This window comes from Rhamphochromis longiceps, linkage group LG8 (assembly GCF_057381845.1).
Source record: "Rhamphochromis longiceps isolate RC_006_pf linkage group LG8, R_longiceps_female_GT1.1, whole genome shotgun sequence".
In the NCBI taxonomy this organism is placed as follows: domain Eukaryota; kingdom Metazoa; phylum Chordata; class Actinopteri; order Cichliformes; family Cichlidae; genus Rhamphochromis; species Rhamphochromis longiceps.
Window position 1 is genome coordinate 22,175,461 of NC_140564.1, and position 576,716 is coordinate 22,752,176.

At 41.0% G+C, this 576,716-nt stretch overlaps 20 protein-coding genes, 4 long non-coding RNA genes and 21 other non-coding genes across 62 annotated transcripts in view; 28 read left to right on the forward strand and 17 right to left on the reverse strand.

Annotated features, from left to right (window-relative positions):
• Positions 1 to 2,577: 2,577 nt before the first annotated feature.
• LOC146663635 (uncharacterized) lies at positions 2,578 to 27,557 on the forward strand. Of its 5 annotated transcripts, none has more exons than XM_085416488.1 (21): positions 2,578 to 2,750; positions 3,723 to 3,811; positions 3,942 to 3,995; positions 4,078 to 4,158; positions 4,240 to 4,328; positions 4,418 to 4,454; positions 4,546 to 4,670; positions 4,932 to 7,484; positions 7,661 to 7,737; positions 9,049 to 9,184; positions 9,586 to 9,643; positions 12,318 to 12,406; positions 12,662 to 12,864; positions 12,955 to 13,042; positions 15,271 to 15,348; positions 15,521 to 15,561; positions 16,110 to 16,193; positions 20,059 to 20,116; positions 22,940 to 23,013; positions 23,789 to 23,849; positions 27,309 to 27,557. In XM_085416488.1, the coding sequence occupies exons 2-21, from the start codon at positions 3,738 to 3,740 to the stop codon at positions 27,401 to 27,403; spliced, it is 4,155 nt and encodes a 1,384-aa protein (XP_085272614.1). In that variant the 5' UTR covers positions 2,578 to 2,750; positions 3,723 to 3,737; the 3' UTR covers positions 27,404 to 27,557. The 5 variants fall into 5 exon arrangements, with proteins under 5 accessions (XP_085272614.1, XP_085272612.1, XP_085272613.1 ...); XM_085416486.1 differs by having other exon boundaries at positions 2,579 to 2,750; positions 12,318 to 12,421; XM_085416487.1 differs by having other exon boundaries at positions 2,579 to 2,750; positions 12,659 to 12,864.
• A 13,108-nt stretch (positions 27,558 to 40,665) lies between these two features.
• Positions 40,666 to 76,560, reverse strand: LOC146663636 (rho-related GTP-binding protein RhoN-like). Its single transcript, XM_085416490.1, has 5 exons — positions 76,444 to 76,560; positions 75,035 to 75,122; positions 50,920 to 51,029; positions 46,658 to 46,792; positions 40,666 to 41,732 (listed from the first exon to the last, which is right to left on the reverse strand). The coding sequence occupies exons 1-5, from the start codon at positions 76,546 to 76,548 to the stop codon at positions 41,478 to 41,480; spliced, it is 693 nt and encodes a 230-aa protein (XP_085272616.1). The 5' UTR covers positions 76,549 to 76,560; the 3' UTR covers positions 40,666 to 41,477.
• Positions 76,561 to 79,836: 3,276 nt separating this feature from the next.
• On the forward strand, positions 79,837 to 95,235 carry LOC146663637 (NADPH-dependent quinone oxidoreductase VAT1-like). Its single transcript, XM_085416489.1, has 6 exons — positions 79,837 to 80,534; positions 85,589 to 85,796; positions 89,876 to 90,046; positions 90,184 to 90,273; positions 92,611 to 92,849; positions 94,084 to 95,235. The coding sequence occupies exons 1-6, from the start codon at positions 80,034 to 80,036 to the stop codon at positions 94,264 to 94,266; spliced, it is 1,392 nt and encodes a 463-aa protein (XP_085272615.1). The 5' UTR covers positions 79,837 to 80,033; the 3' UTR covers positions 94,267 to 95,235.
• Positions 95,236 to 115,964: 20,729 nt separating this feature from the next.
• Positions 115,965 to 128,134, forward strand: LOC146663638 (gap junction gamma-1 protein-like). Its single transcript, XM_085416491.1, has 4 exons — positions 115,965 to 116,050; positions 116,150 to 116,212; positions 116,974 to 117,054; positions 125,067 to 128,134. The coding sequence occupies exon 4, from the start codon at positions 125,119 to 125,121 to the stop codon at positions 126,487 to 126,489; it is 1,371 nt and encodes a 456-aa protein (XP_085272617.1). The 5' UTR covers positions 115,965 to 116,050; positions 116,150 to 116,212; positions 116,974 to 117,054; positions 125,067 to 125,118; the 3' UTR covers positions 126,490 to 128,134.
• A 291-nt stretch (positions 128,135 to 128,425) lies between these two features.
• dbf4b (DBF4B-CDC7 kinase regulatory subunit) lies at positions 128,426 to 134,913 on the forward strand. The gene is made up of 12 exons (XM_085416493.1): positions 128,426 to 128,578; positions 128,911 to 129,105; positions 129,557 to 129,730; positions 129,944 to 129,994; positions 130,093 to 130,162; positions 130,562 to 130,626; positions 130,817 to 130,856; positions 130,949 to 130,994; positions 131,842 to 131,973; positions 132,278 to 132,419; positions 132,533 to 132,660; positions 132,751 to 134,913. Exons 2-12 carry the CDS (start codon positions 128,950 to 128,952, stop codon positions 134,174 to 134,176), a joined length of 2,430 nt encoding a protein of 809 aa, XP_085272619.1. The 5' UTR covers positions 128,426 to 128,578; positions 128,911 to 128,949; the 3' UTR covers positions 134,177 to 134,913.
• Positions 134,914 to 135,514: 601 nt separating this feature from the next.
• On the forward strand, positions 135,515 to 162,908 carry adam11 (ADAM metallopeptidase domain 11). Of its 3 annotated transcripts, XM_085416495.1 has the most exons (27): positions 135,515 to 135,854; positions 136,007 to 136,158; positions 139,776 to 139,852; positions 140,279 to 140,345; positions 147,303 to 147,385; positions 148,783 to 148,840; positions 150,870 to 150,933; positions 151,563 to 151,702; positions 152,751 to 152,825; positions 152,935 to 153,006; positions 155,373 to 155,539; positions 155,617 to 155,701; positions 155,794 to 155,884; positions 156,193 to 156,244; positions 156,375 to 156,474; positions 156,634 to 156,705; positions 156,837 to 156,929; positions 157,317 to 157,397; positions 157,484 to 157,534; positions 157,628 to 157,691; positions 157,865 to 157,970; positions 158,087 to 158,206; positions 158,360 to 158,528; positions 158,645 to 158,759; positions 159,618 to 159,708; positions 160,788 to 160,805; positions 161,531 to 161,685. In XM_085416495.1, exons 1-27 carry the CDS (start codon positions 135,797 to 135,799, stop codon positions 161,544 to 161,546), a joined length of 2,337 nt encoding a protein of 778 aa, XP_085272621.1. In that variant the 5' UTR covers positions 135,515 to 135,796; the 3' UTR covers positions 161,547 to 161,685. The 3 variants fall into 3 exon arrangements, with proteins under 3 accessions (XP_085272621.1, XP_085272622.1, XP_085272620.1); XM_085416496.1 differs by lacking the exon at positions 159,618 to 159,708 and having other exon boundaries at positions 161,531 to 162,908; XM_085416494.1 differs by lacking the exon at positions 161,531 to 161,685 and having other exon boundaries at positions 160,788 to 161,433.
• Positions 162,720 to 169,099, reverse strand: LOC146663641 (cartilage-associated protein-like). 2 transcript variants are annotated; one of them, XM_085416498.1, is made up of 8 exons: positions 169,047 to 169,099; positions 166,744 to 167,433; positions 166,198 to 166,347; positions 165,431 to 165,602; positions 165,097 to 165,225; positions 164,855 to 165,000; positions 164,685 to 164,768; positions 162,720 to 164,478 (listed from the first exon to the last, which is right to left on the reverse strand). In XM_085416498.1, the coding sequence occupies exons 2-8, from the start codon at positions 167,203 to 167,205 to the stop codon at positions 164,332 to 164,334; spliced, it is 1,290 nt and encodes a 429-aa protein (XP_085272624.1). In that variant the 5' UTR covers positions 167,206 to 167,433; positions 169,047 to 169,099; the 3' UTR covers positions 162,720 to 164,331. The 2 variants fall into 2 exon arrangements, with proteins under 2 accessions (XP_085272624.1, XP_085272625.1); XM_085416499.1 differs by lacking the exon at positions 169,047 to 169,099 and having other exon boundaries at positions 166,744 to 168,931.
• Positions 169,100 to 169,676: 577 nt separating this feature from the next.
• Positions 169,677 to 175,455, forward strand: fkbp10b (FKBP prolyl isomerase 10b). The gene is made up of 10 exons (XM_085416497.1): positions 169,677 to 170,064; positions 170,318 to 170,463; positions 171,657 to 171,846; positions 172,082 to 172,227; positions 172,576 to 172,765; positions 172,903 to 173,048; positions 173,347 to 173,536; positions 173,644 to 173,786; positions 173,890 to 174,053; positions 174,986 to 175,455. Exons 1-10 carry the CDS (start codon positions 169,868 to 169,870, stop codon positions 175,178 to 175,180), a joined length of 1,707 nt encoding a protein of 568 aa, XP_085272623.1. The 5' UTR covers positions 169,677 to 169,867; the 3' UTR covers positions 175,181 to 175,455.
• A 109-nt stretch (positions 175,456 to 175,564) lies between these two features.
• On the reverse strand, positions 175,565 to 184,645 carry LOC146663643 (7-methylguanosine phosphate-specific 5'-nucleotidase-like). Its single transcript, XM_085416501.1, has 10 exons — positions 184,458 to 184,645; positions 182,994 to 183,068; positions 182,660 to 182,758; positions 181,146 to 181,215; positions 180,983 to 181,029; positions 180,791 to 180,876; positions 180,552 to 180,641; positions 180,003 to 180,165; positions 177,250 to 177,450; positions 175,565 to 177,164 (listed from the first exon to the last, which is right to left on the reverse strand). The coding sequence occupies exons 1-10, from the start codon at positions 184,458 to 184,460 to the stop codon at positions 177,045 to 177,047; spliced, it is 954 nt and encodes a 317-aa protein (XP_085272627.1). The 5' UTR covers positions 184,461 to 184,645; the 3' UTR covers positions 175,565 to 177,044.
• Positions 184,646 to 185,858: 1,213 nt separating this feature from the next.
• On the reverse strand, positions 185,859 to 191,399 carry klhl11 (kelch-like family member 11). Its single transcript, XM_085416502.1, has 2 exons — positions 190,626 to 191,399; positions 185,859 to 188,536 (listed from the first exon to the last, which is right to left on the reverse strand). Exons 1-2 carry the CDS (start codon positions 191,183 to 191,185, stop codon positions 186,952 to 186,954), a joined length of 2,145 nt encoding a protein of 714 aa, XP_085272628.1. The 5' UTR covers positions 191,186 to 191,399; the 3' UTR covers positions 185,859 to 186,951.
• trnal-cag (transfer RNA leucine (anticodon CAG)) lies at positions 189,385 to 189,467 on the forward strand. The gene has a single exon. It is a non-coding gene; the product is annotated as a tRNA-Leu (tRNA).
• Positions 191,400 to 193,529: 2,130 nt separating the features above from the next.
• aclyb (ATP citrate lyase b) lies at positions 193,530 to 210,801 on the reverse strand. Of its 3 annotated transcripts, XM_085416503.1 has the most exons (30): positions 210,645 to 210,801; positions 208,911 to 209,092; positions 208,238 to 208,360; positions 207,362 to 207,424; positions 205,895 to 206,085; positions 205,218 to 205,297; positions 204,909 to 205,039; positions 204,592 to 204,710; positions 204,265 to 204,401; positions 203,912 to 203,973; positions 203,338 to 203,455; positions 203,058 to 203,212; positions 202,519 to 202,612; positions 202,226 to 202,282; positions 201,580 to 201,609; positions 200,512 to 200,653; positions 199,509 to 199,677; positions 199,322 to 199,426; positions 198,492 to 198,688; positions 198,272 to 198,353; positions 198,071 to 198,181; positions 197,849 to 197,976; positions 197,666 to 197,759; positions 197,418 to 197,572; positions 197,177 to 197,327; positions 196,849 to 196,992; positions 196,579 to 196,692; positions 195,740 to 195,822; positions 194,862 to 194,938; positions 193,530 to 194,780 (listed from the first exon to the last, which is right to left on the reverse strand). In XM_085416503.1, the coding sequence occupies exons 2-30, from the start codon at positions 209,067 to 209,069 to the stop codon at positions 194,686 to 194,688; spliced, it is 3,366 nt and encodes a 1,121-aa protein (XP_085272629.1). In that variant the 5' UTR covers positions 209,070 to 209,092; positions 210,645 to 210,801; the 3' UTR covers positions 193,530 to 194,685. The 3 variants fall into 3 exon arrangements, with proteins under 3 accessions (XP_085272629.1, XP_085272630.1, XP_085272631.1); XM_085416504.1 differs by lacking the exon at positions 202,226 to 202,282; XM_085416505.1 differs by lacking the exons at positions 201,580 to 201,609; positions 202,226 to 202,282.
• Positions 210,802 to 211,476: 675 nt separating this feature from the next.
• Positions 211,477 to 222,294, reverse strand: LOC146663647 (dnaJ homolog subfamily C member 7-like). The gene is made up of 14 exons (XM_085416506.1): positions 222,194 to 222,294; positions 219,134 to 219,222; positions 218,600 to 218,724; positions 218,377 to 218,490; positions 218,176 to 218,250; positions 217,008 to 217,126; positions 216,772 to 216,925; positions 215,899 to 216,063; positions 215,670 to 215,761; positions 215,502 to 215,575; positions 215,268 to 215,414; positions 214,832 to 214,987; positions 212,836 to 212,910; positions 211,477 to 212,749 (listed from the first exon to the last, which is right to left on the reverse strand). Exons 1-14 carry the CDS (start codon positions 222,262 to 222,264, stop codon positions 212,712 to 212,714), a joined length of 1,494 nt encoding a protein of 497 aa, XP_085272632.1. The 5' UTR covers positions 222,265 to 222,294; the 3' UTR covers positions 211,477 to 212,711.
• Positions 222,295 to 223,421: 1,127 nt separating this feature from the next.
• On the reverse strand, positions 223,422 to 312,864 carry LOC146663648 (zinc finger protein 385B-like). 5 transcript variants are annotated; one of them, XM_085416510.1, is made up of 10 exons: positions 312,722 to 312,832; positions 287,478 to 287,562; positions 273,307 to 273,582; positions 239,043 to 239,197; positions 236,838 to 236,945; positions 229,383 to 229,566; positions 226,309 to 226,680; positions 225,992 to 226,200; positions 225,709 to 225,807; positions 223,423 to 225,430 (listed from the first exon to the last, which is right to left on the reverse strand). In XM_085416510.1, exons 3-10 carry the CDS (start codon positions 273,578 to 273,580, stop codon positions 225,200 to 225,202), a joined length of 1,632 nt encoding a protein of 543 aa, XP_085272636.1. In that variant the 5' UTR covers positions 273,581 to 273,582; positions 287,478 to 287,562; positions 312,722 to 312,832; the 3' UTR covers positions 223,423 to 225,199. The 5 variants fall into 5 exon arrangements, with proteins under 5 accessions (XP_085272633.1, XP_085272636.1, XP_085272634.1 ...); XM_085416507.1 differs by lacking the exon at positions 312,722 to 312,832 and having other exon boundaries at positions 223,422 to 225,430; positions 287,478 to 288,152; XM_085416508.1 differs by lacking the exon at positions 287,478 to 287,562 and having other exon boundaries at positions 312,722 to 312,864.
• A 368-nt stretch (positions 312,865 to 313,232) lies between these two features.
• On the reverse strand, positions 313,233 to 318,152 carry LOC146663649 (uncharacterized). Its single transcript, XM_085417383.1, has 4 exons — positions 318,113 to 318,152; positions 317,413 to 317,917; positions 316,346 to 316,438; positions 313,233 to 314,905 (listed from the first exon to the last, which is right to left on the reverse strand). Exons 1-4 carry the CDS (start codon positions 318,150 to 318,152, stop codon positions 314,833 to 314,835), a joined length of 711 nt encoding a protein of 236 aa, XP_085273509.1. The 3' UTR covers positions 313,233 to 314,832.
• Positions 318,153 to 323,099: 4,947 nt separating this feature from the next.
• LOC146663650 (ras-related protein Rab-5C-like) lies at positions 323,100 to 331,758 on the reverse strand. Of its 3 annotated transcripts, none has more exons than XM_085416513.1 (6): positions 331,605 to 331,758; positions 330,492 to 330,792; positions 329,527 to 329,678; positions 324,816 to 324,938; positions 324,618 to 324,711; positions 323,100 to 324,445 (listed from the first exon to the last, which is right to left on the reverse strand). In XM_085416513.1, the coding sequence occupies exons 2-6, from the start codon at positions 330,661 to 330,663 to the stop codon at positions 324,318 to 324,320; spliced, it is 669 nt and encodes a 222-aa protein (XP_085272639.1). In that variant the 5' UTR covers positions 330,664 to 330,792; positions 331,605 to 331,758; the 3' UTR covers positions 323,100 to 324,317. The 3 variants fall into 3 exon arrangements, with proteins under 3 accessions (XP_085272639.1, XP_085272641.1, XP_085272640.1); XM_085416515.1 differs by having other exon boundaries at positions 330,492 to 330,687; positions 331,605 to 331,752; XM_085416514.1 differs by having other exon boundaries at positions 331,634 to 331,751.
• A 939-nt stretch (positions 331,759 to 332,697) lies between these two features.
• Positions 332,698 to 333,534, reverse strand: LOC146663651 (uncharacterized). The gene is made up of 4 exons (XR_014912916.1): positions 333,479 to 333,534; positions 333,309 to 333,391; positions 333,038 to 333,148; positions 332,698 to 332,929 (listed from the first exon to the last, which is right to left on the reverse strand). It is a non-coding gene; the product is annotated as an uncharacterized LOC146663651 (long non-coding RNA).
• Positions 333,535 to 334,332: 798 nt separating this feature from the next.
• trnaq-uug (transfer RNA glutamine (anticodon UUG)) lies at positions 334,333 to 334,404 on the reverse strand. The gene has a single exon. It is a non-coding gene; the product is annotated as a tRNA-Gln (tRNA).
• A 1,994-nt stretch (positions 334,405 to 336,398) lies between these two features.
• Positions 336,399 to 337,167, reverse strand: LOC146663653 (uncharacterized). The gene is made up of 4 exons (XR_014912917.1): positions 337,115 to 337,167; positions 336,945 to 337,027; positions 336,674 to 336,784; positions 336,399 to 336,564 (listed from the first exon to the last, which is right to left on the reverse strand). It is a non-coding gene; the product is annotated as an uncharacterized LOC146663653 (long non-coding RNA).
• A 2,358-nt stretch (positions 337,168 to 339,525) lies between these two features.
• On the reverse strand, positions 339,526 to 384,316 carry LOC146663654 (voltage-gated delayed rectifier potassium channel KCNH4-like). Its single transcript, XM_085416516.1, has 16 exons — positions 383,110 to 384,316; positions 369,472 to 369,705; positions 367,058 to 367,189; positions 366,445 to 366,578; positions 357,158 to 357,398; positions 355,462 to 355,619; positions 355,002 to 355,203; positions 354,149 to 354,343; positions 353,094 to 353,293; positions 352,555 to 352,804; positions 352,232 to 352,446; positions 345,784 to 345,822; positions 344,075 to 344,457; positions 343,339 to 343,433; positions 341,663 to 341,739; positions 339,526 to 340,781 (listed from the first exon to the last, which is right to left on the reverse strand). The coding sequence occupies exons 1-16, from the start codon at positions 383,183 to 383,185 to the stop codon at positions 339,744 to 339,746; spliced, it is 3,669 nt and encodes a 1,222-aa protein (XP_085272642.1). The 5' UTR covers positions 383,186 to 384,316; the 3' UTR covers positions 339,526 to 339,743.
• Positions 384,317 to 387,398: 3,082 nt separating this feature from the next.
• Positions 387,399 to 393,686, reverse strand: ghdc (GH3 domain containing). Its single transcript, XM_085416517.1, has 11 exons — positions 393,473 to 393,686; positions 393,017 to 393,292; positions 391,538 to 391,734; positions 391,250 to 391,444; positions 391,056 to 391,175; positions 390,369 to 390,666; positions 390,059 to 390,248; positions 388,495 to 388,566; positions 388,224 to 388,357; positions 388,024 to 388,112; positions 387,399 to 387,915 (listed from the first exon to the last, which is right to left on the reverse strand). The coding sequence occupies exons 1-11, from the start codon at positions 393,564 to 393,566 to the stop codon at positions 387,694 to 387,696; spliced, it is 1,887 nt and encodes a 628-aa protein (XP_085272643.1). The 5' UTR covers positions 393,567 to 393,686; the 3' UTR covers positions 387,399 to 387,693.
• Positions 393,687 to 400,583: 6,897 nt separating this feature from the next.
• Positions 400,584 to 400,666, forward strand: trnal-cag (transfer RNA leucine (anticodon CAG)). The gene has a single exon. It is a non-coding gene; the product is annotated as a tRNA-Leu (tRNA).
• Positions 400,667 to 401,723: 1,057 nt separating this feature from the next.
• On the forward strand, positions 401,724 to 401,806 carry trnal-cag (transfer RNA leucine (anticodon CAG)). The gene has a single exon. It is a non-coding gene; the product is annotated as a tRNA-Leu (tRNA).
• A 1,063-nt stretch (positions 401,807 to 402,869) lies between these two features.
• Positions 402,870 to 402,952, forward strand: trnal-cag (transfer RNA leucine (anticodon CAG)). Its single transcript has one exon. It is a non-coding gene; the product is annotated as a tRNA-Leu (tRNA).
• Positions 402,953 to 404,009: 1,057 nt separating this feature from the next.
• Positions 404,010 to 404,092, forward strand: trnal-cag (transfer RNA leucine (anticodon CAG)). Its single transcript has one exon. It is a non-coding gene; the product is annotated as a tRNA-Leu (tRNA).
• A 1,057-nt stretch (positions 404,093 to 405,149) lies between these two features.
• On the forward strand, positions 405,150 to 405,232 carry trnal-cag (transfer RNA leucine (anticodon CAG)). Its single transcript has one exon. It is a non-coding gene; the product is annotated as a tRNA-Leu (tRNA).
• Positions 405,233 to 406,289: 1,057 nt separating this feature from the next.
• Positions 406,290 to 406,372, forward strand: trnal-cag (transfer RNA leucine (anticodon CAG)). Its single transcript has one exon. It is a non-coding gene; the product is annotated as a tRNA-Leu (tRNA).
• A 1,063-nt stretch (positions 406,373 to 407,435) lies between these two features.
• trnal-cag (transfer RNA leucine (anticodon CAG)) lies at positions 407,436 to 407,518 on the forward strand. Its single transcript has one exon. It is a non-coding gene; the product is annotated as a tRNA-Leu (tRNA).
• Positions 407,519 to 408,581: 1,063 nt separating this feature from the next.
• Positions 408,582 to 408,664, forward strand: trnal-cag (transfer RNA leucine (anticodon CAG)). Its single transcript has one exon. It is a non-coding gene; the product is annotated as a tRNA-Leu (tRNA).
• A 1,053-nt stretch (positions 408,665 to 409,717) lies between these two features.
• On the forward strand, positions 409,718 to 409,800 carry trnal-cag (transfer RNA leucine (anticodon CAG)). Its single transcript has one exon. It is a non-coding gene; the product is annotated as a tRNA-Leu (tRNA).
• A 1,057-nt stretch (positions 409,801 to 410,857) lies between these two features.
• Positions 410,858 to 410,940, forward strand: trnal-cag (transfer RNA leucine (anticodon CAG)). The gene has a single exon. It is a non-coding gene; the product is annotated as a tRNA-Leu (tRNA).
• Positions 410,941 to 411,998: 1,058 nt separating this feature from the next.
• On the forward strand, positions 411,999 to 412,081 carry trnal-cag (transfer RNA leucine (anticodon CAG)). Its single transcript has one exon. It is a non-coding gene; the product is annotated as a tRNA-Leu (tRNA).
• A 1,058-nt stretch (positions 412,082 to 413,139) lies between these two features.
• trnal-cag (transfer RNA leucine (anticodon CAG)) lies at positions 413,140 to 413,222 on the forward strand. Its single transcript has one exon. It is a non-coding gene; the product is annotated as a tRNA-Leu (tRNA).
• Positions 413,223 to 414,280: 1,058 nt separating this feature from the next.
• Positions 414,281 to 414,363, forward strand: trnal-cag (transfer RNA leucine (anticodon CAG)). The gene has a single exon. It is a non-coding gene; the product is annotated as a tRNA-Leu (tRNA).
• A 1,057-nt stretch (positions 414,364 to 415,420) lies between these two features.
• trnal-cag (transfer RNA leucine (anticodon CAG)) lies at positions 415,421 to 415,503 on the forward strand. Its single transcript has one exon. It is a non-coding gene; the product is annotated as a tRNA-Leu (tRNA).
• Positions 415,504 to 416,566: 1,063 nt separating this feature from the next.
• On the forward strand, positions 416,567 to 416,649 carry trnal-cag (transfer RNA leucine (anticodon CAG)). Its single transcript has one exon. It is a non-coding gene; the product is annotated as a tRNA-Leu (tRNA).
• Positions 416,650 to 417,706: 1,057 nt separating this feature from the next.
• On the forward strand, positions 417,707 to 417,789 carry trnal-cag (transfer RNA leucine (anticodon CAG)). Its single transcript has one exon. It is a non-coding gene; the product is annotated as a tRNA-Leu (tRNA).
• A 1,058-nt stretch (positions 417,790 to 418,847) lies between these two features.
• Positions 418,848 to 418,930, forward strand: trnal-cag (transfer RNA leucine (anticodon CAG)). Its single transcript has one exon. It is a non-coding gene; the product is annotated as a tRNA-Leu (tRNA).
• A 1,058-nt stretch (positions 418,931 to 419,988) lies between these two features.
• Positions 419,989 to 420,071, forward strand: trnal-cag (transfer RNA leucine (anticodon CAG)). The gene has a single exon. It is a non-coding gene; the product is annotated as a tRNA-Leu (tRNA).
• Positions 420,072 to 421,133: 1,062 nt separating this feature from the next.
• trnal-cag (transfer RNA leucine (anticodon CAG)) lies at positions 421,134 to 421,216 on the forward strand. Its single transcript has one exon. It is a non-coding gene; the product is annotated as a tRNA-Leu (tRNA).
• A 13,696-nt stretch (positions 421,217 to 434,912) lies between these two features.
• LOC146663675 (uncharacterized) lies at positions 434,913 to 439,293 on the reverse strand. 3 transcript variants are annotated; one of them, XM_085415297.1, is made up of 5 exons: positions 439,173 to 439,293; positions 438,131 to 438,170; positions 436,304 to 436,396; positions 435,434 to 435,598; positions 434,913 to 435,356 (listed from the first exon to the last, which is right to left on the reverse strand). In XM_085415297.1, the coding sequence occupies exons 2-5, from the start codon at positions 438,158 to 438,160 to the stop codon at positions 435,189 to 435,191; spliced, it is 456 nt and encodes a 151-aa protein (XP_085271423.1). In that variant the 5' UTR covers positions 438,161 to 438,170; positions 439,173 to 439,293; the 3' UTR covers positions 434,913 to 435,188. The 3 variants fall into 3 exon arrangements, 2 of the variants coding, with proteins under 2 accessions (XP_085271423.1, XP_085271424.1); XR_014912918.1 differs by lacking the exons at positions 436,304 to 436,396; positions 438,131 to 438,170 and having other exon boundaries at positions 439,173 to 439,287; XM_085415298.1 differs by lacking the exons at positions 438,131 to 438,170; positions 439,173 to 439,293 and having other exon boundaries at positions 436,304 to 437,363.
• Positions 439,294 to 463,214: 23,921 nt separating this feature from the next.
• Positions 463,215 to 466,098, reverse strand: LOC146663676 (uncharacterized). Its single transcript, XM_085416519.1, has 2 exons — positions 465,840 to 466,098; positions 463,215 to 465,154 (listed from the first exon to the last, which is right to left on the reverse strand). The coding sequence occupies exons 1-2, from the start codon at positions 465,993 to 465,995 to the stop codon at positions 463,229 to 463,231; spliced, it is 2,082 nt and encodes a 693-aa protein (XP_085272645.1). The 5' UTR covers positions 465,996 to 466,098; the 3' UTR covers positions 463,215 to 463,228.
• Positions 466,099 to 508,324: 42,226 nt separating this feature from the next.
• Positions 508,325 to 514,014, reverse strand: LOC146663677 (uncharacterized). The gene is made up of 2 exons (XR_014913052.1): positions 513,511 to 514,014; positions 508,325 to 513,454 (listed from the first exon to the last, which is right to left on the reverse strand). It is a non-coding gene; the product is annotated as an uncharacterized LOC146663677 (long non-coding RNA).
• A 28,575-nt stretch (positions 514,015 to 542,589) lies between these two features.
• Positions 542,590 to 545,866, forward strand: LOC146663678 (uncharacterized). Its single transcript, XM_085416520.1, has 2 exons — positions 542,590 to 542,848; positions 543,536 to 545,866. Exons 1-2 carry the CDS (start codon positions 542,693 to 542,695, stop codon positions 545,459 to 545,461), a joined length of 2,082 nt encoding a protein of 693 aa, XP_085272646.1. The 5' UTR covers positions 542,590 to 542,692; the 3' UTR covers positions 545,462 to 545,866.
• A 29,569-nt stretch (positions 545,867 to 575,435) lies between these two features.
• LOC146663679 (uncharacterized) overlaps positions 575,436 to 576,716 on the forward strand; it is an 8,750-nt gene continuing 7,469 nt past the window's right edge. Inside the window, exon 1 of the long non-coding RNA XR_014913053.1 lies at positions 575,436 to 576,716. This exon is cut by the window's right edge and continues 742 nt beyond it. This is a non-coding gene — a long non-coding RNA (uncharacterized LOC146663679).

Sequence of the window (576,716 nt, forward strand, 5' to 3'; positions counted from 1 at the left end):
CAGCACATAATCTGACTCCTGATTCCTCATCCTGTCCCTAGCATTCTCTAATTTTCATCCAACATCTGTCCAGAGCATACCTTGTCCTCTCTAGACTCTCTTTCACCTGCTCCCTGCTCTCAATACAGATCACAATGTCATGTGATCCCCCATCTTGAATCCATCTGTCACTCTTCATCACTGTCTCACTGTCCTCATACATGTCCTGCATCACACTTCTCAGCTACTCCCGGCTTCCTCATGCAGTATCATTTTTTATATTCGGCAAACTATCATATGCCTTCTTTAGGTACACAAATCCTTCTGACCTTTAGGTACTTGTCCATCAATACTCTCAAAATAAACATTGCATCTGTAGTGCTCTTTCTCAACATGAAGCCATGCTGCTGCTCACTGATCGTCAGCTGTCCTCTTAACTTAGCTTCAACAATTCTTTCCCAGAGATTCAGCGTATGGATCATCAGCTACAACTCTGCACAACATTCTTGTTCTTGAAACTCGGGATTAGTACATAACTCCAGGCACTTCCCGTTCTCTTAGATAGCTCCATACTTCTACAGCTATGACATCAGGACAAATGCCTTTCTACTCATCATAAGATAAGATGAGATAAGATAACCTTTATTAGTCCCACACGTGGGAAATTTGTTTTGTCACAGCAGGAAGTGGACAGTGCAAAAGTTATGAGGCAAAAATTAGAATACAATAAGAATAAATACAGTACACAACTGTACAGAATAGAATAAAATAAAATACTATATACAGTAGAATAAAATAAATATACAATAAGATAAAAATAGAATACAAATACAAATACTATATACAACTGAGTAAAAATACAACGATGACGATCATGCAGCCCTTACTTCTACTTACTAATCCTCTTCGCTTCATGATTCATTAACTGTCCTTGACCTATCCTCCTTTTTCTTTTTCTTTCTCTTCTCTTTTCATCTCCTCAAAGTACACCTTCCATCTTCTCAGCACGCTCTCTTCACTGGTTAGCACATGTCCATCTCTATCTTCAATCACTTAACCTGCTGCACATCCTTTCCAGCTCTTTGTCTAGCCAACCGTTATAAGGCCTTTTTCCTTCCTTAGTGACCACATTCATTTGCCTTGAATACTGTCCAGGGCTGGACTGGGACAAAAAATCGGCCCGGGCATTTTGACTAGAGACCGGCCCACCAGGATAAAGATTGAAAATGTGACGTCATTCAGGGGTAAAACCGCAAAGGATTCTGGGAACTTGTGGCAAGAGGTACTAGCGATAAAAAGAAACCCAAAAAATGCCAAGAAGCTGTTGTATTATTAACTGCAATAGCTGGTCGCATGACAGCCACGGGAAGCCGACGGGTAAAGAGATCGTTTTTTTATCGGATTACGTCGTTGAAGAGAAATTTTTTAAGCCATGTTTCCGAAGTAAGAGCCGACGGATGGTCTGGATATACCAAATATAACGTCTCAGAACACTCCAGCTCACAGGTTAGTCTGCTCCAAGCATTCCCACAAAGGTCAGAGTTTTGTTGTAGTTAATGCGTCATTTTTCTTAACATAATTGATGATATAGGTTACAAGCAAGTCTGGCGCTGAACAGAAATTGTCGCGCTATGCTCCTTTGTTTATTGTGCATAAATAGTGAATTGTCCTGACACAATATTGCGTTTCGCTTCTGTTATTATGGTACACTGACAAAAACATATACTTTTATTCACAGGGTAAAACAGTTGTTTTGTATCACTAATTGTCCAGTGCGATTACAGCATACAATATTGTTGTCACTGCTACATTTCTGTGATGCTACCAGAAATTATTTCCACTACTAATTAATTACCGTTGAGCTCAAAGGTTATATTAATAAACGGTTAACGAATGTGTATTTATGAGGACGATTTGTGAGACTGGTAAACTTATGATATGTACGATGGTCTTTCGTTCTACACGGTGCATTTCAAGGTCCTGCACCCATCTGTCGGTAAACTGTACCTGGGCTTGTTGCAGTGATCTGAAGTTACTAAACTTCACGAGTGTATGCACTCACTCCAAGAACCTTATAATTATAAATCTGAGCGTGGTGAAAGTTGAGCAGCACGCTGACGTCTTTTGTCCACTCTGGGTGCTCCTAAGGGTCTGACCCTTTCACTCCTTTGATTTTTTCCTCGTATTTTTCTTTGTCTCTTCGTCGAGTCTGTCTTTGTATGGACCGGCATTGTTCTCCTTTTGTTTTGTACATTCCTTTTTTGTGCGGCAAAGAAAAAACAAGAAGGTATTGGAACCGGAGAATGAACGTTTTGCGGTGCTGCAAACGCTTGCATTTGATGCGGTACTTGGATTGTTTTGCCACGAGTTCCCGGCATGCAATGCGCGAAAATCACGTGATTGCTAAACAAGGGGGAGGGTGCATCCAGCCTCCTCGGCTGTAATTGGTCCAGCCCAGAGTCGATCATGACCAATTGGCCAATCCAACACCTTTCATTATATATACCCTTCCTAAAAAAAAAAAAAATCCATCGGCCCATAAAAACAAAAAATCGCCAGTCCAGCTATGATACTGTCCCAACAGTCCAGGAGTCTGGAAAACTGTGAAACACAGCTGTGTGCGTTTGTGTGGTTTACTCTCCAGTCAAATAGGGGGCGCTGTTACATTAAATACAAAACATCTTTTCAATCAAAGCAGAAGAAGACGGTAGTTGCGGGAAAACTGAAGCGGATGATTCTCATGTTGGAGGCTCCAAACTGCAAGAAAACAGGTAGTTTTAGGAATATTTATGAATATGTACAGTTATTTACTTGCGCGATCTGTTTCTTCTTATGAGATGTTAGTCTGTCGGGGTGTTTTTGTCGATTGTCCGAGTCTCAGAAGTTTCAGAACAGAGCTAGTTATGTAAGTTACACCCCCAAAACAGAGACAGCTAGCCAGCCTGATGTCGAGATTTAACTACTTTAAGCGACCGTGTACGAACATTAAACGGTGTTTTATAAAGTTGCCAATATATGTAATCAGTGGCTTTTGACTGACTTCACAATGCCGCTTCATTGCGTGGTCGCTGTTTTCAACGTAATGATGCTTTAATATCAGCAGGCAGACTACTTTTTGTGTATAATTGAAGCACTTGTGCCATTTATATAATAACTTATTCAATTGATGAGAAAATAGTTGTGCGGTTTCCACTGAGCCCAGTACAAATAAAACATCGCGTCTCAGACAACATGATTTTCTGCAACATAACCGAATCTATCCTCCTATTGTCCAGATATCTGCCAAGCTAACAGTGCATGCTGTGTGTACAGTGAGCAAAGTACACGCAATGAATAGTTAAACATTCAGTCAACAATAGGTTGTAAAGGTAGGCTCCATGCATTCATGCCAAGCAGGTTGGATTTTATTTGCAGGACCATCCGAGTCATCGGTAGAACTCTTTGGACTTCATCTCATTCAGAATGACTCAGACAAATTCCTTGCACATGCATAGAAGCTTGAACGTGCTACCCCAGTACTGAAGCTACTTCATTACCTCCCAGTACATCTCTGACTTGCTCATTGTGCCATCCATCCATTCGTGGCGGGGGCTGGGGCCCATCCCAGCTGCCACAGGGCGAGCAGCAGGGTATACCCTGCACGAGAATGCCTCTCTGACACAGGGATAGATACAACTGACCTTGATATTAATGTGTTATAGATGCTGATCACAGTAATGTGTACACAGATTTTTATCTCTTAGTCTTTTAGAATCACCATGAAAACCCCAAAAGTCTCAGATGTCAAGAAAGGGATTTCGGCGCTTTGGGAGACTCTGCAGTGTCCCATTTGGTGAGCATTATTTAGAATAAGAGCCTGTGTTAATAATATATAAAATCATTCTTCTGCTTTTGTAGTATTTATTTATTTTTTTTACAAGATTTAGATTGTTTTTTTCACGTAGGTGTTCTTTTGTCTATAGCTTGGATTTAATGACTGCTCCGGTATCTACTAAGTGTGACCATCAATTCTGCAAGTAAGTGTCTTCTTAACTGAAAAGCTTCTGTTAAATATGCACAGGCTTCATGCTTATGACTTTAGCTCTCTTTTTCTACCAGATTTTGCATGATGAAACTTTTGGACAAATCCAAACAAAACAAAGCCAACTGCCCCGTGTGTAAAAGCACAGTCACCAAAAGGTTGGACAGAATATATATGCAGATGGTTTAACATGTATTATAATACGTGAAAGCTCATTGTAATTGTTTTTCTGCTTACAGGAGCTTACAGGAGAGCCCTGGGTTTCAGAAACTTGTCGCTGGTTTGCAGGACATGATCCAAGCATATGAGCATGACACTGGCACAAACTGTAAGGTTATATCACAGACTTTCTAAAATGATGTCATGGAATTGGCTTGCATTATGTCACCTGTTAACATTACATCTATACATTTTCAGACTTCACTGGAACATCCCAGCAAGGGCGATGTGCAGGGTTGGAACAATTAAGATTTATTTTTCACAGTAACGGTCATTTATTGACTCAGTCTGCTCAGATACAGCGTTGCGTATTTTCTTCTATCCAGTGTCACAGGTGCAGAAACTACTAAAGGAGCTCTGACATCTGGAGATGAATGTGGCACTGACATTGACAATGAACAAAATGCACTCTTTGGTGATCTTCCAGAATCCCACTCCTCAACTATTGCAGGTGAAATCTTCCTCAAATCAATTGTCATATTACTCACATTACTGCCAGTGCTTTGGTGTAACATACACTACTAAGGTGTATATTTGCTGCCCACAGTGTGATATCAGCATTTCTACCACCTTTTTCTTTGGGTTGGGAAAAAAAATATGTGTAAAGTCCTTACAGAGGACAGAGTAAAGAGATGGATGTGAAGTGAATATGACTTAATCAAAGCTTGCGAATGAACCTGATTTTCTTATACTGTTTTTTTTTCTGTAACAGCCCGGAATGGATTTGCAAGACTCATGGGGCTTGAAGATTCCGCTCCTTTGACGACAGAAAATGAAGCTCTGGATAGCGGGCTTGGTGATGCTCCACTAACGTCTGACAAGAAAATGTCCAGCCCCACAGACAACGGGGAACCAGTGAAAGCTGAAATGTCAGACGTTGTGGCGAATACTTCAAAAACGCGTAGGAATAGAGGCAAAAGGAGCCGGGAGAATGCCTCCCTTTATTCATCATTCATTCCAGATGAAAACGAAGACCAATCCCAAAGAAAGTCCTCTAGGAAGAAGCAGAAAAAAGATGTGGTGCCCGACAAGATCCTTGACCATAAGCGTAAGAAAAGTTTAGAGAAGGTTGCAGAGTGGCTCATGAAAGTTCCAGCTGAAGGAAGTCTTGAGTTAGAAAAACCAGATGAAAACTCTGATGACTCTGACAGCTGTTCCTCCGCTTCGACAATAGATATCAGGCAATGCAACAGTGAACTGAATCCGAAGAAAGAAGAGCGGGCCAAAGCCCTCGAAGAGCAGGTGTTTGGGGCTGTCTACAGACGAAGAGTGAACAGGAACGTCTCTCCTCCGCTTAAAGTTTTTACAGAGCCATCGATAGCTGAAGAAATATTGAAGAGTGAAGATGCTTCCAGTGTTAGAGAGGAAAACGGTTTTGCTTCTTTTGCAAAAATAAACAAAAGTAACGTGGAGGGTGAGCAGCAAATGACAGAAGAAATAAATGATGGCAGTGGCATTTGTAAATCAGCAGAACAGATGGAGATCGGGACAGAAATTGATACAGGCATGCATGTGGACGAGTTCAACAACTTTCCAGAAAGTCACCAAAACAGAGGCAGAGATGACGTTTCCAGTGTTGTGCCTGATAATGTAGAACAACAACTGGGGAGGAAGACGAGGAAAAGGACGTGCAATGTTTTGCAACAGGTAGACAGCGACTTACAAGAGCAAGCTCGGGCAAAATCAGAGGGTGGTGAGCAAAAGAAAACTGACAAAAGGAAAGGTAGAAACACAAGATCCGAAAAAGGCAAGCCCTCCAGAGTGCCGAAACCCCTTGTCCTCGTTGGAGTTCAGAATGGGGAAACCACCCCTGTTATTAGAATGAGAGCAGAAGAAGTTCAGGTTCAAATTGAGAATTACCCTAGCAGCGAGGACCAAGTAACTCCTGTCGTTAAGAGCAGTAGGAGAAGCAGAAGACTTCAGCTGTTTGCTGAGGAAGTCCAGGAGGGTCACAAGCAGGTGAGCGAGAAAGCTAAGGCAACTGAAGGAAACAGCAGTGTGGCAAAGCAGCCGGAACATGCTAATGGCGAAGCGCTTGATGATGTAAATAAGGTGGTAAAGTCAGCTAAAAAAAATGGATGTGTTTATAATGAAGACATAGGAGAGATTGAAAACATAGAGTGTGCTGAGAGAACATCGAATCTGAGGCCAACAGAAGCTGTTAAAGAGTTAAATGCTGCCTCAGGCTCTGCTCAGCTAGATGATGCAGCCGTGGTAGGGCCAACGCTTGAAAGTGACAATCAAAACAGTATTCAGTCACAGGCCTCGGTTTGTAAAACTAAATGTACCGAAACAGAAAACGAGGAGGACAGGAACGACAGTGAGCTCGACACGGAGCAACTTCTCAAGAGCTTCAAAGCAACTAAAAGGAAATCTTTCTATCTTGGAAGTCCAGACGTGAAAAGCAGCCGCGGTTCAGACAAAGACGCCATCAAAGAACCAGAGAAGAAACATGAAGATTGTTCTGGTGTTGAATCTGCAGAAAAGGCTTTAGGAGACTCCAGCAAGTCCTCTTATGATTTCATCTCTCCTTCCAACTCACCGGTCCAGCCGAGAATAACTGTTTCTGAGAAACGGGATCCGGCAGCAGTGGAAGCCTTGATCTCTGAACAAAACTGTTCAGGTCGCTTCAGGAGTAGTCCTAGCAGTGGACTGAGTCCTAACAAGGAGGCAAAACGTGGTGCAGAAAGTCCTCCTCTTTCTGTGGTCCCTCAGGTCGTAGATTCTGGTCTCCGCTTCACAGCCGTTGAATGTGACGAGCTAAAGGAAGCCTCTCAAAACACAGAGAGTCGGGCTGACTGTGAGGATGTGAAGGGGATAAAAGATGACGCACCTGCCACTTTAAAGTGTTCCTCAGTCAACACAGCTGAACATAGGGGAGTTCCAGAGTCTTCTTTGACCCCTGATGACCTTATCGCGTCACCGGTCCAAACTATCCACAAAGCAGAGATTAACAGCAACGGTAGTGGAGAGGTCAGCATCAACTCCTCCATCAATAGGAAACCGAGGAGGAAGAGAAAGGCTCAGAGACTGGAGCCTTCATCCGAGTCCGATAGCAGTGGATCCAAAGAAGAATTACCCACTCTGACACAAATCTTTGGAACATCAGCTCGTCCTTCCGCTCAGAATCGGAGCGACTCCGGTGAAGACGACAGATGCGAGGGAACAGCTGATGCAGCAGATCGGTTACCACCTGCATGCCCCAGCCCCGACTGCGTTGATTCCAGTCAAGCATCTGTGGACTTGTTCGGCACGCCAGAAGAATGTAAGACGATTCTCTTTAACTGAAATGGTTTTTTGAAGTTTTATTTTTTTCATGCTTGCATCAAAGTAGCCTATAAGCCAATGCACGTGTGTGAGTGCTTGCTGTGTGGTTTCCTGCTTCAAGAAGTTAAACATCTTTCCATTATAAGATGTGAAAAAGCTCCTATTCTCTCCCAGCAGGTGACGTTCCAGTAAATGACACCAGTGTTACCATAGAATCGTCACAGTTTTCAAGCGAAGTCCTTGTTACACAGGTAAACGAGCAGGGCCAGAATATCTTAAAATTCTCTCCACAGGATGCATGAAGGAGATCTGGATCTCGATTATGTTCTTATAGTTTCTTCTTGTTTAAGACATCAAAAACACTTTGTGAAGATCTGGTTAAAAAAGCAGTTTTGCTGTGTGTCACAATGGAAATTAAAAGAAAGTCCTCCCAAAAAGTGGAGCTGTAGATCTGGATCCACATCAGCTCTACACGTTGACTTCTAAGTTGAGCCACGCTCCACCTCTGGTAGAAATTTCTTGCCGGTCAGTTCATTTTTTTGACTAACAACTAAACGAACACGAAAACCAAACCGATCATGTAAACTGTTTGGTACATATACAATATTTACATTGCATTCCTTTCACTGGTTTCATATATATCTGCATGAATGTGCCAGATGTTAAAAAGAAAAGTATGTGAAACTTGTGATTCTCATCAAAATGAGATTTGACATTATTTTAAACACTCTAATCTCTTCCGCTTGCTCAGCATTTACCTGGCTTCGTTGTGCTTTCAGCGATGCACCTTCACGTTACGTCCCATAGAGGGCAGCCACCACATTTTCCCCGCACCGAACTGTCAGCCGCCTGGATGACAGACTACCTCGCTCAGTGAAAAATGTCCCCCTCAGCAGCTTTCTAAATTGCATTTCATTTACGTTAGAGGAAATGCCGCCTAGAAGATGATTCTTGTTTTCTACCCCATCCATCTTCCAGCACTCTCACTTTTATCTGTCGACTGGATTTGACTGGGGAGTTCAAGTTTGACGCCCTGGGGTTTAGAAGGGGGGGGGGGGGCTCAGGATTACGCAAATCAGAGGATACAGAGCTTTTCTGTTGTTTAGCAGTGCGTCTTTTTTACATAATCAATGTACTTGCTGTGTAAACTCACAGGAGGAAATTAAAATAACAAAAGCACAGCGTAGTGATGCTGTTGGAAACGGGGCCTGGTGGTAAAAGCTTCCATCACCTGCTTTCTCTTTTGCTATTTGAGCTCCTTCATGAAAACATTTGACAGTCAATAGATGCTCACTGGCTCAAAAGCCACCAATGCCCTTTAATTGATGTGAATGACTGCGCGTGGGTCCCTCGTTACTGACTGACAGTTGTCACTTCTTTTCATGCATCAGTGCAATACGTCAAATATGCCGCCAGCATGTGTTCCTTTATTTCATGCAGTAAAATGCTGCATTGCAGATTTCTGTTGTCTTCTTATTACCACTCTGTGCGTCACTTAATTGTAATTATGAGCTGATATGCTTTATCTCTCTCCCCCCCCCTTTTTTTTTTTTCTTTTTTAGCAAAAGATAGAAATGCAGAAGGAGCTGGTGAGGCTGGAGAAGCTGATGGCCCTGGTCTCAGAGGTGCTTCAGGAGAAAGAGAGCAGTCCTTCCAAAGAAATCCCCCCACAAACCCATCAGAGCACCAGAGACATGGGTAAGAAGATAATAAGCAGATGCTTATTTTCAGAGATGAAAAGATTAGTTCACAAAAAAGATGAGTAGATAATTATGTGTTTACAGCATCTGAAGGAAAAATATCCAAAACTGATTAATTCCAGACTCTCAAAAGGCAAATACATATGAAGACTGAGTCAGTTTCCCCTGGTAGTAAACTAAATATATTTGAGGTTTGGTAAGATGAAGATGGGCATTTTTCACAATTTTTCTGACGTTTATTGGCCAAAACATGCTGGACAATTTGTAAAGGAAATATTCTGTAGATAAATTGAAACTGAATGAACACAAAAATTTGAAGTATGCCCGAAACAAAGTCTTTTTTTCTGTCTTTTGAAGTATTGAAAGTCATAAAATGTAATATAAATATTGTGTTTGCAGGCCCAGACGCTCACAGACAGCTTCCTCGTGACCAGGACGCAGGGCACGCCGCAGACAGGCAAGTAAAGGATTGTAAAAATAGACTTGCTCAGTGCTGCTGCATAGAAATATCTATACCCACAATCAGTTTTACTCCCTCCTCACAAGATCTCCTCGATCTAAACAAACAGATCGGCAAAAAGTCGTAAGATAAGTCCCAATAGCATTGAAAAAGTCAGTGTTTCTGATTTATTTTGCTCAGTTTCTTTTACCTATGGAAAAAAAACCCTTAAACTTATTCCTTGAAACAATAGACATGATGCAAAAACCACAAATAAACACTATTTTAACCCCTGTCCACCATGACCTCATGAAAGCTGAAAGACATTAAGTCCGTCTTTACAGGAAATACAGGAAATGATTAGAGGAACAGATAATATCACAGCTAAATGACTCTTAGAAAGCTAGAAACCAGTTCCACATGTTAACTGTTTGTTTTCCTGAGTTCCTGGTGTCTTAATCCGTTGTATTCACCTGGTGATTAAAAACAGCCGAGGCTTTAGACGGTCTGATTTTATACCAGTCATTTGTGTGAGTGTAAGTACCTTTGTGTTATAAGTTAACGTTAAAGCAACATTTTGACGTCTCTTTGTGTCTGAGCAGCTCCTGTAACTTTTTGCTGGCAAGTGAAAAAGGATAACTAGATAGATAGATAAATAAAACACTGTCTGTGAAAGACACAGGAGGAATTATGAGTCATAACATCAGAAGGTTTTCTTTGCTTGCTCAGCAGCCTAATTAACCAATCACCTCGCCTAATGTTGGCCTCCAGTCATGTGACAATCTTCGAACTCAAACCTGACTTCAGTAATTAAATACGTCCGCCTCACCGCGCTGCAGTCTTTCCTTAGAGGGTTCTACATATTGTTTATAGATTTTAAAAGGAGCCATATTTCAATACATCTATATTAGCCAGTACAATAACTGGAGTAAGTAGCATGTAATTGGCCTCTTTCAGTCTGTAACTGAAGGAGAAATTTGGCGAGTGTGTGTGTGCGGGCACGTGTACGTGTGTGTTGGTGGTTCTCAGAGGGTGATGCATCTCAAGAGGACAGGCAGATAATCTCACTAATGAACCCAGAATCTGCTTATGCTGTGGAGAATAAAAAAGTCATTACTGACTGCATCTTATATGTCATTTAGAGCACTTAGCGGGAAACTTGCATCGCCACAGTAATTTATCTCTTGCGACTGATTGCGCACACAGACACACACATACAACCTCTCGCCTCCCAGAGTTCTACGTGCTGTCCTTTGGGCGAGAGAGTGGGAGAAATGGCGGATGAGAACACAGAGGGGTTTGGTTATACAAGTTCTAAATGAAAAAGCACATATTCCAGAACTGCAGTAGTGAAATTGGAAAGATTAGTTGGCACTGCAGTCTAAGTTTTCAGTGAGCTGGTGCAGGTAATTTAAACGCAGGCACTCTGCCAGAGACTTTGAGTGAAGAAATAAACCCAAAAGAAAACAAAGAAAGGAAACTTTACCAACTTTATTCATTTTGGAGAATAAAAGCATACCTCTGCCGAAAATTATATAAGAATGTGTCACTGATATCAACTTTCTTTCTTTGTCAAGTCCTGGATCAACATTTACGCTGTAGCGTGCAGTTGAGTTGGGAATCCTGATGATAACTGATGATATTCTAATGCATCATGCATGATATAGTGCTCTGCTCAATACATTGCAAGGCAGTCATCTATGAAATATCACAATATCTGTTTAACTGAAGGAGAAGAGTTCAGTTTTAATGATATGTCAGTTCTGTTACTTAGCTCTGCCCCGCTTCTCACCATTTCCCTCCCATTAGCTCTTTTATTTATTTATTTTTGTCCTGATTCATTTGGTAAGATTCACCATCAGCAGACATGAATAGTGACTCTGGTCATTTAAATGGGCTTGGGTATCCATTTAGAGCGCCTGCATGCTTTAATAAAAATACTGATGTTTGCTGCCATCATAGTCTCATCACATGAGGAAAATATTGATATTTTGTCCCAGCCCCGCTCTGCAAACTTAAAGTGTTGCTAGGAATTAGAACTGGAGTGTTATTCAAAGGGGAACAGGCACTCGAGACCTGTGGTACTAATTCAGTTTTGTGCAAAAGTTTTATAATTTCTTTATATGTGTATATGTAGTATGTGTATTATATTATAGGAGATGGGGAAAAAGTGCAGTGATTTATTGAAACATACAAAAACTCACATGGAAATACAGTTTTATGGGGAAGAACTGTACAAATTCAGAAGGTGATTGTGCAACAATTTGTTACACAATCACCTTCTGTTACATTTGAATTTGTAACAATTTCAAATGTAACAATTTGTTACACCTTCTGTGACGCACCGATTGTGAAATCAAAACTTTCACAATCGGTGCATCCCAAATATGCAGGGATCCACAGATCCAACATTGTGTAACAATTATCTTCTGGATACGCAACTGGATACAAAAACCAAATGCAAAATGAATGGAAAAAATAGCAACCAGGGTCCAAAGAAAAATGTTCATAGACCTTTAGAAAGTCTGGAAAAGTACTGCTGAAGACCACTTAAAATATTAGAATGGAATCTGGCTCTTTGGAAGTGAAATACAAAGAACCTTTGCACAGTCTGTACATGCAGGTCAAAAATCCAGGAAATGTAAAGTTAAAACCAATGCATGCCAAGCTTACAGACACATCTGTTTTGCAGGAAAGCTGTTCCAGAAGCGGGACCGAACCTAAACCCAGAACCATCTGATTGCAAAGGTGTTCCCGAACCCAACCCGTCAGAGCCTGAAGGTGACACACAGATGGGTATGAAGTGAACTGTAGAAACATGTTTTTTCAGATAGCTTCATTATTCTATTTGCACATTTAATACCACATGAACATAAAGGAGCAATTTGACATTACTGCAGTTTTTTTTTGAGTCGGTTTGATTTAGCCTGACTGTGGTTGATAAGGTTAATCTCTGATGAAGGATCACCAAAAGTGGTGAAAGAGGAATGGGTCAGGTCAGGTGACTGTGTGTCCTATGTTTTTTCTCTCCAGCAGCGCAGACGTCTGCGCATAAAGGGGTCGGTGTCAAAGGCACTGGAGTCTCCAAAACACCTTCTTCAACTTCAGCAGCTAAGACTCAGAAGGACAGCAGTTCTCTGTCCGATGGGCAAGAAGACAAAGAAAATAACAGCCCTCCAAAAGACGCATGCAAAGCTAAGCTGGTGCTTGTGTCATCAGGATTGGGCCCAAATGAGCAGGTGACCTTTTAGACAATCAGTCAGTTTGTTTGCTTTTTAAACTTAGTCAGTTTTAGAATAAATAAACTGATATGACGCTGTTGCCAACAGATTATGGTGAAAAAGTTTGCCAAGAGAGTTGGTGCCCGTGTGGTTTCCCAGGTAACACCAGAAGTGACTCATGTCATCATGCGTACAGGTAAGTACAGTCACATGCTCTCCTTTTAGAGTCAAAGGGAGCCACTGGACAAATTGGCTTGATAGGCAACAGAGCAATTAAATCCTCATTACTTTAGTTGTTTCTAGCTCTTGTGTTTTTTTTCTAAAAGAACATTTGCAATTAGAAAAGGACATTTTCTTTCTACGTGTAGTTACAGCTTGTTTCGTGCGTCTTTTAAAGCGCTCCTCGGAGATAAGCTCTCTGTTTCTCTCCACCCCACACACTCTCTCCTCCATTTATCCGCTAGTTGCTAATTACCCTCTCTGATAGATTATTTTTTATTTCAAAGCTCGCTGTCTCCAAAGCACCATATTAACTGTCACATTTTAAGAAGTCCTCCTTTTTTTTCTCCTTTCTTTTAATTGCAGCGGTTTCCTGGGCAACTAAAAATAGGAATCGTAGGCCTCTTGATCTTTATGGTTAAATTTTGGGAAAGGAGCAGGAGGTCTCATATTACTGCCATTAGTAAGCCTTTAAAATGCATTTCTCAGAAGAACTGGCAGTAATGGGCATTTTTGACTCTTACCTGGATTAAAAAGTTTCTGTCTGCCTCTTTCACGGATTTGAAAAGAGAAGAAAAGATGAAGATTGATTTCCTTTAAATCATCAGAATGAGCCAGAGTTGGACATTTTTTCCTGTGCATGCACTGACACGATTGTATTGACTCACCTGTTAGACCATCTGACTTCTGATCTGTCTTGGCTTCCTCTTGTTGTTAGGTCTCCCGATTTATGCCATTTAATAGCAATTATATAATATTATTCTCGACTGGGGAAAGAAACGTGTTTAAGTCATTTTGCACATGTTAGGTTGTACTGTGTGTGCAGTCTACTGTGAATCTACCTCTGAGTACACTGACTTTACCTCGTTCCCAGTTCAGACTGGGAGCATCTCGTCTCGCCACTTAACCAGACTCCGCTGAACTAAAACCTAACTGTTGATGTTTTGGAGCTGTTGTGAAGATGCTCTTAGCTTGAAAGTGCTACTTCAAACTTGAAGTGAGCTCTTTGTGAGCCTGAAAGACTTATTGACTTATTATCACCCAGACGCAATTTGAATTTCACTGTGGTGTTGTTCTTGTCCTTTTCACTCGTAAATCTGAAATATTAGAATAAATGGCTCCTTGCAAATCTCGTGAGCAGAGCCACATGGTAACTGACACTAGTTGGAGAGCAGCTGGATTGCATCAGGCTTTATCCTTTTTGCGGCAACAGAAAGAACAGAGGAAAGGAGAAAAATGTTAGAATTAACTGATTGCTTATTAAAAAGTAGCTAAATAACTCATAACTTGGAACGCAAAGTGTTGTAAGTCTATTGAGTTGCACTGCAACACTGCTACTGATTACATTTGCTTTGAGATAATAAGTCTTGTGTGACTGCAACTATAGGCCATCAGTTAATCTTATTTTTAATGAAAAAGAATGACTATACTTTGTTTACAACACTTTACCAGGATTTCCATATTAAATTTAAATGTAATAATGATAATACTGCAAATGATAACATATTAAAAAAGTAATTTCTGGCAAGAGTGAGCAGAAGTTATAACCATATATTGTCCTTTGTTTTGCAACAGAAACCTTTTAGCGTTGCGTCCAAGAGCTCAGACGGTTAATAACCTTAATAACATATAATAACCTTTATACTCACTGGTCAATTTATTAGGTACAACTCGCTGGTTCTTCATTCAACCTCCTTCTGTCTTCTTAACTGCCTGAACTCTTCATGGGTTAGATTGGTTGGCAGCACATGTATGATGTGAATCTCCCATTTCATCACATGCCATATTGCTTTATTTGATTACAATCTAGTTAGTGTGGGGGGGGCTTTTGATCACAGTGAACTGCCATGTTCAAGGAACCACTGTGAGATTATTTAAGCTTTGATACATGGCACATTATACAGCTAGAAACAGCCATCAGAAGATGGATAGACTGCGGTCATAAAGATATGGACATGTCAGCAAGGCTCAGGTAGGCCATGGTATTCAAAGGATGCTCAGTTGGTAGTAAGGAGCCAGCTGAGCATCTCTAGCCCCTCGTATAGCTCCATGGACTCACACTTAGCAAGTTTGTGACTTGTAGGCCTTAAAAGATACTTGGTCAATTTTACAGTGTATAAGGTGTATTTGTACAATCACCTCATGAAAGAGCTCTCGTATTTTGCATTTCCTTTCATGCGTCTGCTCTTTTTCTCTCTCTGCCAGATGAACAGCTGGTATGTGAGCGCACACTGAAATACTTCCTGGGAATTGCAGGCAGGAAGTGGGTGTTGAGTTTCCAGTGTAAGTATAACTTAACTTAACTAATAAGTAAAGAGTAATTAGTCTAAATTTAAATGTAAAAAACAGCATGGCATGAAAAGGTAGGCTGGAATAAAAGGGTGTTTTACACAGTAAAGTTTTTGTGTGTCAGATAATAAGCTCGCAATCTTTTGCTCTTTTTTTCTCTCTGTAGGGATTTCTGAGTGCTTCAAACAAAAGAAAGTCTTAGATGAGGTACGCTCGCCCGCGTGCTCGTTGAATCAGCGCAGCAGTGGCTTACAGTCACATCTGTGTTTGTCCCGATGTTGAATTAAGGCCACATGATGAATCTCTGGCTGTGGCTTGCTGTGATATACCACCATAAATGATTAGCCATCCATTTGTTTTAGCAAGTCTGCTTCTGTGATAGGCCAGTGTAATCCAGCCAGGCTACATTTAGTATCGGTATTTCAAGTTATTTTATCCATCACTGGGGCAGTTTTAAGAAGAAGAAAAAAAAAAGCATTATATCATGAACACAGAAATGCACTCTTTACGATTAAAAGTTGATTGCTGTCACATTGAAGAATGCTCAGTGTACTCATAAGAGCATACCTGACTCTGGGAAGAAATTAATTACTCTTAACAGACTCTGTGTTTAAATTCAGTCCTGAGATTGAATAATCACTTAGGCTGTTTTTAAAACGAAAATGAAAATAGAAAATAACCGAGCCGAAAATTTTTACGCTAACTGTGAGCTTCATGTTTGCCTATTTGAGTCTTTTTGCTTTCTTCTTAACCAGAGTCCGTTTGAGGTGAGAGGGGATGTGGTGAATGGGCCCAACCACCAGGGCCCCTCAAGAGCTCGGACCACTGAAGACAGTAATGTGAGTGCTTTATTAACTGAAGGGGACTGATAAATATACTCGTATAATAAAAATAGAAATTGATCATAAAGCTTCATAGATCAAGTGTGGTATGGATTGTCAACAAACAATAATAACTCATCTCCAGTTATTTACAATTCAATACAAAAGACAACAATATGAATATTCATACATTTGTTATACTGTTTGGTGCGTTTTCAGGGGCTTGAGTCAGTGAGTTGTGCTCCTTTGCAGTGCAGGCACCCTCGTCCAGCAGTTCTTGCATATTATTTGTCATTTGCTGTGTTTGGAGTGTTTCCACACAATGATCTGCTTTGAGGGACAAGCTCTTCGTTTCAGCTGTGCCAGACATCCGTATTTAGTTTTAATGGACTATTATGTGTTGTAAAGCAGTCTTTTAATATAGTGCTACTTTCTATCCAGAAAACCTTAGTCTCCAGGGGAACAGCTGTGACTGGCATATGCAGCCACATCATCAGGCAGTGATCTGGCGGTGCTTTGCATTCGATTGATGGAGCAATATCAGTCGATCGTCTTGATTTAATTGTGGAAAGCTAAAATCTTGATTAAGATTAAAATTCAGTTAATTGTGCAGTCCTATGCCACATAAAATTAATATTATAGCTTTAAAACGGATGTTTTAGCTTGAGGCTTAAAAGAAAATCTAAAAGTACTCTGAAACTTTGATAAGAGCGGTACAGCTACAAAAGGTACAGTTAAAGAGGTGCATAACAAAGATTTCAGGTAGGGTCAAGTATGTGGCTTTGCATTATTGTTACTTTTGAGGAGAAATGGTATTGATGAATGGCACAATAGCTTTTTACTATGTGTGCTTGATTGTTAACAACATAGCCTTATAGCTCCACAGGATTTTTTTTAGTTGTAGATTATTTTTGGATGATCATTATATCATATTACCTGTATAATTATTGGATATTATAATTTGCATGCTCACTGAAACTGCAATGCATTCAATTCAGTTTGATTTGTATAGCACAAAATCACCTCAAGTCGCTTTATATTCTGAGGTAAAGAACCTACAAGAATAGAGCAATAAACCCAACAATCGGATGATTCCCTGTGAATCCCACTTGGAAACAGTGGGAAGAAAAAACTCCCTTTTAACAGGAAAAATTATCCAGCAGAGCCAGGCTCTGGGAGGAGCAGCCACCTGCTGTGATCCAGTTACGGTGAGGGGAGGGAGACACACTATGGAAGAGAACCAGAGATTGAATTGGTATTTCTCTGAGTGAATAAGAAAAAGAAGAAGAAACAGTACGTGATAAGAAGTCCCACAGCAGCTTAGACTTAGTGCAGTTTAACTAAGGGTCACCTGATTCAGCACTAACTGTAATCTTTATTAAAAATCCAAGTTTTAAGGCTAATCTTAAAAGTAGAGATGCCGTCTGTCTCCCAAACAAACTGGGAGCTGGTTCCACAGAAGAGGGGCCTGAAGCCTTAAAGCTCTGCCTCCCATTCTACTTTTTAATATCCTAGGACCCACACGTAAACCAGCAGTCTGAGAGCGAAGTGCTCTCTTGGGGTAATGCAGTACTATGAGGTCTGCAAGATAAGATGGGTGCTGTCTTTCTAGTCCCTGTTAGTCTCTAGCTGATGCATTTTGGAACAACTAAAGAGTCTTTGGGGAGCTTTTAGGACAGCCCGATTATAATGAGTTACAGTAGTTCAGCCTAGAAGTAATAAATGCATGAATTAAGTCTTTCAGCATCAAACTGGGACAGTATTATTTTTTTTTGTATACTTTATTAATCGCCTGTAGGGAAATTTCTCTCTGCATTTAACAGATTCACTCAGTGAAGCAGTGGGCAGCCACCAATCCAGCGCCCGGGGAGCAGTGTGTAGGGACAGTACCTTGCTCAGGGGTACCTCAGGGGAGCTATTCGGTGGAGTTGAACCCCCGACCTTCCGATCATGGGGCAAACACTCTACCTACTGAGTTCTCTCCTCCCCTATTTCTATTTTCTAATGTTTGCACAAATGCAAGTAACCAGTTCTGCATATTTGTTTAAGGTGCACACTGAAGGACATATCATTGTTAAAAAAGACTCTGAGTTTCCTCACAGTGTTACTGGAGGTCAATAATGTTGTCTAGAAAAGGTAAAGATACCAGATTACTACGATTTTTAGGGACGATGTACAATAACCTCCGTTTTATCTGAATTTGAAAGCACAAACTTAGAGGTCATCAGGCTTTTATGTCTTTAAGACACACTGCATTCTGGCTTCATGGATAAATAAAGCTGGGTATCATCTACATAGCATTGAAAATCTAAGCTATACCTTCATCCTGCACCACAGGATTCGTGGCTCTGCCACATTTATATTGCTCCTCCCTAAATCTGCCTTTAAAATACTCAAAGCTTCATTAGTTATATATCCACGAAGATGCACATCTTCTTCATCTGTTCAGTTCATTAGCCCACCAATGCCTTTCCATTCTGTCAGTCTGTTTTACTGTAGCTTATAGAGATTTTGCAGCATGTCAACATGTTGACTGGATGAAGCAAATTTGTTTTAGAACACAACAATTATTTAGGAAAACAAAGCAAAAACAGCAAATCGGCGCATTAATTCCTGCTGTTATCGACAGTTACCACTGCTCGTATTTTTTAAAAGCACAGTGTTAGTCCACAAAGAATAGTCTGTGATTCAGAGAGGAAAATAAAATAAAATGGCCCAATTACAAGCAGCACTTGAACTTGTTTCCTCGTGTTGCACCAGCCTCTTAGCTCAGACCCTGTTGTTAGGAGCTAATTGTAATTTTCCCCTTGGTGTAAGGCCAGCAGGACCACTACTGTTGCCACTGAGGGGGGAAATTAGAAATGGCTAGATGTCATGTTGGCCGTATCACTGCCTTTGAAGAACCTCTGCTAATTGAATTAGCTAGTAATTTCAGGCTTATTTAAGTGGCATGTGCACCGTGCCGGCAATTTGATGGAGCCAGACAGATTGTCCCGTTCATATTCACTTTCTGTCACCTGCACTAGTGTGACAAACGGACTAACAGATGAAATGGAGAGTCGGGGAGTCTGTCACCAGAACGCTCTGGAAATCAGTCAAAGAAACTGCGTGAGTGTGTGTGCCTGTGTGTGCTTGTTATCACACTCTAATACCTCCTGAAGGACATTAGCTGTTGTCTAAATTAAAAATCTGTAACAGAAACACTTTTTCATCTCACCGAGCACCTCTGGCTAATGATGATTATGGACGTACAGGGAAGCGTGAGAAATGAGTATTTCTCTCCCCTGTCGCTCGGACATTTATCTTTCAAACACTTCCATCCTGCCACACGCTGTAGATGAGGCCGTGTCATGAGTTTCCTTTCAGTGGTTATCATAGTTCAAAGAAACAAGTTTACATTCCCATTTCAAGCAAGCCTATTGACCCTGAGTGTGATAAAACAGCGTCCCTGGTGTCGAGCCTCTCGTTTTTCTTTGCCTCCTTTAAGTGTGATATTACCTCGGTGACGGTAGCTTTATTTGCACGGTTCTCTTTTACTCATCACTTCATTTACTGTATTACAGTGAGGGCAAAAAATCAACGAGGTCTCAAGGCTTTATTTTACCCAGTAAGTGAGGAATAGACGTTGTAAATTGCAGGATATGCTTGGAGAGGTGTTTCAGCTCTACCACTGTAACCCTTTACACAGGTGAAGAGTTCAGAAACACACTCAGCTGTAATGGTAATAGCAGTGTTGGCTGCTCTCATCCAGTGTTGTTGAGCATTGTTTGAAGGTTAAATCCACTGAGTAAATGTCCTCTTTACTTGCTTTACTCTACATATTTTTGAAAACATTTTAAAGCAGCTTTTTTATCCTTCTTTTAAGTCTTCCTTTTGTTTTCAGCTGCTCATGAAGGGCTTCAGCATCTGCTTCCAGGGGCCTTTTACAGACATGACTGCAGGTAAGAAACATGATGTGACATGAGATCTCCAGAAAGAAAGCTTATTGTGTACTGCAGTAAATTTAGGGTTAAAATTGAACATGCAAACCAGGCAGTGTTATGATATATATCTCTAACACTGTTAGAGATGCTCCAGAGTGGCCAAAAAGCACAGTACTGTGCAGAAGTGTCAAACCACTCCTCATTAGTTGCTGCCAAAGAGCACGGTGGAGGCTTTGTGATGGTTTGGGGCCGTATTTTCCACACTTCCACTTCTGCAATCCTTTAATTTTCTCCAAAATCGACAGTGCGCCTTATGTATGAATTCTGCTTACTGACCTTGAACCAATTTTATGTCGCACAGGGCGCTCAAAAATCTGTCAAAAATGTTTTAGTACGACTTCGCTAAGCTACGAAGCCGCACCGCTTGATGGATTGTCGGAGCATTACGTTTACCGTAGTCAGGAGCCTTGCGGACTCAAAGTAATCTGGGTCCAAAACTCCGTCCTCTTCAGGTCCCAAAGTCAAACAAACACTGCGGCATCACAGAGAGTTAAAAACTGTCTAAATTCTTTCATCTTTAATAAAATGATCTTTACCAGGTGTAACAATTAAGTTTAACATCCAGGCACCCATGATAACAGAATGTATTCAATTTAATGGAGTTAGAAATTAGCAGGAAGTTAGCTCTCTAGTTTCCACCTAAACATGATATAGCATGTTCTGACTGAGAGATTTCTGAAAAAAATTCAAACGTACAGCTCTGCTGTCACTTCCAACATAAATAAAGACAAAAAAATAAACAGCTGTGACGTTTGTAGGGTTACTGAAGTTGGGCTAGCTGGTATATAATGATGTGTTACGTGATCGCAAGCAACGCAGCTGTGTTAGCATAACATAAACACAGTGAAGCTGGAGGATGAACGCTAACTTTTTTCCCCTCGATAAAAGTTAACGTGAAGGTTCCTGATGGTTAGGGACAAATGCAATCGCATGGCAGGATGCTGTAAACGGACCAAACTTCAGTCAGGAGAACAACTGAGATAATTCATCCACAATACGAAGTTGGTCATTAATATACTGCAACAACATAGGAATAGAGCAGCTGTGATAGAATTCAACATTAACGAGTCAATGGTACAGAAGTGGAGGAAGCAAGAAGAATGAGTTGAGTAAAGTTCTGTTTTGTTTCGCTTATAATCCAGTGCACCTTATGTATGAAAACAGACCCGTTCATCGACAGTGCTCCTTATAACCCGGTGCTCCTTATGTTCCGAAAAATACGGTACTTCATTTTTAAGTATGACAGTGATCCTAAACACACTGCCAATGCAGTAAAAACATACCTGGATAGAAAAAACAAACACTTTGACTCTGCTTTGAATTTTCATTGTGCAATGAACCTGCATCTTTTTTTTTTTTTCTTTTGCACATTCAAATTTATGCAAACTTTAACTGTCATCTCCACTTTTCTATTTCTATTTTCTGTTTCCGGTTGATTCAGGAACAAAGCTCTAAAACACCACAGGGCAAGCAACACCCACATGGTGCCTCAAATTACTGGCTGCAAAAACAAAGATTTTAAAACTTTCTTTTTTTATAGTTGTCTGAAAACCTCAGGTGGTGTTTTATTGCATTGTTTCCATCTTGCTGTTTGCAATGTTGCTTTCTCAATCAAGAAATACTGTTCTCGACCGCCCTTATTCCATCTTATTGATGCCTCCGTCCTGCAAGACTCTGATAGACACACGGGAGAAAGAAGACAATAAGGAGAGGGACAGTTAAAGTAGCTCACACAGCTTTTGACTGACACTGAGAATAGCTTGAAACCTGTGCTGTTTTTAACCTCTGTCATTTCAGCACTGGAGAACAATGACAAGTGATTCCAGCGTGTGGGTGGGTTGAATACGTACTTAGGAGTCGTGTGAGATGTTTTTGGTGTGGTTTTGTCACATTGCACAGCAGTTGCTATGGAGTCTGGAAATTATTTCTGAACAGAAAGTGGAAATGAGCTTCCAACCATGGACAAAGTCGTCTGCAAGACTCCTTTTCCAGAATGCTCTTGCAGTTTCTGTAAGAGGTTTATAACTTTGGTGCCAAGGATTTAAACTGTTTATGACCTCCCAACACAAGCTTATAAGCAGTTCGGTTGCCCTTCATACAGCATAATTCTTGGCTCTTCCCTTTCAACATGGTTGAATGGAGAGAGAGAGAGATCATGGTTGAAGGTCTCAGGGGGGTCCTCGTTGCTTAAAACCCCTGAAGGCAGCATTCTTCATTTTCCTTCTTCCTGGGGCTCTAAAAGTGCTCCTGCCGCATCCTCCCCGCTGCTTGCTGGATCGATGAAGCTTTGCTAATGGGTTGACATCTGCTAGCTAGCGTGAGTCGTTTAAAAGACTTTCTTTTCTTTTTTTTAACATGGCACAAACACGGAGCTGTTTTCTTCTGGGATTTCATGCATTATTTAACCACTCGGGTTGATACATATTGATGTTATCTAGAGCTCGCAGAAGACGCTCATCAGTGTTTTCCTGACATGAATGAACGTACCCAGGAAGATGAGTTGTTGATTTATCTTTTTGATGGCACTTGTGGTATTTCCTGTGAGCTGCTGGAATATAAACACAGTTTTCTGAATGAAGTTAAATGTGTGTTGACCGAGTGAACTGCACAAATGAATCTGGAGCAGCGAGTGAATCTCTGACCTGTGTTTGTCCATCTGATCAAAGTAAAGCTTAGCTTGAAATGGGTCTGCTGTGTGTCCCCTTGGGGTTAGAGGCAGTAAAAGCAGATCTGATCATCTTTTATTTTCCTGAAATAGACATTTTCATGTGTTTCCGACAGATAAAATGGAGTGGATGGTGGAGCTCTGTGGAGCTGCTGTAGTGAAAAATCCACTTCTACTCGATGGTAAACAGGTAAGAGTGTCCAGCCGCTCAACTTATAAACTCCACAAAGAGCCACTGTTGTTCTAAATTCATGCTTTCCTCTCTTACTTCAAAATGTATCTTAAGATTGGTTTAAAACTAGATCTAGGATGACTTACACTTTATACTGTAAGGTAAGATGCTACAATAATAGAGAAAAAACCCTGTCTGCAAGCACTTGGCAAAAGTGGGAAGGAAAAACTCCCTTTTAACAGGAAGAAACCTCCAACAGAACCAGGCTCAGGAAAGGGGCAGCCATCTGCCACGACTGGTTCGGGGTGAGGGGAGGGAGAAGGCAAAAAATTCCTGTATATGAAATTTCAGCGTTAATGTCTCTGTTTCACTTACGATCCCCGCGATGCGCTCCATTACGGGTACAAGTCAGGCAGCATTCGGTAAAGCAGATGCCTCCCAGAGCAACTCTTTGTCTCACAAAGCTGCATTAGTGCCTCTTATTTGTCTCCTGGGTTTAATTTCATTTTTGAAAATGACACATTAATGCTGAATTGTTCAGCAGACGTGACACTAATTATGGTTAAAAAGGCAACATTTATTATTACTGACAGTCAGAGATGCAGTAATCACAGTCGCTGCTTAATCAGCCGTGAGTCATTTAGAAAGTTCCAGACAAGATCGATCGACAGGCAAGGATAAAAATACTGCGCTTTAACATTTTGACTGATTGTAAGTACTAAACTGTTTGTTCTATTTGTGCTTCGTTTTATGATGAGAAATTGTTGTTTTTTCTACTCCTTTTGTTCCGCAGAAGTCCCGGCAGCTCGTCATTGTACAGCCTAAACCAGAGTCATCATCTTCAACTTACAACAGTGAGTCTTGGCTAGAAATAAAAATAAATTTTCACCTTTTAATTAATTAATTTTTTTAATATCTGATCATAACTCACTTTATTTTAACCTAATTGGCTTATTTCTGTCTCTCTCACAAGCAAATAGTCTATTACATGCTTCCACACGCAGAGGTCGTGAAGACAGAGATTAGACTGACCCCGTAACAGGGGTTACATATTCATACACAGCCTCACCGAGGGGTTCGGGCTACTACAGAGACAGACAAGAATTGTGTGTGACACACAGTGTACTAATATAGTTTTGTGTTATTATATAAGATGAGATTTCATAAGCCTTGATATGGTGCAACAAAGAAGTGACACCAAGTGATGACACATTTTGTAGGCAAATAATGGATGGAAAAGATTTTCACATTACAAAATGAGTTTGTGCCAAGGAGTCAGTTGTTTTTGTTTTTTAATATTATGCTCAAATGCTAAAAAGAAAAGGAGACAGACATTTTTCTTTTTCTTAATGTTCTTAATTATTACAAAGTTTTATTTATAGATTTATTGAAAGTTGGCTTTTCTCTGTAACTAGTATTTAGCATTCCAGTTAATTTAGCTGATGATTTAGTCTCTGCAGTGTATTACAACAGTGTGCAAAGAGCTTGTTGGGTTTGAAATGGGTGTGAAACGGCTATATTCACAATAGCTGCTTACATTCACAGTCCACCTGCGTTACTTCGTTTTGATCAGAAATTAGTGATGTAGTTGCAGCCGGACCGATGGAAACCAGTGGAACTGAGTCCCATTCCAGACATATCACAGATGAGTTTGGTTCATCAGGGCAAATTGACTCTGATGGATTACAACATGATGGCAATCTAGCTGCATTTAAAAGAAAAAAAAGAAAAGAAAAGAAAAATGAAATAGCAGTTGTTTGCAAAGCTTCATCAATCAATCTGAAGTTGTAGGAAACATATTTCCTTGCACTAAACGACCTATATAATTGGCTTGTGATTGAAAACGGGCAACCAGTTGGTTGCCGCTACTCGAAATTGACTGCCGATGTGAAAAAGTGTAAGGCAATCATTTGGGAACCGGCTGTTTGTTGATTACTTATAATCTATTGTGACCGAGTTACAGTAGATTTTACCAGTGAGCTTTTGTTTGTTTCAAAATAAAAGTATTTTATTCAGTTAACCGAATATTAACTAAAGATTTAATCTGATTGTAGAGACACAAAGGGTGATGATGTCTAGTTAGCCAGTGCTAGCCAGTACACATTACTAAGGTCTATTTATTATCTTGTTACATTACTGATGATCGCCAAAAGGGTTAGGCTTTAAAAATAACCCATGAAAGCACCACAGAGACAGAGTAAATGACACCCACTACAGGAGGAAATAGTTGGTGTCGTCACAAGCAAAAACACATTAGCTTTCTGAATGATGCACGTTACACTGTAAAAGAAGTTTCATACTTTCAAAAAGCTTTAGTTTAATTTACGTGGATATAGTATCCTAATACGGACCCATTGCTTGTTGCACTGTTAGTCTCTCACACAGTTCTGGTCTTAAGCATCCTCATGCCCTGCTGAAAAGCTCAGTTTGGGGGAATTTTGCAGCTTTTAAAAACTTTTTTTGTGTACCCGCATGGTGGTGGATCTTACTGCAGGTTTGCCACCCCCAAAATATCTTCATTTTAACAGCGATGCTATCCTATTCAGTCTCCCAAATAAATTTTGAATTTAAATCAATTTATTACATTGATGACTGGGTATGAGATTATCTAAGGGTGAGGTTTTGTATCTAAACTGACTGTAATGAACGAATATTCCCCACAAGCACAGACATCCGGGGCTGCTGTGCATGTCAGTGCACCTGTCTGTCCATCAGTGCGCGGTTTCGAATGCATTTTTTCCGTAAGGACCAATTGGAGAGCGACAGAACGGTGAAAATGGCAGATGCTGCCAACCAAAATGAGACAGGTCCCCAACAAGAGCGAGGAGAGTGACTTTTCAGGGAAGCATGTGTGAAGGGAGTTGAGCAGCAGAGAAATGGCCAAGAGTAAATTTCAGATTGCAGCGTGGGGAATGTCAAAACAAATTGGCCACAGAACAGAGGGGCTGATGTTGCATGAGGAGAGCTGACAGTTTGAAAGAGAAGGGGAGCAAGTAACACCTCGTTTCCCTCCTCATAGCATCCTAATTTGCACTGCTACATATTTAATGTAGCTTTTTCTCTTCCATGTCCTCTGGCACCTATAGAGCAGGTAAACGAGCAGTTCCTCCACTCGTTCACTGCTATGTATCGTCTGCTATCCTCTGCTTGGGCTCCACTGATTGAAATCACTGCCTTTCTCAGTCACCCATCCTTTATAATTCATGGGTGTAAAGGCAGCATTTATAGATATGTGTTATAAAAGACCTTATCTGGAGATGTAAGTACAGAACACTGACTTAAGGACTGTTATTTTGTTTTGTCGGATTTCTGAGAATCAGAATTGAGGGTTGGGGAGCGGGGGTTATTTTAAGGGATTTTGAATGCGGCAGAGTTGTTAGTCCCAGATCTACTGGAAGTTTCCCACACGCCATTTCTGGGAATTACAGAGAATGGTTAAAAAAACAGAAAATGTCCAGTCTTTGGAGAAAAATCCCCTGTTGATATCAGATCATAGGAGAATGGCCAAACTGGTTGTAATCAAAGTGTGCAGAAGAGCATCTTTGATCGTGTAAAACTTTGAACCAGATAGTCTACAGAAGCAGAAGACCGCACCAAGTGCAATTCCTGTCAGCCGAGAGCAAAAAACTGAAGGTAACTCAGTACTAGCAAGATGTATCTAATAGGGTGGTCGCTAAGTGTATGCTTTCACTAAAGGACTACAGCTGTTAGGGTTTGTGTGCTGGAACCTAACCCCTTACATATCGTGGATACAATTAAAAACTTGAGCTACACACAAATAAGTGCATCATCATCCCCTCATAAAAGCTTAACAATTATTCCCCAGCTGAAAATAGTCCCAGATAAATGCAGTGTTATTTTTTCCTAATAGTGAATGTGGCATCTTTCAACAAATGAAATTATATATTCATGTTTGTTTGTTTTTCTAGATCCATATTTTCAGCAGTAGCAGCTGGTTTGGGACTTAGCCGCTGAAAGGCTAGGGTAGTCAGAAAGGCCTGAGAGCTGGACTATTACACTGCAGGAAGATCTTTTCATGGCATTTGCTGAAAATGGAGACAATGTAGAGTAATACAAGCCTCATGCATTAAAATATGAATACTGGTTCTCCTTCAACTGTTAGCTCTTACTGTTATTAGAGCATTAATCATACAGATGTAAAAGTTGGAGACATTATAAGCCCTCAAAGGCTTTTTGTTGGAATTTCACCTGCTCTAACCCTACACCTACACCGCACTCATGTCCTGTTTCATGCGTGTTCACACTTTCAATACTTTATCTTTAGAAGGCATTAACATCTGTCCTCTCTGCAGGTCTTTCCAAACAAGCTACTGTTGTAACCCGTGGTTGGTTGTTGGATACAGTTGCGACCTACACCCTTCAAAATTACAGCAGCTACAGAACATAACCCAAGGAACCCAGAGATCTTCCCACGGCTTCACTATGACCTCTTATGGGGAATTTAACTGTTCCATTTTTTGTTTTTCCAAAATATCCACCTGTTATACATATTTCTGTGTCTCTCATTGTATGATGTATATAAAGTACTCGACTAAAGAGGCCTGAATTGAGTTTTTCTTCCGGTTTTAAAGCACAAATGTCAGTGCTGTCTATGAGGACTATACAATGCCTGTTCAGTTTCCTGAACATGGTTTGCAAACTGCAACATGTTCTGCATTATTGAACAGCCGCTGTGGGAATAAAATGGCACAAAAGATTTACTGTGCTGGATCAGATAAGGGCAGGAAATATTTTGTTTCCTTTTCAAATCTTATCAACAGTCTAAAATATTTAGTTTGCTGCTCCAAAATGGTACTAACATAAAAAAGACTAAAGTGCTAATATTTGCCACGATACAGTAATCTGACGAAGCATTTAAAGGAAATAGATGCCGGCTTTGCGCTTCACTCCTGTGGTGTCAGCGTTTTGTGAAGGAATATAGACGCACCAACTTGACTTGTTAACTTTTAATTAAATTTTATTGCTTAGGAAAAAAAGTATAAACCAAACATTTCACAGATGACTTCATGAGCCTGCTTTCTTCTCCATTTCTTACAAAAATTTGGTGTTTTTATACATGGTACCCTGTTTTTCGAGGATTTTTAATTGGACTGAAGAGCAGTTTATGACCTGGTGAGGCCTGCTCCCTCGTTAGTTCATGAAAAAATGAAGCATACGGAATACCTGAAGTTGTTGGACTTTGAACGATGTAGTTCTTAAAAACTTTTCACTGTAATTTTATGCGGAAAGCCCAGAGAAATGCCACTACAAGTGATGGAGGGCATCACTGGGCTAAAAGAAACAAGACATAACTCCACCACAGAGAGGCAAAAACTTCAGGAGTGCCAAACCAATAATCTGGTACATTCTTAAAAGAATTAATACACTGACCAACTCAGCAACAACAAGAAGCCTGAAAAGCCACAGAAGACAACTCAAGTGCATTATTGTGGAGTTCTTTCTTTGGCAATTTCTAACCAAGTCAAGAACACTTTGAACATGTAGGCGTGTTGTTGTAAAAGTCTTCAATCAAGAGAGACATTTGTGAATGTTAATAGAAAGGCTTTACAACAAGGAGCAAACCACTCTTTACACTCAAGAACAGGAAGGAGAGATCTGACAGAAAACATCTTAAAACAACAAACACCCTTCAGATTAATGACAAAAGTGAACTTGTACCAGAATGAAAAAAGTATGCAGGGAAAAGAGGAAGATGATGATTCGAAGCGTACCAGATCATCTGTCAAACATGATGGAGCCAAGGTATTTCTGCCAGTAGAACTGGGTCACTGGTGTTTATTGATCATGTGAGTGCTATTGGGAGTAGCAGGATGAATTATAAAGTGCACAGGACTCTACTCTCGGCTCAGATTCAGCCAAACGCTGCAAAGCTGATCAGCCTGCACTTCACAGAGCAAATGTCTAACGATCCAAAGCATGCTGCAAAAGAAACCCAAGAGGTTGTGAAGGGAAAGAAATGGAAACTTCTTAATTGGTCACGTCAGCCACCTGAACTCAACCCAAAAGAGAGCTTTTCAAAATGCAAAACTGAAGACAGTGAGGCCCACAAACAAGCAACAACTGAAGGTGGCTGCTGTAAAGGCCTGACGGAGCTCAGAAAATATTCATCCCGTTATTAAAAACAGTTCTTTTTCATGTAACTAGTTTGTTCATTAGTTCTGAGCCTCTGAAAACAGGGACTCTAATGTAACAGTGAATGCTACACTTTTGTTAAAGCCCTTGAATTAAAGTTGAAGGTCCCGACTTTAATCACTTCTTAATTGCTGGATTTAAAATCCCCTCTGGTGGTGTGCAGAGGCAAACATCTTATGGACCAGTACGTCTATGCTTTAACAAGGATGTGTGAGGAAAGCAATAAGTGACAGGGGACACAAGTTACATATGCTTGCGCTGTTAAAATATTAGTAAAAAAAATCTCAGGCTGCCTGGGATGTGGGAGAAATACCAAGAGAAGTAGTAAACATAATAGAAGGTGAATGAAATTAAATACAGGCACATTGATGTAGTTTACATAATTTCAGCTCTGTAGGCCACCAAATTAGACTTAAACATTCAGGATGAAAATCAAAAGCAAACTTTCAGCTTTAATTCAAGGAGTTGAATAGCTGCATAAACTGTTGATTTACAGGCTAATTAATTCCCATTATATATAGATATATGCAGTCCGTGTGAAAAGCATAGCACCCTAATATTGCACTTGTACCACTAGCTCACAGTTAATCAGGATGCGTTGGTGGTCTTAACTGTGGCAACTGTAATCGATGTAACAACAAACCAGAGCTCATGCCCGATGAAAAATGTAATCAACGTGAAAATAGGCATGCGAGTTTAAAGGTCAGAGATATAACAAAAAACCTATTCAGCTCCTGCAGCCACACTCAACTTTCTGAGCTGGAAACAATTATGCCTCAAGGACATGAGTCTGCTTGAACGGCTACACAATATAACAAGCCCGTATAGATGTTTGCTTAAAGGTCAAAGTGGTGGTGATTGTACCTTCCTATGTTTTCTTAATAATAGGTGTTTTTGGGCTCAAAAGTCTGTAATAGCATGAACTTCAACGGACTGAAATGCATATCCACATCCACAGCCCGCATCATTTTCAGCACCGCGTTCTTTAACTTGAATTGAATTTATATTCCATTAATAACAAATCATCCGAGAAAAGAATATTTATGCCAACGTCGGCATTGTGTTGCGAATTTGTGACTTTCGGTTGGTTGCAGAATGAATAAAAATACTGAATTCCTTGACATTCATCGCTATGACAACAACAGATATCAAAAACCAGGTGGCTGAAAATAGAAAAGGAGCCTGCGTGAAACAATAATGTCAGCTTGTTTGCTCTGAGGCCTTTTAAATGCCAGATGTGTGGTGCCAGACGCCAGCGTGCCAGGACGCTGCTTTCCTCCAGTCAGCTGATTTTTCAGTGCAGAGCTGCAGCCGAGCGTACATTCAGCTCAGTTTCCCTGTGTGGGACCTGGGGTTACAGCACGGCACACGGCAGACGCTCACACAATGCGACACTGTTTACCGCCATTGTGTGTACAGCTGGCTGAATAACTGCAGCCTTAGTGTCTTGTCAGTTTAATAGACAGACAAAGGGGCAGTGGCACTTAGAAAAGCTAATCCTCTTTATCGAATGCCAGGTGACAAAAAGTAGATTTTCCAGTATCATGTCAGCAGTAAACTGAACCCACTAACTGACTAACTGAAAATGTAAAGTTTAGTTTAGTAATTTAATTCAAGCCTCTAGCATTTTTAAAAACAATATTAAGAATGTACAGTCATGCTTACTTCTCTGTGAGATACCTTCTCACAACTTAATAGTACATTTTCTGATAAAATTATAAAGTGCTTCACATTTTACTTAAAAACCAGCACACATCTGTACAAGTACATGTGTCCATGGAACAAGGCAGGAAGAACGGGGGATGCAAGTCCTTAATTAATACAATTTGGATTGTGTTAGTAAAACTAATTCTGAAGTTAATTAAAAGGTAATAAAAGAAATAATCACCCTTTGCTGTGCAAGACTGGATAATACATTTAAAAAGGAGGTAACGAGAGTAGAAATATTAGATTTTTGCACATTTTTGTAGGTTAGTGGCTGATTTTATACAGTAATGGTAAAAAATGATGTCAGGGTTCCTTGTCCCCTCTGTTCAGTCTAGTCTGTGCCTGTTGTGTGCTTCCTGTTTTATTTTGATAGTCGCTGTCCTGTGTGCAGTGTGTCTGGTTTTGCTTCCCCTTGTCTTTTTAGTTCTGATTTCTCCCAGCTGTGTTTCCCTCCTGTCTCCCATTCCCTGATTGCTCCAGTGTGTATTTAAGCCCTGTGTTTTCCTTGCTCTGTGTTGTGTTGTACCCTCACCATGCTGTGTCTTCACCTCTGTGTCACGATAGGGTTCCAGTTCTCTGTTCATAGTTTAGTTTTCTAGATTTCCCTTGTTTCCTCAGTGATTTGAGTTTCTTGTTTTGTTTCCTTGTGTTAATGAAGAGTTTTTCCAGCAATAAAAGCTGTGATTTAAGTTTAACTTTTCATTTCTGAGTCCTGCATTTGGGTCTTTCATCCTGCCTGCTGCACAGCACCCGACATGACAAAGGATATAATAATAATTAGGTCTTAAAATGATTAAAATGCAAGCTTGGGTGAATTACACAACAGGACATGTTATTCTGTGACATTATTTATTTAAGAAAACTAAACTAAGATGTGGAAGCAGTGTGTGAGTACACCTTTACTGCTTCCATAGGAATTAAGAAGTAAGTGGCAGTTAATTGCTGCTAATCGAATGCAATTTGTTGAAAGAAAGAAAGAAACTAAATGAGCTTGTGAGATTCAAAATGCAAATACTGGTTAAAAACATTACCAAAATCTTAGTGGTGGACTTTGTCCTTCTGGCGAGTGGGCCACCATCCAATCATAAAGGCCACGGTTTCCCCAGCGTTGAGATGGATAAAATTTTGAGGCATCATTACTGACAGAAACATTCAGGGTGTTTGGCAAAGAGTGATTGCACTCCGACTGCAGTCACCATGTCAGGCCAGAGATTTAAATCAAGGCCCCAATAGTGGCCCAACAGACAAGAAGGCATCGAAGTGCAAGACTTAAAAAAAAAAAAAAGCAAAACCTTTAGTTGAACATTAGCATAATTTGAATTCTCAGTTTTTGAATAAGAACTGGAAGAGCAGGTGCTGAGGTTACTATAGTACAGGAATAAAATAGTAAACATGCAGTTCTGTGCTCAAGCCTCTTTAACAGTGAATTATGGATGCATGGGTGAATAGGTGTTTGTGTAAAAAGTAGGTTGCTTTACGAATGCATCCAGTTGTTGAGTCTTAATGCATCACTGTAGTTCAGGGTATCCCGCTGTGAAAGATATTCCTATTTCACAGGGGAAATTAGCACGAAACAATCTGCCTGACCATCTGGAATATTTCTGTGTGCTTATTTGTTTGTGAAACTGCACATCTGTGTGCATGTGTGCAAACATGTACAAGCTGACTTCCATTTGCTTCCAACACCTGAGGGCAATAACTTACCCCCCAGCCAAATTTGGCATAAGCGCAGAGATCGTTCCTGCTTTTTGTATTGTTATTTTTTATTTATTTATTTATTTTTAAAGTGGCAAGAGATCGTGTGGTCGCGTGAGATTCTTCTGTTCACGTACACTGTCGTGAAAGAAACAACAGCAGAACCACCACAACAACTTAGATTAACGTTCTCCGATATTACACTCACCCACCAACAGCATGTTAGCTGATTTTAAAAAGAAAAATCAAATTAAAAAGATTCACTCAAGCTTTTATTCAAATGAGCTAATGCACTAAAATGAACCTCTGACACAGACAGGGATCTCTAATATGAATGTAACGCACCCTGTCAGGATCGACTTTAATTCACCTGCTTTAGTAATTCGGATGTTCATGTGCACATTACATGCGCTCCCATGTCAGTCAAGCTGCTGTGAATAACGAGCGCACTTGTCCGTGATGGTCCTGTCTGCTTTTGCACTTTGCCGCTGTGATCCTCATTAACCTCTTGGCTCCGAGAGCATTTAAACTGTATTTTGGTCCGACTCCCTTGGCTGCAGCACAAACACTGTCTCCTTAAAGCTGTGTCACAAATGGGAAGTCAACAGAGCTTCATAGTAACCATCAATGAAATGTTTTATTACTATAAATTTAAGGAATATTTATAGCATATTTATTTAAACAGTAGTAAATAATTATTTTATAGTTAACTGTGAAAATGACAGTGATTAGCACTACTCACTGGAAATAAAGTTGGACCCTCTTTTGCCTGCAGCACTGTCTTAATTCTTCATGCCATGGATTCAATAAGATGCTGTAAACATTCCTCAGAGATTTTGTTCCAATCTTCTGATGACTACTTCCAATCTGTGGTCATGATGGTATAGAGATGGTCAACATACTACTCGGGTAGGATGGGGTTTTCAGATGATGCTCAGTTGGAATTAAGGAGCCCAAAGTGTACCAAGCAAATATCCCTCATATCATTATATCACCACAACTGCCTCAAACCATTGATGCAAGACAGGATGGATCCATGCTTTAATGTGCTTTACATTAAATTCTTGTTTTTCTCTTCTGTTGTCGAAAGAGCCAAGAGCCTTCCTTTCCACTTCCTCCATGTAAAGGTTGGCTACAATAGGTGACACGGGGGAACCCATTTCAAGGGAAGAGTACCCAGCCATTGGTACAGATATGTAGACGACACCTGGGTCAAAATCAAGACACAAGAAGTGGAATCCTTCACTGCGCACATTAACGCTGTGGATAAAAACATCAAGTTCACCAGGGAAGACACAAAGGACAACTGTTTGCCTTTCCTGGACTGCGCCGTGCACATTGAAGAGAACGGCAACCTCAACATCGAAGTTTACCGGAAGCCCACACACACGGACCAGTACCTCCTCTTTGACTCCAATCACCCTTTGGAACACAAACTTGGAGTAATTAGGACCCTACACCACCGGGCAGAACATGTTCCCTCTAAGCCTGAAGGAAAAAAGAAGGAACACACACATGTAAAGGAAGCACTCAAAATGTGCGGCTATCCTAAATGGGCGTTCTTAAAGTCAGCAAAGAGGCACAAAAACGAAGACCAGACACCAGCGAGGGAGGATAAGAAGGACAGACGCAACAACATTGTCATCCCCTATGTAGCCGGTGTATCAGAAAAACTCAGGAGAGTTTTCTCCAAGCATGACATCCCGGTGCATTTCAGACCCAGCAACACGCTCAGACAAAAATTGGTTCACCCGAAAGACAAAACACCAAAACACAGACTTAACAATGTGGTGTATGCGGTACAGTGCAGCGAGGAATGCTCAGACCTCTACATTGGAGAGACCAAACAGCCACTTCACAAGCGCATGGCACAACACAGAAGAGCCACCTCCACAGGACAAGACTCAGCAGTCCATCTGCATCTTAAGGATAAAGGACACTCTTTCGAGGATGCCAATGTTCACATTTTGGACAGAGAGGACAGATGGTTTTAAAGAGGAGTGAAAGAAGCCATCTATGTCCACTGTGAGCGACCGTCTTTGAACAGAGGCGGGGGTTTACGACACCAACTCTCTGCCATCTATAATCCAGTTTTGAGATTAACGCCCACTCACATCCTGGGCCATCTGATCTCAGGAATTCGCATGATAAGGTGGGGCCAGGTTTCACAATGAACTCACCCGAAACTCTGGCTGATCGGGACCCACACCCAGTTTCACACCTTGGCTCAGGCGATTAGAGGATCATCAGGGGGTCCTTTTGTCCCTCTGTGGGGGGTTATCTCCCACTAGGTTTATATCTGGGACTCTCCACCATTTGACCTTAGAACTGAAGAAGCTTCTTGGATGAGAGGTGAAACGTCTTCAAGCAGCTTAAAGATGTCCAGACGCTTTTCTTTGCAAGCTCCTTTGACTACGATGACCTGGATGACTGAGAACCTTCACAGACTGTACCCTCAGTTCTTATCTGACAGGAGTGCCATCGAGTGCGTCTTCTGCTGCTGTTACGTATGTGGTTCAATGTGTTGCGTGTTCAGAGGTGCTCTTCTGCATATCTTGGTTGTAACAAGTCATTTGAATGCCTGTTGCAAGTCAAAGGAGTCTGGCCATCCTCTGACTTCTGACAAGATGACATTGTCATACAGAAAAGTGACACTTTTTCTTTTGCAAACCATTCTCTGTAAATCCTAGAAATGTTTGTTTGGGAAATCACAGTAGATCTGAAACACTCAAACTGTCTGACAGTCTGTCACCAACACCACTTTTCAACCACTTTTATTGCTCATCCAGTTTAATTTTCACAATCTATGTCTACAAGACTTTTGTATTAATTGGCAGCCATGTGATTGGCTCATTTGATATTTGCATATTTTCATAATGAACAGCTGAACAGGTATACCTAATGCAGTGGTCAGTGAGTTTAGTAATATCCATGATAGCATAGCTGATAAGAGCAAAGAACATTTCCATGCTGGTGACACTGGCGCACAACTTGCTATACATTAATGATTAAGAAAGGTTATTGTTGTTTTGCAATAAAGCCTTTTATTATTTACCAGTGAGACGATCCTCCTTCCTGCACAAGCTGTCCTTTGGCAACGGTCCCTGGCAGGTCTCCCTCATTACTTGTCCAAACAGAAATCTCGTTGCTTTGGGTTAAAAGGATATTTTTGGTATCTAAATCCAACCAGACAGCTTGTAAAAGTTATGAAAAACAAGCAGCAAAAACAAAAGTAAATATCTTAACAGGCTCTGTGAACATTATTTGGATTCTCTTTACAAACCAAGTGTGTATAATTTCATTGACTTACCTAAAATTTAATTAACTACCAATTGACCATTTATTAATGATGCCTTTACGAGTCTGTACACAGTCTTTACTGTAAACCTGCTCCCTGCATGTATTGCATTGCATATCTGTGTGCTTTTACAAAGTCGTTGCCTTCATTGTTACTCAGAGCCGGAGATGCAAAGATGCAGCCTTTCGGCTCGTGGACACGGGGCACATATATTTTTAATCTGCTCAATTTTACATACTGTTTAAATGACTCCTGCATTTTTAATGAATCCCGCTGACACGACAGCCATTACCCCAGTGTTGTTATTGCGTTGCCTTATATTAGGTAGCCGATGCTTGTTGCCAGCCTTGTGGTCTCAAAAGCAGAGATTTGAGTAAAACTGAACTTATAACAGAGCAGCCCTGTCGGCCACATCCCACCCTCGGAGCATTAGGGTGCAGTTTTATGGCTACTGACACTGTGCAGGCAGGAAGGACATTAAAGATGCAAAAGGGTTGAGCCTCGGTGGTCAGTGATCAGCGCTACTTTATAGCAGAATTAAAATGAAAAATGGACCCCCTGCAGAGTGTGTTCGTATCAAGATAATGGTGCATATAATAATAAAGCAGGAGAAGCAATTCACCCGACCAGTTTCCTGTCTTGCTCAAAAGTGTACGAAAAAACTTTCCCATGAAACCATAATGGATTTTACATGTCACAGTTTTCATAACTGTATAAAAACATTTTTATTTTATATGTGGCTAATTTACTCCACAAGGGACTTGTGTAATGCAAGCCGTCTCGAAACCTAGAGGCTGTTGGTAGAGTTCATTTTTACCTCAGTGTAACACTTTCAGTTGATAAATGCCTTTTGATTAGGCGGTTAGATTGGAAACAGCAGGCCTCTGAATACGGAGGACTGAGAACCACTTGTCTAATTGTAATCATCCTCCTACCTGAGAGCTGTAATTCAATCACGCTGACGCCAGAACCCCTAAACATAATTGAGAAAGTTACTTTTTATCTTGCGTGCAACAGGGCGGGTGCCTACCAGCTCAGCCGTCACTAGAACAACAGGCTAAAAGAGAATTTTCTCCTTCGGGAAGAAGACATAAATGAATAATTTCTGTCATTCTGAAGATGATTCTGCACATTTCATGCGTGAGCTACAGGTTTGTAAAGCATGAGCTTCTCATATACAGACTTTAACCACTGGGACTCTGTTTTATTGAATGTGCTCTTTCATCAAAAACAGTGCATGCAGTGGTGGGATACACATTTAGGTCTCATAAGCAGGCCACTCTTGTTCTGTTATCACACAGCTTCCATTTGCATCGCCTTAGATTAGAAGAAAATGCTGCTTTTTGTCCTTTTCCATTCAGGTTGGTGTGCAGAACAGATGCTTGCTTAGCTGATATTTTCACCCGAGTCAGGAATCTTTAGCCAGGTTAGCAGCGTGGTTTCCCAGAGGATAAAGCATGCTGACTTTAGTGATCTCATGACTTTTTCTGTTTTGTCTAGTGCAAAAAGAGCTATTTTTTTATTTCTATTTTTTAGTAAAATATCAAAGAGTGTTTAGCAGCAACTTGGATGTAAGCCAAAGCATTACACAAATTAAAATCTTCAGCTGATAATGGTCTTACATAAAACCACTGACAGAGGAGATAGAGGAGTTCTGACATCCGGAGGGATCTTGAAGTAGAGCCATTCCTCTTTTTTTGGAAAAAAAGGAGCAGCATGAGGTGATTCGGACATCTTGTTCAGATGCTTCCTGTGCTCCTCCCTTTGGAGCCTTTCTGGGCAGCATCAAAGGGGAGGAGACCCCAAGGCACACCCAAAACCCTCTGGAGAGATTTTGTATTTTGTCTGGCCTGTAAATGCCTCGAGATTCCCCAGGAGGAACTGGAAAGTATGTCCAGGAAGTAGTGTTACACCGAAAGGATTTAAAGGAACAAGGTGTTTAAAAATAATGAGTAGAAAATATTTATTCTTAAATCTAGGAAGTAAAAAAAAAATCTGAAAAATAAATAGCCAAGTAAAGTACAGATGGTTGAAAATTCGCTTAAGCATAGTAACAAAGTATTTGCATTTTGTTATTTCCCACCTCTGGGAATGTTACAGAGCCAGGTGAGGCTGCAAGGACAGGAGAGATGACTGTTTGCTAAATATGTTTACTCACTTCAGCCGAGAGGTAGGAGAGCCTATTACGTGACGTCGTTCACATTGAGTGCAGCATCAAAGAAACAGCAGCAAAGGCTGACACAGTGCCTGGGGCTGCAGGCGGCTCTAACCTGCCGGTTTGGTCTCTTAACTTGATTTTACTGATCCTTGAGGGGTGCTTTCGCTGGTGTAGTCGAAATTATAATCTAATTAGTTCCTGTTTACTCATGGTCCTTCTATTATAAAAGAAACTACTCGCTTTTTATGCTATTATTCTAACAAGCCTTCTATCCGAGTCTCGGTCACAGCGGCAGCACTAACCAGACGCCGCTAGCTCTTCTGCAAGGACACTGAAGCATTCCCAAGCCAGTCAAGAGACATAATCTTCCCAGCATGTCCTGAGATTGCCTCAGGGTCTTCTCCTGGTATGCTCATACACATCACCTGTGAGATGTCCAGGAGGAAATCGAATCAGATTACTAGAATCACCGTAATTGGGCCCTTTTTAATTTGGAGGAGCAGCATATTCAGCTCTCTTCACCACACAAAAGCTGGTAAAGCATCAATATCATTGCAGGTACTGCTCCAACCTCCCCTCACTCATGAATAGGACTTCAAGATGTTTGAACTCCAACATGTGATGGTGAGCTCCTCACTAACCTGGAGAAAGAGCTCCACCCTTTTCAGGCTGAAACCCATGGCCTCATTTTTGGAAGTGCTAATTCTGCTGTCAGCCACTTTGCACTCCCAGCATGAGCTGATCAGCATTTGCTGAAGCCAGCAAGCTTTCATCCTCCACACAAAGCAAAGAAGTAATACAGAGGCCACCAAACTGGGAACTCAATGCTGCCTTTGCTATCCCTAGAAAATCTGTCCATATAAGTTATGTAAAGAGTCAGTGATAAAGGGCAGCCCCGGCAGAGTCCAGCCGCCACAGGACAATGCTGCATGAAACTACTACACCTATACCAGTATTGTAACTATATTTACATATGTACTCTATTTAGAATTACATCGTATTAGTGAGAATCATTATACAAGAGTTTACTGAGCAGATTTTCTTCTCTCCGTTCGTTGGTGTGGACATCATCTCCCCCCGACAGGGTGTTTGCACCGGCCTGGCCTCTAGCGTGGAGTGACCTAACGCTCCCTGCGTGGCAACATGGCAGTGATGCCACAAAATGTCACTTTGCTGTACTCGCACAGGCAGAGAGTTGCTGTGGGGCCTTATCCATGGTGGCAGGAAACAAAATGGAACAAAAGTAACAGTTAAAGGTCAGACTACAAGGCTCATAAAAGCAGCAAAACCAACTGCATTATTTTTTTTCTTTACGTTCAGGAAATACAGTGTATTCATGTTACATATATATTTCAACTTTTTGTATAAGTGTGTGCAAAATAGCCACTGAATTTCAGACTAATGTAGGTTTCTAATAGCTGCTGCCATTAAGGAGTCAGCAATTAGACTACTGATATTTTATTTAGTGTACAAACACCAAGGTTTTCATTATTAATGCCTCTTTTAGTCAAGACCTTTTTAAAACCACTCCAGTAACTGTTTCAAATCAAACTTGTTTGAGAAAACATTCGGGTTACACTTTAAATTCATGTTATACTGTGTGGTTATTCACTGATCTGCACTCACAAGTCACAAACATGGACAAACATTGATGAGACCATGTTTTTTCTTTATACCTTGGAGTGAGAAGGTGACTTTTATCTAAATGTGGAGGTCAGAGCCATTGTTTTACCATGACTTAACAATATGCAATTGGAAATGTGAGTAGTCCGTTTCTGTTCTGTTTGCTCTGCAAACTGCATGATTGGTCCACTAGTTTGATCCAGACTGCAATATCTCACAAGTACCTTTCGGTAGCATGCTGGGACCCGGAGAGGAGGTAGTAGAAAGTAACAGAGCACGCAGCAGACTGGTTAGGAGACACCGCAGTGAAAAAGGATCACAAGGAGCGTTTGAGTTGCACGTGTGTGATGAAAGTGTGCGAAGCGCTGGGACAACCCACGACCGAGTTGCCCACACCATTTGAACGGTTACCCAAGAAACTTCCTGCTGACATCAAATTGTCATAGGTGGTCTTTCTGTAGATGAGCAGCACTACTGTACAGCTGTGGCTCAGGTGGCAGAGGTTCATCTACCATTTGGAAAGTCCACATGCCGAAGTATCCTTGAACCCAGAGTTGCCCCCGATAGAGTGTGAGTGCATGTAAGCATAAATAAAAGAATGAATCTATTTGTGATTGTGTGGGAATGAGACCTGCAGTAGAAAGAGCTTTGAATTCTTAACAGAGTCGAAAGGCGCCAGTCCATTTACATGACAGGTCACCGACATACAGGTGAGTCAGCATGTTCACATTTAACTGAAAGCATTGCTGTGCTGAAGTACTACTTCACAGAGCTGCTGCCACGATCACAGACCCATGATTACAGAAATGTAGGATTTGCAGGTTTTGTGGGTCTGCGCTGCTCCGAAGCATTGTGTGTACTTTTTGTCTCATTTATTATTTTTCACCTTTTTCAAATTTAAAGCCACATCTTTGCAGGCAGAATGATTTTTTATTTTTCAGAGAGATATTTTCTTGTCTGGGCAAGAAAATGTCTTGAAACTGAGGTGCAGTTTCTTAGCTTTGACAAGCATCCAGCAGATGAATATGTCACATTAAAGATCTTCCAACACTTAGCAGAGACGATTTTTTTTTATTTCATTATCACATGTACAACATAATATTCATCTCAACGCCCTCTGTGACGTTCCTTTCCAGTGTTGATTATTTGAACAACAGTAATTACACAGCACAACAATATTATGTGGTGAGTGATTATTTCGTTTTTCAATATTAAAAGCACTTGTGGTTTAAGAAAATTAGTGTCATCTCAGCCCACGAGTCCAGATTTTCATTTTTAATTTGTTATGCACAGCGGGGAGAGCAGAGTTCATTCCCTGACATTTACAGACTTCTCAGAGCGCTTTGCGTGCATCGTATTGTGCTTCATTTGCTTAAACACTTGAAGACAGAGGAGCATTTCAAAACAGGAAACAACAATAATAGAGGTCAACACCAGCACGGTTACCGCTGCTTCCTGCAAGACGATCTTTCAAATATATATTTTTTTCCTTTTCATCTCCCTATGCACTATTTTGTGTCTTGTTTTTAATTTATCTGTTTTTTTGTCCACTTGTTCAGGTACAAGCGTTAAAGAAATTTGCTTTTGCCGCTACGATGTCCTCCCCTGATGAGCGCACAGCCACAAAGAAAAGTAAAAAGCAGAGTTTTGCTAAAAATGGACAAACAACCCTTCAAAGACCTCCTCAGGATAGCATCCGTTCTCGCTTTTATCACATCGTCCTTTATGCAGTGCAAAGAATCTGACAACAATTCACCAATAAGTTAAGTTCATGTGTGGCATGCTCCGTCAGCACACACACACACACACACCCACACACACAGATCAGGCAGCAGGTAGGTTCTGGTCCTACATGAGCACACAGCTTTTGGCTCGGTCCTTTCTAATGGCAGGCGGACGCTCGTGAATCTCAGTCCGAGGTGGCTGCTGGGAAACCCGCTTGAGGCCGTGGCGTGATCCGGCGTGTTTGAGCTGAGGCCGATGAATGTTGGACACAGATGCCAGGGTGGTGACGTGAAATACATCGCGGACGCTGTTCTCCGAATACTTTGAGGTGCACTCTGCATAGGCCACGGCGCCAATCTGCCTCGCCAAAGTGGTTCCCTAAAAGCACAGAATGTGAGTTAGTCAGGATTAAAAATGAAAAGCCAAGACTTAAAATTGATGTTTTGACCACTTGAACACTGCAAAACAAGATGTAAACACACAACTGATATATTATTACTTCTTAATGAGCTGTAATGTTACCACATTTTAGGTTCCATCTAATATTCAGCCTCCTTCTCGTTTGATTTTCGTCTCTAGAGGGAAATCCGTGGCTATTGCAGCTTTATGTTACAGCGCCTTCAATAGTTAGTTCCTAGCTCTCTATCTGCCTTTAAAAAAATTTAGTTTTTTTTTTTTCACTGAAAACATTTTCTGCCTCCTGCTGCTTTTCCAAAAAAGGTTCATAAGAGTGCTAAAAGCTAAACGAAGCTGTGGGTCAGAAAACCAGAACAATGAGTTAATAGTATAACACTTCACCCTGCAGAGGCGAGCTGTAGCCGGCTAATCATTCTTACTGGGTTCGTGTCTGAGTGGCTCCAATCTGAGTGCAGTCACACATGCAACTAGTATTTACTACATATGGCTGACACTATTACACCATCACAAGGAATAACACAGCAATTGCTTCATATCACTTTTTCTAGTAAATAAAACTAAGATGAGGTTTTAGTTTTAATCTAGAATCCTTTTGAGTCTTTTAAGTCTGCATCTCTGTTAATACGTCTCTGTTAGCTTTATTCTGGTAGGCTTTTGCAGGTTGTGTCTTGTATTTAGTTTTACTTCCTTTATTACTTTCAGCTGTCTTTTTACCCAGTGTGTCCACTCAACCCAGTTACCTTCTGTATCTATTTAAAGCCTCATTTTGACCAAGTACCTTGTTGTGCCATACTGTGTTCTAGCTTTGTTTGTGCCTTGTGTGTTTCCTTGCAGTGTTATCTTGTGTTTATTTTATAAAGGCTTGCTTTTTGTGTTTACGGCCTCCTGCCTACGAGCATGTCGTTTGGCCCCATCTGCATGCATTTCATCATAACATTTCAATGTGAGACACACAGTTTGGAAATAGTATAAAATAAACCTATGGATATATGCAAAGCAGGTTGGCAAGTACCGTTTTATGATTTGTCATTTTGGCTGTTTTCACTCATTCTGCATTTACTTAATGTCAGTCAGTCACAGCAGAGGGAAAATAGCACGGTGGTTTCCGGATGATTGTACTGATTTTTTTTTTCCACCTCACACTTTGAGACCGAGTGCTGATTTTTCAGAATCCCACAGCCTCAAACTGCGGGAGACCACAGTCACCAAACAACTGCAGTTCCACTTGGACTGACTGCAGTCATTCTCTGACAGATTGGCAAATATTTGCAAATAACTGCCATCTAATTTATAATATATGTGTCTCTTTGATAATTGGGGCTCGATTAAACTGGCTGCCAACTGGTTGTATTGTGGTTATATTCCTTTATAACAGCAATGTCGCTGAGCACTTATGGCACTTTACAGTTAAATCACCATCCTGCATGAACTACATCAGGATTGAATTTTTTAAAGCAGATTGAATTGTGTCAAGTTGCAGACTGATAGCAGACTGAATCAGTCTTGTTGGAGTTTTTCTGTCACCTTAATGCACTAAAGACTGCAAGTGTTTGTTGATGTTATTCCCATCTTCTTAAGAAACCATCTTAAAGGCAACAGCTGCAGTAATTTTGTTCGTGCTGCCATTTCCAACCACTCTTTGTCCCAGTGTGACTCTAACACTAAGCATTTTTATTTACGCCCTTCAAACCTGAACATGCACAGATGCTACCAGGCAGACATATATGCCAGACATATTAAACAGACCCACCAATAAACAGGCTTTACCCTTTAAGCTCCCCAAGAGCAACATTTTTTAAATTGTCCTGAGAATTCACAACGAGCGAGTGTGCATCATGTGACTACCGCGCGCAATCTCAACTCAATCACCATCCCTCACCTAAACCGAATTGAGTTTTTTGAGTACTGCATAAAGATCTGACCTTAACAGTGGCCTGCTGTGTTCACATGCATCTCAACTTCATTCTCGAAATATCATACAGAGTTCCCGTGGGACAATGGCTTGAGAGAAGAATAGTTTGAAAGCATGTTCTAAGATTTGGTGCACACGCTTCAAGGCAAAAAACAGCCTTCACAATACATCCAGTCACTTCTTTCTGTTACTATAAAAATGCCGTGTAGTGTAGCTTTGAAATACAGCTTAGTTTATGTTTGTTTGTCATCCAAAAGCAACTGACTCACCTAAAGAGCTGCTGAGAGCTAGTACTTAGAGCTAAAAACATACAAAACCTTGTGTGTGGATGAGAGATGGGTCATGTAGTGGAAACTATGCTTTATTTTATTTATTTATTCTTAGATGTCCTTAAACCACATTGAACCACTAGAATTCTGTGGAAAGCCTTGTGTAACCCAATGAAATAAAATAAAGCACAACATTTTTAAAAGCCACTCATTACTCTGAGTGCAGACACAGTGGACATTTTTAAAAGTATTCTCTAAATATTTGTTATTGTAAGCAATTGTCACATGCTGCTAGACGATCCCTTCCCTGCTTCTGTGGATGGCAGAACACTGCACTTGGTCGTGTGCACTAACACCTCCCTCTTAATAAAAGCCTGCAACCTCTGAGGTCTGATAGCTGATTGCTAGCCAGGGCATACGGAGAATATCCCCCACACTATGAAATATTCAAAGCCTTTCTTTGCAGTTGCAAAAACTTTATTCCCTCGAAGGTTTAGCCCCATTTCACATCTGGACAGCTTCGGCTTCATATGTAGTACTATTTTGCTCACCTGTTTTCCAGCAGTGCTTTCTAGTGATTTAGGTAGCAAAACAAAACATTTTCATTCTGTCATCCTGAGTTTGAGTCACATTATTTCTTTATTTTTTGATCATGCAATTTCCTTGGAAAATGTACAACAAATGAAAGCGTAGGTGTTCAGCCTTCGGTGCTACTGATGCACCATATTGAAGCAGCATCTAGCTGCCATATGGGGCGACATTACTTCTGCTCGTGTGAAAAATATTAAAGGCTCGAGCTGTATTATTTTTGTAATACTGGAAACGCTCCAGCACTTCAAGTGTTTATTTTGACGCCCTTAAGCCAATTACAGCAACAGTGACACAGTTGGTTTGCGGTTTGTTCTGCTGACTGCGCTCTCCCCTGGGGTTCGCATCAGTTGGTCAAGTGGGTGAAACGTAAAGTTCCCGGCTTGTTTCAGTCTGTTTACAGTGCAGCTCTTTAAATAGGGTCCACTAAGAAACCGCACTTTCAAGAATTACTTAGGCAATCAAAAACCTGTCCCCTACCACATTTTTATCCGTTGTTTCACTCTAGAAGTCTTCAGCACAGATATAAAATCAGCAACATTAAGGACCATCATAAGACCTTTAATTATAGGGCCATATCAAATGTAATGTTTATTACAACCAATAAATATGGATTAACAATACTTGATCCATCCCTTCATCCTTTTTATACTGCTTATCCAGGTCTGGGCCCTGGCTTCAGACTAATCTCGGCTCACTGTACCATCATCCTCTAGGTCTGCACTAGAGTCCCCTCCCAAGTCAGACCCAGAGACCCAGGGACATGCATGAAACACTTCATCTGTGTGGGATTGTGGAAGAAAGCTTAAATGAGAGCACCAATCCTGACAGTGAACCTGGACACCCTGCAGATGAAGCTCTTTCTGCCCCTTGCGTTTTATTCCTTCAGCCGCTAGAAACGGCTCAGGGCCATAGCAATAAGGGCAGGAACATAAAATAAATGGTAAATGAATAGCTTCAATCACAAAAATCACTAATTTGTAGCAGTGGATGGGGCTTGCATGCCCAACTCAGCCCATGAGCAATATTGTCTGGGGCAACGTGCCTCTAACAGGTTCTCCTGAGGCAAATGGCATCTGGTTGAGGGGCTGTTGTCCAAACAAAACCCCTCAAAACCCAAAACATCAGAACGTCCTATAGTGAGTGTCTAAAGGCAAGCAACAGATGGCTGGGCTACATTGGATTGCCCTCTTGAGTGCCCACCACTTGAGTCCAGTGTTTTGTGCAGCAGGCATCACTTGGAGGCCTTTGAAAACCAATCCTCAGTTGGCGTACAAGCACATTACTCAGCCTTTGTTTTTTCACTGTTATCTGGTTGCTATGCTATTAACACTAAAAAATGATTACGTATGGATGTAAATAATTCAATATATATGTATTAAAAGACATGTTAAATGACCTGCATAGCTGCAGTAACGTCTTAAAAAAAATATGTTGATGTTTCGGTCCAATAAGAAGCCTCTATGAATTTTGAGCCAAAGCAAAATATATATAACAAGAAACGAATCTGAGGTTGTGATGAACCAATTTTGATGTCATTATAGGACAATACAGGTCGTTACCTTTGCTTTGTCAGAGATGTGGGAAAATATTAATTTGTTGACAAAAGGCTGCCAAGGAGAGCAAATTCACATTTACATGAAAATAAGCTATTAAAATTCATGCGTGCCGCTGCTCATTGCTCCAAGACACAAACAAAACAATCGTATTATCGCACATCCTGCTGTTTGTCTTCTTCTTCCTTCAGTTCCAGCTCCTTTATAGTCGTTGTGCTTTCACATTTGTGGAAGTTATGATCTGACGCAAGTCTCATTCTTCAAATGCACTTTCAAAAATATTTGCCTGTGTGCACAAGGGAGGAAAGTAATAGGTGCCTTTGTCTGTGCTGATACCATATAATTTCTACTACAGGCGAATAAATGTCACTGCAGCTGAAAACCGCAATGAACTGTGCATTTGAAACTATACGTCATGCATATTCTTAAAGTTATAATTTTCTTAAAAACCAACTGCTCACGGGCAGCATTTCTGCAGCACTGTCGGGGTACAGAAAAAGGCAAGCAGCTAATTTCCATTCAAATTTTAGAGGCGAGCGGTGCTTTCTGTGAACTCCTCACCTGCTCATGTGTGACAGGAATGAGTCTGTGTTTGGAAAGCTCTCTCATGACGTTGAGGTCCGTCCTCATGTCCAACTTGCAGCCGACAAGCACCACTTTGGCATTGGGGCAGAACTCCTGTGTTTCACCTTGCCACTGTGCATCAGAGAGACAAACATATATCAGTGTACATGACCTCTAATATGCTACAGTACGAGAGTATTCTGAGTACTTGAGCACTATGTTCATAGTTGCATCTCATTTGAAAACCTTGGACATTAACGTCTTACTAATATGCTCTTCTGGGAAGCCTTTCATAAGATTTTAGGACCTGGTTGAAGCGAACGCACTGTTGATGTCGGTAAATACGGTTTGGAAATAAGGCTGGGTGGATTTTAGGTAAGATTTGTTTGCAGGCTTGTCAAGTCCTTTCTCTCTGAACTGGAGAAAAGGAGGAAAAAAAATCTTCCTCAAACTATTTCCAAAGCACATTTTTCTCTAAATTACCATTTTTAAATTGTAGCTTTAAGAGCTCCATAATTGGAATGAAGGCGCCTAGTTCACAGCTTAAAAAATGCCCGTGTATGCAGACATGTGGGAACAGTCTACAATTATTAAAATGCTCATAAATGAGGTGCTGAATTGAGATTTATTTGACTTGGGAGCAGTTCCTTTCCATCAGGTCATAAATTCTTATCTCCTGCCTTGAGAGGGCCTTAATCCCATCTGCAAATCTGCTGTCCAGCAGTTTAACTTCTCACCGTGCTGCAGTGATATTCAGTTAGTTTATCTGTGTAGTCTCTTTGCAGATTAACAGACTGCAGATTAATGGCATTCAAAATGTGGAACTGACAGGCTGGTCATATAAAAACTGTAAAAGAAACACTAAAATCTAAAATAATAATAATAAAATGAATTTCTAAAAAATAACTTAATAATATTCACAAACTATCTCAATTAGTTTGCTCATCATTTTAATTGAATTTTAATGGGGTTTTTTTAATATGTGTGTTCTTCTTGCCTGTGTTTAATTGCGTGATTTTTGTAACTATGAGATACTTGCTGCTGCCTATCTTGGCCAGGTCTCCCTTGAAAAAGAGGTTTTTAATCTCAGTGGGATCTTCCTGGTTAAAGAAATGTTAAATAAAAATAAAATAAAATAAAGATGTTACCGATATCATTCCTCTGTGTTCTAATGTACCAAATAAAAGAAATCAAAAAGAGCAAATATGATACCTGTTATACTCATGTACAGCCAATCACTGCAATGATTTTACAACACAAAACGAATAACATAGAAAACAACTTATTCTATTCCGGGTTATTTACCTCATACCTTTCTTCATATTTGATGGAAAGTACAAATATTTGTCAGTTTTAAGATTCTGGTTCTGACTTTTAGAGCTCTTCATGGAAAAGCACCAGCTCGTACCATTTATTTGGAATTCTAGGATTTTTGGTATGACCAAATAATATTTTGAGGATTATATGTATTCTCTCTTCTTCTTGAAGGACATTCAAAGCTCTTCAAAGCCAACACAGGGGCCATAGACACTTGATATTTACCTCCTCTGTACATATTGACAACCAAATATTTCAAAGTTGGATTCATCATGGCATAAGGCCTGATGCCACTGACTTTCAGTCAAGTGTAATGTGGCATACCTCTAACTTTCTAAGTTTCCCTTCCTTAATAATAGCTTCTTGACAGCCACACTTCCTCTGAGACCATTTCTGATGGGGCTTCAGTGACCAGTAGATGTAGAAGCATCTCTCATGTCATACTGCAACATGCCACGTTTTTGGCTAATAGCTCTTTGGGAAACAACTTGTTGGTGCAAATATGTTATTTTATGCCTGTTTTGTTTATTCAATGAAGGAAACGGGAACAAATTATGTGTTTTTGTGACAGGCCACTAGTAAAGTGCCTAAAGATATAATTTAAAATTGGTTCTTTGCTTTTCTGCGGTATGTAGATATAACACTGTGGTTCATCCTTTGAGTTTTTATAGCTTTAAAAAAAATCCTCTGAAAAAGTTTTGTTACACAGCCTGAACTGAAAATGAATTAAAAAGCAGGCAAAGTAAAAAAAAACAAACTTTGCAAGTCCAGAGAACTACAACTCACGATCACTTAAAAAATTCCAAGAAAGTTTGGCTCACTGGAAGTAAAATATTAAGACTTTATAACACTACATCATCAAAAATGTGTAAATCTTGAAGTTGAAGGCTGGAGCAACATCCACACAATCACCAGTATTTTCTGGCTTACTGTACCATTAAAATGAAACACTGGCACTGTTGTTCACTGCTCTGAAACTGGAATTTATATCACTCCATGTCTTAAATTTTCCATCGTGTATTTGAAAACTGCAATCAACAAATCAAAGGATAGAAGAGGGGGGAAAAAAGGGAAATGCTCATGGACATAAATGCTGTATAAAGACCGAGACAGACAATTCTCATTGCAGGCCAAAATATGACTCAAGCTATTAAACTCTCTCTATCGCTCTCGTTCTCTCCGAGACTCCTTTCATTATCTCCTCACACCATGGCAGAGGCGACTGCTTTGAGCACTGTTGCTCCATTTGTTCTCCCTTACAAAGAGATCTTTTCTCCTGGATGCCTGCGTCGCTGCTGTTACGGGCTCTAGCGCGCCGTTGTGCAGAGTGAGCTGTTGCCTTTCAATAGGACCCTGTGCCAAACCGCATGCAACTGGTGAACAGCAGCAATTTAGATGAGTCACAAAGGGCCCATGGGAAGAGCGGCTTATTGTCTGTGTTAATGTTAAGAATTGGTAAGCAGCACAAAGAGGCAGAATGCGAGCTGTTGGAGCCGAGGCGCTGGTTTATCAAAAAAGAAAAACGGAGGTTGTTGTTTTTACTTTCCTCACTTTCTCACTGTGTGCAAACCAAGAACGTGCACATACCACAGCAGTCAGGTAGAGGTGAACCCATTATGCTCATTTTTGCCTGTTTGATCCACGGTTCAAATTAATTATCTCTTCATCATGTCTTATAGTGGACCTAGGTGCATCTGAGTTCATGCGTTTTCTAACACAAGCCGTTTTAGCTACGTTCTCTTAAGCCAACTTTTTTTTTTGTTGGAGCTTCTGTGCTCACAGATGGAACTGTGTGCCTCAGATAGAAGAAGTATTAAAAAAAACAATTTCTTCACCATCAATAAAGCAGGAAAAATGAATCCCCTGAAAGCCGGAATCCTCTTAAAACATGAGAAAAAGGGTTTAATTGATTCTGTTTGGAAGACACATTCCTCTCGTCCGTGCCATTATTTATAATGACTTCATCAATACCAGACGAAAACGCATATCTGCCAATGCCGAGCGAATTCTCACGTCTACAGGGGGTCCACTTGAGAACCAAATTCAACTTTGACCTTATCAAATGACCTTAGTAATCGCGGTGAATGTGCCGGTCTTACAATGCATGCACGGGATGCCAAAGTGACATGTCGAGCGGTCACTCTATCCAAAGTTTAGAAACAAAGCTTATCCTTTGCTACGATCTCATGCACCTAATTCAATTTTTTATGGCAATCTGCCGCCATGTCTTGTTTCTCTGCAGTTTGCTTTGCTTTAAATGTATTTTCCATTTGCAAGCTTTAAGTCTCAAATAAGTGCACAGCACTTTTTGTTCTGACATCTCTGAGAACCTTCCGCCTAAGCAATTTTTGCAACCTCTAATTTTCCTTTTACAACGACTATTCTCTCAAAGTAATGCTCTGCTACATGAACACTACTTGAGTCTTTATCGCTTCCCCCTTTTCCCTTCTGTACCATTTGTTCATGCTATCTATCTTTTTTTCTTCCAGAATCTCACTTCATTCCCAATATCCTCATTAATCTCTGTATCTCATGTGTTGGCTTGTCCGCGTATGCCTCTCACAAAGCATTATCCAACCTTAAATGTTATCCCAGTCTCCACCTCTACAGCTGGCAATGTTTTCTCATCGTTTCCTTTTTATTCCCCTATCGTAGATTGACGGATCAGGTTATCAGTGAACGAACACATGGTGGCCTTAACTTGAACACAGACGTGATGGTGAAAGCTGGAAGCTGTATATCTCTGATGACGTAGATCTAGTCACTCTATAGAGGAATCGATTTCCAGTATAAAGAGAAGAGATGACTTCTTCAACCTGCATATTTAATGTGAGTATTGTAATGAGATGGCTGCTTTACCTACACTGCCCTAATTAGAGACAAAATGCACTTAAAATTAAAAAAAGAGGACACATTCACACATCTAACAACGTGACACTGACCTTTTTCAGTACGCTGTCCAGTGTCTCCGGTCGACTGATGTCAAAACAGATGAGCACAGCATCTGAGTCAGGATAAGCTAACGGCCGCACATTGTCATAGTAAGCTGAACCTGCAGGGAGAAAATATACACAGACATGAACAGCACTTCCAGATGGATTATATGTAATTTAGTTACTTTCCAAAGAGTTTACTTTTTTTTTATCATCACAAGGAGAGTCATTATGGAGCACATTTAGTGGTAATCACTGTGATTAAATGTAATTACCATGAGCTTACCCACTCTGCAGATGACTACAAGTGGGTGTGATTCATTGCTTTCGCAACACAGGGTCCTCGGGTCTGCCTCTGACCATCTTGAATAAGTCAAAGGGACCGACGTGTGACAGCGATATAATGAACGACTCGAACAAAGCGTCACCTGGTATGTTTTTATGGAGTGGCGTGCGTTTTTTTGTCGGGGGCCCAGACTGAACTGAGCGTTGTGACCTGGGCAAGGGGACACATTCCTATCCAGACAGAAAGGCACGGTCTCCCTCGCCGTCATTGTCTTCAGCACTCGGTGCCTTTGTCACCGTGCACAGAGCTTTGGCAACGTAACAAAAAAATGCATTGACAGAAAATTCCCACAGAACCCGACCGAATCCTCTGCAACACAACTGCCAAAGCACAGAAATCAATTTGGCTCGTTTGAAGTTATTTTTAAAAAAAGCCCAACTTTTAAATTGAAAAGTAATGAAGTTTGTGGGATTTAATTCATGTTACAAGTTTACAACTTTTACCCTGAATAATTAAACGTGTGTTATGACTCATTCTGTACTCAAATGACTGAAAAATATTGGCCTGTTAGCCAACTATACGCAGTCCTGGGAAAGAAATGTATTTCACTTATGAAGGTCAGTAGAACAAGACTAACCTACTATCAACCAATCAAATCAAACATTTATCAAGATTTTTTTTAAAATCTCAATCCAAAGTGCTAACCGATGCACCAATGTGCATGATCATGACTTCACTATTGAGCTACTGATCTTTAAGCACTAGACATGGTAAAAACTGTTGATTTCATTTAACAACCTGCCTCACATTGTTCTGTATTCTTACCTATATCACAGGCAACAACATCACACTGCAGTGGATTAGTGAAAGATTTAATATTACCCACCCAACACACACATATTACAAAAGGAATTAAAAAATAAGTCAGATATATGGAGGGCTGGAGCAGGCAGCTCGCAAGACAACTAAAGGATAATAACCAGACGACAGAAGACATCACAGGTAAAAGAATCCCTTTAAAAAAATATTTTTTAAAATAAACACCTGATGCCATTCCTGACATTACCCCCAACTGGATTTGTGTGTCCTTTAGTGGTCAAACTTTGGTGATCTTTTGCTTATCAGGCAAAAGTGTAAACCACCATGCTAGAAATGAAGATCCAAAGGTCTCTTCATGATCTAAGGCTGTGAGCATGCTCTTATTAGAAAAATGGTTCTTCTATGTACCTTGTGGCCAGATCCAGACGAGCTTTGAAAGCGATCATTAAAATCTGAAAATCAATTGTAGAAATGCACAGGAAGCCAGTGGAGCTAAGCCAGCGTAGGTAAGAAGTCTGTCTGCAGAAACCAGTAAGAAGCAGAGCTGCTGAATTCGGAACCAGCTGGAAACTGGAAAGTTGCTTCTCATTAATGCCAGAGAGTCAACGATCCAGTCTTGAGAAAATAAATGCTGGCAGTGAGTGCTGTTTGATTTAGTGCTATTAGAATACCTTAAACTCAAAGTGAGAAGAATTTTAAAAGTTTGGGGACCCTGTTTGAACTATTTGTAGCCTACCGTTGCTCATTATAAGTTTAGGTGAGCAGATGTGCTCTGTTTGTGGGTTGTTTATTGACAATTTTACAATGGATCTAACCTTTTACTTGTTAGAAATAAATCCTTGGGGCGGGGGCAGCCTCATGTTAGCTCACGGATTTTAGTAATTCAATTATAGGATTAAAATCTTATCATAATAGTTGATAAAACATAAAACTAAGACATTTCAAATTCTGATTACACAGCATCTTCACACCTGGAGGCACAGGACTGCAAAAAAAGGAAAAAAGTAGACACATTTACCCTCATTAGTGTTGCGCCGTCAGAATTTGGCCCCAAAGCAAAAATGTGTTCGCGCACGTGTGTTGCTGTGGTCAAAAATGTCAAACTAAAGGGCACAACCATTTTCTCCCCTGTCTCTTTGACTAATTCCTGCCCCCAGCTTTCACACATACCACACACACCCACTTTCCCCTTTTGTGCTTTAGCATTTTGCAGGTGCAGGATACGTCTTTAACGTCCACAGAAAATGAGGATGATTAATGGAAGCAGGGCTTAAGAAAGAGAGGGAGCATGGAAGTGCATCTGACAGTTGCCATAAACCATCGAACAACCTCCTCAGACTCCCTTCGCACGCGTACTAGCTGAGATGGCTGTTCTTTAGCTGCATCAGATGGCAGTCATAAAGTGCAAAAGTTTGAGTCTTTGTCTCTGCAGTTGGTCCTTTGCATTTTTACATATTTCTTATTTGATTATGACACCGTTTTCTCCTTTAGGTTTGTGTCAGTGGCAGAAATATAGGTCACAGAGAAAACTGTGAAGAGAAGCAAGAAAAACACAGGCATGCAAGTTCAAACTTTCTATATGAAATATTGCTCGCTCATTCTGGGCAGTAGGATGAGATGTTGTAAAAGAAGTCATTTGCAGAGATGCTCAGTAAGCAGTTCCTCTTACACCAGGTCTATATAGGCTACAACTATGCAGAGTAATGTGTTTTGTTCAGGTACCATCACTGAGACTCATGCCGACTTGCAAAATGCCAAAGGACGTACAATTCTGACTCCAAAGTAGTCGGGATGTTAATGAAAATAAAACAAAATGCAGTGATCCTCCTGCGAATCAGGGGTTCTCAAAGTTTGGACAAGCAAGTGCCAGTTTAGAGGGGGGGGGGGGGGGGGGGAAGTGTGTACTTAGAAATGTGTTCAAATGGTGGTGGTTTATGTTTTACACTTTTAACTGTTTTATTTACTTAAATCATAATCTAGGCATTTGTTTTTTAACACTGTAATATCAGTATTTCTTTATGTATATCATGTGCCTCTGAGGTTTCCTGTTAAAGTTTCTGTTTCTGTCTAGTTTTCTCATCAGAACTTAGCTTAATGTAGTTTTAATTTGCTTTTATTGGTCACTTTGCTGCTGCATTGCAAATTGTGAGCATCACATTAGAGCTAATATAGTTTTTTATTTTTATTTTATTTTGGCTTTTGACTTTTTGTTTTTGATTCAGTTTTTTTTCCAGGTGGTTCCCAGAGTGGATTTTCTTGTTTTAGTTTATTTTTTATTAGTTTACGTGTTTTTTATTATTATTATTATTATTATTATACGATTAAAATACATAACATTTTAAAAACAGTTAAATCACAGCCATGTAGATACCCAGAGCCTCAATAAACATGTCCTTCATCAGACAAAACCAAATAATTTCTTTTCACATCTAGTTTTAGTTTGTAGTTAGTTTAAATTAACTGCAATAACCTTGCATCGCATACTTGTTATAGCAGTCAGTCCTTTGTGATTCTTGATTAGGACTGTCATTTCTGCATTAAAACTTCTAAAAACATCTTGTCCAGTTCTACAGATTTCATTAGCTTGTGCATTCGCATCATGCCAAATATTTCCAACAAATGTTCAAACTCACAGAAATCATTTTTGTCGGTGTAATGATCTGTTTCATTTCAGTCGCCTGGAGTCACATCCTGTCAGTTCAACTCTGTACAACAAAACTGAACACAGCTACACAAGTATTACATGCCGCCGGGCTTATCAAATCCTTATATTATTTTCTGGCTCTGATTTTTTTTAACAGCTGCAAAACCATTACAACAAATTCATAGACGCTAACCTTTTGCAAACCTGAAACGCATCCAACTTGCTTCTCTACTCCGTTTTCTACACCACGCTCTGACTCAGAGATAATAAAACTGTTGTGTTGCTGAAAATCTGTGAACGTTTTAATCTCCCATAGAAAGAAAATTGAATTGGAATTATTAAGCAAATCGAGAAAGATTGCTACTGGCATCATTAAAATCCTTTCAATCCATAGCAGTAGGATAAATTAATGGTAAGGCAGCAAAAAGCATGATATTTGTGGCTATTTCTTGTATATGAAATAACATAATGTGACGACATTTATTATGGCTGAACATTATATGCAGTTTAAATTTGGAAGCCTCAAATCATTCCTGAACCTTTTTTGCTTTGTGACCATGAAGAGACGTCCAATGTCTGCAATAATGTTTAGGTAGGCGGTACACATGGATGGCAGGACTTAAGGTTTCCAAACAGAACATTGTGCATAGCATCAGACTGCCTCCGCTGGCTTGCCTTCTTCCCATGTTTCTCAGGTAAGCGACTGACATGCACCCGGCCATCCATGTGTAAAAGAAAACAAGACTCATCACACCAGGCCACCATTTCCCGACCTTTTTCCATTGCTCCGTTGTGCAGTTCCGATGCTCACGTGTCCACTGTTGGCACTTTCTGCAGTGGACAGGGATCAGCATGGGCACCTATGTCTGGTCTGCAGCTATGCAGCCCCATGTGCAACAAACTGCAATAGACTCTGTATTCTGACACCTTTTTATCAGAACGAGCATGAACTTTTTGGATCGGAACGCCCTGATGCTAGTTCCCTTACTGTTCTTTCCTTTGTTGGAGATGGTCTGACCCACTTGTCTAACCATCACAATCTGGTCTTTCTCAGACCTGCACAAATCCTTCCACTTGCACATTTTACAGGCTTCCAACACATCAACTCCAACAACATAATGTTGACTTGCTCCCTAATATATCCCACTCACTAACAGGCGCCATGATGAAGAGATAATCAGTGTTATTCATATCACCTGTCAGTGTTACACCAGATTGAGGGAAATTTTTTTGCAGTTGCAACTTTTGCAGTTCGTCTGAAAAGATGGACTTGCGCTTTGGGATCTTTTAAACATCACTGGGCGGATTGCTGATCGCGCTGTCTGTCCCGTCCATGCTGACACACACACACACACACAGACACACATGCAGACACTGGAAGCTTCAAGGTTCCATGAAGTCAGCTAATCCATGTTCAGCACTCGAGCAGAGGCTAATGTGTATTGATCTGAGCTTTTCTGACGCTCTCTGGGACTTGTAGTATGATGCCCCTCATGGGGAGTTTCCTGCTGTTGTAGCAAGATCAGTCCATCTGTCTCTGAGTAAAACCCTCTGATCAAACTCATAAAAGACACATGCGACGCCTCAGGGGTACTGCATGAATTTAGCAATCTCAAAGAAACGACGTTAGTGTCATTTAGAGCATTCAGAGTACACGGGCTTCAGCCATCATGCAGAACAAGATTTGGATGTTTAATTGCATTTACAGCTAAGTAGAGTTTGCAGATGTAGCTTGGACCCGAAATGTACTACCAGATGCACTTTCCACAAATGGAAAACTCTGGGATGTAAACAATCTACAGAAAATAAATGTCAGTATGTTTCAGATGTGTGGCTGATGTATAATGTTTGGTACAGTGATGCAAAGCAGTCTGGGAAACAGCAGCACCATGCTGTGACTCCACATGAGGTTTTCATGCTTTGATGTTTGGTGCTTACAAAAATCTGCATTTCCTTTTTTCCTCTTTGTTTGTAACTCATACGCATTTACTCTCCAAGCACTCGTGTAATTTTATGTAATCCACTTGTGTTCCACCTTTGGCTGTTCTCTCTGTTTCGAGATGTTTGTCCTTCTAAAAAATCTTCTGATGCTGCTTGAATTTTACATTTTAGGAAGGATTCTCAGTCAAACTCTACAAAACGCTTTGAAAAATCTGAGTGCACACAAGCTGCCATAGGGTCAAGTGGTCACTACACAGAGCTGTGAGACTATTTAAAACACGATTCTTTATTTGCATCACATCTGGATGTTTAATAAATATCAAAACGTTGGCTATTAATTGATAATGAGAACTCCAACGAGATGCAGATGACACTGTCAGGAAATATCCTCAAGGTACAGGAGGCAGACCTGGGAAGGTGATGTAGGGCTACAGCTGCATATATGTTTTTCCAATTTTGAAGAACTGAAAGTGACATATTAAAATAACTAATCACTAATGTCTTCTGATCCAGTTCAACCCCATACAGGACACACTCACCAGCCAACTGATTAGTTACACCTGCAAATAATTAGCCAGCTAATCATATACATGATCAAGAGAACCTGCTGAAGTTCAAACCCAGCATCAGAAGCCCACGCGGTCTGGTCTGATTGTTTCAGAAACTGCTGATCTGCTACAGTTTTCTCACACTAAGGGTTTACAAAGAATACAGATTGATGCCAGAGGTTGGAGAAGACTGCCGAGGCTGCTTTGAGCTGATAGGAAAGCAACTAGAACTACAATAACCACTTGTTACAACCAAAAAGTTTGCAGAAGAGCATCTCTGAACGCGTAACAAATAAACCTTGAAACAGATGGGACACAGCATCATACAGTTCACATGGGCTCACCAAAATTGGACTACAGAAGATTCAAAAAACATTGCCTGGTCTCATTTGAATGGTAGGATTAGAATTTGATGTAAAGCACATGAAAGCATGGATCCATCCTGCCTTGCACCACTGCCTCATGCTAGTGGTGGTGGTGTAGATGGGGGATGTATAGGGGGATGCTCCATGTCAAAACCTCTCAAACAAGAGCTGAATTCAGAGGTGCAGCCACCAAATCTGCAGCAGCTGAGCGATGCTGTCGAGTGAAAACAGGCCAAAATCTCAGAGGAATGTTTCCACGTTGTCGATTGAAGAATTAAGTCAGTTCTAAAGGCAAAAGCAGAGTCCAGCCCAGTACTAGTAAAGTGTACCTAATAAAGTGGCTGTTGAGTGTAAATCAATAAAGAAAAAAAAAAAAACAGCTCACACTACAAAAGCTGCAAGGAGAAGAGTTTTGGTGGAAAAAGCTTTTCCATCATTTCAACACTTCTTCCTGACTAATTGTTTCACATCGCTGTAAACTGATGAGGGAAGCGCGTAGTAAACAAGAACGTTTGTCATACGCATGGTGCCAGTGTGCTGCTCTTAAGAAAAATGGTAGAAAAGAAAATCTTTACCTCACCGAAAATGTTTCTCGCCAACAGTTCCAGTGCAGCGCCCCATCCTCTGAATGGCCTTATCGGTAAAATCCTCCCTGATATTTGATCAGTCCAGTTTAAGAATCTGTAGCCTCGTAATCTTTTTTAATTATTGTGTTTGTTTGTTTTTTGTTTAATTCATCAGCCACCTGCACGTTTTAGAGAAGTTCACTTTTTATGAAGCAGAATTCCTTGAGGAGCAGCCTTAAACGATCCCCGATGGGCAGGTTTCTTAATTTAGAAAATAAGGAAGGAATATTATCTATTTTATGTTTAATATGCCAAATCTTGTTAGTGATTTTTTATATATGTGCTCCAGAGATATCTCTTTTTTATATTTTGTCTGAACTTGTAAAAACTCATTATTAAACCTCCTGTGCTGTATTTTGGGTAATGTCTCGGGTTAGTCAAGCTCAAAGCTGTAAAGCTGCTGATAAGAGACAATCAGACTTGTCGTAGCCTTTTGTATGCATAGCTGCATGATTCTGAAGAAACAGACTCACATACACACACACCTTTTGAGATGTTAGCACAGAAAATCATTATTAATCCCCTCTTATGGCGCTTTTTCCTGCCAACTTTCATCACAGCGCAGAAATGTTCATTAATATTAAAATCCTGTTTGTCCTAGTCATGCCCTTCTGAAGAAATAGTTTGGGTTTTCATTCCTGAAATACATCCACAACAGCACAAGAAATGAATGCTATTGATTAATGCATTCATCTGCTACGCCTCGAACATATAAATAATGCCCCCTGCAGTGGCTGAGCATTAGTGCTACGTACTCATGCTGTGTGAAATATGCAGACAATATGGAATCAGCCTGTAAGTTCGGTTGAGCACCAGGCAGCGATAGAGTCCACTCTGTATGCATGCTCCACGAGGCTGATCACTCGGCGTACATTCGTAAACACTCTGAGACACCGTGCAGAGCAGACAGTCTGCTGCTTTGTCTGCTGCTCTGTAAAAAGCTAAAGCATCATCATTTTAACATAAAAGTTTTATTCATTTTCCTCTGTTATCTCTTTGTCTGCCACTTAAACAAAGCGAGTTGCAAAGCTATTGAGCTACAAAGTTTTCTAGACACATTAGAGCGTTTTAATGTTTCTAATCTAAGGGCAGTGGAGCAAACAAAGCCAAAATCAAAACAAATGCTTGATGTCTAACATCATCTCCGAGCAACCTAATGATGTCATCAGGGTTATCTAGACTTGGAGATAACAATATTCTTGTGCTAAAGTCACACTAAGGAAAACAGCGGTTGGAGACTGCAGCACTAACAAAATTATTGCGACTGCGGCAAATGGAACCGTGATCTCGTTGCCTTTGAACTGGTTGCTTTGAAGACGGGAACCACGGGGCATCAAGACGACGATAAAACAGCAATAAGACGGATTTCACTGTATCAGTTTGCATTTCAACAGGGTCAAGGTGAAAATTACTTGCAATCTGTTTGTGATAATATGGCGATTCACTGCTAAATGGTGAAAACTCCAAATCTGTTGCCGTTTGCATGCACAGAAATTCACATTCACAATTTAACTACTTACATTTAAAGTCCTGAGAGAGCTGAAACAGAAAGTCAGAAACTGCTCTAAAAATACTGACGTAGTTACTGCAGGATTGCAATTTTACTGCAAAACTGCAAAGGCTCTCAGCAATCTTGCTTTTGCGTAGGAATAAAACCAGAATATAACAGGTGGCAACCAGTTGACTCCCCTTTGCAGATGTGTTGCCTGTGCGCTCATCAGCGCAGACTGACAGACTTGTATGCATTTATCAATGAGATGGTGATTATTTGCAAACCTTTACATTCGTCAATCACTTCAGTCAGTCTGAGTTAAACTGCAACTGTTTGGGGACAGGTTGCTACCCAATCAGGAGACCTGTGTAACTATCTTGCAATCAAAAGTGACTGAAAGAGCTATTCTCCAGCAGATTGTGTCTCTTTTTATTCCTAATGTAACTGAGCCATTAAAGCTTGTGTTATAAATTCATCATATAAGGGATTGAGGGAAAGGCCTATGCTCCATCAATCAAATATTATGAACTTGTTAAGTGATGATATATCATATCAGTCTTCTAACCCCTTGGACTCTGTGCTTGTCTGTGTTTGGGAAGTGAAGCACCTGAAAAAGTCTAATTACATCATACTCGGTCGCACATCCCCTGACCCATTGGGTCAAAGTCAAGTACCGTTTATAAACAGATGGAATTTTCTCAGTTGCCATGGAGACAGCACAGAGGTCATCATACGACCTTTGTATGGAACTTTGCTCACGCCATAACAGATGGTCATATATGGTCAGGATGATGGTAGCTGAACCATGACAAGTGTAAATCCATCCACTGACGGCTGCCATTAGATAATAAAAAAATTCATGTTACAGAAGTTTTCTATTTATTCTTAATAGCTGATATAAATCAATTAATGCCATGACCTCGTCACGCACCACATTTATGATAACTGGAACTCTTATTTTGATAGGAAAAAACGAGGAGAAGGCTAGGACTGCTCCTCAGGTAAGCCGTTCTCTTCTGTACTGAGAATAATCCATTTTAGGTGTACATGAATCAGAGATTCATGTAACCAGAGCACACCGTGCTTGTTGTTATGCATACCTCTCTGCTTGAATACTGAACAATAATAGCCTGAAAAGCAGCGTGGAGGACTGAGTGAAGCTGGTCCTGGCAGTCGCAGGCACAGACAGACACATTTTGCACAATGTGGTTGTCAGCAATGTGACAACAGATTTGGATTTTCTTTACCACACTCATGCTGGAGTATGTGATCTGTCTGTTATTTTGCTGAACGCTGAAGTGGGACCAGCTCTTTATTGGAAACTCTTCAAATTATGAGCCATCAGGAACAAGATTACACTGTCTCTGTTTATACCCAAGCCTAGCTAAAGTTTTTCATTTAGAGTGTTGCCAAGTAGCAGCTGTAACCTGGCTGGATTTCGCTGAAAAACTGTATATGATGTTATTTTTCTAACTCAACAGGCATAGAGGGAGAGCGCTGCCACTGAGCATACTTTGCCTGAAATCAGCAGTAATCCAGCAGGAGTCTTTTAAATTAATGACAGAGGGAACAGACTGGCATCTGGGCCTCAACCAGCCCAACTGTATGTGACTCCATGCACCGCATTCTACATTTAAACTTAAAGTATAAAAACATTCGTTGTTCACCACTTGTCTGGACCTGACCTTTTGAATGTAGTTTAAATATCACAAATTTGCATGATCTAGTAAGCTCTTAAGCTCTTAAAGTGTTTTGCCTAAATTTGAGTTAATTAAGAAACAGAATCACAGTTTTCTTCTGTGCAGAGCTGAAATGTCATCGAGTGGTAACTAAACGCAGCGTTTACACGACTACACATTTTGTGCTTGTCGGTAATTATTTTTAATGCGCCATGACATTTAAGAAGTTGGAGGTACGACAACCAAACATTTAATCAACCGACAGAAAATGATTTTGATCATTTCTGAATGATTATTTGGGTCAAACAAAGTAAATCTTTTCAAATGTAAATCTTATGTTATAACTAATAACAATTAAAGGTAAATTTGGTACATGAATTGGTACATTCATAGTCTTCTGATGTCTTCTGATGTGATCTACTGAGAATGAACCGAGTGTGTGTGCCTAATTGTTGGTTGCAGCTCGGCACAATTTCCACTATAAAGATTGTCATGAACTTAATTGTCCAATCAGGAGCACCAATTTGCAATAGTTGGGCCAAGAGTGTATTTGTTAGAAGCAATGAAAAGTAGCTGAAACAGCAAGCCCCTTCTAATCTGAGGGACACAGTGTGAATGCAAACCTGAGCTCAGTAAGAGAAAGCTGAACCATCAACATTTTCAGGATCACTATTCCTACCCTGACACCGTCCCTCTGTGTAGATTATGTGTGTTTTAAATTAACAGTTCATTTCATTTTTCTGTGGCGCATCTCCATCAACTGGTCCATCGTTCTCATTATTGGTTCATCCCTGTCTTTTGTGTGCACGCATTCACTTAATTACTTTGTATTTCAGGGATTTTACTTTACTTTAACGTGAATACAGAAAACAGAAAACCAGGTTCACTCATGCTTGTACTTTAATTATGGTGAATCACATGCAGTAGAAACAAGGTCAAAACCATCCACCACCTCCTGCTGTAGGAGTAATGGCAGGTGTTGGGGGGTTGAAGTGAGTGGTCAAAGCTGCATCGTGCATTATAGATAAGGGATGGAGAGGGTCTTAAGTGGATATACCCCTTGAGTGGCCTGTGTGTCTAAACAAAGTGTGTAATAAAATCTTTTCAGTGAGTACAGAAGGATCCAAGATGCAGACACAGAGGCAGGTGGAGGTTTAAGTAAAGGCGAGCCCTTTATTGAGCTGATATATTTAACTACATGATTCAAACGCAGAACTTAAGGGAAAACTGTAAACTATAAACTCGTAAAGAAACTGAGATTCTAGGAGCCAAAGATCAGGAACCAGACCAACACCGAGAAATTGAACAGTACACTCTGACAAAGGACAAGAGGAAACTGAGACATTACACACACACACACACACACACACACACACACACACACACACACACACACACACACACACACACACACACACACACACACACGGGTGGTTAGGGGAAGTGGAGACACATGGGAAACAAAGTAGGAGCAAATCATTAATAATAAGGGAACACTAGACAACACGCTATCACAATAAAACAGGAAACATAACCAATACTAAGCCTGTGACTAGATACGAGACAGAAGCTACACAAAGACCAGACAGATACTGGGGTCTGACTGGGGGAACAAAGGGATCACAAAAGATAATAACTAAACATTACGAAATCAAGAAAAGGAACCAGAATATAACAGAGAATACGAAAGATTAAATAAATGCTAAAGGAAGTTAGCAGTAGAGCTACAGTCACAGGTAATTTTCTTCTCATGGTTTAACTTTTTGCTATGTTGGAGCACATTTAACCAGTTCCAAGGACTTTTATTGTACTCTGACCTTTTATTATCATTCTACTTATCTGGATTAACCAGTAAATTCTGCCTTTCTTTTTCCTGTGCTGCTGGAATGTGTTATATCAGGTTAAAAGTAAATATTTTAAACACACTGTCAGACAACGTGCTACATGAGTGATATACCCAGTTGCCATGACATTGCCATGATGTTGCCATGGTAATTACATTAGCTAAAACTTATGCAACTCATGTATTGAAGTGACCAGCAGTACTTCACTACATTTATATCAACGACACAGGCTAACACCTGTTAGCTTCCAGACCCGTGATAAGCAAAAATAATGAACTGTAAACAAAAATGAAAATGCATCATGAAAAACAAAAAGAAACAAACAGTCCCTTCATAGATTATTCATAAAAATGAAATACTGAGAGAATATATAACTAAGCAGCTTCTGCTCTACAAAAAAATGTAATTGTCTTCCACCAACGCCTTGTGCAATTTTATCAAAGGTGAACCAAAGACGGAAAAAAAATGAAAGGCTTCTTCCTTTTCTCAGCTCTCCAACAAATATCATGATATAAAGATTGGTAGTTTTTGCACAGTTTCACTAACACAGACAAACAAACCTCTGCCTCAGTTCCTGTTTTGGCAGAGGAGTCATGGAGAAGGTTTAAAAAGAAATAAGAAAAAAGAGATGACAACCAATTATTAGAAAGTACATCTGCACTGCTTAATTTCCCATTTTAAGCACAAATTGCTGGCAGAGGAATAAAGGCATATAATTAAAAATGAGAAGAGCTGCTGTAACAGGCATGCAGTATACTCTATATGCCACCTGCCATATGCGTTAGTGCGTGAAAAATGTCTCCGTAAGTCTGCGCATTGTGCTGGGTGGTAAATGTCATGTTGTTTTACCTGATGTTTTAAATGAATGATGATGTTCGCTGTGCTCAAGTTCATTCAAAAGTCTTAGACAGACTGCTGAGTTACACACTACAGGTACTAGCTGAGAAACAGACTCCGTGTCCCGGGGGAATGGAGTAGAGACGCATCTAGGCCACTCATTTTAAATGCACCCTTGGTCTTCTAATGGACTGCATGAGCAGAGGAGAATGAGACCCGGCTGGCTGGAGCACAAGCTCGCACCATGAAACCCTACTGACACTCAGCATATACCGTCTCCCATCCACGACTCCAAGCACTTAGCACTCCACCAGGACTCTACATTCCTCCATCCCTTCACTGTCCCTATTTATATATTTTCCCACTTGTGTAATCTCTTTCAGCACTTACTCATACCCTTACTCACACACACCCCTGCACATGTTCAGTAGGAAAGAAAAAAACAACAGAACTTGGACTACAAACCCAGTTCCCTGCTATCCACACTTCTATCCAAAAAGCCTCTGAAACGCTTCGACACACCAGACCATTTTCTCCGCTCCGTCCTGTCATGGAGCCAGTGCCACTCGTTTGCCCAGACGCTCGCTTAAAGCACATCTGGGTGCTGCTTTCAAGGAGCCAACATGTAATTGGGGTCATAAAAAAGAGCTCATAAATGAATGATGGATTGTTGAGGAAATCTCTGCCACAGACTCTGCTGACCTGGGATAGATTGGAAGGTTGGATTCAACGGGGCAAACAGTATTTTCACTGCTTGTGTGTTTAAGTATCTGTGTGTGTTTTAACATGTCGCGGCATGTCCCTGTCGGCTCGAGGAAGTTAGGAAAGTTCCAGTGAGCAGGAAGCTAACTTGAAGTAGAATTCAGAACAGTGCATTCCTTCACTGTTCACTTGCTATAGATGTGATAATGCAGGTTGAGCCGGTTGTTTTATTAACTCATACCTCACATGTTCACACAGTCACCTGTAAAACCCAGGTGATCTGAACACCTTTGTTGTTGTGGCAGGTGCATCATGCAGAGTTGAGTCATTTCAGTGTCATCTAGCCCCAGTGGGGGAATAAGGTCAGAATTCAGCTACTATATAGTTAATATATATTATATAATATATATATATTATATATATTATATAATATATATATATTATATAATATATATATATTATATATATATAAGCATTTGAAAGTCCTGGAGTGGCCTAGCCAGTCTCCAGACCTCAACCCCATAGAAAATCTGTGGCGGGAGTTGAAAGTCCGTGTTGCTCGGCGACAGCCCCAAAACATCACTGCTCTCGAGAAGATCTGCATGGAGGAATGGGCCAAAATACCAGCTACTGTGTGTGCAAACCTGGTAAAGACCTATAGTAAACGTTTGACCTCTGTTATTGCCAACAAAGGTTATGTTACAAAGTATTGAGTTGTATTTTTGTTATTGACCAAATACTTATTTTCCACCCTGATTTACGAATAAATTCTTTACAAATCCTACCATGTCCCGCCTTCACTGTTGTGATTGGTGAGGGGGTAGGGACAGGCTTAGGGCGTCGGGGGGTTCCCCGGAGGCATCTTCCTTGGGGGGCTCAACCCGGGGTAGCGGTCACGTCCGGTTGAGGGCTCTGTTGGCTCTCAGGTGACTGTTTCCTCGCGGCTGCGTGCAGCGGGGCTAGGGGAGGGTCTGTGCTGACGGACGTGGGTTACTGACCTGGCAACCTGGCTGCCCCTGGGTGGGTCCGGGATGGGCGTGAGGTTCTGGGGGTGCTCCGTCTCTGGGCGGGGGCCCGGGCCGGGCCTCGGGGGCTCGGGTCCTGGTTGGTGTGTTGCCGGGGTTGTGGGCGGGTGGGTGCATGGGGGCCCGGCCCTGGAGCAGGGTGCCGCCGGTGCATCGAGCCGCCTGGGGGGCTCTTCAACTGGTGGGGGGGATGGTCACATCTGGCAGGAGCTTTCTTCTCTCAGGAACTCTCTGCAGGAGGGGGAGATACAGGAGAGGTGGAGGAAGATCTCAGCCTGGGCGTTTACCGTCTTATGTAGTCTGGAAGATGTGTGGTTGGTGGGGTGGGTGCAGTTTTCTCTGTGGTGGGGTTGGGTGGACTGTCCAGGGCTCTGTGGAGCCGGGGGGCGCTACTGCACTGGGCCCCGGTCTGATGGGCCTGGGCCCCCCTTCCCTGGCGGGTCGCGGAGGGTGGGAGTGCCTACTGGGGTCAGCGGGGGAGCTGGCCCCAGGGAGGGGTTACCTGCCCCTCCCTTCCTTCCCTCCCCATCTCCAGCTGCCTCCCTCTTCCCGCTCCTCCACAACCACCCACACATGCAGGGCCTTGGAGTGGGGGTATGTCACCAGGGTGCAGAGGAGGCTACCCCCCCCCCCCGTCCCCTTCTGGCTGCCTCTGCCTCAATTTTATCCCACATCTTAGACATTCACATTATTCACACTCTCATTACACATACATATAGGATCTTGGGGGTGGGCACAATCACGGAGTCCAAATCACCATCAGGGTGTATACCTCACCCCTGACGTCGTTGCCCACCTCTCAATTTTAAATACACTTAGTCATTGAGGGTTAGCAGGAGGGACTATGCGCTTACCTGCTGCTCCTTGGCAGGTAGCTCCATGCCCTCCTGGGTTTTAATTGCACCTTAGAACACATATGCATCAACACTACAATGAGCGGGTGGAGGGAGGTTTGGAGTCTTCTCCCACCCCCATTCTCTGCGGCCTGCTGGAGCGGGAGGGCTAGTAGGAGGAGTTGGCCGTCCGACTGCGGTCTGGGGTGTGGGGCCTCCCTGCTGCTGCGGAGTCGGGGTGGTCTGCCTCTCCCCACCGCAGGGAAAAGGGTAACACCACCTGGGTCTGGGTGCAATTCCCCCCTCCAGGGGCAAGGGTACCTAGACCCGGATTGTAGAGTACGCTTGGGGAGTGTGATTGTGTGTACAGCGTCTCTTTATGTCTGTCTCCACGTTGGTTGAGTGTGGAGTGAGTGCATATGAGAGCATGAGGGTGGGAATGGATGTTTGTGTCTGTGTGTGCCTGTATGTCTGTGTCTATATGTCAGGTTGGGTATCAGACGCCACCTCTCTGGGGACACCTCAGGCCCTCCAAGGTTTGGAGGCCTATCTCCACCCACCACCACTTCCCCTGCCGGTGGCGGACTCCCTCAGGTGTCGGTGTGTTGGTGGTTCTTTGTGTCTGGGGGTGGGCGTCCGGGTACACACCGGCTCACTCCTTGGCGGCCGCTTGTCGGGGCCTGGGGCCTGGGGCTCGCTCGGGCCCCCTTTGGAGGTGGGGTGCCCCCGGCCTCTCGGCCTAGGGCTCGGTCACTCAGGCGCAGCTGGGGGCCGGCGGAGCTCACGGGCGCGTCACTGCAACCCCCCCTGGCTTCTGCTCCGCGGCTGCTGAGTGAGCCCTCATCTGGGACTCTCATCAGCTCTTACTGGAACAGTGGCGCGGCTGCCCCTCTGTTGGTCTTCCATGGTCTTTTGTGTTCTGGGGGCCTCTGGATGTCTGGAGTTTTGATCTCCTCCATACCCGCTTCACACCCTGGAGGACGGGGCTGAGGCCCCCCCACACTCCCTAGCAGATCATTACATGGAGAAACCTTTGGAATGCAAGCATGCTGATCCACACAGGTATGCACACATGGGTATTCACAGACGCGGACTAAAGCTTTCTTGGCTGCTGCCTCAAAGCACACTGTGCGCTGTCTATCTTGCGTGCTGCACAATATTGTTTATTACTTAGTAAATACTGATATCTATGACTAGCTAGTTTATTGTGATGGTGCTTTGTTTTCTCTATTATTATGTTGCTCTTTGTTGTTTGCTGTCTCCTCTGTTTGTTTGTTCGTTTGTTTGTTTGTTTTTTCTCCATACAGGTGACCCAGGAGTTTTTTTTTTTTTTTGTCTCTCTTCCCCCCCCTTCTCACCGTCTCTTCTCCCCTTTGGTTTTCTTTCTTTCTCTCCCCCTCTCTCTCTCATTCATTCCCCCTGTCCTATTTATTAAAAAAAAAAAAAAAAAAAAAAAAAAAAATGACAAAGGATGAACTGAAGCTCTGCCATCACGTAATGTCGCATACTGCTGTTTCTGATGTCATTTAGAAAAAAAAAAAAAAAAACAAAAAACAAATCCTACCATGTGAATTCATGGATTTTTCTTTCACATTCTGTCTCTCACAGTTGAAGTGTACCTCTGGTGCAAATTACTGACCTCTGTCATCATTTTAGGTGGGGGAACTTGCACAATCGGTGGCTGACTAAATACTTTTTTGCCCCACTGTGTGTATATATATATATATATATATATATATATATATATATATATATATATATATATATATATATATACACATATAATATGTAATATAATATATTATATTACATATTATATATATATGTAGTTATGTTAGCTTTTTGTAATATACTTTCCCAAATACAATAGTTAAGAAATAATAATGTTAGAAGGTGAACCAGGACAAAGTTCTATTTAATGTGAAGTTTAATATAATAAAACCATGATTTATTTGTACCTAAGTATCCAGGGAAAAGTCATTTTAGGGCATATTCATAATTAATACCATACAATTAGCTAAGAATGTAAATGCCATCCCTGGAGTCTATGTATTAATCTGATTTATGACCTTTTTAAGCCTCGCACTCAAAGATCGGTTGATAACTGAGTAAAACAGATGCTCGTGAAATCTGAATTCCTTTCGGCTCAAGTTAGAAAAATGTTTGACTTGAACAAAGCCACACAGGACAATCAGTGCAGCAAAATAAAATCACACTGGGAGCCAGTGGAAAACATTTAATTAGCTCCCACATACGGTTAGGTCCACAATTATTTTAGGCAATGATGCACTTTTTGTCATTTTGCCTCTGCGCACCATTACAGTGGGTTTCAAAGCAATCAGTCACGACTGAAGTACAGACTTTTAGCTTCAGTTCAAGCTGTTTAAAAAAAATATTGTGATATCTGTTTAGGGATTACAGCCATTTTTATGTTCAGAGGCTCAAAGGTAATGAACTGACAAGCAGTTTCATGGTCAGGTGAGACCTGCTCCCTTGTTATTCCATGGCATATTAAGCAAATAAAATATCTATGGTTATTTTTGCTTTTGTACGCTGTTCACTGGAATTTTCAATACAAGGTCCAATGCAAATCGAGGAGACCATCATCACTGATTTTCCATGATTTCAGTCACTTATGGGATACTTCTGTGTGGACATTGTGTTCAACAGCAGTGCAAAATCTGATTGATCTGTTGGACGTCTACACACAGCAGACTTTCAAACATCTTCCACGCCGCTTGTGATGCTAGTTTGATTTTGTTTAAGCAGTTCACATCTTCCAATGCATCCAATATAATTAAGCTGTTGTTCATAACAGACTTCGTTAATAGGAGGGGTCGTTATCTCACTCAGTCGAGCACTATTTATTTCGCAGCTCCAATTTGCCTCTGCTTCACCTTTGCCCATTTTTCCATGACAATCTTCTTCCACCATCTCGCAAAAAATCCATACCATGTCACTTCAGCCTTCTTTGTTTCAGTTGCAGACAGCTGCCAAGTCTGCACATTTGCAGTAAGTGCAAATGTGCATATGCTGTGAGAGGTTTGACTCTTATTGTAAATGAATACAATGTTCCATAAGCACATTTGAGATCATTCCCTGTCTGAAAGGCAGAACCAAGCCTAGCACCAGTGCAGTGCAAGTTGTTGCCGGAATTCACAACAGTATCCAACATCCAAACTGAAGACATTCCTGAGCTCATTGTTGGCAAGCCATCCTTGGCTCTACAGGATTTTTTGGTTTTTTGTTTTCTTGCTCTTTTACTTCCTCATCCCTGTAAAAACCTTTGTCTGGGTTTTACAGTAGGACATTTGTATTCCAAAGCAGCTACAAGTTTCATGGTTTCAGGCTAAAAAATACTGTATATATGTACACAGTATAAAACCTGTCAGAGAAACAGCAAAAATATCAGGAGTGGTCAAATCAACAATCTGCTACTTTTCTTTAAAAAACAAACAAAGCTCAGCCTGAAGGAACTCAGAAAAACACTAAAGTGGAGGATTGCAGAATGTATGCAGATGTAGGTTGCATGTATGGGGCCCATGTAGCTACTGCTTATTGATGATGTGACTGCTGATAGTAGTAGCAGGTTGAATTCTGTAGTGTACAGGGCTATTGAGCAAAATGAAGGGTTTGAGACTTCACACAGTCACTGACTGCAAAGGATTTTCATCCAGGTATAAAAAACAATCCTTATATTTAGAATTGTCTTAGTCTGTAATTATGAGCCTTGACAATGACCCTAAATAAAAAAAAATCATCAAGAAACCCACTGTTTGGGTTTATTGTGACAAAAATTATGCCATCGTCCAAATATCTAAGGACCTAACTGTGCATTCTGACTGATTTGTTGCTGCTTCCAGGATGCTTTGCTTCAGTTTTTTTTTTTTTTGTCGCTGCGTATAAAGACAGATTACAGTGAGCCATATGCCGGAATCTGGGAGAAAGAAGTATGGGAAATGAGAAAAGGAGTGAGTGAAAAGTGAGGAAGAGATAAAGATGGATAGAGAGACAGACAAAGAAAACGCAAGGTAAGCTAATCAAGAGCAAGAGTGCTGAGAGGGCACTGCCCCAATACAGTGGGACTCCTGACCTTGACTTGTTGGAGACAGAGACAGAGAAGGAGCCGGGTGGGAGGTTGGCAGCCTGAGGGGATATTAGGAAGAATTGATGAAATTAAAGAGAGGAGGAGAATACTGCAGAGAAGGGCAAATCTAGACATATAAACTGTTATGACAAAATTAGGTCAGCTGGGATCAGATTTTTAAGCACTTTTATTTGTTTTTTATTTGAAGAGTAACAAGTTCTTGCTACACAACTGCTGTGTCATCATAATCAATAATGCTTGCAATTTTAGACTACTTTTATTTTCTAGTTGTTTTTTTTAATTTTTTTTTATTGTGATCTGATGACTCCATGGGATTCATTGTCCATTAAACATTGCAGAGGCTTTTTATGAAGATGAATTAGAATAAAAGCCCATACCATTCACCCAAAGCATTAAAAATGCCTACCTCATATTGGGTAGCCACGCCTGCTGCTAACAAAAACATCTCCGATCCATCTTTGGGGGTACACTTATACCTTTAGGTAATATCTGTAATGTGTGGGGGCCTCTGTGAATTAAGTTTTTTATGTAGAGGATCAATATGCCGAGTTTGGAGGCCCAGTCTTGAATTGCATTGTGACAAACATAGTCAGTGTTATTTATTTAACCTCAAGGCTGATCTCTGTATATGCAAATACTGATTAAACCATTGAAAGTTAGAGATTTTGGGGGGGGGGAAAATATCTTCATTCAAGACCTCTGAATGAATCAACCACATCAGTGATTCGAAATCAGATCCAGTCTATCATCATCTTGTACTAAAACCAGTGATTAACTTTGCATTCATCCCATGTTGCATAAACCAGACAGCATTGCTCTGGGAGTCACTGTTGATTGGTTAGGTAAATACTAAAGTATCCAAACCAGTTCAAAACAGGTTTATTTATAAATCACATTCACAAAAACAGTCAATCCAAGCCATTAATGTAAGGTAAAGATCCTACAGTATTAGGCATAAAGCACAAACAATAAATTGATCACCCATATGAGCAATCACTTTGGAATGGTGGGAAGGAAAAACTCCCTCTTAACAGGAAGAGTCCTCCGGCAGAATGAGAGTCAGGGAGAGGCAGCCATCAGCCTCAACTGGTTTTAGGAGGTGGTGGGGGGTGAGGAGTTTGAAAGAACAAAGGGAGACAGGATAAAACACAGACTAAGGAAGAAATAAGACAAGAATTTAATGAGATATATGGGGAGTACCAAGAGGTGAGTGGAGAGGAAGTGCTGAGTGTATTGCATGAAGTCCCGCAGCAGTCTGAGCCTAAAGCAGCATAACTAATAGATGGATCCTGGTCACCTGATCAAGCCCCAGCTATAAGCCTTATCAAAGAGTATGTTTTATTCTGATCCTAAACGTAGATAGGGTGTCTGTCTCTTGAGGTGGTTCCACAGGAGCTGAAATCTGCTTTTAGAAATTCTAGAAACCACAAGTAAGTCTGCAGTCGGCGAGCAAAGTGCTCTGTTGGGATAATATAATACTATGCCATCATTAAGATATGATGGGGCTCAATCTGCGGAGTTTGGAGGCCCAGACGAAAATAGTCAGTGTTATTTATTTAATGCGTGGCCAATGGAAGTCTCATTGCACCGTTTTGGATTAACTGGAGATTCTTTTTCAACATCTTTATGATAATGAGTTGCAAAAATCCAGCCAACAGGACTACAGGACAGTGAATGAGTCTCTGTGTCATGATGAGGAGATATAGAAGGTATAGTGTATTTTAACTACAATACACTCAATGCACTTCTTTTTCATTGATTTAGTTTTGTGATGGCATACCATCTCCAGCCTTGTTTTGATAGAAATGGTGCAGAACCATTTAGAAAGGGTCTCTTTTTTTTACAGGAATGCCATTGCCATTTATCTGAGCTTGATCTCAACTTGGTCTCACCTGCAGCGCCACATGACTGAAGACAGAAACAGAGCAACATGACAATGACTGAAAGACTGAGGAAGTGTAAGGAGCCAGTGGGCAATAAATTCAGGGTAAAGTTTAAATTGGCAGGGAAAAAAAAAAGAGTTTAACCTACAAGGAAGGGAGTTTAAACTACAAGCATGTTTGGATGTAGCAGAGGGAAGCAGGAGGTGGGTTGTGTGGCAAGATGAAGAATGAAAGAGACAGGGGGCAAGTGTTCGGTCACACAGCAAGTGCCTGATTAATTAAATCCACTGTTTGTTTCTGCACAATAAGCGGGCAGCTCAGAGACCGCTTCTGGCACCTTGCCTAATACACTCTCCTATCTGTGAGCCTCTACAACAACTCAACATGATCCTTTTCTTCTTATCTCCTCCCCTGTCATCCACACTGGAGTTCAAGCTTCATAGCTTAAAATGTGTGATGAGTTTTTGCTCTTATATATTTGAAACCTCTGGTGCTCTGAAGCTTGGGATTGGGTTTTTTTTATATTTAGAACTTCAATTTCATTGAGTCAGTTCACCTGCGGTTAAACAAACTGCACACACTGCCATGCCACATGTCACAAACACACATATCAGATAAAGCATGTTCTTTATCAAATCACATAAATCTGTGATTGCATAAAGTAAGCAGGAGCAAGTTTAAAAGTCAAGGGTATTGCAGCAGTGTATATACAGAAAGTTCCATGTAAGCACACCAGGTGACTGTAACCCCCCGTTCAGCTATTAGTAAAACACAGCAGGTACCAGAGGGAATTGTGGTGTTACTGATGTAGTTGCCGATGCACCTGTCTCCTGACACAAACCCAGAATAGCTGGCAGGGATGCTGCAAGGCAACACACATGTCTCCTCCTCACTTAAAGAGAGCTGGAAGAAGCCACCTAAGGTCAGAGTTGGATCAGCTCCCGTTAACCACTGCTGCTCAATATGGGGCCATGTCTTTGTATAATAAATGTTCTCTCGTCTGATTCTTATCAAGGCATCTAATGAGCACACAAAACTAATATTGTAACCACTGGTGCTTGCAGAATTGGCTTCTTTTTATAGCTTCTAGTACCATTTATTAGTTATAATATAGTTTTGTATAAAAAATTCTAATACAATCAGATAGTATTGCTTTTTAAATCCCTTTCAGTTAGACATGCAACATTTTGGGGTGCCCGTATATAAAGAAAAATCCCTCTGACTTGAGTAAATCCTTCTGTAAACCCTCCTAAAGTGATGCACATTACAATCTAATTCCTCTTTTTCTTTCACAGTAGCACAAGTAAGCAGATTTTATTGTCTTATACATGTTTATGGAGTTTTTTGACAGAAGCTGGCCCTTCTTTTACCTCACACCTCATAAACTCATTCACAACTGGGAGCGTCATGTCCGCTCAGATTCCAATAATGTGACACAACAATTCTGAACGGCACCTGCTTCGCACAAAAAGGTGAATTGCATTTCTTTCCGAGGCGGAGTAAATTACTGTTTAAGTGTTTTAGTGAGGGAAAGGTATGTGCGTGAGCCAGCCGGTAATTTCGCAGGGTGTTGTTTAAACACCGCAAAGCGGCCTCACCCACCGCAAAGCAGCCTCGGCAGCTGCAGCAGCTCTTAATCTCCAGCTTGCCTAGCTGGTCTCCCTGTCTGCACGGGTGGAGGTTAATGGAGCACTTTGCAGTAAAGCTGCTCTCACGCTGTGTGAGAACAAGTTTTGGGGAGTTTTGTAAGTAGAAATGAAACATGAAGGGGTCTAAAGGCTAAAATGGGAGAGAGTTAATGCACATCTGGAGACCCATAGAGGCCCTCCGTCTGATCATCTCTCCAAAGTGAAGTCTTGAAAAGATATAATGACTTTGTAAATCAAAAAATGTTCAGTGAACACATTTAAGAGTTTGTGCAACAGCTTCGCAAGCTCTCAGCGCTACAAGTGGACAGAGAACACTTGTTATCTGAAATAAACTGGTGCCATGTTGCATGAATTCAGTCAAGATGCCAAAATCCTCATCAAAATCATGTATGCAGGCAATTAATTTGCATTTTCATGTGTTGATTAGCTGTGGTTGTTACTCGGAGTAGGTATGTGTTGAATAACAAGCTGTTCAGAGGCCTCACATAACACTTCAGCTGCTGCTGAAAGTGTCAGATTAGCTCTGAAGTAGGACTGAAGTTATATAAATACACACAAGTTATGTTTCTGCGTCCCAGACTAGATTAATTCATTTTGAAATTTAAAAAAAAAAAAACAACAGTCAGTACTCTCAACAGATTATCCTGACACATTGTGGTTGTTCATGTTTTTGGCCCACAGCCTGGAAGTTGCGGAACACTCCAAGGAGTCAGCTGTCTGCCGATCTGGAGCTCCTCGCTCAGTAACCTCATCACGGCTTGATAATGCGGCACACCTTTCATCACTCTGGTGTGATAATCTTGAGTTGAAAGGAGAACATAAAGAGATGATTGGGAATCTCACCTGATGTGTCCCACATGTTGAGCTCGATCCTCTGCTTCTCAATCTCGAAGCTAGCCGTGTAATTCTCAAACACCGTGGGAACGTAATTCTGAAACGAGAGGCGTGTGGTGGCTAAAATTAGATCAAAGCTTGGAGGAGATGATATGCCCACTGTAAAAAAGAAAGACGGTGTGATTTTCATGACAAAACAGTCAGATTCCTAATTAATTCAAATAGCTGCTGTGGGGATGGTAAGTGCAGTTGTGAATGTCAAGAGGCGAGAGATGGTGTGTGTGTGTGTGTGTGTGTGTGTGTGTGTGTGTGTGTGTGTGTGTGTGTGTGTGTGTGTGTGTGTGTGTGTGTGTGTGTGTGTGTGGAAAGTAGATGAGTCCAATGCTTTGCTTTGACCTATTTGCAAGTTCTGAACTTTAGTTCAAAAAGCTTTGGTTTGATTAATCCCAACAGTTCAAGAGTCTGACAGAATGCATTTCCTGCATCACATAAAAATTCTCCTCCTTTGGAACACAAGTTCTTCCTTCTTCACTAAACACATTTCCTGTTGTTAGTGAGTTTAGTCTGCATTCCTCTCTAGTTTTGCTGAAAAAGTATGCTTTGGGGTTTATCCATTCACAATCTGTAAGTTTTTTGTCATAAACTAGTTCTTAAAAAGATATATATATATATATATATATATATATATATATATATATATATATATATTTACTTACTTCAGATGTCTTATTGGTGTAATTAAAATTATGTAATCAAGTAAAGAAGACAGAGTACTACTTCTGAGAGACAAAGTATTACTTGTGCGAACTTTTTGCCTCTATTCGGTTTTCGGTCACCACTATAAAACATTACACACTCCCGGGTTTAATATCTCGCGTCTCACAGCACACAATCTAGCTCCCAGGCGGTTATTCTGTTGTTCTGGTCAAACCTGCAAAGTCCCACATCAACAGACGGACACGGTGCGCAAAAGCGCACGTAGGCAAAAAAAATTCAGTGATAACTGGCCACTGAATTCTAATTATGTTATTAATTTACATGATGCTGTTGCATCACTTTAGATGAGGCTTAACACAAACCCCGGTAAAATCCTGACGTGATGAAATAATACACAATGAGAACACCATAATGTTTCTTTAAAAAGAAAAGAAAAAAAGAGAACATCCATTTACAGTTTCGAGTTTTAACTTCCATGATATTTTTGGCGGCACAAATACATTATAATAAATGTTTACAGGCCACACATTTAACTAGGTATCAATCAGTTCCCACAATGATCCACAATGTCAAGCCTTCTTGTAGCGATCTCACTCTACGTGAAAACACTGCCGCGTGGTTTCGGGGACTTTACGCACCTGTGCCGTCGCACCATTCAGGGCTGCTGTGCGTATTTCTATTTCTAATAAATGCTGCCTTACCTCTGGGTACGAGTCTTTGGCAAAAACGTGAAGGAGAGCCGTCTTGCCACACTTGCTGTCCCCGACAACCACAATCTTACAGCGAAGTAATCCCTTGCTCTCCATGATTTCCCCTGTTTAAATCACTGAGTGCTTCTGTGTCGCTACCTCCTTGTCATTTAGCTCCAAGCAAATAATAATGTCGAAGAGCAGCTTTAAATGTTTATTTTTTTCCCACAGATGGAATAAAACACTCCGGGTAAAGAAAAAAACAAAAGAAAACAAAAGAAAACTTCAACTCCACAGTCTGGTGTAGTTTCGGCTACATGCTCTGCGCGCTGCTGCGCTCCACTGCTTCTTCCAGTCAAGTGAGGCGCACAGCTGACGCTTTCGGTCAAAGTCACGTCCTTAAAATGCAGATTCCTGTTTGGCTTTTCACATTTAAAGCCTACGTGGTGCTGGCCATGTAAACAACATTAACGCTCAGTGTATTCCATCCGCGTCATGCTAGAAAAGCAGCTTAACCCTGCGAGCAGCTGCTGTTATTGCGCTAATACAGCCGGGCTAACAGTCTATTATTTTGAATGAAAACTTGCAACTGTTCACGTCTTTCTATAACAGACTCTGCCCAGCTTGACACCGCGCCACCCCCCGCGTCGTATATCCACCCAGGTGGGTTTATATATCTCTGTTCAAAACAACTGAATATCTGCTGAATGAAAAAAGCCAGATTAATCACGTCTACTTTGTATAGATTTATGAACTGTCACTTTGAGTTACTGATATAAAGTCACAGAGCAGAATCAGGACAAATATACAGAATATACTCCATGGTAGCAAAATCATTATCTTTATGATTACAGATTTACTTTGCAAGTCTTCACAGTTTAGTGACAGTCAGGTTTTTAACACTGCTGCTGATAGAAGGATTCTGGTGTGACACCCCCACATCACTAATCTGCTCTTTTGTATATAAACACAAGATGCCAGCTTCATTCTGAACTTTGTTACCAGGGATAAGATCTGTGTGATCTGCCTCAGCGCATTAGAACTTCTAAAGAACATTTGCAGCCTGTTAGCTCCATCTTCTGGTCAAAAAAGAGAGAAGAGAAAGAGAAAAAATAGCTTGTTTTCCAGTATTTTACTAAATCCCACAGCCATTGTGCGCTTGTCTGCTTTTGCTAAAACATCAGAAAGAAAGTAAACTGTCAAATTGTCCTTGGAAAACTAAAAATGTTGCCTCGTCAAGAGTTTAATGTGACATGTAAAAGGAAACCATATGTTCTGAATTTATTAACAGTATGTTTGATAGTCTCAGCAGATACAAGTTTATTTTGTGCAAAGACAATGTGAAGAGAGTAAAAAGACACTTAAAGCGGGCGTCCTCTGCCAAGGAAACATCCTAATATTTGATTTTGAGGAAAAAGATATGCATCAGCTCTTCTTTTAACTTGTCTGTCTTCACAAAAATGATCAAATGGACATGTAAACATGATCAATAGGTGAACGACAGGGGAAAGCAAGAAAACATTAACTTACCTGGATGATTGAGCATGCATCAAGATGAAAACATTAAGTTGTTATGGGGATCTGACTTGTTTTATGCAGGTACTCATGATGGGTTTTGGATTCACTACAGAACAGTGAACTGTTAACTGAGATGGTTTGGACATGTGCAGAGGAGACATGGTGGATATACTTTACAAAGCATGTTGACCATGGAGATCCCAGGCAGGAGGAAAAGAGAAAGACCTCAGAGAAGATTCATGGATCTAGTGAAAGAGGTCATGCAGAGGATTGGTGTGACAGAGGAGGATGCTCCAGATAGGATGAGATGGATGCAAATAATCTGCTGTGACAAGGGAGCAGCTGGAAGATGGAGAAGAGACTGATTACTTTAGCTTCAGCAAAGCTGAAAAGGCAGTTAAACTATAGTAGTCAATAGCTTTTAAGCAGTGAGGGGGTGTAAAACCGAAGTCTAAGCACAGAACATCTGAGAGTGCTTACTTCCCCTCACATCAAAGTTAGCAACCACAGTTCTTTGTGTTTTCAGTTAACATCGTATTTGCACCAGTCGTGTGGTGTGAGGCTATGTACAAGGCCAGAGTTCTCAGCTAGAAAAGACCCAGTGTGAAAGCTGCAGTGAAGTCATTAAGTACTTTGCTTTTTCACAAAATACACTATAACACACAGCCTGCTGATGCCAGTATTAACCTTGTGCACAGGAGTGTAAATAGTGAGGCGTTGAGATAAAATACTTTCACTGTTTTGTTAAAGAAACTGTACATGTGAGGGTTTTATGCCTAATCTGTAAACTGTAATCCCAGCATCCCCAGTGAGATTAAGGGTTGTAATTTTAATCACTTTCTTCAAGATATCTCATCTGTTTTCATCTATTGCCTTAAGAAGTTGCTCAAAAATACTTTAACAAAAACATGTCCCTGATCTTGATGCCTTTTATTTGTCTGACCCACTGGAGATCAAACTGGGATGTATGTGGCCCATTGAGTGAAATGAATCTGACTCAGAACATAATTTATTCACATTTATTAACTCCTGACTATTATGTGATCTTAATAATCCCACTTCTCTTTCCAGGGCTCCAGTGTCCGGGCTTTGACGCTCTCCACGGCTCTTTGGCTCTTGTCTCTGAGCTTTTTGCCAACGACACATATCGGTCACGTTTTGAGCTCTGTCAAGTAAGCCACCTGGAAGCAGAAGTGAACCGGAAGTTACTTTGATGATGGACTATAAAAATAAACTCCAGAGAGAAGAAAAGAAAAAAACACCCCATGATCATGTCCACAGCGAATATTTAGCACATTTGAAATTTGACACATTGCAGAAACATGATTATAAAGATCGCTTTTATACTTATCTCTGCCAATTTTTGGGTTAGAAATATAAAAATGGTTAAATGTGGAGCTCAGTGGATGCAAAGAGCAGCAGTTTTGTCTATTAACGCCTCTGAGTACCCGAAAAAGTGTTGTGTAGATCCAATGTTGTTATGCTTGTGTGTTTAAAGTCCTCATGCAGGAAAACGCGGATATTATTAGAAATGAATTGTTTATTTTTATGTTACTTAGTCGGAAAATCTTCGTGTTCAGCATTTTCATCCCCTGAAAAATATTGGACATGAATGCATTGCCTGAGGAAGTTGGTTTTTTTTAGACTTTTTAAAATCAGTTCTCGACAGGTCTTCATGGGTGCCATAATTTTTCTTCTTTTTTTAACCTGCACAACCTGAAACAAACTCATCTAAATCTTGCGGGATTGGTGAATTCAATTTTAGCTGCCACATCAAAAATGAGAAAGAACAGAAAAGAAACGTTTTGGTAAATTGGCATCCGTATTTTATTGTGAAAATCACTCTGGGAACTTGTATAAAATACGCCGCTCTTGACTCTGGGCACTTGTTGATCTAGGCGCATACACAGGAAACCGCGCACATCTTACTGAGGACTCGACTCTGCAGGAAACACCCTCTTATTTCACATTTTTATACTAGAAAATTTGCACTAAACGTTCTTGGAGTGTTTGGAAAGAAACGCTCAAACAGGCGCAACTGTCAAACTGAAAAGCTTTAAAAGCGCACTTAGAACGTGGTTATCATGTCTAGCGAAGAGGGTCCAACTCAGCAGCAACAGCCTGAGCAGGAGAAAAAGCCTGATGAGCCTCCCTCAGCTGCTTCGGATGCACCTCAGCAGGAGTCAGGCAGCAGCAGCCCTGCAGCAGAACCACCAGCAGCTGCAGCTGCAGCAGAACCAGCAGCTGCAGCAGAACCAGCAGCTGTAGCAGAACCACCACCAGCAGCTGTAGCAGAACCACCAGCTGCAGCACCAGCCGCTGAGGAGAAGCCGCTCTCCTTCCGCGCTCTGGTACTCACGGGACATGGGGGCTACGACAAAGTCAAGCTGCAGGTGAAGACGATGGCCAAGCCGAAGCTGAAGGCAGGAGAGGTCCTGGTGCGCGTCAAGGCATGCGGGCTGAACTTCGCCGAGCTGCTGGCCAGGCAGGGTCTGTACGAGCTGCTGCCTTCCCCGCCCGTCACGATGGGAATGGAGGGCTCCGGGGTCATTGAAGCGGTCGGGGAGGATGTGAATGACAGGAAAGTGAGTAAAGGCCTGCTAAATGCTTTCCCCACACCCACAAAATTCTACTGTGGTCATGAAAGAGCGTCAGATCAGCGGCTCCGTAGCTGCCAAGCAAAGTATCCGAGCCTTTAATTTTTCTGCATTTCTTGCCAGTGCGTGACGCGTGTAATCTTTTCCAAACGCCAGCCCAGAGCGCTGCTGTCATCACTTTCCACGTTTCTTTAGTGAAAACCGTGAACTGAAATCTCTTTTAATAGCTGTTAATTTTAGTTCCTCTCAAATCTCAGAAGGCACAATCAGATTTCTAGCTGACGTGAGTTTGGACTGGCTGTTTCCTTTCTGTGTACCACAGACTCGTCTTTGGCACTCAAGCAGCGACATTTCAATAAACAACCTTAATCGTAGTGTGTTCGTTTGAGCAGCTGCTAGAAAGTGTGACACTTAAGAAAACTGACGGTGTTTGAGTGACAGTCTGGCCTTGACGCGTTTTTAACATTTTCTCCCCTGCACAAAAGAAGCTACGTGTATTTTCTTCTCTGATGAAAAGGCGCATTTCTAAACCAAGTGAGTGTGTGCCTCCTTTTAAATTCTTGAAACTAATGGAAACTCGTAGGCTGTAACACCTGATGTTGGCAATTATACTCCATTATATTTAGAGAGCTGCTGATTTTAGCCTCTTTGAACCTTGCATGCGCCTCACAGCTACATTATGGCACAGTTTAAACACATACTCAAGTAACAAAGCTCTTTCAGTGGCCGAAGGTCATTGCTTTTATGCACTGCGTTTGGTTTTACAGTGGTATGTGTAAGATAACGTCTAAGTGACTCATCGCAAGTAACCTTCATGGATTTATATGCTAATGCCTTTTGCAGAAGTTCTGTAACTTTTCACTTGTTGGTTCAGATTTGTTTGCACAGAAATTAAGAGGAAGGTTTTTTTTTTTGGGTTTTTTTCCCCATCTAACAAGAGTTTCTTATGTTCTGTGTGCACTAATGGAAGGTGGAAAACACTCACACATGACCAACGGCACTATTTAGCCAGCCTACTGGGTTCAGTAGGTGCATTATTTGGTTTGTATGCAAGTCTTGGCAATGGATGACTTCCAGGCAGCAGTTGTGGATGAATGTTGATCTTAACCTTTAAAAAAAAATTTTAATGTTGACATCAGAAACAAAGAAACTGCTTGTTTTAAGATCTGCATGAGTTGAAGGAAAATGAGACCTTTCTGGGAGTTTTGCACAGTAAATCAGTGCCCCAGTTTATGCTTGTTATGTACTGACATAAAGCTTGTGTCATACAGGGAGGTCTCATAGCTCAGATTCTTGTCTAACAAGAATGATCACTGCATTTGCAGGCTCTTTGAACACAAAGTAAGATGGTAGATTAGGTTTCTATGGATTCCAGCACCACTATCGAGTCTGTTTAAAGGTCAGATGCCTTATTGATTCTATCATTAGGGTCCCGATACCTGCTGTGTGACAGAAAAGGCAGCTCTGCACACGTTTTTAATCTTCAGTCTTGCATGTATCTGGCTCAGGTGCAGATTTACTGCTGTGTGTTTGACTTGATTGTTTAGCAGTGCACAAAAAACACGACACTGCCAATGAAAGGTAATCATAAACTTGGATGAAATCTATTCTAGTGGTTTAAACAATTTGGAACTCATCCCTGTAAATTAGCAGCGCAATATTGCAAAGGGACCTTGATTATGTAAAATCAACTTTCATTATTGTTTCTGTATCTGGGGCGCATCTGTATTCTGTATCATCCTCATTTGAATAAGATGTTAAGATAGGAGTGTGTGTGAACTAGAGAAGGCCTAACAGTGAGGTTACTTCTGTTTGTTTGCAAAGGACTTGAATATTCTTCCACCAGATCCAGCTTTTCTTTCTTTATCCATGCAGTTAATTGCATGATGGCTTCATTATGTGTATTTTCTAAGAATCACTGAAAGTCCTCCCAATCCTGAAGTGTCAGCATGGAATTTCCCTCCTCCTCCTCTTTCTCCCCCTTCTTCTTCACCACTTACTGCTCTCCTCCTCTCTTTCCATTCCCTCCATTTTTGTGGATCATATTCATTCCAACACTTCCTTTTTGGAAGGAAGCATCAAAACACAAGACACCACAAAGCACCAGCCGCAGCAGTGCAGGAAGCAGTGAGAAATCCCAACAGGAATTTAAAGGTTAACATGCGAGATAGTTGGTTAAGGTTAGTGTAAGGATGTGGGTGGGACTGCAGTGCAGACAATAACATTTAGGGATGCCAGAGTGTTTTCAGAGACTGATACTGAGAGGCTGGAGCGAGGCTCCAGATGAGAGCGCTTCAGGGTGTGGCTGTTTCATAAGAAGACTGTTTAGATTTGTTATGCAGCTTCTCTTGTCTTTCCAGTTTCCATTTGTTAGTGATGCTAAAATAAAAGCACAATATATACGATTGTAGCCCACACCTTTACTGCTATTTCAGGAAGATGGGAGCAGCAGTTTTTGTTCCAGCGTTCCAGCTGACTGCCTGAGAAAGGATGCAAGATGCCACCTGTTTGACAAATATGGTCTTTAATTGACTTGATGTGCGAAGCGATGATGTGTTTAGGTCAGCACAGCGCATGCTTTCTGGTCTGGTGCATGTGGTGCAAATGTTAAGCTATCGATGCACTTAACTGCATTTTCTTTCCAAGGCATTTAATCTGTCCTAGGAGTATTTACATGCTATACTATAAACATTTAATTACGTAAATACTGGAGGGAGTTGGGAACCATTTCGCTAAACTTTCTTAGTGTAAGGCACACATTTTCCATTTTCAAGTAGATTTTGCAGATTTTTGGTTTAGAGCATGTGTTAGTCTTGAATGTAAAAACAAAACAATCTGTATGATTGGCTGCTGTAAAATGCACAAACGGTCAGAATGGTATGCAGTCGTTTGAAAAACTAGCTACACCTTTACTGCTTCCATAGAATTACAGGCTCAGCAGCAGCCAGGTGCTGCTAATCACATTCACTTCATTAACTGAGCTCTGCATGTTTAAAAGTATACAAAAACGGTCTTTGGCAATTTGCTGGTCTGAGCATTCAGGTGCATGTTAGCACAATGCCACAATTCTTCTCAAAAGTGGAGGTCCCAGCAAACTCACCAAGGTCACGCTTTACCGTTGCTTGGAGAAACGGAGTGGGCTGCATCTCAGACTCTACCAGCCTCAGTTAGCATGGTAATTGTTAAACTTGATGACAGTATAATTATGAAAAAGACTGAGCAAGTGTGGCTTGTTCAGCACAGCTGAGATTTGCAAAGACTTCTGGGATAATGCCTTTTGTACAGACAAGACCAAGGTTGGGTGTAATATACAGCGACACATTTGGTGACCAACAATCACAGCATATCACCATAAACGCCTCATACAACTGTCAAGCATGGTGGTAGAGGTGATAATTTGGGCTTGTTGCTTGCAGTCATTTAGGTGACCACAAATTTTTCTGTATACCAAAATATTCTAGTCGAATGTGAAGCTACCTGTCTGAGAGTAAAAGCTTGGCCCAAATCGAGTCATGCAACATGACGATCTCAAGAATGGCAGCAAATCTGCAACAAACTGTCTGAAAGAGGAAAAGAGTCGAGGTTTTACAATGACAAAGTCAAAGTTCAGACTGCAACCTGACTGAAATGCTGTGATGACTGAAAGTCATACAGCAAATGACTGTCAAGCTACAGCTGCTAGCTTTGGTTCCAGTGGGGTTGGGTTTGCTTCTCCCCTGTTATGAAAAGTTTAGAATTAAGAGGATGTGCTTTTGTTTTCACACGACTCTGAATTATGGATGAAGATCTGCTCTTTCTCTCGGCTACTGAGATGCTTTAGTGGCAAAGACAGATTTCGATGCACTAAAATGAGCTGCAGAAAACCAGGCGTGGCGCTAGTTTTTGTCACGACTGACTCAAATGAGCAGCAGGTTTTCACTGTCCTATTTGCACTCTGTAGTCTCTGCAGTGACTTCACTTTATGTCAACCTTCCAAGAAATGAACTCAGCCCTTCTTTAAGAAAGGGGGAAAAACAGGCTATTATGAATTTTTGAGTTGATCCTGCAAGTTTTTAATGTTTCACAAGTGCAGGGGTTGAGAAATCGAGCGTGTCATCTGAGGTGGAAGTTGAGGCTTTTACAATAACTCGCCAAAAATTGGGGCACACACGCATACCAAATGTGGGTGTGTGTGTGTGTGTGTTTACTGTGTTTGCGAGTGTAAATATTTGTGTGTGTCATCTGTCTATTGTCATGGGCTGTGTGCAGCAGGAAGTGGGTGTGACTCAGCTCTTGAAGCTGTTTTAGCAGGAAACTGCAGCATTCATGATCAGATCAGGCTGCTTTCCTGCACCCCTCACATTTTTGGAACTTTTCGCAACATTGGTCATATGACTCTTTGAATTTGGGAAGGCTGTTAAACATGAACAGCATTTCCCATAAGCCCCCATATCTGATGTCCCCATTACCAGAGAATGAATGTTAAAATGTCGTCTTGTTTAATGGTTTTAGTTTGTTTGAGAGGGTGCTGTGAGTTTCACTGAGGCACAGAAGTTTGTGGACTCAAAGACAATGTAGTGAGAATGTATTTTGGAAAGAATGCATGAAATATAAATCTCTAATAATCACAAGGCTGACTTGGGGGTTTTTTCCCGTTAGAACTGGAGGGGAAAAAACCCAATGTCCAAAGAAAAACATGGAAAGACCTCCAGAAACCCTGGAGAACTATTGCTCGAGACCACAAGGTTTCAAAATGTGGGGCACTGAGCTGCTGAAAGTGGGGCATAGATGACCACAGGAGGAAAACTAATCAGAGTGAAACTAAGCTGAATGACAGGAAAGTTTAAAAAGCACTAATTTAACTTCCCCACTTTTGTTTTTTACTTTCAGATTAGCATCAGGTGTAATTTGTGTTTACTGATTTATAATTTTGTTAAATCAAACTTTTAAGCTTCCCGTATTAAGTTGATATGAAGAAATGCATCATTCCACAGCTGTGAACGTCTGTGTTTTAGTTTGACTTCACAACACCTTCTCCCTGTCCCCCTCTTTCCTTCCCTCAGGTTGGCGATCGTGTCATCGCATTGGCCCGCAGCGGCATGTGGCAGGAAGTAGCTGTCGTGAGCGCTGACCGCACCTTCCTTATGCCCGAGGAGATGAGTTTTGAGGAAGGTGCTGCTTTAACTATTAACTACATGACCGCCTACATGATGCTGTTTGAGATGGCCAATCTTAGGCCGGGCAAAAGCGTTCTTATACACATGGCAGCAGGTAAGACTCGTGGAGACGCCTGAAAATAATTTCCAAATAAAATTAGTGAGGAGTTCTTGTTTTTATTCTTCTTCGTTTCTCACATGTGAGATTGCACAGCAACAGAGGCTCTATAAATGAGTATAAATGCTGAGAATAGTGACGTCCACTCGTGCAGGCGACACCATAGAGTCCACACAGTGCAGAAGTATAAATTGCACATTACGTGGCGAGGAGCTGAAACAGCGGTTGCACCCTGGTGTAAGATGATAAACACTGTTTTGATGTGTATCCTAAAATTATCAAATGACCCAGTTTTTGTTTGTTACATCAAATCATTACTCAGTTAATTGATTATTTTTATAATCGTACGCATAGCCTTAGTGTGAAAATTAGTTTGAGGAATAGATAATGAAGGATCTCCTCAGACTAGCTCAGTGGCATCCCCAATGTTGTGTGACAAGACTACTCTCGTTATCAGTTAATTAGAAGGTGTAACAAACCTTCTGTCAGTCTCCTGGGTAACGTGTAAAGAGTCGCACAGCACGCTCCCTCCTGCTAATCAGCTCTTTGAATGCAGCTGCATTTCTATGCTCAAGGATTATCAGCTAAAAGACTTAAAATCAGCAGTGAAGAGGTGTGTTATGTCAAAACATCTTCATACAAAACTGGATTATTATCACAAATGGTTGCTTGGGCAACACTTCTCAAATGCAAATTTCTTACACAAAACCATCTGTAATGAGTGTGCATGTCCAGGAGTTATAAACCAAGGCCTTTGTTAGCTGTATGTCACAGTTATAGGGTCAGCTAGTGTGACATTTCACTTCTGCCTTTGATCAAATGGAGATCACCACACTCTTATTAGGAAAACTAAAAGTTTGCAGTGCATGTGCAGTTGACACCTTCAGCTATGAGTCTGTGATGACATTTTTCACATTGTTACTGAAAATATCTTGAACTTGTGAAACAGCTGCACAGCATATAATATAGCTGTGATAGTTATGAGCATGTGGTATAATCCAGTTAGAGCTGAGAGAATTGAGGAAGTGTGTGTTTAGCTTTGCACTTTATTCAGTTTGAATTCAAAGATTTTACGTTGTGTTGTCACAGCAGCACAAATATCTGCGTGTTTGATCCCCCTATACTGAGTCGAAGAATAGAGGACAGTTACTGTGATGCTCAGTTGCTCTTCTGCTCCTCTGCATCCTCCCTCTCAAAGGCTTGCTCATCACTGTTGAGTGGGTGAATGGGTGTCAGCTGACCTGTGTGAATCATGAGGGCAGAAAGGATTACTGGTGAACCTGCAGGCCCAGGCGGTCATCATCTTCAAAAGCCTTTCACTGTTAAGTGGAAATGGGCCACAGAGATCAGAAAGCACTGCTTTCTATGTCGCCTTTTGTTCACCTGTCTTCTGAGGTTTCCACCCTCTAAGGCTACGTACACGGGTATTTTTGAAAACGGAGATTTTCCGTTTTCGTTTTAAAAAATAATCCCATCCACACGTAAAGGCAGAAATGAAGGAAAACGCTGCTATGAACATGCCAAAGCAGCAGGTGGCGCTAGATTCCTAACCGTGCAGAAATGTTGGCCAATCAGAAGTCTAGAAGCCTCGGTGGGAAAAAGTAAACAAAGCTGGGGCATAGAAGCAGAACCATGTGTGGAGGGACAGTAACTGTGTGTATATGTAAGCATTTAAACACTGCAGAGAGTAGAAGTAACAGTATTGTAGAAATTCATTTCACCGAAACAATAACGTGGCGCACAGTGTGACGTCAAAAAATGCGCACACCTTTGACGCTGCGTTTTCTCCGTTTTTTCTAGTCCACACCTAAATGCAAAAACGGAGTTTTCAAAAATATCCACCCTGGACGGAGTTTTTAAAAATCTTCGTTTTCAGTGACCAAACACGCCGTTTACGTGTGGACTAAAGGTGCAAACGCATAGAAAAATCTGCGTTTTCAAAAATACCCGGGTACGTGTGGACGTAGCCTAAGTCGCATCTCTAAATTACGCTCTCCGTGGAATTGGGTGTGATGTGGAGAGCGAGAGGACATTAGGGGGAAAAGGTGAGGCGATGACGCAGTAATAATCTGACCAGCTCCGATTTAATACCGGCCCATGCTGGTGTATTTCCTACAAAATCATAAATAATGTTGCTCCAAAACAATCGCTGGCTAATCAGTGTTGTGATGACTCCACATGATGACTCCACCTTAAAGCATTAATTTATTGCCAATTTAAATATAATGAGGATCATAATTTAATTAAGAAGTAAATGTGACTTCAGTGGTAATATTTTGATAAGAAACTAACTCGACTAACATTTTTACTTGGATAATTTTCCCATAGACCTTTTATTCATTTCTCATCACCTTTTTGCTCAAGAGTTGTCCTCAGTATGATGTGATTCAATCACCAGTTACTAGGGGAAAAATGCATTTCCCAACTGGTTGAAAACCAGTCTGAGGGGTCACTGACCAGTCTGTAGGCCTGTGCAACTGGGGTTTAAATAATAATTTTCCCATTAACTTCATCAACGTCTAGCAACCACTTGGGAAATGCTTTTTAACTAAAGCAGTGATTTTACTTTAGAAACGTGACCCAGTAGAAATGCACGCTGCAGCCTGACTGCTTGGTGAAGTTCAGGGTCTGGCTGCTGGGCTGGGGTCAGCATCCAGTCAACCCAACTTCACTCTGGGTTCTTGGCTAGCTTAGCGTTACCATGCTCTCATTGTGCTGAAGTTGTTGTCATAATAGCATAATACAGTCGTTTCACTGTGCAGTAAAAAATTAAAGTTATATCCACGCTGCAGACTGCGTCACTATTTTCCTCCTCTACGAACTGAAATCAACTGATTTTTAGCACAAGTGGAAGCAGAACCGATGAGCGTAATTGACAGGCAATAGAGTAGAATACAACGGAATAATTAAAAGGAATTGAGCTATCGGGTCTTGATTCCCATTCCTACTCATGACCTATTGTTGTGGCTTGGTCTGTAGGCCTTTATTCCTTGATCCTACAATGTCACTATGATTTTTAGGCCCAAAATGGTGCACAAGTTAACATTAAGGTCACATCTCTGGCTGCAAGGAGTGAGACTGTACTGAGATTTTCGAGTACCGCTCCCTCCTGACCATTTAAAAGAATGACTATTTAAAGCACTTGTGCTTTGACTTCAGACTCTGAAGCTCCATTCAACATTTGTTCAAAGCTCTTCTGGTAGAGAGAAGTCTTATGAAGAGGATCAAGGCCTGGAAAAGGTTGTGATGAATGAGAGGGCCTAATGCAAAACAGACACCCAGGAGACTCTGGTGTCCTGTGTGAGACGGTCTGTAATTTTTGAAGTGTAACTTTTTTTCTTTCTGTGTGTGTGTGTGTGTGTGTGTGTGTGTGTGTGGGGGGGGGGGGGTGGTTAGTTTTAAGGACAACATAATAATTCGAGTCAAAATGGACAAAACATTAAACAGGTGTTAGAAAGACAAATGTCTCCCATTCGTGACCTTTACCCTTAGATTGCAAAGCCATGACATCATTTATCAGCTGCAGTCATGGTCCTGGAGCAGCATTACTTATGCTGCTGTAGAAACAACACCTACATATTGATGTACGGTCTGGCTCTTAACCACTTAGCATTTTATTTACAGCGCATACAGGACGTTTAAGCCAAAACGTGTAAAAGGTCAAAACGAGTTATACAACAGATGCAGAACTTTCCACATGTGAAGAATGGAATCTACCGGTCTTCTCATGCTTTATCTTTTTATCAAATGCAAATATTAACTGATTACACAAATTCAGATGGGCAAAGTTGATATCTTGTAAAGTGTTTTGTCTCAATCATTAGTCATTAGATTTGTAAAAGCTCACTACAGTTGCTTGGTAACAACAGTATCGTCATTTAAATTTCCCCTTAAAATGTATTTACTAGGAGCCCGGTTGAGTACTAACTCAACATTCAAAGCAAGCATAGTTTGAATGTTTGAGAAAATTGCTGAGTGGTTCAGAGAGAGATCGCACATAACCTCTTTTGCTGAAAGTGAAACACCTGCTCCTCCTCTTCTCATGCCGGTCTTTGCTGCTGTCTGCACATCTGTAGGTGGTGTGGGTATTGCTGCTACCCAGCTGTGTCAAACTGTGCAGGATGTGACTGTTTTTGGCACGGCGTCGGCTTCCAAACATGAGACTATTACCCAAGGCGGGGTAACTCACCCCATCGACTACCGCACCAAAGACTACGTGGAGGAAATCCGCAAAATCAGCCCGAAGGGTAAAAAAAAAAAAATACTCTTGTTTTACTACTGCACAAATGGAAATCCTTGCCTCATGTTTTCGTTGTGTTGAACATTGTCATGTTCTGTTATCTAGAAATTTACAAAGCTTTGCCCTTTATTTCTGTCTCTGCAGGTGTGGACATCGTTCTCGACCCCCTTGGTGGCTCTGACACCCAAAAAGGCTATAGTTTGTTGAAGCCCCTGGGCATGATTATAGTCTTTGGTAAGACGCACAAACAAAAAATGCATTGTGTAGACATCCTTTGGGGGGGGGATCTTTGGTGTTTCTACTAAAGCTTTATTTCACTTGGTTTATTTAACCTGTCATGGTGTTTTAAATTATTTATTTATTTTTAAAATGAGACCTGATTAGATTGGCGAAGTAGCATTTTATTTTAAATGAGTGTATAATTTGTTTTCCTCCTACACACGCTGTCATTGTAATGTCGGCCTCATTTTTTTTTTTTCTTTCCCTTTTATGCAATGAATACCGAGCTGTTCAAGGCTAAAGCTGTATCCAAGTTCCATAACATGCAGCAGCTTCAAAAGCAGGAAGATGGAAACTGTTGCTCTTCGATACAGTGCTAAAAGGCAATGGATCGTCTCTCTAAAAGAACTTTAAGATGCAGTATGATGGGGCATGATCATACAGGACTCTAAATAAATTTCAGATTTAATAGGGAGCCAGTGAAGCTAATATCTTAAAGGCAGTCTTGCATGTTGTTCCTGAGCCAGGTTATGCTGGAGGTCTTTTCTTGTTTAAAAAAAAAAAAAAAAAAAAAAGAATTCTTCCTCCTCACTGTTGCCAAGTGCCTCCTGATTGGAGATCATCTGATTGTTGGGGTTTTCTCTCTAATATTGCACTTTCCTTAAATTATAAACGGTGCCTCTTGTGAATTAGTGCAGTATAAATAAAATTGAGGTGAACAGCCTTGTTGGTAGTAGTCTAAAATGCAGCCACACCTGTGGCTTCTCTGACATGGATCAACAGGTTTGGAGCCAGCTCTGAGTTGATGCTCGGCAGATGTAAACATTAATTAAGGTAGCAGACACCGTAGGCGTGGGGTGAGTCCAGTTGTGAAAACATGAGGATGTTTTGCACGTGTAATCTGCTCCTCTAACTGCCGGAATAAATGGCTCAATCTTGAAAGGTCGATGTGCCGCTTTTCTCCTTATGAATGGAACATCAGAGGTTCAGGATTTGGGATTACAGTCCTAGGTTAAAATGCTCTCATCTGACCATGTTTTCAAAGCAAGTCTGTGCTGATTCACCACTGTTGTTAAGCAAGTCGGTAGCTTTGCACAGCAGAATTCCCTGTACTTAGCATGCTTCAGTGTTAGTTGACCCATCTGAAAGCATAGAAAATTATAACCTGATAACAGTTTTAAATAATGACTTTAAGATTTGTTTTAATTAAACTGAACTGAAAACCTTGGCTTTGACATATTTTTGAGATATGACCAAACTGGGGACAAAATGAAGCTGGGTTCAAACTCACAAAGACATGGGGCATTAAACTGTTTACCTTCTCTTGTGGGGTAGTTTGGCCCTGATGCATCTTCTCCACTGACATCATGCACGTGATTAATGGCGAGTCTGTCTCATGCAATTTACAAGAAGAATTCAAGAATTCCATTTCTCCTGTACTGGCTTCCCTTCATTGGCTCCCTGTTAAATCCAGAATTAAATTCAAAATCCTGCTCCTCACATACAAGGTCTTAAATAATCAGGCCCCATCTTATCTTAATGACCTGGTACCAGATCACCCAATTAGCGCGCTTCACTCTCGCACTGCAGGCTTGCTTGTTGTTCCTAGAGTATTTAAAAGTAGAATGGGAGGCAGAGCCTTCAGTTTTCAGGCCGCTCATCTGTGGAACCAGCTTCCAGTTTCGATTCGAGAGACAGACACTATCTCTACTTTTAAGATTAGGCTTAAAACTTTCCTTTTTGCTAAAGCATATAGTTAGGGCTGGACCAGGTGACCCTGAATCCTCACTTAGTTATGCTGCAATAGATGTAGGCTGGTGGGGGATTCCCATGATGCATTGAATAGTTCTTCTTCAGTCACCTTTCTCACTCACTATGTGTTAATAGACCTCTCTGCATTGAGTCATACGTGCTATTAATCGCTGTCTCTCTTCCAAAGCATTTTTTTTTTTTGTCCTGTCTTCCTTCTCTCACCTCAACCAGTTGCAGCAGATGGCCCCGCCCCTCCCTGAGCCCGGTTCTGCCGGAGGTTTCTTCCTGTTAAAAGGGAGATTTTCCTTCCCACTGTCGCCAAAGTGCTTGCTCACAGGGGGTCATATGATTGTTGGGTTTTTCTCTGTATGTATTATTGTAGGGTCTACCTTACAATATAAAGCACCTTGAGGTGACTGATGTTGTGATTTGGCCTTGCATAAATAAAACTGAATTGAAATCAGAGTTGATGCTCAAACATTTATTTGCAACGCAGTAAAGTTAAAGGAGGTTGTGATAAGGTAGTGAGACGATTATTGTGAAGTTTGGGGGTTTTCTTCCTTTTTTCAATGTTCCCTTAATCACTGTTTGACATTGCAGGTGCAGCCAATTGTGTGACGGGCCAGAGGAAGAACCTGCTGGCCATGGCAAAGACCTGGTATAACCAGCTCTCTCTGAACACCATGAAACTGATGCAGTCCAACAAAGCTGTCAGCGGCTTCCACCTGGGATACATCACTGATGAGCAGCTCTTCGGCAGGACTATGTCTACGCTGCTTGAGCTCTACAAGCAGGGAAAGATCAAGCCCCGCATTGACTCCAGCTATCACTTTGAGGAGGTAAGTCTGATCGGGTTTGCAGTGTAAAAAAATAAATAAAACAATTCCTTGTTTTTGAAGATGCTTGTTGGAACTGCTTCTGTATTTACTTTACTGCATATTGAAGTATACATTGACATTTATCTTGCTCTCGAATGGGTAAGAGCCTTCCTCTGGATAATTATCGTAGTCATTGATGCATTTCAGCTGGTAGGAAGTTATTTATTCATCAGTGATGCCATACGCAGCTTCTCATTTCTTAAAGAATCAGGCCAGGTTTTCCCATCAGTCCCATCTTTTTCTCCCTTGATGATACAGACGTGTTCCGAGATGACAATGAGAGAGCAGTTTGGGGAACATTACATGTCAATTTCACCACAGTCCAGAATTTCACCCCACTGGGAATCTTTGGGATGTGTTGGCAAAGACTCTGCTCATCAAATCAAGATCTTGGCAAAAAATGAATGCCACCCTGGATAGAAATAAATGTGACTTTGATTAGCCTCATCAAATGATGCTGTCTAAGCATGCGCCATCATCAAGCCTAAAGGCAGGTGAATTAAATATTAGCCTGTGACTTATTTGGCTGGGCAGTGGCTAATTCAGCATGGGGCAGACTTTGTTCACCTTTCAATTAAAGCTGCTCAAATCAAGTGGGGGACTTAGATCTTCCACAGTGATCAGTCTTTTGCTGCTATGTACAGTCAGGTTTTTTTTTTGCTTTTTATTGCCTTTTCACTCATCAGCTGCACTTCCTTCCTGCAGTTCTCTAATATATAGGTTAGGTTTCCAGTACCAAATTTAGCAAGCAGGAAATGAATGTAGGGAAACGGATGGTTGTAAAAGCCGATGGTTTCCTTCTAGAAATAGTGGACACAAAACAGGGCCGAAGCAAAGCACCCTATACATGTTGTGGTGTGTATGTGTGTGGGGCTCCATGTCTGCTTGATGTGTAAATATGCATCCATTAGCTGAAAATAATAAGACTTTTGTAAGGTAACTGCAAGTCATTGTTGTGCCATATGTGGCCAAGTTGGTATGTGTCTCTCTCTCGCTCTCGCTCTCTCCTCCCCCCCCCCCATCCCTTAAACATTCAAACAAGAACTTTGTTATTGCCCAGAGAGGAACTTTACAGCAGATTGTGTTTATCGGGGTTTTAGTGACTCGCAAATAGTTTTTGGCTGCATTTAAATGGCTGATGCGCTCAGTTACTGCCCAATGTGAACATCTGCTCTGCTCCCCTGTCTCTTCTCAGGTGACTGAAGCCATGAAGCGCATGCACGAACGCCAAAATATTGGAAAAGTCATCCTTCTTCCTGAACCCAAGAAGGAGGAAGAGAAGCCAAAGTCCAATGCTGAGGCTGGGGAAAATGTGGAAAAAAATGATGCTGCCATCAGCGAGAAGAAAGAAGAGGAAGTTGAAGCAGAAAAGGATTGAGTAAGAGTGTTTATTTCGAGGGTTTCCTTTTTTGCTCTGCTGTTTAAGGAAAAAAAAAAAAAGGCGGGGTGAAGGAAAAAAGCAAGATGTCATGAATTCTTTGTCAGTATTTTTTTGGAAATGTTGATGGATTTTTGTTGTGCAATATGGTTATACTGTGGTGTCTTTGTCTGGAACACTTGTTTGTAACTTTTAAATAAAATGTCACTGCATTCTGATAAATCACCTGAAGAAAATGCATTCTGATTACGGACTGTTGTTAAAATTCACAATTGGTAAAAGAAGACGGCATTTGTTTGTTTTTTTTGGTTTCCTATGACAACAGCTTGATCGCAGCTCTAACATAACACTGGTGATAACAACATACCAGGGCTGGTGCTTATAAAACTGAACACTGACTAATCACTTTGAAAAGTAGGACTGATGAGCTTTGCTTAAAAACAGAAAATTGCACTTTTACCAGTGTTTAAATGGGACTGTGCTGCCTTCAGACTACAATCGTGTCTACCACAGCATCTAATCTGCCAACAGCGCCTCTTCAAAATTGGCACACCAATGAACCAACATCACAACGTGCATTATAAAGATTGTCCAGCTGCATATACAGTTAAGATCATTTGGGCAGGATGTTAATAAAAAAATTGTTTTTGTTTTTTGTTTTTTTTCCCTGCACATCACCATGGTGGACTCTAAATCAAACAATCAACACTCGACTGAAGTGCAAACTTGCAGCATAAATTTAAGGGGTTTAACAAAAATTTACATTAACATTTTTGGACCTTTGGGGTTTTGTTTTTTTTTTTTTTTTAAATAGACACTAGTGGGACAAAGTTGTCTCATGTTTGACATGTCTAATTTCTAAACAATTCATCCAAAATATTTGTCAAATCCCTTTAATCAACGCGGAAAGTTTGCACCGCAGTTGTTTGGTTTTTACAATCTCCTGTCTTTACACAGGCAAAAATTACATATCTAACTCCACACAGGCTGGATTATGCATGAAAATGATCTTCAATCATACAGTGTCAGCGTATGTCATTTTGGGTATTATTTAGGGTAAAAACTCAACTTAAATAAGGATAGTGTTTCAATTTAAAGTAAGTGGGGTGCTTGCATGTTCTGAGAATTTTGAGATCACCCTAAAAGAAGAATTTCCATTAAAAGATTGGCAAGTTTATTTAAAATAATTTGTATTTGTAATTAATGATTTTGATCATTCACTTTTACACTTTCCTCCAAATTTCCAACATTTGTTATTAATTTTGGAAAAAAAAGACCATAATTATGTTATCTGGATGCATTTGAGGGTTCAAACAGCTCATGTGTTCTGCAGAAAGACCTTCCACCTAAATATAGTTTTTTTTTAAGTATATTAATCCTGATAATTATGTGAATTCATAACAATAATCAATTTCCCGTTTAATACGAATAACACTTGTGATTATTGCCCTACTAATGTGTGTAATGATGAGATGCCTTTTTTTCTTCTCCCACTTACTCTGCAGTGACAAATGTTGTTACACAGATCTTTGTTTAAGGAAAGCCTGTGTCGGTGTGTTATTGTGTCGCTTTTGCAGTTTCCTCACTTATTTGTGCCAAATCTGAAACCAGCTTTCACCACTGCTGTCAAGCCAACTGTGAATAACAATTAGAGGGACTTCCGTGCCTTGGCAGTCACTCTTGTGTTTTCTTCCAAAGAATGTCCCACTGAAACGGTTTGGCGAACCGTTTCAAGGCAGGTTTCTTTCCTCAGTTTTCTTCTGTGCTTTAGATGCGTTCTTAAATCCTTCACTGCCATCGTTACAATCAAAGTTTACAGGATTACAGCGCGTGTTACTTAGCAATTCCTTGTCTCCGCATTGATGCATTTTATACTTTTTTTCTGTTGTTGCTGATGTTGTCTTTTGGTCATTGCTTGCATATCTGCTCCTTTGAATGGATGACCTATATAAGTGGCGTTGGGGCTCAGTAGTGCAGATGTTTTGTCCAGATGTGGGTGTAATTCAATGCTCGAAGCGGAGGATCCAGAGCACAAGAGGAAGAGTTTTCCCTCCGTCCACACCATCCCAGCGCCTCACATTCCTCTCTCCACCCTCTCAGTGCTGCTTTGTGTCTTTCTGTCTCTAGAGCTTAACTCTCAAACTGCACCTCCCTTTCCAGCAGAGCCGGTTTCTGTAGAGCACTTGTAACAAAGTTTCACAGACAGTGTTTTATGTTATTTACATTTGTGACATTTCTTTAGGCGACTTGGACTAGTATTGTTAAGTTTGGCCAGCATTCCTTCTCCTAGTTTGAAATAAGATGTGATGTGGATTTTTGAGTGGGATCTGGAGTCTTTGTCATTCTGTGATGTTTCCAGCGGAGGTTCACGTAGAAGTCTTTCAGGCTTTGTTCACTTGTATCATTTTTGAACCCACAAGCCCAGTCCCTACATGACGGATGAATGTTAACCACCTAGCGATATAGCAACATTGAATAAACAAATTAGTCAAGTTTAGTGATTTCTTTTAGCCCTCTAATTCCTCTCTGCAAGCAGCTTTGCTAAAATGAATGTGATTGGAGACACAAACGGGTTTGAGCCAGTGTTTAGGCTTTGCTCAATAGTAACTGTCCGCTCATGTTCTCCGTGATTGTTGGTTATGCATAAACTGATGCAGAATTAAAAATGGTAAATGGCCTGTATTTGTATAGCGCCTTACTAGTACCTAAGGACCCCAAAGCGCTTTACACATCCAGTCATCCACCCATTCACACACACTGGTGCGTGCAGTGAACGACACCTATAGTGCTCACTGAGAGTTGCAGCTCTCCACTATGTTGCCTATTCAGAAGCTGTACTGTAGCGTTTGTTATCAAATGTTTCATATTAAGAAATAAACAGGAATTCATCCACAAAAATGCTAATTTGCACAGACGGCTCTAATTAAAGTGTATTTGCGTTAGTTTGACAGATGCTTCATACATCAACATCCAAAGAGGTCCTGTCTGTTTAAAATAAATAAATAAATAAATAAAAGCTCTTTGTAAATTCTGGCTTCATTAAAAATCTCAGTTCAACAATTGAAAGTCATTATTATCATTATTATCCTAAACCATGTTTCATATCTATCAGCATCTAATTTGCAGTGTAATTACTTCCATTGCTTGTGTGACAGTGTTGTTCCAAAACTATTTAATGTGTTACTGTTTCTTTTTTCTTTGTATACACAGTTCAAACAAACGTCTTCTATGTTCATATGGCACTAACATGTCTGTATTATTAAAGCATTATCACATCTTGTGACTGAGTTGACTCCATAATGACCTCTACCTGTAGACTGCTGTTGAATCACTAGGTTTGACGATGAAACCGCCCTGCACGACAGTTGATCACAGCTTCCGTACTGTGCTGCTGTTTTTATTTTATTTCCATCAATTGACCGCAAAGATGAATTTTGATTTTTAAGTATATATGGCAACCAGCAGGGGTCGCTGTATGTACATGTTTAAGAGCAGCGTTTCAGAGGTTGATCGCTGTTTCCAGCTCGCTAATGGTAAGAGATCATAGTGTTGTTTTTACAGATCATTGCTCATTTATGACACATCATACATTAATACAGAGCAGAAAGAAATTTATTTGCAGTAATGTTTTGATCCCTGGTAGGTTTAACATGAAACTGATGGACAGTATATGAAGAAACATATTTGCTTCTCTTCGTCCTGCATACTGTTGTAACCTTTGATTTAGCTTCATTTACTCACCACGAAGCCAGTGGATATGCCTATGACCATCCACCATGGATGACACTGACAGATTATTTATTGGCAACTTTATTTTTGTGTTGCTGAAAAAATATATTCAAAGAGCTCCCTTCTTTGGGCATTAGCCTACATGACACTTACAGGAAACTCACGTATTCTTATGGAAATGTGCATAAATTAAAACATTTTTTTTTTTTTTAAAAACTGAAGTAAGCAGTAATATACAGTCTAATTTGATAAACCTATGAAAATTAATCAAATTATTTCACAGAAAAATTTCTCAGATAAATGGTACTTATATAAACCTCAAATACTAAAATTGCATTAATGATATTCTACAGTAGGACAGAAAATAACATCAACAGGATTGAGAAAGTAAGTAGCAGTCAGCGCTGCTATTAACCGATCACCACCTTGTCTGTAAAAGCAGACGTTTTGACAGTTTGTTGTTCTGCAGCATTCAGCTGTGTTAACGCCACAAAAATGTCACAACCTTCCCAGGAGTGGGGGTTCCAGCAAATTTGTCTCTACAAAACCATATTTGGTAAAAACCACACCTCCAACACCTCATACCAAATGTCAAGCACAGGGAACACCTAATCTATAGTAGGCAAGGCAAGTTTATTTATATAGCACAATTCAAGGTGTTCAGCAAGGTGATTCAAAGTGCTTTACAGAGACATTTAAAAAATAAAAACAAATAAAAAGCATGATTTAAAATGGGAAAAAAGAAAGGAACAGTAGATAAAATCAGTAGTTAAAATGTAAGTTTTGAAATCTAAGCTTAAAAGTAAAACAGTGTGGATTTGGTGCTTTATTCAAATGCAGCTGAGAATAGGTGAGTCTTCAACCTGGATTTAAATAAACTGAGTGTTTCAGCTGATCTGAGGCTTTCTGGGAGTTTGTTCCAGATATATGGAGCATAAAAGCTGAATGCAGCTTCTCCGTGTCTGGTTCTGACTCTGGGAACTGATAAAAAACCGGATCCAGGAGGTCACTGATGTATTTTGGTCCTAAACCATTCAGAGCTTTATAGACCAGCATCAGAACTTTAAAGTCTATCCTCTGACGGACAGGCAGCCAGTGTAAAGACCTCAGAGCTGGACTGATGTGGTCCACTTTTTTGGTCTTAGTAAGGACTCGAGCAGCAGAGTTCTGAATGAGCTGTAGTTGTCTGACTGGTTTTTTAGGTAGACCTGTAAAGATGCTGTTACAGTAATCAAGCCTACTAAAGATGAATGCATAGACTAGTTTTTACAGGTCCTGTTGAGACATCAGATCTTTTATCCTTGAAATATTATTGAGGTGATAGTAAGCTGACTTTGTTATTGTCTTGATGTGTTTTTATAAGTTTAGGCCTGCATCCATCACTACACCCACATTTCTCGCCTGGTTGGTGGTTTTTAGGTGTGTAGATTGAAGTTCTCTGGTGACCTGTAATCATTTTTCTTTGGCTCCAAAGACTATTACTTCTGTTTTGTTTTTGTTTAGCTGGAGAAAATTGCGACACAACCAGTCATTAATTTCCTCTATGCATTTACCAAGAGCCTGTACAGGGCCTCGGTCTCCTGGTGACATTGTGATATATTTGTGTGTCATCTTCATAGCTGTGATAGTTTATTTTGTTGTTCTTTATAATCTGTGCCAGTGGGAGCATGTAAATGCTAAACAGAAGGGGTCCCAAGATGGAACCTTGGGGGACTACACATGTGATACTTGTCTGCTCAGATGTGAAGTTACCCATTGATACAAAGTATTTCCTGTTTTCTAAGTATGTTTTGAACCAGTTTAGTACAGTTCCTGAAAGACCTGCCCAGTTCTCCAGTCGTTTGAGTAATATGTTGTGGTCAACTGTATCAAATGCTGCACTGAAATCCAGTAAAACTAAAACAGACATTTTTCCACTGTCTGTATGCAGACATATGTCATTAAACACTTTGGTCAGAGCAGTCTCAGTGCTGTGGTTCTGTCTAAAACCTTACTGGAAGGCATCATAGCAGTTATTCTGTGTTAAGAAGTAATTAAGGTGTTGAGAAACTGCTGAGTAATCTAGTGTCAAATGTGAGGCAACCTCACAGCTAAAGCTTGGCCTAAAATAGGGCATGCATATGTCAATGAGTCCAAGCACAGAAGCAAATTTGCAATGGAATGGCCCATTAAAGTCTAGATCTCAGCCCATCTGAAATCTTGTGAAGGGTCGTTAAAAGACCCTTAACAAGTGAAGGGTCGTTAAAAAACCCTTAACAAGTGTGTGAAAATCTCAATGACCTAAAGCAATGCTGTAAAACGGGGCAAGTCATATAGAAAATGCTTATAACAAGCTACTGCTGCCAAAGACACAAGTTAATCTTTTTTTTCATAAAGTCCTATTAAAACTTTCTTTTTCATATGACTGTATGTACATAGTTTTAAACTACAAGTTATTCTAGTAGCCATACGACAAATTGGATGTAGGCAAAAATTTATCTAGGCTTATAGAAGAAGCATTCACACACATGCAGAGGAATAAAATGACAATGTATCTTTTAGGATTTATGAACGTCAAACCTCTTAACCCTTAGCTGTTAGCTGTATATAACAATCTCATACTCGTGACTGCTGCTGATACAAGAATGCCTCTGTATATTTTTAGAGGGATATTTCCACCATCAGGCGAAGGGACAGCTTGAGTTTTTTCCGACCTGCAACACGTCACCTGCAAAGTAAAAGGAAAAAAAGCAGTTTATTTATCAGTTTACTTGTCAGTTATTAGTAGGTCAGCTAATAGTACTGTTGTATAAACTGAAATGTACTTTAAACCCGGTAGGCCAGCTCTGTAAATTACGACACCGAGGTACAGAGTCCAGTTACAGGGTGTGCCAAGGCCAGACCCAGAAACAGCATGGGGACAGCTGCTATACTGTTAAGAATGCCTCAATCATAGGGGATCGTATGATTGAGTTTTTCTCTGTATGTATTATTGTAGGGTCTACCTTACAACATAAAGTGCCTTGAGGCGACTGTTGTTTTGATTTGGCGCTATATAAATAAAACTGAATTGAAAATTGAATTGAATTTTAAAGCAAAAGGACCCCTAAAAGCTTCTTAAGCTCAGATAACTCCATGTGCTGAACTTGTCATTAACCCACTATTGATCATGTGTGTCGCCACATGAGCCAAGGTGTGAAAAATGATCATTAACATCATCACAGCTGAGGGGTGAAACCTCTGAGATATTGCTCTATCCCATCATATGTTTTAAGAGATTTCTTTACATGTGTATTCCTTTTATTTCCTTTCAGCCTCATAGGGAACGTTTATGCTCCAGTGGGTGGTAGGCCTCTGACCTACCCTTTGACCTACAATACCCACTCCAATGGGAATCAAATAGGTATCTATTTTTTGGTGAACTTGATGTTTTCATCCACTCAGCTCATGTGTTCATGAAACCTCTACCTCTTGTGTTTTGATTTTTAACCAAGTGTCATCTTGAATAAACCAGTAGGTGTTTCTTTATCATCATGGAAGACATCATGCCTCGTCCCTGTACCAAAGACGCCTCGTCCCAGTGGCCCCCAGGATTACAGGCCCGTGGCACTGACCTCCCACATCATGAAGACCCTGGAAAGGCTCATCCTGGACCAGCTGCGACCCATAGTAAGACCACATCTGGATCCCCTTCAGTTCGCTTATCAGCCTCGTCTCGGAACAGAGGACGCCATCATCTACCTGCTCAATCGTGTCTACACCCATCTGGACCAGCCGGCGAGCACTGTGAGGGTCATGTTTTTTGACTTTTCCAGTGCTTTCAACACCATCAGGCCGACCCTCCTGGGTGATAAGTTAGCAGCGATGCAGGTGGATGCTTCTCTGGTGTCCTGGATTGTTGATTACCTGACAGGAAGACCACAATATGTACGTCTCCCACAGTGTGTGTCTGACAAGGTGATTAGCAACACAGGGGCACCACAGGGGACTGTCCTCTCCCCCTTCCTCTTCACCCTCTACACCACAGACTTCAGCCACTGCACAGAGACCTGCCATCTTCAGAAGTTTTCTGATGACTCTGCGGTGGTTGGATGCATCAGCAGGGATGATGAGACAGAGTACCGGGCTGTGGTCGACTCCTTTGTCACATGGTGTGAGCAGAATCATCTGCAGCTCAACGTGGCAAAGACCAAGGAACTGATCGTGGACTTCAGGAAGACCAGGAAACACTTGACCCCTGTTTCAATCCAGGGGGTCAGTGTTGACATTGTGGAGGACTATAAATACCTTGGAGTACACATTGACAATAAACTGGACTGGGCTAAAAACACCACAGCACTTTACAGGAAGGGCCAGAGTCGTCTCTATTTTTTGAGGCGACTGAGGTCCTTCAACATCTGCCAGAAAATGCTGAGGATTTTCTATGAGTCTGTTGTGGCCAGTGCGATCCTCTATGCTGTTGCATGCTGGGGGAGCAGGCTGAGGGTCGCAGATGCCAACAGACTTAATAAACTGATCCGTAAGGCCAGCAATGTTGTGGGGATGGAGCTGGACTCCCTCAAGGTGGTGTCGGAGAGGCGGATGCTGTCCAAGATAAAGACAATGTTGGATAACACCTCCCACCCACTCCATGACATGTTGGTCAGTCACAGGAGCTCGTTCAGTGAGAGACTGAGAGTACCGAAAAGCACCACTGAACGACACAGGAAATCATTCCTGCCTGTGGCCATCTCCCTGTACAACGCATCCACTTAACACACTGTTTGCTGCTACAGCTACACATGTTTCTTTTCCAAATATTTATTTATAAGTGACTTATGTATGTATGTATGTATGTATGTATGTATATATATGTATATATTGTACTATTCTTAGTTAGCGTATTGTCTGTCTTGTCTTAATGTTGGTTTAAAATGGAGCACTGTAACAAAAAATAATTTCCCCCAGGGATCAATAAAGTATTCTGATTCTGATTCTGATTTATTTGAGCTTCTTCTTTAAAGATGTTGACCTTTGAGTGACACAACCCTTATTGTATTTCAAATATGTGATGGTAAGGCAGAGGTCTAACAGGGAGTAAATCGGATTGGGATGAGGCTCTTACAACTACTATGACCTGGATTACTGAGAACCTACACAGACATTTCACAATTTTATATAATGTCCTGTCTGTTTAAAGGTTGCGTTTCATGTTTTAAAGTAAGAATGTATTATGAAGTACTTGGATGAGATAAAATGGGACAATTTTCAGTAGATTCACCACACATGAGATTTAAGCTACTAGTACGTTTATAATAACTGTTGTATTTGCAAAAATGTACAATTTTAGTTCATCTTAAACTTTGTAGAGGACAAAAAAGTAATACCTGGGCACATTCGGCATGGTATCACTTTCTGTCGTATTTGTTTACATAACCGTAACAGTGTACCATACATTTAATATAGGTTCACCAAGTACACTTAAGCTACTCGCTGAAGCTTTTACTTTGGAAGGTCATGGCGGAAATCACGTGTTTACGTCGGCTTGCTTGACGCAACGGCTTTAAATGGGAATACCCTCGATCCGCTGTGGAGTCTCCTTTAAAAAAATCTTACCGCGTCACTGGGATGCGGATCTGGGAGCCGGACACCTAGCCGACCATCCCCGCTTATATATGCCCTCCACCGGTAGGCCGTTTTCCTCTCTGTGTTATTTTTCTTCTTCTTTTATTTTTAACGTGTGTCACATTTAAATAGTTACATCAGCCTTTTATTCTGCTCCGTTCATGCAATGACCGGCTTATGACTTTCAGAGGTAACCTCTCATACAGAAATAGTTCGCCGGGGTTAAAATTAGATAGCTTAGTGTGTAAATGTGTGCTATTAATAACGCAGTGGCTGCTGGGGAGATCAGGCTTGTGCTCACTTGGCACATGTGTGCACCAAAGCTGTAGGTTGCATGTCATTTTTAGTTCCTGGAGGCAGCCTGCATAACATGTTACGAATGTTATGCAAATATTAACAATCGATCAAGTCAGGTCTTATTGTTTTACTTTCTGTATGCACCCAATGCCCTCTGTCGCAGTCACAGGTACAGCTAGATTGCAGTACTGGGTTAATAACATGCTTGTAAAATCAGCCTGGCCTTCTAGGGCGTATTCGTTATTCATCACACTCCTGTTATGTTGGTTTCCAGGAACACCAATTATGTTCCTGGGTCAATGTTTACTCATCCAAAAGTGTCAGAAACACTGGCATTGATTATTTTACAATTTTCTTTTATAATTTTGATTTTGTTTTGTTTTGTTTTCTGTAGTGATGCAGATGACATGTGACATCTCTTATCAAATCATTTCTTTTCTCTGATCTGCCACTTTTAATGTTTCCTACCTTGGCGGGAAAATGCTCACGTGAATTTAATAATGGCTCATTTCACACACACACGCCCGACAAGTGGAATGCATCCCACTGTTAACACCTTTGCTTTTCGTTTCTGCTATGAGGTGTCTAAAGATTAATCGCCATATCTGCAAATATGACATATTTATGTCAAGTTTTAAAACTTGGCATGAAAACTAAAAGGAGGTTACAGGGGAAAAAATTGTTAAAGCTTTACATTTTTCAAAATATACACTCCTGTTCATCTTCAATTCAGAGGAATCATAGCTCTTTTCATAAAAACGTCTACATTTCACAGTAACTACTCCAGTAGATTTAACATCCCACCAAACGTCTGTGACATAATCAGCCCTCTCTTCGCTGGAGTTACAACAGGCCTGTAAAAGGGGAAGCCTTGTGCTATATATCAGCTATGTAAACAAGAGACTGGCACTGCTGGAAGATGTGGCCTCTAAGTTTAAATAAATGATTTTAAAAAGGACTGAAGGCATGTTTGTGTGGAAAGAGATTTAGATAAAGAGTTTAACAATTTGCCCTTCTTTGGGGTTGTTGTTGTTGTTGTTTTTTTCATTTCTTTCATTAATTGTAATGAACATCCTGTTTATGAGGTACTTTTGTTTCATTTAAACTCCCTTCCTTTACTCTTGTAAACACACATTTCCCCTTCAGCTCATAGCCTCATTAAGAGTCTTAATGCATGTTGTTGTTTTCCTCTGGTGCTTCAGTTTAATTTAACCCTGAACTCTCTGTGATTTAAACTCTGATTGATGGCTTTTTTGGCTTCTCGCCATTAAAGTTTTACACCAGGATGCTATAAAACAGTGTGCTTCAGAGTCTGCTGTCCTTGACGGTGAGAAAAAAAGGGCTCTCTGTTTCATTCCTTCCACCTCTGCTTTTCCCCCCCCCCCCCCAGAAAGAAATCACTCACCAAAGATGACAGCTCCTTTAACGCCTGCCGCACCACAGGATCAACGCTTTTTGGTGTTGTTTGACTTCGACGAGACCATCATTTGCGAAAGCAGCGACGATGCTTTGGTGCGTACTCTGCCAGACAAAGAGCTCCCTGCTTGGCTGAAAAACAGTTACAGGGAGGGGCAGTATAATGAAAATACGCAGAAGATTTTGGCCTACATGGCTGAGCAGGGCGTCTCTAAAGACTCCATCCATTCAGCAGTGGAGAAGATCCCACCAAATCAAGGCCTCATGAATCTCTTCCAGTATCTGCAGAGCCACCAGCAGGACTTTGAGCTTGTGGTGGTCTCCGATGCCAACATGTATTTTATTGAAACCTGGCTTAGGCATGCTGGGGTGCGTGACCTTTTCAGAAAGATTTTCACAAACCCATCCAGTTTTAATGCGGCTGGTCAGCTTGTGCTCCTCTCTTTCCACTCGCACTCATGCCCCCGTTGTCCTGATAACATGTGCAAGCAGGTGATCCTTCGGGAGTATTTGGCGGAGCGGCAGAAGGAGCGTGGCGGCGTTCCCTTTCAGAGGGTCTTCTATATTGGAGATGGGGCCAATGACGCCTGCCCTTGTCTGGCTTTGGGGCCCCGGGACACGGCTTTCCCCAGGAAAGACTTTCCAATGCACAGGCTGCTAAAGGAGTTTCAGCAGTCTGCCAAGTTCAAAACAAACATTGAACCTTGGGTCAGTGGCAAAGACATAGTAGACTGCCTGAAGAAAATAGTGGAGGAGAAATGAGAACTGCATGCCTGTACTTGTGAAAGAAGGTCTGTAAGAGGGGAACAAGTGCAATAAAGGTGCGCCAACACTAGTCCACTTGGCAGGCAGGTTATGCATGATTTTAGCCGAGCAACAACCAGACCATCCTACAGATGTAGGATTTATTTTATTTTTATTCTTCAACTTTGTGAAATCTTAATTGAAAATGATCAAATGTGGTAGTAAGAGGTTCTAAATAGAAGATTCCTTTTTGTACCAGGCCAGGTGTTTCCCCTTGTTTCCACTCTCTATGCTACGATAAGCTAGCCAGTAAATGGTTAACTCATAGTGCTAATGGTTTTTAAATATAATGTTTGACAAGACACTTAAACTGCTGTAATTCTAGCCTCATGCAAAAGGCTATTTCATCCCAATGACTCTGGTATTAAACATGTATGCCGCATTGTAAATCGCGTGGTATTAAAATTCAGTTAGCTAGCAATAGCAAGGATATTTGATCAATAATAGATATGCAGTATTCATTATGCACTTTGTTCTCCTTATCAAGTCTGATAAATGGGAGAGAACATCGTAACCAAATTGTCATGCGTGCTCTGAAGTTGCCGTTTATGAAGCAACCATCCCCTTCAGTACACGTGTAGTTTACATTTTTGAGCAATGCGAACTCTGATGGTTTGCTTCTCCTCTTAACTGTATGGGATTTCATTCATGGGGAGATTTAAACTTTTTCTCTTTTGTCACGCTTCCTTTAAAAAAACTCCATCTACGTCCACATAAGTAGGGCCAGGTGTTATGAAACTTTCTGGGACATATGACCATGTTGGCCAAGGACAAGGTCAGAAAAGATAAGAGATAAGATGACATACGCCAGTACCTGTGCACTCCCCACCTCCCATTACTGATACTTAATCTGGGCTTGATTGCACAACAGTAATTTACACCAGGCATGCCATAGACACACAGCTGCCGGTCGGTCTAACGTTATTCCCTGTCCCTCTGAAACAATGGAAAAAAGCCAAATGCACACTACCAATTTTAGAAGGGTTAATGTAATGGAATCATACCATATTAAAAACTTCTAGTGATTATTTTTACTGATAAGATGTTTTCATTTTGGGTCAGGATAAAGAAGTTCTTCTTTCTATTTGAATGCTTTCCCAGTTGATGATTTTCAGTATATCTGCATAAATCAGCATGTAAATTCATTTCTTCCTCACTAAACTTGCAACAGGGGAAAAATATATACTTAGTATTGTTTGGTATTGATTATGAAGAGTTAATTAATGCATTGAAGGGTATTCTTTTCTTCATTTTTTGTTTGAAGCAATACTTTACATCTGTTAAGTCTTGAATCCCTTGTGAGACTGGTTTCAGCTTTAGAAAAGCTAATATTGAACTATGTTAGGTTAATGCTGTCTGTCTTTACCAAGATGAATTTGATACTCAAGAGTTCTGTTTCCTGGTTGAATAAAGTCCATGTTTGTAAAGGGAAAAGTGGGTGCTAATGAAAAGAAGTAAAACGGTAAAGTAGTGTGTAAAACTGGTGACATTTTTTTAGCCTTAACAAATGACAAATTGTTGTGTAAGTGCTGGAAATTTACTTTAAGGGGTGTTTTTTTTAATTTCTCAGGGAAGCGAGACTTAAACGAGCAACATCATATAGCAGCATTTGTTTATTTTGTACTGTTGAATTTCAACCAAACAAATTTTACTTGTGAACTTTTATAGATGTCATGAGTCTGACTCTGAAATTCACTGAGCTCTAAACCTAATTCTTATCCAATGCTGTGTTACAAATATGCTGTGGGTGTTCCTCTGTATCGTACTGTAATTGTAGAGATCATGGTTTAAGACTGTAAAAACATTAGTTTACTTTAAATCTGTGTACCTGTAAAACTAAAATAGATTTGGTGCAATAACTAAATGCTCTATACAGAGAGGTTATACTGGATGAAAAACTTGACTTGTGATATTTTTATGTGTGTTACTCAACCACAGATCACTTCAATATTGCGATTTTTAGACAACCATGCTTATATTACAACAATGGGGGGGAAAGAAAAGGTCTTGTTTTTCGATTTTGCGGTTTGTTGTATATTCATTACATCAAAAGTTCTATTATGCGTGTAATGTATCATATTAACAGGAATATAAAGCCATTACCTGACAATGTGTTTTTGTTGTCTGGTTTATATCTGTGACACAAAATCAACATGAGTTCTAATTTATAACAGCACATGCAAAAACACCACAGAGCTTGAGCACAGCAAATCTTTTTACAGTATAAAAAATATACTGGAGAAAATAACACAGTTATAATTCATCTTAAGCTGAAATGGCCTTTGAGAAGAAGTATAGTTTCAGTTGGGGTTTCTATACCAGTCAGCAACTGCAATCATGATATCAGTGTTAGTGTTTTTCTTAGTTCAACAAATTGCCTTTTCCTAGTCAGGATGTGATGAAACCATGAACGATCTCCTCAAGGTCATTGATAGAAACCCATGCTTTAAATTTAGGTAGAAGTCTTGACTGACAAGATGAATTTAACGACTGGTTTGATTTTTAAGTTAAGTTCAAGAAAAGAATCAAAACCAAGCTGAAGTTTAAGGCTTTTGAGGAAAGGCTTGTCAAACAAACCGGTTAGGGATTAAAGTGAAATATGGGTATTGAAACCCGGTTCTTGTTGAGAAACAGGGCAACTTGCAATACTTGAAAAGTAGATATTTCATTTAAGGGAGGAAACACTACGAATATGCAAAAGCATTTGCTCACAAAACACGCGATGACCTTAAATGAATGTCATGTTTTTAATTCCGCTCCGGACTCGTGAATCTCAACCCAGCAGCAGCGGTGACGTTTGTACGTCCTCTGCCGTTAATGCGGCAGGTAAATAATCAACTAACAGTGCATATTATGTTAGCGCGATCTGCCTTATTACAAAACCTGCCATTACTGTGCATTTAGGTGACCATGATGAGACAGACAGACACAGTCTGGCTGGCTCAGATGCTGGCAGTTCTCACTGCAGTCTACCGGTAGCGTCTCCTTTCAGGCCAGGATAGACGAATGTCACCGAGCAGTGACTACGTTTATGGTAAAAGGCTTGCACCTATTTGCCACAGCAGATGCCCCCGATTTTCAGGAAGTGAATGTGTTTAATTGTAGGCAGGGACATTACTGGATATTCTTATGTAATTGCTACAGAATAATTTATGTTATACTTTGTTATTGCTACAGAAGAATATTTATTTTATTATTTTACATTTACAATGTTTTTTCCTGGGGACCCTGTGACGCTCCATTGAAGAGCCGTAGGCTGTGGATCTCTTAAGATCTCACTGTTGGGTTTGTAAGGCCATGTTACTCCTAAATTTCTATCTTGTTCAAAGAGAAGATATAAAACAAAGTTCTAAGCTATTCGACCTTAGTGTTCACCTTTTTTTAAAAAAAGAATAGATAAGAGAATCGATAAAGAATCAAATCGTTAAACAGAATCGAAATTGGAATCGGAATCGTGAAAATCTTATCAATACCCATCCCTAGCCCTAACCAAAAACAGGAGGAGGGAGGTTAAGTACACAAGTGTTTGTACTAAAGATTATTAGACTCCAGTTCCTCTAAAGAACCATTCCTATTTAATACGTAGATGTAAAAATGAAAATGATTTAAACATTATAATCAGCTGACCACTGATATTCAAAATTATTAACTAAAATATTAATAAAATTCTAAACTAAAATCTAAACCTAAAAGTTTATTTTATAGCTGCTAATAGTTGTAGCAGTCTCTGAAGCCTCTTCCAGTTAAAAGGGATTTTTCCTCCCCACTGTCACCAACTGCTTGCTTATAGAGGATGATCAGATTCGTGTTTATCTCTAATTATGTAGGATCTTTATGTTACAGTTTATAAAGGGGAACATTTGTGACTTGGCACTATACAAATTTAAAGGAACTGAACCGGATAGTGTTTTATGGAGAAAAAAGGAACATCTTGTTGCCACATGTAAGTTAAAATTTCTGATTATATAGAGCATCTTCAAAACCAAAGCTTTTGTGTGTTGTTCCCGGTCTGCAGTGGTGAGAATCTATTAAAAGTTGTCTCACTCAACAGACAGGAAAACCAGAATGCACTACGGGAAGAAGGCAAGATGCTTTGTTGGGAAGCCTTGGATCCTTGCATCCATGTGGATGTTACTTTGACACGCACCACCTACCTAACCTCTGTGTTGCAGACCATGTACACCCTTTCATGGAAATGGTATTCTCTGATGGCTGTGGCCTCTTTCAACAGGATAATGCAAAATAAGCACATGGTCGTAAGGTTGTGCCTGATCAGTTGAACTTGGACTTTATAATTTGGATCCTCGTTGGAAGAGAGCATCAAGCCAAGAAAAATACTTTAACAAAAGACTGTTTTGTCCACAGCTGTTCCCAAATAAGGATACATTTCAAAATTAAATTATGCTGTGAGAAAAACTCAATTTCTTGAAAATAGTGAATTTAGATTAAGTCAAGATTGCATTTACTAAGAGAAGATTTTATTTTCCTTTTCCTTTTTTTTTAGCAACCAAAACAGTAAAGTCTGGTTTTACTTTGGGGTGGTACGAGTCTGTAATTGTTACTTGTTGATGTTGTTGGTTTGAAGTTTATGTTTAGGGAGAGATGACGTCAAAGCTGTGTTGACGAAATTAAAAGATGAGGGAGTGATGTGGGGGAGGAAACGGTGAGCATCTCAGAGGCACAGGAGATCTAATCTTCCTTCTCAAAGGAGATGATATGTTTATTTATCATGAGGCGCAAGAGGAGGAAAGAATAATACCACTTTTGTAGCAGAAGCACAAGACACAGAGATGAAATGCTAAAAAATTATTTGATTCGTTGTTGTGTGTGAAAATGAGAAAAAGAAAACAGTTAAACAGCAAAGTTTCTGGGACATCTTTATAATAAAAGCACTATTTGGATAACATGTTTATCCAGTTTAAAGGCTGTTGGGTTAATTAGTGTTTAGAAACTTTCTGAATCAAAAGAAACTCCTGTAAACCCAAGTGTGTGTTTGTGGCACATTCACTCAGCTTTTTACAGACAACATCAAACAATACTGTTGTATTGGATTTAACTCGTAGCGCATTAAATCCTTACTGAGGTTGTTACTGTATGCTACTATACTATGAACTACACATCTTTTACAGTCAATTTGAGAAATACTGTACAGACAATGAAAATCCATGAGTCATTTTTTGCCTGCAAAACTAAAAGAAATGATTAAGAATTTTTGAAATGAAACTTTTAGAAGTTTAAATAGTATAATTTAAATGATGTGTCCCAGCCTAAAGAAATTTTTACTTCTTCAGAAACAAGCAAGGGCTAAATGCTAACACCTCGGCTCTGTGAAAAAGGGGTGATTTGACTTTTTCTTGTCAAGGGCAGGTTCCCAGGATCACATATGAAAAGGCACCTTTTCACCAGAAGATGGCGCCAAGTTATTGTGTCGCTGTTAAATCAGCTCAGGAGTGCCCTCCAGTGTGAATGTGACTTTGGCAAGTCCTTACATTATCCCAATTATTTAAGCCAACACAGATTAATAAGAAAACAAAGTGACATCAATGGAAGCAGGGTTCCTCTGGCACAAACAGCAGTGCTGATGTGAATTCATGAAACATGGCTCACAGGATATGACAGTAAAGGCTCTAGGCTGCAGTGATGGAGATGGCGTATGAGGCGCTCCATGTCACCACGTTAGTTTAAGATGATGCTGAAGTCTGCCAAGTAATTCGTTGATTCAGCTCTCTTGCTTGTATGGCCTGTTTTGTTCATATTTAATCTGCTGTAACCTTGTTGCTGCCTTTTAACCAGTGCTTCTTCTCTTGTCTCTCTACGCTCCATTCTTCTTCTGTGGATTGACTTCTGTCAGATTACATAAAGACGAGTCTGTGTGATCAATCTTTTTACCCACTCTCTTGGACATTGTTCTCCCCACATCTGATTTCTTCTCTCTGATTTATCCTGTCACTCCGTGCCTCGGGTGATTCCGTGTCATTGTTGTTGTCTACCGTCATATTTTCTGTTGTCAGTCCAGGACCCCGATGATAATGACACAACAAAAAGCTGACTGTACAGGACACTTGTAGCCCTCACTATCACTGCCTATATGTTGTTCTGCAGTTCCTTTTTCTGTATGATCTATCCATCACACTTTGAAAAACATGTCTGCCAGCTCTGGGCTTTTCCAACTCTCAGCACAAATGATCCTACCAGAATTGATTCTTCAATAGAGGTCATATTGAGCTGGTATTAAGGAGAGACGACATGTATTGTCTGTATAGTCAAATTAACAAAAGACAGCCTGTAGTCCAAGCCCATTTTGGTTGACCTCCAGAGGTAAATAAATGGATAGAAAACACAATTAGCATCAGTTTGAGGAGAATGATGACAAATCGTATTTGAGGATCTCAAACTGGTCAATGACAACCTCCTGTTGTAGCTCCATACATCAGCTGATACAGCCCTTCCTCCCACCAGTAAGAGATGACACTCAACTGTTGAAGTGCTTTAAACGGCCAGTGCTGCCAGATGATTGCGTTTATGGATAACCTCATTGATTGTTCTCCATTCAATTACTCCCTCAGAGGTGAGAGATAACTCAGTTAAGAGGCTCCGGCCTTGTAAGAGGTCACTCTGAATTAGGATGTGAGCTTTCTATGCCAAAGTGCTATCAGGCAGATTTGACTTGTAAGCATTTTGACTGCTCTGCGTTTGATTCTTCTAGTGATAGTTTAAGAGAACACTGGGAGCCAAAAAGTCATGCTAATAGCGTTAGGCGGTGGCCCTCCCTAAAAAGAAAGTTAGCAACAGAAAGAAAAGGAAAGGAGTGGGAACTGTGGGCCGTCTGAGCTGACGTTTATCTAACGTCCTTGAGATGAGCTGTAGAGATAAAAACAAGAGTCCTTCATTGCAGACCGTCAGCCACAGAGAAAAAACAATGTCTGAATTGTGTCTGCGTGTCCTTGAAGATGCTAAAAATCACAAAAAAAATCTTCTCTGCACTGAGAAGCTTTCAGTTATCTGCTGAATGTGTGCCAGTGTGAGGGAAGCTGACAAGAAGCCAGGCAGTGTTTGCAATATAAGAAAGTGTACTTTCATAGCAGCAATTGAAATATCCTATTTTGTAATCTATAGTTTCCACCCTGGACTCCCTCACCGCAACTTCACAGCACCCCTAATTACAGCTTAACTGTCCCCCATCTTTCAAACCTCCTTTTACTTTGTAATCTGATCGTAGTATCACCTTACCAAAGGTGTAGATGGCATTACACACCTATTTTTCAAGTATGGGTGGTCTTCTCTTCCAGAAGTGCAGCAAACAGACCTTTATGTGTGAAATACATTCAGTGGCTCTTTAAGGAAGCTTTTATCCTGTGTAACCAAAGCCCAGCGGACAAAGTTGAAACAAACAGTGGGTGTCTGTTCAGTCTCAGACTGCACCATATACAGCATGTGTCTGAAAACACTTGCCTTTGCCCTTTTCATGAAGCCCTGGCTCATGACTTCATTTGTGCAGCAAGAAGAGAAGGATGAACCCAGACAGTTTGCGATTAACCTTTTCCACATATCAGTGGAGGTGACAGATCTGTTAGCTGCACATTTTTCACATTCATTCCCGTTCATTGCTGAGCTGAATATTTCGCACCTAATCCATCATGCGCATTAAAACCGAGTAAAGTCCTTCATCGCTGCCGATCTTCCATGAGAAGAAAAAGACAAAGATAAGCGAGAAATACCTATAACCCTATAAAAACATGACAAAACAAAGGACTGAGACTGTGTGATGTTTATAATATCAGCAGAACTTGCAGTTGTTCCTTTAGTATTTTTTAAGATATAAAAGGTAACATAAGTATGGTTGAGCAGGGTCACCAGATTCCTACAAACAAGAAGTAAGAAATCCAAGGTGGGATGGTCTCAGATTTTGACATTTAGTAGTTAAATACGTGCAAACTGTGGGTAAGGGTCTGGCATTGATCATGTCTTGTATTTGCATTTCCAGACTTAAAGCTAAAAGTGTGTTTTTGTAGTCTTATGTTATAGTCTTTGCACACTTGCATATTCCCTTTTCCATCCTGATTACTGTTAAAGCTATTATTTCAACTGCTAATCTGTCTGATCATCATCTGTGGGTCTGCATTTAAAGATCAGCACATCTTCTTTTTTAGCCGCATGTTTCTTACATTTACTTTTATAAACATGGGACAGATGGGACAAGGGATAGAAAATGGTCTGCAGCACATCACCATGGCTTTTGAGGGCTGTGAAGAAGTATTTGCCTCCTTCATGATTTCTTTGATTTTGCCAATAAACAAATTTTAATACTACACAAAGATAACCAGAGTAAATACTAAATACAGTTTTTAAATAATAATTTAAATTGTTAAGATAAAATAAACGATCCCTTGTGTGAAAGAGTAATTGCCCTCCAAACTTAACAACTAGTTGTGCTATCCTTGGCAGTAAGAACTGCCATCAATAACTGGCAGTGAGTCTTTCACATCGCTGTAGAGGAATTTTGGCCTACTCGTCTTTGCAGAAATGTAAATTCAGCCAGACTGGAGGGTTTCCCAGCATACGCAGCCTGTCTAATGTCGTACCAAAGGATCTTAATCAAAGTAAAGACTTTGACTAAATCACTCCAGAACTTTCATTCTGTTTTTTGAATCATTCAGACTTGCTGATGGACTTTCAAGTATGCTTCAGGTCATTGTCCTGTTGCGTATTCTGAGTGATCTTAAGCTTCAGGGCACAAACTAATGGCCGGAGATTATCCTTTCGGATATTCTGGAGGAGATTAGAATTCATGGCTCTATCAATTACATCACGCATTCCAAAAAAATTTAGTTAATTACAGTGAATTTGTGATTTAACAAGGCATTACTTCTTCACTTTACTTCTTCATTTACTCTGTTTTTTTCTCTCCTTCTGCTTTTTTCAGCTGCTCCTAATAAAGGAGTGGCCACAAAGGATCGCTGCCTCCATCTCCCCCTATCCCTAGCATCCTGTCACACCAACCCTCTGCATGTCCTTCTTAACTACATTCATGAATGTCCTCTGTGGGCTTCCTCTTTTCCTCCTGCCTGGCACCGTGGTCTACAATATCCTTTGTCTAATATAGCCACTATCCTTCCTCTGCCCATGTCCTCACACACCTCTGTTCCTCTAATGTATTCATTCCTAATCTTGTCCATCCTGGTCACTCCTAGTGAAAATGTTAACACATTCAGCTGCCTCTTGTCTTTTTGTCATTGCCACTGTCTCCACACCATACATTGTTGCAGGTCTCTCCACCATTTTGAAAGCTTTTCCTGTCACTAATCAACCCTTGCATTCATCTCCACCCACTCCCTGCACTCACTTCTTCACTTCGCTTGTGCATTATATAGCTGACCCTAGATATTTGACCTCATCCACCTTCACTACATTTACTCCTCACATCTTCATCTTTCCATTTATCTCCCTCTCATTCACACACACGTATTCTGTCTTCCCTCTACTGACTCTCATTCTCCTTCTCTCCCCTGCATACCTGTCCTGGTACTCATACATCAGCTCCTGATTCTCACTTCTGATCTTCCTGTTTGATTTGGCCGAGATCTGACATCAGATCCTGACTGGGGGAAAATAAAAGACTACACTATACAGTACTTAAAATCAGAGCCAGTGATCATCCAGCTAATTTATGTAGACAGAAAAAGGCAATGTGTAAATTAAAATGGTAATGATGCTGTCAGGCTTTAAAGGCAGATAAACCAGAACCCTGGCATTTAACTGTCATCTTTTTGATTTTAACAGAAAAATCAAGAAGGAAAATTGCCTTATAATGCATCACATACTCTCTCTCTCCTACACACACACACATGCCCAGAAACCCCTCCTTCCCGCTTCAGCCAGTTTGCCTTCCTCTGCTCTAACCAAGCTCCCTCCGTCTTTGGTTCAGCCTGCTGGAGCTACTTTTACATTTAAAACAGTAAGAGCTAAACTCACCCTCAGCTTTTATGTGAATGGAGATGATTATTAACCACTGTGGTGTAATTTTGTGGTGAAGACTGTATTTCTCTGCATACAGGGAGTACCACATCTTGCTGGTTGATGATTCAAATGCTGATCCAGCAAAAGTCTGCCAAAAAAGGTGAGGTGGCTACAATAAAAGATGAGTAACTGTGAAAATTGTTTTGAGGGAATTATTACTAAAAGATTGGAATGAATCATTAGGGCACTAGAAAGACCACGAGACTTGACTTTCTCCTGTTTTTTCTTACAATTTTGTTGTGTTTTGATTAAGAAGCTATAATGTTAGATTAGCCTGTTTAGCAAGTTACTCAGCTTTGCTAGCAAGTTCGGTTACCTGGTTGCAGATTTAGTTAGCCGACTATTTTGTAGGTTATTACACTACCGTAATTTCACAAATGTTGTTTGTAATAATTCAAATATTTAAAAAGTGTGTACAATATATTTGGTGACTCCCCCTCCCCCCCCCAAAAAAGAAAACCCTATCTGAAACTTTGACATCTTATTTTAGCATTAGCATAAAGTTAGCATAAATCCCTTAAACTCCTGTTAGGAAATTTTTATTTTAGTCTGTATGCAGCAAAAATATTTTCTTTTTCCTGAATAAGTTTTTTTTTTCTAACATGTGGATCTTCTTCAGCAACTAAGAACCAAATTAGTAGTTGGAAGAGCATGCTGTGTGGGTCCAAATATTACTATTTTAATTTAAATTCTTTTGTTTAATGAAAGACAGTTTAGTTCTCTAGCTAGGCAAGGCACAGTTATAGGAGCTAAAAACATAAACACAGATATGTGAAAATATTTTTTAAAAAGACTAAAAACCTGTCAGATTTTCTTTAACTACATAGTTTTAAAAAATATATATTTCTATTTATTTTACAGGCACATGGGGTTTGAAGTCTCTCTGAGTTCTGGTTGGAATAACAGGAAGGATCGAAAGGAATCAAAGCACAAAGCAAGGGGGTAATAAGATTCATCACAATACTGAGAATGGTTTTTTAAATGAATTTGATCCTGTGCTCTAAGGCTGTTTAAATTACTCAACCAAGTAAAATACTAAAATCCTAGATCATAGTTTGGATGATATGACGGCTGAGTGATATGACATAAAGATCATTCATAAGTCGTCTTTTAAAATTAGAGCAATTTTACTGTTCAAGCTGTTTTTTACTCAGACTCGTAACAAAATGTGCAAAACGGCAGCTGCTGTTGGTTCAGGAATTTCTTAATCATCTGTTCACATGAACTAATGCCACATATGCAGCACTGCAGGTACACAAGCATGAGTTTATGAATGAAATTGATTATGTATGCAATGTTACACAATATTAATATAAGCGATATAATTTTATTCTTTATCTTTTTTGAAAATATACAAACCTACGTTTTCCCCTCACATTTAATTATGTGAATAACCACAAATGCTCAGCATATTTTTAAGACAGAGGGTCTGTGTTACCTTATTACCTTAAGGTATTTTATATATTTCTCCATTAATTTTCTTCAGTTTATCCAATTTGGGGACTTTTCCCACTCGTAAAAAAAACAGTTAAAATATCTTTTTTATCACAGTACTTCTCATTTTCCCTTCGTGGAAGTCCAAACCTCTTTACTTGGCCTCAAAATTTTTAATAACTATGAGAACGCCTGCATAGATAATAGCATGTCGTAAATTTTGAATGTTAAGAGAAATATTGCTACGCCTATTACACAAGGTATTTCCAGCTATATCTCAGGATTATATAACCATAATGTACCTGTCTTGACTTTTTCAAGGTAGGCAAACAAACTCTTTAAGCTAGAGGCTCGTGTCCATATCAAACTGTGCGCTTCATGCTGTGTCATAGTGAGTGTTTTGACATCTTTGAGTGGATGGCTCATAAAGTGACCCTGGAAATACCCCGTGGGCTTTGCCTCTTAAAGGCAAGGTACAGAGATAAGAAATGCTGATGGTTTAATTTAGTTTAACTACACCGCTGTTGTTTTCCTTGGGAAAAATACGTGGTCATTATTTTATTTATGTACGTTAGCTTAGACATGGTTTTTTTCTGCCGGCTGTTGTCACTGTTTTCTTCTTTTTTATTCCATCCTCATTAGCGTTGGTGTAGTGCCCCGACAAACCTGCCTCTTGCTTCTTTGATCTTATGAATTCTTGTTTGTTGTTGACTTATTCGCTCTGGGACACAGCGTGGAAGCAATTCTCGTTCTTCTGTCTAAATGCCAGGGCAAGGGGTTGTTAGTTACATTTAAGATAATGCCTGGTTTGAGTCCAGGCAGGGAGCATGGGATGCATGCTTTCCCTCCTTTAATTCAGCTTTCTACTGTGTATATAACGTGTATCTCATCAAGAAGAAACGCGCTCCAAAAATAAGAGCAGTCTCAGCAATCTACAAACTTTTAACAGTTCCCGTTTAAGTTAATAGCTGTTGACTGTTTCATGCTCAAAGTTAGATTTTGGGTTGAGCATCACTTTTACAGCTTTGAAGGAAACCACTAACCTTCACATCCACAGCTTGAAGCCTTCTCAGATAGGCATGTACAACCCCAGTTCTTTTACTAGCTGTGTAGGAAGCAGGAGGCGGCGGGTCTGGGTCTGGGAGACATCTGGGGAAAGCTTTCAGTGTGGCACTATAAGTAACCGGGGGCGTGGAGCTGTACATTTAGGGACTAGGTGGCTTTACATGAAGACATAACTGTGAGGTTTATTTTCTTGTCCTCCCACCATAGAATTAAGAGATTTTATGGAAGCAAAAAAGTGTTGACAGCAGGCTCTGGTCTGGTGCATATGTGTTTAACAAATGTGGATGGCGTGTTTATCACAAAGTCTGGCCATAATCACAGAAAGGTAATTATCTAAACAGATGTTCATTCACACCTTTCTTTAAGTGTGAAAATACGGCTCTGTTTTTTATTTTGAAATAAATATTTTCGGATTGGAGGATTGCTGATCATCAGACCCAAATATGCTCCTTAAAAATCTTTTGCTGAGGAACCTTTTATCAAGACCCGTGGGAATAAAGCTTAAATATAAAGACCCAGGTTCTCTGTTCAGATTAGGGCTGTGATACAAGTAAGCATAATGAGTCTGTGTTGAAGCGGCACTGAGTCCACATTACTCTGTTTGACAAGAATCTACAGTTTTCCTTGTGATTTTGATCATGTAATATACTGAAATGTCTATTGTGCTTGAGTGTTTGATTTAGTGCAGAAAAACACATGGATTTGATGCAAAATGCAAATAATATTGGGAACCTCTCATCAAAACGGAACTCTCAAGCTTAAAATATTCGGAATATTTTGAGTTATTTTTGCTTCATTCTTTGCTTTGAGTCAAGAAGATCAGTTAAAACTATTGTATATGTATCTTGCTATGCTTAAGTGAGACGTGTGCCTACATTAATTACATTAGGTTGTTGTTTTTATGTTTAAATTTGCTGTACACTGCATGCGTATCCTGGCTGATCATGAGTTAAAAAATGAGCAATGTGAAGGATTGTCCCAGTTTCATGCCGTCGGTAAGGTTCGTGTTTGGGTAGTGGTGATACTGTGCTACTGGGCCTCCAAATGGTACATTACACAACATGGCCAGATGTGCAGGTTTGGAGGGCACGTGACTCTTAATGAGACATTCAGAACTTCTTTTCTTCATGGTGAGACATTAGGAAGGAAGAATATTGAGTCTTATGTTAGCAGCTGGACATTTTTTTAATGTGTCATACTTACTGAATGTGACAGTGTGTCACTGTGTTTATTATTACATAGCGTTAGTGGGAAATTCTTCTGGCATGGAATCAGTATGTGTGTGTGCGTATAGAGCCCTGCATTTGAACTTGTATAATAGGTGGTGTATATTATATCACATTTTATCTGGGCTGTTGAAGTGACGCATTCTGAAAAATATAGAAAACCTCTAATTGTCTCAGTTATCAGCATATTTGTGAGTGAATTGCTGTGTCATTCAGTGTACAATGGTATAAAACAGCCAAAAGCTTTGGCAGCTTTCTAAAAAGAATATTCTTAATTAATAATCTTTTCTGAGAACTACCTATAACAAATACCATGTCAGAATCCATTTCTAAGATTATATCAACATCAAAACTAAAAGCTGATTAAATTAGAACTATGTAAAGTTGAAATTGACATAGTTCGTCATACTTGGAAGTTTTTACCCCTCAGTTGTAAAAGGCTGATGAGGTATTGTTTATATTCAGTTACACATACTCAAAATACACTGACAATTCAATTCAATTTTATTTATATAGCGCTAAATAGGGCTGTTCGATATAACGATATATATCGGATGACGATATAAAAACGTCTATCGTTTCATTTTATGCTATCGTTTGTTTTGTGGTGTCGCAAAATAAACTGTTTACAGCAATACTTTTTCATCATTTTGATGGTCACTGTAGTGGCTATATTAATTTCTTAAAGTTCTCTCTTTCTCTTATATTTTATATAACCACACTACGGATGGACAAGCGCCTGTTTTTATGCGTTGTGGTTAGCAACAACGACGGTAACACCGTCGCGTGTCCGCTTGTTTATGGTCCACATAAACCTTTCACAATAAAGCTCAATATCCTGTTGAGACTTTTCAAAATAAACCGAATCACGTGAAAGAGCAGATTATTTACGGATGAGAATTAAAAAAGAGTCGCCAGGTGCTAAAAAATAGACCTTAGACTCAAACGTTAGAACAGGCTTTTCCCCGCAGCACGCCGTGTAATAAATACTCACAAAGAAAACAGCGGCCTTTACAACTTATGTCTAAAAATGTATAGTTTCATGCATCGGTTAAAACACTCGACTCGAGCTACATGACACACAGCTGGAAACACTTCCCGCAAGACGAGCTGCCCGAGAATTCACAGAATTTACAGAAAATGTTAAATTTTTGTGATTTATATTGCTATCGGGACGATAGATGTCTTATATCAGGATATGAGAATTTGGTCATATCGCACAGCCCTAGCGCCAAATCACAACAACAGTCGCCTCAATCAATTATTATACTCAAATTATGTATGAAGCATGTAATAGTCACTTGCAGCGTGGTGTCCTGAAGATTACAGATGAAAGATATAGTGCCTTAACCCATTTGATTTGTCTTTTGATTGATTGATTTTTTTGTAATTTATTTTCTTGTGACATAAATGAACCAAGTAAAGATAAAGCTTTAAAGAATTGCTTTTTTGATGAATGCTCTATTCAGCGAGGTAAAATAAATTATTCCATATATCAGCAGTTCCAGCACAATCTCAGTCATGTTCCCGTGTCACATCTCTGTCTCCTCTTGTCATGTACAGTTACAAGTAGTAGAGCAGGAGCTAGATTGTTTGAATACAAACTCTTCTTAGGAAGCCTCTAAAGTCAGGCACATCACATGCAAAGTTTGCCCCACAGAAGTCTAGATCTTTAAAACTTTACTTACTTTAGGCGTCTGCAGCCCTAGATTTGAGCAAATGGGTGTCTTCGGCTTAGAGGTTTTTTGGGGTTAGGTAGAGTATTTAGTAGTAGTGCATAAGTGAAAAAAAGTGCTCTTCTCCTTTTCTTCTCTTTACCCACATGTCCTGGAGTTAGATGGCGTCCCTGAGCCTGGTTTAACCAGACATCTCTTCCTGTAACAGGAAGCTCTTCCTCACTGTTGTCACCAGGTGTTTACTCACAGGGGATTGTCTGATCTATTGTGTTTTCTCTCTAATATTGTAGGCTCTTTACTTCACGATAGAAACCACTTTGAGACAAAGTTTGTATTGCTGGCACTATATACACAAAACTGAAATTAATTTAATTGAAAATAAAATTTTAGATTTATATTAAAACCTCTTAAAAAAGCTGCCTTTGGTATTTACAAGTTGCACTGTCAGTTTTGTGACTGAAAGGCGTGGACACAGGTATTTTTATGGCTAGCTTTATTGCAGCCTTCCAGAAATTTTAGGAGGAAAATATTTAAATGACTCACACAAACAGGATTTACTAAGGTTTGCGGCACACAGTTTACTATAATTTGCACCAACTTTAACACAAAAAGGCCTGTCTTAGTTTTTTCGCCTTATGTGGTTGTGATAGCTGCCGGTGGGGGTTTTGAAATTGGAGATGTTATCAGAACTAGTGGGTAATTGCCGATTGTGGATGACTCAAAGCTGTGAGCTCTCTCCTGTAGCTCTTCACGGAGTTTGGAGCCGAGTCCCACATATTTCTGGTCTTCAGTAATACTGGTATATTAATGTAGCAGAACTGACTGAACTGAACTTGACGTGGGGTATTGGAGGGAGGGACAAGAAAAATCTCAATAAAAGATGCGTACGAGGATATAACTTGCATCTTCATAGGCAGCCGGGTTACAAGTGACCAAGTTACCGTGAGCACAGACGTTTGCATTTTTTTCAGGCTGTTAGTCACATTTCTACACAGAGATCAGTACACATGTCTGTGTATTTTATCTCAGAAGTGCGCACACAAAAAATAACTTTGTTGTAGTCTTTTTTCTCCCTTCCTTCCCCCCCTCTTCCCTTTAGAGCTTCTCTTTAGATCTTGGAATTCAGTTGCCTCTCATTGACTGAAATCTCATGAAACGTCATGCTATTTCAAAACTTCTTACATAAATCCCATGCGACAGGTCTGCCTGTTTTTGGCTCATTAATTTGTTCTACTCTCTGCCAATTGCTGATCACCATTGAAATGAACTGTGTTCTTTTTCCGTACCCATCAAAACATTTTTTAATTGCAATATCATGCTGATATGTACTGCTTAGTACATTTGGGTCTCAACAGCTTACATTAATATGATAAAATGGTGCCATTATTGAACATCAATGAATGGCTTTACTTCAGCTAAACTTAAATGTAAATTATCATTGGATTAGGGATAAAAGGTTAATGCACATATACTTGATTTTCAGCACTTACGCCAACATTAATTTCTAGCAATTAGATTTAAGAAAATGATAAGTCAGTGTTTTTATCCATTTCTAACACATATTTAAAAACTACTTTGCTTACTTTGAATGCCTAAGCAGCACTTACTGCTCTGTGATCCACACTCTGCTGTCATGATTTGTCTGGCCGGACTCAAATGCAGGACTCAGGAATGAAAGTGCGGTGAGTTTATTTACAGTGCTGGTGTAGATAGTGCTATATACAAAGTCTTTTTGAAGTGCTTGGTTTAAGAGTCCAATATGTACAAAATCTAATGGAAGGAAGGTTCTGTGAATCAAAATCCCCGAACAGAATCTCCTAACTCCGCCAAGTAACAAACAGTCTCGGAACTCCGCTGGGACGTCCTAAGCACATAAAGAAGCACATTAGAGGTCTTCGGCCAGTTCACAGAGCCTTACAAAGAGACAAGATGAAGAATACCACAGTTAGATAACACTCAGGTGAATTCTGAAGGTCAGGTCCTACCTTAAATAGCAAACAGGTGAATGGCAGTTTTCTGTGTGAGAACAGCATTTTTATATGCATCTTTTTCTGCATTGTGTTATGTATTTCATGCAGCTAGTAATATCAGATAGCCAATATATCAATCAGACTTTAATGCGGAGTGCATTCATTACCATAATAGGCAAATAAATATATTGTATATTGTTGTAAATTAACAAATCAACGTTGAATGGCTTTTCGTTTTTAAGGTGTAATATAAATTACGATGGCAATTACACTTAGGCGTTCCATCTGCTTCATTACTCTTCCCTTTGTGTACTAATATTGAGGATGTGTTTGGACATGAGCTACAAGGCACAGCTATCATTGAAGGATGAAAGTGTTGTTATTGTGAAGAAATACACTATTTGATTACCATGTATAGGAAAGACAAAGTACTTGCCTGTGATTTATTTCGAATCAGGAGGTAGGTGTGCATTCTGCAGAAGAGCTAAGTGCTCATACCCATCTGTGCAAACAAATGGAGCTAAACAAAACACATAGTGAGTACAGTAGAAGAGTGTGTGGCGTCTTTATATGTAAAATAAAAGCTGAGCAATTCATTCTGCGTGTCAGGAAAAGAGAGACAAATTGAGAGATATACAAAAATGGAAAGAGTAAGAAATCATTTTTTTCCTACTCTGTATTATCAGATTCTGGCAAGAAGAGCTCTGTGCTGAACTTAGTTTGTCTTCAAATTGAAAATAATATGTCAAAGGCAGGAAAAAGTGTGTTAGTTATGTACATTTGTAATCCTGGAGGGCATGTCAAGAGCATATGTGTCAAGTCCTGTTCCTCAGAGTATCCTTTTGTCCTTCAGGTGGATGTACAGCAGTGAGTTAAACGAATTTGCTTGCATTATACAAAGTTTTGGAACTTTTTTATTTGCTTTTTTTGTTTCAGGAAGCTCATTTTATCTTTAATGCACATATTGTGGTTGTATTATGTCAGTAGCACCATGGTTGACTATATGTTTTCAAATAGAACAATAAGCTAAATTGCAGTAAAGGTTATAAGGAATGTGTAAAAAACCTTTGTGGCCTTATTCAGGCCAAAGTGTAATATATATATGGCATGCACAATGTTTAATTTTCTGAGCAATTCCACCTCCTTTTAGAAGATCCCTGTAATGGCTTTTCATGTGACCTGTAGCACTAATGAAAAATGCCAAGTTAACCAACCGATAAATCTATGTGAGAAGACAGTGTGCCGTCACTCCCTAAACCATGTTTGATAGAAGTAGAAGTAATGATGTTTCTTTTTAGTTTAGGACATAGAAAAGACAGGGAGAAGGATTAAAAGGGGAGCAAAAGAGACAAACTGGAGCACAGGCCAGCAGGGGAATGGGGGCAGCCATACTCGGTTATGGTAGAAGCAGCGAATCCTGGAGGGAGTAAACCTTTAGTTTCTTCTTTTGTCTCTGACTTCATTTGTTACCCTTGGCAGCTCGAAAAGAGATGACATAACCACCTTAGTGTTCAATGAATCAATGTAGATATTTGCCTTTTAAGTTTGCATGCATGACCCAAAGCTTTCTGTTCTCTCCACAGGGAGTAAGAGGACGTGTATGTTGCCTCTTGCTGTAGTTTTTCCACCACTACCATGAGCTGGAGTTTTCTGACTCGCCTGCTGGAAGAAATCCACAACCATTCTACATTTGTGGGCAAGATCTGGCTCACCACTCTCATTGTTTTCCGCATTGTGCTAACAGCCGTAGGAGGAGAGTCAATCTACTACGATGAACAAAGCAAGTTCGTCTGCAACTCAGCACAGCCAGGCTGTGAGAACGTATGCTACGACGCCTTCGCTCCACTCTCACACGTCCGCTTCTGGGTCTTTCAAATTATCCTGGTGGCCACCCCTTCAGTTATGTACCTGGGCTACGCTGTCAACAAAATTGCTCGGGCAGAGGAGAAGGCAGAAAGTGGGGGAGTGAATGGATTTACCCAGAAGAAACCCAAGAAGCACTATCTTGCAGGCAGAAAGCAGCACAGGGGCATTGAAGAGGCTGAGGATGACGACGAGGAAGACCCGATGATCTATGAAGTGGCAGAGGTGGAGAACGACGATTGTGAAGCAGAAAAGGGAGGCAGCTGTGATAGAAAAGAAAAAGCCAAAGTACGCCATGATGGGCGTCATCGTATCAAAGAGGATGGATTGATGCGCCTTTACGTCGTCCAACTCCTGTTGCGCTCCTTGCTGGAGGTTGCTTTCCTCTGTGGTCAGTATGCCCTCTATGGCTTTTCCGTTCCTGCCACCTATGTATGCAAAGACCAGCCCTGTCCTCATAAGGTGGACTGCTTTGTATCGCGACCAACTGAGAAGACAATCTTTCTCCTCATCATGTACACAGTCTCCCTGCTCTGTCTAGCACTCAATATATGGGAGATGCTTCACCTGGGCATTGGTACCATGTATGAGATAATACACTCCCGCAAGACGGAGCTCCCCAATGAGGAGCTCTACGGGCTGGCAAGAGGACAAGGCCGTCTTAACGAGGTGAGATTGAGTGAGGAAGACTACAGCTCTTACCCATTTTCTTGGAATGCACCAGCGCCTCCACCTGGGTACAACATCGCCGTCAAACCTTCTCTAGGGAACCACAACCAACCACTACCCATCACTGATCTCACTAATGCCAAGCTGGCATGTCAGCAGAATCACGTGAACATTCCCCAAGAGGAGCGTCAACAGAACGGCATTAATGATGAAAACCAGTGCAGAGTTGGGAAGGGAGATGCACCCAGGGCTGTTCATAAGGACAGCGGTAGACCTCAGAAAATCCTGGAGGGTGATAATCAGACCTACATCCAGCTGCAGAGCCACACTAACAACCGCAGCAAGCCCCACCGTGAACGTAAACACCGGCAGACCAACAGACACGCCTCCAGCAGGGCAGATACAGACAGAGGCAGCAGCAGCACCAGCAGTAGCAGCAAATATGGAGTCATAAAGGGTTCAGAGTGGATTTGAAACACGACTATGTAAAACAGCTTACCTATTTAGCTCAGTTCAGTGGAAAAGCTTTGTATAGCAGGAAAATAATATCTTGAATACCTTTTGCGCTAAGATTTTGGTACCCTGTTTTTGTTTACCTTCTTTAAGCAGAGACTTTAATGCTGCAATTGAAAGTGCCTTACTTAAACCATCTAAAAGCAGCTTCATTCAAACTGAGCAACCCTTTATGTTACAGAGTTAATGTTTTTTTCATTGCCATCCACAGTTAAAGATTTGAATAATTTTGCTCATGAATATTCAAAATTGTTCTTCAGTTTCTTTTTGGTGTAGATCGTTTTCCCACAAGCAACAAAAAGGCTGTTTTCACATATGTACTGCAGCCCTAAACCGTATCAATCATTAGATATTGTCTTTAACATGCCAGTTCTCTAGTAAAAAATGCATGATGTTTAATTGTGCAAAATCAAGAATAGAGAAGCGAATATTCTGCTGAGTTCACAGGTAATGAGTGGTCATCCTGTTTCCTGCCTCCTGCACGCTATAGTCAGGCAGTGCCCTCCTCACGACCACAGGGAGTTTTTCCGATAGTCTAAATGCAGCTGACTGGAATGTCCTGCTGTCTGTTTTATGTAAGTTAAAACAACAATGTCCTGGTCTAATTCTGATGATTTGTTTTTAGAAGTTGTGTTTGAAAACAGCTGACAAAAAAATAACAGACAGTATGTTTCAGCTGGTAATTTCACCATATTTTCTTTTGGTATTTTAAAAACATTCCCACTATTTTTTTAGAAAGAAAAGAGAGGTTTTCGTTATTGTTTCGAGAGGCAAGTTTAAAAAAAAGTCATATATTATAGTACAGGTATTACCTTTTTTTTAACATACTTTATTTTTTCAACCATTCATCCAGTAGTATACATTAAAAAGAACGAGTGTATCAAGCTTTTTATATGCTTCATTTGTTTCTTTCTTTTATCAATCTTTTACTTGGATTTCCATATTTTCAGTCTGAAAGGCCATTTGTCATTTGTTGTTACTGTGTTTGGTTTTGTTAAAAAATATTTTTAGGAACAAAAAGTGCATGTTTTGAATAAAGAGTTTGTATTTGTCTCATAATCTTTGTCTTGTTTTCAATGGTTTGATTGTCAGTCTAGAATGAAAACTATATTATTAATTTAATGCTGAATATTTGAGCATGTGGGTAATTTACACTGGTAGTCAGCTTAAGCTTGCATTGCCCTCTGCTGGGCACAAAGAGGGAATAATATAATAGTTCTATGTCTCTTTCAGTGGGATCCCTGTAGATAAAACTTACCAAAATTTTTCTGTGTCTATATTTGAAATCTGTCATATGTTGGAAGTTTTATTGAAAGAAAAACTCATCACTGAGAAATCTAATATATTTTGTGGTGAAATATTTAGTTTATGGCTCCTTAAAACTAACATGGCAAGTAGAATTTAACATACCGTAGTCAAAAATGAATCTTGGGGATTCTCTCTGGAAATGTGTTTAACCAGTGATTGTAGTTTTTTGTAGTCATTGTGTTTGACCCGCTGATATGCTGATAATCAGTTGCAATAAGTGTCAGATCAAGCATCAACTAAACAGCTAAGTTGCTTTTCATTAATTGTTATTGTCTGTTTTCTTGAATTTCATAAGTTATTTGTCTTATTTTCTTTTTCAAGGGCCAAAATTGATAACCAGGGTGCTTTTGTATTGGGTTCAGGATACTGTACCAGTGACTGTAAGAACCTTACCATTAACTCATTATATATTTCATATATATTAAAAGGTATATTTGAAAATGAAAGCCAGGGCTCACGTTTCAGTCAACAGGTTATGTGGAGGGCAGCGTCAGGAGCAAACAGTCTTTTCTTTTTTGACGTCAGTGCTAAATTAAAATGGGAAGGCGTTTCAACTTTTGATTTCACACTGATTGAAAAGCACCTGAAGGCAGCGTCAGACCGGATGTTACGCCGTCTTCATGTCCGCACGTCCTCCAGTGTTTTTGAAAAAGCGGCGGTTACAGCTTCGCCGGCTTGTTGACGAAGCGATAGCAGTGGGGGTTTTTTTTTCGCTTCTCTCCAGCACAGGAACAAAACACAAGTAAGCCGTGTTTCTTTTCTCTTTTTTGTCACAAAGAAGCAGAACATGGGTTAAATTAGCCGACATTGAATGGTTTCTGGCTGTTGTTAGAGAGAGCTAACCTCGCTCAAGTCGGCTAAAGCTAACTAGCAGAGTGGCTAGGCTGAAACTTGAACTGCGCAGTTGCGTTTTGGTGGTTATCTTACGTGACCGAAATTTAAACTGCTGCACTTCAAAAAAAAAAAAAAAAAAAATCGTAAACATAGTTGCTAGAAAGCTAATTTATACTCTTGCCGGTTTTGTAACTTAAAAGCTTATTTGGATCTTGACAGATGTTCCTTTAATTTTTGTAGGCTCCTGGTGCTTGTGACAGCCTTTACTGCACCAGGATCATGCAACAGCAGCAGTATTCAAAAGAACGTGGATATGGGCTCCTGGGGAAGCTGTGTCTTGGGCCAAAAAAGCTGGAGGGAAAGACCTTCTACCTGGACAATGTGAAGAAACAGCCAACAGTCCTGCTTTTGGAATCCATCTCTCTTTTTGGAGGGGTAAGCATATGTTAAGATAGCCTGCCAGTGGAACCTTTTTTTACAGGCGCTTAAAAGGCTGTTGTTTAAAGGCTGTCGCATTGTATTTAAAATATATCTTCAAAAGTGTCTGTAAGAAGACAGACACTTTTTGATATAGATGACAAAAGCATCAATCTTGAGTCTTTTAAACCTTTGAATAATGGATTTAGTCTTGAATTCTGCACGCATACAACCCTAATAACGAATATATTGATCGTCCTCACTGATCTGATCTTTTCTTTTGTATGTCATTGCCTGTACTCGTGTCTGTTTTCTTTAGAAAACAAAGTATTATTACTGTTGATAAACACTTGATAAGTCCAAATGGTCAGTGAACACTTACAGTACATCCACTGGACTGAGGTTAGATTTTGCATTCATCAGAAACTCACATGGATATTGTTTTAATTTTTTTTTTTTTCTTTTGAAGAGGGTCGAGAGTTTTCTACACAAGGATGTAAACTTTGTTGTGACTGGAAACAAAGAAGGCCTGGACAAGAAGAGTATTGTTTCCAAGGGTGGGGCAAGTCAATCAGCCCAACAACTGATTAAGCAGCGGGACAACGGCCTCATCAAGCAGCGACCTGGAACTCCCAGGCCAATGGTACTTTATCTCCTTTTATCACTTTCAGTCAGGCTTTTGGTTAGCTATCAAATACCACAAATCTATTTTGGCAGATGATTTACTGCCCTGAAACCTGGAAAGCTACTCTGAAAACATTCTAACACAAGATCACTAAAAAGATCAAACTCATTAGGCATTAGTGTAAGTTAAAATGAACTACACTGTATAACTGCACTGCATTTGTGTCTATAGGCTTGCAGCAGTCGAGGGAAAGCGCTGCTCGAAAAAGCCATTCGCAACAATGTAAGTCAATGAAGACAAAATTCTCTTTATAAGTACTGATGATGTATTTTGATATTTTAATTCTTCACTGTCTCTTTTTTGATGAATCTGCCTTGTAGGAACGACTGCAGGGAAGCAGTGTTTTGTCCAGTGCTCGATCATGGGGAGTCAAGATTTTGCATGTGGATGGTATCCTTTTGACTAAATTTAATGGAATTTCACAACACACCATGATTAACATGCAGTGAGCCTATGCTCACAGCAGATGGCATTGTGTGATTGCTCATGTTTTCTTGTATGCTGCTATTTTAATGCGGCTTTTAATTGGAGTTGTCTGCTGTGTACCAGTTTGTGGCTGTTTATCTTGTCCAAGGAACAATCAGAAACTTGGCAAAGCGCTACATCAAATCCAGACTGTTCCTAAAGTGGCTGGACTTGAACTATTGTGTTATTTTCAGTACTCAAAAGTATCTTTTTAGGAGAGATGTCTACAGTGTCCTTTGTACTTTGTTTTAAACTCAGTGCCCAGATTAAATAAACATTATTTGTGTTTTGCACATTGAAAGTTGTTCCTTAATGTGTTATCAGATGTCCTCTGTTATCTGAAACATTTAACTCGAGAGAGCTTCAGTACTAAACACAAGAGGGCAGAGGTGAGGTGTTTGAGCTGTTTATCTTTTCACATCATTTGACAGATTTCCTGTTGTAGCGGTTTTTAGATTTTAGGGCTGGAAAATGGTAACGATAGCGAGCAAACACATGATGGAGACCAATTAAAACTGAATGAAGTAAAAGATATAGTTGATGTTGGTTTCATATTGATGATTTTTATTTTTACTGCAGAAGACTGGCACTAAACATCAAGGCTCTCCTGCTGTCAAGGGTAAGTCTGTGGTTATGTTTTGATTCAATTTCCTCACATTTGTACTTTGGCTAATTTATTTGTCTTTTCCTTCTCAAATCTGCTGTCAACAGCTTTGGCTTTGAGATCCCCGTATCTTAAAATTGAAGACTTGAGCAGGTGAGTTCCCTCTTTTGAGGAGTTCAGTTTATATTTAAGGAAGAGAAAGTTTATTTCTTTCCTTTAGAAATCAGTCAAAAAAAAAAAGAAATCAGTCACGCCTAGTTTTAGAATAGCTTAAAATAACAAGATACTCCGATGTTTTAAGTTAATTTTTTTTCTTCCCCAAATTAAATCCTAGTCAGTAAAGATAGACAAGTTGGGATTTAGCAAGGCAAAGGAAGGTTTTTCTTTCTCCCCCAAGGCCTGCAAAGCCTCATTTAATGGTTCGGTGTCAGATTCGAGCCTTTTTTAGAGGGTTAAGCATACTGACAGTGAAGCAGCAGTGGGGGGCAGTGATCTATCCCATTGTTTCTGCCCGTCTTGCCCCACTGGGTGCTGGTTCTGGAGGTGTGTATTTCAGCCCAGTTGAATTTCTTGTAATGTGAGAGCTCCCCTCCCACTGAGGCAGCTCCCCAGGAGGCCAGAGCTCAACTGGATACGATTTCTATTTGATGAGGCTTTGCAAGCTCCACTGCCCCTTCCTGCAGGGGATCTCTGTGTGCTAACAGAGCCCATCATTTGCGCTCTCATTTCAGTTAATTGATGTGATCTGGCTAATGTGTATGGGCCATTGCTATGACATAGAACCCATGGCATCTGGACTGCTAGATACAGTCTATCTCAAATAAGTTTTTGAAAAGTGGTTAATATAGCTTCAAAATGCTTCAGTTATATAATTACTGTATTACTGAGTCAGTCTTTATATTCTTAGTGTTGTAATGTTGAAACATTGATACAGACATTTTTATTTGGTTTTTCATTTTTTTCTATTGTTCCTCCCTCTGTTATTCTGCCATGTAAACAGGAAATACAAGCCTTTGCACATGCAGTCTATGACCTTCCCAGATCTGTACTACGCTGGTCGATTCGGTCCCTTTGAATGTCCTCCTCCTCCTCGGTTTGAAAAGAAGACAGAGATGGAGGAAACCAAAACAAGGTTTGTTCACATGTGGTTGGCTAACTGTTTGAATAATACTGAGAGATATATATATATATATATATATATATATATATATATATATATATATATATATATATATATATATATATATATATATATATATATATATATATATATATATATATATATATATATATATATTACAAACTGTTTGATTATTTTTCATTTTTGAATAAATGGTTGAAATGATGGTGGAAATAAATTGCACTCCATGAAGAAAGTGTTTTATTGTGTAAAAAGTATTTTGAGGGTTCATAATATTTGTATTTTTCTTAATTAGGGTCAAGAAAGTTGAAAGTAGCATTCAAGAAAAATCCCAAAGTAAATCCCCACTTAGTTGTAACCCTTCACCTTGGCGACCACGCAAAAAGGACCCTTCTTACTGTGAATGCTGCCAACAATCATTCACAAATCTGGAAGAGGTAGGAATTTTTTTTTTAATTATTATTTAAAGCAAATAGAAGTTGGTTCCTTTGGGTGATTTTGTTCATTTTCATGGTGTGGGTTTTTGTTTTTGTTTTTTTTGTCCTTGAAGCACTTGCAGTCCAATCAGCACCGCACATTTGTGCTGGATCCTTTGAATTACAGCTTGGTGGATGAGCTTGTGGTTGATATGCTTCCAGAATTTGATCCCAATCCACCCCAGCAAGAAGAACTGAGCAGGTCAGCTTGGATTATGAAATATTTTGATATAGATTTATTTATATATATATTTTTTTCTGTTTTCAACTGATTGTCTGTATCCTTCTCTAGACTTCCAACTCCTTTGCCTATCCATGATGTCTGTGAACTGGAGCCTCTTTCTGATGCCGAGACGGAGCATACTGTTCAGGCCCTGCGGAGACGAGGTTCATCATTAAATACTCACCTTTCCAGCCCTACCAGGGGTCCTCTTTCCTGTCCAGGCCCTGCCAGTCCATCACCAGGAGTTCAGTTTACCGTCCCAAATCCAGGCGCTCAGTCTTTCAATCATGTGACAAACTGCCAGCTGCCTGATATGCATCCTCAGGCTTTGAGTCCAGTCATGCCTGTATTAAAACCTGAAGTAGAAGCCCAGGACTCAGTCAATCAACTGCCTGAAATTCAGCGTCTCTCTCCATGTCCCCTCTCTGACCCTTTCTCCCTGCCTCCAGTCCTCAGCCCCCAAGTCCCCTATTCCTACATTATAAATCCTCAAAGTCCTTACTCAGACCCCCCTGTCCTCAGTCCCCAACCATACATCACAGAGGAGCCTGTGGAAGGATCAACTGAGGATGGTGTGTTTACATTTGCCTCAGCATTCAGAGATTTTCTCTCCACCCCACCAATTACCTCTGGGGCTGTGACCAATGCAGGAAGAGCAAAAACGGACAACGTTGTTGAGTTTGCTGGGCTTGTGTGTTCTAACAGAGATTTGGAGTGCACCACGCGATCTTCTGGTAGATCTCGTTCCCTTCCTCGTCAGTCAGAAATCGCAGTAAACTCCAAAAAGCGCAGTCGATCTGCCAGCCCTGAATGTAGCAACAGTAAAAGGATGAGGACAACAAAGACTGGTAACAGTGATAGCTGGACGGGACAAAATATTAAACCACCAAAACCACAAAGTGACAATACAGCAAAGAGTGAATGCGCTTTACTCTTGGACAAGCTCCGTTATGAAATCTCTCAGTCTTGTCTCAGTTCAACTGTCTCTTCAACATTTACTACTGTGGATATGTTTGTTTTAAAACAGACTTGTAGTACGTTTTGTTTTCCGAGTGCACAGAATTTAGCTCGATCCTCTGTCAAAATTGACCCGGTTGCCACTCAACCAGTCGACTTCCACACTGATAAATGTCACAGTGGGATTTCTAGTCAAGAATCTCAGCGTTCAGTATCTCACTCTACCTCAATCTGTATCGAGCCAGGCCTCATCCCAGACCTGGCAAAGCTCTCTCCATCATCCTCAGAGTCAGACTGGGACTGTGACCTGCTGTCACAGCTGGGCCCGACCTCAGCTACACCTCTGGCTTCCACTGAACAGAACTGTGAGCTCGACAAGGAACTACTCCACAGGCCGTGTCCCTGGATGCACAACACCAGCTACGAGTCGCACCTGCATACTGTCCTTAAGCCATCAACCCCATCCGCCTCAATGTGCGGGGAAGAAAGGGACCCTTTTAGCAGGACTGTGGTACAGATTGTAGAGGTTCAGCACTGACAGCTATTTTCTTGACTTTTTTGTGAAAGATGCGAAGCACAAAAGCCCTTTGTACACTGAATAAATATTTAAAATTAGGGCTTAATTTCAGATTTAATTGTCTTCTGCATTACATGCTGATTAATTTATCCTGCATCTTCCCAAGAATTTGAATCCTGTTGATGATCATGTTCCTCTTGAACCCTCATTGTGCATAGTCCTCTTAATAGTATTGTGTGTTGTGCTGACTGCAGTCGCTCAGGCAGCTCTGTTCGGGAACTTGTGGCGATACTGAGAATTTAATGAGGCCTTCCTGAAAGGGGGCATTATTCAATTACTGTAAGTGCTGCGCCTGGATCAGGTCCCACATATGCTGGTGTTGATGGTCAAACAGACGAGGCGTTCACAGGGTGGAGGACTGACGAACTGTGAGCCAAATCACCTGATTAATGTCAAAAAGCTCTTCCTGCATTTTGAGGGTGGGACAGAGGACTGGCTTTGTCAAGGAGAAGCAAGTCAGGTTTATTAGATATACAGTATGAGGTCATCTACCAATAAATACCATTTTTGGACATCTTTGATATGATGAAATGGTCTATAAAGTCCAGAACTCACTGCTGCTTCTAAACATGAAAAAAAGGTCACAATGTGACAAAGGGAATGCAACATGATTTTTGCATATGGAGGTATGTCAGTTGTCTCTGGGAATGTGAATTGAAACCTTGTACAGTGTTTTTTTTTTTTTTTAATAAATGTTTTTATTCATAAATATCCCCCCTCTGTGTGCTTTAAAAAGCTTCTTTTTTTTTCCATGTGTGGTGAAGACTTTATAAATGCTGACTGTATGTCAAACTTAAATAAGTGATGGATGAAGCAAGGGCAGCAGCAAGTCGATGTGTCCCGTTTGGCTCATCAGACCAGCTGATATGAACAGTATTTGATATGTTCTCCTCATCCCAGTTTTCATTAATACTAACTGCCCAGTTTTCACCCAACCGATAAGTGAATCATATTATTGCGTATATATAATTCAAATATATTCATTTACATAATTCTTTCGGGATAATGGCTTTAATTCAATATTAATTATAAGAAAATGTATTTATTATTCTAATCGACAGGGCAAAGAAAATACACTTAGCTCATCTGCATTATAAATAATAAACCACTGTTTGAAGTGCATTAGATGGATGGCATGCATTTGAAGTCCTTAAAATAATGCCTGAATCTTGACGGTGATATCAGGTGTTTCCCTTCGGGCTCCCGGGCCCGAGTGCTGGATCCATTAGTGTGTGGGTGGTCCCGTCACGCCCCACGTGCCGCTTGTTTCCTCGCGCAGCCTCACTCAGTAACGAGGCCGGCAGACAGGTGTGTGAAGCCAAGCAGCTCAGGGCAACACGGACACACAAACACCATGTTACCCCAGCCTAGAGGAGGAGGAGCCCCTTCAAGGTGTTTGTAAGCGCCGCAGGCGGACAGGGAGTGAGAAATGCGGGCGTACAACGTGAAGGCACCAAGCTGCTGTGTTTGTTTTCACTGTCAACAACAACAACAAGAGTCCTGCTACAGCTCCGCTCACGGCTGGTGTCGGTTCATTTAACGGCGCTGCACGGAAGAAATCACTGGGACTATGTGAGCATCATGCTCGCGGTGAGATGCCTGCTGTTCGCTACAGTGTACGCACGGTACGCCGAGACAGGTAAGAGGTTCCCACGCTTCAAACACAGAGCCAAATACTCGCGATGTAATAAATAAGTAGGGACATCAAGAAGCTCACGGCCAGTTGTTGATTCTGGTAAGTAAAACTTATAAATGACCTTTTCGCCCCACCTGTGTGCGTGTCCTCTGCAGCTCTGAGAGAATGGGGGAGTCCGGAGGGAAGGCTGCCGCCCGCGGAGGAGGTCGTTCAGCCCAAGCGACTCCTGCAGCAGATCCACACTGAGGAAGAGCTCCTGCACAGCCGACTGGACACCCGGGTCAAGAACCACCCAGCCGGTGAGCAGGTGAGCTTTGCCTGCTTTTGTTACCGCCTTTTTTGTTGTTGTTTTTACACCTGTTGTCCAAACCATCAGAACTGAACACGTCATTTATCGTCATTAGATTTCCATAAATATTAGTTTCTACATTTTCCCCACATTGAGATCAGATTAAGACAAGAAAGACATCAAGAGTAGACCTTGTAGACCCCCCCCCAACCAAGATGTTTTCTAACACTGCCTTTAGTCAAACATCCAGCAGGAATAGTTTCATCAATGATGCAGAAAATCTTAAAAATGTAGAGTAGAAAGCGTGTCTGTTAACTGCTCTTAGCAGACTGAAATTAAAATTTTCACATTTTTAGTTATAGTTTTGCTGATGTGGGTCATCTTCATGATATGTAACCAGGCTGTATTAATTTCAGATTAGTTTACTGTGCATAAAGCTGGACACTGACAGTGTAAACCAACCTTTGCTATTTGCTACAGAGAAAAGATGGAAACTGTGTAATAAATCTGCTCTCTGTCAAGCTTGTTTTTCCCTCTATGCCTTCTCTCCTGAAGTCATCTGTCTGTCACATTTACACCATTCTTTAACACCCCCACCCCCCACACACACACCAGGGCATTAAAAAGGCAGATAAAACACATCCCACCCCCTCAACTTCAGCCTTTTGCTCCTTTCGGCCTCATCAGATGATATTTCACACCTCTACCTGTCCTCTTTTGTTGCCTTTGCTGTAAACGCTGTCAGTCAGCGGCTGTCAGGTCAGTGGATATGACATGGGTTTGACCTTGATGTGCCCCTTGTGGTCAGCGTGTTGTCTCGTGATCTCTTTCTGCTGATACCAGAGGTGCCCTTAGACTTGAATTTAGATATGAGATGCAATCAGCAGGCTTACTTTACACTGTGCTAGCTGCCGATCGCTGCACAGTGATTGTTTTTTGTGATTATGCATCGTAAGGATTTAAAGTGGGCCTATTATTCCTGTATCCAGCTTCATATTTTCAGTCTTGGGCTCTACCAAAGTAGCTTTGCATGATTCTCAGTTCAAAATAATCTTTATTTAACTTATACCAGGCAGCTGTGCATCCCTTTAGTTCATCTGTCTGAATCGTGCAGGTGTAGCTCCACACTTTGAGCTGGTTGCCCTTCTCAAATAGAAGGTTTGAACACCAGGTGGACGGGGCTGCTATGTTTAGACCCGTGTGAAGTCTGACCTTTAGTCTCTTACCTGTACACACATTGACGTGAGTATTTGAAGTATATACACAGCATAAAAAAACCAAAAACAAGGAAAAGCTTTGCAGACTCCCCTTAATGTTGCTGTAAAACTGTCCCCAGCTTTAAATTTGTAATTACGAACTGGAAAAAAGATTTTAGTCTGGGATTTCTCCCAGTTTAGAAAAACGTTAATGCTGGCGTTCAGATCAAGTGGCCGGTTTAAAACTTACAATAGGGCGGTTTTCAATTGTGGGTACAAAATGTAGCTACAATTGCTGTATGTTATTTCCTCTGCTTCCCTGTCTGCTATTGTGCTGCCAATAAAAGCCAAAAATAAGTCTTAAAAGTGCTGATCGCACTTGTGACCTGATGCTCTGAGTTTGACTTTGGACAATGTGGGCCTTCCTAATGAAAAACTCTTATTTGATCTGTGAGTCATAGCTATGAAATCCAGTGCTCATATCCAGTGAAAGTATGAGAATATTTTTAATGAGTAAAGCTCCACTTTAAGTAACAGTACACACAGTCATTCTCAGTTCTAAGGTTTTGCGTATGAGGACATAATAAAACCAGTTTAGAAACACTAAGCCAAAATGGAGAAGCAGTGTGTGGAAAGACCAGGTGCACCCCAGGATTCAGTTGCTGTAGAATCACCTTTAGATGCAATAACTTAACTGACCTAACTTTACAATGGTAGGTCAGTCCATTGAAGTTCAGGCATTCATTTATGCACGGCTTTCCTAAGGTCATGCTTGAGGTCTGGATCTCTGTAACACCTTCAGTGTTGATCTCTTTCACCATTCTATTGTAGATTTGTTGCTGTGCTTGGGGTCATTGTCATTTGATGCAATTTCAGTCAAGTTTTAGCTGCCAGACCGATGGCCTTATATTTGACTCCAGAATATTTTGGTATACGGAGGAGTTCACGGTCGACTCATTGCCTCATGTCCAAGCTCAAATCATCACCCCTCCACCACTGTGCTTGTGGTATGTGGTATTAGTGTTGATATGCTGTGTTTGGTTTTTGTGCATTACGGCCAAACGTCTCCACTCTAGTCTAATGTTATGTTTTTTGTTTTGTTTTTCTCAGTTCATCTGAGGTTGTAGTTACTGAATTTTTAGACCTGCTAAGTTATTTTAGTTTTGTTTTTTTTTGTTATTCCCTTGTACGTAAAACCTTTTTAGTGTGACTGTATAGTCTGGTGCAAGTACTGAGTTTTAAAAAACTGTGGGTCCATTTGTATCTGTGGACAACAATGTAACGTGTGAAACTAAACTGTAGTGTGGCCTGAATTATGATCAAAATTTAAATAAGAAAAATATAATAGTGAGAGTGCTAATGGAGCATTTGTATTGCTGCTCACAAGCCCCGTTGTGGTCTTTTATTGTATGGTATATGGACCCAGTGGAGGTTTAGATTGATACTAAGTGGTTTGCTGAGAGTGCAGGGTATTACTAATGAGACCTGCCTTGCTGCTGGCCAGTGAGCACTGACGGGAGCTACTACAGAACTCTCTTTTAATATGGATTGGGCTCACCTTGGAGCAAGGTTAGACGGAGACAGTGAGCCCTCAGCACAGAATTTTATCCAAACGCCGCTGGGTGGATAAGATGTCTCCTCTGGGAAAACATTCGTAAAAAAGGATATTCGTATTGTAATTTTGCTGCTTATATTTCCTCTGCCACCTATAGCTTCTGCTGCATATCCGCTCTACTTATAAGGATAATCTTTTTATTGTAAGCAAGTTTTAGTCTCTATCCAGGGTCTATAAGGTATCATCTTTCGTTTGAAATGTAAAACCCTCCGAGGTGAATTTGTGAAACAGCAAAAAGTGTCTGCGTTAGATTTTGACCATATTTTTAAAGTTAAAAAGAAGAAAAATGCCCATACTGCACACTAAATTTGACATCAGCACACGTTACTAAAAGATCAGCAAATGTAGAGGTCAGCTAATTAGTTGGTCGGATCAGATCCAATATTCATCCAATTCTCCTAATTGGGTAGAATAATGTGCACATGTGCTACACTGGCTCAGATGCTGCCACCGCTCTGCGGTGTTGAGAACGTTCCCTCATCCAAAGGAGTACATTTGTGACTCGAGAGGCTCTCCTGAACGAGCAGAATTATGTTTATGAGAGCAATTAGATCTTTAAGATCTTAGCAACATTGCATTTGGGTTTGTTCTGTTTTGGTTACAGGGCAGCACAAATTGTGTACAGAGTATTATGTATGTATGTTGAGAGTGATGAAATTAAGATCAAATGTTTGCAGTGTTCCAGACTGTTTCTCTTTAAGGCACCATAAATGAGAAATGATTTTAAATTCAGTTATTAACTGCAGCCGTCATTTTCTTTACAGTATTTACGTCTTCTTTGGTGTTCACTCCTTCCTCCTTCCCCTTCCCTCACTCTCTTTTAGCCCATCCATTTGGCCCAGAGCAGCTTCTTGGTAAAAGCCTTTGGTACAGCCTTCATACTCGACCTGGAGCTCAACCAGTAAGTCACCGCACACCTGCAAAGCTTACCTCAGGTCCATTAAACATCACTTTAAGTGGTTCACTGCAATTACTGACATAACTATGTTCAGACTCACACATCATATTACACGAAGTGGGTGCTGGCTAAACATTGATAAATAACAGATGGTGTAGCCATATTCAGACCTAGTCAAGCAATACACTGAAGTAAAGTGTCCTAATATTGTAGTGAGGTTTAAGTCACAACAAGTCACATCACACCTCTTTTAATACTTATTAATACTTATTGTGACACTGATTTTATTTATTTCTATGAAAGGACCAGTAAGCAAAAATCGAAACCCTTGTAAAAGAATTACTTCAGTACTAGGTCCTTTTTTTTTAAGCATTTCTAAGCACTTTTTGTTGTTTTTGCTCCTAATATTTCTCAATCTGTACACTCCAGCAATCTGCTGTCTACAGACTATGTCGAGCGTCACTTTGAGGAAGATGGCCAGCTGTCACAGAATATGGTAGGTTTACAGAAACAGTTTTAACACCGTGGCAAATGTGTTCATAATTAATAATAATCGTAGTTACACCTGCCCTGAAATTTAAAAAAAAAAAAAACAGTCCAAGGAGTTGGAGGTTGGGTTTTTTGATGGCTCCAAATTGGTACTAGGTGTGAATGTGAGCATGACTCTTTTCTGTCTTTGTGTCGGCCATGTGACTGACTGCCTAGTGTCAGCTGGGATTGACTTCAACCTCCTGCAACCTAGCAAACTAACATCCTGCTGACAATGGCTTTGACAGTAAACGCTCTCACATCAAACAATTGAGGCTGAAAATGATTTTTGTGGCTGTTTGTAGAAACATTATGGTTCTCCATCCCAGTTTTGAGTATTCCACCTGAATTAAACCAAGCAGAATCAGTAATTGAGTGACACAACGTTATTTTTTTTTTGTCCAGTCCAGAAATGCCTAAAAAGCATGTGTTTGAACGTCTAGAAATAAGTGTAAATGACTGCAAAATATGTGCTAGCCCAGATGTGTTGTTCCATAACAACTCTTCAGCTTATCAGGTCCACACGTTATCCTGGACCTGTGGAAAGGTGTCCAAAAACACCTTTCTGGCTACAGCTGCATGAGCCCTGATGGTTAGATTGTTGACATGGCCCTCTCTGTCATGAATTATAAATTTGAGCAAAATGGCCTTTAATAAATCCAAGACGGGCAGACAGCTTGACTCTCGACAGCCTCTGCGAGACAGTGTCTCTCTGTCTGTATCCTCTCTGCCAAAGAACCACCTGACCAATTGGTAGACGGTTGCCATGGAAACCAGCAGACAGCAGCAGTACCAGTGTGGGCCTACTTTGTGTCATGAGGGGAATTCAAATCATGTGCATTTCCAGAAAGGATTAAATCAGATTTTACAGCCACCTTCTGCCATGACCTTTGGATAATCCGGGCACAGACATTACATTTGAAGATTATTTCAACGGGTTAAAATCAAAGAAATAAAAAGGCCAAATAATTAAATAGTGCAGGAAGGAGGCATAAAGATTTATCAATGGTCTCAATATGAAACACTATTCACTAATCAAAATGAAGTAAGATCATTAAATTAACCACACAGCCAGACCAATGTCTCTCTTAGTTTGATGTCATTTATCACTTTTTAAATGACTCAGTATTCCATAAATAAATTTATGTCATACTCTAAGTGTTTTGGGGTTTTTTTAAAGATTCAATTTATAATTTTGATTTTGACTTTATTAAAAATAATAATATTAATAATTGAGTTTTGGTAATGTTGCTGACCCCAAAGATACAAAGTCTGACAGACCTTACATGTTTACACTTTTTTTTTTTCCTACCAACTATGTTAAAATTACAATTCTTATAATAATAATCCAATTTGAGCACGGAATGAGAGAAATGGAGTTGAATAATTACTGCACTAATTTGATTAATAGTGGCCCGGTAATAGATCCCTGGGGAACACCGTAAAATAATCACATTAGAATTTAATCTAGAAATACACTTAGATTAAAAACAGGTTTAATGCCATTTATTGTTATTGAAAAGCCCATAAAAGAGTTATGAATATGGTAAAAAATGTATTCGTTTTTTGTTTTGTTTTGTTTTTTCTTATTTTGTCCAGCGGCTCCACCATTTTTTTTTTGGTACCCTTTATAAATTATAATACATAAGGCGGGATTATTATTATTAGTAGTAGTAGTAGTCGTCTGGTCTGTAGTCAATAAATGTTATGAAATGTTAAAAAAAACATCTAAAATGTTAATTTAATTAGTACTTTTGTCAGATTAATTTAGTCACTAGATTTCTATGTCTTAACTGCTTCATTTTTTTGCCTCCAAGCAGCACTAAGAACGTTCATGCAGGCCCCTCCCCTTTCCATCTGCTCTATACTGATTTATTTAGTTTTACAGGGAAGCCAGTAAATTGCCTGTCTTTGTGTGTCACCTTTTTCTCATTGGCCCCTGTGGATCCTGGTTATTCTGCTGAGCTGGTGACTGTCTCATTCAGATGTAATCTCAGTGACACACAGCTAACAGAGAAATTAAATTATGAATAACGATGGTTGGAATTGACATGAGCTGCGTTTTTGAGTTCTAACATTGCCAGCAGATTTTTTTTTTTTTTTTTTTTTAATAAAACTTATTATCAACCATTACTAAAGGGTTTTTTTCCTTGTGCTGGGTTAGTGTGTTCACCTGAAAACAAATGGGTTGTCAATGGGAAATTTCATTTAACTTCACTCTGATATGTGCTGTTTTACTCTAATTGTCGTAATAAAATGGTGATATAATTGCCAGACTGATTAATGCACAACGGGCTACGACAGACTATCAGCTAGCAACACTGCATGTGAAATGAACCCTGAAGACTGATGAATTAGCTTCTCTGAAACACAGGGAGAAATGGGGAGTCTTTTAGATTGATTTGCATTCCTTCTTCTTAAGTCGGTTAATGTTTCTCCTAATACTGTAAAATTGTCTCTTCTTGCCAGCACCAGATGCTTAACGTATCTGGAGGAAATTGTTTTTCCTCATGATTTTAAATACTCTAAAACGTAATGCTTTTGTTCTTTCCAGTCCTCTTTTTCACTTTACATTAGTACCTATTATTTCATACCCCGCCACCCACCCACTGCTCTCAGACTCTGAACAATGCTGAGTCCAGACATCAAGCACTCCAGCTTTTCTAATTCTGTTACAGCTGATTATGTCAAGTTCAGTACGGTTGTTTCTGCAGGACATGACTGTCTCAATTTGTGAGTGCAAGCAGTTTTGTTTTTTTTCTTTTCCTTTTTCATTCATACAATTTCTCGGTTTTAACGTCATAGTTCACTTGTCGCTGTCCTTCCAGCACTAATAAAATTTCAGTGTGGTTTAAATGGAAGAGTGAGTGGACATCACGTGAAGTGCAACTCTGAAAAGCATCCTCAGTCCCTGACAGTCAGTGTGTGCCTGCTGTGTCAGGCAATTTGATTTCCTCCATTTAGTCTCGTAATCCTACCTTTTATTTATTTATTAACTTGCTAAGTGCTGTGAGTTGCTTCACTATTCGGTATGAATGATGAATGTTCTTTTAGTCCTCGACAGACTAGAACTGATGCCGCATGTAAATAAGCTTCATAAAAATACTGGGACTTACTCTAATGTCTGGAAGGAAGCACTGTTTAATTTATTGTTGTTAGCTTTGAGCTGATCTCTGAAATTATATATCAGTGTAAAAGTTTAATGTTGATTTTCACAGCCTTAATTTTGGATATAAATCTATATAGCAAGCTGCTGTTCCTTATTAGCTTATTATTGCCAGTGAAGTCGGCATTTCTCATGTTTCCTTTTAGCACTACCATGATGTTTACATGTGAGTGAAACGCCCAAGTTGCGCTTAGTACATGCCCATGCTACAGCATTATTTGGCCTCTTCGTGCTGTTGGCTGTCGAATGAAAATGATTGACTGACTGATTTTTTATGGTGTTGTAAATAGGGGAGGAGTTAGGCCGTAATTTTTCCCAGCAGGCCACATGAGAAACTGTGGCTGTTGTGAAATCCCTCTCTAATAACCTGGATTCACTTTCGCTCAATATTAAAATTAATTATTTGCCTTTTTTAAGCTTATTGGTGCAGTCCCAGTCTTTCATGGGGCGGTTGTAGTGATCTGCATGAGAAACTGTGACTGTTGTGGAGGGCTGAACTCAATCTGAATAAGAGTCCCAGCAATGTAGAATCACCAGCTGACCATACCCTATTAAATGCATGTATTTGGACTGTGGGAGGATCATTTCATGCAGTATAATAAAATGGCAAACCTTGTGGACCCACCCTAGACATGTTCTTTCCTTTAAATTTTATTTATATATAGTGTTTCTATGGTTTCGTGAAGACAACGCCGAGATAGTTTAGTTACGTTGATGCAGAACTTTTCTAAGCTAATGTCTTTTCTGAAGCCTTGAATAAATCTGGTCAGAACACTATGAGATTACAACTTTTTACATGGAGACCTCATCTTAGTTTAATCACACGTAACTGTTGGCCTTTAAGAGTTAGCAGTTTCCATTCCTTCTTTGGTTTAATTGAATCAGAATAAAATGCCAGACAGCATTCTGCTCCAAGAGAGCGAGCCTCATATAAAGCTCATGTGTGGCGAGGGATAAAAGAGACACGTGTGACTGACTTTGGACTGAATGATGATTTTGTAGCTGACAGACAACCAGACTGATCATTAATTTGTCATCAACAGTAGCCCGACTGTGTGTGCAGATGTACCTGTGAAGATTTAATCCACCTTCGAGAAGATCAGTTGAAATGACCTTGCAGTGAAAGTAATACTCGGTGTCAGTTAAAATACATTACACATGCCCTTTGTCTTTGAAAAGTAACAAGGATGTCATGTGTCTGAGAGATAACTTAGACATGACAGGATCTCTCTGTGAGCTTTCAGCTTTGAGCTGGAGCTCAGATAAAGGTCGGCCAAGCATGAAGAACAGCAGCTCCAAGTTGCCCCTTTTTCTTTTTGATCTGTCGGCCGTGCTGGATGACAACAGGATCGGGTAGCAGACATGACTTATTGGGGTTCATTACAAACACCTGAAACTGACTCTCTCGCAGTCACATGCATGCATACGCGCGCACACACGCACACCTGAGTTCCAGGTATTTGCAAACAAAACACCTAACTTTAATTTCCATTGTCTCTGTTAAAGCATGCATGATTATTATTTGTGAAATTCTTTGTTCCTTCAACTTTTTTGAGCTCGCACATTTAAAACCATGCTCGTGTCACTTGACTGACAGTAGCCAGTCTCCTCTCAGATTGTCGTAATCTGATCGTTCCTGTACTGCGAGACGCAGATTACAAACACTACGTCCAAAACATGATCGTTCAGTTGGATCCTTTTAGGCGATTATGAATAATCAGGTGGAGTTACCTGGCAGTGAGGTGTACAGGTTGCTCCTTCCAGTGGTTCTGCCAACTTGGCTATGGATTGAGACAGTCACTCATTATCAGAGCTAATTTTATCCTTTATTAGAGGGGCATACAAGCAGTTCATCAGCCTTTAGAACCTTTTTTATTTTGTAGCTCTTGTAGATTCTGTCTGTAGTTTTGGGGGGAATTTTTCCAGATGAATCAACAAAATTAAGTGGTGTCAGCTGACTGATAGATGGTGTGTAATGTATAGGTCTATCAGGCAGACTGTCTGGAGAAACACTTTAAAGTTGCATGTTTGAATATGTAGGATCCAGTGACTGAAAATCAGATATCTCTGCTTCTGTTGTGTTAATATAACCTTTTTTTCCATCTCTCTTGCAAGCTCCAAATTTGAAGTCTCTAATTTTATGAACATGCATTAAGAAATTAGAGACATTATTATCTTCAGTTTATTAAATCATTGCATTCTTTACAATGGGGTAAAAAGGTTCTTGTGATTTTTAGGGTCAATTCAAAATAGCTTTTTTATAATTATTTTTAGCAGAAAAAAAATGTATACACATGATTTAAAATGACAAGTTCATTAATTCTCTTTCCAGAGTTGCATTTCAAAGCAGCTCCATGAAGTGACCGCTTTTCTCCTCATTAAAATACCCTCTGCTGCATACCCTGCTACTGTCCCTTCCTTTAAACTTTCTTCTCATTGTATGCCGCTTGCAAACAGAACGGTTGGTGGGGCTGCTCTGCTCACAACCACAGCACATGTCCAGGACATCTGCAATCACTGACATTTATACGGAGCCAAAAAGGGAAAAAATACTTTTCATAGTTGTCTCAAACAACTAGCATAACGGCTAGCTTAGCACAAAGTCAACTTAAAACTTAAACCATCAGTACTAAAAGCATGTTTTCACGGTGTAACCTTTATTAAGACTTGTGCCTGATGTACTGAACAATATTAACTTCCATATTCATGGCAGCTGTGGCTCAGGTGGTGCAGCGGGTTGTTTGACAATCGGAAGGTCAGCCAATTGATCCCCAGCTCCTCCGGTCTATGTGTTAAACTATCCTTGAGCAGGATACTGAACCCCGAGTTGCCCCTGATGCATCCATCAGAGAGTGTGCATGTGAATTTGAGCTAAACTGCTTAAGCATTTATTTAAACACTGTATGAATATATGTGTGCTTAGTGTGAATAAGACTTGTAGTAGGAAGTGCTTTGAGTCCATTTACCATTAGCAAAGTGCTAAGTCATGATACTCCTGAACGGAAGGAGTTCATCATTTGGTGATCGACAAGATTCATTTGTTCTGGATAGGATCGCTTGTAAGTCTTAAGTCTTCTTGGTGGATTTTAATTCTCATTACGGTAATTTGTACATTACAGCCACAAAATGACAGAAAAGCATATCACTTTCTTTCTGTATTTTACACATTACAGTAACCTGTGAAATGTAATGGATCAAGAGGCATGTGAACTAATACATCATTGACGTTGTGTCTGTCTAATATGCCCATGTCAGGTGTCTGTGTGAGTGATGGGTACAGTTTGAGATCCTGTGTACTTCCCAGCTGATGGACTTGAGCAGTTCCTTATAAAACACCTGTTCATTTTCAACTTAAATGGGTTCAACCTTGACTTTAATGAATTTTGTGCTTCAGATAGCTGTAGTTGACGCTATCTTCCAGTGAATTAGGAAATTCTGATGCATACCCACTCACACTCTGTTATGCACACTTCCTTTCCCTTGCTGAAACTCTACTCAGCTGTAGCAGCTGCAGCAGGTGTAGGTTTCCCCAGACACCAAATCATACAGTAGTCACTGATCTCCTTCAGACAACCCTCCTGGTTGATCATAGGCCTCACGCTGACAGAAAATACCTACCTATGTATATATGGGCCAACAGATCAGTGGCATCGAGGGCTTCGCAGACGGTGTTGGCTTCATTTTCTGAAATTTGACATGTACATGTTACTGGATGATGACAGTATCAGTGTCTCACTATTACCTCTTGTTTGGTTTCAGGGAGGGGAGCACTGCTTCTACCACGGGCGAATACGAGGAGTGCCGGGGTCCTGGGCTGCTTTGTCAACCTGCCACGGCCTGCAGTGAGTCCAACGCTGTGGGGCTACATTTCAGATTAAGTCACTACAACAAATGAGAACCCAAGCAATGATTTTAATTGTTTAAAATCAAACCGAACTGCACACACACCAGTATACTGTGCAAAAGTCTTGAGCCACATTTCTTTATATTTGCTTCGAATGAGCCAGACTTTCTATGCCAAATTATGCACGAAACGCCCTGAAAATCAGTGGAAACTAATCTTATTGAGTGATAAATGCAAATTAAAAAAGTGTGAAGCCACGTTAATGACAACGTGTACAACCACTGGAGGTGTGAGCAGGAAAAACGGAACAATTGACGGAAAAAGAGTGGACTTTATACCAGTTTTTAAATTGTGTTGATAGGTCACGTAAAACCAGAGTTATGATATAAATATATGCAATGTTTGGTTTTCTTCCTGAATACGATCGTTGTTCATATTTACTGCAGGAAGAAACGGTAAAAACGGCGTTTTATAAGGAAAACGCTCGAAAGCCTGTGAGCAAAGACAAAACCAAAAAACCCCCACCCTTTCCTATTGGTCGAAAAATGTACCATGTCGACCAATCAAAAAATGGTATGGCAACATGGCATTTATTGTTTAGGAAGGGGGAAATTGTAGGAATGACGGCGTGTTTTGAGATGTGAGAGATTTGCGCAAATCTTGTGTAGTTAGTGTGTAGTGTAGTCAATAGTTTTGTGTGTGTCAGAACAATGAGGCGACTGCTGAATTGGAGTTTGAGTTATTTTTACCTTCAGTAGTGTTAACATACTACACAGGTCATGAACAAGATTTTTTTTTTTTAAATTTTCATTGTAAGTGGGCTAAAGCAGTTAATTAAAAGTAGTCTAACATAAATGTAAATGCTGTAATTTGATTATTTTAATAAACCATGTAACTTGGATGGATTCGATGCTGGCGTGACCACAGTGCACACGTCTGCTGTTGCTCACAGTGGTCCAAGTGTCTGCTCAGGGAGTTTGTGTGTTTGCTCAGACACATGAAAAATTAGAGGGAACATTGTTCTACAGCCATCTATAAAACACGGTAGAGGCTCTGCTGGGGTTTTGGAGGCTTCATCATTTCTGCTTTCATAATTTTAACTAATTATGAAAGCAGAAAAGTGTGATTGGATTTTTATCCACAATGCAATACCACAAATAAAAACATAGATCTACAGTAGAACATTAGCAGTTATGGATTTGCTTCCCCAGAGCCTGGAGCTCAACATTATTGAACCAAGATTAAAGACTGAAGGGTCATTTATGTTTAAAATAAAATAAATAAGTCTCACCTTCCTCCGATCCACCTTTCTATTTGTTTTCTGATAAATAGAAACACATTTTAGAAAAGAAGTGGTGAAGCAATTATCATACATGATCGTTTTGTTTTATTTAGGGGGATGTTTTCTGACGGGAACTTCTCTTACGGGATCGAACCTCTTGGCACTGGAGCGGTAAGTAACTTCCGGCGACGCCATGAAAAGATGTGAAAAGACAATGCGTTCATATTTTTTCTTTCACTTTTATTTATATATTTATTTAAGCAGGCCACATGTAATAGACTCTCTTTCAGTAGAGGACTTTGAATCATGTTTGGGAGCTGCTTTGTCAGGTCTCACTTTCTCACAGTATCTCCGCTCTCCATAACTTACCGTCAGTGTTACTCTATCTCTGAGTTTCTGAGTGGAAAGTGTTGAATATACACACAATCCACCACCACGGAAACATTTCCAGTGTCTGAAAAGAAGCAGATTATCTGCTGGAGGCAGGTGAGCGAAGGAAAAGTTGACAAAAAGAAAGTTTGGCCCTTTACAAATATTCAGATTTTGATCTTAAAAGAGTTGCATTTAAAATAAATGGAGATTCAACAGAGTGACTGATGTGAGTGGGATAAAAGTGTTTAGAGAGGAAGAGGCTGAGCCTTTTTTTTTAATTTTTTTCCATTAAGGCTCAGTGATCGCAGTACAGCTCAATTACATAGACTGGAGAGATGAATCAATAGCCTCTCAGCTCATCTTCAAACTCCCTCACTCTCTCTCTTCCTCTCTCCTCAGCTCTCTCTCAAATGGGTCATTTTCATAAAGTATTTATCCCCAGCTCAAGTGTACCACTGTGTCCAGTGGAGTTGCTGCCATTATGACAGCCCTGTGATTGATTAAATATGCATCAGCACTTTCTACTTTTTTTTTTTTTTCCCACACAGAAGCTTTAAGTTCACAATGAGAAGTCCATTCATGTTTCCTATGATTTAAGCATATGTTTTTCTAAACTATATTTAATACTTCAGCAGCATTAAGATCCATTAACTGAATGCTTTCTGCAGTTTCACGTCTGTCGATCAAATCCCAGTACAGGTTTTCAAGGCTTAGATTTCCACTTATTCCAAATCTCTACCGGCTGCTGGTTCACTTTGAATTTTTTTTTTTTGCTTTTTTTTTTTAAACATTAAAAATTATGACACATAAATCCCAAGATGAGTGACATATACACATAAGCACAGGTCCTCTGAGTACCTGATTGAAGCTCAATTCCTCCCTGGTCATAAAAGAACATGTTTACTTCTGTGCAGCATCCCATAAACATCTGGGAACTGAGGAGAGCAGTTGCTGGAGTTTTGGAAGAGTAATGAGATCAAATATTTGCCTGACATGGGATTCTAGCTGCTCAGCAGTCTGGGCTGCAGTTAGGCCTTCTACTGAAAAGACATGCTGTTTTAATGGATGCAGTATGTGATTTAGTATTGTCTTGCTGAAATATGCAAGACATTCACTGAAACAGACGCCATTTGGATGGGAGCATATGTTGCTCTAAACCCTATATATACCTTTTTAGGTGTACAAGCTGCCAAATCCATAGGCACTAATGCACTCCTATAGCATCAGGGATGCAGGCTTTTGAACTGAGGACTAATAACAACTAAAGAGGTCCCGCTCCTCTTTAGTCCTGAGGACTGTGTTAATATGCATTTGTGCATTTGTGGATGGCACAATGAACTGTGCTCACAATTATTTCTGGAAGAGTTCCTGAGCCCATGCAGTGATTTCTTTAACTGACTCATATCTGTTTTTAATGCAGTGCTGGTTGAGGGTATGAAGATCACAGGCATCCAGGACTAATTGTGGGGTGGGAAACTTCCCCACAGATTTCTCCAGATTTTTAGAATCATTTAATGATTTAGCATCATTTACTTTTGCACCTTTTGTTTCTACGTCTCCTCTTTTTTTGAGACCAGTTGGCTCTGCAAAGAAGATTCAGGCAGTTTTTCAGCCCTCGATAATATTTTTTTTTTCTTTTAAAATAAGGATTTTGCTGATTAGTGAAAAAAGTAAACTAGACAAAACAAGAAAAAGACTGGCTGCTTGTGTGTGGTTCTTTGTTCTTTGTTGGCTTCCCTTGCTGCATTTCAGCTACAGAAAAAAATTGACATTCATTAAATTGTTTCCATCTTCCTCTCCCTCTGTGTTCTTTCCTGTCGCCCTCCAGGAGAACAATGACCACGTTGTGTTTCGAATGCCTAACACTGACCTTTTTCCACCTCCCTGTCCAGGTAAGTCCTCTCGTTTTTTTTCTCGTACAGTAATTTCCAAATGTCAGTATTCATATAAGCTCTCATTGGTTTAATGATAGAGAAATTCACTATGAGGAGCTGTTAGTGGTGGGGAAAAAGATACATTTAAAAATCTGGATCTTATTTTGATGAAACCCTGACGAGACGCAGTTTGTTACTAAACCTCAAAGGCTGGTGCTATTCCTTGTTTGGAGACGACACTTTTGTCCTTGACAGTTATCTAATGCAGTCAAATGTTCTGTAATGCAAGCCCCTGTTTGGTTCTGCTTCTTCACTCCCTTCACGTTCAGAGTCCTCAGGTTGTCCATCTGTCCTCCACGCCCTTCCTAAACGTCTCATTTGGCTGCGTTCCTTCTCCACCTCGCCCATTTGTCCCTTACTCTTCCTCTCTGGAGTCACCTCCCCGCTCATTCCTGTTCCTCTGTGCCTCTTCACCCCTAACTCTCTCCATTTGTGCTCATGCGCTCCCCTTTTTTCTGCTCTCCCTACCACGGGCTCTGATATTGATTTCTCCTGCAGATCACTGGACTAAAATACATGGTTGCATCCATCACTGGAATGATAACAGCCACTTTTCCCTCTCAGTGGTGTCTGCTTATGTGTTGCAGGATGCTCCATGAACAGCACAGAGGCTAAGATGCAGTCACGCAGGCAAAGCGAAGAGGATGGCGAGCTAACCGATGAAGTCAACTGGTCTACCGAAGAAAAGCCGATACTCACAGAAGGTCTTCGACGCTCAAGAAGACAAGTCAGTTTTCCTTCAAGCTCTGATTCTTCATCTGCACACACACCTCCAAACACACAGTTGGCCCGCTGGGATCATGTTGGCAGCAGCAATGCTGAGAGAGTCACCAACAGAGAATCATCAGTGAGGAGAAATTAATATTTTACAAATAAGTCAGATGATGATATGACTCATTTTTAATTCTGATTAAAAACAGTCCTAGGAAAAAAAAAGAGAGAGAAATTCTGAGGCAACACCTCTGGAATAAATTTGAACTCTGTTTTGACTTGTAGACTCGTACAAAGAAGTGAAGGTGTGAAGTTGAAGAGATGTCTGTCTGGGCGACAGCCTTTATGGTTCCTCATTAATTTTACCTTCACAGGGTGAATGTTTGGCTTTGCACAGATGTCTGTATGCATCCTTCAGGCTAACTCAGAGCAGACTTAAAAACAACTGTAATAAAATGATTTTTTGCCTGTAACTTTTCATCTTTCAACATTATCCAAAGTACTACAAATTAAAAAATGACCTTCAGTGGCAGCAAACCCCATTTTTACCTGTGATCAATGGGCTCTTTCATGAGTGCAAAGCTGGTTTCAGTTGAGATAAGTCAGTCTCGTGCTCTCTGGACTAATCACACTATAATAAAGTTAGAATCTAAATGTGATGACAGTTGTTTGCTCAACATGCTGTACTTAGGTCTGAGTATTTAAAAAAACAAAAAACAAAGAAAACCCACCTGAGCACATTTATTTTTCAGAGCCATTTTTTTTCTTTCTATCAAACATCTAAAGCAATCATGCTCACGCTGAAGTCGATCTTTTCAGGCACAAGTAACTAAAATCTGCTTATGAATGAATGATCTCCATGTTGTGTTGCCTTTTCAAGGACACACTCTAGAGTTTCATCAGTGTCAGCATGTGTGCACGCATGCAGTGTGAGTAATAGTTCCACCTGCTGGTTTTGTGATGTGTGTGTGTTGTGGTGTTCTGTCTGTTTATCTTGTATCAAGGTTAAAGTGACAGCACGCTCAAACGTCTGGCTCTGTGGATTTTATTTTGCCCTCTTCCAGGTGAGGCGAGGCCAACGCACCGTCCAGACTGAGACCAAGTACATCGAGCTGATGGTGGTCAACGATTATGAACTGGTATCTGTGAACCCGGCAGCTCCCACAAGTTCTCTTTTGCCTTGTTTGAGTAACAGGAGTGATAATAATTGATTGTGAGTCTTGCAGTAACATGGTCTTCTCTTTTTAGTTTGTGCAGTTACGCCGGTCGACCACGCAGACGAAGATTTTTTCTAAATCGGTGGTGAACATGGCAGATTTGGTGAGGAGTTTATTTTTATATTTTTAATAAGAATAGTTTTAAGCCCTGCAGCAGATAAAACCTTTGATGTTCAGTGCTTAAAGGACAGGCGTAGATGGTATAAATGTAACAAAAAATCTGTAAGTTTTTAAATGTTTTTGAGTTCTTGATGTTTTGATTGTTTTCTCTTTAAGCATGGCTTCCCTCATATTGAATCAGGGGCTCTCAAGCTTTCTTTATGGCTGCTGCCACATTTCAGAGGCTTTTCTGGCAGATGAAACATTTCTGAGTTGGACAGCTGCCGTTTTGTATTTGGGGAAAGTCCTACAAGCCATTTTACTGTGACTTTGTTTTTAAGCCATGTCCATTATTATTTCTTTTTCTCAAATGCAATAGGTTTTCTTTGGACATTGGCTGCTTTTTCACTCTTTTTTCATGTATCTGACCTTTTTGAGAGGAATGTTTAACACCCATAAATCATTCAAGCATAAAAAATGGCACCTTAATCAAGGGATGTGTCTACACACATGACAGCTTAGCAAAAAACCAAAGAGGTATCTTAAATGGTGTCTTTAGGCATGTTGTTACTAGCAGTCTGTTGCTAAAGCACATAATTTGTTATAATTTCTTTAGTTTAATCTATTAAAAGTGTCAAAAATATCAGTTTGACAGACATAAAATAGTATTTTTGCACCAACAAGGTGATTCTCAAAGAGCTGCCAACTGAAAAATGGGATTGGCATGGAAAAGTGGAGGACAAAAGAAGTAGCCACAGTATGTGGAAGTCATGTCTTTAAGAAATGGGATGAATTCAATCTTGTTAATTTGAACCAAAAATATGATCAGTATGTACGGAGGAGGTGGAGAGAGCTACAACAGTGAGTGTCTACAGCCATTTGTAGCTTTTTTTTTTTTTTTTTTTTTTTTTTACTCTGATTGACAGTGGCCTAAATTCTTAGCATAACAATGATCCCAAACATACTGTCAGTGCAGCAAAAGCATACCTGGATAGAAAAAGCAAACAAAGGAGCACCATCAGTCATGGACTGGCCTCCACAGAGTGGGCCTCAACATTATTTAAGCAATATGGGAATTTTTTTGACAGAATGGAACAAAAAGCAGCCAACATCCAAAGAGGAGCTTTTTTTTTTTGTCCTCAATGAGCCTGGTGATATATTTCTGAAGGCTACTTAAAGAAATCACAGGAAAGCTTGACTAGTAGAGTTCAGCCTGTGTTGAAGAGTTAAGATAATCATATTCACTCTCAAACTTTATTTTTACCTTTTATACTATTTTTGCATGTGTATTTGCACATGTTTCAATAAATGGCCCATTTATTTCCCATTTTCCTGTTAAAATATGAAGAAATGAGGGCTGAGCCAAGACTTTTGCAGAGTATTGCACATCAAACAGAAGTGAAAATGTTGCATGTTTAGATTTTAAGTAGGACAAATGGTGCTTATAGTGGAGGATGAATTATTTTGGAGATGTTTATTATGAACGGAGTAAAGCGATGAACCTTTACAGTCAGAAACCTCAGAGCACTCACTGTGAGCCTTTTGTATCATTTATATAAAAACCTTTTTCCTGCTGTGTGTGGAATGGAGCTGATTGCATATGATTATCCTCTAAAACAGCCAATTGAAGAGCAAAAAAAAAATCACTCCATGCTTTTGTCCTCAGCTTGTGAAACCCTTCACTGGCTGGGAACAGTGACGGTTTCTGTGGCAACCAGCTGTTGCCTTCCTTCTTCACCACTGAAGTAGATGGATACAACTGTCTCCATTATATGCAATATTGCACAATTTAAATCATTATTATTCATAAATATGAATTAATATAGCACATTTAAGCGTAACAGATTGTATCCAAAGATTTCAGATGGAATTATCTGGAGGGTTGATCTGGAGTTAACCAGCTCTGACAGGGATTTTTAGGTAGACGGCAAAAGGTTACATTGGAAACGTTGCCAGGATGAGTGAAAGATGGTTTACATGTTACGGTCTAGCTGAAGCATCTTTAACCAGCTGCACTGGGAATATTAGTGATTTGCATATTCCTCCAATATGTATGAATACTGAATGACCTCCTACCTAAACCATGACAAATTTAGCTTTGACAAAAGATTTTATATGGAAATTTAATTTACACAGCTTCATGAAGCTGTCATTAAAAGAATAGACAGAACCATCTAAGACGAGCTATTTTTCTTTGAGACTGAGCTGTTGTACTCTATTATAAAGAAGGAACTAGTCCACAGCCTTATCCCACAGCACCCTCTTCCTTTCAGAGGGGTCTACTGCAACTGTTCACAGAAATTGGGCACTTAAATGATTGATTACATACCAGGTGAGGATGCACAATCACGTGCTGATTATCTCTTTTAGATCTACAAGGAGCAGCTCAACACTCGCATCGTCCTGGTAGCCATGGAAACCTGGTCGTCTGAAAACAGGGTCGCTGTCGGCGATGACCCGTTGCTCACCCTGCGTGACTTCATGAAGTACAGGAAGGAGAGCATCAAGGAGCGCGTTGATGCTGTGCATCTCTTCTCGTGAGTCTTCCTTTTCTTGTCCTCATCCTCCTCCGGCTTGCTCTCCTTCTCTCCTAACAGTCTTGTCTTTGCCACAGTGGGAGGACGTTCATGAGCAGCCGCAGCGAGGCAGCCTACATTGGGGGCATCTGCTCGTTGACTCGGGGTGGGGGGATCAATGAGGTGACATTTGTGCTCTCTACTGTCTACTAAACTTCTAAATATTGATATTTGTGAGGATAATTATTAGCGTGTTTGATTGTGTGTTTCTTCAGTTTGGCAGTGTGGGTCCTATGGCCATCACATTGTCTCAGAGTCTTGGTCAGAACATCGGCATGCTAAGGAACAAAGAGCGAACAGCTGCTGGTAAAACTCAGTGTAGAGCTGAACTAAAGTCTTGCACAAGACTCACATTTGAGATTAGAATACTTTGGCATACAGAGGAGATCATGTTAGACTCAGTGACTGCAAGATAATCAGATCCTGTGGCTTTAAAACGAGCCCAAATCATCATCCCTCCACCACCATAAGAAATCTAATAAACAGCACTCATTTAATTTGCCCACTGAGCTTATTCTTATACATTTATCACTGAGCAAACGCATCATCTCACTGTTTCAGGTATAACAAGCACATCCTCAGTTTCAGCACAGGCTTGTTTTTCTTTTCTCCAGGTGACTGCAGGTGTCCAGATCCGTGGCTGGGCTGTATCATGGAGGATACAGGGTAACAATAAATTAAGCTTTCTGTACATTTAGTAAGAATTCTGAGCAAAAACAGATGTCTTTTGATTTTCAACAGATTTTTCAGTTAATTGATAAATTGCTAAATATTTTCTGTTTCTTGTGTTAATCAGCTACTACCTGCCAAGGAAGTTCTCTCGCTGTAGTATAGATGAGTATCTGCGTTTCCTCCAGCAGGGTGGAGGCAGCTGCCTCTTCAACAAGCCCACAAAGGTGAGAGATAGTCAGTTACTATCAGAGGCTCTTAAGGTCAAGATTAATCTCTTTTGTAGGGATAGAAATATAAGAAAAACTCTCATCTCTTGCTATAGACTGAATGGATTCACATTGTGCCTTTTAGAAATGTGTTTTTACCGTCTGTTTCCCACGTAGCTCCTAGACCCATCAGAGTGTGGCAATGGGTATGTAGAGCTTGGAGAGGAATGCGACTGTGGATCACTGGTGGTGAGCATAAACTAATTAATTCAACGATGGTTTAACTAGTTTTGTCTTTATACTGTGTTAGATTGTAAGTGTAGGTATTAGTTATGAGTTTGGGATGTGAGGACCTAAAAGAAAACACTCTTTCCCTGCAGGAGTGCACCCTGAGTGGAGCCAACTGCTGCAAAAAGTGCACTCTTACCCATAATGCCATGTGCAGCAATGGGCTCTGCTGCAGGGATTGTAAGGTAAGCTGTTTTAATGCATTAAACCATAATTCTTTCCATCCCCAAGATCCCTGTGCTGATACCTTATCTGAGAATATAAGGTTGCATTTCCGTCAGGCTGATTGGAAATGCTACGATGGTGCAAACTGATATAAAATCTTGGTAGAGGTGCAGCCAGTGTTGCTGGTTCATTAACAGAGGACTGTTATTTCCTCCATAACTGAGGCAAAATTAAATATTTAAATGGAGCTCGACTTCTGTGGGGAGGCTGACAGAGCTCACAGCTGTAGACCAGCTTTGGACTTGGAGGAGCTAACTAGATAGCACAGATTGACTGTGTGTCCATCTCATTTTCCGTGCACCATTCCTCCACATGTCTCACATTTGTGTTCTCCTCTGCTGCTGCAGTATGAGCTGAGAGGGGTGACGTGCCGCAGTGCTGTGAATGACTGTGACATTCCTGAGACCTGCACGGGAGACTCGAGCCAGGTGAAAAAGAGCACCCTGCAGAGAAATTCAGAGATCTAACACCCACAGTGACTCTAAAAAGGCAGATGATGTTATTTCTCTTCCAGTGTCCCCATAATGTCCACAAACTGGATGGCTACACGTGTGAAGATGGCCAAGTAAAGTTCAATTACAGTTATATTTAATAGCACATTCTTCCCCCCCTCTCTTATCTGCTCTGCATCTTTAATTCCTCTCTTTTTCCCTGCCAGGGTCGCTGTTATGGAGGTCGCTGCAAGACCAGAGATAGCCAGTGCAAGACTCTGTGGGGCTTCAGTAGGTTTGGATTTGATAATGAGCTTTATTTCTTGATTTATTTTTTTATTGCCCTTTAATAGCTATTCATGCTAACGCTTTTCTTTGGCCATAACCTCTGTGTTTTTACATCTTCTTAATAAGTTAATTGTAACACTCACTGTAATAAATGCGAGTTTGTTCTCTTTTCCCAGACTCAGCTGACAGATTTTGCTATGAAAAGCTGAACTCTGAGGGCACAGAGAGAGGAAACTGTGGTCCACACTCCAGTGGCCAGGGATGGGTGCCGTGCAATAAACAGTCAGTGAATATAACTTTCTGTGTATAACAACAGAACTGTGACCTATAATTAATTAGATTATCTGGAATATTTTTAAGCTTTTATTGTTCCATCTTCTCTCGGTTTCCTGCATCAGGGATGTTCTGTGTGGTTTGCTGCTTTGCACCAATCTGACAGACAGGCCGAGATTTGGCGAGCTGCAGGGAAAGGTCACCAGCCTGACCATCCACCATCAGAGCAGATACCTGGACTGCAGGTGAGGCAGCCTGATGAAATTCAAAACCTCGGCATGAAAAAATATCAGCTTCATCTATTTTGCACTCAGAAAATTAGCCTTTTGGAAAAGATTGCACATGAAAACATTATTATATTAGGTAAGCATGATTTGACATAACTGTCTGACCCACAGGGGTGGTCACGCAGTGCTGGATGATGGCTTGGATCTGGGCTATGTGGAAGATGGGACACCATGTGGGCCGAACATGATGTGTTTGGAGCGTCGCTGCCTCCCCGTTACCACCTTCAACCTCAGCACCTGCCCTGGATCCTCATCCTTGCGTATCTGCTCCCACCACGGGGTGAGTCCACAACCGCCATCTGTCCCACCTCGGAGCTTCCTTTGTTTCAAATTTGGACTTTAGAACGTCATCTCATTTATAAAGCTTTGACTATGTTCGTCCTCTGTGTCCTGCAGACGTGCAGTAACGAGGTGAAGTGTATCTGTGATCCAGACTACACCGGGAAGGACTGCAGTGTGTTTGACCCGATCCCAACCCCCACCTCGCCAGATGGCCCAGAGAAGTACAAAGGTAACCTCACAGAGCAGTTTAGTCCTTTCATCAGACAGACTCCGCACCGCCAGCTCCACTAAAGTAACAGAGCTCATTTGCTTTTTGATCATCTAATCATTTGCAGAAGTCGGTTTCGTATCTGAAGTCCGTATCTTAAGTTCATACCTTTCATGCTGTTTAAAATGATGTGCTTTTTATAATATTTAGTTGTTTAATAATTTATTGAAAAGATGCGACAATTAATTTAAAAATTTTTTTATAAATAATTAGTGCATTTGTTTTCTCTTCAACAACAAACTGCAGCTACAGTGAATCCAGCAGAGCTTAACAACATGTGGTTGCAAAAAAGGAGACAGAACAAAGAAAAAAAATTCAAAATAAAACTTGGAGGAGTAATAATAGACTTATTTAATTTTTAAAAAATAAACAAACAGAAAAATTAAGCTTTGGTTGGAGTTGTACTAGGATTTTCTAAAGTTTCATTTTTGATCTATGAACATGAACTAAAATGTTTTAAAACAGAAAATCAAATACATACACACCTACACCCTTACCCTTTCTGTAATTTATAACCTCTGTGCACTACCAGATTAATTTAAATTAAATCATCAAGATTTAATTGAAGTGCCGACTGTCAACTTTAGCAAACTATTGGATTTACTGTTTGGAAATTGGAGCCATTTTTATGCAGCACCTCATTTTCAAGAGGAGGAAAAAAATGTGTAATTGTCCAAATAGTTAAGGACCTGACTGTATGTGGTGCAGAACATGAAGCCTATTTTATTTTCCATATGTACATAATGCGTATATTAACTACCCAAAAAGTGACTTATTGGTTCTCAGCACGCCTATATGCCTCTTCCTTCGCTCCCACAGGTCCCAGTGGTACCAATATCATCATAGGCTCGGTTGCTGGGGCTATTCTGCTGGCGGCGATAATCCTGGGGGGAACTGGTTGGGGATTTAAGTAAGAGCTCTGGCATGCCTCCGTCTGTGTGTGCCTGCCGTGTTCCTTCTGTCAGCTAACGTAGATGCCTGCCTGCAGCTCGCTGCTGAACGCTTCTCTGCTTGCAGCCTGATCCATACTCACCACAAGAGAGCATGTGGGTTTCTTCTTAAAGCGGGTGGATGTGCAGTAGATGGTTCACCATCTGTGGGTATGTCGAGGGATTTGGCACGAATGAAAGCATTTCAGTAGCTTGCTGTTTTGTTTTGTTTTGCTTTGTTTACATAAAATCTTCCCTGAAACTTGCATCATGGCATGAGATGATGATGATTAGAATTTGACTCCTATTTGAAGAAGAGTAACAAAATTAGGGTTGGGCTTGTTGGCTGAGCTTTTTGAGGACAGGAACTTGTTGAGGGCATGTTTTTCTACTTAATACAGTTAATTCAAGAAAAAACCCCAGTTTATTAATCAACAGTTAGTTGCTATTCTCTCGGGTAAATTTGTCCAAGATAGTGAAACTGCTGTAAGCTCCCATGTCAGACTGACCTCAGCAATTCAATGGGTGTGTTTGGGTATGCTCAGACCTCTGCAGCCCTCTCCTCCTCTCTGCATGGCACCAACAGCTCACTTTAGTGATGTTAGGAGTGCTTTGCTGCATTGGTGAGGCGCTCTTTGAAGTTTTCTCTGGCATACTGGTGCACATATTAGAATCCCTTATTAGAAAGCACGTCTCTCCATAGTTCAGTGTGCACAGCTGGATTTGACTCCCAATTGTCTTTCTTCTGCCTGCTTTATCCGCTTTGTCTTGTCTCATGCTAGCTTTGCCGTGGCACGCCTGCAGTATGCAGAGGAACGGATGCGCTCGTCATAATCTTTTGCCTTCATCTCATAACTATAGCTTGTATCTACCCGGACAGATCCTGCACCGGCAGGCAGTAGAGTTTACTTTGTTGATAGCAAAAGATGAAGATGTGAGATTTGAAGTAAATGCCAGTTTTTCTGCACTGCGTGGTTTGTTTTTTTATCACACTGCTCCTTGAACACCAAAGTTGATAATATTGCTGTCCCTGTTTATCTTTTTCCTGCATCACTTCCAGAAATATCCGGAAAGGAAGGTACGATCCCACCTTTCAGAGCTGATCCCAAAGCTGGGACATCATTAAACCACTGATGATTATATCACTGTATTGCCATCTGTTTTGTAAGAATCATCTGACCTTTTTCTAAGGACTCTCACTTGTATCTGTTACCTGCTTCTTTATTCTTATTTTTCCTCATTTATGATCCTTTTTTTTATTAATGTGTATTTGTATAGAAACAATGGCATAAAGCAATGCCACATACTACAGTCTTTATATAGCCTGTGCATATTGCAGTACCCATTCATAAAATATACAAACTCCTATTCACTGTGTTATCCTAGTTTGCTTCATTTTTATTTGTGCTGCGTGCCGCTTCAGAGTTGGTTGCCATTCCTAGCATATAGCTTCTGTGTTGATTTGTATCATTTCATTAATAAAAGGTTCACTTTTTATTAATGAAGTTTTTTTAAAAAAAAATATTTTGATCTTCTGTCTGCTTTAGTGATTAGTAAACAGAAAATTAATTGGCAGCTGTTTTTAAATTAGTCATTAAAGCAGTTTTTCGAGCAAAGATAAACCTTTGCTGATTGCTTCTCCTCAGTTTTTGCCTCTGTGTCATTTACATTGTAGAAAACTGAAAGGCTCGTCTTTGGCTTTTCAGTTTGGGACTCAATCTTTATCTTCTTCTCCCACCTCTTTATCTTCCTTATCCTCTCCTCTTGTTTTTTTTCTCCACCCCATTCCTCTTCTCTTTCCAGATCTAAGGGAGTTTGAGTCATATCTCTCTGCTGTCCTATCTTCCTTACACTGTGTGCAGTCCACTCTGAGGAGACAAAACAAAGATGTCTTCCATTACTGGCCCTCAGATTTTTCCTGTTTCTTATGTTGGTACTCAAGCCACCTGGAAAAATAAATCAGGAGTATGGAAGCTCTGAGGGCACTCCTACAGACCATAAAGTCTGGCTGTAGCTGTCTGAGTCACTTTTGCTGCCGTCACCTCCTCCTGTTTCATTTTGCCACATCTTTGTTTCTTTTTGTCTGGGACACACACAGAAGCTTTTTTTTTTTCGCTTCGACAGGTCACAGCAGGTCTTCTGCTGTACTGACTGTTAAAAAGCTTCACCCCTTTAAATGATTTCACAGAAGGTAGGCCATGCACCTCGCTCAGTCTTGACTTGTTTAATGAAGCCTTGTATTAGAGAACAGTTACATATTTAACCTCGTGGAGAGCACAACCACCTCCTCTCAGAAGTGTGACTTTAGCTGTAATAGAAGTGTAAAAATATCAGGCTGCTGACATCTTGTCTGTCTAGATGAGGGTTTTGTTTTGTAGACCTTTACATTCCAGAGTAATAGCCATAATTTCTCCCCTTATGCTTCCTTTCCTAATCCTAAATCAATGCTTCTACATAATAATTGCTAATGTATGAACGTGTAGTTCCAACCTGCGAGGGATGGTGTTGGATGGCCAGCTGCACATGTATGCACCCAATGTTTCATCCCGCTGTATGATCCTGTAATCCGCATACAAACTAATACTGTATGCATACATGTATGCTGAACATGGGTGCTGTTTATATATAATGTACTGACCCTTTAGACAGCAGTGACTCACTGCCGCTCTGACTGGAAGCACAAGCCTGAAGAGAGAACAGTCTTACCGCCTGAAACTGCTTGTTTTGGATGATTTAATCAGCGAGAAGAGATGTAAATCTTTGCATCTTAGGGGAAATCTCAGCTTCTCTGAATGCTCAGAAATGTCACTGGCTCTCACTCAGGCTACGGCCGTGTGTTTTATACATGCCAGTATTAGACTTTCATACTGAAAAATGATAACGAGACAACACAGATGTCTCGCAGGATCTCCCTCAAGTCCAGAAATGTACATGAATTATTAATTTGGCTTCTGAAGGTTAGCTGATTATGCTTTGTCTCTAAATGGTTACAGGTTATATACTTCTGACTGAACAGATCCACATAATGAGCAGTATATAAGTGCATTAAAAAATTGAGTATCAGAGCGTGTCGATCAGGTTAAGAGGCTTATACTCCTGTGATTGTCACACAAAGCTGTATTTTATCATTAATAGCATTAAGAGTCGTTGGCACAGGTGCCAGAAGAAATTATCCGAGTTACACTGCCAGCCAACCTACAGGAGCGTTAAAGGAGTGTTGATACGTTGAGTTGAAGTCCATCACACAAGGGGTTCCTGCCTCCTGAAAATAACTTTAATAAATTGTTTTTGTAGACAAGAAAAAGACTTAACAGTATATAACGTCACACGTGCTCAATATTTGTCACCACAGGCTTCATTTAAAGGGTTAACATATCTGTTAAAATTACAGTTGGACTCTTTCACCCATAAACGCTGTAGAAACATGAAAAAATCTCTAGGACATGTCTGTCCTTGAGTGTGCTGGAAGCTCAGGTCACACCATGTTTACTGTAGCTGTGATCGCATACTGTAGTTTGACTTATTAAAAGGACTTTGGCACTACTCACTATTAAAAGCCAACATTGTCTAGTTTTAGGTAACCTGGCTCTCAGTGTAAATACTCATATTACTGTATATTAAAACCCATAATAAAACCTACCTGAACTCGAGTGACTCTGTGATCCACTGCATGAGTGTCTGCTGCTATGAATCCAGATATAATTAAACTTTTGTTGCTGATTGTTTGTGTTACATTAGATGAAGTTTACAGCTAAACAATTTTAATACAATGTTACCGACTTGCTTAATATACTGTATTAAACTGTACTGAATCTGGCTTGAAAGTATTTGATAATTTGTAAATATTTGGTTGACCATCTGTGCAACGCTGACTAACTTGCTACTTCAGTTTCATGTTCATAATTCATAATGACCCGGTTTGTTGTGACAGCTACAATATTACTAGTTTTAAAGTCGAATTACACTGATCAGCCACTTTATTAGGTACTGCTAGCACAGGGTTGGGTCTCTTTTTACCTTCAGGACTGCTTATGCTTAATTCTTTGTGGCATAGATTCAACAAGGTGCAGGAAACATTTATCACAGAGTTTGGTCTATCAACATATTGTCACACAGTTGCTGCACATCTATGATGGGAATCTCCCATTCCACCACATCCCAAAGGTGATCTGTTTGACTGAGATCTGGTGACTGTGAAGACCATTTGAGTACAGTGAACTCATCGTCTTGTTCAAGAAACGTTTGAGATGATTTGAGCTTTGTGACATGATGTGTTAACCATAATCCTAACCCAGATCCGTAGCTACAAGGGAGGATGGATCCACGCTTTTATGTTGTTAATGCCAAATTATGACCCCACTGTCTGAATGTCACAGCAGAAACCCGGATTGTGGGAATCATCAGACTACAATAGTTTTCCAGTCTAGCTTCTGTTGTCCAGTTCTGGTGATCCTGTGTGAATTGTAGCCTCAGTTTCTTGTTCTTAATGACAGGAGTGGCACTATGTTGCACATTCACAGACGCTCTTCTGCATACCTTGGTTGTAACAAGTGGTTATTTATAGTCTTATAGTCAGACTATTCTCTGTAAACTCCAGAAAGTCGTCAGATGTCTGACTCGCCAGCATCCCCTTTGCCCTTCAGTTGCTTCCAGTTTGCATAAATTGACTCCTCATAATCTCCAATACCTTCAAACTCAGCATCAGGAGAGTCTGGGGCCGACCGTGCTGCAACCTCTGGTCCTAGAAAGTCCTGGAAGAACCATCCAGATCGCAATTACATTACAAAGTGCTAAAACATGCAGCCACAAAACTTCTCCCTGAATGTTCAATAAACATCAGATTGATTATACTGGATTATATTGGATAATCAATGTTTATAAGGGATTTCATTCAGCATTTCAGGCAATCTAAGCTCTTATGTGGCCAAAGAATGAGCTGTTTTTGTATGAAGCTCACCTCATCAGACAGACCGAAGTATGTTTCTGCAAATGCCAACATCTTTTTTTGCATTATTGTCTGGTTGTAGTGTTTGAAAGCTTCCTGTTAAGACAAAGATTGGTGGCATGATTATTATAGAGCGATATTCAACTTTATTCTGCAACAAACTTTTCCAATTTTCATCTTACCATCCTGGGGGTAAAGTGGTTGGACTGAAGCCCCCACTGTTGACTGTAGGCTTTATAATATAGCAGGTTCTGCTTCATGACTGGGTCCTCAGGCTCGAACAGGAAGTAGCTGTGCGCACAGGGCACGGCACTGCGTCCATCGTTCACTGTGCAGAGAATACACAGACCACAAACACTCAGAGATTCAACAGCAGAAAGTGTTGAGAAAGAATATTCAGAATCTGTGATGATGCTGAACTTACACTTATAATAGGCATACTGGAGGTAGTGGTAAACAGTGGGCACAAATTTCACTACAAAATAACCCCCAATATTCGGTGTCAGGTTTTCTTCGCACCTCAGTTTGCACCTTAATGTGTCAATGTAGGCATCTGTTGACAAGCAGAAAGAATTCAGATTACATGAAACTAGAAGTGTGCTGAAAAACAGAAGAAACACTGGATCCAGAATCATTTCTGATTCTAAAATCACAGCTTTTACATTTAGATTTATTTTTAAAGAAGATTTTAGTGTCGTTTAGATGCTCATTAGTGAGTATATTGATAATCTGGACATTTTAAAATATGACACACCAACCTGCTATGACTGCATAGAAGTCTCTGTCTGGTAAAAGTTGAGTGATCCCTTCACATTCGGCCTGACACAGGTCATATTCCTGGAAGTAGAGCCACAGAGCTTCCTCCAACTCTTGAACACCGCTGCTGTAGTCGCCCGAACCCACAAGTTTCACTCCTCTCAGAAATGACGTCTGGAAACAAAATTAGAAACCATTATCTGGCAAATTGTAAATAATCCAAGTAAAGAGTCTGTTCACTCTATTACTTATAAAAGAAAGGCCCAATACAGCACCTTCTACATCTCAAGCAGTTCAGTCTCATTGAAGTATTTCATTGTTTTCTGATTTGTATGTGTTAGCCCCAATAACACATGAATGCATAAGTTTGGGAAGCTTTATACAAATTTTGCACCCACTCGTCCTTGCAGCGTGTCAAGATTTCATGTTTGGGTCAGGAGTCTGTGTGAGCCAACACAAAAGCTTTGGCTTGTATTTCTGGGGTTTTTTCCAAGTGGAGTTTGGATCTGCTTTGGGGCATTGAAACTGAAAACATAATGACTTTTCCATCAGGACAGTTTTTGGACTGACTCAATCAATGTAGTAAATACAGTCAGTGTTTAGTAGAACCCATTCTTTGCTTTATCTAAACAATTTCCAAACTGTTTTTGACTTAAGCAGATGTTGCTTTGCAGACTTCATACTCCTTTTTTTTTCTTTTTTCTTTTTTTTAAGAGATTGCAAGTGAGGCTTTTCCAGACTTTAAGAACAATGGCTGAGCGCTTCTCACCTCGTAGGGTCGTTCTTCGTGGTCAATGAGGTAGCCGCTCAGGTCATACTTGCTCTTGTATTCCTCCATCAACTGCTGCATTTGCTGGTCCTCAGGGTTCCTCTGGAGGAAGGTGTGGGCGCATGGTACCGCCCTCTGCAGGTCATTCAGCTGTGCACACAAATTACTTTGGATGTTGTGAAATAGCGCACAGAGGTCTGTGGGGTTTTTTGTTTTTGTTTTGTTTTTTCTATCGCACAAACTAAAAATCACCGCAAAAATCGCTGCAGGAGTTAGAATTATTTATTTTTGTCCGACATTTGAAAGTCAACAGAGTGGAATATTTGGAGGTATATTACACATGGCTCCGTTTAAAGTTTTCTGCTCTATTGCGCGTCCAAGTGAAATCAACCTATTATTTTTCTTTAATTTGTCATTAGTCTACACGCAGAATGTATATATTGATCCAAACCAGACGGAAGTATTTAAAAAAAAACATAGTAGTTTAACATATTGCAAATACCTCTAGATAAATGGGTGTGGTGAATTTATTGGAGGTTGTCTGACCTGTGAGTGAGCAAAGTGCAGGTATCTGTAGGGAGATCTTCTGCTGAAATCCTCCAGGATCTCTCGGCCGGGAGGAGGCAGCTGGAACGCGGGGAAAAGCGCCCTGCACTTCTTCCGACAGGTCGCCTTCATCATAACGTTCCAGTAGACGCGGAGATCCGGGTATCCAGCAAAAGACTCGTCGTCATGCTTGCTCGAGTTACAGTGGCTCGCGCAGTGTCTCACGCTGTCCTTCAGAAGCCGGTGCAAACGTAGGCTTAATTCCAAGTACTGGATCGATTCCGTCCAGTTTCCCGCTGCGTAATAATCCAGCGCCTTCCCGTACGCAGCGGTGAGGGGCATGAGGTCCTCTCCGGAAAAATTTCGAAAATTGTAGTTTTCATATTGTGCCTTTGTCATTAAAACAAAGGTCACACAAAGCAGTGTTACCAGCGAGTCTACTTTTGCGCATAATGTCACCATGGTGAGGTCACATCGCAGTCCTCCGTCTTCTGTCTTAATGCTTTACCGTTTACTGTGTGGTGGTGGTCTGCTGAACCGCTTAGGGGTCTGTTGGAATTCATGGATTGGGCCTTTCAGCCGCGGCTGTCTCAAGTTTCTCAATGTAGGCCCACAGCTGTCCCTATAGTCGCCGCGTGCGTAAAAGGGATTTCCAGTGCGCCCTCGGCGCCTGCCATACCCAAAAGCGTTCTGCCAAAAAAACAATCCCTTCCAGCATTGGTTATGAAATGATTGTCAATACTGAAACTGTTGTGAATGACTTATTGGCCTATAATCTGTCTAACATGTCTTATACCGATATCAATTCGAGATCATTCCGATCTTTGAAACGATCTTTTTCAAGAGAGCTGGCCAAGAGGGCAGAAGAAATTGCAACAAATACAACATCACAGTTCTAGAAAATAATGTTTGCGAGCCGAAAATACTTAATTATAATGTAGGTACGGATGCGTCATAGATCCTGTTGACTACACAGAAACATCTGAAATCACTTCCATCGATTACTCTGTGTTGTACCAAGGTGACGTTTTCATAAGTCATTCATTTTAGTTCCATTTAATGTTTTCAAATTGAAGTAATATCACGCAATAAGCAGTACATATAATCTATAGAGAGCTCGTTTTCATTTGTACAGATAAATAAAACTTCACTACACGTGACATCTTTTTTGTTTTCAAAACATAAGAGCTATATTGTTGGTGTTTCTTTGAGATTTTTTTGACAACGTAAAGGAAGTGAGCACCAGATGAGTTGGACTGATCCAGAACTTCACGGCATTAATGAAAAGCTGAAACATTTGAGGCTCTCGGGCTACTTTACGGCTCAAAGAGGCGATTCGGTTTTCCCACAGCTGTGTGCAGCGGTGCTGAGGAGTCAAAGCACACTAGAAGGCACCGTTAATTTCAAAATAAAAAGCAAACGTTACATTTTTTAGGTATCCAGACGCACTGACAGACTTCAAAGTGGTTATATGCTGAAAAGATGACATTTTGTGCATTAGAGATAATGTTTAAGCAAATGCCAGAATGAGGAGATTTAGAACAATTTTCAAAGCCTGTGTTTGGTTAAATTATAAACCAATGTGAGGAAAACATTCAGTGGGAAGCGATTGGAGTGATTTGTATTTCAAAAAGCACGTGATGACCGGGGACTTGTGTACTGTTATGTTTATCATTACTGTTTTTTACTTTGTGGTTTCCCCAGTAAAACGCAGTTGAGTCATTCCTACTATTCGGTGCCATTTCAGTGTGATCACTCTTCATCAAAAAATACAAAATTTTGAATTATTTTAACATTTCATCTAAAAGAGGGATTTTCAACCTATAAGAAAAATGTATTGGTCCAGCTAAGGATATTATATTATAATATTTTTTAAAATCAAAGTCTTTACCCATGACGTGCCAAATGTCCACCCTGTTACAGGACATTCAATTTTCTATTAATAACTGTTTTGAATACACAGTTATAGTAATATTTACATTTTCTAAAAGCTACAATGTCCCTTTTTAAAATCTGCAAGGAAATTTCATGTTACAGTGCATAGCAATAACAGGGGTGACTGTAACAGGGGGGAGATTTTATGCTAAACTTAGCCATTACTACTAGTATGATGAACAACAAGCTAGTACATGGTGACCACTAAGAACCATTTTTAACATGTTTATTAGCCATATTATAAAAATTACAAAAAAAAATTGTTTCCACTATTAATAAGCGTAACAGGTTGGACGTGTTATGCTTTGCCACATTACAAAATCTTGCTAAAACATTGAAAAAAGGGTTGATTAAAGAGTGGTACTTACTCGTCTTCTTCTTGAAAGTTTTCCCTCCAAAATATGTTACATCCGGGAGTGTCATGTGACTAAAAGAATAATCAGGTGATGTGTTCTATGGAATTCTTATCAGAGTAACAGGGGTGACAGTTGATTCAGGGACACAACATTTTTTAAAGATTTTAAGTATTAAACATGCATTAATAATAAAAAAGAACATTTGATGAGGAACATTAGAAATAAGCCAATCCAGAAATGATGAAAAATTTAGATTTTCTTTTCTTTTTTTTTTAAGTTATATTTGTAACTGAAGTCGAGCAAGCATGACTGGGGACATAGTACTTTAGTGACTTGTGCTAAAATAAAAGTAATTTACTTTTAATGTATTTATCCTGTGTATATATCAATGTGTTCTATGGTAGAGGGGGGTTAAACATACAAGAAATGGTTTAGAAATAAGCATTAGACAAGTTTTACACTAAATATACCATATTATGTCATTAGGACTCAAATGGCACCGAATAGTAAGAATGACCCAGTTACCGCTATATCTTATTTTGAAGGAGTTCATGTTTTTTTTCCTTTTCTTTTCTTATTGTGGTAAGTTTGACGGAGGGGCTTGCCTCTCCCAGCTCCCACATTCCTTCCACCATGGTAAGAAAAAAAGTTTGTACAGCGAGCTGGAGGTTGTCCACGTTTACAGCATTCAGACACCGCTGCCCAGCTCCACATCTGCAGCCCGGCCCCTCTGCGCTGTGAAGAGCGCACTCCAACGCAGGGCTTAAACTGATTTATGTTTTTAATTTTTTGGCGTTTTTATTTGAAATCCATTTTAAGTTATTCTGCAAACAATGTTTTCCTTTTGCATTGCCCTTTTCCTTCTCATCTCCGGCTCTTTCGTGGAGTGTAACCCCAGTCCTGTGCTTGGAGATGTAGTCGTGGACAGATACTTCATCCCCAAAGACTGCGCCAGAGAAGTGAAAAGCGGAGATTACGTCCGCTATCACTATAACGCAACATTTATCGATGGAAAAACTTTTGATTCGAGGTGAGTCGGTCCACATTACGCTATAATTTACGTTTTTACTTCATTGTCGGCTGCAGAGGCCCTAAAAAAAATCCCCAAAATGCAAAGGCTGGCTGTAGCAGCAAAATGACATTTAGAAATGTCAAAAATACCGAGATAATGATTTACAAGTTCAAGCAAGTTTGCAGATTCCGTTAATGAGGCTCTACATGCACATTCCGCAGAGGCAGCCCTCTCTTGACCCACTTGTGACGTTCCTTTGTTTCCTTCACAGCCATCAGAAAGGAGCAGCTAAAGTCGGCCTGATCGGGGAGGGTCGGCTCATTGCGGGGATGGACAAAGGTCTGCAGGGCATGTGTGTGAATGAGCGCAGGAAAATCACCGTCCCGCCACAGCTTGCCTATGGAAACACCGGGGCAGGTGAGTGCAGAGGTCATGTGTGAACATTATTAGGCACTAATTTGCAAAGGACGTTTTTATCAATAGATTATTGATACCCATTGTAGACTTGTACAGCGCAAAAATGCCCCAACTCAACTCAACTCAATGCAACCCACAGCAGACGGGGGTAGACACATACAATAATTTGGACTGCAATATGGCTGTGGGATGATTAAAGAGTTTGCAGCTGTGAATCTAGAGAAAACAATGTACTGCATAGATGATAATGATTTGGGCTTGTTTAGTTAGATCTTTTTAAAATGTTTTTATAGCACACAAGAGAGTTTCCACTCTAACCAACAGCTCATATCCAGGATTTCAACTTGGCTCCGTAGCAGCTACTTTGTGGCTCTTCTGTTTTAGAGTGTGCATAAATAGCCTATAGTTTTCCTGGCTACCCTAGGTGGGCTGTTTGCATTTCAGATGTCATGCGTATGTGATTCAAATCTACAAACAAACTTGTGTAATCACGTTTTCACAAACTGACAGTTGTCCAGCATAGAAATGCTTTCTGGTTTCTGTAGACAGGCCTGTTGCTTCTTTAGCAGGCTTACTAACTTTCCCCCCTTAAAGACACTATTTGGCAACCCATTGTACCATTATATAGTTTCTGTGTTTATTTGTTTTGTTTTTTTAAGGGTGGTTGCATAGGCAGAGACCACTCTCACTAACATTTTGAACTAGGGCCAGGAGAGGGTTATTCCTAGTAGGCTTTCAAGGGGTAAAGAGTTAAGGTGGCTTCACTGTTCTGTGGTGGTTCGGCTGCAAAAGGCCCTAAAAAATAATAAAATAAAATAAAAAAATGCAAAGGCTTGCTGTAGCAGCAAAATGACATTTAGAAAAGTCAAAAATAACAGCTTGGGGGTCATACAACACTTGATAATAATAATATCATCATTAAGTGTTGAAATGCAAACTTAATGGCACTCAAAATGTATCTAAACAAGAGTTATTCTTCTGTATTTGTAGTCGTTAACGTACCGGAAACTAAATTACCAACATCCCATTTCAACTGTAATGTATCACTTACGGAAATGCATGTAAAATCAATGCTTGTGTGGATTTTGGAGCACAGTGTGAAAGCCTTAGTGACCATAAGTTATTTGTTTGTTTTGCTTCCACCCATATCTGTCGGCAGCTTCCACCTAACTGTCATCCAACCTTATTTTCAGGTGACGTTGTTCCTCCAGACGCCACCCTCGTGTTTGACATCCACCTGCTCGATCTGTGGAACACGGCCGACCTGGTTGTAACCACAACCATCACCACTCCGAAAGACTGCAAGCGCTCCGTGATGCGTACTGACTTTGTGCGTTACCATTTCAACGGCACTCTGCTCGTCGGCACAGTCTTTGACTCCAGGTGAATTCTGACTTTGGTGACCGTTTTCTGAAGAAGATAAGATGTTTATTGACTCTTTCTTCAAACCAGCATGAGTTGAATGGGACCAATATTTTTAGGCAATTTTATCCCTAAGTCTAAGTCATCAAATCTTTAATCCAAATCACAGCTCTAATTTGTCTGTGTTGTGTCATCCAGGTATGTTGTCTGTGTGAAGTTGTGTGTTTGACTTTGCGCTTGTATGAGCCCCACGCAGCTACACCAGGAAACAGACACACAACTCCCTAGTAGGTGAGGGTTGGATGATCAAGGGCATGGATGAGGGCCTGCTGGGCATGTGTGTGGGAGAGATCAGAAAAATCGTCATCCCGCCGTTCAAAGCCTACGGAGAAAAGGGATCAGGTGAGGAACTCCGAATTTCATAAAGAGATTGAAATGTTGATTCAAGAAGGGACCGATTGTGGCTGATCAATGTATTTGTGAAGGGAAATCATTTTTACAAACAGAATAAGTCAAATAATTGAGACGGTAACATTAAAGCCGAGGTAGGCAACGTGATTTTGATGCTTAAGGATGCTGCAAAATACTCTGTGAAACCAGAAGTTAAACGTTTTTTGTGGTGTATCACAAACCTTTTTATTCTTTGCAGTTTTGAATAAATCAAAGAGAAACTCTTCTTTATATCCAACCACTTGCATGTTGCAACTAGTAGATGTGACATCCAAAATTCTCCACTTTTCTGTCTGCCAGGTAACGAGATTCCCCCTCAGGCGACTCTGGTGTTCGACGTCCTGCTGGTGGACATCCACAACCCGAAGGATAACATCACTGTTGAGAACCAGGTGGTGCCGGAGTCATGCACTCGCAGGTCCGTGGTCGGAGATTACATTCGGTACCACTATAACGGCACCTTCCTGAATGGAGTCACCTTTGATACCAGGTCAGCTCATGCTCTGCTGATTTGGCTGCAGCTTAATTTTCATTTTATATGTGAAATAATACTGCTGTCGCATCACTGCCAATACAGCTTAAGGTTTAAACATAAACTTTCATTTTTGGCCTTTTTATTGTCCCCAGCTACCAGAGGAACAGCACTTACAACACCTACATTGGGATGGGGTACGTAATAATGGGGATGGATCAGGGCCTGCTGGGACTCTGCATTGGGGAGAAGAGGAAGATCACTATTCCTCCACATCTGGCTTATGGAGAGAACGGAGCAGGTGAGTCAGTGTAAAGTTTCCAAGCGTCAGGGAAGTTCTCTCCTCCAGAAAATAAAACCAACTCAAACTGACAGAAATCTTATTATGTCTTAAGGGTGTCAATGCAGTGCATAATAAAAATGTAAAATGGCAGTGTTAAGCTACTACATAATACCTAATAAATCCTATCCTGGCTTATGTATAGATTATAGTACGACACAAAAACTAGACACCAATAACAAATCACATCATTGGCTCATGGACGGTCATAGTTGATGTGCGTTTTTCGTTAAATGAAACCTCTCTATGGTCTCACCAGGTGATGTGATCCCTCCTTCTGCTGTGCTCGTTTTTGACATCCACGTCATCGACTTCCACAACCCCAACGACACTGTGGCTGTCCAGGTCATCCACAGACCCGAAGTGTGTAACGAGACCACAGAAGTGAACGACCTCGTCCGCTACCACTACAACTGCTCCCTCATGGACGGGACGCTGCTCTTTTCCTCGTGGGTCACACAAATACGCACATCCTCATCTCTTTTAACAGCGATTCAAATTTTAGATCAGCATAAGTCATCTTTTTGTTTTGTCTCCTAACTGGCCTTGTACTCAGACACAACTATGGCAGCCTTCAGGACGTCGTCCTGGGCTCAGACAAAGTGATCGACGGGCTGGATCAGGGCCTGCAGGGCATGTGTGTGGGAGAGAGGAGGGTGATAACGGTGCCACCTCACCTTGGCCATGGGGAAAGGGGAGGTGAGATTTCTGCTGTATGACTGATGCTTGTTTATGGCCATAGCACCAGTAAAAGTTGCCATCTTACAGATGTTGACAGTTGGTGTTTTTAACTTTCTGCCAGCTGCTGGTGTGCCGAGCAGCGCCGTGTTGGTCTTTGACATAGAGCTGCTGAGCTTTGAGAAGGGCGTGCCGCCTGGTTACCTGTTTGTGTGGCTGGAGGACACTCCTACAGACCTGTTTGAAGCCTTGGACATAAACAAGAATGCAGAGGTGCCACAGGAGGAGGTACGTAGACAACTGTCATTTCACATAGTAGGATTTAAAAAAAGGCAGTGAGGAAAAGCAACATCAGTAGTCCAAGTAACCGTTGGATTTTTTAAAATATGTCTACTGACATCATGTCTGAGTTCCTCCTTTATAATCACATTATTATTTAACATTAGTTTAATTCATGCTTGTCAACTCTGTTCTGTTTTTTTTAGTCTGCAGGCTCACTGAACACGATATGATTTATGAAGTATTTACTGAATTTTCTTTACGCAAACTACAGTGTTGTGAAAAAGTATTCGACCCTCTTATTGATTTCTTAGTCTTTTGCATAGTTCTCACACTAACATATTTGAGATCTATCAAACAAATTTTAGCATTAGACAAAGACGCTGCAAGTAAATAGAAAATGCCGTTTTTAAAAGTTGAACTTATTTCTTAAGGGGGAAAATGTCCACATCTACCTGATCCTAGTGAAAAAGCAATTTCCTAAACCTAATAACTTTTTTCCGCCCCCGACTGCACGGACTGGCACACCTCTGTATATGGCAAGATGCAAGCAAGCCAGTTTAGCCTGCACTTACTAGGCTGTATAAGCCTGCATTTGTTTCCCACACTATACAATTAGTTACTGTTAATGTTTTATGTATCAAAATACTGATTCTTGTACTTTGTAAGATTTTTTTTTTTTCTTGTGAAATCGTGATTTTTCTTAACGATAAACGACGACTCACGGAAACGTACCCAACTTACTTTACTGCCATCTGGAGGTGCGACTAAGAACAACGCTGATTTTTTTTTTTAAATTGTAATTTTAAATAATTATTATTCATGTTCGATATTGTTTTCACATAGTGAAACAAGGGTTTTTCTTTGGCGTTAGAACAGGCGAGTGAACGGTGATCACTGACTAATTTGTGACTGATGGTTCTCGATCTCTGTAACTTTAGTTTGCGGAGTTCATCAAGCTGCAGGTGGCAGAGGGCAAAGGTCGCATAAAGCCCGGGCTGACCATGGAGCAGGTCGTCACCGACATGTTCCAAAACCAGGACCGAAATAAAGACGGCGTGATCACAGCCAACGAGCTAAAACTTAAAGTGGATGAGGACAAAGAGCGGGAACAGGCAAGGCACGAGGAGTTGTGATGAGGACAAAAGTGTTTGGTTCTCTCTCAGGGATAAACCTCCAACACAGTACAAAAAAAAACCGCAACAACCAACAAACAGGCAACAAGAGACTTTTTCCCCCACACGGAGTCATGGTTTAGTGGTTTCAAGTTTTGAAATGACAAAGCGCAGAAGATCTTTTTCACTATCATTTTTTGTGTGTGTTACAAATGTCTGTTTGATTGCTGTAAACAAACAAGCACCTTTATTTGTCCCTGAACACCACATTCATTAAAATGTTTGTAGAAAAACCATTTCCTTTTTTCTTACAATCTGTTGTTTCTTTCCTCACTGTGATCTCGCATCTCTGCTTTCTGCACCAGATAATAGATGTAACCTTAATGGGAATCTTTGAAACAGACAAGAAAACAGTAAAAACGTTGTTTGAAAAGCACCAGCATACGTGTTAAGACTAAAATGCACCGATTTAGTTTCAATTTCTTGCAAACTATTGTTAACAATTTAAAAATATATATTAATAAAGGAGTTATTAGACACCTAATAGAAAGAAATGCTACAGCAGGACTGATTCACAACATAAAACTGCATTTGTTGTTATTATTAGACTTACAGGGTCTTATTATTGCTTTATGATAGTTAATAAGCATAGAAAATCAAGAGGAAATCCTTTTTGTCTTTGGATTTAAGAAAAAGAATATACAGTACATTTAAATATAAACGCTTGCTAGTCCATGTACATCTTCTTATCTTTGAGCACGATATGTTTGAGAAAGCTCAACAAGCTTACTGCATTTAACATACAGCAACAACCCGCTGTGAAGTACTGCCATAGCATAGCAGGATTAATGTGTCTGTGTCCACTGTCACAGACCCAAAACGTTTAAAACACAGAGGTAAAAGGCTGTTCGCTGCACTGTCATAGCGGCATGCTATGAAGAAACTCATGTGCACAGTATGTTTAGACTTGAACTTCAAGTACTCACAGCGTACACAAAGGTAACACGCAGTACACATAAAACACAGCTTCTTCCTAAAAAAACAAATAAATCACAGGGTAATTATTAGGATTGAAAAACAGGCTGCCTGGACTTATTTTGTAACTTTAGATGTAAAATTTAAAAAAAAAAAAATTCTTATCTTTCAGGAATCATTTGAATTTTCTATATCCCAATTTTCTGTATCCCAACATGACTGAGGAATTGCGGTAATGTGAAGTGCTGTCTGTGTTCAGACCAAATATCCCAGTGTAATCTGTCTTCTCGTCTTTCTGGCACAGTCTGAATTTTGTCTCTAGCACAAATGGTTACAAAGTTAGTCATTTAAAGAACACTTGTAAAATGGGCTGGCAGGCTAATGGTTCAGACTGATTTTTCTTTTTGTTGTTGTTTTTACCCGCAGGGCAGCCTGCAAATAAAAACAGGATGTGCTGATAAAGCGGATTGTTTGGATCCTGTGGGTTATGGAGTTAGCACCTCAGTGGATTGGGATCTTGGGTGTTTGTAGGCTTGGTTCTTGAGTGGAGTGTTTAGTGGAGTGCATAGTCCTGCTCTGAGAATGCGGAGTCCTGTGTTATCAACTTCACCTGTCTGTGGTTTTAATGTTCTGGCAGCTCGGTGAGTTAAGCTGAGGTAACACGTGGCCAGTTAGATGCAACACTAGAAAACAGTTTGAATCGGAGCCCAGCCCGTGCCTGTGAAACCAGAACGGTACGTTTTTAAACATCTGCACCGCGTTACAGTGAACACGGGTCCAGAGAGTGATTTGATGTTCAAATATTCAGTCATGAGGTCAGTGAGGCTGTGAGATTGTCCAGCATGCGACAGGGTGAATGCAGTAAATGAGGTAATCCGTGCATTTTTCAGTCCGGATCCTTTTGTGCGTCTTACTTGTTGTCTCTCGACGAGGTAATGTACCTGAGGATGGCGTTTGGAACGTCCATCGTCTCGTCCTTCACCAGGACGATGTCGAAAGAGTTGATGTAAGACTCCTTCCTCTCCTCCACCTGAAACACCAAACAGACAAGTGAGCTTTTAAAACTGATCCGTGTCGAAGTAACAAATCCCAGGACAGCACTACACCGGTCTGACCTGGTCGTTGAGGAAGCCAACGGTGAGGACGTTCTGGGGCTCAGAGACCCCGTCGGCCATGGTCAGATCTCCCAGTGAGTCTCCTAGCAGCAGCACGTTGGGTCGACCCCGCAGCTCTCTGAGGCCGGCTGCATGTGACAGAGCGCCTTCTCGCTTGTTAAAGGTGTGAATCAGTTGACCTTTAAAGGCTTGCAGCACCCCCTTAATAGCAAGAAATGCTGCGTTACAATAAGGTAAGTAAGCTATCACACATCTATTCAAAAGACCAATACAACAAAGATGCATGACAGCTCATGACAACAGTTACAGAGGAAGGCTGGGAAATGAATAACTTGACCAGCAAGATAGACGACCACCTTGCAAGTGTGAATTTGGACTTTTATAAAGGTATGAAATGTGCTAAAAATGCAAAACAAGAGAATTCAAGACACTTCTTCTTCTTCACTTCCTCCCACCATCGACTCACTTCAGTTTGCTTACCGGACTAATCGTTCCACAGACGATACCATATCTCACCTGCTCCACACACCCCTGAGTCACCTGGACACTGGCAGAGGGAATTATGTTAGGATGCTGTTCGTGGACTACAGTTCAGCATTCAACACAATAATTCCCTCTAAGCTTTTCACCAAGTTGACGGATCTAGGACTCAGCTCATCACTGTGTCAGTGGATCCTCAACTTCCTCACAGACAGACCCCAATCAGTGAGGGTAGGAAAACAAGTCTCCCCCTCCATCTCACTCAGCACTGGAGTGCCTCAGGGCTGTGTTTTAAGCCCCCTGCTGTACTCACTGTACACTTATGACTGTGTAGCCACATCCGACACCACCTCCATTGTCAAGTTTGCTGACGACACTGCTGTTGTGGGCCTGATCTCCGACAACATCGAGACGGCCTACCTGGAGGAGATTAGGAACCTGGAGACCTGGTGCCAGGAGAATAACCTCCTCCTAAACATCAGCAAGACTAAGGAGCTGATCGTGGACTTCACTACAAAGCAGGCGAGGAATTACAAACCCCTCATCATCAGTGGCACGCCAGTGGAGAGAGTGGACAGTTTCCGATACCTGGGTGTCCACATCACTCAGGACCTGTCATGGTCCTGTCACATCAACACCCTGGTTAAGAAAGCCCGTCAGCGTCTCTTCTTCCTCAGAAGACTTAGAGACTTCCATCTGCCACTGAAGGTGCTCAAGAACTTCTACTCCTGCACCATCGAGAGCGTCCTGACGTCAAACATCTGCACCTGGTTTGGGAACAGCACCAAGCAGGACAGACGAGATCTGCAAAGGGTGGTGCGCTCGGCAGAACGCATCATTCAATCAGAGCTCCCTGACCTGCTGTCCATCTACACCAAGCGGTGCAAGTCCAAAGCTAGGAAGATTATGATGGACCTCTCCCATCCCAACAATGGACTCTTCTCACTGTTGAGGTCTGGGAAGCGCTTCCGCTCCCTTAAGGCCAAAACAGAGAGAATGAGGAGGAGCTTCTTCCCCCAGGCTATTCGGGCCCTGAACCAGGTGTAGGACTGGACTCTCCCAAACACGTCACTATAAGACTGGACTCTCACACACGTCACCACACGCACCACCACACATTTCCTATAATCCTATAATTCCTATAATTTATAATCCTTATCTTTATAATCTCTTCTGCTATTGGCACATTCTTTACTGTAAATTCCTAAGTTAATTTGTAAATTTTTGTAGTAAATTGTAAATATTGTAAAACTTTTCTTCTGTCATTTAATGGTCGGGCATTGTACAGCTACAAGCATTTCACCCCCATGTCATACTGTGTATGGTTGTGTGTGTGTGACAAATAAAATTTGAATTTGAATTTGAATTATTGTAAATTATTGTACAACTGTAGTTTGCTTAATTGCACAGCACTGGCTGGATCCAACTTCAGCAAGCATTTAGCAAAAAGCAGAGCGAAACTTGAACATGAATGTACTGACTACACGTAACAGTTGAGAAATATGACACGTTTTTCAGTAAAAAGTAAGAAACACAGAAAGGATCCTTTCTAAAAAGCTGTAACAGTTTCTTTCTTTGTAAGGAAAATTTGTACAAAAAACAAAACAAAAACTGAAAATTCCTTTCAAAAAACTACGTGGCAGGTGGTTCAACTAACCAGGTGTGTATTGTCACACCTCTCAAACGTATCCAACTGCAAACTTACTTGCCAGTAATTCCTCGTGCGATGCTGGTTCGTCTAAACTGACTGGTTTGGCTAGAAGCTTAAAGCTTTTAAACCTGGCAAAATGATTCTTTTTTTTAAGCTTGTGATCCAAGCTTTTACATCCATTGTACTGAACCAGTCAATCCAACTACATGCAGTTCAAGGTGTTTCACAGACGACTGACAAACTGATGATGAGACTTTACAAGATGTGACAGAAGTCAGCTAACGTGCAAAAATAAGCAATTATAAGAGCATAGATTTAAGAAAATATTAATAATAAATCTTATATTTCCTGCATGCCTATTAATGCATGATGATTAATGTTTATTAGAGAAGTTAAAAGGAAAACAATGTGCGTGAAAAGCTTTTGTTAAATATAAAGACAAGTTTGTTCTTCTCAGTTAGCCGCGAATCATGTTTTGTGTTTAAAAACAAAACAAAAAAACATGGACTTGTGCACTAATATGTATGTAATATATTAGTAATTATATGACGTAAAATTACAAATGTATACAGTCATATCCATCACATGACACGTGTGTGAGGCTGAGTGTGGTTAAACTCACAGTGTGGTCAAAGTCCATGTAGTTGGAGATGATGTGGACATTTGGATGGAAGACGTGGTTCTGTCGAATCACCTCCTCCAAGACATCACCGACCCCGGCGGAGAGGATCAGCAGAGGGACCTGGTGCTCAGCCAGATGGTCAAAAAATACTTTGTACCCTTCCCTTAAGACAGAAACACACCAAACATGACTAAATTAGACCATGAAACATGAAGAAACACCACAGAGGTTAAATAGAAATGTTTCATATAATCTTTACAGTGTTAAACATTGCTTTTGAAAGTATCTGAAACCCAAACACAGCTGATGTTACTGGTTCCCACCTCATTTTTAATAAGTATTTTCGCCTCTAAATGAATGTTTTCATTGCAGAGCAGCTGTAATGTATTAGCTTTGTTGTGACAGTGTAATAAATTGATTAGTATAGACATCACCTGCCTCGAAGAATATTTTAAATGACAAAAAGCTTCATAACTGTAAACAGAGCTGTAACTGTAAACACATTCTTCTCTGTATAAATCAGTTCTGTGTAATTTGAGCTGTGCGTACCTGAGCATGGCACTGGATTCCTTCACAGCCCGGGCCAGCATGTCTTTTCTGATCTTCTGCTGAATCAGCAGCTCGTGGACTTTTGTCCACCTTTAGAGAGCAGAATAAATACAAGATATCAACCATTTAACAACATACATCAGTGTGTATATAAATTACAATTCACTGTATATTATTCAGTATGCTCTGAGGAGGCACTGGAATCAAATGAGTTCATATCTGACACATTTATTTCTTACCACTCAACCATGAGAGGAAGTTTCTCCTCAGCACTCCGGCTAGCATCGATCTCTATGGGATAATAAGTGTTTAACAGCTCCCTCATCTACACAGAAGAACAACAGAACACTCATTAATATTATATCCAATCCACATGGCAACAAACATAGTTAAAGTTAACACATTAACCCATGTGTTTGTAAAGCTCTTACCTTTTTAGTGCAGTCTTCATTAATCAGCAGCCTGTTATCCAAGATGTCTAAAAAGAAGACACAAACAAAAACCACACAGGTAAAACTTGCATTATCCATCCAGTAATTTGTATATACATACTGGAATACATCATGGGAACACTTTCAGTGTCTTTGTGCTCACTGTGAGTGGTGGGAACTCTCTTGCTGTTGTGAGCGAATCTGGTCAGTGTCATGTCAAAGTCTGAGATTACCTGTGAAAACAGCAGACACATAAATGCACAGTTACAGTAGCTCCATGTGCTTTTAGGGAATCACTGTAATTCTACCTCTGTACACCATCATACAGGATTTTAAAATCAAACAATTAAGATGTGATTGAAGTGCAGACCTTCAGCTTTTAGGTATTACATTAAGTGTTTAGGATTTTCAGAATCAGAATCAGAATACTTTATTGATCCCTGGGGGAAATTATTTTTTGTTACAGTGCTCCATTTTAAACCAACATTAAGACAAGACAGACAATACGCTAACTAAGAATAGTACAATATATACATATATATACATACATACATACATAAGTCACTTATAAATAAATATTTGGAAAAGAAACATGTGTAGCTGTAGCAGCAAACAGTGTGTTAAGTGGATGCGTTGTACAGGGAGATGGCCACAGGCAGGAATGATTTCCTGTGTCGTTCAGTGGTGCTTTTCGGTAATCTCAGTCTCTCACTGAACGAGCTCCTGTGACTGACCAACATGTCATGGAGTGGGTGGGAGGTGTTATCCAACATTGTCTTTATCTTGGACAGCATCCGCCTCTCCGACACCACCTTGAGGGAGTCCAGCTCCATCCCCACAACATTGCTGGCCTTACGGATCAGTTTATTAAGTCTGTTGGCATCTGCGACCCTCAGCCTGCTCCCCCAGCATGCAACAGCATAGAGGATCACACTGGCCACAACAGACTCATAGAAAATCCTCAGCATTTTCTGGCAGATGTTGAAGGACCTCAGTCGCCTCAAAAAATAGAGACGACTCTGGCCCTTCCTGTAAAGTGCTGTGGTGTTTTTAGCCCAGTCCAGTTTATTGTCAATGTGTACTCCAAGGTATTTATAGTCCTCCACAATGTCAACACTGACCCCCTGGATTGAAACAGGGGTCAAGTGTTTCCTGGTCTTCCTGAAGTCCACGATCAGTTCCTTGGTCTTTGCCACGTTGAGCTGCAGATGATTCTGCTCACACCACGTGACAAAGGAGTCGACCACAGCCCGGTACTCTGTCTCATCATCCCTGCTGATGCATCCAGCCATTCTTAGACATAATTCCCCATTTTCAGTAATTGGACAATTGGCAGGTAAGCAGCTTCATGGTCAGGTGAGACCTGTTCCCTTATTATTAAAGGATCTCGAGTTGATTCCAAGTGTTGAACCAAAATAAACCTATGAGTGGAATCGCAAAAACTTTAGAGGTCTACAATCTGGTACGTTCACTTTTTAAGAAAAACTTCATAACATCTCACTAAGTCAAGAACACCTACAGCATAGTGCAAAAGTCTATGATTTTAGCAGTGAAGGCTTTTCGATCCTGTAAGACTCTTGTAGTGAGTTTGCAATCTTCACATAAGAAATCAAAACTCTTCAAATGAGCATTTACAAACGAGTGTTTGTGTGTATAACCTGCACTCAGCGCACTTACCTGCAGGTTTCCTGCACCTGCTCGCTGCATGCAGTGGATCGTTTCCTCCACTCTGCTGCGTTCCCTCATCAGCACCGAGCACTTGGCCAGCTCCGGGATCTGAACAGAAAAGATTCTGGACTTACAATTTACACTCACTATAAATTAAGCTTCTTTTATTTTGCAATGCGGACCCATTTCTACACTGAGGCATTACTCTTTAGTTCAGTGAAAAGCCAACACCCACACACAGGAGGTTATTTATGATAAAAAACAAACAAAAGAAAGAAAACTATTTATTTTGCTCCGTATAATTTCAGCCATCACATGGTAATTTTCAGAGGAGCTTCCTCACCTCAGTTTTCGTCAGCTGGTGCCAAATTGCCAGAACGGTCCGCACTGGCGTATAGATCCAGGGAACGTGATATATCTGCAAGCAGAGCCATAAGAGGTTACTTTTACCTAAAACACCTAGTGAGTTACTTTGTTTATGGTTTTGGATAAGATAAAGTGTTTAATTTCTGGAGAAGTCAATCAGTTTATAGTGTACCCAGCGTAGTGGTAAGACTATACGTCTTTGGAGTGGGAGTTGCAAGTTTGATTCCTGCCTGGGGATGTCTGCATCCAGTAAGACACCACAGACATAAGTGAGAGAGATAAATATGAAAGATATTGAAGAGGTAAAACACACATGCTATGGCAAGGGGGAGCCAGGATGACAGATATCATCACCCACTGATGAGAGAAAACTCTACAATTTTCAAAAGTTTTTTTTTAGGCCCAACTTCATAGATAGTATATAAGATACAACAACTTCAAGCCAATAGGATCGCTTCACTCCACCAGGATATACAAAGTGTTGTTCGGAGAGGTGTAGTAGTATGATAACGAAGAGTTACAAGTATCTGGGGATCCCACAGACGAAAGCTGCAACCACTAAGTACCTGCAGAGGGTCATCAGGTATGCTGCTAGGATAATAAGCTGGCCAAAGGAGGAGAGTAGAAGCCAGTGAAATCATGACCCAGAAGGTCCTGACCATCCATGCATGGTATCACCCCAAGTTGAGCACAGTGGACGGTGTATATATCTCAGACAATTAAGAGTAATGAAACAGGTCATTTGTTCCATGGGAGTAGCCTTGCAAGGTTAAGTTGTTCTGACCACATGGTACCCCTTTCGATATTTTATACTTGATGTGAATTTAAGCATGCCCTCAGATTTAAACAAACAAACAAACAAACAAACAAACATGCTGAAAGTCAGTCCAAGGCAAAGTGTTTGATATGTGAAGCGAAAATTTCACAGCAGTTTAAACTTTGGACCATACTACCTTTAGACAAAACCGAGATGATGGAGGAGGAAATGTGAGGTGGAAACACCCCTTTGTTCTTAAGTCATGCTTCCCACCATCATAGCGCTATTTACTAAACATTGTATTGGAAAGTTGTCATTCGGGCTTATTCATAACAAGCGAACAGTGGCTGCAAGCTGATTTAACCGAGCAGCCCTCAGTTTTAGTAGTCGATAAAACTCCTGTTTTCCTTTCAAGCAGCTCATACACCTTATGTACCTATTTTCTTTCAAAATAAAAGCATAAATTGGGTCTAAATATTGGTTTCCAAACTGCACTTCAGACTGTGGTTACAGCTCATAACCAGCCTGCTGACAATGCCGTACAAATATGAGCTGCATCTGAATGAATAGACTTCTTTTATGCTGCCAGCAAAAACAGGTTATCATAACACAACCGGTTAAACTTTAACAGCCGATTCAGCGACTACCGACGCGATTACGTAACCGCTGACAGTTACAACTTACCATCTTCTCACGGAGAGCTCAGGCGTCAGCGACGTTTTATCGACTATTCAGAGGGACCGTTAAGAGCACATTGTGTTAAAAACGTCTGAATATCTATGTGAAAATATTTCAAAATCAAATTATATGCAGTTTACACTCCGCTGCTGCTTTCAATTGTTTACATTTCTGCTTGTCACAGACATAGAGCTCCCCCGCGTCTACGCCACACTAACCATGGTTCCGACATGCATTTGTTCCTACTTGATGGTGAGGATATACTGAGGGAGCTGTCACAGTACTAGAATTTCACTAGACGAATATCGAGGCCAAGTTATTAATGGTAGAGATACTGTGACGATAGAAGAAAAAATCTTTATATTTTGCTAGGAAAATGGGAAACATATTAGCGATTTATTTATTGAACCATCTGCTGTCTTAGTCAAGCTTTTCTGTAATTTCTTTAAGCAGACATCTGTTGTTTGCCAAGTTATCTGCTATGTGCAGACACATAATTTTTCATCCACTGACTTAGGAACGTTTTTCATAGATCACAGATTCATAGATCATAAATACCATTCCTCTGGAAATGGTCAGGTTCGAGAGCTGGACGGAAGAAGAGTAAAAAAATAAATATAAATTAAAAAAAATCAGCCAGCGGCCAGAGAAAATTTCTTCTGAAGGACCTGAGAAGCAAAATATAAAGAAATGAGGGGTGCCTCAAGACTTTTGCTTTACATTTTAAAAAGGTGCAAAATTCTACAATCAAAGTACTTTGATCGCAGGGACTGGATATTAAGAGTTCCTGAAGTGTAAATATAGTATTTGAGCACTCTTCCATATTTAGAACATTTGGAGATCTTCAGAATAAAAGTGTGCTGTTTTTAGACATTTTACACAAGAGTACACGACAGCTAAATGTGTCACATGTCACACAGGGCGATCGTGGCTCAAGAGTTGGCAGTTTGTCTTGTAATCGGAAGGTTGCCGGTTTGAGCCCCAGCTTGGACAGTCTCGGTCGTTGTGTCCTTGGGCAAGACACTTCACCCACCGCCTACTGGTGATGGCCAGAGGGGCCGGTGGTGCGATATAGCAGCCTCGCTTCTGTCAGTCTGCCCCAGGGCAGCTGTGGCTACAACTGTAGCTTGCCTCCACCAGTGTGTGACTGTGAGAGTGAATGAATAATGGAATTGTGCAGCACTTTGAGGTTCTCGAAAAGCGCTATATAAATGCAATCCATTATTATTACATTTGATCTAAAATTGACCAAACTGGTACAAAAATCTAAACACAGCTTCAAAAATACTGAATGAGTTTCTCTTTATTCACTACACCCAGCATGGTATGTTTGAGGGGGTCACTAAACTCAAAGGAACGCTCTTCAGAAGTAAAGCTAACATTCAAGGTCCTTTAATGCAGTAAGAACAATAAATCAATGGTGTCACTAAGGAACAGGTCTTATTTTTATTGGCACAGTGGGGAAATGATAACCATTCACAAAAATAACACATCGTCTTGCTGGTTTAGTGTATTAAGCACATTTAAAAATCTTTCCACAGTGCAATGTTCATATGTGCTTTCATTCACCGAGACAAAAACACTAAACAGATTCTGCCAGAAGCGTAAATGCAGAGCAAACACCAAACAAATCCATTAAAACCCACAAACCAAACATTTTCACAAAGTTACTGCTGTCAGTGGCTGGATCTGTTAGCGGTTGTCCTTGCGATGTGAAATGGGAAAGCGTCGTATTTAAACACAAAATCCGATACTTGGATTATCATTGTGGTATTTAGTCCATCTTTCCAGAAATCGTATATATGAAATAGAGTTTTGTTTTTTTGACCAGCTTAAAATAAATCACACACACACATCCAAAGTCAAGCTGTCGCACAGCGTGTGCTTTTTGTCAACATTCAGTCCTTGCTACGAAATTGTGATTGTCTGTTTAGGCACAGAGTATACGATCATCACTATTCCAATGCATACTGTGCAAAAAAACCCCTCAATGACAACAACGGAAAGGAAAGCAAACAGTTAAAGCAGCTGATACTTCTTTTCTAAGTTAGCTATTGAATTAGTTTTTGTAATTCATGATTTCCTTCTAACATACATCACAATAAATAGACATCATTTACTTTGCCAAGTATGCTTCCTGACACAAAGTTTTCTCATGACAGTTTTGTTGTTTTTGTTTTGCACACACAGGAAACATTGACATCCTTTATCTAAGATGCTAACAAAGGCCGCGGTTTAAAAAGCTGAGCTGTGATTTGTTTCGCAAACAAAACCAACAGCAGTCTTATTTGCTGGCACGATAGAAAGTAAGGCATGAGGCCAAAAATGATTAGACTCATTGCTTCCTTCACTGCAAACCCGCTTCAAGAAAAAATGGCGCAAACATTTCACCTCAATTAAGGTAAAATAAAATAAAATAACTGAAACAAAGTCTTGAGATGACAGCAAGGCATTTATCAGCAGATGAAGTGCTAATGACTTAAAGCAGAATATCTGATTCTTAACATTCAATCTGAGACTGCATTTGCCTCCGCAGGCTGAGGGTGCGCCGATGGAGCTGCTGCATCTGTTGCATGCGGTCTCGCTGGCGAGCCAGGTTGTGGGGGACGGGGTAACGCTGGGAGCCATAGAGGTACTGGTACGGGATGCGAACGTGGCAGGCCGCCGCACGGCAGCGTGGCTGGGGCAAGGGCGGCAGCAGCATCCAGCGCTTCCTCTTGGCGCAGTAGCGGTAGGCCTCCTTGCGGTACTGCTTTTCTACGTGGTTGCTGTTCCTCCACCCGCCAATGATGAAGATGTCTTCACCCAGGTAGCAAATGGCTGCGCCCTCCAGGCTGAGGACCTCTGACGGGAGGCTGTCGAGGATGTCCTCTGAGATGTTTCTGCTTATTTTCTGCTGGGCGGCCTCATGTGTTACCGTGTAGTTCTTGGGGCAACAGGAAGCTGTGTGATAGAAGTTGCTGGATGCAACAGCCATTTGAAAACTACAATAGGTATCAATAAGCGGTAACGAGTCCACTTCCTGCCACTTGCGGCTTTCTGTATCGTAGCAGGTGGTCACCGTGCTCAGCCCATCATCGCTGTCTATATCTACGGGGGTCCTGGCCATTACGTACACATAGCGATCCTCCACGCTCACTGTTTTTACATCTCGCAGGATCTTTGGCGCTGGCTCCAGATTGAGCCACATGTCCTGCTCAGGTTCATAAATGGAGACATCCTTGAAACCTGGACTGAAGTTGCCATGGCCGCCGATGATGTAGAGTGTGTCTTTGATGCACGTGAGGCCAAACGAATGCTTGCGTGTGGTCAGGCTGCTGACCGACTCCCAGCAGTTAAGGTTAGGATTGTAGCGCTCCACCATCTTGGCGAAGCTGGGCTCCATTGAGCCCGCCACATAAAGGTGATTCTCGGTGACAGCAATAGCATGTCCATCGAGGTGGTTGTGGATGTGTGGCAAACTGACCCAGCGATCCTCAGCAACAAAGTAGCCCACACATTCGCTCAAATAATCTCCTCCTTCCGAAACACCACCCACTACCATGATCACATCCATGTTCTGACCATATCGAGGCTGGATCGTCGCCTCGTAGGAGTCACCGAGATCTGAATCAGCCTTCTTGGGGCTCTCATAACGAACAGCGTGGACCTCGAGCGCACTGGACACCAGCTCCAGACAAGCCGCGCTGTTTGCCACTAAGGGCTCCTTCCTCACGACACGCGTCAGGTAAGTAGGAGCGATCTGTGGCAGCCTTAAAAGTTTGAACAGGTCCTCAAAATGCTTCTCTCGCTCCTCTGGGTTGTGGTGGACCCATTTCACGATTGCCTCAAACAACTCCTGCTCAGACTCCACGGTGATTTCTGCATCACACAGCCAGTCTCGCACCAAGTGAAAGGGCAGTGTGAAGAATTCCTCGTTGTGAATGACTTTGTGAAAGTTTCTCCTGATCGTCTCGGCGGCTCTCTGAGCGAGCTGGTTCAGCGTGTACATGTGTGCAAGGCTGTGCACGGCTACGCAGTTGGACATGCTCAACTTCCTCATCAGGAACTCTCCGCAGAAGGTCTTCAGCTGCCCCAGCAGAAACCTGACAGAGTGAGATATCAAAGTTACAGCATACGAAAAATGTTATATTTCCTTGCCACATTAACTTATTATTAATCTCTGGCTCTCTTCCACAATGTGTCTTTTATCCCGTCTTCCTCCCACCACCTCCCAACCGGTCGTGGCAGATAGCTGCCCGTTCCCGTTCTTCCTGCTATAAAAGGGAATTTTTCTTTCCCACTGTCACCAAGTGCTTACTTAAAGAGGATCCTTTGATTGTTGTGGTTTTCTCTGTATTATTTTAGGCTCTTTACTTTACAATACAAAGTGCCTCGAGGCGATTGTTGTTATGATTTGGTGTATAAATAAAAGTGAATTGAATTTCATTGACGGTGGGAGGAAGCCGGAGTACCCGGAGGGAACCCACGCAGACACGGGGAGAACATGCAAACTCCACACAGAAAGACCCCGGCCTGATGGTGGAATTGAACTCAGGACCTTCTTGCTGTGCGGCAACAGTGCTAACCACCGTGCCACCGTGCTGCATGTCCAAAGACATGCAGTTTGTGGGGATAGGTTAATTGGATAATCCAAATTGCCACTAGGTGTGAATGTGAGTATGAATGGTTGTCTGTCCTTGTGTGTTAGCCCTGCGACAGACTGGCGACCTGTCCATGGTGTACCCCGCCTCTCGCCCTATGACAGCTGGGATTGGCTCCAGCACCCCCCACGACCCTGAAAAGGATAAGCGGTAGCGAATGGATGGATGGATGGATGAATTTCATTGAATTAATTAAAAAATACTGACTCTCTATGTAAAGCATTTTATGACAGTATAAAAATTTGCACAGGCAATAAAATCTGCGGGTTGAACGCGAATAACTCTTAAGTGTCAGGATGGCTGAGTGGTCTAAGGCGCTACGTTCAGGTCGCAGTCTCCTCTGGAGGCGTGGGTTCAAATCCCACTCCTGACAAGCAAGTGTAACAATCAAAGATAATAGTTTAAGTCCTGACTTGTGATGGAAGCACTTTGAATAGAAAGGTGTGGTCTAATTACTCAGCACTATTGGATCAAACCACACCTGCAACTTTAAACTCAAGCTTCATGCCTGTGGAGTTCTGTGAATGTATCTTAAATTATTTTTTGTTAGATAGCAATATGACAACCTGTTCAAACAGCCTCGCTGAGACAGACTCCCAGGATAAAATCAATACCACGATACACTGTTCTATTCAGCTGTCTGGTAAGCTATAACACAGCGCCAAGGAGCCACCATAAACCACATCAGGACCTTGAAACTGAAGCAGATAACAAAATTAAGCCAATAGTTCTTTTACAATGATGATTTTTGTAATCTGAAGGTTAAAAATTGTTACATTTACATAATATAAATATAAGATATAATAGCTCTAATGAAGAGTAAATAATAATAGCAAAGATGTAACCACGCAAGCTGCCACACCCTTACAAGTCCATCGACATAGGAGTTGTCAACCATGCAACTTCTAAACACTTAACCCTGATAATAACAGTAATAATATGTCCACCACACCCAAAGGCCAAAAAACAGTGCAAGAGATGCTTGTGTGGACCACATCTACTATAAAGAGATAAGCTGGTTTCTTGCTTTTCCTCTTAATGAAACAGAATTTAATTTGTCATCTATTACTGAGCAAAATGCCAAAACTCACATCCAGCTTCACGAGAATGATTGTTACTAATTTTCTTGACCCTCTATTATAACAAACTGCTGTATATATCCGCTTATTGGTTGTACAAAACAAATTTAAATATATCAGTTTGATCCTTGTTTTGTTTTTTGTTTTATTTTTTAGGGAAAATTTCAAATCAATCAATCCATCCATCCATTAATCTATTTTCTTCCGCTTTTCTAATTCAGGGTCGCAGTTTGTGGAGCCTATTAGATACTCCTCTGTTGATGAGAACTGGGTCGTTGTTTGCCCCCTCACTGGACGTCAGTTTTTAATATGACCCTGCTAACTAATTCTTGTAATGACAGCATACAAAGTCACGCCACCTGGTGTGACTTACATACTTCCGCATATAAGCAAAGTGAAATCCACAATCTGATTCACCTGCGGAATAATTTAAAAATAAATGAATAAATCACCTGTCTGCAAGTTCCAACACTTCATGCACATTGGCAGTGGTCACCCTGACTTCTCCCGTGTACATGAACTGTACGACACTTTCCACAGTGTCTGTGTCGGGTCTCGTGCCCGAGCTCCACTCCTTTAGCTCCACTCGCCCGGATCGGGACTCTGAAAACTGTCCGGACAGCAGCAGCATGAAGTACTGCGACGCCGCGGATAAAACCGAGCGGTGCGCGGATACCGTCTGGACCCCGGGCACGGCTCCCGAGCTGAACACCAGAGTCACGTCGCAGAACAGCCCGGCTTTCCTCTGCTCGTTCTGCCGCCGGGAGAGCTCCGAGCAGTAGGCCGAACAGGTGAACTCCTCGGCCTCCTCAGGTTCGCCGTCACCTGTTAGCGCTCCTTGCACAGCCCCGCCGCTGGTGCTGTTGCTGCGGCCACGCTCCTCCGTATCCTCCGCTGCTGCTGCCATACCGCACGGGGTGATACTCAGAGGCAAATGACAGCTCCGAACTATCTTCGGGAATAACTCACAGGTGTACCCAACACATGTAAACAAGCATTCGGAGACTGACATGCATGCACTGCGTTCAGAGGCTTGGTGAGAAAACAGGAGCGCTCACTTCCGTCTTCAGGAATATTCCAAAGGTGCGGTGATTTTTAGCTGGCTGTCAGGGAGAGGTCCTCAGATTCAAGCTAACACATCCACATCTCTGACGCAAACCGTGCAATGTGTGACGTATTTAATTGATGTGGCGTTATAACGTATTGAAGGGTCTTTATTTATTTTTATTTTTTCAAGATAAGTTTACCTTTGTTTAAGGCTGTTGCGCGCATGCGTGTTGCCCGTTATCCGTCTGCCGGTGATGTGCACTTTGGCATCTTGTGATGAGGTAACATCAGGGTCATAACTGTATAACGCTTTAAACTGGTAATAAGAATTCATGCCTGAGTTAGGCTATACATGGATGATAAAATAATAAAACTGTGTTTCAGCTTGAGTAACAATAAAACCAGGTTTTTATAGTTAACGAGATGGTGGAAAAAACATTTTGGTTAACTAAAACTAGTCTTTGGGGTTGGGGATAACTGAATCGTTTCAGTGAACCTGGAATAAATAAAGTCAAATAAAAATACAGAGGAAATTTCCTCAGTTTAAGTATCTGTTTCTAAATTGTAGCACAACCTGCCTGATGGAAGTGTTTGAGATTTTGCAAAATCTTGCCTCTGACATATGCTCTCCATACACTAATAATTAAAAGGTCTAAAACTAACACTGAAGCAAATAAAACTAAACATTTTCAAACAACGAAAACTAATCTAAAATACGAAAATACACTCTGGAAACTAACTGACGCTAAACTGAAATGAAATCTAAAGAGTCCAAATGAAAAAACAAACAAACAAACCTACAGTCACTGCAGAAAAAACAAGTGTCTGTGCACCCAAAAGTAAAATTGTGTCTTTTTTTCATTTAGTTGACCCAAGTCAGACAAACATATCTAATTAAACAAAGTGAATTCTGTATGTGCCCCTCCCTTAAAAATAAAAGCCCACACAGTCTGCTTACTGAGAAGGTGTTATCGCCTCAAGGAAAAACTAACTGGTGCAAATTATTCCTGGGTCTTAGAAACAAATTATTTAAAAAAGGATGGAAATTCAGGATTATTTCCATCACTTTCCCTCGGAGAGATCATAACATGCAGCAGTGACAGAAGTGAAAAAGAATCCAAGGGTAACAGCAAAAACACACCTTTGCATTGACCATGACAAAAGTGAGAGGAACACAAATCATTAATCAACTGATATATATATATATATATATATATATATATATATATATATATATATATATATATATATATATATATATATATATTTTTTTTTTTTTTTTTTTTTTTTTTTTTTCCCCCCCCTCTTGCCTTGCGAAAGGTCGTTATCCTGGCGGGTGGATTGTTTGAGAGGCATCTCTGCACCTGGGGTCTCATCTGGTGTGATAAACCCCAGCCTCTATGGATCTTATGCTCAGAGCTTGTTCATCCACTGCCATGATTAGTGCCTCTGTGCTGTCTTTCAGTCCAGCCACTGGTAGGATTTCTTGATGTAAGGTGCAGGGGCCTGTCCTTCCATGATGGTTTCTCTTCCTGGAGCTTTTCTTTCTTGGGTTTCTGTCGCCTGAGGTATTCACTAAGCACACGGTTGCTTGTGGCCATCTTCTTGATGTATTCATGGATGTTCGTTGTCTCATCCTGGACAGTGGTTCTGACACTCAGTAGTCCCTGGCTTCCTTCTTTCCGCTTACTGTACAGTCACAGGGTGCTGGATTTGGGGTGAAACCCTCCATGCATGGTCAGTACATTTCCTGTCTTGATGTCTGTGCCTTCCATTTCCTCCTTTGGCCAGCTTATCCAATCACCAGATAAGCTGGCCAAAGGAGCTGACTCCTCCTCTTTACAGGTATTTGGAGATTCATGATTTCCAGTTGCCTGTGGGATTCCCAGGTACTTGTAGCCATCCTCAATGTCTGTAATGCTGCCCTCTCGTTACCATTCGACTACACTTCTGCAGTCTGAATGACATCCCAATATATCCATCTTTCTCTATATATCTATATGTGAATACACATTTACATCCAATTTACCTTTTTATTGATATACTGTGGTATGACCTGAAGAATGAAGTTTTAAAGTCCAGAAGAGCAAACAATTCCTCATCAGCAGCTCAGGATACAGCCGATGGACAGTGATGCTGGTAAAGGCGGGTGTTTAGTTTTTTGCTTTGTATTTAAATGTAATTACTGCCCATGTTAGAGATAAATGTTCAGAATTAAGTTTAAGGATTTTCCATTCAAGAGGAAAGTAAACTTTCTTCTAAGTAAAAAAATAAATAAAATAAAAATAAATAAATAAAAGATGACAAAATAAAAGAAAAACAATAAGTTCTTTATTTTACTACTTTATGACAGCATATTACAAAACAAAAAAAGCTTTTTTCACATTTAAATAAAAACAGATTAAGCACAGCAGACATTACAGTGGGCTGTTACAGAGTGTTGTGAGTTTTTACTGGAAGTTGGAGAACATCCGGATTATGTGCTGTAAGTTTCCAAAGTAAAGCAAACTGCTTTCATGGTCCCTCACCAAAAGAGGCTTTCCAGACTCACAGGGCTCATTCATGAAGCATTTGTTCGCCTCTTCTTGATGAGTCTACAGCTTCCTTTTTTCTACAGTTATTAGAATACTAACAAACTGATTAACTTAACTATAACCCGGGCTGGTTTCATGAAAGGCAAATGGTGGAGAGACTCCTGACTTGTGTCTAATTCCTCTCATTTCCATAATGATGTATCCTTTTCATGACATTTGTACCATCTACCACTGCATCTTGCTTTTTTTTCCCCCTTTCTTTTTTTTAATTAAATAAACAAAACACCCTAAAATAACTTTGGTTTAATTTGGGATGAGATTGACTATTTTTTGTTAGGAGTGAATCATGGTGAAGGAGTTTAAAAAGGGATCTAGTGTTTAAACTAATTTGCAGCACTCGGAAAGCCAGAAAGCACATTTAAGCACCTTTTCTTGTGGTCTAAACCAGGCAGATTAAGTATTTTAAAAAAATGCTTTGCAGCCATTAACAGAGGTTACTATGCGGACTATGCATTGCAGGATTAAGGACTGAAATTTTGCTTGGATCTTGCTCCTATACCCAACTAAGCATAACCATCTCTCAATTTTGACTCTGTGTACCAAGTGATTTTGTGCTCCTGCAGCTAAGATTTGCATTGGTGTGGCTCTTTGTTAAAAACTAAACAAGTTACATCTCAGACCTTTTAAATTAGTTCTCAAAAACTGAGCCTAGAAATATACTTCCCCTTTTTCCTCCATAAAAACTAGATTGAAAACTTCTACCCAGGTTCCTCAGAAAAACAGTACTTCCCACTTTCCAAAGTAACCCTGCCCAGTTCCACCCCCCTTGGCAGCTGCTATCATAACTAGAGAGGAGATACAAGTTACATGAGATGTGTAATACCGCCTGACATCTTCGTCTGGAAGCGATTTCCATTCTGTGACAAGGGAATTACATGGACATGTGTTCAGGGAGCACGTAGGAGATGTCATCCCATGGGTGGCGGTACAGACCCTGTTTCAGCCTCTTCTGATCCAGGTAATGGCCTAACAAAACAAACTCAGGTTAGAGACCGTTTTAAAGGTTGTCACAGAGAATATCATGGCTCCATTTTAAAGGGAACTCACCAATGAAGCCCATGCTACGGCCGAGGACAAAGATCCCATTTAGTGCACCGATCTCCACAAACTCGTCAGCCTCGTCTCTGGAGACAGTTCAACATTCATGTGAGAAACAATACTGGACAGTGTCCCCACGACACACAGCAACAGTGCAGACATTGCATCTCAGCCATCTGAATTCTCCACAAGCCATCGAATAACATGCACTTTTGGTTAAATCTAAATAATGTAGCTGTAAGCATATCAGAGTGTTTATTATGGTTTCTGTTAACAACTACAGGCTTCCTGTAACACCCAGTGATAATATTGACACCGATAATATTTCGTAGTATTCTTCTCTTTTTACTCATTACATTTCGTTTACACTACCTTAGAGTGCCAATCTAAAAGAGCAGGAATACTAACAACACGTGGCCCCTGTAGTGGTGTCTCTATTTATTCATCTATTTATCTGATTTTCTTACTGTTCTATTTCTCCCCACTGCATATTCATTTTGACAAATTTAATAAGTGTAATACTTGAATCATCCCTGGCCATGTGTTTACATGCTCATATAACACTTTTGCGTAATTCCATCTAAGGAAGGGAAAGATGGCCGGAGGGAGGGAAGGAAAGGAGGAGGAGAGGGAGATAAGAAAAGGGAGGGGGGGGGGGGGGGGAGAAGGGAAATGAAGGGATATTAAAAGTGCAAATCCATGCACATTTTGTCTGCCCCTTTTATTATTGGCTTCCATTTCTTTATACAGTATTTCTCTTTTTTGTAATGCTGTAATTAAAACAAAAAAAAACCCAAACAGATATTGGTGATAAGATCCATCCAATCAAAGCACACGCACCAAAGCTTACAGAAGTAACACCTCACGATGCCGTCTCGTATTCTTACCGTGTGAAGCCTCCACAAGTTCTAAGCATGTCCACGAAGGCAACACCAATAAAGCCATCTACATTTAGGATCAGGTTGGGTTTCTGGGAAAAAAAATAAATCAAAATGCTTGAATGTTATTTTAACATGAAATTGAGGAAAGGACTTGCAGTCCAAAGCTGCAGAGAGCACACAGCCTCTTCTAGATCTTATCAATCTTTTTATTGGATCTAATAGTGGCTCAGAGGTTATCGCTGTTGCCTCACAAAGAATGTTCAGGACCTTCTGCTATGGTGTTTGTATGTCACAGGTTTTCTCTGGTAGCTGCAGCTTCACCCACTATCAAAAAAAAAAAAAAAGTTATTTCTCTCCATCTTGGCAGAGTCTAAAAGCTCAACAGTTGAATTTCCTGGTTAAATTGAATTAAAAAAATATATAACAAGTTTTCATTGGGTGTGGGTTCTGACACACGCCCCTGAATAACAGCACAAATTAGAACAAAAAGTGTTAAATGAGATTAAAAAGCCTGATTAATGTTTAATATTATTTATAGAACTATAAAATCCAGGTCTTCGTTCTGGTTACATTCCACTGTCAATCATGGAATTTGCAGGTGTGGTCACCTGTGCAGAAAACTGAGAATAATTGCTTGCCTGCTGTAAAAATAAATGAAAAATCTTCTGTTCAAAGTGTTTAACCAAATTATTTGACAGCAAAGCCCAATCTCTGAATCCTGAATGTCAAAGCAGTCATCAGGTTCTTTAGATGTAGCAGCTTTCTGTTGCCATTTCATTTCATCATTTCACTGTTTTGCTTGTACACACAAGTTTCCATCGTCTACTTCACTCTGTGTAAAATACCTTAGAGGTGGTGATCTTTTCTACATCGAGGGCGTAGTCAAGCAGCTGGGTGGAAGGGAAATTCTGCTTCACAAAGTCCTTCAGAATCTGCACTCGCATGTCTGGGTTGTTGATCTGAAACCGAATCAAACTCCATTTAAAACAATGGCTGCGTGTCCATCTTAATCAAACTCAGAAGAAGCAATTAACAAATACGAGTCAAAACACTGATAAATAAAAGGCTCATTTACAGATTAGAGCACTGTTTATTGTATAAAGAGTGTTGCTTACTGATTTGACCCTGTGGCCGATACCCATAATCAGCTTGCCATCCTTCTTCATCTTGTTGACAAACTCCATGGGGATCATGCCGCTGTCAAATGCCTTGCTGAACTGCTTTGCAGCCGCATCCAGAGCACCTCCGAAACGGTCCCCCTGATTTTTAGGAATAAATTGCGTTTCAATTCCGTAACATTATGGCCAGTTTGTCAGAAATCATGCTGTCAGCTGAGCAGCTCATAAAATACAAGATAGATTTGGGGGGGGGAAAAAAAAAAAAAAACTACAACAACAAAAGATGACATGATCAATGACTGATCAATATGTGAGCAGTACTGACGATGGTGAGCAGGCCGGATGTGAGGCTTGAGATAAGGTCTTTGCCCGCACGAGCACAGACAATCGTGTTGTGAGCGCCGGAGACTGCAGGCCCATGATCAGCAGTCACCATCAGGCACATTTCAATGAACTGGCAGGCGTAGCGTGGTAACCTAAACAGAGAAAAAAAAAAAAAAAAAAAAAAAGTGTGAAATTGATCCTACATTCTTAACAACTAACAGTGTTCTTGACATCATACTGACCTGCGCTGGAACCAGAGCAATCCTAGCACTCCTCCTATACCAATCTCTTCTCTGAAGACCTCAGTGATGGACATGCCAGCATAGATGAGCTCCTGGCCTCGCTCGTCACAGATGCTTGTCATGAATGAGGCTGGCTTACGAATCAGGCCCAACTCCTGGAAAAAAACCCCAACAAATTCCACAAATAACCATTATATCCAGTATTTCTTGGCTTCTAAGTTTACAAAGGACTATTATAAAGTTCTTACCCGGGCCCAGGAATAATCCATAGGTACTGTTGGGGGAGGAACCTCCTGGGCAGGAACGATGGTACCATTGGCCACTAATTCATCATACACAGTCCTGTTTCACCACAAACACAATAACAGTGAGGAACCCGGAAACCTGTCAGTTCCAAACTTAAGGAAATTAGCATGAAAAGTATTTCTCACTTGATGACGTCACCCAGCTCATCAAAGCTCTTTGGTACATAAGCTCCAGCATCCCTCAGAGCCTGGTTCTTGGCCACCGCTGTCTCTGAAGCCTGGTTGGCACAAGCTCCTGCATGGCCAAACTGAACCTGAAGATGGCAGTAAAACATATTACTGGAAAAAATTTCTTCCAGGTAAGAGCAGCAATAAAATCCAAAGCCAGGATTTCCAGAGCTAACTGACCTCTGAGGCAAACATGGTGGCGCAGGTTCCAATGCACCAGCAGACCACAGGTTTTGTTATCCTGCCTTCCTTGATGCCCTGGCAGATCTTGTACTCCTCTGTTCCACCAATCTGTGTCAAAGTAAAGGACATATTAAAAACAAGATTCTATTTAGTACAAGTAGCACACACCAAATAATTTAGATATTAAATGCTTCCCACCTCTCCCAGTACAACAATCATCTTAATTCCTGGAGTGTCCTGATAACGTAGGACGTGGTCCATGAAGGTCGAGCCTGGATATCTGGACAGAGAGAAACGTAAGCACTCATTTCTGGAACTAGAATCTTTTTTTGGTCAAGAATTGATTTATGCATTTTTTTTTTTTTTTAAATGAAAAAAAATTCTCTCAAGTAAATGATCTGCAATTAAGTTTTTGTACCTGTCTCCTCCGATGGCCACCCCTTCATAGACGCCATCTGTAGTGCGTGAGATGATGTTGTTCAGCTCGTTGGACATTCCCCCAGAGCGCGACACATACGCCACACTTCCGGGACGGTAAAGTTTAGAAGCCAGGATGTTGTCCAGCATACCGCCTGTGTTGCCAATCTTAAAACAGCCTGGCTTGATGCCACCAACCTATTTAACAAGAATAATCTGCATTTAATCCACCATGTTTACCAGAAAGATTTAATAGCCCTTTTAGCTGGGCTATTAAATACCACACTACAGTCTATAAACTTATAGCCGTGTTAATGATGAGTGTAAATGTTTTTTGTTTTTTTTTTCCTTTTTTTTGCCTGTCCCATTTGGTTCTTTAGCCATCAGAATTGTTGTCTGAAGACCAACAAGGATACCCAATGGATTTACTTTGCCAAATGGATCATCGTGGCATTGCCGTATTGGTCCATCTTTGTTTTTATTATTTATTATATTTTATTTTCAGATGTTACAGACGGGACAGACATGAGTGAGGGATAGGAAAGGGAGAAAGAAAGAGGAAGGAAAGGAAAAACAGAAGGGGAGAGGGACAGTGAGAAAGGGGGGGGAGAAAAATAAAAATCTCCTGGATCACCTGTTGAGAGAAGAATAGAAAACAAGCAAAAAAAAACAAAAAAACAAAGCAACATACTAAACACAACACCATCACATTAATCTAGCTAAGTGTAAACAGCAGTAAATACTAAATATTCAATGTTGTTGTGCAGCACGCAGGACTGCAGGAGTGTAAATGTTTTTAACAAAGATGTTCAGGGGGATGAAGCTCTGTACCGTGGCAGGGCCAATGATGGTGACTCCTTTCTCGTCAGCCATCTTTATCACCTTCCTAGTCAGAGCTTCGGGGATGCCCTCGGCTATGATGGCGATGGTGTGAATCTGAAAACACAATTAAATAAACTGGGTCCACTCTGAAAAATTTTAGTGGAAGCTCAACACACTGTACAGTCGCTCTTCATACCTGTGGGTACTGCATGGCTTCCACTGTGCTGTCAAAGGCAGAGCGCAGCGAAGCAAAGCTGATCAGGACGTCTACCTCGGGGTGCTTCTTCATGGCATCGGCCATGTTCTTATAGACCGGCAGCAGGATCTCTTTGTGGCCCCAGTAAAACTTCTGCTTGTGATCTCCGCTGAGCAACAAACAGAAACATATCAGCAAAATATGAAGAACTTTTCGAAACACAGCAGTAAAATCAGAAACTTTGTCATTGTCACAGGAACAACAAAATTAAGAATGGTCCCCGATCATTGCATCATCCCTAGCAATATCAAAATATAAATAAAACAATAAAATTCAATAACACTCCCCAACTCCATTCAGTACAACTAATGGATACTTTGCAACTGCAAAATGAATTCTTGTCAGTTCCTTAAACCCTGTCAATTAAAGGTTTATCATTTGTGTTTGGGGCTTCCTATTGAAAACAGAAGTTTAACTCAAATTCAGCTCAATTGATAAGTCTGGTTTTTGGTTGCTGCATCACTGTGAATCACTTACTATATGGACACCTCTATAGGTGAGGAAAGGCGATGCCCATGCAGCACAGATCAGACAATGGCAACGGACAACACTGACAAACTCTGACAGATCAGAAGGAAGAGCTGGGCTTAAAGTGGGTTGCAAAGTGGCTTACAGATACAGAGGAACATTGGGAAGACTTAAGCAGCTTAAGATGTTCTACAAGAATTTGCCACTTGGAAACATGGAAGGTTATAAGCCTTTATTGTATGTGTACACGACTTACAATCTGCCTAAACTGATAATACGCTTTTAGAAAAAGGCTCAGTATTTTACAAATATGACAAAGATAAAAACAGAAACAACTAAACACCAGCAAGAGTAGATTTAGAGATTTCGAGCAGAGAGAGAAAAAAAAAATCATTTGATTTGTGCAGTTAACTCTATTTAGTATTCTACAGTCACACTCTTCTAATTTAATTCAGAGGGAAATAGCGCAACCTACGTGAAGGGGTAGACCATGGCTGCCACAGAGGGTTCTTCCCGGGAGCATACGTAGTCAAAGTCCAGCATGCCTTGCACGGCGCGTGTCTGCATGCCCCAAACAATGGTCTTGGTGTTTTTTCTGAAGAGAGTGGTTGCTTTAGCTGAGAGGAAGAAAAAAAAGAAGAAAAAAAAAAAAATTACACAGAGACAAGTCAGAAGTGGAAACTGAACTAAAACCCATTCACAGATGAAGAGGGAATTCTGGCTCAGGGAAACAGCAGGAATGGGGATGGTAAGAATTAGAATAAAGACAGGATTCACTGAGGACAGATGGACCAGGAAGAGAAAAATACCACCCCACACAGGATCTGCACGATTTATTTTGTCCGCTCTCTCCAAGCCACAGCGTTAACAACATTAATTTGCAATGTAACATCATTAAAAACTAGGACATTTGCATGAAAAGAATATGGACACCACATATGCAGCTGCCATTTTTTACCCCGGATAAGAAAACCAGCAACTTCACTTCCTCCATTGCTGGCAGTATACGGCCATCATTTTCAAAGTGAAGTATTCGGCAAAAGACTAGAGTGCTATCTGTGGTATGTTGCCACATGGAAATATAAAATACTGTCTGACAGATCCTTGACTGCCGATAAAGATCAAATTTTTTGTAATGATTACATTACAAAGAAAGGTTCAGAGCATCTGAAAAATTTGAAAAACAAATTCTTGAAAGCAGAGATCACGTTAGTGCATGTGCTTTAAAACTCTTACTGTTTAGTAAAAATACATTCTCAAACTTATTCCAGTCCTTCCAAGTCTCTCTCTCTGCCTTCTGTCGTTACATCTCTGAGATGTGCAGAATATTTTAAATACAGAACTGATTCTTGCGCCTGCGTCTTGAACTTCTACTAACAGTTATAGCTCAAGGTTTTTGCTTTACGTTTTTTAAAATAATGATTACAAGGCAGTGTCAAACGAGTAAGCCATAAGAGTGTAAAGAAGATAAACGTTAGAGGGGAAAGCAGAGGGACAAAGGACGGAGAGGGCAGGAAAACAGGTTTTTCACACCCTTCCATACCTCCGCTGCAGCCTGAAGAGGCTTGAGCTTCTGTGACACCCACAGGACGGAAACACAAAATACAACAAAAAACAGGCACAAACACAAGAAGAGAACAAAAATTGAGTCTTTGCTGCAAGTTATTCACTCAACACACTTCACCGCATTTTTGCAACCATGTGTCATCACTGAAAACACTGCGTTAGAAGCACAGCAGAGGAAGAGACCATGCAGTGCTCAGCTGCTATGGAGCATGCCTTTACTGTACTGCTGTAAAAGGCAATATGAACAGTTTAGTTAAGTAATCAAAACTTCATGTTTGCATGGCTGCTTTTGACTTCAACACTACTAATCCTAAAGAACACAAAATCCAGTGTGAAGAGGCCTTAGAAAAAAACAAAAAAAACCCCAATATGCTTAAACTTAATTTCTAGTTTTTATTACAAACCATACTCATTATAAAAAGTAAAAAAAAAAAAAAAAAAGCATATTAAAAAAAGTATGCAGCATTCATAAGAATATGATGCCCTGATGTGATGTGAACATACGTCCTTCATATACACCAAGACTAGAAAGGTGAGCAGCAAACAAGGGGGGAAAAGTTCAAACCAGTGATGAATGTGTAGGAAGCCCAGAGCAGTGAGGCCATGGCACACCTATCACTTACCTTTCCAATCGCCTGTGACCACATTCTTCAGAGGCCACAGTATAGAATGGAGCGAGTCTTAGAGAAACAAGCATGAAAAGGGCGGATGTAAGTTGGTGTGAAATAAGAAAAGGAGGAAAAGAGAAGGAAAATAAATTGCAGAATATTGGTGGTGGTATTTCAGCAGGAAAGGAGAAGCCAGGATGAGAGGGGAAAAAAGGAAAAAAAAAAAAAAAAAAAAAAAGCAGAGGTGCATGAGTAAATATGGGCTCTTGCTGATAGGAAGCAGTTCAGCATGAATGACTGTTCGTTACCTGTTGGAAGCCCTGCTTTACACTTCTTGGCCGGGGAGGTATCAGTGGGCGACTTGGGCTCGGAGAATGAAGCAGTCCTTGTTGTAGCTGGAGTCTGGCAAAGAAAAGGGAAAGATTTACAGGACAGGCTGACAGAGGTTACCAAAGAGCATGCATAGCATAGTTAGAAACAGTGGCTTCACCCCCAACGAGGTCATAAGTTCATACAGCTAACACACACACTATAGAGGCGCTAAACGAGCTTAAACTGTGTTTAAACACGTCACTCTCAATTGCATATAAAGTAAATAAATCCAATTTAGGTTACACCCTTTTGCTAGTCATGACCCTGCATTATGGAGACAACTACAGTATAAATACATGTCATTTTGAGCAATAACCCTTTTCTTCTCCTTTCTCAAACACTGAAATGTACTTGTGTGAACCACTTACTGTTTAACTTATAACAAAACCCCATCTAACATCTAATTTGTTTAAGAGAGTGGGCACTGACTGACACACCATCCGATATTGACCCAAGAATTAGTGAATAATTATACCGCTGCACTGTTGCTAGCATTGAGGAGAAAGTTGGCTGTATGGGCGTCCATCGGGGGCTGGTTAGGGATTGGTCGGTGGCCCAGTGCCATCCCAACAATGGCAGTCATATGGGTTTCAGTTCCAAACACATGAATGGGGATCCCTGTGGTCTTCCCTGCATAGAAAAAAAAAAGAAAAAAAGCTCCTTAATCTAGATCCAAGAACTCGACTTGGATGTATACTGGATGGATGTCATGTATTTCACGAGTTAGGCCCGAGTATTAGTCCAGTCTTACTCACCTACTTCCCCCATCACCCTGAGTCCCTCTTGGTAGTTTGGACCGCCACGTCGAACAAAAATGGTGACCTCGTGTTCCTTCAGAGGGCCTTGGTAATCTTTAATGGCCCTGACAATGCCCTGAGGAAGGACAAGCAGATCAGCTTTGTTATGCACAAAAAGTACAAGTATATCAACCAGGAAGAGTGAAATTTTATTGAGACCATTTAATAATTCAAAGCATTAGTATGGCTTTCTACTCTGACCTGCCTTCAGATTTTAAAGTAATCTGAGAAAACATGTTAAGGCAGGTAGGGCTAACACTGCCTTAACATGTTTCTGAACATAAATTAGGAACCAGTCTAGTTTGTGTATTGCATGTATGAGCAGCTATGGGTATAAATGTTTTGATATTACACATAACACAAATCTCTGCTAATTCAGGACTTGCTGAAAATACAGTGACATCATTCTTTCAAAGTTTAAGAAATTAAATATTGTGTATAAGCCATTTTTTCCTCTTTAAACATTACAGTGATTCTTTATAACTGTGCAGAAGATTTTCAGATAAATATCATAAATATCAGTGCGTTTCACCTTGAATGTGGCTGCTACGTTGGTGAAGTTTGCAATGCTTCCTCCAATGATCAGCACTTTCCCTGTAGGATAAGGAAAGGTGTTACGAAATGCTCATGACTGAAATTCAACACCCGAGTAACATACATGAAGTCTATTGCTGGCAACTCCCCACATAGTGAACAGTGTGTCACACCGAAGCAGCACAATTAGCTCACACAGCAGAGGAAGGATCCACCAAGTAGTTCTACACTTCAAGGACACAGCAAACAAACGCAGACTTTATCTGACAGTTGTAGCCTCCTCCTCCCACCAGCTTTTCATCCCGTTCAGGAAAATAAGCTCTAATGTAATCAAGTCCAGGCTTCACCCACCTAGAGGATGTTTTTCACGTGTCATGAGAGACAAGATGGTTTTTGCGTAGTCGTAGGTCTGCTGTTCACTGGGTGCGCCTGAGTACTCGCCATAATTAGCCAGCTCGTCCACCCCACCCAGATCGCAGATGGTGTCGCTGAAGAAGAGAAATGATGCGATTCTATCAGCTGTAATTAACCTTAAAAAAAATATTAAGCTGGCAACAGAAAAGTCAAGCTGGGGTTTGTTAGAAAGCAAAACTTCAGTCTAACAAGCTTTGAAACTTCAAGCCATAAAGGCAAAGAAGTGGTATAGAGTTCAAATGTATGCTGTATGTGATGGACTACCTGTAGACAACAGAAGCACCTCCTCCGGCCACCATGGTCCAGATCCTGCCTCGGGGATTCAGCAGGGTCAGCTTCAGACTTGCACCACTCTTTGCATCCAGATCAGCTATGTAGGCCTCCTACAAGTAACAAGACAGAGTGGTGAATACCAAACTGTGGTCAGTAAGTGCACAAGGATGGAGAAATGGACTGACCAATCATTGTACATATGAGTAGATCTAAGTTAAAGTCACATTTTAAATCAAATCAGTGAAAATTAAAGGATCCAGAGAACTATAAACAAACAGCCTGTCCAATTACAGCTCTTCAAATCTCACCTCAGGGTACGCCTCTCTGCCAAAGGGTGGAGGAAACTCAAGGTCCCCCCATTTAGCCTTGCAGATATAATCCGCTGTGCCATCAATCTTGGCTGCCATGTCAAGGACATATACTCCGTCTTGATTGACGACTGTGAAAAGGCAGAAATTTTGAGTTAATTTGTATGTTTTCCACCAATGAATTACTAACATAGCATGGTAGCAATCTAGATTTTTATTTTTTATTTTTTATTTTTTTTTAAATCAGCATTTTTGTTTCTGCAATACATAATGAGCAGAGTGTAATATTTCAGAATAAAAGAGCTTTACCAAGAGGGTTGATTTCAAGGTAGGTAAAGTAGAGGTCCTCATACAAGTTGAAGAGGCCGACTATAAAACTGGCCAAAACACTGTGAGAAGGGAAACAAAATTAGACTTAATCAGCACATAAGAGAACTTTTGTGAAGCTTTGTGTCTCACTAGGCAAGAACAAAATGGTAGAGTATTGCTAAGCAGCCACGCTGAATACTTAGAGAGTATCTTTTATGTTTCTTTCTAGTTTGTATTGTTTAAAAGAGATAAGAGTATTTACTTAGCACACTGCTAAGTTTACATAAAAGAAGCTAAACAGTCAAGGTCAAAACAGCAAAGGATAAAAGATTTTCTGAATACAGAGAGCCTCTTTGGTTAAGAAAGAAAATAAAAAGCAACAAGAAGGTGCGAAAACTAAATATACTGCGATTTTACAGTTATTCCTGTATTATTTTCTATATTTCATTCAATATCTGGCTAATCACATCTCTGCTCAAATGTCTCTGTGTTTTAACAGAGAGCCTGATCACTAACTACTACTACTGTGAACTACTAAGTGATCCAATTAGGTTCAAAGCACAAAATGACTCAGATTCAAATGTCACCATTTGTTTTATACTTAAAAAGAATATTTAAATAATGAAATTTATATGTCTTTAAATAATAAAGACAATTTTAGAAAAAGGTTTCCGTACTCCTTCTTGTCGTCGGGAACTTGTGTAAGCAGTTGCTCTTTGACTAGGTCCTCAGTGAGCTTGCCATCCACTGGAACCATCAGCTTCTGGGCCTTGGCATCCACGTCACCCACCTCCACTCCTCCCTCGTGGTGGAAAAGCACGTGGTCGCCCTCACGTGTGGCATAGATGCATACATAAAACTCTTCCTCCTGAGTGAGTAAACAGGGAGTTCAGCCACATGCAAGGACACGCAAATACGTCTTTACTGATTTTGTTTGGAAATGCTGCGCAATATTTACATAAGGCCAACAAGTGGTTTCAACATTCAGTTCTCTGCGAGAAATTATTAAGAAAAATCAACAAACTAATCAAATGCACACTGACCTACAGACAGAACACACATAACTTGGAGCTTGTTCTCACTTATAAGGTCCTAGATCGACTGGGTCAACCAGGAAGCACTGATCCTGGTTAAGTCATTCTACTCCTTTTCATTTTTCTGAGAGGATTTGATGAGAATGGCTGAGGCAACGGAGATCCCAGTCTGAGGAACTGATTCTTGTAGTTTGGTTTATTATTTATTACCACAACAACAACAACAATAACTTGACTTTCCACTGCAATTAAGTTTTATCAGACTTGGGGCTTATCAATTATTACTATATATTTAAAGAAGCACAGCACACCAAGGGGGAAAAAATAAAAAAAAATAAAAATAAAAATCAAGAAATACTCTCTAAAGTAGGTATGAAGGGTTTTCCTACAGACCAATTTTTTTTTAAACGCCACAAGGTAATTTAATTAATCATCTGGGGGGAGGATAATCCGGGTCAGACATGACCCCAGCTGATGACCTGCCAACATCGTCAGCAGATTTGTATAAGAATTTGATTCCCATTTTCCTCTTTCAGTCTGACAGGATGCAGCAGTGTGCTTCATTTAAAATAAAGGAAGCTATTTTTTACAAATTCTTCTCACATCAGAGGTCCTGTGATGCAATACTTTCATTCTGCTCAGAATTCTTTGAGGGCAGCTGCAGGAAATATCACATTGGCTCTTAATACAAAAGGTGCAAAGTACACGTGTGATAGAAGTTTAAGGCTACCTCTACGAAAGTGTAAAGGGACACTAAAAGTTACCATTACACAATACTTTAAACTAAAAATAACCATAACTTTTGAGCTTAACTATATATTGCTGTGACAACCTGGTTTGAACAGGGAAATTCAGAATGATACCAAATCTTAATTAAAATAAAACATTTATGTAAATACAGGATCTGTCCTGCTGACAAGACACAAGACATGACAAGAAGGGATTAGCTGTGAAGTTGAGACCACAGAAACCGTAGACCATTCAGCAAATTCAAGTTACAACAGAAGAAATAACCACTGATGACACAAATTGAACTGCTCCACAAAACTTCTCCAAACTGAGGAGCTTAGAGAGTGTTAGACTGAAAGACAAGATACTGGCATACATTACCTGTGTGTGTGGGACAAATGGCTCAATGAGGAAGTTCTTCAGCACACCCTTTGCCTTTCCCACCTATTCAAGAAAAACACCTGGTCACAAACACTACACTGAGAGGAAAACTACATGTATTATATATTAAAGTGAAAGTAAAACTTTAAGAATAACATAAAAAAAAATGTAAATTGACCTGTCATTTACTAGGTCTTGTCATCGTTACAAACTACCTTCAAAGTTCTAGTTCATCCATTTCACATCCAAATAGCTTATTACGAGTAGAGAAGGGCAAATAATATCAAATAAAAACAGGCAGCAGCAGGGCAACTGAGGCAAAATCCTCCATGTGCTTCTCATATCAAAATGAGGATCCTTTGTGGTGTTTCAGAGACCAAATATAGTATTAATACTACAGTTTCTGTGAGGATTACTTTTTTAAATGTTGATTTATTTAAAGACTTGCCAGCTCTGGCTGTTCAAGACAGATAAATAACCAGTTAATCTAGGTTCAGAGTAACTTTACTGTGTGAGGACAATGCAGCAAGTGTATTTAGACACACAGAGCAGGGAAAGAAAAAAAAAAAAAAAAAAAAAAGACACTTGATCATCTCACAAAAATGTTGAACTAACTTGCTCAACAACAGCCCTGTATTAGCAAAGCAAAGTCATCCTCACATATGGTTCTGGTTGATGACGTTTTAAACATGAACAGCACGTCAGTCATGTTCTACTTAGCAACAGTCACTGCATTCGAATCAAATACCTCCTCAGAAAATGATGCAATGTGTTTCTCGTGGTTCCAACTACTGCAGCACGTGGATTTGCTTTATTGCCACAAAGACAGTCATGGCTGGGTTTTATGCTCACTAAGAGAGAGTACAGTTAACTCACAGTTGTCTCCTTCATTAGGTGGTCTTTGAGCCACTCCCGGACGCCCTGCAGGTCCTTGTTGATGCCCACTAGGCCGAGCTTCCCGCGCCGCTTTATCAGTTGATCTGGCTTCACCACCAGCCTCTTTTGGGATGAGCAAAGAAACAGGACACACTTGTTTTTTTTTTTTGGTATGATAGTGTGGTATGACTATGGTAGAAACAATAAAGATGGGTAGGGTTTCCCAGCCCTGCTGTGAGAGAGCCAATCAACTGCCGAAACCGGAAGCGCATGAGCCAGACATGTTGTTGCACTGACACATGGGCACAGCAAAGGTTCAGACACATTTCAGATGTGTCCAGTCAGTCACCACTGATACTATAAAAGATTGATGTGACATAACCCACTGGTTGGAGTGAAAGTCCTGTTTTGAAACACTGAGAACGAGGGTTAGGACTTTAAATCTTTTGTAATCTGTGATAGCAAAATGTCTAAAACCTGCATTGTTTTTAATGTGTCCCTGGTGACCATTAAAGGCAGTGCAAAATGGCTTCACCTTTCAGACCTGAAAGCTGTGTGCATCTTTTATACAGTCTATGCAAATCACTCTGATTGTTATAATACAGCACATGTAGGTAAATTAACTTTTGAAGGTTGTAATCAGGCTTCATGAGCTGGACAAAAACAGTCTTACCTCTGTCAGCAGCCATGAATGGTCCTGTGTGAGGCGGGCCCAGTCAGTCTCAGCTGTTACACTAGCATAATGGAAACGGTTCTGCACGGCCGCCGAGGTGCAGATGTTCTTATACAACAGCTCTTTCCCTGTCTGCTCTGAGATGGCCTTCGCCGACATGGCAGCGCTGGATAGAGCAGGACCTTTGGGAAAGGACGAAAACTGATAACTGGGAATAGAGTCCAAACTTAAGTTAAAAATTAAAACAATGCACAGGTGCATTTTGATGGATACCAAAAGTGTTTAGGTAAAACTTGCAAAAGGACATTTAGCCAAATATTGGTAGGGGTGTATGTCAATAAAGAAACAATTCCACTGTGGAGAAGGAGCAGTTCAAATAAACCATTAAAAGCCCATGACACCATGACCTTCATGCCCATGATAAGTGTCAAATTCTGTATGCACACATCTAAAAAGACTTATTTTGCAGATTAAGTGCAGTTAAACACAAAAGTAGAGAACCAAGTTATTAGAAAATCAAAAATGTATATAAACCAAATACTAAACAAGCTCTCAGTCAAACTCGTTTCTCAATCTTACAGTAAACACGTGACGGATTATCACAACAGCCTGCACTGATGACCTTGTCATTCCTGTTTTAACATCCCAGGAAGTTGTTGGGCGTGCTCAACCAACTTTGCCTCACCACAAATATACACAATCATGAATATTTAGGTGACTGTTTTTTTGGGTTCATAGCCTAAAGTTCAGTATAATAAGATGCAGCACACTATGGTGTATAAAAAAAGAAATGCATTAATAAGCCTAAAAATTGTACATTTACCAAGTCACCCACCAACCAAGCAAAGTTGTAATGAGCAGTAATGAGCCTTGATTACGTGGATCTTATCGCCTCTACCTCCGGGTCACTGATAACATTTTATGGTGGTTTATATTTGAGCTTCTGGTAACCTAAGGAGGGGCAGCGCTTAGAGAAATCAAGAAATCTAACAGCTTCATCACAGCAGGCTATCCTTCCACTTTTAGAGACGGATGTCCAGAATTTAGCCAGATTAATCCACCGGTCCAGTGTATTATATGAAGCTACCTTGCCGTGCAATTAGTTGTGCTGTCCAGGCTTGTGGGATGAAGAAGCTGGACCTGATGGCAGCTGTTAGAGTGGCAACCAAGGGGGGTTGGGTGCTGCTTCAGACACAGCTGCTGTCAGACGAACTCAGGGGTTAGCATCACTTATCCTATGAATGAAGCTCCTGTTGCAGCCACCACACCCACTCCTGAACCAGCCAGCCAGGCAAGCCTGACAACAACTTTAGCTAGCTCACTCTGGGTAAATAGAGAAAGAACTTCCGGGAGAGAAGAAATAAATGCAGTACGAAAACCTTCACGATAAGGAATAAAACAGGAGGATGCTCCCTCTCTGCGGATGATGCAAGGATAAGCTAGCTTGCTTTTATCACTGAAAAAGTAAAGCACATCACTTCAGATATGCTGTTTTCAAGCAAAACAATTGGGCAAAATTTCAATAAAGACCATACTTGTTCTTGCTCTGCCGAGCTAGCACTTTGCTGCAGTTTTGGCAGACAGCCCTCACATCATCTCACATCCGCTACCCTGAAGACTAACACTACGGCTAACTGCTGTAGCCTCGCATTGGTGCGGACACTTGCCAGTTAAAGGCTACAAAGAAGAGCTGGCTAACGCTGGAGTAGAAAGTAGCTGAGTGAAAGCTGTTACCTTGTCAGTGACAATCACACCTTCTTGAAGGATCGTGTCCAGGCCAAAAAATGACACAGCTAAACAGCCAGCTCTTATTATACCGGAGTCAACTGCTGCCAGTCCCTGCCACCTCACTCCGCTCCTGTCGAACCATAATCTGGCGACCGATTACACGTCTCTACGAGTGCCTGATTGGCTTAAAACAGGTCACGTGGTGACGTCAGTCACGACCAAGGCATTGTTAAAAAAAATTTTTTTAAAAAAATTGGCCAACCTAGAAAATGTTATTGACGCCCCCTCCCCGCTTCTCTTTAAACAACTCTTATTTTAGGTCCTGCACTACAAATAGTTATAGTAAAAAAAATCTGAATTTGCCAATATTTATAAATATTGATTTTAAAAATTACTTCCTTTGGAGTTACCAGGGAAGTCTGAAATCAATAACAAAGGTGAAAAGCACGTTGGTTAAAGTTTACAAAGAAAAACCCAAAAGGGGGTTTTATTCGAGTCATTCTATAGCTGGTTATTTGATTTAAAATGTGCCGAGGAGCTTTCAACAAGCTTGAATGTCTCCAATTTTTATAGATCGTTATAAAAAGAAGTCCCTGTGAAACTTATAAAAGAAAGAGGAACTTTCTTAACACCACTCCTTTTTTCAGAGCTTCACTTCAGCACTCAGTGAAACCAGAGTTGTAAACAAAGTCATTTTCGCAGTGAATCATTATTCATATGCAGTGTGATATGAATCTGTAAGTGATCAAAGTGATTACATATACCTGCTGGACAAGATGATATCCTGTCTTTTAAAAGTAATCATCAGGAACAAAGTCAAAGACAAAACTCATTACAGTAAAAGACAAGCCTTTATTTTACCAGTTAAAAAAGAAAAGTCCAAAAAAAAGGAAGAAAAAAAAAAAAAAAAGGTCTTGTTAATACCGTAGCAAGTTTTTAAACGTAATGTACACATCAGTGACAGAACAGTTAACAGTGGAAGCTATCAGTGCCCCTTTAAACAGGTGGAACAAGTAGGGGAAGGGTTGTACTGATGAATGGATGAATGACAGCAAAGTGTGACTGATGACACGGGTCCAAGATGAAAAGATTTTCCTCCAGATTATCATAAAACCAAAAAATTGCTATACAAGTGTAACATCTGCCTTTTTTTTTGAACTAGTATGTGGATTTATTTAGGACGCTTCACTGATTCTAGTAAGGCACCACTTGAATTTGAATGGGGCAGTGCAACATGTGGATGACGTTTGTGAAGTTGCTTTGAAAAGAACAAAACAAAAACAAAGTGTGGATGTATTCCTATGTGGGTCCGTTTCAGACAGGTGAAAAATGAGTGAAAAGGATGGGGTCAAAAACATTTACAAACAAAGGAAGACGAACATCACTGGGATTTTGCTGCATACACTTTAGGATATACAGTACAATAAATATAAATAGACTCAGGGAAGACTGAAGGACAATGTGTGGACACATAATGTTTTACATTCGAGTCAAATATACAATGAAGAATGGAGAGGAAATAAAAACCCTGCAACTGGATTCTGTATTTGGCAAGAGAGCCGGTAAAATCTGGACGCACACTCATAAGAGAACAGCGTTGTCATTAACAGGCTGTCCTGAGGTCAGATTTGTCACTGAACTTCCACAGAACATCAGCTCTTCCACTAGAGACGTGCAGTCCAAGGAGAACTTTAAACACGTATGCATCGTTACGCTTCTCAAAATAATCAAGACATGATGGCCAGTATGTCCTCACTGTTCATCCCCTTCATAGAGACTGAGGCAGTTTAACAACATGAAATTTCATAGAACATAAATGTCAATTTTGGCAATAGAGACAAGCTCTGCCCAGCTGATGCAAACTGCATCTAAAAGACTTTTTAAAGACTTCATCAATGTTTGAATCCTTCTCAAAGGCTGAGCATCAATGCAAGGGAGTTAATTTAGGAATGTATGCGGTATTTCAAAAGAAGATTTTTTTTAAGTGAGATTTTAACAGGACACTCATAAGTATGAGCATCATGAGGTGACTGTGGGTCCGACTTGACTTTGTCCAGTGTATGCTCCACTGCTTTAGCCAAACTGGAAAAAGAAATTTCCAGGTCCAGAGTCTGTAATAAATCACAAAACAAATATTCAGTTAGTGTTCAATAAACCTATGTATATATAAAAACCATGGAGTGAAGAGAAAACGTACCTGGGCTGGAATCGAAAGTGAATCCTCCACTGTGGCCACCAAAGAAAGCCCTGAAGATGTTGTTTGCATCAAAATCTGTAGAAACAGGAAGTAGAGCAAGGTTAACATGGAGGATAAAAGGAAGCCAAAGATGGGAAAAGAATGGAAATACAGGAAGGAAAACAATTTATGTGATATATTGCACATATAATTTAAAGAGAAACAGGAACTACAAGTGGGGTTTTTTTGGGTTTTTTTAAATTATTATTTATTTATTTATTTTTTTAGTACAGGTCCAATCTGTAACAGATAACTGGACTTAAATGTACAGCCTCATACTGGCAAACCAGTATTAGAACAGTACAGATATTTGTCGATTTAAAAATCAGATATCAGCCAATATTTTTCCTTTTCAGACACACAATGCAAAAAAATTCCCAAACATTTACTTGTTTAGTTCTACTTTGATCAGCTGGTTGTTGCTCTTTTGAAGTTGCAAAGCGCCCTCTGGTGGACAAACTGCAACATCAACACTCCTAACCTTGTCAAAGGGTTTCTTCCATCTCAGCTGTTATATATGTGATACCAGCTGATCAGCAATTAGCCAGTATCAGCCAGTAATTTCAGCCTGCTGATAAATCGTGTACGTCACAGTATGAATTGGACTTCTGCTTTTTTCACAAGGTATGTTGCTCTTTGTTGTATTCTGTGAGAAATATTCAAAACAATTAATATCTTCTGAAACTTTACAGCCAGCTTTCTGGATCACAGCTTTCTAATCACATACAGTGATGCTCTAAGATGAGACTTAGAAACAGTGGAACCTATTTGAGGTGGAAGATATATATAATAACCGTGTTTGTAAAAGCTGATTCATAGTTTCTATGTGGATTAGCACGTACATGTTGTAATTGTCTGCATTTTGGCTATAAATGCATCTTATTTCCTTTTCTGGAGGAGAAAAGGTTGAAAATTTTTGCGTGAGTTGGACCAATCAGCTTTACTACTTTACTGCTGCTTTGCGGCTGATTTCAGCGACTCAATCACTGCTGACAGCTGCAGCTTCTTATAAACTGGCGATGGAGAGTATGTCATTCACTTCCAATAACAACGGCCAACAAAGCCAAGGGACTTCGCCAGCACTCCACCGTCTCCGCACATCTTCTCACATATTTTACACCATTTCTTTTAATTATTTAAATATTTTGTTCATTTTAGTTGAGAAACAAGGTTTTTATGATAAAAATTAGTAGTAAAACTTTAACAATAAACTTAACGATTTTATTTTGTAGTATATATTATAGTTTCTCTTAGGCACACAGATATTAGTTTTGAGATACAAAGTTTTTGTTTTTTTTAGCCATATCACTCAGTCCCATCACCTAAAGGCGACTGACACTTGATTTTGTAGGGACTGTCATGGGATGCCACATTATAAAAGGCCTTCTTACACAAGCAGACATTTTAACTGACATTGCAGAAAATGGTTAATAATGTATGAAAATTTGCCCGTGTTCTGTTAAAGCGTCCCATTAGGTCTTGACAGTTTGACAGCAAGTCAGGGACACGGGGACTTGCTGCATGGAAACATGGAATGAGTTTCTAGAAACTAAATTATGGAAATTAAATTGTACTTTGTACTTTTTTTCTGTGTTGACATGTCTCAGTGTTTAATTTAAATGAGATCCCAAAAAATCTTGGAACTTTCTCATGTAAAACTGGGCAATAATCATATATGAAGTCTACAGAAAACCCAAAACCCTTAAAAAGGTTTTTGCCCTTTTTCAAATGTAAACACGACCATCGTTCAGACAATCATGATCTCCTGGGTTTCCTACTAGGTCTAAAAGATCTATTGGTCTTATTAATTACCCAAGTACAAACAAATGCCCTATAATAAATGACAAAGCCACTGCTATTTCCCACTATGACAGGTCAAAATATCTTCTGGGTTACTCTTCTCTTTAGATGCACCCGTTTCAAAAGCCGATAGAGCACAGAGGGAATATAAATGTACCTCCGCCATCAAAACAGCCGTCATCCTCCAGGTCGTGCCCGTTGTCATAGCGGACCTTCTTCTTCGGGTCGGAGAGGACAGTGAAGGCCTCACCCACTTCTTTGAATTTCTTTTCCTCCTCCTTTTGCACCTCTGGTGTTGCTGAACTGTGACGGTCTGCAAGACAATTTCAACGGTTGTCTACAATAAATCCTCGAGATAAGTGAGACTCAACTGTTAAGTGATGTTGTAGCTCAGCTGGCTCATGATCCTAACCTAATTCACTGGTTATTGTAATGTGTAAAGCACAGAGAAAAAGTGATGCGTTGTCTTGTCATTGGTAGGCCTTGACCTACTGTGTGCACACTGCACTTAAATCTGACCAATACTCTAGGCAGAGCCCTGATTACTGTGAGCTGTACTAGTGTGAACTGTGTGGAAAGACTAGGACAGCTACCTGGGTGATGCATGAGGGCTCGTTTGCGATACGCTTTCTTGATCTCGTCCTCAGTAGCATTCTTCCCGACCCCGAGCACCTTGTAGTAATCTTTCCTTTTGCTCTTCTTCAGCTCCATCTGTGCCTTCTTCAGCATTTGCTTGTGATCTGGAGGGAAAGAGAAATGCAAGCCATGTGAGAAAAACTGAACATTAAATTCAATCAGAGCTTAGGAAAACAAGGAGAGCAGCTCACCTGAGGTTTTCTCTGTCTGATAAACTTTTTCATAGTCCCGTACGGCCTCTTCATATTGCTCTGTGTCCATGTAGCTACAGGTAACACAAGGTCAGACACAAACTTTACAATGCTGAACAACGAAACACACAAAGCATGGAAAACTGACTCAGAATGCCTGTAACATACCACTGAGCTCTTCTTAAGTATGCCTTGATGTAAGTGTCATCTAGTTTGATTGCACTGGTACAGTCTTCAATGGCTTGATCAACTTTCTTCAGCTGTTGATGAAGAGATAATGACAGTGAGCTGACAGGATACAAAGAACCAGAAGACCCAGAATACTACGATTACTAATATTAAGCAAATTATAGCTAACAACGAGAGGAAACTGTGGTATAATGAAACAAGCTTTTACCTTTGCTCCTGCTGTGGCTCTGTTGCAGTAGAGTTTAGCGTTGGTCTTAATGTTGTTGGGGTCTATTGCGAGTGCCTCGGTGTAAAGCTGATAGGCAGCTTCATAGTTGTTGTTCTTAAACGCCTGGTTTCCTTCCTCCTTCTTAGCTTTTAATGCTTTGGCATTCTGGTGAGCAAAGAAGGCACCGATACTTTTCAGGCCTTTTGTTTTAACATTCTTAAAAATCCTTTAATCTATTTGTATTTTCAATGTTTTTTTCAAAACATATTGTGTGCAAACTTGAAGTCTAAAAACATCTCAGATCATTTTTCATCCTTTGAAAGCTGATTTTTGGATTATATTTTAAATTTAGCACCGACTACTTTACTCTGTACCCTTGTTCTTCTGCCGTGTAAACACACGGCCAAGGTTGCTTATCTTGTCACAAATGACTGCAAAATAATCACCTGAAGTGTCTATAGTGTCAACAACATTTGTGCTTGTACACACATAGAAAGAAATATGGGGACCCATTTAGAAGGACCTTGAAAAAGGTCATATGGTGTTTTACCTTAAAGCAAAGCTCCTTGAATTTAATCAATCATCTTCTTTTGATCATCTGCCTCCATCTCACCCTATGACTAGCATCCTACTCTGTCACATCAACCATCTGGTTGTCCCCCTTCACTACAATCACAAGCTTCCACTGAGGTCTTCCCTTTTTCCTCCTGCCTGGCAACATCCTTTATCCGGTATACCTCCTCTGCACAAGTCCAGACCATCTCAGCTTGCCTCTCTAACTTTGTCTTGCATTCTTGGTTTGCAACTGTGGAACTTCAATACAAAAAGAACTTGCAAACATTGAGTTGTAGGTGGCATTATCAACAATCTTACCCTGCAGGCCAGTCGGGCTTTTTCATGGTCAGGTGCCATTTTCAGAGCCTGGACAAAGAACTGCACCGCTTTATCGATGCAGTCCTCATAATAAAGACACAGGCCTCGAACGTACAGCGCATCTGCATTTGTAGAATCCATTCGCAGGATGTCACTGTAAAGAAAAGGCTGGCTTTAAAGAATGGCACAAAGAAGTGGAATAAAAAATAATGACTGTCCATCACAGCTGCTCTTACCTTGCTACAGACTGAGCTTCTGGATAGCGTCCAAGCAGAGCGAGACATTCTGCTTTGAGGATTTTGAAGCGGTGGCAGGCAGAAGCCAAAGCTAAGGCCCGGTCCATGCAGTACACCACCTGAATCAGGGCCACAACCAAATACTACACAGTTATACCCCCATATTACATTCAGAAACTGGAAAAACTGAAATATTTGGAGCTTTGTGAAAACTAACAATCCATGCATCCACTGGATAGGTCACCATCCATCACAGCGCGCAGTGGCTGTTGTCTTTGTAATAAGCTAACATTATGGCAAATAAAAAAGAAAACAAAAAAAAACAGCAATTTCTTTTGCTCAATATTTGATTTAATTACCTGAAGAAACAAGTTATTTAACTTTAAGACTGAGGGATTTTCTTTAACTTTAAAATTTATATGAAAAAAATCTAATAAATGAATAAAAACAAAGCGATGTGGAGGTGGTGGAGGACGCAGGTTCATCCGGTCGGAGTTAGGCTCTGACTCTGAGATTTGGCACTATAGCACATCTCGCAAGTGCAACTGCCGGTCCCTGCTGGCTTGCCACCACCGCGGGATTTCTGCAGTGGAGATGGGAACGTAGAGAGGGGCCCGGCGGCAGCAGACTTGCGTGCCTCAGCGACCAGCAAGGTAGCTAGCCGGAGTCGCCAGCCAATTGTCGCATTCCACCGATATCGGTCTGCATGTGACACTGAGTAATCTAGAGACAGAGGCAACTGTTAATACTTCCACAGGTTCACCTCAGAAACTGTGACAGTTGTTTCTTCTACAAAGATTTTGTTGCCTGAAGGCTTTCTGTTAGAATCATATTGTACTCAACAGCGAGTGAGTTTGAGTGTTTAGGGAGAGCTGAAAAGGAAAGGATTTACACAAACTCGCACGCACGCACAGGCTTTGTGATGAGAGCCCATTTTCTTGTTTTCATAATCATTTAATGTCAAAATTGTACTTTTCATATAAATATGAGTAATAGCAAAGTCCAACATGTAAACGCTAAAATTTTATCTAATCACACAGACATATGACAAAATCCTTTTCCAGCATATTTATGTTTTGGTGACAACCACACACTCATACAGTGGCAAACAAAACTCAATTTATAATTTACAAGAATGCTAAAAAACAAGAGAAAGTGCATAAATTACCTTTCTGAAATCCCGCTTTTCAAAGCCAAAATCTGCCATCCGCTGATATTCCAACAGTGTTGCTGCATTATTTTTCTAAAATTAATAAAAACAACAATAATTACTAACCAATGGATTCACTCAAATATTTAGCTCAGCATGTGATCCTACTCAATGCTTGTTTTTATATAGTAATTAAATAAAATGATTAAAGCTTCCCACCTCCTGCTGGGCCTCTCTATTGCTCGGCTCCAGTTCCAAAACCTTCTGAAAGCAGCGATTGGCTGCCATGGCATTTCCCAAAGACAGGTGGCACTTGCCCTCACGTAGATGCCCCTATGAGATGGAACGGACATTTCTCAGAACATCATTACCGTGCACTGCATGATGTGCGAAGCGGACAATACAAGTGATGTTCGATATGTCACAAGCAGTTCAAACTCACCTTCATGAAACAGTCATCCAGACGCACAGCCTGCTGGGAATCTTCTAGAGCCTCCCGAAAGCGGCAGAGCATCATGAGGGTGGCTGCCCTGTTCCCATAATAACTGGCATTTTTGGGGCATGCATCTTCAGATTTAAAAAAAGAAAAGAAAAAAAAGAATCATTTATGTGACAAAAACAAAATGATACAGGTGCATATCAGAGACCAACATCTGGGCTTGCCATCACTGACAACTGGAGTGTTTCAGCATCATCAGAAAATAAAAATAAGAAGGTAAACTCTGACTTCCCCATTTTTTGTTTTTCTTTTGTCCCAACTTATATGATTACAGGATGGTGTGCAGCTGAATCAGCCACTGCCAAACTAAAATCATGTGCCAACAATCAGTGCATGACTGTACCGCAGGCCTTTACTGGGACTGTTCACTGGCAGCATTTCTCAACAGCAAAGTATGAAGAAATGTCGAGTGGGCGTCGTTGGGTGTTTAGAGTCAACAATGTGACAACTTAAAATCAAGCCACCGAGTATACTCACCAATGGCCTTGGTGTAATAGTTGAAAGCCTGAGAGTAATCCTTCTTGCTGTAGTATGCATTGCCTTGCTCTTTGAAACTTTCAGCCAGACTGGAGAGTGGAGAAAAAGACATAATTAATTAAAACTACTCAATAAACCAGAAAACTAATAAACCACTTAATTTCCCCCTTGAAGGTGGAGATATACAGGAAGCGTTTAAACAAACTACTGTCCCCCCGAACCCCCCTATAAACCTTTTTATTGTAGTTTCCACTGATGGCTGAAATTCCTGACTGTAACTGAATGAATGACCTTGACTATAAAACAGTGATACTTCTTCTAGTACCAGTTTTCACTTTTCAGGGAATTTCCAGCCTGCAAAGTGTCCACAAGGACTCGACTGTGCTTCACCTAGAACTAGGACAGCAGATCTGGGTACATACAGTCCTGACTACTGATAGCTCAAGTACTAAACATAGCCATGAAATTCACCGGCTGCAGTCTTTTCATAAGTGCCAAGTGTTAAAGGAGAACTCAATACTGATTCTCATGTATGACTTAATGTAGCAGTTTTTATGTAGCCCAAAATGTACCCAGGTACAATAAAAGTACTTTTCCGATACAGTAAATGTGGGTGCTGTTGCGACACTTGTTAGCCACACCTAAGAATGCAGACACAAAAAAACCCAACATGCAACAAACTCAAGCAAACAATATTAAACCACTTTAACTGAGATGAAACAAGTCCAGGTGACTCACAAGTGGATCAACCACAAATCACACATACCTGAATGAACTAGGTTTCATGAGGAATCAGAAACTAATAATTACTTTCAAACGGCCTGCTATAGTTACTATATTATTTTTAAGTTAGGGGTTAGGGTTTAGTCTTTTTTTTTTTTAAGTGATAGTGTCTGCAGTTTGTTGTTTCACTTAAAGTGAACAAACACAAATGAGAATTCTTATTTGGTGTAAATTCAAAATAAAATCAATTATCTGTATTCTATTCTTCATTTAGAAAAAGGATAGCATTATATTTTAAAAAAGAAATAATGCAAAGCCATTAAATGTCTTCATGAAATATAAAAAATTCTTTAGAAGTATGTGATGTGTTAAAGCCAGGATCCCACCAAACCAGAGTTATGTTTAAGTTCTACCTGTGGCGTTTCTATCTTCCTGTGAAAACCTGCATGCCTTAACTGTGAACAACAGTCCAACATAGCGATGGATACTAATAAGACCATATAGATGTTTATAGAACCTACTTTTTAAATGGATTTCCTGATTTATTTTTGGACAATGGTCTGTATATAGGGAAAAACATAAAAGTTGTATTATCTCTGAGTCTACACAATGTAGAAAAAGCTTGAATTCTTTCCGAGTTTGACGTCACAGTTTTGCAATTGTGAGAAAAAAAAAAGAAGCTTGGAGGCATACAACAACAATGGAATAATTTGATCCATTTCAATTGAGCTATGGATTTTTGCAGTTTAACAGTGAAAATGGAATCAACTCAAAATTTTAAATTACGTGAATAAACCTGGTGTCTAACTTCAAATCGCTCAACCTAAACTGTCCCTGTGTACTCATTCCTGTACATTCTGATCATTCTCAGTGAAAATCTTGCCAGCTTTAAGTTTGCCTCCTTTCTTTTTGTTTGTGCCACCGCCTCCAAACCACACATCATCACTGTCTCACTACCATTTTGTTGTCACTGCTCCACCCTTCCAGCACTCTTTTTCACTGCTCCAAATATTTTGGTTACTTTGATCCCCGATTTTGAAATTCCAAATAATTAATTTTAGATTTCTGAAAAAGACACGATGGGCAACAGTTAGTTATTTTTTTGTTTAACTTTTTTAGCCACAAGAGTTATAAATGATTTTCCAAGGATTACTTGCCCAATCGGTTTTCTTCCTATCAAACTTTAATATTAGGATAATTCTACTAAAGCAAAATTAGGCTTTGCGGAGTGACTTTGCTCATTAATATGCCCGCAAATCATTAAGGGAATCAGGTGGCTTTACTGTGTTCGATATAAAGTCCACGGAGCTTCCTCTTGCGACCATTTGATAACAATAATGCGTTACAAGTTTTAGTTAAAGAAACCCAACTTAAAAACAGGTCAAAAATATTTCTATTACAATCCTGAAAATAATTTCCTCCCGCACACTGAAGTCACATTTTACATTTACGGTACGATTAATCCAGGTCTCACTCAATCCTACATTTTAATCTTTCAAGTCCATCGTTACGTAAGCCAGACAAGGTATAACACCTAACAGTACTTTTGTTATCCCACGCAGGTGCGTTACGGTGTATTTAAGCGGAAATGCAACAAAGGCCGCTTGCACGAAAGGAGACCAAAAAAAAAAAACATGTTTGCGTGCAAAGCGCACGTTGATGACTCGTTTCCGATGCGATTCACCCGGGTGAGCTGAGGGTGCGAGGCGCTCATGCTCAATTCCCTTTAGGTGCAGAACCTTCGGCATAGTCTCGTTACCGTTTGAATACAGTAAAATGGCATGAAACCTCTCGGGAAAGTATTGAAAACAAGTAATCACTTCAAATTAAGGTTATGAAGGCTTTTGCTGATCATACCTGACAGTCTCTTATGGAAGTTTCTCGAATATGAAAGCTGGAACTGCTAGTGTGCAATAAATAAGATGCTTTAAGGATGAGACTTAAACACATATTGACATACAGCTCAATGACGCCCAAAGGGGTTAGGCGCACGTGAATTATCGGATACCTCACATTGACCATGGCAAAGCACGCCAGTTCACCTGGTTTTGTTTTGTTCTCTTAACGAACAATCTGGCGAGCTGCCCGGCTGTCTAATTTGAGTTCACAATTTTATTTTTAATGTAAATTCCCCAAACAATAACAAAGCAAATACCCGAAATTTCTAAAAAGCAAGATTTAAGAACGCTGTCGCGTTAAGCTAGCACGGTTAGCTTGGCTCCGGGGTGACCGAACTGATGTTTCCGAGCTCTGTCAGCTAACCGGCTAATATCACTCGGGTTATTTTCACTCCACACACGCATCACAGTGAAACCCGACGAGTAGGTATACTTTTACCGTTCAAGGTCCTCCTGGTTGCAGATTTGTGGCTCTGTTTCTACCGGCACGTCGATGTCAACAGCTGCCATTTTTTCTGGAAAATACTGCTGTGAATTGACGTAATTTCCGGAAATGGCTATTTGTGTCAATTAAAAAAAAAAATAGGTCACCATAAAAAGAAAAGAAAACAGTAAAATGTACAACACGAGGTTTTATTAGTTCTTATAGCGGGATACGTGTCTGTAGCAGTAGTAGTAGTAATGATGTCCATTTATTTCATGAACAAAATGTTATAGATTTATGAGAATTCGGTGCGATTGGTGGTTTGGACTTTTATTTTGAAGGATGTATATAGGCACGTCCTATTCTAGGTTTCATAACTTCATTATTTGCTTCCCTGCTGTTATCAGTGTTAATTCTCTTATTTGTATTTACAATATATACACATCCCTACACACTTTCCAGGAGTGGGCTCGTTAATATTCCTAGGAAGTGCCGAAAAAACATTCATACATATCAATGTGTCTAAATGTAGGTTATTTTCTGGCAATACTAAAAGTAAAATAGTCTTTTTATGTTACCAAAAGTAAAAAAAGAAAAGAAAAAGAAAAATAAATTAACCAGTAATATGATGCTGTTAGCTTTAAACCTTCAAATCATCTATATACCTTCACTTGTATTTTACTTATTAATTTATTTCTTTGTGTTCACCCGGGAGCATGCAGACTTTTCCAGATAAAATAACCCACAACTGTACGTGTGGATATGGATTTTCCTATCTTATAAATCTGCTTATGAAAGTGCTCAATATGCAAACAATAGCATTTATTCCAGACTATAAGGTCTAGGTAACAAGAATGACTGTAAATACTTTATTGCACCAGTAATTAGATGTCGTTTCTAAATATTATATGCCATCATTATAAAAATCCCGATAGCCACAGTTCTTTGTAATCTTTTTTAAACCAATCTCTATGTCAAAAAAAGGTACCAACATCTGTGTACTCTTAGGTTACACTATTTTATACTTTTTTGCCTACCACTAGAGGGCACTAAGCTATTAAAATACAGGCACAAGGAACAGATCAGCTGCGACTTAATCTGGTAAAAATATTTCAAATCCTCAGTGGTCAATAATTCACCACATGTGTAATTTCTTCTACAACCCGTAGACTCATGTCATATGACACATTCATTTTATTTGATTATAAATACAATAATTCTGAACCCCGTTTTGTATCAATCGACTGTGTTATTTTATGACATGTATCCACTATGAAATTATAAAAAGAAGAAAAAGACACTTGTTTGCATGTAAAGAAAACACAAGAACAACGGTTTAAAAACCAGGGCTATTTATAAGTTCATATAGAATACAGTATCAACATTTTTTTTTACCACATAATAATTTACATTATTGCAATTGATGCACAGTTACACTAGTCATTAATTGTATTGGGTGACACTTAAAAATACATATTGCTTAGGGTGATTCAGCACAGCCATGTAGGATAGAGATTTCTATAATGAGAGGACACTGTTTTTCTTTTAAATACACTCTATAAATAATAATTATAATATAATGTTAAAGACACTTTAAAAACTTGTGGATAAAGCCTTTTGATATGATGAATAACACACATCCATCCATCTGTTCATATTGCACAAACAGCATCAAGCTGCTACAGTTTGTTAATTCACTGGAAATACTTGAAGTCCCCTTCTTTAGCTTTTCTAAGGCAGCATAAAAAAAACATTAGATAAGTTGCTAGATATAAGGAGTGTGTTGTTCAATGGATTGTATTTATCAAGATTTCTAATTTTGATTTTTGATTATTACAAATACACTGCACTATTGTTAAAACAAAACACTCTTATATCTAAATACAACTACATTATAGTGTGTTTTAAACCATTTATGTTTAAATAGTGCTTATACCCGCTACCGTAATTCTGGGGACTTTAAGTGTTAATGTCTATGAAGCCATCTAAAATTCTCCTAAAAAACATGCATCATAGTGGCTCCTGTCATCAGAGTTTTGGATTACCGAGTTCCAATTTAGGGAGCCAATCTATGATTGAGGGTCGCACAGTAAAGACCGACGTGTCAAACACTTGTAACACTTATGTGTATATTCAAAGGATGGTGGTTAACTGGTTTAGAACTTTTAAACTATTGGTATTTGTCAGTGTTATGAAGATTTATTCTTCTAGTATGGCCAGAACAGAGTTTCAATTAAAGAAACATTCCCTTGATCCTTTGCTCTGATGTATAATGGTAAGACATGGACGGTAGTAGTGCACACTTTCCATGTAAAATGCTTTCAAGCACAGCACTCTTACAACCTTCAGTATCAAATAAATTATAAAAAAAAGGCATTTTGTATTTGTTGATGGCTGTAAAATTGTAACATTTGTCAGGGTTCGTTGTCGTCATTGTCGTCGTCTCAGCCTGACAAGTTACAGATCTGCACTTTTTTTGTCATATGTTGGCATATGGAAATCAACAGTTTTCCTGGGAGTTTCAGATTTAGTTATGAAAACTTAAGCAAAGATAAAGTGTTTTTCTTCTTCTCCCAGAGTACAACTTCCCAAAATTAAAGAATTTTTTTGGCAACAAACACTGTGTAACACTTAAACACCCTAGTGTATTAGTTTCTTATCATTTTATAAATAAAACTAGAGGATGCTTATTCTTATGGCTTCCAGAGGGGTCCAGACCCCGGGGAACATGCACTCAACAGTTTGCTGACAGGAGACAGCTGAGCAATGGTCCTTCCATTTTTAAGTATGAGACGCTGGTCAGTCATCGCCAAAATCTCAATCCACACCAGGGGATTGTGCCTTTTGCTCTTATGACTTGGCAAACTTGACATAATATGTTGTCCCCACTCTCTCTGTGTAGTGTCCTTGTCACTCAGAGGGGGCTGTGATTTGTTCTCAGAAGACCAGTTTAATCTTTTCTCCCAGTTTTGGCTAGGTTAGGTCAGCTCTGCTGTTGGTCCTTCAGCATCATGCTCCCTGCTAGTAAGGAGAGAAGATAATAGGAGCATGTGTGGCCCTCAGCGGTCCTGGGGCAGGCCTGAAGAGCGTGGGGCTGATCAGGGGACCCTGGATTATGGCTGTAGGGCCCGGTGGCAGCCGTAGTGCCAACGGTCCAGACGCCATGGCGCACAGGGCAGCTGGATTAAGGGGGCTGGTCAGGAAGCCCGGTGGCAGGGCCTTGGATAGCTGCTTCTGTAGGGCCAGTTTAGTCTGAAATCAAAGACAAGAAAAAGTGTTCAGCCTGAACAAGCATCTGTAAAGCTGTACTTACACACAGTGATGCTCAGAGTTAAATGCACATGTCAGCATTGTTGCAAAAAATGCTGACAGGTGCAAGAGACAGCACTTAATTTGCATCTGACAAGTTTGTGTATGTTTTGTTTGTGCTGTAAGTGATCTTGGATGGCCATCTGTGATTTAGACAAAAATAAAAGTGGACAAATGTGTGTGTGTGTCTGTATGTGTCTGTGTGAGAGAGAAATTCTCACCGCTAAGACAGCACTGGGCTGTAGTTTATTATAGGGGGTGAACTTCGCCTTGACAGGCTTCCCAGCCAAACGCTCTTTGTGTCTCCTGCTGTTCATGTGCTAAAAAAAGGACAGAAAGGAAGGAATAAAGTCATTTTGTCAAGACAGCTCACACAAACTCCCAAAGAGTTACCTTGTAGAGTATAAAGAGTAGTCATCCTGCATTTTTAGCATTTGGACATTGACAGGTGGTTTATGCAGCAGTAAAATTAGCAAAGTAAAATAGTAGGATAAGCATTCGTACCTGTTTCAGCTGTGACTCTGAGTTGACAGACACTTGGCACAGTTCACAGTGAAAAGGCTGATTGTTTACACCAACTGGTCTTGCTGGTCTGGCTTTGCTGCCCATTCGCTGCTTAATTCGACAGGCGGGTCTGGATGATGATGTCATCTTGACCCTACGTTGTGGCTGGCTGGTATTCTGACCGTCCAGCATCTGCTTGTGCTTAGAGCCTGATTCAATCAGTACCAATCAGACCGGAAGAACAGAATGTTAAATAATATTATTAATAAAGAATAAAAAGATTGAAAGGGCAAAAAACAAAGAGATGAACTACCTACCGCTACAATGAGCCTCCAGCTGGGAGCTAGAATTGACCGTCACTTTGCATGTAGGGCAGTGGAGATGTTTTTTGTTGCTCTTGGACTCTTTAACCTCTTCCACCTTCACTGTTTCCTCCTCACCTCCTGTGGAGCTTCCCTGAGGCTCAGACTGTGGTGCTGAACTGGTGGCTGAGCTGCACCCTTCCACATGTGGAACGTTTGAGGGAAGGTCAGAAGACTGAGAGCCCGGGGAAACATGGGGGGATAGGTGAGGAGAGGCTAGCAACGAACAGTCCGTGGATGAAGTTTGTGAAGAGGGAGTGGCAGCCAGTGAGCTCCCTTTGCTGATTTCCATTTGCTGCTGTGCAGAAGTGGATGACGTGACTGGGCCTGTTAACACATCAAGTCGTGCCAAGGCTTATTTTTATAGCACATTTTAAACAACTTTAATTCACCAAAGTGCTGCACAGGTTATACAAAATGAACATAAACATAAGAAGAAAGCCTTTCATCATGGGTATACTGACCAAACTAGCCTTTTTAAGGAAATACTAGAATCCAATTTGCTTTCCAGTGGAGAGTCATTAATTACGAGGCTACAGCTGCCTAATGTGGCAAAAACAATCCGTTGAGAGCAGTCAAGGTACCACGACAAGGTGACTGAAGGGGAAGTTAAGAACGGCAAAGGGGTGAATATTATTATGTAGATTCACCCCTTCATTATGCATTAATGATACAAATGGAAGTACAGTAGCATTTTGACTAAATACAATTCCCTGACTTATGTCACACTATTTAAATTAATATTTGGGCCAAACTGCCAGGCGACAACTGCTGACCTTGTTATGAGAATACAAATGTGAGTTCTGCAATTATCCAGCAAACTGCTGTAGGACTACAGTGGATTTTGTACACCCCAAAATTCAGAAACATGAAAACCAGAAATACTGGCGCTGATTCTTATATTCAAGTTCCTATCAGTGAAAGCATCACATAATTGTTCCCAAAGGCCTCAAGGTTGCATGCAAATGAAAATAATACTGGTTTAGACCGCAAGCATAATGTATTTTATAGAGGAAAATGTAAGTTCTTCTCTGCAGCACATCTTTTGTTGTTTGGCACTAATACTTTCCTATAGAGTCCATAAAGCTGTAAACTGAGATGCTGAAAGGATAAATGAGGGGTCAATCCCCTTTTTGATGCCAGAAGTCAAAATGTTTCAAAGAGCTGCACTGCTATCACGCAGGGGCAGGTGATTACTCTCTCGTCTCTGTTGGTTTCTCATTATGACCATCAATTTTACATAGAAGTAGCAAAATAATTATAAGATAACACATACTGTAATGTTAAATTAAACTTGATCCAATGTTAATTGAATGTTAATCTGATTTTAAACAGACAGTTAACAGAAAGTCCAGACTTTTTCTGGGGGGTATGAAAAATAGAGTATATTACCACTAATTACAAAGAATGCAAATGCTAAGATATATTTTTATTGTAATATAAGAGACTAAATGCAGCAGATTAAGCTACAGACTGAGACCAGTCTGTAAAGGTATCACTAAAATCCCATTTTCATGAGGGTTTCATGCTTAGACTCACTGTTTTTAAATTTCAAATACATTTTAGATGTTTTTGTAAATTTATTTATGCATTTATGGCCACACCTCGTGTAATTTTTAAACTTACATAATTATTTGATTTACATGAAACATGATTTCTTCACAGTCAAAGTATGAATAATGCATTTTCTTGACTTAAGTTATTTCTTTAGAAAAGAACCAGGCCCTGACCTCCCTGTGCAACTTTTTCTTTGTTCTCATCCTTTCATATAATCCTGCTATTATACTTATATTACACTCATCTCTCTTTAATTTTCATATCTTTTCTGCTTTTCCCCCCTGCCATCTCAATCATTCTTCCTTTGTCCCTGCGTCTCGCTGTCATTCGTTCGCTCTCTCTGCCGAAGCTCCCTCTGTCACCATCAATCAACAACCATGGCAACCACTGAATGTAACAAGCTTATCATTATGTGGTTAGAGGGAAATTGATAGGCGCTGGAAGAAAATGGAAGAGAGAGGATCAGTAATGAAAAGGAAAACCGACAGAGGAGAGAAAAAAAGATGGTGAGTTTTTAGTCAGGAAGAATGAGAAGTTGAGTGACTAATGACTAGAAAGAAGTAAAAAAGCAAATAGCAAAGTCATTAGTCTTTGCTGTTAATGCAACTATACAGCCAATAGCTATAAAGTTAACAGTATGGAAAGGACATGGGTCAGTAATGGTAAGCACTAATGTCCCCATATTTTTTCTGGGGATTTGTGGTCTGTGGATTTCATTGAAGAAATAAGTGAAAAATTAACAGGGGGAAAAAAAGATCAATTGGTAATGATTTCTGCTGGCCTTCTCATTGAAGAACTCCAAGATCTACTGAAGCACAAATAAGTTAATTAATCAGATCAGAACCCATTTTCAGTGCAAAAATATGAAAAACAAAACAAAACAAAACAAAACAAAAAAAAATATTTTCTAAAAGACACATTTCAATTCTACCATCTATGCAGTAAATCTTAAAAAAAAAAAAAAAAAAAAGCAGCTGGAAAGAAATGAAACCCTGCTATGCTATTCTTTGCTACATCCATTAGCCACCACTGCTGGCTACATCCAGACCATTGTTTGATTTTGAAAAGAATACTCGTGGGCAAATATTACCCGTACTTCTGACCGATTTTCCATAATTTTCTACACTGTTTGACATGTCCAAAGTGACAGCACCTCATTAAATAACAGGAATAAGGAACTTGGATGTGGGACTCGTATCACTGTTGAATAAAAAGCTGACAGTAACACTACCACATCTCTCTGTAGATGGAATCTCTGCTGAGGTGCTTTAAGGCTCCTCATCTTGCCGAATGTCTTAGCTTGATGGGAGTAATTACCTGTCTGACGGATCCAATGATAGTAGGACAGGTAATAGCTGGTAATTAACCAGCTGAGTGGCAGCTACCAAGCCTTAGTGCTTACGTCTCCCCAATTACATCTAATTACTCAGAGCGTGGCAAGAGGACTGGCTTTAGAAAAGAAAAATGTATACCTGTTTTGTCTTTCGATTGCGAGTCTGTTGGCCCAGTTACTCCTCCCATCACACCCTTGTCCCTATCTCTGTCTTTGCTTGATATTGATTGACTCTGTCCGTTCTTCTGCCGATTCCTCTGGGTCTCCAAGGCCTTTAGCTTGCGAGCATGCTTGTGACCTTTGTAGTGGGCCTCTGCCTGGGTCTAGCAATCACACATACACACAGAGGCGCACGCAAACACACACACACACAGAGGAATGTTCACACAAGGGCAAAACAAGCAAAGGGGAAAGTCAGCGTAGAGTATATGCACAGAATGACTGATTAAATTAGTGAAGGACAGCACGAAATCAGTAAACTGTAATAGTTCCATCTGTTCCACTGCTTTGACTTCACATGCTCTTATAAATTTAGGGGAAAAAATATGCGTTTAAGCATTTGACTCTGAGGGAGAATCACATCACCATTTTGATAATCATCATTGTCATGATGATGCACAAATGAGCATCAGTTGGACTAATGGCATCTCATGAGCATCCTCTGAGCTCACTGGCTCATCTTTCCACTGATTCGTTCTGACACAAAATGGCCCGTGTCCGTTACACTGTGACACAAAATGACCTCTGTGCCTCCCTCTGTAAGAGAAAACACATTTGTGGCAACGAGACAGCAGACACATGCAGATATGTGTGATCCCCATATGACTCTGGATATCTGTAGACAAAGCTCTACGGAAGAAGATCTGCTTCCAGCTTCATGTCAGAGTATACCAACAGTGAAAACAGCCGAAGCAGGATAAAAAAAACTTGTACGTCCAAACAACATTAAATTTTAGTATTTAATATACAAGAATTATCTTTAGGAAACAAAATAAAGGGAAAAAAAACAATTTTGCTAATTATTTCATTAATAAATACAATAAATCTTATATAGGTGTCCTGCTGAATATTTACATGACATCTTTTATAACCAAGCCATCTCCATGACGACTGATTTGCAAACTTTATTTTTTGAATAGAGACAAAAGAAACTTCATTCGATTTTATTTATTTATGAATATAACTGTGAGTCATTTACATAGATTGTGAAATATATATATGATGGTAAATTACCAAAGATTAGTTGGCAAAATATTGCTTCAGCAACTTAACCAAACAATCCAAAACATCATGAATACAGAACAAGCAGTACTCAAAGGATAAGTTGGTGACAGCCGATACTTTTCTTGACATGTCAAATTAAAAACGTGTAATTTAATTTAGCCCTTTGATAGACTAGGGACCTGTCCAGGGTGTACCTGCCTTTGGTCACATGACAGGTGGGACAGGCTCACCCCTTCATCCCCTCAGCCAACAACCTTGAATTGAATAAGTGGAAGAAAATGAACGGAATAATTATGTGATTTAATTGTTACCTCTTCCCCTGATAAAGATGACATTTGACGACCTCCCCTTTTCCCATGTGTTGACACTTGAGTATATATCAATAAAGACATGGTTTGACCACAGTTAGAATAGTTTCTTGGGTTTTTCCAAGGGTAGCTGCATAGGCAGGGACCACCCTCACTAACTTCTGATGCAAATGGAGTCATTTTGTTCCTTAAGCAGGCCTGAAATATGACCGAAACCTCTCAGTTCAGAGAAGAGCTTCAAGGGTTACTTCTAGTAGGCTTTCAACAGGTTAAATGTCTGCATTTGCCATTTTCCTCATGCAGCATAATAGTTACATGATTCATACTTAATTCTTATAATTATACTGCATAAGAATATACTAAAAGTTGGCATTTAGATGAGTAAATGATAATATGAGACATAAAATCCTTTTTTCTCTCTTTATGTATGCATACCATGTGTTTTAAATACAATATACCTAATACAACAAATAAAAATAGACTCTATAAAATAAAAGCTGTTTAAGTAACCTTTTCTAAAAAGGACAGAATGAAACTGCATGGGTCAGTGCTGAGATATTGGAGTTAAATAACCTTTAATGGTTTTGTTCTTTTCATGGCATTGACTTATATAACAATAAGAAAAATATGATGACATAACCACACTTATCCTTTAAGAGCACATATTTTTTTGCAACCCCAGTGCCTTTCTGTATAAGAAAGACACGAGTGCACTTCCTAAAGAACGGAGAATCAGTGAGACAAGACTTCAAGTATCTGGCTTCACACAAGGCTGTTAGATAATTTGTAATTGCTCAAATTATCCATACCAGTTTCAAGGCACACACTGTACATCCCTTGCTAATGCACATTCAAATTCATAGTGCGCAGACATGATCTTTAGGTGAGCACAGATTGTGCATAGAGTGGTGGGGTAGAGGTCTCCCTGTCAACACTTTGCATAAAGCTTGGACTCCTACACAAACAGAAAGGGTGGCACCATGGGTCAAAGTGTGTGGTTGGGAATGGAGGGCTGAGCAAAGGGTATACAAGCCCTTTGGCTACGTTGAATGTCAGTGCACACCAACCATTCAGCGTGATTTTCCACTGAGTCAGGCGGACGACTCTGCTGTCATCTGCATACTGCCATACTATCTGGCATGCCAGTGTAGTATGAGTTCACCATGTTCCACCATAGCATCGTTGAAAGAAAAACGCATGGAATAAGAATCCCAGGACTGCAAGACCAAGATCTTCAGTTAGAGACACCTGAAGGAGACCGATGACCTTCATTCAAGCTGCTTTATGCATTTGTCACATCAGTGATGCTCTTCACACACAACAAGCAACTGTCTACGGAGCAGAAAAATTAGGTCATATCATATATGATCTGCTGATCTGTCAGACCTTCATGCTTTTTAGTGAGTTCAGCAGCTTTAAAGGAATAATCTGGAATTTTTACACCAATCCCACAAAGGTTTTACTTTCACAGTCATCCTTATTTGACTTCATACTGGACAAACTGCTTGAGCTTCCCATTAGGGATACATTCACATCCTCATTAGTGCTAAAAAGCCGCTCTACTAGCAAGACCTTACCATGAAATGTGTGCAAAAGGAGGACATAGGAACCATAAGACACTGAATTCTCTCCACCAACTCCTGAGAAAGCTCTCTAGCATTTGAATACACCGCCATGTCCACAAGCTAGTTGCAGATCTTGACCTTTAAGCCTCTTTGTTAACTAAAAAAGGTTATTGTATGAAAAAAAACAATATGAAACTGTTAAGAGCAATCCAAAATGCTAGAAAACCAAAACAATGGGCTAAAAGATGCTAAGACGTGCACAGGTAATGAAAAGCTACAAAGCTTAGCAGATGTTATGTCACGGTCCGGGGCAGCGGCCGTGTGGAGAGTGGAAGGAGGACTCAAAGCGCAGCACTCATTCAGGTGTGAGGGTGATTTATTGATAATAACAAACAAAGAGGAGATGGCAAAACAGAACTACGGATGAACTAAACTGGGTGAAACTACACAAAGGAGTGGCAAACCTGAACACGAAGGGAGAACAGCAGGGAGAGCACGCAGAGGATTTCACAGGGTAGATGCAGAGTACGCAGGGTAACACAGAGGATGAACACAGGTAGGAACACAGACGACACGACGAGGAGCAGAGGAAATCACACGCTATAAATACACAAAGAGACACTGGGAAATCACACACAGATGGGGGAAACAGCTGGACCTGATTAACCTGACGAGACAGGGGAACACTAACACCAGGGACCAACAGAGGGAGCACAAACCCAGAACCCAGTGTCTAAAATCCCAAACACAAACCATCCCAAAACAGCCATGAATAATAATGAAAGTAATAACAATAAGTACATAAACATAAAGTCACTGAGTCATGGTCGCAGGACCATGACAGTACCCCCCCCTCAAGGGCTGGCCCCCGACAGCCACAGAAACACACCACCAGATCCGGGCGGGCGGCAGGGGGCCCAGGACGGAGGGACCGGACCACGACCACGGACGGAGGCCCCAGAGTCCCAAAACAAAGATGAACACAAAACCCACAGGGGAGCAGAGTCCAAAGCACAGTTCAGGAGGCCGTCCACGAAGAAGGCAGCGGCGGCGCGTGAAGAGTTCAGGAGGCCGGCCGTGCGGAAGGCAACGGCGGCCAGTCAGGCGACGGCGCTCGGCCAGTAGCCTAGCCAGCGGTCCAGAAAACGGCCGTTTAGCTCCAGACCCAAACGAGGCTGGGCCAGGCGAGGCTGAGGGCACGGAAGCCGGGACCGCAGCAGGCGGAGATGATGATGCAGACACGAAGGCTGGACCAGACGAGGGTGCAGACACGAAGGCTGGACCAGGCGAGGGTGCAGACACGGAAGCCGGACCAGACGAAGATGAAGCCGGGCCAGGCGAGGATGAAAACGGGCCAGGCGAGGATGAAAACGGGCCAGGCGAGGATGAAAACGGGCCAGGCGAGGATGAAGCTGTAGCTGAAGCTGGGCTAGGCGAAGCAGACGCTGAAGCTGGGCCAGGTGAGGATGAAGCTGGACCAGAACCAGGCGAGGATGAAGCCGGGCCAGGCGTGGATGAAGCCGGGCCAGGCGTGGATGAAGCTGTAGCTGAAGCTGGGCTAGGCGAAGCAGACGCTGAAGCTGGGCCAGGTGAGGATGAAGCTGGACCAGAACCAGGCGAGGCTGAAGCTTCAGGCTGAGGCGTGGCAGTAGCAGGTGGTAGCGCTGCAGGTGATGATACTGCAGGAGGCGGCGCTGCAGCCACAGGTGGAGAAGCAGCCACAGGTGGAGAAGCAGCCACAGGTGGCCGGACGGGATCCTCGGGCCCCCCAGCAGGCGAAGCAGGAGGCTGGACGGGCTCCTCGGGCCCCCCAGCAGGCGAAACAGGAGGCTGGACGGGCTCCTCGGGCCCCCCAGCAGGCGAAACAGGAGGCTGGACGGGCTCCTCGGGCCCCCCAGCGAAAACAGCCGCAGAACCAGTGGGCACCGGGGCCCCCGGCACACATGAAACAAAGCCAGCAGGCACGTGGGCCTCTGGCACACATGAAACAAAGCCAGCAGGCACGTGGGCCTCTGGCACACATGAAACAAAACCAGCAGGCACGTGGGCCTCTGGCACATGTGAAACAAAACCAGTAGGCACGTGGGCCTCTGGCACACATACGGAGGGCTGCAGCTGCGCAGAGCACTGACCCTGCTCAGGCAGTGACAGCCCGGTGCAGTTCACAGCTGGCATCTTGGCCACCAGGGGTCCAGAGTAAGCTGAGGGCAGCAACCCCGCCTCTGGGGAAGCCCCGGAGTGAGTAACAGTCACTAATGTTGCCAGCTGTTGAGGAACAGGTCCGTAATGTAACAGTTTGTCTCCCTGCTCAGAAACGGCGGTGGAAAAATAGTGTGAAAATTGTGGCTTAAGGGAGGCTAATGGTTGAGCTACAGACTGGGAAGCTTGTAGCTGGACACAGAACTGAGCCGGAGAATGGTGATAGAGTCCTGGCTCAGAAGGAGCGGCAGAGAAACAGTCTCTCGGTTTCACAGAGGGTCTGTACACGCCCACTTGCGAAGGGTCCGTTACCACGAAGGTGGGTAAGCGATCCGAACAGTCTCCCATCCCGCTCTGGATAGCCCCAGAAAACAGAGTCTCGGAATCTGGGGAAGCCAGAACATGTCGCTCGCTCACCGCCTCGGACTGCTCGGAAGTAAAAGCAGACGGGGGGTGAAGACCGAGGTCCAGAAGGAGGAACTCCCGCTCCCACGAACAAAGCGAGCCCAGAAGCCATGGGAGACCGGTCACCAGACGCTGTAGCCGCCTCTCTACAGCGCGCTGGGACGTGCCACCCGGGCTTTCCAGCCACAGGTCGATCAGCTCCTGTGTGGCATCGATGAGATTTTCCCGTAGTTCCCTGGATGGATTAAGCGCTGCTGGGTCCATGTTGTGGTCGCGTCGTACTGTCACGGTCCGGGGCAGCGGCCGTGTGGAGAGTGGAAGGAGGACTCAAAGCGCAGCACTCATTCAGGTGTGAGGGTGATTTATTGATAATAACAAACATAAAGAGGAGATGGCAAAACAGAACTACGGATGAACTAAACTGGGTGAAACTACACAAAGGAGTGGCAAACCTGAACACGAAGGGAGAACAGCAGGGAGAGCACGCAGAGGATTTCACAGGGTAGATGCAGAGTACGCAGGGTAACACAGAGGATGAACACAGGTAGGAACACAGACGACGCGACGAGGAGCAGAGGAAATCACACGCTATAAATACACAAAGAGACACTGGGAAATCACACACAGATGGGGGAAACAGCTGGACCTGATTAACCTGACGAGACAGGGGAACACTAACACCAGGGACCAACAGAGGGAGCACAAACCCAGAACCCAGTGTCTAAAATCCCAAACACAAACCATCCCAAAACAGCCATGAATAATAATGAAAGTAATAACAATAAGTACATAAACATAAAGTCACTGAGTCATGGTCGCAGGACCATGACATGTTATCAATTTACTGCAACATCTAATCAGTAAAACAATAGAAATTCAACTGCAAGTAAAAATAACAGTTTAACCAGCATAACTGGGTGTGGCTAAATCCCATTTTCCGATGGCAAGTTGAAGCTGTGTGTCCAGCATGAAAAGTAGGATGTAAAACTGCAAAAAATTATTCAGCTGTAACTTTTTTAAGCACTACACAAACAATGAGCATAAAAAGTGCTACACAGCTATTCTGGACTTTCTCTTTAATTGTGAAGTGCAAATTCCTGCTGGACTGTTCTGCCCCCTGTTGGGATCCGGTACCTGCCTGCAACCTGGCATCCAACTCCTGGGTCAACCAGCACTCTCAGCACAGCTGCAGGTACCACAAAGGGAGGAGAGAGCCTGTTAGCTAGAAAACAGACTCCATCACTGTGCACCCAAAAGTAAAGAGCAGAGACAGAAAAAGGAGATTAGGAAGCAAGAGTAGTAGGATAATCAGCCTGGACCAGTGTCCTGCTTCTTTAAAGTTTCACAAAAAAGCAGAGTCATTGTCATTCTCCCTGTTACCGCTTAACAATATAAATGCAAATATGTATAAATGAACTCCATAGGCATTGGAGTCAAATGAATATGAATAAAATGTGATAAGGAATAAAAGGCAATAGAACTAGCAGACTGGTTTCCTTTAAAGTGGCCTGTGATTTGAAAATAGAGAGGATAGAAATGTAACAAGCAGAGTGATAAGACAGATAGGCAGGAATAAGATCATTTTGGGATGCAAAAAATATTACATTATTTGAAAATATGTAGATGTTGTGTTGACTGCAAAAAATGGTAAAAAGAAGAACTTCAGAGGAGTGTTTGGAAAAGCTATGGGCATAAATGTATTTTCGTGCTGCAAAAAATTATATGATTTACTATCTTTAATGGCTAAAAAAACCTCCAGCTATGTGGTCAGAGGAGATTTTCTATCTTCTTGTGGTGCACGAGAGATGATTTCAGGTTATTTTAAGGTTGCATTCTAGATGCTAACAAACTTTCCTTTGTGACATCGAGGAAAAGTAGAGTTACAGCACTTACAGTAGAGTTGAAGCGCAGGTGGCAGATGTTACAGGAGATAATGGGTTTTTTCTTGGGTGGAGTCATGCCAAAAGTGTGGTTGATCACTGCCTTCTGCACTGGGTCCATCTATAAGGTGAAACATACACATATACACCAAATTATTGAATTTTATAATCCAGGACCTGAGATTTTGTTTTGTATGTGCAATAATTAAATATAAATAAATATGTTTTTGCATATTTCCTTTAAAAGGTGGCATTCCTAATGATCTTATTTGCAAAATGGAGCATATTTATTTGTTGTTAAAATGTGTTCCTTTAACAAGGATTTAAATCTGCACAGATGTACAAAATAACTACCCACATTTCTACCTCCGTATTTCAGATTAACTATGAATCAGTGCTGATTTTGCTGATTACTTTGATTAAATAAGGTTGTAGATTTTTGCTTAGCGTCCTCCTGTGATTGAAAAAAATACTGTGCCGCGTGTGATAAACGTAGATTTCTGATAGAAAGAGCTGTAAGTCTGTTTTTAACATTCTGTGTAAATTATGTAAAGGCAGCAAACTGTGTATATTTTTCTAAATACGAGCTGAATATAAGCATGTTTTTAATCCCCACAGTAAAGCTGTGATATTTCAGCCATATTTTTAGCTTTAGTTGTCAGAGATGAATATTTATCCAGCCTCCCACCTGCCTGATACATTTAGCACTTTCCTCAGACTTTACTCATTACAGGTTTAAGCTGTGACTATAAAAGCCGCCCCCAAAAAACACGTGTTTTATGTGCCAGACAGAGGTTTTATATTTGGAATTTCTCATGTATGTTTATGATTGCAAGTTAAAAATAAAGTATAACGTGGCTGTGAAGCTCAAGCAAAATTCAGTTAGAATTCTGAGTTATGTTTGATGATTTGACCTGATGATGACATGAGCTTTCACATAACTGTTTAAACTGTTAAAAAATGTTAAGTATTTCACATAGAAAATGATAACATGGTAAATAAAAAATCATCCGAATGTATTTGTTCATCTTAATTTTGGTGCTTTTTTCCTGTATGCTGACATCACAAGTGGCTGTCCTGAGTTTCTAAATTTTTGCAGACTTTTATTTAAAGTATAAAAGTTATATTCAGACCTTGTAGAAAAAATACACTTTTTCACTTTCTTGTGAATAATTACATAAAAGTTCATCCCTTTTATTTGTCTGCAGCAAAGATATTAAATCCACCTAAAGTTAGATCCAAAAAAGAAAAAACATTTTCTGTAGTGCTTCTGTACACATGATTTCAGTGTGGCTGAAGTGCAGACTATCACCGTTATTTCAAAGGGTTTTTACAAAAATTTAGCATTAACTTTTTATAAATAGTCCAACATTTTCAGAACCTTAAAAATAATCTTACAATTGCCCAGCAAGCAGCTTCATACTCATGTGAGGCCTGTCCCGTTGTTATTTAGTAACAAATAAAACAAACACAATATCTGAAGTTGATTCAAAGTACTGAATTTGTATTTTATAGCTTTAAATAGTCATTTTTAATATAAGGCTCAAATTGATATCAGTGTAAATAAGGGAGGCCATCATCATCATTAGGCTGAAGAACCAAAATCAGAAAGACCACAGAAGACAGCAAAAATGCAAGAATGGACATACAGAGGGTTTACAGCAAGGTGCAGAGCACTGGTCGGATTAGACTTATTCCAAAATTTTCTAAAAGAGCCCGCACAGTTGTAAAAATGATTATTTCGGTTATATAAAATCAAAATTAACTTGCACCTTGTAGAAACTTGCAGTGATGAGAAGAGAAAAGCCTTTGATGATGTCCAGGGGTTCTAGACTTCATGCAGTCATTAACTGCGGGGATTATCATTTAAATATTCAAAATAATCTTTATATTTAAATATTCGTTTGAGTCGATTCCTGAAAATGATTTCAGTTTTTTTTTGTTAACCTCGTTGAGCTAAAGCTTAAAGCTTGCACTTCAATCACATAGTGATTTCAAATCCACTGTGGTGGTGTACAGGCAACTTTTGGCAAGAAGGCAAATAAGCATATGTCCAGCACTGTCTACAACATCATAAAATATAATGTGCAAACTGTGACTAATGACTGTTTCTATAACAAATGCATGGTAAATGATAAACCTAAAGATGTAAATGGTCAAGGAGCCAAAGTTGCAGTATGTGATACATGTAAGAGAGAAAAGCAGAATGGGTTCTTACCGTGTTAAAATTGGGGAAGAGGCTAAGCGGCGAGGAGCCGTTGACCCTGAGCGGCAAGAAGTGCTCCAGCTGGGCATGAGTGTGCTGCTGAAGGGATCGACCTGGCATGGGCAGGGAGCCCAAGAGAGGGTGGACTTGGTTCTGGGATAGTGCTCCTAAAGCAGGGATGATTAAATCAGAATAAATTCTGAAAAGACACAAATTTCTATTTCAGCCTTTTTCATTTTAGGCCCCCAAAGCTGCACATCGTTCTACACAAACTAGGATAAAGAGTGATTTTAGCACATATCTGAGACTGAGACGCTTATCCACAGTGAATGATTCACTCGGTAAAGCTTTAATGACTTTAGTAATAGTGAGGGACAAATGATGAAATGCTTTGTGTGGCCTTTTCCTGCTTTACAAGTCTATAGTTTATCCTGACAAATGTCTTTGCCCTTTAGTATCTGTGATTGTCTCGGTTCTTTGTCTGAACAAGCAAACAGCTCAGTCAACATACAGAGAAAAAGAATCGTAATGAGGTTTGATGTACATGTTCACCATCTTATGCATACATTACTTTACATCTCACTGGAATTTCACCAGCACTTTCTGCTTTAAAATCTCCTTCCACGTGACCTCTTGTCTCAACACACTTAACTGTAGTTGGCCTAAATGCTTTAAGACTGCACATTCTTTAAAGAGCAACATGGCAGTGACCTTTGTCTAGCCCCAGAGTAACATTAGTGTGTTCGCATTAAAAGCCACAGTTTCTTACATAAGCATGGTGATTACAGATCGTTTATCGTGGCTGTGTATGGAAAGTCCGGAGGTTGTTCGGCTAAAAAGGTTGTGTGTAAAATATTAGAATGTAATATAAAACTGGCTTCAGAACTTTGTTACAGAAACTTTACCCTGTGATGAAAATAAACCATGTTATTGACAAAGAGGTTTAAAAAAGGCAAAATTAAAAACACAATATTTTTATATATAGCGTAAGAAAAAAGGAGAGCTTTGCCTGTGTAGGACTGAAAATGATCAACCTGCACGACTGAGGATGGAGGATTAAGAGAAATGACTAATTATGGATTTAGAGAAGATAAAGTAAAATATAATGTACATTAGGCTTATCTCCAGCACATGATGATAACACATATTAAGCATAACTTTTTGAATGACAGAGAATCTGAAGAAAGGAATTAAATAAATGGCAATTATATAAAATGTAATGTGAGTGACTGTTGTGACATAACGCCAAAAGAAACTTCCTTAAAATTTCTTATTCATAAACACCTAAACATTTTCTCTAAATAGATGCAATCATAATGTTGGAGTTTAATGATGTTATATTTCAGTAAAAGCTTAGCAACCAGAAGGCAATTTTCCTCAATTTTCTGCTTCTTTTAAGTCTAAATTTCAGGATTTATCTCTGGGGATGAGGCGGTTTGAGAGTCCTTGAGCATTAGCATGCTTTTACTAATCTGGTCCTATTTTCTAAAGTATTTGAGAAGAGCAGAGGAAACCAAAGGGGAGACTGGAAAGAGAAACAAACTGGAGAATGATATGTGAAAAGAAATGATATGACTAATACTGCAGAAGGAAAGCTTTTAGTAGGCATGTAAAGAGAGTTTAGGGAGTGATTTATTGTCCTGCACAGGTGCCCAAGTGTTTAATGAAGACGGCAGAAAATAAAGAAGCCGTGGACACCACAGCCTGTCTTATTTTATCATTGCCTGCCACTGCAAAAGCCTCGGGGCACCTTCTTCTTACTGTGAAAATGTTAAAGTAAAGAAACCTGCCAGAATTTGTTTGGATATAATTAGATACTTTATAGGAAAGTAATGAAGGCTATAAACACGTGAAAGAGTAAAGTTCATGCTTGCACATACACTGCATGCTGCAGGGAGGTCTCATGAAGAAATCCTTGAGGCCCAAGATGATACTATAATTCTAATAATGCACTGTACTTGTTCTGTGGTACTGTGGAAGCAGTAGTTTCTATGAAGACTGGATAGTAACAGAAGCATGATAAAATGGGCCAGCTAGTGCTGCACACAACAGGATCTGCAAATGTAAAAACATATTAAGACTTCATGGAAATCTTTTGTGCGCTGGATAATCGGTGCCTAGTTAGAGACCGCGCAATCTCAACTAAATCGTTCTCAGATCATATCAATTTGGCAATCTCTGTTTCGCTCACCATACAGACTTTTTACCCTTTTCAGCCAAAGCCAGCTCAAACATGACTTTTCACTCAAACTCAGACTTCAAACAGATCACAGAAACCACAAAGTTTCCAGTCCCCAAAACAAACCAAACAAAACTATCAGAACATTTATTTGCAAATTTCGATGGCTGGCGGGTGTTGCAACAATGCAACAATACTCCAATAATGACAATAATTCTTGCTTATGTTGGTGTGTCATGTAGTGCAGGTACCACCTATCAAATTAAAAAGTCAGCTGCTCACAGTGACAATGTAAACACTGTCTTTGTTCATGATCTTAGCAGAGCATGAAATGATGTGCATATTTGTACCCATTTGATAAACTGCGTTCACACAGAAGGCAATCCAGTCATCACATGCTGCTTGAGTGCTAGTGAAGAGTTGTATGGCTCATTAAATAACACTGATGTATTTACTGCCCCATCACATGTCAATCAATATTGTCCTTCATTCTCATTGGTAGTTGCTTCAATTGTTTGCCTTAAAGTTGAGAAAATCTCAACTTTTTTCCCCTCTTGAAGCATCAAATTGAAATTATTATCATAATAACAAATAAAATTAAAAATGGGGCAGCACTGTCGCCTTACAGCATAAATATCCTGGGTTTGAATCCACCATCTGGCCAGTTACTCTAACTTCCACCGTCCAAAGACACACAGTTAGATTAATTGATGATTAATCTGAAAATTGCCCACAGGTGTGAATGTGAATGGTTTCTCTGTGTTAGCCCTGTAACACAATGGCGACCTGTCAAGGTGGACCCCGCCTGGATGAAGTTGAAATGAAAATGATAACCACATTGCTTAAAGATTAAATTCCCACATCTTATCAGCAGCTACTGAGGTACTCAGATGCTTATGCAATATCAAGCTGGACAGAAACACAACTAAACAAACTGAAACTGATAAACATAAAGAGAAGTGAACACAATAAACTCAGTAAAGATGCAGAGAATAGCAAGTCTTGGCTACCAAATGACTCCACGTGTTGAGACAAATATAGAGGTGCAGCACAAATTAGCACTGAATTAGCAATAAAAAATAAAAAATCAACAATAAGCCAACAAACGAACATACAATTTGACAACGACCACCAACCACACCCTCTGTTTATTTGATGCTTTGCAGCCACTCCACTGCGCCAGGTATTTGTTGGAATTAGAATTTGAAATAAGGAGTGATTAGAGCTGATTGTCACTATTTACTTGATCCTGCGATTTTAATGTGCTAATCTCCCTGAATATCATGCATGCATAAAACACACACTTTTGTTTTCTAATTCCAAATTCATTTACATGCTCCACCAGGACTGTTTGTGTCACTGGTGTCAATAAAGTGATTTGAACTGAATTAACACCGTATTGAGAGTGAATGACAAAGTAGCAACAAATGAGAGAGCGAAAGAAGAACAGTAACAGGCAATCACAGGCAGAGGACAGACCCTTTCCCCCCCTCCAGTAGACTGATGTGCTTAATCTCCCTGTCAGTATGACTTTTGGGGACAACGATTCCCTCTCCTACACAAATCTGTAATTGATCTTATTAATCTCCTATGCATATATTCACAAAACACATCAGGGCGAGACGTTTAATTAACTGCGTTTGGTGCTGAACAAGCTAGAAACTGCCATCAGCTGTGAGAATCTGTACAACATCTGCCGACAAGAAGAACGTGCTTTTGACGGGACCTGTCTGTTTCAAAATTACCCATCTCATTTACGTCCAGAGAGCATCTCAAAAGATTCACTCTGGCAGACTGGACAAAACAAACGAATGCCATGTTCACATTGTTTCATCCGGTCATAATGGGAATGTGTTAAACAGTATGGCTCTGTAAGCGTTAAGAAATAAAACACCGTAACTTTAAAATTACAACCCTAAACTCGTGAACTCAATTACTGTGTAATTAGGTTGGGCAGAGAAGAATTTAGTTTATGAAACACTTCTAATAAACACAGTTAAAGCATCATTACCAGTGACTATGTTTACATTGGCACTAATATGCTATTAATATTCATATATCCCTTACATGATACAAAATAAGTCTTTTGATATCTAAACAGCATTTTTTTTAAAACCCTATCAGCTCTGTGTTTTACAAACCAGGTAGCCAGACTCGAGATCGACCCCAAAGTCTGCATTTCTGGTCTGAAGAACATACAACTTATTAGCAGATTTTAAGATGTGCAGTTATTGCACTGATGACCTTGTTGTTAACTGGTTGTGAGGATGAGGTGGACCAGAACACCAGTGACACCTATTTCCATTCATGGGGTCTGTGTGGAGACAGTAGAGGATTACAAATACCTCAGTGTTCACATGGGCAATAAACTGGCCTTCATAAAAAACACAGAAGCCCTGTACAAGCAGGGGCATAGGGGTCTCTTTCTGAGGCTGCCGAGATACTTAATAATCTGCCAGCTCCTGAGGATCCGCAGGAGTCTCTGGTGGCCAGTATTTCTATGCTGTGGTGTGCTGGGGCAGCAGACACCAACAGACTTGACAAACTCAACAAAAGGCCAGTGACATACTGGGGGTGGAGCTTGCAGACAATATTGGAAAACCCTTCACAACATCTCCATGCTGTGCTGTGAGCACATTAAGCAGAAGACTCATGCCACCACGAAGCCACAGGATACCGTGTAGCTGTCAAACTCTAAAAGTCCTCCAGTCATGATTACAGACTGACACCTGAATTATTTTCATTTACATTATCTTGTATGTTTTGCATATAAAATTGCTTAACTTTATACAGTTTTGCAGTTTTTATTTCAAAATATTACAGTTGATATTTTTCTGGGTTTCATATTTATACTACCGTTTTCTAACATATTTTTTTCTATCGGTCATATTTAAATTTGGAGGCTATTATGTAGCAATTTCCCCTTGGGATTAACAAAATATTCAGATTCTGATTTTCAGGAATCTTTCTTTTCACCGTTTCTGTGTTCATACACCACTTTGCTTTAAATCATTTGTTATTATTAAATTCTGGCACCCCCTCTTCACTTTCAACGGGTCATAGCAGATAGCCGCCCCCTCCCTGCACCTGTTTCTGCTGGAGGTCTCTTCCTGTTAAAAGGGAGTTTTTCCTTCTCACCTAGTGGTTGCTCACTGGGGGTCGTCTGATTGTTGAGGTTTTCTCTCTATTACTGTTACAATATACTGTTACTGTTACAATATAAATCTTGAGATGACTGATTTGGTCCTATATAAATAAAACTAAATTAAATTGAATTGTTTGACAGAATGGAAGAGGGTGGTACTGTCTGCCTGGACAAACACCACAGGAAAGCTTTCAAAAGATTTTACATAAACCAAAAAACATGATTAAATTATTTTATCACACCTATGAGTAAGGGGAATATACCCTTAAACTTGATCATGGATATACTGAGTAAAAATTGAATTCATTCAAATGAAAGCTGATCAGCAGCATGTATGCAGACAAGCTTTATGAGCTTCCCCTGTGTATTTTCCTCATGCTTTCGCAATTCTAGGCATAAAGAGGACCATAGAGGATTGGCATCTTATTGGCCAAGAGCATCGGGAACATGCAAGGCAGAAAACAAATGAGCCATCTTTGTGTTTACACATGAATGGAGTGAAATAAAGTGACGATATTGCTCTTCACAGCTTTTCGAGTGTTACTAGAACATTTTGGTCAAATTTGATAACTAACTTGCTTCATTTGCAACACTCAAAAGAACATTTTCCCTCATTTAAACCCTTTTCCTATCATTGTGGTTAGTTAAAATGCTTCTTGGGTGAGTGCATATCATCTAATGACAGCAGCAGTTGTTGCATCAAACAGCCCAGCATTGTTCTTGGGAGTCGGGCAGCATCTTGGTATGCATTTCTCCTTTCCCCAAATTAAATCCTTAAATGAAGGGCCTCACTCCTATAGCCTTGTGCACACATACACTGCAGCATGTGGAGAAATTCAAAGCTCAACACTGACACAAGTATTGTTCACTCCTTTCTTGATACTATAAATGTAAATCCACCTTTCGAAATGAACCAATCCCTGCTCGCTAATCAGCATTCACATTCTTTTTCTATGCAGGAAAGCTAAAAGTGTAGGTCACAGCAGCCAACCAACCCATACTGAGACAGGATAAAAGATTATGAGCTGAAGAAATTACAGCACGGTAAGAAAAAAAACGAGGAAAAGCTTAATCTCTATTATTTCCAAGATTAGTCTCTGGGTGACTCAATATCACAGCAATCACAGAGGGGGGGGAATGGCATCTTTTCATGAAGAGTGGAGGAAAAGGGGGGAAGGGGTGAGAGACTTCCATAGAGGCAAATCACAGTAAAAGCATCAGAGGAAAGGCTTCTTTGCTCTTTTCATGGCAAACGCATTTCCTGGGATTATCTGTCTGAGCCAGACTCTCTGTGTTCACTCTGAACCAACATGGTGGAGTGCAGGCACGCTCTCATTCCTGACACCAAAAAAAAAACCCATCCCTTCTCTGCGTGCCATTAATGGTTTGTGACATTAACGGCTGAATTAGGGCTGTTTCCTAATTTAGCAACATTTAATTCAAAAAGCACAGATTTCTTTGTTTTACCACTCTCAAACTACATTTAATGGATTATGGAGGCTTTTAGACTGTTTTCATCTGATTTGGTTAGGGAGACCAGAGTCATTGTTGTGAGCTGAATCTAAAGAGGTATGAAAACTGGAATAAACTGCTGAAAATTTAAACTTGAACTGTTCTGACGTCAGCTTGCAGGTATGAGCTTAAAGTCATCTTCACCCCTTAAATTAATGGGGTCATGATGAATCAGATTGGCTTTCTTGGTGATCTTTATTATTTCTAAGTTGGATAAATGTAGTTTACAGTATGCAGCTGTGGTGTTTAAACAATTATCAAGTACTATGCATCTCAAAATGTAAACATTTTAAAAGCTAAACAGAATAGTCATTTGTCTTAGCTCTGAAAATCTCACTCAATCCCTTCATTTATCTGAAAATTCAATTGGAGATATTTTTGAACTGAGCATTGCCGTGGTTTTCAGGAATTTGTTGTTGTTCTCATTCTTATTCTTATTATTGTAAGATCTCCTCCCTCCTATTTTCTTTGTGTTTCCTTTGTCCATTTTCCCCTCGGTGTTTGTGTCTGCTGGATCATTTTGTGTCTTCTTGTGGTAAACACTTTCTTTGTGTAGCTTTATTCTTTGTATGTCCTATCCTAGTAGTGGAATAGTCTTTTTTGTTTGAAGAGTAGGGCCAACTACCTAAGTCTATAGGAAAATTAACCCACTGTTCTTTTAATCTACGTTTGAATTTAAGATCTCAGTTGCTAGATTATACAAATTATAGAGTTGTAGATTATTGAATGAAACAATGTTGTTTTTGTTAATTATGACCCCAATTAGAGCCAAAATGGAGGAAAACTGAGATTTAGATTGGGGCTTCCTAGAATTCACTACCATATGAGAGTGCAGTCTCACTTAGTTTCTCAGATAGATCCATCTTTTGCTTTGCACTTCCAGTTTCCAAAACACCTACATTTTTGAAAAGAAATTGTTGTTTTTTCACTAGTTATGCATTTAGCTAGGGTCAGTGTCACTACAGGTAGCATGGACTGACCTCTACAGGCTAAACAACAGCACCCTGGCTGCCATTAGGAATTGGTATGAAATTCTTGGGCCCATTGTCAAACCTTTCCCTGGTGCAGTGTGTCCCACGCTCGCCTGACCTAAATCCACCTAAATCCACCTCTGGGACTTTATGTTTCGCTTTGTCCAACACCATCAGGTTGCATCTCAGACTTTTCAGGCATACATACAAACACGTGGGGGCCATACAAACTATTAAGTACCATTGTGAGTAGCCTTGCACATCATTTTTTCACTATGGTTTTTGGGGTGTCTTTGAATTCAGCCCGCTGTGGGATGATAATTTTTATTTCTGTTATCTTTTTGTTCCTAACACATCATCCATATTAACATAGTTGTGTCTGTAAACAGAAAAAAAAACACAGAGAATTTTTTTTTTTAAAGGTGAGCTTGAAATTTTATCTCATCTTTATTCTCTTAAAAAAAAATAAACAAGAAAAAAATGGCTACACATTTCTGACTCATATTCTGCGTTCAGGTCCACTTTCTGAACTGGTACAAGGAGTGAGTTTCTGCTGCACATCTGTTATTTGTCTGTTTTAAATTGATACATCTGTGTCTTTTGGCCTGATCTCTCATTTTTTTCCAAATACCTGTTCCAGACATCGGTACCTCGCCACATCATAAATCTGAATTACCCGAGTTAAATTTTAACACACTGTTGAGCAGGATGACAGGCGCACTACTTAATGTGCTTCAGTTAATAATTTAAAATAATATAACATTTTATTATTTAGGACATTAAGCATTTTAAAACACTTTGTACGTTGTTATGCAGAGTGTTTGACACCATAACATGAGCATTTGCAAACATATTACATTTAAATGAATGTACTTAAAACACTTTTATGGTGACCACCATCTCCTGTGTAACACAAAATCTTTGAGCATAATTAACTATGTCACTATGGCCCCTTTTATACATATAATCAAACATTACAGTCACAGCTGTGCTTCATATTCTATATGGTGGGATCTTAAAATCACAGACATTTCCTATACTTAACATTAATCTTTGAGTTAACTCTGTCATTACATTAGTTTAATCAAAAAGGCAGGATTAGGAATGTGTAGCTAAAAAGGCAAAAAAAAAAAGTATCCTCTGTTGATAGGTTTGCTGCAAGCCTGCAAAACATATTGTCAAATAATGAAAATTGAATGGTATGTTTTCCAGTCCATAATGGCACGAAGCACACAGCTTTTCTGAGTCATAAAACAGAAGTGGTTAGTGCACTGCGCTTTTGCAGTAATGATGATGCCATTCGTTGCTTACACAACGGGCAGAGAGCTCGGTATTTATGATGAGCTCTGGAGGATGAATTAGCATCCATTAGGACTGCCATTGACAGCTCCGTTAAGCTCTCGCCGCTGGAAACAAAAAGTGGAAAGTGAAGGCCTAATTTCCATGATGGCTTGAAATACTGCCCCCGCCATGCTCTGTGTGGTTTTTAAATAAATCATCTTTATTGTGACAAAGTACATTTAGGCCACAACTGGCAGCCAACAGGCAAGTTCTCCTGCTGGCTGTCAACGTCTATTTAAAGTCATACAGACGCAGCTGGCAGAGCCAGCGGCTTCATGTGAGTTTCTACCTGCAGGGCACCATCCAACCCAGATCAGGCTCCCCGTGGTAATCTGTCCTACTTTCAGCTAAACCACTGTGGGCCCATTTTCACCCCAGGGTCCGTAAACTCTTATTGAATTTGTTCAAGGTGAAATTCGGGACTAGTGTCCTCTGGTCAAAGGAAAATCACAGAAGCTTCAACAGCATGTAAAATCCGCATGTGGAAAAGAAAAAAGAAAAAGAATGTCTCCATAACCTTTTTAACCTTTTAATCCACAAAGCAGCAAACCAGCAAGCAAATTTCATCAGACAACTTAACTGAAGCTGATTCACTTCCTGAGATTTTTTGCATCTTATTTGGTATAATGTTAATACTACAGCAACATATAACTAATCAGGGTCTCTGGTGAATTGTGGGTATTATTTTGACTATTACAGGTTTGATTTTTGGTGACAGATTATTTGAATTGCTATCTTTACGTCACAGACTTTGTTTAAATGATGTATTCTACAAAATAACCACGAAAGATAAATAGGCACCAGGAGATAAAGCTAATCTACAGGGAAATTAACATGATTGCACTATCAGGGCTGCTCAGTGTGTTTTGTTTCCTTCACTGACCCTCTGCCCTTTACAATGCATTCTGCACATCATTATCAAATAAACTGCCACCATCTGCTTGAATTGAGATAAGCTTCCGTCCAATCAGACCAGCTGAATAGCAGTTAGCAAATGTGTAGCACATACTTATTGATATTTAAAGCCTGCGCGCAGCTTTATCCGCCTCATGAACTTAGTAATTAGCAGCTTTCTATCTCGATGCTCCTCTCTGAGCTGCAGTAAATGTGGGTGTCTGCCTGATGGAGTGAGTCTGAAGGCTGATGCCTTAGTGGCTTCAGAGAGGACAATCTAACTTCGAGAGATCTTCATCAATGTTGCATTAAAGACGGCAGCTGAATTTATTACAGATCTATTGTAATATTTTTTATGGTTTTGCTGTTTATTTTAATTAAAAGGAAATAGGTTTACAACAATGCTCCAAAGTTAACTGTCACAGAAAATGAGTCCCTGCAACTAAACAGTCATTGTAGAGTCACAACTTGATAACTGCAGCAGACAAGCTTTGGCTTTCTTCAGTTGGCAATGTAAAGGTTGATGTATTTTCTTTAGCCTTCCCAAAACACAAAAACAAGAGAGCAAATCTGCTTACGTGAAAGCTAAAAACAAATGCTCAAAATACACATTTACAGTACTTCTGTAGTATTTTACCACTTTGCAAAAGATCCATATGTAATGCTACACATAAGAACAGCTGAAAAATGAGAGAATGTGAAAACTACCTGCCAAAACTTTTACAAAGCCACCATTTTATGATTTTTACTGAAATTTATCTAGCTCAGGTCCAGTGAATAAATGGACTGGTTCTTAGCACTTTTCTACTCTCTTTGAGCTCTCAAAGCACCCATTCATACAAGCACTTTTTGTATCCAACATTCACATCAGGGGGGAATCTATGATTCAGTATCGTGCCCATTGATACTTTGGCACAGAGGTGTGGACTCGAGTCACATGACTTGGACTCGAGTCAGACTCGAGTCATTAATTTTATGACTTTAGACTTGACTTGAAAAAATGTTCTAAGACTTGTGACTTGACTTGGACTTTTAGACCAATGACTTGGGACTTGAATTGGACTTGAACCGGTTTACTTGAAAAGACTTGATATTTTACCCCAAATATAAAATTTAACATGCATATTATATAGAGATTGAAAATGTGACGTCATTCACGGGTAGAACCGCAGAGGATTCTGGGAACTCGTGGCAAGCGGTACTAGCGCACGCAGGCTTTCAATTGAAATCAGTTATACAGCGATAAAAAGAAACACAAAAATGTCAAGAAGCTGTTGTATTATTAACTGCAATAGCCGGTCGCATGACAGCCACGGGAAGCCGACGGGTAAAGAGATCGGTTGTTATCGGATTACGTCGTTGAAGAGAAATTGTTCGAGCCATGTTTCCGAAGTAACAAAGAGGCGACGGATGGCCTGGATTGCAGCCATTCAGAGATCAAATATAACGTCCCAGAACACTCCAGCTCACAGGTTAGTCTGCTCCAAGCATTTACACGAAGGTCAGTCTGCTGTTGTAGTTAATGCGTCATTTTCATAACATAATTAGTGATATAGGTTACAAGCAAGTCTGGCGCTGAACAGAAATTGTCGCGCTATGCTCCTTTATTTATTGTGCATAAATAGTGAATTGTCCTGACACAATATTGCGTTTCGCTTCTGTTATTATGGTACATTGACAAAAACATATACTTTTATTCACAGGATAAAACAGTTGTTTTGTATCACTAATTGCCCAGTACGATTACAGCATACAATATTGTTGTCACTGCTACATTTCTGTGATGGGTACCAGAAATTATTTCCACTACTAATTAATTACCGTTGAGCGCAAAGGTCCTATTAATAAACGGTTAAGGAATGTGTATTTATGACGACAATTTGTGAGACTGGTAAACTTATGATACGTACGATGGTCTTTACTTTCTACACGGTGCATTTCAAGGTCCTGTACCCATCCGTCGGTAAACTGTACCTGGGCTTGTTGCAGTGACCGGAAGTTACTAAACTTCATGAGTGTGTGCACTCACTCCAAGAACCGTATAATTATAAATATGCATATAAATATGCTAAGATGAGATAGCTGACTTCATCTAACTAGCAAATGTTGTCCAGGCTACGTTGGTGATACAGTTTTTTTTAATGTGTATGATATTTTTGTCATGCGATTTTAAAGCTGGTCCTACAACCACATCCAAGAATAACATGCAGCTTATCTCAGAACTGTCGGTGAAAATTATTCTTGGAGCTAGGTTTAATTGAGCTGCATTTTAAAGAGGTGCAATTTCACAATTTGTGTATATTTTCTAAGTTCACTATTTTGTCATGTGTTGAGAAAAACACAGATTAAAAAATTACATGGTCTAATATTTACATTTAGCATAACTGCAACATTATTTTTTCGTTTTTTTTTTAAAGACTCGAAAGGACTTGAAATTCAAAGTTTCAGACTTGTGACTTGACTCGGACTTTTACACCAGTGACTTGAGACTCGACTCTGACTTGCCTGACATTACTTGAGACTTGACTTGAGACTTGAGGATAAAGACTTGAGACTTACTTGAGACTTGCAAAACAATGACTTGGTCCCACCTCTGGACTTTCCAACACATCACAGTGATGATCCATGGAAGGTATGTGTGCTTATGTTACCTCACTTGTGTAAACTGCTGTTGGGCTGCAGCTCAGTAACACTAAATAACACACATGCACAGTGGCTGAGGTAAAAAATATAAACATGGGACGATCGTGGCTCAAGAGCTGGCAGTTCGTCTTGTAATCAGTAAGTTGCCGGTTCGAGCCCCGGCTCCGACAGTCTCAGTTGTTGTGTCCTTGGGCAAGACACTTCACCCGTTGCCTACTGGTGGTGGTCAGAGGGCCCGGTGGCGCCAGTGTCTGGCAGCCTCGCCTCTGTCAGTGCGCCCCAGGACAGCTGTGGCTACAATGTAGCTTGCCATCACCAGTGTGTGAATGTGTGGATGACTCTCATTTGGGGTCCACTATTCATACTGCTTTGACTTGCAGACAGCTTTGCTACCAGTCTCTAATCCAGCCCCTCCTTTTATGTTGTACCCGACTTCATTAATAGAATATCTATGAAGGGGAGTTGCGGCCTATCCCTATGAAGGTTGCATGGCTGCTTCTCAGCTCAACTTGATGCTTCAAAACAATGTGATGCTTTTTTTCCCCCACTACATTTCACTGCAGTTGACCTAATCATGCACAAATTGTACCAGTTTATTACATGAATTCAGATAGAGAGTATCTTAATTTGCAGTCAACCTTTTTTTGTGGGCAATGTCATGTCTCCTGGCAGCTGCATATTTTAGCAAGTTTTGCATTTCACTGCTTGATTTCCAAGGCACGTTGTCAGAACTGGAGACACAATATTTTCATTCCTGTCAGCATTTCAGCAAAATACCAAAACGTTAATCCATTTTGTTGACAAAATGCCTGGAGTGTGTGTATGTGTGTTCACTTGCTACTGTGCGCTCATGTGTGCTGTATCTTTAAATGAAGTGTTTAAAAAAAACCCAATGACAGACAAACAGAAAATGTCTTCAGACAGCAACCAGACATGAGCAGTAGCCAGTGGGTGGTAGAAAAGGTTGTTCTAGTTTCACACCCAAGCAGTAGCTTAAAAATAATTAAAATATATTTCCTTAGAGTTTATGTAGGTCTCAGACAAAGGCATAACCACATAATACCAACTGCTGTGTTGAGGGCACGGAAGGTGTATTAATGCAAATGTCCTCAAGAGTCACGGACAACAGAGAAGAAAACAGAGTGCACTATTCTTTAGCTTCAGAGTGCTGGATAACTCTGAGACCGACTGTCTGCATTTCTTGATTTGGCAGAATACCAGACTTTGCCAGTAAATGAAAACCAAACAGCTGTGATACAGTACCACTAATCAATTGTCCTTGTTGGAGCATGAATATCCACCACAAATTAAATTTAAAAAAGGCCTTAAATTGTAAATATTGCATTCAGAATTTCATTAATATTTTCAAGCTACAACAAATATCAAATTATGCAAATCAGCAACAAAAGTAGACCCATTGTTTGGTGAAGTAAATAACCCAATATTCTGCTGGGGAAAAAAAAAAAAAAAAATCGGGTGCATGTGAACATACCACCCACGTAAACATGAATGTAGACCAATAGCACCAGCACACGGCCTGAGCAAAAACAGGAGTAGGAAACCAAAAGGCTACGGCAGCGGTCCCCAACCTTTTTTGCGCCACAGACCGGTTTAATGTCAAACAATATTTTCACTGACAGGCCTTTAAGGTGTCGTGGATAAATACAAAAAATAAAATGATACAACCAAGACAAAAACAGTGGTATTTTGTAAATATAATAATAAACGCGAATTCACTGTGTAATTGTGTAACTTTATTAGCAGCGTCCTCCTGAAATGCACCAACAACATTAAGAGTAACACCCTCCTCTCTGCCCCTTAATGCTCTCTGGTTGCTATGGTAACGCTTAAATATTTCTTTCAAAATAAGACACACAACTACAACACGGGAAAAGACCCAGGGAAACAGAGTTAACCATAAAAACCCTGAAAACCAAAAATTTCACACCTGAGCCTCAACTCTCGCAGCCCGGTACCAAACGACTCACGGAGCGGCATGGGTCCGTGGACCAGGGGTTGGGGACCGCTATGGTTACGGCAGGGGGGCCTCAGTTTGAGCCCCACTGAGACCATTTCTGGTGTGTCCACCTTGCCCCTGCTCCTGGTGCATGTCTACTCTCTATAACAGATTTGGAGCCAAAGTAGCCCATTGGTTGTTCACAACTGGCCTGTGCGTCAATGGGAAATCACAAATTTCATTCATTTACTGGTCACAGGTAAAGTGGTGCACATAGTTTTTAAAGAGCAGAATGCTGCATTTAAGGATTACAATTTGAATCGCTTTTATGAAACTAAACACGCAGAGTAACACAAGAATTTAACTGATGCAGAGTGGGACATCTGAATCTTTGCTAACAACGGTGCAAAACAACAAAGACTTTTTCAAGCTTTACACATCCAAGACACAGTAAAACACAGTAAAGACCAGATTTGTTATTTCCCACAAAAATCACAAAACACAGTAAGCATTTCTCTGATCAGGAGTTTATCAAACGGTGCTTGCTGGACTCTGCCCTGAAAGAAAAGAAGCATTTGGGGATATGTCCCTGGATGAAAGCTGTGATGTGCATGACACACCCCAGTTACTAATCTCTTTAAGTGGGATAGCAAAAGAGTTTGAGATTATGGAGGAGTTGGCTGCGATGCGCTGAATGAAAGCGTGTATGACAGTGATTTGTTCAAGCTAAATGCTAAATGCATGCTTGGAAAGGCCGGGCTGAAATTGGACAAAATAGAAATGTCAGTTCTTACCAGTAGCAGTTAATTAATATTGAGCAGAACTGAGTTCAACTTAGTGTTGCATGCCAATAAACGATCAATAGGGAACCCCTGCTCTATACTATCGTGTCAAATAAAGGGAAACTAAAACTGGCTAAAGGAACAAAACAAAACAAACATAATTACTGGATTGCTGTTTTGTTTTGGTTAATTCCTGATAAATTTTGTAATCTTTGGCTCTTGTCGATTGTTGTTAGTTTTACTTGCTTTGGAGGTTTCTCTTGTTAACTGCTTACCGCCTGATCAGTTTCACCTGTGGTGCCTTTCACACCTGTTCCCCTTCACCAATTAGTTATATGTTTATTCACCAACCCATGGGTCCTTGTTTGGAGTAGGCCCAGCTGTTACACTACCAATTATGTCATGTCAGACAGTACCAGAGACCCTCAGATAACCTGTTTCTATTCATAGGGGCAGCATAACCAAAATGTAGAACTCATTAAATTTCACTCATTTTTCACAAAAAAAAAATCCATATTTTGTAAATACTTCTATTTAAATATAACCCAATAAATGCAGATAAAAAAATAAAATGGAAAACCCAGGAATCGCTGTCATGTTTTGTCTGTTGACTGTCTGAAGACGGGCAGTAACCAGTAATCTGTAGTTGGTGTAGTTCCAATAGAAATTACGTAGGTAAGCAGTAATCGTTTCCAGTGAATTTTCAATAAAGCTGACAGCAATAAAAAATGTTCCTTAGATTACACAAGAATAGGCTCAAATCAAAAGAACATGATTAATCACTCTCAAGCCTCTCTGATGTATTGGTAGCCGATGGTTAGAAAACAGTTCCTGCGTCACTCATGCTATTTCTGATGACACACACACACACACACACACACACACACACACACACACACACACACACACACACACACACACACACACACACACACACACTATGGGATTTAAATGTCACTTTTAATCTGAAGGTAATTATTTGAAAAAATTAAAAAATATGATTTTACTTGAATCACAGGAGTCACGCAGCAGGTGATGTAATGCAGTAGAAGGCCTTCAGGAGTCCTGTGATGTGTGTCGCACACGTCCCCTTCTCACAGCCTGGTTGCAGAAGCAGATATCCTGAGGGTGCATGACTTTTTGGCAAATCCAGAATATGACAGAAATCCGTGGCATGTGCCTAAGCCATTAAAATGCCTTAATGTAGTTGGTCTTGGCATGCAGCACCATTCCCAGGATACATCTGGAAAAAATTGCCCTCCTGATGATGCAGGATGTGAGTCACCCTAAGCTTCTTCATGTACAGCTAAAAGTCCAATATTATATGAAGGAGGAAATTAATGTGTAATTCATTATCATTTAAATGCTTTTCCCCAATGCATAATAATTGTGCCATTATCAAGATGCTTAATACAGATTTGTACATATAGCCTATCAAATTAACATTAATCAGCCCTCATAGATAATCATTCAAACATAAAGTGTCTCACTCACATTTTACTGATGTGATCAGTTACAAAATTATATATCTAGAGAGAGACCTACAATTTAAAATCAGCCATCATTCAACCTCACAACATGCCTTTTACAACACCCCACCGACTGTACAATAGGTCTGGGAGACTGAATGCTCCAAGAATCAAGAACTATACTTAAAAAAGGTCCTCACAAGACTTAATATAAAGTTTTAATTGCTAATCTTTTGATTTACATTAGATTTGGTGAAGGAAACAGTGCAATGCTTTCACAAGTGAACATGTGAGTGTCTGCACTCCTGCAATCATTACCAGTCTGGCTAATCAAACTCACACTGTCAGCAAACCACAATGACTGATTGGGGCTGTCAGTCACTGTGATGCGTGCCAGTTTTTTTTTTTTTTTTTACTGCACCAGCCTGTGATTTAGCTAACCCAGTATCACGACAAAGCGTGTAATAAACACGCCGATCCACCGTGTCCATTTCATGCTTTGCCCCTCCAAAACATGAAATGTACACGCATGCAGAAGTTGACACAGATTTAGACAACCTGCCACATTTACGTGGCAAGATTCTTTAGTAACAACAGAAAAACAGATCCAGTGTGACCACATGCAAAATAACACGCATGCACTGTTACTAAAGCAGAACACTTTTTTTTTATTCTGTGTAACACACAGATTCCAATTTAACCCTGAAAACATTAGGATGAATACTACACTGTATTCCTCTTGAACCAAATTTAACTGACTCAAACAAGGTCAGGCAAAAGAAAACAAAGAAGAATAGTGACAGGTGCCCTAAAGAAAATATCCTCCACATCATCACAACACCACCACCCTGAACTGTTGATACAAAGCAGGAAGGATCAAATCCTTTCTTGTTAATGCCCAATTGTGACACTACCATCTGAATAACGCAACAGAAGTCAACACTCAGACAAGGCAGTGTTTCTCAAATCTTCTACTTTCCAATTTTGGTGAGCCCATGTGAATTATAGCCTCGGTTTACTGTTCTCAGCTGACAGGAGTGGCACAGATGTGCTCTTCTTCTGTTGCTGTAGCTCATCTGCCTCAACGTTCAACATGTTGTGCATTCAGAGATGCTCTTCTGTACACCTGGGTTGTAACGAGTGGTTCTTCAACTTAAGGCTGCCCTTTTATCAGCTCAAGTAGTCTGGCCATTGTCCTCTGACAAGGCATTTTTACCCAGAGAACCACAGCTCAATGGATATTTTATCTTAGAGCAGCCTCTGTGCCTGAGAGACGTTTGTGTAGGGACATCCCAGTAGATCAACAGATCCTGAGACACTCAAACCAGCCTGTGTGGCACCCACAACCATGCCAAATTATGCCAGTTTGAACTTCAGCACACCATCCTGACCATGTCTAAAACTGCTTTCATGTGCTACATATGATTTGGCAGAGTTTTTTCACACACATAAAAGTAAAATCAAAGAAATCAAAATATAAAAATCAAGCTGTTTATGCTCTAAACAGTGCTTCAAATATTGCTGTGAATCAGCTACAGCAAATTAAAATGCTCTCAATGGCAAAAGGTATCAAGTCAGTACAGTAGACTAATTAAATTTGTTCTCTAAGACAATCTATACTGCAGTTAAAACCTTACTGTTCCATACTCATTACCCTTCGATTATAATAATAGGTCATTATCACTGCTGGATTCTGAATATGTCCCCCAACAGGAAAATTAATGATCCCTTTAAACTGACTCACGAACGCCGAGCTTTGCAAACATACTGAGAAACTTTTTCCTGTAACATAAAGAAACACTGACTAGCTTATTTTGAATCTCGCCACCCACACAGAACACAGATTAATGTCTCGTAGCTAATATGATGCGTCGTAAAATCACGCTTAATTTGCATGAATGGGAATTTCTCTGTTCCAGTGATTAAAAGGAAAGGTGAAGTGAGAAACTTCTTTAGCTGTGCAGACGTAGAGCAGTCCAATTTGCATCATGGTAGCTTGTAGCCAAACTACTCTACACATAAAAAAAAACTTTATTAATAAACATATTTAACCATTTTAATTGAGACAATAAAATATCAGAACTAACCGGGCTTAAAGAATTAAAGAATCTCTCCACCCTCTATGACTACAAGGCTATGGCTGAGCATCATTCACCATCTGAATTTATTAGTCCTTTATTTATCCAGGTAAAAAAAATCTCATTGAGATTAAAAATCTCATTTCCAAGAAAGACCTGGCATCATGGCGACAAAAGTCAAAATACACATGCCACATAAGTATATAACAGTTAAAACAAATACAATATCCCATACCAACATGTGTAAAATATACAATAACAGATCAAATTAAGAGTACATTAAAAACAAAAACGTGTGGCAGGCAATACTGCGAGCGTCAAATTTTGCAACTTCTACAATACTTCAAATACCATCTGACTTCTTATAAAGCTCAGACATGAAGGTGGGTGCTATACTTTTAGCCTTGATTCCAAATTTCCTTGAGGGTAGAGCACAGTACGTCCGGCTGCAGAGGTGCCCTTCTGACAGCACAGTGAGCAGCACCGCAGGGGCCTGCTTTAACGCCCTTCCTTTTCACTGTGTGTGTGTCGAGCATCAAGGAATGATCACAGTTGTTATATTTGCAGTAATTCTGTGAAGACACAGCAATTGTTGGCTGTATAAAGTTAAGCTGGGAGGAGACGTACTTGGAGACAGACACTGATTCAAAAAGAAGCAGAATCGACTCCATTTACTGATAAAGGTCCTTCAACAGCATGTGACACAGTGGGGTTGTGAGCGTGGTCTTTTTGAGTTGCATCAGCAGGGTAAAGGCAGCAAACCCCAGACTTAAACTGATTAGGATCCCAAGTTCTGTTCTGGGAGCTGGTGGAGGTGAGTCTAATGGGAAGATGCTCAAGAAACTTTTCAGCACATGCAGCAAAACAGTCATTGCTCTCAGGTGCAGACTAAACACCACAGGGACTCTTTTCTCACTTTGATTATTGTGTTCCAACACTTTATGTAGGGGACAAACCTAATAATTAGGGGTGGGTTTTTATAATCGATTCATCGATTAAAATCGATTCTGGCTTGGATAACGTAAAATCGATTCATTAAAATCCTGAATCGATTTTTTTAATATAAATTTATTTTGCCCGAAATGCCAGAATCTCTGGTGACATCTCACAAAATTTCAAGAACCACCAAACAGTTAAGACAGTAAATGAGAGCAGGTACACGGATTCTGCACATAGACTTAAACACACAGCGCGACCCGCGGATCAGAATCAGTGAGATGTCGCCTTTCTCACGGTCGGGGCTGAAAGCCGACAGCTCGCTGACTCTGATCTGTCGGCGGGTCGGCGCTTTGTGTTCACGCCCTTTATGAGCCGATTCTAAAGCTGTTAGTTTGATCTCTCTCCAAACAATATTGACCGAACCAGCAGCAAAAGAAGATCCAAACGCTTCACATAAACATCGTCATGAATTCACTCTGACTTTTACTGTTTTGCTTCCACCGCGATGCACAGCTCTCTCTCTCTCCCTCTCTCTCTCTCTCTCTCTCTCTGTACTTCAAGAACAGTTTCCCTTTCTTCATTATTCGCTTGCTTGTTACACAAGTCTACTGTTGTTTACAGCGCTGTCAGCCGCTGTTTTTTTCCCTTTTACATTCTTCCGAAAAGAAAACCTCATTTCTGCTGTTCAATACTGAAAACCGCTGTAACTTCAGAGGTAATGTTCATATGTTGATTAATGGTTTTCTTTCGTTTTTGATGTACTGCAGAATATTTTTATAAAATCCCAGGCCAGGAAAATCACCTTCATGTTTTTCTGTGTTTTATCTTCAGCTACTTTGACACAAAAGCATCTGCTGTGACGCTCACACCTTTGATAAAGTCTTGCGAGTGTCAGCTTCCTTTTTATTGATACAAAAATATGTAAATGTACTGATCTGAATTATAATATTTCTGACTGTCAAAATTTCCCAGATTTAAATCGAATCGAATCGAATTAAATCGAATTAAATCGAATCGATTCGGGACCTTGTGAATCGGAATTGAATCGATTCTAGAAATCAGTGACGATACCCAGCCCTACTAATAATACAATAGTTTCACTGTCACAGGACTACTTTCTGGCAGTGCAATAATATAAACTGGTATGTGCAATGTGCACCCCTAATTCTACCAAAGATTTATCAGCCTTTTTATTGCATGACCTGAGTAGCTCATTAGTTGATTGTCTTGTGTTTTCTACTATAAGAAGTATGTGAACAACTGCATTATATGGTATGAAACAAGGACCAGTGCTATTGCACTGGATTGTTGCAGGGTGATACCATAAGTAGACGATATAGGTCATAACTTACCCATTTAATTCAGGTGTTTTCAGCCACATTACCACAGTTGTATAAAATAAAGAAGCTAGCCATGAAATCTGCCTTTGTAAACACTTCTGTAAAGATCTCACTGAAGTTGAGTGCGGTATTGTAATAGATGCCACAGCTGCAACAAGTGAGATCATGACATTTCTTCCCTCTTAGATATTCCACAATCAACTCTAAGTGGTATTATGACTAAACTATTGTTTAGAAACCACAGGAAACCCACTCTGGTATTTACATCAGCACAAAAATTGTGTGCCTGGACTTCCATGGCTCAACAGTTCCTGCAGTTGTAATCTGTAAGTGGCCCAGTATGTCTGTCCATATAGAGTATGTCAATCCTGCCTAAGGGAAATCAATAAAATCTTAATGTGTGAAAATATTGTTCAGTTTAGCATTTATGATATGATGCGCACTAAATAACCAAATATTGAATTGTACATATTAGCTATTGAGCTCACACTATGTTATTTTTTCCATGAAGGTTTTAAACATGAGATTGTATCAGTCGGATGTTGGATCCTCTAAAATCATAACGATGGTCAGGGTGAAGCTTGCTGGATGTATCAGTAGAATCCTCTTTATTTAAAAGGTAAAAAGTTAAAAAATTTTACTCATTGCATTTGTATATTTATTACACAAGTTCTTATTGCAATGATAAAATGATTATTTTATATTCTATATATATTCTACTACTCTCAGAGAAAAGTAATAATCATAAAATTGAAAGCTGAGAAAAATTCAAAAAATTTATTCTAGGATTTTGTATCAGACTGATGTAATGGTGCACAGAGATCAGATTTACACATACAGGATGTCACTGCAAGCTCAAATCTGAGCTTTTGACAAGTGGTGGAGAGGCAAGAACAGATGCAGTATGGCCACCAGGCAAAACTCTCATAGTTATCGTCTCTTCAGCTGTTTCCCTTTGATCCCCTTAATCTGCTGTTTAAAAGCGAAAGAGCCTAAAGCAACCACATAGACATGCTCTGCATTTTCATCCACGGAGTTGTGTGTATCCATAAGCTGCAGAAATTCCAAAATTCGTGGATACACATAATTTTAAACGTAGCCTTCCTGGTAATTCTATTGGCTAAAGAATTATGTCTCATCCTGATAAGAAAGCTATTATAAACACAAAAGGCAGGAAATGAGTTATGTTACTTGTGAGAAAATAGTGTAAACTACCTCAAACTGCCCAGAAATAACCAAGAGAAAAGTAGTAAGGGGTACAGATGGAAGAGGTGGAGCTGATGGCTCAGAAGGCATTGTCAATTGGGGTGAATGGTGCACCTATTGTGCATGGGTTAATCACTTCCTCTCTCTTTATTTTAGCAGAATGCTGGGGTGTGGGGGGACAGTAACAGGAGTGCACAACACGGCAAAGGGAGAATTCGGCATGGAGAAAGGGGACTGCTAAGAAAGCTTGTGCAGAGCTGGGCTTGTAAAGTGGCAGCTCTGTGAATGTGTTGCAAGTGTGTGCGTTAAAATAAACAGTTTGTGAAGGACTGTGTTGGCATTCTGTGCTGCGGGGAAACCCACAAATGAGTGAGCCTCGTGTCGCAGACAGACTTGCAAATCAATTTGGTTTTAACTGAAATAATAAGCTCTAAGGTAGATTAAAAAAAATAAACACATTTATTAACAGGTCAAGTAAAACGTGAGAAGGTAAGTTCCTCTGCCTACTTAAAAATCAGATGGTAAATCAGATGGACTTTAACATCGCACCAAACAGATCCTGAATTCAAATACTTTAAATGCAATAAATTTGATGCCTTATCTAAACAAAAAACAAAAACCCCAAACACAAATGACTAAAAATCCCCACACTGCCTTTATCTTTAACAGGCTCCAATTATGCAAGCTAATCTGGGCATATTTCCCTGGGGACGCAAAGACATAATTGCCAGCAATCTGCACCGTGATATCAGCAATGTTCTTGTGTGGCTTTAAAATGACTTGACACATCTGGGAACGGCAGGTTTGTATTGGTCTGAACTCCACACTTGGCTCCATCAAAAGGGGTCAATTATGAAAACAAACAGGCCGGGGACTCATTTTGGATGCAGAGGAACTGAATGAGGGCAGATGGTAGGCAGGAGACCGAACCTGCCCTTGAGCTGTGATGTGAAGTCATTGTTGTAAAACACACATTGACAGCAGAGCGCTCGCATGCATTTAGGCAAATGGAGGCACAAAAGAAAAAAGATAAGTCCTCAGTTACTTTCCCACAAATTAGGAGTATTGGCACGAATCTTAAAAGTAACAGCCTTACCTAACAGCATCTCCACGTGTTTTAAGCTTCCTCTGTTTGCCACTTTCTTCTGCTCTTGATTCAGGCTTCTCCTGCTGGCTGATCTCCCATCACAGAAGTTGTCCAAAAAAACCCCAACAAAGTCGCAGATAATTTTCTCCGTCTCTTTACTGTATCTTTCTTCTCTCCACTTTGATTGTGACGATCCTTTCGCAGTCAGTGACACGTCTTGGCTATGATCCAAAGTGCCGCAGCGAAAGCACGGCACATGTGTGCTTCAATTAAAAGTGTCATGCTCTGCTGATCGCGCTGCCCTTTATGAGACGAAAGGAGAGACAGAAGCGAGGCAGATTGAGGAGCGGAGGAGAAAGAAAGGAGGCTGAGAGTGTCTGAAGAGCAAGTGTGTATTCTTTTACCAGTATGAGTATGTAAGGGAGAGCGAAAGAGGGGAGAGAGAGAGATGGGGGAGCTGGGAGAGGACTGGCTGTTAACAACATGAACTTCCCACATCTCCCCCCTTTCCTTGCTTCTTCTTCTTCTTCTCAGCAGCGTTTTCTATTCAAGGTTCACACCTGCATGCTCCCTTAAGGGCACTCAAAGGCAGTTTCCTTCCTGGCATTACTTGACAACAATAGGCGTCATTTATCATTGGTCCTTTTCAGTCTGCTTAAAATGCAGCCCTGCTATGTTGTTCGTAAGTTACCATTGTGGGTAAAATATTTTAAAAATGTGCATCCATATCCAGATGATACAGTGTTTATGTGCAGAGTGCAGTCCGGTTTATCAGAGTAAATTAGTCCTTCACTCTAGCTTTACATTTCCAAGAGGTTGTACGTGGAGAGGATTCAATTAAACACAGACTTCACGCAGCACAAACTCATTATTTTTTCACCGCTACTAAGGCATGACTGATATGATCACAATCATAATTAAACAGCCGAGCTCAGCTCAAACATGCTTCAGAAGCATTCAAACCACCTTGTGTTACAATTTTCTACTTTTTTTTTTTTTTAAGTGTTCTTAATCAGCTTTTACACATGTATCTACTGCATCTGATACTATAACGTTGCGCTAGAGCAGGGTTGTCAAACATAAGGCCCGAGGACCAAAATTGACCCAGCAAAAACACCAATCTGGGCCATTGGACTCCTTTGAAAAATATGAAGGACAGCATATACTTTGGACTTTCAACTGCATTTGAACAAGTTTGCAGCTTTTCCTAATGATACAGACCTCCCCCATAGCCACTCATACTAAACCAATGTAATTAAGTGATGACAGAAAAGTTGCTGTCGTTTTATTTTCACTGTTGAATAGATCGAAATTTATTAGAGTTTACAGTATTTACAAATTTTTACATTAATTTCAGAGCAAAAGAAAAAAGGGAGGTTTCTGTGAATTAACAAAAATGTTCGGTTTTATAATAACCACAAGCCAGAGCTTTTTCTGTAATTTTACACATTTATTTCTTACAACTTGAGCCCAAAGAGTTATGCTGACGGGTTTCTTTAATTTACTACAACAGCATTTTGTTTTTATAATGTACAAAAACTGTGACGTCCTGCTGAAATGACACTTCTTGTCATGGTCCTGGGTCGGTGACCCAGCGCTTTTAGTTTGTTATCATTTTCTAGATGATGATTGTTTAAGTTCTGTGTTATTTTCGATCTGCCTCTGAGTCTGCGTCTGTATCTGTCTGTCTATGGTGTCTCCCCATCTGTTTGTGAATCTGTCTGTTTAGTTCAATGTCTTGTCTGGTTCCATGTATCTGAGTTTCCTGTTTTATTGTGAAGGTCCGTGTCGTATGTGAGTGTGATCAGTTTACGTTTCCCCTGTCCCGTCAGCCCAGATTCCTCCCAGCTGTGTTGCCCTCCTGTCTCTCATCCCCTGATTACTGGTGTGTGTATTTAAGCCCTGTGTGTTCTCCTGCCTGTTGCTGGTTCGTCTGTGTTCCTCCGTGTCAGTCTGTGACCCTGTGTTCCACGGTGTCCTGTTCCTCGTCTGCGTCTCTCTGCTATTCATCATCCGTTGTCATATGCTCCCAGGTCTGTTATTTTTAGTTTAGGTGTCTTTAGTTGTTTGTTATGTCCCACTGTTTGTTTGCCACTACACCTCTGTAAATAAAACCACCGGTATCTCATCCACTGCCTGCATCTTGGGTCCTCCTTCTAAATCCACACGGCTCGCCTCGGCAGCCGTGACACTTCTTTTCTTACATTAAAATATCTCATGGAGTAAATGTAAAGTTATTTTTTTTACACTGACAGAAAGGGGAGTTTTATTGGTTGGTCACACTTAAGATAAAGGTAGGCTGTATGAGTTGACATCCCTGCACTTGTGTGTGTGTGTGACAGGACGCTGCTTCACAACACTACACAAACAGCTCCGCAGCCAAATCTAAAAATCGAATCTCATCTAAAATCGACACATCAACATTTGCTAACATTAGCCACCACATGCTACTTCGTTTGACTTACCATAACAAATACTATTGCAGCGAACACCCTGGCGAACTGAGCAAAGCCATGTTTAACTGCTTTACAAATAAAGTTATTAATTTGAAAGACAGAAAAAAATTAAGCATGAGTTAATGCAAATTTCTTCAGAAAATTGAGACGGGGTAAATGACGATATGAGGGATAATAAATTGTAGCCATGCAAATGTACTGTATTTCAATATAATTATGCAAAGGTATAATTCATTTGCATATTTTGATCCATTACAAAAAACACCCCAGTTTTCCAAAACGACTTAAAACTCTGCTTGAGAAGTCGAGATGCTCACTTAGCATATTGATGGTGCAGCTCTTTCTCCACTCAGCGCTGATTTAAACTATTTGAGATTCAGTGTTTATTTTAATGAGCAGGTGGGATAGATTATTGCTCAACGAATAGCTGGCTAATTTTCCTGCCTAATCTTCTGATGATTACTCTATTGACACACTGTAGAGCAGAGCTGAATCCAGCGCTGCTCTGTCATGCTCCGCTGCGATTCTTATAGCTTGAATGAAGCACTTTATATGCTTTCTATGCGATATTTACCTCAAATGGTTCTTTTGAGTTGCGCTGTATCAGCCACAGCCCAATCTTGGCGTTACCACTGTCGACACTGGTGAATAGTAGTTTTCGTTCTTCGGTTAAATCTGCCTTTCGTCTAGCTGAGCTTATTTTTATCTCCTATTCTATTTCACACTTCTAAAGTCTGTTTATGTCTGCATAATACGTCCTGTCTCTACTTGAACTTGTCCTCAAGTGCCTTTTCTTTCATTACATCTCTTAATAATATTGCAACTTTTACTACACCAACCTATATAGTACCTCTGCAGCAATAAATGAAATAATACTTGTAACAGCACCTTTGAATATGGCACTGCAAATTCCATCCCACTCTAGGTACTTATAACAGCTTTCAATAGGCTGTAAGAACTATCCATGTTGCTGGGATGTTTTACTGTGATTTTAAATATTAATCCCTCTTTAGAGAGTATGCATTAGCCTTAAGTTTGGCCACTGAGTGATTTAAGTTGGACAGAGGGGCGTCGTTTCAGTGAAAATCTGACTCTACTGAATGTTTGCAGAAGCAACACAATGGCTTGTACACACTGCATTGTTATTCATTCAGCAGTCACCACAATCACTTCAGATAAACACGATTATTCTCACAGTCTCTAGCCTGAAACTGTGGCCTCCAGTGTTACACAAGTGTTAACACACACACACACACACACACACACACACACACACACACACACACACACACACACACACACACACACACACACTTCCATCACCTCAGTGGCTTGCATTCATGTCCTATAGACTTACTCTAAACCTGACCATAACCACTACCTGTCTACCCAAAACTATATCTAGCCTTGAATCAAATCTTCAGTCTTCGGGTTAATGAAAACATTACGATGTCCTGCTTTTTGTCTCTGGGTCATCACAATGTCAGTGTGTGAACAGATCTATGTCCCCACAACATGAGTATTACAACCACACACACAGAGCTTGTGTCTGCCCTGTGTGCTCCTTGCTGGCTCCTTGTCCACTCAAATAAGTGTGGCGTGGAAGCACAACACTGACAAATCCTGACAGTTTTACACTTGATTTCAGGCTGCAGCATTCAAATGAAAGTGCAGGGAGACGGCCTCGAGCACAATGATCGTATGTCGGCTACGCGCATTATGCTTTCAGCTCGCCATGGACCTACTGAACATTGGCTGTGTATGCCTCTATTTATGGTCTCAGTGTGTGTGACTGACATGCCACGTTACTTATGGAAATCATAGACTTGGAAAGGGTTTGGGGGGAAGCAGGGGAGAGAAACAAAAGGTTTACAAAACAGCAAAGCTCACCACATACACAGGTTGTAATTTCTATAATACCATTTAATTACTAGCTTATACTTATTTATCAATCCAAGCTATCTGAAATAGTGACAGTTGTTCAAATAACACAAATTCAGCATGCCTTATATTGAATTTCATTTATTCAGATATATTCACTGACTATTCAACACATGCAGAAAAATGACTCATGCATTCGCAAACACACCAATCTACTACCATCTAGAATATCAAACAGGAAACTACTCACTTGTTTTATTCGGGTTTGGAACCTCAAAGCTATTGGGAATACTGTAAAACAGGTGTCTCCTCTAACACTATCAGTCCCTGAGGGTTGTGATGCTTCATCTGCCAGACACCGAGTCAAAAACCAAGCCAAAATGCCCCCCTCCCCTGCTGCCTGTCCAGGCTTTCACGGCGTGGCGAATAGTAGCTTACGACAGATCAAGTGACATCTGAAAAAAATGGCTGCATTTGCTCAGCAGCCTCTTTTGTAAGAAATGAGGTCAAACCGTGAAAAACTGCAGGTGATAAAGCTTGTTTCAGCAGACTGTGTGTAGTAAATATAGACGATACTCCCTGTATTTATTGTGATGGTGTCTCTAACATATGTTGGTATACAATAACAGGAATAATTCAACCTTCAGAAAAGCATTAAGCCAAGTCAATCCCCAGTGGAGCCCCGTCTGAGAAAATTAGAGATTTTCCATTAGTGAGGGGAAATTTTGCTCATGGAAGACAAAAAGCTTCATCTTTCCTTTCACTGGCTAAATTGTTATAAACGGTGCAGGAAATGTTGGAGGTCACGTCTCTGAAAAACTCTGAAAATCATTTGTCTTTGCTTTAAACACACATACTTGAAAAGATTTTTAATAAATTAGACTAGAAATCCATGTACAGTTTGAAACAGTAACTTTTTAGCAAAAGGTGCAATTTAGCTTACACACAGAAGTGACATTTATATACAGGTAATATATGAGCCAGTGCACATACATTTTTTATGTGTTTTTCTTTTAGATTTCTGACTTAGGGTGTCTTTTGGGTTTGTTTTCAGGACTAGAGTTAATTTAATCCAGCCCAAATCAGTTGTTGATATTGTAAACTTGTAGCTTCTTCCTGTGGTTTGGTTTCTTTTAACAGAGAAAACTCCAAACAGCAGAACCAAAATGCATCATTGTAAATCATGTCTCGGAGGTGGGACAACAAAAGTAAATACAAGAAGAAGGTGCTGTGCTCCAGTCTAGTGGATAAGATGGAGCGTTTACTCCTAACAGCTGCTAGTGGCTATAGTTTGGTACGCTACAATATTCCAGAAACACCACATAGTTGATTCAGATCAGGGTTAAATCAAGTTGTCATCATAAACAAAGTCAAAGGGTCTCGTTGTGGTTGTTTTGGTCTGTACCTGACCATTCCTGCCTCCATCTGCAACTATAAACATGAGGCAGATAAACTGAACATAGTTTGAATTCTTTTATTCTTGTTTTTCTCAACAAAGATAAAATGACAAAAAATGACAGTGGGGAGAAAATGAGAGAAACTTTTTGAACAACCAAAGTGATCAAGCACCAAACTCTGTGAGCTGTGTGTGAAAGCAATAAAGCAGAATAATTCATGTCGAAATTTTAAAGAGCAGTATAAACGCTGTTTTGTACCATTTACCTCTAAACACAGACAAACCTTTGTAGCAGAAATGCTTCCTTCCACATCTTAAATGTACAAATCAATTTTCTATTCAATTTCAGGATGTTCTGTCTATGCTGCATGGTTTTTTTTCTTTAAATATCCAACAGTGCACAATCCCTGTAAAGTCAGGATTCACATGCTGCATTTAAAGTGTTTTGGGGAACCTTTGCTGATTCGTCCCCACAGCTGGCTTGAAAATATGCAAACAGAAACTGAACGCCCTTGGTCCTTTATGGCAACATCGTGGTGGGGGGACAGACAGATCTGATATAACAAGATCAATGCTCTGCAGCACCTTTCCTCAGTTTTGCTGGTGTATTTAACAGATATGATGCATAAGAAGTAATAACTAATAGCACAAGATGCCCACAGTTTTCTCTTCCTTCACATTTAACCTGACCTGGTAAGACTGTCACAACACCTCAAACTGACCATTGTGCATATTTTTGCTTGAGGCCGACATGTAAATTGCTGTCAGATTAACATAATGAGCTTGTCTGAAGGGACTTATATCTCACCAGCACACACGTTATATCGGAAATCCTAAAACGATAACCTTGAATTGAAACGAGTCCACTGTTGTCCTGTAGTTCAGTGTAGCAAGTGGAAAGTGCTTTGCTCTGTTCCCTTTTCAAACGGCCCCCAGTGAGAAACACCCGATTAAAATCTCTTTTCATTTGAGCAAATCGCTTCATGAAGCTAAATAAAGGCAAAGACAGTTCAGCTGCGAGAAGGGAACGGGTATTATTAGGTTGGTTTCATTGCAGTGCAGACCGAATTATAGTAACAGTCACCTTAATTGACTCAGACCGTCCTCTTTTTCTCCTCTTTTCTGCAGGAAAGGCAACAGAGAGAATGGCTTCCTGACACAGGTGTGTGAGAGAGATCATACAAATCCCTTTATGGGGTTGAATTTTTATTGCTTCACTAATTTTTCACTATTCTTTTTTGCTATTATTTTTAAGGTATGTGCATGTGCCACATTTATTTTGTAGTAAAACTCCAATGATCAGTTGTTTCATCCACAGAATATCAACTATTCTTATGATGGATTTTTTGTGTTCGTTATTGTTCATATATTTTGCTTGTAGCATTTTAAATACAAACATTTTTGCTTTTCCTTGTCTTCTGAGGATACATTAAATATAACTTGGTTCACTGGACATTGCAAAGCAGTTGGAGACTATGCCTTTTGAATACAGATTGCATTTTTTAATTGTTTTCAGACATTTTATTGACCATACAATATCAATTATCTGAGGGGAAAATTGGCAATGGAAGACATTAATTGCTATATATTTTAATCTGCAGGATCTTTTAATGGTTTAAGTTCAACTTAAAACATTAAAAGATCCTGCAGATTTGTCCTAAATAAACAGTTTCATAAATAATTTTAGGTGGAGAAACTGTTCGCTGTTTACTGCTCAATTCACAGCAGCTCAAACAAAATGAGGTCAGATGCTGTGGGGTTCATTTAAGTCGTTCAAACATGGCAGGTGTGAAATCAGCCTGTGCCCCTTGTGAAAAATCGAGAGGGCCTCTACCCGGAGGGACTGATGAGTGACTCTCATCTTATCCATCAATTAGTGGATGAGATGGTTGTGACAAAACGACAAACCACATCTAATAGTGCACCACAAACAAGCCTCTTGTTCACGTTTTAAAATAGTTGATTTATCTTTACAGGAAAAGCACAAAACATTTACCAATAATGACTCAGCATTCATCATCTGTCATAGTAAACAATATCAAAGTTAAATGTATCTTTAATCTGCAAATCCCAAAAATTCTACACTGTGCAAAACTATCCACTGGGCCAAATTTGAATCCTTCATAAGTTTTGGCCAGACAGACATCCCTGTTTGATAATCCAACAAAGCAACCACTTCACCAGATACACGTTGTGTAGTTAAACCGTAGCAAGTAAGATGATGTTGAATGAATGAATTGAGTTGCAGTTCTTCAGTGTTAGCAGGACGGTGAACATTAGGCAACATTAGTCAGAAGAAAGAGAGCTCAGAATCAAATCTGAATCCAAAAAAAAAAAAAAATCAATGATAACTGAACGCCCTGCTGACATTAAGTCCATTTCCCCCTGATAGCTGCTTGGCCAGTTGGGCTTTTTTAGGCCTCAGTCACAAATGCATACTATGACTGGCGATATCCTGGAAACCTCTGGTTGTCTGGAAAAAGTGTCACATAAACTGGAATATTTGTCTTCACAGTAAAAGTTGTGCCTTCCCATTGTAACCAACATGCCCAACTTTTTCAAAGTTGCAACTTTTACTTTGAAAGTTGGCAGTCTCTGTTGCTGGTTTGCATCGTACTCTTCACACTTTCACTGCCACCTTGTGAGTTGTTTGCAAGTGTTTCTTTCCATCAGAAAACATAGCAAACAACTGCAAGGTTTTTAGCTTAGCACCTTTTTTTGTGACCAATATCACCCAGCAACTTCCAAAAATGATTTGCAGGCCAGTCCTGGAATAAACACTTTTACGGATGATCACTAACCAGTCTCTAGGTCTGTGAGACTGGGGCCTTTAATAAAACTGACTTTGCTAGTAATGAAAATTGCTAGATAAGATGCTTGATACCTAGCTTAGCAGCAAGCTGGCTAACCTTAGTTTATGTTCTTGCTGCAGTTGTCCCTCAAAAAGATATACCTAAAGTCACAACATTTCATTGTTTATTGTCCTTATGTGCAGCCTGTGTGTTCTGAACCAGTCATTTGTTGACAATAATGATTAGTGCACTCAGTTTTTAAGCTAATATTACACAGTGTTGTTCAACTCTGGGAGCAGAAGACAAACACTGAGGAAAGGCACTTGTCCCAAGTCCTTATCATACAAGTCACGTCAGAGGCTGTTAAGCAACCAAGTTGGAGGTTTAACTGATTCCTGAGTGAATCAGGAAATAATAGTTTGTTTCTGGACACTGGAAAGTAAATAAAAAGAAACTACAGAAAATAGAAGAGGCCAAGAAATGTTTCATAATCACCTTTTGCACTGGATCAGTCACACACTCTTAAGTATGAATGATGACCTGCAGAGGCTATTATCTGATATAGAAAAAGTCAATACCGTTCTGATGGAACAATGGATATAATTTTTTTAAATTTAATATTCTGTATTAGACTGGTACAGTTAAATGTGTGTGACATGCCACCAGCCAGAACGAGTCTCATAAATCAACATATAAAAGCGTCATTTTATTGGCCAGTTGTTCATTAGAGGCTGAGTACTGATTGATCAAGCTGGTCAGCGCAGCAGAGTGACACAGGTGTTGGTGAGTGAAGGTGATTAATGGCCCTTCATCAAAACAGGTGTGGAGAAAATACTTGGAAATGGTGGGGAGCTCCACTGGAATAATAAATATATTTCTCAATGCAAAGCAGCTCATGGTTTGCAGATGTGAACATTAACCACAAAGCACCAAACAGAGCAACTTTTATGGAAAAGATGCTGAACATCAGAGTAGCTCAAAACCTCATAATTAGCAATGAACTGCAAAAGAAAGAAAACTATATCAAACTTATTATGCCAGGAGATGCAACAGTATCGTGTTAGCAGATACTTGTCAAAGAAAAACAATGCATAAGACTCACAAACTAAGCCGTGCCTTCTTTTCTGTTAGCCAGACGCACTACACTGGGAGATCTGATTGAAAGAAAATAATCACTGGAAATACAACAGCCTTGCAGTAAAAATGGATTAAAAAATGATTTTCTTTACTGTTTTTGTTTAACAGTTGGTGATCAAAGTGTAATAAATTTAAAAGAGTTTGTCGTGCAGGTGGAAGATATGAGATTTTCACTCAGTTTTTCATAGTTTTGCAGCGTCTACATGCTAATCCTAAGGGCGCTAAGGGCGAGCGTGGCTCAAGAGTTGGCAGTTCGTCCTGCAATCGGAAGGTTGCCGGTTCGAGCCCCAGCTTGGACAGCCTCGGTCGTTGTGTCCTTGGGCAAGAGACTTCACCTACTGGTGTTGGCCAGAGGGGCCGATGGTGCGATATGGCAGCCTTGCTTCTGTCAGTCTGCCCCAGGGCAGCTGTGGCTACAACTGCAGCTTGCCTCCACCAGTGTGTGAATGTGAGAGTGAATGAATAGTGGAATTGTACAGCGCTTTGAGGTTCTCGAAAAGCGCTATATAAATGCAATCCATTATTATCCTCTTTAATCAAAATTTTCAGTCACTTTCTCACAATTGTGAAATTACCCTTTTTAAAAAAAATAAATAAAAAAATAAAGCACATTTCAACCTGTCATTGAAAAACAAAAAAAACAACCTCAAGTGTAACTGAAACTGTTGATGGCTCTGTCCTATTTAGGTGCTCCAGTTCCAGGGCTGTGGTTTTCTGCATGATGTCCCACTGGCATGGCTTGCTGGGACCATTAAATGTAATAAAGTCATCATTCATTTCATTAGCCGAACCTGTGGCTTTCCTGCTATGACAAAGTTAGAATCTCTGTTGTGGTCTATTGCTGTGGAGACAACCTGTGTGAGCTGCATGAGCCCATTTTTGAAGCTAAACACTGAAATGCTGATGTAAGTCTGAGCTAACTTTTAAACTGAAAAGGCTGGGCCCTTACAATTTACCATTCAAATACCGAGCTGGGTAGATATTTGCTTTTCAAATGTGAAATTTAGATATTCTGTAATGGCCTCAAAAAGGACATGTCAGTGTTTTCTTCGAGTCTTGAATCTTTCCTACCTGCACTGACAGCTTTTGCCAGTCGGCGGAGTCTTCTCTGATGAGTCTTCCCTCTGTAGTGGATCTGTGCCTGGGCACTGGAGTTCAGCTGTATGTTGCACACCTGACACACAGTGGCACTGCCGCTGCCCTGTCGCCGCTCCCGTTTGGCCTTGAGCCCAGCCCCCATCCTCCTCTCTTCTTCGTCTTCTTCGTCTTCTTCCTCCTCCTGTCCCTCATGGCTCTTCGGAGGAGGGCTGCTCTCCATCCAGTCACTGGTTTTTGGACGCTTCATATCTGGCAATAGAATAAAGATTTGAGGTAATTAATCAAAAGAGGTAATGACTTATATAAATTAGAAACAATTGTCTGAATGTGAAATGCTTAAATATTTTTCTTTTTATGTGTATGTTGTACAAGCCTCCACAGGGGGGCAACAGAGCAGCGTGACTTCATCAGAGGAGATGACTAGTGATCTTTTTCAGTTTTATGCAATTTTATGTGCATTGCTATTGTACTGGTTGATTCTTAAATGCACAAAGGGATTTTTCCAGCTTACAAAGGACACTTTTCACTTGGACTTATCTACATCCTTTGTACAATTTGTCAATATGAACAGATGCATGTGTTAAAAATCTTTGACATCGCATTAAAGGACTCAAAACACTCCGTAGATAAGTATCTTGTTCCAACATCTCTCTATTTATCAGATAATAAAAGCAGATTCCCAGGGGAAACACAAAGCGACATGCTGCTTTGTGAGAGCACGCAGCCCTAATACCTGTAATGGCTTAGCGATTATGACAGACTGACAGCATAAATCAAGCTGCAGCTAAACACAAGCCATGCTATGAATGTGGAAATGTCACCCAAAGCCTGAGTGAATTCTTTGTTTTGCCTCTGTTCATATGTTAATGGCATCAATTAAGCCCTCGTGATGTCAGGCATTTTATCCGCTGCCTTGCCTGAATCTACCCCACCCCCCAAGGCAGCTACCATTTGCAATAAAAATGGTAGCTGCCCCACTAAAAATTCAACTTGACAACATGAAAGTGGAATGGAAATGCGTTGAGTGGAAGTCATCAGTTTCCAACCAGCAACACGGACTTCAAAGCTGCAGCCCATCACCGCAATTATTTGAATAAAAGTGTGACAACGGGCTGGCACATGAGTAACTGGTGAAGACGGTGACTAGAATAAAGTGTCTCAAAACACGATTAAAACATAGAAAGCGTTACACTCAGTGCCATTACAATCGCTAAACGGCACGTACAGACTGATTTTAAAAAAGGGAACATGTAGAACAGGAATGCCGTGTGATTTCTGGCCAGGCTGTTAAAGTGTTTTATTTCTCCCTCCTCACAACAAAATATGCATTTATATGTATATTTTACACAGTTTGTTATGCAAAACTGTTCCAAACACTCTGACCCTCTGAAGTCAGTCTGAAGCTTGATTTAGACTTCTGAGGGAAATTTTCATCCTAACTGACATGGTAATCGGAAACAGCCCTATTCGTCATAGGGTTGATGAAGGACATACATATATATATATACATACATATACATATATATATATATATATATATATATATATATATATATATATATATATATATATATATATATATATATATATATATATATATAAAAAACTATAGAATAAATCTATCTGCTCTTGTCTGCTGGTGTTGTAATGGAGAAATTAATCAGAGAAATGCTTCCTTTCTTCTTAATGTCTGCTTATATGATACAGTATCTACTTACAGTGACTATAACGTAGCCAAACAATTGTTTTGCTTTTGTTTATACAGCAGCAGCACTTTGCATTAGGTTAAGTGTATACCTCCCAACTCTGCAAATCTGGTGAAGGACTTAAGTTATTCCAAAAAAAGAGAGCATAAAATATGAATATAAACTAAACAAAGATTATTTTTTAGTAAAAATGATGAACTATTCTGCTCTGAGTGCTGCTGGATAAGTGCTCAGACTCTTGTTTTCACCTTGAAAATCAGCACTGATATGACGACAATAGGAGTAATTAAAATAAGAGTCATCAGAGGATGCACCAGCTAACTCACTGTAAGGGCATTTTATTTACCAATACAGGAATTAAAAGGAAAGTAAAAGCACCAGAAGTCAGTTTACTACTTCTTTGAGCTCAACTAACCACAGCACTTGGATTACTTCCAAAAAAAGAAAAAGAAAAAAAAGATCATAGCATAAACAATACAGAGGTAATATTTTTTAATAATAAAGAACAAAAAAATTCATGCAAAAGAAAACATGATAATGATTATTCTTATTCTTGTTGGTTTCATATTTTAAGTGTTAAACTATGTATTTCAAAATAAGTCCTGGCTTTGCTGAATTGTCCAGTAATTGTGTTTTACTCTGGTTTTACTTTACTCGCCTGCAAAAGACAGAAGGACATTTCAAATTGAAAAAGGTATGTGCATAAATTAAAACAGAGGGACTGAGAACAACCCCTTCATAGCATTTTAGAGCAGTTTGAATAATAATTCACCAGTGTGCTGACAGGACCAGACTCCTGCCAAAAAGCAGCAGGCCAATCAGACCTCCTGCTGCTGCTTGATGGGCTAAAAAGCCATAAAATACAGAGATGCAAATAATGGACATAAAGATAAACAAAGAAAAAAGCTTGTTCTGGGAAAAAAAAACTAAAAACTAAAAAAACCCACCCTGCATAATTGGCACAGCCAAATATTTAAATTTCCCACTTTCAGTCCTTTAATTTTAGATCCAGAAATTTAGGTGGGGACTAAAATTGAACTGTGCAAAGTGAGACACTAGAATGACTCTTCCCCCCAAAAAGTGATTTATAAAATGGAAACTCTACATATAGATTTTATTTAATTATTCAGCTTTTTTAAATTTCTATTTGTTTATAACACTAAATGCATCACGTTAAAAATGTCATGATGTAGTACTTGTTTGCTTTCACCTAACCTCAGGTACATAGTTGCTGTTCTCTGCGTGTCTGAGGTACAATATGTCTCTACTGTTCTGAGTGCTGCTGGATAAGCGCTCAGATGTTAGTTTCACCTTGAAAGTCAGTACTGACATGACGACAATTGACGCGGTCAGTCCGGGGGAGGGCTGCACCAGCTAAGTCACTTTAATGGTTTTGTTTTGTCAAATACAGGAATTAAAAGCAAAACGCAAGCGCCAGAAGTCACTTTGCTACTTCTTTAGGCTGCTGAGCTAACCACAGCACATTTACAATGGTACACTTAGTGTCAGTAATGATAAATGAGTTGTCTAAAAACAAACAACATTTAAAGTGAACTCTAACATTTTTCATACTCCTTCCTAATATATACAAAAAGGTCATACAAAAGATTCATAAATTACAGTCCCCTAGAGGGTCATTTACCAAAAAGCTGAATGGGAATGCTATTCAAACTGCTGGTTTAAAGTACTGACACAAGTCAAGCATGGCTCAGATGCTCATGTTTGCTAATGTCTAATAGTGTACACTGATGCCACTAGTCTGTGTTTTTACCCTCCAGGACCCTGGAACTACATTAGCAGTTCCTCTTACTCAACTTGATGTGGTCAGCTGGACTTAGCACCAACAGCCCCATTAAAACAAACAACTTTGAACAGGTTGCCTGCCGGCCAGCAGCTGCTGGTTCCTGCTGGCACTTGAGTTTGGGCTGCTCTGCCTGTCTGGCACCAGAGATGGCAGCTACAAACAGCCCAGTCTTCTACTGGGGACCAAATGGCTGAAGTGACCAGTGCTCCACAGCACAAGCTGTGGCACCTGCAGCTGAAAGTGGCAACCCAACATAAAAACTTTGAGCTGCTATTTACCATAAAATACTAATTTCTGGCGATGTGGTTAAGCCCCATCAAAGATGTAACTTGGAATGGGACAGTTGGGACAAAATCCCAGAGCATCAGATGACCCCTCATACAGAATGTACGTCTGATGTGTTACATTAAATCCTAGAAGTCCAGCTTTATTTTCCTTATGAACTGAGTGTTAAGTGCAAAAATTGGTGCAAGAAAAGGCACCTCTTGGAAAGTTGTGATTGAAAAAGGCATGTTTCCATACATTACTTGTACTTTCTGACGGTCAACAGTGCAACAGTTTATCAGAGAGTATCGGTAAATGAGCATTTTAAATTAGTTTTTAGCAAACATAGCAAGGAGAGAAAGGACAGTGACTTTGCCAAGTGCACGAAAGATGACGTAGTAGTAGTATGTGCAAGTTTTTGTAAAGTACTGAAACACTGTTACAGCTTCTATACTGTAAATATGACTACTGCCATATATATGTGTATGTGACACATCTAGAAGCTGGTCAGTTGGAAATGAGTGTTAGATGAAGAATTCTGTAAATTGTTCATTCAACAGTGTGGTTGGGTTTTTTGTTTTGTTTTTTATACAGTTTCATCCAGTCAATCTGTGAGCACCTGTGGTTAGCGGGCTCCTTTAACAAGGATTAATCTGTTTTGGGCTTGTGGTAGTTATGCTAGCTAAAGATGAAAACGAGTGTTTATAGCATAAGGTCAAATAAATATGTCTCTTCCCCCAACCTCTGACTGCAGTTATTGTCTGTAGTTCTGGTCAAAAGCTGGGATGATTATATTGGTATTGATTATTGTTATATGATATTATCTGTTCCACTTGTCTCTGTGTTACAGAGAGACAAAGAGAGAATCTTAGATGGTAAACCCGAAATATCTGCCTCAGGTTCTGTCATAGAGTTGTTACACCTGTGGGCCTGATTAGATACATGTGGTAGCTATTATTACAACATCACGTATAAATGATTCATTCTACAATTGAATCACCTTTCACTCACTCTAAGTCCTTTATGATTCATGAAAGAACAAACAATTGGGACAACTGATTTAAAACCTATTTTATAGAAAGTTTACAAACTCAGCAGACTACTTTTACAAATTCTTATCTGATTAGTGAATTAATAAAGACTGTAATAGTTGGTCTTAGCATAGAAAACAGAATAGCGTCCCTTCAACAGGGATACGATTGTTGCATACATTTCTATGACATTACAACATTAATTAATGTCAGAGCACTAAACAACATTGCATCACATCACTTTCCATAATATTTACTCTAAAAATAATAAAAGACATTTATGATGTGATTTAGCAAAACTCCACTACTGCTAAAAGATTAAAACTTCTGAGCCAAATAAAACGTGTTGGATTTCCTGCCCTTTCATGATGGAGCTGTAAAAAGGATGCAAAGTTCACTGTCCTGTAGATGTTCATTTGGATCCACTACATAGATTATATGTATTATGTCTATTACTAAGTTATGTTGACATTTACTTAAAAATCCACACTATGGCTGAGACCCTGTGATTTAAGAACAGATTTAAATGAGTGGGAGGTGTGATGATAAAAGTCAACGTAACATTATAAATAGAAATCATAAAGAAATTTCTTTCCCATTCTGGCATAGCAATAAATAGCCATATTTATTAGGCTTCTTAACATATTTTTAAGCACTTGGACACTTGGGGCTGACTTTCCGGTAGTACTCTAGAAGCTACTGATAAGTCCCAGGGAGCCAATAGCATCATCTTAGAGTATCACTGTACCCTGAGAGGAGTTTAAGCACCCGAAACTTAGTCCTTTTATCTATGATCATAGTATCTGTTATCCTTTTAGCAGTGTAAACTATCTCCCCCAACAGCTCTTTACATACCAGCACTCATCAGCTTGCTTGGTTGTTGTTCCAGGATGAGGATTTAATAGAAGCCAAGAATACACACCGATCAGCCACACCATTAAAAACGAAATAATAAAACGGCTATCGGACCTGCCAGGGCGTGGATACAGGACCTCTGGGGGTGTATCGGACCTGCCAGGGCGTGGATACAGGACCTCTGGGGGTGTCCTGTGGTGTCTGGCACCAGGATATTGGCAGCAGGTCCAGAGGGTTTCCAGTGGTCTCTGTGAAATGTGGGGTCAGATCTCATGGCTGCTTGGTCAGGTTGGAGTCTGGGAAGTTTGGAGGTCAGGTCAGTGGTTTGTGCACTTTGTTCCCTGAACAACTCCCAAGTACTTTTTGACGCATAGAAGGGAGCACCATCCTCATTGGCGGGAACACTGCATTATAATGAGATGTTCAACATTATCCATCTCACCTGTCAGTGGTTTTAATGTCATGGCTGATCATAAAAGCCATTTTATACTCTTAAGTTGATGCTAAATAGCTGCAAGCTGCAGTTTGAAGTTATTAGGACCTCAAATGTCCCTGAGGTTAAAAAAAAAAAAAAAAAGGGCCTTCATTTTTGTGTTCTAACCAATACTCTGAAAGAGGGAAATAAATGAAGTAACTGTTGGTAACCCAGGCTATTGTATTTTCTCTTAGCCTGTATTCTCCTGATTTTTAGCTCATTTTAGCTTTCTCAATACTGAGAGTTGTTTTTCCATTTATCATTCATCACCTGCTTCACCATCTGCGTCTTCATTTTTTTCAGATCCACAAACGTACATATACAGGCTCACATATATACATCCAAACTAATAATTGGTTACATGTCCCTTCTTGGTAGACACCATCAACTTTCTGGCACAATTATAGCTGAATATTAGACGACTGTTCTTGTCACAAGTTCATTTAAATCGGCTGGTTTTCTGGCAAGGACCAATAGTCCAGAGATTTCAAAAGGGCTGAGGTGAGGGCTTTGGCAAGGTCATTCCAGAAGCTTAATGGGCAATTTCTAAACATCTGTTCAAATAATGTTATGAAAGTACAAGTTATTTGGATGTGGCACCATTTTGCTAAGTTATGAAAGAGGACACAAACTGTCACCCTCAGATGAGAGGAACGTGGTTAGGATGTTCAGAAACAATCTAGGAACCACCAAAGCTCAAGATGGTCATAAACTGGAAACTGCAGGAACACCAGCATTACTGTTCACAGTAAAATGAGTTATACTTTGCCATGGACCAAGAGGACGCTGACCAATAAAAAAAAAAGCCTCTGCTCCAAAATCGACACCTTCAAGCTCAACCGAAATTTGCAGCTGCCCACATGGACAAGCCAAATACCTTTTGGATAAAGGTTTTATGGTCAGACGAGACAAACATTGAGATGCTGTTGCCACAATGGGATGAGGTATGTTTGAATGAGTAATGCTGAGGCTTTCAAACCTGAGAAGAGTGTGCCAGTTGTCAATCATGGTGGTGGTACCATCATGCTCTGAGGCTGTTTTGCTGCCAATGACACTGGTACACTGCACAAATCTGATGGAATAATGAAGGAGGAGGACCACCAATACATTCTTCACATTTACCTAAAATCAAAAGCTAAATGGTTAAAACTTGAACACAGCTGGGTGTTTCAACAGGACAATGGGTGACACATGGGTGTATATAAACCTCTGACCACAACAACTGCATCCTGAGTAAGCAGTTAAGAATATTAATGGATGAATGTTTTATTCGTTTGACCCTGACTTGATGTGGCCACCCAGAACAACTTTGCTTGGCTAACTTATTTAAATAAAGGATAAAAAACATAATCTCAAATATTAAATACTACATTGCTGTCATGCCTGACTGTTGTTAAAGAATTCCACCTAATGACTTCTGTCACCACTCAATCAATAGACCACATGTAAAAAATAGTTCCCCTGCATCCCTTTGTCTAACACTCATGCTTAGTGTCTTTGTTTTATGGCCTGAGACAGCTGCATGGAAATGACCTGTCAGGTTCATAAACTACTCCATCAAGGGACACACTTGTAGCTGCAATGTAACGTTCTCCACATGGGTGCCTACATAAACGAGGGATCATTCATTTCAACCTGACATGTAAATGGCTCTTTACAAGTCCCTGCTTGAAGCTCTTATTTGTGACAAATCCAAAAGAGTGCTAAAAGTATACGTAAGACACAATTTTAGTATATTTGACTTATTTTTTATGGAAAATATAGTATAGTATCAGTGCTTCTGAAAGGTTAAAGGGGCTTTGTGGGGTGTTACACAGAGCCTAAAAGCTAACAGCAGCATTTGTACAAACTCCGGCCAGGTGGATCCCGAGCTGACAGACTGCTATAAAACTGGCAACCTGTTAAGCCTGTTTCCCTCAAGCTGCTCTCTCCGTCTGTATGATGTGCCGTTGTTTCACACCAGGGGTGAACATGTTTATTACTGAGCTCTGACAAATGAGGGCTTTTCAGTTAGCTTGCAGAGAACAATTTTTCATTTTGACTAATGTTTAATTTTTTTAAAAGAGTTCATCATCAGCATGTGTGTTATAACAGCGTGTTTTCCCAGTGTGTCACTGTATAGCGTGGCTATTCTCTCTATAAAGCTGCACTTAATTCCCTGCAATTATGCTGTATATCTATTACATTATAAAGGCTATGTGGTGATATGCTTTTATTCCTCGACTGTATCCTCCACATATCTGTCAATATACAGCTAAATCTATAATAATCGCATAGAACTACAAGGTGGCATAGGAATATCTTCCAGGGAACTAAGTCCCCTATTTAGACTGGCCTTTAAACATTAAGACAGAACAAATGCAACACCCCTCCAGGCAGCTAATCCTCCTGAACTTCTGGGCACTCTTTTTAGTCTGCGATCAAGGAAACTTCTTGGAATAAGCAACCTAACCGAGATGTGTTGAGAGGTGGACAAAGGCCTTTAGCTATTTTACGCAAGGCAGCTGTGAATGGGATGTTTTGGTGCATGCATATGCTCTTTAAAAATGGCATTAAACCAGACACTGATGCCAAGATGCCTTCTCTCACTGCAGCACCTGTCACTGTTCCATTACATCAAAAGCAGACGTCAGCAGACGAAGCACTTGGCCTGCAATGGAAAAATTGGACCGTGGCGGAATATGATGTTTCTAATAATCACTACATACAATATATCTGATGAGAGAATCATTTTCAGGGGTGTGTACTGTACCCTGTGAAGCCTCCAGAGCTACACAGCTTTCTCATAACTTACTTCTACCATCAGACACATTTTTTCAGTCCTGACACTCAGAATAAATATTAAGTAAATGAATAACAGAGGGACTACAATTACAGTTGTGTCGCTAGGCAACCATGCTCATCCTGTGTGAATATGACTTTGAACCATTTCCACACAAAGTGCAGGTCAATTATGCTGTAATTTGTGCTGAAAAGGCCAAAAAAAAAAAAAAAATTGGTAAAAACCCACATTCTGCAGAAAAGCACATGAAAAAGCATGAGCAACACAGTAAATTTTTCCAAGAGCTGGAGGTAGGAATGGGATTTTCATGAATCTGAATCCAGTTTGGAATTGGTATCAGCTGGACTGAATCAAGAGGTAATAATAAAATAAATAAGAATTAAAAACAAATGCAACCACAAACACTAAAGCGTTGGAAAGCAGCAGGATTTTCCTGTTGAATGTATTAAAATAAATTGGTAGAAATGTTCATGCAACATATGCTTAAATAGCATGGATAATGCAACATTGAGAGGCTGTCAATTATTTATTCTTGCAAACCACAGACACATCTATTATCAGAGATCTGGTTTTTATTTGCTCAAAGAAATATGTAGTGATTTTATTTTGCTATGATAGCTCTAGTGAGCTACACTCACGGATGACTGAGCTACCATATCTTTGCATACCTTCCAGCAAACTGTAGCTTTGAGACTGAGGATGAAAGATTTAGAGAGGACTTTCTGAACGAGGAGTGAGAAACCAAATGTAACCCACACTCAGAATCCAGCTGGAGTCAGAGGGGAGCCGTTGATTGCATGCAATCTATTGATCACTGTGCTGAATCTGGATACATCAGATTACAAAACAACATTACCTCAGCTTTGGTACAATGGGGAAATTTTATGATTGGTCACCACTTTCAGCCAGTTTCCCCTTACATCTTACAACTCTGACACTGAAAGTCCATCTTCTGGTTCCAGTTTGTGCCCCAAAAGATAAAGAGAAAACTGAGATACTGAGTCAAAATAGTGGGATCAGTATTTTAATTCAGTGCTGTTGAAGTCTGTGGAAGGAAGCTGTCAACTGTTTTTTGTAAGCTGAACCTCAAAACCTAAACTCAGGAACCAGTGCAGTCTTTTCAGAATTGCATTTATATAATACTAACTGTTTAATAGAGGAATGAAACTGTTAACTGTATTGTGGTCCTTGTGTGGTAATTGCTTTGTACTATGGGCATTAAAGGTGCATTAAAGGACATGATGCTGAGGACCAGGATTTGCTTACTGTCTAGACAGACTAAAGGGAAGTTATCATGCTGATTTTCAGCTCTGTGTATTTTTTTGTAGGATTCTAATAGAGTACCTTTCAATGACTGATGGTTCAAACTGCTTATTTTACTTACATTGTCCCTTAGTTCACCTGCCTGAAGCGAGTAGTTTTAGCTCGATTACCCCTCCCTCTAAGTCAATATTTGTATTTATTTTTATATATTAAACCAATTCCCCAATCTAATCTTAACCAACTGATTTGAGACCAAGGTAGGGAGAGTAAGTTAAAAAAAAAAAAAAGGTATTTTAAATTTTGTTTATGGTAAGTAGATGAAGACGAAGGATGAACTAACTGACCTCAGTATGATGGTAAAGTAAGGGATCTAATAAATTATAACTACTTGTAGTCAGTATATCAGTTTATGTCAAAGCTGAACCAATTACAAGTCAACTAACAAATTAGTTAAGGTTTGCGATTAGAATAAAAGTTAAAAAGGTTAATAAAATGATACATTTATCATAAAATATAACAAACCTTGACAGTGAGGTCTTTATTAAGAAAGGAGTCTAAAGATATACATGACTCACCTGGTAGACTCAAAGTTTAAATGCAGTGAAGTTACACAAACACACCACTGAAAAAACACAGTGGGCATCGCACACAAAGAAACACCAGCAAAGTGTACACACCATTTACCATATGTATGTATGTATGTATGCCATACAGACACAACTGTGTTGGCGTACATAATCCCAGAGCATGAGTGGTATGTGTCAGATCTCTGTGACAAGGTCATTTGCAAATGTTCCACTCATATAATGCAGTGATTCACTCTGTTAGGTAAGTGAGTGGGAGCTGTTAGTAGGATGCATATTTTTAGTCTCTACATTTCCCTTTAGACTCAGCTGGTACTGGGAACTTGGGACACTGATGATGAGCACGTGCATATTGCTGTACGCAACATTAAAACTGTAAAATATAATGTTCTACTGGGGACAACTATGATGTAATAAAACTGGAACGGATCTCTTATCGCACTTCAACCAAAATGAAGCCATAAACTTTTTTTGTGTGGATAAAAATATAAATGTAGTATTTTGGTTGTAATATGAATTCGAAATTTAAATTTTTCCAAATTTTGGTTTCAGTTTAACTTACAGAAAAATGGTTACCTCATCATACCGTTTCCCTACTCTTGGCAGGAGATGACACGCAGTAAATTATAAGAACAGATTTAAACAGTATATATCATCTGAATAAAATCTGTTGACTTCAAAAATCATCATCAAACATTTAACTTATTATTTTTACAGGAAGATACTTACTTACTAAGACTCAGGTTAAGTGTAATTGACAGTGTTGTTCCCACCCAAATTTTGATGCAACACAAAATATTTTAGTGTACCGCATGTGAAGTCTGATTATTAACAAAATATACAAATGTTTCAAAGTTTTTTGGTTTCTAATCCTGACTGGGACCTTTCTATGTTTCTGTGTCTTCACATGTGTTGCCTGTGCATGTGGGTTCTCAGCTATGGTTCTCCCACAGTCCAAAGACATGAATTTTAGGTTAATGGGTGATTCTAAATTGGCCATAGATGTGAATGCTAATGCAACAGAACTGCGGTCTGTCCAACATAAGGTTGCACAAAAAAATAAATAAATAAATATTGGATACTTATTTAAAATTGAATTGATACCAACAGTGCTATCTTTGCCTCCACAGCTTCACACGGTACTGCTGCACATAGACAGGTACACTGCCCCTCCCCTCTCTGTTAAGCTGGGCATACACTGTGCGATTTTTGGCCCATTTTGAGGAGATTTTTCAGTTGTGCGACCGTTTTGGGGATCGGCCCAAGTTTCGCCTTAATCTATGTCGTGCATCGTGTAGTATACATGGGGTAACGAGAAGCGATTAACACTTCACGACCAGCTCCCAATCATCAATTGTATGGTCGCAAGAAAATCAAACCTGTTTGAAATCCTGTCGGCCGTCGTGAGGGTGTCAACGCAGCCTCTCACAAAGCGCACACTCAAACAGAAATGGAAGTAGAAAGATGGAGTAGCATGGAAGTGCAGCGTGTGATCTGGACACAAGCGATGGAGGCACAACTTGTAGAACTTTGGCAAGCTCGATGTGGCCTCACAAAATTATCAGTATAATAATTTTGTGAGGCCTGTATAGTGTGAGACCCTGGATCGTGACCTATGAACTTCTCACCCCTGAGATTCAATCGTACAGTTTGAGCAGGAGCTGAATAAGAAAATTGCACAGTGTATGCCCAGCTTTAGCTGAACACAGCCCCTCCCCTCACTGGCAGCTAAACACAGCCGCGCACCCACACTAGCAGCTGAACAGTAGAATAACAAACTTGCCCAAGTGTCTAAAGGACTGACACTCCACTCTTAACCCTCCTGCCATCCTTTAAAAAACTCACACCCATCACCCTAGGGACCATTCTCAGCCACGCCATAAAAAGACCATATATCCATATTTTATTCCACTTTAAATTAGCCAACCTTGTAAAACTACTTCTCCCTGAAATATTCATGTAAAGTTTTAATTATATTTTCGTTGTTTTAACCCTTCAAATCCCAGTGTTATTACATGAGCGCCCTGTGTTATAAGCCCCAAAAACCAAAAAACGAAACTAAATATTTCCACATAAAACCAGTTGAAGTAATATGTGATTGTCATTATAAGTAGGCCTTTAGATGGACCAAAGATTGGCACCAACATACATTTTGACCTGCCATTATTTTTTTGCATTTTTTTTGCAATTTAAAAATTAAAACTTCAAGGCCCTGAGTCTTCATTGACATCCAAGAAAAGAAGAAAAAATAAAATCATATGATGATAATTTGGGGTTGAAAAATAGCATTTATAACGGAAGTCAATGGGCAGAAAATGGTCCCCAGGGTGATGGGTGTGGGGATTTCTGCTGCTCAGCCATTTTAGGCTGATTTAAGGAATTCACACTGGAATATTAACATTGACAGGTAAAAACTATCCTGTGGCAAGTTTGGTTATATTCCACTGAACACAGTGGAAATGGCAGCCATTTAACACATAGCAGTGGCACAAAAAGGTCCCAAGAAGGCAGGAAGGTTAAGAGCAATTATGAGCAGTCAGTAAAGCTCCCGTTTCAACATTTTAGTATTCAGAGGTGGGACCAAGTCATTGTTTTGCAAGTCTCAAGTAAGTCTCAAGTCTTTATCCTCAAGTCTCAAGTCAAGTCTCAAGTAATGTCAGGCAAGTCAGAGTCGAGTCTCAAGTCACTGGTGTAAAAGTCCGAGTCAAGTCACAAGTCTGAAACTTTGAATTTCAAGTCCTTTCGAGTCTTTAAAAAAAAAAAACGAAAAAATAATGTTGCAGTTATGCTAAATGTAAATATTAGACCATGTAATTTTAAAATCTGTGTTTTTCTCAACACATGACAAAATAGTGAACTTAGAAAATATACACAAATTGTGAAATTGCACCTCTTTAAAATGCAGCTCAATTAAACCTAGCTCCAAGAATAATTTTCACCGACAGTTCTGAGATAAGCTGCATGTTATTCTTGGATGCGGTTGTAGGACCGGCTTTAAAAATCGCATGACAAAAATATCATACATATTAAAAAAAACTGAATCACCAACGTAGCCTGGACAACATTTGCTAGTTAGATGAAGTCAGCTATCTCATCGTAGCATATTTATATGCATATTTATAATCATACGGTTCTTGGAGTGAGTGCACACACTCATGAAGTTTAGTAACTTCCGGTCACTGCAACAAGCCCAGGTACAGTTTACCGACGGATGGGTGCAGGACCTTGAAATGCACCGTGTAGAACGAAAGACCATCGTACGTATCATAAGTTTACCAGTCTCACAAATCGTCGTCATAAATACACATTCGTTAACCGTTTATTAATAGGACCTTTGAGATCAACGGTAATTAATTTGTAGTGGAAATAATTTCTGGTACCTGAAGGAAACGGTTTCCAGGGCCTAATCCGTGGATCGACTTCCTTCGAGGCGTGGACGTCTATCAGCAGAGAATGTACCTTAGTCTGTAACACAGTCAAATATATTCTCAAGTAATATTCAAGCATGCCATTCAGCGTGTTAGTACGAGCTCGGGAGCAGCTTGGGAGAACAAGAAAACAGAGACTGCTTTAGATTGTCTTCCCAAAGTGACTCAACTTTATTCACAAGTACAACAGTTTATATAGAGGGTAAAATTCATGAGACAGCAGATTTATCAGTTTAAACCAGTACAGACCAAGATAAGGCAGCGTCTTCCTGCCCTTGGGTGAAGAAGCATCCTTTGTGTAGTGTATCAGTTCAGCTACAATTGTGATTATCTCAGCGACATATTTTCAAGGCACAAAACGAAGAGTTCTTTCATTAGTGAAATCTGAAACAAACCATTTGGCCTTCAACAGGCGTCTAAAAGATTAAGAAACTAATGTAGCTGAGGGAGTGATCTCTGTGGTATTTCAACCTTGTACCAGCCTGTGATTCTCACACATCAATTCTTGGGTCAAAGAGAAAAATAACTAAAACAAAGGGGCCTTATTGAATGACAGAGTTTTCCTGTATAATGTCACTATAAAACAATATCCAGTAAATGCTCCCATGGTACTAAAATACCTAACAGTACCCATCACAGAAATGTAGCAGTGACAATAATATTGTATGCTGTAATCGTACTGGGCAATTAGTGATACAAAAAACCTGTTTTATCCTGTGAATAAAAGTATATGTTTTTGTCAATGTACCATAATAACAGAAGCGAAACGCAATATTGTGTCAGGACAATTCACTATTTATGCACAATAAACAAAGGAGCATAGCGCGACAATTTCTGTTCAGCGCCAGACTTGCTTGTAACCTATATCACTAATTATGTTATGAAAATGACGTATTAACTACTAAAAGACACTGACCTTTGTGTAAATGCTTGGAGCAGACTAACCTGTGAGCTGGAGTGTTCTGGGATGTTATATTTGATCTTTGAATGGCTGCAATCCAGGCCATCCGTCGCGTCTTTGTTACTTCGGAAACATGGCTCGAACAATTTCTCTTCAACGACGTAATCCGATAACAACCGATCTCTTTACCCGTCGGCTTCCCGTGGCTGTCATGTGACCGGCTATTGCAGTTAATAATACAACAGCTTCTTGACATTTTTGTGTTTCTTTTTATCGCTGTGTGACTGATTTCAATTGAAAGCCTGCGTGCGCTAGTACCGCTTGCCACGAGTTCCCAGAATCCTTTGCGGTTCTACCCGTGAATGACGTCACATTTTCAATCTCTATATAATATGCATGTTAAATTTTATATTTGGGGTAAAATATCAAGTCTTTTCAAGTAAACCGGTTCAAGTCCAATTCAAGTCCCAAGTCATTGGTGTAAAAGTCCAAGTCAAGTCACAAGTCTTAGAACATTTTTTCAAGTCAAGTCTAAAGTCATAAAATTAATGACTCGAGTCTGACTCGAGTCCAAGTCATGTGACTCGAGTCCACACCTCTGCTAGTATTAAAAAGGTTATCATAAGCGTTGTAATCTGACTTGCACAAACATTATTATTAGTTATTTATATATTAGCAATTATCTGATAATCACATTAGCCATATGCTATTATTAACCCTTGTATGGTGTTCGGGTCTGTGAGACCCGTGTTCAGTTTTTTTCAAAAGAAAAATTAAACAATTAATTATTTTTTCACGTGTAAATGTGTTGTGTCTTTCCACTCACTCCACTTGATTATAACTGATTTATTTATAACATTTTATATAAAAGAAAAACGAGAAGCACATTAATTCATAAATGTGATCTAACAAAGGTAAAGGGAAAAAATTAACCATGTTTGCTGTTCATATGTCTTGTTATTGGGATGAAGTAAACATCTGTTGAGTAATTTAACATAAAATTGTTTGATAGTGTTAATTTGGAAAGCCAAAACTCTAGCGGGTCCACCAGACCCATGAACACTGGCTGAGTAACAAAAATACGAACACCACACAAGGGTTAAGGTAGTGGGCAGCAGGTAATAATGAAATCATAATGTCAGTGCAGAAGCTAAGCAGCATACACTGCCATCAGTCTTGCTCATCTGTTATGTTAGACAATGTTTAACAGTATGACATTTTTTCCCCTCACAGTCCCAGATTGAAACTGAGAGCAGTCTATCAGCACCATTTTCTGCTGCGATATCAAAATAACATTAACTACTTTTCTGGGTATCAATAGAGTGTGAAATAATAGTAATGGAATAAAGCCTGGACCAGCGTTTACACTGTCTGTTGCCCTGTGACAGCTGGTATAGGTGCTAGCCACTCCATGACCCTGAATTGGATAAGGGGAAGAAAACTGATGGATGGGTAAGTATTTATGAAGTATGAAGTATTAATGAATATAACAGCATCATTAGACGTAGTCAAACTATAAAGTCAGAGAGAATTAAATAGAAACAAATAAAAACACATGCTTCTCTAAGGCGGCTTTGCCAGATTCCCAACAAATGTACGTGTTTGGCATCGATCTTGTTCACACCTCACAGCAAGGACCACACACACATACACATGCGCCCACATGCTACTGTCTGTGGTGCGAGATTAGGTTCAGTGTTAAACAAAGAGGCAGAGCAGGTTTCTGACATGCCAGCTCTTTAATTAGACCACTGGTATCTGAGGATATACTCACTCACTCACACACACACACACACACACACACACACACACACACACACACACACACACACACACACACACACACACACACACACACACACACACACACACACACACACACACACACGCACACAGACACACAAACTTGCACTCAGCCATAATTTTAGAGGACATTACACTGACTTACAGAAGGTTAACCAAAAACCAATCCAAAATGCATCTTTTACCTTATTCTAACCTTTGTTGCAAGTCTGCACAAAAACTTAATGATTGATGACGACTTCCTTCAAGGAAGGTGGGTCCCCACAGTGTAAATATAAATGTATTTATGTCCCCACAAGATAAGAATTATACACACACACACACACACGTTATGTGTTAAATGTAATCAGAGTTGTCTGTCTAGTGTTTCTCACAGTGAAACACTGCCACGAAGAGATATGAGCCAATCAGCTGTCACCTTCACTGATGTATTCAGAGGCTCCAAGTGACTAGACAGCCCGGCATGCCATCTCTTTATCCAAGTATTGCACCGCATTTGAAGACATGGCCAATTCAACTAACTATCTAAATCTTATGAATTTAAGATTTAACACATCTTAAATTCATAAGATGGTCAACAACAAAAATGTATAAACTTTAAAGCATTATCATCCACATACTGTAGTATATTAAATTTCATCTCAGCATAGCACACTGTTACGGGTTTAATAACAAAGCCAACAGATCAGGAGATATTCCTTCATGGAGAATTTAAAACACATGAGCTTTTTCCTTTAAAAAAAACAAAACAAAACAAAACATGATTTTATATAAACAGAAGTAATGCTGGGCAGAAAATGTTGAAAATTGTGCTTCATTTATTTTTATCAACAAAATTTTATCCCAGGCCTTGTTGCAGGGTTTGCTGTGTGTGGGTGTACTTTGTGTTGTGGTTACCTGTCTATACAGGAAATTGTAGGAAATGCAAAAGACCGGCCAGTGTTCTCCAGAGCCATTTAAATCGTACCTTTGCTTCATCTCTTTGTCACAGCATCCCCATTTGTTTTTGTTTTTTAGTTATCATAATTTGTTTCTGACATACCCTTGCCAACTCATCAATGCACCCCTTTACATCACTGATACAGACTTACAAAAATAATGTAATAAATATTTGGTAATGTGTATTGAGTTGGTGGCGTGATTCTGTGATCACTGATCATTGGTCTTTGATCAATGGGGTTTGATCAGTGGTTGTTGATCAATGGTCATGACAATTTGCATATTAACCTCCTAGGACCTGGCGTCCAGCTATGTGGACATCACATTTTGGGTTATTTAGATGAGTGACAAAACATTTCTGCCACTGAAAACGCTACGTCCAGATGAACAACCCTTTGTGTGTGACTCTATTGTTTCTTGAAATCTACGAATCGGTCACATCATCCAGTATAGTGCAGTAGCATCTAGAGAACACTAAAAAAATGTTTAGATCTGGGGTCAGTACTTAATTTTCCACTGTTGAAATGTTCTCCTTGAGTGGACTCTGACTCATAAAATTTACTAAAATGTTTACGGTTAGTGAAAATAATGAGTCACTGATAAACTGGGGCATAAAGGACAGGGGTATAAAAAAAAAAGCTTCAAAGCCTCGAGATTAATATTTTTATCATTTCCATTCTGGCATTTTGAAACTGGACAGGATGAGTTACATATGTATCTGACTGAGGAACACTGCACACCATATGGTATTGGTCGCCCCAAAGCATACCTTATTTTAAGCACTTTTCTTAAAAAAAAAACAAACATAACAAAACAAAACAAAAATACAAGATTTGAAACTAACAATCAACACCACAAAATCTTCAGGGAAATAGTTATTGGGTCACACATCAACTGAGCTGTGAGGTCATTTTCTATATCGTCACAATAGGAGCTGCCCACTGCTCGTTCTTAGAAAGCATTCAGATTTACAAAGAACATAAATGACTAGGCCTACAAAAGTAGAGTCGTCAGGTTTTCAGTCTCCTCTCCTAATTCAAAGTAACTCACAAGCTGTGGGAAATCCTTGATCTTGCAGCTCTCTTTAAAAAAAATCTGTTTGGATTGAATATCTGCAATAGTCGCAGATATAGCAATGGTATCCACATTCTCTGTAAAAATGCTGCTGATATAAAAACCCTTGGATCTTTTGCACGGAGCTGTTGAAGACAAACCTTACAGGTTCCAGAGCATAACTGTGAAAAAAATAAGAAAAGAAATAGCTGTAGTTGCTTGGAAATGTCTTTTTTTTTCCTTAGCTTTTTCTGTGCCGTAAGCCATTAAATTAAGATAATCTGGTATGGTTTTAGTATTGGATTACAAAGTGAAATTGTGGTTGTGGGTATGTGAGAAGTTATGCAATAGGTAATGTAATCAATCTCTACATTTACTGGTTACTTGTTCAGTCAGAAGGATGACACACATCCTCATCTGTAGCCAATTTAGCTTCTCAATCACCTAAATTGTGCATTATTTACCCACCAGAAAAATAAAAACACACTACTGCTGGACACTCAACATGCTCAGCCTAATCATATCACACTTCTGCCTGTTTTAACTTCCATACACGACGGATTTGATTGATGAGGTGTGGGCAACTGTCTATGCAGTGACATAGACACTATGTCAACACTTTACTAAAGAATCGTGCAAGCGAGCAGGTGTCCTTCTGTGACCTGTGAACTTTAGAAAAGTAGCTCACTGGAAAGCAAAGATCCTGTTCTCAGTATGGTAGAACAAGATTTGGAAGTCTGTTATTACTGACTTTTTGGTTATTTGATTTATAACATATCCATCATAAAAATGTAACTGTTTTAAACTTTAATAATTTTTGAATACTGCACTGTTTAAATTTTTAGCATTTTGCCAATTTTCTTAAATACGTTTACTTTGTGGGAGGGAAACAGAAGCAATGTAAATATAATCCACATCTTGGCACAAACTCTTAAAGATTTCCATAATCGGAGGGACCCAGTGCCCATGCCTATTACAACAAATCCCCGTCCTTGCACTTAATCTTCCTTCAGCCTTGACACATTCACACAAAGATCATTTGTGCTCTGTGCAAATACTGCTGAGGTAGGCCACAGCCAGGAATGACAAAATGTAATCTCTGTCGCCAAGGTGGAGTCTCTCAAACTGAAGTGCTTACCAGTACATGGCCAGGCAGTCAGTGTGTGTGTGTGCGCGCGCGCGCGCGCGCGTGTGTTTCCTGTAATACGGAGAAACTGTGACGGGCCAGAGAACCCAATTAGCACAGAAAAATGTATTCTTTTCCATGTGCCCTACTATATTTCACAGTTACAGTGTTTTGTCCTCAAGGTAGTACACAAGTTTATTGTATCTTTCAATACATTTACTATTAACTTAAATGTAGACTCTACATCTTTCTTCCATCACCTACAAGATATCTGCAGATCTGCCCTTTGAACAGATCTACAGGTTATAGAGGGTGTGTCATAAAGATATGACAGTAGCTGTCTTAGGCCCCAGTCGCACGAGCCATGAGGCCAGTTGCCAACCACTTGGCAACCACTGGCCAAATGACCAGTAAAGAAACAACTGTGCCTTTTGCAGCATGTTGGTTTCAGCATTAAGGCATAAATTCTACTTTCAAGGCAAATATTTTACATTTCTGTCCAGCTTTTCAAGTGTCAACACTCAGCCAGTAGTTGGCAAGTGTTTGCAGATAAGTCAGGATCTTTCATGCAAACTCCAGGCAAGTGTGCCAATCTGCTAACAAACAAAGCAATGACAATGAGGGTTTTGGTGTAGTACCATCTTTGCAACTAATTGCACATCTCCAGGCATCAAAACTGGTTGGGTTTGCACATTCCTAGTGACCACAGGTTGCCATGCTGTCCCCAACTTGGGTCTAGGCCTGTGTGACCGAGGCCTAAGCTAAGTTGAGCTTGTAAAGGGAAAACAGATCAAGGTGTTCATTGAAAAAAAGACAGTGGAGAGGAATCGGCTGTGGGTACCACTGAGTTTTTCCTTTATTCCTCTCTCCTTTTAGTCTGTTCATCTTAGATTTTAGACAGAGTTAATGTCAACACCGGTAATACTTCCAGGAAACATAATTGATAGAGTGACGATGTGTTCCTGGCCAAATATGGATAAGAGAACAAATGGGATGCTTGTTCCCAACAATAGTAATCCAGCAGATGTACATTTGTTTTATGATTTTACCAGTTAAATTCCTGATAGCGGCAAAGTGTTAAACTATTGTGAGTCATTTTCCTACTTTATTGTTGCCTTTTTGGTGCTTTCAGACCCCAAATGTATTCACTGTTTTGTGTATTATTTTGTTTTATCCATTAACGGCTTTTGGAGCTACATTTGAGTATATGGATCTGACGAAAAACTTACTAGAAATATATATGTAAAGCAAAATGTTACAGCTTAACCATATAATGCAACCCAGTGTATAAAGCATTAGTATTACTTTGTTGCAGAGATTTATCAGGTCATTTATTGCCACATCTGCATGAAAGGTTAAAAATGTTTTTGGTATGTACATAATCATGAGCGACAATAATGGATATAAAAATCTCATTGACATGTTTCGTATGCATTCAGGTATTCTATGAAAAAGCAGCAGAGGACATGGGATTAAGTTAAGGACAAAGAATGGTGCAGTGAGAGGAGAGGAGAGGAGATGTGAAACCCTAAATGGGAGGTCAAACAAACAGAGCTATTTAAATAAAAATAAGGGCAGCAGACAGTAAATGACAGAATGTAATGGGAAGTAAATCATGAGTAAAAGCAGGGTAAGCCAAATGGGAAAACTGTGATGTTTGGGAACTTAGGAATAACTTTTTTTTTTTTTTTTTAAATCTGGGGGAGGGACCGCTCTTCAACCAAGGGCAACAGCAATTGTGGGCATCTGTCATGGGCCATCTGGGAGAGCCCCAAGGCTACTGTAGGCACCAAAGCAAATGTGACCTGACCACGAAGGCAGAGTACAGAAAATGCAGTCGCACTGCAAACAGGGATTTTTTTTTTTTTAAGTACAAAATTAGAACTTGGTAACAATCCAATGAGTCAAAACATTTGATGCAAAAATATGTTGCAGCATTCAAATCATGATGAAAATGTACCAAGTAAATTAAACAATTCATGAGGTGTTTTTAAAATATTGTTTATGGTTGTTTAGTTTCTGAGAGGAACAGCTTTCATGAAGAGAGCTGGATGTAAGACTTGATAACACACTCTTTACTTTGGACAGGGAACAGAAGAAACATGAAGTCCTTTTTATCTTATAAAGTGTGAGAATTAAAATTCTATATCTCAGTTTTGACTGAAAAAGTTAAACGCAGACCTAATCATAATTACATTTAATGTATAGGGCAATAAGATTACAGGTGAGATGATGTTATTGTTCTTCTTATTCTCAATAGAAACAATACAGAATATTCCTTTAACCCTTTAAAGCCAAATGCGTCATATTTGATGATATTTGTATCCCTTTTTGTGAGTTTTTGAGACTTCTGCACCTGAAAAAGCTAAATGATTTGCATAATACATTTTTAAAGAACACACCAGATGTAGCAAATATAGTGCAAATTAACATTAATTACAGGTTCAATAAACACAGCATTTTGAAACAATAAGTTTCAATATTTTTCTGGCAATTGTTTCATGGTTCCGACTTTAAAGAGTTAAACTATTTTGTTTTTGTTATGTATTTTTTCCAAATATGATGCTACTTGGTACAGTTCCTACACACAAACCACTAAATCCAGATATAATAAATAATAAGCATCTTTTATAAGACTGCATGAACTCAAAAAGAATCTTTAAAATGCTTCAGGTTAAAATCTGATGCTAAATTAAAATAATTTTGACGAGTTGACATTTACTAACTAACATGTCACCATATATTTAACCGCTTATTTTTGGCAGATTGAGAGGCATCCAGTAAAATGTGGAGAGGAACTGCTGATTATAAAGAGATAGATTAGTTTGGACAACTGTGTTAGATGTGGGCTGTTGGAAGGGATTGGCCTGCAGTCAACTGTAAATCCGCCTCTTCCTTCCCTTCACACTCAAAACAAGACTTGACCTAAATTCTCGTTAACAGTTTTAGATATGTTTAACCATGGGCGCCTACTGCACGATGCCAACAAAGTGGGAATTTATAAAGAATTGTTGGAAGATATTAATGGAATGCCGACATCACTGTGTTTTTTTCTGCATAACACTTGGCTAACTTGCTTAGCAGTGCAGCCAAGATGAATGTATCTCCGATATAAAAAAAAACCCAAAAAAAACCTGCACGCTTACTTACTGCAAGTGAATCCAAAAGATTTTATGAGCTCTTATTTTATATGAAATGTGTGAGATCAGTATCATAAGTACTGTACTTGACTAAAGATGCTGTGGATGTTTTATAACAGGACTGACGGGCGACACTTTTCCTCAACGTATCATTTACTTTCGTTATTAAGCTCTGGATACACAGATCCCAGTTGCTGAGTCTTGCAGCAGCCAATGGCAAGCTCCTGCAGTTTTGCCTGATTTAAGGGAGATATTCGGGAGGCTTAGAGAATAAAATGTCTGTGGCCAGTTTCAGCTGGTAGCCTTTTTGTTTTTTCTGACTCCAGCAAATGTTTTTGGAGTCTAAAATTAAAAGCACTTTTCTATAACCCGTGCAGTCTTCATGGAGGAGGAGGAACTGTCTTCAATCATTTAAAGGTTTCAATGTCTGATACACTGTCTTCAAAGATTCAATCTGCCTTCAGGCTTTACAACACTCTGCCCTACAAGTGTATCTAGTCTTTAAGTAACCGTTTCACCTTTAACTTAGATTTCCAACTTAGCTCAACTCCTCCAGGAATCGGTTTGGCATGCCAAATGTGTGTTTTGATCTGTAGGTTGAAGCTGGCTGGATTATTACTTTCACATTTTAAATTCTGAAAATAAACTAGGATAGAGGTGTAGGATTAAAAGTAACAAAAAGCGACTTGGGGAAGAGCAAAATTAAATTAACTTTTCACAAGTTTACATTTGGAAAAGACCCCTGAACAGTTTTCACTTTGTGTTCCAGGAATTTCTCACAACAATGGTAATGCAGGCCGAAGCTGCGACTAAGAACATTAAAAATCATAGACACATGCACCTTATTTCTATCTTTTTATCTTTGGCTCCAAGTTACACACTCAGTGCTTTTAGAACTTGAGCAAACATTAAAAAAAATGTTTATGCTAACTGATCGCCTGCCAAGCAAATAAAATACTTCCATTCGTAGGAGTGACATATGCTTTCCATGTGGAGTGATAGCAGAGGGTGGGAGGAGGGATGTATGGATGACTAATGAGGATGACTAAGATGTTTTCAGGGTGGTTTTCCGTTTCATTTGTCTAGCCCATGTCTGGCCCATAAGTTGATAAATATACACTGAGTGGAGTCGATCGTGAGACCCCTGTGTAACAACTGCTGATTCAAAATATACAGGAGATATTTAAAATGCGCACATTAGCACTTATGGTTGACAAAGAATTATCTCTACAATCATCTCATATTGTAAATTTACAACAACAACAACAACAACAATCTTTATTTATAGAGCACATTTAAAAACCAACGGCATGCCAAAGTGCTTAACATAAAACAAATTAACACAAGTATAATCAAAGTCATAAAAACAAAAAATAAAAGTGTAAAATTATGTTCACAGGAAAAACCCACCAATAGAAAAAAGTATAACTATAGCACATAACTATAGCACAATATAACTATGCCATCAAAACACAATGGCGATATGACATGCACAGCGCAAATAAAAGCATGATAGGAAAATTAATAGAATAAATCACTGCAAACAAGGCCAGCATTTAACCGGTAGAAAAAGCAAGATTAAACAAATACGCTTTGAGCCGTGATTTAAAAGATTGAATAGAGTCAGACGCCCGGATGCCAATCGGAAGGTTGTTCCACAACTCTGGTGCAGCCAGAGCAAACGCTCGATCACCTCTAGACTTCAGCCGAGATCTAGGCTGCACCAACAGTAACTGTGAGGATGATCTTAAAGCCCTAGCAGGAACATATGAGCCTAGGAGTTCCTTAAGATAGCTCGGTGCTATGTTGTTAGTGATTTTAAAAGTAAACAGCAGAATTTTAAATTGGATACGGTATTTCACAGGCAACCAGTGCAAATCAGCTAGGACGGGAGTAATGTGGGCAAACTTCCTAGTTTTGGTTAGAATGCGTGCAGCAGCATTTTGGACTGTCTGTAATCTATGAAGGAGGGCAGAGTGGAGACCAAAATAGAGTGAATTGCAGTAATCCAGTCTCGAAGTTACAAAGGCATGGATGAGCTTTTCCAGGTCTTTATGTGGGATATACTGCCTGGCCTTAGAAATAAGGCGGAGTTGGTAAAAACTGGATCTAACAACAGCAGACACTTGTTTATCAAGTTTAAAAGAGCTGTCAAGTAACACGCCCAGATTCCTAATAGTGTTGGAAAAGGAACTAGTGAGAAAACCAAAAGCATCACGAAGTTTGGCACGGAGAGCGTTACTGCCAAAGACCACAATTTCAGTTTTCTTATCATTGAGGATAAGAGTATTTGCCAGGAGCCATTGCTTGACCTCACACATGCACTCTCGAAAAAAATTCAAGGACAAAGCTAGGTCATCATTTAACTCAAAGTAGATCTGAATGTCATAGGCATTTAATTTAAACTATTATTAAATAGCCTGTATGTTATAACTTACAAAAAATGAACATAAAATAAGATGGATAAAAAAAAAATCCAAGTGCTAATCAAATGTGCAGCAGTTGGCACAGAAGTAGCAAATTAGAGTTTATAATGTAAATAATTTGTAATATCAGAGATTCTATAAGACTAATTTCAGCAAAGCAAAGATGGTGGTTGGTGGCTTTTTAAAACTTTCTTTTAGGGTAAAAATTACCAAACTTTTGAAGTTGCTTTTATCAGATTTGACTGGCGAATCCATAACCACCATCAAAATAAATGAACAAAATAGCTACCTGCATAAATAACTATCCAGCCAAACTTTAGGTTAAATAACCTTGAGTCATCGGCTAGAATGGATGATGTAAATCTAAACGCAGACTGCAGGAATTGAGCAGTGTTTAATTTCTAGAGCCCACTGTCCAATGTTGACAGATGACTGCAGATAAGATCACTGTTCCCTTTCTGCTCTAATCATCCATCCTCCAAGTTACTATCTGTGTTGACTCATGCTGGAAGCCTGACAGACCAAATTGGATTGACTTTTAATTAGAAGCACTCCCTAGGTAAAATGGGTTTGATTCGCTGAATGATCCTGTTATCCCATTAATGCTGTCTGGTTAGGAAACTCGTCTAGACTTGTTCATTCTGACAAATAAACCAGCTAGCTAAATCTAGTTTTAATCACATTCTCTAAATAGGCTGATACAATATAGCAAACACAATGTCATTCATGGCTTTAATTGATGAATAAGTCAATAATTGTGCTTACCAGAGGATTATGATTACTAGAATAAGCTACATTTACAAATGTGGCAGTTCTGCCCCAGGGCTTAGCCCTGAATGTTCTGATATCATCTGCAGATTTCACCTGCTGACAAAAAGTATTGGGCCACACCTCTTAATATTTGAATTCAGGTGTTTTGATCCGCGCTACTTAGCCATGCAGTCTGTCATTACAAACATTAGTGAAAAAAAATGAGTGGATCTTCAGAGCTCACTGAATACGAGTGTGGTAGTGTAGGGTGTGACTGTTGCAACATGGGAAAAAATATATTTCTGATCAATCATAAATGGTATTATTACAGAATTTAAGTGTTTAAGACACAAAGCAACACAGCTAAGTGCGAGACCACATAAAGTTACAGACTGCCAAGTTTCTGAGGGGCATCGTGCGTGAATTCAGAACTCTGCTGCTCGAGTCCTCACTAAAACCAAAAAAGTGGACCACATCAGTCCAGCTCTGAGGTCTTTACAGTGGCTGCCTGTCTGTCAAAGGATAGACTTGATAGATAGCTCTGAATGGTTTAGGACCAAAATACATCAGTGACCTCCTGACCCAGTATGAACCTTCCAGATCCCTCAGGTCATCTGGATCCGGTTTTTTATCAGTTCCCAGAGTCAGAACCAGACACGGAGAAGCTGCATTCAGCTTTTATGCTCCTTATATCTGGAACAAACTCCCAGAAAGCCTCAGATCAGCTGAAGACTCACCCATTCTCAGCTGCATTTGAATAAAACACCAAATCCACACTTTTAAGCTTAAATTTCAAAACTTACATTTTAACTACTGATTTTATCTACTGTTCTGATTTTATCTACTGTTCTGATTTTATCTACTGTTTTTTAATCAATTTTAAAACATGCTTTTTATTTGTTTTTGTTTTTTAATGTCTCTGTAAAGCACTTTGAATCACCTTGTTGTTGAATTGTGCTATATAAATAAACTTGCCTTGCCTTGCCTCTGCTGACTCAGTAATTGCAGCACCTCCTCTGGCATTAACATCAGCATAAAAACTGTGTGCCGAGAACTCCTGTAGTTGTTATCTGTATGCGGCTTAGTATGTTGCTCATATAATGTGATGAGCCCAGTAGGGGAAATCTACTCAAAGTGAGAAAAACCATACAGAAAAACAAAAAGAATACATAGGAGCTAAGAACAAGTCACTGTTTTGGATTCACATGTGATTGTAATGCCATCATTCCAGATGACAGCTATGGGCTTAACCCTTTGCACCATTAGATCTCACTTTTCTCATTTTATAGAACTTTAAAAGTCTCACAAGTTTGGTCTAAAAAATTATGTTTACGAAAAGTCTAAGAGGCGTAAGCCAGTTGAGGTAAAGGTGTTCACCTACCTCTAAAACCCAATGAAATAATGCTGAAGTATTTATGAAACATTGCATTTTTGCTCAGTCCTAACTAGGAGACCACACTGAGTAGGTTTGCTTGATGTTATTTTCATTAATGTAAGAAAGGTCAGTGAGAAAACCCCCAACACAGTTGCATTGTCAGGCATACACTCTTACATCTACTCATTTGGCTAAGTTGTCCATGCGTATATGTGTCACTGAAAAGGCAGGTAATTTTGGTGGTTTTTAGACCCCCGGAGAGCAGTCATTTTGGTTTTCTACCTTAGACCCCTGCGGAGTCATCATTTTGCGTTTCTACCTTTAAAAGCCGGAGAGCAGTCAGTCAAATGCTGGAGTCGTTCATATGTATATTAGGTCGTTACCTAGGAATTCTGGAGGGAGGGGAGTGGGGGTGAGTGATTGAGGGGGTGGGGGAGTGGAGTGTTGCATGATGTCTTGGAAGCGGTTTCGTGCCATAGTTCCAATTATCTGTGGGTTTCCCAGGTTTGCTGACCAGCAGTCATTTACCGATGGAACCCTGTAAACCCCCCGCAAGATGACAATTGCAATAAATGCCATTAGTTCAGGGAGGTCCATGAACCAATGAACATGCTCCATGCACCACTCAGCAGGCCATTTGTAAATATGTGTACAAATGGTTGGTTTTTTGTACTGTTTTCATCAATAAATGTCAGCAACAAAGGACATACACCCATGTGTGTTGATTTCTCCCTAAGATGGCAAACTGAAACACTCCAAGTTGGTGACTTTTGGAGATTTGTTTCCCTGGATGATTGAGAATGCATCAAGATGAAACACAAAAGGAAGCTCACCGCTTTTGTTGCTGCCATAAATGCCATTAGTTCAGGGAGGTCCATGAACCAATGAACATGCTCCATGCACCACTCAGCAGGCCATTTGTAAATATGTGTACAAATGGTTGGTTTTTTGTACTGTTTTTATCAATAAATGTCAGCAACAAAGGACATACAAAGGACATGTGTTGATTTCTCCCTAAGATGGCAAACTGAAACACTGAAACACTCCACTCCCCCACCCCCTCAATCACTCACTGAGTGATTGAGGGGGTGGGGGAGCTGCTAAAAGCGGTGAGCTTCCTTTTGTGTTTCATCTTGATGCATTCTCAATCATCCAGGGAAACAAATCTCCAAAAGTCACCAACTTGGAGTGTTTCAGTTTGCCATCTTAGGGAGAAATCAACACATGGGTGTATGTCCTTTGTTGCTGACATTTATTGATAAAAACAGTACAAAAAACCAACCATTTGTACACATATTTACAAATGGCCTGCTGAGTGGTGCATGGAGCAAGTTTTGGGTGGCTTGCGACCTAAAATCCAAGTACACAGATGCAAAAAAAATCAGGCCACTGTGCGATGTGTTCACTGCTACAGGTACACATGTGGTAAATGCAGACGACAGATACCGTGGCAGTGCCAGGATTGTGAGTGATTGCTGAAAATGTTGAAATGTACTCACTCACTTTTTATCATTATTTGTAAATATGTGTACAAATGGTTGGTTTTTTGTACTGTTTTCATCAATAAATGTCAGCAACAAAGGACATACAAAGGACATGTGTTGATTTCTCCCTAAGATGGCAAACTGAAACACTCCACTCCCCCACCCCCTCAATCACTCACCCCCACTCCCCTCCCTCCAGAATTCCTAGGTAACGACCTAATATACATATGAACGACTCCAGCATTTGACTGACTGCTCTCCGGCTTTTAAAGGTAGAAACGCAAAATGATGACTCCGCGGTCAATTTAGCCAATTTAGCTTCCACTTCCACCATTTGACTGCTCTCGGGTTTTATAGGTAGAAAGGTAGAAGCCTGGGGATGCTAGTGTTAATGTATCCAGTCTGTGCCTGCTCCCATATGCAGTTTGTGTTGTATTTGTTAAGACTGAGCACGCAACACGTTACCTATTAGTTGCTACTTTATTAATTATAGATGATAATTCAAGATAAATTACAGATTTCTTTTTCATAAATGACTCTGAACTGATCACTGCAACCAAATAATTTTCAAAAAATTGCCTTGACCATGTAACTGTGACCACTTACGTTATGAAACATGTTCATCAGCTGTTACTCTGAAATATTCATCTGTCACCTGAGCTAAATTCTCCACATGAGATTGAGCAGTAGAGTGCAAAGCATTCTTCCTCTACTATTCACTCCATAAAACCTGTAAACAAGAGTAATTTATCATCATGAAATTGAGTCACATGAGCCTAATGATCATAACTTAGTAGACATAACAGCCCAAGAGCTTCACTATCAACTCTCTATGATTCAGTCATGATTGAAACCAGACAGCCCGAGCAGCAGAGACATGCCCTCTTTCAATTAACGGCCATTTAATTTTGGCTGCTTGAGTGGTCTTTTGTGCACAGTAGCAATAGCCATTGGAGAGAATATAACACGGCATTTAATAGAGGAACAAAGAGCAAAATTATTTCAGTATAAGAAGCTGCATGACAAGTCAGGCGAGAAGCAAAAGCCCTTTGATCTCAGGAGAAACAGCAAAGACCGAAAATGTTTCAAATTAGGGCTGAACGATTATGGAAAATAATCTAATTGCGATTTTTTGCCCCAATATTGCGATTGCGATGCGATATGCGATTATTTTTTAAGGTATTTGTCTTCTGTATTATTAAACAAAGACAAGCAATACATCATATAGTATGGCCAATACTATATTACATTAATTTTAAACTGTTCTTTCCTGGAAGACAGACCTCTGTTATGATGACATGAGGTGATGCATGAATTGATGACTGACATTTTTATTTAACTTCTTCAATCACAACAGTATATTTGAACATACACAATAGTTTATTTTTAGCTTACAAACATCTGAGCATAAAGTGCTGACAAGGAACCCTGGTGTAAACATTAAAATGAAAGTCAGTACAATGTGCAGATTGCAGAAATATACATAAAAAAAAATCAGTGGCTTTACCACACTCAGTTTTTCGACATCTGTGAACTACTAGACAGTCATTCAATTAAAAAATAATATTAAATAAATAAAACTAATAAATAAAAAATACACACATCTTACTGATCTCTGCAGTCAGTAACATTACACATAAAGTGCAAACATAATAGCAATTGTATAAACACACACACAAACACGCCTTTAAAATTTAAAGGCGTGAAATTGGACGGTCTAGTTCTGATTAGCGTCACCGCTGTCTCGGTGGAGTTTAATAAACTCGGCCGTCTGCTTCTTGCTATCTAAAATATAACCAGACACTGGTGTAAATTCTCGACTGTCTCATACTTCTGTTTAATAAGTTTTCTGTTTGACGTTTAGTCAGCTGTGTGAAAACCAAGGAGGAACCCACCCGGGGGATTAATAAAGTTTTATTTTATCTAATCTAATAACTTTAATCTCAGCCAAACCGATTTACTCACGAACAAACAAAACACTGAAAAAAGCCCAACAATAACATTTTTAGGTTGTCTAAGTGACTTATATATTACGTTTAACCCGAGCAGCGAAACTCCGCGGTGATCTGAAAATGATGTGCCGGGAGTTGTGCCGTTCTCGGCCGCATCAGTAACCCTCGAGCTCCCGGCTAGCTGTCGAGCTGGTGGGTAGCAGACGCCTCTGAAAACGTCGAAGCACTTTTGCAAATATGGGATATCTTGATAAACCGAGCAGATATTTGATGTTTACACAACTACTTTCTCGCCTGAAAATATGTTAAAAGTTTATTTTGTGACCCAGAAAGATTAGTATGAGTAATTTTAAAACTTAGTAGCGGCCGCCATTGCTGGAAACTGGAGTTTGGCTGGGCCGCGCTATGAATTCTGGGATATGGTAGTAATTTGGACAGCCTTCGGCGCGTCGCTGTGACGTAATCGGTCTACAAATGCGGCCTCAGGAGGATGCAGCCCATGAATTGTATAATATAATCGCAGTATAATCGCAGCCTTTGCGGTTAGAAAATTGCACTTGATCATGTCGCGATATTATCGCAAATGCGATATATCGTTCAGCCCTATTTCAAATGGATGAAGTGCTACCTCCTTGGCAAAAATTTCATCAGCTTTATTTTCCGACTGAATCTACTACAACTACAAGAGTTGTAAGGCCGGGGCATTTTCTCATTAACACGATTATTCAAAGCCTATATTTTGTCAGGCTGTATAGAGCAGAGGCTGTCCTCGTGCATTCCTATAGAAAGGATAAATGTACCAACTAGACTAAAAACACATCTGCAGACTGCGTTGAGGATCTGGACAGGCCAAAGCTAGAACAACGGTGGCAATTTTCCTTATCTGCTTTTTCTCTTTATTGTGTTTTGCTTAGTTTGGTCATTCCATACAAATACATTCAGAGATACAGCATGGTTTGATCCCAACTCGTATAGTCCGCATGTCCAAGTTTCCTTAGGCAAGATAGTGAGTCACAATTTGCCCCTTAGAGGTCCATAACTGTGTCTGTGCTTGATAGAGAAAGCCTTTATAAATGTGTTTGTATGAGTGAAGGTGGTTTGTATTGTAAAAGCACTCTAAGTAGTTAGTAAGATTAGAAAAGCACCATAAAAAACAGTTCAATTTACCATAAAAATTGAGTCTGATTGAGTGCTACAAGGTTGTACAGAGTGTTTACTCTTGCATCTAACCCTACCAATATTGGCCTTGTAATGCCAGGAGGAGTGTTGGATCAAGTCATGTCCCCCTGTGCATGTAAGAGGGGGGGTGCAGCTGTAACATTATCAGCAGGAGGGCTCCAAGTGCTCTGGCCAGGACTAGCTTCACTACTATCAGCAGCTTTAATTGCACTTACAGTAACATAACGATTTGTTGTCAGCTCATCTAACATTGTCTTCGCTCTGTCCATTCACTGCCACACACACACACACACACACACACACACACACACACACACATACAGTAAAACAGCACAGAGGGACTGCAGAGAATGTATGACAGCAAAAATGTAGTCGATTCTGAGCTGAACTATAGAGAATCTTAGACATGACAATACCTAAAATCAAGCTGTTTGGTCAGATGGTGCCTTTAGTAATTATCCCAGCTTACAGTGTAGTGACAAAAACACACACGTAGACACACACACACACAAAACGTGATGTAAGTAAGAAACACAAAAGGAGAAAATGCATTTCATGTTTATTCTTTAAGTTCAATTTCCCACACTGGTAACTGGGGTTTAGTTCTGAGAACTACAGTATAAGAAGACAAACCAACGACACTGCTCTGCACGTAGGAGTAGTCAGTAACATTTGTATTTCATCAACAAATGTGCTCCCCCACAAGGACACACACCAACACATAAACTCAAGGTTTGTTTCATGTTGTCATTCAATTCAGGCAGGAACTTGGGAACCTTGGGAATTAGCTCTGCAAAATATTTGTGAATGATTTGTGTGCCACAGGCCAACTTAGCCACAGCCAATTCCAGTAAACCTGAAAACTACCCAATCAATACACTGTCTTAAACTTCAAATCTCAGGTCTAACCTGCAACTGCAACATAACACAGCTAGCTGCAGTTAGATTAAATATAAATTTTTGTCATTTACTGTTAATTCAACAGATTATTAACTCTGAATTAAACCATGACACTAAAAACTGGACTATACCAATATCGGTACTGAAAGCAAAAAATCTGACTCTTGTTGTGATCTAGCATTATATAAATAAAATGTAACCAAAATCCACACAGTTTTAGTAAAAAGTCAACTGAAGGCCACATCCTGATGAATTTTATGTGACGATCGGCAACATGACCAAGTGTAACCTTTTATGGATTAAATGGTGCAAAATTATTCAAACATGGAGACCAGTCTTTCTTGTGAATGACCTTCAGCCCATTATGAAGAATAATTTCTCTGTCATCACACACATATGGGCGTAAACACCCACATATACACAAAGCACACACACACACACACACACACACACACACACAAAGAAAAGCGTTTTCACACAGCTTCTTGCTGTGCTGAATCTGTACCTGCAATGCAGCCACGGGGGAATGGAGAGGTAATGGGCCGTGCGAAAATTCAACTTCCCACACAGCCCTTAATATGTCTGTGCATCCCTCTGTCCAGATGAAGGGGACTCGAGGAGCTACTATCCATCTGAGCTGGTTTAACATTTGGCTCCGTTTGCGTCTAGAAACACATGTTTGTGTTTTTAAATGGAAATAAAAGGTGCATGTGGAGGCAAAATTGCTCAAAGAACATTTTTTAAGCACTGCGGCAGCAGCGTGTTTGCTTTCAAAAACAAGGAGGGGACGCTAAGAAATCACTATTCACACTTTCTGTGTACACCTTGCCATGTGATTACATGACATGATGACAGGAGGCATTTTTGTTAAAAACTAGCCTGCTCCATGTGAAAAAGAGGAAAGTTTGCACCTTGTTTTTCAGTGAATGTTTCTGACCGATTCAATTTTTTTTAAACACCAGGGAAGCAGATGATCCAGCCACATGCAAGAAAATGCATACCATAGTATACATGTGGTAATGCTCTATATGAGCTGCAAACAATTTAAGATGTACCGACCATTTGACTTCATCGTAAGCACAGGGTTTATCTTTTTTCAGCTTTCAGTTTATCACAAGAGTATTGACCACCTTGTTGTCATAATGTGCCTTCTATCGATCATTTGTGGGTGTTTTGACATTTTGTACAAGCTCTGAAGGACTGCATTTTCACCCAGATAGAAATTTGTTATGGGGTTCGCTCGACAATCGGGGAGGTGGCTCTGCCCTGTCTTCACCTCTGAGCAGCCAAATAAAGATCACTGTTATCAGTCCAGAGGCAGGTTTAAGCTGCCAGTCTGTGAAGGAGACTGTCATCTGATTTGTAATGACACAGCCAAAGAGCCATTACGTCTTTGATGGGAGATTTAAGCAGAAATCCATTTCGGAGGGTCTGAGGAAAAGCAGGCTCGGATGGGAGGGGGGTTGGGGGTTGGGAAGAGCAATCTATTGTGAGTCTATTGTGATAAGGTGTAGACTGCACCTGCAATTTGCTAGTGGAAGCTTCGTTTTGACGATAACTGTGGTTAGTCATTTCAGCGACAGTCCATTTCAAATTATTACCGATGCTTCACAGAGGGTTTTTTTTCTATGCGATTAGTCACACCGAATGAAGACAGAAGTGTTTTGTTTAAACATTTGCAGTCTTTTTTCATGCTGCTATTGGACATCTGCAGGGAGAATGTGTGTTAACACCACAAGCAGCCGCTGCAACAATGAAATCCAGGGCAGAAAATGGCTGCCACACAGCTGATAGACTATAGTGTTGTGGCTTTGGCAATGTGGACTGCATACAGCGCTTTTCTCCACATTAGTACTCCCCGTTTAAATTTTCTTAAGCAATTCCAAACAAAAGCAGCAAAAACTATATGATGTTACTACAATACTCACCTTTCAATTTGATGTATACTCCCTTTAATTATAAACATCCTTAAGATGTAGTTCACAGAAAAAACTGCTTTAAAAAAACAGTTGTTTAATTTCGTTATTATTAATAGTTTTTCAAATTTTTTTTATTTTCTAAGCGTTACTGAGAAAATCTGAAAAGATTATTAACAAAACCAATCATTATTTGCACCTCTTCTGAACAAAAGCATAATGTAATGGTGACATTGTATCCTACTTTTTATTAATTACTTATTTAATTAGACTAATAATAAGGTTCTGTTTGTTTATTTAAATATTTTACAAGATTTGGACAATGTACAGAGTAGGCTAAAAAACTTGTTACTGTGATAGCAATTGGTAATAATTGGTAGCAATAAAAAAAATACTATCTCATTAGGTATTGACTTACAGTAGTATTGATACCAACAGTCCTGTCTTCTTGTCCTCCAGTTGACACACAGCTTCACACAACACCTCCCTGCATTGCACCCATGCAGTCAGTTATGACCGCAGCCTGCCAGCTACACTAGTTAGCAATAGCTGACAACTTGAAATAGTCAACATGCTAACGCTGAGGCTTCAGAATGCTCACTCCACAATCAGTGAATGATGTAATCCATATTTATACTGTCTATGGCTGAAATGTTTTGAAATTAAAATTCTCGCATTGACAATTTAACCTTTGTCTGTTTGTTATTATTTTGGATTTTTTTTTTTATCTTAATGTTTATTGTCAAAATAAGAAACCATGTTTGTTTCTTAAATAGACCTGACGCCCTAATTATTTAGTTTCATTGGGGAAAAATTGTCAGAAGCACTGAAATAATTTAATTAAAACAAAAAGGTTTTATGAGTCATATTCTTACCGCATTATCCTTACAAGGAGTTTGGTGACATGTTAATAATATCAACACAATACTCCTAACTTTTTTTTTCTCTGAAAAGCTCTTTTATGTACTTTATACTACATACTTTATACTATAAATATTCTGTGATGACTGATGTTTCTCAGTCCAGACTGTGGAATTACACATCACCGTATTCTGACAGTACCTCTGTTGTAGCTACTCACCAGTCATTTTTATATGCTTTAATGCATTTCATTAGAGTGTACGAGGAACTGTTTCATGTTGATGCTAGTGTCTTCTCCTACTTTATTTGCATTTTAACTCTCAGGCTCCAGAGGCTCTTCAAATAAAGGCAGCGAGCTCTGCCTGTCAGTTGGCTGTCAAAGCCATTAGTCATAAAACACATTAGGAAAGCCACACCCCATGGCAGCTGTATAGTATTCAGGAGTACCAATGGGATATCTCATCAATCTCTGTTTACAGCACAGGGAAAAACACTGTTCATTTTACCACCCTGACTCTAAAGGCCCGAGAGTGGCGTCTCCCTGCATTAAAAAAAATCTTCTGTCACACCAACGGGAAGAAAAAAGAAAAGCAATATTGCCAACATATCAACAAAGAATGATTTGTGGATGAGTGTTCAATCTTTGTTGGACTTTATCAGCAGGAGCCATGAGTCCATTGACAGCTAAGGGCTGGAGCTCAAGCTGCTCCCATCCCAATCTCGTTCCACATGATTATTCTCAATTTCACAGCTGATGGTTTTTACTGAGACAGATGGCGCCGGCCAAATGCCAAAGTACAGAAGAGAAAGCTCCGAGGTAGGAGAAAAAGTTAAAGAAGGGGGTAGGGAGATAAGCTGGTCACTCAACTTCATCACCAATGTTTGGAATGGTAGCAATCTGTGAATGTGACCTTTCTCCACCGTGCAGGATGGTGAGAGATGTGGTGTCTCGGTAGATGCTCTTGGGTTTGAATATACAGACGGGGTGCTAATCTGAACCTGAAGAAGCGAGGGGGAAACATGCACTAGTGATGAGGTGCCAGTGCAGGTAGAGACCAAAGAAATGAAGATTCTGTGGGAATCTAAAAAATCTTTACCCCATCTATTAAATTCATAGAGCAGCATTTGTCCCTAGTTGCACATGTTGTTTTGTTAAAATTAGCTTATAATGAGTTCAATTATTTATTAATAGCTTTTTATTATTATTTCAATTAAGCAATTAAGATCCAAAACTCCAAATTATTGAGTTTACCATCATATAAGACAAACAAAAGGTGAATTAAAGAGCAGCTCTTCTCTCCAAGCTTACCACATTTATTGTGCAAAACACTTTTCCCCTCTTCCACAAATGGCTTTTGCATTGGGAGGCCTTGCACCATAATATGTTGAATTGTCTTAAAAGCTGCTAACTTACCAAACTTCTCATTACCTTTGCTCCTCATTACTGAAATTACCCTTATGATAATTTCAGACTTTCTTCTTTTCTAAAAGAAATCGAATAACAATTACCCTTTTGCCTTTCTGTACTGTAAGTACTGCTTGTCATTAGAAACTGCTGCCAGTCCATTTCCCACATGTATATTTAACATAATGTGCACTGAGTTTGTCTCTGGATGAACTAACCTACATACAAATTTAGCTAAATGACTGCTTTCATGCTGAGACTGGAGAGAGCGAGTCTGGCCCAGCTGTATACACACCTAAGAACCCAACAGAATCGCACTTGGTGTTAAAAAAAAGTTTAAAAAAAAGAAACTCTACCAGCCTCACACCGGAGGAGTGCTAGTGAAAATTACAGCATCACTCAGGGGAGCGGGCAGTAGAAGGTGTGGGATTTGATGAATCAAGGACCTTTTGTTCACAGCGAAAATGACTGGCTTCCATGCAGTTGGAAAGAGCATCTCCTCGCCAGAGCTTGGCAGGGATGCAGCGTCATTTGGAGCCATTTATGTTTGAAGCTGACGCAGAGGGGGACGGAGGCGCGCAAGGTCACTGAAAGAGGATGCAGAACGTGATGATGTGGCCAGTGCTGGGTGTTTAAGTGTGTCTACTCTGCTTGAATTGAGCAGCAGCTGAGTACGCCAGGGCCGCACTCACGGTAATGATGGAGTGAGACGCTCACATCTATAGGAAGACTGAAGTGAACCTCAAGCAGCACAGCTGAGGTTTCAACACAGTAAATGACACGATGAGCACACACACGTGTCAGTATAGAGCCAGCAAGTTTATCGTTTGATTAGACCCTAAATTTAACAGGGAGTACTCAAAAATAAATAAATAAAAATCATCTGTTTTGGTGTCAGCTGCAGATGAATATTCGCCACTTGTGATAATGCTTTGGATGAAAAACAAAAAACAGCAAATGGCATTTTGAAAACTAGTTTTTTTTGTATTTCACACAAGAAAAAATGAGTCCACTGATTGAGAAAACAGCCAGTAATCAGCGAATTCAATTTTCATCTTGGGAAAACAATACAACACATGTATTTTCCAGAACCTTTCATCCACAGTGATTTGCGTTTTTGGCCCCTCCACATATACTAACAGATGGAGATTTTAGATTTGGGGTTCAGTCTTATTCAAAGATGATTGAGCCAGGACCACCTGCACTACACCTGCTAGTACTAAAAGAAAAAAGTTTGAAAAGAGAAAGCATATTTGGGTTAGCTCCAAATATAGGATAGCCATAGGGCATAGGAAGAAAAGACGCATATGGGGTTGACTCTTTTTTCTTTCATATACATCTTCATTTAATGTTAAAATTATTCCACAGAATAGTGGCCGACATCCTTAAGGGTCTGCACACACACAACTACGGTATGAAACACACACACAGGGATTCAGCGATGTGCACTGAGACACTCGAAATGCCTAAAAAAAAATCCCTGAGCTCCAGGGTTTAAATAACTTTATTCACAAACCCAGGTATGCCTCTGACCTCCATCAACACCACCAGGTATGTGTCAGGATATTATTTCTTCTTAAATATGACTAAGGCAACTACTATAACCAACGACAATTAATACATGTGATATTTGTGCCTCCAAAACACTCAGATTTTAAAAGTTAGAACATGATTTTTTTTGTCAAATACTAGCACTTTTTCATACACACCGACAAACCAAACACAAAACTGGAACCCTTATCCACCAGGAAAAGAAATAAAATATCCATGTTTTTTAAATTGATATAGAATGTTTTAACTACTACTTACTTACTTACTTACTTACTATAATTTTAAATAGAAAAAATAGCAAATGCATTTCTATCAAACGCAAAAGAAAGACACTGTAGAAACATTTAGTCGACATGAAAGCGCAGTCCGCAGGTGTCCAAAGCGACGTTCACACACAAACAGCCTCGGAATACAACATTTAAACAACATTCCTACCTGTGTAAGACGGTTGCACAGCTCCTGTGTCGCTACTGTCCATTTCCAGCTGTCACAGATTACAGCGCGAGCTCAGCAGCAGGCGTTTCAGTCCCGCGACCGAGTCCAGAAAAGATAAAACCACGAGGGTAATGCGCGCGCGCTGTGGCACCGCCGCCTGCGCGACAGAGATACCGAATCACTGCGCGCGAGGATGTGAGGGAAAAGAAAAAAGGGCCATATGAAATCAGTCGACGTGAAAACAGGGTTGGAGCAGCAGTGGCACGGGACTGTTTGAAATGTAAAATGTTAATACTCTTATTACTTTATGAAGCAACCCAAAGAATTTCAATGAAAGTGTAGAGCGTTTTTTTCCCCAGACATTTCTACTTATTCTACTCTGTGACTGATTAGCTTAACTGATTGGCTGATAACAGATTTTATTTAATAGGGCCTTATTCAAACAAACTCAGTATAGCCATCTTTTTACACAACCACAACAAAAACTTTCCTCAAGTTGTCCTACAAGATACAAAGTCAAGAATAAATCAAATGTAAACATAAACATCAGCAAATACATGTGCACAACTGTAACGCTTACATCAGACAACCATAAGAGAAGGTACACCATAGTAATACACTATACACTTGATGTTTAATGTGTCTTCATAGGACAATTAGACAACCCTTACATTATAGCAGTATACAGTTACATAACAAAACTTGGGGCCAACAGCTGTATTTGCATTGTTTTATTATTTAACAGAAGTCTGGTAACCTGTCCAGTGGTTGTGATTAATGGTGTACTGAGAGAGAAGAGCTTATAGGGGGCATATCCTGAGCTTTTAGTTGGATTTATGAATCATATCAGAGTAGTAGAAATAGTTGGTTATGTTCATTAATTGTATTTACATGAATAAGCACCTTCTTTATATATAAAATGTAAATACAATAGTCTTATACATGTGGCCTACATCATAGTGTGTAGTCAAAAATGTAACTTTTAAATCGTGACAGAGACTTTGCTCTATAAAAGTGGAAATAACAGCAGACAATAAAACTAATGAAATGTCTCATTAGTGTGGTATTTTCTGCATTGCAAATTGCTTTTACAAGTTAATTTGTTTTATTTTCACAGAGGCCGGTGTGACTGTCATACAGAAGTGCACTCATAAAAGATCTTATATCATCATTGAGGACATTTAAAATAAAGATGGACTTTCAATACACAAAACGATTTACCATATCCGAATATACTGCACTCAAAAGCAGCATGTTAAAACATGACCATATCCTATTGTATTGCATTGAAATTTGTAACATGCAACCAAGCATACTTTGGAGATCATGCTAACCCTCAAGCCTGTGTCATCTATATGTAGAGCAGAAAAGAAGGTCAAAGTTCAAGGCTGCAATGAATGAGTATGTCTTACTCTCCAACCAGTTGTAACAGATGGCTGCACCTCCCTGAGTGTGGTTCTTCTGGGGTTTCTTCCTGTAAAATTGAGTTTTTCCTTCCCACAGTTGCTAAGTGCTTGCTTATATGGGGTCTCCTGATTGTTGGGGTTTTCTTACCTTACAGTATAAAGCCAATGCCAGTAGAAACTACCATAAAGACTGCTTTTGTGATTTGGCACAACATACATAAAAGACAAATCAATTCAATGTTGTGCATTTTACCTAAAGGCAGCTTCGGTATGATGAAATTAAAAGAGAAAAGTCATATTTTGCAACACTGAGACACCTGCTGGTGTTTTTACAGCCTTGAAACAACGATAATGTATTTCCATAAACACTTCTATTAAAAAACCTGCTTCCACATAATGGCCACTTATAATAAGATTAAATGTTTGAGAGGTCAAAGGAAAATCTTGTAACCCTCTGACATGTCAAATCATCACTACCTCTGTGTGCAGCAGGGCCTATCATCAGGCATCATCCCCCAATCTTTCCCCCTGTAGACCCTTTCATTAACATAGTTGGGCTTTGTTCAAAAGCAGATCCCTGCAGATGAATTTGAGCATATAGTGACACAGGCACATGCCTTCGTGCGCTGTGGCCGTCCTCGCTGTGTGCGTTCGGATCAGCTGTCAGCTGGAGGGTGATGGATGCATGTTCAAGGTATGTCCTTCTCACTGAAGTCCTTTGACACCCTGCTTGACCCCAGCGCAAGTCAGCCGCTCTAAAAATAAAGAAGCACATGTGCTTGATGCACATAGACGCAGAAACAAGGGTGTAAGATATCATGCTTCTCGTGTCTTCATATCTGCGTGCAAATACAAAGGAAAACAATACACAGCCTGTTGGATTACAAGAAAGTTATATTCAGGTCCTCGATTTCCATGAAGCTCAAGCCCAATCAACATGCTCCCAGCATCAAAGTTAATGCCAGTGCTCAGCTCCATCATTATCTTGAGTGCTTTCATTAAAGGACATTTTTATTCTGCTGCGTCCAGAATCACAGAGAAAAACCGGCCACAAGTCGCAGCCACATGTTTTGGCTGAACCTGGTCACCATGGCAATGCGTTTAAAAAGAAAAACTCGACTTTGACTTTTGACTTTAAAGTCTCATTGAAATATTGGAATTGACAGACGTGAGTAGTTGGTTTAAAAAAGATGGGAGGGAAAATGCGATTGAAAAGAATGGCATCATTGTGAAGGCTCGAGTCACATAAAGGCTGCAGTTCACAGTGTAACCCTCAGCGGTGAGGAGTATTTGAGCGTGACAACAATATCCACCCTCTGACTCAATTTGACACTCAGCAGGTCTAGTTATTAATCCAATGCTGCAGCTGCAGCAAGTAGCGTTTTGATCATTTTTCCAACCATGTAAGTGATTTTTTTTTTTTTGTCTTTGCATGTGACTTACTGAAAATATGAATTCAAACATGAATTCATGTCAGCTGTTGGCCTGAAGCCAGCTATAAATGTAAACTATGTGACAAATGTGAGACAAATGAAAAAGACATGAGTCTTCTTAAATGACTTTTTATGAGATCGTCACTGCTGATATCTTACAAAAGTATGAAAGGATCCATCACGCTTTCAAATAGATTAATGGCCTATTTGAATGTGTGCTGGGGTGTGTGTGTAAAACTATGACCCACAAAAGGAAGGAGAGTGGGTATTGAGTTTACTTTGAGCTGGAGGGTAGCCAATATTATCCAAACTTAGAATTATTATGTACAATTCCTCCTTGTGGTTTTTGCTCTATTCATTTAAAATCTTATCTTAATCTTTTTATTTATTTATTTATTTATTTTGGAGATTTAGGCTTAAGCTGGTCATTTCAAACTTGGCTTCAGTGTAAAGCTACTTCACATGCAGTATATATTTACTTTAAAAAAAATGTATATCAGAAGAAATTAATTTAGTTCACTTGATTATAAGCATTTCTTTGACTTTGACTTACTGTATTTTCTTCTTTTACTTTGAAAACCTCCTATCTAGGCATTAAAGACATGTATGTCCCAGTGCTAATTTAATAGGCATGGCTTCACTCCTCTCCCACATCATACATAAACATTTTCAGGGAGAGATTGGAGCATTTAAACTGAGAATGAAAGATGGTGAAATCCTTTTAGAAAAGAGTCCAATCAAAAATTAGATCAGGGTGCATTCTGGGTAAGAGGAGCAAATCTTACCCACCCGATGACTGCATGTGGCTGCGACTTGTGACCGTTTTTTCTTGTACACACTGCCTTGAAGTCCACTTGAGTCTTGATGGTGATGATTTACTGAAGGAGTGCAAAAGAGAAGACAAGATATTCACTGCTGGAGTAATACAAAAGTTAGTATGTTGATTTCATGGTTAATGGAAACACCACAGACAATGTTGTGAAGATTTGAAGGTCTCGGTATAGAAATGTGAACCAAGAATATGTGCATCAATATGTTTTTATACCGTCTTCCTTTGTCCTCCTGATCCCTGGAGAATTGTGAGGATGATCTATTAAAAGGAAATAATTACTATTAAGGCTATTTAACCATATATATCCAATTTAGATAAGTGATGTCATCCATTGATTTCAAGATTATTATTATTATTTTTTTAGTAGCCTATTTAAGACCATATTTGAAGAAAAAGGTAAAATCGATTAGCTGTTAGCTAATGCTATTACGGACTAGCTTGGTTCAAATTCAATTCAAATTCAAATTTTATTTGTCACGTACACAGTCATACACAGTACGATATGCAGTGAAATGCTTGGACAACTGCTCATGACCTAAAGAAAAAAAAAAAGGAAAAGGCTATGAATAAGATAGGAAATAAATATGAAAAATTAAAAAGGGTAAATTTAACTAGGAAGGAATGAAATATAAATTAAGGTTAAAAATGAAATAACTGTACAACACAAATTAGAATGAAGGGTAAATTTAACTGGGAAAGAATAAGATAAAATATATAAATTAAAGTTGAAAATAAAATAACTGTACAACAAAATACACAATACACAGTATAGAACTATATAAGAATGTATGAAGAAATATAAATAAATAAATATATACACAATAACAGCAGCTGTACAAGTATTAACTGGAAATGAAGAATATAGTGACCAGTGTTGTGCAATCGACATTATGTCTTGTGCAGTGCAAATATGCTTAAAGTGATTTAAGTGATGAAGTGAAAACAATGTCCAGAATGTCCAGTGTGTGTGTAAGAACTATATGTGTGGGTCAGTACTGTGTGGTGGTGTGATTGAGAGACCGTATTGCCTGCGGGAAGAAGCTCCTCCTCAGTCTCTCTGTGTTGGTCTTCAGGGAGCGGAATCGCTTTCCTGACCTCAACAGAGAGAACAGTCTGTTGTTGGGATGGCTGAGGTCCTTCACGATCTTCCTGGCTTTGGTCCAGCACCGCCTGCTGTAGATTGAGTGCAGGTCAGGGAGCTCGGAGCGGATGGTGCGCTCAGCTGACCGCACAACCCTCTGTAGAGCTCGTCTGTCCTGCATGGTGCTGTTCCCAAACCAGGTTAAGATGTTTCCCGCCAGGATGCTCTCTATGGTGCACGAATAAAAGTTCCTGAGCACCTTGGAGGGCAGTTGGAAGTCTCTCAAGCGTCTGAGGTGGTAGAGACGCTGACGGGCCTTTTTCACCACGGTGTTGATGTGACAGGACCATGACAGGTCCTGCGTGATGTGAACTCCGAGGTATTTGAAGCTGTCCACTCTCTCCACTGGGCACTCGTTGATGACGGGGTCTGGTAGTTCCTCTCCTGCTTAGTGCTGAAGTCCACTATCAGCTCCTTTGTCTTACTAACGTTTAGAAGGAGGTTGTTCCTCTGGCACCAGTTCTCCAGATTCCTAATCTCCTTCAGGTAGGCCGTCTCATTGTTATCAGAGATCAGGCCCACCACGACGGTTAGCAAGTCATAATTTACTGTTAACTTAAAAGGAAAGTTAATTCTTGCTTGTCATAGCCAGAACCATTGAACGGAAGAGTCCCCTCATCTCCGTTCACTCCAACTGACTCTTTCCCCCCTTTTTTGTAACCACAATGGCGGCTCAACACGCTAGCCACCAAAGATATACTAGCATTGAAGTTTGAGATGCATTTTCAAAAGCATGTACATTTATTTTTACAGTTTATTTATTTATTTAGGTAGTTAATTGCCCACTCCTGCTTTATGCTGTTTTAGATTATAAAATTTTACCCATGTGCCATGTAAACGCCCTGAACTAACCACTATAAATTTAGGTCTCTTAAAGCCCATTTGAATGCTTGAGTAATATAAAAATTCCACACTGTCCAGAATTGTTTTTATTTTATTCTTATTTTTTACATTGTAATGCTGGGCATTTTAACACTGGACTCTATGAGGACTTACTCCAGCAGAGAAGTGGCCATTAGAGGAAGTTTCAGATTTTTCACTCCCACACTGGCTTCATTTTTCAGCCCTGGAGGTCGTCCCTTGGCTGAAGCTACAGCCAGCATGCCATTAGCAAAGCTTAGCATAATGACTACAACCAGGGTGAAACAGCTAACCTGCTTCTATCCAAATGGAACAAAATCAATCTAAACCACCAGCCTGAACTCACAAAATACCACTGTATATCTTGATTGTTTTAGACATACAAAGAAATAAGGCACTTTACATTTACACTTTACTTTTTGGTTGGGAACCATTGGGGAGACACAGCTCCTAGCTGATAAGGAATCAAATGCCCAACTGAAATTGTTGTATTTATACTTTGAAAGCAGTAATCTAAAAATACATGGGTGTTACTGAGAAAATGTGAATGTTCAGCATGTTAAATAATGCAACACAAAGATCATTTAAAAATCACCCTATTATAGGGCATTTTCTGTGCTTTCCTAAGTCATCTCCTCACTAGCATCCTTTCCAGTGGCAACACAGCTAGATGCTCCATTTTAGATAAGACACAATTATTGTAGCACATCACACGCACTATCGCTATCACCTAAAATCTCAAACCTCACCACAGAATGCAGTCCAGATACCACATCCCCGTGCCCTTGGTATTTAATGACATTTCTCTCTGTCCACGGAGATAGAGGGGATCCATCAGAGTGAATGTTTTCTGTATTTTTTAAGCTGGGCTCTGCTATAGATTTGGGGCACTGTTTTTTTTTTATTATTTAAAAAAAAAAAGGGGGGGGGGGGGGGAAACCTACCAAAAAATGTTGTTATGACAACCACACCTTTTTGGACACATTACCTGTTTTCATTTGTTGTGCAAACATAACAGATACGAGGGGGGGGGGGGGGGAATTTATTTTCAGGGCACATTTCCTTTATTCTGTGAATCTCCTCCTATAAACACAGTCAATTTCAGCCCGGCTCTCAGGCCATTATGATTCACAGAGGCCGAGCATGAAATTAGTTTCTTTTTTGACAGACACATCTTGACTGACAGCTCAACAAATGAGAAATCATTTACTGTGAACAGAGCAGACGCCTGCTTTTGGCAGAAATGCTGAGGCGAGTGCACGACTGCGTGTGTGTGTGTGCACACGAGCTTGAAAGTACATTTTATGTAAGGTTCTCACTGGCATCAAAACCACAATAGCAGGTCAGGGAACAAAAAAGACACTTTACAATACAATTCTTTACATAGCTGTAGTTTAACGTTGTGTGAGAGGACAACAAAGATGCCATCGTCACAATTTCTGTGCTGACAGAAGGATATTTAGAAGATAATTAGAAAAACTGAAAAGGTGACAGCAGAAAAAATGCAGGAATTATTAAAATATATTTTAATAATAGATAATTAGCTACAAACCAACAAAGTCACCTGCTAGCCAGTGCCCTCAAAATATTTACCTGATAAAGGATGCATTTTATTATAATTATACACCTATTCTGGCTTCACTTGTTGTTTTTAAATCCTGAAATGATCTTACCCCACCTTACCTCTGAGCTGCTTTACCCCTGCAATACTGTCTGAGTTACCTTTGCATGCTAGACAGTCCCCTACATTGTCCATTTAAAAAAGTCATTTTAAAACTCAATTATACTGATTTGGCCTTTGACCCAGCATGAGATATTGCTCTGACTTGCGTCAGAACAATATCTCACAACATCCTCACTCTCCCCCGATTTTCCTTTCTACTGTCCTATCAAAATAAAAGCTTCGAATTCAAGAATCAAAACTCTACAGCTAAAAAAACAAAAACAAAAAATCTGTGTTGTGCTCAGCTGACAGCAACTGAACACAACATTTCAGTCAATGCTTTAGTACATATTGGCTCTAGACTATGACAGTACTTTTTTGGGATAAAATAAAAATAACAAAAAAATTTATTTTATCAGAGTGTCATATGTGTCATATGTTCTGACCTGCTTGTTCCATTTACTGCATCTATATTTTGCTAATAGTTTTAAAACCTCAAAGAGCACTAGGCACCCCCTGTTAAAGGGCAGAAATCATAACAACAAAGTGAACTGCAGCATTAACCCAAAGCTTTGAAGTAGCTGTGGAGTAAAGAGGTGAACACAGCTAAAGCAGACCAATACTGTGCCCTTCCTCTGCAGGACAGACTTTTCCTCACTTTGCCATTAATGGCTTTTTGCATGGCCGATATATATACTGTATAATATGCAGACAAATGCAGACAATGGCAAATTTCTTCACCTTGTGAACAGCAGGTGAGAGTTCATCCTTTCCTTCATGTAAACTTAGTAGCTCTGCAAGAAATATTACGTTAATATTGAATCGATTTTAACAATAGTTCTTTAATTCTGATTGTTTAAAGATAGTTTAGCTTTTTTTTAAGTGCAATGCTGCCATCTAGTGTTCAGAAATCTTTACTATGCCATGTCTGTGGTGAAGTTTTTACAGGTGTATTTTTTAGACTTCTAATCATTTTTAAAACTCTCTTTGCATTGCAAAATGTGGCCCATGAGGAGGTTTTTATATTTGTTTTGAAAAAGTATACTGCATATGCTTTTTTAAAACCTTATTCCAAAGTGGATTAAATAAATGTTTCACCTTGAAATTCTACATACAATACCCCATAATTAAAAAACAGAAAAAGTTTGCTTGAGATTCTTGTAAATTTGTTAAAAATAAAAAACAATCCAGTTTCTTCTGCCTATCCAGGGCCAGGTCACAGGGGCAGCAGACTAAGCAAACAAGCCCAGATCAAACAAGCCCAGATCTCCCTCTCCGTGTCCACCTGCATTCCCAGGCCAGTCGAGAAATATAATCCTTCCACTGTGTTCTGGCTCTGCCCCGGGGCGTCCTCCTGGTGGGACATGGCTAGGACACCTCACCCAGGAGGCATCCTTGTCAGATGCCCAAAACCCTCTCAACTACTTGGGATGTGGAGGAGCAGCAGCTCCACTCTGAGCCCCTACCGGTTGTCCAAACCCCTCAACCTATTTCTAAGGGAGAGGCCAGCCAGCCTTCTGAGAAAGCGCCTTTCTGTTGCTTGTATCTGCGATCTCGTTCTTTTGGTCACTACCCAAAGCTCGTGACCATTGGTGAGGGTAGGGATGTAGATTGACCGGTAAATTGAGAGCTTCACTTTTACGCTCAGCTCTCTCTTCACCACGATGGACAAGTACAGCATCTGCATCACTGCAGATGCTGTACCAATCTGTCTGTCAATCTCCTCCTCCCTTCTCCCCTCACTCATGAACAAGACCTAGATACTTAAACTCTTCCACTTGGGTCAGTAACTGGTCTCTGACCCAGAGTGGGCACTCCACTCCACTCAAGGACATTGACAGAGTGGTTGCGAAGCCACTCCTTTGTTATCTTGGCTGCTTGCTTAGGGTCAGTGTCATGTAGGAAGTTGAACAATCACCCTAGTTCAAGGTCCGGTCTGTGTGGCAGGTTATCATCAAGGATGTCTTTGTGCATTGCTGCATTTATCTTTCCCTCAACTCTGACTCATCTACCGCTTCCTGCTGGCGAAGAACATCCCACAAGATGATGCTTCCACCACCCCGCTTCACTGTAGGGAAAGTATTGGCCAATGGATGAGCTGTGCCTGGTTTCTTCCAGACATGACGCTTGGGATTCAGGTCAAAGAGTTCAATCTTTGTTTCAACCGACCAGAGAATGTTGTTTCTCATGGTCTGAGAGTCCTTCAGCTGCCATTTGGCAAACCCCAGGTGTGCTCTTTCATCTCACTAGTTTACCATACAGGCCTGATTGGTGGAGTGCTTCAGAACTGGTTGTACTTCTGGAAGGTCCTCCTGTCTTCACAGAGCAACACTGGAGCTCTGTTGTTGATCACCTCCCTGATCCCTTCTACCTCAGTCACTCAGATGTAGGAAGAGTCCTGTTTGTTTTAAACTTCTTCGATTTACAGATGATGGAGGCATTTGTGGTCTTTGGAACCTTCAATGCTGCACAGGTTTTTCTGTACCCTTTCCCACTGAATCTGTTCCTTGATACAATCCTGTCTTGGAGGTCTACTGACAATTCCTTGGACTTCATGTCTTGGGTTGTGCTCTGATATCCACTGTTTGCTATGGGAGGTCATATAGACAGGTATAGGCCTTTCCAAACTATGTCAAACCAACTTTCTTTTTAATACATTTGCAAGGATCTCAGTCAAACTTTTTTTTCACTTTGTTATTATGGTATATATTTTGTGTAGGAGTTTTGAGATAAAATAATACATTCTTATTCCAAAAATGGAATAAATGTAACAAAAATTAAGGCAAATGTGGAACAAGTGAAGCGCTGCGAATACTTTTCACTGTAACTCCAGCACAATCGATCCATTTTATTAACCACTTGTGCTATTCAGGTCACACGGCACAAAGTATTGGGAGAAAAAAAACAAAAAACAACAACTTACTGGCCGGTCTGTATTTTGGGGGTGGGGGAGAAGTACACTCCAAAACAACTCAAAACAAAGTGAATCTTGTATGTTATTTATTTCATTTCAGATTTACAAGTTATTTCACATTTCTTTAAAAAAAAAAAAAAAAAAAGGCTAGCAACTCTCCGGTGTTACAGTTAGCAATAAAACAATGCAAGAAAACAACTGCATTTATGGTACAGCCTCTTCAGAAGTGTAGCCTCTCCAATCACGACCACCCTCAGCAAGCAAAGTCTTGAGCTTTTATTATAACAGTCTCACCCAACTCCCTATTAAGAATAACCAAAGCCACCTCTACACCTGGCATTACAATGTGATCTGCAACTAGATAATTTAATGATGGGAAAGTATAAGGAATGCAGGTGTAATTTTATGCACTGTGATTGGTATGTAATCAGACAATCCAGGGCACATTTAGAGGTGCTTGGCTTGCACTCTGATTAGATCTGTTAGTGTAAATGCAGTTAGAGCAGCCTAACAACATTAAGTTAAACAAAATCATCTACCCTTCAAGTTCTGCCTCTTCCTGCTCACATCATTAAACTGAAATGTTAAGCAGAACCTTCAAAGTCTTCTATCTCCTCTTTCCAGAAATAGATAATATTAATTTCTGGACACAAAGATGGCCAACTTGCAAAGATAAAAGATCCATCTTTAACTTGGGAACTAACCAACCAACCTGCATATAGAGACAACGTCAGGACACGGTCAGATGATTTTATACAAGGGCTAACTGCTAACTCCAAAATGTCACCTGTCACTATCAAGATAACTTACACATGCTAATGTCAGGTGCTTATGCTGCATTACGACAAAAAGATTAAATCGCTCTACCATTTGTAATTTAAGGATTAATATTTTTGGGTACTTTTTTTTCCCCCCACTGAATATAGGCAAATGACAGGAGTAGAAAACGTGTGTGCATATATAAATATACATATTCTACACACACACACAAACACACGCGCGCACACACACACTCCAACAATTCCAACAACCTCAGCATCATGCTTCAAAATCATTTATAACAGCATTCGATCATCAGAGAGATGCTAAAGATCAACAGGGAGGCGGACAGACACAGAAGGGAAAGACAGAGAAGAAGTAGTGAGGGATCTTGGGAATTCCCTCTAGCTTATGATTTGCTTTACAAAAGTTCCTTTAATCAAACGGGATGCAGATAATCTCATCTGTAATCTCAGTGTGGAAGTGGCGAGTGGTTCTGCCCTCTCCTGCCTCTCTGGCTTTTTGCTACATGCTGTCCTTAAAATGATGTTCAGGGCTCGTTCACCAAGTTCGTTTTTTCTTGCTTCTTAGTTGCCGCCGCAGCACCGGCTGCTGCTGCTGCCCTGAGGGTTAGTTTGTTCTAGATCTACTCCTGTCCTTGTCCGCCCACCTTGTCCAGCTGTACCCTGGGGCTCGCTCTTTGGTAGCTTCTTCGCTACAGGGACAGGGGAACAGATATTTCAAAATAAAGCTACGAAACACCAAAACAGCACCAAAAGGTGACAATAAAACAATACAGGTTTGTTTTTTTAATCTATCACATATGTTAGGTTAATTTGTGATTCCAAACTGGTCAACTGGAATATGTGACTAAATGCATTACTTACCTATAGCCATGAAAATTTCATTGACATTCATAGCGGTCTTGGCTGAGGTCTCCATAAAAAGCAGACTGTTGTCATCGGCATAGGCTTGTGCCTCCTGAGAACACGATTTAGATATAAAAGTTAATCAACAAATTCAAATGAAACCTCTAAATATCAGATTTTTTGCTTATATTAAGTCCTCTATATGCATCTTTATACCTGAAACTCGACAGCTCTTTTGTTTGCGATGTCCGCTTTGTTGCCAGCCAGAGCGATCACTATGTTGGGACTGGCCTGCCTTTGAAGCTCCTTCACCCAATTTTTCGCACGATCAAAAGTGTCCTGAAAAACCAACAAACTTAATTTGCATTTCCCCAAAGTATTTAGCACTACAGCTATCTTTAATGTTGGTCAAACATGTTTTCTTTTTTTAAATTTCATACTAGCATAGCTGATGTGACCTCAAAAAGCCCACAAGCCCATGAACACACACACACACGCATATGTTTAAAATTAACTTACACTGAGTCAAAGCACACCCTCTGTCATGTATGTAAAAATAATCTTAAATATTAGGTAAATACAACTGCAGGTGAGAAACAACACACAACATGTTACACCGTGTTATTATTTATTTAACTAAAATGCAGAAGCAGTGTGTAAAAAAATTAAGCACACCTCATCTTCTCTATGATGTTATCAGTCTCTCACATCACTGTGGAGGAATTCTGGCCCAGTCTATATTGCTTTGCATATGCAATGCTTTTTAAGCCCCTACCACAACATTCAATGAGGTTGAGGTCCTGACTTTGACTGGGCCATCGAGGCATCTGAGTTCTTTTCTTTTTCCAGACATCATTATTATAGATCTGCTGTTGTGCTGGGAATCATTGTCCTGTTCCATGACCCAATTTTAGCTATTTTTTTAACTGTCAGAAAGATGGCCTCACATAGGACTCTAGAACAGGGGTCCCCAATCCCAGTCCACGAGGGACGGTGTCCCTGCAGGTTTTAGATCTCACCCTGGGTCAACACACCTGAATCACATGATTAGTTCATTATCAGGCCTCTAGAGAACTTCAAGACATGTTGAGAAGGTAATTTATCCATTTAAATCAGCTGTGGTGGATCAAGGACACACCTAAAACCTGCAGGAACGCCGGCCCTCGTGGACTGGGATTGGGGACCCCTGCTCTAGAATAATTTGGTATACTGATGAGATCATAGTTGAATAAAGAACCGCAAGGTGTCCAGCTCCTGTAGCCGCCAAAAGCCCAAATCACCCCTGTGCTCTCACTTGGTATGAGACGTTTCTGCTGATATGCTGTGTTTGGTTTTCACAAAAGTGGTGCTGTGCATTATGGACAAGCATCTCCACTTTGGTTTTATCTATTCAAAGGACATTGTTCCACACATCTTGTGGTTTGTTCAGTGCATTTGCTGGAAGATTAGAAACTGTGTTTAATGTTTTCCACATGTGAATATTAGTTTTACTGAGAATAATAAATGTAATTTGTTTGGAAATGACATTATGACCCTTTAAAATCATCGCTGATGTCTTTCCTCCTTGGCATTGTAAACACACACCCGAATGCTCCAGACCAGAAAATTGAAAAGCACCTGCTTTTACAGACGTGCTCACACTTACTAATGATCAACTAAAGTGCCGCTATTTACACTCTTAATTCCTATGGAAACAGTGAGGATGTACTTAGTTTTTCCACACATTGCTTTTTCATTTTGGCTTAGTTTTAGTTAAATGAATGTATCATGTTTTGCTATTTATCTGAGGTTGTATCTAAATCATAGTTACAGGTTAATTGCAAAAAACCAAACAAAAATAAGTGAGGATCTTGAATCCTTCAGTAAAAGCCAAAACACACCTTAACAATTGTAACTGTTTTTTCAGTGATTTTTTAAAAATGATCACTGATTATCAGCATATTTTGCATTCTTCCACTTTTGGGAGCAACAAAACAATGAAACAAATGAATTAAACAAAGCAGTATCTGCAAGCATCATACAGTATGTCACGAAACTGAGTACACCCCTCACATTTTTGCCATTATTACCTAAACCACTGGCAACAAAAATGAGTAAACCCCTAAGTGAAAATGTCCAAACTGTGCCCAAAGTGTCAAGATTTTGTGTGGCACTAACACTGCCTTAACTCTATTGAGCGTGGAGTTCACTAGAGCTTCACAGGTTGCCATGGAAATCCTCTTCCACTCCTTCATAATGACATCATGGAGCAGGTGGATGTTAGAGACCTTGCGCTCCTCCACTTTCCATTAGAGGATGCCCCACAGATGCTCAATAGGGTTTAAGTCTGGAGACATGCTAGGTCTGTCAAGCAGCTTTACCCTCAGTTTTTGGAGGTGTGTTTGGGTTTGTTATCATGTTGGAATCCTGCCCTGTGGGATAGTTTCTGAAGGGAGGGGATCATGCTCTGCTTCAGTATGTCACAGTACATGTTGGCATTCAGGGTTCCCTCAATTATGTGTTCCTCAGTGCCAGCAGCACTGATACAGCCCCAAACAATGACACTCCCACCACCATCCACCATGCTTGACTGTAGGCAAGACAAACTTGTCTTTGTACTCCTCACCTGGTTGCTGCCACACACCCTTGACACAATCTGAACCAAATAACTTAATCTTGGTCTTATCCTTGTCCTTAGTCTGCTTGTCTTCAGCAAACTGTTTGCCGACTTTCTTATGCATTATCTTTAGAAGAAGAAGAAGCTTCCTTCTGTGAGGACATCCATTTGATGCAGTGTGAGGCGTATGGTCTAAGCACTGACAGGCCTTAATGCCTTCAACTTCTCCAGCAATTCTGGCAGCACTCGTACATCTATTTTCAAAAGACCACTGGGTATGACGTTGAGCATGTGCACTCAACTTCTTTGATCAACCATGGCGAGGTTTGTTATGAGTGGAACCTGTCCTGTTAAACTGATGTATGGTCTTGGCCACCGTGCTGCAGCTCAGTTTCAGGGTGTTGGCAATTAGAGCAGGGCGATATGGCCAAAAATATTTATCACGATATATATTTGAAAATTTGCGATAACGATATAACCGACGATATAATTGATGCGAGACAAAATACAACTCCACAACATTACTAGCGCAAAAAGACAACCTTCCATTTATTTTCACTTAAACAAGAAGCTGGTTTTTATGTACATTAAAGCTTTATAAAAATGTAACAGTGCAAATGCAAATTCCTTGCTGAAAGTTTAACCAAAAGGCATTTCCAGTAGAAATGGGCTGACACATCCTGAGCATAACCATGTATAATATCCACTGAAGTTAAAAAGAGGTGCTTTGCAACATTAAACTGCAGTGTGCAGTACGTATTTTTCGGACCATAAGGTGCACAGGATTATAAGGCACATTAAGCGAAACAAAGCAGTCAGATAAATCAAACTTTATTAAACTCATTCTTCTTGCTTCCTCCACTTCTGTACCATTGATTCATTAATGTTGAATTCTCTGGCAGCTGCTCTATTCCCATGTTGTTGCAGTATATTAATGACTAACCTCGTATTGTGGATGGATTATCTCAGTTGTTCTCCTGACTGAAGTTTGGTCCGTTTACAGCATCCTGCCATGCGATTGCATTTGTCTCTAACCATGAAGAACCTTCACGTTAACTTTTATAAGTGGAAAAGTGTTAGTGTTCGTCCTCCAGCTTCACTGTTTATGTTATGCTAACATAGCTGTGTCGCTAGCGATCACGTAGCACATCATTATATACCAGCTAGCCCAACTTCAGTAACCCTACAAACGTCACTGCTGTTTAGTTTCCTGTCTTCATTTATGTTGGAAGTGATAGCAGAGGTGTACGTTTGATTTTTTTCAGAAATCTCTCAGTCAGAACATGCAATATCATGCTTAGGTAACTAGCGAAACTAGCGAGCTAACTTCCGCTAGCTTCCTGCTAACTTCTAACTCCGTTAAATGTAATAACTTTTGTTTTCATGGATGCCTGGAAGTTAAACTTTATAGTTACACCTGGTAAAGCAGCAATGCTGATCGTTTTATTAAAGATGAAAGAATTTAGACAGTTTTTAACTCTAAGTGATGCTGCAGTGTTGTTTGACCTGAACGATACGGAGTTTAGGACCCAGATTACTCCCAGATTTAAGAGCATCTTAGTCCGACAAATACGACAATAACAACGGCCCGCTTGCATGTTCTGCAAAAAAATGTGCTTTGTCGTGTATCTGACGGACAAACACCAAACCAGTTCCACATCACGGAAGTTGCACCATTTTTACAAACCAATTCTGGTTCATCTGTTTCACTCAACAATCGGCCATGTGCGTATGAAAACAAAGGCACTGCGCATGCGCGTTTTACTCCCATTCTATCGCGATATTTCATTTTCCTATCGTTGCCTAACATTATACCGGTATTACCGTGAACGGTATAATATGGCCCAGCCCTATTGGCAATATTCTTATAGCCTGAGCCATCTTTATGTAGAGTAACAATTCTTTTTTTCAGATCCCCAGACAGTTCTTTACCATGAGGTGCCTAATAAACTTCCAGTGACCAGTATGAGAGAGTGTGAGAACAATAACACCAAATTCAACAACCTGTTTCCCATTTACACCTGAGACCTTGTGAAACTAATGAGTCACATGACACCAGGGAGGGAAAATGGCTAATTGGGCACAATTTGGACATTTTCACTTAGGGGCGTACTCACTTTTGTTGCCAGCGGTTTAAGCAATAATGGCTGTGTGTTGAGTCATTTAGAGGGGACAGCAAATTTTCACTGTTGTATAAGCTGTACATTGTATCAAAGTGTCATATCTTCAGTGTTGTCCCATGAAAAGATATAACTAAATATTTACAAAAATTGGAGGGGTGTACTCAGTTTTCTGAGATACTGTAACTGTTACCCTGTGGGTGAAACCTACTGTGTTGGTAATGTCATAGACCACAATCGCTGCTTGAGCCCCTCTGTAGTACATTGGAGCCAGGCTGTGGTAGCGCTCCTGACCCGCTGTGTCCCAGATCTCAAACTTCACAGTGGTGTCGTCAAGGCAGACAGTCTGAGTGAGGAAAGCAGCTGCAGAGAGAATGAAAACGTAAACAATAAATAAATGAAACACTCAATCTTCCTAGAAGACTATCCTGTTCACATCTGATCTGAAGATAAGTTAGGAGGCATTGCATCACTTCAGATTAGCTTGGGCACAAATTTATATAATTCTAAATGCCACATCTATAGGTGCATGACCTCTGTGTAGGATAACACGCCACATCACAAGACTCGTATCATCTCAAACTGGTTTCTTCAACGATCAGTTCACTGTACTTAAATGGTCATCACAGTCACAAATCTGAATTCAACAGGGCACCTTCTGGATGTGGCTGAACAGGGGTTTGCATCATACATATGCAGCTGAGAAATATGCATCACCTGTGTGATACTATCATGTCAATATGGACCAAAATCTCAGAGTAATGTTTTCGGCACTAGTAGAATCTATGCCATGAAGAACTAAGACAGTTCTGAAGGTAAAACGAGGCCCAACTTGGTACTAGCAAGATGCGCCTAACATACTGACCAGTGAATGCATGTTCTTTATGTGAACAGCTTTTATTTTGATGAAACATTTGCCAAATGTCAGCAATGTTATTTAAGGAAAGCTCTTCTACAGATGCTTGTTTTTAAATGACATTTAACATTTGGGAATACTTGAGAGGAATATGAAAGGCACATTTACCCATGTGAGTTATCAAACCTGATACAGCACTAAGATTCCTAAATTTCAAACAATATTCACTTAACATGCAGACAGCAACATAATCTACCTAGAGAAACACCTACAGCTTCCAAACAAAATCAGTTTCCTTCATTTAGAAACGTGTTTCTCACCTCCAATGGTGCTCTCCTGGAATTCGTGGAACTGCCCTTTGACAAAGCGCAGCACTAAGCTCGACTTCCCCACCGCTGACTCCCCCAGCAGGACCAGCTTGAACTGGCAGATTTTATTTGCTGCTGCAGCACCATTAGGCCTGTTTGCTCCTCCACCACCACGTCCAGCCATTGACAGAGACTGTTAGGAAACAAACTAAATACTCGGAGTTTGAGAAGGGTTGGAAGTCCACGCACCGATTGTGAGCGAGGTCAGAAATCACACTCCGGGGCGACAAAAACAGCGGCGATCCAGGCAAGCCTGAAACATTTTTAGAAAAATAAACTGAACCTTTTTTGTGGGTACATTTTAGGAATACATATCTATAAGTGACTGATTTTTACGTTAGCTTGTAGATAACACTTGTTTTTTCATACCTCTGCTAGACTAACGTTTGTTTATCCCCGATTATAGCGTAGAAACAACGCAGTATCCATCATATAAGTTATTATTAATTACGTTATAAAGCCTGTCAGCTCTTCTATCAGACAATACCGAACTGACACAAAAGATTCAGATCAGTCGCTGTCATGTGAAGTTCATAACCATAGATCTACATGCAGTCTGTTCACTTTTTTAACTGCTAAAAGTACAGCTGAGCAGGTCTCCGCCACAGTTATCTGAAATTATTTGTTAGCAGCAGCAAATGTTGTTTGGTTAAAAAAAATAAACACTTAAATGATAAAATGGAAAAGGGCACCACATACAGCCTTGAACTCTCAAACACTGATATCGATATCGGCCTGAAAGACCTAGTCTGGCATGTTAGTAACAGCTGACGAGTTAAGCTAAAACAACCTAGAAATGGCTCCATTCTGTTTTTAATGCTGTCTAACAAGCTGAAATGCTTCTGTAGTCAACAGGACACTAACAAACAATTTAAGTGTGCGTATTTGTAGTTATAAGTCCAAAAGCACCGGGTGAACCCGCTAGTCGTTTAACTTTGACCGTCTATACGGACAAAAACACCATCAGTCAGACAGTTAGCTCGGAAGCTAAAGCTCGTCTGTATTAACGACGATCAAATCAGTTCATAATGCTAATCAGCTAACAGGAAGTTTTGGGTTTCTTACCGAAAACGAAAAAACAAGATTCGCTGTACCGTGTGTAGAGTGACTTATAACGATGTTATTTCTCGTTAACAGCGTTTTCTCCCGTTCCACTAAAAGACTTCCAGCTTCTGAGGAATATATGCTTCCGCCTTCAGTAACAAAAATACTTCCTGGATTCGCTTGTCATGTGATGTGATGTCACAGCCAATCAAATACGGAGATTGCAGAACGTCAGCAGGAGCTAGCTCAGTCCTGTACTATTTTTAAAATGATCAATGACAGAAACACTTGCAATGACTTTTAGAGGAAGATTATTTCGCAGTGCTTGGGTAATTTGCAACAAAGGTTTAAATTCAAAAACTCATACTCCAAAAAAAAAAAAAAAAAAAAAAGACTTGATCCAACTTTTCATGACATAATTGACATTATTTATTATTATTATTATTATTATTATTATATCCTTCTGGATGTTTAGTAAGCTAGAAATACAATTAGATGTTATGCGATTTAAAAGACACATTTGTGTAGCCAAGGGATTCATTAATTCTATTTATATTTTCAGAGATACTTACACAATTAACGAAGTATTTTCTTCTTTCCTAATAACTGGTTGTGCCACCCTTGGCAGCACAAATTGCAGTCAAGCTTTTGCAATAACTGGTAATGATTCTTTCACAACTCCGTAGAGAAATTTTGGCCAACTCTGCTTTGCAGAATTGTTTTAATTCAGCTACACTGGCGGTTTCTTGAGCATGAATGGCCTTTAAAGTCATGCCAAATCATTTCAGTCGGATTTATGTCCAGACTTTGACTCAGTCACTCCAAAACCTTTCTCACATTTTGAAAAACAAAAACATTTTTCCTGTGACTCTTTAGTAACAAAGGTCATCTCTATGCAGAAACAACACATGGTTAAATGCCACATGGTGGTGCAATTGGAAAGCAAATAACATTCGGAGGGATTTGGAACACACTCAAAGATACAACCGTATTTTGTTTTGCAGAAAATGTAAGTTATTGTCTGATTTTGCTTTCTTTTCTCCCCTGAATTATAGTTGTATTACAATAAAGTGAAGTAATCTATTCTAAGGAACACCAGACTAACAAAGGATTTGCAGTTATTGATGGCCATAAAACATTGTATGTGTATAATTAGTTGATTTTATTGTGAAAATTGTATTACACAATATGTGGGATTGGATTATTTATTCGCTGGAAAATATTGTGTATGATAGCCATTTATCTGTTGCACAGATCAGCTGAGCAGCAAGTGGCAGATGATACACCGGGCTGATTCATTATCCTGCAGTCATTTGACTTCATGCAACCTTTGAAATATCTGGGAGCTGTGGAAACAAGGAAAACAAGGTGGTATGAAATCATCTGTTGTAACTGATTTAATTTTGTTCTTTTTTTTCCCCTGCACACTAAACCAAATGAGGGTTTTGACTTACTAGATCCTGCATAAATGATGGCACTGGTGCAGACATTGTTAAAGCCATGGCAGGTCTCCACAGAGTTTGGGCAGTGTCGCAGACCTCCACAGTAACACTTCAGAGCTTCACCTGGGAAAAAAAATAAATCAGGTTTAATCACTGTAGCAAAGCATTTTCACAGCCAATAATTTAAATACAGTAAATAGAACAGTAGCAGAGTCTCCCAAATGTGCCTCATTGACAGATATGGAAAATGATGCATATAGAAACAGGCTGAAGCTTAACTCACTCTGGCTGATGACCAGCAAAACCAAAACAGCAACAATCACAGTCTTCATGTCTTCAGGATGCCTCGCCTCACTGCACCAATCTCTGTATGAAAAAAGGGAATAAATGTGAGAAGATCAAACTCTTTAAGCTCCACCATAATCCACATATTGAAGGACAAACACATCCCACCTGATGAATGATTCTTCTGGAGAGTGATTCCTCAAATGTGTGACAGCTGGGTTTCCATCCTCCTTTTTTATTTGGTCTTGTTGTGCAAGCGTGCAGAGTGAAATATCAAGATCAGACTGTGATGCTGCAAAAACACACCGTGACACCACTTGACTCATCAAGAGAATGTGCAAATATATTTGCACACCAATTGTTCTGTTTGTATAAGCAACATATGCAGCGCAAAGTAACAACATGATGTGAGGACACGTATAAAGCGCAATCAACCAATTTGGACCAACACTGCAAATAAATAAATAAATAGGTGAGCAAATTGTAACAGGGTATAAAGAACATGATAAAACCTCGTCAAATACAGAGAATTGTTTAGTTTGAAGATTTGTTATTGATCTTGGAAATACCAGAGTGCAATCATAAGGGACATTTTCAGATCAGTGTGTCCCTGAAGATTTCCAGTAAGAAATCAAGAAGAGAAGCTGTTTTACAACATAAACAAACAGATGAAAAATGTCTGAAAAACCAATCTTTTGAATACTAATAAAAAAAACCCTGAAAAATAACAAAAAAGGGTTTTAAAAATAATCATAAAGTGTTAATGTAGAACTGAGAAGAGATTTAAAAAAAAACATAACCTTTTAAAACACGAACATCAAAGTTGAAAACTGCCAAATAAGCCCATGGAGTCTTTGTAACAAGACAATCAGCATAAACCCAAAAGGTCTTAGCATACATATAGAGCTGTGCAAAAGTCTCAAGTCACTTCTCTTTGTTTATGTTTTGTCAGGAAAATGTGAAATAAATGCAGACATATATGGAAATCCAGTATCCATTTATAAAGAGTTTAATTTGACATCAGGTTCCACTGAGATTCGAACTCAGATCACTGGATTCAAAGTCCAGAGTGCTAACCATTACACCATGGAACCACTTCTCAAAGGCTGGTGTCACTAAAAAAACAGAGCGTTTATTTACTGAGTGTTGGCATAATATAAAATGAAAAATAGAAGCAGTGTCACGTCACCCCTCATTACTTTATGTTTTCTTGGAAAATTGGAATTTGGTGCAGCGATTTATTGAAACATCTGAAAAGATAAATTAAAATGCAGCATTTAAGGGAAAAACAGAGTTTGTACAATTCTAACGAGCTTGAAAATCAATATTTGGTATGATCACCTTTATTCTTTAACACATTCTGAACTCTTTTAGGCAAGCGTTCTTGTAATTTCTTTAAATAGTCTAGCTCTCCAGGCTTCTTGAAGGACATTCAAAGCTTTTCTTTGGATGTTGGTTGCCTTTTGTTCTTTTCTCTGTTAAAATGATCCAAAACTGCTTCAAAAATATTGAGATGCAGACTCTGGGGAGCTCAATCAATGACTGACAGTGTTACACTTCCCAACACCACTGGCTGAATTGCAGCCACAAACCATGACAGAGTCTCGACTGAGTTTCAAAGGTTTAAAGATTGCTGTAGACACTCTCACTACAACACATCTCCCCTGACCTCCTCTGGGCATAGTGATGATGATTTGAACAAAAAAATTTGTAATTTGGATTCATCTGGATTTGTTGATTTTCAGTCCAGTTCTTATGTAACGTGGCACACCTCAACCTGTTCTTCCTGTTTGCCTTGGTTAAGAAAGGCTTTTTGACAGCCAACCATCCACTGGGACCATTTCTGACAAGGTCTCAGCAAACAGTAGATGGATCAACTGAAGGGCCTGATGTATGTGTCAGGTCTGCTGGATTTTTTCTTACTTCTTAATGTCCTTCAGATACTGTTCACCTGCTGTAGATATTTTTTAGGCCTGGAACTTGTTCGGTCTTCTCTATTTGTCCAATTTCCCTCTATTTTAAGGACACACTGGACACCGTGCTGAGATATGTCACGTTTTCAGCTAATAGCTCTTTGGGATTTGCTTTGTTGATGGGAAAATTCTAGTTAGTTTGCATTAACTTTGACATTTTTCATAGATTCTACTAAAGAAATGGGAACAAATTCTATGTTTGTGTGAAATGGATTTTTTGGTAAGTTGTCTGTTAGGTATACTGCCTTTTTATGATTCATAGTCAGCATTAAGTACAAGCTTACATCTGGTCTTGTCTGTTCTTTGCAATTTCTATCCCACTTAACTCATAATGTAATTTCTGTCAAGTAATGAAACCAAATGAAATCCTCTAGTGTTGGCTAATTAAATACAAACATATAACCTGTGTCCTTACTTTTACCATACCTCTTACACATAAGACTAATTCAGGAATATAACATACTGTGCATGAGGTATAGTATTGGGGTCAGTACATCATACCAACTCATTATGTTGCACTGTAAATATCAGATCTTTTATATCAGTGTTTTTTTTTGTATGTATTTATTTAAAAACATATATACAAACATCTGTAAACAGTCTCTTTGTGTTTGTGTCTGTTTTGATCATTTTCTTTGTTTAGTCGTTCCAGCCTTTCAGAGGGCTGCGGATTATTTAATTTTCTAACACCCATGTAACAACGCTTTGATGCATTTTCCCAATAAATGAATAACAAAAGGATATTAATAATAATCTAAATATAGCTTCCGTTTCTGGCTAAAGCATAACCTTTTGACTGACTGACAATTTTAAGTCACATTTTAATGTCCTCAGTGTTTCAGTTTTTTGGTTAGTTTCCTATAACAGCTTTTTGTATGTAAAATCAGAAATTATTACTTTAACAAACCACTGACAAACCATATTTCATGATGAGCACCTTTCTAAATTGGCCATAACAAACCTAGTTAGTGTTCAATAAATAACTAATAGTTCAAAAACATTAATGTAATGAAGTGATGTTGTCATTTAAGAAAAACCCCCAATTAATTCTCTAGAGAATAGAAAATAATACAAATAAGAACTGATATAAAAGCCAAAGATAAAATAAACTGCTCTTTATTATGAGAACACCAGAATGCACACTACATGACAGTAAACATGTTTACAGGCATTAGTATCTGTTGCACAGATCAGCTGAGCAGCAAGTGGCAGATGATACACTGGGCTGATTCATTATCCTGCAGTCATTTGACTTCATGCAACCTTTGAAATATCTGGGAGCTGTGGAAACAAGGAAAACAAGGTGGTATGAAATCATCTGTTGTAACTGATTTAATTTTGTTCTTTTTTTTTTTCCTGCACACTAAACCAAATGAGGGTTTTGACTTACTAGATCCTGCATAAATGATGGCACTGGTGCAGACATTGTTAAAGCCATGGCAGGTCTCCACAGAGTTTGGGCAGTGTCGCAGACCTCCACAGTAACACTTCAGAGCATCACCTGGGAAAAAAAATAAATCAGGTTTAATCACTGTAGCAAAGCATTTTCACAGCCAATAATTTAAATACAGTAAATAGAACAGTAGCAGAGTCTCCCAAATGTGCCTCATTGACAGATATGGAAAATGATGCATATATAAACAGGCTGCAGCTTAACTCACTCTGGCTGATGACCAGCAAAACCAAAACAGCAACAATCACAGTCTTCATGTCTTCAGGATGCCTCGCCTCACTGCACCAATCTCTGCATGAAAAAAGGGAATAAATGTGAGAAGATCAAACTCTTTAAGCTCCACCATAATCCACATATTGAAGGACAAACACATCCCACCTGATGAACGATCCTTCTGGAGAGTGATTCCTCAAATGTGTGTCAGCTTGGTTTCCATCCTCCTTTTTTTTATTTGGTCTTGTGCAATTGATGCGAATCTAGTGTATCATTAACTCAAAACTTCATGTGGGTTTTTGCACAAACACAGAGTGAAATATCAAGATCAGACTGTGATGCTGCAAAAACACACCGTGACACCACTTGACTCATCAAGAGAATGTGCAAATATATTTGCACACCAGTTGTTCTGTTTGTATAAGCAACATATGCAGCACAAAGTAACAACATGATGTGAGGACACGTATAAAGCGCAATCAACCAATTCTTCTGACCTGTTGTGTAATATTTGCATTGCTTTTGCATGCTCAGTGTAATATTACCTTGAACACCTGAAACACCCACATGGTGGGTCTTGGAAAACACACACTGACACAACGTACAGGGAATGCACAATATGCTGTTGAAGGAATAGCGTCATATTCCGATGTTTTCCAACAGATTTTCCAGTTAAACAACCTTTGCTTCTGTTAGAAAGTGTAAATAATGAGTTAATAATGAACCAAATTTACATAAAAATGTAGATATGAAGAATTACTCTGTTCCAATCAGCAAAGAAGATCATTTGTTTGCTTATTTTCTTGTCTGGGAAGTTTCATCAACAGCTTCTTTTAAAAAAACACAATTATTGTACATTGACTTATATAATCAGATTGAGTGGCGAGTAAGGACGAGGATAAACCAGCGCTCACCAAAAACCCGTTGCATTCAAAGGCCCTAATGAGACGCAGAGCAGCTGCAAATCCTCTTCTTTTAAGAAAGCACGGTGCTGACTTTGTGTTCTTCTGTGGTCGTCTGAAATTTTATTCAACTTGTGGACACATTCATGTTTCTAAAAAACATCTTTTTTCCTCTTTAATCCTTTCTTCAAAGATATCAAAAATGAAGCCATTTATTTCAAAGCTGAACTGCTGCAGCCCTCTCGTTTCTCATTTTGTTAAACTCGGGGTTGCAAATTTAACTTAATTATTAAGAAATAATCAGACAAGACAATCATCAAATTTCCAGAGTAATAATAAAGTAAACTAAACAAATACAGTGATGTCTAATAATTGTGAGTTTTGGTCTTTTTCAGGCATCAGTACTAATCACCTAATAACTAAACAGAAAACGTTTTAGGAAAAAACGCAAAAACACGACTTTTCTTGGCATATAAAAGTCTTTATACTGATATATGTAAGCAATACCATGAGATTTGAAAACCACAAATAACCTGTCAAATAACAGCAAAGCATCGTAATCCAAATCCAAGAAAATTCAGAGCTTTGCCTCAGTGAAAAATAATCCAGTTTCTGTCTTTTTCTTTTTTCTCAAGCTTTGACACAAATAACCGGTAACTGCATTTTCTCCTTAAATAATTCCAAAGCAATTTTCCAAAGCTTATGCCGGTCTCCTGACTGCTGATGGCTTATTGCAACTAAGCAGTCATATATAGCACACAGTATGCTGGTTATTCTGACATGTTTTCTGTCTCTGAAATATCATTTGCATAAACAGTGGTAAGTGTGACACAACAGCAAAGGACACAGTTGCACATTTTCTGCATATTTATTTTGTCAGCCAGAGAGAAATCATTCAAAAGTTCCTGAATACTCTGAAAATTCTATAAGTGTCATAAGTTCATCTTTTTGTCCCTCGGAGGCATTTTTATTTCATAAATTAAGACCAGTTTAAATATTTAATGGGACCCACTTTATTTTTTTTCTTTGAAGCTAAATCTTTTTATTTATGTTTAAATTATGAGCAGCTATGGTGTGTTTATTATAAATGCTTGAGGAAGATTTTCTTTTGCATTGTTTTGCTCTATTTAACGCTTTAGTGAGGAAAAATAGGAAATTTTGATGTTTTAAGACTGCTTTAAAAGGAGATACTAACATAATTATAACTGAAATCATAAGTAAGTACTGTGTACTGGTTGGTGGAGTTTAAATATTAGATATTTATTGTCCAAATATTCACAAAACAACCCAGAAGGCTGAACTGAGAAAGACATTCAATTAAAAACAATAAACAATCTATGCCGTGTGATGCACATACTCTACTTTCTACATGCAAAGTGAGGCATGTTTCATTTTTGTTCCTCTGTATTCTTAAAACAGCAAATCATCCTCACCTGTCTGCACATAAATACAGCGCCTGTGTACACAATCAACTGGTTGTCATGTAGAATGCTTACACATTAATTTGGAAACCTTTTCCGTAGGAAAAAGAATAAATTACTTTACCATGCAAGGAGGTAACAGGTATTATCAACTGCAAGTTGTTCTGAAGATGTTGGAAAAAATATACAATATATATACTGGAACCCACTGTCGTGAGCTTTTTTCTTTTTTAGACACACTTCAGTAAAGCCAAAATGAAGCACAAAATACATGCTTTTGCATAGAAATAGTGTAAATTGCGTGGAGTTTGAGTAATAAGGGAGCATGGGAAGTAAAAGGTGGGGAAACAGAGCACACATCGACAGTCTCTGCCAGAGTCTCAGAAAACACTGTTGCATGAAGAAGTTGCATGTTAGAAATTTCGTGTTGGGTTCTGCTTTGTTCCAGTCTGCTGCTGAGATGTGGAAATATTAATCCGTGAGGTCCAGGCACCACGACTGCTCTGTGCTCTGAGTCTGAACGCCGATGCTGGACCGTCGTGAAGATGCACTTCCACTGTCCCTGCTTTCCAAAGAGCCTGTGTTTCCCAGTAGGCATTCCAGACTGGTGTGCTCCACCGCAGATGGGTCACCTAGTGGGAGATGGGGCTCAATAACATCAGATTGTAATGATCCTGAATCCACAGAACTCCCAAAAGGCTGGCATGGTAATGTGGGTGGAGAGGAAGAGACAGGGTGGAGAGAGGAGTTTGAATCCTTAATTTGGAAGATTGAGGTATCCTGGATCAGAGGGTGAGATGGCGGGGTGGACATCAGGACACACATGGCCTCATTTGAGGCTTTTAAAGGATTAAGGTTGGCATAATGACTGGGTGATGTGTCCAGCAGGCTGTGTGTGGACATTCCTGTAGGGACACTGGACAAAAGGCAAGAGTATTCATCATTATCACTGGGAGGCTGCAGGCACAAAGTGGGCTGGGACTGACTGATGGTAATTGAGCTAGCACCGAGGGGTCTGTTGTCTTCATGTCCAGCATGAGGTGGAAGGCCTGGACTTCCTCCATGGAAGCCTGGGCTGATGCTAAGAAGTGATGGGCTGGTCCACAGATGTGCAGTCATGCTCTCAGAGCTATGACACGGGACAGATTTAGGAGAAGATTTTGGAGAGAGTGTTGGACAGTGGTTAGCAGGCGGACTACAGGACTGAGGCCGCTGGTGGCTCTCTGTTGGGGTTTCAGTAGTTCCACTGCAGCTCCAGTGGCCAGCGGCTGGGGCACTTTGGTGGGAATAGTGGCTCCCGGGAACATTATGGAGGTGGAAAGCTGAACTATGACTAAAAGGCATGCCGCTGTTGGAGGCTCTGGGAGAGTTGGACGCCATTTGGACACCACACGGATGGGAGGGGAAAGAGGCATTGTAGTGATGAAAAGATACGTGAGCCTGGAGGATGTGCATCATGTGGTGAAGGCTCTTGGTGAGCTCAGAGACTTCCTGGTTTAACGTGCCCATCTGTGGAGAGAGCACTTACAGTTTACATGTGACATTTAAAGACTTCCAACATATTCAATGTAGGTAAATTTTCAAGGGAAACATTAAGGTAACAAATGATAAGGTTCTATCGCTGCTTAATTAATGAATTAATCAGCTTCTCTCTTTAAAGTTTACTCTCGGGCTGATGTCCAGCTATAACTTTCTGATGACCTTCCGAGGACTGTAAAAAAGTTGAAATCCCCTCTTGAAGAGATGTCTTCTAAAGCACTTGTGAAATCAAGGAAGAAGAGCAGGTAAGTGACCCTAGCAGAGAATAAAGCAGACAGAAAGCTAAGGATATACAAAATGCAGATGGGGGCCAAAAGGGCCACAAGTAGAGAGAGGTTGTCAACTATTTTTTAAATTGCAGAGTCAGCACTACCAGCCATCCTCTGCATTGCAGAAGTGCCCTGCTGATTAATTAATATTGACTTCAGACAGCACCCATCTGGATACTCCTGCTGCACCTGCTTTCTCTCTATTTACATTCAGATTAAGAGAGCAGGGGGAGACTGAGGTATAGGCCGGCATCAAGTCTGCTTCATCTCACTTTATATTTTCCCTTTACATACACCAAGCAGGCCGATAGTAGATGAGATGCTACAAATTTATCTGTGTGACAAAAAAAGTGAAGCTTGTGATTCTATATTTTTGCTTTTTACATACAACATAGAATAAGATGGATTTTTGTTTCTTAATTATTCCTGTGTTTCATATTCAGTCACTACCAAAGACAGAATGTATGATAATAAGAAGGAGAGCACTGAGCAAACTGCTCTGGATCTGTGAGAATTCACACTCAGGGCTACATTATCCTCTGTGCTATCAATTTTAATTTGGGCTAAGGGGCTGTAGCTCACCTGAAGGTTGAGTTGACTGATGCTCTGCCTGACCTCCTCCGTCTCCAGGAGCAGAGCAGGATTATTTTGTGTGGTGTCTTGGGAAACGAGGGGAAGAAAAATAGGAGGAGTTTTAGCTCCCAGGAGGATTGATCAATTTTAATATAAAGAAAAATTATGTTGCATGACCCCAGTATGTGCCGATAGAAGTTATACATGCATGTGTAACTATGTATGTTTAAATTTCTCTATAAATGAAACGTCATCCAAATTTCACTTAAATCCCCAAAATAGAAACATATTTTTTTATGATGGACAAAAATAAGTGATCCTTCGCTTTGAGTGTCTGGTGTGACCCTCTGACTCCCAGGAGTCATTGCCATTCAATGCTTTTGGTAACTTTTGATGAGGAATCTACCTGGAGGAAATTTAAGCTTTTCTTTCATCCACAAAACATAGTTTTAAACAGCTTTGTGGTGCACACAGACAGTTCTCTTTCCTTACAGTCCTGCATGCACACCGTTGTTGTTCACTGTTCTCTTGATGGTGGGCTCATAAACATGAACATCATTATTAGAAGGGACTTCAGCTACTTAGATGTTACCCATGGTTTCTTTGTGAGCATCCTCTATCTGTACACCGGACAAAGATCTCGACTCGACTGACCAGTGGCTCCTCGTTGTTCCCATGTTGAGACTGAAACACCGGGGAGGACAGAGCTCTAAATCTCTTTTTAAAAAATACTAAAGGGGAGCCGAGTCATGATTGTCATTCTACTGACTGAAAGAACCTCACTCTAATTTCACATGCAAATTTCCAACTATTCTTAGAGGTTCACATTTTCCCGTCAACAGGTATCTAACGTTTCCTTATTCTTCCTAAAAAAAAGAGACCACGTGATTTATTTTTCATTTAATTTAGTCCTTCTTTTCTTCTTTTATGACTTGCAAGAAAAAAGGATGATATTTTAGGCTATAGTTTTACACAAATACAGAAAATTCACAAACTGTACATGCATTAATTTATCTGTCTGAGGTGGGTGGGATGTGTTAGTTGTAACAGCAGTTTTGTGAGCTGTATAGAGAGTTTAATTTGCTTTTCTGCTGGAGTGCATAATGCAACACATATTTGAAAATTTCTTTATATTATGCAATCTAATACAGCTGCACATTGCACTGTGTTACATAGTGTTTAACTTTACAAAGACTGGTTTTGCAGTCTTTGTAGAAAGTGCTTTGGCTTTCTATATAACCTTGGTCTAGTATCATAGTGTCCACAAGCAAGCAGATGATGATAGGCAGACAGGAATAACTGTCTGCAATCAAAACAGAAACTGGAGATCGCCAGAGAGGAGCTAAAGAGATGCAAGTTGCAAGACTATGCTACCAAAGCACTCCCCTTAATAAGCAAATTAGCTTAATCTCTACTGAACTGAAACTGATAGTAATCCTAGGAGGAAAGCAACCATGCGTGGAGATTGAGGTCAGATGGCCAAAGCCCTGCTTTGACCTCAGTTGTCCTTTAACATGTTCTCTGACTCTGTGGACACCTGGCTGTCATTTCATTCTGCTGCGCTCTCATATTCCCCCTAAAGCAGGCAGACCTGCCTTGTGGTATCCACTATTTGAACTCCTGAGTTTACCTCCAGCCATCTGGCACCCAGGTGACCCTAGCAGCTCGTGGGTGGTTTGACTTACCTTGGGTGCTGCTGCTCTCTGAGCTGGCATTAGGCCTGCTGTGCTCAACGTTGAAATGGAACGTACTCCCGTTGTCTTCGATGCCATCTACAACCCTGGCGAGAGGGGTGAAGAGGAGGGAGACCGGAGTTAATGTAACAGTAGAGCTTTTTCAATTATCACTGGAGCCAAGAGACGACCGAGCGATGTGCCATGAGAGCTGCTGCTGGCAGACGCCCATGTGGGTTTGAACATGAAGACAGCAGCACAAGTCTGGAGGGGCAGACACCTGAGCTCTGTGAACCAGCACTTACCCATACCTAGAACTTACTGGGTGACTTAGGGATGCATTATGAATACAGATAGCGGGATCGGGAGTATAAGGTATGATGGTTATGAAATGCAGTAACATCTGTTGAAATATGCAATGCAAATACACTCCATCTGCAGCTTTCTGCTCAGTCCATTACTGCAAAGCCTCATTCAGATGCTCTTGGAGATACTATGACTGTATTAAAATCAAGGTGACTATATAAACATTCAAGAAATACGTGTGAAATTGTTTTGAAGTAGAAAGAAAAAATTATGCTCCTTATGTATCATCAAAACACACATAGAACAGCCGTAAAGTACTTTAGTTAGTATTATAGTTCCTGAGTACATATTATTATTAAACCGCATGGAATTGTATGACATTAATTTAGCCTTTGCGTTTTTACTTATGTTCTGGCTGAGGCCTGAAATTAAATATGACTACCTGGGACTAAGATCCGGTGGCCCAAAACAAGTGACAGTTGGAATGAGCAGCTTTGTAGGCTTTTGCTCAGCTCCTGACTCTCCCTCAGCTGCAGTTGATGCCGTGCTCGGGGCTGAGACAGGAGTCGTGTGCTCTTTTTTCGAAGGTGGCTGAGGGGAGCTCTGTCCTAGGAAGCCACGGCTAAGGTTCGGCGAACGGCAGCGTCGCAGGGCGTTGAACTGCCGTAACTCGTCCCCCAGGAGGTTCCCCAGGGAGGTGCGGCGAACGGGGCTGGTGAAGTTGGGCAGCAGGAGGTTGCGGCGGGAGCGCGTGGCTGGCGACAGGTGGAAGGAGTCGTCAGGGTCATCAGTCTTGGTTTCCACAATAGAAGGAAGCCTGGATTGCTGCACAAAAAGAAAGTACAGTATGGAGAGTTAGCAACTAAACTGTACACTCTCAAAATAGTAAGATAAAAACAGTAAAGTGATGATAGTTAGCTCTGCTTGTTAGCAAGATCAGTAAGAAGACCTATTTGCTTTTGGATGGTGTATTTGAACTTGCATTATAATTTTAACTGAAATGGGACTTTGTCTTGATTTAGTTAAATGGTTAACTCTTTGAGTCACATCTGGATCTGGATCCATGAACTTTTTCGAAGGCTTCTTAACTATTGAAAGATTATAGGAGCTTATTTTTGCAACTGGAAAAAAAAATCTGCTACTTGTGAGTCAAAATCTCAGTTTATTTTTAAGTCAAGTCAATAATTTGACCTTAGGGGTAGGTTTAGGGTAAGGGTCAGGGTCTGGGCTACAGATGGTGTTAGAAAATAACTAAAAATTGACAAAAATCTTGAAATTTCACATTACCAGATTTTGAGATAATAATTAAAAATTGTAACTTGAGAATGGGGGAAAAAAAACTTTTTTCAGACCCATAAGAATTTATTTTTTTCTCAGTGAGAGGAAAAAAAGCTTCTACTGTATGTAATATAGATAAAATGTGCATATCTTGGAAAATTCATCTTAAATTAAAGCAAGAATAAATTCAGATCCAAACTTAAGATTCAGCTCTTATATTTATCTCTTTATATATTTATGCATAACAAACACCAAAGAAGACTTTTTTGTTTTATCTTTTTTAATGAAAAAACAAAAAAGAACTAAAACATATCTTAAAAACTGTTCTGTTCAAACTATCTGTCAAGTTTAAAACATCTAATATGGTTTAAAGCTGCCGATGAGGACAATTATGTATTTACAGCTGACAGTATGTCCATCATTAATTTACTAATGTTAGAAATGTGCTGTGCTTCTGCCAACAGAACTGTATTACACAGCCGTTTAAAACAGACAAAGTGAGCACTGTAAATAGTGTTTTAATGATACAGCAATAAAGCAGACTGATAAGTTCAGTACACAGTAAGCAAAGTAGCTCATAAGAGTTCCCATTAAAGGAGCTATTGACCCAGTTAGTGTGCCAGCTTGAGAGACTGAGCTGCTTTCATGTAGGGGAAGTCCTTACACAAGTCCCCCCAAAGTACTCACTAGCATTGCAGTAAGTTCCAGAAAAAAATGGTGGATGAAATCTCAAAAATACACAGCACACGTAATGACAACAGCTGTTCCAAGGCACTGCCAGCTGTAGATTAAAATTCAATACCAGCAGTATGTTAAGGAAATCTGAAAATGTGAAACCTGACTAGAAGGATACTGAATTTGCACTGAACTCACGTGTGGAAGCCTCGGTGACTTTGAAAATCTTCGGAGGCCCTGCGTTGACAAAAAAGAAAGACACAAGAAAGAAAGTAAGGCATAATACCTTCATTTATTCATTCAGCCTCCTGTGTATCAAACCCTGAACATTTTAGATTAACTGTTGCCGTGAAATCCCAAAAAATGAATACATTTCACTGGTTCCTTTTCTGTAGCAAAAGTGTCTAAATTCAAATTTGTTAGTCTCTCTTTCATCCACTGGTGCCACTAATTAAATGAACTTGGCCAGCGATGCAGCCACATGAGCTGAATTACATGCTCAATCTTCTTTCTACGCTCGATTGCGCCAGAATTCCAGGGGAAGTTTGTCTTTCCCTGGTGTGTGTGTGTGTATGTATGTGTGTATGTGTGTGTGTCTATGGCTAGAAAGTTTTAGCAACTTAGCAATCACCAGCTGGGTGGCAAATAAAGCTGTGGTAGCGTGAGTCCTTCCCTTGTGTGTCAAAAATGTGCTTCTGACAACATGGCTAATGTGACAGCACAAGCCACAGCCTGCCATTCTAGCAACATCATGCCAGCGATGCACTTTGACGAGGGAAACCAGCGAGGACGTGAATTAAATTTAATCTTTTGTTAAAGCACAATGCTGAGGTTAAAAAAAAAAAGTGGTGCTATGTGGGAGGCGAAGGGAAAACGTGCATGAATCTGTTGAAAACAGGGGCAAACACTCCTCATAAGGAAACTAACCCTGGAGCAAAATGGGATGATTAACCAGCCAGTGAGAAACATTGGTTTCAACTTACATTAAATGTCAAGTCAATTAAAGGAGCACTAATGCAACAAGTGTCCCACATAGCAAAGTAGGTTTGCAGGGACAGGGGATTCTGGGAATTTCAGTCACAAGTATGCTATCTTGCACAAAAAAGGGACGGAAGCAGCAAATTATGCCTGACTGACTTGTAAAATTACACACCGTATCTGATTATCAAGTAAGTAGAGAGGGTTTTGCATAGTAGAGAGCTTTTCTTTTTACTTCTAGAGTCTAGAAAATCTCAAACTGGATCTACTGGGTCCAACAAGTTGAAACAGAGTTATCCCAAATAGAGCTGTCTATGAGCTCTCACAGTGGAAGATGCACTTCCAGAGACATTAATGTGGTCTGTGGGCGGGTCATCTGAGATAGTAGTCGTCTCTGCGAGCTGCACTCTCCAGGTTAGAATCGTCATGCTAAAAACTCAAAGTTCGGGTGGCAAATAAAGCTGTGGTAGCTATATATAACTAATATCATTTTTGTATACTGTCATCACTGCTTAGCAGCGGGTATCTTTGTCAACTTTGTTAAACTGTTTTTGTCAATTTGAGGCTCCAAAGGGAGCCACATCCCCATAACTCAGACCGACCGGCTTGTTCTTCACACGCCATGACTACAGACTACTTAACCCTCCCTGTGGCGACACGGTCATTATAGCCCAACAAATTTTGACACTCTGCTGGATCCCTGGTGGTGGAGTGACCTTCCCACTCTGCCCAGTACAGCGCAATCATCCCTGATCTTTCAAAGCTCACCTCCCTTAAGAAATAAGCAACACTCCTGGGTCCTAGACCCCAATTACAACAAACCATTCAACCTGACCTTAAACCTGACAACTCTGACACATCATTACTTTTACTGTTAATGTTTTGAAAGTAAGTCTGCCATTGGGTGTTGAGTTGGTAGAGTGCACAGCATTTGCTATGAAGTGAAGCAAGATCCAGGCTGGACAAATAACTGATGAGCTTTAAGTAACTAAAGTAACTACGCAGTGTAATCCTCCATAAAGCCAGTGAGAGCTGCGGGTTCACAGCGAGTGCTTTGGAGTGATTTATGTAATAGCAAACTTATAATAATACCAGTATAGAGTGTTTTTTACATAATTGGCTGATGATTACAATTTCAGTGTATCTGACTTGCAGTTGATGTTTTTAGTTTCTCCAGCTGAGACACTCAGCTTGGTTTGCTGAGTAAAAAAATGTTACATTTTCTCCCCAAACTGCTAAAAATAATTTCACTGACAGCAAAGCAACAAAAGCTGAAATTAAATTATAGAATTGACAGAAAAAGAAAAGTCTTTTTCCATCTGGCATTCTGCTTTTTCTCCATTTACAGAAGATAAAGTAGTCCCTTGTGGATACCTTATATTGTAATAAGTATTCCTACAATCTGTTTCTTTGGCACTGTTTCACTGCGACTGACTGATTACTGTGCTGTCAGTATATAATACTCAAGTTAGTCTCAGGAGTTAAAGGACTTCCCTTCCTAGAGGAATTCCCATCTTAAAAAGACCCACTGTGAGGATGCCGATGAGACCAGTACAACTGTGTGTGTGTGTGTGTGTGTTTGGAACAGAGGATCGCAAGTTCGATTCCTGCCTGGGGCGTCTGTATCCAGTAAGGGTCCTAAGGCTAGACCCCCTATGCTAAGCAAGCCTACCGCAGACATGAGCGAGACAGATAAATATGAAGGCATGCCGGCTCGGACGTCGCCCGGATCAACAAGGTCCGCGTCAGGTGTTGAGGAACCAGGGCACCCTGACGAAAAGTGGGCTACTGGAACAAGAAGGCATCGGTGGGCAAGGGACGAAAACAGGGCGTTGTTGGAATGCTACTACGCAAGTAACCCCGGCGGAAGGGGCTACATGAATAGGATGAGGGACCTATGGATTCTTCGATACCCAACATCCACAATGACGGCGAAACAACTAGTAGCTCAGTGTTCCAACATTCGAAAGAAGGGACTGCTCTCACAGCTAGAGATTGACGAGGTACAACACAAATGCTACGGCAAGGAGGAGTCAGGACGCCAGGTCAGGGGGGAGATATCATCACCCCCACCCGAGATTGGGTACATAGCCCCAAGTGCGATAGGAGAAGGATCGTTAAGTGCGAGAGGAACTGACCTGAAAAATAGGATCATGGCCAAGCTTGAAACCTGGATCCCCCGTAGCCGGTTACCAAGATTACGTGAAGTACCCTCAGAAGGTCTGCTAGATGATGTTAATGCAGCACTACGGACAATACCTACAACCACGGTTACCGACACTAACAAGCTGATCTACAATACGGCAGCAGTGATCAGTGAGATGCTTGGCTACAAGTTGAACAGCCACAAGGGGCAGTACCCTCCATGGAGAAGGAGGCTAGAGGGCAAGATCAAAGTAGCACAGAGGGAGGTTAGCCAACTAACGGAGTTGCAGAAAGGTGCGACAAATAAGGTGCCTAAGAAATACAGCAAGCTGTCCATACCTGAGGCCTTGGAAACTGCCAAGCAAAGACTCACAGCCTTGGCCAGCCGCTTGAGGAGGTACACCAGAGAGATAGAAGGCAGGAGAATAAACCAGCTGTTCTCCACAGAACCAGCAAAGGTGTACTCTCAGTGGCAAGGGAACAATAAGAGAACAGCACCACCAAGGCTGGAGACAGAACAATACTGGAAGAGCATATGGGAGAAGGATGCAACCCATAACGGCAATGCTCAGTGGCTAGAGGATCTGAGGGCAGACCACAGCGACCTCCCTGAACAGGGTCCAGTAACCATCACAGTGGCAGATATCCAAGAAAGGGTCTCCAGTATGAAGAGTTGGACAGCACCAGGGCCCGACATGGTTCACACCTACTGGCTGAAGAAGCTGACTGCACTCCACGAGCGTCTGGCAGCACAAATGAACCAGCTGCTAGTTAACGAAAGACACCCGGAATGGCTAACTGAAGGCCGGACGGTCCTGATCCCCAAGGACCCCAAGAAGGGACCGGTCCCCTCCAACTACCGACCAATAACCTGCCTCAGTACTACATGGAAGCTCCTGTCAGGCATCATATCGGCTAAGATGAACAGGCACATGGGTCAATACATGAGCGGGACACAGAAAGGAATTGGCAAGAATACCAGAGGTGCAAAACACCAGCTACTGGTAGACAGAACAATCAGCCGAGACTGCAAGACCAGACTGACCAACCTGTGCACTTCCTGGATTGATTACAAGAAGGCCTATGACTCAATGCCCCACAGCTGGATACTGGAATGCCTAGAATTGTACAAGATCAATGGGACCCTAAGAGCCTTCATCAGGAACTCAATGGGGATGTGGCGTACAACACTAGAGGCCAACTCCAAGCCCATAGCACAAGTTACCATCAAGTGCGGGATCTACCAAGGAGATGCTCTGTCCCCACTGCTGTTCTGCATAGGCCTGAACCCCCTCAGTGAGATCATTAACAAGACTGGCTACGGATACCGACTACGGAACGGAGCAGTTGTCAGCCACCTCCTGTACATGGATGACATCAAGCTGTATGCCAAGAGTGAACGAGACATCGATTCACTGATCCACACTACCAGGCTATACAGCAATGACATTGGAATGTCGTTCGGACTGGAGAAGTGTAGTCGGATGGTAACAAAGAGAGGGAAGGTAGTCAGAACTGAGGGGATTGAACTACCAGAAGGCAACATTGCAGACATAGAGGACAGTTACAAGTACTTGGGGATCCCGCAGGCGAATGGGAACCATGAAGAGGCCGCTAGAAAGGCTGCAACCACCAAGTACCTGCAGAGGGTCAGGCAAGTCCTGAGGAGTCAGCTGAATGGTAAGAACAAGATCCGGGCCATCAACACATACGCCCTGCCCGTGATCAGATACCCTGCTGGGGTAATAAGCTGGCCAAAGGAGGAGATAGAAACCACTGACATAAAGACAAGAAAGCTCCTTACCATGCATGGAGGGTTTCACCCCAAGTCCAGCACCCTGAGGCTGTACGATAAGCGGAAGGAAGGGGGCCGGGGACTGGTGAGTGTCAGCACCACAGTCCAGGATGAGACAAGGAACATCCAAGAATACATTGGGAAGATGGCCCCAACTGACCGAGTGCTCAGTGAATACCTCAGGCAGCAGAAACCCAAGAAAGAGGAGGGAGACGAGGAACCATCATGGAAGGACAGGCCCCTGCACGGTATGTACCACCGGCAGATAGAGGAGGTGGCTGATATCCAGAAATCCTACCAGTGGCTGGACAAAGCTGGACTGAAAGACAGCACAGAGGCACTAATCATGGCAGCACAAGAACAAGCTCTGAGCACAAGATCCATAGAGGCTGGGGTCTATCACACCAGGCAAGACCCCAGGTGCAGGCTGTGTAAAGATGCCCCAGAGACAATCCAGCACATAACAGCAGGGTGCAAGATGCTAGCAGGCAAGGCATACATGGAACGCCATAACCAAGTGGCCGGCATAGTGTACAGGAACATCTGTGCCGAGTATAACCTGGAAGTCCCGAGGTCAAAATGGGAGATGCCCCCAAGGGTGGTGGAGAATGACCGAGCTAAGATCCTGTGGGACTTCCAGATACAGACGGACAAAATGGTGGTGGCTAACCAACCGGACATAGTGGTGGTAGACAAACAGAAGAAGGCGGCCGTAGTGATCGATGTAGCGGTTCCGAATGACAGCAATATCAGGAAGAAGGAACACGAGAAGCTGGAGAAATACCAAGGGCTCAGAGAAGAGCTCGAGAGGATGTGGAGGGTGAAGGTAACGGTGGTCCCCGTGGTAATCGGAGCACTAGGTGCGGTGACTCCCAAGCTAGGCGAGTGGCTCCAGCAGATCCCGGGAACAACATCGGAAATCTCTGTCCAGAAGAGCGCAGTCCTGGGAACAGCTAAGATACTGCGCAGGACCCTCAAGCTCCCAGGCCTCTGGTAGAGGACCCGAGCTTGAAGGATAAACCGCCCGCAGGGGCGTGCTGGGTGTTTTATATATACCAATATATGCAATGGTTACTTAAAGGTGGGATTTTGCTCTTTGATGTTGCCTCATGGAACAAGTCTACCAAACACAATCAGTCTGCTTTGAAGTGCTGATTAATACAATTAAAGTTGTTTTCCCTGAGCCTGACTGACAAAAAGACATCTGCTAATTAACACAACCAGCACAGATGCCTATCGCGTCCCAAACTAAACAAATCAACCTAAGAAAAAAGAGAAAAAGAAATGATTAAGGCCAACGAGAAAAGTCAGATTCGAAAAAGAGAAATGCTTGAAGCAAAAAACATAATGTTTGAGAGGGGGAGGTTGCGGATGTCCTTGGAGATCTTTGTCAGTTTTGTCAGTCACACATGAAAAACTAAATCAGTTTTGTTTGTAGAGTTCAATTAAATATCCAATGAAGCCAATTACTTTTTTCTCCAAGGTTAAAATCGTTCAATGCTTAAGTTTGGATTGTTAAAACGATTACAGAATAGTAGCTGAAGATATGGACCCATGTGGATTGGCAATGGCAGCATTTGCTACTTGCTAGTTCCAACTTGTAGCTGCTTTTATCTTCATTAATGTCTTAATTCTTCATGGCATAGAATGACATCCCAATTTAGGCATGCTGGTTTTTCAGGTTTGAAGGCACCGAATCAACACCAGTATGTTGTGTATATTTGGTACCTCGTCCTGGCTGCCTTCACGAAGGTTATAGGTGAGGTTGTTGTGGATGTCGGAGGTAAACACGCTGCCATACTCGGGGTATAGTTCCAGCACCTCCTTCAGGCCACGCACACTGATGTACTGGAGATCGCAGTAGGTAAGCGCCTTCACATCAGCATTGGTTTTGATTACCTGGTCTGTTCCAGGCAGGTCGGAGCCAATCAAATCTCCTTTCCCTAAAATCCAAAAGATGATAAATTCCCTGTTACACTTTAAAGTACAAAAAATATCAAATAAATAGAAAAAACATGATGCAAAAAATGCAATCTGACAACAATACAGACCTAATATAGCCAGCACCATGCCATCCTTCAGCACCTCTAGAGAGCCAGAGCAGACGAAGTAGTTGGCATGCAGCGCATCACCCTGACGGATGAGATACTCTCCCGGGACACAGAATGAGGTTTTTATATGAAGAGAGAGTGAGCGCAGGCAGCCGCGGCTGGCCCCCTTAAAGACCGGCAGCTGGAGGATGTCCTTATTCAGATGCATGGCGATATCGGCCCGCAGCTCATCAGGGAAGTCATGCAGGAGCTGGGGATTTGTGACAGATGTAACGAGGTGTGACACTGATAAGTAATTAGTGAATGGACTGTGTTGCCACCAGTCACCCTCTTTTGAATTTCAATAGGATATCAATTGATGGAGTATAGGGAACCATGTGCTGTGCACAAACAATTACAGCTTCAAAGGGCTGGCAATGAATTTTAGAGCAGAGTTCATTGTTCAATTGCCATCGAAAACAGTGCTGTGAAGTTCCTTGAAGGCAGATAACAGCATGTACAAAGATATTACATGACAGCAACAAGAAAGGGACTCCTACCTCGTTGGCATCTATACCATTGTTGACAGACCATGTGGTCTGGAAGTACTCCAGCATGCGCTGTTTAAGCTGCTGGGACAGACGGTGGACACGAATAAAGTCCTTCAGGTCCTTCATACGTGTGTGGTAGAGAGAGCGGCGCGAGTACATACGCTGGATGATGGCGGTAACATTACCAAAGACCAGCGCATGCATCAGTGCTGTAATAAGGACAGAAACAAAGGTGTAAATATAAAGGTGGGATGTGTAAAGATGTAACATATTACAATTTCAAATCCTATTTTGAAGTGTGGGCCCAAAGATATTCTTAAATTCTTAAGTTTTACCTCCTGATTACAAAAAAGGTTAACAATATTAAATAAAAACGAAAGAAATAAAAGATTTAAGTCTATTGATCCTTTATAAAATGTTTGTTTTTTAACATATTGAAATACATTAAGTGGATAAAAGCACAGGGTTACCTACAGATTATACCTACATGAGTTTCTTGGTCATGGATACCCATGCAATGAAGCTCCCACTGCACAGTTTTGTGTTGATGTTAATGCCAGATGAAGAGGTTTGCAGAGCATTGGTGACTTTTACACATCTAATATTCCATGATCCCCATTCTTTCACACATTTGTAAAGGCAGACTGCATTACTACATGCTTGAGTTTATACACATGTGGCAATGAGACTGAAAAAACTGAATTCAAGGATAGAAACATGTGGTTTAATACTTTGTTTTTTTCTCATAAAGTGTATATTATATGGCTCATTGCCCAGTCATGATCTACTTTTGATCCACAAAGAAGCCACAAGTTACAATTCTGCTTTCATCACCGATCAGAAAAGCAGTAAAACAAACACTTATTATGTATCTTCTGATATGCTGCACCAATAATTGCCATTTCAGCTGTTTCTGGGTTATGAAGACGACGGCAAGCTGTGTCTTAAAGGCCAGCCAAGCCATTCAACTCGATTCCTGCTGAATTTGTTGTACTTGCATGCCAAACAGAAGCAGCGTTATGCCAGGATGCCAGAGGGAGAATGTACCCCGGTGTCAGACGTACCGCCGATGAGCATGATGCAGATGGAGAAGATCTTCTCAGCATCGGTGTTGGCACAGACGTTGCCAAAGCCCACACTGGTCAGGCTGCTGAGGGTAAAATAGAGGGCAGCGATGTAGGAGCTGTGCACTGTTGGGCCGCCCACTGTGCTGTTAACGTAGGGCGTCTCCAGACGTTTGCCCAGCTCATGGAGCCACCCTTGAAAGAGAAGGTTAGAGAGTAGCGTTGACAGAGCAACGTCCAGAAGTTTAACCTCTTGTTATTTTTATGTGGATGGTAGTGGCAAGATCGGAGTGCAATGTGAGAGAAATACAGAAATGTATGTTTGTGCCTGCATGTGGGTGTCTTTCTGTGTATTAGAAAGAGATGATCAACAGCGTCAGGAGCCAGGTATGTTGGCTATAATTAGACCTACTCCTCCAGGGATAAATAGTGCTAAGCCGTAATTAGCAGCTGTGACTTCACCTCCCTTCAGCCAAAATGTACATACAAAAGCATGCATCATTCATTGACACATCAGCGTGCTGCTTGCTACCAGCCACTTTTTTGTAAAAGCTTTTGATCTGGTTTCAGGCTGTTCTTATTAGAGCAGCAGAGTACTGTCTCACCACAGAGCAGAGCTAGACACCCAATAAGTAAGCAATTACTATTTATAGCATAGTAGGGACAAAACAAATGCCTACTCAGTTTTTGCAGGAAACAGCCGACTTACACACCTATTAAAACTGAATCAAATCAGAACAGGCTTCGCTTATGTTCTGAGAAAATGTTGAAATGTCTTAATGTTTCGCCCTTGCTAGATGAAACACCAAAAATTCAACAGATCGGACTTCAGCAAGGCCACAACTAGACTCACCTATGTCCCAATTATCATTGGTCTCTAGTTCTTTGCGCCCAATCATGTACCAGATGCAGGCCATCCAGTGAGCCAGCAGGGCAAACACAGACATCAGCAAGGTTAGCACCATGGCGCTGTACTGGGAGTAGCGGTCAAGCTTCTGGAGCAGACGAAGGAGGCGCAGGAGGCGTACTGTCTTAAGCAGGTGGACTAAGGAGGTCTGAGGCAAATATGGGAGGAGAGGTGACAGAGAAAAGGAGAGAAAGGAAAGAGAGTAGAAAGCTAAATATCAAAATATCAACACTCAAACACTTTGTATTGTTTGTGAAATGTAGTACATATGGTTTACTTGTCACATAGGCAGCCAAACTGCAACAACAGGGCAGCAAGTTATCAGTTTAATGGTAATGCTGACAGCCACAGATGGATGCGGGGACAAAAAAGAAGGCTGGACATATGATTGTCCAGTAGTACTCACCACTGTGATATTGAATGCGTACAGCAGGTCAAAGGGCAGGGCAGCCACCAGATCCACAAAGAACCAGGTGGTGGCGTAGTGGATGCAAATAGAGCGTGGCTCATACACCACCTGGCCTGACTGGCTCACATAGGTTGTGCGAAAGTTCATGATGATGTCTGAAAATATGTAATTATAAAAAAAATAAAATAAAACAAATAAGCAGGCCTGAAATATGACAGAAAACACTCAGTTCATAAAGAGCTTCAAGGATTGCCACTAGAAGCCTTTCAAGGGGTAAAAAGTCAAGCACCACAGCCTACGTGAACACTGCTGCTGACCATGTCGGTCCCCGTATGACCACAATGTACCCATCTTCTGATACAATAACACACCATGTCTCAAAACTGGAATCATCACAAACTGATTTCTTGAACATGTGCTCAAATGGCCTCCACAGTCCTAAGATCTCAATCCAACAGAGAACCTACCTGGTGGAACAAATCTGCAGTAACTGTGTGATCCTATCGTGTCAATGTTGAGCGAAATCTTTCAGGAATGTCTAAAGTTCCTTGTTTAATCTATGCCACAAAGAATTAAGGCAGGTCTAAACGAAACGGTGGGAAAATTATTAAACATCTGGGATGCTTCATAGTTACTTTACAATTTCAGGGTCTGTATGCAAGAAACATATAACCTTGACGTCACCACATGGCAAGCATGTAACATGCAAACTATTTGAATTAGCAACACCTCAGTTGAGATGAAAGCTCATCGTTGGATGCACATTTTATTTTTCATTGAATATTTAGCATTTATGGGAACACAATAAATAATTAAATAATAAAAAAAAAACACAAACAAATACATCAGCATTAAAAAGATGTTTCATTACACCGTGTTCCTGGAGCGAATTGAGCCCCTTTCATGCCCCTTTCAGCTTTAATATGGAATTCATTAATTATTCATTTAACTAGAAATGGGTAGACTCTAAGTAAATGAGCTTTCAGAAACAAGCAATCTCATGCCCGTTTGTGCCAAGTTGATGGCATCAGGAATCTGACATAAACTCCAAACCCATGCTCAGAGGAGCGTGTTGCAAGCCAGCCACCTTAATTTATCCCTTGGGTGCTTTATTGAACTAAGAAGAGTCCCTCAAAGAGACCAAGTACATCCTGAAGGGACTCCTAAACCCAGGTAACCTGAATAAGAGGGGACATTTCTAAGAAAAGGCTGCTTGGATTGTTTTGGTTTCCATGGTGCCATAGATGGCACAAATGGATAGATGTTGGAGTAAAACCTTACGTCAGCATGTTGAAAAATGCTTCGAAAACACCGAAATGTGATCATGTTTTATCTTGAGCAGGGATATGGGGACATCTTTGGAATACTGATAAAGTCTAATTTTGACAAACCAGTGTTATGGACCAATATTTGTTGTGTCACATCAATTTTGCATTGGGTAAATGTTGAAAAACAGTGTTAAGAATACCTAAAAGCCTTTAAAACATGTTAGTTATGTTTAATAAAGAATATTTATTTGTTTTCCTGGAAGAAAAGGAGAGTAAATAATAACAAAACACCAAAAAGGACAAAAAAAACATCAATACTGTCATTAGATATTGACCAAATTGTTACACTGGAATCTCTCTAGAGTTTCATAATTGATATGTTTTTAATCTAATCATCTTTCCCAATTACGTCTTTAAAAACTTACCTATAATAAAAAGCATTTCCACTGCAATGTCACTGACAATAGTGGAGCGTGCAGCTGTGATGGCATCATCGTGTGGCGTGAAGCTGACATTGTAGGGCACGGTGACAGCCACGTAGAAGGTAGCCAGCAGAATGAGCCAGTCCCACAGCGCTTTCGAAACACTGTAGTGGAGCAGGATGAAGCGTGACTTCTGCACCGCTGCCACCTTGTACTCCGGTATTGCAGGTTTGTCCATCATTCTCTGTAAACAAACAGGTGAATAAAGTTTCAAACTTTCAAGCACAACCTCTAATATTCCTTCAAACATGTACGATAAAGGGAAACCACAGCCTCATGAATTTGAAGCTTTACTTGATAAATAACCAAAACACACAAAGTGCACTTGAGGAGCTGCATAAATGAATAACTGGATAACCAGATGGTCACGAGGTGGAGTATTGTGATGGACACCACGGTGCCAAGATTTAGCAGAAACAGACAATGTAAATGTCAACACCCTCTCTTGTGCGCTGACCGCTGATGATTCACCGTGGTAGGCAACTCAAGTGAAACAGATATGGTAATGCTGCTGGTTATCTCTTCTCCTGTACCCAGTGATAAGACCTCTACAATGTCTGGGCAGTAACAACACAGTGAGTGTCTATAATTTCACACGTGGCTCGGCTTCACACTTCCAAATGTCATTCATGCTTCAAATCTCAGGTATCCAAGTGTCGTGGTAGTTATGTTGTTATGAGAAAAACGCGGCATACCACTAGATTGACCGTGCATTGCAGTTATCTTTTCTCACATTTTGAAAATCCAGTGGTGAAAAGTATTGCAGATGAAATGGGAAGCCATTCAAAGCATAATGAGACTGCAACTCTCCAAATGGGGCCATGCACTTGCCACATAATAGCCTTAACCGTGTTTGGGAGACATGAGGAGAAGCTGTTACCTATGACAGCGGTGAGAGGGGAAAGAAAAGGTGAGATAAATGAGCAGTAATCCCATCTAAAAACAGTGTGAGCACTTTGGGAACAGGTGAACCCAAAAGAAGAAGCTGGTTAATTAAGGCTTAATGGGAGATTTCGTGTTTGGGCCCTGATGCTGCCTGGGCACCTCAGAGGAAAATGACAGATTCTATTTGAGTAATTGGAAGACAATAGGCAACGTTTACTTAAAAAAAAAGGAGAAACATCAGAGAGATGACATACTCCAGTGTTTCCAAGGAAAAAAAGGATGATCCAAGTGTTCCCTCAGAAACCACGTATTAAAAGATTGTGCAAAAGATTTTATTATCACACTATCAGTGGGTTTTCTGGTCTCTGTCTAAATCCTTTTCTATCATCAACAGCTGTGTCCACTCTGATGACAGTTCAAGCAATGTCAGCGAAACCCTGACTGTTTCCTTTTTTCTTTTTTTTCATTTGCCTTACATCACAGAGGTCGCAAAGCCCACCAGACTTTTGGTTCTCGATGCAGGGAGTCGAGCCACATCGCAGTGATTAGGAAAGAAAAGCCTAGCATTTGCAGGCACGCATGGGAGTGCATGTCACACAGCTACAGCTGGTCTTCACACATCATTAACTCAAACTGTAGCCGTTGGGGCTACTGTTCCAACTACATCTCCCAGAGGTCTTTGGGCTTAGGAGATACACATGGCTTAATATGCAACCCCCTTCACCCTCAACCACAAACTACTACATAGCAAACTTAGTGTTGAAATGGCCACAAACATAATTCAAATGTCACAACAGGGCATTATACTGTCTAGATTATGCATTCTGATTGAGTCTGAACTTATTGTGCAAATCCTGGATAACTGCGCGTAATTGGACTTTGCAATATTATGTTCAGCTTGGCAAAATCAGCAATCAAGGTGTCGTCTACTTAACTGTGTAACAACAAGAGACTGGAGATAAACATTCACGGTGAGTAAAGAAATAATAAGTAAAAAAAGAAAGAGAGAAAGTAAGATGTGAAAGCTCAGGTCAGTTTTTGTGTTTGCTTCACAACTTCAGGAGGCTCCAGACGGCACTATTTTTCCAATTATGTGAAAAGTGGCAACATCTCTCCCCTGGGACGTGGAGCTGCCTGAAATCAAGTCTGATTTGCTTGTCAGTGTGCTTCAGTTTTATTACACACTACAAATATAACAGATTTGTAAACTTTCTGTTTCAAAATCACAATTCTTTAAGCAGCAAGTTGCCACCTCTGCTTCGGCTTTCTGGCTGTGGTCCCATTTAAAGATCTGGAGTGTGTTTGAGCAAAGCTACGGATCCTTGCCTGACAGGTCGATGAGCTACAAATAGAGATCTAGTCAAAATAGATATGGCTGGCTTGATGTGGAGGCAGAGCACACCATTGTTAGCTAACAGCTACTAAGATACAGACAGTGAAGGAGGAAAAAAAAGAAAATGTATTAATAGTCAGAGTAAAGCAGTGGAGGAAGGATATTGATTCTTTACTTAAGGAGAAACATCAATATCACAATAAGTAAGCCCTGCATTCAAAATATGAAAAGTATCAACATGCCTTAAGGATCAACAGTACCATACGCAGAAATACAGGACTGTGCAAAAGTCTTGACCCACTCCTCATTTCTTTAAACTTTGTTTGGTGAAATGTGCAAACACACATGGAATTATTATTAGTTATTCTTCTACACATACTCAACTCTCTTAGTCAAGCTTTCTTGTAATTTCTTTAAGTAGTCTTCAGGATTAGTTCTCCAGGCTTCTTGAAGGACATTCAAAGCTCTTCTGTGGATGCTGGCGACCTTTTGTTCTGTTCTCTGTCAAGATGATCTCACACTGCTATTGAGGTCTGAACTCTGGGGAGGCCAGTCCATGACTGATTGTGTTCCACTGTGTGTGTTTTTCAATCCAGCTATGCTTTTACTGCATTGGCAGTGTGTTTGGGATGTGGGTTTTTTGCATTCATCATATCATCAGATCCCTAACACCACTGGCTGAAATGCAGACCCAAAACATGACAGAGTCTCCACTGTGTATTAAAGATGGTTCCTTTACTTTTCTGAAGTCCTTTGAACCCAGAATTTCACATTTGGATCCATTACTCTATAAGAGCTGTTGTTTACTTCTAGTGTAATTTAGCACACCTCAGTCTTTTCTCCTCATTTCTCTTCCTTAAGAATGGCTTTTTTGATTAAGCCTTAGTGAATAGTAGATGGATCAACTGAAGTCCTGGCACTTGTCCGGTTTCCTCATGTATTCTGAAAAACGCCAACTCTTTTGGCTAATAGCTAATCTTGATAGAGCAGAAAAACTGTTTTATGCCTGTGCTACATTTGGTCCTTTTCATAGATTTGACTAAACAAATTAAAATGAAAATTTTTAAATGTGTTTTCTAATAAAGTGCCTAAGAATTCAATTTAAAATTGTTTGTTTGCTAAGTTGTTTGTTAGCTGTACTCACAACACTGGTGTATCCCTTGGTTTCGGTGCCTTTTTGATGCTTGAATGAGCTAAAGGTAAATGTTAACATTACTCTGAAAATGGTCCAGTACAAGAGCTGGGCTGAAAATTAGTGAAAAAGGAGCCAATATCAAAAAAATATATCTTATTATTATTAGACTTCATTAGTATTATAAATCACATTTTTCTGTTATTTCAGCTGTTGTATCATTCTGGAATAGTGCCCTTTAAACTGCTGCTAACCTCACAGAAAATGGAAGTGTTTGAGTTAAGTGTACATACTCAAAATGTAAGCATTACATAAAAAAAAGTTTTAAAAGCAAAGTTCAGTATGTAAGCTGCACTAGCAAAGAAGGGCGAGACAACTTAAGTAGAAGAAAATGGGAGTATATGCAGAAAGACAGTAGGATGAAGCCAAAACGAGATGAGGTTAGAGCATGGGTTAGAGTGACAGATGGAGAGGAAGAAGAAATGCAGAGAACGGTGGTTAAAGCTAAAAAAGAAGGGGGAGTAGGATGGGTGATGGTTTGGGGTAAGACGTGCATTTGATCCACTTATTCAATATAAATGAACCGATGTAGTTCACACGGCTATGTTATGTTGACTTTTTCAAGTCAAGCAAAACTGGTTTCAGTGTCTTCATTTTTTTTAAAACTTTTTTCTTTTATAGTGAATTCACTGCCCTTAAGTACTTTTGCTATGGTGCCTGAATTTTCACATAACATCTGCACAAATGTAGAGTTCGCTGTACTCATCAGTGGTTATGTTTTGGATTTTGTTTCCCACCTTTTCCATTTTTTCCTTTTAGCACATATTCAAATGTAGCTGAGGCCAAAAACACTGCCTCCAAAACATATATATAAAATATATATTTAAGATAGATAGATAGATAGATAGAACATTTAGCTATTTAGGAAACAGGACTGTAAGAAAATACAGTACAGTGTATTAAATAATCTTCTGTATTGTTTTTTTCATATATTTTTCTCCCATTTTTAAATTTATTTTTCTAACATTTACCATCAGGCAAATGTACGTAAAAAAAATAAGTACGAAAGTACAAAAAGAAAAAAGAAACAAACAAAAAATTTGACAGCACTTGGGTTTTAAAATTAAGCATTGCCAAACACTAAAATAACTGCATGAACAAAACAGAAAGCAGCATCTAGAATATTCCATCCAATCACTTCTTAATGTATTATTTGTTTATTTTGTCATTCAGAGAAGCACATTCACTTATTAAAATGTTAGTTAATGTGCAGCAGTGTTATGTAAATGTACAGGCGGGTGCATTAACAGGTCTCTAAAATGAACCCCAGTGCCTACAAAATTGTAGTTATAAAGTCTGTTTGTGAAGCCAGTCAATTAATAAAACTTACATACAAATACAATATGTGCCAAACTGTGCAAAACCCAAATAAAATTAACCGAACATGCACTCAATGCTGAGATGAAAAAAGTCTGCTCATGCAAATAAACAAGCAGACACATTTCATCTGGTCTGTTGCATTTTATTATTACTGCTTTGAAAATAATCCCTTTACAAACTGCTTTTTTGCTTTGTTTTTGACACTGGTGATGTCTGAAAGATAAAAGTGACTGAAAGACTCGCGCAGACACCATCCAATGAGCTGTCAAAGAAACACAAAACAAATAAAATGTCGCTTTTATTCTAAACAGCAGATGTTTCTGCTTTGCATCAACACATGCTCGTTGCCTCCGCGTTTATAAGACTGCATCATCACATGTTGGCTCAGAAAGATATGATGCTGCTAGAAATTGCCTTTTTATGCAACTATCAGTCCCTGAGGTCACGAATAAATTAGGCAAGAGCACTGGCTTGTGTGGGCTTTTATTGTGCACTGAAGTCACATTTTAACTCAAAAGTTTAAAAAAAATAAACTAAAATTCAGCCTCCGTCTTTGGCTTTGCTGTGGATTTTAAACGTGTTGCATTCACTGGTCTGCTGATGTGCTACTTTTCATACACACCTGTCTTCCCTTCGCTGCAATAGGAGTTACATATCAGATCGTGAGCTATCGATTGTTTCTCTGCAACTATTTTGTCCCTAGCGAAGTTGCCCTTGGCTCGGTGTTCATAGGAAAAGAATAATCTAATTTCTCTGGGAATTTGCTCAACACTTTAAAACGATTATTCTGGTAGTAGAGGTGGAGTAGGGGAATAACGGAGGTTTGTAAAAAGTGTGTGCATGTGTGAGAAGGGGAGGACATGAGAGACAGAAATGTGTTGAATTTGTATTAATATCCCTGAGAAATGACTTAAAAATACATCCTCGAGAGCTGGCATAGAATCTGAATGTTGATTTTATGGTCATATGTTGCTCTCTTCCTTTGTTTGGATGTTTTTGTGAAATGTGTGTGCACTTTCAAATGTGTGTGTGATCGGTGCGCGTATGGTATCAGCACTGGCATCTGTAAGTAGGTGGAAAAGGAGTGCAGCAGGAGGCTTGGCAGATGGAGGGAGGTGTAGCACACCGATTCCAATGAAGGCACCCGCAGGTCAGGTTTGAAAGCAGCAGTCGAGATTTTGATTTTGGAAGTATTAACAAGATGCGGGTCAGCTGCATGCAGCAGAGTATTATCACTTCGTTTTTTCCTATTTTTCTTAAAGCCCGCAGTTTTGGTGCTGTTTCAACTGAGTGTAAACATGCTTGATTTCTCAATTAAATACCAATGTGACCCTTTCAAAGTGCTGGCATTGTCTTATCCACGCTCTGATTGGTCATAATTATTTAAAAGTCGACACTACTACCTGCAATGTGAAGTAAATGTCTTGTCTCTTGGGTTCTTAGTAACAGTTTATTTTATTTTCTAATATAAATGAGCTTTCAGTAGTCAGTTATTCTGACTTTTACTGTAACTTCTTATATTTGAGCAGTATATACCTGCAAAATTATGTGCGGTGAAATTAAAAAAGGGCAATCCTGTGTGAGATTCTCGTTTCTTTTAAAGGTTGGCCGTGTGTCACTGCTGTGGGAGCTTAAAATTCAGTGTCAGGTGAGCGACATAGTGTAAAAATGGCAGAAACACTTTAAAAATAATGATATTCAGCTGTAAAGTTTTACTGGGCCACTCAATTTCTGGACTAAAATTAACAAGTGCTTTGGTTTCAGGCACTTAACAGCTAAATGATCCTCTAAAAACACGCACCACTTTTTATTCAAAAAATGTATTTTGAATGTTTTCTGCCTGAACCAGACGCAGATGTCTCACAGGTTCACTCGAAAAAAACCAAAACCTTTATCCCTGAAAAGTTTTGAATTGCTTTTAGTCCCTTGTGATCAAACACATATTTGAAGGACAGGTTTGAGTGCAGACTCGGTCAGTAACCGAACCTCTGTGGGGAATGAGTGGGATTATCTCAAAATGGTGCTCTGTCAGAAAAACTGCTCCCGTTTGGATCTGAGGGCAAAACAGAAGCTTGTTCTCATGAATATCACAGCATGGAGCGAGGCATGACTTTTTATTCAAGCCTATAAAAGCCTTTTTTATGTAGAAATAATAACCACAGCTAAAGGTCTCTAAAGGCCCTTGAAACACACACATACACGGAAAAAAAAAATAGACAAAATAGTGGTATTCCTATCTACAAAGGGCTGGCAAAACATATGATATCCAAATGATCCAAAATTATCCTAAAACAGAAAACAGGGAATTTATTTAGTTACATTAACATATCAGCCAGGTTGCTCTTCTAATCCATTTACATTCTATTTAAATTTATAGATTACATTAATGGCCTAGTTGCAATTTAAGTGAATGCATGCTGGTGTATAGCAGCCTCCATAGACTTTAAATTAAAAATGGATGTAGGCACTGTGAAATCACCAAAAATTAAGCTAACGAAGCAAACTTAAGCATCCTTTAATCCTTATTTGTTTAGACTGAGAATTGGACAAGTAATATATTTGGGATGTACATGCTAAAAGAAAATCAGAGAACATTAATTATTTGTTGTATTTTTATCTTTAAGTTACATATAAAAATTTGAATTCAGCCTCTCACTGTTGTTGACATGGCCTGTTTTGTCATACAGAAAGACAGTGTTTGGCCCACATTTAGTTTACTGGGATCTGGCCAACCAAACTCTGACTGGGGGGATTTTTTTATCCAGCTGAATTAGGCTGTGCCACATTGATTGACAGGTGTTGTGAACAGGCAGCTGAAGCCCACAGCGATCTGCTGGGCCTTACTCTGGATCCTGTTGGAGCATACTGAAGCATTTTTAATGGATTACCTGATAATATTATGGCTTGTTGTCCAACAAATTTGTGCAATACGTAGCCTTCATTTGTGGCTATGTGCAGTGCACCTGTATAGTTTGTGAATGCAGCTTTCTAACCTAGCTTAGCTGGTCAGCTTGGTGAGCACTCACCCACATTAAGGTTTTTCAGTCAAGTGACATTTTGTACGTCACAATCATGGTGACAATGAAAGAATCAAGTGAATAAGGCCTTAGTCACACAGCTCTAGTGACCAGTCAGTGATCGCCATATTTCTAATGGCTAATGTTGGCAGATAATATTGCTAACTGTATTTTCCTGGAAGTGATGGACTAATCTACAAACTACTGGCAGCTACTGTAGATGGACTGTAAGTGTGAAAAGTATGACACAAACTGGAACCAGGAAAATTAAAAGTTGTGGCTTTTGCTAAGCTTATTAGCATCTTAGACATAATAGCTAGCTTGCTGTCTAACCACTAAACTGTTAAAGATTTTCCACCTGCAGACATTTTTTGACTATTTTTAACTAATTATTTATTTCCAGTATTGTATATATGTATGAAGCTTATTCTCTGTTGATTACTTAACCTTTATGTAATTGTTATGTAGCTATTTTTCATTTATTTAATGCTTTGGAGAACAGAGAAGGTATAGAGTGCCTTTCCTGATGCTGCTTTCAACTGACAGATTACTTCGAATAAAGAAACCAAAGTTAAAAAAACAAAACAAAAAAACAAAACATAAATTCACATAGAATTGTATAATTTTGTCCACTTGATATTATGAGAAATAAAAGGAAGGGGAAAAAAATCATGACACTGAAAGTGATTTGTGGCAACATGAAACCTTTGAAAGTGAATTATATCTGGTGACGTGAAGCAAAAATGAGTGGAAGTAACTGCTGGTGATATGAAGAGGATGGGGCGCACAACAAACTTTCAGGTGAGCGACTAAAAAGACTACAGGTGAGAATACAATTGACTGTGCATTGCTAGAACCTGCTAATAAATGAATTAGAGGGTCAGCTACCCAACTTTAGGTAGTTAAATAAATGTGAAAATAACTTTCCCAGGACTCTGTATGATACTCTAGTGTTACACAGAGCAGCCTTATTTGAAGCTGAGAGTAGAGGTTATTTATGAGAACAGACCTTTGCCATAATAACCTATAACCCAAAGGTTTGGGAGGTGTCGGCATGTTTTTAAAAAAATTATTAGAACGATGCATTCAGCTTAATCTATGACCAATAGCCCCTCACCAGCAGTGAGAGCCATCTTGCAATCAACCACAGTTGTTGCACTGACCTTGCTCTTTGTCCATTTAAATCCACCAAACAACAGCTTGCATACAAAAAAGTAGGATTAAAACAGCACCAAAAATAGCAAAGTCATAAGTTTAATTTTTAACAGAGCTAGGCCACACTCTTGGAATCTGGACCAAGACTTCCCTGATAATGTCCTCTTAAAATCTCATGTTTTAGATGTCAGAATTAATAATTTAAGCTCAGGTGTGAAGGTGCTGCATGTCTAAGCAACTTCTGCTTATCTTTTTAGATGACATGCAGGGAAAAATAGAAAAAAAACCATCACATCCAGTCAAATATGAGTGATAGAGGTATACTCACTCCACCCAGGTTGACCTCTCCTTTGCCTCCACTGGAGAATTGGCTGGTCAGCTGGTACAGCATGGTGTGTCCATGCTTCCTGGCCTCACTGAAGTGAGAAGTACTCTTCCCCCTGTGCATCTTGTCCTCTGAAACTGTCACACAGATTCAGTTAAGTCGCAAGGCTGTAAACTTTGTTGTGAGATGGCGATATATGAGAAAAAAAAAAAACAGTGCCATCCAACTCAATATCTGAAGTTTTTCTCTGGTGTAGTTACACAACTAAGACACAAAAACACAAGCTCCACTATCCTAAGACTCTTATCCAAATTCATGTTGCCAAAACAAGGGCGTATTTCCCCTGGCATTGGTATTTGTGGCAGACTGTGTTCAGGTTCCACTTGAAGACACATTGCGGCTTGAATCAAACTCCCAATTAGAAACAACTGTCTGAGTTCAATGAACAACTGCCAGCCCAAACAAAACTGCTGTGTAGGATGTGACAGTGATGAACAAGAACACACAGAGAAAATGAAAGCTAGGGGCTCGAGCATGACCCGCTCGTAAATCATGCTCTTAGTAAGCAAATAAAAGCAGTTTTTCCCCCCCCCTAAAAACAAACCTTTCAACTTACATTCCTTCTTGCTGTTGAGGCGGCCCTTTTCGTAGGTGTCAGTGATGTCTTTGAATGAGAAGAGAAAGAGAACCATTTCGCCCTTCTCGTTTTTTATGGGCACAATGTCCAACAGACACCAGAAGGCCACACCTGCAACAGAAGCAGAAATGATCATTTAGTAATAGTTTTCCTTTCACCTCATTTGGAGAATGGAGACAAATGCTCATCCTGTGCCGTGTAGAGCTTTAAAGAAAAGCTGGTGTAGCATAAAAAGGGATTTGAATAATATGATGGCATATTAATTAAAGAAAAAACCTGTTTGTACCTCCAAATAAACTTTATGAAACAATGTGCCCACTGGAGAAAAGAGATGGAAGAGGTACAACATTTAGTTGGAGAGTTTGTTTGGCTGTTTGTCTTTAATTCCTCTTTCCTGCTTCCTTCTTTGTTCTGCTCCACCCTCTCTCCTTCCTTTACTCTCCAGCATCCTCGGGTCCCTGCTTCCCTTTTATTTATTTCATTTGGGGGGATAGTTGTCCTGTTTATTGAAGCTTTGCTTGTTTAGTTTTCGTTCTCTTTATTGATTTAATGTCGTACAGCCTATTGTGTAGCTGACCCAGACTCCTTCCACCTTTTGATGACTTTAATCCAGACCAGATATCAGTTTGAGTCCCATTGGTAAACTGAAAGATGTTGGCATACTCTTTATATGTTGTATTCCCTGAGATTAGTTGAGTTGTTTTTGCTGGTTGTCTTTACTTTGTGGCATTTGTGTGGTTAGACTCTCTGTGGACTTTCTCTTTGTACTTGTTTTCAGTCTCAGTGAGGCTCACAACTGATTGTTTTCTGTGTATTTGGGGCCTTATTTAGTCACTGTGTCCTTGGTATTTATTTATTTATTTTGGAAAGTGTGCATTCTTCCTGTCTTTCTTTAAAATCTCTTTATGGTTCATCACACTGTGTTTTTTTCTATATTTGTGATCCCTTTGTATCCTTTTGGTTGTTTTGTGGTGATTCTCTGGTTGATTTGAATTTAATTACGCCAAACCTTTGTGGTCTAGAGGTCCTGATTGGCAATCAAATTCACGTGGGGTCTTGTGCACCCCATCGCCTCTGTTAATGTATCTCCTTAATGGCATCAGTTTCTCAAGCCAAGGTTGTGCAATTTCACATCATGTCACCATCGCTGAACTGTGGCTACTTGTCATATCCTTGGCATATGGCATAGCCTTTCTATAAATATGCCCCAAATTAGCTGTGGACAGTGATCTGCAGGATAGAACACAAAGTGAAAGAGAAAGTTAGAGGGTTGGATATAACAAGTAAGAGAGGGAAGGAACAGCACAGATCCAAGACCCCACCAGAAACCAGTATGCTCATTAGCAGACTCTGTAGAAATTGTGCTCTGCCACCAAACAGATGTTTCACATCTTCTTTAGTGTCTCTATAGTGTGCTTGTTCGTGTGTCAAACACAGACAGGGAGGAAAGAAGGGGGAAGAAAACATTGTAGATGGTGGTGTTTTAGTGCAAGCCTGTCAGTGTAAATACAACAGGCAGCAAGCCATTTGTGAGTGTTTGCGCTTGCAAATTGTACACACTAGAGGAGTTTACGTGTAGTGAATTCCTTCGGTGACAGACTTCTTTATATACTCTACCAGTCGTGAACATTTTCCAAGTGAGATTCTAGCTTTCAAACTGCATTTTCCTTTTTGACTTTCACAGTCTTTGTTCTAGCCTTCTGCTTTTTTGGTGTCTACTTTTAACTGTGGTGAATTAAAAATCAGTTTTAGCAGCAGTTCCTTACTTTTACTTGCTTTACTCTAAAAAAATAAGAAATAAAAAGATTAAAAGCAGTCGTGTTTTTGTTAAAGTCCAGATTTGACAATCCAATTGTATAATAAGCAGTTCACACACCCTGAGGAAGCAGGTTTGAGCCTCTGTCGAATGAGTATAATCCTGCGTGCCAATCAATGAGGCTTAAACAGTGTTGTATGTTCTCTCCTAATGCATGACATCATATTCTGAGTCAGAAGGATTAGCCAGAAGTTAGAAGGAAGGAGGTAATTCAAGACACTACGTACAGTACCTTATCCTGCATTAGCTGTGGAAATAGGGTACACAACTCCTCTCAGAACCTCTTACTCTGCCTTAATCTTATTGTTTTGTATTAATTATAATGAAAATTGAGGAACACCAACTCTCTAAAAAGCACGTAGGGCACTGCTTAACCGCTCTTTTAAATTCTGCATTCATAATTCAACCAGAACATTGAGCTCTCATCTAAAAATAAATGCACTCTTCAAAATGTTGAAAAAAATGTTTTTTTCATTTTGATCAGGCTGCTGGTTGATCAAAACAAAATAATGTAGTTAATAATATTGGAGCAGCTGGGATCTACTTTATTTCTACAGCTTCTGCAGTATGCACCCACCGTTCTTCTTGTAAAAGTGGACCTCAGCCTGGTACTCTTCTCGGCTCTCCAGAGCCTTCTCCATCTGTTGGGCCACTTGCTCGCTGGTGTCGGCCCCGTACAGGAAGCGGCAGCTGCAGTTCTTCTGCATCACCTCAGTTCTTGTAAAGCCCGTCAATTCGCAGAAGCCATCTGAGCAGTACACAATGGGGTACCCACGGTGACCCTGGGCATTACCCAGCAGGAAATTACTGTCTGTGATGTGGAACATGAGAAGGTAAAGATGTGTTAGAAGTATAGAAGCAGAGGTAGATTTTTTTTACATGCGTTTGTGAAACAGAGAGGTTTTTGATATGAATGTCAGTAACAAGCAAGGCTGAGCTTCATGCATCATGTTTAGCCTGGTGTTTAATACATTATCTCTTCTTCACACAGGGAATCAAAGTCCAGTTAGTTCTTTGAATTTACGTCAAAGCTTTTCAAAGAAAACATGAATCAGAGTTTAGTGTGGATTCATTTTCAGCCGAAATTAATTTCCCCAAGCCTTCATCAGGTCATTTTGGATCTTTGATGGTGGTTATTAGGAATGTTGAATGATACTGAAAGAAATTGGCATCATGCACTGCAGACAGTATGACATAAAACAGTCGACTGGGGTTTATGAGCGCCACAAAGATTAGTGACCGATTTTCCCACTGGGCTTTAGGCTTACTGCTAATTTGAGGATATGAACCGAGAAGAGTCTTGACTCTTCAATTTAAAAATCGAGTGGATAATAGAGAGATGGAGGAAAATGGAAATGTGCCAGTGGAATATAAACATAAATATGAAGTATGACTGGAGAAAGAAAGCAAATGCTTTAAGAATGACCAGTATAAAGCCACACTCAATTTCACCTTTTCAATTTCATCTCATAAGGTGCCAGAGTGAGTGACTCAGTTTAATTTGACTGAACAGGTTCATTTACCTGTTTGTTCTATGTTTGACTGATGTGATGCCACATTTATGGAGCTGCAGATTAGAAAATACAGTGTACTTCAGTGAAAGCTGCAGAACATCTAAGCATGCAAATGTGACATTGACGTGGTGGAATATTTGCTTTAGTTTACATGTGGATCGTATGATGTGGTTATTGCCTCTGCACTTGTTTAATTCTGCAACAAAACAGCTTTGCTTTGGTTCCATTTCAGCACCACGGACAGCTCTTGTTTAGTTATTTCTGCAGGACATAAAGCCACAAAGCACGTTCGTCGGTCTGAGATCTTATCCCAGTAACTCAAGGCTGTAGTATTCAAAGGCTCTACATTTCTTCTGCATATCTACATATGTTAATCTTGATGACAGGATAGAGTTTGATGTCACATGTTCCCTCGCTTGCTACAAGCATGTGACCTTGCTGCAGTGAGGTTCCTTTGTATGGCAAACATTTTGGTTATGTGTATACCAGAATGACTTGGGTTTTTTTTTAGTGTGTTGCATTACATCCCACATTTTCTAAATGCAATACATAGAAGCATACACATTGTTGCGATGATAAAAAAGTAACCATATTATATAATGTTTATTTAATCTGGATAATGCTGGGTATTTTCAGTCACTGAGCTGATATTACCACTTTGTTTTCCTGATTCATTTCCTCTTTAGGACACACAGTCAAACCCATATTTCAGTCTCTTTTCACAACTTTGCAACAAAGAAGAGAAAACAATCATCAGTCTCCAGTTTTTGTATCCTTACAAATGCTCAGCGAGTGTCAAACAACCACCAGCTTACACTAGATTTGTGACTCCTCACCTACAGGCTTCCAGGCAGAATGTGGTGAGTGAAACATAGTCTGGTAGAAAATGACTTCTGCAGACAAAATAAACAGCCTGAAGCTAGAAACATTAACAGATACTGTAGCTGAACCTGTCAGCACAAAAAGTATGGCTTTACTACTTTAGATTGCATTATGTTGTTCATAAGCAGTAGATACAGCGTGGATCTCATAGAATAGATGCTTCAGATGTTAGAAAACACACTACTTTGACTTTAAGGGTATGTAAAAATATTTGTGGTTTGAAATCTGCTTTACTGAAAAGGTCATTCATCTTTATACTGAATTTGCTGTAATAATCCAGGAAGTATTTATGCATATTTGCTCATTATTTCTTTGAACAAGTTACCATTGAGGCCTCAGCAAAGTAACTGACTTGTCTCTGCTGTCAAATTGAAAACATCAGACTGCAGAATTTGTGCCCAGAGAGTAAGAGGCAGCACACAGACAGACAGACAGACCGATAGACTGCTCTGTATGCTCACGATTCCACAGAGAGAAAGTCTAAGAAGGAGTATTAAACAGCTGCTGCTGCACTTTCCATAATCTAGCACTTTAATTGGCCGGGCTGAAGAGAAAGCAGTCCACAGGGGATGTCTTTTCTGAGCGGTGACAACCTTTCTTGGGTGTGCAGTGAGCAGCAACTAAACTGTCACTGTGGAATTATAGAAGGAGACAGGCATTAGTCTGATCCATCAGCAGGCAGAGGAAGTTTTATGCCGGTCTATGCTATGGCTTGATGGTGCTCAGCAAGGAGAAATTGTACTATTTCTGTTCCATATTCTGCTGCAGATCTTTGTGAAGAAAGATTCACACCTGTTATTTTTTTATGATACTGTATATTCAGGTTTTTTTTCTGCAGGTAAAGTCACAACTCTGAATAGAAAGCATCCTAAAAAACTCAGTCGTCCCCCCCCCCCCCCCCCCCCACACACACACACACACCCGGTTTCACATCTTAAAAAAACCCTTCACCTGAGAAACAATGGCGGAACAAGATGTGATTGCCTATCCAGCTGGGAAAAAAAAGAAACATGGCCTGTTTTTCATGTTCTATAAATTCCTAACACTCTAACTCAGTGAGCCAGCAAGTGTCAGAGAGCAACCGCATTCATCTCTGGTTTATGTAATGTTTACCTAAGAATAGGTACATCTCTACTCAGCATCCCTAAATCGGTCCTCTAAATAGGTCAAGGGCAGGGGTAGTCATTAATCACTTTATAAGGAAACATTAGAACCAACGGGCCATGAAGGGAAAAACTTTTATGCTGTGTTTGGAGGTATGCAAAGTTTCATGGATGGGCAAATGGAAAGGTTTTCTTAAAGTGCACTAAAACTTTTAAATGAGTTAGCATTTTATTTCAAGTTCCACTCTTTCAGTCATCATGTAGGTTTTTGTATTCATTCACTAATTGATGATTAAGTCAAGCAATTGTTGTTGCTGGTGGTGTGAGATAAGGGGTGTTGAACCTGTGGCTTTTGCCCATCTCTACTGACTCCCTGTGAACCTCAGTTAAGGTGGTATGCAGTGATATAGAACAAAAAAAGTACAGTATCTAGTTATGGATTTCAAAATTTTTAAAAATTAAAAACACAGAAGAAAATGGAGAATTTAACAGCGTGTGGACAGATTTGTTTGCTTTCACCACCAACGCTGCTGGCTTCCTGGTATGTTTGATCTGCTGCTGGACTTTTGTCAAAATCAAATTGAAACTTTCCTATTTTTTGTTTACTTTTACTGTATAAAGCTAATAGGCTGCTAATTATTTTATTTTATTATCAAAGTAGGCTCTGAGAGGTGCAGACCTTCAAAGCTGCTTTACTAAGTAGTTGTATACTATACATGCTATTGGATAGTTTTTCCTCCACTTCATTATTGTCCAGTTTTGTTTGTAATTTAAAAAATAGCTATTTCACAAATGCAAAAAAACCAAACCAAACAAAATAAAAATATGACGTTCTTGTCATTTAAAATGTCAAATAATCATAAATAACCCACTGCAGAGTAGTCATGTGGTAAAAGGTTTTAAATATTTACAGCTGTCAAAGATGTTTTAAATGATTTTTAAATGAGGTGCTGTCACCTTCATTAAGAAAATATATGCTTTATTTATCCTAAATTTGGGAAATTATTTTGTTACTGCAGGTGAAAAAGACTAACTTGCTGAATAACATGTGCAAGTCTCATAAACTTTTATTTCCCACAGATATTATTTTATGCAAATTAATCCAAAATCCTACTGGCTTTTGGTCAACGATAACCATTTTATTTCCTGAATAAAGACCTTTCACCTTATTTATTTCAGTTCTACAGTCGCATGTTTATTTCTTCATTAATAAGTTAAGCTATACAGCAACCACATGAACCGCACTGTAAACAGTTTTGTCTGTGCATGCGTTTGTGTGGCTGTGACAATGCCTCAATTCTTAGTCTGTAATCCTCTGAGGGATATTGCTTCCAGTAGCCGCTCAGCTGCTCCGGCTTCCTTAATTACACATCTGTGCTGACTCGCTACAACTGTAATCTGACATGATGACACTACATGCTACTGCTAACATCAAGCAGCCGGCCTCGTGTCCATATAAGAGTTCTTCTGTGCATAAAAGACTGATGAAACCCAAGAGGCCTGGCCACTTCCTCAGAAGCTAATTACCACTCAGTAGCATGTAATTACTTATTGGGGCAGATGGGTGAGAGCACAAGAAGGAGTGGGCTTGCAGGGGGAAAGGGTCACTGGTTTGACAAAGAGTGACGTGGGAAAATCAGTCACTTTGATGTCAACGATTAATAAAGATGTTTGAATTAAACGCAAAGACAGAAAAAAGTATCTGTGCAGTCGTGATCTAACTCCCGTTAAAGGTAAAAAGACTGCAGCTCCGTAGCGCCTTTATATCAAGAACAGTGCAAAGTGCTTTACAAAGCCTCACACCCACTCACACCTAAATTCACACACCGATGGAGGCGGAGCTGCAATGTAAGGTGCAGACCTGCACATTAGAAGCAGATTTATTTCGGTGTCTTGCTTGAAAACACCGACATGCATGGAGTAAGCCACCTGGGGACTCAACCACCAACCTGAACAATTACAGCAGAGCCTATTCCAAATGTACAGATCAAACTTTGCCACCTGTTACCACTGACTTTTAAAAAAACAAAACAAAAAGAGCAGCAAAGGATACAGCCACAAAAGAGTCTCAGCTATTATCTGGCTTCTATTTGGTGTTGGTTTCTGCCGCTGCCTATTAAGACCCGCTCATCAGCTGGGTAACAATGAGCTCCGTGAGCGTCAGCCTGACATTCTTTCCTGGCTCCTCTTTGGTTCTTTAGCTGCCTTTTATTAGAAAAGTGTTTAGGGGGAAAATAAACCCACTTCTTATCTTTGCCGGCAGCTGCCCCGTGGTTACGCTGCCCTGCAGGGTGAGCACTGCTGTCAGTGTAAAAATGCTGCTGGGGAGGTCGTGTACAAGAGCTCAGGGAGGTGGAGTTGGGTATAAAGGATGGGCATCTATACTGTAACACACACAGGCAGAGCACAGTGCCACCAGTATAATGGAAACTCTGGTTTTTAGGCAGTGTTGAGGATGAGCATCCAGACTGCTGACGTGCAAAACAAATCTACAGCCAGAACTGCAATTGTAACTTCACCCTGACCTTTGATCCTTTATAATTGCCCTTCAGAAATAATAATAATAAAAAAAGAAAGACTATTCAAACCAACAAAGAGATTTTTTTTTTTTTTTGAAAGAGCGTGATGTGGTTTTGTTGCCTTGAGCACAGGCACTCAGATACACACAGGGAGACATCTCCTTTTGGGAAACATGGACGCTGACATTGCTGTGAGCCAAATACTGTGCTGTGTGTGTCAAAGGTTATCCGACCTAACCTGCCCTGACATTTTGCTTACCGCAGGGCTGTTCAGCTGGGTAATTGTCTCAGACCAGGAACCGTTAAATTATAAGCAACTTAAAATTGCTTTCGCTTTAATAACTGTTATTCTTAAGGTCAAGCACAGCCACATCAATATTTATGAGGATAAACACGCAAAAAAAACTCTTGGTGGAGAAATTACCCTGAAACACCCGGAAAATGCTCAACGTGAAGCTGCACAATAGATAATGACTGTAAGATTTGGGGCTTTTAAGATAATGTATTATTTGGTCCGTCAGAGCAAACAGATGCACAAAAGCACAACGTAGCCTTGTTTTGCATAGTGGAAATAATTACATGGACATGCAGGAATGTAATGATGAAATAACTGTCTCAGATGCTGCTCTTATTATATATGGCAGTCAAGGCAGGGGCTTAGTTGGAGTGGCACATTAAATAAAATTTTTGGACAATGTTTGACTGCGAGGCTGCTCACTCAGCAGGGGAGCTTCTTTTGGTTCCGCTGATCTAAATACATTCTTTACTCAGACTGATGGACTTAGCCATTTTTGCTGTAAGAAACTTTTACCTCGTCATCAGTTTATGTTTTAAACTGCATTGCATATTGCTTGTAAAAATATTAGATTTGAGAAGAAACTGGTGTTCAGTGTACAATGATGTGATACTATTAACTTATTTAACATAATAGAAATTGTAAAAGTAAAAGACTGCACAGGTTTCATATAGAAATCTACAAATAATTTTCCTTGTGTAAATAATGCATAAATAACACATAATACAATCAGTCACATCATTAAGCACAACTGTTCAACTGCTTGTTAGGGCAAATATCTAGCCAGCCAATTCATTAGCAGCAACTCAAAGCATTTTGTGCAGACATGTTCAAGACAACCTGCTGAAGGTTAAACTGAGCATCAGAATAGGGATTAAAGGGGACTTTGAATGTGACATGGTGCTGGTGAAAGACGGGCTGATTTGAATTGTTCAGAAATTCATCTCTACAGTTTTACAGATAATGGTGTGAAAAAGAGAAAGTATCCATTGTGCAGTAGTTCTCTAAAGGAAATGAGAAGAATGGCCAGAGTGGTTTGAGCTGATAGGAAGGCAACAGAAACTTAAATACCACTCGCTGTAACCAGGGTATGCAGAAGAGCATCTCTAAATGAACCTCGAAGCAGATGAGCTGTAGCAGCAGAAGACCACACCTGTAGCCACCTCTGTCAGCTAAAAACAGGAAACTAAGGCTGCACTTCACACAGGGTCACAAAAACTGGATCATAAGACTGGAAAAACACTGCCTGGTCTGATGAGTGCTGATTCTGCTGGAGCATTCAGATGGTAGGGTCAGACTTTGACGTAAACGACATGAAAATATGGATTCATCCTGCCTTGTATCAAAGTTTCAGGCTGGCAGTGGTGATGTAATGGTGTGGGGAATATTTTCTTGGCATAGTTTGGTCCCTTATATATATATATATATAACCAAGATGGCGCCGCGGATGGTCGCCCTGGTGCTTCAGTGCGTTACTTTTGTTTTGTTTTTGTGCATTTCTTCTGTGTCTGGGCACTCCTCTGGATATTCGTACACCAGAGAAGAGCTCCTTAACTACAGGACTACAACGCCTGTGGATTTATTTCCAATATTTGTCGCATCTGCGGCAGATTTACTGCTGACTCTGACCAGGAAAGCGAGACGCCGAAAGAGAGGGAAGCGAGCCGGCGCACTCGTGCGTTTGAGGAGACGCGGACTGCGAACCGCTCTTCCTGGGATCTTCCTTTCTAATGTTCGCTCACTCGGGAATAAGATTGACGAACTGGCCCTGATGAGAAGCATGAACAGAGACTTTGCCTCCTCCTGTGTCTTATGTTTTACGGAGTCGTGGCTCAGTGAGAACATCCCAGACTGCGCGCTCAAACTGGAGGGCTTCCATCTGCTGCGCGCGGACCGGCAGGCCGCTCTCTCCGGTAAGTCCAAAGGTGGAGGTCTCTGCTTCTACATCAATAGTGGCTGGTGCACAGATGTGACAGTGATTGCTCAGCACTGCTCTTCCTCTCTGGAATACCTTTTTATTCACTGCAAACCGTTTTATTCTCCGCGGGAGTTTGCTTCATTCATCCTGGCCGCTGTTTACATCCCGCCAGACGCAGATGCGCAGGCAGCTCAGTGCGCACTCGCGGAGCAGATACTGCACATGGAGCGGACATTCCCGGACTCTCTCATCATTGCTCTTGGGGACTTTAACAAAGCCAATCTGAGCCATGAGCTTCCAAAATACAAGCAGTATATTAAATGCCCGACCAGAGAGGAGAGGACATTGGACCACTGTTACAGCACGATCAGCGGGGCCTATCGCGCGGTGCCCCGCGCTTCACTCGGACTTTCTGACCACATCATGATCCACCTAATCCCCGCGTACAGACCGAGGCTGAAGCTCTCCAAACCTGTCGTGAGGACTAAAAAACTGTGGAGCAACGAGGCTGTGGAGGAGCTTCGCACGTGTTTGGAGTCTACAGACTGGGACACAATGAAGGCTGCTTCTAACAGCTTGGACGAGTTTACGGACACTGTCACCTCCTATATCCACTTCTGTGAGGACAGCATTGTGCCATCACGCACCAGGGTGAGTTATAACAATGACAAACCCTGGTTTACTCCTAAACTCAAAAAGCTGTGGCTGGAAAAGAGAAAGGCGTTCAGAAGCGGAGACAGGGACTGCTACAGAGAGGCCAAGTACAGGTTCACTAAAGAAGTGGACATTGCTAAACATCAGCACTCTGAGAAGATGCAGCAGCAGATCTCAGAGAATGACTCGGCCTCTGTGTGGAAAGGTTTTAGGAATATCACAAACTACAAGCCTAAAACCCCCCACTCCACTGATGACTTGCTCTTGGCCAACACCCTTAACGACTTCTACTGTCGTTTTGACGAGCCATCAGGCAGCCTTCACACCTCCAACGGCCCCAACAATAGAGACACTTTGGACACTAATTCCCCCACCTCTCCCCCCTCCATAGAGCCATCACCACCTTCAAACCGTTCACCTACAACACCCCCCTCCTCACCCCACACAAAAGAGGATTTCACACCACCTCCTCCCACCACAACTCTTCATATTCATGAAGCAGATGTGAGGAAGCAGTTTAAGAACCTGAATGCTCGGAAAGCTCCCGGCCCAGACGGCGTGTCTCCTGCCACCCTCAGACACTGTGCAAACGAGCTGGCCCCAGTGTTTTCTGGCATTTTCAACTCCTCACTGCAGGCATGTCATGTGCCTGCCTGCTTCAAGTCCTCCACCATAATCCCTGTCCCCAAGAAACCTAGGATCACTGGACTAAATGACTACAGACCCGTGGCTCTGACATCTGTGGTCATGAAGTCCTTTGAGCGCCTAGTTCTCTCCCATCTCAGGACCCTCACGGCCCCCCTCCTGGACCCCCTGCAGTTTGCATATAGAGCCAACAGGTCTGTAGACGACGCCATCAACATGGCCCTACACTTCATCCTGCAGCATCTGGACTCCCCAGGAACCTACGCCAGGATCCTGTTTGTGGACTTCAGCTCTGCCTTCAACACCATCCTTCCAGACCATCTCCGAGACAAGCTTTCCCAGATGAATGTGCCTGATCCCATCTGCCGGTGGATCACTGACTTCCTGACGGACAGGAAGCAGCATGTGAGGCTGGGAAAGAATGTCTCGGACTCCCGGACCATCAGCACCGGCTCCCCTCAGGGCTGTGTTCTTTCTCCTCTGCTCTTCTCCCTGTACACCAACTGCTGCACCTCCACCCACCAGTCTGTCAAGCTAATCAAGTTTGCAGATGACACCACCGTTATCGGACTCATCTCGGACGGGGATGAGTCTGCCTACAGGAGGGAGGTTGAACGTCTGGTGTCCTGGTGCAGCCACAACAACCTGGTGCTGAATGCCCAGAAGACAGTGGAGATTATTGTGGACTTCAGGAAGCACACAGCCCCACTCCCCCCCATCATCCTGACTGACACCCCCATCACCTCTGTGGACTCATTCCGCTTCCTGGGTACCACCATCACCCAGGACCTGAAGTGGGAGCCCACCATCACCTCCGTCATCAAGAAAGCCCAGCAGAGGATGTACTTCCTGAGGCAGCTGAAGAAATTCAACCTGCCAACACGGACGATGATGCAGTTCTACACTGCAGTCATCGAGTCCATCCTCACCTCCTCCATCACCGTGTGGTACGCTGGAGCCACTATCAGGGACAAACAGAGACTGCAGCGTGTTGTGCGCTCTGCTGAGAAGGTGATTGGCTGCAGACTCCCATCTTTGCAGGACCTGTACACCTCCAGGACATTGCGGCGTGCAGCTCGGATCTCAGCTGACCCTTCTCACCCTGGACACAGTCTGTTTGACCTGCTCCCCTCAGGCAGGAGGCTCCGGTCCATCCGCACCAGAACCTCTCGCCATAAGAACAGTTTCTTCCCCTCTGCTGTTGGACACATGAACAATAACCATATGACTGTCCCCGCCACTAACACATGACCCTACGCTGTGTTCACTGTATCATTCCATGTTTGGCACTGATCACCACCTGCACTCATGTATATATCTTTCAACGTAGCACTCTTAATTCTTACTCTCATGTATATATCTCATGTATATCTCATGCACATATCTTTCCACGTAGCACTTTTAATTCTTATCCCTACTTTTATTTTTTTCCATGTCTATTTAAGTGTTATTTATGACACCATGTTTGCACTGAAGCACCGCAGCAATTTCCTAATGTTGTAAACCTGCTCAACATTTGGCAATAAACCCCATTCTGATTCTGATTAATACTACCTGAGCATAATTTGAACTCCACAATCTACCTGATTATTGATGCTGACCATGTCTATTTCTTTATGACCACAGCGTACCCATTTTCTGACTTTCTTCTTCCAGAGGATAACGCACCATCTCACAACTCTCTAATTGGCTTCTTGAACATGACGATGAGTTCACTGTACTCAGAGGGTCTCCACAGTCATCAGATCACAGTCAAATGAGCACCTTTGGGATGCCGTAGAACGTCAGATTCTCATCATGGATGCGCAGCTGCCACATCAATATGGACCAAAATATTCAAACAAGGTTTCCAGCAGCAGGGAGTCCAACCTGGAACTAGCAACGTGTACCTATTGAAGTGGCTGATGAGCTAATATAAACTGTAATTGGTGAGTCAAGCCAAGGGTTATGTTTTCATGAAGAGTTTTTTTTTGTGATCTAATTGAACTTCTTTGACTTTATTTTCAATATTGAACAGTTAGTAAATGATGTAGCAGGTTTAATTGATGGTCTGTTGTCTTTGTGTAACTGCACATTTAGTGATGATGTGTTGGCTGATTTAAACTGAGACCTGCTACTTTTTACATGTTTCCTGCACATGAAGATTCATTTTCAAATTTAACTGAATCTTGAGTTTGACTTGACTTAATTTTTTTAATTAATACAATTAATTTGCAGTAATTTAACATTAAAATAAGTCTTGTAAAAATAAAAATAATTAAGAATCTTCTCCAGGCATATTTTAGGACTCCTAATACTGATTTTCCAGCAAAGCGAACTGGAGTATCACAAATCAGACAATTTTTTTCTTCCATCCTGAAAATATGAATGCAGGTTCCCTGTGTCTAAATTCTATCCAGTGAAGCTCAAACATCCAAGTGAAACCCACAAAAACAAACACTCTAATGAATGCTGCATGCACCAGACCGACGGCAGTTGGGGGCGACACAGAAGAGAGACTGCAGGTGCACGACCCACAATGCCACTTGTTTTAAGATGCTCTTTCCTGGAACAAGAGACCAGCTGCTTACAAGTCCTTAATTAGAAAGCAAGTTCAAGTGTTTTCTCTTTAGTCGACCATCTTTTTCTCCGAGTCCAAAGTGTTCGAGCATCATCCATGTCAAGTGGCAGGACCCTGTCACCCGGGCAACAGGAAGGAAGCTATTTTGAGCAGTGGGCACTCTGCCACTCCTGTAGGAGCCACAGCCTTATGGCAGGGATGAGAATGAGTTGGGGAAAAAATTTTTTAGATGCACGTCTCGCTAATGGCTACATGTTTTTATTGATTTATCTTTTATTCTGAATGAACGTTACACACTCAAAACCGGCACTACAGTATATATAAACAAATGACAAATTAAAGGAAAACCTGAACACTTAACTAACAGCAAGGGCATCTGGTGGGTTAGTTAACCCATGGGAGGTATCCTCTTGAGTGGTTTGGGTTCACTTAGAGAAAGGGTGATCATAAATAAGGCCTGGGGATTAGATTCAGCCCAACACAGACTTCATTCTGGTTCACTGAACGGCTTTGGAAAATGTGAAGTGCATAAAGTTTGGGCTTTTAACCATATTTTCATACGTTTCACAGCTCTGGCTACTGATAAAGTCCTTTCCTATGGCTATTCATACTATTTTAAAGTAAATTAGAGACGTGCTGTGGAAATTGCACTTCTTTTTCTTATTTTTATACATCTCAGGGATTAAAGTTGTAGCTAAACTTCTTCACGCTCACAGAAAGGGAAGTTTCACTGATCCAGCCCACTTAAGATCAAAATGAGCTGTATGTGGCTGCTGACTTAGAAAGAAGTGTCAAATCAATACAAAGTTGTTGTACTCTCAGCAAGTAAGGAAATATCTATTAAATGAGAAAAATCTATAGGGCGACTGTAAGACTTGTAGAATTAAAGCTAATGAACAATGAGGTTGATCTGAGGGCACTCAGTGGTCCACCATCCTACTAAGACAATATTTTTCCTTTAATTTGTCACCTGTTTACTGTCATTTGTATTTTATTCTGAAGTTTTAGAAGTGGGCTCAGCTCCAGATCTAATGGCTGTACGACCAAAATACAACAAGTAAATGTGGAAGAGTCCTATGACACCCTGAAACACCCTAAAGAGCACTGAATGTTTCTCAACATTACTGTCAACATTGAAATGTTTAGCTCAAGGGCACACAGGGACCTGTCTGACCTCCTGGCCCTCCAGCTGAACTGTGCAGTAGTCACATCATCTCTAGACTGAGTGCGAATCCTCTCGGCTCACAAAACTCCACTTTTGTATTTTCAGCTCCTTTAGTGCCCAGATACAAGAACAATTCGCGACGAGGTGAGTGCAAGTGTGCTTTAAGAAATTGAGAGATATCTCATTAGAATACCCGGCTCGCAAATTGAAGCTATAATTGCATACCCTGCACATCACTTACACGGTAATGTCTCCCATTCCACTGTGTTTATATTTCCCCAAGTGGAACGGAGACCGAGCTCTAAGAATCACAGCGAGCCATCCGTTCAATCTGGCTGCTGAAACCAGGCGAGGGAGGACAGGCTGAATCGACAAACAAACAAAACACAGACGTCCCCGTGGCATTTATTTACAACGAGCCGCAACCTCCCCTGAGAGGGGCACAAGGTGCAAAACAAGAGGCACGAGCTAAGCAAAAATGGCAGTGCTGCCTAATGGCTGCTCGGCTACTGTGAGGCTAAATGTGTGAAACAAATGTGAGATGTTGAGTGCAAGAGAACTTTTTCTTTTCTTTTTTTTTATTCAAGTGGAACCAGCAGCAGATGCTATTTTAGTCAGGACATTTGTACTGATTGTGATGACCTGAGAAGAGCTGAATCCAAGTTCTGCCCAAGTTTAAAGCAGAGGATGAAGAGAAACAAATTTTAATTCAGGCAGTGGGGTCTCTCACAGTGAAAACACAGCACAGGAGTCTGTATTTGATTTGATGCCAGCCACAAAACTTCCATTACTTTAGTTTATTAGCTGTATTTTAAAAACTGACAAGAAAAGAGGAGACAAATGACCACACAATAGATTTAAATGAGGCAAAGTCCAAGTCAGCAACCTAAACTACCAGGTTTTTTTTTTTTTCACTGAGTGAGGATTTATCAGAGAAGCTCAGCCTCACAGGACACTTACGTGTGCCATCGAAGCGTGTGGCGATGGTGTCTAGAAAGGTGTTCTGTGGGGCCAGGAGGCCCTTCATCACCGGCATCTTGACCCCGATTTAGGAAGGTCACCTGCTAGCTTGAGGTCACACCATCCCAAAGGCACAGCAGGTAGCTTCCAGGGAGTCTCAGCAGGTGCGTGAGACTTTGAGGGTGACTCTCTGGCACCAGCCGCAGGGATGCACATTTACAGTAAATGCTGCCACCCTTCCCCGAGCGATGCCTTCTCAGTAAATCAACAGCGTGGCTTTGGGAGGACTAAAATAGCTCACTCCAACAATGCAGAGGTTTGGGTGCAGTCTCGAAAAGGAGAAATTAAGAGTCACGGTCACGAGCAGCTGAAGAAGGGATCAAGTGCAACTGACTCTGAGATCCAAAGAGCTTCAAAACAGTGAGCCCAGCTGTTGCTTGTCTGCACCTTTCAGTCGGAGCGCCGATCCCGGCAGCAGTGTGGAGGAAGTTATCCTCCAAGTGCGCTGCGCTTTCCATTTAAAAGAGGACCGCAAATCTGTGCGACGAAAAATAACAGCATGTGTCTACACCTCTTTTCAGTGATGCTCAGTGATGTGTCAGGATGCTGTGGGGGAGTAGTTGCATCTTCTTGAGCGTTCTCCCCTCCTCGCTACTCTCCCTCTCCCTCACTCCTGCTCCCATCCGCGCCGGTGATATATCAGCCAATGAGATACAGGCATCCTCTGTAGGGACCTGTTTTCATCTGTGGTGGGGGTATAGAGAGAGAGAGGGGGAGAAAGAGAGTAAGGGAAGAAAGGGAGAGGTAGAGGAAAGAGGGAGGGGTGAGGCTTTGGGAGCATCTGACAGCACCATCACACCCAGCAGTGGTACTATCAGCACATGGCTTTTGTGGGCATGTCTGCAAAGCAAGGAAAGATGGATTACCTGCACATCGGTTAACGAAGCCTTTTGTATTCTGTTGGACTGTGTGCTGTATTGTCAAAGGAGCCTGGCTAAAGGGAGACTGTCAAAGTCCTCTAATTTATTTATTTTATCCAAGTTGCAGAGTAAAGGAGGCACAGCTTCAAAACACCGTTCCTAGAGTTTTTGTTTTTTTTTTGTTAATTTCCATCTTGACTATTAAAAATGAGGCTGGTTGCCTTTGCCCTGTCACCCCCTGTGGAGTATCCATGAGCGAGTTAAGACTCTGGGATAAAAGCCGCTAAGAGCGGATTAAAAGGATAAGCCTGGAGATGTTTTTCGTGACAACGCGATGCCAAAACCCCCAAACCTAACTCACTTTGACCCAAGAAAGCAATACGGCTTATCCAACGAGGGGAAATACCTCTAGACAGTGAACGTTCTCATCGGGAAGATAAATCATCTCCCCTCCGTGTTCGAAGAATCCTGTCAAAATCAATCTCATTAAAATTGTAGTAATCGGGGAAAGACGATCCATTGCTATTAATTAATGTGATCAATATTAAATGTTGAACGTGAAACCTAATATTAGGGGTTATTTGGGGGGTCATGCAGCTAATATTATAAGCCTGTATTATTGTATTTTGATCGGTATGTTATTAATTTAGAAGGAGGTTTTCAGCATTTTTACTTAACTAGCACATTCATCAGTACATTTTAAATCACTGGTATATGTATGAGGTGCTGAATGAAAACCTACAGTTGCTTTGTTTTGTCAAGAAGTAAGAGAAAGACCTAGAATAAATCCTACAATCCTCCATATTCCAATTAGAAGTCAATAGGCCTCAAGAATGTTTTATTATGGCTGTTTTGTGACTCAAAAGACGTACAACACACACGATAATACCCACTAATATAGCAAAATAAGATAAAAAGAATGAGATCTTCCCTACATATTTTCTGTTCCATCCATCAAATGTGTCTCTATGCAGATTGGGAGTCAAGTAAACAAAAATGATGAGGAAAGAAATATAATAGAAATTTCTTGTGGGGGTTGGTAATCTTGGAAAGATTTAGCAGATTCAGCAGCAGTGTGGGTGTTTCCTCTCACCAGAAATTGCATTTTTAATCTTCTCAGTGAAAAAAAAAAAGTACATTTGTTTTTATCTTGACTAACATTTCTGAAAGCAGCTGCAGACTTCTGAGAATAGCCACCTCAGAGAAGAGATGAAAGCTGTTACGTCCACCGAAGGTGGGTATTTTAGGGGATAATTAAACAAAACCACAAACACATTAAATGTTAATTGCTGGGAGCAGAGGTGAGCTGGATTTGGAGGAGAAACAAAAAAGGTGGAGAAAAAAAAAGACAGTGAAAGTAAAAGAGAAGCTTGGAGGCTTTTAAGAGAGGATTGTTTCCTCTCTCGGATCCTATTCAAGCCTTGGCAGCCATTCACTGTTTTCTATTTTTAATGACATCTCATTGTCCCTTCTTCTTGTAGTTCATCCGTCGCTGCTTGTCACTAATAAAGAGGCTAATACATTAAACATGCTCACGATCATCTCCTCGGTCTAATGTGACAGAGTGACGCACACAGGGTCAGGTGAAATATTATCCCCAACTACATTTCCCATAGTTCTCAGTTTTAAGGGAACTGCTGGCGTGCTTGTAAAATTCACTTTGGCCCCTTAATTATGCACATAATAACATCTGAAAATTAATTCCTTGAATATTCTGCTGATTGAACTGACTGTAATTTACTAAACTTGAATGAAAATCCACAACCCTAATCCTGATTTAAATTGTATGCCAGATAAACTCAGCAGCCAGGCCGATTCACACATCCCGCAGCATCCCTTCTCTCACTTCAACACACTTCCCCCCTGCATCCCATTGAGAAGTCAAGCCTGCCTTTCTCAAATCTGTCTGTTTACAATGAATTAACTTGTGAGAGAACAGATGTGTGATCGCGGGCTCTGAGCGTTTGTGTGTCTGTAAATCCTCTGGGCGTATGAGGACGGCAGGCAGAGGAAGACACAAGCCATCTAACTAAACAACCAAGAAGAGATAGAAGGCAATCTGGAATGAATAAACAGCAAAGGGAAGAATGAAAGTACCTGCCAAGAAATACATTTTAATGTGAAACCACCCCAATAATGCTGTTCATATACACAACTGTGAAATACAAACAAACTAACTTTTTTTTTTTTTTTTTTAGGTGGATACTTAAGAAAAAGGCCTGAAATCAAACTAGTGCCATATTGTTTTAAGTTCTTCCATGCAGTGCTGTTTGCCAGCTTTCTTAAGCCAAAATGTAACACTTGTATATACAGTTGAGGCATTATGAAGCCAAAATAAAGCGAGAACGATGTCAAATCTCTGCTGAAATGGGGCGTTTCTAAAAATATTAGCCCACTTTGTGAACGAATCGACCTACAGGAGAGAAGCAGTCGGCTCAGACCGGGGCTTATTCAGACTCAGACTTTCTTTGAGGCTAAAGATGGCAACAGGAAAATCTCACAGAATCAAATAAGGATGTGAGGATTAGTCTAGTCAACATACATATAAATATGCGCTTTCTCCGTCTTCTTTGTCTGCTCCCCTTTTTTCCAAAACCTTGATTATTTATAAGAAGATGATATTAATTCAGACGAGAGCCCTCACAGTCAGAGCTATCAACAAGAATTCACTGCTTCAGTCAAGGCTGACAAGCAGTTAAATGCTGGACCTGTGGGAGATAGCATTATGCTGCATGTCTTAAATATTAGACTAGCTCCCTCTGGTGGTAACAACAAAGTCCTGACACTCCTATTGCACTATTGTTTATGATGTAACTGAAGAAATAAGCTGTACAGGTGGTGAACAATGCGAGCAGGCAGATACTGAAGGCTATCTTGATTTCATAAGCATCATCAGTTACAGTCTAGAGGCCAAGGATGCTTACCAGTAATCAGCTCTTCTGGTCTGATGGATCCACTTGACTCTAAGATGAAACTAGAAGCTGGCCAAATCTGCACAATCTGAAAGAGAACCAGCTAAAAAACACGACTTCCACCAACAACCATATGATGTCAGATAATTAACTAAGTTAAAAATAGCATAATTACCTTCACCAGGACATGCTGTGACTGCTGTCTAACAATACTAAAGGGACCAAAAACACAAAATTCAGCCACATAACAGTAGCGTACTAGATTTAAATCTTGCCAAATGCTGCTTTAGTCATCACAGGTAATTTCACAAAATGGGATCATTAGATGGTGCAACATTTAGTAACAGATGGTATAAAATGAAAGCTTAAGCAACTCCATTAAAAAATGCAAGATATTAACAGCATGTTCTTTTGCTTTTCCTTTAACTGCCCAGAAAAAAAAAAAAAAACATTGGAGAAAAGTAAAGTGAAATTTATTGAGGAATGGCAACTGAAGCTTACATTTAAATACAGCTCAAAGATTTTCTCGTGCTGGTGTCACCAGAAAATTTCCACTGGAAATACTCGGGAAACTTCTAAATTGGGGGTTTTGTACAGATGAGACTTCGGGGATATTTTGTCAAAAGTCAAAAGTGCATTTTTATTGTTTAAAAATCAGAGTTAATGCATCGTGGTTAACATCTCCCACAGGCACACTTCATTAAGTCAGTCATAAATAAAAAACATCCAATATCATCAGTCTGTAAGTGATCTCAGGAAATCGTTTTGCCCAGAAGGAATTCAGCATATTCTTTCCTGCGCAGCACCCGCTGCATTTTGAACGTATTGGGTGAGGTGCTCGAGTACGCCATCATCTGCTTACGAAGTTTGTTAAACGCTCCCTCTGCCACCAGCTGCACTCTCATTGGCCCGATGCTGCCTTTGATACGGAAGGATTTGTAGACGGCCGAATCCTGCTGGAGAGAAATGTCCAGCTGGGAAGCAAGAGAGGAAACACCAAACAAAAAGACAAGGTAGAGTGATTTAATGACAGACTGTAAACATGCTGCCTGTTGGTGAACCTTCATTAGGATTTCTCTTACCTTATGTCGTTGTTCCTCTGTAAGCCTCCTCACACCTTTCAGCTCTAAGAACACCTGGTAGTGAGGGTCCGAGCCACCAATTGTATCTCCTGCAATGCCACAATAAATAAAATAAAATATGCTGCAAAGGGTTCAATAGTTTTCGCATCATATTCAACTTTCTTCTATGATTTAAGGGTATAAACAAGAACAAATATTACCCAGGATGCCGCTCTCAGCACAGCAGTAGTCAACCAGCTGAGCTCCTGGCCACTGAGCGACGGCCTTCTTCAAAGCACTGAGGAACAATGCTTCTGACACTTTCTCTCCTCGAACATTCAGCATCTGACCTCGTCTAATGGAGCATGGAAGCAAGGAGAAAGTATCGTGTCATGCTTTATACACACACACACACACACACACACACACACACACACACACACACACACACACACAGCATAAGAAAAACTGTACTGCTGTCCAGTGCTGTACCTGTACTGAAACTCCACGATGGGACACTGGTTGTGAAATCCAACAACTTTTACAATGTCTCCGATGCGATATCTGTAACAAGGGAAATATACAGGTAAATATGAGAGTTTGTTATAGTTGTAATATCACATTTTAATTGCAGTGATGGTCATAAAGAGCCATCGGACAAATCTGATTTTACACTCATTAGCAACTTTGTTAAGTACACCTGTTCAACTGCTCATTAACACAAATATCTAATGAGCCACTCAGAAACTTGGTGCACACAGAGATGTAGCCATGGTCAAGATAACCCACTGAAGTTCATACCAGGTGTTAAAATGGGTCAGAAAGTTGATCTAAGTGACTAAATGTGGCATGGTTGTTGGTGTCTGCTGGGATTTCACCACACAATCATGTCTAGGGTTTCCAGAGAATGGCACGGAAAAGAGAAAATATCCAGTGAGCGGCAGATCTCTGGTAGAAATGCTTTGCTGATGTCAGAGCTCAAAGGAGGGTGGCCAGACTGAGTTGAGCCTATAGGAAGGCAACAGAAACTCAGATAATGACTTGTTGCAACCAAATTATCAAGAAGAGCATTTCTATAATCACAGTGCATTGAACTATGAAGCAGATGGGTACAGCAGCAGAAGACCACATCAGCTGCCACTCATACTCTGCAATATTCTTGATATTTATTTAGAATCACCTCTGTTAATTCTTGATATTTATAATTGAGTGATTTGTATATATTAGTGCTGTTTCTTAAATTTGTAAAATCTGTAACATACTGTATTGTTTAGTCTGTTACTGTTACCGACTTGGAGCAACTGTAATCCACATTTATTCCCACAAGTAATCTGATTCTGAAGAACAGGAAACTGAGGCTATTATTCACATAGGGTCACCAAATTTGGACAAGATTGGAAAAAGTTGCCTAGAGTTTCATTTTTTGCTCCACCATTTGGAGAGAGGATCAGAATTTGGCATAAACAACATGAAAGCCTTGTTGTAACAATCGTTCAGGCAGATGGTGGTGGTAGCATAATGGTGTCAGGGATATTTTCTTTGTTTCCTTGGTACCAAGATCCTTTTAAACTCCACAGCCTCCAACTGAATAGTGATGCTGACCATGTCCATCCCTTTATGACCACAGTGTACCCATCTTCTGATGGTTGCTTCCGGTAGGATACCACACCATGTCACAAAGCTCAATCAAGTCTCAAAATGGTTTCTTGACCAATGAGTTCATTGTACTCAGATGACCTCCACAGTCACAGAAGTCTCAGTCCAATAGAGCATTTGTGGAACGGGAGATTCCCATCATGTCAACACTGACCAAATTCTCTCTGGAATGTTTCCAGTACCGTGTTGAATCTTTGCTGTGAAGAATTAAGAAAAAAGGATGTCCAACCTAAAAGTAGTGAAGTGTACCTAATAAAGTGTTACATATCAAACATGAACACTTCCATTTGATTCTTAAACAGATTTAGAACATGTTAAAATGCAGTGTGACCCATCACAATCATGAGGACGTAAACATACAGCTGCAGTTATTTATATTTGTTTGTAGATGAAATCGAACCTGTAAAGTCCTGAAGCATTTGTGACAAGCAGCTCATAGTTTTCTCCCTCCTTCACCTCCTCCATCAGCAGAGTGTGAGGGGCCTCCTCATCCAGGCTGCTCTCTGGGAGGAACTCGCAGAACATTGAGCGAGGGCACAGCAAGTAACGTCTTTCTGACTCCTGAGGCCACAGGTTCACCCCAATTAAACCTGCAGGGGCACAGATAATGAGAGCAAATGCTGACCTCATCCACATATAGAAACCCTACAAATGCCCAACTGCAACGGTTTTTAATTAAACAGCTTAAAAATGTAAATGAAGGCTCTTACCTTCAGTAGCAGCATAGAAGGGCGAGTAGAAAGGCACTCCTTTGCAGTAACTCTCCCTCAACATTTCACCGTAGATCTGATTGGAGCCTGAGTCCACTGCCAGGACCAGGTTCAGATGAGGCCACAGGCGCTTGGCAATCCCCCTGAAGCCGTCCTGGAAGTGGGCCCGGAGCTGGGCAGCTCTCTGTGGGTCTGGCTTCATTAGCGCTTCAAGCTTGGCCCTCACTTTGGGCTCCAGAGACAGAGCAGTGCTGATTTTCCCCCGTTCAATGTCCTCCACAAGTTCCTGCCAACGCTCCTATGAGATCGAGAGCATATTAGGGAGAAATGACTTGCCCAAGCCTTTATTCATAAAGCAATTAACACAAATGTTTTAATCAGTCAGTGGGAGCTAAACACCTGACTCAAGATTTCATCTTGTTTTACTAAATGATGTCCCAGTGAGAACGAAATGAGGCACATGTGAAGGACAACAACAGCCTGCTACTGCTCAATGAAACGTTGTCTCTTAAAATAGACAAGAAATAACATTGCTAATGCTTTTCTTTGAAGGATGGAATGGATGAATTACTTTACATACTTTACGGTTTCCCATTAAGTCCTGTTTTTATGCCTCTACTCACATAAAAAAGAAAGAAAAACACAAAAACAACAAAAGTAACTCATTCCTGACAAACAACTGGGTACCTGTAGGGCACTGAAGGCATAGAAAACTGTGGAGGCGAAGTTGGACTCCAGAGTTCCCACATTAGGATCTTTCAGCGCAAAAAGAAGATGCAAATAGAGCGTGTCCTTCTCACCGGGAACCTGAAGAAACATAAGATTTTATTACCGAATCGGTCACACAAAGGCTGACCACTTGTTAGGCTTGCTGATTGTACCTTGAAGGCAGGTGCTGGAGTCGTGTACAGGTTTAGGATGTGGCGTGAGGAGGCTGGTGTCGAGGAGTTTGGTCCGATGGGAATTCCAGCCTCAGACTGCCGAAAAGTAGGAGTGTAAAAGAACTTGGTGGTGCGTTGAAGGCTCTTGGTCTCAGGGAATGCCTGCTGCATGGCATCTAAGCACACAGTCACTCCCTGATGGAAACACACAGCGAGTATTATTAGTAAAATTTCCTTGCGCAGCGCATGGGCTACACCGTCATCATCATCATCAAGCAGTGACTTCACCTGCAGGAAGAACTCAGTGTTGGTGTCCTTAGTGCTGAGCAGCATGGCACTGGATCCTGATGTCCCGGAGGTCATGGCCAGAATTAATGGCTTCTCTGCAATGATGAGCTTCTCTTCTCCAGCTGCGATGCGGTTGATTAGGTCTTGATAGTGCGTGTATGTAGTAATAGGATGGTATGCCTGAAATTCTTTAATATCTAGAAAATAAACAGATTTCATGATTTAAATCAAAACTGTATTGACACCTCTAATTTATCTTTCATCATTTGAGCTTATTTTAAGCACAAGTATCAAACAGTCCCCAATTTCAGCATCGCAATTCTCAGGACCTGCTGCATTGTCCGTGCCCATCAGGAACACTGGGACATTTCCCAGTATACTCAGGGTCATTTAATACCCTGGCCTGCTGTGAATAGTTTAAACAGCAACATTACAACAAGCAGAAATGAGTTGGTGGTACTCTCAGAAACCACATTCTCATCCACAGACTATATGATACTGCTGCTATATGTGCACAGGGCATAGGCAGGTGAACCATGGACACAAGTAAATGCACACTCCAGCAAGACACACAGCACGCAGCAGCTTCTATATCAAAACTATTTAAGTGAAGCAATGAAATTGTGGAGGGGAAGAGAACGAGAAAGTCACAAGGAAGCATCTTAACTCTGTGGTAGTCAGGATAATTTTCATCTCAGATGATCATAGAAATAGTGTAGTACTTTTTACATCTATACTAAAGGTGTTGTAGTACAGGAATGAAAGGAGTGATACTAAAAAAAATATGAATGTAACGTTAATAATACACATATAAACATAAATGATGGTAGTTGTATTTGATTGCATCTGGCTACAGGTGTACAGGCTACATGTGTTTTCAGTGTCAATTATCTGACAAAAAAATGAAAAAAACATGAGAAAAATAAACAGATTTTGACTTACAGCATTATTATTCTTCCCTCCAATATTTCCTACAAATATTACTGTAATAACATAAAATGAATTCATTTGGAAACCCTTTGGCACAACTAAATAACAAATCAGCACATGGAGTTAAGTCTACAAAACGAGCCAAATTCCACTCAATGCATGAAATGCTGTTTCAGTCACCTGTACGCTGAAAATGTCTCGGGGACATTTGTTCATTGAAAACAATAAATTTGATGACACAGGTTTAAAACAAAATAAAAAGAAATTTTAAAAAAGCTTGACTTGCTCACAAAACAATAAAAATTGTGAACAGATAAATGCAGCTTTGATTATATTTGGAAAGCAACACGTTTAAAATAGGAATCAAATCAATATGAAATTGTGATTTGTTGCCGTTATTTAAGGACTCTGGGGTCTGGTGGCAGCTGGTGGCACGAGTTTTTTCCTTTAATGTGTCACCCCGGTCTTCCCAAGCGTTAACACTGAATAAGCACAAATGTCTTCACACTACCTGCTTGCTAAACTAACGCCATCTACTTCGCTGCTTACCTTTTATTGAGCTGAAGTCGTACTGTCTTCCATAATACGTATCTGCGCTTTTACGCAAGCGCTTCAGCAGAGTCTCCTGTTGGACTTCTTTGACTTTGAGTGTGTCTGCTTCAAGTTTCCTTCTCTGCCGCCTGCCCAGCCAGCCTACAACCTTCACCGCTACATGCTGGCTCAGAAGGCTGCTTAACGTCCGGTTTTCAACCTTTATCTTCAAGATTAATGCCATCCCGGCCACAGAGCACAAACCGATGACAGCGGGGAGAGGGGTCGGCATGGCTGTTACACAAGACACACAAAAATACAGAGGAGCCAGGTGGGGCGCTGTTAGTCAGCATTAGACCGTTACTTTTCTTCTCATTTACAAACAAGAGTACGCAGTCTACCGTGAAAGTGCGCAATCCTGTCGAGACAAGATGGTTTTTATTTCGCTATTTCGCGCACTCATTCACCGCTTACCGGGAATCTGTCCGCTGATGGCCAGGGCGACCGATGAAACCGCAAAACAAAGCGGAAGTGCAACGCGAAACCAAGAGGAAGACATCTTGAGCATTAAATAAGATGTGACGTCCCCGTGGTTATAATAATTAATGTCTATAAAAAGCCTTTGGACTGCATTTCCACGCCCAAGAAAGCATGTCAACTTTTACTTTCGCCGCTGTCTGTGCTGCTTCCGTATTTGGGTCAGAACTAGACGCTGATTGGTTTGACTAAATCATGACGTAATAAACCTGGAAATACCAACTAAAAAAAACAACAACTTATATTTTATTTATCTGTTTTTGCTTTAAATGTAGCACCACTGCCTGGATAATGCTATAGCGTCCGTGGTTGTGATTGCACAACAAAGACAATCAATCTGCAAGTTCGATTCTTATTAAATATTTCTTACATAAAACACGGAAGTGTGAGGGTTTGTGGACATATATACTACCAGTCAAAAGTTTGACCACACCTCATTTAATGTTTTTCTTTATTTTCATGGCTATTTACATTGTAGATTCTCACTTAAGGCATCAAACTATGAATGAACACATATAGAACTATGTAGTAAACAAAAAACTGTTTTATATTTTAGATTCTTCCAAACAGCCACCACTGTTTCAGTCCCTGAAACAGTCACATGGGGGAAGGGGGGCACACCTACACACTGTAAAATAGTTTCAGAAAACTGTGAAGAAGTCCATGATTTTCAAAAATGTCTTATCTGTGCTTCAGCATAAAACAGCATTTTCTGACTGTCAGGATTTTGCATCTTTCAGTCTAACGTGCTTATGTATGTCAGATATGTTACACAAAAAATATACAAAAAAAGGACCCTGGGATGACACCCCAATGTCAGGTGTCTGCCTCCTGCTGGTTCCAGTGCCCAACGTCGTACAGGAACGTAAACAGCAGTGAGGTTTGTGGGGTTACTGAAGTTTGGTTAGCTGGTATATAATGATGTGCTATGTCATAGGTGTCAAACTCTGGCCCGTGGGCCAAATTTGGCCCGCAGCTTAATTACATTTGGCCCGCGAAGCCATGCCAAATTACTATCAGAGCTGGCCTACTGGTATTACACAGCTAATATATATATTGTTTAGTATTAAGCTTTGCTTGTTCCATATTCAGTTTTTCAGCAAAACGTGTTTGAGTTCATAAGAAAAGATTCATTCTTATATCTGGAGGAAGTATTTTTTTAAATAAATATTAACGTTAGCCCGCGACTTTGTTCCATTTTTGAATTTTGGCCCACTGTGTATTTGAGTTTGACACCCCTGTGCTATGTGATCGCTAGCGACACAGCTATGTTAGCATAATATAAACAGTGAAGCTGGAGGACTCAGTCGCTAGATGACGTCTTCGCCTAATTTGCATAATTGGTCATGTAATTATAAAGGACCCTGTAGGAGAGAGAAATAACATCATGGAAGAGACATAAAGTCAGTAAAAACACCCTAAAACCATTTAGTATATATTTAAAACCACACATTAAATTTCTTTATCCGGACTTAACGTTGTTAACAAACTACATTAATCAAAAATGGACATAGCAAGCATCACCAGACAGCTTCAGTCGATTTTGGATGTAGAAGATGGAGGTAAGGCTCTGCAAGGACATCCGATTTCTAAGTTAGCAATAGAATAGAATAGAATAGAATAGAATAATCCTTTAATTGTCCCACAAGGGGAAATTTGGGTGTAACAGCAGCAAGAAAGACACATACAAACAAACAGTACACAAGACACAGAACAGAAACATACACAATTTTTACATATTTACATCAAGGACAAGGGTTACCAAAAACAGAGTACTGTACCGTTATTAAATTAAATAAAATTAAATACAGATAAGAGGCAAACCCTGCTTATAGTGTGAATGGGTTGATAAAATAGAGCAAGTTACAGCGCTGATGTAAAACTCTATGTTTGTTGGGAGCAGTTTTGATTGTACAGTCTGACAGCTGCAGGGAGGAAGGACCTGCGGAAACGCTCCTTCATGCATCTAGGATGTAGCAGTCTGTCACTGAAGGAGCTCTGCAGTTCAGCAACATTTACATGCATGGGGTGGGAGACTCTGTCCATCAGAGATGTTATTTTGGCCAGAGTCCTTCTGTCTCCCACCAACTGCACTGGGTCCCAGAACAGAGCTGGTCTTCCAAATGAGTTTATCCAACCTCTTCCTCTCAGCTGCCGATAAACTGCTGCTCCAACATATAACACTGTAAAAAATGACAGATGCCACCACAGAGTCATAGAAGGTCTTTAAAAGCGCTAGCTGGACTCCAAATGACCTCAGCCGCCTCAGCAGGTAGAGTCTGGTCTGTCCCTTCCTGTAGAGAGCATCAGTGTTGTGGCTCCAGTCTAGTTTATTATTCAGGTGAACACCCAGGTACCTATATGTAATGTATGTTTGCACTGATTGCCGATCACGCTTCAACTGAGTCCTCCTCGGTCAGAAGGAATGGTACTCCACAGTGATGTAGTTCAAATAACTTTAATAAGGAGGTGGCAGATGACATCAACAGGATGTACAACGCTGTACATCCTGTTGATGTCATCTGCCACCTCATTACGGTAGGGAGGCAATTGCATCACAGTATTCACATGCAGGTAAAGGGGGTGTGAGTATGTATATGGGTGTGTGTGGTCATCTGTAAACAGAAAGAACAAACATTTGTATTAACCACTATGGATAGCAGTGTACCCCTTATACAGTACTGTGGGTTTCCAGCGTAATGTTATACAATCTGCCATAACCTCATGGCCACTAGATGGCACCCTAAGACCATAAATGAATTTCTGGCTCGTATATACATTGGCAAACCAGACCTCTGCAGATTACAACGATTCAGAGAATAAACATAGTAAATAGTTACATCCACCTACAACCACAATGCTTGACAGTAAGTCGTATATGGAATGAAATATGGGCTGAACACAAGGCTGCCTGTAGTAGGCCAAAAAAACGCATCTTAGCGATAGCAACGGGACTAGCTTCTTACGTAGCAAATTACACAAATAAAGTCAAACAAGCATCACTCTCATCTTACAATACTCACATGGTAAGCACGCACACAGTATTAACTCACACGGGAATGCAAGTAAATACGTTACTCCTCCGACACCCCTCTCATCTGTGCAGAACTGCGCTGAACACGTTCCCAACCGGAAGTACAGATACCGAGGTGCATCATGGGTAACGTAGTATAAAACAGCTACAGTAAACAAGCAGACTTTTAACACTATAAGAGTCCACTATCTCAATGTCCACTCCCTGGATGTTCACCGGTGTCAGTGTGGTGGGTCTGCGTCTCCGGAAGTCCACCACCAACTCCTTGGTTTTCCCGGCATTGATCAGCAGGTGGTTCTGCTGGCACCAGTCCGCAAAGTCCAGAGTGTACTGTCTGTACTCTGAGTCGTCCTCACCTGTGATGAGGCCAGCTATGGCAGTCGTCAGAGAACTTCTGTAAGTGGCTAGCACAGTTCCCTGTGGGGCCTTCATACTGCAGACCAGCGTATCAGAGACACAGCCCTGTGTCCTCACATACTGTGGGTGTTCTGTGAGGTACTCCAGTATCCACTGGGACATGTGGTGGTCCACTCCCGATAGCTCCAGCTTGTCCCTCAGAAGTCGTGGCTGGCTGGTGTTGAAAGCACTGGAGAAATCAAAGAACATGATCCTTACAGTGCTTCCAGGCTTCTCCAGGTAAGTCAGAGCTCGGTGCAGGAGGTAGATGATGGCGTCCTCCACCCCAATGCCAAGCTGGTAAGAAAACTGCAGCGGATCCAATGAAGACCTCACCAGGGGGTGCAGATGGCTTAGAAGCAGCCTCTGGAGGGTCTTCATCAGATGTGATGTCAGGGCTACCTACCTGAAGCTGCTGAGGTCCTTAGGATGGGAGGTCTTTGGTACCAGTACCACACAGGAGGTCTTCCACAGCTGTGGATTTTTCCCCAGCGACAGGCTCAGGTTGAACAGATGATTGGAATGGTGTATTTTAGTGCATTGATTTATTTTAAACAAAGCAATGTACAACTACCGCTTCTCCCGACCTGCGTTATAGTCAGTGCGGGAGCAGCGGCTTCGCTCATGCGCAATTAATTTGCAGTTTGGACGCGTAGGTGTAAACACCTGCTCTGACAGCAGCTGGGGGCAACTGCTGCGTTAGGACCGCCGCCTGTGAGTGCTTTGGCACGGGCGAGGTGCCCACGGCAGCTCCCGCTGCTTGTAAGAGCGATACGTGCTTTCACGTCAAAAAAGTCGTAATAAGACTCCAATAACACCAGAAAAAGTCACCAGATTTGTTGCTTTTTAGAGAAAAAAGTCAATAAGGGGGTCTGAAAACTCGCTAGATGTAGCGACAAAGTCGCTGCCGTTAAGTCCTCCGTTATTTGTTTAGCTAAACAAGTAACTTAACACTGGGTTACAGCCAATGACTGTATACAGTCATTGGTTACAGCACCATAGAAGTATATACAAAAAATACAAGCCTCCGTTATTTATTTAGCTAATATGCTAGTAGCCAATGTGCTTTAAGCTAACTCGGCTTCCCACCATCTTACATTTGTAAATAAAAATACAAAGAAGTTACCTTTAATACCTTCGACTAGTATAATTTCACTCCACGTTAACAGGATGGCTCTTTAGACAAGCGCTGTTGTTCAGTCCGGAGCTTTCTATGTAAGAGCAAGCCGTAAAACTTGAAAACAAAAAGTAAATAATAAAAAAAAGGAGAGTGTGTTGTTTGTTAATTGTCGCGGGCCCGCCGGTGCCCGACGGTGAGACAGCGGGGCTGTATCCCAAGTGCGGTTGCACCCCGAGTTTTTTCCTGTCTGGGTTGCCATTCCTCGATAACAGCAGGTTAATATTAAGGTTAGCTTAATGGTTAATACTAACGTTCAGGGAGGTGAAGATTCAAGACGTTTTGTGATGTCACGGCCCGTGTGCCTTTGAAGTCTTAGAACGTGAGCTCATAAATACCCCCAAGGTAAGGCACTCTACTTTACTGCACCTAGTGTTTTAACGTTGAATCGATAGTCGTCTGCAAATATATGGCGCTCAGTCTTCAGTCATACAAATTCTTCAGACACTGATGGCTTTGAGGAGCTTGACAGATATTATTTAGAGCCTGATGGGTTCTTCTTACCGATATCTATTTCCAGAGATGAACAGTCTGAGGTTCCTAAAACCAGTGTTTCTGTAAATGCCTATGAAAATGAACAGGCAACCACCTCTGAAATAGATGAGGCTCCTAAAACCAGTATAAACAACTTTGAACATGAAGAGTCTCCCACCAGTGAGAATTACAGCACTGATTTATTCAATGGCGTCCTCCCCAAACCTTCAGATATGAACAAATCTGAAGAGAATGAACAAAACGCTGACCAAGGAAGTTTTCAAAGAGAAGACAAAGAAACTTTTTTTTCCAGAGTTCAAACAAATCTTTCAGCTCTGTCTTCCATTATTACAGCTCCAGTTGAGTCGGTTGGGCGAGGAGTCATTTTTGTCACCAGGCACATTTTTAATATTGGTCGAGCACCATTTACCTCACCCACTAGTGAAACGGAAAAGTCACCCACCTCTGAAACAACTGAGGTTCCTTCACCGAGTGTTTCTGTAAACAACTTTGAATACGAACAGTCATCCTCCAGTGAAACAACTAAGATTCCTACAACCAGTGTTAATATGAACAACGCTGAAGATGAAAAGTCTTCAGCCAGCGAGAGTTACAACACTGATTTATTAAATGCCATTCTTCCTGAACCTTCAGATAACGGACCCGAAGATAATGAACAAAATGTTGTCCCAGGCAGTCTACAAAAAAAGGAAGAAGAAACTATTTCTTCCAGAGTTCAAACAAATGTTTCAAATCTCTATTCCTCTTGTAGAGTTCCAGATGTGCCAGTGGGCCTTAGAGAAGCTTTTATCTCCAGGCACCTCCTTAATATTGGTCGACGACCATTTACCTCAATTATTCCAAATCTCTATTCCTCTTGTAGAGTTCCAGATGTGCCTGTGGGCCTTAGAGAAGATTTCATCACCAGGCACCCCCTTAATATTGGTCGAGCACCATTTACCTCAATTACCCCAAATGGCAACTGCTTTGATAAGTTATGAACTTGAAATCTGGTTTAGTTAGTGTCAGGGTTTCTGTAGTGCAGGTCACCTACCAGGTTGGTGATGGGATGCTTTAATCTACATGCCAAATATCCTTGTGCAAGATACTGACCTCAAGTACCTCTCTCATGCGTCTACCGGAGTCCGAATGTTTTGCAAAATCAATTGTTCCACACAGCCAAATTCACTGCAGATACAGACTGCTCCGTTACATCTATGTCCACTGTGAATGACCATCGTTGAACAGAGGTGGTGACATAGGGCACCAACTGTGTGACGTCTATAATCCAGTGTTGAGATACCTTCCCAGAAGCCTTAACGCCCACTCACATCCTGGGCCATTTGACCTCAGGAAATCACATGATAGGTTGGGGCTAGGTTTCACAATGAGCTCACCCGAATCCTTGGTTGCTTGTGACCTACACCCGTTTTCACACTTTGGCTCGTGTCATTAGGGAGAGGATCATTAGAGGGTCCATAGTCCCTCTTGGGCAGACACTCCCACAGGCCTTAAATCTGGGACACTCCACCATTTGACCCTAGAACTGAAGAAATTTCTCGGATGAGAGGTGAAACGTCTTCAAGCAACTTAAAGAAGTTTAAAGAAGTTTCCAAGCTCCTTAGACTACAATGACCTGGATGACAGAACCTTCACAGACATCCATTACAAGTTCCTTCACCAACTGGATCTCAGCCTGCAAAAATACATAGCTCTAAACCTCAAATCTCACAAATGTGCTTTAGATGTGAAGTAGAAGTCAGTTCCTTTCTGTACTGCAACTTGGTCACGTTCATTTATCAGATAGTTGAAGAAAAGTCTCACCACTCATCAAAGTGACTTCTTGAATCTCAGCTGAATATGTGTTGGTAAAGAAGAGGTGTAATAGTCTGCCAATCTGATCAGTTGTAAAGGTGTCTTGATCTGCTAGCCTGTCATGTGGATTCTGTATCAACAAGTGCAAATGTGTCAGGATGGCCGAGCGGTCTAAGGCGCTGCGTTCAGGGCGCAGTCTCTCCTGGAGGCGTGGGTTCAAATCCCACTCCTGACATTCCTTGCTCATTAACCGTAAGACTGACATGTCATGTCTTCTGTCAATAAAGGAGTTGCCATCAAATGGCAACTGCTTTGATAAGTTATGAACTTGAAATCTGATTTAGTTAGTGTCAGGGTTTCTGTAGTGCAGGTCACCTACCAGGTTGGTGATGGGATGCTTTAATCTACATGCCAAATATCCTTGTGCAAGATACTGACCTCAAGTACCTCTCTCATGCATCTACCGGAGTCCGAATGTTTTGCAAAATCAATTGTTCCACACAGCCAAATTCACTGCAGATACAGACTGCTCCGTTACATCTATGTCCACTGTGAATGACCATCTTTGAACAGAGGTGGTGGCATAGGGCACCAACTGTCTGACATCTATAATCCAGTGTTGAGATACCTTCCCAGAAGCCTTAACGCCCACTCACATCCTGGGCCATTTGACCTCAGGAAATCACATGATAGGTTGGGGCTAGGTTTCACAATGAGCTCACCCGAATCCTTGGTTGCTTGTGACCTACACCCGTTTTCACACTTTGGCTCGTGTCATTAGGGAGAGGATCATTAGAGGGTCCATAGTCCCTCTCGGGCAGACACTCCCACAGGCCTTAAATCTGAGACACTCCACCATTTGACCCTAGAACTGAAGAAATTTCTCGGATGAGAGGTGAAACGTCTTCAAGCAACTTAAAGAAGTTTAAAGAAGTTTCCAAGCTCCTTAGACTACAATGACCTGGATGACAGAACCTTCACAGACATCCATTACAAGTTCCTTCACCAACTGGATCTCAGCCTGCAAAAATACATAGCTCTAAACCTCAAATCTCACAAATGTGCTTTAGATGTGAAGTAGAAGTCAGTTCCTTTCTGTACTGCAACTTGGTCACGTTCATTTATCAGATAGTTGAAGAAAAGTCTCACCACTCATCAAAGTGACTTCTTGAATCTCAGCTGAATATGTGTTGGTAAAGAAGAGGTGTAATAGTCTGCCAATCTGATCAGTTGTAAAGGTGTCTTGATCTGCTAGCCTGTCATGTGGATTCTGTATCAACAAGTGCAAATGTGTCAGGATGGCCGAGCGGTCTAAGGCGCTGCGTTCAGGTCGCAGTCTCTCCTGGAGGCGTGTGTTCAAATCCCACTCCTGACATTCCTTGCTCATTAACCGTAAGACTGACATGATATGTCATGTCTTCTGTCAATAAAGGAGTTGCCACCAAATGGCAACTGCTTTGATAAGTTATGAACTTGAAATCTGATTTAGTTAGTGTCAGGGTTTCTGTAGTGCAGGTCACCTACCAGGTTGGTGATGGGGATGCTTTAATCTACATGCCAAATATCCTTGTGCAAGATACTGACCTCAAGTACCTCTCTCATGCGTCTACCGGAGTCCAAATGTTTTGCAAAATCAATTGTTCCACACAGCCAAATTCACTGCAGATACAGACTGCTCCGTTACATCTATGTCCACTGTGAATGACCATCTTTGAACAGAGGTGGTGACATAGGGCACCAACTGTGTGACGTCTATAATCCAGTGTTGAGATACCTTCCCAGAAGCCTTAACGCCCACTCACATCCTGGGCCATTTGACCTCAGGAAATCACATGATAGGTTGGGGCTAGGTTTCACAATGAGCTCACCCGAATCCTTGGTTGCTTGTGACCTACACCCGTTTTCACACTTTGGCTCGTGTCATTAGGGAGAGGATCATTAGAGGGTCCATAGTCCCTCTTGGGCAGACACTCCCACAGGCCTTAAATCTGGGACACTCCACCATTTGACCCTAGAACTGAAGAAATTTCTCGGATGAGAGGTGAAACGTCTTCAAGCAACTTAAAGAAGTTTAAAGAAGTTTCCAAGCTCCTTAGACTACAATGACCTGGATGACAGAACCTTCACAGACATCCATTACAAGTTCCTTCACCAACTGGATCTCAGCCTGCAAAAATACATAGCTCTAAACCTCAAATCTCACAAATGTGCTTTAGATGTGAAGTAGAAGTCAGTTCCTTTCTGTACTGCAACTTGGTCACGTTCATTTATCAGATAGTTGAAGAAAAGTCTCACCACTCATCAAAGTGACTTCTTGAATCTCAGCTGAATATGTGTTGGTAAAGAAGAGGTGTAATAGTCTGCCAATCTGATCAGTTGTAAAGGTGTCTTGATCTGCTAGCCTGTCATGTGGATTCTGTATCAACAAGTGCAAATGTGTCAGGATGGCCGAGCGGTCTAAGGCGCTGCGTTCAGGTCGCAGTCTCTCCTGGAGGCGTGGGTTCAAATCCCACTCCTGACATTCCTTGCTCATTAACCGTAAGACTGACATGTCATGTCTTCTGTCAATAAAGGAGTTGCCATCAAATGGCAACTGCTTTGATAAGTTATGAACTTGAAATCTGATTTAGTTAGTGTCAGGGTTTCTGTAGTGCAGGTCACCTACCAGGTTGGTGATGGGATGCTTTAATCTACATGCCAAATATCCTTGTGCAAGATACTGACCTCAAGTACCTCTCTCATGCATCTACCGGAGTCCGAATGTTTTGCAAAATCAATTGTTCCACACAGCCAAATTCACTGCAGATACAGACTGCTCCGTTACATCTATGTCCACTGTGAATGACCATCTTTGAACAGAGGTGGTGGCATAGGGCACCAACTGTCTGACATCTATAATCCAGTGTTGAGATACCTTCCCAGAAGCCTTAACGCCCACTCACATCCTGGGCCATTTGACCTCAGGAAATCACATGATAGGTTGGGGCTAGGTTTCACAATGAGCTCACCCGAATCCTTGGTTGCTTGTGACCTACACCCGTTTTCACACTTTGGCTCGTGTCATTAGGGAGAGGATCATTAGAGGGTCCATAGTCCCTCTTGGGCAGACACTCCCACAGGCCTTAAATCTGGGACACTCCACCATTTGACCCTAGAACTGAAGAAATTTCTCGGATGAGAGGTGAAACGTCTTCAAGCAACTTAAAGAAGTTTAAAGAAGTTTCCAAGCTCCTTAGACTACAATGACCTGGATGACAGAACCTTCACAGACATCCATTACAAGTTCCTTCACCAACTGGATCTCAGCCTGCAAAAATACATAGCTCTAAACCTCAAATCTCACAAATGTGCTTTAGATGTGAAGTAGAAGTCAGTTCCTTTCTGTACTGCAACTTGGTCACGTTCATTTATCAGATAGTTGAAGAAAAGTCTCACCACTCATCAAAGTGACTTCTTGAATCTCAGCTGAATATGTGTTGGTAAAGAAGAGGTGTAATAGTCTGCCAATCTGATCAGTTGTAAAGGTGTCTTGATCTGCTAGCCTGTCATGTGGATTCTGTATCAACAAGTGCAAATGTGTCAGGATGGCCGAGCGGTCTAAGGCGCTGCGTTCAGGTCGCAGTCTCTCCTGGAGGCGTGGGTTCAAATCCCACTCCTGACATTCCTTGCTCATTAACCGTAAGACTGACATGTCATGTCTTCTGTCAATAAAGGAGTTGCCATCAAATGGCAACTGCTTTGATAAGTTATGAACTTGAAATCTGATTTAGTTAGTGTCAGGGTTTCTGTAGTGCAGGTCACCTACCAGGTTGGTGATGGGATGCTTTAATCTACATGCCAAATATCCTTGTGCAAGATACTGACCTCAAGTACCTCTCTCATGCATCTACCGGAGTCCGAATGTTTTGCAAAATCAATTGTTCCACACAGCCAAATTCACTGCAGATACAGACTGCTCCGTTACATCTATGTCCACTGTGAATGACCATCTTTGAACAGAAGTGGTGGCATAGGGCACCAACTGTCTGACATCTATAATCCAGTGTTGAGATACCTTCCCAGAAGCCTTAACGCCCACTCACATCCTGGGCCATTTGACCTCAGGAAATCACATGATAGGTTGGGGCTAGGTTTCACAATGAGCTCACCCGAATCCTTGGTTGCTTGTGACCTACACCCGTTTTCACACTTTGGCTCGTGTCATTAGGGAGAGGATCATTAGAGGGTCCATAGTCCCTCTCGGGCAGACACTCCCACAGGCCTTAAATCTGAGACACTCCACCATTTGACCCTAGAACTGAAGAAATTTCTCGGATGAGAGGTGAAACGTCTTCAAGCAACTTAAAGAAGTTTAAAGAAGTTTCCAAGCTCCTTAGACTACAATGACCTGGATGACAGAACCTTCACAGACATCCATTACAAGTTCCTTCACCAACTGGATCTCAGCCTGCAAAAATACATAGCTCTAAACCTCAAATCTCACAAATGTGCTTTAGATGTGAAGTAGAAGTCAGTTCCTTTCTGTACTGCAACTTGGTCACGTTCATTTATCAGATAGTTGAAGAAAAGTCTCACCACTCATCAAAGTGACTTCTTGAATCTCAGCTGAATATGTGTTGGTAAAGAAGAGGTGTAATAGTCTGCCAATCTGATCAGTTGTAAAGGTGTCTTGATCTGCTAGCCTGTCATGTGGATTCTGTATCAACAAGTGCAAATGTGTCAGGATGGCCGAGCGGTCTAAGGCGCTGCGTTCAGGTCGCAGTCTCTCCTGGAGGCGTGGGTTCAAATCCCACTCCTGACATTCCTTGCTCATTAACCGTAAGACTGACATGTCATGTCTTCTGTCAATAAAGGAGTTGCCATCAAATGGCAACTGCTTTGATAAGTTATGAACTTGAAATCTGATTTAGTTAGTGTCAGGGTTTCTGTAGTGCAGGTCACCTACCAGGTTGGTGATGGGATGCTTTAATCTACATGCCAAATATCCTTGTGCAAGATACTGACCTCAAGTACCTCTCTCATGCATCTACCGGAGTCCGAATGTTTTGCAAAATCAATTGTTCCACACAGCCAAATTCACTGCAGATACAGACTGCTCCGTTACATCTATGTCCACTGTGAATGACCATCTTTGAACAGAAGTGGTGGCATAGGGCACCAACTGTCTGACATCTATAATCCAGTGTTGAGATACCTTCCCAGAAGCCTTAACGCCCACTCACATCCTGGGCCATTTGACCTCAGGAAATCACATGATAGGTTGGGGCTAGGTTTCACAATGAGCTCACCCGAATCCTTGGTTGCTTGTGACCTACACCCGTTTTCACACTTTGGCTCGTGTCATTAGGGAGAGGATCATTAGAGGGTCCATAGTCCCTCTCGGGCAGACACTCCCACAGGCCTTAAATCTGAGACACTCCACCATTTGACCCTAGAACTGAAGAAATTTCTCGGATGAGAGGTGAAACGTCTTCAAGCAACTTAAAGAAGTTTAAAGAAGTTTCCAAGCTCCTTAGACTACAATGACCTGGATGACAGAACCTTCACAGACATCCATTACAAGTTCCTTCACCAACTGGATCTCAGCCTGCAAAAATACATAGCTCTAAACCTCAAATCTCACAAATGTGCTTTAGATGTGAAGTAGAAGTCAGTTCCTTTCTGTACTGCAACTTGGTCACGTTCATTTATCAGATAGTTGAAGAAAAGTCTCACCACTCATCAAAGTGACTTCTTGAATCTCAGCTGAATATGTGTTGGTAAAGAAGAGGTGTAATAGTCTGCCAATCTGATCAGTTGTAAAGGTGTCTTGATCTGCTAGCCTGTCATGTGGATTCTGTATCAACAAGTGCAAATGTGTCAGGATGGCCGAGCGGTCTAAGGCGCTGCGTTCAGGTCGCAGTCTCTCCTGGAGGCGTGGGTTCAAATCCCACTCCTGACATTCCTTGCTCATTAACCGTAAGACTGACATGATATGTCATGTCTTCTGTCAATAAAGGAGTTGCCACCAAATGGCAACTGCTTTGATAAGTTATGAACTTGAAATCTGATTTAGTTAGTGTCAGGGTTTCTGTAGTGCAGGTCACCTACCAGGTTGGTGATGGGGATGCTTTAATCTACATGCCAAATATCCTTGTGCAAGATACTGACCTCAAGTACCTCTCTCATGCGTCTACCGGAGTCCAAATGTTTTGCAAAATCAATTGTTCCACACAGCCAAATTCACTGCAGATACAGACTGCTCCGTTACATCTATGTCCACTGTGAATGACCATCTTTGAACAGAGGTGGTGACATAGGGCACCAACTGTGTGACGTCTATAATCCAGTGTTGAGATACCTTCCCAGAAGCCTTAACGCCCACTCACATCCTGGGCCATTTGACCTCAGGAAATCACATGATAGGTTGGGGCTAGGTTTCACAATGAGCTCACCCGAATCCTTGGTTGCTTGTGACCTACACCCGTTTTCACACTTTGGCTCGTGTCATTAGGGAGAGGATCATTAGAGGGTCCATAGTCCCTCTTGGGCAGACACTCCCACAGGCCTTAAATCTGGGACACTCCACCATTTGACCCTAGAACTGAAGAAATTTCTCGGATGAGAGGTGAAACGTCTTCAAGCAACTTAAAGAAGTTTAAAGAAGTTTCCAAGCTCCTTAGACTACAATGACCTGGATGACAGAACCTTCACAGACATCCATTACAAGTTCCTTCACCAACTGGATCTCAGCCTGCAAAAATACATAGCTCTAAACCTCAAATCTCACAAATGTGCTTTAGATGTGAAGTAGAAGTCAGTTCCTTTCTGTACTGCAACTTGGTCACGTTCATTTATCAGATAGTTGAAGAAAAGTCTCACCACTCATCAAAGTGACTTCTTGAATCTCAGCTGAATATGTGTTGGTAAAGAAGAGGTGTAATAGTCTGCCAATCTGATCAGTTGTAAAGGTGTCTTGATCTGCTAGCCTGTCATGTGGATTCTGTATCAACAAGTGCAAATGTGTCAGGATGGCCGAGCGGTCTAAGGCGCTGCGTTCAGGTCGCAGTCTCTCCTGGAGGCGTGGGTTCAAATCCCACTCCTGACATTCCTTGCTCATTAACCGTAAGACTGACATGATATGTCATGTCTTCTGTCAATAAAGGAGTTGCCACCAAATGGCAACTGCTTTGATAAGTTATGAACTTGAAATCTGATTTAGTTAGTGTCAGGGTTTCTGTAGTGCAGGTCACCTACCAGGTTGGTGATGGGGATGCTTTAATCTACATGCCAAATATCCTTGTGCAAGATACTGACCTCAAGTACCTCTCTCATGCGTCTACCGGAGTCCAAATGTTTTGCAAAATCAATTGTTCCACACAGCCAAATTCACTGCAGATACAGACTGCTCCGTTACATCTATGTCCACTGTGAATGACCATCTTTGAACAGAGGTGGTGACATAGGGCACCAACTGTGTGACGTCTATAATCCAGTGTTGAGATACCTTCCCAGAAGCCTTAACGCCCACTCACATCCTGGGCCATTTGACCTCAGGAAATCACATGATAGGTTGGGGCTAGGTTTCACAATGAGCTCACCCGAATCCTTGGTTGCTTGTGACCTACACCCGTTTTCACACTTTGGCTCGTGTCATTAGGGAGAGGATCATTAGAGGGTCCATAGTCCCTCTTGGGCAGACACTCCCACAGGCCTTAAATCTGGGACACTCCACCATTTGACCCTAGAACTGAAGAAATTTCTCGGATGAGAGGTGAAACGTCTTCAAGCAACTTAAAGAAGTTTAAAGAAGTTTCCAAGCTCCTTAGACTACAATGACCTGGATGACAGAACCTTCACAGACATCCATTACAAGTTCCTTCACCAACTGGATCTCAGCCTGCAAAAATACATAGCTCTAAACCTCAAATCTCACAAATGTGCTTTAGATGTGAAGTAGAAGTCAGTTCCTTTCTGTACTGCAACTTGGTCACGTTCATTTATCAGATAGTTGAAGAAAAGTCTCACCACTCATCAAAGTGACTTCTTGAATCTCAGCTGAATATGTGTTGGTAAAGAAGAGGTGTAATAGTCTGCCAATCTGATCAGTTGTAAAGGTGTCTTGATCTGCTAGCCTGTCATGTGGATTCTGTATCAACAAGTGCAAATGTGTCAGGATGGCCGAGCGGTCTAAGGCGCTGCGTTCAGGTCGCAGTCTCTCCTGGAGGCGTGGGTTCAAATCCCACTCCTGACATTCCTTGCTCATTAACCGTAAGACTGTCATGTCTTCTGTCAATAAAGGAGTTGCCATCAAATGGCAACTGCTTTGATAAGTTATGAACTTGAAATCTGATTTAGTTAGTGTCAGGGTTTCTGTAGTGCAGGTCACCTACCAGGTTGGTGATGGGGATGCTTTAATCTACATGCCAAATATCCTTGTGCAAGATACTGACCTCAAGTACCTCTCTCATGCGTCTACCGGAGTCCAAATGTTTTGCAAAATCAATTGTTCCACACAGCCAAATTCACTGCAGATACAGACTGCTCCGTTACATCTATGTCCACTGTGAATGACCATCTTTGAACAGAGGTGGTGACATAGGGCACCAACTGTGTGACGTCTATAATCCAGTGTTGAGATACCTTCCCAGAAGCCTTAACGCCCACTCACATCCTGGGCCATTTGACCTCAGGAAATCACATGATAGGTTGGGGCTAGGTTTCACAATGAGCTCACCCGAATCCTTGGTTGCTTGTGACCTACACCCGTTTTCACACTTTGGCTCGTGTCATTAGGGAGAGGATCATTAGAGGGTCCATAGTCCCTCTTGGGCAGACACTCCCACAGGCCTTAAATCTGGGACACTCCACCATTTGACCCTAGAACTGAAGAAATTTCTCGGATGAGAGGTGAAACGTCTTCAAGCAACTTAAAGAAGTTTAAAGAAGTTTCCAAGCTCCTTAGACTACAATGACCTGGATGACAGAACCTTCACAGACATCCATTACAAGTTCCTTCACCAACTGGATCTCAGCCTGCAAAAATACATAGCTCTAAACCTCAAATCTCACAAATGTGCTTTAGATGTGAAGTAGAAGTCAGTTCCTTTCTGTACTGCAACTTGGTCACGTTCATTTATCAGATAGTTGAAGAAAAGTCTCACCACTCATCAAAGTGACTTCTTGAATCTCAGCTGAATATGTGTTGGTAAAGAAGAGGTGTAATAGTCTGCCAATCTGATCAGTTGTAAAGGTGTCTTGATCTGCTAGCCTGTCATGTGGATTCTGTATCAACAAGTGCAAATGTGTCAGGATGGCCGAGCGGTCTAAGGCGCTGCGTTCAGGTCGCAGTCTCTCCTGGAGGCGTGGGTTCAAATCCCACTCCTGACATTCCTTGCTCATTAACCGTAAGACTGACATGTCATGTCTTCTGTCAATAAAGGAGTTGCCATCAAATGGCAACTGCTTTGATAAGTTATGAACTTGAAATCTGATTTAGTTAGTGTCAGGGTTTCTGTAGTGCAGGTCACCTACCAGGTTGGTGATGGGATGCTTTAATCTACATGCCAAATATCCTTGTGCAAGATACTGACCTCAAGTACCTCTCTCATGCATCTACCGGAGTCCGAATGTTTTGCAAAATCAATTGTTCCACACAGCCAAATTCACTGCAGATACAGACTGCTCCGTTACATCTATGTCCACTGTGAATGACCATCTTTGAACAGAGGTGGTGGCATAGGGCACCAACTGTCTGACATCTATAATCCAGTGTTGCGATACCTTCCCAGAAGCCTTAACGCCCACTCACATCCTGGGCCATTTGACCTCAGGAAATCACATGATAGGTTGGGGCTAGGTTTCACAATGAGCTCACCCGAATCCTTGGTTGCTTGTGACCTACACCCGTTTTCACACTTTGGCTCGTGTCATTAGGGAGAGGATCATTAGAGGGTCCATAGTCCCTCTTGGGCAGACACTCCCACAGGCCTTAAATCTGGGACACTCCACCATTTGACCCTAGAACTGAAGAAATTTCTCGGATGAGAGGTGAAACGTCTTCAAGCAACTTAAAGAAGTTTAAAGAAGTTTCCAAGCTCCTTAGACTACAATGACCTGGATGACAGAACCTTCACAGACATCCATTACAAGTTCCTTCACCAACTGGATCTCAGCCTGCAAAAATACATAGCTCTAAACCTCAAATCTCACAAATGTGCTTTAGATGTGAAGTAGAAGTCAGTTCCTTTCTGTACTGCAACTTGGTCACGTTCATTTATCAGATAGTTGAAGAAAAGTCTCACCACTCATCAAAGTGACTTCTTGAATCTCAGCTGAATATGTGTTGGTAAAGAAGAGGTGTAATAGTCTGCCAATCTGATCAGTTGTAAAGGTGTCTTGATCTGCTAGCCTGTCATGTGGATTCTGTATCAACAAGTGCAAATGTGTCAGGATGGCCGAGCGGTCTAAGGCGCTGCGTTCAGGGCGCAGTCTCTCCTGGAGGCGTGGGTTCAAATCCCACTCCTGACATTCCTTGCTCATTAACCGTAAGACTGACATGTCATGTCTTCTGTCAATAAAGGAGTTGCCACCAAATGGCAACTGCTTTGATAAGTTATGAACTTGAAATCTGATTTAGTTAGTGTCAGGGTTTCTGTAGTGCAGGTCACCTACCAGGTTGGTGATGGGGATGCTTTAATCTACATGCCAAATATCCTTGTGCAAGATACTGACCTCAAGTACCTCTCTCATGCGTCTACCGGAGTCCAAATGTTTTGCAAAATCAATTGTTCCACACAGCCAAATTCACTGCAGATACAGACTGCTCCGTTACATCTATGTCCACTGTGAATGACCATCGTTGAACAGAGGTGGTGGCATAGGGCACCAACTGTGTGACGTCTATAATCCAGTGTTGAGATACCTTCCCAGAAGCCTTAACGCCCACTCACATCTTGGGCCATTTGACCTCAGGAAATCACATGATAGGTTGGGGCTAGGTTTCACAATGAGCTCACCCGAATCCTTGGTTGCTTGTGACCTACACCCGTTTTCACACTTTGGCTCGTGTCATTAGGGAGAGGATCATTAGAGGGTCCATAGTCCCTCTCGGGCAGACACTCCCACAGGCCTTAAATCTGAGACACTCCACCATTTGACCCTAGAACTGAAGAAATTTCTCGGATGAGAGGTGAAACGTCTTCAAGCAACTTAAAGAAGTTTAAAGAAGTTTCCAAGCTCCTTAGACTACAATGACCTGGATGACAGAACCTTCACAGACATCCATTACAAGTTCCTTCACCAACTGGATCTCAGCCTGCAAAAATACATAGCTCTAAACCTCAAATCTCACAAATGTGCTTTAGATGTGAAGTAGAAGTCAGTTCCTTTCTGTACTGCAACTTGGTCACGTTCATTTATCAGATAGTTGAAGAAAAGTCTCACCACTCATCAAAGTGACTTCTTGAATCTCAGCTGAATATGTGTTGGTAAAGAAGAGGTGTAATAGTCTGCCAATCTGATCAGTTGTAAAGGTGTCTTGATCTGCTAGCCTGTCATGTGGATTCTGTATCAACAAGTGCAAATGTGTCAGGATGGCCGAGCGGTCTAAGGCGCTGCGTTCAGGTCGCAGTCTCTCCTGGAGGCGTGGGTTCAAATCCCACTCCTGACATTCCTTGCTCATTAACCGTAAGACTGACATGTCATGTCTTCTGTCAATAAAGGAGTTGCCACCAAATGGCAACTGCTTTGATAAGTTATGAACTTGAAATCTGATTTAGTTAGTGTCAGGGTTTCTGTAGTGCAGGTCACCTACCAGGTTGGTGATGGGGATGCTTTAATCTACATGCCAAATATCCTTGTGCAAGATACTGACCTCAAGTACCTCTCTCATGCGTCTACCGGAGTCCGAATGTTTTGCAAAATCAATTGTTCCACACAGCCAAATTCACTGCAGATACAGACTGCTCCGTTACATCTATGTCCACTGTGAATGACCATCTTTGAACAGAGGTGGTGGCATAGGGCACCAACTGTCTGACATCTATAATCCAGTGTTGAGATACCTTCCCAGAAGCCTTAACGCCCACTCACATCCTGGGCCATTTGACCTCAGGAAATCACATGATAGGTTGGGGCTAGGTTTCACAATGAGCTCACCCGAATCCTTGGTTGCTTGTGACCTACACCCGTTTTCACACTTTGGCTCGTGTCATTAGGGAGAGGATCATTAGAGGGTCCATAGTCCCTCTTGGGCAGACACTCCCACAGGCCTTAAATCTGGGACACTCCACCATTTGACCCTAGAACTGAAGAAATTTCTCGGATGAGAGGTGAAACGTCTTCAAGCAACTTAAAGAAGTTTAAAGAAGTTTCCAAGCTCCTTAGACTACAATGACCTGGATGACAGAACCTTCACAGACATCCATTACAAGTTCCTTCACCAACTGGATCTCAGCCTGCAAAAATACATAGCTCTAAACCTCAAATCTCACAAATGTGCTTTAGATGTGAAGTAGAAGTCAGTTCCTTTCTGTACTGCAACTTGGTCACGTTCATTTATCAGATAGTTGAAGAAAAGTCTCACCACTCATCAAAGTGACTTCTTGAATCTCAGCTGAATATGTGTTGGTAAAGAAGAGGTGTAATAGTCTGCCAATCTGATCAGTTGTAAAGGTGTCTTGATCTGCTAGCCTGTCATGTGGATTCTGTATCAACAAGTGCAAATGTGTCAGGATGGCCGAGCGGTCTAAGGCGCTGCGTTCAGGTCGCAGTCTCTCCTGGAGGCGTGGGTTCAAATCCCACTCCTGACATTCCTTGCTCATTAACCGTAAGACTGACATGTCATGTCTTCTGTCAATAAAGGAGTTGCCACCAAATGGCAACTGCTTTGATAAGTTATGAACTTGAAATCTGATTTAGTTAGTGTCAGGGTTTCTGTAGTGCAGGTCACCTACCAGGTTGGTGATGGGGATGCTTTAATCTACATGCCAAATATCCTTGTGCAAGATACTGACCTCAAGTACCTCTCTCATGCGTCTACCGGAGTCCGAATGTTTTGCAAAATCAATTGTTCCACACAGCCAAATTCACTGCAGATACAGACTGCTCCGTTACATCTATGTCCACTGTGAATGACCATCTTTGAACAGAGGTGGTGGCATAGGGCACCAACTGTCTGACATCTATAATCCAGTGTTGAGATACCTTCCCAGAAGCCTTAACGCCCACTCACATCCTGGGCCATTTGACCTCAGGAAATCACATGATAGGTTGGGGCTAGGTTTCACAATGAGCTCACCCGAATCCTTGGTTGCTTGTGACCTACACCCGTTTTCACACTTTGGCTCGTGTCATTAGGGAGAGGATCATTAGAGGGTCCATAGTCCCTCTTGGGCAGACACTCCCACAGGCCTTAAATCTGGGACACTCCACCATTTGACCCTAGAACTGAAGAAATTTCTCGGATGAGAGGTGAAACGTCTTCAAGCAACTTAAAGAAGTTTAAAGAAGTTTCCAAGCTCCTTAGACTACAATGACCTGGATGACAGAACCTTCACAGACATCCATTACAAGTTCCTTCACCAACTGGATCTCAGCCTGCAAAAATACATAGCTCTAAACCTCAAATCTCACAAATGTGCTTTAGATGTGAAGTAGAAGTCAGTTCCTTTCTGTACTGCAACTTGGTCACGTTCATTTATCAGATAGTTGAAGAAAAGTCTCACCACTCATCAAAGTGACTTCTTGAATCTCAGCTGAATATGTGTTGGTAAAGAAGAGGTGTAATAGTCTGCCAATCTGATCAGTTGTAAAGGTGTCTTGATCTGCTAGCCTGTCATGTGGATTCTGTATCAACAAGTGCAAATGTGTCAGGATGGCCGAGCGGTCTAAGGCGCTGCGTTCAGGTCGCAGTCTCTCCTGGAGGCGTGGGTTCAAATCCCACTCCTGACATTCCTTGCTCATTAACCGTAAGACTGACATGTCATGTCTTCTGTCAATAAAGGAGTTGCCATCAAATGGCAACTGCTTTGATAAGTTATGAACTTGAAATCTGATTTAGTTAGTGTCAGGGTTTCTGTAGTGCAGGTCACCTACCAGGTTGGTGATGGGATGCTTTAATCTACATGCCAAATATCCTTGTGCAAGATACTGACCTCAAGTACCTCTCTCATGCATCTACCGGAGTCCGAATGTTTTGCAAAATCAATTGTTCCACACAGCCAAATTCACTGCAGATACAGACTGCTCCGTTACATCTATGTCCACTGTGAATGACCATCTTTGAACAGAGGTGGTGGCATAGGGCACCAACTGTCTGACATCTATAATCCAGTGTTGAGATACCTTCCCAGAAGCCTTAACACCCACTCACATCCTGGGCCATTTGACCTCAGGAAATCACATGATAGGTTGGGGCTAGGTTTCACAATGAGCTCACCCGAATCCTTGGTTGCTTGTGACCTACACCCGTTTTCACACTTTGGCTCGTGTCATTAGGGAGAGGATCATTAGAGGGTCCATAGTCCCTCTCGGGCAGACACTCCCACAGGCCTTAAATCTGAGACACTCCACCATTTGACCCTAGAACTGAAGAAATTTCTCGGATGAGAGGTGAAACGTCTTCAAGCAACTTAAAGAAGTTTAAAGAAGTTTCCAAGCTCCTTAGACTACAATGACCTGGATGACAGAACCTTCACAGACATCCATTACAAGTTCCTTCACCAACTGGATCTCAGCCTGCAAAAATACATAGCTCTAAACCTCAAATCTCACAAATGTGCTTTAGATGTGAAGTAGAAGTCAGTTCCTTTCTGTACTGCAACTTGGTCACGTTCATTTATCAGATAGTTGAAGAAAAGTCTCACCACTCATCAAAGTGACTTCTTGAATCTCAGCTGAATATGTGTTGGTAAAGAAGAGGTGTAATAGTCTGCCAATCTGATCAGTTGTAAAGGTGTCTTGATCTGCTAACCTGTCATGTGGATTCTGTATCAACAAGTGCAAATGTGTCAGGATGGCCGAGCGGTCTAAGGCGCTGCGTTCAGGTCGCAGTCTCTCCTGGAGGCGTGGGTTCAAATCCCACTCCTGACATTCCTTGCTCATTAACCGTAAGACTGACATGATATGTCATGTCTTCTGTCAATAAAGGAGTTGCCACCAAATGGCAACTGCTTTGATAAGTTATGAACTTGAAATCTGATTTAGTTAGTGTCAGGGTTTCTGTAGTGCAGGTCACCTACCAGGTTGGTGATGGGCATGGTTTAATCTACATGCCAAATATCCTTGTGCAAGATACTGACCTCAAGTACCTCTCTCATGCGTCTACCGGAGTCCGAATGTTTTGCAAAATCAATTGTTCCACACAGCCAAATTCACTGCAGATACAGACTGCTCCGTTACATCTATGTCCACTGTGAATGACCATCTTTGAACAGAGGTGGTGACATAGGGCACCAACTGTGTGACGTCTATAATCCAGTGTTGAGATACCTTCCCAGAAGCCTTAACGCCCACTCACATCTTGGGCCATTTGACCTCAGGAAATCACATGATAGGTTGGGGCTAGGTTTCACAATGAGCTCACCCGAATCCTTGGTTGCTTGTGACCTACACCCGTTTTCACACTTTGGCTCGTGTCATTAGGGAGAGGATCATTAGAGGGTCCATAGTCCCTCTTGGGCAGACACTCCCACAGGCCTTAAATCTGGGACACTCCACCATTTGACCCTAGAACTGAAGAAATTTCTCGGATGAGAGGTGAAACGTCTTCAAGCAACTTAAAGAAGTTTAAAGAAGTTTCCAAGCTCCTTAGACTACAATGACCTGGATGACAGAACCTTCACAGACATCCATTACAAGTTCCTTCACCAACTGGATCTCAGCCTGCAAAAATACATAGCTCTAAACCTCAAATCTCACAAATGTGCTTTAGATGTGAAGTAGAAGTCAGTTCCTTTCTGTACTGCAACTTGGTCACGTTCATTTATCAGATAGTTGAAGAAAAGTCTCACCACTCATCAAAGTGACTTCTTGAATCTCAGCTGAATATGTGTTGGTAAAGAAGAGGTGTAATAGTCTGCCAATCTGATCAGTTGTAAAGGTGTCTTGATCTGCTAGCCTGTCATGTGGATTCTGTATCAACAAGTGCAAATGTGTCAGGATGGCCGAGCGGTCTAAGGCGCTGCGTTCAGGTCGCAGTCTCTCCTGGAGGCGTGGGTTCAAATCCCACTCCTGACATTCCTTGCTCATTAACCGTAAGACTGACATGTCATGTCTTCTGTCAATAAAGGAGTTGCCATCAAATGGCAACTGCTTTGATAAGTTATGAACTTGAAATCTGATTTAGTTAGTGTCAGGGTTTCTGTAGTGCAGGTCACCTACCAGGTTGGTGATGGGATGCTTTAATCTACATGCCAAATATCCTTGTGCAAGATACTGACCTCAAGTACCTCTCTCATGCATCTACCGGAGTCCGAATGTTTTGCAAAATCAATTGTTCCACACAGCCAAATTCACTGCAGATACAGACTGCTCCGTTACATCTATGTCCACTGTGAATGACCATCTTTGAACAGAGGTGGTGGCATAGGGCACCAACTGTCTGACATCTATAATCCAGTGTTGAGATACCTTCCCAGAAGCCTTAACACCCACTCACATCCTGGGCCATTTGACCTCAGGAAATCACATGATAGGTTGGGGCTAGGTTTCACAATGAGCTCACCCGAATCCTTGGTTGCTTGTGACCTACACCCGTTTTCACACTTTGGCTCGTGTCATTAGGGAGAGGATCATTAGAGGGTCCATAGTCCCTCTCGGGCAGACACTCCCACAGGCCTTAAATCTGAGACACTCCACCATTTGACCCTAGAACTGAAGAAATTTCTCGGATGAGAGGTGAAACGTCTTCAAGCAACTTAAAGAAGTTTAAAGAAGTTTCCAAGCTCCTTAGACTACAATGACCTGGATGACAGAACCTTCACAGACATCCATTACAAGTTCCTTCACCAACTGGATCTCAGCCTGCAAAAATACATAGCTCTAAACCTCAAATCTCACAAATGTGCTTTAGATGTGAAGTAGAAGTCAGTTCCTTTCTGTACTGCAACTTGGTCACGTTCATTTATCAGATAGTTGAAGAAAAGTCTCACCACTCATCAAAGTGACTTCTTGAATCTCAGCTGAATATGTGTTGGTAAAGAAGAGGTGTAATAGTCTGCCAATCTGATCAGTTGTAAAGGTGTCTTGATCTGCTAGCCTGTCATGTGGATTCTGTATCAACAAGTGCAAATGTGTCAGGATGGCCGAGCGGTCTAAGGCGCTGCGTTCAGGGCGCAGTCTCTCCTGGAGGCGTGGGTTCAAATCCCACTCCTGACATTCCTTGCTCATTAACCGTAAGACTGACATGTCATGTCTTCTGTCAATAAAGGAGTTGCCACCAAATGGCAACTGCTTTGATAAGTTATGAACTTGAAATCTGATTTAGTTAGTGTCAGGGTTTCTGTAGTGCAGGTCACCTACCAGGTTGGTGATGGGGATGCTTTAATCTACATGCCAAATATCCTTGTGCAAGATACTGACCTCAAGTACCTCTCTCATGCGTCTACCGGAGTCCAAATGTTTTGCAAAATCAATTGTTCCACACAGCCAAATTCACTGCAGATACAGACTGCTCCGTTACATCTATGTCCACTGTGAATGACCATCTTTGAACAGAGGTGGTGACATAGGGCACCAACTGTGTGACGTCTATAATCCAGTGTTGAGATACCTTCCCAGAAGCCTTAACGCCCACTCACATCCTGGGCCATTTGACCTCAGGAAATCACATGATAGGTTGGGGCTAGGTTTCACAATGAGCTCACCCGAATCCTTGGTTGCTTGTGACCTACACCCGTTTTCACACTTTGGCTCGTGTCATTAGGGAGAGGATCATTAGAGGGTCCATAGTCCCTCTTGGGCAGACACTCCCACAGGCCTTAAATCTGGGACACTCCACCATTTGACCCTAGAACTGAAGAAATTTCTCGGATGAGAGGTGAAACGTCTTCAAGCAACTTAAAGAAGTTTAAAGAAGTTTCCAAGCTCCTTAGACTACAATGACCTGGATGACAGAACCTTCACAGACATCCATTACAAGTTCCTTCACCAACTGGATCTCAGCCTGCAAAAATACATAGCTCTAAACCTCAAATCTCACAAATGTGCTTTAGATGTGAAGTAGAAGTCAGTTCCTTTCTGTACTGCAACTTGGTCACGTTCATTTATCAGATAGTTGAAGAAAAGTCTCACCACTCATCAAAGTGACTTCTTGAATCTCAGCTGAATATGTGTTGGTAAAGAAGAGGTGTAATAGTCTGCCAATCTGATCAGTTGTAAAGGTGTCTTGATCTGCTAGCCTGTCATGTGGATTCTGTATCAACAAGTGCAAATGTGTCAGGATGGCCGAGCGGTCTAAGGCGCTGCGTTCAGGTCGCAGTCTCTCCTGGAGGCGTGGGTTCAAATCCCACTCCTGACATTCCTTGCTCATTAACCGTAAGACTGACATGTGATGTCTTCTGTCAATAAAGGAGTTGCCACCAAATGGCAACTGCTTTGATAAGTTATGAACTTGAAATCTGATTTAGTTAGTGTCAGGGTTTCTGTAGTGCAGGTCACCTACCAGGTTGGTGATGGGGATGCTTTAATCTACATGCCAAATATCCTTGTGCAAGATACTGACCTCAAGTACCTCTCTCATGCGTCTACCGGAGTCCGAATGTTTTGCAAAATCAATTGTTCCACACAGCCAAATTCACTGCAGATACAGACTGCTCCGTTACATCTATGTCCACTGTGAATGACCATCTTTGAACAGAGGTGGTGACATAGGGCACCAACTGTGTGACGTCTATAATCCAGTGTTGAGATACCTTCCCAGAAGCCTTAACGCCCACTCACATCCTGGGCCATTTGACCTCAGGAAATCACATGATAGGTTGGGGCTAGGTTTCACAATGAGCTCACCCGAATCCTTGGTTGCTTGTGACCTACACCCGTTTTCACACTTTGGCTCGTGTCATTAGGGAGAGGATCATTAGAGGGTCCATAGTCCCTCTTGGGCAGACACTCCCACAGGCCTTAAATCTGGGACACTCCACCATTTGACCCTAGAACTGAAGAAATTTCTCGGATGAGAGGTGAAACGTCTTCAAGCAACTTAAAGAAGTTTAAAGAAGTTTCCAAGCTCCTTAGACTACAATGACCTGGATGACAGAACCTTCACAGACATCCATTACAAGTTCCTTCACCAACTGGATCTCAGCCTGCAAAAATACATAGCTCTAAACCTCAAATCTCACAAATGTGCTTTAGATGTGAAGTAGAAGTCAGTTCCTTTCTGTACTGCAACTTGGTCACGTTCATTTATCAGATAGTTGAAGAAAAGTCTCACCACTCATCAAAGTGACTTCTTGAATCTCAGCTGAATATGTGTTGGTAAAGAAGAGGTGTAATAGTCTGCCAATCTGATCAGTTGTAAAGGTGTCTTGATCTGCTAACCTGTCATGTGGATTCTGTATCAACAAGTGCAAATGTGTCAGGATGGCCGAGCGGTCTAAGGCGCTGCGTTCAGGTCGCAGTCTCTCCTGGAGGCGTGGGTTCGAATCCCACTCCTGACATTCCTTGCTCATTAACCGTAAGACTGACATGATATGTCATGTCTTCTGTCAATAAAGGAGTTGCCATCAAATGGCAACTGCTTTGATAAGTTATGAACTTGAAATCTGATTTAGTTAGTGTCAGGGTTTCTGTAGTGCAGGTCACCTACCAGGTTGGTGATGGGATGCTTTAATCTACATGCCAAATATCCTTGTGCAAGATACTGACCTCAAGTACCTCTCTCATGCATCTACCGGAGTCCGAATGTTTTGCAAAATCAATTGTTCCACACAGCCAAATTCACTGCAGATACAGACTGCTCCGTTACATCTATGTCCACTGTGAATGACCATCTTTGAACAGAGGTGGTGGCATAGGGCACCAACTGTCTGACATCTATAATCCAGTGTTGAGATACCTTCCCAGAAGCCTTAACACCCACTCACATCCTGGGCCATTTGACCTCAGGAAATCACATGATAGGTTGGGGCTAGGTTTCACAATGAGCTCACCCGAATCCTTGGTTGCTTGTGACCTACACCCGTTTTCACACTTTGGCTCGTGTCATTAGGGAGAGGATCATTAGAGGGTCCATAGTCCCTCTCGGGCAGACACTCCCACAGGCCTTAAATCTGAGACACTCCACCATTTGACCCTAGAACTGAAGAAATTTCTCGGATGAGAGGTGAAACGTCTTCAAGCAACTTAAAGAAGTTTAAAGAAGTTTCCAAGCTCCTTAGACTACAATGACCTGGATGACAGAACCTTCACAGACATCCATTACAAGTTCCTTCACCAACTGGATCTCAGCCTGCAAAAATACATAGCTCTAAACCTCAAATCTCACAAATGTGCTTTAGATGTGAAGTAGAAGTCAGTTCCTTTCTGTACTGCAACTTGGTCACGTTCATTTATCAGATAGTTGAAGAAAAGTCTCACCACTCATCAAAGTGACTTCTTGAATCTCAGCTGAATATGTGTTGGTAAAGAAGAGGTGTAATAGTCTGCCAATCTGATCAGTTGTAAAGGTGTCTTGATCTGCTAGCCTGTCATGTGGATTCTGTATCAACAAGTGCAAATGTGTCAGGATGGCCGAGCGGTCTAAGGCGCTGCGTTCAGGTCGCAGTCTCTCCTGGAGGCGTGGGTTCAAATCCCACTCCTGACATTCCTTGCTCATTAACCGTAAGACTGACATGTGATGTCTTCTGTCAATAAAGGAGTTGCCATCAAATGGCAACTGCTTTGATAAGTTATGAACTTGAAATCTGATTTAGTTAGTGTCGGGGGTGCTGTAGTGCAGGAAGTGGTGCTCCGGCGATGTCTGCAACGCCTTCCGGTCTGAGGCAGAGCAGTTCCCGTACCAGACTGTTATACAGTTGGTCAGGATGCTCGATAGAAGTTCACCAGGATGTCTGATGACAGGTGGTTCTTCCTCAGAGTCCTCAAGAAGAAGAGGCACTGGTGAGCCTTCTTGACCAGCTTGGAGCAGTTGGTCGTCCAGGTGAGATCCTCGGAGATGTGGACTCCCAGGAACTTGAAGCTCCTCACACGCTCCAAGCTGTCCCCTTAATGTGGATGTGGGTCAGCATTCCTGCTGTAGTCCACGATGAGCTCCTTGGTCTTCTCGGTGTTAAGCAGCAGGTTGTTTCTGTCGCACCACTCAGCCAGACGATCCACCTCCTCCCTGTAGGCGGCCTCATCGTTGTCACTGATGAGGCCAATCACCGTGGTGTCATCTGCAAACTTAATGATGGTGTTGGAACCGTCTGCAGTCGAGGGAGTAGAGGACTGACTTCTCCAGGTAAGTCAGAGCTCGGTGCAGGAGGTAGATGATGGCGTCCTCCACCCCAATGCCAAGCTGGTAAGAAAACTGCAGCGGATCCAATGAAGACCTCACCAGGGGGTGCAGATGGCTTAGAAGCAGCCTCTGGAGGGTCTTCATCAGATGTGATGTCAGGGCTACCTACCTGAAGCTGCTGAGGTCCTTGGGATGGGAGGTCTTTGGTACCAGTACCACACAGGAGGTCTTCCACAGCTGTGGAACTTTCCCCAGCGACAGGCTCAGGTTGAACAGATGATTGGAATGGTGCATTTTAGTGCATTGATTTATTTTAAACAAAGCAATGTACAACTACCGCTTCTCCCGACCTGCGTTATAGTCAGAGCGGGAGCAGCGGTTTCGCTCATGCGCAATTAATTTGCAGTTTGGACGCGTAGGTGTAAACATCTCCTGCTCTGACAGCAGCTGGGGGCAACTGCTGCGTTAGGACCGCCGCCTGTGAGTGCTTTGGCACACTCACTGGTTACAGCACCATATAAATATATACAAAAAATACAAGCCACCGTTATTTATTTAGCTAATATCCTAATAGTCAATGTGCTTTAAGCTAACTCGGCTTCCCACAATCTAACATTTGTAAATAAAAACACCAAGAAGTTACCTTTAATACCTTCGACCAGTATAATTTCACTCCACGTTAACAGCATTGTTCTTTAGACAAGCGCTGCTGTTCAGTCAGGAGCTTTCTATGTGAGAGCAAGCCGTAAAACTTGAAAACAAAAAGTAAATAATAACAAAAGGAGAGTGTGTTGTTTGTTAATCGTCGCAGGCCCACTGGTGCCCGCCGGTGAGACAGCAGGGCCGTATCCGAAGGGCGGATGCACCCCGGGTTTTTTCCTGTCTGGGTCGCAATTCCTCGATAACAGCAGGTTAATATTAAGGTTAGCTTAATGGCTGATACTAACGTTCAGGGAGGTGGAGGTTCAAAACGTTTTGTGACCGAATGAATTTCAAAGAGTAAGTGTACTGTGACGTCACGGCACGTGTGCCTTGACATCACATTACAACGCGAGCTCATAAATACTCATCTTAGAACGCGAGCTCATAAATACCCCCAAGGTAAGGCACTCTACTTTACTGCACCTAGTGTTTTAACGCTGAATCGATAGTCGTCTGCAAATATGTGGCGCTCAGTGTTCAGTCATAAAAATTCTTCAGACAGAGATGGCTTTGAGGAGCTTGACAGATATTATTTAGAGCCTGATGGGTTCTTCTTACCGATATCTATTTCTAGAGATGAACAGTCTGAGGTTCCTAAAACCAGTGTTTCTGTAAACGCCTATGAAAATGAACAGGCAACCACCTCTGAAATAGATGAGGCTCCTAAAACCAGTATAAACAACTTTGAACATGAAGAGTCTCCCACCAGTGAGAATTACAGCACTGATTTATTCAATGGCGTCCTCCCCAAACCTTCAGATATGAACAAATCTGAAGAGAATGAACAAAACGCTGACCAAGGAAGTTTTCAAAGAGAGGACAAAGAAACGTTTTTTTCCAGAGTTCAAACAAATCTTTCAGCTCTGTCTTCCATTATTACAGCTCCAGTTGAGTCGGTTGGGCGAGGAGTCATTTTTGTCACCAGGCACATTTTTAATATTGGTCGAGCACCATTTACCTCACCCACTAGTGAAACGGAAAAGTCACCCACCTCTGAAACAACTGAGGTTCCTTCACCGAGTGTTTCTGTAAACAACTTTGAATACGAACAGTCACCCTCCAGTGAAACAACTAAGATTCCTACAACCAGTGTTAATATGAACAACGCTGAAGATGAAAAGTCTTCAGCCAGCGAGAGTTACAACACTGATTTATTAAATGCCATTCTTCCTGAACCTTCAGATAACGGACCCGAAGATAATGAACAAAATGTTGTCCCAGGCAGTCTTCAAACAAAGGAAGAAGAAACAATTTCTTCCAGAGTTCAAACAAATGCTCCAAATCTCTATTCGTCTTGTAGAGTTCCAGATGTGCCTGTGGGCCTTAGAGAAGATTTCATCACCAGGCACCTCCTTAATATTGGTCGAAGACCATTTACCTCAATTATTCCAAATCTCTATTCCTCTTGTAGAGTTCCAGTTGTGCCTGTGGGCCTTAGAGAAGCTTTTATCTCTAGGCACCTCCTTAATATTGGTCGAGCACCATTTACCTCAAATATTCCAAATCTCTATTCCTCTTGTAGAGTTCCAGATGTGCCTGTGGGCCTTAGAGAAGATTTTATCTCTAGGCACCTCCTTAATATTGGTCGAGCACCATTTACCTCAAATATTCCAAATCTATATTCCTCTTGTAGAGTTCCAGATGTGCCTGTGGGCCTTAGAGAAGCTTTTATCTCTAGGCACCTGCTTAATATTGGTCGAGCACCATTTACCTCAGTTACCACACCCACTAGTGAGACCTCTGAAACAGCTAAGGTTCCTAAAACCACTGTTTCTATAAACAACTTTGGACATGAAGATTCTCCCACCAGTGAGAGTTACAGCATTGATTTATTCAATGTTGGTCTCCCTGCAGCTTCAGATAACAGATCTAAAGAGAATGAACCAAATATTGTCCAAGGAACTCTTCAAAGAGAGGACGGAGACTCTGCTGTTTCCAGACTTCACAGAAATCTTCCAGGTTTTAATTCCCTTATTACAGCTCCAGTTATGCTTGCGGGCCAAGGAGTCATTTTTGTCACCAGGCACATCCTTAATATTTGTGGAGCACCATTTACCTCATTGTTCAATCATTTTTCAGCAATTATTCAGCGTAGGTTTCCCCATAGAGCTAATTCAGGCCTGATTCCTACAATCAGAAGATGGTTAGATATAATTTCTTGGATGACTTCAGTAATTGGTGCACTTGCACTTTTAGTTTTACTTATAATCATACTTAAAATAGTCATCATGGTAATTCACTAATTCTAACAAACAAACATGAAATTCAGTATCCTTAGCATAAAATTACATCACAATTATGCCCCCAGCCAGTCACAGCAGAAGGCTGCCCCTCCCTGAGTCTGGTTCTGCTGAAGGTTTCTTCCTCTTAAAAGGGAGTTTTTCCTTCCCACCGTCGCCTTAGTGCTTGCTCATAGGGGATCGTTTGATTGCTGGGGTTTTCTCTCTAATACTGTGGGGTTTTAACCTTACAGTACAAAGAGCTTTAAAGTGCCTGTTCTAACACAGCATTATTAAATAGACTTTAAATGGCTTCAACTGAAAAAACATTACTTAATAAAAAAAATAAATCAATAAATAATGGTGTGTGTTTGTTTCATTTTCTATACCAGGGTAAGTGCTAAAACTTAGTGGGTTATAATTTATGTAGCTTTTAACAGATTATTGTTGTTTCAAATGTGACTGTGCTGAGTGGCCGTGGCACTGTGCGCACTTAAGTAATATTGGTGATTGGAAGCCAGTGTTTTAGTCTTCTCCTTTTTTTCCTGATTAGTTTATTTTATACTTTATTTTTAAGTCTTGGATCTATTTTTATGGGTCGCTCTGGTTTTAAAAACAAATTTAAAGCTCTTACTGGTCATTAACACAAATGCAGCGTTTACCTGTACAGGGATTGACCACTAGAGGTCCTTTTACTCAAGGTTTACATTCATCAGCAACTTCCTTGACAAATGCTAAATGCTGATCAGATTAAATAGGATTATCAAGGGACAATACATTTTGTTCTTAATATCATATTATTTCATCTATCATGTCTTTTCTATGATTCATATTTTATTGATGAGACCATCGAAAGCGAGGTAGCAAATACTCAAAGATTAACTAGTCAGGACACGTGATTTCTACATTTCTACAGTTTTTTTTACACGGTGGTCTTTGGCATGTTATCTTATTTTTGGTGAATAAAACAAAACCACCAGTGAAAATTGTTTTAGATTTAGTAAATTGTAAGTAAATTTTAACTCATGCAGTTGTAACCCCTTTAAACAATCGTTCGTGTCCTGCAGGAAATGGAATACCAAATGAACTGACTAAAGGGGGTGCATGTAAAAATTCCTAAGGTTCTTCTGCCCACTGGTGCTGCTGCAGCTGATTTCTATCAACAAGAGGTGGGCTCACCTGCAAAGAGACTGCAATTTTTGGTTTGGGGCCTTTACCCTCTGAAGAAGCCAAACAGTGGACTGAAACTGTTTGGGTCTCATTTTGATTTGTGGTCACTGTACCAAAAATGTGGTTCATCATAATTATGGAACATTTAAAGATGCAGTTATATTTCTTATTGACATCACCAGAAATTGTGTGTGACTTCTTATGGTGGTGTTCAATAAAGAAGTATAATTATTTTTAAGAATAACAAAAAGCCATTTACTATAGAGTAAAGGGTGAAAGCTGCTTCTATTTAGAACAGTTACAATATTTTGTTTGATTTGATTTCTTGCAATAAACAGAGACAATTTGCAATTCTCTAATTCTTTGTAACAGGTCCTTTGTAAAGAATTCAGCTTTTGTGTAAACACCCAAGTTCACCAGATATCTGGGAAACAATGCAACAATTTATTTTAATAATTCTATAATGAAGTGTTAAATTGCAGTTAGAAGCTACTGCTCCAAACCTCGTAATAAACATCAAACAGGATTAAAACCTCAGGACAACAAAGAAAACAAGATGACATCATTACACAGAAAACCACACATCAATTAGAACAAGCAAATGTGTTCTTAAAAAGCCTCAGAGGTTGCAGGTTGTTACCTCTGAACAGTTTCACCCTGGTTCTTGGATTCCTCAGGCCTCCAGAGACAACACCGGGACTCAGTAGTCAATTCACAACACTTTTATTCATCCACACTTATTAATACAGCTTATGGAAAGGGAGATGTACAGGAACCCCAGAATTACTCTGCAGATCTCAACTTCGTTGTCTGTTACACACAGTTTTATAGAAGTGACCCCCATTCTATACGATGTGCCATAAAACTAAACACTGTGTTTGTATGTTTGTGTGCGTGCGAGCACGCGAGTGCCTGCGTACCTGTGTGTAAGTGCATGTGTATATATGTTTATGTACCTGTGTGTACGTGACTTCCTGTGGGTCATAAAAGTCCATCTCCCTTTCAAGCCAAAGTTATCCAGTTACAAACATTTAGGTCCCCACCCAGGTATCCCCTGGGGAATTTCCACTCAGCTTTAGCTTCTCTTTGTCCTGTTTTCACAGCTCAAGGTGGGGAGGGTCTCTTACAAGTTTACTCCTAAGTTTATGTCACGTTTAGGCCTATATTACATCCAGGGCAGTGTCAGTGTCTCTACTATACTTCTACATCCTATCTAGCACATTTCTAAAACCTAAAATAAGCTACAAATATCTTCAAGTTCCTCTTTCTCTGTAGGATAACCAAATCAATTAAACCAAGTGCTGTGGTGGTGATATGAAATTCAACCTTTGCAGCCTCTGTAGCTTTCTAGTAACATGTCACGGGGTGGAAAGGGACAAGTTATCTAAGTTTTTCTACTATGCATGTTTTAGTTACCGTCAAATTGTCCTGGAGAGACTCCGCCCTTTCCCCCGTCTTTACTAATTGGACACACCTGAGAGGGAAGGCAAGGTAATTTACAGAGTGCTCAATGACACATAAGAGGGTTGGAGTTGGCGTTCGAGAGGGGACATGACCAGCGACTGGGGACGCGCCACCACGAGCGACTAGGGACGCGCAGCGAGCAGTCAGACGGCAATAACGACAAGAGCCAGCTTGTGCACTGCGGGAGAGCAGAAGCAGTGAGACAGCTGGTGCCGATTGCAGTTTTAAAGAAGCGGCAGGCGGAGTTGAGAGCTCTGCCCACCCGGGGTAAGTCTTTGACTTATCCCTTTTTATAAAGTAAAACTGTCGAAAGGAATAGTGACTGCCGCTCCCTCTCTTCCTTCAGTGCACCGGGACGTGGAATGCGGGGAGGAAGGCGAGGACTCCACTGGGTTTCCCTCTTTTACTACTACGCTGGATTTCTTAGTTTTTTGTGACTTTTATGCCGTGGTGGATCCCACTGGACTTTTAATGTTGTGTTTTATTGATTTTTATTGTGTTATCCCTTGGCCAAGGTTGTTTTAATTCATTTTACATTTTTAACTATTTAAATATAATAAATTATATTTTTAATCTTACAGTTTAAATTATGTGCTTTCCCTTGGCGGCTCCACTGCTCTGCCCGTTTTGAGAAAGGTTTCCTTCCTTTTAAAAACACAAAACATCTTGGAAATAAAATCAGCCTTTCCGCTCCGTTACAAACACATTTGCCTTTGCCTTTTCAAACAATTTTACATGAGTTACACATTATGTCTCTTCAAAGAGAGTCAGAACAGCATGGAGACCCTTAACCTCGTGTACCTTACAATCAAATTCTTCTCTGCATTTAAAACCATGATCTGCAGTTAGCAGCCACACTGCTCCACACATCCAACATCAGCATCCGACTAGAGACTTGCAACATGTGGAAAACTGGGCTTCTCCATAAGAGCTAGAAGGTTGAAAAAATAAAAGAAGAAGAAAAATATATTAGTTACTTCAACTGTAAACTAAGAAATTTAACTAAAGACAAACTTTTGAACTTGCTGTAACATTTGCAAATGAGGCAGATGAAGGCATCCTTTACAGAATGTGTGTGCGGTCTTTGCAGTTTCAGATTTACGGTCAAAGTGATGTCTTGGAGGTAGGGCTGGGCGATATGGCCTAAAATCCATATCATGGTATACTTTGAAGCATGTGCGGTAACAATATATATCGCGATATATTATTTTCTTCACTGCAGCATTACCGAGAGTTGAAAAACTGTCTAAATTCTTTCATCTGTAATAAAATGATCAGTGTGGTTGCTCTACCAGATGTGACAATTACATTTAATATCCAGGCATCCATGAAAACAGAATTTACGAAATTTAACAGAGTTAGAAGTTAGCAGCAAGTAAGCTCGCTAGTTTCCACCTAAACATAATATAGCATGTTCTGACTGAGGGATTTCTGAAACAAATTAAGACGTACAGCTTTGCTATTACTTCCCAAATAAATGAAGACAGGAAAGTAAACAGCAGTGAAGTTTGTAGGGTTACTGAAGTTTGGCTAGCTGCTATATAATGACGCGCTACGCGACACAGCTATGTTAGCATAATATAAACAGTGAAGCTGGAGGACAAAGTCGCTAGATGACGTCATTGCCTAATTTGCATAATTGGTCATGTAATTATAAAGGACCCTGTAGGAGAGAGAAATAACATCGTGAAAGAGACATAAAGTCAATAGAAACACCCTGAAAGCATTTAGTATATATTTAGAACCACAAATTTGATTTCTTTTAGCAATTATTGTTTTTGTTAATGTCACAATCCCAACCCTCCTCCTTTATCCGGACTTGTGACCTGGAAAACTGACCCGAAATAGGCACTCTGGCAGAGTTACTTTTTTGTTTATGTGTCTGTGTGTGTCTTTTACAGAGTTTTAAACCTTGGGATCCACAAAAAAGCAAGAGTAAAAGACGAACATTTTTATCCATAATGTTGTTAACAAACTACATTAATCAAAAATGGACATAGCAAGCATCACCAGACAGCTTCAGTCGAAATTGGATGTAGAAGATAGAGTTAAGGCTCTGCAAGGACATCTGATTTCTAAGTTAGCAATGTTTGGAATGGTGTATTTTAGTGCATTGATTTATTTTAAACAAAGAACAATATACTTCTACCGCTTCTCCCGACCTGCGTTATAGTCAGAGCGGGAGCAGCGGTTTCGCTCATGCGCAATTCATTTGCAGTTTGGACCCGTAGGTGTAAAAAGCTCCTGCTCTGACAGCAGCTGGGGGCAACTGCTGCATTAGGACGGCCGCCTGTGAGTGCTTTGGCACGGGCGAGGTGCCCACGGCAGCTCCCGCTGCTTGTAAGAGCGATACGTGCTTCCACGTCAAAAACTCGTAATAACACCAGAAAAAAGTCACCAGATTTGTCGCTAGTCGCTTTTTAGAAAAAAAAAAAAAAGTCAATTAAGGCGTCTGAAAACTCGCTAGATATAGCGACAAAATCACTGCCGTTAAGTCCTCCGTTATTTATTTAGCTAAACAAGTCAATTAACACTGGCTTACAGCACCATAGAAATATATACAAAAATACAAGCCTCTAGGGTTGCCAACTCCCTGAAAAATAAATAAGGGACACCTCGTGGCCAGGGCCGGGCGACCCAGTTGTCTTCACCCTTCCCAGTGTGGTGATTTTTCTAGCACTTTTTTTGTGTGTGAAATTATTTTTTTTAACCATTTGACTTGAAGTTGATTTAAGTAGATGCATATTCTATTCTTTGTGATATGAACACATGTGAAACAAATGATCATTTAGCCATTTATTTTTAGCTCAAAATGACAACATTAACACAGTAAAACAGGTCTCTTTCTTAAACAGAAGCCTGTCATGCTTAACTTTTGAGAATATAAGTAAATCTTTCTTTAAAAGCACTCTGTCCTGCTTAACTTAAAATAATAGAAAACAATAGAAAGAAAAATATTCTTGTAACAGTGCACATTTAGTGCATTTAGTACAATTGGCTTCAGTTGAGGTATTATTTCAGCTTTTCTAATGCTAATCAGCTGCTCCTGTTTGTAAACCCGCTTGTTCCCATGATTACGCATCATAACTCATCATCATTATTCATCTATGTATTACTTTTATGTATTAGTCATCAATTTGTTGTAATCATCTATCCTTGCAGTTGTTTATTACACAAAATAAATTATATTATCACACTTCTGGCCACATAGCGCTGATATTCACTGCACATGCCCATATTAACGTTTTCCAGCCAGGTGTTTTCCTTTTCCCATTCTTCCCTTTCTCTGAGGGGAACAAACATTGCTGCTCTAATGCTGGGCTCACACTGTGCGATTTTTTGGCCCATTTTGAGCCGATTTTTGAGTGATCGGACCGATTTTGGCCTTCATCGTGCGTCGTGTAGTATACGTGGGGTAACGAGAAGTGATTAACACCTCACGACCAGCTCCTGATCATCAATCGCTCGTGAGGTTCTCACCACAGCCGCTCACGCGCAAACGTAAACGTTGGTGAAAAAGACGGCGCAGCGCGGCTGTGCAGCGTGTGATCTGGACACAAGCGATGGAGGCACAACTTGTAGAACTTTGGAAAGCTCATCCGAGCCTTTTCGATGTGGCATCACAAAATTATCACAACCACAACAACCGTGAAAATAGTTGGATTTACACTGCTGCTCAATCACAGCTGCCTGATCAATGTTTTTCATTAGCAATTTAGCAAAGTTGATGGTAGTGGTGTGTCTGTGTGAGTGAAAGACAGAGAGAGCGAGCGACAGATTTTCTGTTATAACCTTCATGTTATGGAGGCACAGTGTGAGCACTCAGGTCCCATCAGAGCATCGGGCCGTATAGTGTGAGAGTACATCGTGACATACGAACTTCTAACCCCTGCGAGTCAATCGTGCAGTTTGAGCAGGAGCTGAATAACGTGACTGAAAAAAATCGCACAGTGTTTGCCCAGCTTTAGGTGTACTGTCATCCGAGACTTGCACCGCAGAGTCGGCGTTTGTTCCCCTGTTGGCCATGCTTCTTGTTGTGGTCATCTGTTGTCTTCCGGTATTTTCTCCGCAAGCGACCTTTCCTCGACCAATGAGATGAGCGGTAATCTGAATTGTCATACTCGAATTGTCATAAGTGTGCTGTCAGCTCATTGGTCACAAAGCAGGAGAGGGGCTGGGAATTATGTTTTCAAACAAAGTGTTAATTCCATAAACATTTATAGACTACTTTTGATTCTCACTGTATTACGGGACAAAGTGCGTCCCTTATTAGCTCAATACGGGACGTGTACTTTTGTTTCGAAATACGGGACGATTCCGTATTTTAAGGGACGGTTGGCAACCCTAGTGAGAGCAAGCCGTAAAACTTGAACACAAAAAGTAAATAATTAAAAAAGGGGAGTGTGTTGTTTGTTAATCGACGGTGAGACAGCGGGGGCGTAATCCCAAGGGCGGAAGCACCCCGGGTTTTTTCCTGTCTGGGTTGCCATTCCTCGAGAACAGCAGGTTAATATTAAGGTTAGCTTAATGGTTAATACTAACGTTCAGGGAGGTGAAGGTTCAAGACGTTTTGTGACCGAATGAATTTCAAAGAGTAAGCGTACTGTGACGTCACGGCACGTGTGCCTTGACGTCACAGTGCCGTGAGGCTATAAATATGAGCTCGCGCCTTAGAACGCGAGCTCATATTTACCCCCAAGGTAAGGCACTCTACTACACCTAGTGTTGAAAACACATTTTAACAAAATTAACGCTGATTCTATAGTCTTCTAACAATCGTCTAAAGGTTAGAGCATATAGTTTATCTCTACTGAACCCTATCTCCTCTGTTTACAAATATGTGGCGCTCAGTGTTCAGTCGTACAAATTCTTCAGATACTGACGGCTTTGAGGTGCTTGACAGATATTATTTAGAGCCTGATGGGTTCTTCTTACCGATATCTATTTCTAGAGATGAACAGTCTGAGGTTCCTAAAACCAGTGTTTCTGTAAACGCCTATGAAAATGAACAGGCAACCACCTCTGAAATAGATGAGGCTCCTAAAACCAGTATAAACAACTTTGAACATGAAGAGTCTCCCACCAGTGAGAATTACAGCACTGATTTATTCAATGGCGTCCTCCCCAAACCTTCAGATATGAACAAATCTGAAGAGAATGAACAAAACGCTGACCAAGGAAGTTTTCAAAGAGAGGACAAAGAAACGTTTTTTTCCAGAGTTCAAACAAATCTTTCAGCTCTGTCTTCCATTATTACAGCTCCAGTTGAGTCGGTTGGGCGAGGAGTCATTTTTGTCACCAGGCACATTTTTAATATTGGTCGAGCACCATTTACCTCACCCACTAGTGAAACGGAAAAGTCACCCACCTCTGAAACAACTGAGGTTCCTTCACCGAGTGTTTCTGTAAACAACTTTGAATACGAACAGTCACCCTCCAGTGAAACAACTAAGATTCCTACAACCAGTGTTAATATGAACAACGCTGAAGATGAAAAGTCTTCAGCCAGCGAGAGTTACAACACTGATTTATTAAATGCCATTCTTCCTGAACCTTCAGATAACGGACCCGAAGATAATGAACAAAATGTTGTCCCAGGCAGTCTTCAAACAAAGGAAGAAGAAACAATTTCTTCCAGAGTTCAAACAAATGCTCCAAATCTCGATTCCTCTTGTAGAGTTCCAGATGTGCCTGTGGGCCTTAGAGAAGATTTCATCACCAGGCACCTCCTTAATATTGGTCGAAGACCATTTACCTCAATTATTCCAAATCTCTATTCCTCTTGTAGAGTTCCAGTTGTGCCTGTGGGCCTTAGAGAAGATTTTATCTCTAGGCACCTCCTTAATATTGGTCGAAGACCATTTACCTCAATTATTCCAAATCTCTATTCCTCTTGTAGAGTTCCAGATGTGCCTGTGGGCCTTAGAGAAGCTTTTATCTCTAGGCACCTGCTTAATATTGGTCGAGCACCATTTACCTCAGTTACCACACCCACTAGTGAGACCTCTGAAACAGCTAACGTTCCTAAAACCACTGTTTCTATAAACAACTTTGGACATGAAGATTCTCCCACCAGTGAGAGTTACAGCATTGATTTATTCAATGTTGGTCTCCCTGCAGCTTCAGATAACAGATCTAAAGAGAATGAACCAAATATTGTCCAAGGAACTCTTCAAAGAGAGGACGGAGACTCTGCTGTTTCCAGACTTCACAGAAATCTTCCAGGTTTTAATTCCCTTATTACAGCTCCAGTTATGCTTGCGGGCCAAGGAGTCATTTTTGTCACCAGGCACATCCTTAATATTTGTGGAGCACCATTTACCTCATTGTTCAATCATTTTTCAGCAATTATTCAGCGTAGGTTTCCCCATAGAGCTAATTCAGGCCTGATTCCTACAATCAGAAGATGGTTAGATATAATTTCTTGGATGACTTCAGTAATTGGTGCACTTGCACTTTTAGTTTTACTTATAATCATACTTAAAATAGTCATCATGGTAATTCACTAATTCTAACAAACAAACATGAAATTCAGTATCCTTAGCATAAAATTACATCACAATTATGCCCCCAGCCAGTCACAGCAGAAGGCTGCCCCTCCCTGAGTCTGGTTCTGCTGAAGGTTTCTTCCTCTTAAAAGGGAGTTTTTCCTTCCCACCGTCGCCTTAGTGCTTGCTCATAGGGGATCGTTTGATTGCTGGGGTTTTCTCTCTAATACTGTGGGGTTTTAACCTTACAGTACAAAGAGCTTTAAAGTGCCTGTTCTAACACAGCATTATTAAATAGACTTTAAATGGCTTCAACTGAAAAAACATTACTTAATAAAAAAAATAAATCAATAAATAATGGTGTGTGTTTGTTTCATTTTCTATACCAGGGTAAGTGCTAAAACTTAGTGGGTTATAATTTATGTAGCTTTTAACACACTCAGAAAAATAAAGGTGCCAACTGGAACCAAAAGTGGTTCTTTAGACTGATGCCATAGAAGAACCTTTTTTGGTGCCACAAAGAACCTTTCAAACAATGGTTCTTTGAAGAACCATTTCTTTCAGTGGTTCATTGAAGAACCATTAAAGGTGCCCCAAAGAACCATCAAGAAATGGTTCTTTGGGGCACCTTTAATGGTTTTTCAAAGAACCTTTTTAAAAATGGTTCTTTAAAGAACCATTTTTAAAAAGGTTCTTCAAATGGTTCTTTAAAAGAACCATTTTAAAGAACCTTTGAGTGGTTCTTTAAAAAACCATTTTAAATCTTTCAAAATAAAATGCATCATAAATTGAATTTGAGCAGGGTAAAATAAATACGAGCACAGCATAGACATATATTAATGGTTTATTGTCATTTTGTAGTTACCAAAAGACAAAAAGGCATTTTAACCCTCAGCACAACATCACTACTAATACATGTCACATATTAGTGTTTTAAACAGTAATAATTAAATATATTGGCTATACTAATATATATATATATATATATATATATATATATATATATATATAAATACTATATCTACAGATAACACAACAAATAATACATGTATTGTTTAATTAATAAAACATCAGAAAGTGATAAAACACGTTAGAAATAGCTTCATAACAGACCAATAAATCAACACATTTTCATCAGCAGATGTTTGCATGTTCAGTAAAAACATTTCAACAACAAGTTTATGATTAAAATGATCAATGAACTTCAGCCTTACGCTCTGTAATGTACTTTTCATGTTGTACTCATGGCCCTTTGTTAGTCCAGTTTAGGACAATGTCTCTGACGTATGTTTCATATCAAATATATGTCATATCAAAACAAGCCCACACCTGCAGTTGTTTCAGTTTTTCACTGGTGTTTCCTGTCAGCTGGTCAACCTCACTCAGGCGGACATCCATATCAGCCAACCAAACGACAAGTTCCTCCCTTTGTGCTTCAAATCCCTCCCACTCTGAGACAAGGAGCTGAAAGAGAGAGAAAAGAGTCAATTATAAAGAAGAGAGAAAAGTGAAACCCTCCTCAGAAGGTCTGACTCGCATACCTGCAGTTGACCTGTGATGGACTCCAGTTTGGCGTTCACGTCATCCCTCGCCGATGCCAGCAGCAGAGTCTGCAGGGTGCCCTGGAAGAGCTGAGTTAATGTTCGACTCCTCCTGGTCAGGCTCTCCAGCTGGATGACCCGAGGTCTCCCCTCTCGCCGCTGCCTCTGAACACACAAACACAAATTGCATCTGAAGCAGGAGGTGCAGATTTTTTTTGCTATTCTTTTCTAAATCCAGGCTTGATCACGTGGAGGTATTTGGAAAATTGTTTTGGCCAGTGGACGACTGTTGTCTTGCAGAAAGTCAAATCAATCAAACATATGCGATACACAATCAATTCACAAGAACACATTGTAAAAAATAAGTCCAGTTCTTGCCTGATTTCAAGTGAAATCTGCATCAAAACAGGGTGACAGAAGTAAAACGAGTGCACAAAGCCTCACTTTGTACAAGCCTGCTATTACAGTTCTCCTCTATGCAGACGACTTTCCTGTTTTCAAGGCACAACTTGGATCTGCTGTACGAATCTTATGGATACACACTAAATGAAATAATAGTGTGCATGACTCCAGATTCTGATCCCTCATCCTAATATGGTCCCAACATAGCAACAGCAATAATGCAAATGCTGAGGCTTCAAAATACAAAGTCCATAAACCAATGGCTGACATGGGTTTTATCATAAGGGTGATAAATATACAGATTTCAGTCTGTCTTAGAGATTTGATTTTCATTTACCTGCAGATGCACTATACGTACCTGCTCCATGGTTTTTCACAACATTTTGCATATCACTATTTAATACAGGAAGTACGTGAACTAAAACATGTCATCGGTCTTTGTGAGAGGACCATATTAATGAAACAAACCTCAATGACATCATAGGGATCCCTAAAGATGCTCCTGCTGCTTCTCTTCCTCCTCATCCTAAGCTTCCTTCTTCTTGTCCTCGCCTTCCATCCAATTGTAATTCAATCTAATTGTGTTTCTGCTACAAATATCTTCAAGTTCCTCTTTCTCTGTAGGATAACCAAATCAATTAAACCAAGTGCTGTGGTGGTGATATGAAATTCAACCTTTGCAGCCTCTGTAGCTTTCTAGTAACATGTCACGGGGTGGAAAGGAACAAGTTATCTAAGTTTTTCTACTATGCATGTTTTAGTTACCGTCAAATTGTCCTGGAGAGACTCCGCCCTTTCCCCCGTTTTTACTAATTGGACACACCTGAGAGGGAAGGCAAGGTAATTTACAGAGTGCTCAATGACACATAAGAGGGTTGGAGTTGGCGTTCGAGAGGGGACATGACCAGCGACTGGGGACGCGCCACCACGAGCGACTAGGGACGCGCAGCGAGCAGTCAGACGGCAATAACGACAAGAGCCAGCTTGTGCACTGCGGGAGAGCAGAAGCAGTGAGACAGCTGGTGCCGATTGCAGTTTTAAAGAAGCGGCGGGCGGAGTTGAGAGCTCTGCCCACCCGGGGTAAGTCTTTGACTTATCCCTTTTTATAAAGTAAAACTGTCGAAAGGAATAGTGACTGCCGCTCCCTCTCTTCCTTCAGTGCACCGGGACGTGGAATGCGGGGAGGAAGGCGAGGACTCCACTGGGTTTCCCTCTTTTACTACTACGCTGGATTTCTTAGTTTTTTGTGACTTTTATGCCGTGGTGGATCCCACTGGACTTTTAATGTTGTGTTTTATTGATTTTTATTGTGTTATCCCTTGGCCAAGGTTGTTTTAATTCATTTTACATTTTTAACTATTTAAATATAATAAATTATATTTTTAATCTTACAGTTTAAATTATGTGCTTTCCCTTGGCGGCTCCACTGCTCTGCCCGTTTTGAGAAAGGTTTCCTTCCTTTTAAAAACACAAAACATCTTGGAAATAAAATCAGCCTTTCCGCTCCGTTACAAACACATTTGCCTTTTCCTTTTCAAACAATTTTACATGAGTTACACATTATGTCTCTTCAAAGAGTCAGAACAGCATGGAGACCCTTAACCTCGTGTACCTTACAATCAAATTCTTCTCTGCATTTAAAACCATGATCTGCAGTTAGCAGCCACACTGCTCCACACATCCAACATCAGCATCCGACTAGAGACTTGCAACATGTGGAAAACTGGGCTTCTCCATAAGAGCTAGAAGGTTGAAGAAGAAAAATATATTAGTTACTTCAACTGTAAACTAAGAAATTTAACTAAAGACAAACTTTTGAACTTGCTGTAACATTTGCAAATGAGGCAGATGAAGGCATCCTTTACAGAATGTGTGTGCGGTCTTTGCAGTTTCAGATTTACGGTCAAAGTGATGTCTTGGAGGTAGGGCTGGGCGATATGGCCTAAAATCCATATCATGGTATACTTTGAAGCATGTGCGGTAACAATATATATCGCGATATATTATTTTCTTCACTGCAGCATTACCGAGAGTTGAAAAACTGTCTAAATTCTTTCATCTGTAATAAAATGATCAGTGTGGTTGCTCTACCAGATGTAACAATTACATTTAATATCCAGGCATCCATGAAAACAGAATTTACGAAATTTAACAGAGTTAGAAGTTAGCAGCAAGTAAGCTCGCTAGTTTCCACCTAAACATAATATAGCATGTTCTGACTGAGGGATTTCTGAAACAAATTAAGACGTACAGCTTTGCTATTACTTCCCAAATAAATGAATTGTAATTCAATCTAATTGTGTTTCTGCCCCTCCTCTTCCTCATTTTGTTGGAGCTGTGAACACAGTTAATGTGAATCTGGATTAATTTGTGCAAACAAGAAAAATCTACAGCTTTTTGGTCAGAGGTGCTCTTGTGATTTAAGCCGGGTAGAGTAGATTTATGTGTTGATGCTACCTGCTTCAGCTCTGGCTGCTGAGTGATATTTACACCCTGGCTGGATTACAAACTTTAACCATGTGCTGAACTTTGGCCCAGCGTTGATACCTCTTGTTAGTATAACGACCTCTTCTTAGCTTGTATGTATGATGTATGATGGTGGATAAATGAAATATACAAAAAAATTTAACTATATTACAAAAGAACATCTATCTTGGAAACATCAAATGACCGGAGCATAACTTGTCAACTAGTCCGAAACTAAGTTATGCAGGAACAGTCAAAGACACACCTTCTCATGTTTGAAACCATTGTTTGAAAGGTTCTTTGTGGCACCAAAAAAAGGTTCTTCTATGGCATCAGTCTAAAGAACCACTTTCTATTCATTTCTATATAATTCTATTAGACAATAAAGAGTTATCTAATCTAATTATTCATTCAAAACTCTTATGCATAGCTGTATTTTATACAGCTCATACAGAATTCAAAGTACAGGTTCATGTGAGTATTTAATGTACGGCTCAGATCTACAGACTTTCAGAGTTTCTAGAGCAGACACAGAGCTCACGTCATAACAGGCTTCAGGCGCCATTTTAGTGACTTTAACAATATATTAAATTTTAATTTCGGTCTAGCTGACATTAGGTTATGTACGCAGCACGCAATTGAACCACATATTTTAGAAGCCAAAGGTTCAAATTAGCTGGGAGCACCTTCACTTAATTATAACAGTGGTTTTGTTAGGAAAACTGTTTCTGTATACCGGATACTAAATTGCGCTGACCTCAACGGCTAACGTATCTAGCTAATCGCTACTGTTAGCACAACATTAACAGCAAGCTACAATGACGAGTAACAAAAACAAAACAGTAATAAGGTTTTAATGGAAATGTTTTACCTTTTCTAACAGTCCCAGAATCCACAGCTTCAAAGTCCAGCAGGTACTGAAGACTGTTATCCGCCTCGCTGTCACCGTCCGTGAGTTTTTTTTTCCCGAAAGGTCAAGGCCCGCCGCTCGCACACTCTGTCTGCGCATGCGCATCCCAACGACTGACCCCCTAAGTCCGCTCCCGGGAGGTTATAGTATGACGTGTTCTGACGTCACTCTCTCTCCCTGTCATTTATTTGGCTCGAAACACATATTAACAAATTGCTCAGTGATGAACAACTACTCAGATCATTTACCTAAGTTGTGATTTGTCAAAACGAAGTGTGTGTTTATTACACTGACATTCTGTTCTGCAATTGTTATTTACTTGTATCTTATAATTTGACTTTACATACTGCTGGGTGGTTTGTAAAGTTTACAATAATTAGTATTATCATTATGCTGTATTTTCAAAAATATATAATAATCTCAAAAGTAATGCCTTGGAGTAGAAAATGGTAATGCTTTATTAAAATTTAAAACTAAAGTACAGTATTTGAATGTGTGCATTGTGTCTACTGTTTGTTAACTCACCATATTCATAATGTGTTTGTGGGGTTAGGGGTGTGTGTGTGTGTTGGGGGGGGGGGGGGGGGGGGGGTTAGGGTCTTTAGGCTTTGGCCCCCACCCTGCCACCAGTATATTTTTAAGCAAATATTTCTAACTTTTATTTGAATATTCAGTTTCCTACCATCTTCTCTTAAAGGGTAATTGCCAGGTAACCTGCCCTCCCCCTTCGCACACACATGCACACAAAGAAAACACACAGTATAATTCACAGCCTCATTATAGTGAATAAATATTTATGCCATTTACACCATCAAACTTAGATTGCTAAGGATGAAGAACCTTTTGTTCTTTAAAGAACCATTTGTAATAGCTGAAGAACCATCCACAAAATAAAAAGGTTCTTTGACGTATGATGGTTCTTTAAAGAACCATGAAGCCATCTGAAGAACCATTTAAGAACCATAATTTTTCTGAGTGCAGATTATTGTTGTTTCAAATGTGACTGTGCTGAGTGGCCGTGGCACTGTGCGCACTTAAGTAATATTGGTGATTGGAAGCCAGTGTTTTAGTCTTCTCCTTTTTTTCCTGATTAGTTTATTTTATACTTTATTTTTAAGTCTTGGATCTATTTTTATGGGTCGCTCTGGTTTTAAAAACAAATTTAAAGCTCTTACTGGTCATTAACACAAATGCAGCGTTTACCTGTACAGGGATTGACCACTAGAGGTCCTTTTACTCAAGGTTTACATTCATCAGCAACTTCCTTGACAAATGCTAAATGCTGATCAGATTAAATAGGATTATCAAGGGACAATACATTTTGTTCTTAATATCATATTATTTCATCTATCATGTCTTTTCTATGATTCATATTTTATTGATGAGACCATCGAAAGCGAGGTAGCAAATACTCAAAGATTAACTAGTCAGGACATGTGATTTCTACATTTCTACAGTTTTTTTTACACGGTGGTCTTTGGCATGTTATCTTATTTTTGGTGAATAAAACAAAACCACCAGTGAAAATTGTTTTAGATTTAGTAAATTGTAAGTACATTTTAACTCATGCAGTTGTAACCCCTTTAAACAATCGTTCGTGTCCTGCAGGAAATGGAATACCAAATGAACTGACTAAAGGGGGTGCATGTAAAAATTCCTAAGGTTCTTCTGCCCACTGGTGCTGCTGCAGCTGATTTCTATCAACAAGAGGTGGGATCACCTGCAAAGAGACTGCAATTTTTGGTTTGGGGCCTTTACCCTCTGAAGAAGCCAAACAGTGGACTGAAACTGTTTGGGTCTCATTTTGATTTGTGGTCACTGTACCAAAAATGTGGTTCATCATAATTATGGAACATTTAAAGATGCAGTTATATTTCTTATTGACATCACCAGAAATTGTGTGTGACTTCTTATGGTGGTGTTCAATAAAGAAGTATAATTATTTTTAAGAATAACAAAAAGCCATTTACTATAGAGTAAAGGGTGAAAGCTGCTTCTATTTAGAACAGTTACAATATTTTGTTTGATTTGATTTCTTGCAATAAACAGAGACAATTTGCAATTCTCTAATTCTTTGTAACAGGTCCTTTGTAAAGAATTCAGCTTTTGTGTAAACACCCAAGTTCACCAGATATCTGGGAAACAATGCAACAATTTATTTTAATAATTCTATAATGAAGTGTTAAATTGCAGTTAGAAGCTACTGCTCCAAACCTCGTAATAAACATCAAACAGGATTAAAACCTCAGGACAACAAAGAAAACAAGATGACATCATTACACAGAAAACCACACATCAATTAGAACAAGCAAATGTGTTCTTAAAAAGCCTCAGAGGTTGCAGGTTGTTACCTCTGAACAGTTTCACCCTGGTTCTTGGATTCCTCAGGTCTCCAGAGACAACACCGGGACTCAGTAGTCAATTCACAACACTTTTGTTCATCCACACTTATTAATACAGCTTATGGAAAGGGAGATGTACAGGAACCCCAGAATTACTCTGCAGATCTCAACTTCGTTGTCTGTTACACACAGTTTTATAGAAGTGACCCCCATTCTATACGATGTGCCATAAAACTAAACACTGTGTTTGTATGTTTGTGTGCGTGCGAGCACGCGAGTGCCTGCGTACCTGTGTGTAAGTGCATGTGTATATATGTTTATGTACCTGTGTGTACGTGACTTCCTGTGGGTCATAAAAGTCCATCTCCCTTTCAAGCCAAAGTTATCCAGTTACAAACATTTAGGTCCCCACCCAGGTATCCCCTGGGGAATTTCCACTCAGCTTTAGCTTCTCTTTGTCCTGTTTTCACAGCTCAAGGTGGGGAGGGTCTCTTACAAGTTTACTCCTAAGTTTATGTCACGTTTAGGCCTATATTACATCCAGGGCAGTGTCAGTGTCTCTACTATACTTCTACATCCTATCTAGCACATTTCTAAAACCTAAAATAAGCTACAAATATCTTCAAGTTCCTCTTTCTCTGTAGGATAACCAAATCAATTAAACCAAGTGCTGTGGTGGTGATATGAAATTCAACCTTTGCAGCCTCTGTAGCTTTCTAGTAACATGTCACGGGGTGGAAAGGAACAAGTTATCTAAGTTTTTCTACTATGCATGTTTTAGTTACCGTCAAATTGTCCTGGAGAGACTCCGCCCTTTCCCCCGTTTTTACTAATTGGACACACCTGAGAGGGAAGGCAAGGTAATTTACAGAGTGCTCAATGACACATAAGAGGGTTGGAGTTGGCGTTCGAGAGGGGACATGACCAGCGACTGGGGACGCGCCACCACGAGCGACTAGGGACGCGCCACCACGAGCGACTAGGGACGCGCAGCGAGCAGTCAGACGGCAATAACGACAAGAGCCAGCTTGTGCACTGCGGGAGAGCAGAAGCAGTGAGACAGCTGGTGCCGATTGCAGTTTTAAAGAAGCGGCGGGCGGAGTTGAGAGCTCTGCCCACCCGGGGTAAGTCTTTGACTTATCCCTTTTTATAAAGTAAAACTGTCGAAAGGAATAGTGACTGCCGCTCCCTCTCTTCCTTCAGTGCACCGGGACGTGGAATGCGGGGAGGAAGGCGAGGACTCCACTGGGTTTCCCTCTTTTACTACTACGCTGGATTTCTTAGTTTTTTGTGACTTTTATGCCGTGGTGGATCCCACTGGACTTTTAATGTTTAACCCTACAAACTTCACTGCTGTTTACTTTCCTGTCTTCATTTATTTGGGAAGTAATAGCAAAGCTGTACGTCTTAATTTGTTTCAGAAATCCCTCAGTCAGAACATGGTATATTATGTTTAGGTGGAAACTAGCGAGCTTACTTGCTGCTAACTTCTAACTCCGTTAAATTTCGTAAATTCTCTTTTCATGGATGCCTGGATATTAAATGTAATTGTTACATCTGGTAGAGCAACCACACTGATCATTTTATTACAGATGAAAGAATTTAGACAGTTTTTCAACTCTCGGTAATGCTGCAGTGAAGAAAATAATATATCGCAATATATATTGTTACCGCACATGCTTGAAAGTATACCATGTGTTACAGGAAAAATGATTCTGTTTCTTTACCTTCTTTTAAATGTACAAAGATGCCCTTTGTCTATGGTTAGATTAGTTTAGAATTATCCTTTTAGACTTTCCCAGCAAAGACATATTGTTTTGGGACACATTGTTTTAGATTGTTTTATCTCTCACAGCTCTCTCCCAGCTCTCTGCTGACGAGACTAGTACCACATATGGAGTTGTTTATTTTATCTGTTTATTATTTTCTTATCCTGTTCTCACTGTCTCTGTGCTCTGTGCCTATAAAAAATGCCAAGCCACTGTGCATGGTGTGAGTTGTTTTCTGGCAGCTCACCCGTGTACACGTTTAGCAAAGAAAGTAACTTTGTCTCATTGTGTCTTTATTTCTCCTGGGTTTTTTACAGAGTTTTCTCCTAACACCATGATATGGATTTTAGGCCATATCGCCCAGCCCTACCTCCAAGACATTACTTTGACCGTAAATCTGAAACTGCAAAGACCGCACACACATTCTGTAAAGGATGCCTTCATCTGCCTCATTTGCAAATGTTACAGCAAGTTCAAAAGTTTGTCTTTAGTTAAAGTTAAGGAAGACTGGTTTCTGAGTTTCACAGCTGGGGTGGACAATGTTAAGCATCAGGCTTTCAAATGAATTAAAAGTCTGTCTTGGTCTTTCATTAATTAATAGGCTGGTGTGAAAAATTGCTGCCACACCGCCCCCTCGGCCTGTGCTTCGAGATTTCTGGTAGTTAGAATGACTCGGGGGTGCTGATTCATTTAAACTAACATAATCATCCTGCTGCAACCAGGTTTCTGTAAGGCAGAGTAAATCAATTTGTTGATCAATTATTAAGTCATGTACTAACAGACTTGGAGGAGAGAGACCTAATATTCAATAATCCACATTTCACTGTTTTACTCTTTGGTTCAGATGTGGATACTGTATTGCTCTTTCTTTGTAATTGTTTATGTTTAAGTTGTTTGTTGCTGGTTTTTAGTTTGTTTTTTGTCTGTTTGGGAGCTGACACAGTCTCTGTGGAGATGGGTTTTTGGGGGGGTAGCAGGAGGAGAGAAGCTGCAGAGAGGCGTGTAAGACTGCAACTCTGCTTCCTGGTCCCAACTCTGGATAGTCATATTTTGGGGGGGGGTTTAATAAATTTGTCCATATTTCTAGAAATGAGAGCTGCTCCATCCAAAGTGGGATGGATGTCGTCTCTCCTAACAAGACCAGGTTTCCTCCAGAAGGTTTGCCAATTATCTATGAAGCCCACATCGTTTCTGGGACACCATTCAGACAGACAGCAATTTAAGGAGAACATGCAGCTAAACATGTCACTCCTGGTCTGATTGGGGAGGGGACCAGAGAAAAGTCCGACATTGTTTTGTCAAAGTTGCACACCGATTCAATATTGATTTTAGTGACCTCCGATTGGCGTAACCGGGTGTCATTACTGCCAACGTGAATTATGATCTTACTGAATTTACGTTTACCCTTAGCCAGCAGTTTTAAATTTCCTTCAATGTCGCTTGCTCTGGCCCCTGGAAGACAATTGACTATGGTTGCCGGTGTCTCTAGCTTCACATGTCTGAGAACAGAATCACCAATTACCAGAGTTTGACCCCCGGCGGGTGTGTCGCCGAGTGGGGAAAAACGGTTAGACACATGAACGGGTTGGTGGTGTACCTGGGGCTTCTGTTTAGGACTATGCTTCCTCCTCACCGTGACCCAGCCGCCCTCTTTCCCCAGCTGCTTGGGGTCTGCCGGGGAACAGCTAGCGGGGCCTACGCTATCTTCGGCTGCACCAGCTACAGGGGCCTGGCTAGCTATGGGTGAATGAAGGGTGCGAAGCCGAGTCTCCAATTCAGTAATCCTGGCCTCCAGAGCTGCAAATATGCTACATTTGTTACAGATATCATTACTGCTAAAGGAGGCCGAGGAGTAACTAAACATCTGACACAATGAGCAAGAAAGTGCAGGAGGGACAGGTGAAGTAGCCATGGTGCTAACGAGTCGGCTACGAGTAGGCAGTAGGCAGTAGGGTAAATTTATTATATTACATTATATCCTCTTTCACATTAGAGCCACAACAGGACCCACTAGAACATAGGTGTCAAACTCTGGCCCGTGGGCCAAATTTGGCCCGCAGCCTAATTACATTTGGCCCGCGAAGCCATACCAAATTACTATTAGAGCTGGCCTACTGGCATTATACAGCTATATATTGTTTAGTATTAAGCTTTGCTTGTTCCATATTCAGTTTTTCAGCTAAACTTGTCCATAAGAAAAGATTCATTCTTATATCTGGAGGAATATATAAAACACCCAGCACGCCCCTGCGGGCGGTTTATCCTTCAAGCTCGGGTCCTCTACCAGAGGCCTGGGAGCTTGAGGGTCCTGCGCAGTATCTTAGCTGTTCCCAGGACTGCGCTCTTCTGGACAGAGATCTCCGATGTTGTTCCCGGGATCTGCTGGAGCCACTCGCCTAGCTTGGGAGTCACCGCACCTAGTGCTCCGATTACCACGGGGACCACCGTTACCTTCACCCTCCACATCCTCTCGAGCTCTTCTCTGAGCCCTTGGTATTTCTCCAGCTTCTCGTGTTCCTTCTTCCTGATATTGCTGTCATTCGGAACCGCTACATCGATCACTACGGCCGTCTTCTTCTGTTTGTCTACCACCACTATGTCCGGTTGGTTAGCCACCACCATTTTGTCCGTCTGTATCTGGAAGTCCCACAGGATCTTAGCTCGGTCGTTCTCCACCACCCTTGGGGGCATCTCCCATTTTGACCTCGGGACTTCTAGGTTATACTCGGCACAGATGTTCCTGTACACTATGCCGGCCACTTGGTTATGGCGTTCCATGTATGCCTTGCCTGCTAGCATCTTGCACCCTGCTGTTATGTGCTGGATTGTCTCTGGGGCATCTTTACACAGCCTGCACCTGGGGTCTTGCCTGGTGTGATAGACCCCAGCCTCTATGGATCTTGTACTCAGAGCTTGTTCTTGTGCTGCCATGATTAGTGCCTCTGTGCTGTCTTTCAGTCCAGCTTTGTCCAGCCACTGGTAGGATTTCTGGATATCAGCCACCTCCTCTATCTGCCGGTGGTACATACCGTGCAGGGGCCTGTCCTTCCATGATGGTTCCTCGTCTCCCTCCTCTTTCTTGGGTTTCTGCTGCCTGAGGTATTCACTGAGCACTCGGTCAGTTGGGGCCATCTTCCCAATGTATTCTTGGATGTTCCTTGTCTCATCCTGGACTGTGGTGCTGACACTCACCAGTCCCCGGCCCCCTTCCTTCCGCTTAGCGTACAGCCTCAGGGTGCTGGACTTGGGGTGAAACCCTCCATGCATGGTCAGGAGCTTTCTTGTCTTTATGTCAGTGGCTTCTATCTCCTCCTTTGGCCAGCCTATTACCCCAGCAGGGTACCTGATCACGGGCAGGGCGTATGTGTTGATGGCCCGGATCTTGTTCTTACCATTCAGCTGACTCCTCAGGACTTGCCTGACCCTCTGCAGGTACTTGGTGGTTGCAGCCTTTCTAGCGGCCTCTTCATGGTTCCCATTTGCCTGCGGGATCCCCAGGTACTTGTAACTGTCCTCTATGTCTGCAATGTTGCCTTCTGGTAGTTCAATCCCCTCAGTTCTGACTACCTTCCCTCTCTTTGTTACCATCCGACTACACTTCTCCAGTCCGAACGACATTCCAATGTCATTGCTGTATAGCCTGGTAGTGTGGATCAGTGAATCGATGTCTCGTTCACTCTTGGCATACAGCTTGATGTCATCCATGTACAGGAGGTGGCTGACAACTGCTCCGTTCCGTAGTCGGTATCCGTAGCCAGTCTTGTTAATGATCTCACTGAGGGGGTTCAGGCCTATGCAGAACAGCAGTGGGGACAGAGCATCTCCTTGGTAGATCCCGCACTTGATGGTAACTTGTGCTATGGGCTTGGAGTTGGCCTCTAGTGTTGTACGCCACATCCCCATTGAGTTCCTGATGAAGGCTCTTAGGGTCCCATTGATCTTGTACAATTCTAGGCATTCCAGTATCCAGCTGTGGGGCATTGAGTCATAGGCCTTCTTGTAATCAATCCAGGCAGTGCACAGGTTGGTCAGTCTGGTCTTGCAGTCTCCGGCGGAAGGGGCTACATGAATAGGATGAGGGACCTATGGATATATATATATATATATATATATATATATATATATATATATATATATATATATATAGATATATATATATAAAATTTTTTTCAATAAATATTAACGTTAGCCCGCGACTTTGTTCCAGTTTTGAATTTTGGCCCACTGTGTATCTGAGTTTGACACCCCTGCACTAGAACATGGGACCAAGTAAAAGTGCAATATAAGAATATTCTACAGCATGGTAATATTTATCACTTATATTGCTTTTAGTCTCTTGAAAAGAGACCCTGAAATAATCTGTTTGTTTGTTTATAACAGCAACCAAGAAAAGGGCAGAGCAAAAAAAGACAGGTGGTGGTCCTGCACCCCCTCGTCAACAAGTTGGTTAAGTAAATAATACCCTCACGGGAAAATCGATATCTCTCTATGAGCACACTGTCGCGCTGAGCTAAAGGATCCTGTCTATCCCGCAATATGCTGAATTCTGAAAACTCTCCTTATCAATCTTGCACCTTCCGCAATGGGTTGCTCGAATGATTAATAGTACATTTCCCTTTTTTTAGGAAATGACCTGTATGTATCTGTATGAAATCAATGAAAGGATCAAGTACTGCATTATCTTTAGTTACACTGATAATATTTATTTATGGAAAAACAGTGGAAAAATATCGCTGTTGCTTTCGTATAAATGAAGCGGACATACCTGAGTGGCCGCGATCTAATCCTGTTTACATAAAGTAAGCCTGCTCCCAAGCAGGTTTACGCTTACGGATCTGTTGCTATGACAGCAAGTCCCGGATGAGCTTCGGAGAACCGAACGATCCAAGATCACGCGAAATCGTCAACAATCAAATCCAGCTAACTTACTTAGCGAGGTACAAAGAACGGACCCCAGGAGACCTTTGCAGAAAGAAAAGACAGTGCGTTTATTTACAGTGGTGTCACTGGGTGAATATATATATACAAGGTGCTCGGGGAAGGGGAAGGGTCCAAAACCACACTCTGCTCTTTCAGCCAACAATCCCACTCCTTTTCCACCAGTCGCTCCTCTCGCTCACTCGGAAGTACAGGGACGGGTCCGGGGGGAATCTACGCACACACACAGAAAATCCAATTAGCACTAGATCACAGGGAAACTGACAGATTGCTGAAGCACTAACGCGGGTGACTCAACGTTCCAGCGACGAGTAGTGTAGGTCTGCCATCTTAAAAAGCCCTTCTGATTGTAGTAACCAGCGACAGGTGTGTGGGCCAGGGGCGGAGCCTGCAGTGAGCACCGCCGTGGCAGGGGAAAGAGGGAAAGAGAGAGAGAGAGAGAGAGAACAAAAACAAACATATGTTGCCTAATACAGAATCAGCCGGTGAGGCACAGGGACCGTGACAAATACTTTAAATAAATATATTAAATGCCCTTTCCTAAGGTTCCAATTAGTGGAAACAGAAGTCCAGAAAAATCTTTCCTGTCTCTCACGATGACTTTGCAGAGTTCCGGGAGAAATGCTAAAGCAAGGTAATTTATGTAAAGTCAAAATCACGCTCTCTCTCTCTCTCTCTCCCTCTTGCGCTACACACATGCATAAAGTATTAAAAGTCAGTTTACTTGACTAATACATTAAGCTGTTTGAAAGCCTCCAAGACATCACTTTGACCATAAATCAGCTATCTGAACCTGCAAAGACTGCACACACACAGCAGTAAAGATTGATGCCTAGCTCCATTCTGTAAAGGACGCCTTAATCTGCCTCGTTTGCAAATGGTACAGCAAGTTCAAAAGATTGTCTTTAGTTTAATTTCTTAGTTTACAGTTGAAGTAACTAATATATTTTTCTTCTTCTGTTTTTTTTAACCTTGTAGCTGTTATGAAGAAGGCCAGTTTTCCACATGTTGCAAGTCTGTAGTCGGATGCTGATGTTGGATGTGTGGAGCAGTGTGGCTGTTAACTGCAGATCATGGTCTGAAATGCAGAGAAGAATGTTATTGTAAGGTACACGAGGTTAAGAGTCTCCATGCTGTTCTGACTCTCTTTAAAGAGATGTAAATGTGTTATTCATGTAACACTGTTTCAATAGGAATAGGAAAATGTGTTACTAGAAAGCTACAGAGGCTGCAAAGGTTGCATTTCATATCACCACCACAGCAGTTGATTTAATTGATTTGGTTATCCTACAGAGGAAGATGATCTTTAGAGGACCTGCAACCTCTGAGGCTTTTTAAGAACACATTTGCTTGTTCTAATTGATGTGTGGTTTTCTGTGTAATGACATCATCTTGTTTTCTTTGTTGTCCTGAGGTTTTAATCCTGTTTGATGTTTATTACGAGGTTTGGAGCAGTAGCTTCTAACTGCAATTTAACACTTCATTATATCCATCCATCCATCCATCTTCATCCGCTTTATCCGGGGCCGGGTCGCGGGGGCAGCAGCCTAAGCAAAGAGGCCCAGACCTCCCTCTCCCCAGCCACCTCCTCCAGCTTATCCGGGGGAATACCAAGGCGTTCCCAGGCCAGCCGAGAGATATAATCTCTCCAGCGTGTCCTGGGTCTGCCCCGGGGCCTCCTCCCGGTGGGACATGCCTGGAACACCTCACCCAGGAGGCGCCCAGGGGGCATCCTTGTCAGATGCCCGAACCACCTCAGCTGGCTCCTTTCGATGTGGAGCAGCAGCTGCTCTACTCTGAGCCCCTCCCGGATGGCCGAACTTCTCACCCTATCTCTAAGGGAGAGGCCAGCCACCCTTCGGAGGAAGCTCATTTCCGCCGCTTGTATCCGCGATCTCGTTCTTTCGGTCACTACCCACAGCTCGTGGCCATAGGCGAGGGTAGGGACGTAGATCGACCGGTAAATTGAGAGCTTCGCTTTTACACTCAGCTCCCTCTTCACCACGACGGACCGGTGCAGCGTCCGCATTACTGCAGCTGCAGCCCCAATCCGTCTGTCGATCTCCGGCTCCCTTCTCCCATCACTCACGAACAAGACCCCGAGATACTTGAACTCCTCCACTTGCGGCAGGAACTTATCCCCGACCCGGAGTGGGCACTCCACCCTTTTCCGGCTGAGAACCATGGCCTCAGATTTGGAGGTGCTGATCCTCATTCCCGCTGCTTCACACTCGGCTGCGAACCGTTCCAGTGCGAGCTGGAGGCCCTCACCCGATGAAGCCAACAGAAGCACATCATCTGCAAAAATCAGAGATGAGATTCTGAGGCCACCAAAGCGAAAGCCCTCCGCCACTTGGCTGCGCCTAGAAATTCTGTCCATAAAAATTATGAACAGAACCGGAGACAAAGGGCAGCCCTGGCGGAGCCCATCACCCACCGGGAACGAGTCCGACTTATTGCCGGCAATGCGAACCAAGCTCTTGCAACGGTTGTATAGGGATCGAATGGCCCGTAGCAATGGGCCAGACACCCCATATTCCCGCAACACCTCCCACAGGACACCCCGAGGGACACGGTCGAATGCCTTCTCCAAGTCCACAAAACACATGTAGACTGGTTGGGCAAACTCCCATGCACCCTCAAGTATCCTGGAGAGGATAAAGAGCTGGTCCAGTGTTCCGCGACCAGGACGAAAACCGCATTGTTCCTCCTGTATCCGAGGTTCGACTAACGGACGAACTCTCCTTTCCAGCACCCTGGCATAGACTTTCCCAGGGAGGCTGAGGAGTGTGATCCCCCTGTAGTTGGAACACACCCTCCGGTCCCCCTTCTTAAAGATGGGGACCACCACCCCGGTCTGCCAGTCCACAGGTACTGCCCCTGATCTCCACGCAACATTGCAGAGGCGTGTCAACCAGGACAGCCCTACAACGTCCAGAGCCTTCAGGAACTCGGGGGCGGACCTCATCAACACCAGGGGCTCTGCCACCAAGGAGTTGTTTAACTGCCTCAGTGACCTCGCCCCCGGAAATTGGCGGGTCATTCCCCTCGTCCCCAGACTCTGCTTCCTCCTCGGAAGACGTGTCAGTGGGATTAAGGAGGTCCTCGAAGTATTCCTTCCACCGCCTGACAATTTTCTCAGTCGACGTCAGCAGCGCTCCGCCAGCACTATACACAGTGCAGGTAGAGCACCGCTTTCCCCTCCTGAGACGTCTGACGGTTTGCCAGAATCTCTTCGAGGCAGTCCGAAAGTCTTTTTCCATGGCCTCTCCGAACTCCTCCCACACCCGAGTTTTTGCTTCAGCCACTGCCCGAGCCGCATTCCGCTTGGCCTGTCGATACCTGTCGGCTGCCTCCGGAGTCCCACAGGCTAACCAAGCCCGATAGGACTCCTTCTTCAGCCTGGTGGCTCCCTTCACCTCTGGTGTCCACCATTTGGTTCGGGGATTACCACCACGGCAGGCACCAACCACCTTGCGGCCGCAGCTCAATGCAGCAGCTTCGGCAATGGAGACGCTGAACATGGTCCATTCAGACTCAATGTCCCCAGTCTCCCTCGGAATGCTGTTGAAGCTCTGCCGGAGGTGTGCGTTGAAGATCTCGCGGACTGGGGCCTCTGCTAGACGTTCCCAGCACACCCTCACTACGCGTTTAGGTGCACCAGGTCTGTCCAGCGTCCTCCCCCGCCACCTGATCCAACTCACCACCAGGTGGTGATCAGTTGACAGCTCAGCCCCTCTCTTTACCCGAGTGTCCAGAACATATGGTCGCAGGTCTGCTGATACGATTACAAAATCGATCATCGACCTACGGCCTAGAGCGTCCTGGTGCCACGTGCACTTATGGACACTCTTATGTTCGAACAGGGTGTTCGTTATGGCCAAACTGTGATTAGCACAGAAGTCCAATAACAAAGCACCACTCGGGTTCAGATCAGGGAGGCCGTTCCTCCCAATCACGCCCCTCCAGGTCTCGCTGTCGTTACCCACGTGAGCATTGAAGTCTCCCAGCAGGACAACAGAGTCTCCAGGTGGAGCACCCTCCAGCACCCCCCCCAGGGACTCTAAGAAGGCTGGGTACTCTGAACTGCCACTCGGCGCATAAGCGCAGATGACAGTCAGGACCCGTTCCCCGACCCTAAGGCGCAGGGAACAAACCCTCTCGTCCACCGGGAAAAACCCCAATGTACCGGCAGCAAGCCGAGGGGATATTAGAATACCCACCCCAGCCCGCTGCCTCTCACCAGGGGCAACTCCAGACTGAGACAGAGTCCAGCCCCTCTCCAGGAGACTGGTTCCAGAGCCCAAGCCATGCGTAGAGGTGAGCCCGACTATATCTAGCCGGTACCTCTCAACCTCACGCACTAACTCAGGCTCCTTCCCCACCAGAGAGGTGACATTCCATGTCCCTATTGCCAGTCTTGGCAGCCGGGGGTCAGTCCGCCAGGGCCTCCGCTCCTGGCCGCCACCCGGCACACAATGCACCCGACCCCTATGGCGCCTCCTGCGGGTGGTGGGCCTGCGGGAGGATGGGCCCATGTCTCCTCTTCGGGCTGTGCCCGGCCGGGCCCCATGGACTAAGGCCCGGCCACCAGACGCTCGCCCTCGGGCACCCTCCCCGGGCCTGGCTCCAGGGCGGGGCCCTGGTAACCCTATCCCGGGCAGGGTAAACTGTTCCCTCGGTGTCCTTTTCATAAGGGTCTTATGAATTCATTATAGAATTATTAAAATAAATTGTTGCATTGTTTCCCAGATATCTGATGAACTTGGGTGTTTACACAAAAGCTGAATTCTTTACAAAGGACCTGTTACAAAGAATTAGAGAATTGCAAATTGTCTCTGTTTATTGCAAGAAATCAGATCAAACAAAATATTGTAACTGTTCTAAATCAAAGCAGCTTTCACCGTTTACTCTATAGTAAATGGCTTTTTGTTATTCTTAAAGAATTATACTTCTTTATTGAACACCACCATAAGAAGTCACACACAATTTCTGGTGATGTCAATAAGAAATATAACTGCATCTTTAAATGTTCCATAATTATGATGAACCACATTTTTGGTACAGTGACCACAAATCAAAATGAGACACAAACAGTTTCAGTCCACTGTTTGGCTTCTTCAGAGGGGAAAGGCCCCAAACCAAAAATTGCAGTTTCTTTGCAGGTGATCCCACCTCTTGTTGATAGAAATCAGCTGCAGCAGCACCAGTGGGCAGAAGAACCTTAGGAATTTTTACATGCACCCCCTTTAGTCAGTTCATTTGGTATTCCATTTCCTGCAGGACACGAACGATTGTTTAAAGGGGTTACAACTGCATGAGTTAAAATTTACTTACAATTTACTAAATCTAAAAAAAATTTCACTGGTGGTTTTGTTTTATTCACCAAAAATAAGATAACATGCCAAAGATCACCCTGTAAAAAAAACTGTAGAAATCACGTCCTGACTAGTTAATCTTTGAGTATTTGCTACCTCGCTTTCGACGGTCTCATCAATAAAATATGAATCATAGAAAACACATGAGAGATGAAATAATATAATATATTAAGAACAAAATGTATTGTCCCTTGATAATCCTATTTAATCTGATCAGCATTTAGCATTTGTCAAGGAAGTTGCTGATGAATGTAAACCTTGAGTTAAAGGACCTCTAGTGGTCAATCCCTGTACAGGTAAACGCTGCATTTGTGTTAATGACCAGTAAGCAGTGTTGGGTACGTTACTTTAAAATAGTAACTTAGTTACATTACTAGTTACTTCTCTCAAAAGTAACTCAGTTACTTCAAGTTACTCGTTACTTTCAAAGTAACTAGTTACTAGGGAAGGTAACTTTGGTTTTACTCCGAATTCTCTTGTTAATGTGTTTCTTCCATAACTTTGCCAGTCTTCTAGCTTGCTTACTTGCCACAAGTGCACTGTGCCACCTACCAATAGAAAGGAAAAGATAATGTGCATATTTCCACGAGAGAAATCCCACGCCTGGACCGTCATTGACTACTGCCATGATTCTAGCCTACGTCACAGTGTCATGTGCGCCTTTTACATCCAACACAAAAACTGCAGTCGTGGTGCTTTCGATTGTACTCAGAACTCGGAAATTCTGCCTTCTGAATTGGAAGATGTGGGTAACACCAGACTGCAGATGAGCTGCATACAGGGCTGGACTGGGACAAATAAATCGTCCCGGGCATTTTGACTAGATGGCCCTATAATGACCCACCATTATAGGAAAAAATCATAAATCCTTTGAATGAAAACAAACGCTGTTGTGACAGTGATGTACACTGTTTTGATGGTATATATGCATCAATCTATCAATCGTTTGTTGTAAGATTCAGATAATTATTTTTTAAAAGCTAGACATTTTAAATGAGAATAAGAAAGAAAAGTATTTCTTTGTGCCCCCCTTTCCCTTTTAATGCCCTACATGGACCCCTGGCAACACTTTGCTAGACCCACCCCTGCACAGTTACCAGCTGTCAGCTACCTAAAAAAGGATCCTGGGGTTATTTGTCTCTCAGAAACAGTTCATAACTTCCCTTCAACTCATTCATGTCACCTAAAAGGTAAACCTGTTTCTCCATCACAGCTCTGATGATCCAGTAAGGACATCTCCTGGTTTCATCTTCATGTTTCCCTCTCACCAGATAACCTGTAACGGCGGATATGTAAATCTAGCTCATACTCACGTAATATAACGTTTGTGCTCTTATTTTGGTAACTTCCTGTGTGACCGGAAATGAATTGTTTAATGGTAAACAACTTGATGTACAAAAAGAGACGGAAGAAAACGGAAAACTAATGCTAACGGAGAAAAGGGAGAGAAGAATATAGTTACATTGTACAAAAACGAATGGTTCTAGCTACAGTCGACAGGGGAACAAGGTTTGTAATGTATATGATTTAATTTGAGCAATCTGAAATGCATAATATGTATTATATAGTTTAATAGAAAACGGTTAGACCAGCGTAATGAGCGGTTAAGATGCTGTTACATGAATAATATGGTAATTGTTTTATTTGTTTGTCTAGCTCTTACGTTGGTTCGTTGTCTGATACACGGCAAGGAATAATAAAGGTCATTCAACAACCATCAGTTCTGGCCTTCTCAGTTCGACTGGATGCTACATAACCAAACCATATCATGACCAGCAGCTTTCTTGCAGCTGTGGCTCCAGCAAACATCAGCTGATAATAGAAATCAATATTAAATAAATTCTAATGTAACGGAGCGGAAAGGCTGATTTTATTCCCACAGTGTCGTTTTTCTAAAGGAAGGAAACCTTCCTCCAAACGGACAGAGCAGTGGAGCCGCCAAGGGAAAGCACACGATTAAAAAACTGTAGAATTAAAATTTATTATATTTAAATAGTTAAAAGTGTAAGATAATTTAAAACAACCTTGGCCAAGGGATAACACAATAAAAATCAATAAAACACAACATTAAAAGTCCAGTGGGATCCACCACAGCATAAAAGTCCCAGGGAGTTAAGAAATCCAGCGAAGTAAAAGGTAAACCCAGCGGAGTCCTCTCCTTCCTTTCCGCATTCGCGTCTTGATATGCTAGAGAAAGGGAGGAGCGGCAGTCACTATTCTTCCGGCAGTTTTTATTCAATAAAAGGGGATAAGTCGAAGACTTACCCCGGGTGGGCAGAGCTCTCAACTCCGCCCGCCGCTTCTTTAAAACTGCAAAGCCACACAGCCGTCCCGTGCCTTCCGCTGGTGCTGTCTCCGCTCTCCCCGCTGGTACTGTCACTCTCTGCACTGGTGCCCTGTGCGCTGGTGCTGTCCGTCCTCTCTCGAACGCCAAGCTCCAACCCTCTTATGTGTCACTCAGCACTCTGTAAATTACACTGCCTTTCCTCTCAGGTGTGTCCAATTAGTAAAAATGGGGAAAGGCGGAGTCTCTCCAGGACAATTTGACGGTATAACCAAAACATGCAATCTAAATAAAACACTGCACAAAATATAACCAGTACATGCAATATAAAAATATAAATAAGTACACTTCACATTAAAATACAGCACAGCAAAACAACATCCGTCCTTCCCTGGATGACACTAACAACAGCTGATCAAGCTTAAACGTGCTGCTGTTGTTTAGCGCGACATCCGCTGGTTTCCTCTTTCGGCGCAAAGTGAGTGATAAACAAACAAGAGAGCTGATCACTGATCAGTTTTCATGATCGAAGTAGAAACGGGAGAGGGAGGGGGAGAGGATGAAAGAAGAAGAGGCAGCTGTGCAGCGTAAACACAGAATAACTCCAGCTTTGTGCCTTTTCCATTGTAGCTGAATTACGGGACAAACTGTTCCTTTTCACCTCAATAAGAAACGCGTAATATTTTCTCTGAATACCAGACGGGACGGTTGGCAACTCTAATAACTTATGAACAAAATAAAGTTCAACATCATTAGCTTCATAGCACCACCCAGCTGTATAGAAACTCCGTCATGCTAGCTAGCACGCAGTACGGAAAAAGTCAGAATAACGAAAATAAACTCCACCTAAACTTGGTTCATATCTGACCCAGAGAGACTGCAGGTCATAACTTCTTACCTGAAGTTCAGTTCGCACTTGGACCAGCGGCCGCCTCGGGTCTCTTTTCCTTCTGCGTCCCTTTTCCTTCATCCACCTGCTGGCTTCCACTAAAGGGGTTACAACTGCATGAGTTACAATTTACTTACAATTTACTAAATCCCACGTGAAAGGCTCTTTCACATAGGATTTTTTTTTCACTGGTGGTTTTGTTTTATTCACCAAAAATAAGATAACATGCCAAAGACCACCCTGTAAAAAAAAACAACAAAACAAAACTGTAGAAATGTAGAAATCACGTCCTTAATCTTTGAGTATTTGCTACCTCGCTTTCCACGGTCTCATCAATAAAATATGAATCATAGAAAACACATGAGAGATGAAATAATATGATATTAAGAACAAAATGTATTGTCCCTTGATAATCCTATTTAATCTGATCAGCATTTAGCATTTGACAAGGAAGTTGCTGATGAATGTAAACCTTGAGTAAAAGGACCTCTAGTGGTCAATCCCTGTACAGGTAAACGCTGCATTTGTGTTAATGACCAGTAAGAGCTTTAAATTTGTTTTTAAAACCAGAGCGACCCATAAAAATAGATCCAAGACTTAAAAATAAAGTATAAAATAAACTAATCAGGAAAAAAAGGAGAAGACTAAAACACTGGCTTCCAATCACCAATATCACTTAAGTGCGCACAGTGCCACGGCCACTCAGCACAGTCACATTTGAAACAACAATAATCTGTTAAAAGCTACATAAATTATAACCCACTAAGTTTTAGCAGTTACCCTGGTATAGAAAATGAAACAAACACACACCATTATTTATTGATTTATTTTTTTTATTAAGTAATGTTTTTTCAGTTGAAGCCATTTAAAGTCTATTTAATAATGCTGTGTTAGAACAGGCACTTTAAAGCTCTTTGTACTGTAAGGTTAAAACCCCACAGTATTAGAGAGAAAACCCCAGCAATCAAACGATCCCCTATGAGCAAGCACTAAGGCGACGGTGGGAAGGAAAAACTCCCTTTTAAGAGGAAGAAACCTTCAGCAGAACCAGACTCAGGGAGGGGCAGCCTTCTGCTGTGACTGGCTGGGGGCATAATTGTGATGTAATTTTATGCTAAGGATACTGAATTTTAAGAGAAAAATGATGCAACAGCATGTGCTGTTTGTTTGTTAACTTAGTGATTTACGATGTAGTGTATGAAAAATGGTATAAAAGTAAAAATTACAATTACAAAAATCACACATATTACTGTACCTATTATACAAATTGGACTTAAAAGTCTTCTGATTGTTTGATTCAGGGCTGAAATTCCTGTCTGGGCAAGGGAAAACACATATTGAACAATTGCTGTGAACAGATTGTTCAATAAGGTAAATGGTGCTAGACAAATATTAAGGATGTGCCTGATGGGAAAAATTGCTCCTTGGCCCACAGACACAACTAGAGCTCTAATAAAGGGATAAAAGGCTGAAAGATTTCTGTGAACTCTGGAAAGAACAGTTTCTTCATCCTCTCTTTGACGACTTCTTTGGACAATATTTTGTTCATTCTCTTCAGATCTGTTATCTGAAGAGTCAGGAAGGCCAACATTGGTGGGTGAGGTAAAAGGCACTCGAAAAATATTAAAGATGTGCCTGTTCACAAAAAATATTCTTCGGGCCACAGACACAATTGGCATTCTAATGAAGGAATAAAAACCTGAAAGGTTTGTGTAAACTCTGGAAACAATAGTTTCTTCGTCCTGTCCTTGAAGAGTTCCTTGGGCAACATTTTGTTCATTGTCTTCAGATCTGCTATCTGAAGAGTCAGGAAGGCCAACATTGAATACATCAATGCTGTAACTTTCATTGTTGGGAGACACTTCATGTCCACAGTTGTTTATGGAAACACTTGTTGTAGGAACCTCAGTTATTTCAGAGGTGGGTAAGGTAAAAGGCACTGGACCATTATTAAGGACGTGCCTGCTGACAAAATGTATTCTTCGGCCCACAGACACAGCTGGAGCAATGCTGTAAATCTCATTACTCAAAGACTCGTCACGTTCAAAATTAATTAGAGAAACATTCGTTGTAGCAACCTCAGTTGTTTCAAAAGTGGGTGAACGTTCAGTTTCACTAGTGATTAAGGCAAATATTGCTTGACCAAAATTAACGAGTTGCCTGGTGACATAAAATGTTGCTTGGCCCACAGAGTCAACTGGAGCTGTAATAACAGAAAAAAGAGCTGAAAGAGATGTTTGAAGTTGGGAAAAACTAGCTTCTTCTTGCTCTCTTTGGACACTGTCTGGTACAACATCTTCAGATCCATTAATATCGGAAGATTCAGGAATGTCACCATTGAATAAGTTAGTGCTATAACTATCACTAGCTGGAAACTCGTCATCTTCAGTGTTGTTCATATAAACACTGGTTGTAGGAGTCTCATCTGTTTTAAAGGTGGGTAAACATTCAGTTTCTCTAGTGGGTGAAGGAAATGGGGCAAATGGTGCTCGACCAATATTAAGGAGGTGCCTGGTGATAAAAGCTTCTCTAAGGCCCACAGGCACATCTGGAACTCTACAAGAGGAATAAAGATTTGGAACATTTGTTTGAACTCCAAAAGAAATAGTTTCTTCTTCCTCTGTTTGAAGACTGCCTGGGACAACATTTTGTTCATTACCTTCAGGTCCGTTATCTGAAGGATCAGGAAGGACGGCACTGAATAAGTCAGTGCTGTTGTAACTTTCAGTGGTGGGAGACTCTTCAGGTTCATAGTTGTTTGTAGAAAGACTGGTTGTAGGAACCTGATCTGTTTCAGAGGTGTGTGCATTTTCATCAGTGTTTACAGAAACACTAGTTGTAGGAATCTCAGATGTTTCAGAGGGGTGTGATTGTTCATCTCTGGAATTAGGTATCAGTAAGAACCCATCAGGGTCCAAATAACATTCGTCAAGCACCTCAAAGCCGTCAGTATCTGAAGAATTTGTACGACTGAACACTGAGCGCCACATATTTGTAAACAGAGGAGATAGGGTTCAGTAGAGATAAACTATATGCTCTAACCTTTAGACGATTGTTAGAAGACTATAGAATCAGCGTTAATTTTGTTAAAATGTGTTTTCAACACTAGGTGTAGTAGAGTGCCTTACCTTGGGGGTAAATATGAGCTCGCGTTCTAAGGCGCGAGCTCATATTTATAGCCTCACAGCAGTGTGACGTTAAGGCACACGTGCCGTGACGTCACAGTACGCTTACTCTTTGAAATTCATTCGGTCACAAAACGTCTTGAACCTTCACCTCCCTGAACGTTGGTATTAACTACGGAAGCGTAGAGCTGCCACCCAGGCAAAAGAAAAATACAAGTGTATCACGTTATAACGTGAAAGGTTTATTGTTCTAACAAGATACTTTTCCTGTTTGTACAATATACTATCATGTTTGTACAATATACTTTTCACGTTTGAACAACATAATATCACGTTATTACAATATACATAATTATCACGTTCGTGTATTTTTCTTGAACAATAAAATTTTCACGTTATAACATATATTTTATTGTTCGAGCATGATATATTGCCGTAAAGATACGGAAGTGTAAAACATAGTGAAGTGGGTGACAGTGCAGATCAGAGTGCGAGAAAATGGCTCGTTTATTGGAATTAATTAAGTTCTATTTTATGCTTGGATTGAGGCATGGGGAGATTTTGCTGTTATTGAGCAGTTTGGACAGTATTGTGATAAGCATGCGGACACTTAGAAGAAACCTAAAACGCATGGGACTGTACAGGAGAAAGAATGAGTCCGATCCGATTGAGGTGGCACGATTTCTTATTGATCAACTGGAGGGACATGGGAGGCTCCATGGATACAAACTACATCACCTGAACTGCATTCAGGCAGGTTATGTTGTCACGCAGAGTACTGTGAGACATTTACTGAAATATCTTGACCCTTACGGTGTTGAGCAACGACGCAGAAATCGCCTAATGCGACGCACGTATGTAAATCCTGGACCAAATTTCATGTGGCATGTTGACTCCTATGACAAACTGAAGCCTTTTGGAATCTGTATAAATGGAGCTATTGATGGGTTTTCGAGAGTTATGATTTGGCTTCATGCCTATTCAACAAACAATGATCCCAAAGTCATTGCTGGATATTTCATAGCAGAAGTTGAAAAGAGGATGGGAACACCTGCTAGGATTCGCTCTGATTTGGGAACAGAAAATGTCATAATGGCCGAGATGCAACGATTCTTGCGCTGGACTATGGATCCGAACGTCAGAAACTGTTTTATTACTGGATCCAGCAATCACAATCAGCGTATTGAAGGCTGGTGGGCCTTTCTGAGACGACATCATGCTCAGCACTGGATAAATCGTCTCCAGGAACTAAAAGACCATGATTGCTTTTCTGGATGTTTTTTGGACAAGCAGCTCATATTGTTTACGTGCCTGAACGTCATCGAGGTATGTAACCATGTTTATATTCTTTTAATGAGTCATTGTGTGTGTGTGTGTGTGTGTGTGTGTGTGTGTGTGTGTGTGTGTGTGTGTGTGTGTGTGTGTGTGTGTGTGTGTGTGTGTGTGTGTGTGTTAGAGAGAAAGAGAGACACGGAGAGAGAATAAAAAGTTTGCTTTAACACCTACCATGCACCATCCCTATTATCACTCCGTTGAGGATATGAAAAAAAATGCATATTTCACTGGCCAGAAACATAAAATCGCACTGTCTAAAACAATTCACGTTTAATAATTACTTAAAATTTTCCAAAGTATCACGTGTCTACCACTGTTATTCTTGTTGTTGAGTATTTTTGATCAACTCTGTTTTTCCGACTGTCATTGTGTGGTGCTTTTGATTGATTGATTGATTGATTGATTGATTGATTGATTGATTGATTGATTGATTGATTGATCGTACTTTATTCATCCCGAGGGAAATTGGGTTAAGGCTGCCAGCCGTGCCAGCGCCGTTTTGGGTAACATGTTGAGCCAAGAGAAATGTGTTCTTTTACTGATATGAGATTTTTTAATTTTTAATATTTAATAGGAAGAGCTGCAGCAAGTTGCACATATGTGGAACACCCATCTAATACGCAGAAGCAGAAATGCAGTTGCTCCAAGTGGACGTCCGATTCTCATGTACACCATCCCTCATCTCTTTGGAGGACAGGATCATCTGAAAGAGGTTTCTTGGGAGGCAGAGGATGCTTGTAAGCAAGAATGTCAACAGAGAGGACCTTATACCTGTGATGAAACCGTTTTCAGCTTGTGTTGCCTTATAATGTCAGAGAACTTCTTACTTCCACCAAGCACAGCAGATGAATCCATTGAACTGTATCTCTTCCTGAGAGCCTATATACTGAAGGACTTATAAACCTAAATATAATTGGGCTTTGGGAATTTTTACGCATATATTTTTGGGTACAATGTTTTATTTGTGCAATAAACAATAGAAAAGACATTCATTATTATTTTGTTTGGATTTTCGGTTCAAGATAGTAGCAAGCAAGCATGTCTAAATATATTTAACCAAATCTGCGTACTCCAACCTTTTGGCATTTCCAATTATTTTTTAACGGAATTTCTATTATATCTGATTTCTGTTTTAAGACTGTCAAAAAAACATTTTTTAAACTGCTGATCCTATACATTATCATTCATGAAATATTGTTTTCAATTTTACTGAACACATTGTGCAACTGCTATTCATCCACGAACAGTTTCTTGTAAACTGGTAAATGTACAAATTCTGCATTATTTAATAATTAACAAATAGTGTTAGATGTTAACCTCCCTTTTATTTGTGTTCAAGGAGAAGAAAACACGGACTCTTGATAAACACTACAAAACTTAACTTATGTGCCAATTTTCTGTCTTTTATTCCAGTCAACTATTGCATCAAACACATTGCCTTCCAAAGTTATTCCCTTAAAATATGTTCTAAACAAATGACTGGTGGAAAGGTAAAAAAAATATACTTGAAAATAATTAATATTAAGTCTTTTGAATTATTACTAAACAAAACATCCCCTCTAGCAGACATCTTGTATCCTACAAAACTGCACCACAGACCTGTGGAAAAGGACCTTGACACATGATAAGAACTAATAATAAGCATAGTTCACCACTTGCTGCTAACCATATGAACTTATTAAACATAATTAGTTAACATTTAAACTAGTAAAACTTTTAAGTATGAAAATTTAAACTGAAATTTACATTTTTCATGGTGGAAACAAATTGATGTTATCCACAATTTTTGAAAATAAATTCAAATATGAAATAAAACACTTCCCTGAAATTTAAGCTCTTTCTTTTTTTATACAATGATGTGTTCCCTGTTTGTGGGTTTAACAAACTTTAGAGCTTCATAGCCAGTCATTGTTAGTGCAAACCTTTCATTCTTTGGTTTAAACATGATGGACTTTAATCAAGCTATGCTGAACTCATAAGAGCTTTTAGCAGCCAAAACATTGTTCAGTTCATTTCGTAGTTCTGGGTAGGACGTGTATGTCCATGGTAGTTCCAGAAGAGGGCCGCATGTGTGTGCCACAGGTCGTCGTGCCAGTCCATCCACAGGCGTGAACAGTACCTCAACCTTGTCAACACAGATGACATCTGACCCAGTAAGAAACCTGAACATCCTTCTGAGCCCTGTATCGTCAAGTCCTCTGATGTACTGGTGCAGAAATCTGAAGCTCTGCTTCTCTGCTTGAGTGGTGGGAGAGGCAGTAAGCAACTTCAAAAGCTTTCTCGTTGTTGGCTTTTTATCCTCATACATTTGTAGGACATCTTGTGGGCTTTGAAAAGCTTCTTTTAGGAAGTAGCTTGCAACTAAGGACATTTTCTCTGCGGCATATGCTGGTTTTTGGATTAATTGTTTGTGTGCGACTTTCAGAAGAAGGCCTTTTAAGTTCTCTTTGGTTGGAAGCACTGATACATCCAGGCGATCCATGAGATCCAGCACTTCATCCCTGTCTTCATCTGAAAGATCTTCTTTTAGTGCCCTTGTTATCAGATCCCTATCTGATTGACTTAGGTAAAAGAGAAGACTTTCAAACAGCAGATCATCTGATACTTGATTCTCACCGAAGATGAGTGCCACTGTGAAAACAGGAGCAAGGCGACAAGGGAAATATCCATGGTCTTGAAATCCCTTCAGTAAAATTCTACCCATGGATTTCCACTCTTCTTCCTGCCATTTAGGAGACAGTGATGGCACTCTGAACTCCTCTCCTTCAGCTGTGTTGTCCACAAACTCTGACCAAAATGCAGCATACACATCTCTTGATACGCCATCTGCGTCAGCTCCTTTTTCATCAATGTAGGTGTATTTTAGAGGGTGTATGAGGAGTGTTGGATCTTTGAACTGGCTGATCATCTCCTCCAGAATAGTAACCCTGTGAAGTTTGATGGTAACACAGACAACATCATATGATCCTGCAGAGCTTATTGCTTCATTGCTTATAGATGTTTCTGGACTACTGACTGCTGTGTTTGTTGGAGGAAGTGTAATGGATGTGATGACCAGATCATCTTCCTCAAACTGCAGGAATGGTTCATCTATTACAGTGTCATCAAGTTGACAAGGCAGAGGCTCTCCAAGGTAGGGTCCAATCATTACCTCAGATGTGTCTAATAATACATCTTCATCAGCATTCCTAGATTCTGATGATGAGATCACAACAGTGTGAGAAGCTTCTTCATCTCCTTGATGTGAGTCAGTCAGTTGTGTAACATTGTTTACATGTGTTTTCCCTCTATCATAAACTTCTTCATCATCTTCATCATTGGAAAATCTTCTTGTGCACAAGTAAAATCTCAACATTCCCATTTTAAGTGCTGAATAGAGTTCTCCAACTGTGACATCTTCATCAAATACGGCCTCTTCCTGATAGTCTAATATGTCATGACTGAACACTTCCCATCTTCCAAATTTGCTTTTTCCACTTGGAAAGAAAAGATCTTTAGCATACTGTAATATGTCAGCTTTTTTGGAGTCTTTGGGCACATCAAAGGTCCTTGTTCCTCCTCCTCTGCGCTTTCTCACTTGCTTACCTTCATGGATCCACCCTAACTCAATTTTTCGTGTCTTTTTCTCAGCCCATTTGTTGTTTTTTGCATATGTTCTTTTTCTCTTAGAAACAAATGCCTCCTCATGATCAGGTTTCTTCTCATTTTCATTGATTCCCATCTTTTCCTTCAATTTTTCGAGCAATGAGTTTTTTCTTGATTCCTTAGTACTTGCACCACTGTTTTCCAAGCAGAACCGTCTGGCAGCTATCCGGTCACCATATGTTGGGATGTAATCAGACAGGGTCTTGTCATCCATGAAATCAATCACTGTGGCATCAATCTGTAATAACAGGGATATTTATTACTATACAGAAGTACAAGGTATACCTGCTGCCACACCACATGAGGTACCTCACTAAAAAAATGTATGTAAATTTCACATGTGTTTTGATAATTGTCTGTTATTATTTTAGTGGCAGCCATCAATATTTAGCATTTATTCTTTTCCTCTCTCTATGGCAGCAACATTAATGAGATTCTCTAACATGTTATTAATAGAAATATTACAGTATATACAACGCCCACCTTTGAAAAAGTAAATTAGTATTCACGTATCTTTCATTTGCACAGAGCACAAAGGGTTGAACTCACTGTTTTTTTTTTTAATTGAAGACAAATATCAATATAAACACAGTTTAATTCATTTGTTTTTAGATAAACAAGGAAACATTGTGCATCACATAATATAGCGATATATTTAAGAAACCTGGAATCTGCATACGGGTTAAGTAGTAACATGTGGTCATACAACGACCCAGTTTTATACAGCGGGTTAATTTGTTTTACATTTTCCATTCCATATTAAAGATCCACACCAATGCAGCCTACCGTTACGTCCTTACGCAGTCAAAGCGAGAGAAGCGAAAACCGCTGTGGTTGCTAACTTAGCAATATGTCACATTTTTAGACGCTGTAACTTCGTAAAAAGCGAGTTTTACAAGTTTCCCCCTCAAGAGTGCACTTACGTGTTCTTGTAGCATTCGTAAGAGACAGTCCTCAGGTACACCACGATTCCGAAGAAATCTCAGAAGTGGGCTATCAGTGTTTGTGTCCATGTTGAAAGCAGGGCATTCAAAGTTAAGTGCCAGTTCTGACGAGCGTGCACTCTCCACAACTACCATGGATTTGGGTTTCCGAATGCAACACGTTTTACGTTCTTACAATAAAAAATGTTATTGTAATGGTATTTTTTTTTACGTTTGTACAATATATGATCACGTTCGTACAATATAATTATCACGTTCGTACAATATAATATTTATATTGTACGAACGTGATAATTATATTGTACGAACGTGATAATTATGTATATTGTAATAACGTGATATTATGTTGTTCAAACGTGAAAAGTATATTGTACAAACATGATAGTATATTGTACAAACAGGAAAAGTATCTTGTTAGAACAATAAACCTTTCACGTTATAACGTGATACACTTGTATTTTTCTTTTGCCTGGGTGGCAGCTCTACGCTTCCGTAGTTAATACCAACGTTCAGGGAGGTGAAGGTTCAAGACGTTTTGTGACCGAATGAATTTCAAAGAGTAAGCGTACTGTGACGTCACGGCACGTGTGCCTTAACGTCACACTGCTGTGAGGCTATAAATATGAGCTCGCGCCTTAGAACGCGAGCTCATATTTACCCCCAAGGTAAGGCACTCTACTACACCTAGTGTTGAAAACACATTTTAACAAAATTAACGCTGATTCTATAGTCTTCTAACAATCGTCTAAAGGTTAGAGCATATAGTTTATCTCTACTGAACCCTATCTCCTCTGTTTACAAATATGTGGCGCTCAGTGTTCAGTCGTACAAATTCTTCAGATACTGACGGCTTTGAGGTGCTTGACGAATGTTATTTGGACCCTGATGGGTTCTTACTGATACCTAATTCCAGAGATGAACAATCACACCCCTCTGAAACATCTGAGATTCCTACAACTAGTGTTTCTGTAAACACTGATGAAAATGCACACACCTCTGAAACAGATCAGGTTCCTACAACCAGTCTTTCTACAAACAACTATGAACCTGAAGAGTCTCCCACCACTGAAAGTTACAACAGCACTGACTTATTCAGTGCCGTCCTTCCTGATCCTTCAGATAACGGACCTGAAGGTAATGAACAAAATGTTGTCCCAGGCAGTCTTCAAACAGAGGAAGAAGAAACTATTTCTTTTGGAGTTCAAACAAATGTTCCAAATCTTTATTCCTCTTGTAGAGTTCCAGATGTGCCTGTGGGCCTTAGAGAAGCTTTTATCACCAGGCACCTCCTTAATATTGGTCGAGCACCATTTGCCCCATTTCCTTCACCCACTAGAGAAACTGAATGTTTACCCACCTTTAAAACAGATGAGACTCCTACAACCAGTGTTTATATGAACAACACTGAAGATGACGAGTTTCCAGCTAGTGATAGTTATAGCACTAACTTATTCAATGGTGACATTCCTGAATCTTCCGATATTAATGGATCTGAAGATGTTGTACCAGACAGTGTCCAAAGAGAGCAAGAAGAAGCTAGTTTTTCCCAACTTCAAACATCTCTTTCAGCTCTTTTTTCTGTTATTACAGCTCCAGTTGACTCTGTGGGCCAAGCAACATTTTATGTCACCAGGCAACTCGTTAATTTTGGTCAAGCAATATTTGCCTTAATCACTAGTGAAACTGAACGTTCACCCACTTTTGAAACAACTGAGGTTGCTACAACGAATGTTTCTCTAATTAATTTTGAACGTGACGAGTCTTTGAGTAATGAGATTTACAGCATTGCTCCAGCTGTGTCTGTGGGCCGAAGAATACATTTTGTCAGCAGGCACGTCCTTAATAATGGTCCAGTGCCTTTTACCTTACCCACCTCTGAAATAACTGAGGTTCCTACAACAAGTGTTTCCATAAACAACTGTGGACATGAAGTGTCTCCCAACAATGAAAGTTACAGCATTGATGTATTCAATGTTGGCCTTCCTGACTCTTCAGATAGCAGATCTGAAGACAATGAACAAAATTTTGCCCAAGGAACTCTTCAAGGACAGGACGAAGAAACTATTGTTTCCAGAGTTTACACAAACCTTTCAGGTTTTTATTCCTTCATTAGAATGCCAATTGTGTCTGTGGCCCGAAGAATATTTTTTGTGAACAGGCACATCTTTAATATTTTTCGAGTGCCTTTTACCTCACCCACCAATGTTGGCCTTCCTGACTCTTCAGATAACAGATCTGAAGAGAATGAACAAAATATTGTCCAAAGAAGTCGTCAAAGAGAGGATGAAGAAACTGTTCTTTCCAGAGTTCACAGAAATCTTTCAGCCTTTTATCCCTTTATTAGAGCTCTAGTTGTGTCTGTGGGCCAAGGAGCAATTTTTCCCATCAGGCACATCCTTAATATTTGTCTAGCACCATTTACCTTATTGAACAATCTGTTCACAGCAATTGTTCAATATGTGTTTTCCCTTGCCCAGACAGGAATTTCAGCCCTGAATCAAACAATCAGAAGACTTTTAAGTCCAATTTGTATAATAGGTACAGTAATATGTGTGATTTTTGTAATTGTAATTTTTACTTTTATACCATTTTTCATACACTACATCGTAAATCACTAAGTTAACAAACAAACAGCACATGCTGTTGCATCATTTTTCTCTTAAAATTCAGTATCCTTAGCATAAAATTACATCACAATTATGCCCCCAGCCAGTCACAGCAGAAGGCTGCCCCTCCCTGAGTCTGGTTCTGCTGAAGGTTTCTTCCTCTTAAAAGGGAGTTTTTCCTTCCCACCGTCGCCTTAGTGCTTGCTCATAGGGGATCGTTTGATTGCTGGGGTTTTCTCTCTAATACTGTGGGGTTTTAACCTTACAGTACAAAGAGCTTTAAAGTGCCTGTTCTAACACAGCATTATTAAATAGACTTTAAATGGCTTCAACTGAAAAAACATTACTTAATAAAAAAAATAAATCAATAAATAATGGTGTGTGTTTGTTTCATTTTCTATACCAGGGTAACTGCTAAAACTTAGTGGGTTATAATTTATGTAGCTTTTAACAGATTATTGTTGTTTCAAATGTGACTGTGCTGAGTGGCCGTGGCACTGTGCGCACTTAAGTGATATTGGTGATTGGAAGCCAGTGTTTTAGTCTTCTCCTTTTTTTCCTGATTAGTTTATTTTATACTTTATTTTTAAGTCTTGGATCTATTTTTATGGGTCGCTCTGGTTTTAAAAACAAATTTAAAGCTCTTACTGGTCATTAACACAAATGCAGCGTTTACCTGTACAGGGATTGACCACTAGAGGTCCTTTTACTCAAGGTTTACATTCATCAGCAACTTCCTTGTCAAATGCTAAATGCTGATCAGATTAAATAGGATTATCAAGGGACAATACATTTTGTTCTTAATATCATATTATTTCATCTCTCATGTGTTTTCTATGATTCATATTTTATTGATGAGACCGTGGAAAGCGAGGTAGCAAATACTCAAAGATTAAGGACGTGATTTCTACATTTCTACAGTTTTGTTTTGTTGTTTTTTTTTACAGGGTGGTCTTTGGCATGTTATCTTATTTTTGGTGAATAAAACAAAACCACCAGTGAAAAAAAAATCCTATGTGAAAGAGCCTTTCACGTGGGATTTAGTAAATTGTAAGTAAATTGTAACTCATGCAGTTGTAACCCCTTTAGTGGAAGCCAGCAGGTGGATGAAGGAAAAGGGACGCAGAAGGAAAAGAGACCCGAGGCGGCCGCTGGTCCAAGTGCGAACTGAACTTCAGGTAAGAAGTTATGACCTGCAGTCTCTCTGGGTCAGATATGAACCAAGTTTAGGTGGAGTTTATTTTCGTTATTCTGACTTTTTCCGTACTGCGTGCTAGCTAGCATGACGGAGTTTCTATACAGCTGGGTGGTGCTATGAAGCTAATGATGTTGAACTTTATTTTGTTCATAAGTTATTAGAGTTGCCAACCGTCCCGTCTGGTATTCAGAGAAAATATTACGCGTTTCTTATTGAGGTGAAAAGGAACAGTTTGTCCCGTAATTCAGCTACAATGGAAAAGGCACAAAGCTGGAGTTATTCTGTGTTTACGCTGCACAGCTGCCTCTTCTTCTTTCACCCTCTCCCCCTCCCTCTCCCGTTTCTACTTCGATCATGAAAACTGATCAGTGATCAGCTCTCTTGTTTGTTTATCACTCACTTTGCGCCGAAAGAGGAAACCAGCGGATGTCGCGCTAAACAACAGCAGCACGTTTAAGCTTGATCAGCTGTTGTTAGAATTTATTTAATATTGATTTCTATTATCAGCTGATGTTTGCTGGAGCCACAGCTGCAAGAAAGCTGCTGGTCATGATATGGTTTGGTTATGTAGCATCCAGTCGAACTGAGAAGGCCAGAACTGATGGTTGTTGAATGACCTTTATTATTCCTTGCCGTGTATCAGACAACGAACCAACGTAAGAGCTAGACAAACAAATAAAACAATTACCATATTATTCATGTAACAGCATCTTAACCGCTCATTACGCTGGTCTAACCGTTTTCTATTAAACTATATAATACATATTATGCATTTCAGATTGCTCAAATTAAATCATATACATTACAAACCTTGTTCCCCTGTCGACTGTAGCTAGAACCATTCGTTTTTGTACAATGTAACTATATTCTTCTCTCCCTTTTCTCCGTTAGCATTAGTTTTCCGTTTTCTTCCGTCTCTTTTTGTACATCAAGTTGTTTACCATTAAACAATTCATTTCCGGTCACACAGGAAGTTACCAAAATAAGAGCACAAACGTTATATTACGTGAGTATGAGCTAGATTTACATATCCGCCGTTACAGGTTATCTGGTGAGAGGGAAACATGAAGATGAAACCAGGAGATGTCCTTACTGGATCATCAGAGCTGTGATGGAGAAACAGGTTTACCTTTTAGGTGACATGAATGAGTTGAAGGGAAGTTATGAACTGTTTCTGAGAGACAAATAACCCCAGGATCCTTTTTTAGGTAGCTGACAGCTGGTAACTGTGCAGGGGTGGGTCTAGCAAAGTGTTGCCAGGGGTCCATGTAGGGCATTAAAAGGGAAAGGGGGGCACAAAGAAATACTTTTCTTTCTTATTCTCATTTAAAATGTCTAGCTTTTAAAAAATAATTATCTGAATCTTACAACAAACGATTGATAGATTGATGCATATGGTTCATCATAATTATGGAACATTTAAAGATGCAGTTATATTTCTTATTGACATCACCAGAAATTGTGTGTGACTTCTTATGGTGGTGTTCAATAAAGAAGTATAATTCTTTAAGAATAACAAAAAGCCATTTACTATAGAGTAAACGGTGAAAGCTGCTTTGATTTAGAACAGTTACAATATTTTGTTTGATCTGATTTCTTGCAATAAACAGAGACAATTTGCAATTCTCTAATTCTTTGTAACAGGTCCTTTGTAAAGAATTCAGCTTTTGTGTAAACACCCAAGTTCATCAGATATCTGGGAAACAATGCAACAATTTATTTTAATAATTCTATAATGAATTCATAAGACCCTTATGAAAAGGACACCGAGGGAACAGTTTACCCTGCCCGGGATAGGGTTACCAGGGCCCCGCCCTGGAGCCAGGCCCGGGGAGGGTGCCCGAGGGCGAGCGTCTGGTGGCCGGGCCTTAGTCCATGGGGCCCGGCCGGGCACAGCCCGAAGAGGAGACATGGGCCCATCCTCCCGCAGGCCCACCACCCGCAGGAGGCGCCATAGGGGTCGGGTGCATTGTGTGCCGGGTGGCGGCCAGGAGCGGAGGCCCTGGCGGACTGACCCCCGGCTGCCAAGACTGGCAATAGGGACATGGAATGTCACCTCTCTGGTGGGGAAGGAGCCTGAGTTAGTGCGTGAGGTTGAGAGGTACCGGCTAGATATAGTCGGGCTCACCTCTACGCATGGCTTGGGCTCTGGAACCAGTCTCCTGGAGAGGGGCTGGACTCTGTCTCAGTCTGGAGTTGCCCCTGGTGAGAGGCAGCGGGCTGGGGTGGGTATTCTAATATCCCCTCGGCTTGCTGCCGGTACATTGGGGTTTTTCCCGGTGGACGAGAGGGTTTGTTCCCTGCGCCTTAGGGTCGGGGAACGGGTCCTGACTGTCATCTGCGCTTATGCGCCGAGTGGCAGTTCAGAGTACCCAGCCTTCTTAGAGTCCCTGGGGGGGGGTGCTGGAGGGTGCTCCACCTGGAGACTCTGTTGTCCTGCTGGGAGACTTCAATGCTCACGTGGGTAACGACAGCGAGACCTGGAGGGGCGTGATTGGGAGGAACGGCCTCCCTGATCTGAACCCGAGTGGTGCTTTGTTATTGGACTTCTGTGCTAATCACAGTTTGGCCATAACGAACACCTTGTTCGAACATAAGAGTGTCCATAAGTGCACGTGGCACCAGGACGCTCTAGGCCGTAGGTCGATGATCGATTTTGTAATCGTATCAGCAGACCTGCGACCATATGTTCTGGACACTCGGGTAAAGAGAGGGGCTGAGCTGTCAACTGATCACCACCTGGTGGTGAGTTGGATCAGGTGGCGGGGGAGGACGCTGGACAGACCTGGTGCACCTAAACGCGTAGTGAGGGTGTGCTGGGAACGTCTAGCAGAGGCCCCAGTCCGCGAGATCTTCAACGCACACCTCCGGCAGAGCTTCAACAGCATTCCGAGGGAGACTGGGGACATTGAGTCTGAATGGACCATGTTCAGCGTCTCCATTGCCGAAGCTGCTGCATTGAGCTGCGGCCGCAAGGTGGTTGGTGCCTGCCGTGGTGGTAATCCCCGAACCAAATGGTGGACACCAGAGGTGAAGGGAGCCACCAGGCTGAAGAAGGAGTCCTATCGGGCTTGGTTAGCCTGTGGGACTCCGGAGGCAGCCGACAGGTATCGACAGGCCAAGCGGAATGCGGCTCGGGCAGTGGCTGAAGCAAAAACTCGGGTGTGGGAGGAGTTCGGAGAGGCCATGGAAAAAGACTTTCGGACTGCCTCGAAGAGATTCTGGCAAACCGTCAGACGTCTCAGGAGGGGAAAGCGGTGCTCTACCTGCACTGTGTATAGTGCTGGCGGAGCGCTGCTGACGTCGACTGAGAAAATTGTCAGGCGGTGGAAGGAATACTTCGAGGACCTCCTTAATCCCACTGACACGTCTTCCGAGGAGGAAGCAGAGTCTGGGGACGAGGGGAATGACCCGCCAATTTCCGGGGGCGAGGTCACTGAGGCAGTTAAACAACTCCTTGGTGGCAGAGCCCCTGGTGTTGATGAGGTCCGCCCCCGAGTTCCTGAAGGCTCTGGACGTTGTAGGGCTGTCCTGGTTGACACGCCTCTGCAATGTTGCGTGGAGATCAGGGGCAGTACCTGTGGACTGGCAGACCGGGGTGGTGGTCCCCATCTTTAAGAAGGGGGACCGGAGGGTGTGTTCCAACTACAGGGGGATCACACTCCTCAGCCTCCCTGGGAAAGTCTATGCCAGGGTGCTGGAAAGGAGAGTTCGTCCGTTAGTCGAACCTCGGATACAGGAGGAACAATGCGGTTTTCGTCCTGGTCGCGGAACACTGGACCAGCTCTTTATCCTCTCCAGGATACTTGAGGGTGCATGGGAGTTTGCCCAACCAGTCTACATGTGTTTTGTGGACTTGGAGAAGGCATTCGACCGTGTCCCTCGGGGTGTCCTGTGGGAGGTGTTGCGGGAATATGGGGTGTCTGGCCCATTGCTACGGGCCATTCGATCCCTATACAACCGTTGCAAGAGCTTGGTTCGCATTGCCGGCAATAAGTCGGACTCGTTCCCGGTGGGTGATGGGCTCCGCCAGGGCTGCCCTTTGTCTCCGGTTCTGTTCATAATTTTTATGGACAGAATTTCTAGGCGCAGCCAAGTGGCGGAGGGCTTTCGCTTTGGTGGCCTCAGAATCTCATCTCTGATTTTTGCAGATGATGTGCTTCTGTTGGCTTCATCGGGTGAGGGCCTCCAGCTCGCACTGGAACGGTTCGCAGCCGAGTGTGAAGCAGCGGGAATGAGGATCAGCACCTCCAAATCTGAGGCCATGGTTCTCAGCCGGAAAAGGGTGGAGTGCCCACTCCGGGTCGGGGATAAGTTCCTGCCGCAAGTGGAGGAGTTCAAGTATCTCGGGGTCTTGTTCGTGAGTGATGGGAGAAGGGAGCCGGAGATCGACAGACGGATTGGGGCTGCAGCTGCAGTAATGCGGACGCTGCACCGGTCCGTCGTGGTGAAGAGGGAGCTGAGTGTAAAAGCGAAGCTCTCAATTTACCGGTCGATCTACGTCCCTACCCTCGCCTATGGCCACGAGCTGTGGGTAGTGACCGAAAGAACGAGATCGCGGATACAAGCGGCGGAAATGAGCTTCCTCCGAAGGGTGGCTGGCCTCTCCCTTAGAGATAGGGTGAGAAGTTCGGCCATCCGGGAGGGGCTCAGAGTAGAGCAGCTGCTGCTCCACATCGAAAGGAGCCAGCTGAGGTGGTTCGGGCATCTGACAAGGATGCCCCCTGGGCGCCTCCTGGGTGAGGTGTTCCAGGCATGTCCCACCGGGAGGAGGCCCCGGGGCAGACCCAGGACACGCTGGAGAGATTATATCTCTCGGCTGGCCTGGGAACGCCTTGGTATTCCCCCGGATAAGCTGGAGGAGGTGGCTGGGGAGAGGGAGGTCTGGGCCTCTTTGCTTAGGCTGCTGCCCCCGCGACCCGGCCCCGGATAAAGCGGATGAAGATGGATGGATGGATGGATATAATGAAGTGTTAAATTGCAGTTAGAAGCTACTGCTCCAAACCTCGTAATAAACATCAAACAGGATTAAAACCTCAGGACAACAAAGAAAACAAGATGATGTCATTACACAGAAAACCACACATCAATTAGAACAAGCAAATGTGTTCTTAAAAAGCCTCAGAGGTTGCAGGTCCTCTAAAGATCATCTTCCTCTGTAGGATAACCAAATCAATTAAATCAACTGCTGTGGTGGTGATATGAAATGCAACCTTTGCAGCTTTCTAGTAACACATTTTCCTATTCCTATTGAAACAGTGTTACATGAATAACACATTTACATCTCTTTAAAGAGAGTCAGAACAGCATGGAGACTCTTAACCTCGTGTACCTTACAATAACATTCTTCTCTGCATTTCAGACCATGATCTGCAGTTAACAGCCACACTGCTCCACACATCCAACATCAGCATCCGACTACAGACTTGCAACATGTGGAAAACTGGCCTTCTTCATAACAGCTACAAGGTTAAAAAAAACAGAAGAAGAAAAATATATTAGTTACTTCAACTGTAAACTAAGAAATTAAACTAAAGACAATCTTTTGAACTTGCTGTACCATTTGCAAACGAGGCAGATTAAGGCGTCCTTTACAGAATGGAGCTAGGCATCAATCTTTACTGCTGTGTGTGTGCAGTCTTTGCAGGTTCAGATAGCTGATTTATGGTCAAAGTGATGTCTTGGAGGCTTTCAAACAGCTTAATGTATTAGTCAAGTAAACTGACTTTTAATACTTTATGCATGTGTGTAGCGCAAGAGGGAGAGAGAGAGAGAGAGAGCGTGATTTTGACTTTACATAAATTACCTTGCTTTAGCATTTCTCCCGGAACTCTGCAAAGTCATCGTGAGAGACAGGAAAGATTTTTCTGGACTTCTGTTTCCACTAATTGGAACCTTAGGAAAGGGCATTTAATATATTTATTTAAAGTATTTGTCACGGTCCCTGTGCCTCACCGGCTGATTCTGTGTTAGGCAACATATGTTTGTTTTTGTTCTCTCTCTCTCTCTCTCTCTCTCTCTTTCCCTCTTTCCCCTGCCACGGCGGTGCTCACTGCAGGCTCCGCCCCTGGCCCACACACCTGTCGCTGGTTACTACAATCAGAAGGGCTTTTTAAGATGGCAGACCTACACTACTCGTCGCTGGAACGTTGAGTCACCCGCGTTAGTGCTTCAGCAATCTGTCAGTTTCCCTGTGATCTAGTGCTAATTGGATTTTCTGTGTGTGTGCGTAGATTCCCCCCGGACCCGTCACTGTACTTCCGAGTGAGCGAGAGGAGCGACTGGTGGAAAAGGAGTGGGATTGTTGGCTGAAAGAGCAGAGTGTGGTTTTGGACCCTTCCCCTTCCGCCCTGGAGCCCCAGACCCCTTCCCCGAGCACCTTGTATATATATATTCACCCAGTGACACCACTGTAAATAAACGCACTGTCTTTTCTTTCTGCAAAGGTCTCCTGGGGTCCGTTCTTTGTACCTCGCTAAGTAAGTTAGCTGGATTTGATTGTTGACGATTTCGCGTGATCTTGGATCGTTCGGTTCTCCGAAGCTCATCCGGGACTTGCTGTCATAGCAACAGATCCGTAAGCGTAAACCTGCTTGGGAGCAGGCTTACTTTATGTAAACAGGATTAGATCGCGGCCACTCAGGTATGTCCGCTTCATTTATACGAAAGCAACAGCGATATTTTTCCACTGTTTTTCCATAAATAAATATTATCAGTGTAACTAAAGATAATGCAGTACTTGATCCTTTCATTGATTTCATACAGATACATACAGGTCATTTCCTAAAAAAAGGGAAATGTACTATTAATCATTCGAGCAACCCATTGCGGAAGGTGCAAGATTGATAAGGAGAGTTTTCAGAATTCAGCATATTGCGGGATAGACAGGATCCTTTAGCTCAGCGCGACAGTGTGCTCATAGAGAGATATCGATTTTCCCGTGAGGGTATTATTTACTTAACCAACTTGTTGACGAGGGGGTGCAGGACCACCACCTGTCTTTTTTTGCTCTGCCCTTTTCTTGGTTGCTGTTATAAACAAACAAACAGATTATTTCAGGGTCTCTTTTCAAGAGACTAAAAGCAATATAAGTGATAAATATTACCATGCTGTAGAATATTCTTATATTGCACTTTTACTTGGTCCCATGTTCTAGTGCAGGGGTGTCAAACTCAGATACACAGTGGGCCAAAATTCAAAACTGGAACAAAGTCGCGGGCTAACGTTAATATTTATTGAAAAAAAATTTATATATATATATATATATATATATATATATATATATATATATATATAATATATATATATATATATATTCCTCCAGATATAAGAATGAATCTTTTCTTATGGACAAGTTTAGCTGAAAAACTGAATATGGAACAAGCAAAGCTTAATACTAAACAATATATAGCTGTATAATGCCAGTAGGCCAGCTCTAATAGTAATTTGGTATGGCTTCGCGGGCCAAATGTAATTAGGCTGCGGGCCAAATTTGGCCCACGGGCCAGAGTTTGACACCTATGTTCTAGTGGGTCCTGTTGTGGCTCTAATGTGAAAGAGGATATAATGTAATATAATAAATTTACCCTACTGCCTACTGCCTACTCGTAGCCGACTCGTTAGCACCATGGCTACTTCACCTGTCCCTCCTGCACTTTCTTGCTCATTGTGTCAGATGTTTAGTTACTCCTCGGCCTCCTTTAGCAGTAATGATATCTGTAACAAATGTAGCATATTTGCAGCTCTGGAGGCCAGGATTACTGAATTGGAGACTCGGCTTCGCACCCTTCATTCACCCATAGCTAGCCAGGCCCCTGTAGCTGGTGCAGCCGAAGATAGCGTAGGCCCCGCTAGCTGTTCCCCGGCAGACCCCAAGCAGCTGGGGAAAGAGGGCGGCTGGGTCACGGTGAGGAGGAAGCATAGTCCTAAACAGAAGCCCCAGGTACACCACCAACCCGTTCATGTGTCTAACAGTTTTTCCCCACTCGGCGACACACCCGCCGGGGGTCAAACTCTGGTAATTGGTGATTCTGTTCTCAGACATGTGAAGCTAGAGACACCGGCAACCATAGTCAATTGTCTTCCAGGGGCCAGAGCAGGCGACATTGAAGGAAATTTAAAACTGCTGGCTAAGGGGAAACGTAAATTCAGTAAGATCATAATTCACGTTGGCAGTAATGACACCCGGTTACGCCAATCGGAGGTCACTAAAATCAATATTGAATCGGTGTGCAACTTTGACAAAACAATGTCGGACTTTTCTCTGGTCCCCTCCCCAATCAGACCAGGAGTGACATGTTTAGCTGCATGTTCTCCTTAAATTGCTGTCTGTCTGAATGGTGTCCCAGAAACGATGTGGGCTTCATAGATAATTGGCAAACCTTCTGGAGGAAACCTGGTCTTGTTAGGAGAGACGACATCCATCCCACTTTGGATGGAGCAGCTCTCATTTCTAGAAATATGGACAAATTTATTAAACCCCCCCCAAAATATGACTATCCAGAGTTGGGACCAGGAAGCAGAGTTGCAGTCTTACACGCCTCTCTGCAGCTTCTCTCCTCCTGCTACCCCCCCAAAAAACCCATCTCCACAGAGACTGTGTCAGCTCCCAAACAGACAAAAAACAAACTAAAAACCAGCAACAAACAACTTAAACATAAACAATTACAAAGAAAGAGCAATACAGTATCCACATCTGAACCAAAGAGTAAAACAGTGAAATGTGGATTATTGAATATTAGGTCTCTCTCCTCCAAGTCTCTGTTAGTACATGACTTAATAATTGATCAACAAATTGATTTACTCTGCCTTACAGAAACCTGGTTGCAGCAGGATGATTATGTTAGTTTAAATGAATCAGCACCCCCGAGTCATTCTAACTACCAGAAATCTCGAAGCACAGGCCGAGGGGGCGGTGTGGCAGCAATTTTTCACACCAGCCTATTAATTAATGAAAGACCAAGACAGACTTTTAATTCATTTGAAAGCCTGATGCTTAACATTGTCCACCCCAGCTGTGAAACTCAGAAACCAGTCTTCCTTAACTTTAACTAAAGACAAACTTTTGAACTTGCTGTAACATTTGCAAATGAGGCAGATGAAGGCATCCTTTACAGAATGTGTGTGCGGTCTTTGCAGTTTCAGATTTACGGTCAAAGTAATGTCTTGGAGGTAGGGCTGGGCGATATGGCCTAAAATCCATATCATGGTGTTAGGAGAAAACTCTGTAAAAAACCCAGGAGAAATAAAGACACAATGAGACAAAGTTACTTTCTTTGCTAAACGTGTACACGGGTGAGCTGCCAGAAAACAACTCACACCATGCACAGTGGCTTGGCATTTTTTATAGGCACAGAGCACAGAGACAGTGAGAACAGGATAAGAAAATAATAAACAGATAAAATAAACAACTCCATATGTGGTACTAGTCTCGTCAGCAGAGAGCTGGGAGAGAGCTGTGAGAGATAAAACAATCTAAAACAATATGTCCCAAAACAATATGTCTTTGCTGGGAAAGTCTAAAAGGATAATTCTAAACTAATCTAACCATAGACAAAGGGCATCTTTGTACATTTAAAAGAAGGTAAAGAAACAGAATCATTTTTCCTGTAACACATGGTATACTTTCAAGCATGTGCGGTAACAATATATATTGCGATATATTATTTTCTTCACTGCAGCATTACCGAGAGTTGAAAAACTGTCTAAAATTCTTTCATCTGTAATAAAATGATCAGTGTGGTTGCTCTACCAGATGTAACAATTACATTTAATATCCAGGCATCCATGAAAAGAGAATTTACGAAATTTAACGGAGTTAGAAGTTAGCAGCAAGTAAGCTCGCTAGTTTCCACCTAAACATAATATACCATGTTCTGACTGAGGGATTTCTGAAACAAATTAAGACGTACAGCTTTGCTATTACTTCCCAAATAAATGAAGACAGGAAAGTAAACAGCAGTGAAGTTTGTAGGGTTAAACATTAAAAGTCCAGTGGGATCCACCACGGCATAAAAGTCACAAAAAACTAAGAAATCCAGCGTAGTAGTAAAAGAGGGAAACCCAGTGGAGTCCTCGCCTTCCTCCCCGCATTCCACGTCCCGGTGCACTGAAGGAAGAGAGGGAGCGGCAGTCACTATTCCTTTCGACAGTTTTACTTTATAAAAAGGGATAAGTCAAAGACTTACCCCGGGTGGGCAGAGCTCTCAACTCCGCCCGCCGCTTCTTTAAAACTGCAATCGGCACCAGCTGTCTCACTGCTTCTGCTCTCCCGCAGTGCACAAGCTGGCTCTTGTCGTTATTGCCGTCTGACTGCTCGCTGCGCGTCCCTAGTCGCTCGTCATGTCCCCTCTCGAACGCCAACTCCAACCCTCTTATGTGTCATTGAGCACTCTGTAAATTACCTTGCCTTCCCTCTCAGGTGTGTCCAATTAGTAAAAACGGGGGAAAGGGCGGAGTCTCTCCAGGACAATTTGACGGTAACTAAAACATGCATAGTAGAAAAACTTAGATAACTTGTTCCTTTCCACCCCGTGACATGTTACTAGAAAGCTACAGAGGCTGCAAAGGTTGAATTTCATATCACCACCACAGCACTTGGTTTAATTGATTTGGTTATCCTACAGAGAAAGAGGAACTTGAAGATATTTGTAGCTTATTTTAGGTTTTAGAAATGTGCTAGATAGGATGTAGAAGTATAGTAGAGACACTGACACTGCCCTGGATGTAATATAGGCCTAAACGTGACATAAACTTAGGAGTAAACTTGTAAGAGACCCTCCCCACCTTGAGCTGTGAAAACAGGACAAAGAGAAGCTAAAGCTGAGTGGAAATTCCCCAGGGGATACCTGGGTGGGGACCTAAATGTTTGTAACTGGATAACTTTGGCTTGAAAGGGAGATGGACTTTTATGACCCACAGGAAGTCACGTACACACAGGTACATAAACATATATACACATGCACTTACACACAGGTACGCAGGCACTCGCGTGCTCGCACGCACACAAACATACAAACACAGTGTTTAGTTTTATGGCACATCGTATAGAATGGGGGTCACTTCTATAAAACTGTGTGTAACAGACAACGAAATTGAGATCTGCAGAGTAATTCTGGGGTTCCTGTACATCTCCCTTTCCATAAGCTGTATTAATAAGTGTGGATGAACAAAAGTGTTGTGAATTGACTACTGAGTCCCGGTGTTGTCTCTGGAGGCCTGAGGAATCCAAGAACCAGGGTGAAACTGTTCAGAGGTAACAACCTGCAACCTCTGAGGCTTTTTAAGAACACATTTGCTTGTTCTAATTGATGTGTGGTTTTCTGTGTAATGATGTCATCTTGTTTTCTTTGTTGTCCTGAGGTTTTAATCCTGTTTGATGTTTATTACGAGGTTTGGAGCAGTAGCTTCTAACTGCAATTTAACACTTCATTATAGAATTATTAAAATAAATTGTTGCATTGTTTCCCAGATATCTGGTGAACTTGGGTGTTTACACAAAAGCTGAATTCTTTACAAAGGACCTGTTACAAAGAATTAGAGAATTGCAAATTGTCTCTGTTTATTGCAAGAAATCAAATCAAACAAAATATTGTAACTGTTCTAAATAGAAGCAGCTTTCACCCTTTACTCTATAGTAAATGGCTTTTTGTTATTCTTAAAAATAATTATACTTCTTTATTGAACACCACCATAAGAAGTCACACACAATTTCTGGTGATGTCAATAAGAAATATAACTGCATCTTTAAATGTTCCATAATTATGATGAACCACATTTTTGGTACAGTGACCACAAATCAAAATGAGACCCAAACAGTTTCAGTCCACTGTTTGGCTTCTTCAGAGGGTAAAGGCCCCAAACCAAAAATTGCAGTCTCTTTGCAGGTGATCCCACCTCTTGTTGATAGAAATCAGCTGCAGCAGCACCAGTGGGCAGAAGAACCTTAGGAATTTTTACATGCACCCCCTTTAGTCAGTTCATTTGGTATTCCATTTCCTGCAGGACACGAACGATTGTTTAAAGGGGTTACAACTGCATGAGTTAAAATGTACTTACAATTTACTAAATCTAAAACAATTTTCACTGGTGGTTTTGTTTTATTCACCAAAAATAAGATAACATGCCAAAGACCACCGTGTAAAAAAAACTGTAGAAATGTAGAAATCACATGTCCTGACTAGTTAATCTTTGAGTATTTGCTACCTCGCTTTCGATGGTCTCATCAATAAAATATGAATCATAGAAAAGACATGATAGATGAAATAATATGATATTAAGAACAAAATGTATTGTCCCTTGATAATCCTATTTAATCTGATCAGCATTTAGCATTTGTCAAGGAAGTTGCTGATGAATGTAAACCTTGAGTAAAAGGACCTCTAGTGGTCAATCCCTGTACAGGTAAACGCTGCATTTGTGTTAATGACCAGTAAGAGCTTTAAATTTGTTTTTAAAACCAGAGCGACCCATAAAAATAGATCCAAGACTTAAAAATAAAGTATAAAATAAACTAATCAGGAAAAAAAGGAGAAGACTAAAACACTGGCTTCCAATCACCAATATTACTTAAGTGCGCACAGTGCCACGGCCACTCAGCACAGTCACATTTGAAACAACAATAATCTGCACTCAGAAAAATTATGGTTCTTAAATGGTTCTTCAGATGGCTTCATGGTTCTTTAAAGAACCATCATACGTCAAAGAACCTTTTTATTTTGTGGATGGTTCTTCAGCTATTACAAATGGTTCTTTAAAGAACAAAAGGTTCTTCATCCTTAGCAATCTAAGTTTGATGGTGTAAATGGCATAAATATTTATTCACTATAATGAGGCTGTGAATTATACTGTGTGTTTTCTTTGTGTGCATGTGTGTGCGAAGGGGGAGGGCAGGTTACCTGGCAATTACCCTTTAAGAGAAGATGGTAGGAAACTGAATATTCAAATAAAAGTTAGAAATATTTGCTTAAAAATATACTGGTGGCAGGGTGGGGGCCAAAGCCTAAAGACCCTAACCCCCCCCCCCCCCCCCACACACACACACACACACACACACACACCCCTAACCCCACAAACACATTATGAATATGGTGAGTTAACAAACAGTAGACACAATGCACACATTCAAATACTGTACTTTAGTTTTAAATTTTAATAAAGCATTACCATTTTCTACTCCAAGGCATTACTTTTGAGATTATTATATATTTTTGAAAATACAGCATAATGATAATACTAATTATTGTAAACTTTACAAACCACCCAGCAGTATGTAAAGTCAAATTATAAGATACAAGTAAATAACAATTGCAGAACAGAATGTCAGTGTAATGAACACACTTCGTTTTGACAAAGCGCACTGCTTAGGTAAATGATCTGAGTAGTTGTTCATCACTGAGCAATTTGTTAATATGTGTTTCGAGCCAAATAAATGACAGGGAGAGAGAGTGACGTCAGAACACGTCATACTATAACCTCCCGGGAGCGGACTTAGGGGGTCAGTCGTTGGGATGCGCATGCGCAGACAGAGTGTGCGAGCGGCGGGCCTTGACCTTTCGGGAAAAAAAACTCACGGACGGTGACAGCGAGGCGGATAACAGTCTTCAGTACCTGCTGGACTTTGAAGCTGTGGATTCTGGGACTGTTAGAAAAGGTAAAACATTTCCATTAAAACCTTATTACTGTTTTGTTTTTGTTACTCGTCATTGTAGCTTGCTGTTAATGTTGTGCTAACAGTAGCGATTAGCTAGATACGTTAGCCGTTGAGGTCAGCGCAATTTAGTATCCGGTATACAGAAACAGTTTTCCTAACAAAACCACTGTTATAATTAAGTGAAGGTGCTCCCAGCTAATTTGAACCTTTGGCTTCTAAAATATGTGGTTCAATTGCGTGCTGCGTACATAACCTAATGTCAGCTAGACCGAAATTAAAATTTAATATATTGTTAAAGTCACTAAAATGGCGCCTGAAGCCTGTTATGACGTGAGCTCTGTGTCTGCTCTAGAAACTCTGAAAGTCTGTAGATCTGAGCCGTACATTAAATACTCACATGAACCTGTACTTTGAATTCTGTATGAGCTGTATAAAATACAGCTATGCATAAGAGTTTTGAATGAATAATTAGATTAGATAACTCTTTATTGTCTAATAGAATTATATAGAAATGAATAGAAAGTGGTTCTTTAGACTGATGCCATAGAAGAACCTTTTTTGGTGCCACAAAGAACCTTTCAAACAATGGTTTCAAACATGAGAAGGTGTGTCTTTGACTGTTCCTGCATAACTTAGTTTCGGACTAGTTGACAAGTTATGCTCCGGTCATTTGATGTTTCCAAGATAGATGTTCTTTTGTAATATAGTTAAATTTTTTTGTATATTTCATTTATCCACCATCATACATCATACATACAAGCTAAGAAGAGGTCGTTATACTAACAAGAGGTATCAACGCTGGGCCAAAGTTCAGCACATGGTTAAAGTTTGTAATCCAGCCAGGGTGTAAATATCACTCAGCAGCCAGAGCTGAAGCAGGTAGCATCAACACATAAATCTACTCTACCCGGCTTAAATCACAAGAGCACCTCTGACCAAAAAGCTGTAGATTTTTCTTGTTTGCACAAATTAATCCAGATTCACATTAACTGTGTTCACAGCTCCAACAAAATGAGGAAGAGGAGGGGCAGAAACACAATTAGATTGAATTACAATTCATTTATTTGGGAAGTAATAGCAAAGCTGTACGTCTTAATTTGTTTCAGAAATCCCTCAGTCAGAACATGCTATATTATGTTTAGGTGGAAACTAGCGAGCTTACTTGCTGCTAACTTCTAACTCTGTTAAATTTCGTAAATTCTGTTTTCATGGATGCCTGGATATTAAATGTAATTGTTACATCTGGTAGAGCAACCACACTGATCATTTTATTACAGATGAAAGAATTTAGACAGTTTTTCAACTCTCGGTAATGCTGCAGTGAAGAAAATAATATATCGCGATATATATTGTTACCGCACATGCTTCAAAGTATACCATGATATGGATTTTAGGCCATATCGCCCAGCCCTACCTCCAAGACATCACTTTGACCGTAAATCTGAAACTGCAAAGACCGCACACACATTCTGTAAAGGATGCCTTCATCTGCCTCATTTGCAAATGTTACAGCAAGTTCAAAAGTTTGTCTTTAGTTAAATTTCTTAGTTTACAGTTGAAGTAACTAATATATTTTTCTTCTTCAACCTTCTAGCTCTTATGGAGAAGCCCAGTTTTCCACATGTTGCAAGTCTCTAGTCGGATGCTGATGTTGGATGTGTGGAGCAGTGTGGCTGCTAACTGCAGATCATGGTTTTAAATGCAGAGAAGAATTTGATTGTAAGGTACACGAGGTTAAGGGTCTCCATGCTGTTCTGACTCTCTTTGAAGAGACATAATGTGTAACTCATGTAAAATTGTTTGAAAAGGAAAAGGCAAATGTGTTTGTAACGGAGCGGAAAGGCTGATTTTATTTCCAAGATGTTTTGTGTTTTTAAAAGGAAGGAAACCTTTCTCAAAACGGGCAGAGCAGTGGAGCCGCCAAGGGAAAGCACATAATTTAAACTGTAAGATTAAAAATATAATTTATTATATTTAAATAGTTAAAAATGTAAAATGAATTAAAACAACCTTGGCCAAGGGATAACACAATAAAAATCAATAAAACACAACATTAAAAGTCCAGTGGGATCCACCACGGCATAAAAGTCACAAAAAACTAAGAAATCCAGCGTAGTAGTAAAAGAGGGAAACCCAGTGGAGTCCTCGCCTTCCTCCCCGCATTCCACGTCCCGGTGCACTGAAGGAAGAGAGGGAGCGGCAGTCACTATTCCTTTCGACAGTTTTACTTTATAAAAAGGGATAAGTCAAAGACTTACCCCGGGTGGGCAGAGCTCTCAACTCCGCCCGCCGCTTCTTTAAAACTGCAATCGGCACCAGCTGTCTCACTGCTTCTGCTCTCCCGCAGTGCACAAGCTGGCTCTTGTCGTTATTGCCGTCTGACTGCTCGCTGCGCGTCCCTAGTCGCTCGTGGTGGCGCGTCCCCAGTCGCTGGTCATGTCCCCTCTCGAACGCCAACTCCAACCCTCTTATGTGTCATTGAGCACTCTGTAAATTACCTTGCCTTCCCTCTCAGGTGTGTCCAATTAGTAAAGACGGGGGAAAGGGCGGAGTCTCTCCAGGACAATTTGACGGTAACTAAAACATGCATAGTAGAAAAACTTAGATAACTTGTCCCTTTCCACCCCGTGACATGTTACTAGAAAGCTACAGAGGCTGCAAAGGTTGAATTTCATATCACCACCACAGCACTTGGTTTAATTGATTTGGTTATCCTACAGAGAAAGAGGAACTTGAAGATATTTGTAGCAGAAACACAATTAGATTGAATTACAATTGGATGGAAGGCGAGGACAAGAAGAAGGAAGCTTAGGATGAGGAGGAAGAGAAGCAGCAGGAGCATCTTTAGGGATCCCTATGATGTCATTGAGGTTTGTTTCATTAATATGGTCCTCTCACAAAGACCGATGACATGTTTTAGTTCACGTACTTCCTGTATTAAATAGTGATATGCAAAATGTTGTGAAAAACCATGGAGCAGGTACGTATAGTGCATCTGCAGGTAAATGAAAATCAAATCTCTAAGACAGACTGAAATCTGTATATTTATCACCCTTATGATAAAACCCATGTCAGCCATTGGTTTATGGACTTTGTATTTTGAAGCCTCAGCATTTGCATTATTGCTGTTGCTATGTTGGGACCATATTAGGATGAGGGATCAGAATCTGGAGTCATGCACACTATTATTTCATTTAGTGTGTATCCATAAGATTCGTACAGCAGATCCAAGTTGTGCGTTGAAAACAGGAAAGTCGTCTGCATAGAGGAGAACTGTAATAGCAGGCTTGTACAAAGTGAGGCTTTGTGCACTCGTTTTACTTCTGTCACCCTGTTTTGATGCAGATTTCACTTGAAATCAGGCAAGAACTGGACTTATTTTTTACAATGTGTTCTTGTGAATTGATTGTGTATCGCATATGTTTGATTGATTTGACTTTCTGCAAGACAACAGTCGTCCACTGGCCAAAACAATTTTCCAAATACCTCCACGTGATCAAGCCTGGATTTAGAAAAGAATAGCAAAAAAAATCTGCACCTCCTGCTTCAGATGCAATTTGTGTTTGTGTGTTCAGAGGCAGCGGCGAGAGGGGAGACCTCGGGTCATCCAGCTGGAGAGCCTGACCAGGAGGAGTCGAACATTAACTCAGCTCTTCCAGGGCACCCTGCAGACTCTGCTGCTGGCATCGGCGAGGGATGACGTGAACGCCAAACTGGAGTCCATCACAGGTCAACTGCAGGTATGCGAGTCAGACCTTCTGAGGAGGGTTTCACTTTTCTCTCTTCTTTATAATTGACTCTTTTCTCTCTCTTTCAGCTCCTTGTCTCAGAGTGGGAGGGATTTGAAGCACAAAGGGAGGAACTTGTCGTTTGGTTGGCTGATATGGATGTCCGCCTGAGTGAGGTTGACCAGCTGACAGGAAACACCAGTGAAAAACTGAAACAACTGCAGGTGTGGGCTTGTTTTGATATGACATATATTTGATATGAAACATACGTCAGAGACATTGTCCTAAACTGGACTAACAAAGGGCCATGAGTACAACATGAAAAGTACATTACAGAGCGTAAGGCTGAAGTTCATTGATCATTTTAATCATAAACTTGTTGTTGAAATGTTTTTACTGAACATGCAAACATCTGCTGATGAAAATGTGTTGATTTATTGGTCTGTTATGAAGCTATTTCTAACGTGTTTTATCACTTTCTGATGTTTTATTAATTAAACAATACATGTATTATTTGTTGTGTTATCTGTAGATATAGTATATATATATATATATATATATATATATATATATATATATATATATATATATATATATATATATATATATATATATATATATATATATATATATATATATATATATAAATATAAAAAACTGTCTAAATTCTTTCATCTGTAATAAAATGATCAGTGTGGTTGCTCTACCAGATGTGACAATTACATTTAATATCCAGGCATCCATGAAAACAGAATTTACGAAATTTAACAGAGTTAGAAGTTAGCAGCAAGTAAGCTCGCTAGTTTCCACCTAAACATAATATAGCATGTTCTGACTGAGGGATTTCTGAAACAAATTAAGACGTACAGCTTTGCTATTACTTCCCAAATAAATGAAGACAGGAAAGTAAACAGCAGTGAAGTTTGTAGGGTTACTGAAGTTTGGCTAGCTGGTATATAATGACGCGCTACGCGACACAGCTATGTTAGCATAATATAAACAGTGAAGCTGGAGGACAAAGTCGCTAGATGACGTCATTGCCTAATTTGCATAATTGGTCATGTAATTATAAAGGACCCTGTAGGAGAGAGAAATAACATCGTGAAAGAGACATAAAGTCAATAGAAACACCCTGAAAGCATTTAGTATATATTTAGAACCACAAATTTGATTTCTTTTAGCAATTATTGTTTTTGTTAATGTCACAATCCCAACCCTCCTCCTTTATCCGGACTTGTGACCTGGAAAACTGACCCGAAATAGGCACTCTGGCAGAGTTACTTTTTTGTTTATGTGTCTGTGTGTGTCTTTTACAGAGTTTTAAACCTTGGGATCCACAAAAAAGCAAGAGTAAAAGACGAACATTTTTATCCATAATGTTGTTAACAAACTACATTAATCAAAAATGGACATAGCAAGCATCACCAGACAGCTTCAGTCGAAATTGGATGTAGAAGATAGAGTTAAGGCTCTGCAAGGACATCTGATTTCTAAGTTAGCAATGTTTGGAATGGTGTATTTTAGTGCATTGATTTATTTTAAACAAAGAACAATATACTTCTACCGCTTCTCCCGACCTGCGTTATAGTCAGAGCGGGAGCAGCGGTTTCGCTCATGCGCAATTCTTTTGCAGTTTGGACCCGTAGGTGTAAAAAGCTCCTGCTCTGACAGCAGCTGGGGGCAACTGCTGCATTAGGACGGCCGCCTGTGAGTGCTTTGGCACGGGCGAGGTGCCCACGGCAGCTCCCGCTGCTTGTAAGAGCGATACGTGCTTCCACGTCAAAAACTCGTAATAACACCAGAAAAAAGTCACCAGATTTGTCGCTAGTCGCTTTTTAGAAAAAAAAAAAAAAGTCAATTAAGGCGTCTGAAAACTCACTAGATATAGCGACAAAATCACTGCCGTTAAGTCCTCCGTTATTTATTTAGCTAAACAAGTCAATTAACACTGGCTTACAGCACCATAGAAATATATACAAAAATACAAGCCTCTAGGGTTGCCAACTCCCTGAAAAATAAATAAGGGACACCTCGTGGCCAGGGCCGGGCGACCCAGTTGTCTTCACCCTTCCCAGTGTGGTGAATTTTCTAGCTCTTTTTTTGTGTGTGAAATTATTTTTTTAACCATTTGACTTGAAGTTGATTTAAGTAGATGCATATTCTATTCTTTGTGATATGAACACATGTGAAACAAATGATCATTTAGCCATTTATTTTTAGCTCAAAATGACAACATTAACACAGTAAAACAGGTCTCTTTCTTAAACAGAAGCCTGTCATGCTTAACTTTTGAGAATATAAGTAAATCTTTCTTTAAAAGCACTCTGTCCTGCTTAACTTAAAATAATAGAAAACAATGGAAAGAAAAATATTCTTGTAACAGTGCACATTTAGTGCATTTAGTACAATTGGCTTCAGTTGAGGTATTATTTCAGCTTTTCTAATGCTAATCAGCTGCTCCTGTTTGTAAACCCGCTTGTTCCCATGATTAGGCATCATAACTCATCATCATTATTCATCTATGTATTACTTTTATGTATTAGTCATCAATTTGTTGTAATCATCTATCCTTGCAGTTGTTTATTACACAAAATAAATTATATTATCACACTTCTGGCCACATAGCGCTGATATTCACTGCACATGCCCATATTAACGTTTTCCAGCCAGGTGTTTTCCTTTTCCCATTCTTCCCTTTCTCTGAGGGGAACAAACATTGCTGCTCTAATGCTGGGCTCACACTGTGCGATTTTTGGCCCATTTTGAGCCGATTTTTGAGTGATCGGACCGATTTTGGCTTTCATCGTGCGTCGTGTAGTATACGTGGGGTAACGAGAAGTGATTAACACCTCACGACCAGCTCCCGATCATCAATCGCTCGTGAGGTTCTCACCACAGCCGCTCACACTGCTCGCGCGCAAACGTAAACGTTGGTGAAAAAGACGGCGCAGCGCGGCTGTGCGGCGTGTGATCTGGACACAAGCGATGGAGGCACAACTTGTAGAACTTTGGAAAGCTCATCCGAGCCTTTTCGATGTGGCATCACAAAATTATCACAACCACAACAACCGTGAAAATAGTTGGATTTACACTGCTGCTCAATCACAGCTGCCTGATCAATGTTTTTCATTAGCAATTTAGCAAAGTTGATGGTAGTGGTGTGTCTGTGTGAGTGAAAGACAGAGAGAGCGAGCGACAGATTTTCTGTTATAACCTTCATGTTATGGAGGCACAGTGTGAGCACTCAGGTCCCATCAGAGCATCGGGCCGTATAGTGTGAGAGTACATCGTGACATACGAACTTCTAACCCCTGCGAGTCAATCGTGCAGTTTGAGCAGGAGCTGAATAACGTGACTGAAAAAAATCGCACAGTGTTTGCCCAGCTTTAGGTGTACTGTCATCCGAGACTTGCACCGCAGAGTCGGCGTTTGTTCCCCTGTTGGCCATGCTTCTTGTTGTGGTCATCTGTTGTCTTCCGGTATTTTCTCCGCAAGCGACCTTTCCTCGACCAATGAGATGAGCGGTAATCTGAATTGTCATACTCGAATTGTCATAAGTGTGCTGTCAGCTCATTGGTCACAAAGCAGGAGAGGGGCTGGGAATTATGTTTTCAAACAAAGTGTTAATTCCATAAACATTTATAGACTACTTTTGATTCTCACTGTATTACGGGACAAAGTGCGTCCCTTATTAGCTCAATACGGGACGTGTACTTTTGTTTCGAAATACGGGACGATTCCGTATTTTAAGGGACGGTTGGCAACCCTAGTGAGAGCAAGCCGTAAAACTTGAACACAAAAAGTAAATAATTAAAAAAGGGGAGTGTGTTGTTTGTTAATCGACGGTGAGACAGCGGGGGCGTAATCCCAAGGGCGGAAGCACCCCGGGTTTTTTCCTGTCTGGGTTGCCATTCCTCGAGAACAGCAGGTTAATATTAAGGTTAGCTTAATGGTTAATACTAACGTTCAGGGAGGTGAAGGTTCAAGACGTTTTGTGACCGAATGAATTTCAAAGAGTAAGCGTACTGTGACGTCACGGCACGTGTGCCTTGACGTCACACTGCCGTGAGGCTATAAATATGAGCTCGCGCCTTAGAACGCGAGCTCATATTTACCCCCAAGGTAAGGCACTCTACTACACCTAGTGTTGAAAACACATTTTAACAAAATTAACGCTGATTCTATAGTCTTCTAACAATCGTCTAAAGGTTAGAGCATATAGTTTATCTCTACTGAACCCTATCTCCTCTGTTTACAAATATGTGGCGCTCAGTGTTCAGTCGTACAAATTCTTCAGATACTGACGGCTTTGAGGTGCTTGACAGATATTATTTAGAGCCTGATGGGTTCTTCTTACCGATATCTATTTCTAGAGATGAACAGTCTGAGGTTCCTAAAACCAGTGTTTCTGTAAACGCCTATGAAAATGAACAGGCAACCACCTCTGAAATAGATGAGGCTCCTAAAACCATTATAAACAACTTTGAACATGAAGAGTCTCCCACCAGTGAGAATTACAGCACTGATTTATTCAATGGCGTCCTCCCCAAACCTTCAGATATGAACAAATCTGAAGAGAATGAACAAAACGCTGACCAAGGAAGTTTTCAAAGAGAGGACAAAGAAACGTTTTTTTCCAGAGTTCAAACAAATCTTTCAGCTCTGTCTTCCATTATTACAGCTCCAGTTGAGTCGGTTGGGCGAGGAGTCATTTTTGTCACCAGGCACATTTTTAATATTGGTCGAGCTCCATTTACCTCACCCACTAGTGAAACGGAAAAGTCACCCACCTCTGAAACAACTGAGGTTCCTTCACCGAGTGTTTCTGTAAACAACTTTGAATACGAACAGTCACCCTCCAGTGAAACAACTAAGATTCCTACAACCAGTGTTAATATGAACAACGCTGAAGATGAAAAGTCTTCAGCCAGCGAGAGTTACAACACTGATTTATTAAATGCCATTCTTCCTGAACCTTCAGATAACGGACCCGAAGATAATGAACAAAATGTTGTCCCAGGCAGTCTTCAAACAAAGGAAGAAGAAACAATTTCTTCCAGAGTTCAAACAAATGCTCCAAATCTCTATTCGTCTTGTAGAGTTCCAGATGTGCCTGTGGGCCTTAGAGAAGATTTCATCACCAGGCACCTCCTTAATATTGGTCGAAGACCATTTACCTCAATTATTCCAAATCTCTATTCCTCTTGTAGAGTTCCAGTTGTGCCTGTGGGCCTTAGAGAAGATTTTATCTCTAGGCACCTCCTTAATATTGGTCGAGCACCATTTACCTCAAATATTCCAAATCTCTATTCCTCTTGTAGAGTTCCAGATGTGCCTGTGGGCCTTAGAGAAGCTTTTATCTCTAGGCACCTGCTTAATATTGGTCGAGCACCATTTACCTCAGTTACCACACCCACTAGTGAGACCTCTGAAACAGCTAACGTTCCTAAAACCACTGTTTCTATAAACAACTTTGGACATGAAGATTCTCCCACCAGTGAGAGTTACAGCATTGATTTATTCAATGTTGGTCTCCCTGCAGCTTCAGATAACAGATCTAAAGAGAATGAACCAAATATTGTCCAAGGAACTCTTCAAAGAGAGGACGGAGACTCTGCTGTTTCCAGACTTCACAGAAATCTTCCAGGTTTTAATTCCCTTATTACAGCTCCAGTTATGCTTGCGGGCCAAGGAGTCATTTTTGTCACCAGGCACATCCTTAATATTTGTGGAGCACCATTTACCTCATTGTTCAATCATTTTTCAGCAATTATTCAGCGTAGGTTTCCCCATAGAGCTAATTCAGGCCTGATTCCTACAATCAGAAGATGGTTAGATATAATTTCTTGGATGACTTCAGTAATTGGTGCACTTGCACTTTTAGTTTTACTTATAATCATACTTAAAATAGTCATCATGGTAATTCACTAATTCTAACAAACAAACATGAAATTCAGTATCCTTAGCATAAAATTACATCACAATTATGCCCCCAGCCAGTCACAGCAGAAGGCTGCCCCTCCCTGAGTCTGGTTCTGCTGAAGGTTTCTTCCTCTTAAAAGGGAGTTTTTCCTTCCCACCGTCGCCTTAGTGCTTGCTCATAGGGGATCGTTTGATTGCTGGGGTTTTCTCTCTAATACTGTGGGGTTTTAAGCTTACAGTACAAAGAGCTTTAAAGTGCCTGTTCTAACACAGCATTATTAAATAGACTTTAAATGGCTTCAACTGAAAAAACATTACTTAATAAAAAAAATAAATCAATAAATAATGGTGTGTGTTTGTTTCATTTTCTATACCAGGGTAAGTGCTAAAACTTAGTGGGTTATAATTTATGTAGCTTTTAACAGATTATTGTTGTTTCAAATGTGACTGTGCTGAGTGGCCGTGGCACTGTGCGCACTTAAGTAATATTGGTGATTGGAAGCCAGTGTTTTAGTCTTCTCCTTTTTTTCCTGATTAGTTTATTTTATACTTTATTTTTAAGTCTTGGATCTATTTTTATGGGTCGCTCTGGTTTTAAAAACAAATTTAAAGCTCTTACTGGTCATTAACACAAATGCAGCGTTTACCTGTACAGGGATTGACCACTAGAGGTCCTTTTACTCAAGGTTTACATTCATCAGCAACTTCCTTGACAAATGCTAAATGCTGATCAGATTAAATAGGATTATCAAGGGACAATACATTTTGTTCTTAATATCATATTATTTCATCTATCATGTCTTTTCTATGATTCATATTTTATTGATGAGACCATCGAAAGCGAGGTAGCAAATACTCAAAGATTAACTAGTCAGGACATGTGATTTCTACATTTCTACAGTTTTTTTTACACGGTGGTCTTTGGCATGTTATCTTATTTTTGGTGAATAAAACAAAACCACCAGTGAAAATTGTTTTAGATTTAGTAAATTGTAAGTAAATTTTAACTCATGCAGTTGTAACCCCTTTAAACAATCGTTCGTGTCCTGCAGGAAATGGAATACCAAATGAACTGACTAAAGGGGGTGCATGTAAAAATTCCTAAGGTTCTTCTGCCCACTGGTGCTGCTGCAGCTGATTTCTATCAACAAGAGGTGGGATCACCTGCAAAGAGACTGCAATTTTTGGTTTGGGGCCTTTACCCTCTGAAGAAGCCAAACAGTGGACTGAAACTGTTTGGGTCTCATTTTGATTTGTGGTCACTGTACCAAAAATGTGGTTCATCATAATTATGGAACATTTAAAGATGCAGTTATATTTCTTATTGACATCACCAGAAATTGTGTGTGACTTCTTATGGTGGTGTTCAATAAAGAAGTATAATTATTTTTAAGAATAACAAAAAGCCATTTACTATAGAGTAAAGGGTGAAAGCTGCTTCTATTTAGAACAGTTACAATATTTTGTTTGATTTGATTTCTTGCAATAAACAGAGACAATTTGCAATTCTCTAATTCTTTGTAACAGGTCCTTTGTAAAGAATTCAGCTTTTGTGTAAACACCCAAGTTCACCAGATATCTGGGAAACAATGCAACAATTTATTTTAATAATTCTATAAAGAAGTGTTAAATTGCAGTTAGCAGCTACTGCTCCAAACCTCGTAATAAACATCAAACAGGATTAAAACCTCAGGACAACAAAGAAAACAAGATGACATCATTACACAGAAAACCACACATCAATTAGAACAAGCAAATGTGTTCTTAAAAAGCCTCAGAGGTTGCAGGTTGTTACCTCTGAACAGTTTCACCCTGGTTCTTGGATTCCTCAGGCCTCCAGAGACAACACCGGGACTCAGTAGTCAATTCACAACACTTTTGTTCATCCACACTTATTAATACAGCTTATGGAAAGGGAGATGTACAGGAACCCCAGAATTACTCTGCAGATCTCAACTTCGTTGTCTGTTACACACAGTTTTATAGAAGTGACCCCCATTCTATACGATGTGCCATAAAACTAAACACTGTGTTTGTATGTTTGTGTGCGTGCGAGCACGCGAGTGCCTGCGTACCTGTGTGTAAGTGCATGTGTATATATGTTTATGTACCTGTGTGTACGTGACTTCCTGTGGGTCATAAAAGTCCATCTCCCTTTCAAGCCAAAGTTATCCAGTTACAAACATTTAGATCCCCACCCAGGTATCCCCTGGGGAATTTCCACTCAGCTTTAGCTTCTCTTTGTCCTGTTTTCACAGCTCAAGGTGGGGAGGGTCTCTTACAAGTTTACTCCTAAGTTTATGTCACGTTTAGGCCTATATTACATCCAGGGCAGTGTCAGTGTCTCTACTATACTTCTACATCCTATCTAGCACATTTCTAAAACCTAAAATAAGCTACAAATATCTTCAAGTTCCTCTTTCTCTGTAGGATAACCAAACCAATCAAACCAAGTGCTGTGGTGGTGATATGAAATTCAACCTTTGCAGCCTCTGTAGCTTTCTAGTAACACATTTGCCTTTTCCTTTTCAAACAATTTTACATGAGTTACACATTATGTCTCTTCAAAGAGAGTCAGAACAGCATGGAGACCCTTAACCTCGTGTACCTTACAATCAAATTCTTCTCTGCATTTAAAACCATGATCTGCAGTTAACAGCCACACTGCTCCACACATCCAACATCAGCATCCGACTAAAGACTTGCAACATGTGGAAAACTGGGCTTCTCCATAAGAGCTAGAAGGTTGAAAAAATAAAAGAAGAAGAAAAATATATTAGTTACTTCAACTGTAAACTAAGAAATTTAACTAAAAACAAACTTTTGAACTTGCTGTAACATTTGCAAATGAGGCAGATGAAGGCATCCTTTACAGAATGTGTGTGCGGTCTTTGCAGTTTCAGATTTACGGTCAAAGTGATGTCTTGGAGGTAGGGCTGGGCGATATGGCCTAAAATTAGGGTTGCCAACTCCCTGAAAAATAAATAAGGGACACCTCGTGGCCAGGGCCGGGCAACCCAGTTGTCTTCACCCTTCCCAGTGTGGTTGTTAGAGAGTTATCTCTGGGATGCTGGGATGATAGCTCCCTCAGGACTTAAACTCCGGTCAGAGAGTGGGGCACAGAGAGTGATGTCCGGATATACTTTAATGGAAGTTAATAGCAGCTCAACAGTACAGCAGTAGGCATACTTAACGAATGTGGGAGGGGTGGACAGACGTGTGGTTCTGAATAACAAGAAACAAGGAGAAACAATTTTCACATATAAATATAACACTCGTCACTTCCCAACATCATGCCAATATAATGATCTGTAACCCAAATAATCAGCTGAATGCTCTGACATAAGAAAGTCCCACAATCCCATTTAAACAGGCAGGAAACAAGAATATCTATATATCTCAGACAACAGAAAAGACCTAATGCCCCCAAATTAGGAAAGGTCAGCAATTACATGGTCTTCAGTGCCCTCTTGTGGCTAAATAACACAACCGCGGTACACAGATCCAACCCGCAACAAATGCTACGGTGGTAAGTCACATGCCTCTACCACTCTCGATAAATCTCCTAGCATAAACCCCCTGTAATCAATGTCAAAGTACAACCCGTGCTATAAGTGGAAATAGACTCGTAGAACTGGAGGGATTTTGACTCACATTTGCACAGGAACGCACACGGCTGGAGATCGCTATTCCCCCACACTCATGGAGAAAAAACATGGCTAGTGCTCCTCGGACTCGTGATACGGCAGGAGCGTCGTAAAAGCATGTGACGTCATCACCGCAGCAAACAGTAAGAACAAAGTGGAACTTATCGGCAGAAATTAACACTGCACTTATAACGATGCGATTGAAATATAAGGAGACTTTCGGACACAGCCGCCCCCAAATTTAAGTGATAAATTTGCTCTTCAACCGAAAGTCTAAGCATCATTGGGTTTACAGGCCTCATCATCCTCCCAGGCTGAGAGTCTGACTAATCTGGCAACTGGTCGAAGATATGTCTGTCCCTTGATTGTCACCTCAGCCGCTCTCACCCGACCGTCTGGCCCTGGACAGGCCTTGACCACCTTTCCGATGGGCCACTGCGCTCGCGGTAGTTGTGAGTCAACCACCATAACCACTTGTCCCATGGTCAAGTTGTCAGTTTCCCCCTGCCATCTTTGTCTCCTCTGAAGATCCGGCAGATGGTGACGCAGGAAGTTGGACCAAAAATGGTCCGCCAGAATCTGACTATGGCGCCATCGCCGTCTTCCCAGCATCTCACTCGAAGCATAAATCACCTGGGGGAGTGATGCATCTCGTCGCCCCATTAGCAATAAGTTGGGTGTGACTGGATCCGGATCCGCTACATCCGAAGACACATACCCAAGAGGCTTTGCATTAATGATCCCTTCCACTTCGATCAGCACAGTTTGCAAAACTGCCTCTGTCACCGTATGGCCTCCCAACACCACTTGAAGAGCTGTCTTCACAGACCTTATCTCCCGTTCCCAAGTACCTCCAAAATGGGGGGAACCTGGTGGATTGAACCGGAACTCAATCCTCTGCTCCGCCAGCTGCTCTTTAATGGGGGCTTCAAGAGCTGAGAAACTAGACCGCAGTTCGGTCTCTCCTCCCCTGAAGTTGGTACCACAGTCAGATAGGATCTCATATGGCTTGCCCCGGCGTGCAATAAACCGACGCAGAGCCATGAGAAAGGCATCGGTATCTATGCTGTCCAACAGGTCAAGATGCACACAGCTCGTAGTCATGCATTTGAATATGATACCCCAGCGCTTTTCAGTGCGCCGTCCCACTTTGATGTTGTAAGGGCCAAAGCAGTCGACCCCAGTGGACCAAAAGGGTGGTTTGTATAGGCGCAGCCTCGCGGGGGGTAGATCTGCCATCCGAGGAATATCAGGACTGGCTCGCCACCTTCGACACTCACCACAGCTGTGCTGGTGCCGCTTGATTGCCTCCCTTCCTCGGAGAATCCAATATTTCCTCCTCATCTCCCCGAACACTCGTTCTGGCCCAGGGTGCAACAGCTGCTCATCGTATTGCCTGATCAGTAGTTTAGTCACCGGATGCTGCGGATCAAGGACTATGGGGTGCATGGCATCCAAGTCCAGACCTTCTGCTCTTCTGAGTCTTCCCCCAACTCTTATCAGTCCAATAGCCGGATCATACTCTGGAGCAAGTGTTAGCAGGCGACTCTGCTTAAGAATTGCCTTACCAGCAACCAGGGTCTGTAATTCCTTGGGGAAGCTATCATTTTGAGCTTGTTTCAGGAGATGCAGCTCAGCAGCTGATACATCTGTAGCAGTCATGACATGGTTTTCGTGATCAGCAGCCGCCCCATGAAGGATCCGATGGGTAGCCTTAACCGCTTCACTCCATTTGCCAAAATTGGAAATTGGCACCATTTGCTGTGGACTGCATGTGGTGGTGGTTCCACAGAATGCTGTTCCTCTCAGCTCCCCATCGTCTTCTTGACCTTCACCTTCATGGAGAGTTGGCCAGGTATCAGGGTTCGTTAAAAGGAAAGGTGGGCCCTGAGTCCAACGGTTTGGTTGACCCAGCTCGAGAAGGCTTTTCCCTCGCGTGAGGTCATCAGCCGGATTGTCCTTGGTGTTGACATACCTCCAACTTGACACCTCGGTAAGATCTTGTATTTCGGCAATCCTGGTACCAACAAAGACCTTATAGCGGCATGAATCAGATTGGATCCAGGTCAAAACGGTTGTTGAGTCGCTCCATAGGGTAATGTCACTGGGTTGAAATGCCAGCTCGGTCTCCAGTACTCTAGCCAGTTGGGCTCCGGCAAGAGCTGCACATAACTCCAAACGTGGCATAGAAATCTGTTTCCGGGGGCTTACTCTTGACCTCGCCATCATGAATGCCACGTGGACGCCGCCTTGGGAGTCCTGTGTTCGCAGATAGGCTACTGCTCCATAGGCTCTTTCGGAGGCATCACAAAATATGTGAGCCCCTCTATCCGGTCTCCCGACGTCGGCTCTTGGTGAGACATAGCATCTTGGTAGTTCCACCTGTGGCAAGTTCACTAGTTCCTTCTCCCACTGTGTCCATCTGTCTAGTAAGGCCGTAGGATGGATTTGTTCATCCCATCCAACTCCTGCCTTCCAAAGATCCTGAATTAGAACCTTTGCTCGAGTTGAGAAGGGTATGAGGAAGCCCAGAGGATCATATTGTGATGCCATCACCCGGTAAACATTCCTCAGTGTGGGCAGAGAGTACTCCACAGGTCGATGCCTGTATCCAAGGCGGTCAGTGAGACAGTTCCAACGAAGGCCCAGAGCTGGTTCTTCTGGGTCTTGGCTGTGCTGGGAGAGCCAAAGCTCTGTGCTGGCTGCTTTGGCTTCCATTGGTAGGTGTTCCACCACCGATGGAACATTACTGGCCCATTGCCTAATCTCGAATCCCCCTTTGGCGAGTAACTCTCGCATCCGATCTATGAGTGTCTTAGCCTCCTCTGCAGATTGGAGACTATGCAAACAGTTATCGACGTAGAAGGCCCTCTCCACCGTGTCCAAGATATCTTCATTACCCTGGCTGTTGTCCCTGACATGTCTTTGGAGGGCATAGGTGGCACAACAAGGACTGCACGTTGTACCAAAAGGCAGAACCTGCCACTCGTACACACTTGGCTCCTCATCCTTCCTCATAGACCTCCATAGGAAGCGGAGCAGAGGTTTGTCCTCAGGCAGCAACCGAATTTGGTGGAACATTGCCTTGATGTCACCACTTATGGCCACAGTATGCTCCCTGAAGCGGAGGAGGACCCCAAGCAGTGAAGGTCCCAGAATTGGACCTGGAAGCAACTGGCTGTTGAGGCTGAGCCCGTTGTACTGGTATGAGCAGTTGAATACAAGTCTAGCCTTGTTGTTGTGGTGAACTACATGGTGGGGTAGATACCATGACTCGCCCGAACAATCCACCTTCTCGGGGGATAGTTTCTCAACATAGCCTACCACCTCCAGTTTATGCACTTCCTGACAATAGGTTTCAGCCTGCCCTGGGTCTCTCGCTATCCGACGTTCAGTACTCCGTAGCTGTGGTAGCAAGGCCAGTCTGGGTGCCCAGAGGCGAGGACTGTCTTTGCGACGGAGGAGGGGCGTTGCATATCTTGTCACTCCCTCCACCTGCACTCTGGTTGTGCGCTGCTCAAGAGCTTCAAGTGCTTTCTGATCTTCCTTAGAACGTGTCGCGGTCTTCACATTTGTGTATGGGAGTACATCTGTCTTCCACATTCGTTCTACATGTTGAAGGAGATCATTGTTTGGGGACCCAGTAAAGAGACACTGTTGCTCTTCCACAGCGAACTGGGTTAAGTTAGCTGGACCCTGCAGAGCCCACCCAAGGCGGGTACAGACTGCCAATGGACCCCCAGGAGGGCCAGACCGTACAGGCTTCGTTGGGACAAGCAGATGAGGGAAGTCTGAGCCAATAAGGACTAAAGGCTGCACCCTGTCGACAGGGGAAAGTGGGAGTCCCTGCAGGTGTGCATATTTTTGCATGAGTGCCTTAACCGGATAACTGTGCTCGGAGAGGCCCAGTTTGTCAGCAGTGAAGGCATGATGGATGTGGTATCTCACCTTAGGATCATGGGCAGGGGAAATCTCAAAGGAGACCGAGGCCCCTTGCAGGTGAATCACATCCTGACGAACAGTTCTTAATGGAAGTGTCTCGGCTTCCTTCCCTAGATTGAGGTGCTGCACGGCTGGTGGTAGGATGATGGATCGTTCAGAACCGTCATCTAGTACAGCAAAGGTCTCCAATGAATACCCAGCATTGTACAGATACACCTTCACAACCTTTAGCAGGACCTTATGCGGACGGTTTGGGTGATCAATGTAGATGGTGGACGTATCTGGGGCAGTGCCAACCATCAGGACTTTCCTAGGCTCCTGTTGGCAAACCTCATGCAGCACTGTAAGATGTTGCTGTTTGCACACTTTACAGGGTGCCTTCAGGGTGCACACATCAGGTGCATGATTCCGTCCACAACGCCAACAACCTTTATCTTTGATCCACTCTGAAATTTGGGTGGTGGACAGTGTCTTAAATTTGGGGCAAAGATTAAGGTAGTGCTCACGGGTGTCACAGTATGGACAGTAAGGTTTCGGCTTAATCTTCCCTTTACTGGGAGGTGTCCGATGACCTGGTTCCAGATGAGCTCCATCCCCCTTCCTGTTGTCTGTGTTGTAATACACCGTGGAAGGATATCTTTGGCTTTTCCTGCCTTTCTGACCTTGTTTGGTCTGGTCCTGAAACATGTCGGCTGCCCTAATAGATATGCGCTTGGCCTGCGACTTCACTTGGAGCCAGGCCGAAAAATCTGGCAGGGTATATGTCTTGTCAGTTCCAGTTCTCAGTATCCCACGACTGAGGCTGTACTCAACAAACCCATCTCTGTAGCTCGCTGGGAGCTTACTCAGTAACTTATCGACATGAGAGCCACATCGCAGTTCGTAGCCGTTTTCACCGTCCAGTGATCGAAGCATACCTACTAAAGCTTGCACATCCAGAGCAAAATTGTCGAAGGCTTCTGGGTCCCCCACCCGGATTTGGGGAGAGTTCAGGATAGATCCAAGCTCACTCTGTACGAGCTGACGAGGTTGACCATATTTGTCTTGGAGAGCCTGGAGTGCTGTAGTATATGGCAGGGGATCATGCATATATGCTTGTGCTAGTTTGTGAGCACTTGGTAGTTTTAACTGCTCCAGAAGGATTTGATATTTGAACTGCTCTGTGAGATGAGTATGGCTACCAAGCAGACTGTCCAGAGCCATCTTAAGAAGCGCGAAATCACTTTCCTTACCACTGGCGAAAGAAGGTAGTGCTGGCTTGGGGATCCCATACGAGCTGGCAATTAGCAGTTCCATCAAGTTGTTGCCATTGCTGGCAGTAGGTGGCAACTGTATCTCGGACTGTAAAGACGGCGCCGTGGGCCCACAGCCAGCTGGTCCGACTTTATCCCGCAGGCGGGACGGTAAATCAGGAAGCGGTAGAAACTGACTGGGTGTTGAGTATGGCACTGGAGGAAGCCATCCCTGGTGTTTCACCTTTCCAGGAGGCTGTGATTGTCGGTTAGGAATATTAGAGCTGTCCTCTGCTGCAGGTCGGAGAGTCTGAGTCGAGTAGGTAATAGAGGGGTGATTTCCGCCTGGCTGCTGACCATACTGATGACCAGCTGAGGGAGTGTCCATAGCAGGACTGATATGTTGCGTTGGACACTCATGGAGAGGTTCAGATACTGGCTCCAGGACAGACGAGGAGCTGGTGGGATGTAAGGGCTGCGAATCTGGTACTGATGCATCCACTGGCAAGATGGAAGGTGGGAAAGCATTCGCATAGCTGGTCATATTACGTTGCTGTCCGTTATGTGCTGGGTGCTCTGACAGATTCACTTGGGAGTTTACACCACTGCTGCAAGCCTGCAGGCCCGAGTCATACTCACAGTTATTTAAAGGTCTAGGTGCTGGCAGCCCATCTTCTTGATCACGAAGAAAAGCAGCAATGAGGGAAGCTCTCTTTAGCTCCATCTCCTTCTCTTTGAGTCGACGCTGCATTGATAGACGTCTGGTAATAGATTCTCTGGTGTTGTGAGCAGTACGTGCCTCTTCGTCTAATTGACGTCTTTGCCTTTCTTGCTGCATGTATAGTTCTTCCTTCTTACTGAGGGCTTCCCGGGCCTGAGCATCCAATGTTAAACACTGTTCCTCAGCTAGACTCTCTTCCATCATCTGCCGCTGCAATTCTGCTAGCTCCATGCCCTTCATCTTCTCTTCCAACATCGCTGTCTGCAAATCAGTTAGCCCTGCGATGATAGAGCCTCCCGAAGGTGAGTGACCACTAGCCTGGGATCTAGGTTTACTGCATTGAGAACCTGAGGCATGTGATCGTGAAGCGGTCGAGCGCTGCCTGGCAGAGCGCTGATCTATAGCCATCCCTGCCTCTGCACCTGCTGTTGGTTTATCGGTGGATGTACCTGATTTGGGTTGATATTCAACTTCATAATCATCAAAGTAAGCCGGGAGATGTCTCTCTCGCTGAGTTTTCCGTCGCACGGATATGTCAGGGATATCCTGGTGCTTAAACTCCATGTCGTCCTCAGAGTAGCTATCTATCCGGCTCGAAGGACCACTTGTTAGAGAGTTATCTCTGGGATGCTGGGATGATAGCTCCCTCAGGACTTAAACTCCGGTCAGAGAGTGGGGCACAGAGAGTGATGTCCGGATATACTTTAATGGAAGTTAATAGCAGCTCAACAGTACAGCAGTAGGCATACTTAACGAATGTGGGAGGGGTGGACAGACGTGTGGTTCTGAATAACAAGAAACAAGGAGAAACAATTTTCACATATAAATATAACACTCGTCACTTCCCAACATCATGCCAATATAATGATCTGTAACCCAAATAATCAGCTGAATGCTCTGACATAAGAAAGTCCCACAATCCCATTTAAACAGGCAGGAAACAAGAATATCTATATATCTCAGACAACAGAAAAGACCTAATGCCCCCAAATTAGGAAAGGTCAGCAATTACATGGTCTTCAGTGCCCTCTTGTGGCTAAATAACACAACCGCGGTACACAGATCCAACCCGCAACAAATGCTACGGTGGTAAGTCACATGCCTCTACCACTCTCGATAAATCTCCTAGCATAAACCCCCTGTAATCAATGTCAAAGTACAACCCGTGCTATAAGTGGAAATAGACTCGTAGAACTGGAGGGATTTTGACTCACATTTGCACAGGAACGCACACGGCTGGAGATCGCTATTCCCCCACACTCATGGAGAAAAAACATGGCTAGTGCTCCTCGGACTCGTGATACGGCAGGAGCGTCGTAAAAGCATGTGACGTCATCACCGCAGCAAACAGTAAGAACAAAGTGGAACTTATCGGCAGAAATTAACACTGCACTTATAACGATGCGATTGAAATATAAGGAGACTTTCGGACAGTGGTAGCTCTTTTTTTGTGTGTGAAATTATTTTTTTAACCATTTGACTTGAAGTTGATTTAAGCAGATGCATATTCTTTGTGATATGAACACATGGGAAACAAATGATCATTTAGCCATTTATTTTTAGCTCAAAATGAAAACATTAACACAGTAAAACAGGTCTCTTTCTTAAACAGAAGCCTGTCATGCTTAACTTTTGAGAATATAAGTAAATCTTTCTTTAAAAGAACTCTGTCCTGCTTAACTTAAAATTATATAAATTAATAGAAAACAATAGAAAGAAAAATATTCTTGTAACTGTGCACATATAGTGCATTTAGTACAATTGGCTTCAGTTGAGGTATTATTTCAGCTTTTCTAATGCTAATCAGCTGCTCCTGTTTGTAAACCCGCTTGTTCCCATGATTACGCATCTTAACTCACCATCATTATTCATCTATGTATTACTTTTATGTATTAGTGATCTATTTGTTGTAATCATCTATCCTTGCAGTTGTTTATTACACAAAATATGGTAAATGGCCTGTATTTATATAGCGCTTTACTAGTCCCTAGGGACCCCAAAGCGCTTTACATATCCAGTCATCCACCCATTCACACACACATTCACACATTCAAAATAAGTTATATTATCACACTTCTGGCCACATAGCGCTGATATTCACTGCACATGCCCATATTAACTTTTTCCAGCCAGGTGTTTTCCTTTTCCCATTCCTCCCTGTGCTTTTGCAGCCTATTTTTCTTTCTCTGAGCGAACAAACATTGCTGCTCTAATGCTGGGCTCACACTGTGCGATTTTTGGCCAATTTTGAGACGATTTCTGAGTCGTGCGACCGATTTGGTGATCAGACCGATTTTGGCCTTCATCGTGCGTCGTGTAGTATACGTGGGGTAACGAGAAGCGATTAACACCTCACGACCAGCTCCCGATCATCAATCGCTCGTGAGGGTGTCACCGCAGCCGCTCACACTGCGCACGCGCAAACACGTAAACGTCGGTGAAAAAGACGGAGCAGCACGGCTGTGCAGCGTGTGATCTGGACACAAGCCATGGAGGCACAACTTGTAGAACTTTGGAAAGCTCATCCGAGCCTTTTCGATGTGGCATCACAAAATTATCACGACCACAACAACCGTGAAAACAGTTGGATTTACATTGCTGCTCAATCACAGCTGCCTGATCAATGTTTTTCATTAGCAATTTAGCAAAGTTGATGGTGGTGGTGTGTCTGTGTGAGTGAAAGACAGAGAGGGAGAGAGCGACAGATTTTCTGTTATAACCTTCATTTTATGGACGCACAGTGTGAGCTCTCAGGTCGCATCAGAGCATCGGGCGGTATAGTGTGAGACCCTGCATCGTGACCTACCAACTTCTAACCCCTGCGAGTCAATCGTGCAGTTTGAAAATCGCACAGTGTCTGCCCAGCTTTAAGTGTACTGTCATCTGAGACTTGCACCGCAGTGTCGGCGTTTGTTTCCCTGTTGGCCATGCTTGTTGTTGTGGTCATCTGTTGTCTTCCGGTATTTTCTCTGTAAGCGACCTTTCCTCGACCAATGAGATAATCTGAATTGTCATACTCGAATTGTCATAAGTGTGCTGTCAGCTCATTGGTCACAAAGCAGGAGAGGGGCTGGGAATTATGTTTTCAAACAAAGCGTTAATTCCATTAACATTTATAGACTACTTTTGATTCTCACTGTATTACGGGACAAAGTGCGTCCCTTATTAGCTCAATACGGGACGTGTACTTTTGTTTCGAAATACGGGACGATTCCGTATTTTAAGGGACGGTTGGCAACCCTACCTAAAATCCATATCATGGTATACTTTCAAGCATGTGCGGTAACAATATATATCGCGATATATTATTTTCTTCACTGCAGCATTACCGAGAGTTGAAAAACTGTCTAAATTCTTTCATCTGTAATAAAATGATCAGTGTGGTTGCTCTACCAGATGTAACAATTACATTTAATATCCAGGCATCCATGAAAACAGAATTTACGAAATTTAACAGAGTTAGAAGTTAGCAGCAAGTTAGCTCGCTAGTTTCCACCTAAACATAATATAGCATGTTCTGACTGAGGGATTTCTGAAACAAATTAAGACGTACAGCTTTGCTATTACTTCCCAAATAAATGAAGACAGGAAAGTAAACAGCAGTGAAGTTTGTAGTGTTACTGAAGTTTGGCTAGCTGCTATGTAATGATGCGCTACGTGACCGCTAGCGACACAGCTATGTTAGCATAATATAAACAGTGAAGCTGGAGGACAAAGTCGCTAGATGACGTCATTGCCTAATTTGCATAATTGGTCATGTAAGGCAAGGCAAGGCAAGTTTATTTGTATAGCACAATTCAACAACAAGGTGATTCAAAGTGCTTTACAGAGACATTAGAAACAAGAACAAATAAAAAGCATGATTTAAAATTGATTAAAACAAGCAAATAAACTAACTAATTAACAAACAAACAAACAAACAAACAACAGTATATAAAATCAAAACATAAAATCAGAACAGTAGATAAAATCAGTAGTTAAATGTAAGTTTTGAAATTTAAGCTTAAAGTGTGGGTTTGGTGCTTTATTCAAATGCAGCTGAGAACAGGTGAGTCTTCAACCTGGATTTAAATAAACTGAGTGTTTCAGCTGATCTGAGGCTTTCTGGGAGTTTGTTCCAGATATAAGGAGCATAAAAGCTGAATGCAGCTTCTCCGTGTCTGGTTCTGACTCTGGGAACTGATAAAAGACCGGATCCAGATGACCTGAGGGATCTGGAAGGTTCATACTGGGTCAGGAGGTCATTGATGTATTTTGGTCCTAAACCATTCAGAGCTTTATAGGCCAGCATCAGAACTTTAAAGTCTATCCTCTGACGGACAGGCAGCCAGTGTAAGGACCTCAGAGCTGGACTGATGTGGTCCACTTTTTTGGTCTTAGTGAGGACTCGAGCAGCAGAGTTCTGAATGAGCTGTAGTTGTCTGACTGATTTTTTAGGTAGACCTGTAAAGATGCTGTTACAGTAATCAAGCCTACTAAAGATGAATGCATGGACTAGTTTTTCCAGGTCCTGTTGAGACATCAGATCTTTTATCCTTGATATATTCTTGAGGTGATAGTAAGCTGACTTTGTTATTGTCTTAATGTGTTTTTCTAAGTTTAGGTCTGCATCCATCACTACACCCAAATTTCTCGCCTGGTTTGTGGTTTTTAGATGTATAGATTGAAGTTCTCTGGTGACCTGTAATCGTTTTTCTTTGGCGCCAAAGACTATTACCTCAGTTTTGTTTTTGTTTAGCTGGAGAAAATTGTGGCACAACCAGTCATTGATTTCCTCAATGCATTTACCAAGAGCCTGTACAGGGCCTCGGTCTCCTGGTGACATTGTGATATATATTTGTGTGTCATCTGCATAGCTGTGATAGTTTATTTTGTTGTTGTTTATAATCTGTGCCAGTGGGAGCATGTAGATGTTAAACAGAAGGGGTCCCAAGATGGAACCTTGGGGAACTCCACATGTGATACTTGTCTGCTCAGATGTGAAGTTACCTATTGATAGGTTTGTAGCTTGTACCTATCCGCTGGAACGTTGAAGACAATATAATTACACTGCAAAGCAAGACACAAGCAGGCTGGTTTACTCATGCATGAGGGAGGTGTCTGGCTGGAGCCAAGTGTCGTCCCACCACTTGACCTCCGTCAGAGACTCTCAGCCAGGCTCCCCATAGCACTCCTTTTATTGTGGTTACATGAATATGCATAGGTTCATTAACATATGACGTCTACATACACACAAAGAGTACCTTGCCTGTGTGTGTGTGTGTGTGTGTGTGTGAGAGAAATCTGTGTGAGGTCAAGATGTGACCCTGTGAAGACTCCCCAAGGCTAGTGCCAGGACGTCTAAGTCCATCTAACAAAAGGCTCTTATACTTAAACAGATATACGTGTGCTTGCTATACCATAAATCAACAAGAAAAGAGAAACTCTCCTAGGGAGTATGTGATTTATACCAAGGACACTCTAGAAGAACGGATGCACTCCCTAACACACAGAGCTGTTACTTTAGGATGAAACATCCTTTCAATCCACCAATGATTATATACACTTCTAAGCATATATGAGTAAATATTTCTAAGCATAAATGACAATCAACAATACAAATCTAACATTTCCCCCCTTTTTGACCTTTATGCTTGAAAAGTTCCCAGTTATGAATACTTCATGTCTGACAGTTTCAATGCAAACATTGTTATATTCAGCATATGTCAAATCACCCTAAATTACTGAAAAAATACACAGTTTAACAAATGTATTAGCAGTTATCTCATTCCTCATTGATCTCATCTCATGGCAAACTGCATCCTACAAGCAAACAAAGAAATTGTTAATTTAATAGTGAAAATAAGAAAGTAACATTTTCAAAAACATCTCAGCTTGGTGGTGCTTCCTGCGGGTGTGCAAATCACATGTCTCTCTGCAGGGTGGTTTGAGCTCTGCAGGGCGTCATGAATGTCTCTTCCAGATGTTTCCATCATTGTCCATAGGACCAGAGTCCAAATGTATGTAGAATAAACATTCAAACATACCAGTTGGTTTTGTTGTTTGTCAACATGGGTCTCAGCTATTTCCAGAGCTGCAGACCTCTCAGCACTCTAGTTTTATGGCCTCCCATTACCTCACTTCAGGCCTTCGTCCTGTGAGGGGGATATTTATGACTCCTTCATTGTCCACGCTCTGCAGAGAAACACCTCTGTGAAAACGGTGCAGGGTTCAGTTGTCTTACTGCTGTTATGATCCCAGCAGCCTTCAGAGTGTCATCGTATGTACAGTATAGTGGCACCGCATTAGGTGATGTTCATAGGAAACTGCTGTCATCACCACCATAGCTTCTGGTTCCTGTGCTTTCACAGAATCATGATGTCATCCTCGAACTCCTTCTGCGCTGTCGATGGAGCTTAGCACGCTCCTCATCCCTCGAGTTTTCATGTTCCAACGCTGCTGAAGGTTTAAGGCAGAGCACGTCGTACACCTTAGTTGTCTTCCTCAGCGTCAATATTGAATCTTTCATTTTATTTAAAATCTCCTGGAAGCTCAGTAGCACAGCTCTCTGTGTCATGTCTGCTGTGCTGAAGATGATCTCTGATCCTCCTGAAGCCTCTCTCCTGGCCTCAGCTCCCATCTTGTGGACGATCCTCTCAGGCACTCCTTTTCGTCACGCATAGTCCTGATTTTGGGCCTGCTGGATCTGTCTCAAAACACTCAGCTTCTCCGCCTTCCTCCTGGTTCAGCTGATTCAGCCGTCACGCCTCGCACTTGGTTGCCTTAGAGTTGATCAGAGGCTGGAGGTTGAAGTGCGAGCTTACCCTACGGGGGCTCAATCAGCACTCCCCCCTCACCACTGAAACAACCAAGTGTGAGATTTCTCTATTGTGCTGTCTTGGGGGTGCTGGGGTTTCCTGGGACCTCGACCTCTTTGCAGTGGCTCCAAGGTCTGATCTCATGATGGGCCCCAACCAGCTTGACCTTTGACCTCAACCACTGCCTGGGCTATGCCTGGAATGTTTCTTGCTTCTCACTGCTGCACCTGTATTTCAGAAAAACTTCTATTTGGAGAGCATGTCAACAATCATCAAACCACATTCTTTAGTTCAGTGAACTTCACTTATAGGCCATCAAAGCCTCATCTGAACATGGATGCACCACTTGCATAGGTTTAATACTTGTAAATAAACGGCTAATCACACAAATCACTGCAACAATAATAGTAAACATTGTTTAATGTTAATTCTGGACCCCACCTCTTGACGCATGGACACTCTCATGCGTCAACTCACCAAACCTGGATCCCTGTCTTAAAAACTGGCTCCACCAGGAGCCTGCATACACAAGATCTGGAAATAAAATCAAACTTCACACGTATAAACAATTATATCAAAAGAGTAATAAGCATTCAGCACGGGCAAGACAAGTGTCATGTGCAGGTTTTCTCAAATCATTAAATCACTATTATTACCATAATTCGCCTCAAACATGGATCATCCCATGTGCTCAGTTAACATTAATGTAATCGGTGACTTCTCTTAAGCAAAGTCACTCCACTCACATATTATTATTATGGGCTCAAAGTGGCCAGCAAAGAGCCCATAATAAACTATTCCATAAATACCGTAATCTCTTATTTGTTTTACTCATGTCACTTGTCCGTTTCAGCTGAATCTTCCACAGCATTCTCAAAGAAACAAACATTAGCAATACACATTGACTGTGGTCAGATGGAGGTCAGACACAGGTCAACAGGTTCCAGAGGTGCCATAAAAACACCATAAAATCAACCATCAAAGTAACGTCACATTTTCCCAAAACACAGTGTAACAGCATCACCACTCATAACCTGTAAACACAGTTTTCCTCACACATAAACCCAAAAATCCTGTAGTAGGAAAAACATCAACCAGGTGTCCTGGTATAAATCATGTGAGCAAACCACATGAAGAACTGTAATGCTCGCTGAATCCTTTTTTTTAGGCTGGGACATAATTGTCCCAAATAAGTGGCTTTCTCGATCGGTCGTATAGCACTTTCAATTCCCGACGTGCAGATCTGCTTAAAGAAAAGAAATAAACAAACAAAATCAGTGCCTGTTCAAAAGATAAAAAATGAAAAATAACAAATTATCAAACCAAACTTTCAGTGCACTGTGAAAGTATCAAATAAAAAGGCCTTGTTAAGTCATGACACAAGCTCCTCATCAACTTCACAACAGGAGAAGAATCATCAGCTAGATTCACTCCAAACCAACCATCAGCTGCACAACACACAACAGTCTAATGTCTTATTAACTTATGAGTTTAATCACCAGGTCTGTGCTCTTCACTCATTTAGGCCACAGATCTATTTTATTCAATTTTCCTTTTTCCCTTCATCATAAAACATGTGACATGCTGTCATGCACTTCACAAAAGACGTTTGTTCTGACGTATTCAGAGTTGTATATCTAGATACAGAATTCACTCGCACATCAAAGCAGGAAACTCAGTGTTTTAGAGTTTCCACTCAAACACATCTCATTCACTCGTGCTAGAATTCAGTCACCTTTCATTAATCTAAAACCGATCAACTAATTTGCATATCAGCCATTAACCCACTAAGTTGACAGGACAACAGGAAAGCATGTTCAAAATAGTATCACAAAAGACAATTTCCCTCATACAGTAAATTACTTGCTGCATCAATCAAGCAGGAAGCTTCTCCCAATTTACCATTTTAACACTAAATTTATTGCCTGATCACTGATTTATCAAACCAGGATTTTTTTTTTTTCCCCACAAAGGTTAAATTGTTGTCCTGCAACTTGGAGAGTCAATTTTTTTAGGATAAATTCAGTATTTGATAACAAGTGTCTGCTAAATTGACACTATTTTAACACTGATGAAAGATAACAAACTAATTTTCATTGCAGGTTTGTGTAATTAGACAGGTCTAATGCATGTCTGTGGAGCTGCATATCCAGCAGAGCATGTTCTTAAAGCTGCCTTTCCTACACACTTCTCTGCTATTATTTGATCATTTCTTAACTAATGTGCTATGAGTCTTCATGAGTCATTTTGTGTTTGGAATTGTTAGTAAAGTTAATTCATGTTCTGCTTGTTTGTGTGATTTTGTATGTTTCTATTTGTTTCAGACTCCTTCACAATTTTCCAACTTAAGCAGTCAGTTTTCTTTTCCCCAGATTTGCTAACCCAAATTTTGATTTCCCACATTTAATAACAGCATTCCTCTGTGTTTCCACTTACTCTCACTCTGTTGTCCTCTCCCACTTGCAACAGTCCCCAGCCGGCAGTTCTCCTTCAGCTTTGTCCTGTGTTCCACTGTCTCTTCTTGCCATTTTACTCCACAGGTGGCAAATGTCAAACTCCAACAGTCTCCTCAGTTCTCCTCGAAAGTTTTCTTCACATGCATAGTGAAGTTGCAGCTTGTTGTAAACACAGTGCCATTCATCCGATCAGTCAGGATGATGGGTTTGCTCTTCTCTGATGCTGTTTGTCCACATTGCTGCTGCTTGCTGAGACTTTTTGCTCAGGACTTGATGCTGTCTCTTTATCTGCCATGTTATTGCTTTGGAGCTGCATTCTTCAGGGAGGAGTGAGCTTGCTTGTGAGTTTGTGAGGTTGAGAAACACATTGCGCTGTATATAAGTCAGCCAGAACTTGGCCTGCATGTTTCCAATGATGTTTAACTATAAATTTCTTCCGTCCGACCGCTGCATGTGGAAAATTGATACAGGTCTGCTTTTCACCTGAAAGTGACAAACTAAGACATGTTCATTATCATCACTGCTTAATCAACACACATCTCTCTCTCTCTCTCTGTCCGTGTTTGTGTGAACAATCCTTTCTTAAAGCAGAAAATGACATTGTAGTTGTTTTTTGGCTGATCAACACAAAACCTTTTTCCTATGATTATTTTTCTTCGTCTACAATGTAATTTGTCTCTTTTTCACTCTTTTTTTTTTTCCTTTACAATAGCTTGTGATCCGCAAAATCACTGCTCTCACTCACAATCAAAGGCAATTACTTTTGCACAGTGCACAAAAACACTGTGATGTCAGACACATTCACACTCACTTTTTCATCTGCATAAATAAATCATATGGCTGGAGATATGTGCCATGGTGATCCATAGGCATGATCACCAGTTTATTTAATTATTTTTAATCCAACAAAACAAATAAACAAAAACATGATGCTGATGCTACACACACACTAGTCAAGGTGCAGAAAAACTGCTCATGGAAACGCTGCACACTCTCTGTTTCCCCTCTCTTTGAGTAGTTCTCAGACAGCTCTTGATCTGATAATGTGTAGCTTGCTCATCAGCTAAAAAAACAAAAACAAAACTGCAACGCGACATCACACAGTAGTTGCAGCATATTAGTTGTTTTCACAGATGTGCTCTATATCTCAACAATGGCTCATAATAAGACGACAGTCTTCCACACAGGTCAAGTGCCTCTATGCACTTCATGAGTTTAAATATTTACCTATATCACTTCACCTCACATGTCATTGTACTGAATTTGAGCAACCACAAGCTTAATGTAGGTTACTTTTAACAACTATCCACCTCAATGGTTTGGCACACAGGCTGTTGTCGAACAGGGCAAGCTAAAGAGTTAACATTTTGTGTCAGCAAGGGGTGGGGGGAAAGCCACCCACCAGAGCACAGCTGCTGATGTGGGCTAGCCTTTTCCACACACTCCTGGCTGCTTAGGAGACCATGATAACAACAACAGTCGGTGTCGCAGACCACGTGTTCTACTCCGCACACACTCACACAACAACAACAACAACAACAAATATCCTCACTCACAACCAACAAAAATTAGGCCTATTGTCTCAACGCAGTCTCACACAGTGACCACGTGCTCTGCCGCACACAGTGGCAAAGACTTACATAGCAGTGATCACGCGCTTTATCGCACACAGTGATAAAGACTTTCAACGCAACCTCACACAGGGGATGCGTGCTTTGCTGCACACAGCGGCAAAGACTTACAACGCAACCTCACACAGTGACCGCGTGCTTTGCTGCACACAGCGGCAAAGACTTAAACTTACTCGGTGTTGCTTAGCGTGTAATGTAGCCTCGAATCCCGCCGATCGTCATTCATCGAGGAGAAAGGACAGACAGCGAATCCACAGGAACTTCCTGGCTGACGTCAGTCTTTCAGCGTGCCTCTCCCCCCCCCTCGGTGAATGCGATCCCAGGGATCCGGCATCGAAGGACCAATTAATGATAGGTTTGTAGCTTGTACCTATCCGCTGGAACGTTGAAGACAATATAATTACACTGCAAAGCAAGACACAAGCAGGCTGGTTTACTCATGCATGAGGGAGGTGTCTGGCTGGAGCCAAGTGTCGTCCCACCACTTGACCTCCGTCAGAGACTCTCAGCCAGGCTCCCCATAGCACTCCTTTTATTGTGGTTACATGAATATGCATAGGTTCATTAACATATGACGTCTACATACACACAAAGAGTACCTTGCCTGTGTGTGTGTGTGTGTGTGTGTGTGTGTGTGTGTGTGTGTGTGTGTGAGTGAGAGAAATCTGTGTGAGGTCAAGATGTGACCCTGTGAAGACTCCCCAAGGCTAGTGCCAGGACGTCTAAGTCCATCTAACAAAAGGCTCTTATACTTAAACAGATATACGTGTGCTTGCTATACCATAAATCAACAAGAAAAGAGAAACTCTCCTAGGGAGTATGTGATTTATACCAAGGACACTCTAGAAGAACGGATGCACTCCCTAACACACAGAGCTGTTACTTTAGGATGAAACATCCTTTCAATCCACCAATGATTATATACACTTCTAAGCATATATGAGTAAATATTTCTAAGCATAAATGACAATCAACAATACAAATCTAACACCTATTGATACAAAGTATTTCCTGTTTTCTACGTATGTTTTGAACCAGTTTAGTACAGTTCCTGAAAGACCTGTCCAGTTCTCCAGTCGTTTGAGTAATATGTTGTGGTCAACTGTATCAAATGCTGCACTGAGATCCAGTAAAACTAGGACTGACATTTTTCCACTGTCTGTATTCAGACATATGTCATTAAACACTTTGGTCAGAGCGGTTTCAGTGCTGTGGTTCTGTCTAAAACCTGACTGGAAGGCATCGTAGCAATTATTCTGTTTTAAGAAGTAACTGAGCTGTTGAGAAACTGCTTTTTCAATGATCTTACTTAAAAACGGGAGATTTGAGATCGGCCTGTAGTTGTTCATTTGTGTCTTGTCAAGATTGTCCTTTTTCAGTATAGGTTTGATTACAGCAGTTTTTAGTGATTCTGGAAACACACCTGATAATAAAGAAAAGTTGACGATCTGTAACAGATCTGACTCTAAAGTCTTTGAGACCTTTTTGAAAAAACTTGTTGGCAGGACATCTAAACAGCAGGAGGAGGAGTTCAGTTGACCTAAGATGTCCTCCAGGTCTTTGCTGTTAATAGGTTGAAACTGTTTCATGGTGTTTAAACAGTTTTTTGGTGGACACAGTACATATCCTGGATCTGCTGTTGATGTACCAATTGCTTGTCTAATTTTTTGGATTTTTTCAGTGAAGAATTTGGCAAAGTCATTGCAGGCCATGGTCGAATGAAGTTCAGCTGCCACTGACACAGGAGGGTTTGTTAGCCTGTCAACTGTAGAAAATAAGACCCGAGCATTATGGCTGTTTTTAGTGATGATGTCAGAGAAGTAGGACCTCCTTGCATTCCTCAGTTGTAAATTATAATTGTGAAGTTTCTCTTTATAAATGTCATAATGAACCTGGAGGTTTGTTTTTCTCCATCTGCGCTCAGCTTTCCTACACTCTCTTTTTTCTTTTTTCACCAGTGTGGAGTTTCTCCATGGAGACTTTTTCCTTCCAGAGATAACCTTCACCTTAATGGGAGCAATAGTGTCCATTACATTTAACATTTTTGCATTAAAGCTATTGACGAGCTCATTGACTGACCCTCTGGACAGGTCAGGTGTTAATGGGAAGACCTGGTTAAAAATTGCACTACTGTGTTCAGTTATACACCGTTTTGTGATCACTGTTGTTGATATATTTGTGTGAGCTGAGATTTTACTTTCAAAGAAAACACAGTAATGATCAGACAGGCCCACATCAGACACAGTAACCTTTGAAATGCTCAGGCCTTTGGAGATCAGTAGGTCAAGAGTGTGTCCTCTATTATGTGTGGCCTCTGTTACATGCTGAGTCAGCCCAAAGTTGCCCAGAGTGTTACTCAGGTCTTTAGTCCCTTTGTCCTGAGGGTTGTCCACATGAATGTTAAAATCCCCAGCAATAATTACACAGTCAAAATCAACACAGATCACAGACAGCAGTTCACTGAGGTCATTAAAAAAGTCTGTGCAGTATTTGGGAGGCCTGTAAACATTAAGAAACACAACTTTGGATGGGGCCTTCAGCTGTAAAGCCACATATTCAAAAGACTGAAAACTTCCAGGAGATAGCTGCTTACATTGAAATGATTCATTAAATAAGACAGCGACCCCCCCTCCTCTCCTGCTCGCCCTGACCTCACTGATAAAACTGTAGTTAGGAGGGGTCGTCTCGATGAGAACAGCTCCACTGTTACTTTGGTCCAACCAAGTTTCAGTTAAAAACATAAAATCAAGGCTGTGCTCAGTGATTAAATCATTAATTAAAAATGTTTTCCCAGCTAGAGATCTAATGTTTAATAAAGCCAACTTAAGTGTTTTAGAGGTATTACTTGTCCCCTCGTGTTTGGGAGCAGTCTGTGGCACACAAGGTATGTTTACTATGTTTAAAGATCTTTTAGAGTGCAGCTCTCTGTGTTTTGACCAGGCCACATGTCTCCTGTCACCTAAAAGTACAGAAATTTTAAAACCTTCTAGTAAACAGGGTCCCAGCTTCTCCTGGGAAAAGTCATCACTGCCATAGTGATGACTTTATAATTAATTATAAAGGACCCTGTAGGAGAGAGAAATAACATCGCGAAAGAGACATAAAGTCAATAGAAACACCCTGAAAGCATTTAGTATATATTTAGAACCACAAATTTGATTTCTTTTAGCAATTATTGTTTTTGTTAATGTCACAATCCCAACCCCCCTCCTTTATCCAGACTTGTGACCTGGAAAACTGACCCGAAATAGACACTCTGGCAGAGTTACTTTTTTGTTTATGTGTCTGTGTGTGTCTTTTACAGAGTTTTAAACCTTGGGATCCACAAAAAAGCAAGAGTAAAAGACGAACACTTTTTAAACATAATGTTGTTAACAAACTACATTAATCAAAAATGGACATAGCAAGCATCACCAGACAGCTTCAGTCGAAATTGGATGTAGAAGATAGAGTTAAGGCTCTGCAAGGACATCTGATTTCTAAGTTAGCAATGTTTGGAATGGTGTATTTTAGTGCATTGATTTATTTTAAACAAAGAACAATATACTTCTACCGCTTCTCCCGACCTGCGTTATAGTCAGAGCGGGAGCAGCGGTTTCGCTCATGCGCAATTCTTTTGCAGTTTGGACCCGTAGGTGTAAAAAGCTCCTGCTCTGACAGCAGCTGGGGGCAACTGCTGCATTAGGACGGCCGCCTGTGAGTGCTTTGGCACGGGCGAGGTGCCCACGGCAGCTCCCGCTGCTTGTAAGAGCGATACGTGCTTTCACGTCAAAAACTCGTAATAACACCAGAAAAAAGTCACCAGATTTGTCGTTAGTCGCTTTTTAGAAAAAAAAAAAAAAGTCAATTAAGGCGTCTGAAAACTCGCTAGATATAGCGACAAAATCACTGCCGTTAAGTCCTCCGTTATTTATTTAGCTAAACAAGTCAATTAACACTGGCTTACAGCACCATAGAAATATATACAAAAATACAAGCCTCCGTTATTTATTTAGCTAATATGCTAGTAGCCAATGTGCTTTAAGCTAACTCGGCTTCCCACAATCTTACATTTCTGAATAAAAACACTAAGAAGTTACCTTTAATACCTCCGACCAGTATAATTTCATTCCACGTTAACAGAGCTTTCTACGTGAGAGCAAGCCGTAAAACTTGAACACAAAAAGTAAATAATTAAAAAAGGGGAGTGTGTTGTTTGTTAATCGACGGTGAGACAGCGGGGGCGTAATCCCAAGGGCGGAAGCACCCCGGGTTTTTTCCTGTCTGGGTTGCCATTCCTCGAGAACAGCAGGTTAATATTAAGGTTAGCTTAATGGTTAATACTAACGTTCAGGGAGGTGAAGGTTCAAGACGTTTTGTGACCGAATGAATTTCAAAGAGTAAGCGTACTGTGACGTCACGGCACGTGTGCCTTGACGTCACACTGCCGTGAGGCTATAAATATGAGCTCGCGCCTTAGAACGCGAGCTCATATTTACCCCCAAGGTAAGGCACTCTACTACACCTAGTGTTGAAAACACATTTTAACAAAATTAACGCTGATTCTATAGTCTTCTAACAATCGTCTAAAGGTTAGAGCATATAGTTTATCTCTACTGAACCCTATCTCCTCTGTTTACAAATATGTGGCGCTCAGTGTTCAGTCGTACAAATTCTTCAGATACTGACGGCTTTGAGGTGCTTGACAGATATTATTTAGAGCCTGATGGGTTCTTCTTACCGATATCTATTTCTAGAGATGAACAGTCTGAGGTTCCTAAAACCAGTGTTTCTGTAAACGCCTATGAAAATGAACAGGCAACCACCTCTGAAATAGATGAGGCTCCTAAAACCAGTATAAACAACTTTGAACATGAAGAGTCTCCCACCAGTGAGAATTACAGCACTGATTTATTCAATGGCGTCCTCCCCAAACCTTCAGATATGAACAAATCTGAAGAGAATGAACAAAACGCTGACCAAGGAAGTTTTCAAAGAGAGGAGAAAGAAACGTTTTTTTCCAGAGTTCAAACAAATCTTTCAGCTCTGTCTTCCATTATTACAGCTCCAGTTGAGTCGGTTGGGCGAGGAGTCATTTTTGTCACCAGGCACATTTTTAATATTGGTCGAGCACCATTTACCTCACCCACTAGTGAAACGGAAAAGTCACCCACCTCTGAAACAACTGAGGTTCCTTCACCGAGTGTTTCTGTAAACAACTTTGAATACGAACAGTCACCCTCCAGTGAAACAACTAAGATTCCTACAACCAGTGTTAATATGAACAACGCTGAAGATGAAAAGTCTTCAGCCAGCGAGAGTTACAACACTGATTTATTAAATGCCATTCTTCCTGAACCTTCAGATAACGGACCCGAAGATAATGAACAAAATGTTGTCCCAGGCAGTCTTCAAACAAAGGAAGAAGAAACAATTTCTTCCAGAGTTCAAACAAATGCTCCAAATCTCGATTCCTCTTGTAGAGTTCCAGATGTGCCTGTGGGCCTTAGAGAAGATTTCATCACCAGGCACCTCCTTAATATTGGTCGAAGACCATTTACCTCAATTATTCCAAATCTCTATTCCTCTTGTAGAGTTCCAGTTGTGCCTGTGGGCCTTAGAGAAGATTTTATCTCTAGGCACCTCCTTAATATTGGTCGAGCACCATTTACCTCAATTATTCCAAATCTCTATTCCTCTTGTAGAGTTCCAGTTGTGCCTGTGGGCCTTAGAGAAGATTTTATCTCTAGGCACCTGCTTAATATTGGTCGAGCACCATTTACCTCAGTTACCACACCCACTAGTGAGACCTCTGAAACAGCTAAGGTTCCTAAAACCACTGTTTCTATAAACAACTTTGGACATGAAGATTCTCCCACCAGTGAGAGTTACAGCATTGATTTATTCAATGTTGGTCTCCCTGCAGCTTCAGATAACAGATCTAAAGAGAATGAACCAAATATTGTCCAAGGAACTCTTCAAAGAGAGGACGGAGACTCTGCTGTTTCCAGACTTCACAGAAATCTTCCAGGTTTTAATTCCCTTATTACAGCTCCAGTTATGCTTGCGGGCCAAGGAGTCATTTTTGTCACCAGGCACATCCTTAATATTTGTGGAGCACCATTTACCTCATTGTTCAATCATTTTTCAGCAATTATTCAGCGTAGGTTTCCCCATAGAGCTAATTCAGGCCTGATTCCTACAATCAGAAGATGGTTAGATATAATTTCTTGGATGACTTCAGTAATTGGTGCACTTGCACTTTTAGTTTTACTTATAATCATACTTAAAATAGTCATCATGGTAATTCACTAATTCTAACAAACAAACATGAAATTCAGTATCCTTAGCATAAAATTACATCACAATTATGCCCCCAGCCAGTCACAGCAGAAGGCTGCCCCTCCCTGAGTCTGGTTCTGCTGAAGGTTTCTTCCTCTTAAAAGGGAGTTTTTCCTTCCCACCGTCGCCTTAGTGCTTGCTCATAGGGGATCGTTTGATTGCTGGGGTTTTCTCTCTAATACTGTGGGGTTTTAACCTTACAGTACAAAGAGCTTTAAAGTGCCTGTTCTAACACAGCATTATTAAATAGACTTTAAATGGCTTCAACTGAAAAAACATTACTTAATAAAAAAAATAAATCAATAAATAATGGTGTGTGTTTGTTTCATTTTCTATACCAGGGTAAGTGCTAAAACTTAGTGGGTTATAATTTATGTAGCTTTTAACAGATTATTGTTGTTTCAAATGTGACTGTGCTGAGTGGCCGTGGCACTGTGCGCACTTAAGTAATATTGGTGATTGGAAGCCAGTGTTTTAGTCTTCTCCTTTTTTTCCTGATTAGTTTATTTTATACTTTATTTTTAAGTCTTGGATCTATTTTTATGGGTCGCTCTGGTTTTAAAAACAAATTTAAAGCTCTTACTGGTCATTAACACAAATGCAGCGTTTACCTGTACAGGGATTGACCACTAGAGGTCCTTTTACTCAAGGTTTACATTCATCAGCAACTTCCTTGACAAATGCTAAATGCTGATCAGATTAAATAGGATTATCAAGGGACAATACATTTTGTTCTTAATATCATATTATTTCATCTATCATGTCTTTTCTATGATTCATATTTTATTGATGAGACCATCGAAAGCGAGGTAGCAAATACTCAAAGATTAACTAGTCAGGACGTGGGGAGGGTCTCTTACAAGTTTACTCCTAAGTTTATGTCACGTTTAGGCCTATATTACATCCAGGGCAGTGTCAGTGTCTCTACTATACTTCTACATCCTATCTAGCACATTTCTAAAACCTAAAATAAGCTACAAATATCTTCAAGTTCCTCTTTCTCTGTAGGATAACCAAATCAATTAAACCAAGTGCTGTGGTGGTGATATGAAATTCAACCTTTGCAGCCTCTGTAGCTTTCTAGTAACATGTCACGGGGTGGAAAGGGACAAGTTATCTAAGTTTTTCTACTATGCATGTTTTAGTTACCGTCAAATTGTCCTGGAGAGACTCCGCCCTTTCCCCCGTCTTTACTAATTGGACACACCTGAGAGGGAAGGCAAGGTAATTTACAGAGTGCTCAATGACACATAAGAGGGTTGGAGTTGGCGTTCGAGAGGGGACATGACCAGCGACTGGGGACGCGCCACCACGAGCGACTAGGGACGCGCAGCGAGCAGTCAGACGGCAATAACGACAAGAGCCAGCTTGTGCACTGCGGGAGAGCAGAAGCAGTGAGACAGCTGGTGCCGATTGCAGTTTTAAAGAAGCGGCGGGCGGAGTTGAGAGCTCTGCCCACCCGGGGTAAGTCTTTGACTTATCCCTTTTTATAAAGTAAAACTGTCGAAAGGAATAGTGACTGCCGCTCCCTCTCTTCCTTCAGTGCACCGGGACGTGGAATGCGGGGAGGAAGGCGAGGACTCCACTGGGTTTCCCTCTTTTACTACTACGCTGGATTTCTTAGTTTTTTGTGACTTTTATGCCGTGGTGGATCCCACTGGACTTTTAATGTTGTGTTTTATTGATTTTTATTGTGTTATCCCTTGGCCAAGGTTGTTTTAATTCATTTTACATTTTTAACTATTTAAATATAATAAATTATATTTTTAATCTTACAGTTTAAATTATGTGCTTTCCCTTGGCGGCTCCACTGCTCTGCCCGTTTTGAGAAAGGTTTCCTTCCTTTTAAAAACACAAAACATCTTGGAAATAAAATCAGCCTTTCCGCTCCGTTACAAACACATTTGCCTTTTCCTTTTCAAACAATTTTACATGAGTTACACATTATGTCTCTTCAAAGAGAGTCAGAACAGCATGGAGACCCTTAACCTCGTGTACCTTACAATCAAATTCTTCTCTGCATTTAAAACCATGATCTGCAGTTAGCAGCCACACTGCTCCACACATCCAACATCAGCATCCGACTAGAGACTTGCAACATGTGGAAAACTGGGCTTCTCCATAAGAGCTAGAAGGTTGAAGAAGAAAAATATATTAGTTACTTCAACTGTAAACTAAGAAATTTAACTAAAGACAAACTTTTGAACTTGCTGTAACATTTGCAAATGAGGCAGATGAAGGCATCCTTTACAGAATGTGTGTGCGGTCTTTGCAGTTTCAGATTTACGGTCAAAGTGATGTCTTGGAGGTAGGGCTGGGCGATATGGCCTAAAATCCATATCATGGTATACTTTGAAGCATGTGCGGTAACAATATATATCGCGATATATTATTTTCTTCACTGCAGCATTACCGAGAGTTGAAAAACTGTCTAAATTCTTTCATCTGTAATAAAATGATCAGTGTGGTTGCTCTACCAGATGTAACAATTACATTTAATATCCAGGCATCCATGAAAACAGAATTTACGAAATTTAACAGAGTTAGAAGTTAGCAGCAAGTAAGCTCGCTAGTTTCCACCTAAACATAATATAGCATGTTCTGACTGAGGGATTTCTGAAACAAATTAAGACGTACAGCTTTGCTATTACTTCCCAAATAAATGAATTGTAATTCAATCTAATTGTGTTTCTGCCCCTCCTCTTCCTCATTTTGTTGGAGCTGTGAACACAGTTAATGTGAATCTGGATTAATTTGTGCAAACAAGAAAAATCTACAGCTTTTTGGTCAGAGGTGCTCTTGTGATTTAAGCCGGGTAGAGTAGATTTATGTGTTGATGCTACCTGCTTCAGCTCTGGCTGCTGAGTGATATTTACACCCTGGCTGGATTACAAACTTTAACCATGTGCTGAACTTTGGCCCAGCGTTGATACCTCTTGTTAGTATAACGACCTCTTCTTAGCTTGTATGTATGATGTATGATGGTGGATAAATGAAATATACAAAAAAATTTAACTATATTACAAAAGAACATCTATCTTGGAAACATCAAATGACCGGAGCATAACTTGTCAACTAGTCCGAAACTAAGTTATGCAGGAACAGTCAAAGACACACCTTCTCATGTTTGAAACCATTGTTTGAAAGGTTCTTTGTGGCACCAAAAAAGGTTCTTCTATGGCATCAGTCTAAAGAACCACTTTCTATTCATTTCTATATAATTCTATTAGACAATAAAGAGTTATCTAATCTAATTATTCATTCAAAACTCTTATGCATAGCTGTATTTTATACAGCTCATACAGAATTCAAAGTACAGGTTCATGTGAGTATTTAATGTACGGCTCAGATCTACAGACTTTCAGAGTTTCTAGAGCAGACACAGAGCTCACGTCATAACAGGCTTCAGGCGCCATTTTAGTGACTTTAACAATATATTAAATTTTAATTTCGGTCTAGCTGACATTAGGTTATGTACGCAGCACGCAATTGAACCACATATTTTAGAAGCCAAAGGTTCAAATTAGCTGGGAGCACCTTCACTTAATTATAACAGTGGTTTTGTTAGGAAAACTGTTTCTGTATACCGGATACTAAATTGCGCTGACCTCAACGGCTAACGTATCTAGCTAATCGCTACTGTTAGCACAACATTAACAGCAAGCTACAATGACGAGTAACAAAAACAAAACAGTAATAAGGTTTTAATGGAAATGTTTTACCTTTTCTAACAGTCCCAGAATCCACAGCTTCAAAGTCCAGCAGGTACTGAAGACTGTTATCCGCCTCGCTGTCACCGTCCGTGAGTTTTTTTTCCCGAAAGGTCAAGGCCCGCCGCTCGCACACTCTGTCTGCGCATGCGCATCCCAACGACTGACCCCCTAAGTCCGCTCCCGGGAGGTTATAGTATGACGTGTTCTGACGTCACTCTCTCTCCCTGTCATTTATTTGGCTCGAAACACATATTAACAAATTGCTCAGTGATGAACAACTACTCAGATCATTTACCTAAGTTGTGATTTGTCAAAACGAAGTGTGTGTTTATTACACTGACATTCTGTTCTGCAATTGTTATTTACTTGTATCTTATAATTTGACTTTACATACTGCTGGGTGGTTTGTAAAGTTTACAATAATTAGTATTATCATTATGCTGTATTTTCAAAAATATATAATAATCTCAAAAGTAATGCCTTGGAGTAGAAAATGGTAATGCTTTATTAAAATTTAAAACTAAAGTACAGTATTTGAATGTGTGCATTGTGTCTACTGTTTGTTAACTCACCATATTCATAATGTGTTTGTGGGGTTAGGGGTGTGTGTGTGTGTGTGTGTGTGTGTGTGTGGGGGGGGGGGGGGGGGGGGGGGGGCTAGGGTCTTTAGGCTTTGGCCCCCACCCTGCCACCAGTATATTTTTAAGCAAATATTTCTAACTTTTATTTGAATATTCAGTTTCCTACCATCTTCTCTTAAAGGGTAATTGCCAGGTAACCTGCCCTCCCCCTTCGCACACACATGCACACAAAGAAAACACACAGTATAATTCACAGCCTCATTATAGTGAATAAATATTTATGCCATTTACACCATCAAACTTAGATTGCTAAGGATGAAGAACCTTTTGTTCTTTAAAGAACCATTTGTAATAGCTGAAGAACCATCCACAAAATAAAAAGGTTCTTTGACGTATGATGGTTCTTTAAAGAACCATGAAGCCATCTGAAGAACCATTTAAGAACCATAATTTTTCTGAGTGCAGATTATTGTTGTTTCAAATGTGACTGTGCTGAGTGGCCGTGGCACTGTGCGCACTTAAGTAATATTGGTGATTGGAAGCCAGTGTTTTAGTCTTCTCCTTTTTTTCCTGATTAGTTTATTTTATACTTTATTTTTAAGTCTTGGATCTATTTTTATGGGTCGCTCTGGTTTTAAAAACAAATTTAAAGCTCTTACTGGTCATTAACACAAATGCAGCGTTTACCTGTACAGGGATTGACCACTAGAGGTCCTTTTACTCAAGGTTTACATTCATCAGCAACTTCCTTGACAAATGCTAAATGCTGATCAGATTAAATAGGATTATCAAGGGACAATACATTTTGTTCTTAATATCATATTATTTCATCTATCATGTCTTTTCTATGATTCATATTTTATTGATGAGACCATCGAAAGCGAGGTAGCAAATACTCAAAGATTAACTAGTCAGGACATGTGATTTCTACATTTCTACAGTTTTTTTTACACGGTGGTCTTTGGCATGTTATCTTATTTTTGGTGAATAAAACAAAACCACCAGTGAAAATTGTTTTAGATTTAGTAAATTGTAAGTACATTTTAACTCATGCAGTTGTAACCCCTTTAAACAATCGTTCGTGTCCTGCAGGAAATGGAATACCAAATGAACTGACTAAAGGGGGTGCATGTAAAAATTCCTGAGGTTCTTCTGCCCACTGGTGCTGCTGCAGCTGATTTCTATCAACAAGAGGTGGGATCACCTGCAAAGAGACTGCAATTTTTGGTTTGGGGCCTTTACCCTCTGAAGAAGCCAAACAGTGGACTGAAACTGTTTGGGTCTCATTTTGATTTGTGGTCACTGTACCAAAAATGTGGTTCATCATAATTATGGAACATTTAAAGATGCAGTTATATTTCTTATTGACATCACCAGAAATTGTGTGTGACTTCTTATGGTGGTGTTCAATAAAGAAGTATAATTATTTTTAAGAATAACAAAAAGCCATTTACTATAGAGTAAAGGGTGAAAGCTGCTTCTATTTAGAACAGTTACAATATTTTGTTTGATTTGATTTCTTGCAATAAACAGAGACAATTTGCAATTCTCTAATTCTTTGTAACAGGTCCTTTGTAAAGAATTCAGCTTTTGTGTAAACACCCAAGTTCACCAGATATCTGGGAAACAATGCAACAATTTATTTTAATAATTCTATAATGAAGTGTTAAATTGCAGTTAGAAGCTACTGCTCCAAACCTCGTAATAAACATCAAACAGGATTAAAACCTCAGGACAACAAAGAAAACAAGATGACATCATTACACAGAAAACCACACATCAATTAGAACAAGCAAATGTGTTCTTAAAAAGCCTCAGAGGTTGCAGGTTGTTACCTCTGAACAGTTTCACCCTGGTTCTTGGATTCCTCAGGTCTCCAGAGACAACACCGGGACTCAGTAGTCAATTCACAACACTTTTGTTCATCCACACTTATTAATACAGCTTATGGAAAGGGAGATGTACAGGAACCCCAGAATTACTCTGCAGATCTCAACTTCGTTGTCTGTTACACACAGTTTTATAGAAGTGACCCCCATTCTATACGATGTGCCATAAAACTAAACACTGTGTTTGTATGTTTGTGTGCGTGCGAGCACGCGAGTGCCTGCGTACCTGTGTGTAAGTGCATGTGTATATATGTTTATGTACCTGTGTGTACGTGACTTCCTGTGGGTCATAAAAGTCCATCTCCCTTTCAAGCCAAAGTTATCCAGTTACAAACATTTAGGTCCCCACCCAGGTATCCCCTGGGGAATTTCCACTCAGCTTTAGCTTCTCTTTGTCCTGTTTTCACAGCTCAAGGTGGGGAGGGTCTCTTACAAGTTTACTCCTAAGTTTATGTCACGTTTAGGCCTATATTACATCCAGGGCAGTGTCAGTGTCTCTACTATACTTCTACATCCTATCTAGCACATTTCTAAAACCTAAAATAAGCTACAAATATCTTCAAGTTCCTCTTTCTCTGTAGGATAACCAAATCAATTAAACCAAGTGCTGTGGTGGTGATATGAAATTCAACCTTTGCAGCCTCTGTAGCTTTCTAGTAACATGTCACGGGGTGGAAAGGAACAAGTTATCTAAGTTTTTCTACTATGCATGTTTTAGTTACCGTCAAATTGTCCTGGAGAGACTCCGCCCTTTCCCCCGTTTTTACTAATTGGACACACCTGAGAGGGAAGGCAAGGTAATTTACAGAGTGCTCAATGACACATAAGAGGGTTGGAGTTGGCGTTCGAGAGGGGACATGACCAGCGACTGGGGACGCGCCACCACGAGCGACTAGGGACGCGCCACCACGAGCGACTAGGGACGCGCAGCGAGCAGTCAGACGGCAATAACGACAAGAGCCAGCTTGTGCACTGCGGGAGAGCAGAAGCAGTGAGACAGCTGGTGCCGATTGCAGTTTTAAAGAAGCGGCGGGCGGAGTTGAGAGCTCTGCCCACCCGGGGTAAGTCTTTGACTTATCCCTTTTTATAAAGTAAAACTGTCGAAAGGAATAGTGACTGCCGCTCCCTCTCTTCCTTCAGTGCACCGGGACGTGGAATGCGGGGAGGAAGGCGAGGACTCCACTGGGTTTCCCTCTTTTACTACTACGCTGGATTTCTTAGTTTTTTGTGACTTTTATGCCGTGGTGGATCCCACTGGACTTTTAATGTTTAACCCTACAAACTTCACTGCTGTTTACTTTCCTGTCTTCATTTATTTGGGAAGTAATAGCAAAGCTGTACGTCTTAATTTGTTTCAGAAATCCCTCAGTCAGAACATGGTATATTATGTTTAGGTGGAAACTAGCGAGCTTACTTGCTGCTAACTTCTAACTCCGTTAAATTTCGTAAATTCTCTTTTCATGGATGCCTGGATATTAAATGTAATTGTTACATCTGGTAGAGCAACCACACTGATCATTTTATTACAGATGAAAGAATTTAGACAGTTTTTCAACTCTCGGTAATGCTGCAGTGAAGAAAATAATATATCGCAATATATATTGTTACCGCACATGCTTGAAAGTATACCATGTGTTACAGGAAAAATGATTCTGTTTCTTTACCTTCTTTTAAATGTACAAAGATGCCCTTTGTCTATGGTTAGATTAGTTTAGAATTATCCTTTTAGACTTTCCCAGCAAAGACATATTGTTTTGGGACACATTGTTTTAGATTGTTTTATCTCTCACAGCTCTCTCCCAGCTCTCTGCTGACGAGACTAGTACCACATATGGAGTTGTTTATTTTATCTGTTTATTATTTTCTTATCCTGTTCTCACTGTCTCTGTGCTCTGTGCCTATAAAAAATGCCAAGCCACTGTGCATGGTGTGAGTTGTTTTCTGGCAGCTCACCCGTGTACACGTTTAGCAAAGAAAGTAACTTTGTCTCATTGTGTCTTTATTTCTCCTGGGTTTTTTACAGAGTTTTCTCCTAACACCATGATATGGATTTTAGGCCATATCGCCCAGCCCTACCTCCAAGACATTACTTTGACCGTAAATCTGAAACTGCAAAGACCGCACACACATTCTGTAAAGGATGCCTTCATCTGCCTCATTTGCAAATGTTACAGCAAGTTCAAAAGTTTGTCTTTAGTTAAAGTTAAGGAAGACTGGTTTCTGAGTTTCACAGCTGGGGTGGACAATGTTAAGCATCAGGCTTTCAAATGAATTAAAAGTCTGTCTTGGTCTTTCATTAATTAATAGGCTGGTGTGAAAAATTGCTGCCACACCGCCCCCTCGGCCTGTGCTTCGAGATTTCTGGTAGTTAGAATGACTCGGGGGTGCTGATTCATTTAAACTAACATAATCATCCTGCTGCAACCAGGTTTCTGTAAGGCAGAGTAAATCAATTTGTTGATCAATTATTAAGTCATGTACTAACAGACTTGGAGGAGAGAGACCTAATATTCAATAATCCACATTTCACTGTTTTACTCTTTGGTTCAGATGTGGATACTGTATTGCTCTTTCTTTGTAATTGTTTATGTTTAAGTTGTTTGTTGCTGGTTTTTAGTTTGTTTTTTGTCTGTTTGGGAGCTGACACAGTCTCTGTGGAGATGGGTTTTTGGGGGGGTAGCAGGAGGAGAGAAGCTGCAGAGAGGCGTGTAAGACTGCAACTCTGCTTCCTGGTCCCAACTCTGGATAGTCATATTTTGGGGGGGGTTTAATAAATTTGTCCATATTTCTAGAAATGAGAGCTGCTCCATCCAAAGTGGGATGGATGTCGTCTCTCCTAACAAGACCAGGTTTCCTCCAGAAGGTTTGCCAATTATCTATGAAGCCCACATCGTTTCTGGGACACCATTCAGACAGACAGCAATTTAAGGAGAACATGCAGCTAAACATGTCACTCCTGGTCTGATTGGGGAGGGGACCAGAGAAAAGTCCGACATTGTTTTGTCAAAGTTGCACACCGATTCAATATTGATTTTAGTGACCTCCGATTGGCGTAACCGGGTGTCATTACTGCCAACGTGAATTATGATCTTACTGAATTTACGTTTACCCTTAGCCAGCAGTTTTAAATTTCCTTCAATGTCGCTTGCTCTGGCCCCTGGAAGACAATTGACTATGGTTGCCGGTGTCTCTAGCTTCACATGTCTGAGAACAGAATCACCAATTACCAGAGTTTGACCCCCGGCGGGTGTGTCGCCGAGTGGGGAAAAACGGTTAGACACATGAACGGGTTGGTGGTGTACCTGGGGCTTCTGTTTAGGACTATGCTTCCTCCTCACCGTGACCCAGCCGCCCTCTTTCCCCAGCTGCTTGGGGTCTGCCGGGGAACAGCTAGCGGGGCCTACGCTATCTTCGGCTGCACCAGCTACAGGGGCCTGGCTAGCTATGGGTGAATGAAGGGTGCGAAGCCGAGTCTCCAATTCAGTAATCCTGGCCTCCAGAGCTGCAAATATGCTACATTTGTTACAGATATCATTACTGCTAAAGGAGGCCGAGGAGTAACTAAACATCTGACACAATGAGCAAGAAAGTGCAGGAGGGACAGGTGAAGTAGCCATGGTGCTAACGAGTCGGCTACGAGTAGGCAGTAGGCAGTAGGGTAAATTTATTATATTACATTATATCCTCTTTCACATTAGAGCCACAACAGGACCCACTAGAACATAGGTGTCAAACTCTGGCCCGTGGGCCAAATTTGGCCCGCAGCCTAATTACATTTGGCCCGCGAAGCCATACCAAATTACTATTAGAGCTGGCCTACTGGCATTATACAGCTATATATTGTTTAGTATTAAGCTTTGCTTGTTCCATATTCAGTTTTTCAGCTAAACTTGTCCATAAGAAAAGATTCATTCTTATATCTGGAGGAATATATAAAACACCCAGCACGCCCCTGCGGGCGGTTTATCCTTCAAGCTCGGGTCCTCTACCAGAGGCCTGGGAGCTTGAGGGTCCTGCGCAGTATCTTAGCTGTTCCCAGGACTGCGCTCTTCTGGACAGAGATCTCCGATGTTGTTCCCGGGATCTGCTGGAGCCACTCGCCTAGCTTGGGAGTCACCGCACCTAGTGCTCCGATTACCACGGGGACCACCGTTACCTTCACCCTCCACATCCTCTCGAGCTCTTCTCTGAGCCCTTGGTATTTCTCCAGCTTCTCGTGTTCCTTCTTCCTGATATTGCTGTCATTCGGAACCGCTACATCGATCACTACGGCCGTCTTCTTCTGTTTGTCTACCACCACTATGTCCGGTTGGTTAGCCACCACCATTTTGTCCGTCTGTATCTGGAAGTCCCACAGGATCTTAGCTCGGTCGTTCTCCACCACCCTTGGGGGCATCTCCCATTTTGACCTCGGGACTTCTAGGTTATACTCGGCACAGATGTTCCTGTACACTATGCCGGCCACTTGGTTATGGCGTTCCATGTATGCCTTGCCTGCTAGCATCTTGCACCCTGCTGTTATGTGCTGGATTGTCTCTGGGGCATCTTTACACAGCCTGCACCTGGGGTCTTGCCTGGTGTGATAGACCCCAGCCTCTATGGATCTTGTACTCAGAGCTTGTTCTTGTGCTGCCATGATTAGTGCCTCTGTGCTGTCTTTCAGTCCAGCTTTGTCCAGCCACTGGTAGGATTTCTGGATATCAGCCACCTCCTCTATCTGCCGGTGGTACATACCGTGCAGGGGCCTGTCCTTCCATGATGGTTCCTCGTCTCCCTCCTCTTTCTTGGGTTTCTGCTGCCTGAGGTATTCACTGAGCACTCGGTCAGTTGGGGCCATCTTCCCAATGTATTCTTGGATGTTCCTTGTCTCATCCTGGACTGTGGTGCTGACACTCACCAGTCCCCGGCCCCCTTCCTTCCGCTTAGCGTACAGCCTCAGGGTGCTGGACTTGGGGTGAAACCCTCCATGCATGGTCAGGAGCTTTCTTGTCTTTATGTCAGTGGCTTCTATCTCCTCCTTTGGCCAGCCTATTACCCCAGCAGGGTACCTGATCACGGGCAGGGCGTATGTGTTGATGGCCCGGATCTTGTTCTTACCATTCAGCTGACTCCTCAGGACTTGCCTGACCCTCTGCAGGTACTTGGTGGTTGCAGCCTTTCTAGCGGCCTCTTCATGGTTCCCATTTGCCTGCGGGATCCCCAGGTACTTGTAACTGTCCTCTATGTCTGCAATGTTGCCTTCTGGTAGTTCAATCCCCTCAGTTCTGACTACCTTCCCTCTCTTTGTTACCATCCGACTACACTTCTCCAGTCCGAACGACATTCCAATGTCATTGCTGTATAGCCTGGTAGTGTGGATCAGTGAATCGATGTCTCGTTCACTCTTGGCATACAGCTTGATGTCATCCATGTACAGGAGGTGGCTGACAACTGCTCCGTTCCGTAGTCGGTATCCGTAGCCAGTCTTGTTAATGATCTCACTGAGGGGGTTCAGGCCTATGCAGAACAGCAGTGGGGACAGAGCATCTCCTTGGTAGATCCCGCACTTGATGGTAACTTGTGCTATGGGCTTGGAGTTGGCCTCTAGTGTTGTACGCCACATCCCCATTGAGTTCCTGATGAAGGCTCTTAGGGTCCCATTGATCTTGTACAATTCTAGGCATTCCAGTATCCAGCTGTGGGGCATTGAGTCATAGGCCTTCTTGTAATCAATCCAGGCAGTGCACAGGTTGGTCAGTCTGGTCTTGCAGTCTCCGGCGGAAGGGGCTACATGAATAGGATGAGGGACCTATGGATATATATATATATGTATATATATATATATATATATATATATATATATATATATATATATATATATATATATATATATAAATTTTTTTCAATAAATATTAACGTTAGCCCGCGACTTTGTTCCAGTTTTGAATTTTGGCCCACTGTGTATCTGAGTTTGACACCCCTGCACTAGAACATGGGACCAAGTAAAAGTGCAATATAAGAATATTCTACAGCATGGTAATATTTATCACTTATATTGCTTTTAGTCTCTTGAAAAGAGACCCTGAAATAATCTGTTTGTTTGTTTATAACAGCAACCAAGAAAAGGGCAGAGCAAAAAAAGACAGGTGGTGGTCCTGCACCCCCTCGTCAACAAGTTGGTTAAGTAAATAATACCCTCACGGGAAAATCGATATCTCTCTATGAGCACACTGTCGCGCTGAGCTAAAGGATCCTGTCTATCCCGCAATATGCTGAATTCTGAAAACTCTCCTTATCAATCTTGCACCTTCCGCAATGGGTTGCTCGAATGATTAATAGTACATTTCCCTTTTTTTAGGAAATGACCTGTATGTATCTGTATGAAATCAATGAAAGGATCAAGTACTGCATTATCTTTAGTTACACTGATAATATTTATTTATGGAAAAACAGTGGAAAAATATCGCTGTTGCTTTCGTATAAATGAAGCGGACATACCTGAGTGGCCGCGATCTAATCCTGTTTACATAAAGTAAGCCTGCTCCCAAGCAGGTTTACGCTTACGGATCTGTTGCTATGACAGCAAGTCCCGGATGAGCTTCGGAGAACCGAACGATCCAAGATCACGCGAAATCGTCAACAATCAAATCCAGCTAACTTACTTAGCGAGGTACAAAGAACGGACCCCAGGAGACCTTTGCAGAAAGAAAAGACAGTGCGTTTATTTACAGTGGTGTCACTGGGTGAATATATATATACAAGGTGCTCGGGGAAGGGGTCTGGGGCTCCAGGGCGGAAGGGGAAGGGTCCAAAACCACACTCTGCTCTTTCAGCCAACAATCCCACTCCTTTTCCACCAGTCGCTCCTCTCGCTCACTCGGAAGTACAGTGACGGGTCCGGGGGGAATCTACGCACACACACAGAAAATCCAATTAGCACTAGATCACAGGGAAACTGACAGATTGCTGAAGCACTAACGCGGGTGACTCAACGTTCCAGCGACGAGTAGTGTAGGTCTGCCATCTTAAAAAGCCCTTCTGATTGTAGTAACCAGCGACAGGTGTGTGGGCCAGGGGCGGAGCCTGCAGTGAGCACCGCCGTGGCAGGGGAAAGAGGGAAAGAGAGAGAGAGAGAGAGAGAGAGAGAACAAAAACAAACATATGTTGCCTAACACAGAATCAGCCGGTGAGGCACAGGGACCGTGACAAATACTTTAAATAAATATATTAAATGCCCTTTCCTAAGGTTCCAATTAGTGGAAACAGAAGTCCAGAAAAATCTTTCCTGTCTCTCACGATGACTTTGCAGAGTTCCGGGAGAAATGCTAAAGCAAGGTAATTTATGTAAAGTCAAAATCACGCTCTCTCTCTCTCTCTCTCCCTCTTGCGCTACACACATGCATAAAGTATTAAAAGTCAGTTTACTTGACTAATACATTAAGCTGTTTGAAAGCCTCCAAGACATCACTTTGACCATAAATCAGCTATCTGAACCTGCAAAGACTGCACACACACAGCAGTAAAGATTGATGCCTAGCTCCATTCTGTAAAGGACGCCTTAATCTGCCTCGTTTGCAAATGGTACAGCAAGTTCAAAAGATTGTCTTTAGTTTAATTTCTTAGTTTACAGTTGAAGTAACTAATATATTTTTCTTCTTCTGTTTTTTTTAACCTTGTAGCTGTTATGAAGAAGGCCAGTTTTCCACATGTTGCAAGTCTGTAGTCGGATGCTGATGTTGGATGTGTGGAGCAGTGTGGCTGTTAACTGCAGATCATGGTCTGAAATGCAGAGAAGAATGTTATTGTAAGGTACACGAGGTTAAGAGTCTCCATGCTGTTCTGACTCTCTTTAAAGAGATGTAAATGTGTTATTCATGTAACACTGTTTCAATAGGAATAGGAAAATGTGTTACTAGAAAGCTACAGAGGCTGCAAAGGTTGCATTTCATATCACCACCACAGCAGTTGATTTAATTGATTTGGTTATCCTACAGAGGAAGATGATCTTTAGAGGACCTGCAACCTCTGAGGCTTTTTAAGAACACATTTGCTTGTTCTAATTGATGTGTGGTTTTCTGTGTAATGACATCATCTTGTTTTCTTTGTTGTCCTGAGGTTTTAATCCTGTTTGATGTTTATTACGAGGTTTGGAGCAGTAGCTTCTAACTGCAATTTAACACTTCATTATATCCATCCATCCATCCATCTTCATCCGCTTTATCCGGGGCCGGGTCGCGGGGGCAGCAGCCTAAGCAAAGAGGCCCAGACCTCCCTCTCCCCAGCCACCTCCTCCAGCTTATCCGGGGGAATACCAAGGCGTTCCCAGGCCAGCCGAGAGATATAATCTCTCCAGCGTGTCCTGGGTCTGCCCCGGGGCCTCCTCCCGGTGGGACATGCCTGGAACACCTCACCCAGGAGGCGCCCAGGGGGCATCCTTGTCAGATGCCCGAACCACCTCAGCTGGCTCCTTTCGATGTGGAGCAGCAGCTGCTCTACTCTGAGCCCCTCCCGGATGGCCGAACTTCTCACCCTATCTCTAAGGGAGAGGCCAGCCACCCTTCGGAGGAAGCTCATTTCCGCCGCTTGTATCCGCGATCTCGTTCTTTCGGTCACTACCCACAGCTCGTGGCCATAGGCGAGGGTAGGGACGTAGATCGACCGGTAAATTGAGAGCTTCGCTTTTACACTCAGCTCCCTCTTCACCACGACGGACCGGTGCAGCGTCCGCATTACTGCAGCTGCAGCCCCAATCCGTCTGTCGATCTCCGGCTCCCTTCTCCCATCACTCACGAACAAGACCCCGAGATACTTGAACTCCTCCACTTGCGGCAGGAACTTATCCCCGACCCGGAGTGGGCACTCCACCCTTTTCCGGCTGAGAACCATGGCCTCAGATTTGGAGGTGCTGATCCTCATTCCCGCTGCTTCACACTCGGCTGCGAACCGTTCCAGTGCGAGCTGGAGGCCCTCACCCGATGAAGCCAACAGAAGCACATCATCTGCAAAAATCAGAGATGAGATTCTGAGGCCACCAAAGCGAAAGCCCTCCGCCACTTGGCTGCGCCTAGAAATTCTGTCCATAAAAATTATGAACAGAACCGGAGACAAAGGGCAGCCCTGGCGGAGCCCATCACCCACCGGGAACGAGTCCGACTTATTGCCGGCAATGCGAACCAAGCTCTTGCAACGGTTGTATAGGGATCGAATGGCCCGTAGCAATGGGCCAGACACCCCATATTCCCGCAACACCTCCCACAGGACACCCCGAGGGACACGGTCGAATGCCTTCTCCAAGTCCACAAAACACATGTAGACTGGTTGGGCAAACTCCCATGCACCCTCAAGTATCCTGGAGAGGATAAAGAGCTGGTCCAGTGTTCCGCGACCAGGACGAAAACCGCATTGTTCCTCCTGTATCCGAGGTTCGACTAACGGACGAACTCTCCTTTCCAGCACCCTGGCATAGACTTTCCCAGGGAGGCTGAGGAGTGTGATCCCCCTGTAGTTGGAACACACCCTCCGGTCCCCCTTCTTAAAGATGGGGACCACCACCCCGGTCTGCCAGTCCACAGGTACTGCCCCTGATCTCCACGCAACATTGCAGAGGCGTGTCAACCAGGACAGCCCTACAACGTCCAGAGCCTTCAGGAACTCGGGGGCGGACCTCATCAACACCAGGGGCTCTGCCACCAAGGAGTTGTTTAACTGCCTCAGTGACCTCGCCCCCGGAAATTGGCGGGTCATTCCCCTCGTCCCCAGACTCTGCTTCCTCCTCGGAAGACGTGTCAGTGGGATTAAGGAGGTCCTCGAAGTATTCCTTCCACCGCCTGACAATTTTCTCAGTCGACGTCAGCAGCGCTCCGCCAGCACTATACACAGTGCAGGTAGAGCACCGCTTTCCCCTCCTGAGACGTCTGACGGTTTGCCAGAATCTCTTCGAGGCAGTCCGAAAGTCTTTTTCCATGGCCTCTCCGAACTCCTCCCACACCCGAGTTTTTGCTTCAGCCACTGCCCGAGCCGCATTCCGCTTGGCCTGTCGATACCTGTCGGCTGCCTCCGGAGTCCCACAGGCTAACCAAGCCCGATAGGACTCCTTCTTCAGCCTGGTGGCTCCCTTCACCTCTGGTGTCCACCATTTGGTTCGGGGATTACCACCACGGCAGGCACCAACCACCTTGCGGCCGCAGCTCAATGCAGCAGCTTCGGCAATGGAGACGCTGAACATGGTCCATTCAGACTCAATGTCCCCAGTCTCCCTCGGAATGCTGTTGAAGCTCTGCCGGAGGTGTGCGTTGAAGATCTCGCGGACTGGGGCCTCTGCTAGACGTTCCCAGCACACCCTCACTACGCGTTTAGGTGCACCAGGTCTGTCCAGCGTCCTCCCCCGCCACCTGATCCAACTCACCACCAGGTGGTGATCAGTTGACAGCTCAGCCCCTCTCTTTACCCGAGTGTCCAGAACATATGGTCGCAGGTCTGCTGATACGATTACAAAATCGATCATCGACCTACGGCCTAGAGCGTCCTGGTGCCACGTGCACTTATGGACACTCTTATGTTCGAACAAGGTGTTCGTTATGGCCAAACTGTGATTAGCACAGAAGTCCAATAACAAAGCACCACTCGGGTTCAGATCAGGGAGGCCGTTCCTCCCAATCACGCCCCTCCAGGTCTCGCTGTCGTTACCCACGTGAGCATTGAAGTCTCCCAGCAGGACAACAGAGTCTCCAGGTGGAGCACCCTCCAGCACCCCCCCCAGGGACTCTAAGAAGGCTGGGTACTCTGAACTGCCACTCGGCGCATAAGCGCAGATGACAGTCAGGACCCGTTCCCCGACCCTAAGGCGCAGGGAACAAACCCTCTCGTCCACCGGGAAAAACCCCAATGTACCGGCAGCAAGCCGAGGGGATATTAGAATACCCACCCCAGCCCGCTGCCTCTCACCAGGGGCAACTCCAGACTGAGACAGAGTCCAGCCCCTCTCCAGGAGACTGGTTCCAGAGCCCAAGCCATGCGTAGAGGTGAGCCCGACTATATCTAGCCGGTACCTCTCAACCTCACGCACTAACTCAGGCTCCTTCCCCACCAGAGAGGTGACATTCCATGTCCCTATTGCCAGTCTTGGCAGCCGGGGGTCAGTCCGCCAGGGCCTCCGCTCCTGGCCGCCACCCGGCACACAATGCACCCGACCCCTATGGCGCCTCCTGCGGGTGGTGGGCCTGCGGGAGGATGGGCCCATGTCTCCTCTTCGGGCTGTGCCCGGCCGGGCCCCATGGACTAAGGCCCGGCCACCAGACGCTCGCCCTCGGGCACCCTCCCCGGGCCTGGCACCAGGGCGGGGCCCTGGTAACCCTATCCCGGGCAGGGTAAACTGTTCCCTCGGTGTCCTTTTCATAAGGGTCTTATGAATTCATTATAGAATTATTAAAATAAATTGTTGCATTGTTTCCCAGATATCTGATGAACTTGGGTGTTTACACAAAAGCTGAATTCTTTACAAAGGACCTGTTACAAAGAATTAGAGAATTGCAAATTGTCTCTGTTTATTGCAAGAAATCAGATCAAACAAAATATTGTAACTGTTCTAAATCAAAGCAGCTTTCACCGTTTACTCTATAGTAAATGGCTTTTTGTTATTCTTAAAGAATTATACTTCTTTATTGAACACCACCATAAGAAGTCACACACAATTTCTGGTGATGTCAATAAGAAATATAACTGCATCTTTAAATGTTCCATAATTATGATGAACCATATGCATCAATCTATCAATCGTTTGTTGTAAGATTCAGATAATTATTTTTTAAAAGCTAGACATTTTAAATGAGAATAAGAAAGAAAAGTATTTCTTTGTGCCCCCCTTTCCCTTTTAATGCCCTACATGGACCCCTGGCAACACTTTGCTAGACCCACCCCTGCACAGTTACCAGCTGTCAGCTACCTAAAAAAGGATCCTGGGGTTATTTGTCTCTCAGAAACAGTTCATAACTTCCCTTCAACTCATTCATGTCACCTAAAAGGTAAACCTGTTTCTCCATCACAGCTCTGATGATCCAGTAAGGACATCTCCTGGTTTCATCTTCATGTTTCCCTCTCACCAGATAACCTGTAACGGCGGATATGTAAATCTAGCTCATACTCACGTAATATAACGTTTGTGCTCTTATTTTGGTAACTTCCTGTGTGACCGGAAATGAATTGTTTAATGGTAAACAACTTGATGTACAAAAAGAGACGGAAGAAAACGGAAAACTAATGCTAACGGAGAAAAGGGAGAGAAGAATATAGTTACATTGTACAAAAACGAATGGTTCTAGCTACAGTCGACAGGGGAACAAGGTTTGTAATGTATATGATTTAATTTGAGCAATCTGAAATGCATAATATGTATTATATAGTTTAATAGAAAACGGTTAGACCAGCGTAATGAGCGGTTAAGATGCTGTTACATGAATAATATGGTAATTGTTTTATTTGTTTGTCTAGCTCTTACGTTGGTTCGTTGTCTGATACACGGCAAGGAATAATAAAGGTCATTCAACAACCATCAGTTCTGGCCTTCTCAGTTCGACTGGATGCTACATAACCAAACCATATCATGACCAGCAGCTTTCTTGCAGCTGTGGCTCCAGCAAACATCAGCTGATAATAGAAATCAATATTAAATAAATTCTAACAACAGCTGATCAAGCTTAAACGTGCTGCTGTTGTTTAGCGCGACATCCGCTGGTTTCCTCTTTCGGCGCAAAGTGAGTGATAAACAAACAAGAGAGCTGATCACTGATCAGTTTTCATGATCGAAGTAGAAACGGGAGAGGGAGGGGGAGAGGGTGAAAGAAGAAGAGGCAGCTGTGCAGCGTAAACACAGAATAACTCCAGCTTTGTGCCTTTTCCATTGTAGCTGAATTACGGGACAAACTGTTCCTTTTCACCTCAATAAGAAACGCGTAATATTTTCTCTGAATACCAGACGGGACGGTTGGCAACTCTAATAACTTATGAACAAAATAAAGTTCAACATCATTAGCTTCATAGCACCACCCAGCTGTATAGAAACTCCGTCATGCTAGCTAGCACGCAGTACGGAAAAAGTCAGAATAACGAAAATAAACTCCACCTAAACTTGGTTCATATCTGACCCAGAGAGACTGCAGGTCATAACTTCTTACCTGAAGTTCAGTTCGCACTTGGACCAGCGGCCGCCTCGGGTCTCTTTTCCTTCTGCGTCCCTTTTCCTTCATCCACCTGCTGGCTTCCACTAAAGGGGTTACAACTGCATGAGTTACAATTTACTTACAATTTACTAAATCCCACGTGAAAGGCTCTTTCACATAGGATTTTTTTTTCACTGGTGGTTTTGTTTTATTCACCAAAAATAAGATAACATGCCAAAGACCACCCTGTAAAAAAAAACAACAAAACAAAACTGTAGAAATGTAGAAATCACGTCCTTAATCTTTGAGTATTTGCTACCTCGCTTTCCACGGTCTCATCAATAAAATATGAATCATAGAAAACACATGAGAGATGAAATAATATGATATTAAGAACAAAATGTATTGTCCCTTGATAATCCTATTTAATCTGATCAGCATTTAGCATTTGACAAGGAAGTTGCTGATGAATGTAAACCTTGAGTAAAAGGACCTCTAGTGGTCAATCCCTGTACAGGTAAACGCTGCATTTGTGTTAATGACCAGTAAGAGCTTTAAATTTGTTTTTAAAACCAGAGCGACCCATAAAAATAGATCCAAGACTTAAAAATAAAGTATAAAATAAACTAATCAGGAAAAAAAGGAGAAGACTAAAACACTGGCTTCCAATCACCAATATCACTTAAGTGCGCACAGTGCCACGGCCACTCAGCACAGTCACATTTGAAACAACAATAATCTGTTAAAAGCTACATAAATTATAACCCACTAAGTTTTAGCAGTTACCCTGGTATAGAAAATGAAACAAACACACACCATTATTTATTGATTTATTTTTTTTATTAAGTAATGTTTTTTCAGTTGAAGCCATTTAAAGTCTATTTAATAATGCTGTGTTAGAACAGGCACTTTAAAGCTCTTTGTACTGTAAGGTTAAAACCCCACAGTATTAGAGAGAAAACCCCAGCAATCAAACGATCCCCTATGAGCAAGCACTAAGGCGACGGTGGGAAGGAAAAACTCCCTTTTAAGAGGAAGAAACCTTCAGCAGAACCAGACTCAGGGAGGGGCAGCCTTCTGCTGTGACTGGCTGGGGGCATAATTGTGATGTAATTTTATGCTAAGGATACTGAATTTTAAGAGAAAAATGATGCAACAGCATGTGCTGTTTGTTTGTTAACTTAGTGATTTACGATGTAGTGTATGAAAAATGGTATAAAAGTAAAAATTACAATTACAAAAATCACACATATTACTGTACCTATTATACAAATTGGACTTAAAAGTCTTCTGATTGTTTGATTCAGGGCTGAAATTCCTGTCTGGGCAAGGGAAAACACATATTGAACAATTGCTGTGAACAGATTGTTCAATAAGGTAAATGGTGCTAGACAAATATTAAGGATGTGCCTGATGGGAAAAATTGCTCCTTGGCCCACAGACACAACTAGAGCTCTAATAAAGGGATAAAAGGCTGAAAGATTTCTGTGAACTCTGGAAAGAACAGTTTCTTCATCCTCTCTTTGACGACTTCTTTGGACAATATTTTGTTCATTCTCTTCAGATCTGTTATCTGAAGAGTCAGGAAGGCCAACATTGGTGGGTGAGGTAAAAGGCACTCGAAAAATATTAAAGATGTGCCTGTTCACAAAAAATATTCTTCGGGCCACAGACACAATTGGCATTCTAATGAAGGAATAAAAACCTGAAAGGTTTGTGTAAACTCTGGAAACAATAGTTTCTTCGTCCTGTCCTTGAAGAGTTCCTTGGGCAAAATTTTGTTCATTGTCTTCAGATCTGCTATCTGAAGAGTCAGGAAGGCCAACATTGAATACATCAATGCTGTAACTTTCATTGTTGGGAGACACTTCATGTCCACAGTTGTTTATGGAAACACTTGTTGTAGGAACCTCAGTTATTTCAGAGGTGGGTAAGGTAAAAGGCACTGGACCATTATTAAGGACGTGCCTGCTGACAAAATGTATTCTTCGGCCCACAGACACAGCTGGAGCAATGCTGTAAATCTCATTACTCAAAGACTCGTCACGTTCAAAATTAATTAGAGAAACATTCGTTGTAGCAACCTCAGTTGTTTCAAAAGTGGGTGAACGTTCAGTTTCACTAGTGATTAAGGCAAATATTGCTTGACCAAAATTAACGAGTTGCCTGGTGACATAAAATGTTGCTTGGCCCACAGAGTCAACTGGAGCTGTAATAACAGAAAAAAGAGCTGAAAGAGATGTTTGAAGTTGGGAAAAACTAGCTTCTTCTTGCTCTCTTTGGACACTGTCTGGTACAACATCTTCAGATCCATTAATATCGGAAGATTCAGGAATGTCACCATTGAATAAGTTAGTGCTATAACTATCACTAGCTGGAAACTCGTCATCTTCAGTGTTGTTCATATAAACACTGGTTGTAGGAGTCTCATCTGTTTTAAAGGTGGGTAAACATTCAGTTTCTCTAGTGGGTGAAGGAAATGGGGCAAATGGTGCTCGACCAATATTAAGGAGGTGCCTGGTGATAAAAGCTTCTCTAAGGCCCACAGGCACATCTGGAACTCTACAAGAGGAATAAAGATTTGGAACATTTGTTTGAACTCCAAAAGAAATAGTTTCTTCTTCCTCTGTTTGAAGACTGCCTGGGACAACATTTTGTTCATTACCTTCAGGTCCGTTATCTGAAGGATCAGGAAGGACGGCACTGAATAAGTCAGTGCTGTTGTAACTTTCAGTGGTGGGAGACTCTTCAGGTTCATAGTTGTTTGTAGAAAGACTGGTTGTAGGAACCTGATCTGTTTCAGAGGTGTGTGCATTTTCATCAGTGTTTACAGAAACACTAGTTGTAGGAATCTCAGATGTTTCAGAGGGGTGTGATTGTTCATCTCTGGAATTAGGTATCAGTAAGAACCCATCAGGGTCCAAATAACATTCGTCAAGCACCTCAAAGCCGTCAGTATCTGAAGAATTTGTACGACTGAACACTGAGCGCCACATATTTGTAAACAGAGGAGATAGGGTTCAGTAGAGATAAACTATATGCTCTAACCTTTAGACGATTGTTAGAAGACTATAGAATCAGCGTTAATTTTGTTAAAATGTGTTTTCAACACTAGGTGTAGTAGAGTGCCTTACCTTGGGGGTAAATATGAGCTCGCGTTCTAAGGCGCGAGCTCATATTTATAGCCTCACAGCAGTGTGACGTTAAGGCACACGTGCCGTGACGTCACAGTACGCTTACTCTTTGAAATTCATTCGGTCACAAAACGTCTTGAACCTTCACCTCCCTGAACGTTGGTATTAACTACGGAAGCGTAGAGCTGCCACCCAGGCAAAAGAAAAATACAAGTGTATCACGTTATAACGTGAAAGGTTTATTGTTCTAACAAGATACTTTTCCTGTTTGTACAATATACTATCATGTTTGTACAATATACTTTTCACGTTTGAACAACATAATATCACGTTATTACAATATACATAATTATCACGTTCGTACAATATAATTATCACGTTCGTACAATATAAATATTATATTGTACGAACGTGATAATTATATTGTACGAACGTGATCATATATTGTACAAACGTAAAAAAAAATACCATTACAATAACATTTTTTATTGTAAGAACGTAAAACGTGTTGCATTCGGAAACCCAAATCCATGGTAGTTGTGGAGAGTGCACGCTCGTCAGAACTGGCACTTAACTTTGAATGCCCTGCTTTCAACATGGACACAAACACTGATAGCCCACTTCTGAGATTTCTTCGGAATCGTGGTGTACCTGAGGACTGTCTCTTACGAATGCTACAAGAACACGTAAGTGCACTCTTGAGGGGGAAACTTGTAAAACTCGCTTTTTACGAAGTTACAGCGTCTAAAAATGTGACATATTGCTAAGTTAGCAACCACAGCGGTTTTCGCTTCTCTCGCTTTGACTGCGTAAGGACGTAACGGTAGGCTGCATTGGTGTGGATCTTTAATATGGAATGGAAAATGTAAAACAAATTAACCCGCTGTATAAAACTGGGTCGTTGTATGACCACATGTTACTACTTAACCCGTATGCAGATTCCAGGTTTCTTAAATATATCGCTATATTATGTGATGCACAATGTTTCCTTGTTTATCTAAAAACAAATGAATTAAACTGTGTTTATATTGATATTTGTCTTCAATTAAAAAAAAAAAAACAGTGAGTTCAACCCTTTGTGCTCTGTGCAAATGAAAGATACGTGAATACTAATTTACTTTTTCAAAGGTGGGCGTTGTATATACTGTAATATTTCTATTAATAACATGTTAGAGAATCTCATTAATGTTGCTGCCATAGAGAGAGGAAAAGAATAAATGCTAAATATTGATGGCTGCCACTAAAATAATAACAGACAATTATCAAAACACATGTGAAATTTACATACATTTTTTTAGTGAGGTACCTCATGTGGTGTGGCAGCAGGTATACCTTGTACTTCTGTATAGTAATAAATATCCCTGTTATTACAGATTGATGCCACAGTGATTGATTTCATGGATGACAAGACCCTGTCTGATTACATCCCAACATATGGTGACCGGATAGCTGCCAGACGGTTCTGCTTGGAAAACAGTGGTGCAAGTACTAAGGAATCAAGAAAAAACTCATTGCTCGAAAAATTGAAGGAAAAGATGGGAATCAATGAAAATGAGAAGAAACCTGATCATGAGGAGGCATTTGTTTCTAAGAGAAAAAGAACATATGCAAAAAACAACAAATGGGCTGAGAAAAAGACACGAAAAATTGAGTTAGGGTGGATCCATGAAGGTAAGCAAGTGAGAAAGCGCAGAGGAGGAGGAACAAGGACCTTTGATGTGCCCAAAGACTCCAAAAAAGCTGACATATTACAGTATGCTAAAGATCTTTTCTTTCCAAGTGGAAAAAGCAAATTTGGAAGATGGGAAGTGTTCAGTCATGACATATTAGACTATCAGGAAGAGGCCGTATTTGATGAAGATGTCACAGTTGGAGAACTCTATTCAGCACTTAAAATGGGAATGTTGAGATTTTACTTGTGCACAAGAAGATTTTCCAATGATGAAGATGATGAAGAAGTTTATGATAGAGGGAAAACACATGTAAACAATGTTACACAACTGACTGACTCACATCAAGGAGATGAAGAAGCTTCTCACACTGTTGTGATCTCATCATCAGAATCTAGGAATGCTGATGAAGATGTATTATTAGACACATCTGAGGTAATGATTGGACCCTACCTTGGAGAGCCTCTGCCTTGTCAACTTGATGACACTGTAATAGATGAACCATTCCTGCAGTTTGAGGAAGATGATCTGGTCATCACATCCATTACACTTCCTCCAACAAACACAGCAGTCAGTAGTCCAGAAACATCTATAAGCAATGAAGCAATAAGCTCTGCAGGATCATATGATGTTGTCTGTGTTACCATCAAACTTCACAGGGTTACTATTCTGGAGGAGATGATCAGCCAGTTCAAAGATCCAACACTCCTCATACACCCTCTAAAATACACCTACATTGATGAAAAAGGAGCTGACGCAGATGGCGTATCAAGAGATGTGTATGCTGCATTTTGGTCAGAGTTTGTGGACAACACAGCTGAAGGAGAGGAGTTCAGAGTGCCATCACTGTCTCCTAAATGGCAGGAAGAAGAGTGGAAATCCATGGGTAGAATTTTACTGAAGGGATTTCAAGACCATGGATATTTCCCTTGTCGCCTTGCTCCTGTTTTCACAGTGGCACTCATCTTCGGTGAGAATCAAGTATCAGATGATCTGCTGTTTGAAAGTCTTCTCTTTTACCTAAGTCAATCAGATAGGGATCTGATAACAAGGGCACTAAAAGAAGATCTTTCAGATGAAGACAGGGATGAAGTGCTGGATCTCATGGATCGCCTGGATGTATCAGTGCTTCCAACCAAAGAGAACTTAAAAGGCCTTCTTCTGAAAGTCGCACACAAACAATTAATCCAAAAACCAGCATATGCCGCAGAGAAAATGTCCTTAGTTGCAAGCTACTTCCTAAAAGAAGCTTTTCAAAGCCCACAAGATGTCCTACAAATGTATGAGGATAAAAAGCCAACAACGAGAAAGCTTTTGAAGTTGCTTACTGCCTCTCCCACCACTCAAGCAGAGAAGCAGAGCTTCAGATTTCTGCACCAGTACATCAGAGGACTTGACGATACAGGGCTCAGAAGGATGTTCAGGTTTCTTACTGGGTCAGATGTCATCTGTGTTGACAAGGTTGAGGTACTGTTCACGCCTGTGGATGGACTGGCACGACGACCTGTGGCACACACATGCGGCCCTCTTCTGGAACTACCATGGACATACACGTCCTACCCAGAACTACGAAATGAACTGAACAATGTTTTGGCTGCTAAAAGCTCTTATGAGTTCAGCATAGCTTGATTAAAGTCCATCATGTTTAAACCAAAGAATGAAAGGTTTGCACTAACAATGACTGGCTATGAAGCTCTAAAGTTTGTTAAACCCACAAACAGGGAACACATCATTGTATAAAAAAAGAAAGAGCTTAAATTTCAGGGAAGTGTTTTATTTCATATTTGAATTTATTTTCAAAAATTGTGGATAACATCAATTTGTTTCCACCATGAAAAATGTAAATTTCAGTTTAAATTTTCATACTTAAAAGTTTTACTAGTTTAAATGTTAACTAATTATGTTTAATAAGTTCATATGGTTAGCAGCAAGTGGTGAACTATGCTTATTATTAGTTCTTATCATGTGTCAAGGTCCTTTTCCACAGGTCTGTGGTGCAGTTTTGTAGGATACAAGATGTCTGCTAGAGGGGATGTTTTGTTTAGTAATAATTCAAAAGACTTAATATTAATTATTTTCAAGTATATTTTTTTTACCTTTCCACCAGTCATTTGTTTAGAACATATTTTAAGGGAATAACTTTGGAAGGCAATGTGTTTGATGCAATAGTTGACTGGAATAAAAGACAGAAAATTGGCACATAAGTTAAGTTTTGTAGTGTTTATCAAGAGTCCGTGTTTTCTTCTCCTTGAACACAAATAAAAGGGAGGTTAACATCTAACACTATTTGTTAATTATTAAATAATGCAGAATTTGTACATTTACCAGTTTACAAGAAACTGTTCGTGGATGAATAGCAGTTGCACAATGTGTTCAGTAAAATTGAAAACAATATTTCATGAATGATAATGTATAGGATCAGCAGTTTAAAAAATGTTTTTTTGACAGTCTTAAAACAGAAATCAGATATAATAGAAATTCCGTTAAAAAATAATTGGAAATGCCAAAAGGTTGGAGTACGCAGATTTGGTTAAATATATTTAGACATGCTTGCTTGCTACTATCTTGAACCGAAAATCCAAACAAAATAATAATGAATGTCTTTTCTATTGTTTATTGCACAAATAAAACATTGTACCCAAAAATATATGCGTAAAAATTCCCAAAGCCCAATTATATTTAGGTTTATAAGTCCTTCAGTATATAGGCTCTCAGGAAGAGATACAGTTCAATGGATTCATCTGCTGTGCTTGGTGGAAGTAAGAAGTTCTCTGACATTATAAGGCAACACAAGCTGAAAACGGTTTCATCACAGGTATAAGGTCCTCTCTGTTGACATTCTTGCTTACAAGCATCCTCTGCCTCCCAAGAAACCTCTTTCAGATGATCCTGTCCTCCAAAGAGATGAGGGATGGTGTACATGAGAATCGGACGTCCACTTGGAGCAACTGCATTTCTGCTTCTGCGTATTAGATGGGTGTTCCACATATGTGCAACTTGCTGCAGCTCTTCCTATTAAATATTAAAAATTAAAAAATCTCATATCAGTAAAAGAACACATTTCTCTTGGCTCAACATGTTACCCAAAACGGCGCTGGCACGGCTGGCAGCCTTAACCCAATTTCCCTCGGGATGAATAAAGTACGATCAATCAATCAATCAATCAATCAATCAATCAATCAATCAATCAATCAATCAATCAATCAAAAGCACCACACAATGACAGTCGGAAAAACAGAGTTGATCAAAAATACTCAACAACAAGAATAACAGTGGTAGACACGTGATACTTTGGAAAATTTTAAGTAATTATTAAACGTGAATTGTTTTAGACAGTGCGATTTTATGTTTCTGGCCAGTGAAATATGCATTTTTTTTCATATCCTCAACGGAGTGATAATAGGGATGGTGCATGGTAGGTGTTAAAGCAAACTTTTTATTCTCTCTCCGTGTCTCTCTTTCTCTCTAACACACACACACACACACACACACACACACACACACACACACACACACACACACACACACACACACACACACACACACACACACACACACACAGGCACGTAAACAATATGAGCTGCTTGTCCAAAAAACATCCAGAAAAGCAATCATGGTCTTTTAGTTCCTGGAGACGATTTATCCAGTGCTGAGCATGATGTCGTCTCAGAAAGGCCCACCAGCCTTCAATACGCTGATTGTGATTGCTGGATCCAGTAATAAAACAGTTTCTGACGTTCGGATCCATAGTCCAGCGCAAGAATCGTTGCATCTCGGCCATTATGACATTTTCTGTTCCCAAATCAGAGCGAATCCTAGCAGGTGTTCCCATCCTCTTTTCAACTTCTGCTATGAAATATCCAGCAATGACTTTGGGATCATTGTTTGTTGAATAGGCATGAAGCCAAATCATAACTCTCGAAAACCCATCAATAGCTCCATTTATACAGATTCCAAAAGGCTTCAGTTTGTCATAGGAGTCAACATGCCACATGAAATTTGGTCCAGGATTTACATACGTGCGTCGCATTAGGCGATTTCTGCGTCGTTGCTCAACACCGTAAGGGTCAAGATATTTCAGTAAATGTCTCACAGTACTCTGCGTGACAACATAACCTGCCTGAATGCAGTTCAGGTGATGTAGTTTGTATCCATGGAGCCTCCCATGTCCCTCCAGTTGATCAATAAGAAATCGTGCCACCTCAATCGGATCGGACTCATTCTTTCTCCTGTACAGTCCCATGCGTTTTAGGTTTCTTCTAAGTGTCCGCATGCTTATCACAATACTGTCCAAACTGCTCAATAACAGCAAAATCTCCCCATGCCTCAATCCAAGCATAAAATAGAACTTAATTAATTCCAATAAACGAGCCATTTTCTCGCACTCTGATCTGCACTGTCACCCACTTCACTATGTTTTACACTTCCGTATCTTTACGGCAATATATCATGCTCGAACAATAAAATATATGTTATAACGTGAAAATTTTATTGTTCAAACAATATAATTATCACGTTCGTACAATATTGTACGAACGTGATAATTATATTGTACGAACGTGATAATTATGTATATTGTAATAACGTGATATTATGTTGTTCAAACGTGAAAAGTATATTGTACAAACATGATAGTATATTGTACAAACAGGAAAAGTATCTTGTTAGAACAATAAACCTTTCACGTTATAACGTGATACACTTGTATTTTTCTTTTGCCTGGGTGGCAGCTCTACGCTTCCGTAGTTAATACCAACGTTCAGGGAGGTGAAGGTTCAAGACGTTTTGTGACCGAATGAATTTCAAAGAGTAAGCGTACTGTGACGTCACGGCACGTGTGCCTTGACGTCACACTGCCGTGAGGCTATAAATATGAGCTCGCGCCTTAGAACGCGAGCTCATATTTACCCCCAAGGTAAGGCACTCTACTACACCTAGTGTTGAAAACACATTTTAACAAAATTAACGCTGATTCTATAGTCTTCTAACAATCGTCTAAAGGTTAGAGCATATAGTTTATCTCTACTGAACCCTATCTCCTCTGTTTACAAATATGTGGCGCTCAGTGTTCAGTCGTACAAATTCTTCAGATACTGACGGCTTTGAGGTGCTTGACGAATGTTATTTGGACCCTGATGGGTTCTTACTGATACCTAATTCCAGAGATGAACAATCACACCCCTCTGAAACATCTGAGATTCCTACAACTAGTGTTTCTGTAAACACTGATGAAAATGCACACACCTCTGAAACAGATCAGGTTCCTACAACCAGTCTTTCTACAAACAACTATGAACCTGAAGAGTCTCCCACCACTGAAAGTTACAACAGCACTGACTTATTCAGTGCCGTCCTTCCTGATCCTTCAGATAACGGACCTGAAGGTAATGAACAAAATGTTGTCCCAGGCAGTCTTCAAACAGAGGAAGAAGAAACTATTTCTTTTGGAGTTCAAACAAATGTTCCAAATCTTTATTCCTCTTGTAGAGTTCCAGATGTGCCTGTGGGCCTTAGAGAAGCTTTTATCACCAGGCACCTCCTTAATATTGGTCGAGCACCATTTGCCCCATTTCCTTCACCCACTAGAGAAACTGAATGTTTACCCACCTTTAAAACAGATGAGACTCCTACAACCAGTGTTTATATGAACAACACTGAAGATGACGAGTTTCCAGCTAGTGATAGTTATAGCACTAACTTATTCAATGGTGACATTCCTGAATCTTCCGATATTAATGGATCTGAAGATGTTGTACCAGACAGTGTCCAAAGAGAGCAAGAAGAAGCTAGTTTTTCCCAACTTCAAACATCTCTTTCAGCTCTTTTTTCTGTTATTACAGCTCCAGTTGACTCTGTGGGCCAAGCAACATTTTATGTCACCAGGCAACTCGTTAATTTTGGTCAAGCAATATTTGCCTTAATCACTAGTGAAACTGAACGTTCACCCACTTTTGAAACAACTGAGGTTGCTACAACGAATGTTTCTCTAATTAATTTTGAACGTGACGAGTCTTTGAGTAATGAGATTTACAGCATTGCTCCAGCTGTGTCTGTGGGCCGAAGAATACATTTTGTCAGCAGGCACGTCCTTAATAATGGTCCAGTGCCTTTTACCTTACCCACCTCTGAAATAACTGAGGTTCCTACAACAAGTGTTTCCATAAACAACTGTGGACATGAAGTGTCTCCCAACAATGAAAGTTACAGCATTGATGTATTCAATGTTGGCCTTCCTGACTCTTCAGATAGCAGATCTGAAGACAATGAACAAAATTTTGCCCAAGGAACTCTTCAAGGACAGGACGAAGAAACTATTGTTTCCAGAGTTTACACAAACCTTTCAGGTTTTTATTCCTTCATTAGAATGCCAATTGTGTCTGTGGCCCGAAGAATATTTTTTGTGAACAGGCACATCTTTAATATTTTTCGAGTGCCTTTTACCTCACCCACCAATGTTGGCCTTCCTGACTCTTCAGATAACAGATCTGAAGAGAATGAACAAAATATTGTCCAAAGAAGTCGTCAAAGAGAGGATGAAGAAACTGTTCTTTCCAGAGTTCACAGAAATCTTTCAGCCTTTTATCCCTTTATTAGAGCTCTAGTTGTGTCTGTGGGCCAAGGAGCAATTTTTCCCATCAGGCACATCCTTAATATTTGTCTAGCACCATTTACCTTATTGAACAATCTGTTCACAGCAATTGTTCAATATGTGTTTTCCCTTGCCCAGACAGGAATTTCAGCCCTGAATCAAACAATCAGAAGACTTTTAAGTCCAATTTGTATAATAGGTACAGTAATATGTGTGATTTTTGTAATTGTAATTTTTACTTTTATACCATTTTTCATACACTACATCGTAAATCACTAAGTTAACAAACAAACAGCACATGCTGTTGCATCATTTTTCTCTTAAAATTCAGTATCCTTAGCATAAAATTACATCACAATTATGCCCCCAGCCAGTCACAGCAGAAGGCTGCCCCTCCCTGAGTCTGGTTCTGCTGAAGGTTTCTTCCTCTTAAAAGGGAGTTTTTCCTTCCCACCGTCGCCTTAGTGCTTGCTCATAGGGGATCGTTTGATTGCTGGGGTTTTCTCTCTAATACTGTGGGGTTTTAACCTTACAGTACAAAGAGCTTTAAAGTGCCTGTTCTAACACAGCATTATTAAATAGACTTTAAATGGCTTCAACTGAAAAAACATTACTTAATAAAAAAAATAAATCAATAAATAATGGTGTGTGTTTGTTTCATTTTCTATACCAGGGTAACTGCTAAAACTTAGTGGGTTATAATTTATGTAGCTTTTAACAGATTATTGTTGTTTCAAATGTGACTGTGCTGAGTGGCCGTGGCACTGTGCGCACTTAAGTGATATTGGTGATTGGAAGCCAGTGTTTTAGTCTTCTCCTTTTTTTCCTGATTAGTTTATTTTATACTTTATTTTTAAGTCTTGGATCTATTTTTATGGGTCGCTCTGGTTTTAAAAACAAATTTAAAGCTCTTACTGGTCATTAACACAAATGCAGCGTTTACCTGTACAGGGATTGACCACTAGAGGTCCTTTTACTCAAGGTTTACATTCATCAGCAACTTCCTTGTCAAATGCTAAATGCTGATCAGATTAAATAGGATTATCAAGGGACAATACATTTTGTTCTTAATATCATATTATTTCATCTCTCATGTGTTTTCTATGATTCATATTTTATTGATGAGACCGTGGAAAGCGAGGTAGCAAATACTCAAAGATTAAGGACGTGATTTCTACATTTCTACAGTTTTGTTTTGTTGTTTTTTTTTACAGGGTGGTCTTTGGCATGTTATCTTATTTTTGGTGAATAAAACAAAACCACCAGTGAAAAAGAAATCCTATGTGAAAGAGCCTTTCACGTGGGATTTAGTAAATTGTAAGTAAATTGTAACTCATGCAGTTGTAACCCCTTTAGTGGAAGCCAGCAGGTGGATGAAGGAAAAGGGACGCAGAAGGAAAAGAGACCCGAGGCGGCCGCTGGTCCAAGTGCGAACTGAACTTCAGGTAAGAAGTTATGACCTGCAGTCTCTCTGGGTCAGATATGAACCAAGTTTAGGTGGAGTTTATTTTCGTTATTCTGACTTTTTCCGTACTGCGTGCTAGCTAGCATGACGGAGTTTCTATACAGCTGGGTGGTGCTATGAAGCTAATGATGTTGAACTTTATTTTGTTCATAAGTTATTAGAGTTGCCAACCGTCCCGTCTGGTATTCAGAGAAAATATTACGCGTTTCTTATTGAGGTGAAAAGGAACAGTTTGTCCCGTAATTCAGCTACAATGGAAAAGGCACAAAGCTGGAGTTATTCTGTGTTTACGCTGCACAGCTGCCTCTTCTTCTTTCATCCTCTCCCCCTCCCTCTCCCGTTTCTACTTCGATCATGAAAACTGATCAGTGATCAGCTCTCTTGTTTGTTTATCACTCACTTTGCGCCGAAAGAGGAAACCAGCGGATGTCGCGCTAAACAACAGCAGCACGTTTAAGCTTGATCAGCTGTTGTTAGTGTCATCCAGGGAAGGACGGATGTTGTTTTGCTGTGCTGTATTTTAATGTGAAGTGTACTTATTTATATTTTTATATTGCATGTACTGGTTATATTTTGTGCAGTGTTTTATTTAGATTGCATGTTTTGGTTATACCGTCAAATTGTCCTGGAGAGACTCCGCCTTTCCCCATTTTTACTAATTGGACACACCTGAGAGGAAAGGCAGTGTAATTTACAGAGTGCTGAGTGACACATAAGAGGGTTGGAGCTTGGCGTTCGAGAGAGGACGGACAGCACCAGCGCACAGGGCACCAGTGCAGAGAGTGACAGTACCAGCGGGGAGAGCGGAGACAGCACCAGCGGAAGGCACGGGACGGCTGTGTGGCTTTGCAGTTTTAAAGAAGCGGCGGGCGGAGTTGAGAGCTCTGCCCACCCGGGGTAAGTCTTCGACTTATCCCCTTTTATTGAATAAAAACTGCCGGAAGAATAGTGACTGCCGCTCCTCCCTTTCTCTAGCATATCAAGACGCGAATGCGGAAAGGAAGGAGAGGACTCCGCTGGGTTTACCTTTTACTTCGCTGGATTTCTTAACTCCCTGGGACTTTTATGCTGTGGTGGATCCCACTGGACTTTTAATGTTGTGTTTTATTGATTTTTATTGTGTTATCCCTTGGCCAAGGTTGTTTTAAATTATCTTACACTTTTAACTATTTAAATATAATAAATTTTAATTCTACAGTTTTTTAATCGTGTGCTTTCCCTTGGCGGCTCCACTGCTCTGTCCGTTTGGAGGAAGGTTTCCTTCCTTTAGAAAAACGACACTGTGGGAATAAAATCAGCCTTTCCGCTCCGTTACATTAGAATTTATTTAATATTGATTTCTATTATCAGCTGATGTTTGCTGGAGCCACAGCTGCAAGAAAGCTGCTGGTCATGATATGGTTTGGTTATGTAGCATCCAGTCGAACTGAGAAGGCCAGAACTGATGGTTGTTGAATGACCTTTATTATTCCTTGCCGTGTATCAGACAACGAACCAACGTAAGAGCTAGACAAACAAATAAAACAATTACCATATTATTCATGTAACAGCATCTTAACCGCTCATTACGCTGGTCTAACCGTTTTCTATTAAACTATATAATACATATTATGCATTTCAGATTGCTCAAATTAAATCATATACATTACAAACCTTGTTCCCCTGTCGACTGTAGCTAGAACCATTCGTTTTTGTACAATGTAACTATATTCTTCTCTCCCTTTTCTCCGTTAGCATTAGTTTTCCGTTTTCTTCCGTCTCTTTTTGTACATCAAGTTGTTTACCATTAAACAATTCATTTCCGGTCACACAGGAAGTTACCAAAATAAGAGCACAAACGTTATATTACGTGAGTATGAGCTAGATTTACATATCCGCCGTTACAGGTTATCTGGTGAGAGGGAAACATGAAGATGAAACCAGGAGATGTCCTTACTGGATCATCAGAGCTGTGATGGAGAAACAGGTTTACCTTTTAGGTGACATGAATGAGTTGAAGGGAAGTTATGAACTGTTTCTGAGAGACAAATAACCCCAGGATCCTTTTTTAGGTAGCTGACAGCTGGTAACTGTGCAGGGGTGGGTCTAGCAAAGTGTTGCCAGGGGTCCATGTAGGGCATTAAAAGGGAAAGGGGGGCACAAAGAAATACTTTTCTTTCTTATTCTCATTTAAAATGTCTAGCTTTTAAAAAATAATTATCTGAATCTTACAACAAACGATTGATAGATTGATGCATATGGTTCATCATAATTATGGAACATTTAAAGATGCAGTTATATTTCTTATTGACATCACCAGAAATTGTGTGTGACTTCTTATGGTGGTGTTCAATAAAGAAGTATAATTCTTTAAGAATAACAAAAAGCCATTTACTATAGAGTAAACGGTGAAAGCTGCTTTGATTTAGAACAGTTACAATATTTTGTTTGATCTGATTTCTTGCAATAAACAGAGACAATTTGCAATTCTCTAATTCTTTGTAACAGGTCCTTTGTAAAGAATTCAGCTTTTGTGTAAACACCCAAGTTCATCAGATATCTGGGAAACAATGCAACAATTTATTTTAATAATTCTATAATGAATTCATAAGACCCTTATGAAAAGGACACCGAGGGAACAGTTTACCCTGCCCGGGATAGGGTTACCAGGGCCCCGCCCTGGAGCCAGGCCCGGGGAGGGTGCCCGAGGGCGAGCGTCTGGTGGCCGGGCCTTAGTCCATGGGGCCCGGCCGGGCACAGCCCGAAGAGGAGACATGGGCCCATCCTCCCGCAGGCCCACCACCCGCAGGAGGCGCCATAGGGGTCGGGTGCATTGTGTGCCGGGTGGCGGCCAGGAGCGGAGGCCCTGGCGGACTGACCCCCGGCTGCCAAGACTGGCAATAGGGACATGGAATGTCACCTCTCTGGTGGGGAAGGAGCCTGAGTTAGTGCGTGAGGTTGAGAGGTACCGGCTAGATATAGTCGGGCTCACCTCTACGCATGGCTTGGGCTCTGGAACCAGTCTCCTGGAGAGGGGCTGGACTCTGTCTCAGTCTGGAGTTGCCCCTGGTGAGAGGCAGCGGGCTGGGGTGGGTATTCTAATATCCCCTCGGCTTGCTGCCGGTACATTGGGGTTTTTCCCGGTGGACGAGAGGGTTTGTTCCCTGCGCCTTAGGGTCGGGGAACGGGTCCTGACTGTCATCTGCGCTCATGCGCCGAGTGGCAGTTCAGAGTACCCAGCCTTCTTAGAGTCCCTGGGGGGGGTGCTGGAGGGTGCTCCACCTGGAGACTCTGTTGTCCTGCTGGGAGACTTCAATGCTCACGTGGGTAACGACAGCGAGACCTGGAGGGGCGTGATTGGGAGGAACGGCCTCCCTGATCTGAACCCGAGTGGTGCTTTGTTATTGGACTTCTGTGCTAATCACAGTTTGGCCATAACGAACACCTTGTTCGAACATAAGAGTGTCCATAAGTGCACGTGGCACCAGGACGCTCTAGGCCGTAGGTCGATGATCGATTTTGTAATCGTATCAGCAGACCTGCGACCATATGTTCTGGACACTCGGGTAAAGAGAGGGGCTGAGCTGTCAACTGATCACCACCTGGTGGTGAGTTGGATCAGGTGGCGGGGGAGGACGCTGGACAGACCTGGTGCACCTAAACGCGTAGTGAGGGTGTGCTGGGAACGTCTAGCAGAGGCCCCAGTCCGCGAGATCTTCAACGCACACCTCCGGCAGAGCTTCAACAGCATTCCGAGGGAGACTGGGGACATTGAGTCTGAATGGACCATGTTCAGCGTCTCCATTGCCGAAGCTGCTGCATTGAGCTGCGGCCGCAAGGTGGTTGGTGCCTGCCGTGGTGGTAATCCCCGAACCAAATGGTGGACACCAGAGGTGAAGGGAGCCACCAGGCTGAAGAAGGAGTCCTATCGGGCTTGGTTAGCCTGTGGGACTCCGGAGGCAGCCGACAGGTATCGACAGGCCAAGCGGAATGCGGCTCGGGCAGTGGCTGAAGCAAAAACTCGGGTGTGGGAGGAGTTCGGAGAGGCCATGGAAAAAGACTTTCGGACTGCCTCGAAGAGATTCTGGCAAACCGTCAGACGTCTCAGGAGGGGAAAGCGGTGCTCTACCTGCACTGTGTATAGTGCTGGCGGAGCGCTGCTGACGTCGACTGAGAAAATTGTCAGGCGGTGGAAGGAATACTTCGAGGACCTCCTTAATCCCACTGACACGTCTTCCGAGGAGGAAGCAGAGTCTGGGGACGAGGGGAATGACCCGCCAATTTCCGGGGGCGAGGTCACTGAGGCAGTTAAACAACTCCTTGGTGGCAGAGCCCCTGGTGTTGATGAGGTCCGCCCCCGAGTTCCTGAAGGCTCTGGACGTTGTAGGGCTGTCCTGGTTGACACGCCTCTGCAATGTTGCGTGGAGATCAGGGGCAGTACCTGTGGACTGGCAGACCGGGGTGGTGGTCCCCATCTTTAAGAAGGGGGACCGGAGGGTGTGTTCCAACTACAGGGGGATCACACTCCTCAGCCTCCCTGGGAAAGTCTATGCCAGGGTGCTGGAAAGGAGAGTTCGTCCGTTAGTCGAACCTCGGATACAGGAGGAACAATGCGGTTTTCGTCCTGGTGGCGGAACACTGGACCAGCTCTTTATCCTCTCCAGGATACTTGAGGGTGCATGGGAGTTTGCCCAACCAGTCTACATGTGTTTTGTGGACTTGGAGAAGGCATTCGACCGTGTCCCTCGGGGTGTCCTGTGGGAGGTGTTGCGGGAATATGGGGTGTCTGGCCCATTGCTACGGGCCATTCGATCCCTATACAACCGTTGCAAGAGCTTGGTTCGCATTGCCGGCAATAAGTCGGACTCGTTCCCGGTGGGTGATGGGCTCCGCCAGGGCTGCCCTTTGTCTCCGGTTCTGTTCATAATTTTTATGGACAGAATTTCTAGGCGCAGCCAAGTGGCGGAGGGCTTTCGCTTTGGTGGCCTCAGAATCTCATCTCTGATTTTTGCAGATGATGTGCTTCTGTTGGCTTCATCGGGTGAGGGCCTCCAGCTCGCACTGGAACGGTTCGCAGCCGAGTGTGAAGCAGCGGGAATGAGGATCAGCACCTCCAAATCTGAGGCCATGGTTCTCAGCCGGAAAAGGGTGGAGTGCCCACTCCGGGTCGGGGATAAGTTCCTGCCGCAAGTGGAGGAGTTCAAGTATCTCGGGGTCTTGTTCGTGAGTGATGGGAGAAGGGAGCCGGAGATCGACAGACGGATTGGGGCTGCAGCTGCAGTAATGCGGACGCTGCACCGGTCCGTCGTGGTGAAGAGGGAGCTGAGTGTAAAAGCGAAGCTCTCAATTTACCGGTCGATCTACGTCCCTACCCTCACCTATGGCCACGAGCTGTGGGTAGTGACCGAAAGAACGAGATCGCGGATACAAGCGGCGGAAATGAGCTTCCTCCGAAGGGTGGCTGGCCTCTCCCTTAGAGATAGGGTGAGAAGTTCGGCCATCCGGGAGGGGCTCAGAGTAGAGCAGCTGCTGCTCCACATCGAAAGGAGCCAGCTGAGGTGGTTCGGGCATCTGACAAGGATGCCCCCTGGGCGCCTCCTGGGTGAGGTGTTCCAGGCATGTCCCACCGGGAGGAGGCCCCGGGGCAGACCCAGGACACGCTGGAGAGATTATATCTCTCGGCTGGCCTGGGAACGCCTTGGTATTCCCCCGGATAAGCTGGAGGAGGTGGCTGGGGAGAGGGAGGTCTGGGCCTCTTTGCTTAGGCTGCTGCCCCCGCGACCCGGCCCCGGATAAAGCGGATGAAGATGGATGGATGGATGGATATAATGAAGTGTTAAATTGCAGTTAGAAGCTACTGCTCCAAACCTCGTAATAAACATCAAACAGGATTAAAACCTCAGGACAACAAAGAAAACAAGATGATGTCATTACACAGAAAACCACACATCAATTAGAACAAGCAAATGTGTTCTTAAAAAGCCTCAGAGGTTGCAGGTCCTCTAAAGATCATCTTCCTCTGTAGGATAACCAAATCAATTAAATCAACTGCTGTGGTGGTGATATGAAATGCAACCTTTGCAGCCTCTGTAGCTTTCTAGTAACACATTTTCCTATTCCTATTGAAACAGTGTTACATGAATAACACATTTACATCTCTTTAAAGAGAGTCAGAACAGCATGGAGACTCTTAACCTCGTGTACCTTACAATAACATTCTTCTCTGCATTTCAGACCATGATCTGCAGTTAACAGCCACACTGCTCCACACATCCAACATCAGCATCCGACTACAGACTTGCAACATGTGGAAAACTGGCCTTCTTCATAACAGCTACAAGGTTAAAAAAAACAGAAGAAGAAAAATATATTAGTTACTTCAACTGTAAACTAAGAAATTAAACTAAAGACAATCTTTTGAACTTGCTGTACCATTTGCAAACGAGGCAGATTAAGGCGTCCTTTACAGAATGGAGCTAGGCATCAATCTTTACTGCTGTGTGTGTGCAGTCTTTGCAGGTTCAGATAGCTGATTTATGGTCAAAGTGATGTCTTGGAGGCTTTCAAACAGCTTAATGTATTAGTCAAGTAAACTGACTTTTAATACTTTATGCATGTGTGTAGCGCAAGAGGGAGAGAGAGAGAGAGAGAGCGTGATTTTGACTTTACATAAATTACCTTGCTTTAGCATTTCTCCCGGAACTCTGCAAAGTCATCGTGAGAGACAGGAAAGATTTTTCTGGACTTCTGTTTCCACTAATTGGAACCTTAGGAAAGGGCATTTAATATATTTATTTAAAGTATTTGTCACGGTCCCTGTGCCTCACCGGCTGATTCTGTGTTAGGCAACATATGTTTGTTTTTGTTCTCTCTCTCTCTCTCTCTCTCTCTCTCTTTCCCTCTTTCCCCTGCCACGGCGGTGCTCACTGCAGGCTCCGCCCCTGGCCCACACACCTGTCGCTGGTTACTACAATCAGAAGGGCTTTTTAAGATGGCAGACCTACACTACTCGTCGCTGGAACGTTGAGTCACCCGCGTTAGTGCTTCAGCAATCTGTCAGTTTCCCTGTGATCTAGTGCTAATTGGATTTTCTGTGTGTGTGCGTAGATTCCCCCCGGACCCGTCACTGTACTTCCGAGTGAGCGAGAGGAGCGACTGGTGGAAAAGGAGTGGGATTGTTGGCTGAAAGAGCAGAGTGTGGTTTTGGACCCTTCCCCTTCCGCCCTGGAGCCCCAGACCCCTTCCCCGAGCACCTTGTATATATATATTCACCCAGTGACACCACTGTAAATAAACGCACTGTCTTTTCTTTCTGCAAAGGTCTCCTGGGGTCCGTTCTTTGTACCTCGCTAAGTAAGTTAGCTGGATTTGATTGTTGACGATTTCGCGTGATCTTGGATCGTTCGGTTCTCCGAAGCTCATCCGGGACTTGCTGTCATAGCAACAGATCCGTAAGCGTAAACCTGCTTGGGAGCAGGCTTACTTTATGTAAACAGGATTAGATCGCGGCCACTCAGGTATGTCCGCTTCATTTATACGAAAGCAACAGCGATATTTTTCCACTGTTTTTCCATAAATAAATATTATCAGTGTAACTAAAGATAATGCAGTACTTGATCCTTTCATTGATTTCATACAGATACATACAGGTCATTTCCTAAAAAAAGGGAAATGTACTATTAATCATTCGAGCAACCCATTGCGGAAGGTGCAAGATTGATAAGGAGAGTTTTCAGAATTCAGCATATTGCGGGATAGACAGGATCCTTTAGCTCAGCGCGACAGTGTGCTCATAGAGAGATATCGATTTTCCCGTGAGGGTATTATTTACTTAACCAACTTGTTGACGAGGGGGTGCAGGACCACCACCTGTCTTTTTTTGCTCTGCCCTTTTCTTGGTTGCTGTTATAAACAAACAAACAGATTATTTCAGGGTCTCTTTTCAAGAGACTAAAAGCAATATAAGTGATAAATATTACCATGCTGTAGAATATTCTTATATTGCACTTTTACTTGGTCCCATGTTCTAGTGCAGGGGTGTCAAACTCAGATACACAGTGGGCCAAAATTCAAAACTGGAACAAAGTCGCGGGCTAACGTTAATATTTATTGAAAAAAAATTTATATATATATATATATATATATATATATTATATATATATATATATATATATATATATATATATATATATATATATTCCTCCAGATATAAGAATGAATCTTTTCTTATGGACAAGTTTAGCTGAAAAACTGAATATGGAACAAGTAAAGCTTAATACTAAACAATATATAGCTGTATAATGCCAGTAGGCCAGCTCTAATAGTAATTTGGTATGGCTTCGCGGGCCAAATGTAATTAGGCTGCGGGCCAAATTTGGCCCACGGGCCAGAGTTTGACACCTATGTTCTAGTGGGTCCTGTTGTGGCTCTAATGTGAAAGAGGATATAATGTAATATAATAAATTTACCCTACTGCCTACTGCCTACTCGTAGCCGACTCGTTAGCACCATGGCTACTTCACCTGTCCCTCCTGCACTTTCTTGCTCATTGTGTCAGATGTTTAGTTACTCCTCGGCCTCCTTTAGCAGTAATGATATCTGTAACAAATGTAGCATATTTGCAGCTCTGGAGGCCAGGATTACTGAATTGGAGACTCGGCTTCGCACCCTTCATTCACCCATAGCTAGCCAGGCCCCTGTAGCTGGTGCAGCCGAAGATAGCGTAGGCCCCGCTAGCTGTTCCCCGGCAGACCCCAAGCAGCTGGGGAAAGAGGGCGGCTGGGTCACGGTGAGGAGGAAGCATAGTCCTAAACAGAAGCCCCAGGTACACCACCAACCCGTTCATGTGTCTAACCGTTTTTCCCCACTCGGCGACACACCCGCCGGGGGTCAAACTCTGGTAATTGGTGATTCTGTTCTCAGACATGTGAAGCTAGAGACACCGGCAACCATAGTCAATTGTCTTCCAGGGGCCAGAGCAGGCGACATTGAAGGAAATTTAAAACTGCTGGCTAAGGGGAAACGTAAATTCAGTAAGATCATAATTCACGTTGGCAGTAATGACACCCGGTTACGCCAATCGGAGGTCACTAAAATCAATATTGAATCGGTGTGCAACTTTGACAAAACAATGTCGGACTTTTCTCTGGTCCCCTCCCCAATCAGACCAGGAGTGACATGTTTAGCTGCATGTTCTCCTTAAATTGCTGTCTGTCTGAATGGTGTCCCAGAAACGATGTGGGCTTCATAGATAATTGGCAAACCTTCTGGAGGAAACCTGGTCTTGTTAGGAGAGACGACATCCATCCCACTTTGGATGGAGCAGCTCTCATTTCTAGAAATATGGACAAATTTATTAAACCCCCCCCAAAATATGACTATCCAGAGTTGGGACCAGGAAGCAGAGTTGCAGTCTTACACGCCTCTCTGCAGCTTCTCTCCTCCTGCTACCCCCCCAAAAAACCCATCTCCACAGAGACTGTGTCAGCTCCCAAACAGACAAAAAACAAACTAAAAACCAGCAACAAACAACTTAAACATAAACAATTACAAAGAAAGAGCAATACAGTATCCACATCTGAACCAAAGAGTAAAACAGTGAAATGTGGATTATTGAATATTAGGTCTCTCTCCTCCAAGTCTCTGTTAGTACATGACTTAATAATTGATCAACAAATTGATTTACTCTGCCTTACAGAAACCTGGTTGCAGCAGGATGATTATGTTAGTTTAAATGAATCAGCACCCCCGAGTCATTCTAACTACCAGAAATCTCGAAGCACAGGCCGAGGGGGCGGTGTGGCAGCAATTTTTTCACACCAGCCTATTAATTAATGAAAGACCAAGACAGACTTTTAATTCATTTGAAAGCCTGATGCTTAACATTGTCCACCCCAGCTGTGAAACTCAGAAACCAGTCTTCCTTAACTTTAACTAAAGACAAACTTTTGAACTTGCTGTAACATTTGCAAATGAGGCAGATGAAGGCATCCTTTACAGAATGTGTGTGCGGTCTTTGCAGTTTCAGATTTACGGTCAAAGTAATGTCTTGGAGGTAGGGCTGGGCGATATGGCCTAAAATCCATATCATGGTGTTAGGAGAAAACTCTGTAAAAAACCCAGGAGAAATAAAGACACAATGAGACAAAGTTACTTTCTTTGCTAAACGTGTACACGGGTGAGCTGCCAGAAAACAACTCACACCATGCACAGTGGCTTGGCATTTTTTATAGGCACAGAGCACAGAGACAGTGAGAACAGGATAAGAAAATAATAAACAGATAAAATAAACAACTCCATATGTGGTACTAGTCTCGTCAGCAGAGAGCTGTGAGAGAGCTGTGAGAGATAAAACAATCTAAAACAATATGTCCCAAAACAATATGTCTTTGCTGGGAAAGTCTAAAAGGATAATTCTAAACTAATCTAACCATAGACAAAGGGCATCTTTGTACATTTAAAAGAAGGTAAAGAAACAGAATCATTTTTCCTGTAACACATGGTATACTTTCAAGCATGTGCGGTAACAATATATATTGCGATATATTATTTTCTTCACTGCAGCATTACCGAGAGTTGAAAAACTGTCTAAATTCTTTCATCTGTAATAAAATGATCAGTGTGGTTGCTCTACCAGATGTAACAATTACATTTAATATCCAGGCATCCATGAAAAGAGAATTTACGAAATTTAACGGAGTTAGAAGTTAGCAGCAAGTAAGCTCGCTAGTTTCCACCTAAACATAATATACCATGTTCTGACTGAGGGATTTCTGAAACAAATTAAGACGTACAGCTTTGCTATTACTTCCCAAATAAATGAAGACAGGAAAGTAAACAGCAGTGAAGTTTGTAGGGTTAAACATTAAAAGTCCAGTGGGATCCACCACGGCATAAAAGTCACAAAAAACTAAGAAATCCAGCGTAGTAGTAAAAGAGGGAAACCCAGTGGAGTCCTCGCCTTCCTCCCCGCATTCCACGTCCCGGTGCACTGAAGGAAGAGAGGGAGCGGCAGTCACTATTCCTTTCGACAGTTTTACTTTATAAAAAGGGATAAGTCAAAGACTTACCCCGGGTGGGCAGAGCTCTCAACTCCGCCCGCCGCTTCTTTAAAACTGCAATCGGCACCAGCTGTCTCACTGCTTCTGCTCTCCCGCAGTGCACAAGCTGGCTCTTGTCGTTATTGCCGTCTGACTGCTCGCTGCGCGTCCCTAGTCGCTCGTGGTGGCGCGTCCCCAGTCGCTGGTCATGTCCCCTCTCGAACGCCAACTCCAACCCTCTTATGTGTCATTGAGCACTCTGTAAATTACCTTGCCTTCCCTCTCAGGTGTGTCCAATTAGTAAAAACGGGGGAAAGGGCGGAGTCTCTCCAGGACAATTTGACGGTAACTAAAACATGCATAGTAGAAAAACTTAGATAACTTGTTCCTTTCCACCCCGTGACATGTTACTAGAAAGCTACAGAGGCTGCAAAGGTTGAATTTCATATCACCACCACAGCACTTGGTTTAATTGATTTGGTTATCCTACAGAGAAAGAGGAACTTGAAGATATTTGTAGCTTATTTTAGGTTTTAGAAATGTGCTAGATAGGATGTAGAAGTATAGTAGAGACACTGACACTGCCCTGGATGTAATATAGGCCTAAACGTGACATAAACTTAGGAGTAAACTTGTAAGAGACCCTCCCCACCTTGAGCTGTGAAAACAGGACAAAGAGAAGCTAAAGCTGAGTGGAAATTCCCCAGGGGATACCTGGGTGGGGACCTAAATGTTTGTAACTGGATAACTTTGGCTTGAAAGGGAGATGGACTTTTATGACCCACAGGAAGTCACGTACACACAGGTACATAAACATATATACACATGCACTTACACACAGGTACGCAGGCACTCGCGTGCTCGCACGCACACAAACATACAAACACAGTGTTTAGTTTTATGGCACATCGTATAGAATGGGGGTCACTTCTATAAAACTGTGTGTAACAGACAACGAAGTTGAGATCTGCAGAGTAATTCTGGGGTTCCTGTACATCTCCCTTTCCATAAGCTGTATTAATAAGTGTGGATGAACAAAAGTGTTGTGAATTGACTACTGAGTCCCGGTGTTGTCTCTGGAGGCCTGAGGAATCCAAGAACCAGGGTGAAACTGTTCAGAGGTAACAACCTGCAACCTCTGAGGCTTTTTAAGAACACATTTGCTTGTTCTAATTGATGTGTGGTTTTCTGTGTAATGATGTCATCTTGTTTTCTTTGTTGTCCTGAGGTTTTAATCCTGTTTGATGTTTATTACGAGGTTTGGAGCAGTAGCTTCTAACTGCAATTTAACACTTCATTATAGAATTATTAAAATAAATTGTTGCATTGTTTCCCAGATATCTGGTGAACTTGGGTGTTTACACAAAAGCTGAATTCTTTACAAAGGACCTGTTACAAAGAATTAGAGAATTGCAAATTGTCTCTGTTTATTGCAAGAAATCAAATCAAACAAAATATTGTAACTGTTCTAAATAGAAGCAGCTTTCACCCTTTACTCTATAGTAAATGGCTTTTTGTTATTCTTAAAAATAATTATACTTCTTTATTGAACACCACCATAAGAAGTCACACACAATTTCTGGTGATGTCAATAAGAAATATAACTGCATCTTTAAATGTTCCATAATTATGATGAACCACATTTTTGGTACAGTGACCACAAATCAAAATGAGACCCAAACAGTTTCAGTCCACTGTTTGGCTTCTTCAGAGGGTAAAGGCCCCAAACCAAAAATTGCAGTCTCTTTGCAGGTGATCCCACCTCTTGTTGATAGAAATCAGCTGCAGCAGCACCAGTGGGCAGAAGAACCTTAGGAATTTTTACATGCACCCCCTTTAGTCAGTTCATTTGGTATTCCATTTCCTGCAGGACACGAACGATTGTTTAAAGGGGTTACAACTGCATGAGTTAAAATGTACTTACAATTTACTAAATCTAAAACAATTTTCACTGGTGGTTTTGTTTTATTCACCAAAAATAAGATAACATGCCAAAGACCACCGTGTAAAAAAAACTGTAGAAATGTAGAAATCACATGTCCTGACTAGTTAATCTTTGAGTATTTGCTACCTCGCTTTCGATGGTCTCATCAATAAAATATGAATCATAGAAAAGACATGATAGATGAAATAATATGATATTAAGAACAAAATGTATTGTCCCTTGATAATCCTATTTAATCTGATCAGCATTTAGCATTTGTCAAGGAAGTTGCTGATGAATGTAAACCTTGAGTAAAAGGACCTCTAGTGGTCAATCCCTGTACAGGTAAACGCTGCATTTGTGTTAATGACCAGTAAGAGCTTTAAATTTGTTTTTAAAACCAGAGCGACCCATAAAAATAGATCCAAGACTTAAAAATAAAGTATAAAATAAACTAATCAGGAAAAAAAGGAGAAGACTAAAACACTGGCTTCCAATCACCAATATTACTTAAGTGCGCACAGTGCCACGGCCACTCAGCACAGTCACATTTGAAACAACAATAATCTGCACTCAGAAAAATTATGGTTCTTAAATGGTTCTTCAGATGGCTTCATGGTTCTTTAAAGAACCATCATACGTCAAAGAACCTTTTTATTTTGTGGATGGTTCTTCAGCTATTACAAATGGTTCTTTAAAGAACAAAAGGTTCTTCATCCTTAGCAATCTAAGTTTGATGGTGTAAATGGCATAAATATTTATTCACTATAATGAGGCTGTGAATTATACTGTGTGTTTTCTTTGTGTGCATGTGTGTGCGAAGGGGGAGGGCAGGTTACCTGGCAATTACCCTTTAAGAGAAGATGGTAGGAAACTGAATATTCAAATAAAAGTTAGAAATATTTGCTTAAAAATATACTGGTGGCAGGGTGGGGGCCAAAGCCTAAAGACCCTAACCCCCCCCCCCCACACACACACACACACACACACACACCCCTAACCCCACAAACACATTATGAATATGGTGAGTTAACAAACAGTAGACACAATGCACACATTCAAATACTGTACTTTAGTTTTAAATTTTAATAAAGCATTACCATTTTCTACTCCAAGGCATTACTTTTGAGATTATTATATATTTTTGAAAATACAGCATAATGATAATACTAATTATTGTAAACTTTACAAACCACCCAGCAGTATGTAAAGTCAAATTATAAGATACAAGTAAATAACAATTGCAGAACAGAATGTCAGTGTAATAAACACACACTTCGTTTTGACAAATCACAACTTAGGTAAATGATCTGAGTAGTTGTTCATCACTGAGCAATTTGTTAATATGTGTTTCGAGCCAAATAAATGACAGGGAGAGAGAGTGACGTCAGAACACGTCATACTATAACCTCCCGGGAGCGGACTTAGGGGGTCAGTCGTTGGGATGCGCATGCGCAGACAGAGTGTGCGAGCGGCGGGCCTTGACCTTTCGGGGAAAAAAACTCACGGACGGTGACAGCGAGGCGGATAACAGTCTTCAGTACCTGCTGGACTTTGAAGCTGTGGATTCTGGGACTGTTAGAAAAGGTAAAACATTTCCATTAAAACCTTATTACTGTTTTGTTTTTGTTACTCGTCATTGTAGCTTGCTGTTAATGTTGTGCTAACAGTAGCGATTAGCTAGATACGTTAGCCGTTGAGGTCAGCGCAATTTAGTATCCGGTATACAGAAACAGTTTTCCTAACAAAACCACTGTTATAATTAAGTGAAGGTGCTCCCAGCTAATTTGAACCTTTGGCTTCTAAAATATGTGGTTCAATTGCGTGCTGCGTACATAACCTAATGTCAGCTAGACCGAAATTAAAATTTAATATATTGTTAAAGTCACTAAAATGGCGCCTGAAGCCTGTTATGACGTGAGCTCTGTGTCTGCTCTAGAAACTCTGAAAGTCTGTAGATCTGAGCCGTACATTAAATACTCACATGAACCTGTACTTTGAATTCTGTATGAGCTGTATAAAATACAGCTATGCATAAGAGTTTTGAATGAATAATTAGATTAGATAACTCTTTATTGTCTAATAGAATTATATAGAAATGAATAGAAAGTGGTTCTTTAGACTGATGCCATAGAAGAACCTTTTTTGGTGCCACAAAGAACCTTTCAAACAATGGTTTCAAACATGAGAAGGTGTGTCTTTGACTGTTCCTGCATAACTTAGTTTCGGACTAGTTGACAAGTTATGCTCCGGTCATTTGATGTTTCCAAGATAGATGTTCTTTTGTAATATAGTTAAATTTTTTTGTATATTTCATTTATCCACCATCATACATCATACATACAAGCTAAGAAGAGGTCGTTATACTAACAAGAGGTATCAACGCTGGGCCAAAGTTCAGCACATGGTTAAAGTTTGTAATCCAGCCAGGGTGTAAATATCACTCAGCAGCCAGAGCTGAAGCAGGTAGCATCAACACATAAATCTACTCTACCCGGCTTAAATCACAAGAGCACCTCTGACCAAAAAGCTGTAGATTTTTCTTGTTTGCACAAATTAATCCAGATTCACATTAACTGTGTTCACAGCTCCAACAAAATGAGGAAGAGGAGGGGCAGAAACACAATTAGATTGAATTACAATTCATTTATTTGGGAAGTAATAGCAAAGCTGTACGTCTTAATTTGTTTCAGAAATCCCTCAGTCAGAACATGCTATATTATGTTTAGGTGGAAACTAGCGAGCTTACTTGCTGCTAACTTCTAACTCTGTTAAATTTCGTAAATTCTGTTTTCATGGATGCCTGGATATTAAATGTAATTGTTACATCTGGTAGAGCAACCACACTGATCATTTTATTACAGATGAAAGAATTTAGACAGTTTTTCAACTCTCGGTAATGCTGCAGTGAAGAAAATAATATATCGCGATATATATTGTTACCGCACATGCTTCAAAGTATACCATGATATGGATTTTAGGCCATATCGCCCAGCCCTACCTCCAAGACATCACTTTGACCGTAAATCTGAAACTGCAAAGACCGCACACACATTCTGTAAAGGATGCCTTCATCTGCCTCATTTGCAAATGTTACAGCAAGTTCAAAAGTTTGTCTTTAGTTAAATTTCTTAGTTTACAGTTGAAGTAACTAATATATTTTTCTTCTTCAACCTTCTAGCTCTTATGGAGAAGCCCAGTTTTCCACATGTTGCAAGTCTCTAGTCGGATGCTGATGTTGGATGTGTGGAGCAGTGTGGCTGCTAACTGCAGATCATGGTTTTAAATGCAGAGAAGAATTTGATTGTAAGGTACACGAGGTTAAGGGTCTCCATGCTGTTCTGACTCTCTTTGAAGAGACATAATGTGTAACTCATGTAAAATTGTTTGAAAAGGAAAAGGCAAATGTGTTTGTAACGGAGCGGAAAAGCTGATTTTATTTCCAAGATGTTTTGTGTTTTTAAAAGGAAGGAAACCTTTCTCAAAACGGGCAGAGCAGTGGAGCCGCCAAGGGAAAGCACATAATTTAAACTGTAAGATTAAAAATATAATTTATTATATTTAAATAGTTAAAAATGTAAAATGAATTAAAACAACCTTGGCCAAGGGATAACACAATAAAAATCAATAAGACACAACATTAAAAGTCCAGTGGGATCCACCACGGCATAAAAGTCACAAAAAACTAAGAAATCCAGCGTAGTAGTAAAAGAGGGAAACCCAGTGGAGTCCTCGCCTTCCTCCCCGCATTCCACGTCCCGGTGCACTGAAGGAAGAGAGGGAGCGGCAGTCACTATTCCTTTCGACAGTTTTACTTTATAAAAAGGGATAAGTCAAAGACTTACCCCGGGTGGGCAGAGCTCTCAACTCCGCCCGCCGCTTCTTTAAAACTGCAATCGGCACCAGCTGTCTCACTGCTTCTGCTCTCCCGCAGTGCACAAGCTGGCTCTTGTCGTTATTGCCGTCTGACTGCTCGCTGCGCGTCCCTAGTCGCTCGTGGTGGCGCGTCCCCAGTCGCTGGTCATGTCCCCTCTCGAACGCCAACTCCAACCCTCTTATGTGTCATTGAGCACTCTGTAAATTACCTTGCCTTCCCTCTCAGGTGTGTCCAATTAGTAAAGACGGGGGAAAGGGCGGAGTCTCTCCAGGACAATTTGACGGTAACTAAAACATGCATAGTAGAAAAACTTAGATAACTTGTCCCTTTCCACCCCGTGACATGTTACTAGAAAGCTACAGAGGCTGCAAAGGTTGAATTTCATATCACCACCACAGCACTTGGTTTAATTGATTTGGTTATCCTACAGAGAAAGAGGAACTTGAAGATATTTGTAGCTTATTTTAGGTTTTAGAAATGTGCTAGATAGGATGTAGAAGTATAGTAGAGACACTGACACTGCCCTGGATGTAATATAGGCCTAAACGTGACATAAACTTAGGAGTAAACTTGTAAGAGACCCTCCCCACCTTGAGCTGTGAAAACAGGACAAAGAGAAGCTAAAGCTGAGTGGAAATTCCCCAGGGGATACCTGGGTGGGGACCTAAATGTTTGTAACTGGATAACTTTGGCTTGAAAGGGAGATGGACTTTTATGACCCACAGGAAGTCACGTACACACAGGTACATAAACATATATACACATGCACTTACACACAGGTACGCAGGCACTCGCGTGCTCGCACGCACACAAACATACAAACACAGTGTTTAGTTTTATGGCACATCGTATAGAATGGGGGTCACTTCTATGTCATCTTGTTTTTTTTGTTGTCCTGAGGTTTTAATCCTGTTTGATGTTTATTACGAGGTTTGGAGCAGTAGCTTCTAACTGCAATTTAACACTTCATTATAGAATTATTAAAATAAATTGTTGCATTGTTTCCCAGATATCTGGTGAACTTGGGTGTTTACACAAAAGCTGAATTCTTTACAAAGGACCTGTTACAAAGAATTAGAGAATTGCAAATTGTCTCTGTTTATTGCAAGAAATCAAATCAAACAAAATATTGTAACTGTTCTAAATAGAAGCAGCTTTCACCCTTTACTCTATAGTAAATGGCTTTTTGTTATTCTTAAAAATAATTATACTTCTTTATTGAACACCACCATAAGAAGTCACACACAATTTCTGGTGATGTCAATAAGAAATATAACTGCATCTTTAAATGTTCCATAATTATGATGAACCACATTTTTGGTACAGTGACCACAAATCAAAATGAGACACAAACAGTTTCAGTCCACTGTTTGGCTTCTTCAGAGGGTAAAGGCCCCAAACCAAAAATTGCAGTCTCTTTGCAGGTGATCCCACCTCTTGTTGATAGAAATCAGCTGCAGCAGCACCAGTGGGCAGAAGAACCTCAGGAATTTTTACAGGCACCCCCTTTAGTCAGTTCATTTGGTATTCCATTTCCTGCAGGACACGAACGATTGTTTAAAGGGGTTACAACTGCATGAGTTAAAATTTACTTACAATTTACTAAATCTAAAACAATTTTCACTGGTGGTTTTGTTTTATTCACCAAAAATAAGATAACATGCCAAAGACCACCGTGTAAAAAAAAAAAAACTGTAGAAATCACGTCCTGACTAGTTAATCTTTGAGTATTTGCTACCTCGCTTTCGATGGTCTCATCAATAAAATATGAATCATAGAAAAGACATGATAGATGAAATAATATGATATTAAGAACAAAATGTATTGTCCCTTGATAATCCTATTTAATCTGATCAGCATTTAGCATTTGTCAAGGAAGTTGCTGATGAATGTAAACCTTGAGTAAAAGGACCTCTAGTGGTCAATCCCTGTACAGGTAAACGCTGCATTTGTGTTAATGACCAGTAAGAGCTTTAAATTTGTTTTTAAAACCAGAGCGACCCATAAAAATAGATCCAAGACTTAAAAATAAAGTATAAAATAAACTAATCAGGAAAAAAAGAAGACTAAAACACTGGCTTCCAATCACCAATATTACTTAAGTGCGCACAGTGCCACGGCCACTCAGCACAGTCACATTTGAAACAACAATAATCTGTTAAAAGCTACATAAATTATAACCCACTAAGTTTTAGCAGTTACCCTGGTATAGAAAATGAAACAAACACACACCATTATTTATTGATTTATTTTTTTTATTAAGTAATGTTTTTTCAGTTGAAGCCATTTAAAGTCTATTTAATAATGCTGTGTTAGAACAGGCACTTTAAAGCTCTTTGTACTGTAAGGTTAAAACCCCACAGTATTAGAGAGAAAACCCCAGCAATCAAACGATCCCCTATGAGCAAGCACTAAGGCGACGGTGGGAAGGAAAAACTCCCTTTTAAGAGGAAGAAACCTTCAGCAGAACCAGACTCAGGGAGGGGCAGCCTTCTGCTGTGACTGGCTGGGGGCATAATTGTGATGTAATTTTATGCTAAGGATACTGAATTTCATGTTTGTTTGTTAGAATTAGTGAATTACCATGATGACTATTTTAAGTATGATTATAAGTAAAACTAAAAGTGCAAGTGCACCAATTACTGAAGTCATCCAAGAAATTATATCTAACCATCTTCTGATTGTAGGAATCAGGCCTGAATTAGCTCTATGGGGAAACCTACGCTGAATAATTGCTGAAAAATGATTGAACAATGAGGTAAATGGTGCTCCACAAATATTAAGGATGTGCCTGGTGACAAAAATGACTCCTTGGCCCGCAAGCATAACTGGAGCTGTAATAAGGGAATTAAAACCTGGAAGATTTCTGTGAAGTCTGGAAACAGCAGAGTCTCCGTCCTCTCTTTGAAGAGTTCCTTGGACAATATTTGGTTCATTCTCTTTAGATCTGTTATCTGAAGCTGCAGGGAGACCAACATTGAATAAATCAATGCTGTAACTCTCGCTGGTGGGAGAATCTTCATGTCCAAAGTTGTTTATAGAAACAGTGGTTTTAGGAACCTTAGCTGTTTCAGAGGTCTCACTAGTGGGTGTGGTAACTGAGGTAAATGGTGCTCGACCAATATTAAGCAGGTGCCTAGAGATAAAAGCTTCTCTAAGGCCCACAGGCACAACTGGAACTCTACAAGAGGAATAGAGATTTGGAATAATTGAGGTAAATGGTGCTCGACCAATATTAAGGAGGTGCCTAGAGATAAAATCTTCTCTAAGGCCCACAGGCACAACTGGAACTCTACAAGAGGAATAGAGATTTGGAATAATTGAGGTAAATGGTCTTCGACCAATATTAAGGAGGTGCCTGGTGATGAAATCTTCTCTAAGGCCCACAGGCACATCTGGAACTCTACAAGAGGAATCGAGATTTGGAGCATTTGTTTGAAGTCTGGAAGAAATTGTTTCTTCTTCCTTTGTTTGAAGACTGCCTGGGACAACATTTTGTTCATTATCTTCGGGTCCGTTATCTGAAGGTTCAGGAAGAATGGCATTTAATAAATCAGTGTTGTAACTCTCGCTGGCTGAAGACTTTTCATCTTCAGCGTTGTTCATATTAACACTGGTTGTAGGAATCTTAGTTGTTTCACTGGAGGGTGACTGTTCGTATTCAAAGTTGTTTACAGAAACACTCGGTGAAGGAACCTCAGTTGTTTCAGAGGTGGGTGACTTTTCCGTTTCACTAGTGGGTGAGGTAAATGGTGCTCGACCAATATTAAAAATGTGCCTGGTGACAAAAATGACTCCTCGCCCAACCGACTCAACTGGAGCTGTAATAATGGAAGACAGAGCTGAAAGATTTGTTTGAACTCTGGAAAAAAACGTTTCTTTCTCCTCTCTTTGAAAACTTCCTTGGTCAGCGTTTTGTTCATTCTCTTCAGATTTGTTCATATCTGAAGGTTTGGGGAGGACGCCATTGAATAAATCAGTGCTGTAATTCTCACTGGTGGGAGACTCTTCATGTTCAAAGTTGTTTATACTGGTTTTAGGAGCCTCATCTATTTCAGAGGTGGTTGCCTGTTCATTTTCATAGGCGTTTACAGAAACACTGGTTTTAGGAACCTCAGACTGTTCATCTCTAGAAATAGATATCGGTAAGAAGAACCCATCAGGCTCTAAATAATATCTGTCAAGCACCTCAAAGCCGTCAGTATCTGAAGAATTTGTACGACTGAACACTGAGCGCCACATATTTGTAAACAGAGGAGATAGGGTTCAGTAGAGATAAACTATATGCTCTAACCTTTAGACGATTGTTAGAAGACTATAGAATCAGCGTTAATTTTGTTAAAATGTGTTTTCAACACTAGGTGTAGTAGAGTGCCTTACCTTGGGGGTAAATATGAGCTCGCGTTCTAAGGCGCGAGCTCATATTTATAGCCTCACGGCAGTGTGACGTCAAGGCACACGTGCCGTGACGTCACAGTACGCTTACTCTTTGAAATTCATTCGGTCACAAAACGTCTTGAACCTTCACCTCCCTGAACGTTAGTATTAACCATTAAGCTAACCTTAATATTAACCTGCTGTTCTCGAGGAATGGCAACCCAGACAGGAAAAAACCCGGGGTGCTTCCGCCCTTGGGATTACGCCCCCGCTGTCTCACCGTCGATTAACAAACAACACACTCCCCTTTTTTAATTATTTACTTTTTGTGTTCAAGTTTTACGGCTTGCTCTCACGTAGAAAGCTCTGTTAACGTGGAATGAAATTATACTGGTCGGAGGTATTAAAGGTAACTTCTTAGTGTTTTTATTCAGAAATGTAAGATTGTGGGAAGCCGAGTTAGCTTAAAGCACATTGGCTACTAGCATATTAGCTAAATAAATAACGGAGGCTTGTATTTTTGTATATATTTCTATGGTGCTGTAAGCCAGTGTTAATTGACTTGTTTAGCTAAATAAATAACGGAGGACTTAACGGCAGTGATTTTGTCGCTATATCTAGCGAGTTTTCAGACGCCTTAATTGACTTTTTTTTTTTTTCTAAAAAGCGACTAACGACAAATCTGGTGACTTTTTTCTGGTGTTATTACGAGTTTTTGACGTGAAAGCACGTATCGCTCTTACAAGCAGCGGGAGCTGCCGTGGGCACCTCGCCCGTGCCAAAGCACTCACAGGCGGCCGTCCTAATGCAGCAGTTGCCCCCAGCTGCTGTCAGAGCAGGAGCTTTTTACACCTACGGGTCCAAACTGCAAAAGAATTGCGCATGAGCGAAACCGCTGCTCCCGCTCTGACTATAACGCAGGTCGGGAGAAGCGGTAGAAGTATATTGTTCTTTGTTTAAAATAAATCAATGCACTAAAATACACCATTCCAAACATTGCTAACTTAGAAATCAGATGTCCTTGCAGAGCCTTAACTCTATCTTCTACATCCAATTTTGACTGAAGCTGTCTGGTGATGCTTGCTATGTCCATTTTTGATTAATGTAGTTTGTTAACAACATTATGTTTAAAAAGTGTTCGTCTTTTACTCTTGCTTTTTTGTGGATCCCAAGGTTTAAAACTCTGTAAAAGACACACACAGACACATAAACAAAAAAGTAACTCTGCCAGAGTGTCTATTTCGGGTCAGTTTTCCAGGTCACAAGTCTGGATAAAGGAGGGGGGTTGGGATTGTGACATTAACAAAAACAATAATTGCTAAAAGAAATCAAATTTGTGGTTCTAAATATATACTAAATGCTTTCAGGGTGTTTCTATTGACTTTGTCTCTTTCGCGATGTTATTTCTCTCTCCTACAGGGTCCTTTATAATTAATTATAAAGTCATCACTATGGCAGTGATGACTTTTCCCAGGAGAAGCTGGGACCCTGTTTACTAGAAGGTTTTAAAATTTCTGTACTTTTAGGTGACAGGAGACATGTGGCCTGGTCAAAACACAGAGAGCTGCACTCTAAAAGATCTTTAAACATAGTAAACATACCTTGTGTGCCACAGACTGCTCCCAAACACGAGGGGACAAGTAATACCTCTAAAACACTTAAGTTGGCTTTATTAAACATTAGATCTCTAGCTGGGAAAACATTTTTAATTAATGATTTAATCACTGAGCACAGCCTTGATTTTATGTTTTTAACTGAAACTTGGTTGGACCAAAGTAACAGTGGAGCTGTTCTCATCGAGACGACCCCTCCTAACTACAGTTTTATCAGTGAGGTCAGGGCGAGCAGGAGAGGAGGGGGGGTCGCTGTCTTATTTAATGAATCATTTCAATGTAAGCAGCTATCTCCTGGAAGTTTTCAGTCTTTTGAATATGTGGCTTTACAGCTGAAGGCCCCATCCAAAGTTGTGTTTCTTAATGTTTACAGGCCTCCCAAATACTGCACAGACTTTTTTAATGACCTCAGTGAACTGCTGTCTGTGATCTGTGTTGATTTTGACTGTGTAATTATTGCTGGGGATTTTAACATTCATGTGGACAACCCTCAGGACAAAGGGACTAAAGACCTGAGTAACACTCTGGGCAACTTTGGGCTGACTCAGCATGTAACAGAGGCCACACATAATAGAGGACACACTCTTGACCTACTGATCTCCAAAGGCCTGAGCATTTCAAAGGTTACTGTGTCTGATGTGGGCCTGTCTGATCATTACTGTGTTTTCTTTGAAAGTAAAATCTCAGCTCACACAAATATATCAACAACAGTGATCACAAAACGGTGTATAACTGAACACAGTAGTGCAATTTTTAACCAGGTCTTCCCATTAACACCTGACCTGTCCAGAGGGTCAGTCAATGAGCTCGTCAATAGCTTTAATGCAAAAATGTTAAATGTAATGGACACTATTGCTCCCATTAAGGTGAAGGTTATCTCTGGAAGGAAAAAGTCTCCATGGAGAAACTCCACACTGGTGAAAAAAGAAAAAAGAGAGTGTAGGAAAGCTGAGCGCAGATGGAGAAAAACAAACCTCCAGGTTCATTATGACATTTATAAAGAGAAACTTCACAATTATAATTTACAACTGAGGAATGCAAGGAGGTCCTACTTCTCTGACATCATCACTAAAAACAGCCATAATGCTCGGGTCTTATTTTCTACAGTTGACAGGCTAACAAACCCTCCTGTGTCAGTGGCAGCTGAACTTCATTCGACCATGGCCTGCAATGACTTTGCCAAATTCTTCACTGAAAAAATCCAAAAAATTAGACAAGCAATTGGTACATCAACAGCAGATCCAGGATATGTACTGTGTCCACCAAAAAACTGTTTAAACACCATGAAACAGTTTCAACCTATTAACAGCAAAGACCTGGAGGACATCTTAGGTCAACTGAACTCCTCCTCCTGCTGTTTAGATGTCCTGCCAACAAGTTTTTTCAAAAAGGTCTCAAAGACTTTAGAGTCAGATCTGTTACAGATCGTCAACTTTTCTTTATTATCAGGTGTGTTTCCAGAATCACTAAAAACTGCTGTAATCAAACCTATACTGAAAAAGGACAATCTTGACAAGACACAAATGAACAACTACAGGCCGATCTCAAATCTCCCGTTTTTAAGTAAGATCATTGAAAAAGCAGTTTCTCAACAGCTCAGTTACTTCTTAAAACAGAATAATTGCTACGATGCCTTCCAGTCAGGTTTTAGACAGAACCACAGCACTGAAACCGCTCTGACCAAAGTGTTTAATGACATATGTCTGAATACAGACAGTGGAAAAATGTCAGTCCTAGTTTTACTGGATCTCAGTGCAGCATTTGATACAGTTGACCACAACATATTACTCAAACGACTGGAGAACTGGACAGGTCTTTCAGGAACTGTACTAAACTGGTTCAAAACATACGTAGAAAACAGGAAATACTTTGTATCAATAGGTGTTAGATTTGTATTGTTGATTGTCATTTATGCTTAGAAATATTTACTCATATATGCTTAGAAGTGTATATAATCATTGGTGGATTGAAAGGATGTTTCATCCTAAAGTAACAGCTCTGTGTGTTAGGGAGTGCATCCG

Coding starts and splice junctions, on each gene's coding strand:
- dbf4b (XM_085416493.1), top strand. CDS start 128,950: ATGCAACAGCAGCAGTATTCAAAAGAACGTGGATATGGGCTCCTGGGG. Junction 130,163..130,561: donor CAAGATTTTGCATGTGGATG/GTATCCTTTTGA, acceptor ATGTGTTATCAG/ATGTCCTCTGTTATCTGAAA. Junction 130,627..130,816: donor CTAAACACAAGAGGGCAGAG/GTGAGGTGTTTG, acceptor TTTTTACTGCAG/AAGACTGGCACTAAACATCA.
- LOC146663649 (XM_085417383.1), bottom strand. CDS start 318,152: ATGAGGGGACTCTTCCGTTCAATGGTTCTGGCTATGACAA. Junction 316,439..317,412: donor TTCTTCCCGCAGGCAATACG/GTCTCTCAATCA, acceptor GCACTCCTTCAG/TAAATCATCACCATCAAGAC. Junction 314,906..316,345: donor CACATGCAGTCATCGGGTGG/GTAAGATTTGCT, acceptor ATGTGCATCAAG/CACATGTGCTTCTTTATTTT.
- LOC146663654 (XM_085416516.1), bottom strand. CDS start 383,185: ATGCCGGTGATGAAGGGCCTCCTGGCCCCACAGAACACCTTTCTAGAC. Junction 343,434..344,074: donor CCACCGGATCTTAGTCCCAG/GTAGTCATATTT, acceptor CCCTCTCGCCAG/GGTTGTAGATGGCATCGAAG. Junction 341,740..343,338: donor AGAGAGCAGCAGCACCCAAG/GTAAGTCAAACC, acceptor TCGTTTCCCAAG/ACACCACACAAAATAATCCT.
- adam11 (XM_085416496.1), top strand. CDS start 135,797: ATGCTCGCGGTGAGATGCCTGCTGTTCGCTACAGTGTACGCACGGTAC. Junction 147,386..148,782: donor TCAACCTGCCACGGCCTGCA/GTGAGTCCAACG, acceptor TGTTTTATTTAG/GGGGATGTTTTCTGACGGGA. Junction 150,934..151,562: donor TTTTCCACCTCCCTGTCCAG/GTAAGTCCTCTC, acceptor TATGTGTTGCAG/GATGCTCCATGAACAGCACA.
- fkbp10b (XM_085416497.1), top strand. CDS start 169,868: ATGTTTTCCTTTTGCATTGCCCTTTTCCTTCTCATCTCCGGCTCTTTC. Junction 171,847..172,081: donor GGCACAGTCTTTGACTCCAG/GTGAATTCTGAC, acceptor AGCCCCACGCAG/CTACACCAGGAAACAGACAC. Junction 173,049..173,346: donor TTATGGAGAGAACGGAGCAG/GTGAGTCAGTGT, acceptor TGGTCTCACCAG/GTGATGTGATCCCTCCTTCT.
- LOC146663675 (XM_085415297.1), bottom strand. CDS start 438,160: ATGAGGAAGAGGAGGGGCAGAAACACAATT. Junction 436,397..438,130: donor GGAGGGGCAGAAACACAATT/AGATTGAATTAC, acceptor TGAATTACAATT/GGATGGAAGGCGAGGACAAG. Junction 435,357..435,433: donor CCATCACAGGTCAACTGCAG/GTATGCGAGTCA, acceptor TCTCTCTTTCAG/CTCCTTGTCTCAGAGTGGGA.
- ghdc (XM_085416517.1), bottom strand. CDS start 393,566: ATGCTCAAGATGTCTTCCTCTTGGTTTCGCGTTGCACTTCCGCTTTGT. Junction 391,735..393,016: donor CGACTTCAGCTCAATAAAAG/GTAAGCAGCGAA, acceptor TTTATTTTCTAG/ATATTAAAGAATTTCAGGCA. Junction 391,445..391,537: donor ACACTGAGTTCTTCCTGCAG/GTGAAGTCACTG, acceptor TGTTTCCATCAG/GGAGTGACTGTGTGCTTAGA.
- LOC146663637 (XM_085416489.1), top strand. CDS start 80,034: ATGTCTAGCGAAGAGGGTCCAACTCAGCAGCAACAGCCTGAGCAGGAG. Junction 90,047..90,183: donor CCGCAAAATCAGCCCGAAGG/GTAAAAAAAAAA, acceptor CTGTCTCTGCAG/GTGTGGACATCGTTCTCGAC. Junction 90,274..92,610: donor GGGCATGATTATAGTCTTTG/GTAAGACGCACA, acceptor TTGACATTGCAG/GTGCAGCCAATTGTGTGACG.
- aclyb (XM_085416503.1), bottom strand. CDS start 209,069: ATGTCGGCGAAGGCCATCTCAGAGCAGACAGGGAAAGAGCTGTTGTAT. Junction 200,654..201,579: donor CTCTTCAGGCTGCAGCGGAG/GTATGGAAGGGT, acceptor TCTTCCTCTCAG/CTAAAGCAACCACTCTCTTC. Junction 195,823..196,578: donor AAAAGATCACCACCTCTAAG/GTATTTTACACA, acceptor TTTTTTTCCCAG/AAACCCAACCTGATCCTAAA.
- LOC146663636 (XM_085416490.1), bottom strand. CDS start 76,548: ATGGAGAGCAAGGGATTACTTCGCTGTAAGATTGTGGTTGTCGGGGAC. Junction 75,123..76,443: donor CCAAAGACTCGTACCCAGAG/GTAAGGCAGCAT, acceptor CTCTCGTTTCAG/AATTACGTTCCCACGGTGTT. Junction 41,733..46,657: donor TTCCTGTCACACATGAGCAG/GTGAGGAGTTCA, acceptor CTGTGCTTTTAG/GGAACCACTTTGGCGAGGCA.
- LOC146663676 (XM_085416519.1), bottom strand. CDS start 465,995: ATGGTAGTTGTGGAGAGTGCACGCTCGTCAGAACTGGCACTTAACTTT. Junction 465,155..465,839: donor TACGAATGCTACAAGAACAC/GTAAGTGCACTC, acceptor CTGTTATTACAG/ATTGATGCCACAGTGATTGA.
- LOC146663641 (XM_085416498.1), bottom strand. CDS start 167,205: ATGGTGACATTATGCGCAAAAGTAGACTCGCTGGTAACACTGCTTTGT. Junction 165,226..165,430: donor CTTCTATGCAGTCATAGCAG/GTTGGTGTGTCA, acceptor GCTTGTCAACAG/ATGCCTACATTGACACATTA. Junction 164,769..164,854: donor ACCACTTTACCCCCAGGATG/GTAAGATGAAAA, acceptor TTGTCTTAACAG/GAAGCTTTCAAACACTACAA.
- LOC146663638 (XM_085416491.1), top strand. CDS start 125,119: ATGAGCTGGAGTTTTCTGACTCGCCTGCTGGAAGAAATCCACAACCAT.
- LOC146663647 (XM_085416506.1), bottom strand. CDS start 222,264: ATGGCAGCTGTTGACATCGACGTGCCGGTAGAAACAGAGCCACAAATC. Junction 214,988..215,267: donor AGCCCTCATGCATCACCCAG/GTAGCTGTCCTA, acceptor ATTGTCTTGCAG/ACCGTCACAGTTCAGCAACA. Junction 212,911..214,831: donor CGGCTGTTTTGATGGCGGAG/GTACATTTATAT, acceptor CTGTTTCTACAG/ATTTTGATGCAAACAACATC.
- LOC146663678 (XM_085416520.1), top strand. CDS start 542,693: ATGGTAGTTGTGGAGAGTGCACGCTCGTCAGAACTGGCACTTAACTTT. Junction 542,849..543,535: donor TACGAATGCTACAAGAACAC/GTAAGTGCACTC, acceptor CTGTTATTACAG/ATTGATGCCACAGTGATTGA.
- LOC146663650 (XM_085416513.1), bottom strand. CDS start 330,663: ATGGCTGGACGTGGTGGTGGAGGAGCAAACAGGCCTAATGGTGCTGCA. Junction 324,712..324,815: donor AAAGAGCTGTCGAGTTTCAG/GTATAAAGATGC, acceptor TCGTGTTCTCAG/GAGGCACAAGCCTATGCCGA. Junction 324,446..324,617: donor TGAAATTTTCATGGCTATAG/GTAAGTAATGCA, acceptor CTGTCCCTGTAG/CGAAGAAGCTACCAAAGAGC.
- LOC146663648 (XM_085416507.1), bottom strand. CDS start 287,604: ATGCTTGAATATTACTTGAGAATATATTTGACTGTGTTACAGACTAAG. Junction 273,583..287,477: donor CTGGAAACCGTTTCCTTCAG/GTACCAGAAATT, acceptor TTCTATTGCCAG/ATATGAAGCGTCCAAAAACC. Junction 239,198..273,306: donor GGCAAAAGCTGTCAGTGCAG/GTAGGAAAGATT, acceptor TCCCTGCTTTAG/GAGCACTATCCCAGAACCAA.
- klhl11 (XM_085416502.1), bottom strand. CDS start 191,185: ATGTCAGTCTCCGAATGCTTGTTTACATGTGTTGGGTACACCTGTGAG. Junction 188,537..190,625: donor GTGTTGGAACTTGCAGACAG/GTGATTTATTCA, acceptor TCACTCTGTCAG/GTTTCTGCTGGGGCAGCTGA.
- LOC146663643 (XM_085416501.1), bottom strand. Junction 181,216..182,659: donor CAGGTGCAGGAAACCTGCAG/GTAAGTGCGCTG, acceptor CTGTTTTCACAG/GTAATCTCAGACTTTGACAT. Junction 181,030..181,145: donor GAGAGTTCCCACCACTCACA/GTGAGCACAAAG, acceptor TCTTCTTTTTAG/ACATCTTGGATAACAGGCTG.
- LOC146663635 (XM_085416482.1), top strand. CDS start 3,738: ATGAAAACCCCAAAAGTCTCAGATGTCAAGAAAGGGATTTCGGCGCTT. Junction 9,644..12,317: donor GCAGGGCACGCCGCAGACAG/GCAAGTAAAGGA, acceptor TCTGTTTTGCAG/GAAAGCTGTTCCAGAAGCGG. Junction 15,562..16,109: donor AAAAGAAAGTCTTAGATGAG/GTACGCTCGCCC, acceptor CTTCTTAACCAG/AGTCCGTTTGAGGTGAGAGG.